Below are 504,905 nucleotides of genomic sequence, written 5' to 3' on the forward strand. Positions count from 1 at the left end.
GCAAAGCAATACGAGGGAGACAACCTTTACAACAAATGATGCTGGAGCAACTGAACATCCATAGCCCAAGAAAAAAAAAAAAAAAAGCAACAACAGCAACAATCTCAAAACTAAACTTTATACATTATACAAAAATAAACTCAATATGGATCATAGACTTAAAAGGATCATGGACTTGAATGTAAATCATAAAACATAAGCTTTTAGAATACAACAGGAGAAAATCTTCTAGGGCTAAAAATTCGAAGAATTCCTAGACTTGACCCCAAAATGTGATCCATAAAAGGAAAAATTGATAAAGTGGACCTTAACAAAATTAAAATTATTGCTATATGAAAACAAATGTGAAAAGGATGCAAGGGAAACTACAGACTGGGAGAAAATACTTGCAGACCACCTATCTAATGAAGGACTAGTATCTAGAATAAATAAAGAGTTCCTAAAAATTCAACAGTAAAGAAAAATAACCCAGTTAGAAAATCAGCAAAAGATATGAACAGACATTTCAATGAAGATGATGCACAGACGGCAAATAAGCCATCTTATTTGAAAAGATGTTCAATCTCATTGACCATCAGAGAAATGCAAATTAAGACCAAAATGAGATACAAGTTTCTCTGCTATCCAAAAGTAGAGCATTCCTATGAAATCTTTCCTAAGATGAAGTGGCATAAAACGAAGAAGTAATTACCATTAATTTACATGGGAAAATTTTTTGAGGTTCCCAGACCCAGAAAAAAAACTACCAATCATACCAAATAACACATAAAACTCAGGCAGGAGCTGTGGAGGATGGTCCTGGTGGGGCGGGGACCAGTGCGGCATGCCCAGGAGCCTTCAGGTAAGGGGGCTGCAGCCACCACAGTCTCACTGACACCTTCAGAGAAAAGGAGGAGGAGAAGAGAGTGGCAGCAGAAGGAGACAAGGAAGAGACAGTGGCAATGGGGAGGAGCTGCTGGGCTTTCTGACCAGGCTACCCACTCCCTGTCCTGCTGGCCTGGACTGCAGCATCCTGGACCTCGGCCTGGACCTGCACCCCCTTGTTCCCAGACTATTGTACCCCAGAGGTTACTCAGATGATCGTAGAGGACTGGTGCCCAACCAGCATATGTAGATAGTCACCTACTAAGCCCACAATCAGTGGGGCACATACCCTCCTAAACCAGCTGATTACAAACAAGAACATTGTTTTCACTTTCTGACTTTTTTCATAAAAGCAAAAATCCTCTTGGAGTTCCTTTTGGTTAGTAAAAACAAGTCAGTTTGTCATACTGTGGGGGCTTGGGTGTTGCAGTGATGCTGGAAGCTATGCCTCTGGTATTCAAATACCAGCAGGATTACCCATGGTGGACAGGTTTCAGCTGAGCTTCCAGACTAAGACAGACTAGGAAGAAGGACCCAGCAGACTACTTCTGAAAAGAATTAGCCAGTGAAAACCTTATGAATAGCAGCAGGATACTGTCTGATGTAGTGTCGGAAAATGGGCCCCTCAGGTTGGAAGGGAAGAGCTGCCTCCTCGAAGCAGAGTTGACCTTAATGACACAGATGGAGTCAAGCTTTCCTGACCTTCAATTGCTGATGTGGCATGGCTCAAAATGAGAAGAAACAGCTGCAAACATCCATTAATAATCAGAACGTGGAATGTACACAGTATGAGTCTAAGAAAATTGAAAATTGTTAAAAATGAAAGGGAAGGCATAAACATCAATATCCTAGGCATTACTGAGCTGAAATGGACTGGTATTGGCCATTTTGAATCAGAAAACCATATGGTCTACTATGCCGGGAATGACAACTTGAAGAAGAATGGCATTGCTGACTACACACATGGACCTCACCAGATGGAACACACAGGAATCAAACTAACTACATCTGTGGAAAGAGATTATGGAAAAGCTCAATATCTTCAGTCAGAACAAGGCCAGGGGTCGACTGCAGAACAGACTATCAATTGCTCATATGCAAGCTCAAGTTCAAACTGAAGACAATCAGAACAAGTCCACGAGAACCAAAGCATGACCTTGAGTATATCCCACCTGAATTTAGAGACCATCTCAAGAATAGATTTGATGCACTGATCGAAGACCAGACAAGCTGTGGAATATCAAGGACATCATAAATGAAGAAAGCAAGAGGTCATTAAAAAGAAAGAGAGAAAAGACCAAAACGAATGTCAGAAGAGACTCTGAAATTTGCTCTTGAACATAGAGTTGCTAAAGCAAAAGGAAGAAATGATGAAGTAAAAGAGCTGAACAGAAGATTTCAAAGGGCGGCTCGAGGAGGCAAAGTAAAGTATTATAAGGACGTGTGCAAAAACCTAGAGATAAAAAACCAAAAGCGAAGAACATGCTTGGCACTTCTCAAGCTGAAAGAACAGAAGAAAAATTCAAGCCTTGAGTTGCAATACTGAAGAATTATACAGGGAAAATATTAAACAATGAAGGAAGCATCAAAAGAAGATGAAAGGAATACGGAGTCATCATACCAAAAAAAATTGATCAACATTCAACCATTTCAGGAGGTAGCATATGATCAGGAACCCATGCTACTGAAGTAAGAAGTCCAAGCTGCACTAAAAAAAAAAAAAAAAAAAAGGCACTGGCAAAAAACAAGGCTCCAGTAATTGATGGAATACCAATTGAGATGTTTCAACAAACGGATGCAGGACTGAAAGTGTTCACTTGTCTATGCCAAGAAATTTGGAAGACAGTTACCTGGCCAACTGACTGGAAGAAACCCATACTTATGCCTATTCCCAAGAAAAGTGATCCAACCAAATGCAGAAATTATTGAACAATACGATTAATATCACACGCATGTGAAAGACCATTCAAAAGCAGTTACAGCAGCGTTATCAGCAGGGAACTGCCACAAATTCAAGCCAGATTCAGAAGAGGACATGGAGCCAGGTATGTCACTGCTGATGTCAGATGGATCCTGGCTGAAAGTACAGAATATCAGAAAGATGTTTGCTTGTGTTTTATCGACTATGCAGAGGCATTTGAGTGTGTGAGTCATAAAAAATTGTGGATATCATTGCGAAGAATAGGAATACCAGAACCCTTAATTGTGCTCATGAGGAACATATACATAAAGAGGCAGTCCTTCAAAAAAAAAAAAAATAGGATGCTGTGTAGCTTAAAGTCAGGAAAAGTGTGTGTCAGGGTTGTATACTTTCACCATACTTATTCAATCTGTAAGCTGAGAAAATAATCAGAGAAGCTAGACTATATGAAGAAGAATGGGCATCAGGACTGGAGGAAGACTCATTAACAACCTGCATTATGCAAATGACACAACCTTGAAAGTGAAGAGGACTTGTAGCACTTGCTGATGAAGATCATAGACCATAGCCCCCAGTATGGACTGCACCTCAATATAAAGAAAACAAAAATCCGCACACCTGGACCACCATGATAAATGGAGAAATGATTGAAGTTGTCAAGGATTTCATTTTACTTGGGTCCACAATCAACACCCATGGAAGCAGCAGTCAAGAAATCAAAAGATGCATTGCATTGGACAAATGTGCTGCAAAATACCTCTTTAAAGTATTAAAAAGCAAAGATGTCACCTTGAAGACTAAAGTGCGCCTGACCCAAGGCATGGTGTTTTCAATTGTCTCATATGCATGGGAAAGCTGGAGAACGAATAAGGATGACCAAAGAAGAACTAACACCTTCGAATTGTGGTGTTGGCAGAGAATACTAAATATACCATGGAATGTCAAAAAAATGAACAAACCTGTTTTGGTAGAAGTACAACCAGAATGCTCCTTAGAAGCAAGGATGGCGAGACTGCATCTCACATACTTTAGACATATTTTCAGGAGGACCAGACCCTGAAGAAGGACATCATGCTTGGTAAAGTACAGAGTCACCGAAAAAGAGGAAGACCCTCAATAATATGGATTGACACAGTTGCTGAAACAATGGGTTCAGGCATAACAATGATTGTGAGGATGGTGCAGGACCAGGCAGTGTTTCATTCTATTGTACATGGGGTTGGTGTGAGTTGGAACCAACTTGAAGGCACCTAACAACGTCAACGTAGGTCTTTCATAAAAGTGAACTGACGTAAGGAGAACTTTTGGATAGCGGGGAAACTTGTATCACACCCTATCTGAATGGCTAAAATAAAAAAAGAATGACACCAGCAAATGCTGGCAAGGTTGTTGATTAACTGGATCAGTCATATATTGCTAATGGGAATGTAAAATGATACACCCGCTCTGGGAAAAAATTCCCAGTTTCTTATAAAACTGAACACGCAATTACTATGCAATCCAGGAATCGCACACTTGGGCATTTATCCCAGAGAAATGAAAACTTATGTTCACACAAAAACAAGTACTGGGGGCGGGGAGGGGGACCCCCATTGCCATTGAGTAGATTTCGACTCATAACAACCCTGTGGGACAGAGCAGAACTCCCCCATAGGGCTTCCAAGCAGCAGCTGGTGGATTCCAACTGCTGACCTCTTGGTTTGCAACCTAAGCTCTTAACCACTGCGCCACCAGGACTACATCAGTGTTTTGATTCATAATAGCCAAAACCTGGAAACAGCCTAGATGTCCCTCAATAGGTGAAGGGCTAAATTTCATGAACAAATTTTTTTATGGTTGTAATTTTTGATGATGTAATGTTGTTTCACTGAGTGTTGACAGTCTTCTGTTATGTAATATGATTTTTTACTAATATTATGTGGTACGCATACACCAGTGAACTCTGAAACTAAGATAGATGGAATGAAGCAGGGGAAAAATTGTTTTTTCTTATCAATTTTTTCTATTATTATTGAGGAGTAGAATATTATTACATAAATGCCAAACCACTGTGAATCATGGCTCAGCAAAGTGGACACACAACCTGAACCATCACCACAGGATAACGCAAGTACCATACCTCCAAGCCAATATGAGAATACACAAGGGGAGACATTTTGTAATTCCAGCCTCCTGTAAACCTAAAGCCCCAAAAGGAAGTGCTGTCGTGGGAATATTACCACTGCAATAAATGACCTCTTACTGCAAAGACAAGTACTTACAGCTCAGAAATCAGATGGTCCGTCCTTCACAACTGCACGGAACCTCATGCAGTACATCAAGGAAGCTACGAGGTGTGCTTACACTGTATTTCTCCTAAAAATAATTTTTTCACGTGAATCTTATCTAAACCCGAAAACCGCATGCACCCAATAACACAAAGAAAGCCATAAAAATCCTTACAAAGCCTACCTCACTGTTCAGAGTTCCAAACAGCCAAAAAAATGTAATTGGTACTTATTTGTACCTATGCAAACGGAGTACATCAAGGATGTAAGTTTACAGCGTATTTCACCTGAAAATAACCTCTCCACTTGAATATTACCTAATGCTGAAAACCACACCCTCGCAACAACTGAAAAAAAGAGTAAATGTACTTACAAGCCTTATCTCGCTGTACAGAGGGAATAAGAAACAAGTCAATCAGTCACGCCTCCCAGGCTCCCGCATCCCCTGAAATAACCTCTCACACAACGTGGAACTGTCAGACTTCCTTCCGTTTGTGCAGTTTCAACTTCCCTCCATTCACGCCGTTTCAAAAATCCCCGGCCCGACGCCAGCACGTATTGAAAGTTTTACTATAGCATGTCTATAAACCCCAGAGGCGGGAAATATGAGTGGTACTTATATATATACCAGTATACATGAAATGGTGTTAAACTATGGTACCTCCGTGGACACCCTTGCGGTGTAGTGGTAAGTGCTATGGCTGCTAACCAAAAGCTCGGCAGCTCCTTGGAAACTCTCTGAGGCAGTTCTACTCTGTCCTATGGGGTTGCTATGAACTCGAAGGCAACGGATTTGGTTTACAGGTTGTATGGTACATCCATACAATGGAATAATACTCAGCAATAAAAGGAAACAAACTACTGCACAACACTAGGTGTGGGTTATATTAGAACTCTGAACTATCTTCATAATTTTTCAATAAATCTGGAAGTATTCTAAAAATTTTTTAAGTTTTTATTTTAAAAAAACTCCTCATTTTCAGCTTTAGTCACACAACCAGGAGTTTCATAGTCTCTTCAGTCCCTTTTTACATTAAATAATAATTATCACATTGCTATAATTATTAGCAGTATATCTTCTGACATCAATAGAAAATGTGTGTGAGGCACTGTGCTGAGCATTTCACAAAAAAGTATTCAACTGAATCCTCACAACAGCTCCCAAAAATCCTACACTGAAGCTCAGAGAATTTAGAGTAAATTGCTGTGATCACATTGCTGGTAAGTGGTTCAAAATTCCAGACAGGTCTGACTTCAGAAATCCACATTTGCAGCTACTCTGCTATATTTGCAAATTTCACAACTCTCAGGCGTTAAAACAAAACATTTTAAAAGTGAAAATAAATAAATAAACGCCAAGCCAGAAGAGCAGCCAGCCATTTAAGCAACCGACTTGGAGTTAACTAACACATTTTCCGCATCACCTCTTACCATTTCATTGATTGTTGCTCTCGTGTGTTGGCGAGTCGATTCTGACTCTTAGTGACCCTATAGTACAGAGAGAGGTGCCCCATAGCATTTTCTAGGCTGTAATCCTTACAGGAGCAGATCGCCAGGTCTTATCTCCCTTTGAGCTACTGCCGGGTTCGAATCGCCAACTTTTTGGTTAGCAGCCGAGCACTGAACCCTTGTGCCTCCAACGCTCCTTTGGACTGATTACTAGTCCCCAGTTGTGATCCCATTACAACCGGTGTGGGTTGCTGTGATGCAGCCTGTGCTTCTTATCAATCACTCATATTCAATTCACATTATGAAAGCTGGTAGAAAAAAAAAAAATGACACCTTTGGGACCCAAAAAATCCTAAAACCAAACCAAACCAGTTGCCATTGAGTCAAGTCCGATTCAAAGCGACCTTAAAGGTATTAAAAAAAAAAAAGGAAAAGAAAAAATTGTTATATTCCTGAGAAAATTAGGTTCCAAAGGCCCTGTACCAAAAACCAAACCCATTGCCTTAGAGTTGATTCCAACTCAGAGTGACCCTATGCTAAATGTCAATTCCCTTGAGGCAAAAAGGACTCTTTGAACAAAGAAAAGTTTAGCTCCTAAGAAACAGGTTAATCCTTCGTTTTGTTAAGAAAGACCTGCACCTTACCCGTCTGTTTAACTAAGAAGCCCCGAGGCCTGGGCTGTGACTGATGGAAAAGCAATCTCCTCGTTGGTGAAGCCTCTCCACTGCTCTCCTGACATTTAAAGAAGGGCGAGAGCTTATGTAAGGCTAATAGGAAGAGTTCCCTGTAAGTTAAAGTTGGAAACCTTGAAGGAAAAATATTTCAGGCTCTGTTCTCATCTGAAAATCAACCCCAGTACTTATTTTTAATATGGAAAATCATAAATAGCTAGAACAGATGCCCGATTCGGTTGGGGCAGGCCGTGTGAATGAGACAAGAAAGTGCATAAATAATCTTGAGTAGAAAATGTGAACAGTTTTCTAAGCCAGAGTTTAAACTTTATGATTGTTTTTTCCTCATCAGCCTTCACTAATTTCTGTTTCAAAAACTCTCACATGAATGAAGACATAATCTCTGTTGTCAGGGTTCAAATTTCAAGAGTTATAAACTCCACCTTTATTTATTATGTTGTTTAGTCTTCTCTATCCTACTAGTGAGAAATCATTTTCATTCTCCTGGAATTCAGCTTTCTAAGCCCTGAAGTTTTTAAGTCCTGGAGTTGGAGTGACCCACCCAGGTCATTTTGCCCTTAGGTGTCCTTTTGAACCTTGAACCTTGAAGAAACTGGTTTTCTAAAGTCACCATCAAGTAAGCAGCATTAAGCTTGGAGACTGTTTTGCCTTAGGCATTGTGGTCTTTTGAGGAATTCAGTTGATTTTGGGAAACAGAGACTCCAAAGGTCCAGACTACCCAGTACTGTCCAGTAGATTCCTACTCTTAGAGACCCTGTAGGACAGAGTAGAACTGCCCCACAGAGTTTCCAAGGAGTGCCTGGCAGATTCTAACTGCTGACCCTTTGGTTAGCAGCCGTAGCACTTAACTACGCCACCAGGGTTTCCAAGGTCAGACTGGGAGCTATATTTTAGGGTAAATCAATAATTATTTTAATTGTTTTTTTAAGACAATGTTGAATGAAATTTTTCCTAACCAGGAAAAACAATTACAATTATTTATCAGGTCTATTCCAGCTCCTTTTCCATGGCAATGCCACTAAGATTTGGTATAAGAGTATACTGAGGTTCTCTCATCTTCAGAACATTTCCGAGCCCTGGTGGCTCAGTGGTTAAGAACTCAGCTGCTAACCAAAGGTTGGCTGTCCAAATCCACCAGCCGCTCCTTGGAAACCCTGTGGGGCAGTTCTAGTCTGTCCTGTAGGGTCACTATGAGTCAGAATTGACTCAACGGCAACCGGTAGTCAAAATGTTACCCCAACGTGCAATTTGTATATTAAATAAACTTCAATCAATTTCTATTATTGGCTTAATATGATTTTTATTGTCACACTAGTGTTTTCTCCTCTGATTTTTCTTGCACTGAGCAAAGTTGTTCTATCTCCTCTTGCTGTTGTTGTTGTTAGGTTCCGTCGAGTCAGTTCCAACTCATAGCGACCCTATGCACAACAGAACGAAACACTGCCCGGTCCTGCGCCATCCTTAAAATCATTGTTATGCTTGAGCTCATTATTGCAGCCACTGTGTTAATCTGCCTCGTTGAGGGTCTTCCTCTTTTCCACTGACCCTGTACTCTGCCAAGCATGATGTCCTTCTCCAGGGACTGATCCCTCCTGACAATATGTCCAAAGTATGTAAGACGCAGTCTCGCCACCTTTGCCTCTAAGAAGCATTCTGGCCACACTTCTTCCAAGACAGATTTGTTCCTTCTTTTGGCAGCCCATAGTATATTCGATATTCTTTGCCAACACCACAATTCAAAGGCGTCAGCTCTTCTCCAATCTTCCTTATTCATTGTCCAGCTTTCATACACATATGATGTGATTGAAAACACCATGGCTTGGGTCAGGCACACCTTAGTCTTCAGGGTGACATCTTTGCTCTTCAACACTTTGAAGAGGTCCTTTGTAGCAGATTTGCCCAATGCAATGCGTCTTCTGATTTCTTGACTGCTGCTTCCATGGCTGTTGATTGTGGACATCTCCTCTTAGAGTGTCTCTATCTCTTTGTCCTGGCATCTTCGGTACTTTCTGCTTTTTGAAAGTGGTTGCTGTGTCACTGGATGAATAGATATTAATAACTGTTGAGTCTTCTTTGTGAATTTCAGTCTTCAGTATCACAAAATATCTTTGTTTATCTAATTTACTATTTTTTGGTATTCTATTTTGTCTATTTCAAGACCTGTACTTTCTTTTTTATTTTTAGTAAAAAAGATTGCCTGTCGTTTTATTTTTAACCTTTGAAAACATTTGATTTTCATCTGTCCCTTTTAACCAATGCAGAGCAGGATTTAGCTTTTGGGGAAATCTGAAAGGTTTTTTTTTTGGTTGTGGGGACAGTGGTAATAAGTGAGGTAAGCCCACCTGTATTTATTGATATAATCTATGTGCTTGGTCTCTACTCCATCATATTGTTTTATGATATATTTATTGAATATAAAAGTTGCTCACTATGTGATCCTTTTTCTTGTTCCATCCCATTTTTTAAGGTGCACAGCAAAGTATTTGAGAGCAACATGATACAATGTCTGGGATTGACTTTAAAATACTTTGATCATAAAAAATGCCAGTGGTGCAGGGAATAGATTACAAGTGTGGCAAATTGTTGATGGTTACAGAAGCTAATTACTGGGGTTCATTGTAGTTTCCACTTTTATGTATCTTTACAAATTTTTATTTCAAAAAGCGTTTTTAAACAGTTATGGGGGAAGAAAGAAAAGACTTTTATCTGTTCTACAAAGTTTGGGTGTTTTGCATTTACTTTCACAAAGAAGCCTAGTTATATCTTCGTGAACTTAGACCTGAAATAATTAAAACATAAGAGCTTCATTAAAAAAAAGTGTTAGTCTCTAAATCAAATAAAGACCCTCTCTACTGCCTCCAGCTCTGCAGTAAATTATACATATTGTAAATGAGCACAGCTTCTTTTCAACTTACAAGAAACAATTTTGTCTTTGTGAGAATTTTATAACTACATCCAACAGCCTATAAAAAGCCTGTCTGATGTGGTTCCCATGGTGACAGGACATAATATATATGTCCATTAAATTTGGAAACGTAATGAAGTGTAATAAAAATCTACTTCAGAAAAATACACTTCTCAGCATATTTTTATTAATTAAAATATTACATTGAGCATTTTTCATGTCTGCGTTCCTGACAGCAAATAAAAGCTTTGCCACAGATTAACTGTGACTCTTGAGTTCCATCCAATATTAATTGGTACAAAATGGGAAAGGCATTTTTGCAGAAAAAATATTTTGACTGGTGGCCCAGGGTGATTAATGGGTAAACAGTTATGTCTGCTGCTTCCTGAACTGTGCATATACCAATCCAAATGCCACCAGCAATACAGATTTTGACATTCATGTCCACAGGGGCAGAAGCAGACTAGAAAGCGGATGTCTTTAATCCTTGGGGAAGAAGAGAAGTTCCTCACTGCTGATGCTTTGCCCCAGCCTGGCTGAGAGTTTGTGAGAATTTTGCCTGCAGGGGAGGCATCATACTATGAAACACATTTGAGAAAAATCCATATAAATTCAACTCTTTTGAAACAACAACGACAAAAGCAAAGGCCATAAAAACCCTCTCAGTATACCACTGGCAGCACATAAGTTGCTAAAAAAACAAAAAAAAAAAAGTGGGGGTGGGAGTTGGGGGAACCCAAAGAGTAATGAGCTAATTCACTCTCATGGGCTACTTTGGAGAGCTAAAATTCTAAGCAGAACAAGAGGAGAAAAAGAGTCTTCTCAAGATGATTACCCAGTTGTCTTCCAATAAGGATGAGAAAATGCTTGGTGCCTTCCATTTGAGCTCTGCTGTGTGTGTCCTCCCAAATCATTAAATGAAAGACTTAAATACATTTGGAATCACACAGAAAACATAACTGGAAGAAGTGCTCATAGTTTCTACCCACCGCCAAGATCAAGAACTGCATGAATTACTTCTCATAAAATTAACCTGAGAGATGTTTGCCTTTTGAGATCTTATGTCATGCTTTAAAGCAATAACTTCAAGGAGCTTTGTTGTTCTGGTTGTTGTTCCATGAAGAACCTGATAGATTAAACCACACAGAGCAACCACTCTAATGAACTGGGCTTATTAAGTCATAAACTCTCCCCCAAAAACATTAAAAAAAGAAAGAAAGAATAGGATTCCCATCACTTAACCACATCTCAATACCCATGGAATGTTTTTAGAATTATGGAAAGGTTTTTTCCTGTTCTGCCACTGCCCCAACTTAAATTATTCCATATTCAAAAATGAAAAGAAATGCTTGAGCATGGTATTTATATTGGATCTATCATTGAGGGCAAATAATCAACATTATATTGCTATTTGATGGTACAAATTTGCCTAGCCAATCCACTAATATTTGGAAGTTCCTCAAAGCACAGTTTGTCTCTACTGGCTCAGAAGTCTTTGGGGAAGTAGGGAACTCTAGGAGTTGCACACATGTGAGGCCAAAATGAAAAGCAAAATGGCTTCCAAATCTTGGAGGCTTCTTGGGGCCATGGAGCACTGGTTGCAAGCAGCATCTCCTCACTGGGTGAGAAAGGGATACGTAAGCAATTTCCTTTCACCACCCTAACCCAAGTCGAGTGTTTCTTTACCAAAATAAATAAGAAAGCTCTTTGAGAGTTAGACCTTCAGTTAGGCTTCCTGATTTCCAATACATACACTCCAGCTTCTGTCTGGTCCATACTTTCTCTTGTGGTCTCCTCTAGCTCCTTCATTTCACATTGAAGCACTTATCAGACTATCTTATAATGGTCTTCCCCACACCCAGCGTTGGAAACTCTGGTGGTGTAATGGTTAAGAGTTATGGCTGCTAACCAAAAGGTTCACAGTTCAATTCTACCAGGTGCTCCTTGGAAACCATATGGGACAGTTCTACTCTGTCCTATAGGATCTCTGTGAGTCAGAATTGACTCAATGGCAACAGGTTTTCCATACCACCCAGTAGACTATGTGCCCCCTGGTGGCAGCAAATGAATCTTGCTCTTTTCAGCATTCCAGTCTTGTCAAATACACATAAATGTTGACTTACATGTGCAGTGCAGTGAATTACTTAATATGGCCCTTTTAGCCATGTATGGTCTTGCAACTGTCCCACAATGATTGGGTAGGACTATGCAGATAAGGTGCTCATGGCCTACCAGTGGGATTGGACAGACTACTAATACTGTAAATAATGTACATGGAGAACTTGTGGGGGTGGGAACATGCAAATAAGGTGTATAGAACCCTGATGAGGAAATTGGTTGGTTTTGCCATCCTGCTAGGCTTAAAATGAGCCAATCCCAGGGGCTGAAGGAGGAGACTGACTATCACCAAAAAGGAAGAGCCAGGAGTGGGTCCCTGAGCTGAGAACCTCCTACATCCAGGAGACAGAGAGAAAACTGTGACATCGGAGAAGATGTGAGACAGTGAGAAGTAGTGGCAAGTGTGGCAGAGAAATGGTGGCAGCAGAACCAGGAAACTGACAGGAAACACTGCAGTGGTCTCCCCAGCCCATGGAATGAGGTGGCTACAGTGGCTGTGCCAACCCACAGAGAAAGAGAGCTGAGCACCCTTGGGCTGAGGCTTACTAGAGGAGTAGGGTGCCTCTGGGCACTTAGTGGCACAGCTAAAGAGCTTGGTAACCCTTGACAGAATATGGAAGAGGGCAGGCCTGAGGGGCTGAGAGGAACATGTTCTCAAGGGGCTGAGAGAAGCTTGTTCTCAGGGGGCCGAGAGGAGCCAGTACTCAGGGGGCCGAGAAGAGCACTGCACAGCCAAAAGGAGGTGAGAGGTCTGTCCTGCACTGAAGAAGAAAGACTTTGCCTATGTGCTTCCTGATCCTAATCCAGAGTGAGAGCCTGTTGATTCCAATCCAGAGTTGTAACCTGTTACTTCCCTAATAAACCCCATAACTATGAGTATGGTCCGTGAGTTCTGTGTGGCCATGGCAACAAATTATCCAGCCCAGCAGAGAGGTAGCAAGTGCCATGGGAGGGACAACTGGTGTGGGAATTGGTAAAAAGGGAGGAGAGAGAAGGTATGTTTGACCTCCACCTTGCAGGAATCAGCCTTGGGCTGCTGATGATCTTGGTTCTCTCTCCTCCCCCTTATGAAGTTAGAGAAGGTCTGATAACACCACCGTGCCATTTTTACAAATGGGTGGAATAAGTCATGTTGGTCTGTATTTAAAATATTGTATGCATATGCACACTTCATCCTTTGCACTTCAAGATCACACTGCCTGGATGGTAAACACATAAGGATGCATTACGTTGCTATCTGTAACTTTTTGACTGAAATATTACTAAATTGTCAAACATGAATATGGAAAAAGAGAAAAGATATATACTGAGTCACTACTCTGCCTATTTATACTCAGTCATTTATTTACTCCCCTTATGTATGTCCATATGGAAAGAAGGGAGAGAAAATAAAAGGAAGCCATAAAGTCAGACTTATAGCCACTTCAAACGTAGGATAATCCACTATCATTGCCTGTTGTATTTAGAGCAAAGATGCTTTGCTCTAGAGACCAGGTGAACTTCCTTTAGTTTCTTATTACATTCTCAACAAGGTGGCTCTCGTAGGTGAAGAATACACGGTTCTTTTTTATTTCCCTTAAATTAAGCTTAAATTGTGTTCCATTTAGATCACATTGCACTGTTGTTAGGTTCCATCGAGTCACTGAATACCTGCCTTGCTCAGTGTACCCATACTAAATGGGAGCAGCTGAACTGAGTATGCTATTGGAAGAAAGTAAGAAGCCATTTTGAAAACCCCAAGCTCTTTGCTTCCGGGAAGCTCTAATACAACTTAGATCCCCACCACCACCAAATTACAACAACAGAACAGAACAAAAAACCCTTAAACAGGGACTCTTGGGGTTTTTCCTTAAAGGCAAATTTCATAAAAGGCCAATCCAGTGAAAATCAACAAAAATTGATGAAAAACAAAGATTACTTATTTACATAAGAATAAGAACATTGGACTTATAAGAATAAAATATGTCCTCATGTGAGGCAATATATAGACAGACAAATACACTAAAAATAAAAATTCAGGTTAACCCCAGTGAGAGTGGCAAGATGGGTACTCTCACACTTCGGCGGGGGCGGGGGTGGTATAAATTATTACGACCTTTCTCATAAATAGTTTGGGGTTATCTCTCAAGATCTTTTTAAAAGGTTTATGTTTTATAATCTGATAACTACCCTTCTACCTGTGCCTCTATTCTAATTATCAGAAAAGAACACAAAGATTTATAAAGAATACTGGTTGCAAGATTATAAATAAGAGGGAGAAATGGTAACAATGATAAGGAATTATTTAACTGAATTATAGTTAGCTAAGAAATGGAATATTAGTAAGCCATTAAGAATTAAGTTTTCATGGAAACATTCAAGATACATTCAAAATACTGTTCGTTGATGTATCCCCAGAGCCTGAAACAATACCTGGTACAATAAGCCCTCAATAAATATTTATCGAATGAAAAATAGCACATTCTTTTCAATATGATTCAAATTATGTTGTTAGTATAATTTACATATATGTAACATATATAATATGATATGTATTTCTACCTTTGCATAGAAAAAGACCTGGAAGCCAATACACAAAATTACTTACAATAGTTGTCTTTGGGTGGTAGGTTTGTGCATTGTTTTCATGTTCTTTGTTTCTCCTATTTTCTACATCTTTTATAGTAACTACTCATCATTTCTACAGTTAGAAAGAGTAATATTTTTCAGTGACAAAGGCACATGTCCATTAGAAACATATGCTACTATTAATTTTGGTGGCTTTATTTGTTGACATTTATTTCATTTTTCTATTGAATCTTTTGAGTGGTTACAGGATCAATTAGTTTAATGAGTATGTGTTGATGCCCTGTTAGGTGTCTGCCATAGTCTGTGTCATGGATTGAATTGTGTCCCCCCAAAATACGTGACAACTTGGTTAGGCCATGATTTCCAGTATTGTGTGGTTGTCCTCCATTTTCTGACTGACGTAATTTTCCTGTATATTGTAAATCCTAATCTCTGCCTATGGTTAACGAGACAAGATTGGATTATGTTGAAGAGGATTAGGGTAGGATGTAACACTCTTGCTCAGGTCATATCCCTGATCCAGTGTAAAGGGAGTTTCCCTGGGGTATGGCCTGCACCACCTCTTAGCTTACAAGAGATAAAAGAAAAGGGAAGCGAGCAGAGAGAGGGGACCTCATACCACCAAGGAAGCAGTGCCAGGAGCATAGTGTGTCCTTTAGACCTGGGGTTCTTGAGTGGAGAAGCTCCTAGTCCAGGGAAAGATTGATGAGAGAGGACCATCCTCCAGAGCTGACAGAGAGAGAAAGCCTTCCCCTGGAGCTAATACCCTGCATTTGGACTTCTGGCCTACTGGACTGTGAGAGAATATATTTCTCTTTGTTAAAACCACCCACTTGTGGTATTTCTGTTACAGTGGCACTACATGACTAAGACAGTCTGGGAAGACATGAATTATCAGTACCCTTCCTACTCTTACAGATATTACAGTTTCTTAGGGAAGATAAAGCTAAAGGAAAATTTTCAGTTTCCCAGTGGAGGTGGGAGCCAGTATTTTAATGGAAGTAACAGCATAGGTCACAATGAGAGCAAAGATAAGTGCCTTCCCCAACCTGGGGGAGACCAGAAGGAGCTGTCGAAGCCATAGGAAGAAAACAATCCATGCACAAGATTACAGAAGCCAAGAAAAGAGAATGAATACAAAAGGAATCCAAGTTGTCCCATGCTGACAAAAAATCACGAAGACAACACCCGAGATGTGAAGTGAACAGATAGCATGGGTAGTTTTGCTTCTTGGTGTGTATCCTAGTCACATCTTCATTCCTATCCAAGGAGAAATGAAAAATTACATGTCTACTATCATAACTATCATTCCTTCAATCTCTCATTGGTGAGTAAAAACCCCATTCTTTTGGTTCTACCTCCATAGCTCTGACAGTTCCATTCTCCACGCTTTCCACATCCCAAATCCTCCCACTCTTTCTTCCTGGCCAAAGAAAAACCCTCCAGGATGCTTCCAGCACCTATGAGGTTTTAAGATGGGGATTTCATAACTTAATCTGCAGACAGGGCCAAATCAAAAGAGACTTAAGAAGCTGGTCAAAAGATAACTTTCAACCAAGACCGGTAGCCCTTCCCTGTTTGTTATCAAGTCAGGTACTAAAGATGGATTGCCTTTAAGACTGGGTCCTTTGCATTAATAAACGTCAGGTCCAAAGAGAATAGCCCCAGAGCAGAGGTGTCTCTAGCAGGGCCTATATCAATATATACTTTATTCAACAGCCACACAGATAAAATAATTACCAATATAAAACCAGGTGACCGATGAAAGTTTAGTCCATTTTTGGTATCATGTATAAACAAGCAACTAAATTGGAATTTTTTTTTTTTAATAGAGTTCAGAAACAATTCAACAAAACACGTTACAACAAAACCAAAGTGTGGATCACAGGACGCTAGTTTCATGGGACCATAATAGCTTTTCTAGCCGATGAGTATCCTGGGCAAAAATTCTAGGAAACACTGGGTTAGACAAGTTTTTTTTTTGTTTTTTTTTTTAACCATCGTCTATAATACGTCAATGTGAATTGAATTTCTGCATGAGAATGATAAAATACTCAACATTTCCAAAGTTTATTTGACCACAGAATCTCTTCATAGACTATTTTCCAGGTGGAAGGTTTACTTTAGGTAGTGTAGGTTGAAAAATCATTGAACTTCAGAGTTAGACAAGACCTTACAGCAGCAGTTCTAACTGTGAGTGAGCATTGGAATCGTCTGAGGAACTTTCAAAAAATCCCAATGCCCAAACTATATTCCAGATCAATTAAGTCAGAACCTCTAGGACCAGGACCTAAGCATTAGTACTTTTTAAAGCTTTCAAGGGATTCCAGTGCCAGTCAAGTTGAGACTCATACCTGTGAGTCTCCCAGCCAGTGAGTGCAATAAGCCCTTCTTTAGCTTCCTCCTCCATGTGTTGTTGTGCTAGTTCTTCAATGGAGAACTCTATGCCCCCATGAGACAGTAATACATTCCTCTGCCGTGTTAAACACAATATGAAGTGCTTCGTGTCTAGGATTTCATTTATCTCAGTAATATCTTATGTTACTAAAACAGTAGAGCACATGTTACTTTCCTATCTTCCACCAATAAATGAGTGGGCAATATTTTTTCTCTCTTAGTTGTTTGAACATAGTGATGCAGATAAAATTGCGCATAGGAAAAAAAAGCAAGCTTCAAATTTTTTAATCAAGTTCTAGCAGCAAATATTGAAAAGAAGATGTCTAGACATAGAGTGCAGAATATTAACTGGGGCTTGTAATATTTAAGGGTAGAAAATTTTTATTAATATTTATACAGTATATCTAATATGTACAATTAGGAATCTATATAGCAGGGATGCTTTTTGCATTACGTAGATGTATCCAACCCATTGCCATTGAGTCAATTTTGACTCCTAGCAACCCTATAGGACAGAGTAGAAATGCCCTATAGGGTTTCAAGGCTGTGTTCTTTACGACTCAGACTGCCACATCTTTCTCCCACAGAACAGCTGGTGCGTTCGAAACACTGACATTTTGGTTAGCAGCCAAGTGCTTAACCACTGCACCACCAGGGCTCCATGTACACATAGACCCAGTGACTGTAATCAACCTCCAAGCCACAGACTGAGACGGTGTTGGAAGTGGGAACTGAAAATAGGTGCCTTTGCCAATCTTTGCCTTAACCCGTTACTGTGGAGTCAATTCCAATTCATTTGCCTTGGTAAGAGCTTAATGAATTTTACTTATAGTTCTCCCAAGTACTGCTTCGCTTCTTCTCAATTAATTGGAATCCATGTCTTGTTGTAAATCACTGCTTTTAGTTGCATAGTTCAAATAAAAATACCTGAACTCCAGGGACTACAGGCACACAACAAACAACCAGTCAAATTCTTGGGGCTTAGAAAATAAATACCTTTGATTTCCCTTCTAGGCTCCCAAAATTTAAACCCACTAAAAAACAGTTTCACAAAGGATACCCCAAAAAGCTGTGTCCCTGATTTGGGGTAAACCGATATATGTCAGTCTGTTGAAATGCATAATAATTTAATCTCTAGCTACCCCTGGATTTCATGTAAAATCTGCACTGAAGCAAACAAAAATATTTAGTGCTTTGTCCTTAAAATTAAAAAGGTTTATGACAAGGTACTTGCATTATTTATTTGAATTATAAAATAGAGACCAATTTCAACCTGACTTTCTAAAACCAGCTATCTGATCTTAGAGTCACTAATCTTTATTTCCTTCCTAATCCAATTTCCTTAATTATTTGCATTGCTAATAACTGTTTTGATTAAGGAATTAGGGATAGAAATGGTAATGCTGTATAATTAAGTATGTAGATTTGGAGCCTTTTGTCTTCAAATGCAGTATGTATATTCAAAGAGCCAGATCTTGGTACTAGATAATTTGTGAAATTATATATTGCATTAGTAATGTGCTGGGATAGTCAAGGAGCTACGAATTTCAAAATTACCCCATGTCCAATGGCTAGTGGTCCATAAATATACCAAATGAATCTAAGTAGACCTTAAAAAATTCAATTTATTGAATTAAGTATAAATTTTAATAACCTAGTATACTATCACTGGAAGATAAATATTGCAAATTACATCTCTCGATTTCTATATAGCAATTCATTGAATTTTATCTTTTGAAAAAATAGATATGATTACAGTATTTACAATATTTGTCATGATCAATTTGTATCTAATTTAAATGATACTCTTTCATAAACCTGATGGTTTCTGTAATCATGGAGCAAAGATATCTGCTGTTTCCAACTAAATTTGTAAGGTATTTTGAAACTTTGAAATGTAAAGAGGGGGTCACCATGACTCAGAATTGACTCTATGGCAAGCGTTTTTGAGGGAATGTGTAGCATTCATACTAAAGAAAAAGAAACACAGGGAAGGAAACTGAGAGGACAGGGAGAATTTACGGCTGTATTTAATTTTGTGGTGGGTGGTGTTGCCATGCAGAAGAGAGATTAGACTTTGGTGCTTCTGAGGGCTAGAGACCACATAGAGAAAGATTTCAGAACACATAAGAAAGTATTTCTAGCAGTCAAAATTGCCTCAAGATGAAAAATCCCCAAAAGGAAGTGAGCCTTTCATTAGTAAAGGCAATCAACCCCAGGCTTGATAACCCCAAGCAGGAATACTGAAGACGGGGTCCTGGCATCAGAAATGGAGTCAACTGAATTACTTTTAAAGTCAATTTCTATCCTGAGATCCTAGAATTTTCTAAGATTAATAACAATTGAAGATTATAAAATACCAGAAATTGGAATTGATCTAAAATAAAAATTTAGCTCATGGAGTAGCCACTGGGACATACACAATGGTTGCAATTAAAAACATATCCTTTATTAAAATTCTGTACCTGTATGGTCATATTTTTCAATATTTCACGTTAAACAGTATAGAACACTACAAACCTAGATGCTAATAATCGTTATCTCTAGGCTGTGACGTTGTAGATTATATATATTTTCTTCTTTTTGCTTATGTTAATATATTTATTTTAAAAAGGACAATACTCAATTCAGAAACAAAATATTAGTGAAATATTAGAAATAAGTATATTTGATTATATGTGTACATTCAAAGTAAAGTTAAAAATGGAGATACACAAACTGCTATTCAAATCTCCCCTTTGACTACAATTGTCTGTATATTGTAAAATTAAAAGAAAAATATTTAAGTATGTAATTATTAACTATTTAATTTATCCTTTAATTTCTCAGTGTGAAAACAGTTGCATTCCATCATGTGAGAGCTCATGAAAATTATTAAGATGTAGCATTCTGGACATAATATACTGAAAGTAAGGGCATTTTCCTAGTGTCTCTCACAATATAACTGTATTCTACAGCATTAATTAAATTTCATAATATTTTATTTCATATTAAATCATTGTTGATAAATATTTAGGATTATCATCTCGCAGCTATACCAATTATTGGGGCATAAGAAGTAAATAGAATTAGTCCTGGCAAAATTAAGCATTTTACCAAGTGATTCAGTATCATTGCTTGCGGAAACCAAAGAGGACTTAAAACACTTCCTGATGAAGATCAAAGATCACAGCCTTCAGTATGGATTACAGCTCAACATAAAGAAAATAAAAATCCTCATGACTGGACCAATATGCAACATTGTGATAAACGGAGAAAATACTGAAGTTGTCAAGAATTTCATTTTACTTGAATCCACAATCGACACCCATGGAAGCAGCAGTCAAGAAATCAAAGGACATATTGCATTGGGCAAATCTGCTGCAAAAGACCTCTTTAATATGTTAAAAAGTGAAGATGTCACCTTGAGGACTAAAGTGCACCTGACACAAGCCATGGTATTTTCAATCACCTCATATGCATGCGAAAGCTGGACCATGAATAAGGAAGACAAAAAAAGAATTGACACCTTCGAATTATGGTGTTGGCAAAGAATATTGAATATACCATGGACTGCCAGAAGAACAAACAAATCTGTCTTGAAAGAAGTACAGCCAGAATGATCCTTAGAAGCAGGGACAGTGAGACTGCATCTCACGTACTTTGGACCTATCAGGAGGGACCAGTCTCTGGAGAAAGACATCACGCTTAGTAAAGTAGACGGCCAGCGAAAAAGAGGAAGACCCTCAACGAGATGGATTGACACAGCAACTACAACAAAGGACTCAAACACAGCAACAATTGTGAGGATGGCGCAGGGCGAGGCAGGGTTTCATTCTGTTGTACATATGGTCACTTTGAGTCAGAACCAGCTCAACATCACCTAAGAACATAACAACATTACTGTAATAGTTCTAGAAGCTAGATGTCTGAAATCGGTACGCTAAAACAACCAAAACCATTGCTGTTGAGTCGATTCCGACTCATAGTGACCCTATAGGACAGAGTAGAACTGCCCCGAAGGATTTCCAAGGGATGCCTGGTGGATTTGAACTGCTGATCTTTTAGTTAGCAGCTGAACGCTTAACCACTGTGCCACCAGGTTTCCCCGAATAACCAGGCCAAAATTGAAGTGTTGGCAGGGCTGTGATCCCTCTAGAGGCTGTAGGACTTTGTTCTTTGCCTCTTCCAGCTTTTGGTGGCTGCCCACATTCCTTTGCCTGTGGCTGCATCACTCCAGTCTCTGCCTTTGTCTTCACATTGTCTTCTCCTCAGCTGTGTGTATTAAATCTCCTGCTGCCCCTCTCTTATTAAGATCACTGGTAATGGCATTTAGGGCCCACCTGGACAATCCAGGATTACCTTCTCATCTGGATATCCTTAATTTAATCATATTTGCAAAGGCCTTTTTTTCAAAATAAGGATTTCAAGGATTAAGACCTGATATCTTTGGGCCACTATTAAGTCCACTATACCATTATAATTGAAATCACAACAACCACATGGTATGAACTTAGAGGGGAAAATCTAATTCATCCTGCTGCTACCTGCTGAATATCATACAAAAAAACTCAAGACTAATCGGAAATATTTGTCAGGCACCTACCATCTATATATGTTATTTTAAAATCACAAACTGTCTTCAATTAAATGAAGTACATGACTGAAAGTTAAAGACATTACAGAAAGCCTTAGAAAGGCATCCAGGTTCTACAACTTTTAAGACTTAATATTTAAAACTTCTGGAAACCACTGTGTGGGATAAATTGGCTCTTAAATAAAAATTCTAGTTTCTATCAGCCCCATTCAGTGAGTGATTCAATTCATTGTTCTAGAAGATGTAATGTTCAGGTTAGGCTAAATAAACTAGTATGCCACTAGGAAAAACCTGGTTCTCCTACCTCTGGATACAAAGGTGAGCAAACAGCTAAAAGTAGCTGTCACTGGGAAAAGGACAGTGATGCCAAATGCATCTGTAACCACTTGCTTAGTTAGTTGCTTGCATTTGTATTCTTTCTCTCACCCATACTTGGGGCTATATGGTCCCCTCCTTCAGACACCACTCTATTCAGTTGTTACCAAATCCTGTTAGCTTTTCCTTCTATTCACAATATGATCCCCACCGGCCATCTCTACCACCACCACCTTGGTTCATGCCACATCATCTCGTGCCTGGACCCACACAGCCTCCTACCTGTGGCTTCCCTGTTTCCATTCTTGCCCCCATATCTAGTCTACAGAAATTAGGCAGAGAGATTCTGTCAAAAGATTGTTACTCCTTTGCTCAAACCCTCCCAGCTGTGTCCCAATCCACAGAGTATAAAATCTAAATTACGTATGAAAGCTTATGTAGAGCTAGAGAGTCTGTAGCCCAGCCTTCTTCTGTCTCTCTCCTTCACCTTCCAGTGACATCTCCTATCACTCCCTCTCTCTCTGTTCAGCCACAAGGGCATCCTTGTGGTTCCTTAAACACACTCCTACTTCAGGGACTTTGCCAGGACCACCTGAAACCATCTTCCTCTGGCGTTTTCATATCTTGCTCCATCACTTAAGGTCTCTGCTCAGATGTCACCTTCTCAGAGGGACCTCTCCTGTTCATTCTATATAAAATAGCATGTCTCACCCGTCTCACTCCTTAGCTCACTTTATTTTTCCTGGTCAAAACCAAAACACCATATCCGTTGCAGTCAAGTTGATTCTGAATCATGGCTACCCCACATATTACAGAGTAGAACTGTTCCATGGGGTTTTCTTGGCTATAATCTTTATGGAAGCAGCTGGCCAGGACTTTCTTCCATGGTGCTGTTATGTGGGTTCTAACCACCAACTTTTGTGTCAGTAGTCAAGTACATGCCATTCATGCCACCCAGAGATCTTATTTTTCCTGGTAGAATTTAATATATTTATTTGTTATTGCCTGTCTTCTTCGAGAGAATGTAAACACCTTGAGGTCAGGGACTTTGTATCCTCAGCACCTTGAACAGTGCCTGGTATATACAGACACTCACTATGTATTTGTTGATTGATTGAATGAATGAATAATATACTCTTTTGTTTCCATTTAGTCTTCAGATGGAAGCCTGTGTGTTTGTACAACCTGGTCCATCATTTAGAACACATCAGACCTTAATTCAGGCATTCACAATGTCCTAAGGATGTGAAGTCTGGCCTTAATCATCCTTTTCAAATAGGCACTGCCCCACGGGCATTTTATCACCCCTTAAAAAAAAAAATTTTTTTTGTTTTAATACCAAGGCTGCTGGAAAGTACAGATTGAGCGATTACAATGTTCTCCTAAGGAGCCATTTGCTGTTCATAAAACTCTAAAAAAATAGCATCTATGGAACAAAGAGGCTGATGCAGTGTAGAGATACATTATTGTGAGCAGCTTAAGATGACTTCCAGGAATAGGATGTACCATGTAATAGCATAACAACCTGTCCATTTCTCATTAAAAAGAGAATGCAACTGCCACCTCACACTTGGTTTTAAAGCCCTCTCATGAATTTGTTCCCATAGACTCTAACTGCTGGCTTGAGAAGAGATACAAGATTCCAAAATGGAATTTCTACTATCTGTGCAAATAATCAAAATATCCCATGCCTTTTAAATGCCGAATTAGAAAATGAGGCAGAGAAAAGAAGAAGGAAGAAACTACTGTAGGGAATATACCAAGTGAAAATTAGACAAATTTTTACTTAGAATCAATGAACTAAAAATTTAGAGAGCAAATATTTGTTATATGTTATTTACATAAAACATTTGGTTCAGAAGAGGCACTCAGTATTTGGTAGTTATATTTTTCATCTCTATGATACTGGTTAAGATCATAGACTTGGACGTCAGATGTACATGATTTAAACTTTGGATGTTACTAGCTGTGGGAATGGACCAGTCTCTTAGCTCCTCTGATCTTCCATTTCCTTATTTAGAAAGTAGAGATAATAATATTCTCCACAGAGTTGTTTGAAAGGATTAAACAAAATTAAAAAATGCATGTAGTACAGTGTCTAGCACAGAAATAATAACAAATACAATAATTGAAATAGCAGGAATTGCAGGGAAAGGATGAGAAGGAGGAGACCAGCAACCCAGTGCCGTCGAGTCCCTATAGGACAGAGTAGAACTGTCCCATAGAGTTTCCAAGGAGAAGGAGAAGGAGAAGGAGAAGGAGAAGGGATGTCTAAAGTACACGTGATTACTCAACCACTCATGCAGGTTTCCACTCAACTCAACTCTCTATTTGTATGTGATTTGAAGAGCTGCTAACAAAGTGAAAGGCTCTGGACTCTTGTTTCTCCTGCATTATTGTTGTTAGTTCCCACCAAGACCGCTCAGATTCATGGTGACCCCAAGAACAACAGAACAAAACATTGCCTGGTCCTGCACCACCTTTACGATCTTTGGTATGCTCAAGTCCATTGTTGCATCTACTGTGTATTCTGAGTGCCTTCTAACCTAGGGGGCTTATCCTCCAGCATTATATTGGACAATATTTCATTATGATCCATAGTGTTTCCATTGATTAATTTTCAGAAGTAGATCATCAGGCCTTTCTTCCTTGTCTGTCTTAATCTGGAAGTTCCACTGAGACCTGTTCACCATGGGTGACCCTGCTGGTATTTGAAATATTAATGGCATAGCTTTCAGCAGCATAGCAACACCCAAGCCACCACAGTATGACAAACTGACAGACTCTTCTGCCATTAGGGAGGGGGAGTTATTTCCCCCTTTTGGTCAACTGATTTACCACTGGATTATAAGCTAAACCAAACATCTCTGCCAGAGTTTAATAACACCACTCTTTCCTTAGGAACTTACACCCAACCTCTTTGAATTAAGTTGAATGCATCCTGTTGTCATTTCTTTAGCCCTGCAAGTTCCTCTTTCACTCTCCATCTCAAGTACTTCTGGCTGCTTCTCCCTCACATCCTGGGCTCCAGTCATGGAAGACTCTCACCACTGCTTAAAGGAAGAGACTGGGACAGCTCACATCTCATGAGATTTACACCTGCTGATCCCTCTCTTTGTTCTCACTCAGACCAACTCAGGCTTACTCTCCAAGTCCAAGCCTATGGATCACCTCTCTGTGAAGACCCTGCTGCCCTCCCTACCACCTTCAAGCAGCGGATTGATTCTGACTCCTTTATATCATCTCTGTGCCCTATTAGAATTACATTACGGCTTTTATGAACCTGTTTACAACTACTGGTTTATATATAATGCAGGACTGGGGTCAGACAGATCAGGTTTCTAATTTCAAATCCCCATTTGTTGTTGTTGTGTACCTTTGAATCAATTCCAACCCATAGCAACTCCGTGTGACAGAGTAGAACTGTCTCATAGGGTTTTCTTGGCTATAATCTTTACAGACACAGATTGCCAGATCTTTCTCCCACAGAGATGCTGGGTGAGTTCAAACTGCGAACCTTTCAGTTAAGCAGCCAAGCACTTAACCATTTTGCCACCAGGACTCCTTGAATCCCCATTTACAAACTAGGAAATTTTGGGGATGTTATTTAATGCCCTCAAGCTTCAGTTTCCTCGTAAATGGAAACAGCATCCACCTCAAATCACTATAATGAAAGTTCAATGAGATCATGTAAATAATGTATGTAGCCAATGCCTATCCATAGAAGAAGTGTTCTATTTGCAGAGTGACTGGCACATAGGACTCAGCCATTCATCCAAAAGTATTTTTAAACCATTTGTTATATGTGAGGCACCGTGTTGGTCACTGGCAATTCAACAGGAGGTATGAGACCCAGTCCAGGCGCTCAGTAAGCTCAGAGACTATTGTTTGGGTGAAAGGGTATTAGAGTGGACTGAGGATACCACGGAGCAGGGCATGGAGTGAATGGACAGCTAAGGGAACCTGCAGTCGTGATACAGTGTGGTGAGTGCTATGATGGGAAAGGGCAGTAAAGTGGAATTACATGTGAGTCACCCACCCAAGTCTTGGAGAGGCAGAAAGGCTCCCCGAGGCCATGGGATTCAAGCTGAGATCTGAACGGTAAGCAAGAATTAGCCACACAACGGTAGTGGTGGAGGTAGTCCAAGCGGTAAAGGTGGTGAAGTTGGCGGTGGGGTGGGGCTAGAGGAGGCAGGGCTTGGAGGACAATCTTGGAACTAAATATAATCTTTCTTTTAGAGACATAACAGAAGCCCTGGTGGAACAGTGGTTAAAGTTCTTGGCTGCTAACCAAAAGGTCAGCAGTTTGAACCCACCAGCCACTCCTTAGGAGGGAGAGGTGGCAGTCTGCTTCCATGAAGATTACAGCCTTGGAAACTCTATGGGGACAGTTCTACTCTGTCCTACACGGTCGGTGTGAGTTGGAATCGATTTGACGGCAGTGGGTTTGGTTTTGGTTAGAAACAAAATAGAACATATTGAGCTCAGAGAGCCAAAGGCATTTCAGTATGGCTGAAACCAATGAAGATAATCAATAAATATTGAATTAATTAGCTAAATAATTAATTGGTTAAGAGCAAGGGCTTTGGACTCTGCCTATGTTCAAATCTCAGCTCTTCTACTTACTAGTTGTAGGAACTCAGTTACTTCTAGTTTCTTTTCTTCTAAAACAGAGATAAAAATAGTCCCTTCCTTACAGATAGTTACAGATTTAGTTATTAGTATGGTAGCTTTTTTTTTATGGTAGCTGACACATAGCAATCATTCAATAAATATTAAATTGGGATGTATTCCTCCACAAGATTCCCCTGTGTCTCATGACCAGATTACAGGTTCTTTGGGGTCAAGGGTACGGTCCTAAACATTTCCGTTTCCTTTGTAGGACAGAGCAGTGCTGGTTTAAAGATGCTCAGTAAATATTTGCTGACAGTTATACTAATTCAGGTAACACAGCATAGTACTTAAGATCATGCACTTTGGAGCAGGAGCTGCCTGAGCACATATCTGCAACTCTACTATTTTCGAAGTTCATGATCTTCGCTAAGTTACTTAACCTCTTATTGCCTTAGTTTTCTTTTCTGTAAAATGGGGACTATCATAGCACTGATCTCAGTGGTTTCTTGTGAGCTTCCAATAGGCTAGCATTTAAAAGCTAAGTGCTCGACTACTAACCAAAATCTTGGTGGCTTGAACCCATCCAGAGGTGGGAATTCAGGCCTGGTGATCTGCTTTTGAAAGGTCACAGCCTTAAAAAGCCTATGGAGCAGCTCTACTCTGTACACATGGCATCGCTATCAGTCAGGATTGACTCAAGGACACCTAACAACAATTGTTATTATCGTGCTGTGTGTGTTTGTAGCATTATAAAGAGAAATCAGGTGGGAATGAAAGATGTCTAAAGCAGCAGCCAAACTAAAGGTTAATGGCAATTCCAAACCAACCCATTGCTGTTGAGTTGATTCCAACTCACAGTGACCCTACAGGACAGAGTAGAACTGCCCCATAGTTTTTCCAAGGCTGTAAATCTTTAAGCAAACAGACTGCTACATCTTTTTCCCATGGAGCAGCTGATGAGTTCAAGCCACCAAACCATCGGTTAGCAGCCATGTGCTTTAACCACTGTGCCACCAGGGCTCCTTAAAACGGCAATTCCAGAAAACAAACCCATTGCCACCAAATCAATTCTGACACATAGCGACCCTATAGGACAGAATAGAACTGCTCCATAGGTTTTCTAAGGAGTGGCCGATGGATTCAAACTGGTGATCTTTTGATTAGGAGCAGTAGCTCACCCCAGCTCTTAACCACCGCACCACCAGGACTCCATAATAGCAACTAGAGATGTGTAATTGCTATATATTTGTGTCAAATAATAAAAGTAATGAGGCTAACGTAACAGGCCATACTTAGCTTTCGTTCTGCTTCGTACCTGATTTTGTCCTATTAATCTTGAGTCACACAGTATCTTGGCTTTAGTAGAACCGAAGTGAGAGACTGGAGGGCTTCCCAGGAATAAGGAACCAATCAACAAAAGTCTGTATGGTAATATCCTGATACCAACAAATACCAAAAATTACAGCTTTAAAAAGTTAGCTACAGTATTAGTGATCGATCCAATCCTAAGAGACTCAATGTAATTTGAACCATCAAAGCCAATTCTAAAGGCGGATCAAATCCACTTATTCATCTGTGATTTAGAGCTTATGGATTTTATTCTTCTAAGGATTTTTAATCCAAATATCTCATTTGGGGCTCACAGGGGAAGATGCAATAATAAAGTGCACAGAACACTAGGAATCCAAATGGGGAAATTTCTAACTTCTTAATTAAAGTTGCAGGGATAATGCTTTCTGCCTGAATAAGATTCATGAAAGTATAACAACAACTACAGATTTATAGCTGGACAACGGATATATGTCATGCTCTGAGTTACAGCTGAGAATGGAGTTTGTTAAAGCTGAATTACGGCAAATGCCTTCAACTGAAAAAATGTATGCATAAAATATTAGCTATGATACACACTTGGAATACTCTGCAGTATAATAGACTTTCTTTTAAAGGTAATAAATTAAGATTGCTTTCTTTCAAATGAATTACAATTATCACTTTCGTTTTAAAAGTGGCCACACCTGTACTTTGGGCCTATCTCCTATACAAAGACTACTTCCTTAACCTTAATATTTTCCTACGTAACTTTCTCTAGGGTCCCAGGACTATGGGAACAGAGCTACTATAAAAATGGGAAAGAAATATACCTCAGCCATTACAAATGGTAGTTATTTTGTTCACTGCCAGGCTGCTTCTACATAGTCTTTGATTCAGTGGGAAGGTTTACAAGTGTTCAAAGCACGTTTCTTCCTTTCTTATTATTTTAAGAAAATCCAGGTAGGAATGGCCTAGGCAGTAAATACTCCTTGGATACCCACTATGAACGCATACTTCTGCCTCCAAGCCAGGAAATGAGAGCAGAAACATTTCTAAAGCATTTGAAGGTGCATTTTCATGAAGAAACTTGGGGATTTGAGTTCATAACTCACCCCTCCAGCACAGGGAATTTGCTGGGTGGAATAAGTGACACCAGGGTGCAAGGGGAACCTGTCATCTAGCTGGCAGGTGATCGAGTGAGTGCCTCCAGTTGTCAGATTTGCAATAATATTTAGCCTTTGCAAATTACTTTACTAACTCCCAAGATGATCGGGCTGCAGCGGTTTTTTCTCCCTGAAACTCGGTTTTGCGTCCCACTAATCTATTGACTTGAGTGATTGCTAAATTTATCTGAAATTCATCAACTTTCACTTCATCGCCTCCTGGCCAGGGCATGATTCCTTCAAGCTTCTTCTTAAAAAAATGTATACACACACACAATATTTATTGAAAGAAAGTGCTCTAGTTAATTAATCTTAAAACACTTTTTTTTTTAAATTGTGCTTTAGGTGAAGGCTTACAGAGAAAATTAGTTTCTCATTAAATAACTGATACACTATTGTTCTGTGACATTGGTTGCCAACCCCATAACGTGTCAGCACTCTCCTCTTGTTGATCTTGGATTACCCATTTCCATTCGTCCAGCTTTCCTGTCCCCTCCTGCCTTCTCATCCCTGTCCCTGGGCTGATGTGCTCTTTTAGTCTTGTATATTTAAAACATTTTCTTGCTTTAAAATTGCTACTCTTTGAAGGTATTCTAGATGAACATTCCATATGTTTATCCAGCAACTCAGAAAAATATATATATAATTGTTTGATTATCACTTTTCCATTCTCTTACATTTTTAATATATCTTTTTCCTAATTTTTTATGAACATAAGAGTAAAGTACATGTTTGTAACAAATTTTGTAACAATAGAAAAGATAAAAAAGAAAAGAAAATATTGTTCCTAGTTTCAGTTTCCAGAAGTAATCACTATTAATGTTTTGATATTTCTTTCTAGTATACTTTCTACGTGCCTTTCAACAACAGCATGAAAACCAGACTCAAACCCTTTACTGTCGAGTCGATTCTGACTTTTAGCAACCCTATAGGATGGAGTAGAACTGCCCCATAGAGTTTCCAAGGAGCACCTGGTGGATTTGAACTGCTGACCTTTTGGTTAGTAGCCATAGCTCTTAACCACTACGCCACCAGGGTTTCCTTAACAGCATTACAATTGTAATTTATACAGGCGGCTTTGTATGCTGCTTTTCAAACTTATTATATCTTTGGATTTCTCCATTCTCATGTTCTTTGATATCCTACTTTTTTAATGGTTGTATAATTCTCTCTAATATGGACACACTTTGATGAATTGAACCATTTCTATCTTGTTTGACATTTAAAATGTTTTTAATTTTTATACTTATACCCAAATCCCTGCTTTCTTCTCTGATTATTTCCTCAAAGTCTCTACAAGCTCAAATATTATGTCAAAAGTTATTTTAAAAACAGAAACCTACATAGCACATACTATATTCCAGAAGCTATTCTAAACATAGTAAGTATTGGCTTATTTTACCCTTCTAATGGGTATATACTATTGTTATTCTTATTTTACAGATGGAGAAAGTGAGGTAGCAAGGTTAAATAACTTTCCCAAAATCACACAGCAAATACGTGGCAGAGCTGGGACTTAAATTCCAGTAAATGCTCTTAACCATTAGCCCAAGCTGCCTCTTTGGAAATGTTTCAAGTCTTTTGATCAATATTGTCAAATTTTATAAAAATCACACAAATATGCCCTCTCCATGTGAGATTACATACCTCACCTTACATTCACCAACACAAAATATTACTGTTTTTAATCTCTGTCCCTAAACGGTAGATTTTAAATTTGCATTTCCTCTATTGAACCTCTTTATTCTGAATTACTTATGTTTTGCTCTTTGAGAAAAGAGTACTTTGAACATAGCGTTCAACCAATATCTGTTGATTGATTAATTGATGGATTGGAAAATGAGGAAAACTATTGCAAGTCAGATCAATAAGTATAGATTCAACCTACTTGAATATAGACCAGCAGGCTGGAAAAAAACAGTATGACCACCTCAGCTATTAAAAACAAGATGAATATCTAATAATGTATACAGATGAACTCATAGCATTCATGTTGCTCAGTGGGTTTCCTTTTTCAACTCAGACACAAGCAAATAGGTGCCCCCTTAAGATACCATTTCTGAGGGGTCAGATAGAAAGCAATTGGGAAATAATACAAGAGAATATCCAGTGATGAGCTAAATGAAACACAAATGACATAGTAGGTTTGAGAGGGGAGGAGGCTCCCAAAAGCTAGACTCTGAGCTGAAGGCCCACAAATGCCATGACATTTGCCTTACATAATTGTGTTGAATGGAGCCCTGATAGCACAATGGTTGAACACTCAGCTGCTAACGAAAAGATCAGCACTTTGAACCCACCCAGCAGTACTGCAGGAGAAAAGACCTGGTGATCTGCTTCCATAAAGATTACTGCCTAGGAAACCCTATGGGGCAGTTCTACTTTGTCTCATTGGGTCTCTATGACTCAAAAATCAACTCGAAGGTACCCAAACAACAATTGTATTGAATTGGTTGAGCACCTTCTTCTGAGCAATGGTGAAACCACTTTTGGGTGAAACCTAAATCAGGAAAAGTAGAAGCGCTTGCAAATAGCAATATTTTTAATTGTCCTTTATTTTTAAGCAAGAAATGAGATATCTGCAACTAGTCATTTTCTTCTTATTTCACTGTCATAGAAATGTTTTAGCTCTTGTTTTATATCAAAAAGTTAGAAACTACGTAAATAGCCTACACTGACAGTATCTGATCTTATGCTGTGCTTCCGAGCACATTACGAGTTTGAATAAGACACACTGATGCTCATTTATTTGGTCTTTCTGGAACTTCTTGTGTAAGTCAGTTAATTATAAAATGTGGTTTGTCTAGTCATGCTTTTTAATAAAGTGTTCTTTAAAATAAGAGATTATTTTTCATTGTAGAGGCTATAAGCAGCAGCTTTTCAAGTACAGAAGTACTTATAATTCAAGGTCAATGGAAAAACGGGCTCTTTTCTAGATGCTTTTTTCTTCTTGAAAGCAAATATTGCAGGAGTTTAAATGCTATAACCAAAAAAATAAATAAATAAAAATCCATTGCTGTCGAGTCAGTTCTGACCCATAGCGATCCTAAAGGACAGAGTAGGACCATAGAGTTTCCAAGGCTGTAATCTTTACAGAAGCAGACTGCCGACCTTTCAATTAGTAGCTGAGCTTTTAACCACTGTACCACCAGGGCTCCTTTATATACTATTTATTTACTCGTTGCCGCCGAGTCGATTCCAACTCATAGTGACCCCCTAAAAGACAGAGTAGAACTGCCCCAAAGGGTTTCCAAGGAGCCCCTGGTGGATTCAAACTGCTGACCTTTTAGTTAGCAGCCGTAGCACTTAACCACTATGCCACCAGGGTTTCCTTCTATCCCTTAATTATGATTTGCAGTTGTTAAGAAAAATGTAATTATAGAATGATTAACATTTTTTGTGAGACTAAGGTGCAAGCAAATGCATTTCTTCCATTAGACACCAAAAGCACAATACAAAGTATTTAAGAGTCCACAAAGAAAAAGAAGAAAAAAAATCACAAAATAAACGTATGAACTCTAAAATAAGAAAAAAGAAAGATTCTAAAACAGGAATTAAATGATCTTATTATACCTACAGAATGAAACATTTTGTTACCTATTATCGACAACAAAACTTAGATAATTGTATATAAGCTAACATACAACATGTCTTAGTATCTCAGTGACACTATAAGAGAAATACTACAAGTGGGTGGTTTTAAAGAGGAGAGATTTTCTTCTCACAGTTCTAGAGGCTTAAAGTCCAAATCAGGGTGCCAGGCATGTCCATTTCTTCGTTGCTGGTTGCTCCGGTGTTCCTTGGTTCCTGGAGACCCTCCTATGGTTTCTGTTTCCCCTAATTTGTACAAGCATATCTCTGTATCTTGTGGGTAGTGGGATCTCTGTATCTACCCTGTTCCTTTTTAACGCAGTAATTATTAAGTTTAGGACACATCCTACATTGATACGTCCTCAATAATGTAAAAAGGAAAGCTCTATTTCCAAATGGGATTACATTCACAAGTACAAGGTTAGATTCCAACACATATTTTGGAGGAAGGGAAGGCACCATTCAGTCCACAACACCAGACAAGAGCCAACCTTGTAGCCAAGGCTATGTAGTAAATGCCCCATGAAGCCAAAAGCTTCACTGCCCCCTGTCCAGGGAATTAGGCTCTGTAACAGAATTTCTTTTTTTCCTCTCAGACCGTTCCAATATAGAAATACCAGTCATCAGAAATATGTTGGCACAGTAGAAAGAGAAATATGAGACCAAGCAGCTAATGCGCAAATCCATTTGATAGATGCTTAAATCCATGGTTTCTTCCATGATCCCTATCTCTCAATCTCTCTTGAGAGTTAATGCTTGCAACTGAGATGCTTCTGTCCTTTAAATCTAACCTAAATCTTTCCCTCTTATTGAACTGTGTTTTTCCATCAGGTGTAAGGAAGCCTCTGTTCCCTGCAGAAGCTCAGTTGGTGGCAACATTACAGATCGCCAGGGTCAGTGAGGACACTGAAAAGGTGGTAGTAATTAGAGAGCATTTGATTCTTACATCCCAGGAGCAGGTTTTAAACTTCTACACATATAAAAGCAAGAGATTGAGATTATCTGAGGCCTATGTGGCAGGGGAGCTGTTTTTTGTTTTTGTTTTGAGGAAAACTTAGTCACTAATTAGCTGTGCCACTTTGAGCAATTAAGCCTCCAAATCTCGGTTTTCTCTATCTATAAAATGAGTCAAGCCAGATGCCCTTCAAAGTTCGTTTTGACTCTAAAACTCTCCACCCCGAGAGATTTTTCACAATACTGTCTTGTATGATATCATTGGCATTAAAAAGTCACAATGGCAGGCAGAGAGAGGGCAGGGAGCTCGGAGTTGTGAGGAGTGAAAAAGTCATAGGAATTTAAACAGCATCTGAGAGGAAAAGGGAGTCTTCTAAATATTTTACCTCCTCAGAAACTTTTATTTGGATCATATAAAGCTATTTCTTTGTGCTCCAGTTGAACTTCCCCTTCTTGGTTTTTAATAATAAAGAAATCAGCATATTAATTTTTAAAAACCAGAAATGATTGTGCAAAGACTCCGTAAACAGCTGAAATGTTAATCACACAAAGGCTCCCAAAGCAATTTTCACTCTGGGCTCTTCATGGCTATGCATTACAATAGGAAATTTCATTAGGGCACTGGTCCTAGGATGAGCTGCTGGGCAAATGATACCTAAGGCCGCCTGAATCCCTGTGTATACTCTCAGAGAAGACGCTGCCAGAATAGAATGTTCTAGAAAAGCTGTTGGCATAGATGGTAGTGGAGGGGTTGGGGGAGGAGAGGAGGTAATTAATCCATGTTGAGGAACGACTAGGTTCTCTGTATGTTTTCTCAGTTGATTTTAACAACAGCCCATGAAGGGATATGATTATCATGGTCATTTTACTGATGAGGAAAATGAGATTCAGAGAAGACAGGAAAATTTTCTGAAGTCACAGAATCACATAGTGTATTACTGTATTTTTTCATAAATAACATGCTCATGTCCATATATATAATGTGCAGCATAGCTCTCTTATAAATAGAGCAAGACAGGGTTGCACAGTTGGCAAAGAATGTGTAACACATGAATTACTTGTATAAAAATAGCATAGTTCTTTATTGCTACATTTTTGTTGCATGGTAAATCACTACACACTTAGTTACTTAAAACAAACACAAAAAAATGTGTTATCTCCCAGTTTCCATAGGCCAGAAGACCATATAGCTGGTCCTCTGTTCAGGGTCTCAGTGGGCTGAAATCACGGTGTTGGCCAGGGTTGTGATTCTCACTGATCCTCTTCGAAGCTCAACTGTTACAGGCAAAATTCAGTTCCTACGGTTGAAGGACTAAGGTCCCTATTTCTTGCTAGCTAGCAGGCAGGGCATGCTCCCAGCTTGTAGACGTCGCACACAGTTCCTTCCTCTGTGACTCCTGTAAGCAGTTCACAACATGGCAGTTTGGTTTCTTTCAGACCAACAAGAGTGCATTGTCTCTCTGAAGCTTCACCTTCTTCAACATCTCCTCTGATTAGGTCAAGCCCACTTAGAATAATCCCCGTTTTGATTAACCCAAAGGATTGTTGTTGTTGTTGTTGTTGTTGTTGTTGTTGTTGTTGTTAGGTGCCGTCGAGTCGGTTCCAACTCATAGCGACCCTATGGACAACAGAACGAAACACTGCCTGGTCTTGCGCCATCCTTACAATCATTGTTATGCTTGAGCTCATTGTTGCAGCCACTGTGTCTATCCACCTTGTTGAGGGTCTTCCTTTTTTCTGCTGACCCTGTACTCTGCCAAGCATGATGTCCTTCTCTAGGGACTGATCCTTCCTGACAACATGTCCAAAGTATGTAAGATGCAGTCTCTCCATCCTTGCTTCTAATGAGCATTCTGGTCACACTTCTTCTAAGACAGATTTGTTCATTCTTTTGGCAGTCCATGGTATATTCAGTATTCTTCGCCAACACCACAATTGAAAGGCATCAACTCTTCTTCAGTCTTCCTTATTCATTGTCCAGCTTTCACACGTATATGATGTGATTGAAAACACCATGGCTTGGGTCAGGCACACCTTAGTCTTCAGGGTGACATCTTTGCTCGTCAACACTTAGAAGAGGTCCTTTGCAGCAGATTTGCCCAATGCAATGAGTCTTTTGATTTCTTGACTGCTGCTTCCATGGCTGTTGATTGTGGATACAAGTAAAATGAAATCCTTGACAACTTCAATCTTTTCTCTGTTTATCATGATGTTGCTCATTGGTCCAGTTGTGAGGATTTTTGTTTTCTTTTTGCTGAGGTATAATCCATACTGAAGGCTGTGGTCTTTGATCTTCATTAGTAAGTGTTTCAAGTCCTCTTCACTTTCAGCAAGCAAGATTGTGTCATCTGCATAACGCAGGTTGTTAATGAGTCTTCCTCCAATCCTGATGCTCCGTTCTTCTTCATATAGTCCAGCTTCTTGGATTATTTGTTCAGCATACAGGTTAAATAGGCATGGTGAAAGAATACAACCCTGACGCACACCTTTCCTGACTTTAAACCAATCGGTATTCCCTTGTTCTGTCCAAACAACTGCCTCTTGATCCATGTAATGGTTCCTCATGAGCACAATTAAGTGTTCTGGAATTCCCATTCTTCGCAGTGTTATCCACAGTTTGTTATGATAACCCGAAAGATATTGATTAGTAATCTTATCAGAGAAGTGGTATCCAATCATGTTCACAGGCTCCACCCATACTCAAGGGAAGAGAATTCTACAGAGTGTGGGTCACTGGGGGTCATCTTAGAATTCTGCCTATCATACACAGCCAGTAAATGGCCAAGCTAAGGCATGAATTCAGGTCTGATTGCCTCCAAAGCTATTGCTTTTTTCAGCAAATGATGTTGTCTACCCACCTCAGCCAGCTTGTTTCAAAGCAGAAGCCTATGCAATTCCCAACCATGGCAATTGGATCAAGAATCATAAGAGACAGGTGAAGACCTAGCTAGCCTGAGATTACTCAGGGAAGGTAGGAATGGGGGCAAGTGACAGTGCCAAAGGTTTCCTGCCAAGAGTCATCTCTGAATGGGATCACTCTGAGTTTCTTCAAAACACATGTTTCCAGTTGTAAAGGCCTCAGACTATCAGAGGAAGCTGGTAACCCAGCATAAGTGGCTAAATATCCTCACATATCAGACCCTTCCAAGATTTCTGCCTTCCTCTGCTCATTCATCCTGCCACATTTACAGAATACCTGCTATGAGCAAAGAATACTAAGAGTCACTGAGGATATACAGATGAAAAGACAAGGCCCTGCCCTCAAATTTTTAGGCGTTAAGTTGTGGTAAATGAGTGAGTATGGATAAATATAAAATAAATGCTTTCGTGGAGGATTATATAAATTATAAGTTGGAGCAGATGGAGTTATATCCTTCTGGAAAGGTGTGGGAAGGTTCTATAGAGTTCAATCTGACTTTTAAAGGAGGAAGAGGTTTTGAAGTGGATTGGCTGGGAAGAATAAGAGTTTAGGAGTCCCTGGGTGGTGCAAACCATTAAGGCCCTTGGCTGCTAACTGGAAGGTTGGAGGTTTGAGTCCACCCAGTGGTACCTTGGAAAAAAGACTTGGCAACCTGCATCCCAAAACTCAGCCATCAAAAACCCTGTGGAGCACAGTTCTACTCTGATACATACGAGTCAAAATCAATTCAATGGGAACTGGTTTACTGGTTTGGGGGGATTTAGATGGGAAGACATAAAAGTCAGCGGAAACATCTTCCTTAAAACTCTTCAGTGATTCCCCAGTGGCTCTTAAGAAAAAAAATCAGAGTCCTGAATGTGGTTTATAATGTCCTACATGATCTGGCTTCTCCTTGCCTTTTTAGACAACAGCCCCCTTAATATCTGCCACCTGGACTCACCACTGGTCATTCTCATGTATGGTTCCTTTGCCTGGAATATTCTTTACCAGTCTATTGCCATCAAATTTAATTCTCTAACTTGCATACACATACTCATATTTCTCCTAACTGCTATTTATTCTTACGGTCTTAGATAACACATTACTTCCCCAGGGAAGACTTCATCAACTCAGAGCTCTGGTTTAAAACATTTCATCCTAAATGCTCCCAGAACATTCTATGCATTCCCCAGCATAATGTTTATCACATGATCTTGTACCTGCCTCCTTGACCCTAGTGGAAGACACAATGCAGCTGAGTTAAGAGATTGTGCCTATCTGTTTATTCTTCCATCTCGAGTGCTTACCAGTTACTTTTAAGTGCTAAATTAATATTTGTTGGATAAATAAAGGCACTGAGGTGATCCCTTCTACACATGGGCTGGAAGAAAATTGAGGACTCCGTATACCAGATAGAAACCAAATCCTCAAGTCTTCCAGAGCCTGGTGTCTGCACTGGGGTACCTAATATGGGCCTTTGCAGGGAGTATTTTTTCATATAAGGAGGCCTGGTGGCATAATGTTTAAGTGCTCAGCCGCTAACCGAAAGCTTGTGGTTGGAACCTACCAGACATTTTGTGGGAGAAATGACCTGGCAATCTGCTCCTGTAAAGATTACAGCCTAGGAAACCACATGGGGCAGTTCTACTCTGTTCTACGGGGTCGCTATGAATCAAAATCGACTTGATGGCACACAACAATAATATTCCTTTATATATGGGTATGATGGTGCTTAAATTAAGATCACAGAAAAGAGAAACACTTCTTAAAATAAGTGTTTGGAATCCTAATTTTCTGTTGGAATCACAGGCAAGAAATCAGAGCTGCTTTTCATAGTGGCCATGACCAGAGTGCAGGTCTATCAGTCAGGAGAGGCTAGGTTTTGCTGTGGTAACAAATGATCACCAAAATTGCCATGACTTACAAAGGTTTACTTCTTGCCCACAATACATGACTATTAACTTCCCTAAATCTTTGTCACTTTGAGATGAAGGCTGATAGAGCATTCTCTCTCTCTCTCTCTCTCAGGCCTGTCTGTGGTAATCAGAACACAGAGAAAAGAGACATGACAAATCTTAAATATTCAACTTGGAAGTGACACATGTCACTTCTATCCACGTTCCATTGACCAAAGTGAGTTCACATGGTTACTCTTGAGTTCAACAGGGCAGAGATGTATAATCCTCACACAGGGAAAAATTCTGCAAGGAAGGAAAGTGAAGCATTTGACAAACAGTAATATAATCCCCCACACCAGTGATCAACAGGTCTGCAGTCCTGTTTTTTGCACATGTGGACCTTCCATTTTTATTTGTCAGAATTTATGCTTTACAATACTGCCCCACAATTGGAAATAAGAATATAATGTAGGGTTCTCGAAGAAAGACAAAGAATCAGAATGTTCAAGTTACAAAGGCTCTTAAAGTTCACATAGTCACAACCCTATATTTGATGAATGAGAAAACGAGCCAAGAGAAGCTGATTGAGTTCTCCAAGGCAACCCAGCATAGTGAGAGAGCCAAGACCAACTCCCAACCCATTGATCTCAGGACTTAGGACAATTTTCCCATTGCCTCCTCAAGAAAGACTAATTTAATGTCTAGGAGTCAGACCCAAGGCGTGCATGGCATGGGTATAGACTGTTCAGGCTCATGTCCTCAAACCTGATTTATGGGCCAGCTGAGAACACCCCCTCCAGTGCAATGACTTACAATGGGGCTTTTTCAGGCCAATTCTCCTCGCTCTATTGAGAGAGGCTGTAATTATGCTCAATTCTCTGCTTGTTTTATAGCTTGGTACTGACATAGGGAGAACATCTACAATAAAAATGTCTAAGGGGCTTTGTTTCCTTTTGTATAAATTCATTGTCTGGAATCTAGCAGCCACATGTCTTGGTGATTTATCCGAATTAGTCCACTTAGGAAGTAGTGCCTTGCACATCAGAAATCTGCTCTCTTTGTTTTGGCCAAACATTGGTATTGTCATGTAGCTTAAACTGAGCTCCTCTATCTATTTTAAGGTTTCAAAAAAAAAAAAAACCTCTCTGGTCCTCAGTCAATTCTTATCTGAAAACCTCTCTATTCTAATTTCTATCATGTGTCTCAACTGTGTAATGAACACTAGTTCTTCACCATCATTTTTTTTTCCCACTGTTATTCCTTCTAAGTTGACTGCGTAGTCTGATGGCTGCCTTTGTTTATGAACTGGTTAAATCTTAGAGATGGCAGAAAATGTCCTGGAACTGAGAACTAGTCCTAATGAATGAAGTGTGGTTTATTTAGACCTCTGTCCTTGCTTTTTAATATAAGCTTTGTAATGTTTCATGGCTTTTTACATCTTTCAAAATTTCTATGTAAAGACCAGGGAATACATACTCCAATGCTCTCAAACCCTTAAGAAAAAGGTGCATGAATATGAAAGCAAAATATTAGCATTTTGTCTACCCTGAGTTTGAGTCCATTACTTTCCTATCTTTTGTTTTCAATTTCAATAGATTACGGTTTGCATTTTTTTTTTCTTCTAATATAGTCATAGTATAGATGTATAGGGTTTTTTTTATAGATGTATAGAGTTAGGGCTAAGGACTAGACAAATGGTAGACATGTGAAGGATTTGGACGATAGAGAAAGATTGTCCAGCCTGAAAATTGAAATAAATGTTTACTGCCTACAAGGAGGTTAGGATGTAGAAAAAAAAAAAAAAGTTCCTGATACTTTCAGGATTTGGGATCTAAAATGTTGTGGGTTCTTCCCCCAACCCCCACCTCCCGCCAGATTTTGTATGCCTTCTCTTCATTTGCTGACCTAGCAAAAGATGTATAAAACCAAAACAAACAAACAAATTTGGGGCCTTAAAGTCAGTTCTGACTTATAGTAACCCTATAATAACAGAATGGAACTACCCCATAGAGATTCCACAGCTCTAAATTGTAAATCCTTATAGGAACAGACTGCCACATCTTTCTCCTGACCAATGCACCTGGTGGGTTTGAACTGCCAGCCTTTCAATTAACAGCCAAACACTTAACAACTGTACCACCAGGGCACCTTCAAGGATGCATAGACGTAGTTTATGTGGTTTATGTTTGAACAGCTCCTGTTGTTGTCGGTTGCCGCCAAACGGATTCCGACTCATAGTGACCCTATAGAACAGAGTAGAACTGCCCCATAGGGTTTCCAAGGAGCAGCTGGTAGGTTTGAACCGCCAATCTTTTGGTTAGCAGCTTGAGCTCTTAACCACTGTGCCTCCAGCTCTTGAACAGCTCTGAGGACTAAGAAATTGATGAGTTCACCGTCTAATGATTTGTTGTTCTGCATTTTATTATTTTTATACCCATACACACACATATATAACATAGGTGGTACATTTTCCTAAAGGTTCTTCAACATAAATAAACTAAATGATGTCAAGTCAGACAAGGGGAATTCTTCAAAGAAACACAACTTGGCGTATAGAATTCAGACACAGGGTAGCACATTTGAACCACCAGTCTGACTCTATGTCTACAGTGCTAGACTATAATGCTATACTATGGGAAACCTGGAAAGTTTGGTTATTTTAATAGCAGTATTTCTAAAAGACTTCCTCAGTTAATGGAAGGATGGCCAGGCTAGGATGAGGGAGCCAGAACAGTGGCTAGTGTTCTAGGTGCTTCACCTGCCCCAGAAGTTAATTTTCGCAGCTGAGCTTGGTACAATTTCTGTTTTGACCATGATTATACTCCGACCCTCTCTCTTTGCTTAAAAACAGCTAAGATGATGTTAATTCTACTGCTAAACATCATATTGCTAAAACATTCATGATATCTTTTACATTTTAATTGGCTCCGAGCATATAAAAGTGATACATGTTCACTGTAGAAATATCAGAAAATGACAAAAGTGTAAAGAAAAATTTCTCATAATCCTATTGCTCAGAGATAAAATTTCTGACACATTTGGAATGTGTCCTAGCAATGAAGATGCAGTTGTTCAAACAGAACAAGGGGATACGGAGCAGTTTAAAATCAGGAAAGGTGTGCATCAGGGTTGTATCCTCTTACCATACTTAGTCAATCTGTATGCTGAGCAAATAATCTGAGAAGCTGGACTATATGAAGGAAAACGTGGCATCAGGGTTGGAGGAGACTCATTAATAACGTGCAATATGCAGATGACACCACCTTCTTTCCTGAAAGTGAAGAGGACTTGAGGCACTTATTGATGGAGATCAAAGACCACAGCCTTCAGTATGGATTACACCTCAACATAAAAAAAAAAAAAAAAACTCACGAGTGAATCAATAACATCATGATAACCAGAACCTGTTGCCATTGAGTCAATTCCAACTCATAGCAATCCTATAGGGCAGAGTAGAACTGCTCCATAAGGTTTCCAAGGAGCACCTGGAGGGGTCAAACTGCTGACCTTTTGGTTAGCAGCTGTAGCTCTTAACCACTATGCCACCAAGGTTTCCAACACCATGATAAAGGGAGTAAATATTGAAGTTGTCAAGGATTTCATTTTACTTGAATCCACAATCAACATCCAGGGAATAAGCAGTCAAGAAATCAAATGACACATTGCATTGGGCAAATCTGCTGTAGGAGACCTCTTTAAAGTATTAAAAAGCAAAGATATATCTTTGAGGACTAAGGTGTGCCTAACCCAAGCCATGGTATTTTCAATTGCCTCATATGCATGCAAAAGCTGGACAATGAGTAAGGAAGACTGCAGAAAAATTGATGTCTTTGAGTTATGAGGAAACCCTGGTGGCATATTGGCTAAGTGCTACGGCTACTAAGCAAAAGGTCAGCAGTTCGAATCCGCCATGCACTCCTTGGAAACTCTACGGGGCAGTTCTACTTTGCCCTATAGGGTCGCTATGAGTCTGAATCGACTCGACAGCAGTGGGTTGGGTTTGGTTTGGTTTGATTTTGAGCTATGGTGTTGGTGAGGAGTATTGAATATACCATGGACTGCCAGAGGAATGAACAAATCTGTCTTAGAATAAGTAGAGCCAGAATGCACCTTAGAAGCAAGAATGGTGAGACTTGACAGCAGTGGGTTTTTGTTTTTGGTTTCCATCTCTGGAGCCCTGGTGTCACAGTGGTTAAGTGTTCAGCCCTCTAACCAAAAGGTCAGCAGTTTGAATCCACCAGCCACTCCTTGGATATGCTGTGGGATAGTTCTACTCTGCCCTATAGTGTCACTATGAGTTGGAATCAACTCAACAGGAATGGGTAAGGTATCTACACACCTATACCCACACACAGACCACCCCCATATACACACATACACATCGCCTACTAACAAATTACTTAACCTTTCTACACCTTAGTTTTCTTATGTGTAAAATCCAAATAAAAATAATGCCTACCTTGGTGGTGTAGTGGTTAAGAGCTATGTCTAATAACCAAAAGGCTGGCAGTTCTAATCCACCAGGCATTCCTTGGAAAATCTATGGGGCAGTTCTGCTCTGTCCTATAGGGTCATTAGGAGTCAGAACTGACTCGATGGCACCTAACAACAACAACTATTACCATGGGGGCACTGGCAATTCAGTGGCAAAATTCTTTCCTTCCCTGTGGGAGACCTGTGTTTGATTCCCTACCATTTTACAATATCCTGGGCTGTGACTGGGCAAATGTCTCTTATTTTGAACCACAGCCACAGGGTATGCATAGAATTAACCCACTTTGTGCAACAATCCTGAGCAAAACACAAACAGATTGCCTTCCAGGGGAAGAATGCATATAAAAAATAAATAAGTTACAACACAACAGCACTGGAAAAAAAAAATTTCCCCCTTTCCATTCTCTCTTCATTAACATTATAACCTAGAAGTGGTGAGCAGGAAAGAGTTAAAATATAAAAACAGGAAAGGGCGCAAGTTCTGCTTCCAAAGATCTAGGTGCTCCTTTGAAGTCTGTCAGGATGAGCCTTTGATGTGCAAACCAGGATCAGATCCCTACGGGAGGCCGATGCACCTGTTCTGACCTGTAGATCAGTCAGAGCAACCACTGGTGTGAACAGACAGTACAGGCGTCAGCGGGTGTGGTCAAGGGGGCTGAGTTGCCAAGGTGGTCTCCATGACAACGGAGAGAAGTACTTTATTTGGGGACCAGATGACAAGTGTGGGGTCCCTTTGGGTAGAGTATGTCAATAACCATTGCTCAGCACAGCTGAGAAACAAGTTGAAGATAAGCTAGTACCAAAATCCGTGAATAATTGATTTCTGCATTTTCTAACTTTTTCCCACTTTAAGCCACAGAAACTTAAAATTCAGAGTGCGGGCTGGGTTCCTAGTACCGGCATCGCATGGGAGCTGGTTAGAAATGCAGACTTTCAGGCAGCCCTCCAGGCCAGTGGAATCAGAATCTGCCTTTCAACATAGTATCCCCACGTGATTATTACGCACATAGGATTTTTTTTTTTTTTTTTAGGAAAACACAGTCCTAGAATCGAAGTTGCAGAAAAGCAGGGTCTCTGTTGCTTTCTTTCACAGTGCTTCAAGTGGTGTCTGGTGTTACTTGTAGGAATGCACTAAGGCTTGCATGCTTAAGATGACCTTGAAAAGATGAGTTACTTGTGTTTCACTCTCTGAATTTCACAAATGCATGCATATACACACACTCTTAAATCAGAGAATATGTTTTGTATCCATGCCTCAGGTACACCAGCATGACCTAAAGGAGTTGCTGCAAGCCAAACCCCTTTCCTGGCCATTGCAAAAGCCTAAATCCAGGGAGGAGGTTAACGTAGGAGACCTGGAGAAGAGGGACAAGTAACTCCCAGGACTGAAAAGAGGATGAAGGTCTGTTGCACATCTCATAATCAAGAAATCACAACTTGCCTTGTGAACAAGTAGCCTGGAATTTAGAGGTTGGGAATGGCAACCCAGGAACCTGAACCTAAAAAGGGCCCAGGGAGGCTGGCACTAAGTGTGGGTACTGCAGACCTCAGAAAAGATTCTGGTTCTAACCCTATGAAGGTAGAGCTGCCACCTTCTTTCTAGGGAGCACCATTACCAGCTAATGACCACATCACAATGACCATGATGGTCTAATAACTTTTGAGGCACTACATGAGCCTCCCAGAATGAATGACCCTAACAAGAGACCACTTTTATGATTGAGATAGAATAGTCTTTTACCTGGTCACCATGAGTCGGAATCGACATGATAACTGGTTTTTGTTTTTTGTTGTTGATATAAAGACTCTGAAGCAGATTTAATGTCATCAAAAATAAACAAGTGTGACATGTTCTTTTTAACCTTTTATTAGGAAATATTTCAAATATGTATGCAAAGCAAAAGGAAAAAGTATAATTAATCTTCATGAACGTTAGCCAGCCTCAACCATTATCAATATATTGTCAAACTGTTCCAGCTGTACCCTCCACTCCATATCTCTTGTAGGTTATTTTATTTACCAGCTTTATTGAGGTATAATTTATCTACCATAAAAGTTACCCATTGTGAGAGTATAAGTCAATGACTTTAAGTAAACTTACAGAGGTGGGCAAACCTCACCCCAAATCAGTTGTAAAACACTTTTGTCACCCCGACAAGCTCCCCCGTATCCATTGCAGGCAGGTCCTACTCTCATCCCCCACACTAGGCAACCACTGAGTCGCTTTAGGTCTCTGTAGATTTGCCTCTTCTGGATATTTCCTATACAGAAAATTATATGGTATATAGTCTTTTCTCTCTGGCTTCTTTCACCTAGCATAACGTTTTGAGGTTCATTCGTATTGTAGCATATGTTGGTGCTTCAATCCTGTTTATTGCTGAAAAGCATTCCATGATATGAATATACCACATTTTATTTATCTATTCACCAGTTGAGAAACATTTGGATCATTTCCAGTTCCGGGCTTTTAAGTTTTAATACTGCTATGACATTTAGTCTTTGCGTGTGTGTTAAATACATACGTAACAAAACATTTGCCATTTCCACATTCTTCACATGTACAATTCAGTGGTATCACTTATATTTATCATGCTATTCAGTCATTACTATTAATCATTTCCAAATTTTCTCATCACCCTAACAGAAGCTCAGTGAGCTGTATACACAGGTTTTCATTTCTCTTAGGTAGATACCTAAGTATGGAATTAAAGGGTCATATAGTGGTTTTTTTTTTTTATATATATAGTGAGTTTAACTTTTTAAGAAATGGAAAACCTGTTTTCCAAAGTGCTTGCATGATTTTATACCCCTACTAGTTTAGCAAGACGTGAGAGTTTATTTCTCTACATCCTTCCCAATCCTTGCTATTGTTTCTTTTTTATTGTAGCCATTCTAACATGTTTATATTCCCTGGGGGGGTACAAATGCTTAACACACTTGGCTGCTAACTGGAAGGTTAGAGTCCACCCGGAGGTACCTCCGAAGAAATTCCTGGTGATTTTACTTTAGAAAAATCAGCCCCCGAAAACCCTGTGGAGCACAGTTTCACTCCGACACATACGGGATCACCATGAGTCACCTGGACAGCAACTGGTTTTTAATCCAGTGCTTGTAAAGGGGTATCTCATTGTGGTTTGTACTTATTAGCCCTTCAAGTATTTTCTTTGGTGAAAAGTGATTCGAGTCTCTTGCCCATTTATTAATGAGCTGTTTGCCTTCTTATTATTTAGATGTAACAGGTCTTTATATATTCTGGGCATAACTCTTGTATGAGATATATGATTTGCAAATATTTTCTCAGGCACTTATTCTTTTCTCAGTGAGGTCTTTTGAGTGTATCTGATCCTGGATACCTATTCTATGGCCTCATTTGGCTACATTTAGTTCATTTGGCTATGATGTATAACCAGGAAGCTAATTTTAACTGAAACTTGACAGCCCCTAAGAAGCGCAAGGATCTGCATTTGGAGAAACCACTTCTGTCCAGCTCAGCTCCTATACTCCCAGTGATTCAAGGTCAAGGCCTGGCTGATAGGAGAGTCCAGGGGCGAGAGGCAGCACAAGGCTTCTCATGAGTGCAGAACACTGGTTCAAAAGTGATAGAGATCGCCTTGGATCGGTTAGTCCATTTAGGGAGAATTGCCATCTTCCAATTCAGGGCAAGGAATGCCTTTGCATTTATTTAGATCTTCAGTTTCTCTTAGCAATGTTTTATAATTTCCAGTGTATAAGTCTTACACTTCTTCTGTTAAACATATTCCTAAGTATTTTATTCTTTCTGGTGCTATTATGAATGAGGCTGTTTTCTTAATTTCATTTTTGCATCGTTCATTGCTAGTCTATAAAATTACAATTGATTTTTGTGTATTGATCTTGTATCCTGTGACCTTGCTGAGCTCGTTTATTATGTGCAACAGCTTTTTCTTGTGAGTTCCTTGGGATTTTCTACACGCAAATGTGACAATTTTGCATTCGTGAGTCTGAGAATAAGATTCATGGCAACTTCATTTTAAGTTAAACAAATTAGAATGTACTCAAGATTATTCCTATCAGTGTTGTACATGCCCAAAGAGCAGAGTGGGAACCCCAAATTCTTGTAAAAAGACCAGACTTAATGGTCTGACTGAGACTAGAAGGACCCTGATGGTCATGGTCCCCAGACCTTCTGTTAGCCCAAGACAGGAATCATTCCCAAAGCCAACCCTTCAGATAGTGATTGGACTGGACAATGGGGTAGAAAATGATACTGGGGAAGAATGAGCTTCTTGGATTAAGTGGACATATGAGACTATGTTGGCATCTCCTGCCCAAAGCGGAGATGAGAGGGTAGAGGGGGTCAGAAGCTGGCCGAATGGACACAAAAAGAGAGAGTAGAGGGAAGGAGTGTGCTGTCTCATTAGAGGGAAAGCAATTAGGAGTATATAGCAAGGTGTTTAGAAATTTTTGTATGACAGTCCGACTTGATGTGTAAACTTTCACTTAAAGTACAATAAAAATAGGAAAAAAAAAAAAAAGAGCAGAGTGGGAGAGGTGTCGGAGGGGCATTGCTGGGGATCACTCACCACCTGCAGCCTGTTTCATCTCTTCTACAGCCATATGAGACAACTGCTTAGTTGAGTGTTTTATAAAATGTGCTTATAACTATAGGGGACTCCCGGGGTGGTACAAACGGTTAAGTTCTCCACTACTGACCAAAAGGTTGGAGGTTCAAACCCACCTAGAGGCTTCTCAGAAAGGCCCGGTGATCTACTCCCCCAAAATCAGCCACTGAAAACCCTGTGGAGCACAGTTCTGGTCCGACACACAGGGGGCCGCCAGGAGTCAGACTTCAGCGGCAACTGGTTTGTTTTTTTTATATCCATAGGAGTGTGTCAGAGGGGGAAATCATTGAAAATTGTAGCCTTTGGAATATCGGGTGGCCTGAGACATGCCCTTGCAAAACATTCTGAGGAAAGAGGAGAGATCCTCAGAACAGAAGCAGCATAGGAAGGAAACAAGAGGAACATGGACCAGAAGGCAGTGCATGTTGATGTGCCAGTGTGCAAAGTGCAAAGGAAAGCAAGGGGAGGCACCTCTCCACTTCGCAGAAGCTGCAAATAGCAGTGCAGAATTCAAGGAGTGCATGATACAAAGAGACACGATAAAGGCAGCCACAAAAAGAAGTAACAATAGCTAAGTTACTGCTTCAAAAGTTGCAAAATCTACCTATTGTAATATAATTGAATGCCAACTTATCACTGAGTTAGTGTGTGTAAAGTTCTTAGCACAGGGTTTGGTTAACAGTAAGTGTTAAAAATTGGTGGCTGTCTATAGCATTATTATTATAACTAAGATAGGAGGCATTCAGCGACTCCCTACAACCAGCATATATAACGCTAAGGGCAGTGGCCCTGCTCAACTCCATGGCGGTTTCAGAGACACTACCATGGGACTCAGGAAGTAGATAAAGCAGACCAGGATAGAGGCCAACTTCAGAGAAGATAAAGGAGAGGAAACTTTGTACTAACCGCGATGGCTGGATTAAGACCACAAAGTGCTTACGGAAAGATAAATAATGATATCTGAAATACATACCTCTGTGTGTGTGTGTGTGTGTGTTTACATTCAGAAAGTCTATTTCAAGCTTATCCATAATTATTTTTAATTACATCTTTTATTTCTGAACTACCAGATTAAGAAACAAGGTCTCTTCTCATTGCAGTTGAAAACCTGGCACAGGACACATCTGCCAAAAAGGAGGCAATTATGTTGCCAGGGACTGCTACCTGAAGGGGTCCGGACAGAGGCAGTTTCCTCTCCAGGCCCCTGCCCTGGTTGAGGCTGGAGTTATCTAACTCTGGATGGTCACAGTATCACTGATAAGTGTGTGGCGGAGGGGAGCATTTAATGTCCTTTAGTTCACTTGGCTACAATACATGATTCAAAAACCAAATTCAACTGCCCAGTAACCCAGTGCCCTCAAGTCTATTCCGACTCATAGCTTTTTAATTCTTACAAAACAGAGAACTCTGCATCTGGAGAAACAATCTCTTTCCACCTCTGCACCCCAAGTGGCCCAAAGCAAAGTCCTGTCTGATAGGATGGCCAAGGGGGAGCCCCAGAATCAGCCATGTAGCAAGAATGCTCAGGCAGCCAGTATCTCCAGGGGAAATGGGCAGTATTGAGGCTCCCTGAGGGTAATACAGCATGATCCGCCCTCTCAGCTTCTAACAGGACAATCCTACAGCCAGTAGAGAAAGAGGGAAAGCTGATGAAGGAAGCAGGGGGGAACACATTGATTTCATTTGTTTGTCCCCACCTAACAGGTATTGGGCAAACAGTACCTGCTGCCTTAGTAAACTCACCTCTTGATGGACTCAAACTTCCAACCTTTCAGTTAGCAGCTGAGCCTGTTAGCTGTTTGCATCACCCAGGGATTCCCTCTGTAAATTGAGGGTGTGATAATTCCTACTTTGCAAGATTATACTAAGATTAAAAAGAACATGCTCTGGAATGTGCTTTATGATGCCTAAAACACTTCATAAATGTGAACTAAAAAAAAAAAATTACAAGCTACCTCCATGTTGCTACTTCTAATCTTGGCCCAGATACTAATTTTGTAATTGCCATGAGTCTATAAATAGATCATTTAAGTTATACGAATAAAAACATTATTTTCATAGACTTCTATAAAGCTGCTTTCATTTGAATGAAAACAGCATGGTCCATAAACATTTTACTCCTTTTCTGGAAGGGCACTATACAAAACAAACAAAAATCATGGCTCTAATTGGTTTCCTTGTTTCGGTCTGACACACTCTTAGATCCAGTCTTCACACCACTGCCAACCTGCTCTGGCTCAAAGACAAACCTGAGGTTGACTCCTCTTTTTCCCTAACGACCCATATTCCAATTGGTCAAGGCTTATGGATTCCGCCTCCTTAGTGTCTCTCAAATTCATCCATTTCTCTCCATCCTACCTGACACATCTCCATTTTAAGTCTCTATCATTCTCACTCACTGGAAACTAACGAACTAGCCTCCTACATGGTCATTCATAAGAGACCCCTGTGTTGCTCTTTTAGCTCAAGTCTAGAATGATCTTCCGGAACTTGTCATCAGGATAAAATCTCCAAACGCTGGATCTGGCATCCCTGCCCTTCAGGTTCGGGTTCTTGCTTACCTCTCTTGCCTTTCCTTGCACCAGTTCTCTTGCACTTTCTGCTGCGGCCATTCCTAACTTTCCAAGGTTTCCCCTATACTGTGGTCTGGCATCTCCTGCCCTTCGCACATGCTGTTCCCTGTATCGGGAAGACTCTCCTGCCTCAACATTTCCCACACCACTCCTTTCACATGCCTAATTCCTCCTAGGTTCTCCTTGCTGCTACCACCTCCTCTGGGAATTCTTCTCAGGACCCCTAAGGTTGGGCTAGATGCCCTTGCAATGCGTCCTCGCAGCACTTACCTCTGTCAGATACAATTGTTTATCTGCCACTATGTCTCCTCAACTAGACTCTCAGCTCCCTACAAGTGAGAATGTATTCTAGTTCCTGTCATATCCCAGTAGCTGTTGTGCCTCACACAGATATCTTCCCATGTCCCAGCTATTGGGGATATTGACAGTTGAGGGTTCAAAGTCATGTATTTTACTTGGCATTATCTAAAGCTGCAAAGAACTGCATTGGCCCAGGTTATATTACTTCTCAGGGAGACTGGGCCACCAATGACTGGCAGATGTGGGCACACAAAGGCATGGCTTCCTTGCTTTTTTGGGACAACTCTAAAGGGTTATGTCAGCCCTGGAGTTCCTAGTGGGATTGGTTGAGGTCTCAGTTGCAATCTCATTTCCAAACAAGGTCAGCTTCACAGACTAGGGGTTAGGATTTCGACATTTCTTTTGGTGGAAGGGGGCGGCGGAGGTCGGGGTAGGGGGAGACAACTCAATACATGACAGAATGACTTGACTTCTTAGCTATGTCCCTTCCCCTTTACAAATACATTTTTGGACCCCAAGTAAGTTATATTGGCTTCACAATTTTTTATCATGTGGGACAATTCCCTTTTAACAGTTTACCCAGTCCTGGAGTAAAGAAAGCCGTGTGGATATATACATTCACACATATGTCTTGGTATTTTGAAGTGGTGGTTTGGGGGAGGCTGAGAGTTTGGCAAGGAGCCCTAGTGCACAATGGTTAAAGCACACAGCTGCTAACTGAAAGGTTGGTGGTTGGAGCCTCCCTCCCAGGGGCTCTGAGGGAGAAAGATGTGGCAGTCTGCTTCTATAAAGATTGACAGCCTTGGAAACACTATGGGGAAGTTCTACTCTGTCCTGTAAGGGTCTCTGTGAGTCAGAATTGATTTAATGGCAATGGGCTTTGTTTGGTGGAGGATTGGGCAGTGAAGGCGAGATAGAGCAACAGCCTATAGAGGAATGACTTCCTGGACTTTCACGTGGTAAAGTTCAGTTCAGCAAGCTCATCACCAAGCCAGAAGTGTCAGCGAAGAGGCAAGTGATGAGACGCATCTTCCAAGTGAACCCGAGAGAGTTTTATGACCTGAAACCTGTGCTTGCCCACAACAAGCACAAGACAACAAACCTGTTGAGCTACATTATCTCTCTCCTGAAGATTCACATTAAAAAAAAAATACACATTAGTATATCAAAGTCTTCAAGAAATTCTATTAGTAAAGAAAACTGGTTAACTTCTTTTAAGACTTTATTCTCTAAAAACCATCTTCCGATATCGACTAATATCTGTGGGACTCCATTTACAGGTCAACTGAAGGCTTTTCATCTTATTTAAAAAAATTTTTTTACGAGAGAGTGATATAACCAAAGAGGATATTCTGGAAGATTTATGTGGCCATTGGACACGAGATAATTTGGAGATGGCAGCCCTGTTAAGGGACTGCTACAACATTTCAATCCCAGCCCTTATCAGGAGTAGAATGAGGATAGTGGCTAAGGGACCGGAAAGAAGAGACAAAAGAGCAATTGTTGAGGACTAATTGACTGGACTTATTCACTGACTTCTGTATAGATAGGACACAGGGAGAAGGAGGACTCATATCATCATAAAACTTTAGAGCAGGAAATGACCTTCAAGATCATTTACTTTGGTGGTTATCCAACTTATTTAGCCACAGGACCTTCAAACAGCAAAGTTTCAAGGAGAAATCTACAATGTAGAATGGACAAAAAAGTAGAAGGGCTGTGGGAGTGTCTTATCAAATGGTAAAAAAAAAAAAAAAAAAAAAAAGAGTGTGGGGGAAGAATTCCTGTCCTTCACTTTATGAAACAATACGGTTGGGAGTTTTTAGGACAGTCTAGATCTGAGAGAGGAGCCTCAAGATGCAGACTTTTCGATTCAAATTTTATTCCTCCAACTCTCAAAATATTCCAACATAAATACATTTAAGAGACAGAAGTATTTCCCATGAATACTTTTAGACTAGGGGAAAATATAAAAAGATGATACAAAAATAATAATACCCTATATTTGAGTACTACTTTGGATCACGTAATTGTATTTTCAAACCTGAAGGCCTGACCTGGGTAGAACCGGTTTGGTTGAGCAGATTATATATACATATGTTAGGTGCCATCCAAACAGTTCCAACTCATAGTGACCCTATGTACAAAAGAGCGAAACACTGCCTAGTCCTGTGTCATCCTCACAATCATTGTTATACTTTAACCCATTGTTGCAGCCACTGTCAATCCATCTAATTGAGGGTCTTCCTCTTTTTTGCTGACCCTCCACTTTACCAAGCATGGTGTCCTTCTCCAGGCACTGGTCCCTCCTAATAATATGTCCAAAGCATGTGAAATGAAGTCTCACCATCCTTGCTTCTAAGGAGCATTCTGTCTGTACTTCTTCCAAGACAGATTTTTTAGTTCTCTTGGCAGTCCATGGTATATTCAGTATACTTAGCCAACACCATAATTCAAAAGCATTAATTCTTCTTTGGTCTTCCTTATTCATTGTCTAGCTTTTGTGTGCATATAATTGAAAACACCTTGGCTTGAGTCAGGCGCACCTTAGTCCTCAAAGTGACATCTTTGATTTTAAACACTTTGAAGAGGTCTTTTTTTTTTTTTTTAATTATATTGATTTTAAGTGTTTTGGAAAAAATTGACACCTAATATTATTGAGATTTCATTCATGAACATGGTATGTCTCTCTGTTTATTTAGGTCTTATTGTCTTTTTTTTTTTTTGGTGCTCTAAATCAAAGTCTATAATTCATCAGTTTCTCATACAAAAACTTATACACACATTGTTATGTGACCCTAGTTGCTCTCCCTAAAATGTGATAGCACACTCCTCTCCACCCTGTATTTCTGGTATCCATTCAACCAGCTCCCGTCACCCTCTGCCTTCTCATTTCACCTCCAGACAGGAGCTGTCAATGTAGTCTCATGCGTTTACTTAAGCTAAGAAGCACACTCCTCACCAGTATCATTTTATGTCTTATACTCTAGCCTAATCCTTGTCTGAAGAGTTGGCATTGGGAATGGTTTTAGTTTTGGTCTAACAGAGAATCTGGGGGCCATGACCTTAATGGTCCCTCTAGTCAGATGATTAAGTCTGGTCTTTTTACTAGAATTTGGGGTCTGAATCCCACTTTTCTCCTACTTCATCAGGGATTCTTGAAGAGGTCTTTTGCAGCAGATATGCCCAATGCACTACTTCGTTTGATTTCTTGACTGGTGCTTCCATGAGCGTTGATTGTGGATCCAAGTAAAATGAAATTCTTTACAACTTCAATATTTTCTCCATTTATCACAATGTTGCTTATTGGTACAGTTGTGAGGATTTTTGTTTTCTTTATGTTGAGGCATAATCCATCTGAAGGCTGTGGTCTTTGCTCTTCATTAGTAAGTGCTTCAAGTCCTCTTCACTTTCAGCAAGAAAGGCAGTGTCATCTGCATAACACAGGCTGTTTATGAGTCTTCTTCCAATCCTGATGCCACATACTTCTTCATATAGTCCAGCTTCTCAGATTTGCTCAGCATACAGATTGAATAAGTATGGTGAAAGGATACAATCCTGATGAACACCTTTTCTGACTTTCAACCATGCAGTATCCCCTTGTTCTGTTCAAACGACTGCCTCTTAATCTATGTACAGATTCCTCATGAGCACAGTTAAGTGTTCGAAAATTCCCATTCCTCACAGTGTTATCTATAATTTGTTATGATCCACACAGTCAAATGCCTTTGCATAGTCAATAAAACACAGGTATACATCTTCCTGGTATTCTCTGCTTTCAGCCAGGATCCATCTGACATCAGCAATGATATCCTGGCTCCACGTCCTCTTCTGAATCCTGCTTGAATTTCTGGCCACTCCCTGTCGATCTACGGCTGCAACTGCTTTTGAATGATCTACAGCAAAATTTACTGCTGTGTGATGTGAATGATATTGTTCAATAATTTCTACATTCTGTTGGATTACCTTTCTTTAGAATGGGTACAAATATGGATCTCTTCCAGTCAGTTGACCAGATAACTATCTTCCAAATTTCTTGGCAATAATTAGCGCTTCTAGCGCTGCATGGATTTATTGAAATATCTCAGTTGGTATTCCATCAGTTCAGGGAGGGTTGTTTTTCACCAATGACTTTCAGTGCAGCTTGGACTTCTTCCTTCAGTACCATTGGTTCTTGATCATATGCTACCTCCTGAAATGGTTGAACATTGACCAATTCTTTTTGATATAGTTACTCTGTGTATTCCTTCCACCTTCTTTTGATGTTTCCTGTGTCATTTAATATTTTCCCTGTAGAATCCTTCAATATTGCAACTCAAGGCTTAGATTTGTTTCTTCAGTTCTTTCAGCTTGAGAAATGCTGAGCATGTTCTTCCATTTTGGTTTTCTAACCCCAGGTCTTTGCATATTTCATTATAATACTTTGTCTTCTCGAGATGCCCTTTGAAATCTTCTGTTCAGCTCTTTTATTTCATCATTTCTTCCTTTTGCTTTTGCTACTCTACATTCAAGAGCAACATTCAGAGTCTCTTCTGACATCCATTTTGGTCTTTTCCTTCTTTTTAATGACCTCTTGCTTTCTGCATATATGATGTCCTTCCACAACTCATCTGGTCTTCAGTCAGTAGTGTTTAATGTGTCAAGTCTATTCTTAACATGGTCTCTGTCTTGCATTGAATTGTGTCCCACCAAAATATGTGTCAACATGGTTAGGCAATGATTCCCAATATTAGTGTGGTTGTCCTCCATTTTGTGATTATAATTTTCCTAGGAGTTAGATGATCATAAAGAGGATTAGGGTGGTATTTTAACATCTTTACTAAGGTCACATTCCTGATCCAATTTAAAAAGAGTTTCCCTGGGGTGTATCTTACAAAAGATAAAAGGAATGGGAAGCCAGCGGGTGGGGGGGTGGGGCTCATACTGCCAAGAAAGCATCACCAGGAGCAGGGTGTGTGCTCTGGTCCCGAGGTTCCTGAACAGAGAAGCTCCTAGACCAGGGGAAGATTTATGACAGGGACCTTTCTCCAGAGCCCACAGAAAGAGAAAGGCTTCCCCTGAAGCTGATGCCCTGAATTTGGACTTGTAGCCTACTAGAACATGAGAGACTAAATTTCTGTTTGTTGAAGCCATCCACTTGTGGTACTTCTGTTACAGCAGCACCAGATGATTAAGACAGTCTCTAAAGTCAGGTGGGATATACTTAAGATCATATTTTGGCTCACCTGGACTTGTTTTAATTTTCTTCAACTTCAACTTGAACTTGCATATGAGCAATCGATGACCTTTTCCACAGTTGGCCCCTGGCCTTGTTCTGACTGATGATACTGAGCTTTCCATCTGGTGAGGTCCATGTGTGTAGTTGCAGTTTATGTTGTTGATAAAAGGTATTTGCAATGAAGAAGTTGTTGGTCTTGCAAAATTCTATCACGCAATCGCCAGTGTCATTTCTATCACCAAGGCCATATTTTCCAAATACTGATCCTTCTTCTTTGTTTCCAACTTTTGCATTCCAATTGCCACTAATTTTCAATGTATCTTGATTGCATGTTTGATCAATTTCAGACTGCAGAAGTTGGTAAGTCTTCAATTTCTTCATCTTTGGCCTTAGTGGTTGTTGCATAAGTTTGAATAACAGTCGTATTAACTGGTTTTCTTTATAAGCTTATGGGTATTATCCTATCACTGACAGTGTAGTACTTCAGGATGTATCTTGAAATGTTCTTTTTGACAATGAATGTAACGCCCTTCCTCTTCAAGTTGTCATTCCCAGTATAGTAGACCAAATGATTGTACGATTCAAAATGGCCAATACCAGTCCATTTCACCTCACTAATGTCTAGGACACTGATGTTTATGTGTTCCATTCCATTTTTGATGAGTCCCAATTTTCCTAGATGCGCACTTCGTATATTCCATGTTCTGATTATTAATGTCCACAAAGGGTAACCCTACTGGTATTTGAAATACCAGTGGCAAAGCTTTCAGTATCACAGCAATATGCAAGCCACCACAGTACTACAAACTGACAAGGCATGTGGTGGGCATATATATATATACACACAAAAAAACCAAACCAAACCCAGTGCTGTTGAGTCGATTCCGACTCATAGTGAACCTATAGGACAGAGTAGAACTGCCCCATAGAGTTTCCAAGGAGTGCCTGACGGATTTGGACTGCTGACCCTTTGATTAGCAGCCATAGCACTTAACCACTATGCCAGGGTTTCCATATATAAAAAAAAAAAAAAATATATATATATATATATATATACATAGAGATGTATATATAAATTTGTATGCTGTTATTTAGGGCAGAAATTATTCCAGTCATTTCTAGTATTTCATTTCCCTTGGCCTGGCCCATTTCATTAAATGCTGTGGGCATTGAAATTTTTGACCCCTGACTAACAGTTTACAAAATATTTTCACATAGATGATTCCATGAGATTGTTTGACCCTTAAAACAATCTCGTGAATTAAGAGGTTATTATCTTCTAAAAAGATTAGGAAATGCATTAGAGAAAATCCAATAGTCTGGCTTTAAAACCAATAAATCCATTGCCTCCAAGTTGAGCGACCCTATAGGACAGAGTAGAACTGCCCCAGCAGTTTCCAAGGCTGTAGTCTTTATGGAAGCAGGCTGCCAGGTCTTTCTCTTGGATGGCTGGAGGGGTCAAACTTCCAAACTTTCAGTTTAGCAGCTGAGTGCTTAACCTCTGTGCCACATCAGAGGCTGTTGTCATGAAAATGGGAACTCAAAACAGTATAGGCAAAGTTTAGTATAGAAACAATGAGAATAATTTGGGTTAGAGAATATTCATAGTGGAAGCCATATGGAAAAAAACATGGAGTAAGCAGCAGTAAAATAAAAAGTATTAGCTTCTCTTAAGGGCAAAAGGGCTTACATGGGGGCTAATGTGGAGATCTAGATTCTGTATTAGAAGTTTCTTAATTAGATTATGACCTAGATATGGAAAGGCCTTGATTTGTGGAAAGATCCATAGTGTGGTGGTTAAAAGCATGCATCCTAGAGCTGACTCCTTAAGACCAATCCCTAGCTCTGTTACGCCCTCAATATATCAACATCTAATACATTGCTTAACTTCTCTATGCTTCAGTTTTCCCATCTGTTAAATGGGGTTAATAATACAAAGTACCCACTTCCCAGAATTATTATGAAGATTAAATGAGCAAGTCCGTCTAAAATGCTTAGCACAGAACCTGAGACAGACAAGCAATACATTCAGCTCGTTATTTAGTAAATGTCAGCCCATTATTTAAGAAGGTTTTTATGTGGTAAGCACCGTGCTAGAGACTAGGGATATAAAGCAGAACAAGATACCATTTAAGCCCTCAAATAATAATTGCTTTCATTTACTGAGCACCTATTTTATGCTAAGAATTTTACTTATGTTATCTTTTGTTCTGGTTTAAAATGTGTCCACAAATTTTTAGATGCTTCCTTCAAAAAGTGGAGCAGAATTCCCCACCTCTTGAATTTGGACTGGTCTTGTTGACTCACTTCTAGCAAATAGAATAGGTGAAAGTAAAGGTGTGCAATTTCCGACATTAGGTCACAAAAGGTATTATGGCTTCCTTCTTCTTCTCTCTTGTATCACTCGTTCTGGGGGAAGCCAGCTGCCGTTTTGTAAGGACACTATAGCAGCCCTCCGGGGAGGTCCACATGACAAAGAACTGAGGTTCCCTGCCAACAATCCAAACCCCTACTTGACAAATGTGTCAGTGAACCATCTTAGAAGTGGACCCTCCATCCCCAATCAAGCCCTTAGATGGCTGTAGCCCTGGCCAACATCTTGGTTGCAACTTCGTGAAAGATTGTGAGATGTAACCACCCAGCTAAGCTGCTCTTAGCTTCCCCGAACCACAGAAATTATGTCAGATGATAGGTGTTTATTATTTTAAGCTGCTAAGTTTTGAGGTTATTTGTTAGATATATTATTCATTTTATAGATGGGAAAACCAAGGACAGAGACATTAATTATTTTGTTTCAGTTCACTTAGCTGGTAAGTAGTCAGAGGCAGATTTCAAACTCAGATCTATATGTTTTCAGTGCCCAGGGTGTATCTACTTCATCTTTTCCATCAAAGGTAGAGTCAATACTACATAAAAAGCCCATTGTCATCGCACAAGTAAAGCAGCACACATGAGGAACCGGGGCCTAGGGGAGGCTTTTTGGTTGCTGTTATTTTTTTCCTGAGAACAGCCCAGGGAATGAGGGCAAAAGACCCCTAAGTGTACACAGCAGAGTTATAGCAGAGAGGCAGAGATCACCTTAATAAACACGCCACTGTATCACTTGGGAAAGCTGACAGATGCTATCCCACTTAAAACCTTGGGGCAAAAATTAGCTGATAATTTCCTTCACCCCCGTAAGATTCAGATGTCTAGCTTTTTAGATCTCTCAGTAAAGCCAGATCTCACAGCAATACTTTTCAAATACCACATTTGTTGCTAACAGTTACCACAGGCTGGAAAAGGCAAGCAGAAGGTAAACCCCCAGCTTAACACATCCCAAGGCACTTCTTGGGTGCGCTGCATTCTTTCTCATCCAGGTGTGATCTAAATCAGCTCCTCTGTCCCATTTTTCTTTCACTTCTTTGAGTCTGGCAGACATTAGGATTGAGCCCTAGATCATGCCTTCAGGGTTCTGAGGACAGTAATCTGTCATCTGTACCTAGGGTGCCTTTTTTCAGCACCGACTGCATGAATTCTCCCAGACTCTAACTTTCTAACAATTGATGAGACTTTCCTCTCTCCAACCAGCAATGCCCAACTCTATTCCTCCCCTTTGCAACACTTTATCCTTTTTTTTTTTTTTCTGCCCTAGGGAGAAGAAAGAATTTGACTTCCTTAAAAAAAAAAAAGGCTACTGAGGTTTTCTCCATATTACTCATACAATCTACAAGAAGAGAGGGCAAAGGAGAAACTCCTTTCGGCTTAAACCCAAGATCCATGAATCCAGTTCCATGTTTTAACTTTGGTCTGCCACTCTCTGCAGAAACACAATACATGAACAATTAGGAAGGCAACATAATATAGATGTTAAATATGTAGCCTTTAGAGCCAGAATGCCTGCATATAAATCCTAATATCACACACACACACACACACACACACACACACACACACACACACACACACACACACACACACACACACACACACACACACACACACACACACACACACACACACACACACACACACACACACACACACACACACACACACACACACACACACACACACACACACACACACACACACACACACACACACACACACACACACACACACACACACGCAGTCTACTGGGATAAATAGAGCTTTCTAAGATCTTATTTTTCACCCCTTCTTAAGAACAATGGTTAAATTGGTCTATCTTGCAAAGCCTAGTAACTGCTGAACCCTACACAGCTGTTCTCAAACTTCAGCATGAATTAAAATCACCTGAGGGTGTTGTTACCCAACCCCCCCCCCCACCCCAGATTGCTGGGTCCTATCCTCCAGAGATTCTGATTCGGAAGGTCTGGAGTGTGGCCCCCAAATTTTAATTCTAAATGGCTCCTGGCCAACTGACTGGAAGAGATGCATATTTGTGCCAAACCCAGCTGACGCTCAAGCTATGGGTCTAGGACTGAAACTTTGAGAACTGCTCTAGGCTATAGAATATGGTACAGGGTTTCTGTCATTGTGGACAATGAATAATTAGCCCAATTCTTCATCCTTTCCTGCATTCATACCCTTGCCATGGCTTCTTTGCAGGCTGAATATATTTCCTCCCACCTTTACTTTGGGATGGAAACCCTGGTAGCATAGTGGTTAAATGCTACAGCTGCTAACCAAAAGGTCAGCAGTTCGAATCCACCAGGTGCTCCTTGGAAACCCTATCGGGCAGTTCTACTCTGTCCTTTAGGGTTGCTATGAGTTGGAATCAACTGGATGGCAATGGGTTGGTTTTACATTGGTATTGGCTATGTGACTTGCTTTGGCAAATGCAACAAGTGGAAGTGCCCCAGTTCCGAGCCAGACCTTAAAAGGCTTACATGTGTCTTCTTACTCCTCTGCCTTTATTATTAGAATGGCCTCCCCTGGGTAGCTGTTGCCCCTTTAGCCTGAGGCAGAGTTGCCCCAACCTACCCACAAGCCTTCAGTGACGAACAGAGCTGCCCCAGCCTACTCAACTGAAAGCTTAGCCTCCCAGCCCAGCCCAGCCTAGATCAAAGGAAACAAACCAAAAAAAGTCCTTGGCCTGGGACCTGGCTTCTAGACACTGATCTGCCATGGTATGACCTGGAAAAATAACTTTTAACTTGTCTGCCTCAACTGTGGAATGAGAGGGTTCAGATTAACTTGTCTCTCAATCACTTCTAAATTGCTTCCAGGTATAAAATTACCTACTTCTGAGAGAATGGAACATTAAAACAAACAAATATGAACTGGTAGTTTCATTGGGAAAAACAAAGGCCTACTCATGATAATGAGTACATTCATACATATAGGTAGTCAGTTATTATTTATAAACATAGTAACATACTAAGTATTTATTATGTGTTAGCTGCTGTCTGGCTGCTGGAGCTTCAAAGTTGAGGAAAACTCCATCCCTTCCTTCTTGGGACCAGTGGAATGCTTACAGTAGTTAAATAAAAACAACAATAAATATATTTCTACATACTGATAAAAGGAGCCCTGGTGGCAAAAGGGTTAAGCACTCAGCTGCTAACCAAAAGGTTGGCGGTTCGAATCCATCCAGCCACTCCACCGGAGAAATACCTAGCAAATCTGCTTGCATAAAGATTGCAGCCAAGAAAATCCTATGGGGCAGTTCTACTCTGTCACATGGGGTCTCCATGAGTTGAAAATTGACTTGATGGCATCCAACAACAACAACATGCTGATATAAGTGTTGCTAAGGAAAGAAATGGAGATCTGGTAGCACAGTGGTTAAGAGCTTGACTGCCAACCAAAAGATCAGCACTTTGAATCCACCAGCTGCTCCTTGGAAACCCTATGGGGCAGTTGCACTCTGTTTTACAGGGAATTGACAGCACATGTTTCGCTTCTTTTTTGAAGGAAAGAAACAACTCTATAAGCAGGGGTGGATTATCCAACAGGCAAGGTAAGCACAGTGCTTACTTTACTTACCAGATCATCTGTAGTGAACAACTTCACATTTTTTCACCACATCAAAACTTGTTTCTAGGTATGGCTGGCATCTGTCTCTCTTCCAACCCCACACCACCTTTCTACAGAATCAAGGCGCTTTTTCAAAATTTACAATCTCTGACGGGGGTGGATGACCCAGTAAACACAGGTAAATGTGAGTTTCCCTGTGCTTACTTACTGATCTGTAGTGAACAATTTCACATGGGTTTCATCACATCTTTCCCCACATGGGTTAACTACAGAGGATCTGGTAAGGTATTCACTAATGGATAAACTGCCTACTGGATAATCCACACTTGTCTACAAGAATGTTGAAAACTAACCTAGAATGGGAGACCAAGGCAAACTTTGTTAAGGATTGCAGACTTTAGCCATAGAGCAATGGATTGCAATCAAGGACTTTAAAGTGGACTGAGATGATTAGATGTCAGTCATAACAATCTGTTTGCTGGGTAGAGAAGGGATTGGACAGGGGAAGAATTCTATGGTAGAATCGCCAGTAAGGTATTGTAGTGGTCTTGATGAGAGAAAACCATAGTTTAGGCTTGCAGCATGCTGAATGTGAACATCTTCCGGCTAAAATCACCTACTAAGCCCACAGCACTTTTTAAGCCTAGTCAGCTCACTCAAGAAAAGTTTCACTCCCAGTGAGTTATTTTGCACAGTTAAGGTCACAATCCCAGACACGGCCTTATTACCCAATAGGAGGACTAAGCACTGGCTTAGTCACCAGAAAAGTAGGTGTGCACTTCATACACAGAAACGAAATTGTTTTTTTGGGGAAAAAAATCGTACGACCAAGACAGAAAAACAAATGAAATCTAAGTAATCACCAGGGGAAGAATCCAACCTTTGTACGTCTTAGAGTTATTTTACAGAATAATTTTTGAAAAATTATTTGTGGAAGTGGAGGAGGAGTGAGAGGAGCTGAAGTGGGGGAGGGGTGGAGGTGGCTCCATATTCATTTCACAGATCGAGGCCTTTAAAAGTCATAACCCAGCCCTGAGCCAGGTATGTTTCCAAGTCCATTCTCTTATGCCACGAGCCATGACTGCATCTGTATTTCACGCTCAGGGGGAAAAAAAAGTTTGGAAGCTTCATTTTTATCAATATTTACCAGCTCTGAAGTTCCATTACACTTCATGTGATTCTCCTTATCGCACCCCCAACACCTGGAGATAGGGCACAGGTTCAAAAGTTGAAAGAGCACTGACTCAACCCATGGCCCCTGAGTGGATTCTGACTCAGAAAGACCCTATAGCACGGAGTAGGACTGCCCCACGGGGTTTCCATGGCTGTAAATATCTACCTAAGCAGACTGCCACATCTTTCTCCCAGAGCAGCTGGTGGGTTTAAACCGCCCACCTTTAGGTTAGGGGCTTATCACTTAACCACTGTGACACACTTAAGACATCGTTAATTATTAGGCCTGAGTCAGAATCCACTGGACCGCAGCGGTTTGGTTTGGTTTATTGCAGAGTGCCAGCCGCCTCCCAGGCCAGGAATGCTGAAAGCCTCACACCTCGGAAGCCACGCAAGGCTTCCATCATCTGATGTCCTGGGGTGGAATGTTGGTTCCTCAACTTTGCTCCTCATAAACCCCTTGGCGATATTACGTGTTCAGGCTTTTTACGCCGTCTCCCGCCCTATATTGCACATAGGGTTGCTCTGAGCGGAACTGACTGGACGGCGCCTAACAACAACCCACCTCTAAGTCTTTAGTCACGGAACACGCCCCACCCTGGAGAATCAGCAGACAGCTGTATCACCTGGCCGGATTCCCCACAAATTTCACAATCCCAGGGTTCACAGGAACAAGTTTCAACCGCACCCTGTGCAGCGGGGTCTTGCCCAGGCGGAAAACCACAGCCGTCGGTGGCTCTGTAACTACCCCCCCACCCCCCCACCTACTACCATTCTTGGCTAATGTAGGAAGGGCAGCTAAGGAGGACAGGTGGACCGAGGAGGAGGCTAAAGTCAGACAACCAACCCTGGAGAGCACATTGCAAGCCCCGCCGCCTCTTCCCTCCCCCACCGCGCTGCTGGGTGCCTGACCCCTTCTAATTGACAGGGAAGGTCTCAATCACGGGTCCCTACTCGGAGCGCGGAACGAAACCCACTGCACGGAATCCTGGGAAATGTAGTCCACGCCGCCGCCTGGGACTCCCTGCTCCTCTCTGGGGTCCCCCGGGAGGGGTAGCTCCGCCCCGGCCGGCCGGATCCCGAGCTGCGGTCTGAGAGTGGGGCGGGGCCGTGCCCCGCGGAGGCCTACGGGCACTCGTCCGAGAGTCAAGACTAGGGCCGGAACTACACTTCCCAGGGCGCCCTGCGCCGAGCTGGGAGCCGGCTGCCTCGCTTTGCGTGACCGCGGCAGGTTGGTCCTGGAGCAGATGAGCGCAGAATATTTAGGCGAGAGGAGGGGGGTAGCGTGGGGCAGGAGGAGTACTTCGGCCAAGAAAATTATGCATGCGTTAGGCAAGCTCTGAGAGAATGGCTGTGGAAGGTAAGGGACGTTGGGGCATTTTAAGCCCCCCCCCACCCGCGCACCCCAATGCACACATCCCTGATGAAGCTTGGGGATGGACGGGAGGATTGTGGAGGGGGTGGTGGAGAGTGGGCCCCTTCCTCCTACACCCCTTGGCACTCACCTGAGCCGCAGAAGGCCAGTAGGCGCTTTATTCAGTTGCTCTGGAGAGAGATGAGATGCGCAGCACTTTAGGGCAAGAGGCAAAAGTGTCCCTAATACGAAACAATGAGCTGGAAATGGGGGGAAAGTCGGGGAGACCGGGATTAGGGGCCAGCGCCGAGGTGCCTTCTTTCCCTGCCTCTTCCCGCGGGGCTGGCTGGAAGGCCATGGGGCTGGGGATGCTCGCGTCGCCCCACACACGTGGGAGAGGACCCTGGCCAGGTGCGTCATCGGTAATCTTGAACTGCGATTGGGTCTAGGGTCGCTCGTCGTGTCTATTCCACAGCGGCGGCAGCAAATATACCCGGAGGGGGAGGTGTCACCATACCTGTCTCTGTTTATACAACCCTCCTGGGGTTTGCAAAGTTTACAGGAACGAAATGGAATCAGGGAAAAAAAGGACAACTGACCTCTTTGACTTGGGTGGATCCCTTTTCTTTGAAGACCACCTCTCTCTTTCCTTGTATAATTTTTGCCTTTGATTTTGCAGTTTTGGCGTCCTTTGAACTTCCTGGTTGAAAGCAGGGACAGGCCGTTTGGGAAGGATTTCCAGAGTTTTTCATGTCAGCTTCTTTTACCTTGGACCACATGCTTTCTTATTGGGGTAGTTCTGGGAAAAATATGTGCACCAGAGAGTGCTTGAGATGTCAAATTTGAGGTCTAACTGCCTAAATGATAAGATGGAAAGATCAGGGGACTAAATGGAGAGCCTACGTTCATGTATATAATTATGGTTACTGAGGGTGGCTTAGGGCTGAGGGGACCTGGGGTAAGAAAAAGAGGGCATCGCCTTTCAGCTGCATCGGGCTCCTTGCCAAAGGGAAATGGGACTGTTCCTTGTAGGTCAGAGGGAATGAACCACACGGGCTTGCTGGCTTGTTCCACCCCTCCCCTCTCCGCCCCAGGAGAGAGAAACCGAACTAATCTGAGTCTTGCTTTCCTTTTAATTACTGTCTTAACAACCTGAAGTAGCAACAACCCTGCCTCTATGCGCCGTGCTCATAAACACAGACTTTGGGCTATCTCAAGTTCAGAGATCTCCAGCTGGCCACCTCCAGCTTTCCCAACCATATCGACGAAGATAAAGCTGTATCCAAAAAAAAAAAAAAAAGGCCGGGAAGAGGCACTAAAAAAAAAAAAAATCAGCCAAAGACTTTTCTAGGCTTTTTTTTCCTGTGCAAATGTACTAATATGGTGAGAATTTAGCTTTTTGCATTGTTGCAGTTGATGGTAAGTGAGACAAGAGCATTGAAATGCAAAAATAAATAAATAACCGAGATGACCTTGATCTTGAGCTTGAGACCAAGGGTAAGTTCACCTAACGACAATCCCTTCCAACCTGTGCTTCAGACGGCATCGGTTGCTTCTTGTCACCACTCTCCTGTGTCCCAAAGTGAGGCACATTCCCACTTGTTGCCACAAAGTACTTAGAAACAATTTCCCGCTCATTGTAAGAAGTATAGAATTAGTCATATTTCTTGCCTGATGGCTTAATGTACTAGCAAAACCAGACTTCACAAAAACAAGATCTTTGGAAGGAAGTACATGTGGACTTGAAGAGAGCTTGTTTTAGATTATTTTCTTGTGATTTACTTGTTTAAAGTGCCTGACTAGTAAACAGGAGATCCTGGGTTTGAATCACAATAAAGTCTCAAGGAAGTATTTTAAAATTATGCTGCAAATACATTTCATAGCTTTGGTCTTTGCAAAGGCAGTTTTCTTGGCCTGGGTCCGGCTCTTCCTGGCTACTCCCACTTGATCTTTCATGACTCGGGAAGCTTCACTTGCTCTGGGAACCTGCCCCTGCCCTCTTATTTCCTGTGCCTTCTGAGCACCTTCCTCCAGTCTATGGAGATCCTGCCTCTAGTGAGCTTCCCTAGACCCTATGCTTACATCTGCAACTAAAAAGCAACTACCTTATGCTTAATCTGTCTTTCACTAGACTATAAGCCGTTTGGGAATTGGGGCCATGTATTCTTTGACTTTATATTCCCAACCAACAGCCCAGTTGTTACCATTAGCTGCTGTCCTTTTGGCTCCTGACTCACAGCAACCCCATGTACAACCTAACAAAATGCTGCTTGGTCCTGTGCCATCAGTGTGATAGGTTGGTTGCACATCAGACTGCTGTGATCCATAGGGTTTTCACTGGCTGGTTTTTGAAAGCAGACTGCCAGGACTTTGTTCCTAGTCTGTCTTTAGCCTGGAGGCTCCACTGAAACTTGTTAAGCATCATATCGATATGCAAGCTTCCACTGACAGAGAGGTGGTGGCTGTACATGAGAGTAAAACTGTACTTCGTAAGGTTTTCAAGGCTGTGACCTTTTGGAAGCATATAGCCAGGCCTGTCTTCAAGACACCTCTGGATGGGTTTGAACTGCCAGCCTTTCAGCTAGTAGTCGAGTGCTTAACTGTTTGTGCCACCCAGGGACACCAATAGTGCAGTTTTTGCTGTGTGCTGTCAAATTCATTACGTGGTCCATAATGTTTTTGTTAGATGCCATAAAGTTGGTTCCGAGTCATAGCAACTAAATGTTTTTGGAATGAATGAGAAATAAATTCATGAAGACTTTGTAACTGGTTCCATAAGAGTACGTGTGCTTTCTTAGGACCCCATGCTGTATATACTAAGGGACTTTTGAGAGACATTTGAGGGTATGGAAGACTTCTCTTTTAAAGGAATTGCCTCTCTCCAGTATCTTGTCCTGATGCTCAAGGAAAGTTTTAGAGCAGTGGTTCTCATCTGACAGTGACACTGTCCTCCTAGGGCATGTTGGGATTATATAGGGACTGCTACTGGGAGCTGCTACTGGCATTGCGTGCCCATGGGCCAGAGATGATAAATGCCCAGCAATGCATGGCCATCCCATACAAGGAAGAAGTGCCCTGCCGAGGACCCAATAATGACCAGTTTCCCCAAGAAAGGAGGATCCTTACTGAAGAAGGATGCCTAGTAAAAGTTACTTGTACTCCTCTTATCTTTCTCCTTAAAAAAAAAAAAAAAAAGCTATACTACTTGACACACGTTTCATATTCTGGGTTTTCACTTATTTATGCCAGACAGTCTTTCTAATTAGTAACAAATTAGAAGGTTTTTTTCCCCTGGTGTGTACCCTTTTTCTTACCTAAACATGAGCTTGTAAAAAGTGTTAATAGCAAGTAGGGAGCTCATTCATTTTCTTGAACCTGCAACCTTGTAATTAAGATGAAAAAGAGGTGCCCTTTGTTTATTGTTTTATGGCTATGCTGGGTTATTTTTTCCTCTCTGAATTGAATTACAACATCCTATTTGTTTTCTACCCGATTGTGACCTAGGCCTTGCATTTATGGACAGCTGGGCAGCTTAGAGTTATGCTTTCCAGCTATAGAACAGAGTACCACTGATGGTCTGCATTGGGCTTGTGATTATACTGGCACCCATGAAGTTAAAAAACTTTTAAAATTACTCCAAATAGACCTGTAGAGAGGGGTAACATGCAGGGACCACACAGTGATCCATTCTTCATGGACAAAGTCGTGTAGACAGTTGTGCCTATAATTGCGATGTTTTTAATTAGCAATAGGTTGCAGTATTATACAGGGAGAGGAAAAAAGTAGGTTAGTAAGTATCTTAGGCTGGGTTCTCTAGAGAAACAAAACCAGTGAAGTGTATGTGTGTGTGTGTGTGTGTGTGTGTGTATATATATAGAGAGAGAGAGATTTATATCGAGAAAATGGCTCATGAAGTTGTAGAGGCTGGAAAGTCCCAAGTTTGTGGGTCAGGCTAGAGGCTTCTTCTGACTCATATAGCCACAGGGGCTGATGAACAAAAGATCGGTAGGTAAGATGCCAGGCCTTTGGCTCACAGGCTCTGGAGGCCAGTGAATCCTAAGATTTGCAAGTAAGGCGGCAGGCCTCTGGCTTACAAGCTGCAGAGGCTGATGAATCCCAAGATCAGAAGGTAAGGGGCTAGCTCAAGTCCCAAGAACTGGAGGCCAAATGCCGGATCCAGAGTGAGCAAAAGCCTGTGAGCCTTGCCAGAAAGTCCACATATATTGGATGCAGGCCACGCGCCCAAGGAAATTCCCTTTCAACTGATTGGCTGTTTATAGCAGATCTCATCATGGAGGTGATTACATTGTATCATATTTTGTTAAGGTGATTACGTCATTACATAGCTACCAAACTACATCATAACTGCCAAACCACTGAGAATCACAGCCCACCCAGGTTGACACACAGCCTTAACCATCAGTCATAGACTGTGTCGTATTCAACTCTGCGTTCGACTTGACAGCACCCAACAACAGCATTCCAAGAAAGGTGCCTGGTACTTCAGCAGCCCTCAGTCATTATTTAGTGAATGAAGTATAAATGCACTGTTCCCCAGAGCAAGAGAAGACTTCTCCAACTCTTTGCCTCCAATTCCTGTCTATCTTTATCCTCAGAGCTGTATAAGAAAAGTGGGGCAGGCAAACATTGCATGTAGTGTTTGTCTTCCAGATCTATTAGAATAGCTCCTCTTACGTGGCAGGAAAAAAAAAAAAAGGATTTCCAAGTGTTCAGCACCCAAACAAGGAAAAAGATTTCAAATGGAAGGCTATGTGTTCTAAATGACATTGATGTCAAGTCAATTCCGACTCATAGCAACCCTATAGGACAGAATAGAATTGCTCCATTAGGTTTCCAAGGCTGTAATCTTTATGGAATAAGACTGTCATATCTTTCTCCCCAGGAGTGGCTGGTGGGTTTGAACTGCTGACTGTTCAGTTCACTGCCGAGCACTTAACCACTGTGCCACAAGGGCTTCTACACTGGTGTTAGAGGATCTGAATTTTCTATCCTAAGTGAACTACTGGTTTATCAAATGACCTCTGATAAGTCACCCAATGTTTAGGTTCTGTAGTTTCTTCCTGAGTGAAACAGTGAAAAAACTGCCCATCACCAAAATATTGTAAGGATAAGTAATAATGACATGGGCTGTGGGAATATAGGGAGACAGAAGCCAGACAAGGAGCCGTGGTGGTGGCCAATGGTTAAAGTGCTTGGCTGTTAACCAAAAGGTTGGCGGTTCAAACCCACCAGCCACTCTGCAGGACAGAAGACCTGGCAATCTGCTCCTATGACCACTACAGCCTGGGAAACCCTATGGGGCAATTACTTTGTCCTCTAGGGTTGCTATAAGTCAGAATCAACTTGGTGGCATCTAACAACAACAGAGTCAAACGCTTGTAGCAAACAGAAGCACTTTTGGAAAACACCGGGCATTTGGTAAATGATGACTCTGTACCCTGCTGGAGTTCAAAACCGCTTCACAGACGGTCAAAGGATTCACTCACCGGAGACAGAAATGTCATCTTTATGATAAGGCTACACTGGGTTATTTTTCCTGGCTGGGTCAGATGGTAAAGTGGGCTTGCTAACATGGCACCCCAGCAATGAAGTTACCTGTCATAGGAGTGTTGGAAAGCAACTACAGGGTGCCAGCCTCTTCAACACTGTGAGCCCGGAGGAGCAGAGCAGAGTGTGAGCTTCTGCAGCAGGCAGGTGGGACCCAAAGTGATGAAAGGAAAGGACCTGAGCTGCCTATGCTTTGTTCCTTTAATAACATGCGTATTGCATAGTTGTCTTCTCTGCTTCTGAGGAGGACCTATGAGAGGGTGGAGAGAGAGACCAGAAGTGTCTTCTGATGGATGCCCTGTTCTCTGAAACACGAAGCAAGGGGAAGATGGCTCCCTCCTGTGCCAGCAAGATCTACATCTGTCTGACTCATTGAGAACGTAGTTTATGTGCACCTCTTTGACTTCATAGTATTCTCTGAGAGTAGGGATTGTGCCTGATGCTTGGCCCATGGTAGGCCCTTCATAAAGCTTGTCGAGTGAATGAATGAATGGAGGACAAAATGAATTACTAATGGGTAAGATAAGATTATGGGTGTTTTTGATTTGCACAATTGTCCCTGTACACACTTAAGGAAAACTCCCACTGTGCTCATCTAACCAAGGGAAGGTTGTTAGCAGGGGAACCGGAGAAGTTCTCTTACTAGGTACTTATCTCCACAGAGTCCTGGTGGTGTTGTTAAACTAATACTACCTGGTTCTCTTCCGTTTTACCGAACAACAAGAGTTCTTTTTACTCCTTTTCCTTTTCTGTTCTTTAACCCATGAGATCTGACATTCCTGCACCAGTGACTTCTGGCAGAAAAACTTTCTGTTGATCACTCAGCTTTAGGACATGAGAATGGTGCACAGAAGGCCCTCCTTGAAAATTCCTGATCAGTGACTCTGTGTGAAGGAGAAGTGGGGCCTCAGACCGTGGTTCTCAACTTGCCAGGACAGTGTGAGACAGGGCTTGGATCTAATCCTCCTTCTCCATTGTGTGGTCCAGCCCTTACTAATTCCACCTTAACCTACCCTTTCCTTCTCATCTGCCTTGCTGTTGTTCTCTTATCCCTGAAAAAACAATGGCTGGTGCCCATAAGGAAGAGCATACAGAACCTTTGCGGGTGTAACTGTGTTCTCTAAGGCTGAGTCACAGTAGATGCTGCGGTGACATGTTACAGGAGGGGCTGCCAGGGATCTACCCATATGGAAGCCTGAACTTGAACTCCAGGAAGTGAGTGTCAGATGTTATACATTTAATTAGGAGAAAGAGTGGAAATTACAAACTCATTCACTGGCCTTCCGGCAGGTTTTATATTTTCTGTTGATGAATAGTAGAGTACCTCCTGTGTGTAAGGAACTCTACTAGACTTGGTAGGAAGATTAAAAAAGTAGTGAGCTTAGCCCATTCTACCCCTTTTCCTATCCCACTCCCAGCCTCCACTTTGGCGAAATAGACAGAAACAGATTAGGCCGAATGATATAAGCGCTAAATCAAAGCTCCAGCCACATAATGTGGGAGGATTGGGAACAAATGGAGCATTTAGTTCTGAGCAGGATGGGATAGCTTAGTGAGGGGAAAAGCATTTGAGCTAGCTTTCGAGTTGGATTTTCATGGGTAGAGAGTGGGGGAAAGCACATGAAACAGAGTGGTGTGTGCGGAATGTGTGCTACCTAATGAATTTCATTCCCCAAATCCTGGTCTTGGGGTTCTTCAGCCTTTTATGGCAGGAAAGTCAATGGGGATGCTTCTTGGTCTTACTTGCACATTCCTTTTCCTAAGGGCTCCCTTATCTGCTGGGCCAAACCTTAGCACTCCCCACAGCCCAGTTGGATCTTACATATGGTCCTTTGGAAACCACCAGGGCAAGCAAGGAAAGCTGCTCTCCTGTAAATTGAGCTGATTCCTCCCTGATTTTCTGAAGTGGAACGTAGCAGCACCACCCTCTCTGAGCTGCCTCATGAGAGCAAACCTGGCTATATTTAGCCTGAGTTTTCTAAAGTGTGGGTGCAAGAAGCTGCTTGTACAGCTCACCTCCCCGACTGAGGAGCACAATGGGGTGGCAGCTGTCTGGTGACAGGGCTGGCCGCCTCACTGCCTTCTGCAACCTCTACCCAGTGGGCACTGGGGCTGGCATGAGCCAGCCTCTCCGTTGCGGTCGGCTGCTTTGCTCCTCCCTGCTCTTCGGCTGTCCTTGCTGTCGGAGAATGATGTGTCTGATGGCCATCTGCTCAGCACATCTTGAGTCTTCATGATTTGTTTGACAGATGTTTGTGGACTGGCCATGGGATGCGGCCTCAGAGCTACAGCAGACCTCGGGGCCTGAGGTACAGAAGGGGCTCAGGCCTATTTGTGTCCTCTTCCTTGTCTGCACAGCACCACTCTCACCGTGGGTGCTATAGCACTCACACCCTTGTCTTTCAATGGGCAAGCTCTGCAGCCAGCATGGGTATGAACCCAGCTCTGCTGAAGACCAGCTGTGTGGCCCTGGATAATTTACTGGACATCTCTGAGACTCTTGCTCAAAGCCTTCTTGAGAGGGTTTAGTTAGTACCAAAAAAGCCCTGAAGACAGTGTCTGGTAGGTGCTCAGTAAATGCTCGGTTAAAAAAAAAAAAAAACCGTTACTGTCAACTCAATCCAAATCATGGCAAGCCCATATGTGTCAGAGTGGGATTGTGCTCTGTAGGGTTTCCAGTGGCTGGTTTTTCAGAAGTAGATCATCAGACCCTTCTTCCAGGGCACCACTGAGTGAACTTGAACCTCCAACCTTTCAGTTAGCAGCCCAGTGCTTTAACGATTGGCGTCACTCAGGGACTCCAAATGCTCAGTAAATGCTCACTAAATGTTAGACAAGATGATGGTAATGATACTGTCTGTCTCTCCTTGTCTCCCTCCCACACTAAAGGAAGCCTCTTCTTAGCCATTTTTATGGCTCTGTGAGTGATCTTGGAAACCTTGGTGGCATAGTCGTTAAGTGCTATGGCTGCTAACCAAAAGGTCAGCAACTCAAATCTCCCAGGTGCTCCTTGGAAACTCTATGGGGGCAGTTCTACTGTGTCCTATAGGGTCACTATGAGTCAGAATTGACTTGATGGCAACAGGTCTAGTTTTTGGTTTGGTGAGTAATTTAGTGCTGTAGTGCCTCCTTTCCTGGTAAGTGCTCAGTGAAGGAATGTAGGTTCTCAGAGTTGGGATAAGACCATTAAAATGTAATTGATAAGACATAAGGCATCCTTGTTTTATCTGTTTATTATCTGGTTTATTCATTATCTGATTCCCTAAAGTTATGAGGCAACAGAGGGAAGTAAAAGTTATAATGTGAATACATTCATTCAAGATTCTTTACTTAAATAATTTTTCTCCACCAAATTTTTCTTAACACCAGCAATTTTGTAGGCTGGTCTCTGATTGTCTGATAATCACCTGACCATACAATATGTATATAGAGTAAATAGATTGCAAAGAGAAATTTCAGATCTTGCAAAAGAGGAAGAATTTTGTGGATACTACAAAAGAGATGTTGGAAACCGCTAGAATTGTACAGCTGCGCCCAAATAAGATCTGTCTGAGTTAGGCCAGATAGCCATTACAAAGAGAAAATCAACTGAGATGCTGACATGATAAGCACCAAAGAGAAATATTAGGACTATCTAAAGATTAAGAGAAGGCTTTGGTGAAAAGTGACACCCTAAAATATTTTGGAAAAAATGATTTTCTTTATAATCATTCTATGAAAAGTCAAGTGTGAAATTCAAGATGTTTGTACTGAGATAAATCTTACTGTAGAAGTTATATAATAAATAAAAAATGGATCCTTTTTTATTGTCAAGAATTAGTACACATTTACAATTATAACCTAAACTTGAATAAGTAGAAGATAAAATATCTTAGTTTCTCTTTTCAAGATAAATTATCAAACTGTTTCACTATTAATTTTTGAAATTAGAGTTTCCATTTCAAATGTATTTTCTCTCTCTTTTGGTTTGATATTAATATTTTAAAACTTTGGTTTATTTGGGTATAATTTACATATAGTAAAACTCACCATTTTTAGTTCTTTGGATCTGGGTAAACACATACAGCCATATACCCACCACAGTCAAGATACAGAACAATTCTATTACCCCCAGAAAGTTTCCCCTTACCCTTTGTAGTCAACCCTTTCGGCCACGTAGAGCCCCAGGCAACCACTGTCCAGAATTCTTCCCTATACTTCTGCCTTTTACGGACTGTCACACAAGTGGTATCATAGACTATGTAGCCGTTTGAGTCTGCTTTCTTTCACTTTGTGTAATGCATTTGAGATTCATCTATGTTGTTGCATGTATCAATAGTTCAGCCCCTTTATTTGCTGGTTATCTATTGTGTAGGGGACTGGGGTTTGATATCCAAGTTCAATTCCAGGCCAGTGCACCTCAGGTACAGCCACCACCTGTCTGTCACTGAAGGCTTGTGTGTTGCTGTGATGCTGAACATGTTTCAACAGGGCTTCTGGACCAAGACAGACTAGGAAGAAAGGCCTGGTGATCTAGTTCTGAAGAATCAGTCAGTGAAAACTCTATGGATCACAATGGTGCAATCCCATCGTGCATGGGATTGCCATAAGTCAGAGTCCAATCCATTGGTAGCTAACAATTCCATTGAATGGATGCACCAGAGTTTACCTGTTCCCCAGGTTAAGTATATCTGAATTGTGTCCAGTTATTGGTGATTATGGATACCAATAAACAGTCACATATAGGTTTTAGTGTGAACATACATTTCTTTCTCTTAGGTAAATAGCTAGGAGTAGGATTTTTGAGTTATAGAATAAGTGTATTTTAACTTTATAAGAAATCAGCAGTCTATTTTCCAGGGTGGCTATGCATCACACATATTCACTTTTATTTAGATTTTTTTCTTTATCTCAATTATCTGCTGATGAGGACTTCACAAAAATGAGAATTACATTAACGGGGACTATGCTCGCAGTTGCACAAAGGAGACAGCTTTCTAGATATGGGCTCCTTGAACTGCATCATACAAGAGCATGCAATGTAACCTGTTGCCATCGAGTCAGTGACAGAGTATAACTGCCCCATAGGGTTTCCAAGGCTATAACCTTCACGGAAGCAGACTGCACCACCTTTCTCCCGGAAGAGCTGCTGATGGGTCCGAACCACTGACCTTTTGGTTATCAGCCAAACACTTAACCACTGTGCAACCAGGGCTCCTTGGGAAAAACCTACCTTTCTCTAAAAGGAATTGGCCTTGCTTGCCAAGGTGAGTTACGGCTTATACCTTGTAAAGGTAAAGAAAAAGAGAGTCAATTCTTTTTCTCTTGTGGTTTAAATTTTGAGGATGGCAGGGGCCAGGCTCCTTTTTGTAGCCCTGTGTGATTCTGATTTAGAATTGGGTCTTTCATCAGATGTCTCTTTATACAGTGGGAGCAATTCACCCACAAAGACCACCTTTTACTCAGCCAAAAATTGGGTATAGGACCTGAGAGGAGAATTGTATGGTGCTTACAAATGCAAAAGATAGTCATGGAAGTGTAATTTGTAGACTAACGCATTGGGATTTTCAGGATTTCCCACTGGTGTATGAAAGTATGGGGTGGAGTAGGTGAATTTGTGATTGCTACAGATTTCCTGGAAACCCTGGTGACGTAGTGGTTAAGTGCTACAGCTGCTAACCAAAAGGTCGGCAGTTCAAATCTGCCAGGCAGTCCTTGGAAACTCTATGGGGCAGTTCTACTCGGTCCTATACGGTCGCTATGAGTCAGAATTGACTCGAGGGCGGTGGGTTTGGTTTTTTTTTGTTTTTTTTGGTTTACAGATTTCCTAGACACATGGTTGTGCTAATTCTATGCTACTTCCATTTGTAAAATGTGAACATTTCAGTTTAGAGTTGCCTTTTTTTTTTTGGAGAGGTGCCTGAACATTACATGGAGGTGAAAATATGTTATTAACCAAGCTTTAGTAAAGGTACATTGCACTTGGCTTTGTCTGGAGTTTCTTAATGTCTTGTTGATGAACAGTGGTTTACAGGTGGAGGAGAGGAAGCAATCAGTAGCCAAGAAATAAAGGGGAGCATCTTAACTCCTGCAGTTCCTGGGTGGTGCAAATGGTTAAGCACTGGGCTACTAATGGAAGGAAACCCTGGTGGCGTAGTCGTTAAGAGCTAGGGCTGCTAATTAAAAGGTCCCCAGTTTGAATCTACCAGGTGCTCCTTGGAAACTCAATAGGGCGCTTCTGCTCTGTTGTACAGGGTTGCTATGAGTTGGAATCAACTCGATAGCAATGGATTTGGTCTTTTTTTTTTTTTTTTACTAGTGGAAAGGTTGGGAGTTTGAACCCACCCAGATACTCCTAGGAACAAAGTTTTGACGATCCCCTTCTGAAAGGTCATAGCCATGAAAACTCTATGGAGTGCAGTTCTACTCTGCACACATGAGGTCACCATGAGTTGGAATTGACTCAATGGCAACTGGTTTGGTTTTGTCATATTCCTGGCCTCCAGACTCATGGCCACACCTAAGTCATCACTCTCCTTCCCACTCTCCCTCTCTCCTACTATGTCTCCTACTTTTCCCCCAACTCTTCTCAATTCCCCGCTCCCTCATACGTGTTACTGATGGTAGCACCAGATGTGTGTCAGTAATTTGTGATGACCCCACTCCTACTTCTGTTCTTCCTCTGCTCTCAGAGAAAATTCCGCTTTCCACACTGGGATCATTTAGTAAATATTTCTGCCAGGCTAGACTTTGGTGTTAACATTTGGTCTTAGAGTCATCTAGGAAGTTTATGTAGGTATAGCATGTACTGCCTGTAGCTTCAAAACAAAACAAAACATTGCTGTCAAGTTGATTCCAACTCATAGCAACCCTATAGGACAGGGTACAACTGCCCCATAAGTTTTCCTAGGAATGGCTGATGGATTCAAACTGCTGACCTTTTGATTAGCAGCCTGAGCTCTTAACCACTGCGTCACCAGGGCTCCATAGCTTAGAAGTAGATTATTTTTCCTTTTACATTCACAAATATTTATTGATCACCTCATATGTTCCGTGCTCTAGAAGAATTTGATTTATAGTTATATGATATGGTGGGTAATCTTAGAAAACCCATATACCCATTAACCCATTGCCATTGAGTCTTGTTCAGTTTACTGGAGACTGTTGAGATCTTGCTAGGTAGTGTTTCCTTACATGATAAGAAATATTTACTAAACAATCCCAGTGTAGAAGGCTAGGAGAGATTTGAGAGTGTTTATAGGCTTTGGAAATTGACCTAGTGGAAAGGAAGATTTTGAAGTTACAAAGGGTAGGAGTCATAACTGATAGGCCAAGCACCTTCAGGATTTTAAATGTATTAGCCTTTGGAGAAGGTACTGTTCTTTCTGGAAGGCATCTTTGGTGAGTGGACAGGTAAGGATGTAACTGTAAAATATATACACAAATATATATACAAAACTATTAAAAAAATATTCCTGTAGTATGTGATAGGCACTGTTCTAAATGCGTGTCACGTATTAACTGGTTAATCTTCATGTCCGTCCTGTGAGGTAGGTACTATGATCATCCCTATTTACAAATGACAGAAAGGACACTGAGAGTTAAGTAACTTGTCCATGGTCATTATTAAGTGGCAGAGCCGGAATTTGATAAAAGCAAAAGATGATGAAGTTCCTAGTTAGGACATTTTTGAGGATACAGGATTAAGGTATTAACATTTTCAGAATTTTTATTAGAAAGAAGACTACTAAAGAATAATCTATAAGAAGATGTGGGTCATTGACAGTTTATTGCAAAATTAGTGTATTTTGTGATAACTTTTTTAACTGCAGGTAGGGCAGGGATGGAATAGAAGGATATAAATGTTGGGACAGGATGTGTTTTTTGGAACGAGTCATTTTCTAGCATGGTTAGACCTTGGAGGGTGGTTGCCTGTAGAGCAGGAGTTGGGTGTGTCAGTCCACCAGGAGGAGCCATGGGCGTTCTGATTTTATAGGCTGAGTTTGGGGTTTGAAGGAAGCAACAGAAAGTAGAGGGTAGTGTCAGAAAGGAAAGGTGAAAAAGATGCTGAAAGTAAGCATGGCCAACTTCACAATTTGGCCAAGATAGTAACATAATTTCTATTTCCTTATGTTTTTTTCCTGCTCTTCAAGAAGGCCTTAATTTTTAGGTTTCCAGGGTGCTGAGGCCTTTGTCCCTGATTTGCATGGTAAGCTGAAATGATTTTCCCTGGCTAATGTTTGTCAGTTGCTTGTTAAGTGCTGCCTATGCAACCCTGTGAAGCTCCGTGCCTCCCTCTGACCTGCTTTGCCTGGCCAGGGTTTCCTAGTTGAAACTCAATAGCTGGTAGCTTTGGCACCTGCTTGTTTGCTGGGGCTCACTCCAAGGCCATCATCATTGACATCTTACCCTTCTGGCTTTGCGCAACACTTTCTGCTTTCCAAAGTACAGTTTCTGTTTTGAGCCACAGTTGATCTCTTGGTAGGTGGAGCAGGCGTTCTTGTTCCCATTTCATAAATAAGGATCTGAAGGCTCTTTTGTCCAAGGTCACATAACCAATTAGCGACAGCTTAGATTTAGAACGTGGTGTCTCGAGTCTTTTCATTATCACTTCTATCATTTCTGCCAGGATTGGAAGGGATGGCAAAGTGCCCATTTTGAAGGGATTTGCAAATGGGGTATTCTAAAAGGCATCCAGCACTTAAATTATGGGTGAAGGTGGTCAGAGTGGGGACTGAGGTTATGTGGTCCTCCAGAGGTTAACTAGTCCTTGGCTCATGTGGTAAGAAGTTCCTGTTTTCTCTCCCAGTATTAATTATTCTTTACAACCAGACCTCCTAAATAGCCATGTTTAGGTAATATTATTAAAATTAATATATTTCTGCATATGAAAATCTTCCATATTCACTGAAAGGAAAAAAATCATAGAAATATAAATAAGGAACTAATAATAACCATAGCTAACATTTATTAGCGCTTGCTGATTTTGGCAGCTAGGGTTGTTCTTTAGACAGGACGCTCTGGTATGACTGTACTGGTTGTTGACGCCAGCAGCTGTTCTGACGGGTTAGTATCTAGGCCATACTGGTTATTTATTTTGCATATTCTGCCTGTTCACAAGAATCCTATGAGATGGTTATTAATATTATCTTCATTTTCTATATGAATAAATTGAGGTTCAGAGAAATTAAATAATTTCCCCAAGGTCACCAGCTGGTAAGTGTTGGAGCTAGAATTCAGACCCAAGTTCAGATGATTTCAGAGTCCACTTAGTGACACTATTCAAGTCAGCCACACTCCAACCCCCTGTACATCAGGGAAGTTTAACATTTCTTTCTGGGCTTGATGTAACTAGCTGCTTTTGGAATATCATAAGCCAGTCTAGCAAATCTTAATAGTTACTAATAAAATAGTAATTCATTTTATTTATTCGTTTTTTTTCTTTTGCAAATGTGGATAACAACAATGAGCAACCTCATTCTTAGATGCAGCACTTAACGAGGCCAGTGATGGAACTCTTGACAGGGCAACACATAACTGACCGAGTTTCAGAAGGTATTAATGCGTTCTGTTACTTGTGATGGTCATTGGTGAGGCTGAAGGCGTATCTGTGTTAGACGGAAGGGGAAGTCTGTGTTATGAGAATAATATAGAAGTTAATTGTAGAAGTCACAGTGCTAACACTTCTAAAGTTATGCCCTTCAACCTTTATTACAGCTTGTATAACTTATTGATTAATCACATGTAGTTTGTTTATTTATTACTATAGCATTCTATCCTCTTAATTTTCCATGGGTTCTTATAACAAGGTTTTCTCCCCATATTTGTCTTGTGAAGTTTTGGTTTCTTAGTCTATGTGGTTATTCTTCTGATGTTTCATTGGTCTTTTCTTTTTCTTAGCATCTTGTGGAGGCTGCTCAACCATCTTTGAACTGAATGTCTTAAATTTTTGGATTAAATAAACACCCAACAAGGTTACAGTTCTTGTATTCGGCCATTACATATCTATAACCTCTTAGCGTTAAGATTTCTAAATTAAGATTTGATTTTTCAGGTGATGAAACAAACCCAAGCTTTTTATGTGCAAATATAGATGGACAGATAAATATTTGCTATAATTTATTAAATGGTTACTGTTTACCAGGAATTGTGGCTTATAAATATTTTCTCTATTGCTTATATATTTTCTCTAACAGAAATAACATTGTACTTATTCCCATTTTCCTTAAAAGGAAACTGAGGCTCTGGGTAGGTAACTTGCCTGAGGCAATTTAGTAAAAGAAGTTAGGATTGAAACTATATATGTATATATAGTTTAAATCATCATTATAATAGTGGCTAAAATTATTATTGAGCACTTACTATATGCCAGGGAGTATGATAAGCACTTTATAAACTGAAAACTTAGATTTTATTTTTAGTAAAGTTATATGTTAACGTAATTTAAAAAATAGTCATTGTCTTTTTAAAAATTGCTTTTGTTGTTTGCTTAGTGTTCTATAAACTTATCAATAATTCAAAAGTTTCCCTCAATTTTGTAAATCTCCTCCAAATACATTCAGACATTAGGTAGCCTATAAATTTCTTCTCATTGAAATTTCCCCCAAAGAATTCAGATTTTTTCCAAATAGGCCTGGCTGTTCTCCAGGCCTGCTTCACTGCTCTTGTGTTTGGATTTCCTTTTCCCATCATCTTTAGGATGTTTTTCTTGACAACTTTGCGTTAGAGTGACTCTTCCGGGATCCTGGGTCTTCCTCTTACTTTGTTTATACCTTAGTTTTGATGGAGTACATCCTCCTGTTACTTCCTAAGAAAAGGTAAATTGAAAGCATATCTTGAGAACTTGCATACAAGAAAAACTTCTTATCCTTGTACTTGATTGATAACTTGATTAGGTAAAGAATTTTAAAGTTGAAAACTATCATTCCTCACAGTCTTGAAGAGTCTAGCATCTTCTGGTTTTCAGTCTTGTTTCAAGAGAAATCTGCAACTTTTGTCATTTTTGATAATTGTTTTAAACCTACTTTTTTCTTCTTGAGATTGTTGAGTCTTCTGTTGCTGGTGTTCATAAATTTCATGAGGATGTGCATTCTGTGAATCTGATTTTATCCATTGTGATGGGTATTAAGTGTTCTTTCAAACTAGAAACTCATGTTATTCTTTTCTGGGAATTTTTTTTTTAATTAGTTATTTAATTTCCTTTTATCCATTTGTTGTGTTCTTTCTTTCTGTTACTCTTATTTTTGAGAGGATAGAATTCCCGAAGTAGTTCTTATTTTTTAAAATCTATGTTTCCTATTTTTAATCTCTTTCATTTCTATTTCCTGGTAGATTTCTATAGTTTTATCTTTCAAGTCTTCTATGGCATTTTTAGTTTCTACTTTTGTTTCTAATTTTTCAATAGTTTTTTCTTTTAAACTTTTTTTTTAGTATTCTGAATTTTTTATAGCATCCTATTATTTTATAGAGGTAATATCTTCCCACATTTCATTGAGGATGTTAATGAAATTGAAGTTCATTTCTTTCTCCAAGTTGGTTTTTCAATTTATTCATTCTGGTCACCTTCTTTCGTGTTAGATTTTTTCTTCAAATGTTTGGTGATATTAAGCTATCTGCTCATATTTGAGTGGCCTACTTTAAAAAAAATTTTTTTTTGAAATTTCTTTCTTCATGAGTGAGACTTGTTGATCATCGTCTTTATTGTGAGAGGAACTGGTAGATATTTTTAGGGCAAGGGAGGGGGTCTTTTAAGGTCAGAATGTTTACATTTCTATATTGAATTGGATTTATTACCCAGATAAAAGGTAGTATTCGAACTGCAAAGTCTGCTTCCAAGGCATACACTTTTTCCCACACATTCCATTCCAGACAAGATTCAATATCTATGTACATTTTATTGCTTTTTTTTCCTAAGAAAGTTGGTGATATGAATGCAGATTACCTAGGAACTCTCAGTTCTGAAGATGCTTCCTTTAACCAGAAATTTCACTCCACTAAAACTGTAGTTTTTGTTTTTCACTGATGTACTCTAGGACCAAGAAAAGTACCTGATGTATAGTAGGTGCTCAGCAAATAATTGTTGCATGAATTCAGACTGTGCTCACAGCATCGTGCTTTCTGAGCAATATGTAGTAAGCCGTAGGATAAAGCCCGGTTTCCTGACCTCCCACTCTAGTGTTGTAGGCCATATGCACACCTCTCAGATTTCACAAGGGCAGTCATGGAAACCAAATACACTCAGCTCTGAGAGGCTTCCTGTTTGTGGAACTTCTTGAGGCAGGAGTATATTTCTTTATATCAGAGGTCAGGAGGTATCATGGTGGTGGTACCTACCATCAGTTGGCCTCAAAATGAAAAGGACGGGCTGCAGTATGAAACTTCTCCTCTTAGGAACTGTGGACACACTTGTGAGTCGAGATTGCGGCATGTCACATCTTGATTTAAGTTTGTATTCTGCTGACCGCCTCCCAGAGACTTTCCCATCTGTGCCTTTCTGCTGACTGCATCTTTCTGAACTTGGAATGAAGAGGTGGATGTCCCCATGGGCTACCCACAGCTGCCTCTTTCCATCCTGACATTCTTTTGCTCTTCTCCTTCTTCCAATCAGCTCTTCATTATTGGAGAGTGAATGAGGGGACATTCTTTTGCTCTTCTCCTTCTTCCAATCAGCTCTTCATTATTAGAGAGTGAATGAGGGGCAGGTGAGAGGTTGTTAATGCTGAGCTGGTCTTTTTGGAATGAGTTGCAGTGGAATCAGCTATTGGCATGATCAGGTGCTCTATGATGTAGCCCTTCTCCTTCATTTTGACATCTGGTCTCTGATTTTTAGGGAGGAATCAGTGGATTTAGGTGTCCCAGAGAGAAGCAGAAAGAGATCAAAGCCACCTCTCTTTCCAGAATTCTCTTCTAATGGGAATAAGGCAACTGTGTCCAGAAAAAAAAAAAAACAAAACTTGAACTTATGATACTTAATCAGATTACCAACTATGTTGGGTTTATTTGTTAGTAGATGAGAAGAAAGGGAGACTTTACTAGAAAATAGGATAAGAATGAGGAGGATGTATTGGCTAGAAATATTTAACCAACAAAGACTTATTCATGAGATATGGAGAGGAAGGAAATTTATCCTGTTATACAGCAATATCAGCTATTTAGACCCCCAGGCACAGTTTGTTGTAAATCTAAAGTTTTTACCTAATTTATTACGATAATATTTCAGGGAAAGATACAATTAGAAATTAAAGAATTAAAAAAATACACAACACAGCAACATTTTCTTATATCTTAAATGAACCTTTTTAAAAAATTATGATTAAATGCTTATTATATATACCCTTTGGAAAATACAGGAAGTAGAAAGAAAAATGATTCATGGACCTGTGTTCAGAAAACCGCCACTGCTAGTATTTTCTTTTAGATTTTTTCTCTTTGTATGGATTTTGGTTTTGCATAGCAGTCATAAAACATTTTGCTCGGCTTTTGTTAGTATTCTTGGGTCTTCAATCGAAGTTGACTTTGGTTATGTTTTGATAATGCATGTCTGTGATTCTTTTCTTGTCATTAGGTTAAATAAGCATTGCCTTGTTCTTGAATAAATTCTCTATATGCTTTTGACATAAAACATTGTTCAGATTAAAAAGTAAAATAATCCTTAGAGCAAGGAAGTCTGATGTAAGTTTTACAACCACTTAAAAAATATCAGCTCCTTAAAACAAATCAGAAGCACAAATATGTCTTGGAGGAAATGTGTATAACAAAGATAAGACTTTAAGGTTCTTGAGATGGGAAACAGTATCTCAGTGGTCCTAAAAAATCAAAATAAACCTGTTGTTGTCAAGTCAATTCCAACTCATAATGAGCCTATGGGACAGAGTAGAACTGCTCCATAGGGTTTTCAAAGAGCAGGTGGTGAATTTGAACTGCCATCCTTTTGGTTAGCAGGCAAGCTCTTAACCACTGCACCACCAGGGCTCAATCACTGGTCCTGGGACACATATATGCCTAGTAACATTTATCAAATTTACAATTATTATTATTACATGTAACATGGTGGTCTCAAGGCAGAGAAAGGAAAAGTCTTTTCACGTAGAAGCCCAGAAAGGAGTAATGTAATGCAATAGTGCCTGAAAGCAGAGTTAGAAATTTTGGTCCTGCCTGTACTACTGACAAGTTGTCATCTCAGAGACATCTGCCCTCATTAGCCTCACCAATGAAATGAGGCTGTTGAAACTATATCATTTTAATGAGTTTCCTTCGTGCTCTGGACAAAGACTCATGAATCTATGACACTGGGAACAAATGCTGAGAATATAAAGATCCCAAAACCTAGTAGTTACCTTGAATTTTCATTTCCTTCATCCGTCACACCTAGTCAGTTACCAAATTTGACCAGTTGTACTATCTAAGCCAAAAGCCTGCAAATGATAAGCTGTAGGCAAGCCTGCTGCCTGTTTTTGTAAATAAAGTTTTATTGGAACACAGTTGTGCTCATTAATTTCCCTAATATCTGTGGCTGCTCTTATGTGGCAGAGTTGAGTAGTTGTGACAGACTGTGGTCTGCAAAGCCTAAACTATTTACTGCTGACGCTTTATAGAAAAAGTCTGTCTACCCCTGAGCTAAATGTATTGCAAACCCACCTCCTCCTCTCATCCACACCATCTTTGACCTGACTTAAGACATCCTTTCTCACCTGGAGAACCCAATTGGTTTTAAACTTAGTTTTTTGACTTCAGTTTTGAACCTCTCAAATATATTCTATATGGGGAGATTATTATTACTATTTTTATCTTGAAACTCCAATTTGCTCATTTAAAACCCTTTGGGGGTACCTCACTGCACTAGGATAAGGTCCAAGTTCCTTACCTAACATACAAGATTAGAAAAGCACCACATTTTACTGACATCTGAAGACCCTTCCATACATAAGAGACCAGGTTTTTGTTTGACATGTTGAAGGCTGTATCACTTACAAGTCCCAGGAAAGCTAACCCAACTCAACCAGGTCGAATTATGAAGAGGCTATATGTTGGCTCACCTACCAGAGAGCACCCGGTGTAGATCAGCCTTGGGAAAGAAGAGTTGATCCAGGTTTCCAGTTGTGTCATCCATACCCAGTTTCTGTCTCTTGACTTGTCTTCTGCTGGGTTGTCCTTGTTCACTGGCAGGCTTTCATCTTGAGAGGTTAAGATGCTATAGCAGTTCTGCCTCCCATCCTTCTGGATTAAAGTATAGCAGGAAAGAGAGCAAATTCTCAGTAATTCCCATACAAGTTCAGAAGTCTCTCTGATTGGACTGTGCAGGTCATGTGATCAGGGATAACATAATGTGCTGATTGGCTTAGGCCCAGTTCACATGCTTAATATCTGGAATTAGGAGTGAGATCCACCTGAACCACAAGGACTGAGAATGGAGAAGGTTTTATTCCTCAGCAAACGTTGGGTTATTTTAGTAGCAGGGTGAATGGAGATAGACTGGAACAAAACAACCAAAATGCGTTCTGCGTGTCCTGACCGGAGCCCACTGACAGAGTAGGAAGAAGCAGTTGCTGCCAGTACTTGTGAAGGCCAGAAATAAAGTATTCATTCTTGCTCAAGGTGGTTATTGTGACTGTCCTCTCACATGCACATGGTCATTACTTAGTTCTTCTGTGAGAGAGAACTTTAGACTCTTGGAATGATAGAGCTGAAAGGAAGTTCACCCATCATCAAAGCCATCTCCTTTATTTTATAAAGAAGAATCTGTGATGCCAAAAAGGGAAGGAGCCTTCCCGACACCAAAACCAGTGTACTCCAGAAATGGGAGCATCTCTGCCACAAGGTATACACATAATATCAGACTCTGTAGTATGCAGCACACATTTGGAATTCAAAATAGAATTAGATGGGTCCTTCTGCTTGTCATGTGTTAAAAGTTCAGTCTCACAGCCAATACCTTGTTTCTCTTGGTACTGGGTAGGATCTTGCCTGGGGCAATTAAAAATAAGAGAAAGTCACCTACACGCTTTCTTCTTTCCCTGGCTGACATTTTATCCCAAGGAAATCAAAGTTAAAGAATGCATGGTGCTTCCAAGCATGGAAAAGATCACAAGGCTTTGGAGGTGTGGTTGCCTTACTCAGTGATTCTTAATCTGGCAGCTCATTAAAGTCACTTGATGTTCTTGGAAAAAGACGCTTGGCTCTACCTGGGCCAATTAACTTGGAATCTGTAGTGGTTGGCCAAGCATGACTGTTTTTAAAAGTTCTCCAGGCAATTCTGGTGTGCTGCTAAGTAACTTGATAGGGAGTCAGGTCCTGCCTTCACTCACCGGTTCAGTGAGTGACCTTGAGTAAATAACCCCTTTGAGCTTCAGTTTTCTCATCTGAAAAATGGGAACAATTACATTCACCATGGAGGATTGTTGGGAGCAATAAATAAGGTGAAGTAAGATATACGGCCAACTAGGTGCTCAAATAAATGGTAGTTTCTCATCAGTATTTCTTAATTTTTTAGGGATGTGGACACTTTGATTCTCTGATGAAAGCTATGGTTGCTTTACCCAGAAAAATGCAGAGACACGCAGACACGTAAAACTTGCATACAATTACAGAGGTTCAAAGAGTCCCGCTAAACAGGAACACCTGGAGCAGCCTTGCAGAGGGAAACAAATGCCAGAGAGAAGGATAAAAAGAATGTATGTAAAGGGGGAGAGACATTCCATTATTCACTCGTTCACTCTTTTATTTGACAGTTATTCATTGAGTGCCACAGATGTGCCAGACACTGTGCAGGGTCATAACGATGAACAACACTGCGTGGCCCCTGCTCTCACAGCACTGATGAGTTTTCATGGGGGAGACAGACAGTAAACAAACAATAGGCAATTCAACATCAGAGAGTACCAAGTGCAGTGTACAGAATCAACACGGGAAAAGGGGTGCTATTTGTCTGGGAAGCTACTTTAGATTGTATGATCAGGCAAGTCCTCATTGAGGAAACGATGTTTATTTAAATGGAAGCTTGGATATTCAGGGGTCAGCCATGCAGGTAGAGGCATGGGGTTGATGGGCTGATGAAATGCCTCTGACTCTCTGGTTCATTTTAGTACCAGCTGGCAGAGCCACTTTTTCTCTCATCAGCTGCTTCCCAGATTCAGTCCTACAGCCTGCAGGGCAGGAATACAGGATTTGACCTGGGATAAGGCACGGCTGTGGTGGATTTCATCCCTAGCTTTGGCTGTTTCTTTTTCTCTTATCCTGTCCCTGATATGACTTAAGTCATGAATTCAAAGAGGCACACCCCATCAAAGCAAACATCTGTTACTCTCAGTTCTCACTGACATTCCCATGGTTTAGTCGCTATCACAGTTAGCCTACATTGGAGCAACCATTTGGGGAGTGGCATTGGTGGTGTTATCAATGCATCAACAATAGCTGCGTTGCAGTACCTGCTTCTGTAATGGTGTGCTAGAACAAGACTTGAGCATGTTAATAGCCTCATGGGAAGGAGCCATTGGGTTGATTGAAAATACAAGAAAGAGTGAAGCATAAGGAGTCGGCTAAGGTTTGGAAACATGAACTGCCTTCCTCATGGATGGGTATTGATATTATTCAGCAGGCTTTAGCTGCCTGAGGCCAGCACCCATGAGAACAAATGGTTGGATTGATCTGAGCTGTGTGTATTCGATGGTTTTTTCCCCTTCTCCCTAATCTTAAGGAGAGATCTAGACTGTAACAGTTGGTATTGAAAATGTTTTAATAGCTGTCATATTGGGAACAGACTGGAATCATCTTTAGAAATAATCTACAACAGGATACAATGAATTGCTAATCATTTGAAGTGGATTCTTTAGAGTTTTTTGGTTGTTTTTGTATACCAGCCAAGAAGATCTAGACCAATAAGGAAACTGGTAAAATATTTTAGAAGCATCTGATTTGAAAAGCAAAGTAGGAAAATAAATCCTTTCTCAAATATGCAATCACACTCTTTGCTTTTTGCTTGTGATTTCGTTTCCTTAGTTGTTTCTTGGTGAGACTCTACACGCTCAATGTAATCCAGTCCCAGATCATCCTCCTGCCTCATTTCTGTGATTCCTTTTCATGTACTGTAGGTTCCAAATGACTTGCTCTTCCTTGTTAAATGCTCTAACCTTTCCTAATCAGTACCTTTTCTAAAATTGTTGCTTCTGCTTAGACACCCTTTCCCTGATCTAAGGGTGTAATTTTGACCTCTTCTTCAAGGCCTCTTTGAAATAGCAGCTTCCTATGAGGTCTTCCCTGATTACTTTGGCTTGGAAGTAATTGTTTTCTTAATTTTTACAGCTTCTCATTACTTTCTCCACAGCTTTGATTCTCACCCTACCTTACCCGGTATCATCTGCAACATAATTTTCACCCAGCCTATCTTTGGTCAGTATCATAAAGGTTTTCAACCTTTCAGCTTTTATAGACAAGTAATTTTTTAAAATAAGGAGATACTCATTTTCTATAGCTTTTTTCTTTCACTGGTATTGAAACTCATATGCACAGATACACACACCCCATCTCTTCTTTAATTTTATAAATTATGGAGTTAACACAAAAAACGCAAGAGAGACAAAACAGAATAAAGAACAGGCCTTTACATGGAAAACATTTGATGAAGGGAAACCTTACAGGGCTGTCTGTCTTTCTCATTTCACTGAGGACCAGTGAAAGCTTCATCACGTATCTGTCTCCTTTCTGGATAGGCATTGGGGACCCACTATTTTAGTAGACTATGAGCTTTACCTGTGCTGATTTATCTCTGCATCTCAATTTATCTGTGTCTCCCTCAGAGATTATCTTAGGTCTCTAAAAGCTTGTAACAAGAAAATAACTGTGATTTGTGACACATAAGTCACCAGGTTGGGCAATAGGTTATTTAATGATCTGACAGTTGTCTAAAATAACTAATCAGGAAGTCATTTACTTTTATAGATAAAGTGTTTCTGGAAATGTGTATGAAAGTCAGAGCAATAGACAGGTTATAAAACCTGTTCACTCTCAAGGAGCAAAAAATTTTATAAAATCTCTAAATTTGGCATTATATTTAATTTTTAATCCGTAAGTAAGAAAATGTAGATGTGGTTATTTAGATCACTGAAAACAACAATTGAACAAATATAGAAACAATTTCCTAAAGTAATTTCTGACCTCCAATTCTTGTTTTCTTAGTGCTTTTGAAAACATAACAGTTATAGAACAGAAGAAATGGATTTTAACCTTCTTGAAGAAAGACAGTGATGATTTTTCAAAGTTATTCTATCCAGTAGAACTTCCGGTGACAGTGGAAATGCTCAGTAATCTGCAGTGTCCAGTGTGGTGTCCACTAGCCTCTTGTGGCTGTTGAGCATTTGAAACATGGCTAGTGTGACTGAGGACCTAAATTTTAATTAATTTAAATAGCCACTTGTGGCTATTGGCTCTCAGATTAGACTGTGTGGTTTTAAAGGATTGACCAAGGTGCACTGAGGAGTAGTGAGCTGACATTTGTGCTGCCAACTTTGAAGGCATCTTATCAGGTTTTTTAGAAAATTTGAAAAATTTTAAAAGGAACTTTTTTTTTTTTTTTTTGGACAAAGGAGTTGTTAACAAGTTGTTTACCTATAATGGCTCCGTTGGACTTTGAGCCACTTTTAATCTTTGGTTCACCACAAGCTTTTAAAATGCTAACTCTCTATCCATAAATTAGGACCTGTCCATTTCCTTCATCATTATTTCCTTTTTGACAGTAAGTCTTTAATCTTATGAACACACATCCATATATACATACATTTCTGAAGGTCAAGAGAAACAAGGGATAGGCACTTGTTGAACTTGAATGTTCCTTTGGTGTGAGCATTACCGTGAATCTAGAGGGTGAGCAGACAACACTGTGTGCTAAGATGATCTTACTCTGCCCCCTCGGGGAAGCAGAATGCTCACATTCATAAAGTCACACTGGAACCTCCCAGCCGCTTCCGTTCTTCTAGATTCTGACGTGTCTGCCTGAAATAAGTTTCTCTTCCTCTTAGTTGTCAGGATAACCCCTTCAAGAATTTTAAGTATCTTCTCCTTTGAGGAACCCCTGGTGGTGTAGTGGTAAAGAACTACGGCTGTTAACCATCATCATCAGTTCGAATTTACCAGGTGCTCCTTGGAAACTCTATGGGGTGGTTCTAGTCTTCCTTCAGGGTTGCTATGAGTTGGAATTGATTTGATGGCAACGTGTTTGGTTTTTGGTTTTCTTCTTCTTTGAAACCTTTATCTGACTTTATGTTCCCCTCTGCCTTCCCTAGCAACATTAATGAGTTGCCACTCTGTCCTATTTTAGTGAATGTGTGTGTGTATGTCTGTGCAGATGTGCATACAGAGTGAAAATATCTGATTTTAAATAAATCAATATCATTAAGTTGATGGTAACAAGAGCAAAAGAAGTAATATTTATAGTAATAACTGTAGCAGTGGTTACCATTTGTTGAACACTTAGTATGTGCCAGGCATTGAATAAGCACTTAAATACATTTTCATTTTCCAGTTTTATAGGTGATATAACTCTAACCTAAAGCTAAGTAACTTTCCCACGGCTGCATACCTACTCAGTGAAAAAGTCAGATTTGCTCAACCCCCAAAGCCCATGATTTTACCCGCTAAGCAACAACTAAGATGTAGAGAAAAATGATCTCACTCTCCCAAGTAGCATGCTGTGGTGCAAAGAACTTGATATTTAACGTGAAACAGTTCTGGTTTTCACTTCCCCTTTGCCAATTTCATGGTGGCCTTAAACAAGTTCCTTAGCATCTCTGAGTCTTTCCCTCCTTGTAGTACCTACCTTACAGGAATAAATGTGGTACAGAATGAAAGGTTGTCCATATATGTTATTTCTGTACTTCTTCCTCCCTCCCTGAAGTACCAGATTGTGATATGTAAGGACTTCCAAATGATTTGGGTCACCTTGTTTACGTTAGCTTGCTTTGCCAGAGAATACAGTCAGCTTGCCAGTAAAAAGCATGCTCTAAAGTACAGGTATTTACTTTTTATTTATAGCCTCATTCCCAGTTCCCACCAAGGTTGTTTATATATTTTAAAAGCTGTTCGTTTTTCCTTTTCCTCCTTGCTTTTCTACTGAATTTCACTCTAGTTGGTTTTGTTTTCTCTTAGCAGTGACACTTTTTAAGTCTATACTACATTTTTCCTTTAAAAGTGCATGGCTGCCACCTTATTTAAGTTGTTCAAGTTGCTGATGCCTAGTGTTCCTCCACTGTGATGGAAGAAAGAAGTGGACAACAGGGGATGGTTGATGTTGGTTGACACTTGGTAGGTGTCAGGTGTTTATGTGTGTCGTCTGTTTGTATCAACATAATAACAATGTGAGAGCAAATTATATTCAGTAAATGCCCATTCTCTAATACATATAGCAAGAAAGTGCTAGAACTTGGACTTGGATTTGTGTTAGCTGAATGGAAGAAGAGGAGTGTGAATGAATCATTTGTAAACGTTACAAAAATTAAAGTATAATTAGTGTCTGTATTTAATTCTGGCTTGTTTTTGTGTTTTTGAGATTATTTTACATACAACAAAAAAGCACGCATCTGTAAGTGTCTAATTGAGTTTTGATACTTGTATAATATCTACGGTGGATTAATTAGTTTTTTGTGTGGCCTTTCTAGCCATGGGCTTCTAACTCTCACCCAGGTGATTCTGTGATAGGTAAGTGTGACCTACCAAGGGGATTGCTTAGTTTTGCCTTAAAAGAGGCAATTCCAGTACAGAGAGGAGGATCCCACCACAACCAGGAGAGAACCGCCAGGAGTGGAGAGCGTGTTCTTTGGACCAGGGATCCCTGTGCTGAGAAGCTCCTGGAAATGGGAGACCTAGACAGAGCAAGCTGTAACCTTGAAGCCACTGAGAGGCCGTGGCAGGAGAGACTCGGTAGCAGAAGACGATGCAGCGGGCTTCCTGGCCCACGGAGAGAAAGCTGAGTGATTTTGGGCAGAGACTGAGGGCCAGTGAGAGGCATGCCTGTGAGCATGGCTGGGAAGAGGCTTTCCTGATGGAAGAACTGTATCCTGTTAATGGAGCCCTGGTGGCATAGTGGCTAAGAGCTTGGCTCTTAACCAAAAGGTCAGCAGTTCAAATCTACCAGCCTGCTCCTTGGAAACCCCATGGAGCAGTTCTACTCCATCCTATAGGGTCACTATGAGTCGGAACCGACTTGACGGCATTTGACAACAACTTCCCTAATAAACCCCTTAAGTTATTGAGCCCAGCGGAAAAGTAGAGAATGTTGTGGGAGGGATGGTTGGCGTCAGAGCTGGTAAAGACGGAGGAGAGAGGAGGCATGCTGAGCCTCATAGAAATCAACCTTGGGCTGCTGATCTTGGTTTTTCTCCCCCCTTGTAGAGTTGGAGCAAGTCAGACACCAACCCCAAGTCGTTCTTACAATATCGTGCAACCGGAAGCAAGATATAGAACATTTCCATTCCCTCAAAAGCTCCCTCTTCACTTTCCAATTAAATTTTTCCCCGCTGGAGACAAATGCTTTTTGATTGCTATTACCATAATTTTACTTCGTCCTTATTTCATGTAAGTAGAATCATACATATCCTTATGTGTCTGGATTCTGTGCCTTATAATAAGGTTCTGGAGTTTTTTTCTAAGTTGTAGCATGTGTCAGGATCCCTGGTGGTGCGGTAGTGAACAGCTCAGCCTCTAACCAAAAGTTTGGCAGCTCGAACCCACCGGCCACTCCTTGGAAACCTTATGAGGCATTTCTACTTTGTCCTATAAGGTTGCTATGAGTCAGAATCGACTTGATGGCAACAGGTTTTTTGGTTGCTTTAGCATGTATTCTTTGTTCCTTTTTTATTGCTGAGTAGTATTCCATTGTATGAATATATTGAATGTGGTTATCCATTCTTCTACTGATGTACATTTGTTATTTTCCAGTGTTTTACTATTATATATTATATTTTCTAAATAGCTCATATTATTTAAATATTCTTGTGTAAATGTTTATGTGGATAGATGTTCCCATTCTTCTTGGGTAAATACCTAGGAGTGTAATTTCTAGATGATAGAGTTGATGCATATTTAACTTGCAAAATAACTGCCAGTTTTTCTACAAAGTGGTTGTGTTATTTTATACTCCCACCGGAAATATATGAGAGTCATCACTAACATTTGGTATCATCTGTGTTTTTTATTTTAACCTTTCTAATGGGTTCTAATGGGTGTGAAATAATATTTCGTTGTGATTTTCATTTGTATTTCCCTGATGAGTAATCATATTGAACATCTTTCCCCATGTGCATATTAGTGTTGTGTCTTTCTTTGTGAAGTGTCTATTCTAGACTTTTGCCCATTTTAAAAAATGAGCATTTTTTTATTTGTAAGAATTCTTTATATTTTGTGTATTAGTCATTTGTCAGAAATATGGAACATAACATTTTTCTGTGGCTTGCATATTCAGTTTTGAGTGGCGTTTTCTAAATGTTGATGAAATGTTATGTGTTGATTCCCCCCCCAGCCCAATTTGGGTATTCAGTTGCTCAGCACTGTTTGTTAAAAAGAATTTTCTTTCCCTGTTGAAATGACCTGGCACTTTTGTCAAAAATCAGTGTCTGAACAGGGACCAGCGAGGACCCTGGCACCAAAAAAAGAAAAAAAAAAAAACCCCAAACCCGTTGCCGTCTAGTTAATTCCAACTCATAGTGACCCTACAGGACAGGGTAGAACTGCCCCATATGGTTTCCAAGGAGGGCCTGGTGGATTTGAGCTGCTGACCTTTTGGTTAGCAGCCATAGCTCTTAACCACTGCACCACCAGGGTTTCCAAGGACACTGGCAGCACGAGGTGCATCAAGTCGATCTTCAAGCGCTGTATCGGACAGTGTTGCTGTTGTGACCTATGGGGTTTTCATGGGCTAATTTTTGAAAGTAGATCACCAGACCTTTCTTTCTAGTCTGTCTTAGTCTGAAATCTCTCCACCACGAGTGAACCTGCTGGAATTTGAAATACTGATGGCATTGCTTCTAGCATCATGGCAACACTCAAGCCATCACAGTACATCAAACTAATAAACAGGTCGTGGTTCCTCGTAGTTGTTGCAGTTGTTACGTGCTGTTGAGTCGGTTTCAACCAATAGCAGCCCTATAGAACGGAGTAGAACTGCCTCCATAAGGTTTCGTTTCCTAGGCTGTAATCTTTTGTGGAACAATTTCCCAGATCTTTTCTCCTGTAGAGTTGCTGGTTGGTTTGAACCACTAATCATTTGGTTAGCAGCTGACCGCCTAACCGTACTGTCACCAGGGCTCCTTTTCTTATAGTCATTGTTAAAAATGTTTTAAAGGTATTAGTGCTGACCATGTACCGCTCTCTCAATCTGATACTTGAATCCCTTTCGAGCACTTCATAGAACCACTGAGCATATCTGCCCATGAGTTCTCTTCATGAAGGAGAAGAGTTAAAGTTTGTGTGTCATAGAGATCCTTCAAAGCTTTTTCCCTCTCTATTGATGTTGAAATAATGTAAGCTAAGCATCATTTTAATTTCTATTGTATTTAGATTGTCTAGTCCAGACAGTATGTGTTGGGGGTGGGGTGGATATTTGATGTACTGATTACACTTAAGTAGTTTTTGAGGAACGAGATTCTTCTATAACAAACTGTTTCACAAAGACGATACTATCTCTGTAGATCAAGCGAAGCAGAATGAGTACGTATCATGTGACCCAGAAGCTGTACCTGGTCCGAACACTTGGCTGAGATGGATAGTCCTCTGGGCCCAGTTCTGTCACCCACACGATAGTTGCCATTGGCTGCTATCAGGCAAACTTGTGAGGACAATAAAATATGTTTTATAGGTATAAACCTTCACTTTCAAGCCATTTCTTCCCTTCTCTTCTCATTGACAGGATGTTTCCCTCCTCTCCAACCTCTTCTTACATGGAAGGAATCCCTGGGTGGTGCAAACAGTTAACTGCTTGTCTCAGTTATCTAGTGCAGCTATAACAGAACTATCGCAAGTGAATGGCTTCAACAAACAGAAGTTTGTTCTCCCACAGTCTAGTGGGCTAGAAGTCTAAATTCAGGGCATCAGCTCTAGGGGAAGGCTTTCTCTCTGTCAGCTCTGGAGGTAGGTCCTTGTGATCCATCTTTCCCTGGACTAGGAGCTTCTAAATGTAGGGACCCTGGGTCCAAAGGATGCCCACTTGTGGTTCTTCTTGGTTGGTAGTAATGAGGTCCCTTGTCTCTCTGCTGGCTTTTCTCTTTTGTATCTCAAAGAGATTGATTTAAGATACAACCTAATCTTGTAGATTGAGTCCTACCTCATTAACATAACTGCTGCTAATCCCACCTTATTAATATCATAGAGGTAGGATTTACACCACATAGGAAAATCACATCAGATGACAAAATGGTGGACAGTCACACAATGATGGGAATCATGGCCTAGCCAAGTTGACACATACTTTTGAGGGATGCAATTCAATCCATGACACTGCTCAACTACTAACTGAAAGGTTGGCAGTTCAAACACACTCAGGTGCCTTGGAAGAAAGACCTGGCAATCTGCTTCTGAAAGGTCACAGCCTTGAAAAGCCCATGGAACACAATTCTTTACAACACATGGGGTTTCCATGAGTTGGAATTGTTTACATGGCAGCTTGTTTGGTTTTGGTTTTCTTGCACGGAATGGGGAGCCATCTATTACCCATTGCTTAGTCTTGCTTGAAATTGGCATGAAGTCTTTTATTGTGTCCATTTAGAAATTTATAGTTTACATCCATTCTTTTTGAGAGTGAAAAAGGACTCTAACCTAGAAATTTTAAGCTTCTGCATAAAAGTGGAGAAGTGCAGTGAGTTGGTTGGAAAGAGGTTTGGAAATTATATTCTGTCTCCTCATTGCCTGACCCAAATGATTAAATTAAACTTAATTTAGCTTATGTAAATTGGGGATAGGGAACAGAGAGTAAGTTAGAAGCCAGTCCCACTAAAACCTATGGATTCTTCTTCCTTGATGTTGCCAGGGTGGAAGGACTGGGATTTTCCGACCCCAGAATCTCCAAGGACTTGATTGCACCCTGCCCTAAAATAAAGGCCAGCCAACTTTCTCTGTGAAGGCCCAGATAGTATACGTATTTGCAGGCCATGCAGTCTCTGTTGTACTACGTAATTCTACTGTTGTAGCACAAAAGTATCCATAGATAGTATATAAATGAATGAGCATAACTGTGTTCCAATAAAACTTTATTTATAGACATTGAAGTTAAAATTTCATGTACCTCTCAATTATCATGAGATATTCTTCTTTTATTTTTTGCCAACCATTTAAAAATATAAAAACATTCATGGCTTATGTTCTATACAAAAATAGGCGGCAAGGTGGATTTGGTCTAAGGGCTATAGTTTGCAGACCCCTGCTGCAGCAGATGTCTACTGGGCAGGGTCCTCTGCCAAAGGAGACATGGTGCCTGCCCCTTTCCCCTCGCCTAACTCAAGCCTGCATTCCTGAGACATACATTTCTGGTACATTTGGTATATTTTCACATTGAAACATCATCTGACATCCTGGAACACATTCCCATGCAAAAGTTTTATGAATGTTCTAGGCCTGTTTCTGGGCACCAGGGACTCTCAGATGAGTAGAAGAACCTTTGCCGTCAGATCTTCACATTCTCATCTGGGCTGGTGTTACCTGTGATGATGATATATGTTCTTAACGTTTGCATTGTTCCTCATTTGTGTTATTATACTTATACAATTCTCTAAGTCATAATGGGAGTTGTGAAACCTGGACCAGAATATTTTGCCAGGATTTCAATTTTTTTTTTTTTTTGCCTCCTTAAAGAAGGGCTAAGTAATCATATGCTATTGATTAAAATGGAATTGTATATCAGTTTGGGATGGTTCATCTGAAAATCCCAGAACACCTGACTTACACTGGCTTAGAGAAATGGGGGTTATTAGTCTCACATACCATGCAGTCCAGAAGTGGGCAACTAAGGGCATAGTCAGAGCCAGTGTGCCTGTTAGCCGCTTGACTTTCTCTCATGTTTGCAGCCCTGTGGCCTCAAAATGACTGCAGCAGCTCTAGATACCACATCTACATTCAAGGCAGAAGAAGGAAGGGTGATACCAGGATCTGTCTTCTTTCATCAGTTCTAGAACTATCCCTTTACCCATCAAATGTCTGCTTATGTCTCCTAGGCAGGCATTCATCCACCCAAACCAAAAAAACCAAACCCATTGCCGTTGAGTTGATTCTGACTCATAGCTACCCTATAGGACAGAGTAGACCTGCCCGACAGAGTTTCCAAGGAGCGGCTGGTAGATTTGAACTACCAACGTTTTGGTTAGCAGCCGTAGCACTTAACCACTACACCACCAGGGTTTCCATTCATCCACCAAACCAAAAAACCAAACCCACTGCCGTCGAGTCGATTCTGACTCGTAGTGACCCTATATGACAGAGTAGAACTGCCCTGTAGAGTTTCCAAGGAGCGCCTGGCGGATTCAAACTGCCGACCTTTTGGTTAGCAGCCGTAGCACTTTACTACGCCACCAGGGTTTCCCCATTCATCCACAGCCACGTGTAATTCCAAATGAGGCTGGGGATTTGAGTATTTTGCTTTGCAGCCATATTGAGAGAGGTGGCAAGGAGGAGAGTATGGAGAATGTTGAGCCAATCAGAAGTGTCTGACACAAAGTGAGACCTTTTATGATGCCTAGATTACTTCTGGAGGGTAGTGCTCTGCTGAATTTGAGCCCAGGACATAATAAGGCACCTGGGTTTGTTTAACATATTTGGAACATTTCTGCTCCAATAAATGTGTATGTTATATATGAGGGAAATGTGGTACAAAGCGTATGTCTTACAGAACTTTATCTCTAACTAGAAACAAGACTTACACATGAAACTGTAAACACTCTGTCTCAGTTCTAATGACCAGTGGTGGAGATTGGACTATGTTTCTAAGGCCGTTCATTTATTTAGCAAGTGTTTATTGGGTGCCGAATATGACCAGTTGTTTAGGCTTTGTGGCTATACAGATGAATAAGACAATCTCCACTCTACAGAAGTCAGTCAAGTAAGTCAGCAGTTTCAAAAGACAGCTCTATGATTTTGTAACTTAAACATATTTTTGGTGAATTACACAATTAATTTGGAAGCAACATCTATTTGCACTTTTGAAAAATAAAGTATAAATACCCATAAGAAGAGAATTGGCAGTGGGTAGGAATTGAATCAGTATCTTTCCATCAGAGCTCTGCTCATACTATAAACAATGAATGATTGAGGTTAGTTACGTGGTAAGGCACAAAGTTTGTAAAAATCAGTAGGAAGTAGTCACTTGCTTCAAGGAGTTCTTAGTCATAGACTGGGCAGACATGTGAATAAATATTTGCAGTACGTGGTATGTACACAGAGAGAGAGAGAGAGGTGTAATAAGAAAAAAAGGTGAATTGTCAACATTGCTTTGGGGATTTATTGGGTGCAAAATCAGTTAAAGCTTCGTAGTGGAAAGAAGAGAAACTTATCTTTTTTTTGAAGGAGTTGTCCGTGCAAATAAGAGAAAGGAAAGAAGAGAAGCTTTAACTGTTTTGAAGGAATTGTCTATGCAAATAAGGGTGAATGTATTACATATAAAGACCAATTCTGCCAAAGCAGAGAACTGCAGAAGATTTTAGGGAGGTGTCAGTGGTTTCTTTCTGTTGGCTGTGGAGGTACCCTCAGTGCAGGGGTCAGATCATCGTGATGGGTCATAAGAGGTATTTGCACAGCATCTCTATTCATGAAAAAGCTCAGAAGAAAGGAACTCCATCCTTTGTTTCACTACAGGGAGAGTGTGGGGTGAGTGGGGACCAAAAGGGCAGGAAAGTTGGTGAGTTCTTGGCCAGTAAGATCTACTTGTTCTTCAAAATGAATGCAGTGATCCCAATGCATCCCTTGGCTCTTCCCATGTCACTGTGAGGAGACAGCATCAGCCCGGCACTTCTGGATAGTCTGTTTCTGTAGCCCGAGTCACATCAAAATGAGGTTCCTCAGAGGTCAGGCCCGGGAGGGCCCAGGTTCACTTCCAGCAATCAAGGCACTACTTCTGCCGGTCTAGCTAGGGAACTGCTTTGGACGACATGCCCTTGCCAAGAAAATTCTAAATCTGACTCTGCTGGCCCATAATTTTTATTTTTCTCTTTAAAGTAGACAAAAACCATGTTCTAGCTGAAAATCATGATAACAACAGCCAAAAACTATCAAATCTCTGAATAAAGAAAATATCTTTGGATAGACAAAGAGATTTCCACTTATGGAGGGAGTGGGACAAGGGGAAGGCTGAACAGAGTGAGAAGAAGTTTTTGCACATGCAAAAAAGATGGTGCTGGAGCAAAGGAGAATGAAGAACACCAAAGACACAAGGTAAATATGAGCCTAAGAGACAGAAAGGGCCACATAAACCAGAGACTGGAAGAACTACATGGTACCTGGCTATCACCGATGACTGCCCTGACAGGGAACACAACAGAGAATCCCTGATGGAGAAGGAGAACAGTGGGATGCAGATCTCAAATTCTCGTAAAAAGACCAGGCTTAATGGTCTGACTGAGACTGGAGGGACCCTGACGGTCATGGACCCTGGACCCTTTGATAGCCCGAGATTGGAACCATTCCCGAAAGCAACTCTACAGACAGGGATTGACCTGGACTTTGGGATAGACAGTGATGCTGGTGAGAAGTGAACTTTGTGGCTCAAGTGGACACATGAGGCTATGTGGTTGATGCCTGCCTGGTGGCAAGATGAGAAGGAGGAGGGGGACAGGAGCTGGTTGAACGGACATGGGGAACACAGGGTGGAGAGGAGGAATGTGCTGTCTCATTGTGAGAAGAGCAGGTAGGAGTACACAGCAAGGTCTGTATAACTTTTTGTATGAGAGACTGACTTGATTTGTAAACTTACACCTAAAGTACAATAAAAAAAAAAAAAAAAGATGGTGCCTTCAAAATGGCATCTCAAGCCAATGCTGAAATTTGTACATTTGCAGTGGAAAATAGACCCGTTAAATTTTTAAAGGAGCAATATCTCTGAAATCTGTTTTGGTTTTTAACTCTTCATTTTGAAGAATTCAGTATTAGTCACATTTAAAATTAAATAGAAGTAGAAGTGGCAGCACTTCAGATAAATAGCACCAGCAGCCTACAGTGTCAGTTCAGTAACTAGAAATCTGTAGGTACAGGAATGGGTAGCGAAAATCAGGGAAACATGAAGAGGGCCTCAAGGCTGACCCATGAGCTGCGGAGCCCGTTAAATTGAGTAGGTAGCTTTACTGAAAACAAGAAAGGCTTGTGACGAGGACAGTACGAGAAAGCAGAAGGGACAGCTTTTACATGAGGAGCAAAGAGATGGAAGTCGCGGCTTGTATGAGGCCATTCGAGAGTTGAGTGATTTGTGAATATTAAGGACCAGAAATTTCAGGGAAAAGAAAGCAAAGCCTGTCTGAAATGGCTTAAAAAGAGAAGCCCAGGTCCAAAAGCCTAAGTCAACTGTTTGGTTTGCAGTCAGGGAAGGAACAGCTATGGAGGATTAAAATATTTATATGAAGAAAAAGGCTACGTGTATAGAAAGTCCAAACAACTCTTTTCCACCCCGTGTTTACAGATATTTTACATTTTGAACACAAAGTAATTACTAGCAAAGAAAAGTTTCCTTGATTTAAAGCTGCTTTTGGTTCATTCAAATGCGTGTTGTATGCCAGGTTCTGGACTAGGTGGTACAGACTATGGTGATGGCAACTTCCTTCAAGGAGCTTAGAGGTGGTAGCTATCTACAGTGGTAGGTGAGATGAGACCAAAAAACAGTTGCCTTCAAGTTGATTCCTACTCATGACCACCCCATGTGCATAAATAGAACTGTGCTCTGAAGGGTTTTCGGTGGCTGATTTTTTGAAAGTAGATTTCCAGGCCTTTCTTCCCAGATGCCTCAGGGTAGATCAAACCTCCAACCTTTCTGTTAGTGGTCAAACACCATTAACCATTTGTACCATCCAGTGACTCTGTCAGGTAGATATCGTCAGTACAATGAGGGAGATGGGAAAGCTGATTGGTATTAATAATAATTAGCCTCATGCTGTCATAGGTTTTGACTGTCAAGTTCTCCATTACTGCCTGAAGTGAGGCATTGTAACTGATTCCCCATTATCTTTTCTATTCCTGTACTGTTGAGTAGTAGCATCATGGTTTGGGAAATTTGACCTTGACTGAAGGCCATTTGATTGAAGGGTAAGTCTATTTCCACTGCCAGGATCTTGATAATTGGTATGTGACGCTTGGCCAATGACAGAAGAGGAAAGTTTGGAGGAGGCCTGGGAGAAAGAGAACCATGGTCAGCAAAGCTCCCTGTACTGCTGGGTGAGAACTAGAAGCTTGTAGCTCTAGTTGCTACAAGACGACCCCCAGGTTTAGGATAAAACTGCTATAGATAAAAAAAAAATAGATAGCATAATAGAAAGATGAAAAGAATCAAAGTATCTGATGGATAACACTGTTGGGTTGCTAAGCCAGCTAGCTCTGAACCTATACCATTACTGGACTTCATGTTATGAAAGCTATTAATTTTCTTTATTATTTAGTCTGAGTTCTTTCGTAGGTTGAAATTGTATACAAACTAAATGATTCACGGTCTGTGATCTTGAGCAGATCCTGTATGACCTTTTGTGACCATCAACCTTTTGAGCCCCATTTTCCTTATCTGTGAAATGAATATAATTATATCTTAGTGTTTCTCATAAAGATTATTTGAGATCCAACACAAAGCCTGAAGGATGAGTCATGAACAAATACATACTGAGTGCCTACTATACACCCTAGGATAGGCTGGTCCTTGACTTTAGAAAGTTTAGAAACTAGGAAAAGAGAAATTCACAGATAATTTCCGTAGAAAATGATGGAAATAAAGTTTACATGCATCTAGACCTTTGTGCAGCCCACATTCAACATTTATGGAGTATTTACTATTCCAGGCAGCTAATTTAACATGGGGTGGGAATAGGGTAGAGGTAGGAAGGGGTTTAAAGAGAAGTATATCTGTTGCTGTTGTTGTTAGGTGCCATCGAGTCTATTCCGACTCATAGCGACCCTGTGCACAACAGAATGAAACACTGCCTGGTCCTGTGCCATCCTTACAGTCGTCGTCATGCTTGAGTCCATTGTTGTAGCCACTGTGTCAGTCCACCTCGTTGAGGGTCTTCCTCTTTTCGGCTGACCCTGTACTTTACCAAGCATGAAATCCTTCTCCAAGGATTGATCCCTCCTGACATGTCCAAAGTATGTAAGACAAAGCCTTGCCATCCTTGTTTCTAAGGAGCATTCTGGTTGTACTTCTTCCAAGACAGATTTGTTCATTCTTTTAGCAGTCCATGGTGTATTTGATATTCTTCACCAACACCAGAATTCAAAGGCATCAATTCTTTGGTCTTCCTTATCGTCCAGCTCTCACATGCACATGATGCAATTGAAAAAAACCATGGCTTGGGTCAGGCACACCTTAGTCTTCAAGGTGATATCTTTGCTTTTCAACACTTCGAAGAGGTGCTTTGCAGTACGTTTGCCCAATGCAGTGAGTCTTTTGATTTCTTGACTGCTGCTTCCATTGCTGTTGATTGTGGATCCGAGTAAAATGAAACCCTTGACAACTTCAATCTTTTCTCTGTTTATCATGATGTTGCTCATTGGTCCAGTTGTGACGATTTTTGTTTCTTTATGTTGAGGTGCAGTCCATACTGAAGGCTATGGTCTTTGATCTTCATTAGTAAGTGCTTCAAGTCCTCTTCACTTGCAGCAAGGAAGGTTGTGTCATCTCCATAACACAGGTTGTTAATGAGTCTTCCTCCAATCCTGATGCCCTGTTCTTCTTCATATGGTCCAGCTTTTTGGTTTATTTGCTCAGCATACAGATCGAATAGATATGGTGAAAGGTTACAGCCCTGATGAACACCTTTTTTGACCTTAAACCACACGGTATCCCCTTGTTCTGTTCAAATGACTGCCTTTTGGTCTATGTACAGGATCCTCATGAGCACAATTAAGTGTTTAGGAATTCCTTTCTTCGCAATGTTATCCGTAATTTGTTATGATTCACACAGTCGAATGCCTTTGCATAGTCAATGAAACACAGGTAAACATCCTTCTGGTATTCTCTGCTTTCAGCCAGGACCCATCTGACATCAGCAATGATATCCCTGGTTCCACGTCCTCTTCTGAAACTGGCCTGAATTTCTGGCAGTTCCCTGTGGATATACTGCTGCAGACGCTGTTGAGTGATCTTCAGCAAAATTTTGCTTGCGTGTGATATTAATGATATTGTTCTATAATTTCCACATTCGTTTGGATCATCTTTTTTGGGAATAGGCATAGATATGGATCTCTTCCAGTCACTTGGCCAGGTAGCCATCTTCCGTATTTCTTGGCATAGAATAGTGAGCACCTCCAGTGCTGCATCCATTTGTTGGAACATCTCAACTGATATTCCTTCAGTTCCTGGAGCCTTGTTTTTCACCTTTGCCTTCAGTACAGCTTGGACTTCTTCCTTCAGTACCACTGGTTCCTGATCATATGCCACCTCTTGAAATGGTTGAACACTGACTAATTCTTTTTGGTGTAATGACTCTGTGTATTCCTTCCATCTTTTTTTGATGCTTCCCGCGTCATCTAATATCTTCCCCATAGAATCCTTCACTATTGCAACTCAAGGCTTGAATTTTTTCCTCAGTTCTTTCTTCTTGAGAAACGCCGAGCATGCTCTTCCCTTTTGGTTTTCCATCTCCAGCTCTTTGCACGTAAGTGTATCCGAGGAAGTGGAATTTAAGCTGAAACCTGAAGGTTGAGTAGGAGTGAGTCAAAGAATGGGGAAGAACATTCCAGACAAAGGAACAGCATATATCAAGTCCATGCGATAAGAAAAAAACTTGGTGAATTCAAGAGAGAAAAAGAAGTAAGTAGCCGGAGTGTAGTGAACGAAGGATAACGTGCTGAGATGTGAATTTGGAAAAGTAGTAAGGAGGCAGATGATGCAGGACCTTACTGACCATGTTAAAGATTTTTTTTCTTTTTCTTTTTTGGTTGGGCTTTAGGTGAGTGTTTACAGAGCAAATTTCTCATTGAACAATTAATATATATGTTGTTTTGTGACAGTGGTTGCCAACCTCTTGATGCGTCAGCACTCTCTCGTTCTTGACCTTGGGTTCCCCATTTCCATTTGTCCAGCTTTCCAGTCCCCTCTTGTCTTCTCACCCTTGCTCCTGGGCTGGTATGCCCATTTAGTCTGGTATACAAGCTTCAGCTATGTGTATTATTGTTTGTTTTTTTGGCCTATCTAATCTTTGGCTGAAGAGTGAACCTCAGAAGTGACTTCAGTACTGAGTTAAAAGGGTGTCCGGGGGCCATACTCTTGGGGTTTCTCCAGTCTCTGTCAGACCTGTAAGTCTGGTCTTTTTCTGAGTTTGAATTTTGTTCTACAATTTTCTCCAGCTCTGCCTGGGACCCTTTATTGTGATCCCTGTCAGAGCTGTCAGTGGTGGTAGCTGGGCACCATCTAGGTGTGCTGTACTCATTGTTGTAGAGGCTGTGGTAGTTGTGGTCCATTAGTCCTTTGGACTTATCTTTCCCTTATGTCTTTGGTTTTCTTCATTCTCCTTTGCTCCAGATGGGCTGGGACCAGTAGAGTATTTTAGATGGATTCTCACAAGCTTTTAAGACCCCAGATGCTACTCACCACAGTAGGTTGTAGAACATTATAAACTATGTTATGCCAGTTGATCTAGATGTTCCCCGAGACCATGGTCCCCAAAGTGCAAAGCCCAGTAATTGGGTTCCTAAGGAGTTTGGATGTGTCTATGAAAAAAAATTTTTTTTTTTTTTATGAAGCTTCTATGACTTTGCCTTGGTCAAGTTGTGCTGGCTTCCCCAGTATTGTATACTATCTTATCCTTCACCAAAGTTAGCACTTATCTACTGTCTAGTTAGTGTTTTTCCTTCCCCACCCATACCCTCCCTCCTAACCATCAAAGATTGTTTCATCAGGCTTTTATAATAGTGGTCTCATACAGTATTTGTCCTTTTGTGATTAACTTATTTCACTCAGCATAATATCCTCTAGATTCATCCATGTTGTGAGATGTTTCACAGATTCATCATTGTTCTTTATAGTAGTATTCCATTGTGTGTATGTACCATAGTTTGTTTATCCATTCATCTGTTAATGGGCACTTAGGTTGTTTCCATCTTTTTGCTATTGTGAATAATGTAGCAATAAATATGGGTGTTTGTCTATCCGTGTGACAGCTCTTACTTCTCTAGGTTATATTCCTAGAAGTGGAATTGCTGGATTGTATGGTATTTCTATTTCTATCTTCTTAAGGAAGTGCCATATCATTTTTCAAAATGGTTGTACCATTTTGCATTCCCACCAGTAGTGCGTAAGAGTTATGATCTCCCCGCAGTCTAACATTTGTTATTTTCTGTTTTTTTGATTCGTGCCAGTAATGTTGGGGTGAGACGATGTCTTATTGTAGTTTCGATTTGCATTTCTCTAATGGCTAGTGATGTGATCATTTCCTCATGTGTCAGTTAGCTGCCCGAATGTCCACTTTTGGTCCAGTGTCTGTTCATATCCTTTGCCCATTTTTTAATTGGATTATTTGTTTTTGTTGTAGAGGTATTGGTTTTTCCTATAGATTTTAGAGATTAGACTGTTCTAGGATATGTCATAGCCAAAAATTTTTTCCCAATCTATAGGTTCTCTTTTTACTCTTTTGGTGAACTGTTTCGATGAGCATGAGTGTTTTATTTTTAGAAGATCCCAGCTATCTAACTTATTTTCTGGTGTTTGTGTATAGGTAGTTACGGTTTGTATCCTATTTATTCGTGTATTAGGGCCTCTAGTGTTGAATGTATTATTTCTTCCATGATCTTATAGTTTTAGGGTTTAAATTTAGGTCTTTGATCCATTTTGAATTAGTTTTTATTTATGGTGTGAGATATGGGTCCTGTTATATAAAAAAATTGACCTCTGTGCCCTGCTTTTGCTGTGTCCCAAAGATTTTGATATGTTGTGTTTTCATTTTCATTTGATTCTGAGTATTTTTTTTATTTCATCTTTGATTTCTTCTATTATCCAGTGGTTTTTAAGCAAGGTGTTAAGCAAGTTTCCATGTGTTTGATTTTTTTCCTTGCTCTTCCCATTATTACTTTGTATTTTTATGGCATTGTGATTAGAGAAGATGCTTTGAATTATCTCAGGTTTTAGATTTTGTTGAGGGTTGCTTTGTGGCCTAAGATAGAGTCTATTCTGGAGAACGTTCCATGTGCGTTGGAAGAGAATGTACGCTTTGCTCCTGTTGGTGGAGTGTTCTATATATGTCTATGAAGTCAAAGTTGGTTGATTCTGGCCTTTAGGTCTTCTGTATCTTTGTAGAATTTCTTTCTAGTTGTTCTGTCCATTAATGAGAGTGGTATGTTGAAGTCTCCTACTATTATTGTTGAACCGTCAATTTCTCTTTTTAGTGCTGTTAGAGTTTGTTTTATGTGTTTTGGAGCCCTGTCATTGGGTGCATAGATATTATGGTTATGTTCTCATGATGGATTGTCCCTTTAATCATGATATACTCTTCTTACTGTCTTTTATGGTGGATTTTTCTTAAAGCCTATTTTATCTGAGATTAGTGTTGCCACTTCTGCTCTTTTTTGGTTTTTGTTTGCTTGATAAAATTTTTTTCCATCCTTTGATTTTTAATATATTTATGTCTTTGTTTGTAAGGTGTGCCTCTTGTAGACAGCAAATTGATGGGTCCTTTTTTTTTTTTTAATCCATTCTGTCACTCTCTGTGTCTTTATGGGTGCATTTAAGCCATTGACATTTAATGTGATTATTGATAAATGTGAGTTTATTGCTGTCATTTTGTAGTGTTTTGTGTGTGTGTGATGCCAGTGTTTCCTTTGTTTCTCTTATTCTCTTGTACTGTGTTCCTTTTGTTTGTAGGTTTTCTTTTAATTTTTGTAGATTTTGTTTTTACTGAGACTTTATTTTTCATCTTTATTTTGATGAGTAGCTTTGTTAACTTTCTTTGTGGTTACCTTGAAATTTACCCCTATCTTCCTAAGTTTGAACTGGTTTTTTAATTACTTGATATCGCCTTGACTTCCTCTCCATTTGAAAATTCAATACCTACACTGTTTATTAACCTTTTATTGTTCTGACATTGTTGTCATTTACAGGTTGACCTCTCTGGTTCCCTGTTGTAAATCTTTTAGTTTTGTTTTATCCTTGAGAGTTCATTACCTAGGTGGTATATGGCTGATGCTGTCCCGTCTTCCATTCAGTACTTGATCAAGTTCTTTATTCCTTTATTTTATGCTTAGTGTTCCAGGATTGATGTTAGTATCTGTTTTAGTTAGTTTTTTGGGTCTTTACTGCAGAAGGATGGCATGGTGCTTCTTTCTACAGCACCATGTTGGCTCTGCCTCCCATGTAAAAGATTTTTGAGTTATCTGAAACAGGAAGCCATTGGAATATTTTAAACAGAGGAGTCAACTTTAAAAAAAGGGGGATTTAGGAGTCAATTTAGGAAGAGCAGAGGCCAATTGGGGTGGCAAATAGTCTGGTTTAGGTAGCTTGGATGAGGTCATGGCAGTGGAGCTAGAACAAAGGGGAGGGATTTGAGCGGTATTTGGGAGGTAAGCTTACTGGTCTCGGTGATAGACGGAAGAGATGTGGTGAATCATGGAGATGTGATGTAAAAGATGACTCCTTAGCTTCTGTGTGAGTAACTGAGGAAGTCTGGAGAAGGCAAATTTTTTGTGTGTGTGTGTGTGTGTGTGTGTATAGAGAGTGTTCAGTTTTGAACATGCCAAGTTTGACACATCTATGATGCACTTAAATTTTAATGTTGAGTAACGGTTTTACTTGTTGGCAGCTCATAAGAAAGGCCTGTGATGGTTGTCATTAGTTTCTGTCAATTCTGACTCCTGGCTACCCCTTGGATTGCAGAGTAGAGCTGCAATAGGCTATGACCTTTTGGAAGCAGATCATTATGCCTATCTTCTGGGTGGCTTTGAACCATTAATCTTTTGGTTAGTAGTTGAGTGCTTAATCATTTGCACCAACAAAGGTCTCCTAAGGGAGGTCCAGTTGGGAATTAAAATGTGAGCATTGCCACCGTGTAGATTGTATCAAAAGCCATGGGTTAAGGAAGGAGGGGTGAGTGGGATGAGGATACTTGGCTTCACTCTTTCTGGGAAGACTTCCCTCATCCCTCAGGTGGAAAATACTCTTTCAAAAGCTTGGCAAAGAAGAGAAGATGAGGGGACCATAGCCTAGATGGGGTGGGTGCCAAGTAAAGGATTTTAGAATTGCAGAAGCTGGCTAAAGGGGAAAGTGCTGAGGAAGGAAAAAACTGAAGATGTTGGATAGAAGGAACTTATTGATGAATTGGAGTCCTGAGAGAGATGGAAGGGGATTTAAGGTTCTGCTCTTAAATCCTCTGAGATCAAAGAAAGGGAGTAAGGATGGGGGTTTAAGTAAAGCTGAAGAGTTAGGGGCATAGGGAGCGAAGATAATTTACTACCAGAGCCCTCAACACACACACACATACACACACACAGTAATCCATGGGGGTGATCTATGTGGGATTTATAGTTTCCATAACATTTTCTGCTATTTCTTTTTCAATATCTGACACATATGAGGGTCTCAGTAAGTTATTTGTTGAATGAATAAATATTCTCAGAAAAAAAGGCTTTAGATTTAATTTGTGGGGGTATCCTTGTTAGAGAACGTGGAGGGAGTAAAGATGTAATGATTGGAAGCTACTGGGCTTGACTCCATCGAGCCCTCCACTCTGTCTTTCCTTAACCTTCCATGTAGCAGTGATAACTATGTTTTAAAATCACTGGTTCTTTTGTCTGCCTCTCTTACTAGGTTGTGAATTCTTTGAATGCAAATCTGTCTTATATAAATCCATGTTTTCAGGATCTAACTCAGGGATGGCACATAGTAAGTGCTCAACAGTATTTGTGGAATGAATGCAAGAACACCAGTGGCCTTGAGTGGATGCCTGAAGGATAGAGAAGATTCAGAAGGGGGAGGGAATGAGCAATGCACCAGATGGAGTTAGGGACATAAGCTAAACTATAAGGGTTGAAATAATTGTACATGTGGGAGACAGTAACGAAGTTGCCTGCTTTGGCATTCTCCTCTGTCAATGGGGATCAGTAACTTGCTCAAAGTCCAACAACTTGGAACTGATGGTTTCTGGAGTTGTAATTAAGATATTCTGACTTGGGTTTCCCACTGTACCATGCTCCATCCTCACCATATTATTTCCCACAGTGGTCACCCCCTCCCCGTCAACTTGCAGATACCTTGTTTGTCCTCACCTAGGCCTGATGAAATGATTTCTGTCTTGTACATCTTCCTTCTATGATTTGTTTCTGAGTTCCAGTTGTTCCTTTTTCCTAGCTCTCCACTGTGGTTTGAGTCCAGGGGGTATCGATCACCCTGCCCATGCTGAAAGTTTTAAACTGCAAATTGAAAGTGAAGGTGTTGAATCTCAATCCAGTAAAAACAAAAATATCCAGAAGGTGCCAGAACAAAAAGGAACCCCCAAACGACTGCAGGCTGAAGCAGAAACGGCTAAGGTAAGTAACAGCCCAATTACCTAAGGAGAGTGTAAAGCTGCAGCTGTAATGTTTTGTGGGACAGCCACGGGGAAGAACTGATAGTGCTTTCGCTAATTGCCTTGTGTCTTAGGTTCAGTGAGCACTGTGTTTTGGTTTTAAGTAGTAATAAATAAAAATATTGACCTCATTCCCTTTGGAGTAAAATTGTAACACATTTGTGACCATTCTCATTGCATAAGGCTCTGAGCTATTGGCTAAAGAGAACACTTTGGATTTAAAGCTAAAAGATTTGTCTGCCAGGCTCAGATTTATCACCTTAAACAACATACAGCTTTCTGAGCCTCAGATTCTTCATCTGTAGAATGGGTGTCATAAAAACTGCCTCTCCTGTCGGACTGAGCAGATTAAATGACGCCGTGTTCTGGAAGCATTTTGTAAAAGGCCTAGTGTGCATGAATATGTGGAACTTTTGCTGACAAATACTGCTAATTAATAATAACTGACGTTTTATGAAACATACACATGTATTCCAGGCACTGTTTGAAATATGGTTGATGTACTGGCTTATTGTGTTCCCCTAACAATCCTAAGAGAGAGACAGTAGTACACAGGACCCCAATTAATGAAAGGTGTAATTGTTCTGGTCTTCTTTATTTTAATATTATTTTTTAATAGTGTTTAGGTAGAAGTTTATGGCACAAATTAGTTTCTCGTTCAAAAATTTATACACAAATTGTTTTGTGATGTTGGTTGCAATCCCTATAATGTGTCAGCATTCTCCCCTTTCCTTTTACACCCTGGGTTCCCTGTGTCCATTTGTGCACATTTCCTGCCCCTTCCTGCCTGCTCGTCTTTGCTTTTGGACAGATGTTGCCCATTAGGCCTCGTATACTTGATTGAACTAAGAAGCATGTTCCTTGTGTGTTGTTTGTTTTATAGGCCTATCTGATCTTTGGCTGAAAGGTGAACTTCGGGAGTGGCTTTAGCTCTGAGTTTGTAGGGTGTTAGGGGGCCATAGTCTTGGGGTTCCTGTAGCCTCTGTCAGACCGGTAAGTCTGGTCTTTTTTTGTGAATTTGAATTTTGTTCTACATTTTTCTCCAGCTCTGCCCGGAACCCTCTCTTCTGATCCCTGTCAGAGCAGTCAGTGGTGGTGGCCAGGCACCATCTAGTTCTCTTTGGACTGATATTTCCTTCTGTCTTTGGTTTTCTTCATTCTCCTCTGCTCCAAATGTGATAAGACCAATAGATGTATGTTAGATGGGCACTCACAAGCTTTTAAGACCCCAGATGCTACTTACCGAAGTAGCATGTAAGAACTCTTTCTTTGTGAACTGTGTTATGCCAGTTGACCTAGATGTCCCCTGGTCTGCTTCTGTAAGATATTTAGTTCTGTTCATCTTTAGCCTAGATGTACACACCAGCCTAGATGTAAAAAAAAAATGTAGGTACCATAAAATTGACACAGCACACATTGGTAAAGACACAGAAATGTGGACCATGAAGTAGGTGATTCTTTAGTTGAGGTGGCCTCTTTTGAAGACTTGCCAAATCAAACTGGCACTATTTGGATTTTTGTCTGAAATCAGTGAAGGTGTTCACTTTGGGGGCACAGCGTTGAAGGTATTCGTACTGGTTTGCTCATTGGAAATGGAGGAGGGAATCAGTTTTCATTTGGCATTTGGGTTCTCTGTTCATTCCCTGCAAAAGAATTTTCTTTCCAATGTTTGTGGAGTGAAGACCTCAGAAAGCAAGTGTTGCAATCTCCCCCGAAAAACCTGAAGTACAAAGGTCACTTTGCTGTTGTATAACTCCCTCATCCCTGCATAATGTTTTACAAAATCAGATATGATTTTTTTGCTTCATCTACGGTTTTGAATAATTAGCAGTATTGCCTTTGTTCTTAGTGTGGATAATTAAAAACTGATGACATTGTATATGTGTGCACGTGTGTTTTGTAGGGTGTAGGGAATGATTAATTAGGAAGATATTACAGCTATTTTGCACTAGACATTTTAGCTGAGAGAAACTGTACCTCATAGGAAATTAGTTGATGATGGTTGAAATTTGGTTTGTGACCAGAGCTGGAGATAAGTGAGTCCTGTTACTGCATTTGGAAACTCTGGTGGCATAGTGGTTAAGTGCTATGGCTGCTAACCAAGAGGTTGGCAGTTCAAATCTGCCAGGTGCTCCTTGGAAACTCTATGGGGCGGTTCTGCGGTGTCCTATAGGGTCGCTATGAGTCGGAATGGACGCGACGGCAATGGGGTATTACTGCATTTAAACCTGCTCAATCTATGGTTCCGCACAGGTTATGAAAGAATGAGGAAGAAACCTCCTACGGTCTTCTCGAACTTAGAAGATAAATAGGGTTTGCCTGAGTAGAATCCTTTTAAAAGTGTGCTTAAAATATTAAAAATTAGAGTGGAGAAAAAGAAAAACAAACAAAAATGAATTATTGACATTTGTGTAATTTTTTGATTCAACTTTAATTAAACATTTTCAGATTACATCTTTTATTTGTAAAAGAGATTGATAATAGAATATATTTTGATTCTGGCCTAATATGATCTCATTACTTCTGAATTATTTGAATATGGGATATTGTAGTAAATCCTGATTTTTCATGCCGGTTAGCACTTGCCTTTGCCTCTGGGTTCATTTATATTTGCTTTGCTGAAAACATGCCTCACTGAGAATTTAGTAGTCTATAATAAACCTTCCCCCAGGAATAGGACACATACTAGAAACCAGATTCATTTGAGTTTATCCAAATCACCTACAATGAATCCTACCCCCCATCCGCCCCAAGCAAATGGAATAGAAAGGGGATTCTGGGTTTTTTCACACTTACATTGTATTTAGGGGTAAACAGACTAGAAGCTTTAATAAAGTTTAGTCATGTGTTCAGTAATTCATGGAAGACTGGTTGAAAACAGAGGCAGCTAAGGATGAAAAAAAATAGGGGGGATAGAATTTAAAGGAAGTACTTTTTTTTTTTTACCCTAGTAGGATACTGTAGTCCCTAGCATTGTCACATAATCTGAACGTTCTGTACCACAGACACTGAACTTGTTTTGAGCGTGTACAAACATTTAAAATTCCTGTTCTGTAGCATTTAGTGGGTCACTGGGGGTGTGAGTCATTCTCTTTTTCTTGGGTAAATAATTGAATCTCTGGTAACTTGAACTACTCTAAATTACCTGTTGTTTTGTGCTGTCGAGTTAATTCTGACTCATATTGACCCTATAGGACCAAGTAAAACTTCCCCATAGGGTTTTCTAGGCTGTAATCTTTATGGGAAGGAACCCTGGTTGTGCAAGTGGTTAAGCACTCAGCTACTAACCGCAAAATCAGCAGTTTGAACCCACCAGTTGCTCTGCCAGAGAAAGGTGTCACTCTGCTTCTCTAAAGATTACAGCATTGGAAACCCTGTGGGGCAGTTCCACTCTGTCCTGTAGGGTCTCTATGAGTTGGAATCGACTCGGTGGCAATGGGTAATTTTTATGGGAGCAGATCACCAGGTCTGTACCACCAGAGCTCCTTAAAGTTACCTGGATTTTATTTAAAGAAAACCTCTGGCTAGAAATATGTACATTTGAAGTCACCCAGTGGGTGTAAATTGTATGCCTTTTCTAGAGGACAGTCCGATAGTAGTTATCAAAAATTTAAGTGTGTATAGTTTTTGAGCCAATAATTCCATCTCTAATAATTTGTCTCAAGAAAATAATCATCTAAATGTGCAAAAATGGCTGCAGAAAAATGGCCATTATAGTACTGTTTATAATACAAAAAACATTGCAAACAGCCTAAATATCTACTCCTAGGACACTGGCTAAAGAAACAGTGTATATTCATGCAATGGGACAGAATTCTTCCATTATAAGGATGAGGGAGACCTGTATGTATTTATGTGGAAAATGTATGTGATTATGCTTTAAAATGGGGAGGGGAGGAGACAGGCAGGTTACTGTGTAGTGTGTATGTATTTCCCATTTATGTAAAAATGCCTTTCTCTATATAAAGGCATTACCAAGTCTAGAAGGGTTTACTCCACAGTTTGAGCAGCCGTTATGTCTGGAGTTGGAATTCTGGGGAAAATTTTTACTTTTGCCCACTTCTGTTGTGTTTGAATTTTTAAAATGATACACATTCTTTGCAGCATATTTATTTTACAGCTCCTTTCAGATTGCCCTGTTAACTTTAGTAAGTACCTCAGCCGTGATTTTTCCTGCCGATTGGGTCGGTATCTTGTCTTCTAGGGTGCTGAATTTCTTCACATGTCTTCTAACTCTTGGTGGTAAGCTTATTTGACAAGAGAGTGAGCTGTTTTTGGAAATTTTTGCCTATGTGGACCTTGGTTTGCAGAGGCCACTTGATGAGCCGCTTTTGTGTTTGTCCAAACCTGAACTCTTTGGGATGCAACTGCTCTGAACCAAGGCTTGCATTAATGATTCAGTTTGCTGTTCCATCTCTTCAGCTTCTGACTGATCATGCAAATGAAGCGCCCATATATGCTTTCCCACTTGCAGGCTTTGCACAGGGTACATGGCTCCAGCCCCTGTCATGCCTATGGGCTCTGCCACTTTGAGTCCTGGCACTGTTGGGCTTTGAAAGCAATCCCCTCAACATGTCACCTCTTCCAGATTCCCAACTGGCCTAGTGAGCTTTACTCCTCCTCACTGCAGTGGTTTTTGTTCCATTCTGACACGTAAGTTTTCTCTCCCTTGATTTATAACTTGGCCTTATATAAATTTGAAAATACATATTTTAAAACATACTTTCTAGTGTCTCTAAGTTTTTATAGCCTGAGAGTGGATCATAGCATGTGCTTAACCTACTATCTTGACCTTGAAACATAATTTTAAAACAAAATTTTATTTGAATTTGGGGGGGGAAAAAAGTCTTCCTCACTTCTCTAGCTTAGAAAGTGATTTTGGACCCTCGTACCAATTCCTTGAAAGACTCAGGACCCTAATTCCAGAAGGTGGTTGTACCACAAGTTGCCTTCAGTTGTTATAGACCAAAGGGAAACCAAGAAAGAATCAAGCTTACTTGAGTCTTATCATTGGGCAGTGTTCAGTTCCATTTGTGGGGGGGGGGGGTGGGGGGGGGGTGGGGGGGAATGAATCTAGTTAAAATAAAAAAAAATAGGGATCTGCAAAAGATATTTACCAAAATAAGTCCTAAGTGCCTGCAAGTACTTGGCGATCCAGAGAGAATGCCCATGCAGCACTATAGCTATGTTTACAAGTTCAAGACACAAAAACTACATTTATTTAGCTTTACAGATGGAGACAATGCAAGAGATACAGTGTTGTTGTTATTGTTAGGTGTAGTCCAGTTGGTTCTGACTCATAACAATCCTATGTACAACACTGCCCCATCCTGCACCATCCTCACAATCATTGCTATGTTTAGCCCATTGTTGCAGCCACTGTGTCAGTCCATCTCATTAAGGGTCTTCCTCATTCTTGCTGACCCTCTGCTTTACCAAGCATGATGTCCTTCTCCAGGGACTTTTCCCTCCTGATAACATGTCCAAAGTATGTGAAATGAAGTCTCACCATCCCTGCTTCTAAGGAACATTTTGGCTGTACTTCTTCCAGGACATATTTGTTTTTCCTTCTGGCAGTCCATGATATATTCAAAATTGTTCAACAACACCATAATTCAAAGGACTCAATTCTTTTTCAGTCTTCTTTATTCGTTGTCCAGCTTTTGCATGCATATGAGGCAATTAAAAATACCATGGCTTGGGTCAAGCACACCTTAGTCCTCAAAGTGGCATCTTTGCTTTTTAATACTTTAAAGAGATCTTTTGCAGTAGATTTGCCCAATGCAATACGTCGTTTGATTTCTTGACTGCTGCTTCCATGGGTGTTAATTGTGGATCCAGGTAAAATAAAATCCTTGACAACTTCAGTCTTTCTCCATTTATCTTGATGTTGCTTATTGGTCTGTGTCTTAGTCATCTAGTGCTGCTATAACAGAAATACTACAAGGGGATGGCATTAACAAAGACAAACTTATTTCTTCTCAGTAAAGTAGGCTTAAAAGTCCAAATTCAGGGTGTCAGCTCCAGGGGAAGGTTTTCTCTGTCAGCCTTCTCATCAATCTTGCCCCAGACTAGGAGCTTCTCCACGCAGGGACTCCGGGTCCAAAGGACACGCTCTGCTCCTGGTACTGCTTTCTTGGTGGTATGAGGTCCCCCACCCTCTGCTTGCTTCCCTTTCCTTTTATCGCTTATAAGATAAAAGGTGGTGCAGGCCACACCCCAGGGAAACTTCCTTTACATTGGATCAGGGATGTGACCTTAATAAGGGTGTTACAATCCCACCTTAATCCTCTTTAACATAAAATTACAGTCACAAAATGGAGGACAACCAACCACACAATACTGGGAATCATGGCCTAAGTTGACACATATTTTCGGGGGGCACAATTCCATCCATGACAGATTTTTATTTTTATGTTGAAGTGTACTGAAGGCTGTAGTCTTAGGTCTTTGTCAGTACTTCAAGTCTTCTTTACTTTCAGCAAGCAAGGTTCTGTCATCTGCATGAGATATAGAGGGTACCGTATATTCACCTCACTGGAAGGCACAGAGGTTATCCAGATGTACAGCTTCTTTTGCTTCCTCCCCCACACAGGGAAATGTTCAGCTGCCACAGGTGAGAACCAGGGTGAGGATGGGTCTCCTTGACACACAGAGGGCATAGCCTCTGTTTCCCACTCATCTTTTATATCATTGTAGTCATGTAGGGTCAAGGCCAATTCAAAGCTCCTCCTGATGTGGTGTAGTTGCAAGGAAACAGCTCTGTTGAGACTGAGGTCCTTCCCAGACAGGCTCAGGTCTGAGGCTAATTAACTCTGAGCAGTAGGGATGGGGCTGCCATGGAGAACACTGAAGCAGAGGTAGAACTTGACCTGTGCTGTAGAACATGGGTAAAATTCCAATATGTAACACTATGGAAGATGCCTTAAGCCAAGAGGTCTGCATCCTGAGCCAAGGTGAGACAGCAGAGATTCTCAGGTATGTTCACCCTCAGTCTTGTTAGAGTTGGGGTTTGTATTTTGGAAACTGAGGTTGAAACAGCAGGATGGGACCTAATCATATGGAATTTGAATGCTGGGGTGAGGGGCTTGAGTTTATTCTCTGCCTGCATTGTCTTATATGGTATCCACTAGTCACATAAAAAAAAAAAAAAAGTCACATATGGCTATTTAAATTAATGAACATGGATTAAAATGAAAAAATTGATTTCCTTGATCATACCAGCCACATTTCAAGTGCTCCCTAGCCACATGTGTCTAGGGACTGCTGTTTTGGACAGCTCGGATGTAGAACCTTTCCATCACCACACGAAGGTTCTACTTTATAACATTCCTCTATTCTCTGGGAAACCATTGAAGCTCTCTGTGTATAGGAGTGAAGATGAAAAAAATGGAATTGTGTTAACATTCTATCTGACCCTTGTCCTTGGGCTTGGGGGAAGTGTGCCTCAGTCATAAGAGAAATGCTAGAATACTCAGGTGTCCTGAGTCTGTTTTAAAAGTGATATCCCTGGATGTTCTGATGGTGAGATTTGAGTTTCCCTGGTAACTCGGGCTATGAAATAAGATCAGCCTATAAACAAGCAACATTCTGGCTATTCCCCACCTTGAACTTCTGGGATGTGTCCTAACAAGTAGCCTAAACATGGCATGGGAAATTAGAAACGCTTGACTTCTAGACTTGCTTTTCTAGGTATTCACAAGAAAACTTCCCCTTTCTGTGTTTTTATGCCTGTAAAATAAGGGTTTCAGAAATTTAATCCTTTTCCCTGCCTTGATGCTAATTTGCTGGATCCTATAAAGTGGTGAGTCAGAGTGCAAATCAAGAATTTGGTGGTTCTTTGAGTGTGTCTCACATATGTTTCCCTGCCCCAGATCTTTTATTTATGAAATTTTGTGTCCCCCAGTGGTTAAGAGCTTGGCTACCAACCAGTGGGTTGGCACTTGGAATCCGCCAGCTGCTCTTTAAAAACCCTATGGGGCAGTTCTACTCTGTCCTATGAAGCCACTATGAGTTGGAATCAACTGGATGGCAAAGTTTTGGGTTTTTTTTTTTTTTTTTTTTTTTGAGGCTGAAAAACCAATAATTTAAACAACTTGCCAAAACTTTGTTTCTGGCTAATAACTGCAAGATCTAAATCTAATGCCTGTATATCCAGGTTTTTTTTATTATTATTATTCCCCTCTCATTAAATGTACGAATTATCTATTCATTTGAAAAGAAAATATAGTCCAGTACACTGAGAATCTGGCTGACTAGGCCAAAGAAGAGGTTAAAATATTGCCATGTGTTCCTTGTTCCTCAGAGAGAACCACAGCAAATCTTGATTGCTGTGTTATATAAGGGAGAAGCAGTGCCAGTATCTAAAATAGTGAATAATTGCCTGCACTTGGCTTTGGGATGCATTTTGTGAATCCTTGGCAGCAGAGAGCCTTTTCTCATTAGGCTAGTATTAGATTTACTTTATATTTCTTTGGCACAGAATTAAAGGAGCTGGCCTGGGCATGGGGTGCTGGGGGCTGGAGGAGGAGAAATCCTGGTGCTTTGGGTAAGCCACAAGCAGATAAATGAAAGTTGACTGCAGGGAGGCTGGTAGATTTTTATAAAAGTGAACAGAATATATTAAGCTGGGATTAAACCATGAAATTAAACCGAAAGCTAAAATAATTTAAACTTGGGTTAAAAGATGAGAGGTGGATTGTACTTAACCTTGATCAAATTACATTGCTCAGCTGCCTCTGAGAAGATCTGTGGCAGTTTTGGGAATAGAATGATCTAATTCTTGGCAATCTGTATTTTTGGCTCTGGGACCAAGAGTGTCTCCAACCAAAGCTGCCAATATAGTCTAATGTCACCAAAGATACGAAAAGACCTAATGCATGTGAGACATAATGAGCACATACTTTATTAAGAATTGCCAGAGGGTAAGAACAAAAGAGACAAGCCAGAATGACTTCATGCTATGTGAGTTCCAAGGCTCTAGGGCATCAGGCACTTGCACAGATCTCAGAAGAAACTACAGTAAACCCAAATTGGAAAAGGTAATCATTTATTACTTACGTGTTAAGCTCTGGCAAATGTGACTGTATATATGTTGGGTATATTTGAGGCATCAAGTTGTGATATCTTCAACAAAGGGAACCTAGGGAGCATCTGACCAACTAATTTATTTTACACACACGGGAGATGAAGTTCAAATGAGATTAAGCGACTTCTCCAAGATCTGGAGGCCAGTAGTGGTACAAGTTTAGCCTAAAACAGAGTTCGTCTAACAATGACTATTGCTTTCTATTTTTTCATGCTGAAAATTTATTCAAAACAGTGAGGAGCCACTTGGTTAATGGTACTCTTCCATTATACTAAGGCTATATTGTTGATAGTTGCCATTGAGTCGGCTCTGACTCATGGCAACCTCATGTACAGCAGAACAAAATGTTGCCCTGTCTTGCACTATCTTTAAGATTGATTGTATGCTCCAGTCCATTGTTGTAACCACTGTGTATTTTGAATGCCTAAAAAAAAAAAAATTTTTTCCAACCTAGGGGACTCATCTTCTATCACTATATCAACTGCTATTCTGTTGTGATCCGAAGAGTTTTTATTGACTAATTTTTGGAAGTAGATCACCAGGCTTTTCTTCCTGGTCTGCCTTAGTCTGGAAGGTATGCTGAAACCTGTCCCCATAGGTGACACTGCTGGTATTTGAAATACTAGTGCCATAGCTTCCAGTATCATAGCAACATGCCATTTGAGGTTGCAAAATGGAAGGTAGCATTTAGGGTAGATTGGGTCCCTCACAGTGGGTGGATGAGAGCTCAAGTAGAGTTCATTGACAGTTATTCCACAGCACAAATGGGCCTCTGGAGAAAAGAGTGTTTGATTTTTGGAAGTAGCTTGTCTGATAGAACTCATAGCACCTAAGGTAAAAATCCAAACTGATTATCATGATCAATAAGAAACTAAGAGCTTTGAGCTCTTCTAGCCTCCCAAAGCTCATCTTTTGCTGGTCTCCCCTCTTGGTTTCTGTGTTCCAGATATACTTGCCTTTCAGTTTCTCAAATATACCAAGGGAATTACCTCTTGAGAGCATTAATACTTGCCATCTCTTCTGCCTGTGATGCTTTTCCCCTAGATCATTGCATGACTGGTTCCTTGTCATTTAGGTTCTAGCTCAAATGCCACTCCAGAGAGGCCTTCCCTGGCTACCCTAACTAAATTAGTCCCCCAGTCACACTCTCTGATACCACTCTGTCAGATGTCCTTCATAGAATTCCTTCCTGTCTGAAATTCTCTTGTTGGTTTTCTGTCTCCTTGAGAGCAATGATCTCGTCTGTTGTGTTCACTGCCATAACATCAATGCCTGTCACCATGTCTAACACATGCTAGAGAACGAGTTTTTGATAAATTAGTGCATAGATTAATGAATAAGTAAGTTAATGTGACACAGAAGCCCCTTGCCTCTTAGTCATCTGGTGCTGCCATAACAGAAATACCACCAGTGGGTGGCTTTAACAAAGAGAAATTTATTTTCTCACAGTCTAGTAGGTTACAAGTCCAAATTCAGGGCATTGGCTCCAGGGGAAGGCCTTCTCTCTCTGTGGGCTCTGGAGGAAGGTCCTTGTCCTCAATCTTCGGAGCTTCTCAGGCGAAGGGACCCTGTGTCCAAAGGATGTGCTCTGCCCTTGGTGCTGCTTTCTTGGTGGTATGAGGTCCCCACCTCTCTGCTTGCTTCCCTTCTATCTCTTGAGAGATAAAAGGTGGTGCGGGCCACATCTCGGGGAAACTCCCTTTACCTTGGATCAGAGAGGTGACCTAAATAAGGGTGGTGTTACAATCCCACCCTAATCCTCTCAACATAAACTTAAAATCACAAAATGGAGGGTAACCACACATGGCCTAACCAAATTGATGCACACATTTTTGGGGGGACATAATTCAATCCATGACACCTCTTTTAATAATTTATTTTTGTTGTAATTGAAGCTATACATAGCAGAACATGCACCAATTCCACAATTTCTACATGTATAATCCAGTGACATTGATTACATTCTTTAAGTTGTACAACCATTCTCACCCTCCTTTTCTTACTTGTTGCTCCCCCCGTTGACATAAACTCACTGCATCCTAAGCTTGTATCCAACCTTTTCAGTTGCTGTTGTCAATTTGAACCTATATACTGTAGATAGCTCTTTAAAAGAGCACAATGTTCAGGGCAGACATTCTTTACTAATTAAACTAAACTTTAAAGAAGGCTTCAGGGGATATTTTTGGTTTAAGGTTCAGAGATATTCTCAGGGCAGTAGTTTCAGGGGTTCATTCAGCCTCAGTGGCTTCAGAAAATCTGAATTCTGTGAGAATTTAAGATCCTGTTATACATTTTCCCCCTTTTGATCAGAATTCTTCTATGGAATCTTTTATCAAAACATTCAGTAATGGTAGCCAGGCACCATTCAGTTCTTCTGGTCTCATGAAGCTATTTGCCTCTTGCTCTTTCTCTCTTTGGCCTAATAGTTATTTTATTATCTTTAGCCTCTGCAGGTCAGCAGGCAAAGAAAGATAAATATGACCTGAGTTCTCTAATGGTTGACTATATCAGGGGAATGCTTTTCTGGATGGTGTGTGCAAGTGAGACATCTTCCATAGGGTGGGCTAGGGATCCTTCCATAGCTACCCTATTACCCTTCATCTTCAAAAAGGCTAGATTGTCCCTAAGACCAGGCAAATGTCTATTTGCAGTTCATAGCAGACATTCCAAACTTCACTTAAAGAATTTCAGCTTCTAGGTCAGGACTTGGTGATCTCTGCCACCTCCAAGGTGGGCCAAGACTTGTCCAGATGGCAGGGTATCTTCTCACACACTCCGACTCTATTCTGGGTCCTCAGTGTAAGCATCAGCTCAATCCTCTGATTTCATCTCATCCCCCTAAAGTCAAAATGTTTAGGAAGTGAATTGGTGAATGTTTTGTTTTGTATATTTTCACCATAATGAAAATTTAAAAAAATAGAATAAAGGTTATTACATCTTAAATAGGGAAAAAAAAGGAAATGGAGAGCAGTTCTTTCTCTTCAAATGATTGGGATCTGCTGACTAAATTAAAAATCAGATAATCAAATACTAAGCAATACCTGAATCATTATCTCCAAGGCTGTACATGTTAGAAAGAGTTTTCAAATATTGCTTTAACATGTGCCCTTAGATAAATGTATACCAAACACACATTTTGGCCAAATATCAAATGGTTGAGTGTTATATCACTATTTGGCTGAAGTTGAGTATCACTTTCATAGAATAAACATCTGGCATACAAGAATATATCTGAAATATTAGTAACAATATCTATTTGTTATAACCTAATTAAAATTATACCAAGCAGATATTTTAAAAATTGGGATGATAGTGCAGTGGTGATAATTTTGTCAGACTGTCAGTTCCTTTGGTTTTTATATTGCACATTTAGTACACTAAAAATATGCTGCCTTACAGCTGAGGTCAGTGGAAGAGCAAAGTACATTATGTCAAGCTCTGCCATTACAGGGTAGTGCTAATGGTGACATTCCCTCCAAGAGCAACTGACTAAAGTAAAAACTTCAACTCCTGAACTTGCCATCTTGGTTGATGGTCGTTGTCTCAGTTATCTAGTGCTGCTATAATAGAAATACCACAAGTGGATGGCTTTAACAAAGAGAAGTTTATTCTCTCACAGTCTAGTAGGCTAGAAGTCCCGATTCAGGACGCTACCTCTAGGGGAAGCCTTTCTCTCTCTGTTGGCTCTGGAGGAAGGTCCTTGTCATTAGTCTTCCTCTAGTCTACAAGATTCTCCGTGCAGGAACCCCAGATCCAAATGATGCACTCTGCTCCCGGCGCTGCTTTCTTGGTGGTATGAGTTACCTCTGTCTGTCTGCTGGCTTCTCTCTTTTATATCTCAAAAGAGATTGATTCAACGTACAATCTAATCTTGAGATTGAATCCTGCCTCTCATCCCGCCTCATTAACATCACAGAGGTAGTGTTTACAAGAATATACAAAAGTCACCCGTTAACCCATTGCCATGGAGTGAATTCCAACTCATAGCGACCCTACAGGACAGAGTAGAACTGCCCCATAGAGTTTCCCAGGAGCACCTGGTGGATTTGAACTGCCGACCTTTTGGTTTGTAGGTATAGCTCTTAACCAGTGGACAATCTCACCATACTGGAAATCGTGGCCTAGCCAAGTTGACACACGTCTTTGGGAGGCACAATTCAATCCATAACAGTCACAATGCAATTTCACGGAGGCAAGCAATCCTGTAACTACAGCTTTGGGCAGTACTTAAGAAGATGCTTTTTGAAAATTTTCTAAAGCAACCTGGACTTTGTTGCTATGCCTTGTGTTTTCTCTTTTTAAAATGGTGTTTCACAGTGTTCACCATAAAATGTGATTCTCAATTCAGAAGCTGGAATGACCTTGTTAATGTGCAAGTCAGATCACAAAATTCTTCTATTCAAGTCTCCAGTGTCTCCCCATTGCCCTCAAAAGCTGAAGGCCTTACAGTGCCCTACAAGGCCCTACATGGTCTGTCCCCTGGCAAGTCATGCATGTCAGCTGCTGCTATGTTTTTCTGTGCTCATCTGCTCCAGGATCAAACTAGGCATTTTTCCCACCTTGGAGCCTTTGTACTGGCTATTCCCTCTGCCTGGAATCCTCACAAGGCTCACTCCTTCATCCCCTTCAAATCTTTGCTCCACTGTAACCTTCTCAGTGAGGCTTGCATGGGATGTTCGTTTAAATAACGACCTCTCTCCCAATGCCCTTGATACTCTGACTCTCTCCTGGGTTTCCCCCCACCCCCCCACCCATTGCACTCATTACTTTCTAAAACAGTATATATCTTCCTGATTTGTTATGTTTATTTATTTATTTTATTGTGGTAGAATGTATATAACAAAATGTTTTCCATTTTAACCATTTTTAAGTGTATAATTTAAGTGTATAATTCAGTGACATTCCCAGTGTTGTGCAACCATAACCACTATCCATTTTCGAATATTTGCCATCACCCTAAATAGAAACTCAGTACTCTGGAAGGACTAATTCCCCATTTCCCCCTCCCACCTGCCCCAGGTAACCACTAATAAACTTAGTTTTATTTCTAAATAAAATTATTTTCATTTCTCCATGCATTTGCCTGTTCTAGGTGTTTCATGTAAGTAGGATTGTATATTATTATTTTTGGTCACCCTCCATTAGAGTGCAGACTCTCCAAGGGCAGGGATCTGTTTTGCCCAATGACATACTCCTGATACAGCTGTGCCTGGCACAGGGTAGGGGCTGAGCTACTTATGGTTTGAATGAATTCTTGTAATGATAAATGGTAGACATTTAGTCTTCATCTGGATGACAGACTTTTAATATACAAAGAAAATGTGGAGAATTCCATTTGGAATTACATCTAGAATGCCTACTTTGATTGGAAATGGAATTTTTATGTATCGACAGTAAATCCCTTGCTTGTGTTACTGATAGTGCTGCACTAATGAGATCTGTAAATAATCTGTGTGCTCAGGTGTCTTCAGTTACACACAAGTTCAAGGGCTCCAAAAATATAGTTGTAATGGCATTTGGCTATCTGGCCTACCAAAAACCAAGAATGAAGCCAAATCTTAATAGCCAACTTTTGGCCAATACAGCAACCAAAGCTGAACTTCAGAACCTCCTTATCTTTTATAGAATTAGGCAGTTTAGCTCCAGAATGTTCACCTGCCTAACTTGCACAATATGTAGCTCATCTGTTTTTAAGGGCAAATCTGATACCAGCCTTTTCTCATGCTATGCTAAATAGACAAAAGGTTAACCTTACACGTACCTGCATGGTAGTGACCTTTGAGAGGTGGCCAGTAACAGCCCAGAACTACAACAGACAGAGGAGAGGGAGGCATCAACCTTGAGTTTGTTTTTAAGCCAGAAAGGTTTTTTTTTTCCTTTTTTTGTTGTGCTTTAAGTGAAAGTACACAGTTCAAGTTAGTTTCTCATACAAACATTTATACACACATTGTTATGTGACCCTAGTTGCTCTCCCTATAATCTGCCAGCATATTCCTCCTTTCCACCCTGGATTTCCTATGTCCATTCAACCAGCTCCTGTCCCTTTCTGCCTTCTCATCTCGCCTCCAGGCAGGAGCTGCGCATTTAGTCTCATGTATCTATCTGAGCTAAGAAGCACACTCCTCACGAGTATCATTTTATGTCTTATAGTCCAGTCTAATCTTTGAAGAGTTGACTTCGGGAATAGTTTTAGTTTTGGGCTAACAGAGAGTCCAGGGGCCATGACCTCTGGGGTCCCTCTAGTCTCAGTCAGACCATTAAGTCTGGTGTTTTTACTAGAATTTGAGTTCTGCACCCACTTTTCTCCTCCTTCAGCGACTCTCTGTTGTGTTCTCTTTCAGGGCAGTCATTGGTGGTAGCCAGACACCATCTTGTTCTTCTGGTCTCAGGCTGATTGAGTCTCTGGTTTATATGGCCATTTATGTCTCTTGGGCTTTTTCCATGTGTCTTTGGTGTTCTTCATTCTCCTTTGCTCCAGGTGGTTTGGGGCGAATTGATGCATCTTAGATGGCCACTGGCTAGCTTTTGAGACCCCAGACACCACTCACCAAAGTGGGATGCATTACATTTTCTTAATAAACTCTGTTATGCCAATTGACCCAGATGTCTCTTGAAACCATGGTCCCCAGACCCCAGCCCCTGCTGTTCTGTCTCTCAAAGTGTTAGGTTGTATTCAGGAAACTTCTTCGCTTTTGGATTATTCCAGTTGTGCTGACTTCTCCGTATTGTGTGATGTCCTTCTCTTCACCTAAGATAATTCTTGTCTGCTCTCTTTTTTTTTTTCCCCTCTAGTTAGTGAATACCCCTCTCCTTCCCTCCAACCCTTTTAACCATCAAAGAATGTATTCCTCTGTGTTTAAACCTTTTCTTGAGTTCTTATAATGGTGGTCTCGTACAATATTTGTCCTTTAGTGACTAATTTCACTCAGCATTGTACCTTCCAGATTCATCCATGTCATGAGATGTTCTGAGGATTCATGGTTGTTCTTTATTGTTGCGTAGTATCCCATTGTGTGAATATATCATAATTGTTTATCCATTCATCCGTTGATGGGCACCTACGTTGTTTCTATCATTTCGCTATTGTGAACAGTGCTGCAGTGAACATGGGTGTGTGCATGTATCTATTTGTATGAGGGCTCTTATTTCTCTAGGATATATTCCAAGGAGTGAGATTGCTGGATTGTATGGTTCTTCTATTTCTAGCTTTTTGAGGAAGCATTAAATCAGTTTCCAAAGTGGTTGTACCATTTTACATTCCCACCAGCAGTGTATAAGTGTTCCAGTCTCTCCACCTCTCCTATATTTATTATTTTGTGTTTTTCGGATTAATGCTAGCCTTGTTGGAGTGAGATGGTATCTCATTGTAGTTTTGATTTACATTTCTCTAATGGCTAACTAATGGCTAATGATCATGAGCCTTTCTTCATATATCTGTTAGCCACCAAATGTCTTCTTTAATGAAGTGCCTGTTCATATCCTTTGCCCATTTTTTGATTGGGTTATTTGTCTTTTTGTTGTTGAGATTTTGTGGTATCTTGTAGATTTTAGAGATTAGACCCCGATAGCCAAAATTTTTTCCCCAGTCTCTAGGCTGTCTTTGTATTGTTTTGGTGAAGTCTCTGGATGAGCATAAGTGTTTGATTTTTAGGAGCTCCCAGTTATCTAGTTTCACTTAATGTGTTTGTGCATTGTTAGTTATGGCTTGTATTCTGTTTATGCTATATATTAAGGCTCCTAGCATTGTCCTTATTTTTTTTTCCAATGATCTTTATTGTTTTGGATTTTATATTTAGGTCTTTGATCCATTTTGAATTAGTTTTTGTGCATGGTGTGAGGTATGGATCTTGTTTCAATTTTTTGCAGATGGATATTCAGTTATGCCAACACCATTTGTTAAAAAGGCTGTCTTTTCCACATTTAACAGACTTTGGGCCTTTGTCAAAGTGGATGAATTCATGTCTGGATTCTCAATTCTGTTCCACTGGTCTATATATCTGTTGTTGTACCAGTACTAAGCTGTTTTGACTACTGTGGCATTATAATAGGTTCTAAAATCAGGTAGTGTGAGGCCTCCCACTTTGTTTTCTTCACTAATGCTTTACTTATCCAGGGCCTCTTCCCTTTCCATATGAAGTTGGTGATTTGTTTCTCCTCCCTTAAAAAATGCTTTTGGAATTTGGATCGGGATTGCATTGTATCTGTAGATTGCTTTGGGTAGAATAGACATTTTAACAATGTTGAGTCTTCCTATCCATGAGCCAAGGTATGTTTTTCCACTTATGTAGGTCTCTTTTGGTTTCTTGCAGTAGTATCTTATAGTTTTCTTTGTATAGGTCTTTTACATCTCTGGTTAGATTTATTCCTAGGTATTTTCTCTTTTTGGGGCTATTAGTAAATGGTATTGATTTGGTGATTTCCTCTTCGAAGTTCTCTTTGTTGGTATAGAGAAATCCAACTGATTTTTGTATGTTTATCTTGTATCCCGATACTTTGCTGAAATCTTTTATTAGTTTCAGTAGTTTTCTTGTGGATCCTTTGGGTTTTCTGTGTATAAGATCATATCGTGTACAAATAGAGATAGTTTTACTTTTCCTTACCAATTTGAATGCCCTTTATTTCTTTATCTACGACCTCCAGCACAATGTTGAATAAGAGTGGTGATAAAGGGCATCCTCGTCTGGTTCCTTTTCTCAGGTGGAATGCTTTCAGACTCTCTCCATTTAGGATGATGTTGGCTGTTGGCTTTGTATAAATGCCCTTTGTTATGTCAAGGAATTTTCCTTCTATTCTTATTTTGCTGAGAGTTTTTATGATGAATGGGTGTTGGACTTTGTCAAATGCCTTTTCTGCATCAATTGATAAGATCATGTGGTTCTTGTCTTTTGTTTTACTTATGCAATGGATTATATTGATTGTTTTTCTAATGTTAAACCATCCCTGCATACCTGGTTTGACTCGCACTTGGCTATGGTGAATTATTTTTTTCTTATGTTGTTGAATTCTACTGGCTAGAATTTTGTTGAGGATTTTTGCTTTTGTGTTCATGAGGGATATTGGTGTGTAATTTTCTTTTTTTGTGGTCTCTTTACCTGGTGTTGGTATCAGGGTTATGCTGGTCAAGCCTGAAAATTTTTATAGAGATGTGATTTCATAAACAGCACAGACCCTGAGGCCTGGGTCTCATCCCTGCTCTGCTGTTTACTGTTATCACCTGGGTTCAATTACTTGCTCTCTCTGTGCCTGGAGTTCTTCATCTGTCTATTAGAGGTAATAATAGTACCTACATCATTGGGTTGTTTTTAGGATCATTGGACTTTACACAGTGCTTGGAACTATGCCTGGCATGTAGTAATAAGCACAATTATAAGTGTTTGAGGAGCCCTGGTGGCTCAACGGTTAAATGCTTGGCTGCTAACAGGTTGACTATTTAAAACCAACCAGCAAGTTCTCGGGAGAAAGACCTGGCAATCTCTTTTTTAAAGATCACAGCCTAGAAAAGCCTATGGGGCAGTTCTACTTTTTCACATGGGGTCTCTGAGTCAAAATAGACTAGACAACACCTGACAACAACACTGTAAGTGTTCGTTACTGTGTTATCCTTAACATCATCCCCTCGTTCGCAAGAAACATTTTTACAAGACGAATTGGAGAATGATAAACATCTTTTTTAAGCAGAGGTCTCAAATTATTACCCTGCAGCCATGTTGGGTCTACCAGCAAGTTTTGTTTGGCCACACAAACTTTAATGATTAAATTGTTTGCCAATAATGGGAAAACCCAGAAATGTTTCATTTAAAAGCTCTAGATTTCCTGCTTCTCTTGAAAAGTTAGAAACTCTGGAAATACTAACCTTAAATTTGTACCAGTCTGTGTTGACTAGCAGCTGTCCCTAGTTTGATTTTGTCCCTACCTCCCTTCTTCACTCATTATGTTCCCTGCTCCTTTTCTATAGGTAGTTTGTGCCTTGTGGTATATAGGGCTCTGACATAGTATAAAAGGTACAGTTAACCCTTTTTTACTTAGTGAGAATAGCTCTTATATCCTCAAAAATACACATGTCATTTTATGTTCTGAAAGTGTATATTAGACTCCCTTCTCAGTACTGGAAACTGATGACAGTCTTGTAAGTAAGACAGAAATCACTCTACTTTCATGGAGTTGCCATACTGTTTGAGTACAAGATCTCAAGCAAGTACCAGAATGTAAATTCGAATATGTATTTGGAAGGAAACCAACTAAGGTTTGAGAAACTGAGAGAGAAAATAAAATGGGGCAGGGGTTGGAGGAGGAAGGCGGTTTTTCTGAGATGAAACCTAAAGTTTAAGAAGGAGCAGCCATGCCAAAAGATGGAAGCAAGAAGCAAGAGAGTTGATTAGAAGCTAGCAAGAGTAGAAACAAGGAGACTGAGAGTGACTGTTATAGTTTTTGGAGTTTAGAGATGATGGTGTCTTGAAAGAAAGTGGTACTGCCACTTCTTTGGTTCTTTGTTATCCTTGCCCAGCCCTCATTAGGCTGTGGTAGCCCTAAGGGCTAGACTGTTCAGTTGGAGGGTAATGGCACAGCATGAAAGCACTTGGGTAGAAATAGCTCATCCTGGTCTTTCTCATTTCAGCCTAATTGCTGACTCTCTTCTTCCCCTTCTCTCCCTACCAGATTTACCTACTGTTAACTGTTTTACACATTTACTGAATAGAGGCCAATGCACATGATGGGAAGAGGGAAAGGGAAGAGTAAGATTGTTGGGGAGGAGCAGGTAATACTGTGTTTAGGCTTTAAAACTTACTAATGGTCTGTAGGGATGTGGGGGTATATTTACTTTTGGCTAGTGTTGTCATGGTGATGTCACCTGTGTTCACCAGTATCCACTTCCCCTCTCCTCCTGGGCTCATGAAAGACTGCATTTCCCAATTTTTCAGAATGACTAGGTTGGGACAATGACATGTGAGTGACATGCCATACTAAAAGACTGGGCCAGCAAAAAACCCCGTGTAACCTTCCATCTCCTTCTTTCCCTTTGGGGAGCGTGGTGGCTATATGTTGAGATGGCAGAGCACCAAGTCAAAGGAACTTGGATCACTGAGTCACCACATGGAGAGCAGCTGCCTGGGAGGATCCCCTGACTTACAGCAGACTTAGTATAATCAAGAAATAAACTTACGTTCTGAGATTTTCAGGGTTGTTAGTTACTGAAGCATATACCTAATATAACCAGATTAATCCAGGTGACATCTGGAAACAATGCAATGATGCCCCTTCTAGACTTTAAGCTCCTAACAGGCAGACATCTTGCTGCATCTCAGGCCAAGTGCAACCCTGGACAAAGATGGATGTGCTTAACTGTTACTCTGAAGTCATTACTGGCATGATGTACCTCTTAGCAGATGGAGACTATCAGTTGCTCTTTTTACTCTGAACAACTGAACTAGAATTAAATTGCTATTTGAAGTTTTTAAAGCTTTTCTACTGGGTCCTGGCAGTTGTTACCAATGTCAGGACTTTCTGGGGGTGTGCATCTTTCCAGTGCCCTGTTTTGTCCTTGTATGTAATTGACAGCAATTAACTGCTGTTTCCATCTCGTTTTGGTGTTGTGCTTTCCTTTCATATGGCTCGTCCTTTCTTCTGTCATGTATCACTGAATGCTTAGGGTCTGCAACTTACCCAAATTGCTGGCCTTGGAAGGTCGAGGTGAATGTTCCTCCAGTGTCATTGTTGTGTGTGTGTGTGTGTGTTGGTTTAATCCGCTTAAGCAATTATTTTGTTTTAAAGATGCTAACCTATTTTTCTCTCCTGAATGCAAATCTGGGCTGCATCGCTTATTATTTACACGTCAACTTTCTGAGACACAAATGCTTCTCCTTGAATGACTGCTTCCTCTCTTGGGCTTAACTTGGCTAATATTTATCGGCAGCATCTGGGGTTTGGCCGCAGTAAAGTTATTTAGAGCAGTGCTTGTTAGTGCACTTCTGTGAGTCATGGAAGTTTTGGACCAACTCCGCCATTTTCTTGAGGATAATCCCCAAGTTGTGTTTGTGTTAGTCATTTTACAATTTTTAAGAGTTTCTCTACTGTCTTTCTGGAGAAGTTCTCCTTAGAGTTATTGCTAGGTTAGGGTAGATAGAGCAAGCAATTGATTTTAGCCTCATGCTCTGGGCATAGCTGGTGATGGCTGTTGGTAAGAGTGGACTGAGAAGGTGACATCTCCAACCAAAAAATCCACTGCTGTCAAGTTGTTTCTGACTTATAGTGACCTATTTTTTATAGGTCAGAGTAGAACTGCCCCATAGGGTTTCCAAGGCTGTAATCTTTACAGAAGCAGACTGCCACATCTGTTTCCTGCAGAGTGGCTGGTGGTTTCAAACTGCTGACTTTAGGGTTAGCAGCCAAGGTCTTTAACCACTGCACCACCAGGGCTCCTTCCTGCATCTCCAGCTGCTATTAAAAGTGATTCTCAGGCTCATGCATGTGTTTTCCCTCTTTAAAAATATATGTAATTTTGATGCATATATAATGATATATAAAATTTGTGTATGTGACTAATAATAAAATTAACACTGGCGAACCCACCACCCAACTTAAGAAATAGTCTGCTCATTCTTGAACTAGTCTCTGATGTCAACAGTGAGTTGGATTTGTCCATCATCATGCCCTTTTCCTCAGTACTCATTCTCAGGCATGTCTCTGTGATATTTGACATTGTTGACTAATTCCTGTTTTTTTTTTTTTTTTTGGAAATTTACGCCTACCTTGGTCTGTGAGGGGGACCTGGTGGTGCAGCGGTTAAGCATTTGGCTACTGATGAACAGGTCAGCAGTTTGAATTCACCAGCTGCTCCGTGGAAACCCTGTGAGGCAGTTCTCCTCTGCCCTGTAGGATTGCTGTGAGTTGGAATCGACTCCATGGCAACGAGTTTGGTTGGTCTGTGAGACACCACTGTAACCTGATTTTCTGTCCGTCTCTCTAACTTTTCTTCTCTTGATAGTGATCTTTTTTTGTTTTATTTTGTTTCTTTAATCCCCAAATTTCTCTTTGTTTTTTCCAGTTGTCATAGAGTCAGTTCAGATTCATGGTGACCCAATGTGTATCAGAGTAGAACTGTGCTCTGTAGAGTTTTCCATAGCTGGTTTTTCAGGAGTAGATCACCAGGCCCTTCTTTTAAGGTTCCTTTGGGTGGACTCAAACCTCTAACCTTTCGGTTAGCAGCCAAGTGTATTAACATTTTACACCACCCAGGGACTCCTCTCCTCACATGTAGTGACTTCTGAAACTGTCATTAGCCCTTTTTTGGTCTTTCTTAACATCTCCCTCTTTGTTAACCTCCATGCAGATGACAGCCAGGTCATTATCTCCTGGCCCAATTTCTCTCCTGAGTCCTGTTCATTTCAGCTTCCTGTTGGGCAGCTTTAATTGGATGTACTGCAATTTTCTCAAAGAGCAATGTCAAAGGGAACCTAGCAGAAGAAAGGCTACATCTCTTCTTTAGGAATTTATAAGCCTCTGACACAAAAATCAAGGTAGAAAATCCAAGTTATATTAGATAGCAGCCAAGATCACTTACCAGTTTTTGTTTTTTTGTATTTTGTAAGGAAGAGATTTCTTTTCAGAAATGCTACATGCCTAAATTATTTGACTAACATTAGATTTCTAAATCTTTTTCTTTTATAGTCAATTACTGGCTTTTGGCTTCTGTACTTGTGGACTGAGAAGGAATTTATTCTATATGTTATAGCTTTCTGAGCAAAATTTATTAATCCAACATCCCTATGAACCGTAAACTTTAATACACTAATTTCTGTTACTTCAAGTCAGGTTAAGAATTGCAATTTAGCACGTGGCTTCTTTTATTGAAGCAGACAGTTTTAAGACAGTGATTATAACCTTTTGTTCAAGTTTTGGACATATATAAATCGTTTTATTTCCTATTTTAAATTAACTGTACAGACAAACAATGTAGATATAACTGAAAATATAGACTTGCTTTTATAAAACTGTTCTTACCAGATGTATAAATAAAAGGATTTATCTACTATGCACTATTAAAAGTATAAATTTTCTTAATGTTCAGGTCCAAAATCTCATATTTGGCTAAGTGTGTTCTTATAATTTCATTTTTACTCTAGCTGCTTCTGGTTTTGTTTTTGTCCCTAGGGTGAATTCAGGTTTTATGGAATCTGGAACTAAATAATATTAGGAACCTCTTTAAGAAAAAATGATACAAAATTTTAAGTATAAAATAGACATGAAAGTACCATTTTAGAATTAGAAGAAATCCCCAAAATTAAAATCTGAAAGAACTGGCAAGAATCACAAACATCACAAAATCCAGAAAACAATTTTTAATTAAGTGGTCAACATACCTCTATAATTCTTTATCCCTTGTGTATTTTGACTGTTTACTCATTGATTACCTCTCCCTAAAGCCAAAGGAGAAAATAATGAAGTAAAAGAGCTGAACAGAAAATTTGAAATGGCAGCTCAAGAAGGCAAAGTCAAGTATTATAATGAAATGTGTGAAGACCTGGAGTTAGCAAACCAAAAACTGAAGAAAAAAAATTAAGCCTCAAGTTGTAATTTTGAAGGATTCTATAGGCAAAATATTGAATAACACAGGAAGCATCAAAAGAAGATGGAAGGGATACAGAGTCACTGTACCAAAAAGAATTGGTCGATGTTCAGCCATTTCAGGAAGTAGCATATGATCAAGAACTGATGGCACTGAAGGAAGAAGTCCGAGCTGTACTGAAGGCACTGGCAAAAAACAAGGCTCCAGGAATTGACCGAATACCAATTGAGATGTTTCAACAAACGGATGTAGCCCTGGAGGTGCTCACTGACAAATGCCAAGAAATTTGGAAGACAGCTACCTGGCCAGCCGACTGGAAGAGATCCATATGTGTGCCCATTCAAAAGAAAAGTGATCCAACAGAATATGGGGGTTATGAACAATAATATCAGCATCACAGGCAAGTAAAATTTTGCTGAAGATATTTCAAAAACAGCAGTACATCGATGGGAAGCTGCCAGAAGTTCAGGCCAGATTCAGAATAGGATGTGGAACGAGGGTTATCATTGCTGATGTCAGATGGGTCTTGGCTGAAAGCAGAGAAGAACACAGTATTGGGATTGGAGGAAGACTCATTAACAACCTGTGATATGCAGATGACACAGCCATGCTTGGTGAAAGAGAAGAGGACTTTAAGCACTTACTGATGAAGATCAAGACTACAGCCTTCAGTATGGATTACTCCTCAACATAAAGAAAACAAGAACCTGCACAATTGGAGCAATAAGTAACATCGGGATAAACAGAGAAACTATTGAAGTTGTCAAGAATTGTGTTTTACTTGAATCCATGATCAATGCCCATGAGAGCAGCAGTGAAGAAATCAAATGCTGTATTGCATTGGGCAAATCTGCTGCAAAAGACCTCTTTAAAGTGTTAAAAAGCAAAGATGCCGCTTTGAGGACTAAAGTGTGCCTGACCGAAACCAGTGTTTTCAATTGCCTCATTTGCATGCAAAAGCTGGGCAATGAATAAGGAAGACTGAAGAACAGTTGATGCCTTTGAATTATGTTGTTGGTGAAGAATATTGAATATGCCATGGACTTCCAGAAGAAGGAACAAATCTGTCTTAGAAGAAATACAGCCTGAATGCTCCTTAGAAATGAACATGCCCAGACTTTGTTGCATGTACTGTGGACATATTGTCAGGAGGGACCGGTCCCTGGAGAAGGACATCATGCGTCTAGTGATGGAGAGGGTCAACGAACAAGAGGAAGACCTCAATGAGATGGACTGACACAGTGGCTGCAACAATGGCTCAAACATAGCAACAATTGTAAGGATGACGCGGGACTGGGCTGTGTTTCTTTCTGTTGTACGTATGGTTTCTATGAGTTGGAACCGACTCAACTGCACCTAGCATCAACAACAACAACATGATTTATGGGTACATATATATGAAAAAAAAAAAGTTTTTTTTTATATGAAAAAAAAGGTTTTTTTTTCATATATATGTGTTAATAAAACATATTAGGATATGCTAGAATTTATGAACAATCTTAGGATGTTGTTTCTGGAAGTGGGGTAAAATTAAGAGAGCAAGGGAGGGTAATAGGTTTTATGAGGCTATTGTTACTTGGTTTGAAATGTTTTGCTTCTATTTTTAGAAGATTTGGTGTACAACTTTAAACATTTTAAAATTTGAGAAATCTGAGTGAAATCGTAAACACTCACACACACGCACATACGCGCATACATACCAGTTCTGTGAAAATGTTCTCTTTACCAGTAGAGCTCAGGACATGTGTTGAGAAAGTCTGCAATTTTTCTCATGCTGCAGCCTCAGACCTTAGTGCTCTTTCTCTTTTTCCTGCTTACGTAGTTGTGCTCATCCTTAAAGACAATTCAGATGCTCTCGTTTTCCATGAATACCTCTCTGATCTTTCCCAACCCTAATAAAACGTCACCTTCCTAAATGTTCCCTCAGCTATTTGTTCATTCCTCTATTCTAACACTTATATTAGCTGGGCCTATGTCTGTTTCTGTCCCTAGATTGTGAATTCCCTAGGTTATGAGTTCCTTGAGGGCAAAGCCTGTGTGTCTTTGCCATTCCTAGCTGTTAGCACCGTTATATTTATTAGTTTTTGAAAATAACACTAACAAATTATGTTGACAGCTATACTTCAAAGAATCTTGGAATCTAAACATGTTCTTTGGTGACAGCCAAAGGGACTTATGAATATATGCCATTCACCACTTGGCAAAGGTACATCGTTGGAATCTCTGCTTCTGGCTCGTGGATATTTACTGAGGAGTTATGGTCAGTTTTGCCACAAGACTCCTGACGGATGCCACAAAGCCTTCTGAACCTTTTGCTTCAGCTTGTCTTGTCTTTATCACCTCCTCTAGAAGATCATGGTGGAGGCGTGGGGTAGTGTTTTCAGCTCTAGGTTATAATGGGACAAATATTGGATTCTTGAGAATATAAAAAAATAATACTCTAAATGGAATTGTTTTCCATCCTTAGCATTTCCCTGTGAAGTGATTGGTCAATTTCTTTTCCCCCATTTTACAGATCAGAATACAGGTGAGATGCAGGAGTGAAGATTCCAAATCTAAATCCGATTCCTTTAGCTCAGTGCTTTGTCCATAGTCATTTTACCCTAATATTTTTTGGCTCTCCACTGTCCGAGTGTGAGGTTTTCTTCTTTTTTTTTTTTGTCTAAGCCTTTTTAGCAGAACATCACTAATGACTAAATGTTATAGATTGAATTGTATCCCCTCAAAACTTACGTTGAAGACCTAACCACAGTACCTGTAATATGATACTATTTGGAAATGGGTTTTTGTTATGTTATTGAGGTCATATTGGAGTAGGGGGGGTCCTAAACCTAACCCCTCCTGAGTAGTCTCTTCTAAAAACACCAGAAGAGGCACAAAGACACACAGACGCATCCATAAGCAGGAGAACAATGCCAGGAATTCCCGGTGGTCCCCGGAAGCTAGGATTCAGGCCCACAAAAGGAATTGACACGACCAAGACCCTCATTTGAACTTTTAACCTCAAGAATTGTGAGAAGATAAATTGTTTTTTAAAGTCATCTCCTTGTATTTTTCATCACAGCAGCAGTAAGTAACTAAGACACTGAGATACAGAAAATCATCAAATGCCAAGAACTAGTAATGGGCCCAAAAAGTCATTTTTAAAAAATTGCTTTAATAAGTGGTAAGCTGACACAGTGTCCAAGGGTACAGCCACACTCAGTACCCAGCTTTATGGTATGATGAGAAAGGGGCTTCACTGGCCATAGTTGGGTCGCCTAACAGTGTAACGAACACTTTCTTGTGGCTTGTTTCTCTTTTCAGGGAATATAATGATAAACACAAAACAGCCAGAAGCTGGTTTGAATTTCATTGGCGTTCCAGGTTATGTAATAGAAATCTGCAGATTTACGATGTACTGATTTGCAGAGTAGAAGGGACCACTTATTTAATTTTATGATATTAATTTTGTTGTGGTTTAGGTAGAAGTTTGCAGTGCAAAGTAGTTTCTCATTCAGAAATTTATACACAAATTGTTTTGTGACGTTGGTTTCAACCCCCGCATTGTGTCAGCACTCTCCTCTTTTCCCTTTCCATCCCAGGTTCACCTTGCCAATTTGTCCAGTTTTCCTGTCCCTTCTTGCCTTCTTTGCTTTTGAGCATGTGTTGCCCATTTGGTCTTGTATACGTGATTGAACTAAGGTACACGTTCCTTACTTGTATTACTGTTTGTTTTATAAGCTTGTCTAATCTTTGGCTGAAAGGTGAACATCAGAAGTGGCTTCAGCCTGATGATATTCATTCTCTTGTTTAATTCATTAAACACAAGGCTTTATGTGTAGCGTCCCTGTGATATTGTAGAGGACAAGCTCGTTGCGTATCAACAATACAGACCGTCAGAACGTTAGAAGAAATCCCAGTGGCTTCACTGTGGATGAAACAAAGGTGAAGAATACTGTTGTTTCTGGGAAATGAGTTTGGTGTCTTTTGTCTGGCACCCACTCAAAAGGAGAGAAAAATACTGCAAGCAAACTGTGAAACTTGGGTGGGAGTGTTTTAGTTGTTTTATTAGTGATTTAAATGAAACAAAGAGTGGAAATCAAGTGTAAAGATAAACAACATAGGGAAAGGAGTTCTTCAGCATGCCCTAAAAAAATTTGTATGGAAACTAATTTATAATTAATTGAGTTTGTGGAGTTACTCCGTGTGTGGCTTATTTTGCTTTATTCTCACACTTGCTGTGTTAACAAACAACAGATGAATGGTGGCTCTTTTGTCGTTGTTGAATTCTGTTTATTTTCCATTGGTTGTTTTCCAAACCCCTGATCGGTCATCTTTAGACATGCACACCCTCCCCCAAATGCAGGACCATAGAAAAATATGGTGTATTTTTTTTTTTTCATGATAAAAATGCTGTCACCCATTGCAATTTATTAGGGAACTAGGAAGGAGGAAGAATAAAATGTCCATTTTTCAACCAGAGCTTGTTTTATTTAAAGCATCTTTAAAATATTTGCAATAATATTTTAGACGTTTGAAAATTTTTATCTTTTTCTCATATTTGTCTCAGTTGTAATAGCAAAAACACTAACACGGGAGCACAGGGCTCTGATGTTTGTCCATTTTCTGCTATTCATTCTGCAATACTAATTTCATCAGTTGAGAAAGAAATCAAATCTCCCAGAGCTTCTTTTTCCTTATGTGTTTTGTGACTAGTTTGGACTTGGTGATCTCTAATGACCTTTTCAGCTTTGAATTTTTTACTAATCCAGGATTTCTTAAAATGGGTTACATGTACACTCTCTTACTAGAAGCCAGAGGATTGGAGGTAGTACTAAAAAAGTAAATAAAAGCAACAGTTGAGTCAGGCCCAACTCATGGCAACCCCATGTGTATACAGGTGAGCAATGCTTAATTTAATAATTTGATATTTTATTGTGTGTTTGAACAAAATATAATTAGCACACCATACCACAGTTTCGTGGATATTGTTGCTTAGGATAAGGCTAAAATGAACAAAAGAAATCATTTTAAAGAAAAATATTAAGAAAATACACATTTTAGACTGATATGGCCAACCGTTAGAAACGAATGATGCTTGGGATATATGCTGTATTAATCTATAACTCTAACTCAGATGCTCTCATGCTGTTTTTTTAAGAGACCCATGAAGACTTCTCTTAGCAGAAAGCAGCATAGAAAGCTGTCCATTTAACATTGTCTCACCATTTATCGAGGACTATTTACTATGTGTTTTTTATGTGCCAAATACCGTGTTGGGTGCAAGGATCGTTGGATGCATGGAATGTAGACTTGGCCCTTGGCGTGGTGGAAGCATCAGATTTATAATGGATTTATTATACCCCAGTGTCATGACACAAACCCTCGACAATGAGCTCAAACATATCAAAGATCGTGGATTTGGCACAGGACTGGGCACTGTTTCGTTCTATTATGCATAAGATCACCATGTGTCAGAGCTGACTCAACAGCAGCCAACAGCAACAATACTCATCCTATCTGCAGTGATAGGAGTAGGTACTAGTACCAGGTCTGGGATGGCACAGAGGAAAGAGAGATGAACTCTGTGTTAGAGACACCAGGAAAAGTGCTGCAGAAGTCATTCTTGATCTGGCAAATTGGGGATGGACATTTCAGATACAGGGAAGGAGGTGTCCAGAGTCACTTGGGCATTTTCTGTACCTGCCTACTTTGTCATAGGAAATGCCCGTAGAAGATGTTTTCTAGTACTCTTCCCAGCGCCAAGTGGAAAGCCTAAACTAATCTTTCAGCATAGATGGATTAGTTTCTGGAAGATTTACCATCTCTGCACGCATTTCTTGCCTGGCTTAGGACTTCCATTTCTTTACTCCTGAACTAGTCTCAAGCAAAGTTTGTGTATCTTTTTAACTTTTTTTTTTTTCATATGGCTTTTGTCATTTAAAAAAGGGGGAAAGAGAAGAAAAACTGTTTTCAATGATCCTGGGTGAGGGAAAACTTGGTATCCTTAATTAAATGCTTAAGTTCGGTTTTGTGTTTGCTGGGAGCCTACTGTAAAGCAAACCGATGTGGCCTTCTGTTCTGTTCCAGGAGCCAAGAACTTGCTGGGCTCGGTTCCCACTGAGACTGTGTATTGCTCTCCTTCTGTCCCACCCCATATTGCAGATCTGCCATGCTGACATCATCACCTTGCATAATAAAACGTTCCCAAATGGGTTACAAGTTGAGCTGCCTAAATGTAGGGATATGGAGGGAGAGAAGACTGTGCATAGGGGCTTGCCAGCTAGTTCAACATTGTAATTTCATTTGTCTGCTTTAAAAAATCCTTTCTAGAAACATCCCATTGTAATTAAAAGAGATTGCCCTTTTAAATTTGAAGTCTTTTATAGGGCTAATTTATTGCTCCATTGCCGTCTGTCCTTGCAAGTAGATCTCTTCCCTTGAATGCCTGCTGGATTCAAGTTTGCTTTCCCTGCCAGTGGGCTCCATCTGCATCCTTTGGTTGTTAGTGGGTATCCTATGGACAAAGTTGGTATGGACTGCCAGGAAGAATTCTTTTGACTCAGTGCTATCTCTAGTTGAAAACAGAAATATGTAATGTGTCCATGTCAGGAGGGTTTACAGAAACTTCTCCCCATTCTGTCTCATATTTTGATGGCTAAATGCCACTTTTCATTGCTCAGGTCTCAGCTTCAATGGTACTTGGTCCAGAGGACTTCCTTGGCCATCTGAGGCTTGGTTTAGTCCTCTTGTTACATTCTGTGATAGCAGCCTCTGCTTTCCTGTTCATCACACTTGGTAGGAATCACTTCACAGTTCCCTTACCACACTGCAAACTGTGAGAGAGCAGGGATGATAGCATTTGTTGAGAACTCACTTTATGCTATGCACCTCTCTAAATATTTTACATGTAATGCATGGAGAGGTGGACCAAGGTGATTGAGAGACCCAGTCCTGGAGCCCGTCTGCTCATGTAAAACTCCATCGGGTGTGTGAAGGCAGTAATTCGGGTGAGGTTGAACACAGTATGGTAAAGGACACTGGCTTTGGAGTTAGGAACGCTCATAGCTTGGTCCCTGACTAGCTGTGTAACTCAGGAAACTTTATGTCCTTTGCCAGGCATATAATCACAGATTAACCCTGACCATAGTGGGTGCTTGACCCGTGTCAATCATATTCCATCAGTTCTAAGATGCACATTTGATTTTAGTCTTTTAACATTGCTGAAATTGGGAGGCATCTTACAATTGCTTTCGTATTGTGATTTAATTTTTTTTTTTATGCTTCCTTTCTTCGCTGTTAGTTGCCATGGAGTTGCATCGAACTCACGGTCATCTTATCTGTGACAGAAGGAAACCAGTCCTGCGCCATCTTCACGATCGCTGGAATGTTTGAGTCCATTGTTGTAGCTGTTGTGTCAGTCTGTCTCACTGAGGGCTTCCCTCCTTTTTCACTGACTCTATACTCCACCAAGCATGATCTTCTCTAGCAATTAGTCTTTTCTGATGATGTGCCTAAAGGAAGCAAGCTAAAGTTTTCTATCCTCACTTCTAAGAAGCGTTCTGTTTCTATTTCTTCTAAGACGGATTTGTTTGTTCTTCTGACAGTCCACAGCATATTCAGCATTCTTTGCCAACACCACAGTTTGAACACATCAATTCTTCTGGCTTCCTTTTTCATTATCCGGCTTTCGCATACATGCGAGGCAATTGAAAAGACCATGGTATTCTTTTAGTGGTCCATAAAATAAAATAATGGTGCCTTTTGAGTGTCTGAAGATTCAGTGAAGTGTGATAGCTCTCTTCCTCCCCCTCTCTTTGGACTGAAAGTGCGGAATCTAAAGAAAGTGGTAAAAAAGAAACCGGGAACTGCAACAATTACCTATGCATCAGGATCCCCGGGGCTGCTTGCGTAAAAATATCTGCGTGTGTATTTATGTGTGTATATGTTTGTGTATACACATATGCACACACACACGTGTGTGTGTGAGTATGTATGTGTATATATTTTCAAATATAGTTTTGGGTCTCATCGCAGGTCTGCTGTATTATATTTATATGACTAAGGCCTGGGCATTTACATTTTATCGTTTGCCCTGGGAATTCTGTTGCAGCTAACATGAAACTCAATTTTAGAACCGGTGTCCTCATCATCTAGCGTTGGTTTTAATTTTATTTCTGGTCAATACTTTGGGTTTTTCTATTTATTTGCATTTTTTCTTTCTTCTCATTTTTATATGCACAAGCACCTAACAATACCTGACACGGTTCAGCTTTGGAAAAGGATTCTAATTGACCCTGATGGGTCGCCTGCCCATCTCTGGGCAGATTCCTGTTCTCCCAGGATCCTATGGCCTGAGGGAGGGGCATTTTCCATCAGAAAAGGATGTGAGCAGCCGAAAAGTGACATGTTTGCTACGATGTACCACTTTTTGGCCTCATTTATTTGATTTTTATCCAGCTTGAGATAAATATTTTCCAAGGCTAAGGCCTGGTGCATGTGCACATTTATTATATGGCTGCTCGCAATGGTGCACGCTTATAGAAGAGAAAGTTTCCTTTCTGCAGCGTCAGCAGTTGCAACAACAGCAGTGTATTGAGTCCCTATGATATGTTTAGGATTCTATAAAAGACAGTCTTACGACACAGCCTCCGAGATTCTTAACTTTTCATCTCACTCAACAAACAATAGGGATGATTTTCTCATAGCTAACGTAGCCTAGCTACACATCCATGGTTAGGCACAATTCCCTGCATGCTGGCTGTATCAGTTTCTCTTCGACCTAAAAAAGTATATGGGAATGCAAGTGAGACTGACATTAGAGATGAGCTTGAAAATGCTTGGGGGAAAAATCATAAAGTGCTAGCCAACATTAGCACTTTATTATAATTAAGAATTACTAATGATATACCTCATCACTGATCACAATACACTGGGGACCAATGTCACGGTAGTTGAGAATCACTACACTGGAAGAGCTTAGAGTCACCTTAGGGTTATAGGAGAGACATGAAATGAGTGCTGATACATACAAGGTAGCATATAGGTTGACTGCCTCATAAATGGAGCCGACATCTGGAAGAGTGTAAGATGTCTCAAAGATAGAGGATTTTTTTGTTTGTAGGCCTGTATTAGTTATGTCTCTGGCTACAAGGAATAGAAACTCCTTCCATTTAGCTTAAGCAATAAAGGAGAGTTTATTGTAAGGATAGAGTAGTATTTATCTCATATCCTCAAATATCTGGAATAACGTCTGGCCCATGTTGTTGGTTGCAGCCAAGTTGGCTCCAGTTCATGGAGACCTTATGTATAAAAGAATGAAATGTTACCTGGTCCTGTGCTATCTTCATGATCCTTGGTATGCTTGCTTGTTGGTATGTTATTAAGTGCACGGTAAATATTTATTGCATAAATGAGTGATCCTAGCCAGGAAGCCATGAGAAACCCAGATGGCATTCTGTCCCAGCACTTGTCTCTGCTTCTCTTTGTATAACATTATGCTTCCTCCCCTTTCTCCTCCCTACAAGCAGTTCCTCTGCTGCGTATAGCCACCTAGAGCTCCTGAGTTTACGTGGTCTAGTTTCAGCAGCGTGATGAAGCTCACATGACTTCCTCATTCCCCGTTCTAAATTCTGAGGGAGAGAATTGGATTGGCTCATCACGATTTAGTGGTCCACCCCTGGTAAATCACCATGATACAAACATGGTGGCCAGCAGCACCTTCCCTGGGACCCTGGGGAATATTCCCAGACATAAATTAATTGACTATAAACTGGAAAGACGCTCCCAGTGATGTCTATCAATAGCCCTATTAGATAGATGAGATAAACTACTAAAGGCAACCCTCCATGTAGCTTGCAGCATGTCAGAATTTGCCAGGGATTGGTGGTTGTAACTAGAGTCAGAGTAGTTCAGCCTCCTGGTCTTGGGTAGAATGTTGACCCTAGTCTTTTGCTGTGGTTATTATTTCTCAGATCCCGTGCCAGCCAAGAGAACACAGAATTTTCTTTTGAAAAAGTGTCAGTTCGAGGCATCCTCATTTTCATGGTAACAGCTAGTTGGTGCTGAATGAATAACAATGGAATTCTATTCCTGGACTTCGTGATTCCATCCATCTCTGAGCAAATGCAAAGCAGATTTTGGCAGCTGTATCTATATCTGATCAGCAATGCCAAGGTACCTCTTGCTAATGCAGTGCAGCAGATGTGAGTGACATCTTTAGGCTGTTTGTACTGAGTGTAATAATGTTTTGATGTGGAACGTATCATGCATTACTCTTGGGAGATGGCATGGTTTGGTAGAAAGAGTGAAATAGGTCTATATCTCAGTTAGGCCACTTGTTAGCTCTGACGTATCGAGCAAGTTCCTTAACCTTTTTGAGTTTTAGTTTTGTCATTTGCAAAATGGAGATAATGACATTTCGGAAGTAAAAAAAAAGGAAATAGAATTAGATGCCTTTGTTTATACCATACACAAATATAAATTCCAGATGGGTTAAAGAAGTAAAATTATAAAGCAAAGCTTTAAGAATTTTAGAAGGCAATATAGGAGAAAGACTTTCCTAAATATCACAGAAGCTTTTAAATATAAAAAGATCCCATCAACACAGTTAAATGTAGGTAACAGTGTGGGGGAGATATTTGTGATGTCTGTATCAGGCATTGAATTAATATCCATGACATGTTCAGGCTTCTATAAATCAGCAAAACAAACTACCAAATAGATAAATAAGCTAAAGGAAAAAAGAGGCAATTCAGAGAAGAAATTTTTACATGAAAATAAACTTACGGAAAGACTCAACCTCATTGTTAATCAAAGAAATTTATTTTTTGAAAGTGAGATTCCTTTGCAGAGGATTAGCAAAAATTGAAAAGCATTAAAATATCTGGCCCTGACAAGTGGACAAATGTAGAACAGTGAGCACATTCATACACTGGTAATGGGAGTATTCTTTCATAAAACTTCTGTTTAAGTTATTTTGGCATTAACTTCAAGATGTAAAAGATGTATACCCTTTGAACCAGCAAGTCTACTTCTAGGAATCCATCAAGAATTCTTCACTTGTGCACAATGATTTATATACAAGGTGATTTACCAGTATGTGTATAGTATTTAACTGACAGAAAGAAGACGCAGGCGATTCTTTTTGGTGAGTTTCCTGGAGGGAAGATCACTTTCAGAGAAGCAAGGAACAGATTTGTAGGAGAATGAAGACACCTTTCTACCACTAGAACTGCCCCATAGGGTTTCATAGGCTGTAATCTTGAGAACAGATTGCCAGGTCTTTTCTCCTGTGGAGCAGCTAGTGGGTTCGAACTGCAGACCTTTTGGTTAGCAGCCAAGCACTTAACCATTGTGCCCACCGAGTCTCCTTATAGTAAGACTACTGAAGGCAACTTACTGTGCTCCTTTTGTCTTTAAGATGTATTCCATTGAGACTATACAGTCAAAATATTATGTTCTAGAGTCACTTGAAATAATTCTTGTTTTAGTTTAAACATCAACTAGATATACAGTTAAGTACATTTGTTTTAGATTTTTTTATTTTTAAGAATTACTTTTGTCTTTTTGATTAAATTTTTATTGCACAAGACATTTACATAGTCTCAGTGTTAAAGCTATGAAATCAGATTTATTCAGAAGCATCTAGCTTTCATCCCTACCTCCTCTTCCATTTTTCTCCTTCCTCTATAGGTAATATTTTTGTTAATATTGGTTTCTGTTATATCTTTTTCAAATAAAAGCAAATGTGTACATTTATTTCCCCTTCTCACACAAAATGTAACATATACATTATATTCTTTTACATATTTTCTCTGTTGATAATATTTCTTGGACATCACTCCATAGATGCTCCTCATCCCTTTTCACAGATGCACACTTCTCTAGTCTAAAGATGTATCATTGCTCATTCAGTCGGTTCCCTATTGATGAACGTTTGGGTGGTTTTCTGTCATTTGCACAAAGTGATAGGAACAGTGTCATATGTAAGTGCCAGATATGATTTTATTATAGAAGTAACCAAAAATAATAAATGATATCAGTAAAATCTAAAGCTATTGAGCACAGTAAAAGTACTTTAAAGATTTTATCTTCTTCTGACAGGAGAGAGGCTGTGGGGAAAAAGAACAGTTGATTGATTACAACTTCATTGATTACAACCAAAAGTTCTGGTTGAGATGGTGTATTCAGGGAGTGGAAGGCGTATTTGGTATCTTATTTTCATTTAATAGAAAAATATTATGATTTTCTGGAAAGCAAAGAGATTGTCACTAGTGGAAGGGAAAAGAAAATTAGAACTTACTAATTAACTGGGGTGCAGGTTGGGGAGGTAGTGAATGATAACTTGATCAAACCAGGAAAAATAAGGATAAGGAAAAAAGGAACAATGAAGTAAAATAAATAGAGCAAAATGGAAGATACAAAGAATAAAACTAAGTATATCAATTACTTCATGAATTATGAATAGGCCAGATTTCTTTATTATTTGGTATAGATTCAGCTAACAAATGAAGTCTAGCAACAAGAAGCACTTTTAAATCAAAGAGATGATGAATGGCTTAATTTATGGGAATATACAGAGATACCAAGAAAAATAAAGGTTTTAATTTTAATATCAAACTTATGGGAATTTAAGGTTAAAAGCACTGAGCAGATAAATAAGGACATTACCTTTTTTTTTTTTTTTAAGTAGTTGGAGCACTGGATGTACTCCAGCCAAACCTTTTATTTTATTTTTTTATGTACTTATTTTTTATTATTGTATTTTAGATGAAGGTTTACAGAACAAACTAGCTTCTCATTAAACCGTTAGTACACATATTGTTTTATGACATTGGTACCAACCCCTCGGCATGTCAATACTCTCCCTTCTCGACCTTGAGTTCCCTGTTGTCACCTTTCCTGCCCCTCCTGCCTTCTAGTGCTGCCCCTGGGCTGGTGTGCCCCTTAGCCTCGTTTTAGTTTTATGGGCTTGTCTGATCTTTAGCTGAAGGGTGAACCTCAGGAGTTACTTCATTGCTGAACTAAATAGGTGTCTGGGGGCCATACTCTCAGGGTTTCTCCAGTCTCTGTCAGGCCAGAAAGTGTGGTCTTTTTTTGTGAGTTAGAATTTTGTTCTACATTTTCCTCCAGCTCTGTCTGGAACCCTCTATTGTGGATTCCCTTTCAGAGCAGTTGATGGTGGTAGCCAGGCACCATGTAGCTATACTGGACTCAGTCTGGTGGAGGTTGTGGTAGTTGTCGTCCATTAGTCCTTTGGGCTAATCTTTCTCTTGCGTTTTTAGTTTTCTTCATTCGCTCTTGCTCCTCACTGGGTGAGACCAGTGGAGTATCTTAGATGGCTGCTCACAAGCTTTTAGGACCCCAGATGCTACTCACCAAAGTAGAATGTAGAACATTTTCTTTATAAACTATGTTCTGCCAATTGAGCGAGATATTCCCTGAGGCCATGGACCCCACAGCCCTCAGCCCAGCAGTTTGGTCCTTCAGGAAGTTTGGATGTGTCTGTGGAGCCTCCATGACCTTGCCTTGTACAAGTTGTGCTAGCTTTCCCAGTATTGTGTACTGTCTTACCCTTCACCAAAGTTGCCACTTACCTATTGTCTATTTAGTGTTTTTCTGTCCCCACCCATCTTCTCCCTTGTAACCATCAAAGATTCTTTTTGTGTTAAACCTTTTCACAAATTTTTTTTACAGTAGTGGTCTCATACAATATTTGTGCTTTTGTGATTGACTTTTTTCACTCAGCATAATGCCCTCCAGGTTCATTTGTGTTGGGAGATGCTTTGCAATTTCATCATTGTTCTTTATTGTTGCATAGCACTCCACTGTATGTATGTACCATAGTTTGTTTATCCATTCATCTGTTGATGGGCACTTAGGTTGTTTACATCTTTTTGCTATTGTGAACAGTGTTGTAGTAAACACGGGTGTGCATATGTCTATTCATGTGATGGCTCCTATTTCTCTAGGATATATTCCCAGGAGTGGGCTTGCTGGATTATATGGTATTTCTATTTCTAGCTTTCTAAGGAAGTACTATATCGTTTTCCAAAATGGTTGTACCATTTTGCATTTCCACCAGCAGTGCTTAAGAGTTCCAGTCTCCCCGCAGCCTCTCCAATATTTGTTATTTTCTTTTTTTGATTTGTGCCAGTAGTGCCTGGATGAGATGGTGTATCATTGTGGTTTTCATTTGCATTTCTATAATGGCTAGTGATCACAAGCATTTCCTCATGTGTCTGTTAGCTGCTTGAAGGATATTACTTAATTTTAATGGGTGCAATATAAAAAAGATATATTAGTCATAAACGAATGCATTAAATAAGAATGAAAAATTTAAAGCAAAACTTATTAAAACATAAAGGGAACTTGATAGTAATAAAATTTTAGTGTAGGACCTTGCTATCTTTCAGAATCACTCAGAGGTAGTAGGCAAAACATGAGTGTTAATAATATAATAAACAAAATTGATTGTATTTAACTTTGAATTCCATCAAGAGAGAAAGTATGTATTTTTTGTATGTCTTTGAAATGTTTTCAAGAATTGATTATGTTCTTAGCCCCTAGTTTTCATAGGCCATGTTTTCTAACCATAATCTAATTAAAAAAAGAAAGAAATAATAAAGTAATGGCCCAAAAATCTTAATTATGTGTTAATAGAATTCTTTTAAATTATTCTTGGATCAAAATAGAAAGCAAAGGAGGTGGGGCCAAGATGGCAAACTAGCCAGTAGCTTTTGCCAATCCCTCTTACAACAAAGACCTGAAAAAGCAAGTGAATCAATTATATATATGACAAGCTAGAAACCCTGAGCATCAAAGGCAAAATTAAGGAATCGGTCTGAGCGACGGGGGAGGGAGAGATGGTGCAGAAGCAGTGACGAGTTGCTGAGCCTACGCAGCACCTCAGCTCCAATTTCTTGGTGCCATTCTTTGGTGTGACTGCATCGGGGCTGATGGTAGTTCCCTGAGACGTGGCAGCTTTGGCAAAAGAGGGCAAGCAGAGTGGCGTACCCCTGACCCTGTGGCATGTCTACAACAGGGCTGGCTGCGGTGTTGAGGAAGCGGCTGCTTCAGCGAAAGAAGGTAACTGGAGTGCTGGCACCCTGACCCTCTGGTGTGACAGCCATGGGACTGGCTGTGGAGTTTAGGACACTGCTGCTTCAGCAAAAAAGAGCAAGGACAGGACACAGCTCTAACCCTCTGGGGCAATCTCGGTGGGACCCAGCCAGCACACGCAGGCTACACACTCCTCCAGAATCTGAGATAAAACAGCACTCTTGACACAAGATAAATGATTTTGTCTAATATACCGTGTGGATCTAATATCTCCTTCTTTTGAAAGAACTCTCTCCTATCTATCTGACCCTTCCACTCTCTGCCCTAGCACGCTTCATTAACAGTTTATTTCCCTGGGCCTGATATAGAACCTGCTGTGCTCTCTGAGCTATTCTCCTGGCCTGGGAGAAGGAACAAATTAACAAATGGGGAAACATACTCTGCAGACTCCCCTAATCTGGAAGCTCAGAGCAAAAGGGGCTCCAGTCCAGGCATAAGCAATCCACAGACCTTGTCTCTCACCCCTACAGGGATCTAGGTGGTTATTATATTGCAAGGGCAAATCTGTTTGAGATCTGACTGTAACTGTTTCAGCAGTGCGGTGGAGAGGCAGGATTTGGAGGTTTGATACCGCTCTGCCTAGTAAACAGGGCCTTCACCTACCCACAGCAGGGGCCCGAGGACTGGAGGCTCCATCTACACCACCTAGCCACCCATGAAACGATAGTGGTGCCCACCAGTCCTTACAGGTATAAGCATTGGGTGCCTAAGGTACAGCTGCAGAACCTACCCACCAGAGCACTGTAAAGAACAGAGATGCTCCTTCCTCACTGACACATGGGGGAATGCTGTCAGCCCCTGCGTTCCTCGGAGTGTGACACCCTGTCGCTACCAGAAACCAGTGCATACACCCATCACCACTGCTTTTCTAAGATAGTAGGTGAGAGCTTACGCCACACACTAGGTGACCGACTATCAGGACACCTGAGCTGAATCTATACAAGAATAGTGAATGGACTCCTAGGCTTATATACATGGTAACAGTTCTAGCCATCTGGTAACCAAAGGCTCCAATAACCAAGTTACCTCATCTAGTAGCCTATTTGGCTGTATTGAAATGACACAAAGCAAGAAACTAGGACACAGTGAGTAAACATAAAATAAATTAATACAATAACTTATAAATGACTCAGAGACAAGAGTCAATATCAAATCACATAAAGAAGCAGACCATGATTGCTTCAACAAAGTCCCAAAACAGAGAATTAAGTACTCTCCCGGATGAAGATGTATTCCTGGAATTACCAGATGTAGAATACAAAAGATTAATATGTAGAACTCTTCAAGACATCAGGAACAACAGGCAACAAACAGAAAAAGCCAAGGAACACATAGATAAAGCAGCTGAAGAAGTTGAAAAGATTATTCAAGAACATAATGAAAAACTTAACAAACTGAAAGAATCCATAAAGAGACAGCATTCAGAAATTCAGAAAATTAACAATAAAATCACAGAATTAGAAACTCAATAGAAAATCAGAGGAGCATAATTGAGGAACTGGAATGCAGAATTTGTGAGATTGAAGATAAATCATTTGGTACCAATATATTTGGAAAAAATCAGATAAAAGAATTAAAAAAAAATGAAGAAACCCTAAGAATCATGTGGAACTCTATCAAGAATAACTTGTGAGTAATTGGAATAACAGAACAGGGAGGGATAACAGAAAATACAGAGAGAATTGTTGAAGATTTGTTGGCAGAAAACTTCTCTGATATTGTGAAAGATGAAAGGATATTTATCTAAGATGCTCACTAAGCCCCATACAAGGTAGATCCCAAAAGAAAGTCACCAAGACATATTATCATCAAACTTGCCAAAACCAAAGATAAAGAAAAAATTTAAGAGCAGCCAGGGATAAGCAAAAAGTGACCTACAAAGGAGAATCAATAAGAATAAGTTTGGACTACTTGGCAGAAACCGTGCAGGCAAGAAGGCAATGGGATGACAGATATAAAGCATTGAAGGAGAAAAATTGCCAGCCAAGAATCATATATCCAGCAAAACTGTCTCTCAAATTTGAAGGCGAAATTAAGACATTTACAAATAAATAGAAGCTTAGGGAATGTGCAAAAACCAAACCAAAACTACAAGAAATACTAAAGGGAATTCTCTGGCTAGAAAATCAATAATATCAGATATCAACAGAACACAAGAACAGAGCAACAAACCCAGAGCAACCAGATATCAACTCAGATAGGGAAATCATAAAAATAAATCAAGATTAAAAAAAAAAAAGGCTCAAAACGGAATCAGTGATGTCATTATGTAAAAGATGACAGTAATCAATAAAGAGGGACTAAATAAAGTAGGCATAGATCTTCCATATGGAGAGGAAATCAAGGTGACATAGGGAGATACAAGTTAAGTTTAAACTTAGAAAAATAGGGGTAAATATCAAGGTAACCACAAAGAAGACTAACAATCCTACACTTCAAAATAAAAAACAAGATAAACATAAAGACTCAGCAAAAACAAATTCAACCACAATGAAAAAGAGGAACACACAATTCACAAAGAAAAACTTCTCAGCACAAAAAAAGTGGAAAAATGAAACTGTCAACAACACACAAAAAAAGGCATCAAAATGACAGCACCAAACTCATACCTATCTATAATCATGCTGAATGTAAATGGACTAGATGCACCAATAAAGAGACAGAGAGTTGCAGAATGGATTAAAAAAACACTATCCAGCTATATGCTGCCTGCAAGAGATGCACCTTAGACTTAAAAACACAAACAAACAAAAATTCAAAGGATGGAAAAAATATATCAAGCAAACAACAATCAAAAAAGAGCAGGAGTGGCAGTATTAATTTCCAACAAAATAGACTTTAAAGTTAAATCCACCACAAAGGACAAGGAAGGACACTCTATAATGATTAAAGGGACAATATACCAGGAGGCTATAACCACAAAAAATATTTATGCACCCAATGACAGGGCTTCAAGATACATACAACAAACTCTAACAGCATTGAAAAGTGAGATAGAAGCTCCACAATAATAGTAGAAGACTTCAACACACCACTTTAGGTTAAGGACAGAAAGAACATCTAGATAGAAGCTCAATAAAGACACGGAAGAGCTAAATGCTGCAGTTAACCAACTTGACCTCGTAGACATATACAGAACACTCCACCCAACAGCATCCAAGTATCCTTTCTTTTCCAGTGCACATGGAACAGTCTCTAGAATAGACCACATATTAGGTCATAAAGCAAGCCTTAACAGAATCCAAATCAAAATATTATAAAACATCTCTGACCATAAGGCCATAAAAGTAGAAGTCAATAACAGGAAAAGCAGGGAAAAGAAATCAAACACTTGGAAACTGAACAATACCCTGCTCAAAAACGACTGGGTTATAGAAGACATCAAGGATGGAATAAAGAAATTCATAGAATACAATGATAATGAAAACACTTCCTATCAGAACCTTTGGGAAACAGTGACAGCAGTGCTCAGAGGTCATTTATATCGATAAATGCACACATACGAAAAGAAAAGAGGGCCAAAATCAAAGAATTATCCCTGCAAATAGAAAGAGAGCAACAAAAGAAACCCTCAGGCACCAGAAGAAAGCAAATAATAAAAATTAGAGCAGAATTAAATGAAATAGAAAACATAAAAACAATTGAAAGAGTTAACAAGACCAAAAGCTGGTTCTTTGAAAAGGTTAACAAAATCCATAAACCACTGGCAGACTGACAAAAGAAGAAAGAGATGAAACAAATAAACCGAATAAAAAATGAGATGGGTGATAAAAGACCCAACTGAAATTAAAAGAATCATAACAGAGTACTATGAAAAGTTGTACTCTTAACAAATTTGAAAACCTAGAGGAAATAGACAAATTTCTAGAAACACACTACCTACCTAAACTAACACAGACAGAACAACTAAAAAACCTATAACAAAAGAAGAGATTGAAAAAGTAATAAAAAAAAAAAAAAATCTTCCAACGAAGAACAGCCCTGGCCCTGACGGCTTCACTGGAGAATTCTACCAAACTTTCAGAGAAGAGTTAACATCACTACTTCTAAAGGTATATCAGAGCATAGAAAAGGATGGAACACTCCCAAACTCATTCTATGAAGCTAGCATAACCCTGATACCAAAACCAGGTAAAGAAACCACAAGAAAACAAAATTATATACCTATATCCCTCATGAATGTAGATGCAAAAATCCTCAACAAAATTCTAGCCAATAGAATTCAACAACATATCAAAAAAATAATTCACCATGACCAAGTGGGATTCATACCAGGTATGCAGGGATGGTTCAACATTAGAAAAACAATTAATGTAATCCAGCACATAAATAAAACAAAAGACAAGAATCACATGATTTTATCAATTGATGCAGAAAAGGCATTTGACAAAGTTCAACACTCATTCATGATAAAAACTCTCAGCAAAATAGGAATAGAAGGAAAATTTCCCAACATAATAAAGAGCATTTATACAAAGCCAACAGCCAACATCACCCTAAATGGAGAGAGCCTGAAAACATTCCCATTGAGATCAGGAACCAGACAAGGATGCCCTTTATCACCGCTCTTATTCAACATTGTGCTGGAGGTCCTAACCAGAGCTATAAGGCTAGATAAAGAAATAAAGGGCATCAAAATTGACAAAGAGGTAAAAGTATCTCTGTTTGCAGATGACAGGATCTTATACACAGAAAAACCTTAAGAAAACTACTGAAACTAATATAAGAGTTCAGCAGATTATCAGGATACAAGATAAACATACATAAATCAGTTGGATTCCTCTATATCAACAAAGAGAGCGACAAAAGAGGAAGTCACCAAATCAATACCATTTACAATAGCCCCAAGAAAATAAAGTACTTAGGAATAAATCTAACCAGAGATGTATTAGACCTATACAAAGAAAACTACAAGACAGTACTGCAAGAAACCAAAAGAGACTTTCATAAGTGGAAGGAAGACTCAGTATTGTAAAAATGTCTGTTCTGCCCAAAGCGATCTTATAGATGCAATGCAATTCCAATCCAAATACCACTGACATTTTTTAATGAGATGGAAAAACAAATCGCCAACTTCATACGGAAGGGAAAGACACCCTAGATAAGTAAAGCATTACTAAAAAAGAAGAACAAAGTGGGAGGCCTCACACTACCTGACTTTAGAACATATTATACCGCAATGGTAGTCAAAACATCCTGCTACTGGTACAACATCAGATATATAGACCAATGGAACAGAATTGAGAACGCAGACATAAATCCATCCACATATGAGCAACTGATATTTGACAAAGGCCCAAACTCTATTAAATGGGGAAAAGACAGTCTCTTGAACAAATGGTGCTGGCATAACTGGATATCCATGTGCAAAAAAATGAAACAAGAGCCATACCTCACACCATGCACAAAAACCAACTCAAAATGGATCAAAGACCTAAATTAAAATCTAAAACGATAAAGTTCATGGAAGAAAAAATAGGAACAATGCTAGGAGCCCTAATACATGGCATAAACAGTATACAAACATTACTAGAACTGCAAAAACAGTAAAAGAGAAATTAGATAACTGGGATCTCCTGAAAGTCAAATAGCTATGCTCATCCAAAGATTTCACCAAAAGAGTAAAAAGATTACCTACAGATTGGGAAAAAGTTTTTAGCTATGACATCTCCGATCATCGGCTAATCTCTAAAATCTACATGTTATTGCAAAAACTCAACAACAAAAAGACAAATAACCCAATTTAAAAATGGGCAAAGGATATGAACAGGCACTTCACGAAAGAAGACATTCAGGTAACTAACAGATGAGGAAATGCTCACGTTCGTTAGTTATTAGAGAAATGCAAATCAAAATTACAATGAGATTCCATCTCACTGCGGCAAGGCTGGCATTAATCCAAAAAACACAAAATAATAAATGTTGGAGAGGCTGTGGGGAGACTAGAACACTCATACACTGCTGGTAGGAATGTAGTATTGTACAACCACTTTGGAAATACATTTGGTGCTTCCTCAAAAAGTTAGGAATAGAACTACTATACGATCCAGCAACGCCACTCCTTGAAATATATCCTAGAGAAGTAAGTGCCATCACACAGATATATGTACAGCCATGTTCATTGCAGCACTGTTTACAATAGCGAAAAGATGGAAGCAACCAAGGTGCCCATCAATGGATAAATGGGTGAATAAATTATGGTATATTCACACAATGGAATACTGTGCATCGATAAAGAACAGTGAGGAATCTGTGAAACATTTCATAACATGGAGGAACCTGGAAGGCATTATGCTGAGTGAAATTAGTCCGTTGCAAAAGGACAAATATTGTATAAGACCACTATTGTAAGAACTCAAGAAATAGTCTAAACAGAGAAGAAAATATTCTTTGATGGTTTTGAGAGGGGGGAGGGAGAGGAGGATTCACTAATTAGATAGTAGACAAGAACTAATTTAGGTGAAGGGATGGGCAACACAGTACAGGAGAGGTCAGCACAACTGGACTATACCATAAACAAAGAAGTTTCCTGAATAAACCAAACACTTCGGAGGCCAGAGTAGCAGGGGCGGGGTTTGGGAGACCATGGTTTCAGGGGACATCTAGGTCAATGGGCATAATAAAAGCTATTAAGAAAACATTCTGCATCCCATTTTGGAGAATGGCGTCTGGGGTCTTAAATGCTAGCAAGTGGCCATCTAAGATGCAACAATTGGTCTCAACCCACCTGGAGCAAAGGAGAATGAAGAACACCAAAGACACAAGGTAAGTATGAGCCCAAGAGTCAGAATGGGCCACATAAATCAAGGACTACATTATCCTGAGACCAGAATTAGGTGGTGCCCAGCTACAACCGATGACTTCCATGACAGGGAGCACAACAGAGAATCCCTGAAGGTGGAGGAGAACAGTGGGATGCAGACCCCAAATTCTCATAAAAAGAGCAGACTTAATGGTCTGACTGAGAACAGAGGGATCCTGGAGGTCATGGTCCCCAGACCTTCTGTTAGTCCAAGACAGTAACCATTCTTGAAGCCAACTCTTCACACAGGGATTGGACTAGACTACAAGGCAGAAAATGATACTGGTGAGGAGTGGGCTTCTTGGATCAAGTAGACACATGCGACTATCTGGGCAGCTTCTGTCTGGAGGGGGGATGTGAAGGCTGAGGGGGACAGAAGCTGGCTGAATGGACACGGAAACACAGGGTGGACAGAAGGAATGTGCTGTCTCATTACGGGGAGAGCAGCTAGTAGTGTATAGCAAGGTGTATATAAGGTTTTGTATGACAGACTGACTTGATTTGTAAACATTCACTTAAAGCACAATTAAAACAAAAAAAAAAAAAAAAAAGGAAACCAAAACTTGAATTACAAACTATCTAAAGTGCAATTAAATGGAGAACATTCCATAGCAAAACCTATGGGACATAGCAAAAGCTGAACTCAGGAAAATGTATTGCTTTAAATATCAATATTAAAAAGTAATACAGAACTAAAAATACATCTTAAGAATTTTGAAAAGAACATAAAGCTAAAATGCATGTAGAAAAAGGGAATTATTCAAGGAGTGAAATTATTGAAGTAGAAAATGACTTGTAGAAAAGTTAAATGAATCCAAAATCCAGTTCTTTGAAAAGACCAATGAAATTGATAGCCTTTTCTTGACTGTAATTGAGAAAAAGATTAGGAATAAGAAAGGAGCTAAAACCATAAATAGAGAACAAATTAAAAGAATTATAAGAAAATACAAGGTAAAACTCTGAGACCTAATAAACTTAACAGCCCAAAGGAGAATTTTAGGATTCAAATTATAAGTGATTTCTGGGGCTGGCCAAGAGGGTTTGAGCTCATCAAGCCTATTTTTCACTGATTACAACCAAAAGTTCTGGACAGAATACCAAAAGCAGCTGCCAACAGCAGATAGATTGGGAGGGTCAAAATTGCCAAATTATCACTATAGTTGATGATATAGTGGTGAGGGTCTGGATTTTCTCCCTCTGTTATGGATAGAATTGTGTTCCCACAAAATGTGTGTCAACTTGGCTAGGCCATGATTCCCAGTATTGTGTGGTTGTCCACCATTTTGTGAACTGATATGATTATCCTACGTGTTGTCAATCCTAAACATGTTAATGAGGCAGGATTAGAGGCAGTTATATTAATGAGACAGGCCTCCATCTACAGGAGTAGGTTGTATCTTGAGTCAATTTGTTTTGAGATACAGGAAAGAGAAGTGAGCAGAGAGGAGAAGGACCTCATGTCACCAAGAAAGAAACACTGGAAGTAGAGCATGTCCTTTGAACCTGGGGACCCTGTGCTGAGAGCCTCCTAGACCAGGGGCAAGATTGATGACAAGGACCTTCCCCAGAACCGGCAGAGATAGAAAGCATTCCTAGGAGCTGGCTCCCTGACTTCAGACTTCTAGCCTCCTAGACTGTGAGAGAAGGAATCCCTGTTTGTTAAAGCCATCCACTTGTGGTATTTCTGTTGTAGCAGCACTAGATAACTAAGACACCCTCTTTCATCTCTGGCTTTGACCTAAGGCAGCCCAGGTCACTGAACTGTACAGCAGGTGTTGAGAGCCATGACTTAGAGAAAAACCTCCTATTGCTGGCCAGAAGAGCAATAAAGCAGAACTCTGTGAGCTGGAGAATATGGGGGGGTGGGGGTGGGCAGTCTGTTTTCTCCTTCATTTTTATTTTTTCCCTCCCCCAGCCTTATCCCAAGGGTGGCCACTATTGTGGAGATGTGCAGTGGCCACAGGGGAAGAGGCATCTAAACCTTGAGAGAAAACTGTATATATGTAGCTTTGTATGGACTGTATCAAGGCTCCCTTACCTTCTGGTTTCTTTGACCTGGACAGACAATTCTAGCTCCTGAATTCTTGTGTCCTCTCTTGCAGCTATAGCTACTCTCTCTCTGTGTATGTATATGTAGTTAGCTGCTGTTGTCTGCCATCTATACATGGCAGTGCCATACACAGTGGCATGAAAATGAAACACTGCCCAGTCCTGTGCCATCCCCATGATTGGTTGTGGATTGGCCCACTGTGATCCACAGGGTTTTCACTGACTAATTTTTGGATTAGATTATCAAGACTTTCTTCTTAGTGTGTTTTAGGCTGGAAGCTCTGCTGAAACCTGTACAACATCATAGCAATTCACAAACCTCCAGTGACAGATGGGCTGTGGCTGCGCATGAAGTGCGTTGGCAAGGAATCAAACCTGGGTCTCTGACGTGGAAGGCTAGAATTCCACCCTTTAACCACCATTGCCTGTATGCACACATATATACATATACACAAAGAGATTGTGGGGACTGAGAAATCCGAAATTGTAGGGCAGTCTCTCAGGCTCGAAACTCAGGCAAGAGTTGATGTTGCAGCCTTGAGTCTGAAATCTCTGGGGCAGGCCAGAAAATCCAGCAAGGATTTCTTTCTTTCTTTTAAAAATATTTCATTGTTTTTTAGGTGAAAGTTTACACATCAAATTAGCTTCCCATTCAATAGTTCAGACACAAGTTGTTCCGTGACGTTGGCTACTACCCCACAATATGTCGGCACTCGCCCCATTTCCACCCCGGGTTCCCTGTTTCCATTCCTTTAGTTTTCGTGCCCCTCCCTACCTTCTCATCTTTGCTTTTGGGCAGATGCTGCCCCCTTGGTCTCCTATAGTTGATCGTTCCTAAGGAGCACTTTCCTCATGGATGTTATTGTCTGCCTATTGAGCCTGTCTGTTATTTGACCAACAAGGATTTTATGTTACAGTCTTGAGGTAGAGTTCCTTTCTCTTTGACAAAGCCCAGTTTTTGTTCTTCAGGTTTTTAGCTGATTGGATGAGGATAATTTCCTTTACTGATAGTCAATTGATTATAAATGTTAGTCACATCTACAAAATAACCGAAACCACAGACGAATATTATACTTACAGATTTCAGATAATCTAGCCTTGTGTCAATGAATGATATGCTGTGACTAAGTAGGCTTTATTCCAGGAATGCAAAGATGTTCAGTTTCAGGAAATCTTTGCAAATGTCTTTCGCCAAATTACAAAATCAGATCATATTAAAATGCTTCAAAAATGCATTTCCTGAACTTTGGCAGGTATTCCTAATTAAAACAAATAAAACCCTTAGAGGTTTATAAATAGGAACAGGTAGGAATTCCATAAATACAGCAAGGACTGTTTACCAAAAAATAGTGGCTAATATTGCTTTCAATGACATAACACTAACTAAAATCATGTCAGGTAAAACCAGTAACTAAGGTGGCTAATATCACCGTTTTTGATTAGCATTATATTGGAGACTTTAATAAGAAAAGGAAATGTAATAGTTGGTAGAAATAGTAGGTAAAAGACACAATTATCTTTGTCGATTATAAAATTGTATGCCTAGGGAACCCAAGATAGGCTGTTAAAACAAAGTACTAGAATTAACAGAGGCTTGTGCCAAGATAAATATATTTTAAAAAATCAATAGCTTTTCTCTGTATTAGCAAAAGTTATCGAGGAAAGGAAAATAAAACATTTTGCATTTACAGTTGAAGTTTGCACTTTACTTGAATGCTATAGGGAGCTATTGCGGGGCCCTGAACCTGGGAGAAACATGACTGGGTCTGTATTTTGAAAAGAATGCTTTGGCAGCTCTGAAGAAAATAGGCTGGAGCATTGATACTGGAAGTAGGGAGGCCAATTATGAGGCTTCTACAATGATCTGGGGAGAGATGACATGGCCTGAAGCCATGGCAGTGGCAGTGAGAAGGAAGAGAAGAGAAAGGATTTGAGATGCCAAGTAGAGAGAATAAACAAATGTAAGAGGATGAGCAGGTTCTGTGTATGGGACATGGGGGAATAAGTTCAGTTTGGACATGTCATGTTTGTGAACATGTAAGTATTCAGCAGGCAGTTGTTTATATGAATTTGGAGTTGAGAGAAAAGTATGCACTTGAGGAAGACATTTGGATGTGCAGTACAACAGGCTTCCCTTTATATATGGCCCTTTTGGCCGTGGGTTTATATTTCTGCCAAGATGGTTTGCTGTGCCATAGTCTTGTGAAAGGATTGGACAGTTTGCTATGCAAATATGCTGTGTAAAACTTTTGGGGATTGGTTGATTACTATGCAGACGGTGTGACTGTGGCCTACCTAGGGGATTGGTCAATTTTACCATCCTGCTAGGCTTAAAAGAGCCAATCCCACAAAGGTTAGGGGGGTACCTCACTACCATCAAAAAGAAGAACCTGAAATGGAGTGCATCCTTTGTATCTGGGGTCCTTGTGCTGAGAAACCCCTAGACTCAGGAGACAGAGAGAGTTGTAACACTGGAAATAGTGTGAGATGGTACAAGATGGCATGAGATGGCACAAGATGGTACAAGTGGCAAGAACTAGGAGACCAGCACAAGATGGCTGTAGTGGTCTTCCTGGCTTATGGAGCCAGGTGGCTGCAGTGGGCTCACTGGTCCAAGGAGTGAGAGAGCTGAGCATCTTTGGGCAGGAGACTTGCTGGTGGAGTGGGGTGCCTCCAGGCTTTTGGGAGCCAAAAGAATTGTAACACTTGCCTGAGAAGGGGGGCTGGCGGCAGAGGCCAGGCCCAAGCAGAGCCCAGCAGCACTGGGCCTGAGAGAGGGGCCTGCCTGTGGGCAGAGTTGAGAACGAGCTGAGAACTGTCTTGGTTGGAAGCCATCCTGATTGACCAACTGTATTCTGTTTCCTGAGCTATTCCTATTAGTTCCAGGTTGATCCTGATCCCAAATTGTAACCATTACTTCTCTAATTAACCCCATAACTCTGTGGACATTGCAAGGAATTGCCAAACCCATCAGAGAAGTAGAGAGTGCTATGGGGAGAATGGCTGGTATCAGATTTGGTAAAAAGATTGGAGAATGGAGGTTGTCTGACCCCCAACTCAATTACATAGGAATCAGCTTTGGACTGATGATGGTTCTTCTCTTCCTGCCTCCTGAAGTTAGATGAGGTCTGATGCTACTACTAGGTTACAGGATGTCATCAGTGGGTTTATTTGATAAGCTCAGTGCAATTAGTGAATATCATGGCTTGAATTGTGCCCCTCAGAAGTATGTGTCAACTTGATTAGGCCATGATTCCCAGTATTGTGTGGTTGTCCTCCACTTTGTGATTGTAATTTTATATAAAAGAAAATTAGGGTAGGATTGTAATACCCTTACTAAGATCACATCCCTGATCCAATAATGTAAAGGGAGTTTCCCTGAGTGTGGTCTGCACAACCTTTTATCTTACAAGAGATAAAAAGAAAGGGAAGGAAGCAGAGAGTGGGGACCTCATACCACCAAGAAAGCAGCACTGGGAGCAGGGTGCATCCTTTGGACACGGGGTCCCTGCACCTGAGGAGCTCCTCAACCAGGGGAAGATTGATGACAAGGACCTTGCTCCTGAGGCAGTAGAGAAAGCCATCCCCTAGAACTGATGCCCTAGATTTGGACTGCTAGCCCACTAGACTGTGAGAAAATAAATCTCTTTTTGTTAAAGCCATCCACTTGCAGTATTTCTGTTATAGCAGCACAAGATGACTAAGACAGTGGAGTAATGTTTCTTTCCATGGGAAACTGATTCTCAAATGCCTGATGTGTGGGATGTTTTTATCCTTCTAAATCAGTATTAAGAAAAAAAAAAAAAACCATTGCCGTTGAGTCAGTTCCAACTCATAGAGACCCTTAGGACAGAGTAGAACTTCACCATCAAGTTTCCATGGAGTGGATGGTGGATTTGAACTTACAACCTTTTAGTTAGCAGCCAAGCTCTTAACCACTGCACCACCAGGTCTCCCCAAATCAGTATGCCCCTTCCTTTCTCCACTTTGCTCCGTGCCTCATCAGGCTGTCCTGATGCATGGACAGTATGAAGACTCCTTTACCTTCTGGCTTCTTTGACCTTGACTGAATTCCAGCTCCTGCCAGGCTATCTTCTCTTGCAGGTACAGCCACTCTCAGGGTTCTGACAACCATACCTCACCTTGTCCCCTCTGGTCTAGGGGAGAAGTCCAAGCTGCTGGTATAAATTTGGGAGGGATTAGTGTATAAACTTTCTAGGGGTGGTAACACCTCTCTGCTGGGGCTCCACTCCACCTTACCCCAGCCTGCACCTTTGCAAGTATTTCCTTCATCAAATTCCTTATAATTACCTCATTTAAGTGTGCTGCTTTCTGCTTGATACACCTGGCCAGTGAATTGGGCCCAGTACCATGAGGGTGCCTGTTAATAACACAGATCTCTGGGTTCTAACTCAGAGTTATGAAAACAGAATTTCTAGGGGTCAAACAAACAAACAAAAAAAACATTATCTCAGGTGAGTCTGATCTGTAGCCAGGTTTGAAAACCTTCCCTAGAATTCTTGGTGATCATTCCAAGACACCCTTATATCATGAGCCAGATAGTTTAAAGAGTTCAGTCCCAGGCTCTGCCATTTAGTGCTGTGTGACCTTTGGCAAAATGACTTCACCTGTCTAAGCTTCAGATTCCCCAAATGAAAAGTGAGTTACTAGTTTCTATCTCATATTGTTGTTCAGAGGCTTAAATGAGGTAATCTGTGTAAAACATCAGGATGCTAATAAGCTTCAAGCAAGTGGTACTTACTATTTATTGACAGCATCCGTTTACTCTTCACACACTAAATTTTGCCAGCTTTAGGACAAGTAGGACTTAGTCTGTGTATTGTTTTGTAAAGGACACAGAAAAACCCATTGCCATCAAATCAATTCCAATTCATAGAAGAGTAAAATAATTACAACAAAATACGATTTAAAAAAGCCAAACCCATTGCCGTCAAGCCGATTCCAACTCATTGCGAACCTACAGGACAGAGTAGAACTGTCCCACAGGGTTTCCAAGGAGCACCTGCTGGATTTGAACTGCCAACCTTTTGATTAGCAGCCGTAGCTCTTATCCACTATGCCACCAGGGTTTCCCAAAATACAATTAGATGCTTCTGTGTTTATAAACTTCTAATTTGTGAGCTTTCATTGATGTCAACAAAGCTGTGGGCCAGAGCAGACATGTATCAGCTCTGTTCTCCACCTATGGGGCAGGGTTAGCAGTTGCTTATGTAATGTTGCTTTGCATATACGAGCAAATGGATTGACGAACCTAATTTCATAGACAGAGATTTTTATTATGAACTGCTTTGGGAGTACAGAAGAGGTTGGAGGAACTAGGGCAGGTTTCACAGACATTTGTGAAATGTCTCAGATATTTCAAGCTTGTCCAAATACTGGACAAGGAGACAGGGGAATTGTTTTAGGGAGCAGCGCATGGAGATTGTGCAGTGGGCAAGTTGGAATCACTGGGAATGGTCACAAGTCTGATGTTACTAGAACACAATGTCAGGTGAGCCTGATAAGCTTTGGGGCCATTCTTTCATTCAGCTAATATTTACTGAGCTGTTGCTGTGGACCAGGCACTCTTCTGGGTACTGGCGACACAAGTACAAAATAGGTAAGTGTCTCTCCTGACAAGCTTACATTCAAATAGGACTTTTAGTCGGGCATCAAACAAGTAAGTGTATTATATGCAAAGTGGTGAGAGGTGCCGTGGAAAAGTATTATAAAAGAAGGTAAGGGAAAAGGGTGTGGGGGGGTAGGATGCATAGTTGGAGGGGTGGTGGTAATATAAGGTGGTCAAGAAAGCCTTCTCTAGCAAGTTAACATTTGAACAGAAAGGTACAGAAAATGCAAGTGGATATCTGAGGAATTGCATCCCAACAGAGGGAACACATTTCAAAGGCCTGGAGGCAGAGCATGTTTGATGTGCTGGAGAAAACTGCAAGGAGTCCCTCCTGGCTCCAGCACAGTAGAAAATGGGAAGACTGGTGGAAGATAAGATCAGAGAACAGGGTTGGGGGTCGTGTCGTAAAGCCGTGGAAGTGATTGTGAGCATTTTTGCACTTGCTCTGAGTGAGATGGGAAAACATGATTGGGTTTTGATGTAATCTGATATATCTTTTACAAAGGATCGCTGTGGCTGGTTTGTTGAAAGTAGACTGTAGGGAGCAAATGGAAGCAGGGATACCACTTAGGAAGCTATCATAATAATCCAGGGTGGAGATACTGGTAGACCAGCATGGGAGCATTGACAATGGTTAAGAGTGGTCAGATACTTGATATATTTTGACAGTAAGGCCAATATGTCTTGATGATGGATTGCATGTATAGTGTGAGAGATAAGGAACATTTAAGATTGACTCAAAGGAGCTCTGGTGGCACAACGGTTAAGTGCTTGGCTGCTAACCGAGAGGTTGACAGTTTGAACCCACCGGTGGCTCTGTGGGAGAAAATACCAGGCAATCTGCTCCCGTAAAGATTACAGCCTAGGAAACCCCATGGGGCCATTCTACTCTGTCCTATAGCATCGCTGTGTGTTAATCAACTCGATGGCACACAATAACAATAAGATGGATTCATGGTTTTTGGCCTGAATAATTGGAAGGACACAGCCACGGCATTGGAGAACTGCAGGAGAAAAAGAGTTGTGTGAGAATGGAAATCAGGAGTTCCCTTTTAGATATTGTTAGGTGGAGATGTCAAACAGGCAGCTAAGTTGATGCGTCTGAAGTTCAGGGGATAAGCCCAGACTGCTGGTATAAATTTGGGAGGAATCAGTGTATAAATGGGATTTAAAGCCTCGAGACTGGGTGAGGTCCCCTAGGAAGACAGAAGAGACAGAGAAGAGATGCAGGGACTGAATACTGGAGCATCTAATATTCTTAGAAATCAGGGAGATGAGAAGGAAACATCAAGGAGTCAGAGAAGGAGCAAACAATGAGATGGGGGAGGGACAGGACGTCAGTCATGTCCTGGATGTGTTTCCAGAGAAGGAATTGTAGAATCAAATATTCCTGAGGTGTCAAGTATGATGAAGACTGAGAACTGACCATAGAATTTAGTAAGGAGGAGTTACTGGTGACCTTGAAGAGCTGTTTCAGTGGAGTGGTGGTGTAAAAAGCCTGGCTGGAGTGGATTCAATAGGGAATTGATGGGAAGATTTGGAGAAGAGCAAGGACCACACTTCTGAGGCTTTTTATCCTAAAATGAAGATGATAAATGGAGTGAGAGTAGTTGTAGATGCGGGGTGAAGGGTGTAGCTTCTACAAATGGAAGATATAAAAAGTTGTTGGTATGCTGATGAAATGATCCAGTAGAGAGTTGGAAGTTGAGGATGTAGGAAAAGAGTGGACAAGTGCTGGAGTGATGTTGTTATGTAGATAAGGGTGTGGGATCTGGTATATAAATGGACGGTTCGACTTTATTATTTATTTATTTTTATTGTGCTTTAAGTGAAAGTTTACAGCTCAAGTTAGATTCTTATACAAAAATTTATATACACATTGCTATGTGACCCTCATTGTTCTCTCTGTAATGTGACAACATGCTCCTCCTTTCCAGGCCGGATTTCCCGTGTCCATTCAACCAGCTCCAGTCCCTTTCTGCCTGCTCATCTGGACTCTGAACAGGAGCTGCCCATTTAGTCTCATGTATCTGCTTGAGACAGTTTGACTTTAAATAGAAACACCTGCCATTACAAGAGAGCAAACAGAATAAATAGGATCAGAGACAGGTGGGTGGTAGAGAGGGAGGTGGGAAGACGGAGGAGCTCTCTTCTGATTGCTCTTCTTTTCTCAGAAATAGAATAAAGGTTTCCATTGAGCAGTGAGAATGGAGAAGTGCATGTGGAAGGGGAGTGGAGTGGGTGAGTGAATGAATTAGGGACAAGTTGAGAGGTTGAACTACTGGCCTGTATTTTTGAGGGAGACCAGTCAGCAAAGTCATGTATTATTCTCTAGCCTCATTCAGCCAGGCAGCTGTAGGTATTGAGTAGACAGACTCAAACTTACCTAAGATTAGGGTTTTGCCAGGCAAGTACGTGGACCAAAAAAGAGCGAGGCAAAGTATGCTACATAAGAAGTTGTACTGTATGCTTTAAGCCCTGGGAGTCCACAGTGATTACATATATGCTTTATGTATAAAGCGTATGTTTTATGAAGATAAATCTGAAAGCAGTGAGAAGAGGGGGAAGCTGTACAGTGTTACACTCGATGGTGATTCTGATTCTTAATTGCTTCACCTTCAGCTACTTTGACATCAGTGCCTCCTTTCAACTTGAACTCTTTGAAGTCTGGCCCTATCAGTAGACTTGTATCTTTTGTGCACAGGCAAATAATAACTTCCGTTTCCACAGGCGATTGAGGGAGCACCCCCGTCTCCCCCCTTCCCCATGGTCATCAATAAACCATGTGCTGAGCCAGTAGCTCTGAAAGGTTTGTGGCTCCCAGAGCTAATTTTAAAACTTTTGTATATCACTGCCCACGCATGTTGTGCCACCCTTTTGGTTCAACTGGACCAACTATTTTCAGGTATAAAATAGATTTTATGAGTTAGGTATATATCTAAAGAGTACACTGTGTAAAGCCAGATAAAACTGCATTTTCAGCTCAAGCAATATCAAATATCAGAGTGACCTCCAAGGACCAAAACAGCCGGGAACACTGTGTATTTTATTAAGTAGAGAGAGCTAAACAAAATCCATTGTGTGTATGTATAAAATGTGTTTACTCCAGAATAATCTGTCTTAGCGTTTCATCTTGGGATGTCCTTCTTGTGACTTCTTGCTTCCTGTGGCTACTGGCTTATGCTCTGAGAAGCAATACAATGGCTTGGGATATTTTTTGTCCTTTGTTTTTTAATTTGTGTAAATAAAGAAAAAACTTTAAAACTATTTATTCTGTTAAGCTGTGTTGATTTTTCTCAGATTTCATTTCATGTCTGATGATACCTTTTGTGATGTTCCTTAATGTAGTAAAATCAGGAAAATCACGTTGACATGGTTTACTGTCAAACTGGATGTTAAGTGCATTAAAGGAGCCCTGATGATGGTGCAGTGGTTAAAGCACTCTGGCGTTAATCAAAAGGTCGGTGATTTGAACCCACCAGCCGTCCTGTGAGAGAAAATTGTGGGAGCCTTGCTTCCGAAAAGATTATAGCCTTGGAAATCCTATGCCTATGGGACAGTTCTACTCTGTCTTTTAGGGTTGCTGTGAGTCATAGTTGACTTGATGGCAGTGAATTTGTTTTTTTAAGTACTTTAATCTGGATTTGTCACAAATAGATGAAAAATTCAGAGCAGCTTTGTGGAAAACAGTGTATCTCTTCTCTTAAAATGATTCTTCCCTAAGTTTCCCTTTGAGGGAAGCTTTACTAAAGCTCCTGTTTACTGATGGAATGTGATTATTTAATACTGAACTTTTTATCTGTCTTTCTAGGTGGGCATTCATTTTTAATTTTCTCTGGTGCAGTTGCTCTAAATCTAATACCGATGTGCTCAAGCCTCTAAATGATTCTCTCTTTCCATTAAGCCACAAGGAGTGGCTTCTAAAAGTTAAACGGAAATAAAGAAAACCGGTTGGTGTCGAGTTGATTCCAACTCATGGTGACCCCATTTCTGTCAGAGTAGAACTGTGCTCCATAGGGTTTTCAGTGGATGCGTTCTGTAGAGGTAGATCAGGAAGGCTTTCTTCTTAGGACCTCTGAATGGATTTGAACCTCCAGCCTTTTGATTAGCAGCTGAATGCATTAACTGTTTGCACCCAGGGACTCCAGACTAAAATAGAGTTGGATGAATATGCCTTGAGTTTCTCTGGCTCTTCAGATCTATCGCTTGCTCTCACTTCTTTTCACCTGCCCCCCTTGTGTGTGTGTATTTGTGTGTGATGTGGCAATCAGACAATAATTGTTTAGCCCCAGAGAGCTTCCAATTTTATGAGTAAGGGGAAAATCATATCTTGATTTTCTACATAGGCTAGAGAGGTTATTAACTAGTACTTCCTTGGGACAGTGCATTTTTGTTGACATATGTGTGCAGTAAGTACGATTTTCTATTACATAGTCCCAAGTGAGTTAGAAAAACCAGGCAAAAATATTCTAACATGCAAAGTAAAAGGAGAAAACTTCTCTTTTACATTTGTCTGTAGCTCCCATCAAATACCCAGTACCGTTGAGTCAATCCCAATTTGTAGTGACCCTATAGGACAGAGTAGAACTGCCTCACAGGGTTTCCAAGTCTGTAAATCTTTATGGAAGCAGGCTGCCACATCTTTTTCCCATATTTCAAACCGCTGGCCTTTTGGGTTTGCAGCCAAGCACTTTATCCACTGTGCTACCAGGTCTCCTTGAGTCTGGCTGAATACCAACAAAATGGGGTAGCTACAGGGATCTGACATTTAATTACCCAGGAAGAAAGAAGCTTAATAAATTCTTGGCCTTATCACTTAGCACTATTATTACCATTAAGGAAAATAAGGATCTGAATAGACATCAGCACAGCCCAAACAGCCTTGGATAAAGTCTGAATGGGTGTATTAAGCATAGAGAGCACTGAAGGTTACGCATCAGTCACTTCAGCTATATGTGTGCCTATCTGGTAGGATAACACTATCAGCAATGACGTTCTCAAATATGCAGGCGGCTGGAGGATAAATATGCAAGTCGTGTGGATGGCAAAAGTGAGAATGAAGGAATAAACGACAGTGAACACTTATCTCAATGAGAGAAATGATTTCGCATGTGCCTGCCTTCAGGCCAGCTCTGACAGGTCTCTAATACAAAGTCTTTCATATAACATACATAGCCTACCTCTGAGAACGCAGAGACCTGTGCTCGGCCGCCTCTGCTTGGCAGAGGGATGAAGGAAATAGACATGGCAGCCGGTATTAAACTAGCTTAGCTCAAAGGGAGGATCCGGGAGATGTGACAGACAGCAAGTGCTAGGTAGAGATAACAGCTGCATGATGGATGTTTAGAAATGTGTGAAAAGTTGGACAATGCAAGAAATAGCAAGGAATTTTTAGATCAGCTTGCACAATGATGCTAGCTTCCAGTAAAAGGAAGGCATCAGGTAGCCATTCTCACAGAGATGGATTAGATGACATGAAGACAAGGAAATTTATTCATATACATTTAACATATATTTGAATTACACATATACGCCACGTCCAGCCAATCTTTAGTGCCTGAGCAAATACAGATTGAGGAGACTGATGGTGGCTCCCTGCTACATAATAGGTTTTACCCTTGTCCTAATTATTTTTTATGGATCACTACCCAGAATGGATATAAAAAAGAATAGCTTTAACCTTTCTCTCAGGCTGATTGGAGTTTTACTATCTTTTTGCTCTTCTCCCTTCTAAATCAATGAAAAAAAGTTTGTACAAGAAACAGTAAATGGAGCCACCCTGACCTTTTGATATTTGGATAAAACAAAAATGTAAGTGGTTGTCTTTAGACACCTTATTGATGAGTCTCCCGGCAGAGAAACAGAAGCCACCTGGTTTTCTGATTAGCTTTTCTGGGTATCTAGGCTTTTATCTCTTAACAGTTTACTATTGAGAGCCTGTATCTTCACAAATGGGTTATGTTTTTAGAAATGAGTTACTCATGTATGTTGGCTGGACTAAATGCTTTAGTGTCTGGATTCTATGGAGCATTCATATTTTTAAATTGGCTTTCTTCCCCTTCATCCTCATGCTGATAGTGTGTAGAAACACTGACTCGTATCATGTGAGGGTGAATTTTCTTTCCCTGACACTAGTAATGGCTATGTTCTGAAGCATCTCATACCAGTGCTATGTGACATCTCTCCATACCTATCTGTGCAGACACTTCAGGGGTAAGAATTTTCAGGTAGGCTTATAAATGATTTAACTTAACCACATTTTCTGGAAACTGAGGAATTTGAAAATGGAAGATATTTTTAAAAAAATAATTTTTTTCCTTCGTTGATAATAGGTGGTACAGTGAAACCTGTGAGAGCTGGAACTCACTGGGACTGCCTTGTTTTTCTTGTCTCGCAAGTTTTCCGTCTTTGACTTTACCACTTTTCTGTCCCTCCTTTTAGTGGGAAGTGTTTGATTTTTTCTTCTCTGACAGGTTCTGGTTTTCACAGGTTTTGTCGTAGTCTATTCCAGCATAAGGTTGCCCTGTGAACCAATTAAATCATTAGATTCTAGCAATGTATTTATCTGAGAGAGTAAATCAAGCAAGTTATAATAGGAATGAACTCACCCTCCCCTTCCTCAGCCCCCTTCTCAGCTCTTCAACACCCTCCCTAGAGTAATATCCAATGTGGGTCCACAAAAAGCTCTTTCCTATTGCTGACAATTACCTGAAATTATCAGTAATCATACAAGAGGCAATTATAACTCATGGAAGCACCAACATAATTATTGCATCTTTTTCAATACTCTGAACTTAAATGTACTCTGGTAGCTTGAGCATGAATGCTGTTTCTGTGGTTTTGTTAGTAAAATTATCTAAAATGTACAGACTAGGTGTCGAATCACTTCTTTTAGTCTCCAGTCCTAATTTTTAAAATATAGAGCTTCAGGCTACCTGTGGACCTCTTTTTCTTGTCGTTCATCGCAACATGGTCCTGAGGACCATACCATAAAGCTGACCACTCCTAGGCAGATCTGTGTTATAATGAGAGGTGCATAGCTGACAAGACAGCAGCAACTAGCAACTCAAAGATACAACCATCAAATACTGTATGTCACTTGAAATCAGAGGTAATACCACCACACCTCTGTAGTCATCTCAGGGGGTAAAACTGTGCTCCATGTCCTCGAGAATGGATATAAATATGTTGTACTACATTGACAGGGAAAATAGCCCCAGAGGACAATAAATCTCTATGAAGGGGAGAGAATAGAAGAACATCAGCCAGATCTGCATTTAAATTCTAGTGTAATTTAGGATTGCTCTTGAGCTTTGCCCATTTAGGTTCTTGTTTATTTTACAATTAGCATAATTAAAAAGCCAAGTGTTTGGCAAAATGTCTGGCATATATCCCCCAAAATCAGTTGCTGCTGTGTCTATTGTGACTCCTGGTGACCCCATGTGGGTCTGAGTAGAATTTTGTTCCATATGGTCCCGAATGGCTGGTCTTTTGGAATAGATAACCAGAACTTCCTTCATTCTTTCTTCCAAGGTGTCTCTGTGCCCGAGTGGACTCAAACTGCCAGACTTTAAGTCAGCAGCTGAGTGCGTTAACTGTTTGCACCACCCTCGTGTATAGTAGTTGCTCAGTAAATGGTAGGCGATATTATATGTGGAGTGTTAGGAGGACTTGTTTAGAGCTGCATGGGGTGGGAGACTTAGCTTAAGGATCTGTAGATATCACAGGTCTCCTAAGGCCCGAGCACTAGGACCCCAGGGAAGGATACCCATTGAGGGTCTAATCAAGGAGCAATCAGACTAGTGCTGCTTTGCATTTGGGTTTCTTTCATACCCAAGTAACTAGCTTTCTTGAATCACACTAGACCTTGGAGCCCCAGAAATGCTGGCTTTTTTCTCCCTCTGGTGATAATTGTCTGCATTCCGTGTCTTCTGCCTCTTAAATCTAGTTCTCTTATGTGCAGCTGCCAGCTTAATCCCTGGTTTCCACATCTTCCTTGTTTAAGAGCTCATGGTTTTCTTTCCACAAACATTTATTGACCATATGCTATGTAGCAGGCCTTTGCTTGGCACTAGATTTGTTGTTAGGTGCTGTTGAATCAGTCCTCAATGCGTGTTGACCCCAGACACAATGGAATAAAATGCTGCCTGGTCCTGCACCATCAGTCAGTTGCAGATCAGACCTTTGTAATCCATGCGGTTTTCACTGGCTGGTTTTTGGAAATAGAACCCCAGCCCTTTCTTGCTAGTCTGTCTTAGTCTGGAAGCTCAGCTGAAATCTTTCTGCATCATCGCAGTATGCAAGCCTCCACCGGGAAAAGATGATGGCTCTGCATGAGGTGTCTTGGGCGGAAACTGAACCTGGGTCTCCTGCATGGAAGGCTAAAATTCTACCACTGAACCACCCCTGCTCTCTTAACACTGAGGATGCTGAGATAAACCAAACACAGGCTGTGCATGTCAGTAATATGCATCCCAGCTCAGTAGCCTGATCAAGACATGGCAAACTTCCTGGTGCCTTTCTTTAGGAGGTCAGAATGATGGTGGTGGAATAGGGAGTGAAAACCACATGATGTGTGTGTTGCTGATTCTGCTCTTTTATCTGACAGATCGCATGCTCCTGATGGGCAGAGCCAGTGGACTCCATGCTCCCTGGTGATTTTGTCAATAACTCCTTACTCTGTGAGCATTTGAATGATGTGTCATCTGGGATTCCTACAGGTTTCCCTTTGGATATAATATACGTCCCTTCCCTTGTTGTTGTTGTTGTGTGCTGTCAAGTCAATTTTGACTCATAGAGACCCTATAGGACATAGTAGAACTGCCCCGTAGGGTTTTCTAGTCTGTAATCTTTACGGGAGCAGATTGCCACATCTTTCTCCTGTGGAGCAGCTGGTGGGTTCAAACTGCTGTTTGCAGCTGAACACTTAACCACTGCACCAATAGGCTCCTTTCCCTTCCTTTAGTTGTTTTAAATATTTCTCAATCACTTCCATGTGCCAAAAGCAATTGTAAACTATTGTAGTGTTACAACCTGTAATCTGCTCTATAGCCCTGTGGAGATGGGACTGTTACCATCCTTATTTTTTAGAAGAGGAAATTAAGGTATAGAGCAGTTAAGTAATTTTCCCTGTCATACAAATGGATAAGTGGTAGAGCTGTGACTGGCCCCTTGAACCTGACTCTAGACCACTGGCATCTGTCTGTGCACCTGGAGTGGTCTTGATTATACTTGTTTGTACTCACTTCAAATAATCTTGCCCTTTTTTCCCCAGCTTATCTGGTTCTCCTGGCGGCTAATATATCTAGTACCCTCTTTGGGCTAAAACCCATTCAGAAATTAAAATGGTATCTCCCCACTGATTACTTGTGTGGAGGACTGTTGGCTCATATAAGGAAAATAAGAGTTGGCCTAAAAAGAAACTTCTAGATTTTCTTGGAACAGTCTGGAAATATGGAACTTGTAAAAATATGGCCTCTGCACAAATCCTGTGAAAATACCGATAGATCTGTCTGAAACAAACACACCAAAAAAGCAGAGGAAAAATGAGTCAACAGGAAAGGATAATTGGAACCAGAACATTTACAGTCTAAGAAAGGAGAAATAGAAACATCTGGACCTTTTTAAGAACCAAGGTGCCCTGCTGTAACAAGGACAGCATTCAACATCCCCAGAGCTCCTGTGGTTTGCTGTATTAAGCATCTGTACACATTTAATTTGAGCAACACATTATAATCAATATAAAACTTCTTTCCAAAGTAGCTATGCAGAATTGAGATGGCATTGCAACAGCCAAAACCAGTATAAATTAAACAACTAGAAAGCAATTGTAAAGCAGTGTTTAAACCCAGTACATAATACTAAGGTACAAACTGTGTAAGTAATATCCATAGGTTAGAGGGCAAAAACCAGTAAGTATGTGATTGAGATAAGAAAAGGTTGGAGAAGTCACTGGCAAAATAAAAGGTCGAGGAGGAGGTGGCTGTGGAGACGTGAGTAGCTCTGTATTTGAGCATTGTCCCAGGGCCCTAGAGAGCATCTTAGCAAATTTGCAGGGCTCAGTGTGAAAGGGGAGTTGGGAAACAGTTCTTGCAGGTGCCTCTGTGGCCCGTTCTTTATGAGAGTAGGATTTTGGAACTGGTCTTCCTTCCTGAGAGTGCCCTGAGGAGGATCCTTATGAAAATATCTTCAGGGGTCAGCAGATCACTGCTGGGCAGGGTGGGGACTGTCATGTCCTTGAGTCAAGTTTTGAATACAGGCATTCAAAGCACCATGCTCCTTAAATAAAACCCTCTGTGGGCAGGATTGAAGATTGGCCCATTGAGAAGGGATCAAAGTTTCATACACAAGAACTGGGGAGATGGGAAAGGCTGGGATGGGAAGAGGGACTTGCCAATGAGGAAGGTGTCAAGGAAAGGGACCTAAGGTGATCAGTGCTCCATCAATAGACCTTTCCACATATCTTTACTGAACACAGCCTGAGTGTGGCAGACTCTTACGCTTTCAAACGATGCTCCTGTAATATATTGCTCTTCTGTGAGGTGGTGTAAGTGAGCTAGCATTAAATACAGGCAGTTTTTTCTCAGTGAACAAACAGACTAATCACCGTATTTTCTAAATTTTAAGGTTTTGTCTCATTAAATTGGTCTTAATGTTTGTTATCAGCTACCACTTGTACATATGACAGTCTGGTTTAAGGTAGACAGCTAAGTCAATATTTCACATACAAAGAGGGCATGATTCACAGATGGTTTATACCTTGAGCAGTTTGTGAGCTACCTTAAATACATTGGAGACAAAAGGACAGTGAATAAACTTTGACAGTTTGTTAGCTTTCCCCATCCTGTAGCAGGTAGACAGCATTACATGGTCAATCCCTGGCTCACAGATGTTGCTCAGCAATTATTCTTGGATGAATAGCAGTGAGGAAATGAATGACTCACGGGATTCCCTCCTACCTTCTCCAAAGACTGCCATAAAGTTGATATGAAAGTGAGACTATTAATGCCTTTCTCCATGTCATAGATTGAATTATATCCTCCCAAAAATGTGCGTATTAACTTGGTTAGGCCATGATTCCAGTATTTTGTGGTTGTCTTCCATTTTGTGATTGCAGTTTTATGTTAAAGAAGATTAGGATGGGATTGTAACACCACCTTTACCCAAGTCACCTCCCTGATCCAAAGTAAAGGGAGTTTCCCTGGGGTGTGGCCTGCACCAGGTTTTATCTCTCAAGAGATGAAAGGGAAGCAAGCAGAGAGTTGGGGACCTCATACCACCAAGAAAGTAGCACCAGGAGCAGAGTGCGTCCTTTGGACACGTGGTCCCTGTGCCTCAGAAACTCTTTGACCAGGGGAAGATTGAGGACAAGGACCTTCCTCCAGAGCTAACAGAGAGAGAAAGCCTTCCCCTGGAGCCAACACCCTGAATTTGGACTTGTAACCTACTAGACTGTGAGAAAATAAGTTTCTCTTTGTTAAAGCCATCCACTGGTGGTATTTCTGTTATGGCAGCACTAGATGACTAAGACACTCCCATAACTGCTCTAGGGATGAATTGAGAGAATGCCTAAGAAAGCACTTTGTAAACATATGGCACTATACAAATGTTTAAAATTCCTACTGTGGCCCCACAGCTCATTTTAGGGCACCGCTTGGTCAACTCATCAGTAAGCAGTATGAGAGCCTTGGAAGTAGCTTTAAATGCTGTGCCACCAGAGAAGCTCCTTGGTCTCAGACACATCACACAGCAGATGTTATGAATTTGAAACTTGGTCAACAGGTGTGCTTACTTAGCCTGCCTAAAGCTTGAAAAGTTTATTTAAATTAGTTGCCAATATTTAATAGTGCAAGAGTTCACCTAAAATATGAATTTTAGCTTTTTCTTGGAAAATAAAAATTTGTAGAAACTCTGGACCTGAATACTCACATAGAAATAATGGGGTAGTGACGGTCCCCTGTAGAAGGGGCATTTGTTTTCAGTTAGCCATGTTTCCCATCACTGCTATTTCCTCCCCAAACTGAAGGCCAGTGTCATGTGCTGTTGGTATTATTTTCTCCTCCATTTGGCTCTGTCTGCTCATTTTCGTTACCCGTCTAGCCCCTGTAGGTGACTGAGTTTCTGACCTTTGCCAAGGTCACCACTACATGTCATCCAGCCCCTTCTACCCCATAAATGTCCATATCTGGATTATTTGCTTTAGAGACATATTTTTTTCTTTTCTCTCTGGATCACCCAGATGCCACCTGCCCTTCTTGTAGCAAACCCTACTGAGTTTGTCCTGGTCTTTACTCTCACACATGTATGTGTTTTTTGTGGTTTCTTTTGAAGGGAGCTGTTTTGGGAAGCATCCATTTTAACTGAGTAGTTGTATTTGTGCAGCTTAACATGTATGGAATGAGGCATGCTGGCTATTTACAATCCCACAACCTTTCCTGCATCCCCTGACTTTTAATATTTCTCGGTAGAGGTGTTTGAGTACCTTTTCCTTTAAGGGTTTCAACTCTATTCATATTTACTGGGTTATTTTAATATTTAATTTCTAAAATGTATTTTAAATCTCCCTCTCCTTAGGTTAGCTGCATTTGTTTAATTTTGGCAGATTGTCTAATTTTTATGGACTCTGGTTTTGCAAGAGAAAGAGCAAATGTCTAGTGAATGTCTAAAATGCATCAGCTATTTATTTATTGTTTATTATGTCCAGACAACGTAGACTGTAGGGAAATAAAGATGGTCCCTGCCATCAAGGTGTTCACACAGTCTAGTGAGGAAAATATACATATACGACATAACTATAAGAAAAAAATGGTACGAGTGCTCAGTAGTATTAAAAAATATCTGACCTTCGTACAGCTCCTTTGTATAATGCACAGAATACTTTCATATACATTACTTGAAATAAAGAAGAGCTTTGCAGAGGACATAGTGGTTATGACTGAGTAGGAGACGTTGGAAAAGCTTCATGGAAGAGATGACATCTGAGCTTGGCTTTGAAGGATGGTCTGTAACCTGAACAATGGAGAAGGGATTAGAAGGGATGCATTCCAAGCCAAGAGAATGACAGGAGCCAAGAGAATGACAAGGAGACACAAAAGGGCAAGGTATGAGAACTAGTTGGTGCCCGGCCACAACCGATGACTGCCCTGACAGGGAGCACAACAGAGAACCCCTGAGGGAGCAGGAGATCAGTGGGATGCAGACCCCAAATTCTCACAAAAAGACCATACTTAATGGTCTGACTGAGACTAGAGGAATCCCGGCGGTCATGGTCCCCAAACCTTCTGTTGGCCCAGGACAAGAACCATTCCCGAAGACAACTCATCAGACATGAAAGGGACTGGACAGTGGGTAGGAGAGAGATGCTGATGAAGAGTGAGCTATTTGTATCAGGTGAACACTTGAGACTGTGTTGGAATCTCCTGTCTGGAGGGGGGATGGGAGGATAGAGAAAGTTGGAAGCTGGCAAAATTGTCATGAAAGGAGAGACTGGAAGGGCTGACTCATTAGGGGGAGAGCAAGTGGGAGTACGGAGTAAGGTGTATATAAACTTATATGTGACAGTTTGACTTGATTTGTAAACGTTCACTTGAAGCTCAATAAAAGTTATTAAAAAAAAGGGGGCAAGATATGTTTGCAGTATGGCTAGTAGATCAATGTAGATGGATCTGAAGGGCAGGGGACAGTGTTCTGGGGGATTCCATTAGAAAAATCACTGGTACTAGATCATAGAGAGCTCGGAATGCCTTGCAAAGGAATTGAGCACTGAACTGGAAAACTCAGTACTTCTCATAACAGTCTGGTGATTTTATCTTCCTTTGTCGTGGTCTCATAAAAATATTATTTATTGAGTGTCTGGCATGGCCCTGTTTGAATGCAAACTGACGTGTTTGAATTAGCCAGGATTTGTTCAATTGCAAGTGACAGAAATGTAACTCAAACTAGTTCATGTAATCAGTCCATAAAGCAATGGGGTAGGTATTTATTGGTTCACAAAAGTGAAAAATCCTAGGCATGGCTGGACCCAGGTCTCACACAGTGGTGTGAAGCCCATCTCTAGGATCTGTTTTGCCTTTTTTTGCTTTACTCTCAGGCAACATCTCGTGCAAGTAGCCACCCCGAGATCAAATCTAGCAGATAAATGTCTCCTTCCTGGAAGTTCCTGCCAAACGCTTGGAAATTAAGGAACTTCTGTGATTGGACTTACTGTCCAATTGAAATATGGACCTAGGCGTGTTAAAACAGTGCCCCAAAGGAAAAAATGAATTGTTTCCAGATGAAGGGGAATGGATACAGAGTTGGAAGGCAAAAAAAATGTCTCTACAGAGCTCCATTCTTCACTCTTAGAAAGATTTACCTACTGATCCATTTATTCATTAACTTACTTATTTAAGATTGGAGTCTCAGTTTCCATAGATAAACAGAAAGGACAAGTTTGGTTTGTCTGTCTGTCCTAAAAGTAATAGCAAGTGTTTGCAGAAGCCTGAGGTTTTGTTCAGTACAGATCTAGATATGTCCCTGTTGTGTACTTTTACAAAATAAATGGATGCCTTTAAAATCATCACAATGGGAAATGATTTGACAACAACCTAATTGTGTCTGTTTAATTTCCCACAAAATGATTTATACAGCATTGTAAAGCCCAGTGTAAAACTTCATTCCGTTATGGACTTTATGTTGTATAGTGTTGAAAAAAATTTTTTTTTAAATCTTTACTTTAGAGCTTGCTTTAGAAGCTTGAATGTAGGGCTTTAAGAAAGAGAGCACCTCTTCAGCCGTAACTATAGAGTTGCTGCGGCCCCGCCATGATAATTGACACAGCAGAGGTCCAGTAAACATTGGTCTGAAGTTTGCGTTATTAAATCTGCGCAGATTTTTCAATCCACAAAACGTCTATTCAAGCACCTTTTTTTTTTTTTTTTTAACGAGAGATTTCTAAATTTGTCAATTGACCTACTAGGCACTGCATATTGTGTTGCTTAAAATAACTCCGTAAACTGTGATAAAAGTGAAATTGTCAAATCACCTACAGTTTTTAATGGTTTTCTGTTTCATATGAACATTTCAATTTCAATTGCTGTCAGTTTCTCTAAATAAGAATCGATCTTTTTTCCCTTCCTATTCCAGTCATTCTGAGTGCTTTCCAGGGAAGTAACCAAATTAAATCTTTGAGTTTTTGTATTTATGTATTCTTTTCGAATTTGGTGAATCTGTTGCACTAAGACATTCCTTTTGTTAACAGTTCAGTTTTCTTCCACCATTCTAGATGAGTTGTCAGTGATAAGTGAAGTAATATTTGCATTCCGGTAGGTTCTTTGTAAAGAAAAATATGATATCCCAGACTGTCACAGTCACTTTATTTTTTAAAAGACAGCAGTGTTGTTCATACCTTTTAACTTGAATTTCCTGAGAAATTTCAAGCTGTAATGGTTTTAAAATCAATAGTAAAGTAGCCACATTCACCCTTTCTTTGCTTGAAGGAAATGCATTCCAATTATCTACTGACTGTTGTTAGTTATTAACATTTTTAACTATTGGCAGATGCTCTTGATAGGAACTCTGCATAAAGAATCGTTAGATGAATAAATAGTGCCTCCCTTCTCCCAGTCAGTTTGTTTGTTTGTGTTGGTCTGAGCAGGTAATGCCTGGTAGAGCTAGGCTGTAATATCGAAACATGGCCAGTAGGTGCCACTCTTCAACATATGATGTCCCTCAGTCACTGACCATATCTATATAGAATATACATTGCATGATGGCAGGAGTCCTCTTTCACATGATTTATGATTTGAATGGCTCCTCCTATCAATTAGTTGATATTCAACCATTTCGAGAGGTGGCATATGATCAGGATCCGATGGTATTGAAGGAAGTCCAAGCTGCTCTGAAGGCATTGGTGAAAAACAAGGCTCCAGGAATTGATGGAATATCAATTGAGATGTTTCAACAAACAGATGCAGCGCTGGAGGTGCTCACTCGTCTATGCCAAGAAATACAGAAGACAGCTTCCATATTTATGCCTATTCCCAAGAAAGGTGATCCAGCCGAATGTGGAAATTATAGAACAATATCATTAATATCACATGCAAGCAAAATTCTGCTGAAGATCATTCAAAAACGGCTGCAGCAGCATATCGACAGGGAACTACCAGAAATTCAGGCCAGTTTCAGAAGAAGACGTGGAACCAGGGATATCATTGCTGATGTCAGATGGATCCTGGCTGAAAGCAGAGAATACCAGAAGGATGTTTACCTGTGTTTTATTGACTATGCAAAGGCATTCGACTGTGTGGATCATAACAAACTATGGATAACACTGCAAAGAATGGGAGTTCCAGAACACGTAATTGTGCTCATGAGGATCCTTTACATAGATCAAGAGGCAGTTGTTCGGACAGAACAAGGGAATACAGATTGGCTTAAAGTCAGGACAGGTGTGCGTCAGGGTTGTATTTTTTTCACCATACCTATTTAATCTGTATGCTGAACAAATAATATGAGAAGCTGGACTATATGAAGAAGAATGGGGCATCAGGATTGGAGGAAGACTCATTAACAACCTGCCTTATGCAGATGACACAACCTTGCTTGCTGAAAGTGAAGAGGACTTGAAGCACTTACTAACAAAGATCAAAGACCACGGCCTTCAGTATGGATTACACCTCAACATAAAGAAAACAAAAATCCTCACAACTGGACCAATGAGCAACATCATGATAAATGGAGAAAAGATTGAAGTTGTCAAGGATTTCATTTTACTTGGATCCACAATCAACAGCCATGGAAGCAGCAGTCAAGAAATCAAAAGACGCATTGCATTGGGCAAATCTGCTGGAAAGGACCTCTTCAAAGTGTTGAAGAGCAAAGATGTCACCCTAAAGACTAAGGGGTGCCTGACCCAAGCCATAGTATTTTCAATCGCATCATATGCATGTGAAAGCTGGACAATGAATAAAGAAGACCGAAGAAGAGTTGATGCCTTTGAATTGGGGTGTTGGTGAAGAATACTGAATATACCATGGACTGCCAAAAGAACGAACAAATCTGTCTTGGAAGAAGTGCAGCCAGAATGCTCCTTAGAGGCAAGGATGGACATGTTGTCAGGAGGGATCAGTCCCTAGAGAAGGACATCATGCTTGGCAGAGTACAGGGTCAGCGGAAAAGAGGAAGACCCTCAACAGGGTGGATTGACACAGTGACTGCAACAGTAAGCTCAAGCATAACAACGATTGTAAGGATGGCTCAGGACCGGGCAGTGTTTTGTTCTGTTTGTGCATAGGCACGCTATGAGTAGGAACTGACTAAATGGCACCTAACAACAACAACAACATAGTTAAGTTCAAGACTGAGTTACATGAATGAAATGATCACCCTACTTTATAAGCAGTAATGGAATATTTATACTGTAAGTGCAGTCTCCAAGGAATCTCCACAAAAATTGTGTAGTTCCCTATTTTGATTTGAGAAGTGGTTGTGGTGCTAAACATTCAGTGCAGTACTGCCTTGTTTCTTGGAGTGTGACCTGCATTAGAACAGCACGATGAGCTTATCAGTGAAGGTTTCTGGGCCCCAACCTAGACCTACTCGGTTAGAATTGTTTTTGGAGGGTGGGGAGGGGAAAGGGTGGCTACCATACTTCCTTAGGAGATTCTACTGTAAAATGAAAATTGAGAACCACTGTCATACAAATTTACTGATGATTATAAAGCAGAAGTAGCACACATTTAGGGAAGTGGCTTTCCCACTACAATGAGGGGAGTGTGAAAAGGAAAGGGGGAAAATATATATGTATGCATATTTGTATGTATGTATGCATGTATGTATGTATGTAACATACAGTGAAACCTGTGAGAGTTGAAACTCGATGGGACTGCCTTGTTTTTCCAGGTCTCAGAAGTTTTCCACCTTTGACAGTGTGCAGTCTTACCCCTTTTCTATTGCTCTTTTTAGTGGGGCTTTCCTTCCCTGACAGGTTTCCACCCTATACAGGTCCTGGCTTTCACAGGTTTTACTGTATATAATTTGTAACTACTCTAACCGATGCAATTAACTTTCACCTTCAATATTATCATCTTTAAATATCAATGGCAATATTATTCACCTTTATTGAAATAGTTTATTCCATGTTAGGAATATGTGGTGTTATGCTTCAGGGTACAGTAATGCATTACACAGTTTTGAGTTTGGGGAAGTTGTGTCAGGGTTTTACCAATTCATGTACTTCTTCTACATGTCAGAAATAGAACCATTTCAGAAATAGAACACGTGTCCTGACCTCAAAGAGTCAAAGTCAGTTTCATGAAGCTAGAATAAAATTTCTGTTCTTTGGATAAGTGGTTTCGGAAGTCCTCAGGCTATTTTGAGGAAGTTCAGGTGTCAGCCAATCACATCTGGCCTCTGGGTTTAATCAGGATAGACAGGAGACTGTTTTGGCTGTGAGTGTGTTCTGAAGGTTAAATATTATTAAATTTTGGCTAATTGGCCAACTTTACAGTTTCAATGCATTTAATTGGCACTTACAGAATACAGACAAAGACTTGTTTTGCTAATTTATAAAACTTTGCATCTTCACAGACGATCAGAAACATCCAAGAAAGTAATGCTTTCTTTTATCAGACAATTATTGAACCTTAAGGGAAGAAGGCTGATATTCTTGGTATATTTTTTATCATCCTCTTGCCTCCCAAGTGGCAGCTCACTGTCAATATTTAGACCAGAGTGTTATTAAGAATATGAAATGTTATTACAGGGCAGATTTCATAAGAAATTTGATCCATCACTTCGGTGTGATACCAGACTTTCAATCATGTTGTAACATCAAAGTCCCATTTTTAATGTTGCCTGGCCCTGGAATTATGTTCAAAGCAAAAAAATAAAATGAATGTGGAGCAAACACATTCATCCTTTTATTCATATCTCCACCTCTGGCACTCTCTGCCTACATTTTTGACTGCTCAAAGGAATTTGGTTGAAAATAAAAGATGGTATGTATTGATTGAGCACTTCCTATGTGCCCACCATCAAGAGTATCCATTGCCAAATTTTCTATCACCATAAATACATACTTCAAAACCAAAAAGAGCCAAACCCATTGCCATCGAGTTGATTCCAACTCAGCAGCCCTGTAGGACAGACTAGAACTGCCCTCTGGGGTTTTCAAGGAGCAGCTGATGGATTTGAACTGCCAGATGTGCTCTTAATCACCACACCACCAGGGCTCCAATAGACACTCAGTGCTTCCTAAGTAATGACCCCTTCTTTCTCCCTCCCTCCCACTCACCCCTGTTAACCACTAGTAAACTTTGGTCTCTATGCATTAATTCTTAAGAAAAGGAATAAGATCATACAGTCTGTGATTTTGTTCAACTGTGAAGGCTTCCCCTTCCCTTTAAGAGAAAATAAGATCTGGCCTTAGTGAGTCCTTCTCTCATAAATTAGAGAGGAGTTTAAGGTTATTTTCCACTTGTTTCTGTGTCTAGGTCTATATGTCATATAATATCTCATATGTAATTTGCTCTTATTGTTGGTGTGATAGTTCAGAATCGCCATCCCAATTAACTCTGGGACCTTGGGCAAATTACTTACCTCTCTAAGCCTCAGTTTCTTTATTTACAAAATAGGAATAATACAGAGAGAATGAAATGATGATCATACAATGCTTGTAATCAGGCTTGGTATACAATAAACCCTAAATACATGCTCTGTGGTCTTGTGCTGTCTGTTTCATATCCTTTCAACAGTTTATAATCTAGTAGTTAAGACGGGCCATCTATTCATGTAATTACAACTTAGTACAAGGTGGAGGTAGAGAAAGGAGAGGTCACCTCTCACCTAGAAGACTTAGTGGAGGTGTCATTTGACCTGAGCCTTGAATAAAATGGGTAACATTCCAACAGGGTAGCGAACAGGTAGTGAAAGCTTTCAGGGGAGAGAATATCACAAGCAGAGCTAGAAAGATGAGAAAGTGCAAGGCATCAATGAAGCATTTAGTGTGACGGGTTGTAGAATTTGTGAAATGCAGCAGTGTAAGCAAAGACTGGGGGGAAAAAACAGGCTGGTTGTAGCTAGACTGATTATATAGGCCCTCCTGAAATGACTTGTGTTCGAAAGTTTGACTTCTAAGCCATGAAAAATAGTTCCTTATTTTGATCATTTGGAGGGGTACATGGCCTGCTCATTTATAACCACCGTACCCACTAGCAACTGAAAGGCCTTCCTGTTGTATAGCATCAGGGTGGCAGACAACATGTGCCGGTAATGCAATGACTGAAGCCTTGCAGGTCAACTTTGACTTTTCCTTTATTATCTGGCTGGTCACACTTGCCATCACACCCACATAGTCATCTAGTAGTAGAAGCCATGTTTTTAGGCTTGCTGAGTTAAATTTTTTAAATTGGCCGTGACTGATTTTTTTTTTTTTCTAAGTAATGCTGGCCTAGAAATATCAGAGGAATATGACTCTTGTGCCTGCTAGCCAACATTGGTGACAACATCAAATCTACGTGACTCTTCATGCAACAAGCCCTTTCCAAGTGCTTTTTTGTCCATTTATGGTTTGAGAAACTCAGACTAAGGGGTTGGATAGTCTTTTCTGGTTCCTATAAACATTGCTGACACAGCTGCAGGGTGTTGGTCTCTCCCAGTTTTCCTTTTCTCTGTGGAAAATTGGGTTGTAACACTAATACGTGCAGGATCTGGATGGTCATACAAGACAGAGACTGTCAGGATGGAATGGGCCCCGCCAAGATGGTCTGTAGGCTTACCTGAATCAGGGGTCAGAGGTTATTTTACTCACTAGAGACTAAAGCCAAGTAAGAGTTCAAAACTCTTAAGTACTCAGAGTCATACATTGAATACCATTATTCGGTTTTATGAATAACTGAGACATTTAAAAAGTGTCGATAACAAAGTGAAGCCTATTGATTCATAGGTAAATATAATCAGGAGTAGATATGTAGTAGGAATTCAGAGAATATTGCAGAAAGACAAAATGCCAACCTTCAAAGCTGGAGCCTGGTCTTTTGATGTTGGTGGTGCCTCTTCTGATCCATCTTCCTGGTGTATAGGGAAGAATGTTCCTCATTCAATGGACCTTAGACCAAAGGGTGACCAGGAGTATGGGTACTGAGCACTGTTAGCAATTGGGGCAATAAGAGTACTATTTTACTGAAAGGTTCTTTTTAGGGATGACAATAAGATTGGAGTGGTTATGGAAGATATTATGGCCAGGGCACCAAGGAATAGCCAAATCTTCTTCAGTGGCCCGAGGAAGATATTATATACAGCAGACTGACTGGAAAATGGTAGGTAAAGAAATGCATCATTTTTGATTGTGACTTTACCCAAGCCCTGATGTGAGTGCTCTAGTAACTGAGTGAGTTCACAAAGAACATTTCATTTATCTAAGCTGGTGGACATGCTAGAATCATATCTGCCTATGAGTAACAGAAAACTCAAACAGTGGCTTAAATACATGTTTTTTTTTCTAATGTGATATAAAGCCCAGAATATGCCATGCTTGTCTGACTCAAGGTGCATAAGATCTCCAGTGTCACAGTCTTGCCTTCCTTAGTATGAGGCTCTCTCATTTTCATGACTTCTGCTCTAGCTATCTGGATCCCAAGTAGAAATAGAGACAAGACCCAAGGGCCAAAAGTGTATGCCAGAAGAGTCTGCCCCCTTCAAACTGTTTTACATGAAGCCAACCTAATAACTCCCACTTATTTCTTATGGACTAGAACTTGATCATATGGGTAGTTGCAAAAGAGCCTGGGAAATGTAGTTTGTACATGATGCCCTGAAAAATAAATTCAAATTCTGTTCATAAGAAAGAAGGAGATATGGAATGGACATTGGGGAAGCCAGTAGCAGCAATTAGCAAAGGCAGCTAAGGCTGAATATCTTCAGAACAAAGCGGACCCTGAGATTTGATCAGCCTCTGTTACTGGCCACCAAAACACCAGCCTCAAGTTCTATCACAGTGCTATACTGTAGCAATTAGTGCTAGGGAGGAGAGGGGATGGAACCAGGAATAGTCATTCAGAAGTAAGAAGCTTGTATATATCCACTGCTTAGCACTGAGTTTGCCAGATCAGGAGAGTCACCCTAACTTTTCTGGAAGTAGCAACTCAAGAGCACATCTCACCAACTGTATATATTCAGAAAGAATAGAATGTGAAGTGGCATGTAAGTGGACCTTGTAGAGTTGTTAAAAGGCTAGGCATTAATATGTATTCAGTAAAGAGAATCTGCCCATTACTACTGTGTTGCTGTTATCTAGATTCCTTTATAATGCCTGGTCTAGGAGAGGCAGGTCACAGGAGTGTGCGGTTTTGCTGGGGTTAATAGTGGACAATGCGTAAGTAGTGTGAGATGTTGATCTTTCCTTCCCACTCAACTGTGGCTTTAGGATGTGGGTGAAAGCATAGTGAATAAAAGATGCATAATATGTTTACATGGAAAAAAAGGAAAAGAAGAGATTAGGGGATGGCTGACTGAAGTGGTTGCAGGGGGTGGGATAAGCCAAGGAAACTATGCTACACAGGATATTTCTAGGGAGTAATCTAAGAAACTATTTCAGGATTTGGGCTTTGGGCCTCTTCAGCCCTCTCCCCCCACCCTGAAGAAAAGACAAGTTGATTAAGGAGGCTTGTGATTTGACTTCAAGCCAGAATTGCCAACTTGTAAAATGAGTGGTATTGCTTCTCTTAAAAAAATATAAAATCATTGCAGGCAACCATTTTGTGAAAGGATTAATTTTTTTTATAATTCTTCTTGTGGTGTTTAATCACATTTCATCTAGGGAAGAAAAAGAGGTGGTTAAAAGTGAAACAATGATGACAAGTTGGTTAAAGTTGGTTGAGGTGAAAAAATGAGAGGTAGAGGAAGAGGCCAAGAGAGGAGGGGAGGAAGATGGTGACAATGTTGTGAATTTCGCTCCCACCTCTAGGTGGAGCTGTTTCAGACTGAATGTTTAGTCTCAAAATAGTCTTTCTCCTCAATTTCCTCAGAAATTATGAAAAACAGCATAATCGCAAAGAACTGACCAACTGTCCATAGACTTGTTATGCCTTGAGGGCAAATTTTGGTCTAATTAGAAGTTGTCAAGAGGGTCAGACCCTCAGAGGGCTTGGTGGAATGAGTCTTAGAAGTGCTGTTGGCTAGTAGGAAAGGAGCTGTGAGCAGTTATCCTTTTCATAAATGTTTGTTAAATGAATGGATGACTGTAATACCTTTCCATTAAATAACCTGTGCCATTGAAGACTCGCTCCCAGCCATGGAAATAATCACTTAAGTTTTTTAATTTTCCTTCATAATGCACGACTGGTAGGAAAGCTTATTTTCTAGTATTAAACCAAACTGCAGTGCAATGATACATTGCCTTTTACTTGCAAGAAATCCCCACAGACAGCATTAATGGATTTATTTTAAATTGTTGTTTGTAAAATGAAAGCAAACTCCAAATAATTATATAAAATTGTTTTTTAATGTTTGCATAATTTTTTCATCATTAAAAGCCACCAAGCTCTTTAATATTAAGGCAGAACCATCTATTGAGCATAAAAAATTGTTACCTTGATGCTTTTAATATCTCTGCCTCACAAACACACACACAAACACACACGTTTCTCTGCTCTGTGTGGTTATTTGTAGTGCTTGTCACATTAGTGGCTTTTTCTGACGAATGTATTGTTTGGGTGTGAACTTCAATAAAAAAGTTGTAAAGTTCTTAACCAGAAGACTTCAGTCTTCCTGGAGACCAGGCCTGTGTACTAGGCCTGCCAGAGAATTGAAAAAGCTGCCACTCTGATTTTGTCGTTTGACAGACCCTTAAGTGATAGTACCCTGAACCATTGCTCCCACTTGCAAAATTGTCCTCCCCGTAGGCTGTAACTCAATACTATTTGAAAAGCCTATATTACCCACTCCTTAGGACCAAATGCGATTTTGTAGATGTTTTCCTTCATATTGCAGAGGGGCTTCAGTTCAGCAGATATTTGCTTTGAATTGAATTTTGCATATATATATATATATATTTTTTTTTTTTTAGGCACCAAAGACTCTAATGAAAATGCACACTTAAATGTATTCCAGATTTGGATACACTGGAGGTCATTAGTGCTTTAGCTTGCCCTGACTTTTGCACAGATAATAGAAAGAAGTTTTCCTGACTTTGCTGTTTGCCATATAACCTAAGATTGTGTGGTAAGCTGCTAAATAGTTCTAAATAATTATTTTATGTGTCTCTGTGAATCAAAACATTCTTTTGGAAACAAAATACAAAAATAAATTGAATGTTAATATATATACGCATTTGTCTTACATAACGCATGATTTCAAATTCTGTGTTCATCAAAACAGCATCACTGGTCTCAAGAATTGATCGACTTATAATAAAGAGATGTTATAAATTTGAACTTAAATTTATATATTAAAACTAATGAAATAACACTTTTGTCTGTTATAACAGAGTCTCTGGAAGATACAGTTTTAAAATAGACTTCTAATAAGAAAACTTATTAAATGTGGTCTATATACAAACAGCTCGGAGCTTGTTAGATAGAGAAACTTAAGCTTGGGCCTCACCCTAGACGTACTGAATAAGAATCTGCATTTTAACAAGATCTTCCAGGTGATTCGTAAGAATGTTAAAGTTTGAGAAGCACTGTCCTGGACTAAACAGTATAAGTCTCTGCTAGGCTAATGCATTTGTAGACTGCAGGAGTAACCCATTATCACCCAAGAATTCATATTGAATAGGTGCTTTCTAAATGCCACTCAGAGGGCCAGTGTCCAAGCTGCGTAAATACCCAGACCACAGCCACAAAATGGTGATTTAATAGGTCACATGGGGCCAAGAAATCTGTATGTGTCTTAGAAAGCTTCCTGGGTAGCTGCTAAGGACAGCTAGTTATGTAGGAGTGGGGTACAAAATGGACAAGTGTTGAAGTTTGAATGAAGAGAAACTGGATAACAAAGACTGACGGTAAGAAAAGGAGTACCTGCTAGATTGGCTCTGAAGTACCAAATTCTAATCAGTCAGAGGCTATCTTGAGAAGGACAAGAGAAAATAGAAGTTGCAGGAAAAATGGCTAAAGAGGCACTCCATTCATCCAGCATCTATTGGGTGTCTGTTTTCTGTAGAACGCCATTCTGGGCATTGATGGACAATGAGCTGAGTAATAAAACTCTCTACCCTCCAACACTGTCTAATATGGGATGGGGGAGATTAGAATATCAAGGAGGCAGTGGTGGTTTAGTGGTAAAATTTTCACCTTCCATGCAGGAGACTCAGGTTTGATTTTTGGCCAAGGCACCTCAAGTGCAAACCTCACCCACCCATCTGTCAGTGGAGGCGTACGTGTTGCTATGATGCTGAACAGGTTATGGCAGAGCTTCCAGGCTAAGATGGACTAGAAAGGCCTGGTGATCTACTTCAGAAAAATCAAAAATGAAAACCTTATGGTTCACAATATTCTGATCCTGTTATGGATAGGGTTGCCATGAGTCAGGACTGACTCGATGACAGCTAACAACAGCAACAATTCAAGCAAGGACTAAATATGAAAACGAGGTAAAATAAGTGTGTTCTGAACATAGAGAAAGGAACAATTGATTTTACCTAAGAGAATCAGGAATGGCTTCACAGAGAGGAACCCACACCCGTGAGTATTCTAAGAGAGCTTCCCTAAGAGAGAACTGGACAGTGCCTTCGTTCTTTGCTTTCTGTTCTTCCTTGCTACCAGGAACTCAGATGTGGCCTTGGACTTCGAGGATACTGGCCATACCCTAGGAATAGAGAAAACTTAAGTCTGAGGATTTAATGGAATTGAGCTACCACAGCAGCCCTGAGTTGCAAAAGTCCAGACGGTTATATATGTATGTATGGGGGTGGGCGAGGTGTGGGGGGTAGGGAAAGAGAGGAGAGATATTTGGATTTTTTGTTGTTGTTGTTGTTATTACTCATAGCTGAACCTAATCCTGACTAATATAGCCAGATTTTGAATTTTTAAAAGGTTATTTTAGCTTCATTGTGATCCCAGAACAGAAAGTTTCATTCTCTTTCTTATGGTATTTTGCCCTCTCTCTGGTTTCCTTGTCGCTTAGCAATAAAGATGATAAAAACGAAGCAATCTTTCATCAATAAGAGTAACGTTTTGTGGCATTTAGTTTCAGTTTCTGCTAGTGGTTGGTTTAAGGTATAGGACTATGATAGACATGATCCACAATCATAAACTAATTGCCAAGAATATGGGAAGCAAATTACAATAAATGGGTTCCCCCCACCAGTTCATAGTGAGCAAAGTAATTAGCATCTTAAATAGGAAAGTTATATGATTCTCATATCTGAGTAGCTGCAAAACGTTAACATATGATGATTGTTTCATCAACAATATCAGATGCCTTATTTTAAAATCATGCAGGTAGTAAGGACCTAACACATTGTACCCAATAAAGACTTTTTTTTTATTTTGAAGGAAGAAAAATAGGCATGGACTATGCAGAAGGGGCAGTATGTAAAGGGTCCATTCCTCCCCTATATTAATCTAAATTCTCAAGGATATTTCTGGAGATCAAAGTGACATCCTTTCCCTTTCATTTCCCGCCCCAGTACCCACCAGGACCTCAATATCCTAATAATAACCAACAATTTATGTAGATGTTTTGAACAATTAGGTCATCTTACTTCCTGTCAATATACGAAACAAAAGGAAAAGCCAGCCTAAGAAACCCCATGAAACTGAAGCCATTACAACAGCTGTAACTAGAACAGAAGGACATTAGGAGCTAAAAATGTTTTAAATTAGTTTTTAATGTGAAAATTAAAGGCATTATAAATCCATCACATGAACAGGATTGTAATTTCCAGTCAATATGCAGAAAAAAACATCCTGATAGAAAGGGTTTTAAAGCACCGGAACAGATTATGGAAGGAGATTTGTCAAGGTGGTTTCTCTAAAGATCTTTAAAGACAAGAATCTCATCTGTCTTAGCTGGTTTAGAATAAACTTGGTAGGAGGCAAGGAGATGAAAATTGCTGGCATTTGAAGGTCTCGTCTACTGGAGTATCTTAAAAGTTCTAAACAAAAAATATCTTCATGACCTTGGGGTAGAAGTGCTGTTGGGGTAGGTGAACATTTCTGAACCAGGACACAAAAAAATACCACAAAAGGAAAAAAAAAAAATAAACTGGGCATCACTAAAATTTAGAACTTCCAGATCACCAAAAGAAATAGTCAGTAGAATGAAAAGGCAAGCCATAGACTGGGTAAAGAGATTTGTAATGCATAAGTCTAGCAAAGGACCTATATCCAGAGTACATAAAGAAGTTCCATAAATTAATGAAGGAGCCCTAGAGGCCCAACAGTTAAGTACTTGGCTGCTTACGAAAAGGTTGGCATTTCAGACCCATCCAGTGGATCCATAGGAGAAGGACCTAGCAATCTGCTTCTGTAAAGGTTATAGCCTCGAAAACCCTATAGGGCATTTCTACACTGTCACATGGGCTTGCCATGAGTCAAAACATAAATCAATGAAAAAAGACAGACAAAAGGTCAAAGTTTTGAACAGGCACTTCATCAAATGGCCAAAATACATACAAAAAATGTTCAATATCATTGCTGATTAGAGAAATGCAAATTACAACCAAAATGAAATACTATAACATCTTTACCAAAATGTCTACAATTAAAATGACCATCGATAGCAGAGGTTGGCTAGGACACGAAGCAACTGGAACTCTCCTTCACTATTGCTAAAAGTATAAATTGGTGTAATCTTTTTAGGAAACAGATAGGTCTTTGAAAGAAAAATAAAGCTAAAAAAGTACCCTGTGACTCTGCAATTCCATTCCTAAGTATTTACCCAGAAAAATGAGAACATGTTCAGTCAAAGTCTTGCAGAAGAATGCCATAACAGCTTTACTTATAATAGCCACAAACTGGAAACAGCCCAGGTGTCTGTCAACAGGAAAAAGGAGGCAAAAACATAAACCAACTATGGTATTTTTTCTACAGGGTATTAAAGAAGCACCAACTAGTGATATGTGTGACAACATGGATAAATGTTACAGACTTTATGTTGAGCAAAAAAAGCCAGGCACAAAAGAATGCGTACTCTGTCGTATTTATGTGAACTTGAGGAAAAGGTAAAATGAATAGATGGGGAGGTTCCAGAATAGTGGCTACTTTGGGGCTAGAGGTGGGGAGGAGGCTGTTGTGTAACAGGCTGGGGTTGCACAAGGGACATGAGAGGAAGTCTTCTGGGATGCTGGGAATTTCCTATGTCTTGAATCTAGTTTGTGCTTACATTACATATTCATATGTAAAAGGCTATTGCGTTATACACTTAAGATTAGTGTATTTTGCTATTTGTTATGTCTCAATAAAAAAGTAAAATACATGAAATTCTATATGCTGACTGTGGTTCTCTTCAGAAGGTTATCCGGTATTTCTATTACGAAAAGCCCCTTTCTTCAAACACTTGAGATAATGCACCCTCATATTTAAAAAAATAACAAAATGAATGAATGAAACATGTATGCAACATATATGTTTTTAACTGTGTCCCAAGGAATAAAATATTTTTAGAGTAAGGGTCTCCATTTTTGGTAGTGGTTGTAAATTCACTCTTCTGATAGTCTTTTTGATATTTTTTTGTCTCTGTGCTGACTTGATGCCTCTGATGATAGATCCACCCTCTCTATCCTCAATTACTTTGCCTCTATTCTTGTAGTAAGCATGCTTCCATTTTATTCCCCAGCTGCGTAGTTGAACTTCACAGGGAATATCTTGGTGTTAGCAAGTAACAATGGACTATATTAAGTATAGCTCATAAGGTGAAAGTCATCAAATTGCAGGAATAGAAAACCACGATGCTTTCCGTAAGTCTTTCTCTCAAGATGTGAAGCCATGATTTGGGCCATGCTGTGTATCGCTTTTGCTTGTGTATCATGCGGATTCGAACTGCCAACCCTTTGGTTCACAGTCGTAGCACTTAACCACTACGCCACCAGGGTTTCCTTTTTTTTTTTTTGGTTTTTGGTATATATCATGCTATATAGTGGACAGGAAGGATTTGGAGTCAAATTCCAGTTCTATCACTTACTAGCCCTGAACAAGTTACTTTTCATCTCTGAGTTTAATTTTTCTCTTCTCTGAAAATGGGCCAGTAATTCCTATCCCATGGGGAACTAGAATAAAAATAATATTTGTGAAAGGGCTTAGCACAACATGAGATACCTATTAGGTTAAAACCCAGTGCTGTAGTGCCGATTCCAACTAATAGCAACTCTGTAGGACAGAGTAGATCTGCCCCAGGGGGTTTCCAAGACTGTAATCTTTACAGAAGCAGACTGCCACATCTTTCTGTCATGGAGTGGCTGGTGGTTCCAACTGCTGACCTTTTGGTTAGCAGCCAAGTGCCTAATCACTGCACCACCAGGAACCCAAAAAACTTTCTTTTTTTTCCCTTATCACTGAAGCCACATGAAACATCCTGATGTAGGTTTCTTCATTTTGCTAAATGAAAAAATTGTTGGCTACTCTTAGCCTGAGTAGCAAAGCTCTCACTGTTTTGAACCCTAGGGAAATGCGAAACAAGCAAAGGTATCCTTGATAGAAGGTGAGGCGTGGCCTGGATTGCTTTTCAGCCACTTCCGATCTCCCTCCTTTGCTCATTCATTAAACTTCCCCTAAACTTCTTTCTGCAAAGCTTGTAGTCTTGAATTGGGTGCATTTTCCAGAGGATGTTGTTGTTAATTGCTGTCTGGAGTAGTTTCCAACTTATGGTGACCCATGTGTGCACAGCAGAACTGCTCCATAGGGTTTTCAAGACTGTGGTCTTTTGGGAGCAGATCGCCACACCTGTCTTCCAAGGGACCTGTGGATGGGTTTGAACTGCCAACCTTTTGGTTAGTAGTCAAGTCCTTAACCTTTTGTGTGCCACCCAGGGACTCCATCCCAGAAAATATTAGCACTCAAGTCCCATATTATATGCTCCAGCACAATTGTATAATAAAGTAGTTGGAAAACAACAAAAACCTGAAGCCACTAACAGTCCAAGGTGGTGGAATGAGTTGGCTAGATGGGAAAGCCCACCATGTATCAATTGCTCTACTAGGTCCTTTTTATGTACTTGTACTGGATATTCTACCATCCACTCTAAATCTACTCTGCACCCATCTTTGCTGTACTCCAGACCCCAGGACACTGTTCTCTTTGGGCCACATCACCCAAGGTCCCTTGCCCTTTGACTTCTGTTTGGAATGCTCTGGCAGAAGACTAGAGAACAGCAGAGAGCCACGCGGGATTTATTTCCCTGCTGTCTCTTTCTGTTGGGCTGCAGTTTGATAGTGGCTGTGTTCTGCTACCTGAGCCCATGGCTCCTGTTGGGCAGCACCTCCCCTATGGTTATAGCTCCCAGTATCAGCTTGCTTCTCAGGCCTAGTTGTGGTATTTGCCTCCCACTATTGCTGGCACAGGAGTGCTTCACTCTCCTTGTTACTTCCTTGGTTGCCTCCTGTACTTCGTAAATTCTACCAACGCTATCCATTTTCTTTTGCTGCCATAACAAATTACCACAAACTTAGTGGCTTAAAACAATACACACAGAAGAGTCTGACATGTATGTCACTGGGGTAAAATCAAGGTGTCAGTAAGGCTACATTCATTTTTGGAGGCTCTAGTGGAGAATCCCTTTGCTTGACTTTTATAGTTCCAGAAGTCACCCACATTACACGGTTCATGATCCCCTTCCATCTTCAAAGCCAGCAACAGTGGATCAAGTCCACATATCACATCTCTCTGACCCTCTCTTCTGCCACTCTCTTCCACTTTTAAAATTGGACCCATATACATCATCCAGGATAAACTCCCCTTCTTAATCACATCTGCAATATCCTTTTTGCCGTGAAATGTAACATATTCTTAGGTTCAGGGGATTAGAATGTGGACATCTTTGGGGGCCATTATTCTGCATTCATGAAATTCTCTTCAGTTACCCCTTTGACAATGCCATCTGCTTCTTGCTGGCCCTGACTGATACAACATTGTTGGATTCCATCCCATAGTGACCCTGTGTTATAGGTATTGTTTCACAGATGAGGAAATTGAGGACAGAAACTAGTCAACTGACTTTGGATCTACTGTAACTATTAAATAATTTTAATGATATTTTTTTTTTTTTTTTTTTTTAATGAGAGAAGCCAAAATTATTTATGCCTGCCAGGAGCTGGAAATATCCATAAAATCTCATAAGCATTGGCTAGCCCAAGGCAAAGTTATTTAGTTTGCCAAATATGTATATACCAATTATAGATACATATAAGCCTATCTACTTCTATAATTCAAAGTTCATAACCCAGAATACATTTTAGAAAAAGTGTTAGGAGGAAAGAGAAAAAGTTTATATCAAAAGCTTTCAATTAAGAAAAGCTGTAGAATAAGGTAGATTAACCTTTGTTTTGGCTCCTTTGTCCTCTCTGCCTTCTCTCTGACCCCATCAGTGTACTTAGATTTTTCTTCTACCCCAACACCACCTTTTCCATTTGCCAAAGAAAAAAATGTATTTAATAAGTGATTGCAGCTTTGGTATGAATTTGTTTATGGATTGCCTCTCCCAGCAGTTATAAATGCTGTGAAAGAGTAGAGTGTAGGGGCGTTCTTTACAAACCAGGCAATCTAAATGTAAGTAGATACCCTGGGCCCATGGGCCTTTCAGTCCTATCAGATAAAGAGCTACAAGTTACCCCATCCAACTTTTTCCTGCTGAGCCTATGTGCTAGTTAACCAATATAACATGGAAATCATGCTGATAAAAGAACACATAGAGGAGGAAGAGTCCAAATGAGAAGCCAGGGTTTCAGTCTACAAAACTGTGCTGGTGCCATTGTGGACAAAGAGGGAGTAGCTTCCAGGCAGGGAGGCCTGGGTCACTGACAAGCATCAGTGGGCAGATCCCTTGGCATGAAAGCCATATAGAGCCAGGGATTATTGTATGGAACCCTTGACTTCCATATTCCCAGTGCCCAGAGCAAATATTCCATAAATGTTTGTTAAATGAAAGAATCAAAGAAAGATGGAAGAGAGAGAAGTGACATTTCGGAGTTTGTAACCACTACTCCAAAGACAAAGGCTGAGTGTTTTCGTCTGGCCCTCTTTGCTACTCTGAGAGTGGGGCACTCAGGCGTTGACAGAGTGTATTGGCAGCCAGAGAGAGTCAAGGCTCTCTGGCTGTATCTGTAATACATATATAATTTACTTGTAATAGGCTAACATATGTGTCTTAGTTTCCTAGAGCTGCCATAACAAAATACTATGAATTAGGTAGCTTAAAAACAACAGTAATTGATTGTTTTACAATGGAAGCTTAGGCGTCTGAAGTCAAGATGCCAGCAGATTAACTACTTCTGAGGGCTCTGAGAGAGAACCTGATCCGTAACTCACTACTAGCTTCTAGCGATTGCCAGCAATCCTTGGTTTTCCTTGCTTTGTAGATGCGTCTTCACATGGCCACAGTCCGTTTGTATGTATGTATCTTCTCTGTTATAAGGACTGCAGTTACATAGGATTAAAAGCAAAACCATAGTCATTGAGTTGATTCTGATTCACAGCAACACTACATGAGAGAGTAGAACTGCTCCATGGGTTTACGGGGAGCGCCTGGTGGATTCTAGCTGCCGACCTGTTGGTTAGCATGCTGAGCTCTTAACCACTGCTCCACCAGGCCTCTTATATAGGATTAAAAAAAAAAAAAACCCATAGCCATCGAGTTGATTCCGACCCATGGTGACCCTACAGGACAGAGTAGAACTGCTCCATAGGGTTTCCAAGGAGCGGCTTGGGGCATTCATACTGCCAGCCTTTTGGTTAACAGCTGTATCACTTAATCATTGCACCACCAGGGCTCCTATATAGGATTAGACACCAGTTACATAGAGTCCTCTCCTCTTTTATAAGGACACCAGTTACATAGGATTAGACCCTACCCTACTCCAGAATAACTTCATGTTAACCTAACTGACTACATATTCAAAGACTCTATTTCCGAACAAAGTCACATTCATAGGTACCAGGGGGTTAGAACTTCAGCATATGTTTCTGGGAGAAACAACTCAATCCAAAACAATATCTAAGCCATTCCTCAAGTATCCACATGGCCACTGACTTTATTAAGGTCTTTGCTCACATGTTGCTTTCTCAGATAGGGCCTCCTCACCCCACTCCCATGTTCTTCTCTTACCCTGCTCTATTTTTCTTCATAGGTCTTATCACTGTATGATGTTATTTTACGTGACAATTTTGTATTGTCTCTTCATCCCCATTAGAATCTCTCTGCTTAGTATACCGTTGTATCCCCAATACTGAGAACAATTCTTGGCACAGAGTAGGCACTCAGTATTTATTTGCTGAATTAATAAATCTGACTTTGAATCTATCTAGGTGACTTTCTATAGGCCAGTCTCTCTTAGGCTCAGTTTTCTCATTTATGAAATGATGAGAATTACAGTACAGAATTATTTTAAAAATTAAATAGGAAACAGTATTCAGAAGCTCCTGGTACAGCACCTGGCCCTTAGTGTTGTTGTTGTTGTTATTGTTCGATGCTGTTGAGTCAGTTCAGACTCGTAGTGACCCTATGAACAACAGAATGAAACACTGCCAAGTCCTACACTATCCTCATATTCTTTGCTATGTTTGAGCTCATTGTTGCAGCCTCTGTGTCAGCCCATTTCATCGAAGGTCTTCCTTTTGTTCGCTGACCCTCTGCTTTACCAAGCATGATGTCCTTCTCCAGAGACTGGTCTCTCCTGATAACACATCCAAAGTACATAAGACAAAGTCTTGCCATCTGTGCTTCCAAGGAGCATTCTGGCTGTACTTCTTCCAAGAAGACTTGTTCGTTCTTCTGGCAGGTTGTGGTATATTCAATATTCTTTGTCAATATCATAATTCAAATGCATCAGCTCTTCTTTGGTCTTCCTTATTCATTATCCAGCTTCCACATGTATATGAGGTGATTGAAAATACTATGGCTTCAGTCAGGAGCACCTTAGTTCTTAAAGTGACATCTTTGCCTTTTAACAATTTGAAGAGATCTTTTGCAGCAGATTTGCCCAATGCAATATGTCATTTGATTTCTTGACTACTGCTTCCATGGCATTGACTGTAGATCCAACTAAAGTGAAATCCGTGACAACTTCAATCTTTTCTCCTTTTATCATGATGTTGCTTATTGGTCCAGTCGTGAGGATTTTTGTTTTCTTTATGTTGAGGTATAATCCATACTGAAGGCTGTAATCTTTGATCTTCATTAGTAAGTGCTTCAAGTCCTCTTGACTTTCAGCAAGCATGCTTGTGTCATCTGCATATAGCAAGTTGTTAATGAGCCTTCCTCCTATCCTGAGTGAAGGGAAGAATGATGAAGTAAAAGAGCTGAACAGAAAATTTCAAAAGGTGGCTTGAGAAGACAAAGACAAGTATTATAATGAAAGGTGCAAAGACTTGGAGTTAGAAATCCAAAAGGGAAGAACATGCTCAGCATTTCCCAAGCTGAAAGAACTGAAGAAAAGATTCAAGCTTCGATTTGCAATGTTGAAGGGTTCTATGGGCAAAATATTAAACAATGGAGGAAACGTCAAAAGAAGATGGAAGGAATACACAGAGTCAATTTACCCAAAAGAATTGGCCAAGGCTCAACCATTTCAGGAGGTAGCATATGATCAAGAACCAATGGTATTGAAGGAAGAAGTCCAAAATGCACTGAAGGCATTGGCAAAAGACAAGGCTCCAGGAATTGAGGGAATACCAATTGAAATGTTTCAGCAAACGGATGCAACGCTGGAAGCACTCACTTGTCTGTGCCAAGAAATTTGGAAGAGAGCCACCTGGCCAACTGACTGGAAAAAAATCCATATTTGTGCCCATTCCAAAGAAAGGTGATCCAACAGAGTGCAGAAATTATCACACAATATCATTCATAGCACATACAAGTAAAATTTTGCTGAAGATTACTCAAAAACAGTTGCAGCAATACATGGACAGGGAACTGCCAGAAATTCAAGCTGGATTCAGAAATAGAATGAGGGGTGTCTTCGCTGATATCAAATGGATCCTGGCTGAAAGCAGCAAATACCAAAAAGATACTTACCTGTGTTTTATTGACTATGCAAAGGCATTCAACTATGGATCATAAAAAATTATGGAAAACATTGCAAAGAGTGGGACTTTCAGAACATGTAATTGCATTCATGTAGAACCTGTACAGGGACCAAAAGTCAGTCATTCATACAGAACAAGGGGATACTACATGGTTTAAAATCAGGAAAGGTGCATGGCAGGGTTTTATCCTTTTACAATACTTAGTCTGTATGCTGAGCAATAGTCCAAGAAGCTGAGCTATATGAAGAAAAATGGGACATCAGGATTGGAGGCTGTTATTAGGCCCTTGAAAATATGAGTCCCTTTAACATTGTCTGTTTTCCTTGTACGTATGCTTCAGGAATAGAAGTTATTTTTCTCTGTTTTATATAGCTATTACTAGGTATTTAAGAAACTTGATAATATTAATGATCTGAATATGAATGGTAATAATCCAATTTCATCTTTGAGACAAAAAAATTGTTGACCACTGACCATTAAACCAGATGTTTATAATGAAATTCACTAGATGGCAATCTTGGTCTCCATATGGCAGGAGTTGAGTGATTGACAGAAGATGTTATTAGTTAAAGCAAATTGTAAATGACCACATTAGATGACACAATCAGGGCAATAAATGTAGACGGTGATTTAAGACTAGGTCCTTATAATGTCAGTCTTTTTCAATTTACAAACCAAGTGGTATGTTTCTCCATAAAAAGTACATGTTAATGCAAAATAGTGTCTCCTTAAAATGTCAGGTGCAGTGAATTACTAAGATGTTGCCGATGGTTTGTGTTTTAACCTTAAACACTCCCCGTTATTGTCTTGATTGTTACAAATAGCAGATATGCTTTCTGACATGATTATTACTTCATTAAATAATTTTGTTTAATACCCTTATACCACTTTCATGTCTCTCTAATAATTTATTCATGAGGCTCATCATATTCTGCATAAAGCTAGTATGATTCTATTTGCACCCGAAATTTTTGAGATTGAGATGGATGGCAAAGATCAGATATTTAAAAATACTTTGCTGCACTGCCCTCTAATTTTCAGTTTTACTGAATGCAAAACGTATTTCCTTCTATTTTTTTAAGTTTTTTTTTTTTTTTCTAAATATCATTCCCGTTTTCCAAAGTCCTTGTTTAGTGAATCAAATATAACTCTGGGATTAGTTTTATGCTTTTCTCCCTTCTGCCCTTCTTCCTTTCTTTACTGTGTTCAGGAGATAACTTGTTCACCTACAGAGTAAGAGGCACTGTGCTAGGCTCTAGGGATATAGCAGTGAATACAAATGACAAAAATATCTGCCCTTACAGAGCTTACTTTTTAGGAGCAAATATGTAAGAAGATGATGAATATTCTTGGGGGAAAAAAAGAGGTGAATGGCGATTGCTGGTGGTGGGGTCACAGTCAAGGAAACCTCGCTGAAAAGGGGACATTTGAGCAAATGCTTGAAGAAGGTTGATCTAGGAAGATATTGGAAAAGAGTACTGCAGATGAGGAGAGCAGCCAGTGCAAAGGCCCTAAGGCGCAGAGTGCCTGGTGTGTTTGAGGAAGGGCAGGAGGCCACTGTGGCTGGAGTGGAGTGAGCTAAAGGAGATCCATAGGCGGGGTAGTCAGAGAGAGAATCTTGGAGGAACAGATTGGAAAAGGTCTCAGATAATCCTGGAGGGACAGATTGGAAAAGGACTTGAAGACCACTCTAAGGGCTTGGTTTTTACTTTCAGGGAAATGAGGAGCCCGTACAGGGTTTTAAGCAGAGGGATTACAGGTGTATCGATTGTTAACTTCTCATCAAGTAGCAGAGGGAAAATAATCTATCAAATCCATTTGTCTTGAAATGGGAATAGGAATTTGCTGACACAGGCTTTGAGTATCTGTGACATGTTTTTATTGTTCGAGTAGCTTAATTGTCACGTAACAAAGCCTCAGCTCTTCTTTAATGTGGTCCTGGAGCTCCCCCTCACTGCTGCAGAGAGGCATCAGGGTCATGACAAGTAGACCAGTTCATTGGAGACCAGCAACAAAAGAAACTGCCCCAAACAGCCGATCATTAGGAAAAGACTCAGAATAACTGAAGTGGAGAGGCAGCCCAGAGCAGTGGTTCACAGTAGGGATTCTTGGACCAGACAGCCTGGGTTTGAATCCCAGCTCTGCCATTTGTAATCTGTGTGATATTGGGCGAGTTAACTTATCCATGTCTCAGTTGCCACAACCATGAAACGGGAATAATTAGGGTACCTACCTCCTAGAGTTGTAGTAAGAATGAGTTACTATTTGTAAAGCACTTTATTTCATTTTAAATAAAAAATACATATATCCCTTCCCTTTCCTTGGGCTTGTACACCAAGTTCATTACTTTGTAGCTCAAGAAAATGAGCTTGCTCTCCAGTTGGCTCTTCTCTGGTTCCCTGTGTTTCCCTCTCTGTTTGTGGGTGGTTGATGGCTCTGCAGTTAATTCTGACTGTTCAAGGCTCCCTCCAGTCCTGATTGAAAAGGGAACAGCAGCTTTCCTTATACTTAAATAATTGGATACTGACTAGAATAAGAATAAAGGCATATTTAAAAACTAGAGTTACAGAGGTAGGCAGATAATATTATTGAACATAAATTAATTCTTCATAGTTCTTGGGTAGGAATCTGTTTTTGAGGGTTTGGCATCTATGTGAAACTGTGCTTAGAATAGTGTCTGGTTCTTTTTGATTCTGGAATCAGATAGATAGGTAGTCTGACCAACTTCTAAGCACCTATTCTATCCCAGGTGCTTTGTAAAAAAATATATATATATGTGTGTATATTTCAATTACTCCTTACTTGGTGAGGTAGACATTGTCATCACTAACTCACAATTTGGGGAAATTGAAGCTAAGAGGCCATATGACTACAAATGGTAGAGCCAAGGTTCAAAACTTTCTATGTCTGATACCAAGACCCCATTCTTTCCACGGTATTCTACAGCTTCCCTTGTTGGTCACTGCTTGGTTGTTATTAATGAAAGGACTTGACCCATCCCATCCCTATAGGTGACATTGGTGCTTCCCTGTCATAGTTTTAGATTCCCACAGGCAATACTGTGTGTCTTAGTGTCCTAGGTCTGCCATAACAAAATACTACAATGTGGGTGGATTGAAATAACAAAGTTTTTGAGGCTGGGAGTCCAAATTCAGGTGATGACCATGATTTTGCTGTTGTGGAGCTGGGAATAAAAAATGTAGCTCTACTGTCAAGAAGCTGGGAGCCCTGGTGGCACAGTGATTAAGTGTTCGGCTGCTAACTTAAGGGTTGGCAGTTCGAATCCACCAGCTGCTTCTTGGAAACCCTGTGGGGCAGTTCTACTATGTCATGTAGAGTCGCTATGAGTCAGAATCGACTCAATGGCAATGGGTTTAATGGGTATCAAGAAGTTAGTAATCTTGTCTAGAGATACAACCAAGTTAGTCAGCAAATTCACATGGAATAAGTGAATAGGCATGTGCAGTGCTGTAAGAGTGTAGAGGAGACTTAGTGTGGGGGTGCTGGGAAGAGTTGTAGATGGTGTGGTATACCAGCTGTGTCTCAAGTAAGAAGCAGATGTTAGCTAGGAAGAAAGGAGCCCTAGTGGTGCAGTGGTTAAGCGTTTGGCTAATAACCAGAAGGTTGACAGTTTGAACCCACCAGCTGCTCCACATGAGAAAAATGTGGCAGTCTGCTTCTGTAAAGATTACAGCTTTGGAAACCATATGGGACAGTTCTATTCTGTCCTATAGGGTCACTATGAGTAGAAATCGTTACCTAGTTTAGTGTCATGGATTGAATTGTGTCCCCCAAAAATATGTGTCGACTTGGTCAGGCCATGATTCCCAGTATTGTGTGGTTGTCTTCCATTTTCTGATTGTGATTTTACGTTAAAGAGGATTAGGGTGGGATTGTAACACCAGCTTACCCAGGTCACATTCCTGATCCAATGTAAAGGGAGTATCCCTGGGGTGTGGCCTGCACTACCTTTTATCTCTCAAAGGATAAAAAGGAAAGGGAAGCAAGCAGAGAGGGGGGACCTCATAGCACCAAGAAAACAGTGCCAGGAGCAGAGCGCATCCTTTAGACCCAGAGTTTTTGCACAGAGAAGCTCCTAGTCTGGGAAAAGATAGATGAGAAGGCTAACAGAGACAGATAGCCTTCCCCTGGAGCTGATGCCTTGAATTTGGACTTTCAACCTTTATTGTGAAGAAATAAATTGCCCTTTGTTAAAGCCATCCACCTGTGGTATTTCTGTTATAGCAGCACTAGATAACTAAGACAGTTAGCTAGCAAGAGAAAGGGGAACAATGCCTTCCAGGTAGAGGAAAAGACATGTGTGAAGACTAGTGTGTGAAAGTGTATGGTAAGTTTGAGAATCATAGTTCATTTTGGATGGTTAGTTAGCAGGTAAGGTGCAAGCGCAGAAGGATGAGGGATTAACTGTAGGGGGATGCAAGGACCAGATCACATAGAGTCTCGTGTGCATTGATGGGAAACTTGGTTTTTATCTGGAAAATCAGAAGCAGGGCAATGAATCGCAGAGGCAGGGAGGAGGTGAATTGAAAACAGCAGTGAATCTTAAACCATTGGAGTTTCTTCATCTATAAAATCAGGGGCTGTGGAGCTGCATGATGGCAAAGTCCCAGAGGTGCTTGTTAAGTACACAGTTAAGTGGACAGGACCGCTCCTTTGGGATTTTCTTTCAATAAGGCAGGGAAATAATGGCATACTTGACTAGTCTATAGGAAAGAAATTTTAAAGAAGGGACTATTTAGAAGTGTGTGTAGGGTTTAGAAAACCAACAGGGCATGGTGAGGGACCCGGGGGTAGCTATAGAAGGAAGCCTAAAAGGGCAGGAGGAGGCAGCAGTGTGGCAGGCCTAGTTCAGAGCTGAAGCCATGGAGGAGGGGCCGCCTGTTAGAGGACAAATGCTGGAAGGGCACACAGCCACTGCCAGACCTGATTTAAAGCAGGCAGGGAGCAAGATACCCTGACCTCTCACTTTTCCCCCACCCTCGCATCTCCTGCTCTTGCTTCCTGTTGGCCCACCCCCACTGGAAGTAAGAGAATGTGTGTAGGGGTCAGCCTCCTGGGGCCCAGGGCAAGACTAAGAACTGTGTGGGCACCACTCCACTTCTCGCAGGACAGATCATTTTGAGACTATTTTAAGCCTTGCTTTCTCTCTCTCTTTTTTTTGTCTGTCAAAATCTACAATACAGATAATAGTTGTAAGATTGGAATTTGTGGACTTTTTCAAATTACTTTCCTTTCTGAGTAAGAAAGTTAGGTAAGGCTTCTTTAAGATTTTTTCGACTAAAATTTGCTAAGAATTTACACACACGCACGCACTTTCTTCTATTAGGGCATTCTAATGGAAAACCACAGAATAAGTGTAATAATTCTTCCTCCTCTTCCCATTTATTGGAACTCTTTGTGACAGGCTCTTGGGACTTATCACCAATGCAAAAGGTACCTTGTATTATTATTCACATTTTACACATAAGGAAATTGAGGCTCCATAATGTGCAGTGATTTTTTTCAATGACTCTACAGCTAATATGGAGTGAAACTAGGATTCAGACTCAGTTTTGGTTTTTGTCTACACCCTCTATTCTTTACGCAATAGAGATCCTTTAGGTAGATCTACTACCCTCTTTGTGGAAGAGACTGGGTACTTGGATTTTCGCAACCATCGCCACCACTGCCATCATTGCCATCATCACTGCTACCACCAACACCACCATCACCACCGCCGTCATCACCACTACCTCCACCATCTCCACTACTACTACCACCACTACTGCCATTATTACCACCACCATCACCACCAACAACAAAAACAACAATACACAGATATAGAGGACCAGAGGGAAATTTTATGGGCACTAAACCCAAACATCTTAAGGAAGAGTTACATTTGCTTAACTCCAATTTTAGTTTTTAATAGCATTCTTCAATTTTTGGCTTTGTAAAGGGATTTTTTTAATCAGGTTTCTTTGACCCAGTCTTCTTGGCAAATGTTTTCAGTGGTGACATAGTGGTTATAATTGGGTGCCGTGAAGCATTTCAGTGGTATTATTGGCTTAGCCATTCCTTTAATACCATTTTGATACAACTAAAACGTCTGCAACAGAGAACAAGATGACATTGCTTCACGCTCGAGATTGCCCTTCCTATCTCACCAAAAATGGTGGCTGTAAAAAGTCCTTACAATGGCAGACTAGGTAATTGAATAATTTGTATACCAAATTAAGGTCCAAATGATGCTTTTAATAGCATAATTACTTATAATAAGGGAAAGGTCAGCATTCACTAGTAATTATCTATTATCTATAATTTTTAAAACATGAAAAAAATGCTGTGGCCAGCACATCCAAAGGGGAAAAGGCGCTGGAAAACATCACTGGGTTGAGAGAACCGTGCTTTATTATTAAATTAGTAATTTTATTTGAGAGAACACAATGTATAATTGATCAGCTAATTTGCCTGAAGCCTTTCATTTAAAGACTGTATTTCATAGATTCGCAAATGCATTTTTTTTTTTCACATTTTCCCATTTCTAAAATCAGGAATCATTGTATGGCATTAGTTTATTTAGCATCTTTCTTCGTGGTATGTAAAACAAATGTGTGTTTTATAATCTATGGCATCTTAGATGAGATGAAATAAAGGATTTAGTTATTGTCCCCCCACAGTCCCTAACACGATATCCCTAAATGTATTGTTTGGAGGAAGTTAATGCTGAATGAATGCAGAAGACTAGATTCCTATAATCTAATACAGTCATTCATTTCTCTAATTTATATTATGTGCCTTATCTATGTGAAACACTGTTAGCGCTTTATGGGAATAATAATCGCAATGATAAATAGTCTCTTCCACTGCGTTTGGATAGTGCTTTATAGTTTATAAGGTGCTATTACATACATCATCTTATTTGTTCTCAGAGTTACCTTGGGAAATAGGCATTATTCCAACTTCCTGGCTAAAAGAATCATCGACAAGCTTTCTGAAGGGTGAGTGACCTAGCTAAGGTGCCCTAGGTTCAGTGCTGATAGAACTGGAGCCAGAACCCAGGTATCCCGACTCCCAAGCCCACCCTCCCCACTGTGAAAAAAAAGGGGAAAGCCTAAGGGAAAGCCAGGGGCTTCAGAAGCAGCTAGGCCTGAGTCCAACTCCTACTTTGCAACCTAATACCTGGCAAACCCAGGCCAAGTGATCTGTCTTTTCATGTGTTGTTTCTTTTAATTAAATAATACATGAACATAAACCCACTGCATTAAAAAAAAAAAGACATGGAGTGAAAAGCAAAGTACATGTGAACGGTCCCCATCTCACTACCAGTCCTCCATAGGTGACCTTACGAACATGTTCTTGGGTTTACTCTGTGTGTGTGTGTAAATAGCATTTTAATGTAAGTGGAGTCATACTATATATAGTGTTTTGTGATTTGCTTTTCTGATTTGCAGTCTTGGAAATTTATTCATTCATTCAACAAATATTTACTTTTTTCGACCCTGAGAATTTCTCATGTCAGTATATGCAGTTTTAGCTCCTTTTTTTAAGCACCGAAGAGTATTCCACTGTATGTATGTATCATAATTTATTAAAAGATCCCCCTATCACTCATTGGACATTTGACGTTTCCATTTTAATTGCAGTTGTAATTAATGCTGTAATAAAAATCCTCGTACCGCCTCTCTGTGCAGACGTGCATACCTGTAGGCTAGATCCCTAGATGGGGGTTGCTGAACTAAGTTCTAGTTACAGTTTCTGACTATGGACACAGGAAGCTGAACCAGTAGTGTGTCAGGTTGGGCCAGCTGAGTCTCTGTGAGCTTCAGTTTTTTTCATTTGTAAAATGGAGGAAATAATACTTCAACAGGTCCTATTGAAAATCCTGCAGAGTGAGAGCTAGAGCAAAGTAATAATGATTTTATTATTATAAATCAAAACCCTGCAGCGTTTGTCCTATTTCATGGATAGGACAGATCCACAAAAAAGTTCAAATCAAGGTAGTCATTTTTAAGGAGCATTTACTGTCAGTGTGGACAGAACCGGAGCCAGAACCCACGCTGAAGAGCACGGGTCATTGGTTTTTTTTTTCCTTCCTATGTGGAAACCCTGACGGCATAGTGGTTAAGAGCCACGGCTGCTAACCAAAGGGTCAGCAGTTCGAATCCACCAGGTGCTTCTTGGAAACTCTATGGGGCAGTCCTACTCTTCCCCATAGGGTCGCTATGAGTCAGAATCAACTCAACAGCAGGGGGTTTGGCGGGGGTTTTTTTTGCAGTATATATATATATATATATATATATATATATATATATAGTGCTTTAAGTGAAAGTTTAAATTCCAGTAAGTTTCTCATACAGAAACTTACACACACTTTGTTATGTGACCCTAGTTGCTCTCCCTACAATGTGACAGCACACTCCTTCTCTCCACCCTGTATTTCCCCTGTCTGTTCAACCAGCTCCTGTCCCCTTCTGCCTTCACATCTCACCCTAGGCAGGAGCAGCCCGCATAGTCTCATGTGTCTGCTTGAGCTAAGAAACACACCCCTCACCAGTATCATTTTATGTCTTATAGTGCAGTCTAATCTTTGTCTGAAGAGTTGACTTCAGGAATGGTTTTAGTTTTGGGCTAACAGAGAGTCTGGGGGCCATGACCTCTGGGGTCCCTCCAATCTCAGTCAGACCATTAAGTCTGGTCTTTTTACTAGAATTCGGGATCTATATCCCACATTTCTTCTGCTCCATCAGGGATTCTCTGTTGTGTTCCCTGTCAGGGCAGTCATTGGTGGTAGCTAGGCACCATCTAGTTCTTCCAGTCTCAGGCTGATGGAGTCTTTGGTTTATGTGGCCCTTTCTTTCTCTTGGGCTCATATTTTCCTTATATCCTCGGTGTTTTTCATTCTCCTTTGCTCCAGGTGGGTTGAAACCAATTGATGCATCTTAGATGGCCGCTTGCTAGCTTTTAAGACCCCAGTCGCCACTCGCACAGATGATTTTAAGAGGTTAGAAGAGGACAAGATGACTTGTGCTCCTGTTTAGAGGAAGGACAGAGGGAGACTTGACCTGCCCAGTGGGTGGGTACAAATGTGCTAGAAGCAACCTTCGAGGCAGCAGGAATAACATGGACTAAGGCCAAGCGAGAAGATGACTGTGGTTATTAACTACTGAAATCCAGTAATATCCTATATGGTATGATGAAGTTGTAACCTCTCACTGTTGTGGATTTTTTTTTTTTTTTTTCCTTTGCATGTCATTAATCATCCAGCAAGATAAGCCACTTTACCTTGTCTCCTCAGTTCGGCTGTTGCTTTTTGTATCTCACTTCTTAACACAGTGACAAGAATTATGTTGTTGTTAGCTACCACTGAGTTGGCCCCTGGCTCATGGCAACTGTCATGGATTGAATTGTGTCACCCAAAAATATCTATCAACTTGGGTAGGTCACGATTCCCTTGTATGATTGTCTACCATTTTATCATCTATGTGATTTCCATGTGTGTTGTAAATTCTATCACTATGATGAAATGAGATGGATTAGTGGATTATATTGATGAGACATACAAGATTAGATAGTGTCTTAAGCCAATCTCTTTGAGATATAAAAAGAGAAGCAAGCAGAAAGACAAAGGGACCTCATACCAAGAAAGCAGCGTCCGGAGCAGAGTGCATTCTTTGGACCTGAGGTTCCTGTGCTGAGATGATCCCAGACCAGAGGAAGATTGATGAGAAGGACGTTCCTCCAGAGCCAACACAGACAGAAAGCCTTCCCCTGGAGCTGACACTCTGAATTTGGACTTGCAGCCTACTGGACAGTGAAAGAATAAATTTGTTAAAGCCAAATTTGTGGTATTTCTATTATAGCAGCATTAGATGACTAAGAAAAGGACCCTGTGCACAACAGAACAAAACACCATCCCCACGATTGGTTGCAGATTGGACTCTTGAGATCCATAGGGTTTTCACTGGTTGATTTTCAGAAGTAGATTGCTAGACTTTTCTTCCTAGTCCCTTTTAATCTGGACTCTTCACTGAAACCTGTTCAGCATCATGGCAACATGCAAACCTCCAGTGACAGACGGTTGGTGGCTTTATCTGGGAATCGAACCTGGGTCTCCCACATGGAAGGTGAGAATTATACCACCAATGCCCCCCAACAAGAATTATGCCAAAAGTCCTGCATATTCCTCTCTAAGACCATTATATTCATGAAAAGGTCAGTGATAGAGTTGGAACTGAACTAAAAAATGTAGTCTGTTGACGCAGTGAAGTCACATTTGAGTTCAGCTCGCCTGAACTGCTCTGAGCCCAGCCTTCTACTAGGCGCTACTGAGGAGAGGAGAGAAAAGAGTAGAGAGGATGCAAAGGCTATAAGACCAGCTCCTAATCCAATAACAATCTTTCATGTTAGAAGTGGAATTTGTGTTTCATATCACCAGAGCTCTATGAAGTACAAGTGCTTCGCTGGGTTCTCATTTGCAGGGGGTTGTTTTCTGAAGGCATTTCTGAGCCAATGGAAATGATCCCAGGATACTTGACAGACATTTTGGTGTTTTGAGTGAGGATGCAACTGCCAATAAAAAATAAATTAAAAAAATAAAAAGTTGCTGTCAAGTTGACCCTGACTCTTGGCAATCCCATGTGTATCAGAGTAGAACTGTGCTTCATAGTGTTTTCGTTGGCTGATTTTTTCAGAAGTAGATCACCAGGCCATTCCTCCAAGGCACCTCTGGGTAGACTTGAACCTCTAACCTTTACATTAGCAGCTGAGCACTTAACAGTTTGCATCACCCAGGGACTCCATTCCTGCCCATAAAAGAGAGTTTGTGTGTGTGTGTGTGTGAGCACATGAAGGGTGCTTGGGTTACAGACATTTCGAGAAAACGCATCCCGCATTGCTGGGTCATGTTACTGCTTGGTGACACCCCAGAAATCATGATGATATACTTTTTGGTCTGCTTGCTGTAGCTGTTTGTCCACCATCCACAACCATTTCATATTGCTAGAAGTCAGGCTAGGGGTGTGTGTCTGTGTGTCTGTATGTCTGTGTTTACTGCCTACTGTGGTACTGTGCTGTATGTTATTGTTCACTGAATCCAGATTTGCACCATTGGCTACACTGTTGACAGACTATCTTCGTCCTTGTCAGAAAGTAAGATTTGGTTTATAGGAATCGAATTACTGAAGGAGAAAGGAGCGGTGACTTATACCAGTCCTAGCTCTCCTGCTGGATGGATAATGTGATCTGCAGCATGATGTCATCCTTATGTACTAGTAGGGCTCAGAAAGCCATAAATCCCATGATCTCCTTTTGGGCTCTTGAACTGGAAGAGTTTCTTGGTGATTTGAATGCCTAGTCTAAGTAGGAACCCTGAGTCATACATAGAATGACCTTGTCATAAATACATTGAAAACCTTCTACTCTGTTTTTGTCCCATGTCCTAACTGATGGGGCAGGAATCAAACAGATCCTCACCAGCTAGCTTATTTGACTTGTACCAAGCTTGAAACTGGTTAGGAGCTGCTGAGCCCAAGACTGTTCTAGATAGGATGTCCATCTAAGGTGAAATTAGTACAGTCTTGATATTATCTACTTTTTACTGAAACTGCATTGCAGCAAAGATTATGGCCACATGTTCTTCTGCAGGAAGCTAACTGAACCTTGATCAGAGATCCTAACTCTTAAGTAGAGTTACCACAGCTTTTGAAATAGAAAATAATAAACATTGATATACATTTTCCATGTGGTAGACAATCTACATGGATTATACCACTTAATCGTTCCACAACTCTATGAAGTAAGTACGGTTATCCTCACTCTACAGACAGGAAAATAGAGGCATACTAAGATATAGTGATTTGCTCCAAGTCATGTAGCTGTTAAGTGATTTGAGCCCAGGCAGTCTCACTTCAGAAGCTCCAGGCTATAATTGGTTATAAAGGTTCAAAACATACCAAGCCAAATCAGTTTGCTGTCAAGTCCATTCCAACTTGTGGCTATGGCATGTGTTTCAGAGCAGATCGCGCTCCATGGAGTTTTCATGTCTGTGTCTTTTCAAAGACACATCACCAGGCCTTTCTTCCAAGGTGCCTCTTGATAGGTTCAGACTGCCATCCTTTTGGTTAGTGGCCCAGCGCTTAACTGCTTGCACCACCCAGATACTCCTATAAAGATTCAAAGTGGCTCAGAAATAGCAATGTGGACAAATAAGTATTGGGAAGGAGCAGAAGCATTTGAAGGTCAGCCCACTGCAAGGTAATATGAATAACTGCTCCTGAGAAGACAGCTCAAGGAAACCCAATGCTGTCATCTTCTGCTCCCAACCGCTTGGTATTCTCTTTTGTGATTCCTGCTAGCAATCATTGATTACTGAAAATGGTTAGTGAAGAAATCCAATTAAGTGAGCCAAGAATTACATGTCAAGTGTTGCCATCTTTATTTGCTTATGTGTAGTGGAATCAGAGACCTTCTGTGATCAGCAAAGCAAGTGTGAAGTAGTTGATTAATTCCCTTTAAATTTTGTCAGAATTCGTGGGCAGGGAATCTAATTTTCAGTTTAATTTCTTTTCCTAACACACACACACACACACACACACACACACACACACACACACCCCATTTCTCTTTTTCACTCTCTCCCTATTACTGCTAGCCAGAACATCATTTGTAGCTTCACTTTACTTGAGTGCTGGGTTAATAATGTTAATTTGAATCTTTCTCCCTGCTTATCTTTATTTTAAGTAATTTTAAAGGATGGTCACTTACAGGCCCACTTTAATAGACTTCAGCCATTTTATAGGATACGAGAAAAAGGAAAATAATTTTATTAAATTGTCCTTTTAAATACTTATACATCCTACACTGGGATTTTTTTTTTTACTCATATCATTTTTGTGTATGATTTATTGTGTATCTACCATGGTCTGGGCATGTGGGAATATGGGGATCAATAAAACCTGTACCCACAGCTTTGGTTTTCTCATATATAAAATGAAGATAATAATTAGATTTATTTAATTGAGTTCTAGTTAAATGACACAATCTTTTTAAACATCTTAGCGTAGTGTACATGCTAAGTGCTCAACAAATGTTAGCAATGGCTGCATGGCTTCCAGATTGTCTGTCAGCTGGAACCACTGACTGTTGGCTTTTCTCACATTGCCAGTGCCTGAACTATGACTGTCTTCAAGCCTGTACTGAGATTTTTATCTGCAAAACGACTGTGTTAATGCTGCTGTTAGTTCCCATCAAGTCAGCTCTGACTCGTGACAACTCCATGTATAACAGAATGAATGATGCCTGGTCCTGCACCGTCTTCATGATCACCACTATGCTAGGTGTTAGAGCTGTGCAAGGGGAAGTTTGGTGGTTTCTCACTGTTAGTGTTGAAAAGTTAAGTTGTGAGGTTGAGAAAATCTTTAATTCTTATCTACTTGTTTCCCTTTAGTTACTACTAGGTGATCAATGATACCTGTTTTATAAAATGGATCCATGTTAGAAAATTAGGGGTGTGCACAGGGTGACTAACTTGTCCCAGATTTTGCATGGAAAGTCTCAAGTCTCAGGAACCCTGTCAGAGATGGTTTCCTCAGGACTGTCTTGGTTACGAAACTGAAAGCGCCTGGTTCCAGAACTTCCCCCAGTCCCAGGCAAACCAGGAGTGTTGGCTACTCTAGGTGGGAAAGATTAAGATAGTAAAGAATGTTCATCTCACATCTTGTCTGCATATAATTATTTTGCCATAAAAAAAATAGAAATTAATTTCTCTCTTTGAAATGCAATAACTGCCTTTAAACTTCTGTCAGAGAGGTAAGGCTGACTGTTACACAGCTTCTCCCAAGGGCAGCATGATGGAATCCAATCTTGTCCTCTACTTTGTATGTGTCTGAAGCCATGTGTATCCACTCCTGCATAGTTAAACAGGTCCTAGAGATTCTGTAGGACTGTTCAAAATAACAAGAAGACAGTTCCACAAAAAAGTACAAAGTTGCATTGATTGAAAATGAGAACTGTAACTGGCAAGCAGACAGATGCTTTAGGTCAGCTGATCACCTTCTTTTAGCCCCTGTAAGAGAGTCAACCTAAAAAATCAAATAACCGTAAGAAGGTTGCTAGGTCATTATGGTACCAGAGCAAAAGGAAGTTCAGTAATCTTATTAAAAAACCATCAAGCTTTGTGAGTTTGACACACCCACCTGAAGGTATATACTAGTGCAGTGGTTCTCAGCCTCAGCTGTGAAGCACAATCGCTGCTCCCTGGGTCTGCCCCCAGAGATTCTGATTTAATTTGATTGGAATGGATCTCAGGCGTTGTTCTTAAAAAAAAAAAAAAAAAAAACTCCAGGTTATCCTAATTGTGACAGGGTTGCAGCTAAGGATATAGGGAACCCTCTCCACTGATTAGGACCAGACACACTGAAAAACATGCGCTGTGCTCGCTTTTTTTTTTTTTTTTTTTTTGTGCTCACCTTAGGGGGGCGGGAGAGGGGCGGTTTCCAAACTATTTCTTAAAATGGGATAAATTTTTGAGTGGCTAATATCCTTTGCTTATTATTGATTCTTATTAGCTCTGATTTTAGCTGATAACATTTTCAAATCTTTTCCCCAAAGCTTAGTGGGACAGCCAACGCAGGAGCCTTTTAGCAGACACTATATTAGCTCAAAATGAAGAAACCCAGTAATACCAAATAGAATTGCATTTGTGTATCCTTAACTCCAGTTTCAGAAGACTTTGTACTTTCTTGATCTGAGTTTGGAATCTTTGGGAGAGTCTTTTTATTCTTAGCTAAATAATCAGCATTCCTTTGGTTAGACTTCCAATTAATACCACTTTCCCAAGTATAAACAGCTCTTTTTATTTAATCTGACTGTTTTCCTGCTTCCAACTATGGTCAAAATCTAATACCCTTGTTTTGGATCCATCTTTGCTCTGAAGTGTTCTCTGTGGTGGTTCTGGTCCAACTCTCATCTGGGAGTGGAAGTACAAAGTCAAGCTGTCCCTGATAGTTCTCATTTACAGGCTTCCTCAAGGTGAATGGCTCAGTCATATTATATTAGCCTACAACACAACCAATTTAGGTTCTGCAAAGTTAAATCCATCCCTGATCATAAATATAAAGCATGTATATTTACTTGCAATGAACATTTGAGGGACCCTCTCCCAGCCTTCCTTTTTTGCAAGGCCATAGGTTGAAGGGCGGTATATAATTGAAGGATCAGCTGAATTCCTAATCCTTTTAGCAACACTGATGCTCTTAAGGGCTTCTCCTGTAAGCTGCCTCAGGAATATTATTTTCATTTTTTCAATGTGGAAACACAGACATAGTCTCAGAGAGAGATTAATCGGCCTCTCCAAGGACATTCATTGCTAGTCAGGGGTTGATCCAGTAATTTAATTAAGGCCTTATAATTCCAGCAGTGTTGCCAAAACCACACTTTTCCCTCCTCCTCCTGCCAAACCCAGTAACTGATATGATGATCTGCCTGGTCGCTGGCCCTGGAAGCTCTCTGATCCCCACAGCTGAAGCCATTTGACCACACTTAAGGGTTCCACCCCAGGCCAAGGGTGTGGAGTGTTGCTTCTTAATCGGGGGAATTTATTAAGGAAGCCTAATCAGGAATCAGGTCTTGCTTCTAGGGCTTCTTTTGGCTTTATCTTTGTTATAGGGACATAGCCCCATGTAACCTGGTACTTAGTAATGAATAGGGTTGCTTTCCTGTTCCTCTTTGTCTGATTCTCTACTTTGCCATCCAGTTCCTGTAAGACCATGGTTGCCCTGCCTTGGAGCCTGGCCTACCTCGTCAGAGTCTGCGTTCTCCCTTACAGCCTTTGCCAAACAGTGGGAGCCCTGTTTTCTCCTGCCCACTCAACACCTGCTTCCCACGTAATGCTGCTTTCATATGTGTCATTGCCGGGCTCCTTGTGACTCCAGATAAAATCCATGTCTTTATTCTAGACCTCCTGGTCTGGTCAAGCTGCGGGGTCTCACCATGTGCTCAGCAACTGTGCTGCCCCTGCCTGCCTGGACTTCTCCACTGCCTACAGCCAGGTCTGCCTTGCCCCTGTGAGGTTGTCAAGGTTCCCAGTCCTAGCCTTATTGCACTACCTGTGCAGCTCTAGTTTCTTGGTCTGGAAAGGAGCCATCCATTTCTTCTACCAGTTGAAGATTCTACTTTGACTTGGCACTTTCCTCCACTTTTATTTCTTACAGGACTTTACCTTTTATCCTGGGACTTGGGGGTAGCCAGCAATTGCCTTATGCCTTTTCAAGTACTGCTTGGCATCTCTGCCTTTGATTTTTTAAATAGCTGTCATCCTTATTGTCCTTATTTTCAGACATGGTGTCAGGTTTGGTTTATCTCCTTTTTTTCTCACCACTTGCTTTTTGTAAAGGGTTCTGTTTCACTCCATCAATCTGGTTAGCAAATATATAGGCAGATAGGTGGATGAATGGTTAAATGGAGGGACAAAAAATAAATAAATAAATATTCTGCTGATTTCTTTTTTTTATGAGCTATGGTTGTCAGAGGTAGAGTATCTGGTCATTGCGTAACTGAGTGAAACTTTGTGTTTTATCACCATCCCCTCCACAATCCTTTAAATATGGTTAACACCCAACACATACCTATTGTAAATAATAGAGAAAAAAACTATCGTTCTCTTGTCAAATACACGCTTGGTGTCAGAATAAAGGAGAGGCTTGTACAAGTTTACCAGCATAACCATATCTTTCACTTTGCGTAGGAAGAAAAACAAGAATGGCTCTTAAAAGTCTCTGAAAATAAGTAATGTCTCTAAAGGAATCACATTATCAGATGTGCACATAGTCCTCAATTGCTGCATTTGAAATATTAGGAATGAGAGAGATTTTAAATAAAGCAACCTTAGGAAGGGACAGGCATGAGATGAAAGTTAGATTCATTTAATACCGCGTACTCAAGACTAACAAAATCCAGACATTTCACAGTGTATTAAACTCTCGTTGAGGTTTTAGGCGTTTCCATCTTTTCACGGTTGCAAATACTATAGCAATGAACACTTGTATGTGCTCTCTTATACATACGCACCGAGATCTCTTCAGGACAGAGACCTTGAAGTGTTGTTGCACATTTAAAATTTTTATAAAAATATTAATCATCACTTCGGGGCCCAGGTGGTACAGTGGTTAAGAACTTGGCTGCTAACCAAAAGCTTGGCAGTTCGAATCTACCAGCTGCTCCTTGGAAACCCTATGGGGCAGTTCTACTCTGTCCTATAGGGTTGCTATGAGTCGGAATTGAGTTTTTTTACAGCAGGTTATTGCCTGGTCTACAATCATTTGTATATTTTTTTATGTTTGTATATTTTAAAACATATCTGTAAGTTTATATGTAATGTTTCCAGCCCTCAAAGACAATAATAATGAAAAATGAAGCATTCTACTTACGTCAGAAGTGACTTACAATGGAGTCGTTGGAATCGAACCTGTAGTATGTTGGGGACTACCTGTATTGCTATTTTACATATGTACATATTTAAAATACACAGAAAAGAAAAGATATATAAGGCTGTAATTGAAAGCAATGATAGTGGCTACCTCTGCCGAGAAGAATAGAATTGGCAGAATGGTATGAGAAGGGTGTTGGGTCTCTTTATACATCTGTACTGGTTGAAATTTTACAGTGACTATGTATTCATGAAGTCAGATGTATAATTTTTTTAAATTAATTAAAATATCCATTGCATGATATCTTCTGTCTCTGTAGCTGAACCTTTGCTAAGTTACTACTGGTATAGCCAGTTATAGCCAGTTGTATAAAAGCAAATGTTCATATAATCAGCACCTACTATGTGGCAGACTCTGTGTTGGAGCTATGAAGGGTGGAAATGATGGCTAGAGCTGTTGGTACTCATGAAATGTTCCTGCTCCTGTGTGGGAGCAGATATCTAGACAGATAATTAAGCCTCACTGGGAAAGAGGCTGTAGTTGGAAAATGTTACCAAGAACTGTGACAGGAGCAAGGCAGGGGGCAATTAGGGAAATCCTCTTAAATGAGGTAGTATTTGATTAGGGACTTGAAAGGTATGTAGGAATTCTCCAGGTAAAGAAGATGGGGGAGGTATTCTAGCAAGATGAAACATTATGTAAGAGGGCAAAGAGCCAGGAAAGGGACAGCGGCTTATGTGGCTACAGAAATAGTTCTGGGGACCGATGGGTGATGCAGCTGGGAAGCTATGTTGGGTACTGATCAGGTTTACCAGGTGGGACCGTAGAAATAGATCTCTTTTTCCTTCATCCTTGCATCACCAGTGGCTTGAGAGAATGCACAAATGTGTGCACGCTAATGTCCCTACTACATGTGAGAACCAAACCATATCACCGTCCCTGGCTCCATTATCCCTGGTTAAAAACCCTTGTCCCCTCCTCCTATGTATTCCTCCATCCAGTAGTGTCTCTTTCTCAGAATCTTCCAACTCTGTCAACCTTCTGGTTGCTTCTTTTCATCGCGCTGATAGCCTCATGTCCCTCTGTCCTAAAGATACCATTTGTTGGCTCCACCTCCTTCTCTGACTCCTCATCTGCATTTCACATTTATTCATCCAGATGCCATGCTGGAATCCATTGTCCCGTAGTCCTGCCATGCCCAGATATGTGACCTTGAGTAAGTTACTCAACCTCCCTGTGCTTCAGTTTCCACATCACGAAAATGGGACCACATTATCTCTTGGCATTATTGTGAAGATTAAGTGAGAATAATTGTAAAGCCTTTGGAACAGTATCAGGTATATACTATAGAAGTGTATATTCTTATTATCATTAGTATGATTTTCAATCCATTGCACACTGACTTCTCCACTGTCATTCCCCTGAAATCACGCTGGGAAGGCAGGGTTATCTGCCCCCCAGTTGCCATGTCCACTGGACATTTGCAGCCTTCCTGTCACTGCATTGCTGGACTACACTTTCTACCTGCTCACTCTTCAGCTCCCTGCTCCCTCAGCTTCTCTGGCAGTGTAATCTCCCAACTCTCTTCTTGGACCCCTTCTTCTCTGTCAGGTAGAGTCACCTTTCCCCTGGCCAACCTCTTGAACGTTGTTTTTTCTTTGGGTCTGTCCTAATCCCATTCCTTTCCTCACCTGTATCTAAAGCCCGGTGCGATCTTATTTCCTCTTCTGCTGAGAACTGTCTATTACGAGTCGCTGCAGACCAGGTCCAAGACAGAGTCCATGAAACTCTCAGCACTGCCCAGCAATTCTAATGTCCCCCAAGCCAGTGCAGAGGCTGATTCCATGAACACAGCCAGGCTTTTTAAACAGTGACTCTTCCAAAGGAACCCAGCAGTTAGACTAGCAAAGACTGGGCATACCTTTGCTTCCCAGACCCCCCACCTCTCTCTCAGTTCTAGGAATTGGGAACTCCTCAGTGATGGAATTTTGAAGGCAACTAACCCTCTAACCCCCTTTGTTGCAAAAATAGTCAGTGGGTTAATGCAATGAAACTGAGCTCTCCCTCTGCTGACCTTTAGATCCCTGCCTTTGTTCTCCCCAAAGCTGTCCTCAAGGACAGGGAAGGAGTCTCTGGCACAGTAGGAAATATATATACACCTGTTTCTGCCAAGTCAATTCTGACTCAAAGTAACCCTATGGGACAGAGTAGAACTGCCCCGTAGGGTTTCGGAGGAGCGGCTGGTAGGTTCGAACTGCCAATCTTTTGGCTAGCAGCTAAGCTCTTAAACACTGTTGCATCGGGATGCTCTCTCTCTCTTCATTCAAATGTGTGTGTGTGTGTGTGTGTATGTGTGTATATGTATATATATGTATGTATGTGTGTATGACAACCTCTTCTGAATGACTTGAAACGAGTGCCTTACACTGTGGATGTTCTGTATCTTCAAGAAGGGCAAAATTTTGAATATTAATAGCTGCCAAAAGAATGTGAGAATTCCCTAGTCAGTTCTTCAATCCTCTGACACTTTACTTTTGAAAAAATTTTGTTCTTCACTTTTGTCCATTAAATCCCCTAGCTATATAACCATGTGATACGCAATCCCTGGACCTCTGTTAAGTGTGTCTAGATAGTGGCCTTAGAATATATACTGCCTGTCAGTAAGGACGTAATGAGGAGGCTCTGGGTAGTATAAACAGTTAAGCACTTGACTGTAGGTGAAAGGTTGGTAGTTTGAACCCACCCAAAACACCTCAAAAGACAGGCCTGGCGATCTGCTTCCATAAGGTCAAATCCTTGAAAACCCTATAGAACAGTTCTACTCTTCACACACGAGGTAGCCACGAGTCGGAATTGACTTGAGAGAAACTAACAACAACAACAAGGCATAAAGATAATGGTTGCTGACCCAGTAGCCAGTTTTCTTAGGCTGGGTTCTCTAGAGAAGCAAAGTTGGTGAACTATGTATATAGCGAGAGAGAGTGAGAGAGAGAGATTTACCTCAAGAAGATGGCTCACGTGGTTGTTATTGTTGTTAGGTGCCATCGAGTTGGCTCTGACTCATAGCAACCCTATGCAAAACAGAACGAAACACTGCCTGGTCCTGCGCCATCCTTACAATCATTGTTATGCTTGAGCTCATTGTTGCAGCCACTGTGTCGATCTACCTTGTTGAGGGTCTTCCTCTTTTCTTCTGACCCTGTACTCTGCCAAGCATGATGTCCTTCTCTAGGGACTGATCCCTCCTGACAACATGTCCAAAGTATGTAAGGCACAGTCTCGCCATCCTTGCCTCTAAGGAGCATTCTGGCTGCACTTCTTCTAAGACTTTGTTCGTTCTTTTGGCAGTCCATGGTATATTCAATATTCTTCGCCAACACCACAACTCAAAGGCGTCAACTGTTCTTCGATCTTCCGTATTCTTTGTCCAGCTTTCACATGCATATGATGTGATTGAAAATACCATGGTTTGGGTCAGGCGCACCTTAGTCTTCAGGGTGACATCTTTGCTCTTCAACACCTTGAAGAGGTCCTTTGTAGCAGATTTGCCCAATGCAGTGTGTCTTTTGATTTCTTGACTGCTGTTTCCATGGCTGTTGATTGTGGATCCAAGTAAAATGAAATCCTTGACAACTTCAGTCTTTTCTCCGTTTATCGTAATGTTGCTCATTGGTCCAGTTGTGAGGATTTTTGTTTTCTTTATGTTGAGGTGTAATCCATACTGAAGGCTGTGGTCTTTGACATGGTTGTAGAGGCTAGCAAGTCCCAAGTCCATGGGTCAGACATCAGGCTGGAGGCTTCTGACTCATGTAGCTGCAGGGGCTGACAAACCCAAGATAGGCAAGTTGGATGGCAGGCTGCTGGCTCACAGGCTACAGAGGCCAACGGATCCAAGATTGACAGGTAAGACAGCAGGCTGCTGGCTCAGTTCCCAAGAACTGAAGGTAAGATGATGACGAGGCAGATGCAGAATCCAGAGCAAGCAACTGAGCTTTGCCAGAATGTTTATACACACGCACACACACACACAGTATGCAGGCCATGCCTCCAAGGAAACTCTCCTTACAACTGATTGGCTGATCACATCATGGAGGGTGACTACATCATTACATTACATAGCTGCCAAACTACATCATTACGTAACTGCCAAACCACTGAAAATCATAGCCTAGCCAAGCTGACACACGACCTTAACTGTCACACTTTATTATGTCTAAGACATATTAATAATTTCTGTTTATAAAAAGACACCAGTGTAATGCATGACAAATACAATGACATAGTAGATCTGAAAGGTAGGTGTTACTGACCTTCTTTCATTCCATGTTCTAGAGTCGCTCTGAAAGAGGCCTTTTCCTTGTGTTTCAACTGCCTCTCAGCTAACTCCTGTTCACTGTGTCTACAGCTTCCTCCCGTTTTTTTCTTCTTCATTATTTATCTTCTTTGAGGACACCCCCACCTTCCCGGCCAACCCTGCTAATGTCCTGGGAGTCATTCCAACTCCGTTCTACCCCTCTCCTCTTGCAACACCTAGATGCCAATACCTGGTGTATTTACCTGCTAATGTGTCTTGAAATCACTACTGTCCTTCCGATTCCTGAAATCACTGCCCTCCTCACCTCCCTATCTGATAATTACGAGCCTCATCTGTGGTCTTTGAACTTCCAGTCTTGTCCTCCTCAATCTTCTTCCAAGCAGATACCAGATGGAACCATTTGAATACAAATCTGATCAATTTTCAGCCTATTTAAAATCCCTCAGGGCTTCCCACTGCTCCCTCCTTGCACACCAGCCCTGCTCTTCACTGCCTCTCCAGTTTCTCCCATTTATCCTCAGGGATCAACAGACTGCACTCCCCTGGGTACCATGTGTTGCCTCTGGGTTTCTCTGTCTTCTTTGACCACGCTTTTCCATGGACTGGACTGACCCCTTACCTTTTGTCTGATCCTTCTCATTCGTTAATAACTCCACTGGAAAGCCTCTATACCTTTCTCCATCCTCTTAACTTTCCTGAGTACACTCCTGTGGGTGTCCAAATCACCTGCTGCATGTCTCTATCCCTGCACTTCTACCATATACACCTACTCCTCATTTATCGACTTTCTCATTATCCAACATTTTGCATTTATGACAGTAGTAAAAAATCTACTGTCCAACTATTTTGCACATTAACAACAAACATATGACAGTAACGAATGCCGCGGTACATGGTGAGAGTAATGCTGGCTGTGATGGTTAAGGTTATCTGTCAACTTGGCTGGTCCATGTTCTCAGTGGCTTGACAGTTATGTAATGATGTAATTTGGCAGTTATGTAATGATGTAGTAATCTCCATTTTATAATCTGATGTGGTCATCCTCCATTTTCACATAATGCTGATTTTTGCATAATGACCTAGTCTTTGGAACCTAATCATGTCGATAAGTGAGGAATGGGTGTACTACGGTCACCTGATTAGGTCTTTCTCCCACCGCCGCTCTCTTGTGAGACCCTTGGCATCAAGCCATGATGCTGTGAGTGAAGAGTACAGTGCCTGGCATATAATAAGTAATAAATGTTGAACAAATCAATAAATCGAATCAAATAAATGACTCTTCCCTCCATTTCATGGTGGGCTTGGTGTTGTTGGTTTGTGTTTTAATATCTGGTCCATCAAACAATACAGTGTGGTATGTGGTTATTAAAAAACAAAAACAAAAATCTTTATTGCTGTCTAATCAATTCCAACTCATGACAACCCATGTGTGCAGAGTAGAACTGCTCCATAGGATTTTCAATGGCTAAGTAGATTGCCAGGCCTTTCATTCACGGTGCCACTGAGTGGACTTGAACTGCCAACCTTTCTGTTAGTAGCTGAGTACAAACCATTTACGCCACTCAGGGACCTTGATGTGTAGTTACAGGACAATGTAAATTACAGTAAATTCAGGGAAGAAGAAGAGTAATGGGGATGGAGCATTTGTGAGGAGCAATATATTAGAATTCAGAGAAGATTGGAGGGTATGTTTTTATTACTGGAAAACACATTTCTACTGAAAAGTAGGAGCTTGTCAATAAAATCAATGTTGCATCACAATTTTTAATTTTCGTTTTCTTGTCCTGAGGTTTATATATGTTAATTGTATTCAGAATATTTCCAACTTGGACCAGAGTTTTTATTTCAGTGACTACTTGTGGTAGCAAACAAATCTGACCACCCCATTTAAAACAGACACTTCCTCACAACTGCCCCTCCCTTTTGTCCTGGTCGTATGCTTTCTTCTCACCCACCTTTATTGTCTTCCTGGCACTTGAAACTATCGACAACACCTATGGAAGCAACCGTCAAGAAATCAAACAACATGTTGCATTGGGAAAACCTTCTGCAAAAGACCTCTTTAAAGTGTTAAAAGACAAACATGTCACTTTAGAGGACTAAGGTGCGCCCAACCCATGTCATGGTGTTTTCATTTGCCTCATATGCATGCGAAAGTTAGACAATGAATAAGGAAGACCAAAGAATTGATGCATTTGAATTATGATGTTGGTAAAGAATATTGAATACACCATCAGCTGCCAGAAGAACGAACAAGTCTGCCTTGGAAGAAGTACAGCAAGAATGGTCCTTAGAAGCAAGGATGGCAAGACTTCCTCTCACATACTTTGGACATGTTATCAGAACAGACCAGTCCCTGGAGAAGGACATCATGCTTGGTAGAGGGTGAGTGAAAAAGTGCCGGCAACAATGGGCTCAAACACATTAACGATTGCAGGGGTGGCTTGGGACCGGCAACGTTTTGTTTTGTTGTACATCGGGTTGCTATGAGTTGGAACCAACTCTACGGCACCTAACAACAATTTCTGTGTCTCATACTAGAACATAAACATATCTTGTCTGTCTTTCTGAGCAGTGCATCCAAAGGATCCTTGCCAGGAATGAGTAATTGATTAAATATTTCATGAATAAGTAAATCGAACTCTTCCTAATATCTGCCTTCCCCTGATACTTAAATTTCATTGTATTTTTCTTCTTTTAAACTTCAGGGGGTTAACAGGGGCCACTTAGTCTGCAGATCTGAAATCTTTGTATGTACCTGGCAGAAGTAGTCATCCATGGTTAGTAATTATTGTTTGCTTGTTGGAGTGGTTTTTAAATCATTTGTATTATAATATGCAGAGGCATTTTTTCTGTGTTCAGTGCTGCCCTCTGTCCATCGTCTGGAAGGACAGTATTCTTGTTTAAGTAGAGAATAAATAAAAATGTAGAAGTACTGCCAAATATGTTAACCCTGGAAATCAGAAAGCTTTGCAAATAGCAACTAAAAGGGTGATGTGATAGTTTCTAAATTATTGCTTGACACTTTATCCTATGCAACAAGTTCTAAAACAAATATTCTAAAAACCGAAGTCATGTATTGAACACCTTTGTAATATCAAAATTTGTGTGTATGTGTGCTTGTGTGTACATATATATATACACATGCACACACATATATATAGTTGGATACTAAACTATTTGCTTAGATCAGTTGGGCAAAGAGCATGAAATTAAGTGTGTCAGGCACATTAAACTTCAGATTTTAGACTTTTTATACGGCTACTTTTCAGTGAGTAACGGTAACTTGAAAACTAGTTTGATTCTAAAAAATTATGGAATAAAATGTATTTGATGAGTAGAAATAGTAGGATTCAAAGGGCAAGCATTGCCCTGCTTGCAGTGTGAAAGATTTTTGCTGCTTCATAATCAATAATCCCAAATGGCTCAGAGGGGCTCCAGTGATGTATAAAACGTACAGAAAAATAATATAATGGAGGAACAGAGAGTCAGTGGAAAATTAGTTTGGAATCCTTTTCTGAGCTTTTCTTTAAGGGATCAGATAAATGTGCTGTGCTTGATTCTCTCTGGTCTGTATGTCGAATGTGTAACCCAGGTATTTTTATTATATAAGGTAACATGCATTCAAATCAAAAAGGTCAAGAAATGCAGACGATACCTCTGAACCTCTAGCCTCTTTTTGCACTGGCTTAGAATGTGAAATGCCTAGAGGATCAGAATTAGGCCCCAGAATGGAAATAGAAAATAAAGTTCCTTCAAAGGCAGAGAATTGAGGGTGTTAAATTTAACATCCTGGCTGTATGCAAGGTGGAAATGGAATAAAAAATGAAAAGGGAAGCTTATTAAAAGGGAATAAACAGGAAGTAGAAAGAATGAAAACATGAAAGAGAATTTTAGATGATGTTTTGTGGAGAAATATGGTTTTAGTTAAATGGAGAACTGCACTTGTGGTATGTCTTTTAGTGTCATTATTCACTCACGTGGACTCTCGGTGATGTGTGTTGAGTGGGAGTGTTATTGTTTTTTGGCATTTGTGAAGCACTTCCATAGGATCCCAGATTTTATTTCCACAAACAGTGTTCCTGAGCCAAGTTAACCTTACAAAGTGGGAGTCCAGATTTCTGTTTATAGATTGCAATGATCCTTCTTCAAGAAAGTCAGCCAGCCTCGAAGACCCAAGGGACAAGGCATAGTGGAAGAAAGGGCGGAGCAAATGCTTCCTCCTGGCCAAGGTGCTAGTGTGCTAACTGGAGGCTGGGATTAGTGTTTGAATATTCGTGGCCAATCAGAGGAAGCTGAAATTCTGTGCCAGCTTCATGTCTGAGTCTAAGAAATGACCAGGACAGGGTGCCATGTTTCTTATCTTTTCCTATCTTATAGAAAAATGTTACAAAATGACAGCTATCATATTCTGTGCATTTTTGCCTTCCTGTGTATTTGGATAAATTATGTCACTGGGAAATAACACATCTGGTTTATTAAGTACCTATAAACAAATGCTTCTGAAACCAAGTTTAACCCCAGTGTCCACCTCAACCACCCTTCCTCAGTAACAATAAGAATGGTGGTAGCAATAATGGAAGTAGCAGAAGCAGTGATAATAAAATTATAATAATGATAGAAACTTTCATTTATTAATCCTTTTCAATGTACCAGAGACTAAATGAAGTGCTTTATGATTATTTTCTAATCAAGTCCTCATAACAAACCTATGAAATAAGTTTTCTATTGTACACATTCCCTGAATGATAAAACAACATCTTAGTGAAATTAAACCACCTGCTTAAGATGACGTAACTAGTAAATGAAAAAACCAAGATACAGACCCAGGTCCATGGAATTCCATTTCAGCGGAGTCAAGCCAAGTACCTGCTCATGATGTCATGCTGCCTCTGTTCTTTAGATTCCTTGGTCTGATGAGTTCACACTAGTGAATAGAAAGTATACAATGAAGGAAAAGTCCTCTTCAGTATCATTCAGTGCTGGGTCCCCCGTACTAACACAATGCTGGGCAGTGAACAGGTCTCCAATGAATATTTTGAATGAATGAGTGAAGCAGACAGCAGGCATCAGTAAGTGTCTCTGAGGGCAGAACTATCACTATTTTCAAGTTCAGATGCACAGGGTCTCTTCCTGGGCTTTGCAGGTTGCTTCTTTGCCTCCCTTTGTCTTAACTCTGAAACTCTGCAGAGTAAGATATACACAAAGAGAACTTTAATTTATCTTTAGAGGATTTCAAAACAATAATGCATCCATTTTAAAAAAAGAAGGTCTGGATGCTTTCAAATGGACTATATCAGAGAACAAGACAGTCCTTGGTAATTGAAATTTGACTTTTAAAATAGAGATTGAAATTCAGTGGAAAGTTTGGTAGATGAATTTGAGAAAATTCTCCTATTATGTAGAACAGGGGTTGGCAAACTCTTTCTGTAAAGGGCTAGACAGTGAATATTTTTGGCTTTCCAGACCGTATAATCTCAGTCGCAACTACTCAGCTCTGCCCTTAGAACATGAAAGCAGCCATAAACAGTATATAAATGAATGGGCGTGGCTATGTTCCAATAAAACTTTATTTATGGGCACAGGAATTTGAGTTTCACAGATTGTTCATATGTCATAAAATAGTCTTTCTTTTTCAACCATTTGAAATTGTAAAAACCATTATTAGCTCTCAGGTTGCACAACAGCAGGCAATGGGCTGAATTTGGCCCGGAAGCCTTAGTTTGCCGACCTGATGTAGAAGAAAGAGACAAATAATATGTGAAAAAATATTTCTTAGTGTAAATATGCAATCCAAGAGGTCCAGTATTTAATAATAGAAATTCTAGAGAAGAGAGTGAGTAAACAGAGTGGAGAATATACTTTAAAAATAATAATTCAAGAAATTCTCCAAGGCTCAGCCTTTAATTTAAATTCAGAAGGGCTATTGGAGTGCCTGTCAGAAAGAGTGAAAGAAGACCCACATAGCTCATTCTCATGAAATTTTAGAATATCAAAAAGAAAAGAAAAAAAAAAAGATCCTGATGCCTCCTAGAGAGAAAAACAGAATTCACCCAAAAGGGAATGAGAATCAAGCTACCTTGAACTTCTCTCAGCACTACTTGAAGGTAGAAAGCTGTTGGAGCAATGCCTTCAAAGCTGTGAGGTTTTTTTTTCCCCCCCAACTTTGAACTCTACATCTAGTTAGATTATCAATCAAATGTGAAGGTAGAATAGTTTTTCTGATATGTAGAGACTGAAAATACTTACTTCTCATGAGTCCTTTCTTTGAAAGTTGCTTGTGAATGTGTTCTAGCAAAAAGAAGATGGAAACTAAGAAACAGGAGGACAGAAGTCCAGGAAGGAGCTTAGCCATCCAATCCAGGACAGCAGTGGAGGCAAATTCTAAATGATCCCTGTATAGCAGGCCTGGGTGTAGACAGTCCAGACTGGGAGGAAGGGGAGACACCAGGAGGTAAATCTTTGGGAAAGACAGGAATCTGATAAATTAGGGAATATGCTTAAAATCCTTAAAAAAGTTGCTGCTAGTAGTATGGGGTAGGGTGGGGGTGGGGGAGTACATAGTCCAGAGACTCAAAACAGCAAAAGTATGTTTGTTCCAAATATGAAGCGAACTAAAATGTAGCATAGCATGAATTTAAGCCACTGCTGACCTATAAGAAAAGGAAATCTATTTCATCTTCTTGTTGGGAAATTTATTTGAAATTCTCAGTGGAGATGACCTTGGACTTCTGGGAATGTGACGGAAAGAAAAATAATCCAAGCCAGACTAATTTATCTAGCATTTCTACGGTATGTATGTGTTGTTGTTAGGTGCTGTGCCTGATCCTGCACCATCCTCACAATTTTTGCTATGTTTGAACCCGTTGTTGCAGCCATTATGTCAGTCCATCTTATTGAGGGTCTTCCTCTTTTTCACTGACCCTCTATCTTACCAAACATGATGACCTTCTCCAGGGACTGGTCCCGCCTGATAATATGTCCAAAGTACGTGTGACAACTCACCACCCTCACTTCCAAGGAGCATTCTGGCTGTACTTCCAAGACAGACTTGTTCATTCTTCTAGAAGAATGAACTGGTTTGTTCAGTATTCTTTGCCAACACCATAATTGGAAATGCATCCAATTCTTTTTTGGTCTTCCTTACTCATTGCTCAGCTTTCCATACATATGAGGTGATTGAAAATACCCTGGCTTGGGTCAGGCACACCTTAGCCTTCAAAGTGACATTTTTGCTTTTTAACACTTCAAAGAGGTCTTTTGCAGCAGATTTGCCCAATGCAATATGTCATTGGATTTCTTGACTGCTGCTTCCATGGGTGTTGAATGTCAATCCAAGTAAAATGAAATCCTTGACAACTTCAATCTTTTCTCTGTTTATCATGATGTTATTTATTGGTCCAGTTATGAGGATTTTTGTTTTCTTTATGTTGAGGTGTAATCCATACCAAAGGCTGTGGTCTTTGATCTCCATCAGTAAGTTCTTGAAGTCCTCTTGGCTTTCAGCAAACAAGGCTGTGTCATCTGCATACTGAAGGTTGTTAATGAGTCTTCCTCCAATCCTGATGCCCCCATTCTTCTTCATATCATCCAGCTTCTCGGATTATTTGGTCAGTATACGGATTGAACAAGCACAGTGAAAAGATACAACCCTGACGCACACCTTTCCTGACTTTAAACCGTGCAGTATCCCCTTGTTCTGTACATAATAATAATAAAGTAAGTGCTGCTTATTGATATTCTTAACTTTTAATTAATCAACAATCCTAGCGTAGCAGATTAGATAGATGTTGTAGGATAGAAAATTTATGCTGTTAGCCTTGATGGTATAAAACCGTAAATGCCAGAAGGTGGGATTTTGAAGGAGGGGAACCAATATGGAAAAAATACAAGTGCAGACAAAAAAAAGGAGGCCTTATTTGGAAATTCATATAAATGTAAATATCCTCAAGGTTACAAATCTGACTAGTAGAAGACCTAAAGTTTATACCAAGACAAACATTTGGGAGAGAGAAGGGGTGTAGAAAGCTAGCATATGTGTGCTAATTTCTTGTCATTCTCACTGGGGTCTCCTGTCTCTAAATTTGACAAATTGAAGAGACTGAAAAGAGAAACCATTAAGAGGTTGCCCCTAGAAATTGCAGCTGGAGTTGGAGAGGGAGGTATTTGAGTTAGGACATTGTATGTGTTCTACTTTGGAGAAAAAAAAATAGTTGCCAGTGAAAAGAGGTGGGTTAAGGTACTGATGTTTTCTAAGAGCCCTTCCTATAACTTATTTTTTAAAGCCATGTGCATGCTTTCTTCGATAGCAACAAGAAGATTAAAGATAAGATGATTATAGAAGCATAAAAATGACCAATTGATAAACCAGGTTTATTCAGAGAAGAATGTAGCCATAAAGACATGGACAAGGATTCTGGAAAAGCAGCTTATAAAACAAAAAATAATTGTGTTAGAGAGGTAAATCCTAGGTAAAATTTCCTTTAATTTTATAAAAATTTGTGTTTAAAAAATAAATGTGAGTATGTAGAACAATGTGATTTTTTTTTGTTATTTTATCTTATAATTTGTGTCACTTCCATTTTATTCTGTTCCGTATTATATATACATAGTGAGATTTTCAAAGCTCTATCAATCTTAGCTTTTCAAACCATTTTGTCTGAATTGACCAGTCTGTTTGAACTAAAATTGGCCCCCTTTGAATTAGTCATTTGACTGAATTGAAAAAATGGGTACATTGTGTTTGCCTTCAAGTAAACATGGAGCTGGGAGGTAACTATACCTTTCGTAGACTTAACTTTTAGCCCAAGAGCGCTGGTGTCAGAAGCTTTGCACAGAATGACCCTAGAGTCCCTGCCCTGCCCGTCTGAATACAATTGCAGTAATACTTACTTAGTGCTTTTGGTTTCACTTCAGTGTCAACAACATGTAGGCTTCACCTTTTCTAGGACTCATCCGCACTCTGTTTTCTGTAAAATCATCTAAATTAAGCACTCATCCTTGTGTTTATTTTATCTGATCTGCACAATTTTACAGCTTTGTAAGATGATCACAGGAGGTGTTTTCATTTGCATTTTACTGATGATGAAATTAAAAAACAGGGAAATCGACACTGTCCTATTGAACAGTACAGAAAATCTGCATCCTTCTACAATAAGGAGAGTGGAAAGAGCCCTAGATTAGGAATCAGATGACTGGTGCCAACTCTAGCTCTGCCCTGGGCATTACCAGATCAGGACAAAAGCAGGATTGCCTTTGGTTAGGCGTATCTCGGTTGATCTCAGATACATAGGCAGTCTAGCACTGGGAACCTTAGCAAGGTGGCTCATACCTCTAATCTTCTTTTTTTTTTTTTTTAATTCATATGCCCATCAAGTCAGGGTGATACAAAGGAAGCATAGAGTTTGGAATTGGAATTGTTGCAGACTGAGACTAAATGTGGTTCTGATATTTGCTAGGTGTGACCTTGGACCAGCTCCTTAACCTCTCTAAGCCTATTTCTCTGTAAACTGGAAGTAATAACTACTTTGTAGGTTGTTGGGAAGATCAGAGATGATTTATCTAAAATACTTAAACCAGTTTGTCCCATATGCTGTGTTAAAAAAATTGTTTCTGACATTATCTCTGCAATGACATTAGTACACTCTTCTGCTGCACACTCATGTCTGATTTGGGAAAGTGGTCTTACAACCCTATGGGCACAGGCACAGACTTTGGAGTTCCAGTGACTTTAGTCAAAATCCCAGCTCTTCCTCTTACTAAGTGTTTCATCGTGGGCTTGAACTGTACTGTATAAGAGTTTTCAAGGCTGTGATCTTTTGGAAGCAGATCGCCTTATTCTTTCTGAGCTTCAAATTCCTCATCACAAAATGGAGACAGTAATAGTGACAACCTTGTTGTTTTGAGGATTAAATGAAGGTGACATGAAGGAAGTATGGAGTGAAAAAGCTTCCAGTCATATTGTGAAGGATCGGTGCAAGGAAAGTACTTACCCAGGTGTGTAACACATAGGAAAAGCTCAAGGAATGGTAGTAATACTGAGCATCAATTGCCACAATAATGCTGCCCAGCGGCTACAACCACCACCCTTCTGTCAGCTTGTCATACTGTGATAGTTTGCATGTTGCTGTGATACTGGAAGCTATGCCACTACCATTTCAAATACCAGCAGGGTCATTCATGGATGTTAGGCTTCAGCAGAGCGTCCAGAACAAGAAAGACTATAAAGAAAGGCCTGGCAATCTACTTCTAAAAACTAGCCAACAAAAATCCTAGGATCACAACAGAACATCGTTCAATATAGTGCTGGAAAATGAACCCCCTAGGTTTGAAGGCACTACTCAATAGCTGCAACAACGGACTCAAGCATACAAAGATCATGAAAATGGCACAGGACCAGGCAGTGTTTCTTTATACATAAGGTTGCCTTGAGTCAAAGCTGATGCAATGGCAGCTAACAACTACCACGACTACAAAACTTCAGTGGCATACAATATACATTTACTTTTGCTCTCAGATCTATAGGTGTGATGAGCAGTTCTGCCAATATGACCTGGGTTGGCAATCCTGACTCATGTGACTGCAGGCACCTGTGGGTTGGCTGGGCTCTTTCACATGTCTGGAATCTTGGCTAGAAACAACTGGGCTGAATTAGCTCTGCTCCATAGATTTCTTTCTGCAATGGGCTAGACTAGGTATGTTCTCATAGCAATTCCTGAGAAACAAGAAAGGGTGTTTCATCTCCGAAGGCCTCTTTAGGACTCAGCTCAGACCTGGGTCATCATCACCTCTGCCCTGGATCATCATCACCTCTACCGGGTTCTTTTGGTCAAAGCGAGCTGCAAGAACAGCCCAGGATCAAGGGGTGGGGAATAGACACCTCCTGTTGACAGAAGGTCTTCCAGTCATATTGCAAAGGATCATTCTTTTACTAAGGGCATTTTGCTATCAGTCTTGCACATCGTTGTTCCAAAGGAATTTTTGTAGAACTATGAGATGATGATAATGATCAATGGCCATTTTTATGGTTCATATTTGTTTTCATTTTTGTTATGCTTTCATTCTTCCAACATTTGCACAGGGTTTTGCCCATCATGATACAAGCTGAGTGTGTGTCTTTGTGCCTTGCACGCACAGCCTCGCCCACAGGGTGTGCACCTCTGTGCAGATGAGTGATGGGCTGTCCTGCTGTACTAAGACAGCACAGACACAAAGTACAGCATGATCCTTTTCCTCTGTATTTCTCTTGACAGGCTGTACAATATGGGCTGATAGGAAGAGTAGACCTTGATAACCAGAGCTCTCCGGGATGCCAGAGACATCGTGTTTCCTGTTGACTGGCTGTGCAAATCTGTTTTTTTTTTTTTTCCCTCTATTGTTAGAATTGTTAGTTTTTATTGTTAGAAACCCTGAAGTTCAGCCAAATGCATTTAAGAGGCAACAGATCTTACCGGCATTGCATGCAAGCATCTGCTTCACAGCTTGTGAGCAGTAAAGTCTACACATCTGGAAGGTGCACCTTTGTAAATAGCTTAGTAAGGGAACTCGGGAGGCTGGTCTGTATCTTTGGCTTGGGATTAGGACACTTGGTTCATGAATGTCCCGGGAGATCAGGAAGGGCTGACTCTGATTTTCAGAGGGAGACTGAGAGCATGACATATCACTGAAAGACCAAAGGTGATGTTTGTGTGGTTGCAGCAAAACCTGGCCTTAGTAAGAAGGAGCATCCTTTTGCTTCTTCTGATTTGGTTACTTTATCTTTCCAGCTTTCTTTCCTTTCCCTTCCCTATTCTATATTTTCCCTCTACCCAGTAATATTTTCTCACTGGGATCTTTTAATCCTTCTCTTTTCTTATCAGCTTTTTTTTCAGTCTTAGCTCACTTTCCCTAATATCATGCCTAGAACTCAGACCCAGTCTCTTGGACTTCAAAGACTCTGCCTGTGTCCACCGTGCTTCACTACTGCTTCCCCAAGCCTGCAGAAGAGCATATGAATGCCAGTCAAAAGATACTAAAAACTCACTGCCGTTGTGTCATTTCCGACTCATGGCAACCCTGTGTGTATAGAGTAGAACTGCATTCCAGAGAGTTTTCAAGGCTGCAGCCTTTCAGAAGCAGTTCACCTAACCTTTCTTCCAAGGTACCTGCGGGTGGCTAGAACTACCAACCTTTCAGTTAGTTGTCAGGCACTTAACCATTTGTGCCACCCAGGGACTCCATCAGAAGATAGTAAGATGTAATTTTCTGAACACATTATATATGGCAGACACTATTTAAGTGCTTTAGATAAACCATTTCTAGTCCTTCCACAGCCTACAAGGTAGGTATTATGACCAGTGCACTGAGAAACATGTCGAAAAAGGTTTCTTGAGCTGCTCAAGGTCACAGTGCTAGTGAACAGCAGAACTGGCCTTCGGTCTGTGTCTGCATGATTCCAAATGCCAAGGCTGTTTCATTATATCAATCTCTGTCTCAAGTGAGAAAGAAAGAAAAAAAAAAAACTGAGTCTCAGAGATTTGAGCTATCTTGCTAAGAATTATAGTGTGAGGCTGCCTCTGTATTTGTGGCTCAATTTAAGAGAAATCTAATAGGAGGAAAGGCTGTTTTAGTTCCAGCCTCAGAATGTCAAGAGCACAGCTGGGACTTCAACCAGTTTTCTGCACTCAAAGGACCTAGAAGCTGTGATATACGATGACGGACCAGACAGTTCTTTCATCTGTTCAACAGATAGTTATTGAGTGTCTGCTATGTGCCTGGCCCTATTCTAAAGTTTGTGATTCTCCCTGAAATAAAATTAAGATTCCTGCCTTTGTGGAAGTTGCAAACCAGTAGGAAGAGACAGATAATAAACAATAGACAAAATAAATAAGAGAATTATATAGTGTGTTAGATGATCCTTGCTATGGAGAAAGAAACAATAGAACAAGGAAGGGAGTATTGGAAGCATCAGTGGGAGGAGTGTTGTATTTTGAAATAGGGAGGTCAGTATAGGACTTATCGAGGTGTCATTTGAGGAAGGGCTTGAAGGAAGTGAGGGAATTAGCCTTGTAGGTATCTGGGAGAAGAGTATTCCAGGCAAGATAAAAACTGGACATAGCTGGTATTTATGAGCAACAACAAGGAGGTGACTGCGACTGGAGCACAATGTATTAAACCCTTACACGGTCGAATTATTTCTTCCTTCTAATTTTTTGTTGATATTATGTATTTTCTGTAATGGAGGGTATGCTGAATCACTGAGAGTGTCTAAATTTTTGGTAGGTAGTATAGTTTTTGTTTTATGCCTCATTCCACAAATCGTACCCTCAGAGTCCAGAGGTGCATATGTGTACCTGTTGGAAACAAATTCTACTCCCAGAGTCCAAAAGTACATATGTGTACCAAAAAAACATGTTCAAAATTCATGTTTATCGTACCAAAAATTCAGTGATTCAGGACCACCTCATACAATGCTCTGTAAAACAGTAATTTGTGGCACTTGCCCTTTTTTTCCATTTCAAACTATTAGATAGAGCAATCCCTGCCTGCAGCATGTGCTGTCAGTGGGACAGCAGCTTCCCGGTGAACCCCAGAGGTACAAAAAGTAAGTGGTAGCTATGTATCCCGCCAGTCCTGAAAGGGTTAAGGAAAGATTAATGCAAGGTGAGGTCAGAGATATTGGATAGTCAGGTTGCTTGGGGCCTTGTAGGTCATTTTAAAGACTTAAAATAAGGGCAAGAGAAGCAGCAAGTGACCTGCTAGGAAACTGATGCAGGCATGTAGGTGCGGCACGATGGTGGTCTGATCAGGATTGTTGCAATGGTAGTGATGCAAATAGATTGGAATCTGGATATATTTTAAAGTAGAACCATCTGGTTTTGTAAATGGATTAGAAGTAGAATAAGGGAAAAAAAGAAGAATCTGATGAATCTCAGGTTCGGGGACTCAGCAAAGGGAAGTACAGAGTTGCTTATCAGGTGAGGTGGAGAAGGTTGCCGATGGAGCATAGGGGACTGGGGCAGAGAATGGAAGTCAGTTTTGGACGTGTAGAATTTGAGATGTCTATTAGAAAGAACCCTGGTGGCACAGTGGTTAAGCACTCAGCTGCTATCTGAAATGTTGAAAGTTTGAACCCACTAGCCTCTCTGCAGGAGAAAAGACCTGGTGATCTGCTTCTGTAAAGATGACAGCCTAGAAAACCCTATTGAGCAGTTCTGCTCTGTCATATAGGGTCACTATGGGTAGGAACCCACTCGACGGCAAACAGCAACAACATTAGATGTGCAAGTGGGATGGTCAAGTCATCAGCTGCAGATACAATTGTGGAGTTCAGGAGAGAAGACTGGGCTGGATTTGGGATTCATCATCAGATACCATGCTATAAGTTATCATGAGATTGGTTGGAGAGCACCAATGTCATGCATGAAATGGAAATCAGTACAGTGGTTGGTGGGTAGATATTTCCTGATTGCTCCAAAGGCAGGACTCAAAAATCAGTGAGAAAGATGACGGAAATCAGACTTTGTCTTCAGTATGAAAGACTTTAAATTATTAGAGCCTTTTGGCAATTGCAGTGGCCTGTTTCACAGGATAATTTTTCTGATGCTGGGAATTTTCAGGTAGAGTTTTAAAAACAAATGAGAGTTTTCCTGATGTTTTGTGTATCTCAAAAAATAAACACATAAATAAATAGGACAGAAAAGAAAAAAACTAATTATTTTCATTTAAGGAACTGACATTAGGTTTTTATCTATCCAAGTAAACTCTCACATATACACAGACACAGACACACACATTAAAATCTTTATCATAGGCCAGGTTTACTAACCACTACTTTAAGTGCCTTAAAGTGGATTTTTGCATTAGGTTTAAAGTTGAACCAAGTGACTACTTAGATTTCCTTCAGAGTTGCAGATTCTGTGAGTCTGTGGTTCTGAGCATTTAAGGGGAAAAAAGGCCATCACTAAAATTCTATATGGGTGAATTAAGAAAAATGATATTAAGCCAAATTTATCTTAATTTTTTTCCTTAAATTGTACCACTATAATGATGTCTGAGAACAGCAGTTCTCAAACTTTTAGGTCTCGGGGCCCCTTTACACTCTTAAAAGTGACTGAACTTTGTTGATATGGCTCTTATCTATAGATATTTACCACATTAATTCATTTGAAAAATACCCAAGGTTATAAATTCTGCTGAGTACAATACGAGCCAGTGCTGTGTCTTGGTGACAATAAAGGGTTAGCTTTCAGTAATATATTTCATTTCTGCAGTCAACAAATTTAGGACACTGCACTTTGAGGAAAATACTAACCAACTACAATGCCAAGTGGAGGAAACTGGAAAATAAAATTCTAAAATCCATGCCATATAAAGAGCAGCTGAAGAAACCAGTGACGCCAACTGTATAGTTAGAAAAGTTACCAAGTTGCTTACCCATTACTGCTACTTAGGGACTGCTACAGTGCTCAGAAGAGAAGAGCATCACAGGTTAGGAAGTATGAAAAGATCCAGGTAACGTTAAAGCAGTTGTTACTAAAGATGGAAGAATGTGAAATAATACTATGTTTAGTAAAATCTTTCATTCACTCAAGGGGAAATGTGTTCATCTTTACGTGGAAACTTCCTGGCAGTGAGATGCCTTCTCTTGGGGAGGCATGGTTTAAGAGCTTTGTACTTCTTAATATAGTTTGGTCTCAACCCAAGAATGACCACTAATAAATGGATCTTAAAGGCTACTCTTGGAAATAGCATACGATAAAAGATTATTGTTAAACATTAAAAATAGTTTGGTTATTTCAAGACTCCTTTCATAAAAGAATGGAAATGAAGTGACAGAAGTGGACATTATTAGTATAGTTCTTAAAAATTAATTCAAATGCCAAGTAGTTGGTGAACTAACTTGATATTTAGAGGCCCTTTTTGGGGGGTGAATGAGCATTAAAGGCTGCTAAGGTAGACATTAATGGTTTATTGTGTGTGTTTTTCTCCCCCTTCTTCTCCTCCTCCTCTTTTTCCTTCCTCCTCCTCTTCCTCTCCAACCTTGAATAAGATGACACAGTGGAAACCAGTAAAAGAGAGGACTGGGAACTAAAGAAAGGACATTGCAGAATGGTAAGGGAAGAAAGAGGCAATTCTTGGAGCTTGCAAACACTTGATTATAATGAGATGTTGAAAATATGTTACTATTAAGCTCATTTATCCTACCAGTTGATGTAAACAATCTAAACATTCTCTACTTTTTCACAATCAGCCAAATGGACCTCATATAATCTTACCTAGTTAAGATTTATAAAGCCATTGAAAACTTAAAATTGCAGTATACTGTTATTAACCAAAACAACTCAGTAAATTCAAAGTTATACTTGCAAAACAGATAAGTTAAGGGATAATTGAATTGCAAAATACAATAACTTCAAAAACATTTTCCAATATACTCTTTCCATATCAAACTTCCTTAAAGCATTACTTGGCAAAAAGGCTTTAATTTACCTTTGAGAACTTAAAACTTAATGCTTAAGAGTTCTTTCCAATTAAACTTGAATCAGAAATTACTATAAAACATAGATGAAATTCTTGTGTAGGGTAAATTAAAATAGGAATTTATTAAAAAAAAAAAAAATGGTAATTTGCAAACAACCTTTGCCCCCGGAAATTTTCTTTCGGGTAAAGGGAGATCTGCCCGTAAAACAGGAAACTAAAGGGATCTAAAATCCACTTTTGGTTTGTCAGTCAAAAGGCCAGGGCCAGTTCAAAAGGAAATGCTTGGAATTCTGCTTGGTGTCACACAACTGCCTCAGGCCTCTTTCAGGACAGAAAAACAAACCAAAATGGTCTGCCAGGTTGTAAATCCAGACAGTGATGTGGTAGACGTGAACATAGAGAAAGAAAACTGAGGCAAATGGATTTTTAACGTTTGCCTTTGGGCAGGATGTTTTTTTCTTATCAATTTACTGTTCATAGTAAATGTGAAATGCTTTATCTCTTTGCTTTATGAACTGTTATTATTTTGGTTTTGGCTCCTACTGTGAAAAAAAGAACCACGTTATATCAGAGAAAATTATCATCTAGAGGTGGATGTAGAAAGACTTGTGAATGTCGGTGGCAGAGGAAAGGAGGACAGACAGGTGCAGGGTAAGACTGTGGAGCAATGAAGAATTAGCAGCTCTGTACCTCTGGCCCTACCTTCTTAGCGGACAGTGTGTTAAATAGGTGGATGCAGGTTTAACACATGCTTCTTGTTGTTTGAAGTTGCACATTAAACTCCTGAAAGGAATCAGGTTATGGCCTTCATAACCCAAGCAGAAATTTAGGGAGCAGAGAGCATGATGCAAGAAGTAACTGAGGTGGTCTTTCTCAGCGTGCAAAAAGAGTGAAGTTTAGGCACAACAAAGAAGTCCGCTGTGAGAATCCAGAAAGTAGCAGACTGGGGAAACTGAACTCATTATGCCGCCTAGTAAGTTAAGGGGTAACAAACAAATAACAATTGAGTAATAAAGTTCACTTATGTAGGTGAAGAAGCAGCTGATAAGTGGGGCCAATACTTTTAGCACTATCTGATTAAGAAGAGGTAAACAATGCTTATTAACATAAGGAACCTTTTTCTCTCCCTTCTCCCCCCCTCCCATTTTATTTGTTACATGGAGGCAGGGATGGATTAGGCAATAAGCAGGGTACACACGGGCTTACTTGCGCTGATTTACTAATCTGTAGTGCACAGTTTCACCTGTTTTTCATCATATGAACTAAACCTGAGTGTACCTTGCTTATGTAGGTGTGTGCATGCCTTGCTTACTAGTTAACCCACTCCTGCACAGAGGCATGAACCTGTTTACATGGTTTACATGGAGGAATATCCCTGTAGAGTCATACAGTCTTAAAAATCTGTGCCTAAAGCTTTGAGATGCCAAGTTACTTCTCAGTAAGAGTATATCCTGGAGGAAAAACGAAGCAGCTCTTTGAGCTTTAGCCTTAGAACCCCTGAATTTATGATAAAAGGGAAACTTATAATAAAAGGATACACAGTGGGCTAGTAAGGATGTGTTCAGAGTTGGCTTGGCACGTGTGGGTGAATCTCAACTGAAGCCCAGTTGAATGGGCTGTCTTGGTGCTGAGGGTTCTCTTTCCTAGGAAATTAGCAAGTTAAAGGAATGACCTTCCAGGAAGGAGGAAGTTTAGTATACTGATGTATAATCAACTTTATCCCCTTGCCTCCTTTTTTCTTTTCCTAATTTACAGCCTCCTGCAACTGGTTTATATGAGTTTTCAAAAGATGTGATTACAAATACACCTATTCCTCACTTATCCGCTGTCTAATTATCCGACACTTCTCATTTACGACAACAGTAAAAACTATCTACTATCCGACTATTTTATGCATTAATGAGGCAGTGATGGGCATGGCAGCAACAGCTGTGGAGCATCCCCTCCCTCGAGGAGGGTCTCCAGGTGGCCTACGGGAAGCTGGGCCCCATTGCCCCACGCCTTGTGCTCCCTGCTGCCAGCAGGGGTGCCATATCCAGCTGCTGTGGGACCGGCCCCCTCCATGGCCTTGGCCTCTGGCGGACGCACAGGCAGCACCAAGCTAGCGGGTGCCTCTTCTGGGTTCTCCTACTCAGCCTAATGCCCCGCAGCTCAAAATTGCTGTGGGGTGGGAAGGCAGGAAAGAAAGCAGCATTGGAGAGAGTATTTGGAAGAAATGCCTGCGAGTTTAATGATAGCCCAAAGTAAACCAAACTGGGCCTGATGCTTCTACCTCGGTGGGGCCTGATATATGGCCAGGCTCCCAGCAGCCTCACAGGAAGCCCCATCCTAGGTGACTTGTCAGTCCCAGAGGGCAGAGCAGGCTACTGGGTCGTGAATGCAGGGGTGGGAGTGAAGCCCTGGAGGCAGCTCCTGAGGGAAACTCTGACCCAGCACAGGAGGAAAGTGAAGTGGTTAAGCCACCGACCCTCCAGTCACACAGCCCGGCTTCATCTAGCCTTGTCTTCTCCAATCCTCTTTATCCACAGAGGAGTAATCCATAACTGGACTCATCACAGAGATGAGCACATCGGTAAATCTTAGCTGTTATTATTTCTATGGTAATATTTTCTAAATAAAAAAATTTGAAAAATGGATGGTCTTAAAATGGAAAAAAAAACTCAATTTTTGCAAAATGCTGATTTTTGCATTTAACGACCTGGTGTTTGGAGCATAACCATGCTGATAAGCGAGAAGTGGGTGTAACCCAATCATAAAATGGGCAAAGGACTTCAATAGACATTTCACCAAAGAGGATATTCAAATGGCTACCAACACATGAAAAGATGCTCACCATCATTAGCCATCAGCGGTGCAAATCAAAACCACAATGAGATACCATTTCAGTCCCACCAGAATGGCTAAGATTAAAAAAAAAAAAAAAACCCAGATGGTGGCGAGGATCTGGGAAATTGGAACCCTTACTCATTGCTGGTGGGAATGAAAAATAGCACAGCTGTTGTGGAAAACAGTGTGGTGGTTCCTCATAAAACTAAAAAATCGAACTGCCATATGACCCAGCAATCCCACTTCTAGGTATATATACCCAAAAGACTTCAAAGCAGAGGCTTGTACACCAATGGTCTTTGCAGCAGTATTCACACTAGTCAAAGAGTGGAAACAACCTAACTGCCCATCAACAGATAAACAGATAAACAAAATGGAATACTACCTAGACAGTAGGAGAAATTAAATCTTGATATGTGCTACAGTGTGGATGGAGCTAGAAGACATTGTGCTGAATGAAATAAGTCAACCACAAAAGGACAAATATTGCATAACCTCACTTATATAAAAAGACAAGAAAAGCCGAATGTATAGAGAACAAAGTTTATTAGTGGTTACCAGGGCAGGAAGGAGGGGGAAAGGGTGGGCTAATGGTGCAAGTTGCTTAAGGGTGGGGTTGCACAGCCAGTTATTAAAATTGCTGTCAATAAGTAGTATACTTGCAAAAAGTTGAATTGGCAAAAGTCGTGTGATAGATATGTTTACAACAATGACAAAAAAAAAAAAAAAAAAGCTGCTGAAGCTGTTTATGTACAACCAAACACCTCATGGAATTTCATTTCTTGGTTTGGAGGTTTAGGGTCGTGGTTTCATAGAACATCCAAGTTAATTGGCCTAATAGCATGTTTAGTGCCTCTATTATACCTCCCAGTTAGATGTGTAATGCCTGGGGTCTTAAAAGCTTGCAAGTGCTCATCCAAGGCACAACAATTGGTCTTTATTCACCTGCAACAGCAGAGGAAGAAGGAGAGTAGTCAGCAGGTGACAGAGGATATGGAATGTGTGGCTAATGGCCTCCGTGAACACTTGCCTCCTTTGCCATGAAACCGAAAAAACTGGATGATGCCCAGCTACCATTACTGAACATTTTGATCAAAGATTCCATAGAAGAATCCTGATGAAAAGGAGGGAATGTAAAACAGAATTTCAAATCCTATGGCCTCCAGACTTCCTGGAGCCATGAAAGTTAAATGAACCCCTGCAACTATTGCCCTGAGATAATCTTTAAACCTTACACCAAAAATATCCCCTGAAGTCTTCTTAAAACCAAACAACAGTTTAGCTTAACTAGTAAAAAATATCTGCCTTGAGTGTTGTGCTCTTTTAAGAGCTATCTACATGGGATCAAATTGATAATGGCACAGTAACCTTGGGGATAGTGAATGTATGTTAATGGGGGAGGAACAACTTAGAAAAAGAAGATGATAATGGTTACACAACCCGAAGAATATAGTCAATGTCACTAAATGGTACATGTAGAAACTGTTGAATTGGTGTATGTTTTGATGTGTATATTCTCAAAACAACAACAAAATAAATTATACTAAAAAATAGATGTGATTAGCTTTACTTGCAAGAAATTTGCAAGGATTTCAGGGTAATGATGTGTCAGCCATAAACTCATTCAGCTAGTCTAAAGGACAATTTGTAGAGCAGGAAAGAGCTAGCTATAGAGGTGCTGACTTGTGGAACATAGTGGGAAGTGCATTTCCAGCTAAAAGATCCAAACTTTAGGTTTCTAATCATGTACAGGAAGAGAGGCAATGATGGGCAAAAAACCAAAATAAAGCATTTACCCTTTTACATCCTCCATGCCCAAGGCCCTCCTCTCTTGTCAAAACTAGGAAAGCAATCAGTATGGTTTCACACAGGGGTTAGAGGAAAAAGGCTGACAGGCTGTGACTCAGGGATGAGGGACCACAGGAAGGGACAAACGTGTTTGATTAGGGGCCACCTAAGCGCAACACGCGGTGGAGGTAGAGCCGTGGGAGCCGGACTCAGTTGTACGCTGCTGATTATTTAGCAAAGCAGGTCTGGGAACACATACTCAGTGCAATTGCTTTCATTAATTCATTCACTTATTCATTGTAGGTACATAGAGCATCTATTATAAGTAAGTAAGGCTCTCTGAGGAGCACAAAATTGTAAAATAATGCTAGTTCCTGTCCCCACCAAACATATAACTTAGTGTTCCAGTTACTAGAGTTGCAAAACAAATTGCCTCAAAACTTAGTGGCATAAAACAAATATTTATTATGCTCAGAGATTCTGTGGGTCAGGGCACAGCAAGGATTTGTTTCTGCAACACAGAATGTGGGGACTTAGCTGGAAGCCTGAAAAGCTGGAGGCTGGAATCATCTGAAGCTTGTTTACTCATATGTTTGATGTTTGGTGGTGGCTGTCAGCCAAAACTTTAGCTGGAGGGTTGGCCAAAGCTCATGCACATGGCCTCTTCATGTGGCTTGGGCTTCCTCACAGCATGGTGGATGGGTTCCAAAGGTGAGTGCCAAAAAGAATATGAGCTAAGCAAAATCTGTCATTTTTATGACCTAACCTCAGACCATGTAGCATCAAATTCCACTGTATTCCATCGGTCAGGGTAGTCACATACCCTGCTGAAGGTCAAGGGAAAGAAACATAAACCCCTAACTATCAGTGAAAAGAATGTCAGTCGCATTGACTAAAAAGCATATACGTGTATGTTTTTTTTTTATATATATATATAGGGCAGAGTAGAACTGCCTCATAGCATTTCGAAGGCTGTAATCTTAATGGAAACAGATTGCCACATCCTTCTCCTGTGGAGTGGGTGGTGGGTTCAAACTGCTAACCTTTCAGTTAACAGCTCGAGTGCTTAACCACTTCACACCAGGGCTCCTTTTAAGTATGTATATATGTACTATATATAATCATCTTGGAAACCCTGGTGGCATAGTGGTTAAGTGTTACGGCTGCTAACCAAAGGGTCAGCAGTTAGAATCCACCAGGTGCTCCTTGGAAACTCTATGGGGCAGTTCTACTCCGTCCTATAGGGTTGCTATGAGTCGGAATCGACTCGATGGCACTGGGTTTGGTTTTTGGTTTGGTATAATCATCTTTGGTAAATGCAATTAGCTGCATTTATTAAGGGTGTAAGAAAAATATATCGCAATACAAAGAAAACAATGTAAGTATCATTTGTGATTATCTTGTGATGGTCCAAATGATCATCCAATTGAAAATATATAAATAAAAGTAACCCCTGAAGACCATTTTTTTCCAAGCTTGAATCACTCTGCATATATGTATCATTTTGACTGCTTTTATAGTCTTACCATCTACGCCATTGTGCACTTATTTTCCCCCCTTAAAATTGACCAACTTGTTTTTTTTGTTTTTTTACTTGAATTTGTTTTAAAAGCACACTAAATATTACTACAGAAAATAAAACTTAAAAAAAAATACACACTTCTCACCAAACTGAGACTCTCTCCTGCCTTAATCTGAAAGATTGAAAGAGAAGTGAAAGAGAATGATGTCTAGTGAGGAGTTCAGTGATGTTTAAGCCAGGTTTGTGTACCGCCCAAGATCCTTTAAAGTATTATCAACATTATACTCCTACATTTTTGGCAAGCATTGACCCAGAATGACAAAAATTACTGATAGCTTGTTTTTCATCTAGCCTAAACCAAGTTCTTGGGATCCATGAGGGAGACCAGCAAGCGTCTGGCACAGAGTTGATGCTTATTAATTAATCACTGTATAACCTGACATTTGTCAAAGTCTGGGTCCTTCACAAACCCCATGGTTTTTCTCCCCTAAACGCCTCCCTGAGAGCCCCAATGAACAGTAAAAAAAAAAAAAAAAAAACTCTGTGTAGTTGGTGTGTACGTAAAGCCTAACCAGATGCTGTGAAGTCGGCTCCCATTCATGGTGACCCCGTGTTTGTCAGAGTAGAACCGTGGTCCATAGGGTTTTCAATAGCTGGTTTTTCAGAAGTGGATCACCAGGCCTTTCTTTTGAGGTGCCTGTGGGTGGACTCAAACCTCCAACCTTTCGGTTAGCATCTGAGCATGGTAACCATTTTCACCACCCAGGGACTCCAACACAAAGCCCAACCTTGCCACTGTCTTATTACCTTTCCCCACATACTGGCCGAATTGACTTTTTGCTGCCCCACTGTGTTGTGACTAATGCCCCTAGACCTTACAAAGGACGCATCTAAATCATGAGGCCCCAAAGCAGCTTGCACTTCTTAGTATGCAGGTATCGAAACATTCATTCCTAAAAGAGTTATTAACATCTGCTGGGGCCAATGCTGTGCTAGACCCTAGAGATGTCAGAGGACACAAGAGATCATGGATACCTTCTTGAAGTACAGAGAAAAGCCATTGTGGGGCAGCGGTTTCACCCCTGAAAATTAATTAGTTAGTAACCCCATTGTCTTGTTAGAGTATTCATCAGACACTCCTACTTCCTAGGGTTTTTTTTTTTTTCTTTTCTTAAGTAGGGATGATAACTCAAAAATAGGTGTATTTTCGCGGCCTTCACCACCTGTACTTTTTTTCATTCTAGTTTGCAGTAGCATTGAAAAAGTCTGCAGCGGTGTGGAGGAGGACCAGGGTAGATAATTATCTTCAGAGATTCCAGTCTGTGGCCTTTAGCGTGCTCGAGGCCTTTCAGCAGTAGTGCCTTTCCAGGCATGGGGCTGGCATTAACAGACTTCCTTTTCCTTCTTTATTTATAGTCTGCTACAGTGAAGCTGTCAAAACCCGTGGCTCTGTGGACCCAGCAGGATGTCTGCAAGTGGTTGAAGAAACATTGTCCGAATCAGTATCAAATCTACAGTGAGTCATTCAAACAGCATGACATAACTGGTAAAGTATGCAGTATCCAAAATATCTCCCTTCTCCCTCCTCGCCCCGTCCCAGCGGCCTTTCCTACGCCCTTATAATGAAACGCATCTTCCTGCTGAGATTTTCTGGCATGGGTTTGCTTTAAGGGGTGATAAATTCCAGATCTGTGGGAGCCATGCTACTTAACAAGCATAAGTGATTATCGTAGGAAACCGTGGGTTTTGTGTGTCTACAAGTGAGTCAGAATTGACTCAACAGCGGAGGATTAGGTTTTTTTGGTTTAATGTAAAAGTGCATGGGAATCAGGATAAGGATTTGGGGAATCCTAGAAAAAATAAGAGTGTTCCAATCCTAGAGAAAAGGAAGGGAGGAAACCTTTCAAATTAGCTTGGTTACAGGATCAGTACGGTGATCTTAGTTGGAAGGGAATTTTAGAAAAAACTTTTAGAAAAGAGTTTCATAAGTAGGAAAATTCAGATTGAATAGCTTATATGCCTCTACTTCTAAAGTGAAATATAATGCTAACGGGCCCCGAGATGAGTATCTTCAGGACACAAATTAAGACTTCATTTAGGTCAAGAGTATTTGAGTCAGGGCTTCCAACAGATTAGTTCAGGTTCGAACCGCTGCTGAGAATATGCGTTTCTAATGAGTTCTCAGGAAGTTGTGCATAAGAATCTACAAAATGTTGATTCTGATTCAGTATATCTGGGGGCTCCCTGCTGAGAATTTGCCTTTTCACTCCAGATATACTGAATCCAAATCTACATCTTATAGATTCTTATGTATAACTTCCTGGAAACTTGGTTGAAATGCAAATTCCCAGCAGGGCTCAAATCAGAATGAACCAGAATAAACTGGTCTGAAGCCCTGATTTGAGTATTATATTGTGAAAGTCTGGAAGCACCTAGGAGCATAAAATATGACAGTATAATGAACTCTACAGGCCCTTCAGAACATGTCTCTCAATTAGGGGTGGGGTGGTGAAGATAAAGGGAATATGCCCACTAGGGGAGCCCATCAGAATAAGGGGGTCTTTTCTAGACCTCTCTTGCCCTCGTGCCCTGAGATTCTGCTCTGAGTGGTATTCCTCCCCTCTCCCTCCTGCTCCACAATTACTGCGATGAAAGACAGAACTGAAGAACCCTTGCTGAGCACCAGAACTATGTAGCTTCAGGGGAAAATAAAAAGGAAGAGAAGCCCTGATTGTAGTACAGGTCCTCTCTACCAAAACCAAACCCACTGCCATTGAGTCGGTTCCTACTCACTCGTTGTTCCACTCATTGCTATTACTTTGGAAAGGGACGCATTAAGCGACAACTATTTCTTTTTGCTGCTTAGTTCCTACTCTGTAGCTGTGAGAGCTGGGCCAAATCCCTTCACTCTAGAGATCAGGACTCTGAGTGGCGGTTTTCAAAGTGTGTTGCACAGAGCCTTGGGATGCACTAGAGGCTGCCAGAGGGGCAAGGGGCTGCTTTGGGCAGAGGTGCGTGCTTCACCCATTGCAGCACCCTTTCTGTTTTACATATTAGAATTGTACAGAAAATTTGATTTAAGCAAAGGGCTCTAGCACTCAATAATGTTTAAAAAATGCTGAGCTAGGTTATCATCGATTCCAGCTGACAAAGTTTATGACATCTAAATATACGTGGAATACACCCAATGTTGTTCACACTTAGTTAACAAAAAAGGGAGTGAAATCTTCCTAACTTACGTATAAAAAATGGTCCTTTATGCATTTCCCCCACTTCCCAACTTGAGGTAATGACCCTTTTGGATGGAATTCCTAAAATCCTGAAGGCAGCGTAGGAGCTTAGTTTAGATTCCAAGTGTCTAGATTCCATTTCTTTGTCGCTCCCTTAATAATGTACAAGAAGCCCACATAGGGTCGGCTATTCCACCCCAAAAGTAACCCATCAGTTAGTAACTGTTTGCCTGATTACTGTAGCCTTCATCAGATAATGGCTGGTTAATGTTTCTTAATGTCTGCCCGACAGTAATGATAAATCCTTTTCCATGGTCTCATTTGAAGAATCATTACCTTTTATTAGGGGTGAGAATCATGAGGTACCTTTGAGGGAAGGGTAAGCATTTGTAAGGGTTTGAAGAGGATGAGCATTCTACCCCTTAGAAATAAAGATGGCGGGCTCCAGTGCTTCTGGAATAAATGGAACCACTTCCCAAGGTGTTCTACTAAGTGACAGGAGGAAATGGGAATGAAGTATGTACTTCACACAGCTCTCGTCTTGCTTTTGGTGGCACACTTGGTATCAATGAAACACTTCTGGCGTTGGGAAATCGCCACCGTCTTGCAATCTTGGGCAAGGTGCTTAACCTGGAATAGTTACTTAACCTCACTTCTTCATCTCCAAAATAGAGATAATAATAGTACCTATCTCAGGCATGAAAACCCTGGTGGTGTAGTGGTTAAGTGCTATGGCTGCTAACCAAAGGGTCGGCAGTTCAAATCCACCAGGCACTCCTTGGAAACTCTAATGAGCAGTTCTACTCTGTCCTGTAGGGTCAGTATGAGTTGGAATCGACTTGACAGCACTGGGTTTGGTTTTTGGTTTGGTATCTCAGGAGCTGTTGTGAGGATTAAATAAAATCATATATGTAAGCTGCTAAATTCAGTCATTTATTGACACCAGCATTGTGCTATTACTCATGTCAAGACTCATCTGGAGAGTCTAAAACCATACTACTACTTCATTCTAAAAAAAAAAAAAAAATTGCCGTCGAGTCAATTCTGACTCATAGTGATCTTATAGGGCAGAGTAGAACTGCCCCTTAGGGTTTCCAAGGAGCACCTGGTGGATTTGAATTGCCCACCATTTGGTTAGCAGCCGAACTCTTAACCGCTACGCCACCAGGGTTTCCACTTCATTCTAAGGGAAGCCTATTTGCTGGCAAGAAGAAAAGGAGGAAATTATTCGGGGATTTAGGAAACCGAGAGAAAGATTTCAGATTAACATTTAGTCCACAACTTTTTTGACATTCACCTATTTGAGGCCTCAAACCACCAGCTTCCTCCCCTGTTCTCTGACCTCTGCCTCTGTAAGGATAAATGTAAAATACCCAAAGGTTCATGCATGCCAAATGGCCAGGAAACAGCTTCCAGGTAACCAGCCTACAGTTACCAGCTTTACAGTGCTGGAGGCTATGGGTGGCCTATTGCCCTTGGAAACTGTGATAAACAGGGCAAAAACCAGAAACCCTTTGCCATTGAGTCTATTCCGACTCATAGCGATCCCATAGGACTGAGTAGAACTGCTGACCTTTTGGTTAGCAGCCATAGCTCTTAACCATTACGCCACCAGGGTTTCCAACAGGGCAAAGGTGTTTGTAAAACTCGAAGACAGGTAATTACAGAGCAAACCTCAGCAGGTTCTGCAGACCATAGAGTGACTTCGGGAGAGGACAGGCCAGTGGTTATGCATGTCAAGGTGAAGCCCAAAGGTGCAAATTCGCTGTGTGGTGTTGTGAAGGTTACTCGGTGCACTTCAACTTCTGCACCTGCAAAAAGGTGGTAAAACAGTAGTAGTACCCACCTCGTAGTGTTGTTGTGAAGGTAATTCATGGACAGACTAAGCGGTGAATGTTAGTTGCTGCTGTTTCCCTAAGTGCCATTCTGATTTCTGTGAAAACAAAACAACACAGATAAACAGTGTTGAATTCATCTGTCTTTACTATCCTGAACATTGGGAAAGGAGCACTTAAAGAAAAAAAGAGAAAAAAGCCTGGGCTTGTAAATATCCTGTGCTAACCTGCAAAGCTGTGTGAAAGCTGCTTGTTTATCCTTAGCTTCTCCTGAGTGCTGCTGTTCATTTCTTTTTTTTTTTTAAAGCAAAGATCTCCAGTATTATGCTCAGCGAGGAAGCATGTTATATCAATACAGCATATAACTGTCCCTTGTCTTAGAGACAGATGGTACAGTGACGGTGAGTAAAAAGGACATAGAGAATATGGGAACAAAATAAAAACACAGGCTTCTGAATCATAGGCCTGGGTCAAATCCTCCCTTCTCTTCCTCCAACCCCAACTTGGATATGTCGTGGCTGCAGAATGTCTCATGAGTTAAAATCTCAACCTTAGTTTCTAGTCAGTAAAATGAAAATATTTATCTTAAAAGGGTTATTGGGAACATGAAATGGATGATGTATATGAAGACCCTAGCTCAATGCCTGATGCATAGTAAACAAACACTTATTCACTTGGCAAGTATTTATGGAGCATCTACCATGTACCAGGTTTTGGAAATACAACAGTAAATAAGATAGTGATCTATGTAGGAAAAAGTCTTGCTTCCGCAGAAAACTGCATTGTCTATCGCATAATCTTCTGGGTTATCCAGTTCTAGAGGAGCCATTTTCTAACTCTAAGTTGTACATAACTGATAGCAATACAAAATAATTCTTGTCAATGGACCTTGTCATGAGGACAGTAGTGGTTCGGTGGTAGAATTCTAGCCTTCCATGGGGGAGCCGAGTTTGATTCTCGGCCAGTGCACCTCTTGTGCGGCCACCACCCATCTGTCAGTGGAGGCTTGCATGTTGCTAGGATGCTGGTTTCAGTGGAGCTTCCAGATTAAGACCAACTGTGAAGAAAGACCTAGCTTCTAAAAATCAGGCAGTGAAAACTCTACGGGTCCCAACAGGCTAATCCGTAACTGATCCTGGGGATGGTGCAGCATCAGGCAGTATTTCCTTTGGTTGTGCGTGGGATCACCATTAGTCTGGTGACTCAAAGGCAGCTATCAACAACAATAGACATGTCAGTTCTGTCCCACAGAGGTTCAGTTGACTTCCCTCTACCATTGTGGGAAAGGCAAGTTTTGCCTCCAATTACATATTCATTTCAGTCTTTCTCATCTACAAATGTGTTTGCTGTGTGGATTCTCTTTCAGCAGGTTTAACATCTTACCAGTTGCCTTATTAATGAGTTAAATAAAATCTTAAACGTGTCCATTTTTGTATCCATATGATTGTCATGACTTTAAAAAAATTATCGTTTAACATTGGTAGTTTAAATTTGTTTTTAATTTATATTTTTGCAAACCGTTCCACTGTATTAATGTTTCTGCTGCTTTTGTTTGAAGGACATTAAATTCTAAACAAACTTCCCCAGTGTCTCCAAAATTTAAGACAGCTTTAGATGTGTTTTAACTCATCTGCCATTCAAAGCCTTTTGCAAATTTCCTATTAGGGTTTCTGACACTTTCATTGTGTCCAGAAGGCACCTGCTATTTTATGGCAAATGTGTCTAATCAGAAGAGAAGCTCCTGATGTTAACTCCCTGCAGAAGCTCCTTTAAAAAGGAATAAGGTGGTTGGAATGCCTGAGAGACATTAGAGTTTATAGATTGAAATCATCAGATTAGGCTTGAGGGGCAGAAATGGGTCTGTTTTCTAGTGCTTGCAAGACTCCTTGCCTGGCTGAGACCTGGAGTGGAATGCTGATGAGGGGGCGCTCACGGGCAACTTTCAGATTCTCTTTTATGCACAGTTAAGAATCTTTTCAGGTCTGAAGCCGTTTCAGCCCCTGGCTGTGCCTGGTATTCTTCTTGTGGTGGTTGCTAAAATCACCTCACCTCGTTTGGCTTCAAATCCTCCATCTGTAAAGGGCCCTTTCCCCTGCCAACTTTAAAGACTTATTTTCACGGGTGAAGTGCTCAGAGCTCCCCAGAATCTAAAACATTTTTTAAAAAGCTGTTTTGAATGTGTAAAGGGTTTCTGTGGCGCCTACTAAGTGTAATGGCAGCGGGAATCCTTTAGAAGACTGCATGACTGCCTAGTTATCCTGTGAGTATCCCCTGCATGCAGTCAGGATCGTTTGTAAGATTTCTAAATGGTCTCCTACAAGATAAATGAATATTCCTGGCTCTTTTTGCACTTTAGCCATTGCCTGTTTGTACATCCCCCTCCTTCAAAAAAAAAAATTCTGCTGAGCTATGCTGAGCTATATAAAAAAAAAAAAAGCACCCTGAAATTTGGCCGTTCTGCTTCTGCTATTAAATGAAAGGAAAACCATGTTGTCTTTTTCAGACCTTTGGGATGTCACCGTGTGCACTCACTAACATTGGTCCCTTTGCCGCTGGTTTTTCAGAGCAGTTCTAACCCTTTATCCTTCTGCTGTTCTTTATTGTGGTTCGAGTTCCCTGTAGAGCCCAATGGGGTGTGTAGTTAACAAGTATCAAAAGAAGTGGAATAATTCCTTTATGCTGTGTACCTATGGGAATACTGTTTAGTAGAAACCAGGATAGCCAAATACAGTGTAGAAACATTTAACTTCCGCTGTGTCTCATCTTCACATTTTCTTGTCTTCATTGCTTTTCCCTCTGGGTCTTATGTTCTACTTTTCTGTACCGTTGTGTTTTGTGACATTTCTCTTTTGCCTGAACTATTCTATAAATTTACTAAACCTCGAGTGTCGTTTTATATCTACGTAGTAAAGTTCCTGCCATGATTAGGGAATGAGTTTCCCCATAAGTTAAATTTCCAGTAGCATGTATTCTTCATTTTTAACCCCTTTTGATGGAAATCTTACTAATAATTATCTTTATACTCCTCAGCATCCTTAAAACAAGGGTGCTGAACTTGGTCTTCAGACAAATAGGTTTGTCCAGAATATTTCCTTCTAAATTAGGCATCTTGGTCACTGGCATGGCTGGGCACTGCCCCTTTTTGCCACATGGCAGAAGGCAGACTCCATCAGGTTCCCAGGTCGCAAGTGAGGGCAGAGAGTAAGAATGAGCTGAGCAAGCCCGGTTCGGCTTCTAAATGCACCAAATAGGATCACTCACTTGTTCTACTGAGGATGCAGGAGGGAAGGGTGCGGAGAGAGGCCAGGAGCCCTAGTCAGGGACGTCCCTCCAGGAGAGAATAGGAGGAGTGAAGAATGAGTGTACCACTAACAGTTCAACCTACCACCTCCCTTTATACACTTTTCCATTCCAGCCTCCCTGCTAGATGGCCAGCCAGTCTTTGCTTAAATACCTCTAAGGCAGAGCATTTCACAATTTTTTAAAGCACCCTCTTTTTCCAATTCAAGATTTTGTTTTTTGTTATGGTGATAGAGATGGTGCTAGTGTTTGGTTTTCCTGTCTCCCTCCTACTTGAAGCTCCAGTCCTGCTGGGCTCCTTTGCAATGCTTCAAAATGCCTTACTCTCTCTTCCAACACACCCCATTCACCTGGATAATCTCTATGTTCCTTCAGACTTTAGACACCACCTCCTACAGAAAGCCTTCCTTAATTCTCCTCATCCAGGCTAGGTAAGCAATCCTGTGCCTCCCAGGATAAGCCCTATATTAAGACTTGTCACACTAAATATGTGAAACCTCTGAGAGCCGGAACTCAGTGGAACTACCTTGTTTTTTAGCGGTCTTGCAGGTTTTCTGCCTTTGACAGGGTGTAGTCATACCACTTTTCTATTGCTCTCCATTAGTGGAAAATACCTTAGTTTTCCTTCTCGGACAGGTTACCGTCTTACACAGGTTCTGGCTTCTGCAGGTTTTACTGTAGTTGGGAAGTTTAATTTTTAGGAAGTTCATGCTGAGGTTTGACTGAAACCCACTCTTAGGTCATGTTTTAGTTCCCTGGTTAGAAACCCTGGTTGATAAGGTACTTAATGACTGTCCCCGTTACAGATTCTCACTGCCAAGCCCCAGTGGACCCATGGTGCCATGCCCAAATCCTTTTCTTTATCCTAATGGACTTTTGATTGGATATCCCAGTGTGCTTCTGCCCGAATTCCTTCTTCACTAGCAAATGTACCTTCTTTCTGCAGCACTGAGAAGATACAGGTTATCTGATGGGATTTCTTGAAAATTCTTTATCCTCTGTATCATCTATATGCTCTTCCTCTTGTTTCAGAAAATATACCTCTATTCCCTTCTATAAACAACTTTTTTTCCCTCTGCCTTTTATTTATTTATTGTGCTTTAAGTGAAAGTTTACAAGTCAGTCTTTCTTACAAAAACTTATACACACCTTGCTATGTACTCCTAGCTGCTTTCCCTCTAATGAGACAACACACACCTCCTCTCCACCCTGTATTCCCTGTGTCCATTTAACCAGCTCCTGTCCCCCTCTGCCTTCTCATCTCACCTCCAGACAGGAGCTGCCCGCATAGTCTCATGTGGCTACTTACTTGAGCCTGCTTCTGCTGTTATCTAGACCTTTTCTGTGTCCTCTGGGTAGCTGGTCTTCAGTTAGACTCATCTTCAGTCTAGCTACACTGGTTTAGTCGTTTGTCTCTCTAAATACTTCCATTCTAGCCCCTTGACTAATCCATTTCTGGTCATTTCATTTATTTGCTAAATTATGGTAAATTCAACTTAATGTCAGCAAGACCTACCACACAAGCTTGGTGGGAGGATCAGAGGATGGAAACCTGGAAAATACTTAGACCTCTGCCTGGCACGTTGTAAGGGCTCAGTGAACGTTAGCAATCAACCATCACTATTGGCCTACAGCTCATGAGTTGGTAAGCATTTAGTGAGCACCACTATGCACCAAGTACTGTACTAATTGCAATGAGACAACATAGCAGAGCCTTATAAGTTTCGGAAATGTCAGACTGGAAGGGACTGTCTCCCATCTCTTGTGGTACACTTGAGTAAACAGAGGCCCACAACTGAAATGATTTATGCAAGGTCACACAGCTACTTAGATTACCAGAAAATTAAAAGGTAGGTCATTACTGTGAGAGCAGGAGACCCATTCTTATGAAAAGTCCAGCATGTTGCCTCACTTAAACGGAGGTAATCGGAGTCGGAGCCTGACTTGAGCAAGATGTCCTTAATGGTGAGTGTGTTTTTCTGTTCCTAAATCCAGGAGGAGAATGAAGGGTTATAATGATGGACTCAAACTCATACTTCCTCACTTTTGACCAGATCGAGTTTTTCCTTCTTCTCTTCCCTTCTGTATCATAACCGTCTAGTCCTCTCTGAGAATAGCATGTAATACTAAATCGAGTATGACCGAAGGTCTAAATCCTCTACTTACTTTGGACAACTAAGCTTTCTATCCTATCAGAGAAATTAAGTCTATTAAGCAAGATCTGTTTTGGTAAGTCTGTGTTTCTCTTTAGCTCCTGTTGTCATTTGATTCCTTTTTTACTGATGACTTTGTTAATTGCTCTGTCGATTTTGCTTTGTTTTGCTTTGTGTGTTTTTGGAAAGTACAGAAGTCAGATTGTAAAATTGGAGACCCCCTCTCCTTGGTTTTACTCCCATTCCCTGTTTGAAAATTAATACACCACATGCTTTCTTCCTGTGGCTCAAAGGTAAAATTCTCACCTTCCATGCAGGAGACCTGGGTTTGATTCCCAGCCAATGCATCTCATGTGCAGCCACCACCTGTCTGTCAGTGGAGGCTTGTGTGTGGCTATGATGTTGAACAGATTTCAGCGGAGCTTCCAGACCAAGAGGGACTAGGAAGAAAGGCCTGGATATCTACTTCTGAAAAACCAGCCAGAGAAAACCCTATAAATCACAACAGTCTGATCTGTAAGCAATCACGGGAATGACACAAAATCAAGTAGTGTTTCATTCGGTTGTGCATGGGGTCACCATGAGTTGGGTACTGACTCAACAGCAGCTGACAGTAGCAAACAACAACTTTCTTGTTGAGTCCGATTTTCTATCCTTAAGGAGCCCCAGGTTTCACTGGCAGAGCCTATAGACCTACACTTTTTTGGAGAGTTGGAAATTATGCCCTTATAGAGACCATCACCTAAGTGGACCAATGGCCCTTTTCCTTGGATGGCATCATTTGTGGGGATGAGCCTGATGCTTTAAGTTGTTGTTGGAGGAAATTGAAGCCCACACACGTGAATTCTATTTAAAGTCTATAGCACTGTTTTGATGAAATACGACTCTCCTCAAAAGGTCTTGGCTAGCATCATTCTCAGCAATTGTGTTCTGACCCATGCTCCCCACTGAGTTTTTAATTAGATATGTTTTTTTCATTCCCATATTGACTTTAGGGTTATGTTACTGTTAAGAGTTTAGATACTCTTGATGAGCTTGATATTTTTGATAGTTCTGAAAGATGACAAAAGCATGAAAATTGAAGATCTGATATGATTGCCTCAGCCCTTGCCTCTTCACACTATTGTGTTACCTGCCTGGACCCTCGGGGCATTTGGGTTTCTGAACCAAGACAAGCTCCAAGTACTATTTGAAAAAAATCCAATCAATGTGCTGACAGGAGATATCACAAATGTATGAGTTGTTGGCCCAAGTGAATCTTGAAACTATTGGATAATGCTTGTATTTATCTCTACTTTGTTCCCTTTCTCAAACCTTATTGGTGGTTTCATACTTACAGTCTTTCTACAAAGCCTCCTTCCTGTCCCCCTTCGTTATTCTGAGACTAGAGACCAATGGTGGTGAATTTCCTTAACATCCTTCCTCCAATATTATCTGTATTTTTACCCCTCCTTAACTTCTTCCTTTATGGTTCTGTATTAGTTTCCTAGGGCTTTCATACCAAAGTACCAAAAAATGGATGACTTTAAACAACAGAAATGTATTGCGTCACAGTTCTAGAGGCTAGAAGTCTGGGTTCAGGGTGTCAGCAAGACCATGTTCTCTCAGAAGACTCTGGAGAGGGGGGGCAATCCTTTCTCGTCTGTCCTAGCTTCTGGTAGCCCCAGGCATTCCTTGGCTTGCAGCTGCAGCGCAACTCCAGTCTCTGTCTGCACACATGCTCTTCTTCCCTCTGTCTCTGTGTCTCTTCTCATCTTTTATAGGGACATCAGTCGTATAGGATTAGGATCCACCCTACTCTAGTATGACCTAACTTTATCTTAGGTGACTTTGAAGACCCTACTCCAAGCAGGGTCACAGGTACCGGAAGATGCTTTTTGGGAGACACAGTTCAAACCACAACATCTCCCAAGGATAATTACCTAACCTGAGCTATAGGTCCCTTCCTTGCTCCCCTACTTCAGAATTTTGTTTTGGATCTTCAGACTTCCTACCTCCGCTTTTGCTTTTCAGTTTCAAATCATGTTGTATCCTGTGTACGTCCCCTCCTCTCCATTACTGCCATCCTTGAGGTTTAGGTTTTCATAGCCTCTTACATGAAGAGCCACCTCTTCTTCCTAGGACCCTGCCTCATTATTCACTAGGAAAGCATTTTTTCTTTTTTCTTTTAAAACAAGATTTGACCAGGTCACTTCCTGCTAATAAAGAATGCCTACTGAATTAAGTCCTCAATTCCCAAGTTGGGCGTATGAGGCCCTTCAGAAGTATGCTTCAGCTTCATTTTTGCCATTTCTACTTATACATCCTAGAGTCCAGGCGGTGCAAACAGTCAATGTGCTTGGTTGCTAACCGAAAGATTGGAGGTTCAAGTCTACCCAGAGTTACCTCAAAAGAAAGGCCTCTACTTCTGAAAAACCAGCCGTAGAGAACACTGTGGAGCACAGTTCTACTCTGACACGCATCAGCTTGCCATGAGTGGGAGTCAACTCGACAGCATCTGGCACCCTGTATATCCAATCCTGAAACTACAGCGGACCAGTCCCGTTCTTGCCCCAATATCCACACAGGGAACTTATAGTCATTTTCAAGGCCCAACTCAAATCATCACCTACTCCCTCCTCTCCCTTGACCTCACCAAGAAGAATTAATTTTCCATTCTGTTTTCTTTACATTTCATGCAGTGAATGAATGACAGCTCTTATTTTAACATTTTTACACTTAACACGCTATATTAAAGTTATTTGATTACATGTATATCCCCCTGCCACCAACTCAGAAACTCCTCTAGGGTAGAAATAGTGTCTGATTTATCTTCCTATTTCTAGCTGTGTTAACCCAGTGCCAGGCATAAAACAGGCATTTAATAAATGGTGATTGGATTAAACTGAGTTTGTTCTTCCTTTGATAGTGTTAGTACTGAACTTGAAGCTTTTCTTCATTTCTGTTGATAAGAATACTTTGATTAGACCATCAGTTTCCTGATTTGCCTCCTTTTCATGATGCTCATCCTATACTTTCCTATCTGCAGTTTCTTATAATTACGTTCCATTGATGGTCAAGTCTCTTTTCCTGTCTCATTCGTGGAGAAGCTGCATTTTACTTTTTTAAAGGACTCCAATTTTGGATTTGTACTAAGCCCCAAAATGCCATCTTTAATTGTACTTGAATAACATACTGTCTATATTTTTTGGTATCCTGAGTCCCATATTCCCTTCAGGCAGGTCTTCTCAGGGATATTTGGCAATACTTTGTCAGGAACTCTGCCCAGAGCCAAGAGGATGATTGTCCCAGTGTTGTGGAAGCTTGCTAGGCCCGTTGAAATTCAAGGAACAGGCACTATTTTGTAGGGTGGAAATGAATATCCTTTATCTGAAAGGCTTCTGTTTCGTGCAGCAGGGCAGGAGCTGAGAATTTGTCATACCGCAGGTACATTAAGTGCTAATCTCTCTGCATCTCACCAGTAACAAAATGCAGCACAAATCTGGCATTATTGTTTCAGACCTCCAAACATCCAGATTTGGGTAGAACAGCACTAGATTTTAATCTCCAGCCCTTCATGGCCATGGTAACATAGCTAACCCCAAATGACCTCCATCTCATTAGTTCTATCTCAGAGATTAGAATTTAAGCATGAGAAATAAGAGTAGTGAGCAGCTGAAAAATGGTAACGATGAGTCATATAAAATTGTTAATATTGATCAATTTTTGGCCTATAAAAATGACAGTTTCCAAGGAACAGCTGGTGGATTTGAACTGCGGACCTTCTGGTTAGAAGCTGAGCTCTTAACCACTATACCACCAGGCCTCCTCATGAGGTTTAACATAGTGGAAGAATGTAGCTTGTTTAAGGGGAAACCAAACCCAAACCCACTGCCGTTGACTTGGTTCTGACTTACAGCGACCCTGTAGGGTTTCTAAGGCTGTAAATCTCTGCTGAAGCAGACTGCCACATCTTTCCCCCGTTGAGCCACTGGTGGTTTCAAACTGCCAGCCTTTCAGTTAGCAGTTGATTGCATTAGCCACTGTGCCACTAGGGAAGTAGATAGTAAGTAGAAGAAAGGGGAGAGAAAAAAAAAAAGTTTGCTCTCTGGTCGATTCCAGCTCATGGCGACCCCGTGTGTTTCAGAGTAGAACAGTGCTTGACAGGGCTTTCAGTGGCTGTGATCTTTTAGAAGGAGATTACTGTGCCTTTCTTCTGAGGAGCCTCTGGGTGAATTTGAACCAACAACTTCTCCATTAGTAGCTGAGCACTTAACTGTTTTTAAAAGAAATTTAAAAACCACTTTTAAAAAAAGTATTACTTTTTTTTCCTTTTTGTGTGTTCAGTGTAGAAAAATTAGAGAAAAATTCTATGTATAGTTCCATATGCTTCCCCATTCAGATCCACCCCCCTTCCCTGACTTAGCCCATGTCTTAGATTTTTAGGTTGTTTCTTGAATTCCTCTAACTCATATACATATACGTGCAATGTATGTCCAAGTCCATGGTCTCCATGTCAATAACCCTCAATCGTGAGAGCCACCATTTTCTTTCTCTAGCATTTGTATCTCTGATATTGATCAAATTTCTTCACCTTTGCCCCCATCGTCACCAGCCACAATAGTGAAACAAGTCCTGCAGGTAAATGGTCATCAGAAAACTCATACATCTCCAAGTCCCTATCCATTGTCCTCTGCAGACAGCACCTTTAGGGGCAGTGTAATGTCTTTGAGTGTTTCCTTTCTGTCTGCCTACATCTTCCCCAAGTCTCCTCCGAAAGAGAAGCCTGCACAGCTTTTCTTAAATTCATTAAAGTTTCAGTGTCTTTCCCCAGTGATTGGTATGTAGCAGGTAACATAAGACAGGAGGGCATTAGAATCCCTTCCAGAGGAGAACACACTGCGAGCAGTTTCAAAGGGTCACATGTTGCCACAATGTCCTTCTTTATAAATCTTTCAGAGGGTGGTGATGTGTATCTAGATGGGGGAAGTCCGGGACTGCTGTAGTCATTCCGGAAGGACCTTAACCCTAAATCTGCCATTTGGTAATAAATTCACAATGATAAGCAGTTGAGCACATAAAAGAAGGGGGGCAAAATATATACATACCTCTGCAAAATATGCTACCACAAAGTTCAAGTCAAAGGCTAGGTTCTCTCCCAACAAATGTAGACAGCTACAGCTTATAAGGGATGAAACGATAGCTGGGGCAGAAGGAAAATGCTATTGGAGGATATAAAATTGTATCTCTAATCAGTTTCCTGAAAGTAGTTAACTATTCTGAGGATGTCCCTAGAATCTTATAGGGTTTGTTACTGGTAAGAAATTTTCCACTGATGTTTGTATCACACTTGAAATTTATCAAGAGATATTTCACACACGTCATCTATCCTCAGAACCCTGTTGATCTAATATTAGTGTGAATCTCTTTTCAGATGAGAAATCTAAAGCTCAGAGAAGAAAATTGACCCAGACCACATAGCCAGTAGGTGGCAGTACTCAGTTCCTCTGACACTAAGCTACAGTTTTTGCTCCATTCCAAGGAGAGTTCTGCCTTCCTTATACCCATCATGTTGCTCTCATTAATTGAGGACTTAGCACAGTCATATCTGGCTATTAGAGAACATGCTATGCTGTTAACACACAAACTGTACGGAAAGATTTTGACACCAAGGAGAAAATCACCGTAGGAGATTCAGAGGTCTAAAATAATGTATACATTCCAGGTTCAAGATTAATTAATACTGAAGCTATTATTCACCAAGAGAAGTTGTTACCTTTAATTAGAAATGGAAGGGAAAGGAAAATTATACCAAAACCCTTTGTGGAGATAATTAGCAAAATGTCAGGGACTGCTGGACTAGAAACAATGGAAAACCATGTGTTTTACTGATGTTTGTCTTTGATCATTTATTGGATGCCTGAGTGGCAAGAGACTGTTTTCTGGTTGGAAAACTATCCTTGTCATTTCTTCTGCTTTTTATGTAAGAAACTGTCTGGCCTTCTTTTTGGAAGATTTTGCAGTCTGCGTGCCTCTCTCTTTATCACCTCTGGCTGCACACATTGGAGTAGTCGGGTTTTCTTAGTACATTTAAAAAGAAAAGCTAGGAAATAAATTGAATCTACAAACAGGTCTTCTCTGCTTCTTGTAAGCAGCATCAGCAGAAAGTATCGTTACATTCACCACTAAGAGTGAAACCAGGCCAGGTTCAGAAAGTATGAGATAGTTCAGTGCCTATCCTTGAAACATAGTAGTTTAGAAAAGTAAATGTTCCAAACACATACACTCTCAGTTATCCCAGACCTCAGAATTCACAAAAACTACCCTAGTGCATAGAAACAGCCCTTAGTAGGTACTCAGGAAATGTGGGTTGAATCAGTGGTGGGGCTGGGGGGCAGAGGGGAGTAGAAGACCAGCTCTGTACCAGCCAGGTAAACTTGGGCAGGGCTTTTATCCACTATGGAGCTCAAATTCTCCGTCTACAAAACAATGAAGTTGGAATAGAAAATCACTGAAGTGTGTTTTAATAGTAAGATTCTAAATTGGGCATTTTGAAGTTGAATATTTAAAAAAAATCTTTGTTAATAATAGGTTGTTATGCAAGATGGCACAGTGAATTTCGCTGCTCACTAATTTATCTAACTTAGTTTTGGTACCCGTTTATATCTTACAGTGTTTGAAAATAATAGCATTTATTCCTTTTGCACATACTCGATAGTTTGGCCTTTTTAATTTCTAGGGGATCTTTCTTTTTTGTTCTAGCAATTTGCTTACTTCCTGAATATTTTATCATTCTCTCTATTGAAGTTTATTTACTGATTAGCTAAATAATTTGTGATTTATTATAAATTGCTAATTTACAAATCATTCATTACCTGCTAATTGTTCAATTATTTCACTCAATAAACATTTGCTGAGCAATTACTAGATGGCCAGCACTATTAGAGCAGAGAGACAAAGAAATCTGAGGAGATCTTGGCCTTTTTTCAAAGAAGGAGCTTACTGTTTATCACTCGGGGAAACTGGAATTTTTTTTTAGTGCAAACATGTATGGTCACAGCATTTTGTCATTAACCCAGTTCTGCTTAGCTCCATTTAAAAAATCAAAAAAGGATGATATGTCGAAACTTTTATCTGCTACAATTTTTTCTAGGATTGATCAAATGAAAAAAAGCCGATTGATTTTCTTGGAACACTAAAAAATAAAAATGCAAAAAGTTAATTGAACCAAAAAAATTATATTTATGCATTATATAATCACAATGTTGTTGTTGTTGTTGACTCATAGCAACCCTATACACAACAGAACAAAACACTGCCCAGTCCTGGGTCATCCCCAGGGTTGTCGTTATGCTTGAGCCCACTGTTGCCTCCACTGTGTCAACCCATCTCATTGAGGGTCTTCCCTTTCTTCACTGACCCTCCACTTTACCAAGCATGATGTCCTTCTCCAGGGACTGATGCCCTCCTGACAACATGTCCAAAGTATGTGAGATGCAGTCTCACCATCCTTGCTTCTAAGGAGCACTCTGCTGTACTTCTTCCAAGACAGATTTGTTTGTTCTTTTGGCAGTCTATGGTATATTCAGTATTCTTCGCCAGCACAATTCAAAGGCATCAGTTCTTCTTCGGTCTTCCTCATTTATCATATGAGGCAATCAAAAACACCATGGCTTGGGTCAGGTGCACCCTAGTCTAAAGGTGACGTCTTTGCTTTTCAACACTTTAAAGAGGTTTCTTGTAGCAGATTTGCGCAATGTTGCGCATCGTTTGATTTCTTGACTGCTGCTTCCATGGGTGTCGATTGTGGATCCAAGTAAAACGAAATCCTTGACAAGTTCTGGCTTTTCTCCTTTTATCATGATGTTGCTTATTGGTCCAGTTGTGAGGATTTTTATTTTCTTTATGTTGAGATGTAATCCATACTAGGGACTGTGATTTTTGATCTTGATCAGTATGTGGTTCAAGTTCTCTTCACTAAGCAAGGTTGTGTCATCTGCATGACACAGGTTGTTAATGAGTCTTCCTCCAATCCTAATGCCCATTCTTCTTCATAATAGTCCGGCTTCTCAGGTTATTTGCTTAGCATACAGATCGAATAGGTATGATGAAAGGATACAACCCTGACACTCACCTTTCCTGACTTTAAACCATGCAGTATCCCCTTGTTCTGTTCAAATAGCTGCCTCTAAATTTATGTGCAAGTTTCTCATGAGCACAGTTTTCTGGAATTCCCATTCTTTGCAATGTTATTCACAATTTTGTTATGATCAACACAGTCGAATGCCTTTGCATAGTCAATAAAACACAGGTAAACATCTTTCTGGTATTCTCTGCTTTCAGCCAGGATCCATCTGACATCAGCAATGGTTTCATGTCCTCTTCTGAATCAGGCTTGAATTTCTGGCAGTTTCCTGTTGATATACTGCTGCAGCCGCTTTTGAATGATCACCAGCAAAATTTCACTTGCTTGTGGTGTCAATGATATTGTTCAATAATTTCACAAACAATATGCATATATTAATCTTAAGGTATATATAAATATTAAGCATTTGAGGGGTGAGAGGAGAGAGATGGACTGAAGTGGAAGGGAGGTAGGAACAAGCTTGGGAGGGTTAAATGAAGTTTAAAAATTATCCTGTAATTCCATTGTACAGATTATCAAGGGTAGTACCAGTCAGGCTAATCAAACCCAAATGAATGAAACCATACACCACTAGGTGGTTTGATTTTCACATAGGACAATTTGTTCAGTCTGGAATTTTGGCAGCTGCAACATTTAGTTCAACAAGCTAAATGTTGTTTTAGATGAAACCAAGTATTTGTTGTTTGATCTGCCCAATTTTAAAGATTCCTTGATTCCAACTGACTCCCAAAGGCATGTTAGAGATATATTTGAGTAAAAGTTTGGTGTTGTTGATTATCCTCGGCCAGAATTTGAGTAAAATATCCTGAAAAAAATAAGTGTTAATGTCTTTTTGCCTGACTTCTTCCCCTGTTCTGCTTAACTTCTTATTATATTATAAAGTATTATTAAAATAATAATGTTGGTTAATATAGTTAATACCAATGTAACTGTGAAGCCCATCCCTTCCTCCAACATTTTCTGTGTGTTTTCCCCTACACCTAGCATTTAACGGCGTCATCCTGTGATTTAGATTGATAGCAGCACACATTGTAAAACTACCTTCTTGATTCCATTTCAGTAGGAACTATTAAACTCTTATTGGAACTAAGCTTCCCTAATCTGATAGAAGGAAAACCTTCTTCTTTTATAGCACCAAACATTGATGTCTGTTCTTCATTGTGCTGAGGGAAATGTTTCTAAAAACTTTAAAGGAAAAGGGGGTAAGCTCTACACTGGATAAATGAGAACATTGAGACAACTTTAATGGATGACCCAGTTGAGTCATCTCAGGCCTCTGGCACCATTAATTTGATAAAGCCTCCTCTTTAGTTTTCTCACTTAATGGGCAGATCCTGACGTGTGAGTTGTCGCTTCTGCGTGTGGAATGTGCCCTGGAGGTTTGCTTATTTGCCTTATGTGGGAAGATTGGATAGCTCATTCTGAAAACATACTTGGGAAATGAGCCTTTTTATCCTAGAGGAGAATGGTTACTGAAGACCATAGACTAGAAGGAAATCTAATTCTTTCCAAACCTCAATAGGGCGAGCCCTATGGGATGCTCATCTTCAACAAAAAGTAAGATCCCCGAATTCTCATTTCACAAAAAAAAAAAAAAAAAGTTTTTCCCTAATTAATCGTAACGTTTTATCAAGAAGTATCTTTATGACTGATACACAGATTTCATTTTCCTCATGTCATTCTCAGAATATAGAGCAACTAATTACTGGTAGCAGTCTACACACATACAAATAATTGTTATACCTTAGAACAATGGTATCTTTAGTTTTTTATGGTGGTTTTTCCTCGAGTTGGTTGAAGGTGATGAGTTCTTTGTGACAGGGTAAACATGGAGGTATGTTCATGGTATATATCTTGTTTCATGTTAGAGGTTCCAGTTAAACAGTGAAAGATCTTGGATGGAGGCAAAAAAAAATTTTTTTTTTTTTTATAGTCTTTGGCAGGAATGTTTGTGAAGGATTTTTGCCCTTTGTCCCTGAAGGAATATTTAGCTTTTCTTCTGAAGGACAAGAGCGGGCCATGTATTTTTTCAGTTGAGTTTTACAGTTCTTTCGAGCTCCTCAAGGGGGAGCTGTCACACAAGCTAATCATAGTATCTGCTACTCTGAGGTGTGACGAGCTTTCAGTGGGTACGTCCACATCGACCCATTTAGTCCTGGAAGGGGTCTCCCTTTTAAATACAGGTTTGATTATTTTAATAGGTGTAAGGGGTACCTAGTTACAATCTTTTTAAAAAATTCTATTAGGTCATACTTGGGATATAAATTAATCAGCCCTAGGTGTCCCACTATATGGAAGAGGAGTGGTCTGTCTGGTTAGTGTCCTCTTTAGGTCAAACAGGCAAGGGCAGCTGGGCCTTAGACATGTACTTTTAATTACAGCATTCTGTATACATAGGTTTATTCAAACCTACTGTTTCACACTGCCACATAAGCAATGCCAGGATTTTTCTCATCCTTTATTATTTTTTTTTTTATTAGGCCTTAGGAGATATTTCCCACCCCACTCTCAAACCCTGCCCCTTTAACACAAATCTGTTTCAGTGTTGGAATACATATTTATCCTTATTTTTAATTTCTGGATGTAAGGACTGGCTAAGTCCTACTCAGAGACTCTTTTTACAAAAATAAAAGATGAATTAATAAGCGTTGCTTACCTTTCTGTGTGGATGAAATTGAAGTAAATTTGGTATGAAGAAGACCTCTTTTTTCCTCAACAAAAAAATTATAGGAAAAGTTTTTTCCTATAATTCCTTTTTTACGTTTTGATTCAGATATTGTACGTTGTCACTAAAATCTGTATTTTGGCAAGTGGTTATTTGCTGTAATTCAGGCTTCCCGTTATCCTCAGAGGTAATCTCCCTGGGGGGAAGTTGAGACAGAGAGAAGATGCATAGTAACAGTTCCCTTTATGATTCTTGGAAATATAATGCCCTTTCATGAGAAATACAGCCTTTTAAAGGAAAATGATTCTTCTGTCTCAATTCTCAATACAGTAGGAGGATATCTGTGGAATAGAAGTGTTTGCAAACTCTTTAGTAAGCATACTTTAACCAAACACCTGGTAAATGTTACACAGTTTATTTATGACTTGTAAAACCTCCAAGTTAGAAAATAACGGCTGTGCCATTATGATCAGTCATTTGGCAGATAGTCTGATAGCAATTGTTTAATACCTTTTTACCCATAAAGACTCTGATTCAATGAAAACATTTGTGATTTCAGCAGATTTCCCTTCTACCCTGTCTTAGGCTGGGTTCTCTAGAGGTGCAAAATTGGTGAAGCATTTAGAGTGAGAGAGACAGATGTATTTCAAGGAAATGGCTCATAAAGTTGTGGAGGCTGACAAGTCCTGAATCTGTGGGTCAGGCCAGGCTGGAGACTTCTCCTGACTCACATGGTTGCAGGGGCTGACAAACCCAAAATTAGCAGGTCAGACAGTAGGCTGCTGGCTCACAGGGCTGTGAGAACTGGTGAATCCTGAAATCTGCAGATCAGGCTGCAGGCTGGTAGCTCACATCCCAAGAGCTAGACCTCAGAGAATGACGAGTCAGATACAAGATCGAGAGAGAGAGGTCTGCCAGGATATCCATATATATTGGATGCAGTTTGCACTCCCAAGGAAACTCCTCTTTCAACTGATTGGCTGCTCATATCAGATCATAAAATGGAGGATGATTACACAATATCTGCTAAACCACTAAGAATCATGGCCTAGCCAAGTTGACACATGGCCTTAACCATCACAGCCCACCCTTTGTCAACTTGGCTCCTGTACACATCTCCTTAAACCATACATAATTGCTAAATAAAGATAATTATGAAGTCATACTTGCGCCTAGCATGATACAACTAACACGCGTACAACTGAAAATGCACTAGCCCTCTTTTAAGTCTTATATTTTATAAAAGTAATAGAATAAGGGAGGGAAGAAAACAAAGATATACGTGTGTTGTGTATGTGTGTGTATACACACACATACATATATGCATACGCACAAATGCTTATAATAAAACGAGGAAGGAATACTCATAAAAGTTACAATCCTTATTTCTGCATCTGGTCATATGGTCATAACTGGTATTTAGAACTACCTTCTTCTGCCACCCATTCCATATTCCCTTTGCCCTCAGCAAGCACCTCAGCTTGTTGTGGTTCTTTGCCTGGTGGGTTGACCCAAACCTTCATTCCTGAAGGGCCTGGGACACTAGTAGTCATGTCAGAATTGGATTGCTGTAATTTTCCATTGACTTTAATCACAGGGCATAGTAGTACTAAAAGATGTCCTAAGGGATCTCCTGTATTCCAGACTTACTCTTCTTTACCTCCATTATGTAATATCAATCTGACTTTCCCTTGGTAATCAGGGTCAGTTACACCAGCCAATATGGTAACTCCCTTCTTTGGCTGCTGAGTCAGAGGCATGAGGAGCCCAAAGTGGCCAGATGGCATTCTTAACTTCCACTTCAGTGGAATCAGTGTTGTGTCTCCTGGTGAGAGCATTCCTCCCTTTGGAGCTAAGACTCCTAGACCCACAGACTAGAGGAGTTGCAGAGACAGTAAGCAAAAATTGTACGAGTGGGTCATTAGGGGTAAGTTGCCACCCTTTGATCCCTGGACTCATGAATCCTGGGGGAGAAACAGCCCCATATATTGAACACTGGTTTAGAAAATATTACCCCAATCTTTCAAAGTATTGCCATCTAGCAGGCACTGTAATTGTGTCTTTAGAAGACCATTCCATCGTTCTGTCAAGTCAGCTGCTTCATGATGATGGGAAACATGGTAAGACCAGTGAATTCCATGAGCATGGGCCCATTGCCACATTTTGTTTGCTCTGAAGTGAGTTCCTTGATCCGAGGTAATGCTGTGTGGGATACCATGACAGTGGATAAGGCATTCTATAAGTCTACAGGTGGTAGTTTTGGCAGAAGCAGAGCATGCAGGAAAGTCAAATCCATATCCAGAGTAAGTGTCTATTCCAATAAGAACAAAACACTACCTTTTCCATGACAGGAACAGTCCAATGTAATCAACCTGCCACCAGGTTGCTGGCTGATCACCTCGAAGGGTGGTACTATATCAGAAACTCAGTGTTGGTCTCTGCTGCTGGCAGATTGGGCCCTCAGCAGTGGCTGTAGCCAAGTTGGCCTTGGTGAGTGGAAGTCCATGTTGCTGAGCACATGCGTAACCTCCATCCCTGCTACAATGGCTACTTTGTTCATGAGCCCAATGGGCAATAATAGGAGTTGCTGGGGAAGGAGGATGATTGGTTTCCATGGAACGCATCATCCTATCCACTTGATTGTTAAAATCCTCTTCTACTGAGGTCAGTTTTGTGCATATTCACATGAGACACAAATACTTTTACTTCTTTGGCCCATTCAGAGAGGTCTGTCTGCATACCTCTTCCCCATACCTCCTTGTCTCTAATTTTCCAGTCATCTTCCTTCCAAGTCCCTGAGCATTCAGCCAAACAATTGGCCACAGCCCATGAATCAGGATACATTTGTACATCTGGCCATCTCTCCTTCCAAGCAAAAAGAACAACCAGGTGCACCGCTCGAAGTTCTGCCCACTGTGAGAATTTCCTTTACCACTGTCTTCAGGGAGGTCCCAGAAAGGGGCTGCAGTGTTGCTGCTGTCCACTTTGGAGTAGTGCCTGCATATCATTCAGAACCACCTGTAAACCAGGCATGAGTTTTCTCTTCCTCCGTCAGCTGATCTTAAGGAGCTCCCCATGCAACCATAGGTGCAGACTGGGAGAATGAGGGTAATGTGACCAGAGTGGGAAGCATGGGCTTTTGGGCCAGTGCCTGTTGTAACTTATTGTGTCTTTAGATCCTTCTCAATCCCAGCCTTGTATATAACACTTCAATTTAATGATAGAGTGCTAACTGTGCATGTCTGACTTTATGATTCTGGGTCAGATAACACCAGTTCATGATGGGGAGCTCAGGCCACGTGATAACTTGGTGTCCCATGGTTATGCATTCAGTCTCTGCTAAGGCCCAGTGACCAACCAAACTCTGTTTCTCAAAAGGAGAGTAGTTATCTACAGAGTATGACAGGGCAGAGCCTTGCTCCAAAATCCTAAGGGTCTGCATCGCAGTTTACCAATGGGGCCTGCCAAAGACACCAAACAGCATCTCTATCTGCCAGTGACACTTCAGGAACCATTGAATCAGTGGGATCATATGGCCTAAGTGGCAGAGCAGCTTGCATGGCAGCCTGAACCTGTTGTATAACCTTCTTTTGTTCTGGACCCACTTAACACTAGCAGCTTTTCAAGTCACTTGATAAATAGGCTGGAGTAGCACACCCAAATGAGGGGATATATTGTTTCCAAACTCCAAAGAGGCCCACCAGACATTGTGCCTCCTTTTTAGTTGTAAGAGGGGCAAGATGTAACCTTCACTTTTGAAGGCATATGTCAACATGCCTCACACCACTGGACTACTAGAAATTTCACTGAGGTGGAAGGCTTCTGAATTTTTGTTAGATTAATTTTTTATGCTGTAACATGCAAATGTCTTACCAATAAGTCCAGAGTCATTGACACTTCTTCCTTACTAGGTCCAATAGGCATAATATCATCAATGAATGGACCAGTGTGACGTCTTGTGGAAGGGAAAGGGGACCAAGGTCCCTGTGGACTAAATTATCACATAGTGCTGGAGAGTTGATATACCTCTGAGGTAGGACAAGAAAGGTGTATTGCTGGCCTTTCCAGCTGAAGGCAAACATCTTCTGGTGACCCTTCGAAATGGAAATCGAGAAAAAGGCACTGGCCAGATCAATAGCTGCATGCCAAGTACCAGAAGATGTACACCCATTGCTCACTTACCGACATGGTTACATTCCAAAGACTACATTGTTATGCAAAAATCGGTGTTGTGTGAAAATTGAGGATGGCCACATCACTTCGCAAAATGGAAGATGACTACATCATTACGTAACTGTCAAACCACTGAGAATCATTGCCAAGCCAAGTTGATACATAACCATTACAGCCAACATTACTCTCACCTCCCCCCTCAGCATTTGTTACTGCCAGATGTACATCGTTAATACGCAGAATATTCAAATAGTAGATTTTTTACTATTGTCATAAATGCGAAATGTTGGAATAAGAGATAGCCAATAAGTAAGAAGCAGGTGTTTTCATTTGTTCAAGCAATGAAACCATATCTGCAAGAGTAGCGGTAGTTGGAGTCACCACCTGCTTACGTTTACAGTAATCCACTGTCATTCTCCAAGATCCATCTGTTTTTTGTTTTTTTTTGCATAGGTCAAATAAAACCCAAAAAACGAAACCCAGTGCCGTCGAGTCAATTCCGACTCATAGTGACCCTATAGGACAGAGTAGAACTGCCCCATAAAGTTTCCAAGGAGCGCCTGGTGGATTTGAACTGCCAACCCTTTGGTTAGCAGCCATAGCACTTCACCACTGTGCCACCAGGGTCAAATAAGCGAGTTGAATGGGGATGTGGTAGGCATCACCACCCCTGTATCCTTCAAGTCCCTGCTGGTGGCACTAATCTCTACAGTCTCTCCAGGAGTGTGGTATTGCTTTTGCTTTACTATTTTCTTTGGTAGGGACAGTTCTAATGGCTTCCAGTTGGCTTTTCCTACCATAATAGTCCTTATGTCAGGGATCCAATGTGGGAGCTCTGCCAGTTGCTGACTATGTCTGTTCCAGTTATGTGTTCTGGAACTGGGGAAATCATTACAGGATGGGTTCAGGGACCCAGTGTGAGACAGACCTGAGCTAAGACTCCATCAATAACCTGACCTCCATGCATCCCTACTCTGACTGGTGGGCCACAGTGATATTTTAGGTCTCCTGAAATTAGTGTCAGTTCAGATCCAGTGTCCAGTAATCCCTGAAAAGTCTAATTGTTTCCTTCTCCCCAGTGAACAGTCACTCTCGTAAAAGGCCATAGATCCCCTTGGGGAAGGCTGGGAGAAATATTAACAGTATACATTTTTGGCAGTGTGGTGAGGTACTTCTTCAAGAGGACCTACCCTCCCCTTCATTCATGGGGTTGTGGGTCTATCAACTGGCTCAGGTCTGGGAATTGATTGAAGGACCATGACTCTGTTCTGGCACAACAAGTTAGACTGTTTTTTCTCTGCCTCTTTCTTCACCGCTTCTCGCTGATTTACGCCTTTTCTAGTGTTACAACTGGATAACTAAGACAAACCCCCTGAGCCAGCACCAAATTGTTCAATTATCTTCCATAAAGAGTTATATTATTCTTTCAAATCTGAAGTATTAGGAAATGACTGTAAGCCATGTTATAAAGTATGGTGCTGTTGTCTCTACTTGTCTGAGACCTTTTGAAAAGCTATAGCTCACTCTTTGCATTCTTCCTATTTTTAGTGAACACCTATTATGTGCACAAAAGTGGGCTAAGTCTTGTTGGGGCCAGGACAAGGGGTAAGAAGCAGATGACACAAGGTACCTGTCTTCAGAGATCTTTCAATATAGGTAGGGAGAATAAAAAACACACAAAAGTAAGCTAAGTAGCTCCTGAAAGCCACATACAGTTAATTCTCAAGAGGGTAGTACAGAAAGTGGATTCTACAGAAATTGAGAGGTGAGGCCATTCTGAGTTGGAGTGATCTAGGTTGATTCCAGGGTTGCAGAATTTAATCTAGGTGTTTGAGTCCACCGAGAAGCTCCTCAGAAGAAAGTCCTAGCAATCTACTTCTGAAAAAAAAAAAACAGTCATTGAAAACCCTGTGGAGCACAGTTCTACTCTGACACCCATGGAGTCACTGTGAATCAGAATCAATTCAGCGGCAACTGGTTGGGTTTGTTTCATTTAGAATATGTACAATTAGAAGAAGAAGAAATAACATAAAGGGCATTCTGGAAGGAAAAGACATCACAAAAAAAATAGATGTTGGAATATGCCAGATGTATCAGGGACGGTGTACAAAACTATATGATTAGAAACAAAGTATTTTTATTAGGAAATTCCTTGAAATAAAAATATTCCTTGTAGTTATTATCTTTTGCTACTAAAATGGTACATAAGAAACTACCACCCCTCCATAATGAGTGGCTTAAAACACTAATCATTTATTTAGCTCACGAGTTTATGGCTGACAATTTAGGCTGGATTTGGTGAGTAGTCCTCCTGGCCTTGGCTGGCGTCATTCACTTGGCCTGTGAGGCAACTGGCTATTCAGTGATCTAGGATACTCTCAGCTGGGATGGTTGGAAGAGCCAAGGTCTTTTGCTGCCATGTCTGTCAGTATCCAGCAATCTGGCCCAGGTATATTCTTGTCATAGCAATAATGGAGGAGCAAGAGAAGGAAAAACAAATTACCATCTTGCAAGTGCTGCTCAAGCCTCTGCTTATGTCGTATTTGCTAACATTCCATTGGCCAAAGCAGGCCACGTGGCTGAGCCCACAATGCCCACTCCCCATAAAGTATAAGCTCCGTATATGTAGTGAATTGTTCCAGTTACCTATGACTACATAAAAAAATACCAAAACTTAGAACAACCATTTTATCATATGGCACAGATTCTGTGAGTTAAGAATTCAGGAAGGGCTTGGATGAGTGATTCTGGTTCTCATGGTATCCATAGTATTCAGCTGATATGTAGACTGGTCTGGATGATCAAAGAGAGTCTCACTCACGTTTCCGTTGTCTTGGCTTGAAGGCTGGACTCAACTGACACTGTCAACAAGAGTGCTTGCATGTCACCCCTCCAGCATGGTGGGGTGTTCAGGTAGTCATCATTCCTACATGATGGTACCTTCCCCCGGAAGATGCATCCCAAAAGAACAAATGGGCATGCATGGTCTTTTCTGACCTAGCCTAGAAATTCATGTGGTAACTTCTCCTGTACTCTATTGGTAGGAATCTACGCAAGTTCCCCTAGATTCTAGGGCAGGGAACTTCTCCTACAGCAAGGTCCTGCCTTGCTATGGCAGGAGTATCCGGAAATTTGCAGACATGTTTTGAAACCATCGTGGTCCTTCCTCTAGCAACAAATGATTTACATTTCTATGATAAGTGAGTTATACCGAGCCACTCACAAGACTGCCCACTCAAAACCAATTAATTCCATTACATTGTCAGGCTCTGGTGCCACGTCCAGGACCTTGTCCTCTAAATGAGGTGTAAGTGCAAATGAGACTCCTATCTTGGGTGCCGTTCCTTGGGTCTGGTCCTTCTTGATCTGAAGATTAGTGAAGTAAAGAGACAAGTTACCTTCCTCTCAGCATAAAATCATGGGGAGAGGGCCAGGCTAACCACAATAGACAGGAGCCCATATCATTTCTGAAAATTAGCCAGACCCATGTTACCAGTTCCATGATTAGGGTCAATTACTGCTCCCTGGGGATAATTCTCCATGTTTCTTGGCTTTACCCTTTAGGCAAGAGCCAGCAAACTTTTTTCTGCAGAGGGCCAGATTGTAAATATTTAAGCTTTCTTCACCACATACAGACCTTATTGCATGATACTCTTTTTTTTCCCTTAACAACTCTCTAAAAGTATAAAAACACTCTTAGCCCACTGGTCATGTAACAATCAGACCACAGGCCAAACTGATCCACAGACTGTATTTTGCCGACCCCTGCTCTAGGCTTGCGGTTCTACTTCTGAGTAACTTTTCCTTTTCCACAGAAATAACCTGGGCTTGCTGCTGAGTAGTTGTTTCAGCTTATTTCCAGGCCATAGAATTTTGGGGAAGCAAAGCTACCTTTTTATTTTATTCCATGCCAGAGCCTTTTTAGTACAAGCTGGAGGTGCGTATGCCAATACAATTCTCTTTAACATTTTTGTGAATTTTCTAGAAATCTTATTGGATTCACTCTATTAGACAAAAGCCACATTCATAAAAATCTTTGAGATATCCCCTTCTCTATTTTGGGTCCCCTGTGAGGCTGCTGGAAACCCTGGTGGTGTAGTGGTTAAGTGCTATGGCTGCTAACCAAGAGGTTGGCAGTTTGAATCCACCAGGCGCTCCTTGGAAACTCTATGGGGCAGTTCTACTCTGTCCTATAGGGTTGCTACGAGTCGGAATCGACTCAACAGCAGTGGGTTTTTTGATTTTTATGGGGCTACTATGAAAGGTCCCTGGGTGGTGTAAATGATTTGTGCTCAGTTTCTAACCTAAAGGTTGGTGGTTCAAACCCACCCAGCCGTACTGCAGAAGCAGGGTCTGGCAAGTTGCTTTCATAAAGATTACAGCTAAGAAAACCCTATGGAGCAGTTCTTGGTAACACATGATGTCACCATGAGTGAGAATTGACTTGATAGCTGTAGTTTTGTTTTTGTTTTCTTGTTGTTGTTTATGAGACTGTTTTGGGTTAATGCCCTTAAGATTCTTAGAAGTCCTATTGTTTTACAGAGAGGGTCTGTAAGGCATACTCCTAAAGGATCCTTAAAATGCTTTTTCCCTTCCTGTAATGATCTATGAGGCACCATCGCAAACCTTCTGAGTCATGCCCTGGTATTGTCACACCCTAATTCATTTTTACCATGAGACCACATCTTTGTGAAAGGGCCCTGGATTTCATCTCTGCCCTTATGCTCTTTCTTACTTTGATAATGTTTCAGTGAATGACAGTAGAGTTGAGAAGTAATTTTATGTTTTAACTAAGCAAGTCCTGACTGCTTTATATATATATATTTTTTAATTCTGGTTGAAACCTGCGAATTTTCTTTCTTTTTTTTTTTTTTTATCTCAACTTCCCTTATTTGTAACTTAGGAAACACAGTTAAAAGAGACCAATGGGAACTTTGAATATTCTGCTGAAAATTTCCTTAGTCCGTTTCTTTGATTTATTAGTACATTTTATGGTTTTTAAAATACTGCAGGCAACTTTTTCTAAAATTTCTGCTTTTTTTTTTTTTTATATAAACCAGTGTCTCCTTTCCTTCAGCTTCCAAAATCATTTTCCTCACTTTTTGATAAAATTTTTTCTTATCTGCTTCACTGAAAGCCTCTTGAAGGTCCTTCCGTCTTCTGCCCACTTTCTTGTCATTAGCCAATGCCGCCTGTTTAGTTTTTGGTTATGTTAACACTTCACTTCTGGCAATTATCTGCTGCTGTGTAACTGTGTAAAACTTCGTGGCCTGAAAAAACAAACAAACAAAAGAAGCATTTGATCATATCTTACAGATTTTTATGGGTGAGGAATTTGGGCAAGGCTCTGTTGTGCAATTCTTCTGCACTTTGTGATGTCTATTGAGGTCATTCACTGGTTTTCACCTGGCAGATAAGTTGGTCGAGAAGTTCCAAGATAGCATCACTTACGTGTATGGCTTAGAAGCCTTGGCTCAGCTGGGACCATTCACCTGCATGGCTGTCTCAGAGTGGGTGAGCTTCTTACATGACAGATGGTTTTCTCCGTAGCAAACATCCCAAAGAACCAGGAAAATGCTGATGGCTTTTTGTCAAATAATTCAGATCCACGTTTTAAAGTCACCACATTGACTTTTACTGCAGGTAATATTACAGATGAGAAATTTTTCATACCCCTTGCAGAAAGATTTGAACTTAACTTTGGATTGTCAGTGTTCCTCTGTTTATTCATAGTATAGCTCTCTCTCTCAAGCTTTATTTCCCAAGGCCTCTCTCTCATGCATTTCCACTTTTTTTTTTTTTTTATGACACACCTCAATGAGTGAAACACTTTAGGTGTATCCACAATACATGTGAATGTCCTTATATATACACTTTATAAATAATTTCATAATTATGTTTACTATAACACATACTTCTAAGTAGAAAATAAAAAGGGATCTAATAAAGACAAAGTACACTTAAGATGACATTCATAGTTAACAATAGTGAATATAAATAGTTTTTCTTGTTCATTTTGAATTTGTAGGACCCTTTTCTTGTCATAATAGTAGATCATCATTGCTTTTACCTCATAGTGCAACTGATTAAATGTTTTTAATAGGAACAAAAAGTCAGGTTCACCATTTTATTTGTTTTCAAAAACTGTTTTATGTTTCTTACCTATTTTATGTGAGTCAGCTTGGTTAAAACTGAATATTATAAACTACAAATTCCCTTAACCAAACACAGGTAATAAGGGTATGTCCCATTATGATGAGTAGGATCTCTTCAATATGGGTGACTCCTCAACCCTGTGGAATCCTCACTTTTCTCTTGGGAATACTTTATATACACCGTGATATTTATTCACTAATGAATTCTTATGTTTTAGATAAAAATAAATGTACAAAGATAGTTTTGTTTTTGTTTTTGTTTTGTTTTTGCTATGTCCTAATGGATCATCTGGCTCACTACGTAGTGTGTGAACACTCCATAATGAAAACAATTGACATAGAGGATTTTTAATAAATATGTGTTGAGTTAATAAAAAAGTGAATGCCGACATAAAGTAAGCACTCAATATTTGTTGAATGAAGAATGAAATCTCTGTATCTACAACAGAAAGAAAATTACAGAAATCTTAGTCATTCTTAACAACTCATGTCCTCAATAATCTTGTCAAAATATTATAGAAGAGTGGAACTTATTTTCTAGGAGATGCATTCCTACTGGAGGTTGATTTGAAAAATTAACTTTCTGTAAAACTAATAATTTTTCCTTCCCTCCACACCCTTCCCATTTGTAACTTCATCTTGATATCTTGGGTTTTACATTTTGTAACAGCTCATAAATCATTTAATTTCATTCAACAATTAGCTAAGTTCATTTAGCAATATTAATATCTTTTTTGTTATTTTTAATGAGAGAACTAAGGCATACTAAGCTGAAATTTCTTGCTTAAGGCCACATAGAAAATCAGTAACCAAGATGGGATTAAATTTGAAAATTCTGGCGTAGAGGCTTTACCTGTATTCCTTTGAGCCATTATGGACTTTTGATCTTTGCTTGAAATAAAAGAGTCCTTGATGATTAAGTGAGCAGACTTTCTTTTAAATCATCAAATAGTGGATCTTCTAAAACTAAAAGCAATTTTTATAATAAATTCAATAATAATTATATTTTATGGAATAGAATTGCTATAAGACAGCCTATTAGCTACAAGAATCAGATAACATACTACCTTGATTCTTCCAGAATCCTTTTTAGGGGAAGGTGAAAACTTGACTACTCTGTTTACTTCCGTCCCAAAGCAGGGTCTGGTGGTTGGTGCTAGAGCAGAAAATTAAGGGAGCTCTCATCTGTGAATCTTCAGGTTTCTCTGCAAAGCAAAACTCTTCTCTGGAATAATTACAGTGGGCAGTAGTTGAATAGAAAAGTTGATGATACTGGAGAATTTGAAATAGCAGGGGCGTAGAGTTGATTCCCAGAAAAAAACTGTCAGGCAGGTCTGAGCATCCAGGTGAGGTTGGAGAGACCATGACTTAACTTGTACTGGCAGTGGTCCACACACTTATGTAACTTCTCTCTACTGATGTGTAGACTGAGAAGGTAGGTGATTGGTGTGATACTTTAGTGAAGTTTAGCTGGTCTTTTGTAGCTTAAGGACACTGAATTTGAGGATACTGTCAAGGAAGTCTTGTATGTAATTGAGTGTAGAGTTGGAGTGAGAAAGTGAGCTTACGTGGGAATTTACAGATTTGAGAAAAGGAGAATTTGTGTGATGAGGCTGAAAGGGAAGATAGCTGGAGTGACAGAACAGCTAGGCACCTTAAGAGCTCAACTAATACACTGTGATGACAAAGCCCAGAATGTGCTTATGAGGATGGGTAGTTGAAATATGATAATAGATAGATTATTTTGTATGACAGAGACTGGAATTTGAGGCAAAAATGAGTCTGTGATCCAGGGACCATAATTCCTCTGGGGATATAGATGACTGATGGAGAAGGTGGGTAATGAGAGGAGGGGTAGCAATGCATTTGGAGGATAGCATGAACCTCAAAGGAAAAGGGTCTCTTTTATGAGACTAGAGTAATACTTATATGGAAACAGCAATGGGAAGCTGTCAGCAACAGTCACTTGGATCCACCCGACTCTCTGACCTCCCCCTCCTTCCAGTGACATTTGTCAAGAAGGAGAGATGTCCAGTTTAAAACCAAAAAATAAAAATAAAGTTTGACACCTTTGTCCATATATCATCCTAGCAAATGAATGCAAAATATGTGTAGTAATTATTTTCACCTAATTTCCTTGTAAGAAATATTGGGAACAGGCATTTTAAGGAAGATCTTGTATATTTCTTCTCTTTAAGACTGTTAAATCTGGTTCAATCCAGTTTACGTGACCTGGTTAAACCAACATTCCCCAGCCTCCTGAACTCATTGAACCTTGTTCTATTGCTCCATGGAAAATACTTTTTATGACTGACTGTAGAGAGAAAACCAAAGAGAAGTCAACAAGATTTTTCTTGGTATCCATTTGCACATATGATTTCCATTGACTGCTAATATTTATTATTGGAAAATATTATCTCCATCTAGCACTTTCTTTATAGTCTGGAAACATGATGACTGAGAAGGGACATAAAATCTGTAAAGTCATTAGTGGCAAGGACTAAAGGGTTTTCAAACTGGTTTTCCAGATTTTCAAATTCTAAGACAAAATTATTTACCCATCCTTTTTTTGTTGTTCGTCTTTCGTTTCCTCCCTTCCTCCTTTCATCCTTTCTCTTTTTTTTATGTATAACTTACATACAACAAAGTACACAAATCTTAAGCGTACAACTCAATAATTTTTTACATGTGCGCATACATGTGTGTGAACCTTACTCAGATCAAAACACAGAATGTTTCTAACATCCCAACAGGCTTCCTTGTGCTTCCTTCCAGTTGATATCTTCAGAGCTAATCCTCTGATCTCTACCATCATAAATTAGGAGTCCTCGGATAGTGCAAATAGTTAAAGCACTCGGCTGCTAACTGAAAGGTTGGTAGTTTGAATTCACCCGGAGGCGCCTTGAAAAAAAGGTCTAACATTCTGCTTTTGAAAAACCAGCCATTGAAAACCCTGTGGAGCATGCTTTTACTGTGACACACATGTGGTCGCCATGAGTTGTGATCGACTCAAGGGCAACTGGTTGGTTTACCACTATAGGTTAGTTTTTTTTCATTTTTAAAGTACTTATCTGGCATTTTTCCTATAACATTTTTCATGTAAAATATATCCATGTTGTTGAGTATAACTGTAGTTTGTGGTTTTTCATATTGAATAATATTCCATTATTGAACATACCCTAATTTATCCATTCGGTTCCTGGGTCATTTCCGGCTTGGGGCTGTTATGAATGAAGCTGCTATGAACATTCTTGTGGAATGCCTTTTGGTGGAAATAAGCACACATTTCCTTACCCAGGAATGGAATTGCTGGATCTTATGTATGTTTAGCTTAATAGATACTCCAAAGTTTTTAAAAGTGATTATTCCAGTTTACACTTACACTAGCAATATATGATAGTTCAGGCTACTCCATATCCTTGGCAACATTGGTATTCTGAGAACTTTTAATTATAGCTCTTGGTGGAGTTGTAAGACTAGTCCACTCTTGAACTAAAATAAGACAATTTTAAAATGAATGAAGGAAGGTAAAGGTTCAGGAAGAAGACCATTAATCTTACTGACCTTTTAGAAACTTCACAAGTAGAAAACAGTAACATATTTTTGAGCTGACATTTCTCTAAGTGTGACCCCCAGATCTCATGCCTCAGCCTCATTCAGGGTGCTTGGTAAGCATACACATCTGAGGCTGCACCCCATATCCACCAAGGGAGAATTCCAGTCCCTGAAGTCTGAGTGCATACCAAACTCCCTTGGTAACTTTTATGGATGTTAAACTTTTAACACCACTGTATAGATTTCCACCACTCATCTATCAGATTGTCATACTGTGGTGGCTTGCGTGTTGCTGTGGTGCTGGAATCTATGCCACCAGTAATACAAATACTAGCAGGGTTGACAGCAGAACATTGTCTAATATAGTGCTGGAAGATGAGCCTATCAGGTTGGGAGGCACTCAAAATAAAACTGGGAAAAAGTTGCCTCCTCAAAGTAGAGTTGATCTTGATGACGCAGATGGAGTAAAGCTTTCGGAACCTACACCTGCTGATGTGTACCATGATTTAAAATGAGAAAAAAACAGCTGCAAAAATCCATTAATAATCAGAGTGTGGAACGTACAAAGTATGAATCTCGGAAAATTGGAAGTTGTCAAAAATGAAATGGAATGTTTGGAGATCAATATTAGCTGAAATTGACTGGTTTTGGCCATTTTGAATTGAACAATTATATGATCTGCTATGCTGGGAATGACAAATTGAAGAGACATAGCATGGCATTCATCGTCAAAAACAACATTTAAGATCTGTCCTGAAGTACAACACTGTCGGTGGTAGGATAATATCCATGTACCTACAAGGAAGACTAGTTAATACAAATATTATTCAAATTTATGTGCCAACTGCTAATGCCAAAGATGAATAAATTGAAGATTTTTACCAAGTTTTGCAGTGTGAGATTGATCAAACATGTACGTTAAGATGCAGTGATAATTACTGGTGATTGGAATGTGAAAGTTGGAAATAAAGAAAAAGGATCAGTAGTTGGAAAATATGGCCTTGGTGATAGAAACAACGTCGGAGATCACATGATAGAATTTTGCAAGACCAGTGACCTATTCATTGAAAATACCGTTTTTCAAATACATAAACAGCAACTACACACATGGACCTCACCAAATGAAATACACAGGAATCAAATCAACTACACCTGTGGAAAGAGACAATGTGGAGAAGCTCAATATCAGCAGTCAGGACAAGGCCAGGGGCTGGCTATGGAACAGACCATTGATAGCTCATATGCAAGTTCAAGCTGAAGCTGAAGAGAATTAAAACAGGTCTACTAGAGCCAATGTACTACCCTGCATATATTCCACCTGAATTTTTATACCATCTCAAATATAGATCTGATGCATTAAACACTAATGAGCAAATACCAGACAAGTTGTGCGATGACATCAAACACATCATACACGAGAACCAAAAGGGAAGAACACACTCAGAAAGAACTGAAGAAAAATTTCAAGCCTCGAGTTGCAATTTTGAAAGATTCTGTGATGAAAATATTGAATGATGAAGGAAGCAATAAAAGAGGATAGAAGGAATACACAGAGTCACTGTATCAAAAAGAATTGGTTGACGTTCAACCATTTCGGGAGGTAGTATATAATCAAGAACCAATGGTATTGAAGGAAGGAGCCTAAGCTGCACTAAAGGCATTGGTGAAAAACAAGCTTCCAGGAATTGACGGAATACCAGTTGAGATGTTTCAGCAAATGGATACCATGCTTGAAGTGCTCACTCGTCTTTGCCAAGATATTTAAAAGAACAGCTACCTGGCCACCAACTGGAAGAGATCCATATACATGCCCATTCCAAAGAAAGGTGATCTAACAGAATGTGGAAATTATTGAACAATATCATTAATAGCATGTGCAAGTAAAATTTTGCTGAAGATAACTCAAAAATGGTTGCAACAGTACATTGATAGGTAACTGCCAGAAATTCAAGCTGGACTTATAAGAGGACGTGCAACAAGGGACATCCTTGCTGAAAGAGAATACCAGAAAGATGTTTACCTGTGTTTTATTGACTATGCAAAGACATTCAATTATGTGGATCATATGGACTCAAATATAACAGCGATTTTGAGGTTGGCAATCCTCAAAATCCTCAATTTTGAGCAATGTTTTCTTTCTGTTGTACGTAGAGTCACTATGAGTCAGAACTGACTCAGTGACACCTGACAACAACAACAGCATGTAAATTTTTGGAATGGCAGAAACCTCAAATGGCAACTAAGAAACATTGGATTAAATTCATGATAATTGTATTTTCAGACTAACAATTGAGGCACTCTGAAATGGACTGCTTGAAGAAATCTCAGCCACCTTGGATATCAAATAGTCTATCATGCGGGTAATTGGAATCCCGGAAGGAGAAGAAAGAGGGACCAAGACCAAAGAAATATTTGAAGAAATCATGGCTGAGAATTGTCTAAAATTAGTGCAGATACCAAAGCACAGATTGAAGAAGCTCACAGAACAAAAACCAGGATAAATTATGAACAACAACAAATCATACAAAGGGATATCATATTGAAACTACTGAAAACCAAAGACAATGTATTTCTCATCTTTATTCCCAAAGCATGGTAACATTTTTTTTCTTCTTCTTTTTGACAAGAATCCCGTGGCCTTCTAAATTTAAGTTAAAGATCCTTTTTTGTAAGAGACTGACACTGCTGTTTTTCTGTCTCCCTGGAACCTACCCTCCATCTGATTTATTTCTCATGGTGCACTTTATTATATTATGTCTTGACAGACCTGTCAAATCCCAGCCTTTGAAATTGACTCTTTAAGGCCATTTTCTCTAAATATTCACAAATGATTTTAAAAAACTAGCTTTTTTTTTTTTTAATTTAATAATAGTAACTTTAACTAAGCCCTTTCTATGTGGCAGATACTGTTTATGTAGAGATCATCTTGTTTAATCTTCACCCTGATGAGAATCTTGTTAAATAAATACTATTATTATCCTTTTTTTTTTTCTAACAAATGTTGAAACTGAGGCTAAAGGGGTTTAAAATATTGTTCAAATTTACTGAGCTAATAAGTGGAATAGCCACAGTTTAAACTCATAAAATCTGACTCTTCACCATTCTATAACCTGTTGCCATGGAGTCAGTTTTGACTTGTGATGACCCATGTATGCAGAGTACAACTGCATTCTGAGGGGTTTTCAAGACTGTGACCTTTCAGAAGCAGATAGGCAGGCTTTTTTTTTTTTTGAGGAGCCTTTGGGCGAGTTCATACCACCAACCTTTCAGTTAGTAGTCTAGCGCTTCGTCATTTGTGCCAGCCAGGAACACTAACCATTCTACATACTGCCTCCCCAATTAAAAAAAAAAAAAAAATCACAACACACGTACATACACACTTAAAGAGTATATATAACATTTATAAAAATATAGCAGACTTTATTCCCCATTTTCTCTGAGAATTATAGCCCAAGTCACTCAACAGTTTACAGCACATTTTATCTTTTTACCTTTGTTTTCCTTAGTCCAGTTTAACAGCGATCTGCTTGAAATTATCAGATACTCTCAATTCTTAGAGTTGTACTAAAGGAACTGGCAAGCTGGCATGACGATGCAGCATTCCATACACAGGCAGATGCTAGCCTCAGTGTTTATGTGGAAAGATGTGATAAATGACGAGAGAAGCTTTGTACCCAATTCACAGTACAGGGTGTGTGGGTGACCTTTTGACAAGGATTTTGATAAATTTTAGAGATTGCTCACCAGCAAGTTCTTCTTACCCCATTTCACTATGTATTCTGGCAAGTTTCTCTGTCTTAAGCTACGTGTAGCAACTAGTTACTAATGTCAGATTTTCTTTAAAAAGAGAAGTCTAATAAGACCTGCCTTACAAAAAGCTTTGTGTTATCAGAGGTCATATGGTGAAATCTGAAGATGCTTAACGTCCTGGGATCCTTCTGCTCTGATTATCCTGGCAAACGCTAGCATCTGCTCCTTCATGATTCAACTTCATCTGACCAGAACCCCATACCTCCTCCATCTCTTCTGCCACACACGTTCTCAAAAGAATGTTTACTTCTGTCCATTGCTCTTTACTAGAGGGAAAACAGGACAGGAGATTTCTAAGGATTAAGTTACATTCCTTAGATGAAAGGCTGGGGTTTTACACACACAATAACATCCTTCATCCTTTGACCCTTCTGACTTTTCTGTAACAATTCCCTTATAAACCCCAATCCTTGAATACTTTGTCAATGTCATTATCACATATAACTTGCATCTATATCTAGAAAGCTTTCAAATAAAGTCCTATCTCCTTGATGTTCACATATTATTTCTCCATTTGCCTCTCCACTCCATCTTACATATTTCTCTCTGATATTTTGATCTATGAGGACTTGCCTTTGATTAAGGACTCCGCTCCTTAAATGTTCTTTTTCCGTTACTCCGCTTTATCAAAAGATTGGAGGCACCTCGGGTGACCCAACAGCCCTGGCATATTAAATCTGGGTGTCAAATGCATGTACTTGCTTTGATAGATGACCTAATAAGCCTTTTCCATCTCTAATTTCAATGATTTTGTAATTCCGAATTATTACTTTTTGTAGCCATAAGATGTTCTTCTCGTCTAACTTCCCTGTGTTTCCCAAGATCTCATAATTAAATGCAGTAGATTTAGAATCTAATTCTGGAAACATGCTTTTTTCATATAGAAAGACAAGGAAATGGAGCTTCATAAATCAGAATATTGAGCTTAAAATATAGTTTATAAGGAGCAAATAAAGGAAATGTAAATCATGCTCAAGAAAGGCTCACTTTCATCTTAAAAGTTGGATTAAAAAATCATGTGGATACGTTTGTAAGTGATGAAAAGACTTCCCGAAAATACAATCTCAAGGTTAAATGTAGAAGCGCATTTAGTAACTATTCAAGCAGTCCCAATATCCTCCTAAGCTTTGTGTACATGTGTGTGTATAATCACAGCAATGAATCTCATGATTTAGCTCATTTAAAAAGTGAATTGTAATAGGTCTGTCTCACATGTCCTCATAAGGTTTGAATGTTTTGATTAGTCACAGCAAGCCCAGAGTTGTAATAATCCAGTTCAGAAAATACACAGGACCTGAGGCAAAAAGAAACCAGAAAGACTATTACTTTACTATCAGAGGAAATCTTGAAAGAAATGTTATAAATTCAAATTTTCATCTGTGGCCAGTTTTTTTTTTGTTGTTTTTTTTTGTTTTTTTTTTTAGCATTCTATGATTAAGGGAGAGCTCTAGAAATATTCACCTCAAACACTTAATGTCTTTTTTGCTAGACATGAGGCGCCAAAATAGCCCAAATGGTCCAGAATGGGGTGACGTAGCACTGGAAAACGCAATACAAACCAATAGAAATTTGATGTTCAAATAGAGACTTATAATTTAGACCTAATAATTCCATCAAGTCATTTATAAGGATGGTATCATCTGATTTTTCAGTTTAGGCACATATTGAGGCTATTCTTCACCAGATTGTGAACTTGTAACATTTGACACCTTTACACAGAAGAATTCATTTAATGAACATAGTTTTCATTGAACTCAAGCCGTTATATGGCTGCAATACATTTATCAGTTACAGGGTGTTTTCAAATTTGGTTCTGTTTTTAGTGGCGGCTCAGTATTCATTGGAATCAGCCCTTCCCTTGACAGCGGCCGTGTCCTGGCTTGTAATGGTATATATTCTCACAGTCACGACATGGTGGAGTGTGTGTTGATTTACAGGTTTTTATAGCTGAAGGCATGTATTCTGTTATGCTCCATTACTCTGCATACAAAGGGAAACATTGCGATTTTAAAACCAAGCTCACTTCTTCAGTTGTTGAGAAGATGTAGCTCCTGCAGAGGGCAAAGGACAACGCTGCATTTCCCTGTGGCTTTGTTGTCTGGAGCTTCGACATATTTATGTATTCAGGTGCCTCCTGTTTTAAGGAAACCCACTATTTGAAAACATAAATTTACAAGATTAGGGCTCAGTGAGTCTAACTTTATGTCACCCTCTTGTTAAAATTTGCAGATTTTTTTTGTGAGGAATTTGCTCAAAATCATGTTCAGTATGGGGTAGTGATTAAAAGCACAAGCTTTGAAGTCTGATGGACCGAAATTGGACTCAATGCATGAACTCTTCTACCTGAGAAGTCTTTGTCAGGACCCCTAACTCCCCCTGAGCTTTAGTTTTTCTCATCTGAAAAATGAGAGAATTCAGTGTGCCTACATTTTTTTACCTCATGAGGTAGTCATGAGAATCCGATGAGATAATGCATGTCAAGCACTTAACAGAGCCTGGCATATAACAAGCCCTCAATAAGATAGATTATATAGAGATATTTATGTGTGTGTGAAAATAATGTATGAGTATATATATATACATGTGTATTTATGATTTGCATGGCACTCAAGTACATAGTGTACTCTGATTACATAGTGCTCATAGTATTTATATAAAATGAGGCACACTTACAAAATCAATAGGTGATATACATATAGAATTTTTATCAGCAGATTTATCTTACTAATTATGTATTACAGAGGCCACTATTAAAATTCATTTCCATTCCCTGCACACACACCTGCTGGATAGAGAGGTAGGTGACCTAGAAGCGTGCTGAATGGTACAGTGAAGCCACCTGCACTGTTTTAAAATCACCACAGGCAACATGTAATGTTTGTGTCAGAGAAATCAGTTGGTTACCCCCTTTGCCCAGTGATACCCTGCTAGAGTTTGGGTTCCCTAGGCAGCCAACTGAGAGAAGATCTGTGTGTTGGAAATTTATAAAGAGTTATCCTTGAGTTCAACACCTGAAGGAAAAATGAAAGAAGTAGGATTGGAGAGAGAGAGAAGTTGGACTGTAATTCAGTCATAAGATCTTGGTCAACCCCCACCCTCTCTGGAGCTGGGATTGCCCTTTAGAGTTAGTTGACCTAAGTGGGGGTAAGGGAGTACGGAGGGCTGAACCTGTACACCTGGGTAGCACAGTTAAGTGCTTGACTACTAGCCTAAAGGTTGGTAATTTGAACCCATGCAGAGGCATCTCAGAAGACAGGTCTGGTGATTTGTCACAGCCTTGAAAACTCTATGAAGCAGTTCTACTCTGCACACATGGGGTCACTGTGAGATGGATTCAACTCTAGGTAACTAACAACAACAACAACCCCTTCCCCACCCATCAGTTATTGGATGCAGGTTATCTTCAAGAAGGAGGCATGACCTTGGGCAAGATGGCTCTTTTCAGCCCGGGGCAATTTCCAAAATGGCTGACAGCTCAGAGATGTTAGCAGGCAACACTGGCAGCAGCTTGGGTAATAAGTCCTTTAGTCCTTGACAGAGATATGTGTGGCACAGCATGAAGTCCACTACCAACAATTAGAGCCAATTATTGCTGGAAAATGTTATTTTATTTGGCCTAAGTTATGATGGTCCAAACAGTTAAACGCTGACTACTAGCTGAAAAGTTCATGGCTCAAACCCACCCAGAGGTGATATAGAAGACAGGCCTAGCAATCTGCTTTCAAAAGATCACAGCCTTGAAAACTCCGTGGAAGAGTTCTCTGTATACATGGGGTTGCCGTCAGTCGGAACTGACTCAGCAGCAGCAGCAACAACGATCTGGTCTCTACTTTTGTCTTTCTCCCTTCCTTTTTCTTCTCTCTCCCACTCCTCCATCAACCATTTTTTGATGATCCATAATCATGATCCACTGTGCACAAGGCAATATAATGGAGGCTAGAAATGAAAAGGCTCTTTTTAAGGGCTCGCTTTGTATGGCGTAGTGGTTAAGAGCTGTGGCAGCTACTGAAGTGGCCAGCAGTTCAAATACACCAGGCAATCCTTGGAAAACCCTATGGTGCAGATCTCCTTTGCTCTATAGGGTTGCTATGAGTCAGAATTGACTCAACGACAATGAGTTTGGGTTTTTTTTTTTTGTATGTGTGAAAAGACCAGACAGTGGAAGGGGTGGGGAAAGTGAACTTTGGAGTTGGAAAAATAATAACTCAAATTTCTACTCAAAATTTATAGTCATTTAAATTCTCAAGCTCTATTTTCCTCATTTTTAATATGGGGATAATAATTGAAATTGTCCAGAGGACTATCCAAAGAATAAAAATATGTAATAAATTGCTCACGGTTATGCTAGCCCATTGTAATTGCCCCATAAATTGTTGTTAAAGAGGATGTTTTTAATTTTTATCATAATAGTGATAATATCAAAGGTTTGTGGATCTATTTCCTTGTAACTCCTGTACCTTTGTGTGGTGTAGCAAACAAAAGATAACTGACTAGGAGAAAAGCACAATTATTGAGTGACCCAGATGTGTTAGACTCTTCGCTGTTCAACACAATCTGTAGGCTAAACATTTCTGTGTCTCAAAGACCTTAAATTGGAAGATAGGTTCTAGTGACTAAACCTTGCCAGGTTTCTCAGCATTCAGCTGGAATGGCTGTTTGCTCCTTCTTGAACTACACTCTTTCTGACACCTAGTTTTTCCAGATTTCTTTCCATGTCGCCAGTCACTCCTTAGCAATGTCCTTGTTGGCCCATCTCACTGATCTAACCACTCAACACCAGAGTTCTTGCAAGGGTAGTCCTGGGACCTCATCTTTGTTCATGCTCACCATCTTCTTGCCCATGGGTTTGTATATCAACTCTGTGATGATAATTTCCAAGTTAAAGCTCCAGACCCGATTTATCCTTGCAGCTCCAGCCTATACACCTGTGTGGCCACTTTATATTCCTATTTAGTATCTTATAGGTAGTTCAGATGGTAGTTCAGGTGTGTTACATATCCGAGCCAGAAGCTTTAACCTTTTCCCTCAAACTTGCTTGCTCAGTCTTCTGCACTTAAGCAATTGCCCTTTCTTTTGTTTTAGTGCCTCAGCTAGAAACACAGGGATCATCCTTTACAGCCCCTCTTGCCTCAAATACACTAATCTGTCGTCTAATCGAAGGAGCCCTGGTGTTGCGGTGGTTAAGTGCTCGGCTGCTAACTGAAAGGTCAGTGGTTCGAACTCACCAGCTGCTCTGAGGGAGAAAGATGTGGCAGTCTGCTTCCATAAAGATTTACAGCCTTGGAAACCCTATGGGACAGTTCTACTCTGTCCTATAGGGTCACTATAATTTGAAATCGACTCAGTGAGAGTGGGTTTGGTTTGATTATCATCTAATCAAGTTCTTCTGATTCTACATGCAAAATATCTCCTCTGCCTACTTTCTCCTCACCACTGCCACCTCTCTAGTAGAAGCCACCATCATCTCTGCGCTCAACAAAAAGCTCCAGTTGCTGACTGATTTCTCTGCTTCTGATCTTCACCTAGACCCTCAAATGAGACTATTTTTTAAAGGTAGTCAATGTGAGAGTTTTAAAATATAAATTGCATGATGTCACTCCTCTGCAAAACTCTATACTGATTGCCCGTTACTCTCAGAATAAATAACAAGATCCTTGACCTTGCCTCTGAGACCTTGTATGATCTTGCCATTGACCTTGCCTCCAAGATCTTAAGTGATCTCATTTTACAGATGAGGAAACTACAGCTCAGTGACATTAATTAAGTTTCTTAAGCTCACCATGCTAGTGTGTGCTGACACCAAAATTCAAACTCAGGTTTTCTACTCCAAGTTCAAGTCTTTTTCCAAAATAGTAAATGATCAAATGTAAATTATCACATTATTACTAGAGACATGAATGAGCTAATATGGAACCAAAATGTTTTATAGCCAAATCTAAGCCAAAAGAGAAAATTATACCAAGGAGCCTCATTTTTTTTTTCCAGGTTTCTTACTCAGTGTTCATTATTATTGTTTAGGATTGATTATAGAAGAAGTCTATTATTCATTATAGTGTGTGCTTATTTGTACCCACAGTGAACAAAGTGTTACCTAGAACAATGACTTAAAACTTTTTGTGGTTGGAGAACCCTTTGTATGGTGTTTTGGTTCCAGAATGGTGAGTCTAGTGCATTGCTGGGTAAAGACCCGTAGTTGCTGGAGAAAACTCGAGTAGGCATTGCTTGTTTTCTTTCCAAGTAATTCTTGAAATGTCTCATTTCAACTTGGAGGCCTTTAGGGAGCTCAGTTTGAGAATTTAAAATACCTGAGATACACGTCCTGTCAAAATGCAATTACAGAAAAAGAAGCATAGCTAAGCACCCTAACTGTCAAGCAGAGGGTTGAGAATAGTTATAGCCACTGAAGGGCTGTGCTATGTAGGTTTTGGTGTTGCTATTTGTAGATATAAATTGGCATTGGTGTGCCATACATTTCATGTGTGGAGAGAAGAGGGACACAGAGCTGACCGTAGACCTGCCTCTGGCTGGCCCTCAACCTTAGGACTGATTGTCATCATTACCCATTGCTAACTTTTACTGAAGACTTATTATGTGCCAGACACTGTGCTAAGTGCTTTCCATATATCATCTCATTTCATCTTCATAAATATTCCTATGACAGAATGTGTTAATTTTCTGGACTGCTGTAATAAAATACCACAAACTGGGTGGCTTCTAATAGAAATTTATTGTCCCACAGCTCTGGAGACCAAAAGTCCAAGATCAGGGTGTCGATCACATTGATTCCTTCTGAGGCTTTGAGAGAGAATCTGGTCCATTCCTCCCTCCTAGCTTCTGATAGCTCCAGGCATTCCTTGGCTTAAACCTGCAGAGTCACATGGCTTTCTTCTTCTGTCTCCCTCTCTCTGTGTATCTTCTTCCCTTTTATAAGTATACCAGTCAACAGGATTAGGACCCACCCTGCTCCAGTATGAGTTCGTATTAACCGATAACATCTTCAAAGACCGTATATTCAAACAGGGTTGCATTCACAGATACGGGGGTTAAAACTTCACATATCTATTGGGGAAGATACAATTCAATCCACAACACAGAGGTTCCCATTGATAAGATGAGAAAATTGAGACTTCAATCAGATTATATAAGTTGCTTAAGGTAGCATGTCATGTAAGTGGTGGAGACGAAACTCACACCCAAGTATCTGATACGCGGGAGTATGTCATTAACCACCAGAAGGCCACGTGTCCTGCTATCACAGCTATCCAGTGCTCCCTTTTCCTTGTGCTGCCACTCTTCAAGAGTGATCTAACTCATCAGCGTGAGCTCACTCCCTTTTTCTCCCATTCCTTTTCTCCCGCCTGCCTCCTGCTACAGTATCATAGTCTCTAGGATGGATTAAGAGAGTAAAGCCATCCTCCATCCCTGTCTCAAGTCCCACATTTATTAGCACCATCGCTAGCCTGGACTGCTAGTCAGCTGTTGGAGGCCTGAAAGTCTTCTGCAAAGTCAAGATATTGGCACCATGGCCATGCCAAAACCAGTCAGTTCAAATGTACGTGAAAACATGAGTCCCTTACCCTTAGGCTCTGACACATTCTTATAACTTTTTCTCTTGAAAAATTCATTTTGATACTGTCCAAATGTTATTTTAGTGGTTTATTAAGCCAGATTTTAGATGTTGGCAATATATAAAGGAAAAGATACACTCCCTGCTTTCAAGAGAGTGTAATCTAAGTAAGGGAATAGACACCATTGCTATAGCATTTACCACCTTCTATTTAATGTGCAGGTTCCAGGGGAAATCAAGGTCCACTTGCTGAAAAGTGGGGCCTGAGCAAACCCTGGAAACCCATCAAACAAGGAGGAAGGAAGGGCATGTGTGGAGACCTGCATAAAAGAGACCCAGGAAAACCTGTTCATGTTGCTTATCTTATACAACCTAACTTATAGTGATGCAACATGCTGACATCAGATTATAGACTTGCAGTTTGATCAGTGTACTTTTGCTCCTTTTTTGGAGTTCAGAAGGGAGCATTACATAGCTGTGCATGTTCCTTGTCTCCTCAGCATTGAAGCAATGTGTCATTGTTTAAGATTTTAGATCTCTCAAATCTTTTTCACTTATCAGACAAGGAGGAAACTCTGGTGGCGTAGTGGTTAAGTGCTATGGCTGCTAACCAAAAGGTCGACAGTTCAAATCCACCAGGCACTCCTTGAAAACTCTACGGGGAAGTTTCTACTCTGTCCTATAGGGTCACTATGAGTCGGAATCGACTCCACGGCAGTGGGTTTGGTTTTTTTTTTTTTTTTGGTTTATCAAACAAGGAATCTTTAGTCAACTCTCATTACTCTCTTATTCATGAGGCTGCTTATATTAAATGCCACTTCGAAGTGCTATACTTATGGGTTTGGAGACATTTGAAGATCAAATTCATGAGAGTTTTTAATTATAGAACCAATTTGGGATGTGTGTTCTGATACTGTGTGCTTTGTTGCTTTAAAGACCTGAGCATCAGTTTCCTCATCTGTAAAATAGTAAATTATTCTTTTGTGGATTAAGTGGCATCGTGGATGGGATAGGGCTGGTCACATAGTAGGTGCTTTTACAAGAAGGAAGTTTGTGTTGGTTTGTCGCCTCACCCACCTGAGTCCTATAAACACCCATTGCCATGGATTAGTCTGTCTCTTGGATTAGTTAGCATTTTGAGAATTAGTCAATTGAAAGCAAACTCCTAGACAAGTGGTTCTCAGCCAGGGGTTTACCCCTAGGGCACATTTGACAATGTCTGGAGACATTTTGGAGCCCTGGTAGCACAGTGGTTAAGAGCTACAACGACTAACCAAAAGATCAGAGAATCTACCAGTTGCTCCTTAGAAACCCAGTGGGGCAGGTCTATTCTATCCTATAGGGTTACTATGAATTGGAATTGACTTCGAGGGCAACAGATTTGGGTTTTTTGGGTTTGGAGACATTTTTGGTTTCATACGGGGTGGTGGAGGGGATACTGCTACCAGCATCTAGTAGGTAAACGCCATCTGATGATACACAGCACAGTCCCTGAAAGCAATAATTATCCAGTCCAAAACACCGTTAGTGCTGAGATTGAGAAATTCTGTTTCTAGAGAGACAAAGTTAAGCCAAAAGGTTAAACTCTACTTGCATATCATTCTGATGACTTTTAAAATTTGGCCTGTAATCAATAGAATTTCTTTTTCCTTTTGCCCCTCCATCCTGAGAAAGGTTTTCCCATTTCACCATCAGGACACCATCATCTCAGCCACCTCCATCAGAGTTTTGAAGTGAGCTATACAATTCCCCAGTGGGTCTTGGATGAACCCCTTGACGCTTCTTTAGGTCTGTTTCCTTTCCTGTATGGTGTACTCTCTATTTTGCTGACTTGGGTGAGTAGTTAATCAGGACAGCAGGAGGAGACGGATGCCATAGCATCCAAATTTTGCAAATGAAGAAGCTGATTGGTAGAAAAACAACAATGACATCACTGATCATGTAGCTAATAACTAGTCGATCCAACCCTGGACTTTCAACTCCAAACCCAAGACCTCTTTCTTTTTGCGAGAGCTTTCCTAATACTCATCCTCTTCCATGGTCATTGTCACAGAGTTTATCACGTAATTGTTTCTTAGCGGTTTAATGCTTGCTGGTCTTACATCTGCAGGTAATATTTAAGCCCCATAAAGGCAGCAGCACTGTTTTCATCTCATCTACTGAATCCATCTGAAGCTGAGACAGCTTTCACTCATTAATTTTTTCTAACAAATAGATCCCTAATACTAATAAAGTTAAACATTTAACAGTTCAAGAAAAAAGACAAATCCTTAGGTATCAGGAAGGGAAAGAAGAAGTAGCTTTTAAAACTGTTTTAACTTTTCTCTACCTTGGGTATGAGTCACTGGTTCAAATTAATTCACATGTAGCAATCACCCTCCCCTGTGCCTGTTCTCATGGCACATGGACAGTCTACGTACTTGGCTGTCACGGCCATGAGTAGAATATCGAGGAGGAAGAAGTTTGTCAGTAGGCCTCTCACATACTTCCTAGTAATTAATTTTAAGAGATGCCTGATGCACAGTGGGTTGCTAGCCTGGTGACACTCGATTAACAGAGAATCCCAAAACAATGCATATAGACGCTGACAAATAAAAGCAAATGTACCAAGAGGCTTGCTCTACCTATCAAAAACAGAAAAGACCTTGAAGGTGGTTTATGATATCATAAATCTTCAGCTGTAGTCTCCGTTATGTTGGTACTAGACTTCTTTGCTTGAAAAATCTGCTCTGTGGTACAAGGGAAGTAATTATGGAATCTTTCCAGGGACTCAAACAAAATCCCCAAACAACACGTCCTAGGGTTTTTTTTTTTTTTTAATTAATTTTTGGAGGGGATTTGGTAACTGTATGTACTACTGGCAACCTAAAAGTATTTAACCTTTAATTTACTATTTGGGAGCTGTATACTCCTTCTCGGAGGCCTGAAAAAGAGGGCAAAGCCACATTTTCTTTCTGAAAAGCACTATAATATAATTTCTATCCAAATTTATATTTCAGGTGGGAATTTATGCTATTCCAATTTCCTCCTATTAACATCATCAGCACCTGAATATATTCAGCCAAAAGAAGTATATTGCCTAAAACAGTCTTTTACTTGACTGGTAAAAAAAAAAAAAAAAATCAATGTACAGTTCCCATCAGTATGGTAAATTACATACAGTAACTGCAGTGCAAATTTCCATTAACCCTTCTCTTCCGCCACACAGGGAAGGGACCTTCAATTAACTTCTAATCATTCTAAATGTAACCAAGCAAGTGACCAGGCTTGGCAATGTGCTCTGCTCTCAGGTGGAAGTGAGAGGAGACATATTGGTCTTGGAAGGTTTTGCCTGCATTCTTGCCAGGAAATGAGGCAATAGACTGGCTGACCTTGGAGTCCTTGCTGGCTCTGGTATTGGGTGATTTGCAGTCACCTTTAGGAAATCAGACATTGAGCTGGGGGTTACTTAAGAAGGTGGATTTGCAATGCATCTCTAGGTTATAAAAAACGGAGGGCTAGTTCAGACTAGTCCTTAACTTCACTTGTCTCCGTTGGCTGTTAATTTAGAATAGGCTGTCAAGAATGGAATGGCAGAACTTGGAATTCATCCCTAAAGTCAGTTGAAACCCCGAAGGCAAGGCTGCCGGCTTTCCAGTGAAAGTAGGAGGGACATGGGGGAGGGAGAGTGAAAAGTCAGATGTCCAAAGTGGCAACTTCTGAGCCAAATATGATCTGTACGCATGATTTAGTTGGCTCTCATCATTTGGAAAAATTTGGCCAAATTTAAATTGGGACTCTTCCTCCATAAAAATATCTGGATTTTCAGCTGTTCTTAACCAAAAAATAGAAGAAATAGCAACACTGGACCTGTGTTCTACCATAGCAAAAATGGGATGGAATTGCCCATTTTAGAAACACAGCAAACCGTCCAGTCCACCATGGGCCACCTAATCCCATCTGTCCCTTACAGTGGCCTTCTTAACACAGTATGTTACCCTCCTGACAACCAGAGCATCAGAATTTGTGACATCAATGTGATCGGGTAAGGAGGTTCCCCAGATGCATCAGGTATTCAGAAGTGTACAGATGGATTTAAGGTGGATTCCAAATAATTTATAAAGTATAATAATTAAAATACCAGAATTTGCCAGTGATGAGCTTTTTGAAAGCAAATTACTGAAAATGGGTAGCATTCTCACTCATTGACACCATGGTGGCCTTTCTTGAGATGGTGATCATGGGACAGAAGCATAGCTGCTCAGCTGAGAATTACATGTATGCTTGGGTCTGTAAGTCAGGATTCTCTTGAGTACAAGTGGAAGACATGAGCAGAGCTAGCTTAGCCCCCTCCACCCTCCCCCCCCCCAGAATATTATTGACTTATATAACTAAGAAACCAGGGGTATCTGGCTTCAGGCAAGGCTGTATTCAGGAAGTCAAATAATGTTATCGAATCTTTCTCTCTCTCCTTCCTTTCCCCCCTCTTGTTTTCTGCTTCTCAGCTCCGTTTTCTCTATTGGCTTCATGCTCTAACAAATTCTGTCTGTATGGTAGCAAAGACAGCCACTGACAGCAACTCTAGGTTTTTATTTTGTCCCTTGGGACATGATCTAAGAAAGAAAGAGAACCTCCCTCTTGCCAACCATAACAATTCTAGTAAACAATTTTTATTTGCCCCTGCCTAGGTCACGTATCCACCATTTGTTTAATAAATATTTATCTAATGGCTACATTGAGTCAGGTTCTATCTAAGTGCTTGGAAAATATCAGAGAATCCCTACCCATGGAGCTTACATTATGTGGGTGAGGGAAGAGTCAAACAATAGAATATAAACATAATAAATAAGAAAATTAGAGAGTGCTTTAGAAGGTAAAAAGTCCTATGGAGAATACATGTATATATATATTTTTTTCTTTAATTTTCAAAAGCCCTATCTGGTAACGAAGTTGTTGTTAGTTGCTGTCGAGTTGCCCCAACTCATGGCTACCAAAGATATAACAGAACGAAAAGTTGCCTGCTCCTGTGCCATCCTCATGGTCTTTGGTATGTTTGAGTCCATTGCTTTGGCTATAGTGTCAGTCCATCTCATTGAGGATTCCCCTTGTTTTCTCTGACCCTCTGCTTTACCAACAATGATGTCCTTTTCTAGAGACTGGTCTATCCTGATGAGGTATCCAAAGTAAGTGAGCGAAGTGTTGCCATCCTTGCTTCTAAGGCGCACTCTGGTTGTATTTCTTCCAAGACTGATTTGTTCATTCTTCTGGCAGTCCATGGTATATTCAGCATTCTTCACCAACACCACAGTTCAAATGCATCAGTCCTTCTTTTGTCTTCCCTTTTCTTATCCAGCTTTTGCATGTGTATGAGGTGGTTGAAAAGACCATGGCATGGGTCAGGTACACCTTAGTCATCACCCGTCAGTTGGTTTGTCATACTCTGGTGGCTTGCTTGTTGCTGTGATCCTGGAAGATATGCCACCAGTGTTTCAGATACTAATAGCATCATCCATGGTGAACAGGTTTTAGCAGAACTTCCAAACTTAGACTAGGACGAAAGGTCTGGTGATCTACTTCTAATAATAATGCAATGGAAACCTTGTGGATCACGACAGAACATTGTCCAACTTGCATGTTTTGGACACTTCACCAGGAGAGATCAGTCACTGGAGGAGGACAACCTTTTAGGTGAAATGGATTGGCACAGTGGTCACAATGATGGACTCGAACATGCCGGCAATTATGAAGGTGACACAGGACTGGGCAGCATTTCATTCTGCTTTACGTAAGGTCATCATGAGTCAGAGTCAACTCAACAGCAGCTATTATCATCATTGTCATGTGACATAGACTCAAAGACTTAGCATTTTTGCTTGTAGTTGATTCTATTTTTCATCAGTCAAAATGGGAAAAGATGTACAGGTGTGAAGACTGGGGATCAGAGGGCAGGAAGAGGACAGGGTGATACTATGGCCTTTAACAGCTATTGTTCTCCTTAGTTTTTGCAGTAAGCCATCTCAAAATAGAAGTACGCTTATTTCAGGGCAAGCACAGAGTGGGGGAGAATTTGGGAATTTGATAGAAATCATGGTAGGAAGGAAAGCAGGCAGACCTCCAGGGGAAAGAAATAAGGTGGAAGGAAGCCAGGTGAGGCTGACCAGACCCAGGGGGTATGCACATTGCAGGCACTCACACTCCAGGGCTCCTTGTTTCTGAGCTCTTTGGATGGTGCTTTATGCTTTGGCTTCTCTCACCCTTGCCATGCTGGAACCCCTGTTCTAGACCAGTAATGGGGATTAAGGCATAGCTCCCACCAGCTAGATATGGCACCTTGCATCTGTTGCCAGGGGTGCAGAGGGGAGTTGGACCCTTATATATTAAAACTGAAACTTTAAATACACTTTTCACAAAACTCCACTGTAACCTGGGTTAAATGTTGGTGGAGTTTCTGTATAACCACAGTGAGAGCACCCAGTTCTTCATGGAGCTGGGCTGTCGATAACATGGACTCCTGTGGGCCAGCTGGGAACCCAGCCCCCTGCGAAGAGCATTGTTTCCATGGTAACATGCAATCTCTGACCCAAATATCCTGGTTAAAATTTTGCTGTTTTATCTATCTCAATGTGTGAAGCAGTCAGGGGTTGCCAGTATTAGATAAAAAACTGGGGTTTTCTTTGACACGGCCTTCATCCAGATTATCCATTCCTATTTTTTAGACACGTGAAACTGTGTGGGCAGCTCATGTCTGGAGGGGAGATGAGAAGGCAGAGGGGGACAGAAGCTGGCTGAATGGACACGAAAACAGAGGGTGGAGAGGAGTGTGCTGTCTCATTAGGGGGAGAGCAACTAGGAGTATACAGCAAGGTGTATATAAATTTTTGTATGAGAGACTGACATGATTTGTAAACTTTCACTTAAAGCACAATAAAAATTAAAAAAAGAATAACGGAGAACCCTCTGGTGTTTAGGTGAAACTTCTGTTATGGAGGGATTAGCCAAAACCAAGATGGAAATCCTTCTCCAGCCATTGCTCATTTGCTTTTCCTTTTTCTTCATGAAACCCCTCAGGGCGAGCCCTGCTGAGACTTACTGACAAAAAGCTGGAGCGGATGGGGATTGCCCAGGAGAACCTCCGGCAGCACATCTTACAACAGGTGCTCCAGCTGAAGGTGCGAGAAGAAGTCAGAAACCTACAGTTACTCACACAAGGTATCCTGCTGCTTCCTAGTGAGTGAATGGAAGGGGGATGGGAGGAAAGAAACCCTCACTGTCATGACAAAGCAGGGCTAGGGTGAATGTGGTCATGTTTCTTCACAGTATTTCCTTTGTGTAAAAAAGAAAAAAAAATGACAACATGCATACGGTTTTAAAGACCACCCTCCCATAACTTCTCATACCTAACTAGAGAGAAGGATACACAAATAACTAATGGCATAATATATAAGATTTTTTCCAGAGAATTAGCGGGGTTATCTTCAGTGTGACCATACACATCTATACGGGTTTCGAACTGCACAACCCCAAAGAGTGCTCTTCACATAGATCAGGATATAATTGCGCCCCCTAGAGTTTTATCTTGTGCAGACTGCACAGCTGTACAGTTTGACCCTAGCCGTCTTTGACCATCAATTCTGAATGGGTCTTGGGATTTGAATGATTCCATGGTTCATATGGCTGGAGCCCTGGTGGCACAGTGGTTAAGAGCTTGGCTGCTAACCAAAAGGTCGGCAGTTTGAATCAATCAGCCGCTCCTTGGAAATCCTATGGAGCAGTTCTACTATGTCTCCTCCATATGACTAAATGTATAAGTGGGGTTTTCTTATGTTTCGTTTTATGTTGCTTTTCACTGGTTAGTGGCAAAAAAATTTTCATAGGGATAGTAGGAACCCTATTTAGCCTCTTGAAAATGAAATAATCTTTTCAAATAGACTATAGGAAATTTAAGATTAGGATGTCAAGACCATCTACTTCTTGAGAAAGATTATTAATAACTTTAATATGATGGGAACACTGGGATACTTATAACCATGGAAGTGTCAGAATAAAGCTGGAAATTAAAGAAAACCTGAAGTTACACTATATATAACTTGTATGTTTATGTAAAATTTAGTCGATACCAACCACCTTTAGCAATAACCCTTTATTTTATTTTAATGCTTATTGTGCATCGTTTGAAGTTAAGGGATGATAAAATATGTGTTTTTTTGAGAGCCTTAGGTATTTTTTCAATCTGGCGAATATTGTGATTGCATGCATACTGATACTGCAGAAATCTGGGTCAGCCAAGCTTCATGTTATTGCATTTAGATTAACCAAGTAATAGTCCATTTGCCTAGAGGAAGTCATATACTGCCTGAAAGCTGACTGTTCTAGAAGGATAAATATAGACTCTGAGTGGTATGAAAATAGTTGTGTTTATTTGATAGGCATTATTTGCATTTTGGCTCCAGAGACTTTCAATGGTGAATTTATAGGTACTGTTTTACTGAGTGATTTAAATTTGAACTTGACAGACTGCTATACTTTTAAGTTTCTTTTAAGAAGTAAACAGATTCAAAGACTTATGAGAAGAAAGTCCATCTCAGGGCTATTTATAATACTGAAAAAATATAAACAATGTAGAGGTCCAGCAATATATAAAAACCAAATAATTCTGCTTCAGTTCATGGGCTACAGTGAAATACAGCCATGAAAATGACATTTGTAAGTCATGTGTGACAACATGGGGAAGCACTCAAGAGGTTAAATGAAGAGGGAGAAAACATGTATAAAATTTTACTTATAATATTAGCCCAATTTTGTAATAAATATGTATTTTTAATATGTAGATAGAAAAAAAGGCTGCAGGTGAATATGCCAATATGGTAATAATGGTTCTCTCTGGGTGGTGGGATTATAGGTGTGTTTGTTTTTCTTTGTATTTTTCTATTGTTTCTGAATTTTCTACTGTAAGTCTGTGTTGTGGTTGTACACACACACATTTATCTAAGCCTCTGTCACAACCAGAGTTCCGCCCAGGGTCTATTTCGTGTCTGAGCTTTCTTCAGAGCTTCTGTTTTCTTCATGTGTTGATCTGTAGAATGAGACCGCAAGTCGCTGTGTGCGCCTTCGACTCTCTGCTGCTGTCAGCCTACAGTGTGTTTGCTTTGCAGAATCATTTTCTACAGCTTTCATTGCCCTAGATGCATAATATATCAGACTTTTCCTGAGATAGTACTCAAGTCTATTAAGCTAAATATATGTTTGTGTTCTGGGAAAGTAATGTGAAGTTCAGCCTTTTCTCTTCAGTTGTTGTCACTGTCTTTAGCTTTGTAAAGCTGTGCGTTTTGAAATTCTTTTATTCCATTCCCTTTGGAAAAGATCACTGTTCTCTTGCTCGTGGATATTTTGTCTGTACTCATATTACCTTTTTTATTGCTTGCCCTTTACATGTTAATGCACCAACTCATTTCGTGGCAGGCATCTTTTAGAAAATCCATAGCGTTATTGAAGTAATGGCTTCTTTAAAAAACAAGATGAAATAAAAATCGACAAGTTGTTTATGTGTCTGATAATAGAAATTCTAAGGACAGCTGGTGTAGCTTTAAAATATTTGGGGTCTAGTTTTCTATGATAGGAATCAGAGTTCCATTTTCCCTGAGCGACCATGTACATTGTGTGAAAATTCACCACAGGAGGGATATGTGATTCAGTATTGAATATTTGATTCTTCTCTGCAAATCTTAATCAGCAGAAATAATATGCTGAGTAAGTACAAACAAAGCTTTCAGAATGTCACTTCGTTTTTGGAAATCCTTGGGCCTCCTTGAAGAGTGTGAATTACATATTCCACCTATAAAGATATAATAACTTTCCACGGCCCACATTGAGGCTGTGACCCTAATGGAATGTAATTACCTTTTTTGTTGTTGGTGGTGGGGTTTTTAACATTTACCAAATAACATATCTTATTGAGGGGTATCTCCTTCAAAGTAGTCAATTTTTCAGGAAAGGGATGTATTTCAAGGATGATTAAATTTCTTATGAGTTTCCTGTTTTACCTTCAGAGGCAGTTCCAAAGCCTGAGCTTTAATTGTCTGAATAGCAAAAGACTGGGAAGAACCTCAGTGCCCATCTTTGGGAGACCAGCGAGACAATCTTTGGTAAATCCAGGTGCTGAACTACTCTGCACCCGTTCAAAGAAAAAGACTGAAGAATACTACTATAGAAGGATCTCAGGAATGCTATATTAAGTGAAAAAAAGCAAGGTGCAGGATGATGTATATAGTATGCTACACTTTGCATATGAAAGAGGGAGAAATAATACATATCCATGTGTGTTTTATTTACATAAGGAAATGCTGAAGGATACACAAGAAGTTAATTCAGGCTGATCCTGTGGGACAGGGAAGAAGGCAGATGGTGACAGGACATATGCCATTTATGTCACATAGTATCCAAAATGCAAAATGTTTATTATCTGTAAGAATTCATTATTTAAAAGAATAATTTTTTTTAAAAGAAGCAGAAGGAGAAAGAGTGACTTTTACCATCAGACTGACCTAAATTTAAATCCTGACCCCAATACTTATTGCTGTGTTACTTCAAAGAAGTTACTTAACCTCTCTGTGCTCAAATTTCTTAATCTCTGAGATGGAGGTCAATAATTCTACCCACCTCATAGGGAGGTTGTAGGGATAATGTGAGGATTAAATGAGCTAAGATATATAAATCACTTAGTGTAGTGTGGCAGTAAGTGCACAATATAATTAGCTATTGGTAATAGAAGCCACACAATTAAATCAATCTCATTAACTTATAACCAAGCCTTATTTTTTATAGCATGTTTACTGAGATGTAATTCACATAACCTGCAGTTCACCCATTTCAGGTATATAATTCAATGATGTTTAATATATTCACAGACTTGTGCAACCATCACCACAGTCAGTTTTAGAACATTTTCATCACCCCCAAATGCAACTCTAACCATTAGCAGTCACTCCCCATTTCTTCCTAACACTCCCCCCTTCAGCCTCTGCCAACCACCTCATATGGTTGTACCAACCTCTCTATGTCTATTTGCCTTTTCTGGACAATTACTATATAATACGTGGTCTTTGATTGACTCCTTTCACTCAGGATACTGTTTTTAAGGCTCACTCATGTTGTAGCATGTGTCAGTGTTTCGTTTTATTGCCAAATAATATTCCATTGTCTGGATATACCACATTTTATTTATCCATTCATCAGTTGATGGATATTTGGATTGTATTTACTCTTTGATTATTGTTGATAATACTGCTATGAACATCCACGTACCAATTTTCACACAGTTGTACTTTTTTATTCCTCTTAGGTAGTGTACGTGGGAATGGATGTGTTGGGTCACATGGTAACTCTGTGTTTAATCATTTGAGGAACTGCCAGACTGTTTTCCAAAGCAGCTACACCCTTTTGCATTCCCACCAGCAATGTGTGAGTGTTCCACTTTCTCCATATTCGGGCCAGCACTTTCTATAGTTCCTATTTCTTTTTTTATTATAGCCATCCTAGTATATGTGAAGTGGTATCTCATTGTGGCTTTGATTTGCGTTTCCATGATGGCTGATACTGCTGAACATCTTTTCATATGCCTTTTGGCTATTTGTTTATTGTCTTTAGAAAAAGTGTCTGTTCATATCCTTTGCCCACTTTTTCATTGAGTTATTTGCCGAGACTTTTTTTTTTAATTAATTCTTATTGTGCTTTAAGTGAAAGTTTTCAAATCGAGTCAGTCTCTCATACAGAAATTTTTACACACCTTCCTATACACTCCTAATTGCTCTCCCCCTAATGAGACAGCACACTCCTTCCCTCCATTCTCTCTCCTTGTGTCCATTCAGGCAGCTTCTGGCCCCCTCTGCTCTCTCATCTCCCCTCCAGACAGAAGATGCCAACACAGTCTCATGTGTCTACTTGATCCCAGAAGCCACCAAGACTTATTTTTGACCCACATTGTAATCATCATGCTTGACTACCCACCTTATTCACAAGAATTGTACTTACATAGTTGATTGTCATTCCCAAAGAAGAACCCCATCCTCTAAAGATGAAGTCTTACCCCAGGGAAAACATTTAGAAAACCTACCAGAAACTTAGGAATCAATTCCCACATGAAATTTATGAATCCACTCTAAAGATTTTCTTGTCAAGGAAACAACAACCTTTTGGATATACAAATTACACACGCATATTACACACTTACACCCCAAATCCATCACATCATTTTGTAATCAAACGTTCAAATTAGATGCTTATCTGAAAGCTCATTCTGCAGTGTTTCTGAAGGAAATAACAGGTATTTGAACCTTCTTTCCTAACTTTCACGTGCTGTTTAAAAACGGTTTTTAGCCTTTGATTCCACACCAGTCATTTTCACACATTGGCCTGGAGCCCCATGACAGTAATACAAACAAGACGGTCACATATGGAATGGGAGAGCTCTCACTAGCTACTGGAGGTTATCTGAACACAGGGAAAATGAAGCCTTTGTCCTCCTTTTTCTTGCTCTCCTCCTCCTGTGATGCTGACCAAAAGACAAAGTATTAAGACGAGTTTAAAAACTTTATGGTAGATGTACAGTAAATGTATCAGTTTATATAGGTGCTATTAATCAGAAACCCTGGTGGCATAGTGGTTAAGTGCTACAACTACTAACCAAAAGGTTGGCACTCCAAATGCACCAGGCACTTCCTGAAAACCCTACGGGGGAGTTCTCCTCTGTCCTGTAGGGTCGCTATGAGTCGGAATCGACTCAACAGCAGTGGGTTGGGTTTGGTTTGGTTATCAATGCATCATAACAAAATTCTTGAAAGTAGTTCATCATCTAAAGCTAGAAATGTCCTTTGACCGAACTCCTGGACTTTGGTTTCCTGCCCTGATTTACAATGGCCCTGTAACTACCTGACATTTGCAAGTGCTGTAATCACTGTTTGGCCCTGCTTTAATGCCATTCCCTTTGGTGGCTTTGAAGGGTTGCCTCCCATCTTTTGGTTGGTCTTCTGGGTTTTGTCCATGGAGTGACCAGCATGTTGATCTGATGACCTTGCTTACTTGCATGTTCCTACTGGAAGCTCAACAGAATCAGGGTACCCCCAGGTGTCTGAGCTGGAAACATTATTGTTATATTCTCCTCTTGCTTCATCTCAATTCACTAGAAACAAGGGGAAATGGTACCTTATGTAACACACCACAATGGTACAAACTATTTTAAGATCCTTCAAGTTAATCTGTGAACATAGGATTTATGAGAGATATCCTTAGCTTTTAATAATGGGTAATACTGCTAGGAAGAAAAACATCCCAGGGATACTGAGAGCTGATTGTTCCTCATATAGCTAATGAGTATTAAACGTTTGCTGTGAGTCAAAATCGACTTGAGAGCAGTGGGGATTTTTATACACAAAGCACTGTGCTAACCATCATATCACCTCCTGACATTTACCCTACCATGGTCAATACTGTTTTAAGCCCCATCCTACTTATGGGGAAACTGAGGCAGAAAGACTTTAAGTAATATACCCAAAGTCAGAAAGTTGGGAAAAAGCATAGTATAGGTCTGTCTGACTGCACAGCAAGCTTTTAATCATTACACTTCCCTGCCTCTGAGCTATCAAATGAGAGTAACAATCCCCATCTCATGGTAGTGTGGTGATCATTGAATGAGATTATATGTGGAATCCACATAGCATAGTTCATGGCATATTCTATGAGAGGGGCTGGCACACTTTTCCTGTAAAGGGCCACATACCCATTTACCCACTGCTGTTGAGTTAATTCCAACTCATGGTGACCCTGTAGGAGAGAGTAGAACTGCCCCACAGAGTTTCCAAGGCTGCCACATCTTTCTCCTGTGGAGAGGTTCAAACCACTGATGTTTTGGTTAGCTGCTAAGCACTTAACCACTGTGCACCGGAGCTCCTCAATGGCCAGATAGTAAGTATTTTGCTCTTTATGGGCCATATGGTCTCTGTTGAACTACCCCACAGTGCAGACGCAGCCATAGGAAATACTTGAATGGGCATAGCTGTCTTTAATAAAACTTTATTTATATATGTATTAAAAAAACAGCTAGTTTGCAGACCCCTGCTTTTCAGTTAAGAAATGTAAGCTTTTGACATCATCATCATCAATATTATAGTTTTTATACTTAGCATTTTCCCTTCAGAGCTGTAAATGCTGCCCTCAACCCCAAGCACATTATAGTATGGAATCACTCCTGGGGTGTCCCTTTCACTGGCCTCCTTAGCTACGAGTACACAGATAGTGTAAACATACGTAAGCAACTATGAGGGTTGGGTAGATTCAGGCAGTAGAAAGCAACATCCTAACTGCAAAACAAGGCAGATGAAAGTAGTAAATGCCACCATCTTCAACTGCCTGTGTAATTAGTGCCTACAGAATGAAAAAGAAGAGCATACATATTGTTTACCGGGGCCAGCTATAGCTCGTTAAACAGTAGTGTTTCCCGAAGGACGTTTTCCACAGTGTCCAAACATATATGTCAAATTTTAGCTAAGAATTGCCTGTCCAGATGGACTTTCCTGAAGCTCCATTTTTTTTTTTTTTTTTGTGGTCGGAGAGGGAACAACACAAAGTAGAAATACTACTTTCTAATTTAAGAATACTTTTCAGAACCATGTGTATAGACTGGGTATTTTAGTCACCTTTGCAATGATACTTCAACAACTGAAGGAGGCCACCTGAACTGAAATAGGCCATCTGGCCTGCCTTGCTTAAAGGAGGAAATCTTTGTAGAACACATCAATAGATTCTTTGGGAAAATTTTCAGATCATCCACTCCAGTCTCGTTTTACACATTTGACCATCAAGGCCCAAAGAGGATTAGAGGATTATCCACAGTCACACATCTAGTTAGTGGCATAACTGAAACTAGATTCTAGTCCCTTAATCCCTAGGCCAGTATTCATTTTTCCCATAATTTTTATTAAGGTATAATTTACAAACAGTAAAGTTCACCATTTTTAGTTTACAGTTCTGCAAGTTTTAACAAACTTATACAGTTGTGTAACCACCATCACAATCAAGATATAAAAGTTCCAATGACTCCAAAAAATACTCTCCCCCTGGTGCCCCTTATGTGTCAACACCTCCCATCACCCCCAGCCTATGGCATCCTCTGATTTGTGTTCCTATAGATTTGCCTTTTACAGGATGTCATATAAATGGAATCTTACAGTCTGACTTAGTTCAGTTATCATAGTGCCCTGATATTCACAATGTCTTGTGTGTATCACTAGTTTTTTCCTTTGCATTGCTTAGTATTCCATTGGATGGATATATCATGTTTTTTTTTTTATCCGTTCCCCAGTTGAAGACTATCTGGATCATTTCCAGTTTTTGATGGTTACTAATAAAACTATTATAAACTTTGATGCATAGGTTTTTTGTATTAACATAAGCTTTCGTTTCATTTGGCTAAGTGTCCAGATGTGGGGTTGCTTGGTTTAATGGTAGGCTAACAGGAGCCCTGGCAGTGCAGTGGTTAAGTGCTCAGTTCCTAACCAGAACGTCAGAGATTCAAACCCACCAACCACCCCTCAGGAGGAAGATGTGGCAGTCTGCTACAGTTAAGATTACAGCCTTGGAAACCCTATGGAGTAGTTCTCCTCTGCCCTACCGGGCCACTATGAGTCGAAATCAACTCGATGGAAATGGGTTTGGGTTTTGGTGTGGTAGGTGTATGATTAACTTCTTGAGAAAGGCCAGGTCAGTATTCTTAAGAAAATAGAAGTAGAGTAACGGGATTGGAGAATTGGCTCTAATACATACAATAATATTGGAAGATTTTCTGAAAATAACTGCATATTTGTAGAAGTCCTGCCTGGAGCTTCCTGGAGCCGTCACCATCTTAAGAGGTCCCTGCGTACTTGGATGTTCCTAGGAAACTCTGTCAAAGTCAGTTCAGGTTATATTTGCCATTCACTCATTCATTTGATAAAAAATTTCTTAGCATCTATGTACCATACAGTAGGATATGGCTTTCCCCAATTGTGGTTGAGATATCCTTCCTTTTTCTCTTCTGAGGAAGAAAATCCAATAATATTCCTGCTCCCAGGAAGGAAAATATGAGCCAATCAGATTTCCTTTTGTGTATATATTTATAAAATGTCTGGTGGCCTTACCTTCTGGTATCTGTTAAATTATACCACTGAATTTCTTGCTGCTCTCTGCCATTTATTTAGAGTTGGCATTGGTGTTGCAAATCTGATGTTCATATCTAATTTCTCTTCATATTCATTTCTTCTGCATCATTAGATAAAATTGAGCTTTTCTTCCTTGGAGTTCACCTGTTCTATGTACATGATAATGACTTTCTTTCACTTCTTCTCTTTTCTTTCTAATTGTCCCTTCTCAGGTTGGTAGCAAGCTGCCTTCTTCTGCCACTTCACAAACGTTGATGCCACTGGGGATGGGCTGTCTTAGCTCTTCTCAGTTTGCCTGTGCGTGTTCACCAGAGAATCTTATCCACTCCCATTGTTTGAATCATCCCTGACTTCAAAGTGACCCTCAGATTTACATCTTACATCCTCTTTGAAGCTTCAGATCCTTATTGCTATCTGCCTAAAAGATGTAAACCCTTTAATATACACTGACATTTCAAATTTAAAATATCCAGAATTAACCCCATTACCTTTCTCACCGTCTCCCCGGTCTGTTCTTTCTCCTTTATTTCTTCACAAGATGTGGTCTTGAAGAATAAAAGTTTTAACAGGCAGACAAGGGCTGTAAGTCATACAGACAGATGGAAGAGTCCACGTGAGGTATGGTCTGTCTCACCTGTTGCTCATGGGCAATGTCAGTTCTGATTTTGTTTTGCACTCCTACCTCCTAGCATAGTGCCAAGCAGAGAGTCGACTCTTGGTATGTTTTTGTTGATTTAAATGTAATGGTTGCTTTTTTCTCTCATTTACTAACTGTTTCATTTTCAACTTAATCTTTTCAAAGTCACTGAATGCAATATTAAATTCTTATGGATTTATAACATGAGAATAGAGTACTAACAAAGCCATTTTGGATCATCTGTCTCCTTGAGCAACATTGCATTGCTGAAAATCTCTCTCATTCTCTTGCAATCTTTTTCAGTTGGCTTGACCAGTAAAGACATTCGCAAGGGCTCTAAAATATATACGTTGTTGACAAAGGCTCTTAAATATATATACCCCCCACCTGCTTTGAGTTGCTTTGCCTACTATTTTCAATTCTTAATTGCTCAGCAGCTCATGGTGAATGAGGATATTGGATCAGTAATCTTATAGGATTTTGTTCATATTATTCTTCTGTGATTGGGGTCTTTCATTATCACTTCTCCTTCCTTCAGTGCTAATTGATTATGATCTGCCAAGCAGATGTCTCTTCCCAGTTCCAAGACAGCATTTCCTCAAATTGCTACTTCCTTGAGCTTTCCCCCAACACATATCAAAATCTTAACACCCTGTTATGCAAATTTTGTGGCCAGGAACATTTCTAATTTTATCAAGCCTTTGAGCCTTCAGAGAAATTCTTCTGCTATAAGCTTTATATTTAAAGGTCTAGGCACAGATTTCTTTGGGGTATTTTTAAACTCACACCTCACTTTATCAGTAAGAGTTAGCATTTTGGCATGCACACACTAGCTAGTATCCACTCCTATTTTGGTTTCATTCTGGCAAGGTAATTCAAGAAGGTATTCTGTTTGAAGTTAGGCTTGACTCTTGTGTCTTCTCTGTTGTGTTCTTCATATTAGAAAAAACATCTACTTGTTCTCAGTGTCCCTGAAGGTCCCTCTAACCAGCACATGGGAGAAGCATCTATACACTATTTTTCTAATTTGGACTTATTCCATCAGGGCTCATTCTTGTCATTGCTTCTGCTCAACCTAGTGTTTTATGACAGTCTTTGAATGGTGACAATTAACTTCTAAGAAACCCCAAGGACTCTAAATGCTTTATGTCTGCCTCCGTAGAACTTAAGAATCTCAAAATTCTTTACCACTAATCCCTTTGCATTTAAATTTCTTAGGTGAAACAATATATTTAATGTCTCTTGTTTGGACAATTCAAGAGGGTCGTAGAGTCGCACTCTTATTTCACCTTGACCTAGTAGTTTGACTATGGGTTTGAAGGATCTGAAATGTCTGATGTTGCATTGAGGAAAGATAACATATGGATTTTCCATAACTGATGTTAGTTTCTTTCTTCAGGGTAAATCTAGATTCTGCAGTCTGGGTTCTGTGGTGTTTAGATCTCCTACTGACTTTTTAGTAAGGCAGTTCTAGTAGGACAATACCATGTGAATGGCCTGAGAGAAAATCAAAATCATTTTCAGGGATGCATTGAGCTCCACTGGCATTTCTAAGAAGAAACAGAGAAATATTTTATTTATATATTTCAAGATTTCTGTCCCTAGTATTGCATATTATCTACTTTGTCTATGGCCTTTTTCTTTGGGGCCACCAATTCTCAGTGCTTGGCATAGAGCTCTACACAGTGTAGATGTTCAAGGCCTCCTCACATCAAGGTTTCCACATGCCAATTTCAGAAGGCACCACATGCACAGACTATACTGGAATGAACTCTGAAGTCACACAACTGTTGACCAACCTTGAACCCCAGCCTAGAATTAAGTCTTCTTTGCTTCTCTGAAATAATCCCTCCATCCTTAGGATCCTCTTTTCATTTTGTTTATTCTTTTATAATAGCACTTACACAGTCATCCATTCAGGAATTCTTTCAAAAAACATTTATTGAGAATTTACCATGTGTTAGGTGCAACATGCTATGTGTTAGGAATGTAGGGATAAATATGATATCCTTGCCCTTGAAGTCTAGTGAAGTATACATATAAGTAAAACATTTTAGCACAAAGGGATGAGCAATGGCAGACATAAGTATGGAACACATTAAACATATAGAAAGAGCATCTGATCCAGAAGGAATGTGGTAGGAAAGGATCCAAAAGGAAGTGACATCTAAACTGAACTAGGTATTATAGTAGTCAAAAACCACTTGTTGTTGAGTTTATTCTGACTCATGGCAACTTCATGTAAATCAGAGTAGAACTGTGCTCCATAGGATTTTCAGTGTCTGATTTTTCTGAAGTAGATTGCCAAACCTTTCTTCTGAGATGCCTCTGGGTAGATTCGAACCACCAAATTTTTGGTTAGCAACTGAGCGTGTTAACCTGTACTACCCAGGTACCCCATTGTAATGAGCAGGGAGTGTTTATTTTCTCTTTAGTTATCAAAGGAATATAAAATTGCCAAGGAGATAAGAGCTTTGGAGAGAGGTATACCATGCTATACAAGTGTATATTGTGTATTTACTGAGTGCCTGCTAGGTGTCAGGCCTTTACTGGGTGTTGTTAAAATTCTATAATGATTCTCTTATTCATGGATTTTGTATTTTAGTGAGGAAGACACTTGTCAAACAAGGAATCATAGTAACGTGATGAGTGATATGAAAGAAGAAGTTAAATATGCTTAGTGAGTCAGCAGGGAGATTCCCTCGACCTTGGGGAGTCAGGAAACCCTCCTTCAGGAAGCTGAGATCTAAAAGAGGAAGAGGAGTTAGCCAGGGCAGGTGGGGCTTGGGGACAATAGAAAGAAAAATATTCTAGTTGGAGGGAACAGTCTGTTCTGAGGCCAAGGTTGAAGAGGAAGTATGCTGTGTTGCCAGAACATGAAGAAGGCTAGTGTAGTTGAGGGCCGAGAGTGAGAGAGAAAGAGGGAAGATGGCAGGAAGTGAGGCTGAAAAGGTAAGCATGGAACCAGGTGGTAAAACGGTTGCTTTGTTTGCTCTCCTTAAGGAATTTAGAATTTGTCTGGAGGACAGTGAGGAGTCACTAAAGGGTTTTGAACCAGGCTACCCTGATCAGATTTGTATAATAAAAGACGAGGAAGATGCACTGAGGAAGAACAAGACACCAGTCCAGAAGTTCAGTCAGGAGGTTGTTAATCAGTGCAGGAGATGACAGCAACCCAAATGAGGATGATGGCAGTGGGCAAGGAGAGAAGTCAGCAGACTCAAGAGACTAGGGAAGCTGTGGTGATGGACTGAGGTACAGTAAATAAGAGAGTTGAAAAGTGCCATCCTGCCCTCCATTCACCACATTCCCCTCCCCCAAATCCATGACCTCCCTGATGCAGAATTTTCTGGACCTGTTTCTTCAAAATGTAGATTCCTCAACCTTTTCCCTGATCTACTGAATCAGACCGTCAGGCCCAGGTATCAGTATTTTCCACAGCTTCACGCCCAAGTGACTCTTACGTATATTAAAATTTTGCTCAGTACTGTAATGAATCAGAGCACACAGTACACCAGTGTCTTAGGCTGAGTTCTCTAGAGAAGTAAAACCAATAAAGCAGATAAATATATATAGAGACAGAGATTAAATCAAGGAAATGGCTCACGTGGTTGTAGAACCTGGAAAGTTCCAAGTCCTTGAGTCCGGCTGGAACCTTCTCCTGACTCATGTAGCTACAGGGGCTGGTGAACCCAAGGTCGGCAGGTCAGATAGCAGGCCTCTGACTCACAGGCTGCGAAGACTGATGAATCCCAAGATTGGCAGACAAGATGGTAGGTAAGCTGCTAGCTCAAGTCCCAAGAGCCAGAGATCAGACAAGGAAGGGCCAGCAGCAGGATCCAGATCGAGCAAAAGCCCACAAGCCGTGCCAGAGAGTCCGCCTATATTGGATGCAGGCCATGGCACAAGGAAACTGTCATTCAGCTGATTAGCTACTCAAAGCAGATTCCGTGATGGAGGGGGTCACATTATATCAGATCGTATCATGGTGGTGATTACATCGTTATTCAACTGCCAAGCTACATCATAACTGCCAGACCACTGAGAATCATGGCCCAACCAAGCTGACACACCCTAACCATCGCAACCAGACAGTGTGCTCGACACTTTAATAACATCAAAGTAAAACTCCCTATAGCCTTAATGAGAATGCTTGTCATAACCAGGTGAATTTAGAGGAAGGCTTCACCCCATGGGGTGTATGAGGGTGTCCAATCTTAAAGCCCAGACTGGAATGGCACCCCTCTAACACTCTCACCTAACCTCGGAGGTGATGTACTGAGGTCTCAGAAGGTGGCCTATGCTCAAGTTCTCAGGAGACAAGGCTGTTGAAATCCAACCTCTCCTGTTTCCCAGGCAAAAAACAAGTTCTCTTGGGCAGCCAGGAGAACTCGGGGCAATAAACAAGATACTTTACACTGAGACTCCACCATTTCCTGTACTGTGGCAGGTATCAGGAAAAAGCTGTCATTGTAGTAGCTTCTGGAAATATGGAAGAGAGGAAGAAGAGAAAGAAAAATAGTTGCTTCAACTCTACAAAGAACCCAAAAGAACAACCTAAGTCTCATAAAGATAGGCAGCTGTTTTTAAAATGGCTAATATCCAGCATTAGTGTCCACCTGTCCTCTACCGGTTGCCGTCAAGTTGATTCTGACTCATAGTGACCCTATAGGACAGAGTAGAACTGCCTCATAGGGTTTCCAAGGAACTCTTGGTGGATTCACACTGATGACTTTTTGGTTAGCAGCCAAGTTCTTCACCACTGTGCCACCAGGGCTCCACCTGTCCTCTGGCTTTAGAAATAGTTTGTATTTCTGTACAGAGGTGCAGGTTACCAAAAAAAAAATCTTCCCCAATTTTTCACAAAAAGAAAGCCTGGACTTAATTAACATTTATGGTACACCTACTTACTTGCACATTTAGCATTTTAAATTCTATATTTAGTACCTACAATAATTTTACCAGGTAGACAGCACAAGCTCTACTCTAAAGATGAAGAAACTGAGGTTCAGAGAGCTACAGTGCCTAGCCCAGGGTCATACAGCTAAACAGTATGTAAGATGACATTCAAAACCCATGCTCTTTCCTCTCCACCTTCCTGCCTGCTGTGAGTATCTCTGCTTTCAAAATATTTTTTGAAAATACTCTTCTTGTAATGCACTTTTAAAAATTCATGTTCAGAACTATTCAAATAAAAGATTCTTCATAATAGCTTGTTCATCTCACATCATTATCCTCCTTCATTCTCCATTCTCCTTTATTTTGGGCAGATAGAAATGGGAGGTATGTGGCTTTACCGAGCTACCTGTAGATCTGAGGGACTGGGGTACAAAGAAATAAAATTTGTTTATCTCCCAGTTTGACATCCTAATGAAGCCAAGGTACCAGCCTAGCATTTCCTGATGCCCCAGAATATCCTGAGTAACCTCAATCACGTTAGATCAATGACGTGAAATTTTGCTAGTTGCCATTTTAATTGATTTAATTGAAATTGATTCAGCATAAACGAGTACACAGAAAATTATTAACAGGCCTGGAGGGTTTGCAGTCTGCCATGTTTGAAGGGAGGTGGCTTTGATTAATACACCTGAAGACTCACTCTTCTAAGTTATGTCAGAGAAACAAAACGGATGCTTAGTGCTAAAAACTGGTAAATACTGATAAGACTAGTATATGGAGATTTTGAAAATATACAAGAAGCGTTTGAGTATACTTTTCAGATCATTCCATTGCTATCACTTTCTTGGTTGTTATGATTCATGTTTACTGTAAACTGACTTGATATTACTAGTTGTTGTTGTAGGTGCTGTTGAGTTGATATTCAACTCATAGCTACCCTATGTGACAGAGTAGAACTGTCCAGTAGGGTTTTCTTGGTTGTAATTTTTATAGAAGCAGATTGCCAGGTCTTTTTCCCAAGGAGCTGCTGCGTTTGTTCGAACTGCCAACCTTCCGGTTAGCAGCCGAGCAGTTAACCGTGGCGCCACCAGCTCTCCTTAATTACAAAAGGGTAAATGTGAGTATTCAGCCTTACTTCGTAGTATCAAGAAATTTGATTTCTCTTTAGCCGTTTGTGTCCCCAAAATTCAGATCACACCATGGGAAAGAGGAAGAGATGACATAATGACAGAATAAATTTCATTAAGGTAAAATAGTTTTATATTAAAAAAGATTAATTGATCCTCCCCTCAGACTGGGATATTTGTTTTGTTACACAAAGATTTTTACTATAATAATTTTGGCAGGACTTGACATGTATTATAGCATAAATAAATGACCTCTAATTTTCCCTGTTTCTAAACATTTAAATATGCATATCCTTTGTGCTTCTTCTCTTCCTTTCCCTCTCCTTCTCTCCCTGACTTCCCCTTCCCACCCCCACAAAGTGCTCTTTCACAAAAGATTCCACTCAGCCTGGGGAAGAACTATTAGAAATTTATTAATTAAGGACCAGTTTCTGCTTCTTTGTCAGGGATAATCATTTGTTTTAGAGCTGATTTTCTGCCTTAATTAAATGAAAATGTCACTCAGTCAAATGAATTCATTTATATTTATTTATCCAGCTCTCCAGGCTTGAATTTCTTAGTAGGAACTTGGGTTCATCACATTTGTTCACAGAATGAACTGAAAAATGTCTTTTAAATCAGTTTTAAAGACTCACAAGTGATTACTCCTCCCAGTCAAAGTACTGTCTAAACCAAGGCCTGTTAACAAATGTGTCCATGGTGGTTTCTGTGTGTAGACGTCATCTAGGCGCACATAGGCGTGCATATATGATTGTATCTGTGCACCTGGGCATGCCAGAGCAGGAAAGTGAAGAATAGTTATCATTGCAGTCCCTTGGGACTTAAAGAAAATGTCGAAGGTAATATGTTAACCATTTGTGTGTTTTTGTTTGCCTTTCAAAATACTAATAGATAGTTGATATTTAAATTCTACCTAATCATTCCCTTCAACTTTTTTAAAGGGTTACTTAATGAATGTGGTCTATGTGGGAGTCCCTAGGTGGTGCAAATGGTTAACATGCTTGCCTGCTGACCGAAAGGTTGGAGGTTTGAGTCCACCCAGAGGAGCCTAGGAAGAAAGGCCTGGCAATCTACTTCTGAAAATTCAGCCATTGAAAACCATTTGGTGTACTCTCTGACACACATGATGTCATTATGAGTTGGAGTCAACTTGATGGCAGCTGGTTTGTGGTCTATGTATCTAACATTATAATAGGTGCTTTAAGGGATTAAAATGGAATACTTATTCATTCAACAGCTTTTTATTGAATGTATGCTAAAAAAGGTGCTGGGAATCAGTGGTAAACAATGTAGTCTGGGTCCATGCTCTTATGAAGTGTATAGTGCCTAGCACATAGTAGGTATCTGGCAAATTGAATGAGTAAATAAATGAATGAATAAATCTTACAAGAGAGACAGTAATCGTCAGGCTATTAATTGCATTAAGTCCTCAGTGGAGAATTTAGGGAGTTAGGAGTTTACATAGTGCAGGCTAACAAAGTCAGAAGTTGGAGAATAAAAGTCAGGGAGAGTGTTCTCACAGAAGGAATATAGATGCTAAGATATTTTACTACAGCAAAGAGAAAGGCGGCAGGGGGTTGGAGGGTGATGAGACTAGGGAGTTATGCCAAGACTAGGCCTCCCGGACTTTTTAGGCCATATTAAACATGTGGATCTCCACCTCCAGAACCATGGATCCTCACTGAAGGGTTTTTAGCAGAGCAGTGACATGATCATGTTTCTTTCTGAAACAATAATGCTGGCTGCTCAGTGGAGAATATACGATATAATCGGGGGGAGTGCTTTCGTTTCCTATTGCTGCTAGAAAAAATTACCACAGGTTTAGTGGCTTAAAGCAAATTCTCTACGGTTCTGAAGGTCAGGGTTCAAACTGGGGCTCACTGGGCTAAAATCAAGATTTGAGCAGGGCCCTGTTTTTTGTTTCTGGAGGCTTCGTGGGATAATCCATTTCATTGCCCTCTTTAGACTCTAGAAGCTAACCACATTCTTTGGCCTCCTCCCTCATCTTCAAAGTCAGCACCGTCAAGCAAGTTCTTATCATGCTTCCGTCTGCCTGGATCTCCCTTTTCTTCCTCCCTCTTCCACTTACAAGGACCCTTGTGATTGCATTGGGCCCATCCAGAGAATCCAGGATAATCTTCCCATCTCCCCATTTAAGATGAATAACAACATTAATTCCAACTGTAACCTTGGTTCCCCTTAGTTCCCCTTTGTCTAACATATTAGTAGGTTCCAGGGATTAGGACATGGAACCTTCACCTACCACAGAAGACGTCAATAATGGCTATCTGTCCTCGGGGAGCTTATGGTAATATAGGACTATTTTCTCTATCTGTGTGATGACTATAAAAATGGATTTGAGTTGTATTGATTTGATTTTAATTTAATGGATGTAAAATCTCAAAACTTAGAAAGTTAAACATAGAGTTACCACATGACCCATGAATTCCACTCCTAGGTTTATACCCAAGAGTAATGAAAACTTACTTCCACACGAAAACTTTTAAATGAGTGTTAATAGCAACAGTATTCATAATAGTCAAAAATTGGAAATAACTTAAGTATCCATCCATCGCTGATAAACAAAACTTGCTATACAGTGGAATGTACTTGAGCCATAAAAAGGAATGAGGTACTAATACATGCTACAACATGGAGGAACCTTGAAAACATGCTAAATGAAAGAAGCCAGACTCAAAAGGCTACATATCGTATGATCCCACTTATGTGAAATGTCCAGAGTAAGTAAATCCAAGAGAGACAGAAGTTGAATAGTAGTTGCCAGGGTATGAGGGGAGGGGAGAGTTGAGAGATAAGAAATTTATTTTTGGGCGATAGAAATGTTCTGGAATTAGATAGCAGTGATGGTTGTACAACATTGTGAATATGCTAAAAACCACTGAACTGTGCATTTTAAAATGTTAAAATGATAAATTTTATTTCGATAAAAAATTGAAACCGAGCTTTTATGAGTGTTGAGAATGATCTCTAGGAGCTGAGAGCAGTCCCCAGCCAACAGCCAGCAAGAAAATGAATTCCACAACCCTACAACCACGAAAAACTGCATTCTGCCAACAACTTGAGTGAGCTTGTAAGCAGACCCTTCCCAGTTGAACCTCCAGATGAGAACCTCACTTGGCCAATACCTTGACTACAACTTGATGAGACCCTGCAGCAGAGAACTCAGTTAACCTGTGCCCATACTTCTCACCTACAGAAACTGAGATAATGAAATTTTTTTAATTTGCCAAGTTTGTGGTAACTCGGTACACAGCATAGAAAAAAATACACACACCCCTTGCTTGAAATTGACAAATAGCTGCAGAGGATTCCCTGTAGCCTTTTTGAGTGTGCAAACCATCTTCCCTTTCTATGAGGATAACACACTGGTTCTTAAGCTTTCTATTCTGCTTTTCCAGAATAAATACAGAACTCAAATATGATGTTGAATTCTTTTTAATTTCTTAAAAAAACAAGTGCGTTAAAGCAATTCCCTGTCTTATTGAATGGTTAGAGGTGGGCACTGATGCCCATCTGGCATAGATAGACTTTGATTTAGACTTCCTGGTGATCTTAACAACCACATACACGAACTCCTTAATCACCAAATCTATGTGGCAAATCCCGGTGGGTAAAAAGTGCAGCTTTATTGTGCTACACAAGTGGGTCCCTCAGACACATGTTGCCATTTTTACTCTTGTAGTCCAAGCATGCTTTGACTCCACCTGGGTTTTTGTTGTTGTTGTTGTTGTTTACTTTAGATATTCTAGAGATAAAATTGGGTCCAGTGGGCTTGAAAGTTAAGTTTTCAACTGCTTAAGGAGTTACTCCATAGAGTAGGCAAAAAGTTAATCATTAAATAAATCATGCTTATGTTTTCTTCTCTGCATCATAATAGGAACTGAAATTATAATGGCTTAGCAATTTCTATTGTTGAGAGACCGAGTAGCACTGGGAGTCAATTGGTCCTTTGGGTTAACCCAGCACCGAGGTCAGGAACTGCCAGTACTTGAGTTTCCTCATCCTTAAAATAGCTCCTGGTTAGATACAAAGTGCTGTGACAGTAAAGATAATCGAAATAATTATTACTTAGACTCCAGGGAGCACATCCTATTAAATCCCCTTACTTAGAAAGTAAAGGTTGAGAAAGTTGACTTCTTTGTCACTTGATGCAGATGTTGAGAGCGATGACTCTGGCTAGAATCCCACTGCCCAAGTACAGAGGAAAAGATGATTGGGTGTCTCCTGAGCAGGGCAGGAGAATGGCTTCAACCTAGGAGACCCATTCCTGACCCTGCAAGCCAGCTCATAGAGATTTCAACTGACTAAATATTAAGCAATGGCTGTAACAATGGGCTCAAGCATAAGAATGATTGTGAGGATGGCACAGGACTGGTCAGTGTTTCCTTCTGTTATACATGGGGTCGCTATGAGTTGGAACCAACTCGAGAGTACCTAACAGCAACAACGATAACAGCATTATATGCTAGACACTGTACTAGGCCCAAGACAGCCCCTTCAAGGTTCCTTTAGCCCAATGAGTATTCAAAATATTTAGACCCTTAGCTCTTCAACCTTTCAGAATTGATCTATAGACCCATGGGGCTGAGGTGAATAGCAGTCATAACAATGATCACGATCCCTTGCATCTTTGTTGTGTATCAGCACCGTCCTAAGCACTCTATTTCCGTTGTCATTCTTTCCTTACAGCAATCCTATGAGATGGAAGCTGTCATCATTCCTATTCAGCAGATCAAGAAACTGAGGCACAGAGAATTTAAGTGACTTGAACCATGTCACAAAGTCTAAAAAGTGATGAAGGAAGGATTTGAACACAGGCTGTCTCCAAAGCCCAAGCTCTTAGCACACCCGAGTTTGTTTCTGTTATCTCTGGTTATACCTTGAATATAATATTTCATCATTGCTCTGTGTCAGGTTCCATGCCAGAAACTGGAGTTACAATTGGGAACAGTAGAAATAACCTCTGCCCTAGCTGATTTGGGAACTGGGTGGGGAGACAGATGTTAACAAAGAAGCACAGACATAAATAGCAGGCTTATCTCATTTAATAGCACATCCTGCAGCGCTGATTTATTGTAACTACTTCTTTCTTAAATATTTTCTTTAAAAAATTGTTTTATATCTATAACCATCCAATAAACCAAAACCAAACCCACTGCCACCGAGTCGATTCTGACTCACAGTGACCCCACGGGGTTTCCAAGGCTGTCCAGAAGCAGACCACCACATCTTTCTCCCACAGAGCACTGGTGGGTTCCAATCACTGACCTTTTGGTTAGAAGCTGAGTGCTTTTAACCACGGTGGCACCAGGGCTCCTCCAACACAGCATGTGTTAGCACACATTTTATACATTCTTCAAACACTGCCGTATACATGTCATGTACAGACAAGTACTGTACACTTGCAGCCTGTGGGCATCAGTATACTATGTTGGAACGTGCTCAGCCAGTCTGAGCCAGTCACCAATCAGCCTGAGTTCCATGTGCTCCCCAGCCTGTATTTATGTGACTTTGGCCTCTCTTTATGCCATTATTTTGTCATCTGATAACTAGTTTTGACTCATTATGGCAGAAAGAACAAAAAAAGTCACGCAAGGGATAGTGCTAGATCTGCAGCAAAGAAACAAACAAAAAAAAGTGTGTAATTACAAATGTTAAAATTCAAGTTTTACGGAGACTCAAATTTGCTTTCAAGGTAATGGTCAAAGACTTGGAGGATAAAGATAAATAGATAATGAAGAATTATCTGGACCTTAATGAGAGTTAACAGGAATGTCACTACTGCCTGAAATTGGCCAAGGATTTTATGAACCGTTGTTAGAAAAATCTGTCGTGAAAGGCATGTGAGACTTCATGGGATTTGGAAAAGCTGTCACTGTTGTCCAATGCCAGGGAGATATCTCTGTAGGAGCTATACGGCCCTGACCTTCTGCAGCATTGTTCTGTTGTATACCTTTCTGGTGTCCTACCCAGAGGAAATGAGATACATATATATGTGCTGTTAAATTGGGTTAAGAGCAATAAAGAAAAAATATCAAATGTAAAGAGAGGCTCTAATTTAGACTGGAGTATAACAGTGACATTTAAGTGATACCAAGAAGGAGAAAAGAGGGTTGTCCAGGTGAAGAGTTGGAGAAAAGCAAGCAGGCAGGTAGAAAAGCATGCGCTAAGCTCTGAGGTGCAAGAGTTTAGCATTTTCTAGGAACTTAACAAAGGCCGGTGTGGTTGGACCACAGAGATAGAGGTAGAGAGTAATGTGGCTAGAGACATGGACAAAGGTCAGATCATGCAGGGCCTCTAAGCCACACTAAGGATTTTGAACAAGATCTCAAAGGCAATGAGAAGCTGTTAAAGGATATTAAGCAGAGGATGATAAGCTCTCATAATGAGATCTCACTAACTTTTTAAGAGATCATGCTGGCTACTATGTGCAGAATGAGTTGGACGAGGACAGGAAGGGAAGCCAGATAGGTTCTGCAGAAATCCAGGTGAAAACAAGTGTTGGTTAGAACTAGGGGATGGTCACTAAGCTGAACAGTGATCTGTTTGCTGGTAGGAGCAACCAGTCTCGATGATGGATTGAATGTGAGAAGAGGGAGGTGAATCAAGAGTGAGACGCAGGGCCCAGCACCACATAAGTGGAGGTACCTTGTGCTGGGATGGGGAGTGTGAGGCAGAGGGTGGACCAGGCAATGAAGAGGTCAGTTTATAATGTGAAGTTTGAGACCCCTTTGAAATATTTAAGAAAGCAGTTAGATATATGAATGTGAAGCTCCAAGGAGAGATGTGAACTGAAGATGCAAATTTAGGAATCATCAGAATATATATGTCAGGTATGCCAGGGGGGTGATGCTTTCACTTGACACTAAGCATCCCTGGCCTTTACTCACATTAGGTCTCGTTTTATGTCAAGTAAGAGAGCTGAAGGTGCAGGCTGCAAGAGCCCTGCGCTTCCTTTCATATTCACAGAGCTGCCCAGTAGCATTTGTGGATATTATGAGTCTCTTCTGATGAAGCTTTATTAAAATGAGTCTCAGAAAAGGCCTGAGGGGGACAGGAGGTTGCGCTGAGGAGGAGCTATTACAAAATGGCATCAAGGCTGCACAGTGCCATGTCCTGCCTTATACTAGCACCACATTCCTGGTGCTGTGCTACATCGGGATGTACTGTGACAGTCTTCTAATCAACACAGGGATGTGTTATGACAGAGTGACTCAGAGCACGGTCTTTGGAGTCAGAGAATTAAGTTGTTATCCAACTCTGACCCTTACTGCCTACACAACTTTAGGCAAATACTTACCTTCTCTGAAAGTAAGTTTCCTGCCCTACAAAATGGGAACAAAATATCTAGCTCACCGAGTTGCAAGGAGAATTAAAGGAGATATTTTTGCCAAGGGCTTATTAGCACAAATGTCAATAAATGGTGATAGTGAGTGAATCTACCTCTAGGAACACGTTTGTTCCCAGAGATTATAAAAGGATGAAATATGTATTTTATCAGGCTATTACAATAAATCAAATGCTGCATTTTTGTTAATACCCTGCAATCATCTCAAGCCAGCAAGATGAGAGAAGGCATTGTATGGGATAAATGGCTTTATCACATCCATTAAATTGCTTCTGACACAGGCTACTTTCTTTGTCAACCAGAATTACAGTCAGATATGTACCAATATCTAAAGACAGTTTTTTATTGTCTGTGAACAAGTCGAAAGGATGGTATAGAAACTTTCTATATATAGTTGTGCTTTTGGGTCCTTTGATGATTTCATTTGATCAGGATGTGTAGCTGGTTGAAAAATGATGCCTAATAATGTTTTAGATAGGTTCTTTTGGAATACACAAGGAGGACCATTTTATGGGAAGCAGAGGTCTTGTCACTATTATTGTGAGACAAGAAGAAGCCCTGCCATGACAGCCTCCAAATTGTCCAGTTATTCCTTGGCTTCAATTGCAGTTCCTTATTTTTGAATATTCTTCTGAGACATGGTCATGGCCAGTACCCAGCTATTTTTTTAAGTATCTCCTGTGTGCCCAGCACAGTTTAGACACAGAACAAAGAGGACAGAGAAAGATTCTTTGATTCTGCACTCTAATTGAGAAGGCAAAACTTGCAAATATGAAATAAAAGGAAAAGAATATAAGAGTATTTATGACTCAGTATTCATTTGACACATACACAATTAAGTATTCTAGAATGGTGCTGTCCAAAAGAACTTTCTGACATGATGGACCTGCATTGCCCAATACAGTCCATATGTGGCTATTGAACAGTTGAAATGTAGGTAATCTGAATCTAAGGAACTGAAATTTAATTTAACTTTAATTAATGTATACTTTAAACAGTTGCATGTGGTAAGTGGCTACCATATTGGACAGCACACCTCCAGAAACTCTGAGGAGAGATGGTTATTGGCTCCAAGAATCAGAGGAGGCTTTTTCAAGGAAGTACAGCTTCAATTTGAGTTCAGAAGAGAAAAGTGAAAGACAACTCCATCTAGGATAACAGCATGAGCAAAGGCTGGGAGGAAAGGAAAAGTGTATAGTGTGAGAATATTGCACAGGAAGGAGAATTAAGGGACGTTAGATGAGAGAGACTTTCTGAAAATGTCAGGGAAGAAATTCTAGAATCTAGACTATTATTCTTGTAGTTCATGAGTCTGGTATGAGTATTTTACCTGCATTATGCCTCCCACCATTTGGAATAGGGGTTGCATAGCATTGATTTTTTTTAATGCTTTTTATAAATAGATTATTTTCATGCAGTTATACCCATTTAGTGTATAAGGTTGTTCATTGTATCTTTCAACACCAGTCAGATGGGACTGTATAGAGAACTCATTGAAGCCCTTATTCAACAGAGGTTAAAGGAACTCATGAGGTCCCTAAGTATTGCAAAAGGTTCACTTTCGACTACTCACCTAAAGATTGGTGCTTCAAACCCACCCAGCCATATGGTGAAAGAACAGCCTAGCAATCTGCTTCTGTTGAGAATACAGCCAAAAAAAAAAAAACCCTGTGAAGCAGTTCCACTCTGTAACACATAGGGTCGCCATAAGTTGGAATTGCTTCTGTGACAACAGGTTTGGGTTTTGGAAAGGAACCCACAAGTATTGTTGTGTCACCCAAGGACCAGCAACACTGAAGCCTGAAGGGAGAATGGGAGAGTCTGCATTAAGAGAGTCTGGGGAGAACTGGAACCTTGCAGGAGGATCACCAGACAGGAGGAACCGTCAGAGAGGGATGCAGCCACTGCTTCAACACTAAGTTCAAGCAGGGAGGGAATGAGGGAAGAGTAGTCTAATCTTGCCTCCTGCCTCTGCTTCCTCTTCCTCCCACTCCCTGCTGGTGACTTTCCTGGCTAAACAAAACCAGAAGCTAGAGGGAAGCAATGATAGGTAATGCAGTCTATAGGGATCAGAGAAAGCAAGAATGGATTAAGGGGAAGGGGCAAGAAAAGGAAATGGGACTAAACGGTGCACTTGTTTTTTTATATTAAAAAAATAGTAAAATTGAAGCCACTTAAATGTCCAATTGTTGGTTAAATTATGACAAAGCATACAATGCGATGTAATGCAGCATTGAAATTATATCTACTGGTGAGAAAATCCTTACTTGATATTAAGTGAAAAGAATAGGAAAACAGCGTGTGCAGTAAGATCTAAGTGTTAAAACATGTATATGCAATAAAATACTTGTTGTTAGGTGCTGATGAGTCAGTTTCAATGCGTAGTGACCCTGTGTATAATAGAAAGAAACTGCCCAGTCCTGCACCATCCTCACAGTCACTGCACTGTTTGAGACCATTGTTGCAGCCACTGTGTCATCCATCTCATTGAGGGTCTTCCTCTTTTTGTCTGACCCACTACCTTGCAAAGCATGATGTCCTTCTTCCAGTTGGTTGACCAGGCAGCTGTCCTCCAAATTTCTTGGCATAGATGAGTGAGCACTTCCAGTGCTGCATCATTTGTTGAAACATCTCAAATTATATTCTTTGAATTCCTGGAGCCTTTTTTTTTTTTTTTGCCAATGCCTTCAGTGCAGCTTGGACTTCTTCCTTCAATACCATCAGTTCTTGATCAAATGCTGAAATGGTTGAACGTTGACCGATCCTTTTTGGTACAGTGACTCTGTGTATTCCTTCCATCTTTATTTGTTGCTTCCTGTGTCATTCAATATTTCCCCCATTGAATCCTTCCATATTGCAACTCAAGGCTTGCATTTTTTCTTCAGTTCCTTCAGCTTGAGAAATGCCAAGCATGTTCTTCCATTTTGGTTTTCTAGCCATAGGTCTTTGCACATTTCCTTATAATACTTTGTCTTCTTGAGCGGCCCTTTGAAATCTTCTGTTCAGCCCTTTTACTTCATCATTTCTTCCAGTCACTTTAGCTACTCTATGTTCAAGAGCAAGTTTCAGAATCTCTTTCTGACATCATTTTGGCCTTTTCTTTTTTTCCTGTCTTTTTAATGGCCTTTTGCTTTCTTCATGTATGACTTCATCCCATGACTCATCAGTTCTTCAGTCATTAGTGTTCAGTGCATGAAATCTATTCTTTAGATTGTCTCTAAATTCAGTAGGATATGCTCAAGGTTGTCTTTTGGCTGTTGTGGATTTGTTCAAATTTTCTTCATCTTCATCTTGAACTTGCATATGAACAGTTGATGGTCTGTTCTGTGGCTGGCCCCTGGCCTTGTTCTGACTGATGATATTGAGCTTCTCCATCTTCTCTTTCCACAAATGTAGTAGATTTGATTCCTCTGTATTCCATCTGGTGAGTTCCACGTGTATAGTTGCCATTTATGTTTTTGAAAAAGGAATTTGTAGTGAAGAAGTCTTGGTCTTGCAAAATTCTGTTATGTGATCTCGGCATGGTTTCTATCACCAAGGCTATATTTTCCAACTACTGATGTTTCTTCTTTGTTTCCAACTTTCACACTCCGATCACCAGTAATTATCAATGTATCTTGATTACATATTATCAATTTCAGACTTCAGAAGCTGGTAAATTCTTCAGTGTCTTCATCTTTGGCCTTAGTGGTTGCTGCATAAATTTGAATAATAGTGGTGTTAACTGGTCTTCCTTGTAGGCGTGTGGATATTATTCTATAACTGACAGCATTGTATTTCAGGATAGATCATGAAATGTTCTTTTTGATGATGAATGCAGTGCCATTCCTCTTCAATTTGTCATTGCCTGTATAGTCGACCATATAATTGACCAATTCAGAATGGCCAGTATCAGTTCATTTCAACTATCTAATGCTCAGGATATCGACCTTTATGCATTCCATTTCATTTTTGACAACTTCCAATTTTCCTAGAATCATACATCATACATTCCACATCTGACTATTAATGGATGTTTGCAGCTGTTTGTTCTCACTTTGAATAATGCCAGTCAGCAAAAAAAGGTCCCAAAAGCTTGACTCCATACATGTCATTAAGGTCAACTCTTTGAGGAGGCAGCTATTCCCCAGTCATATTTTAAGTACCTTCCAACCTGAAGGGTTCATCTTTGGCACTGTATCAGACAATGTTCTGCTGCTATTCATAAGATTTTCACTGGCCAATTTTTTCAGAAGTAGACTGCCAGGTCCTTCTTCCTAGTCTGTCTTAGTCTGGAAGCTCCACTGAAACCTGTCCATCATAGGTGACCCTGCTGGCATTTGAAATGCTGGTGGCCTAACTTGCAGCATCTTAACAACACAGCATGAAAAACTGACAGACAAGTGGTGGGACAATAAAATATAAATGTATATTATTCACATACACAGGAATAAAACTTAAAGGAAATGACACCAAAGTTTTAACAGTGGTCTATTTGGATGGTGATTTAGAGTGATGATATGGAATAAATTGTCCCCCCCCCCCCGCCCCCAGAATAATGTGTTCAAATTCTAACTCCTGTTCCTGTGGATGTAATCTAATCTGATGTAACACTATCAATCAGTCAATCTATTGAGGCCATACCAGTGTAGGGTAGATCCTACACCTGATCATTCTGAGTTACAGAGAGCAGCATATAGACATAGAGACTGGCACGCACAAACGGGAAGACAGACAGCATGTAAGGATCCAAGGTCAAGGATCCAATGATTGCCTGGGACTATCTATAAGGAACGAATGCGCAGGGCCGAGACCCTGAATTCAGACTTTTAGCCTCCTGAAGTGTGAGAAGATAAATTTCTGTTCTTTAAAACCACCCCCTTGTGGTCTTTCTGTTACAGTAGCACTAAACTAAGACAGACGATTTACATTTTCTTCTTTGCACTCTCCTGGGTTTTCCAAATTTTCTAAAACAACATAATTTCCATATTTTTCTGATCTACAATGATGCTTCTTTTGTTTTGCCATGTCTGCAGGGCTGTATTGCATGGAGGAGTATGTATAACAAAGTTCCTCTTTATCGGCTGTTCACTGGTTCTAGAATTAGTTTACATCTCATTGTTGACCCATTTCTGCAATGACAACAGACACTTGAGCTGCATTTCTTAGTGCATTAAAAATGAGATGAGTCAATAAAACGTTCTTCTTTTAAAATATTCCTCTGAGAAACACTTAGGTTCTGGAGAATGGCCTGATTTCCTATTGATCTTTTTATTGCCTCAATTACTGCCTCAAACATGGTTGGTTGGTTAATCCAGATCCCCACCAACTACTTCTCCCCACCATCTATTACATTTGGTCTCCATTAAATATGAATCTTCGGTGGCACTTCCATTATTAAATGACAGTCGCATAATGCTTTATTGGCATCTGTAAGAATGGAACATATTTCTTAGGAACTATAGAGATGTGGTAGCCATTTTTTTTCCCAAACCACCTACCGAAGCATACCTAGTTTTTTATGCTCTTATAATCTCCATATTAAGAACAGCAATCCATCTGTACCATTGTTTTGTATGTTGTTTCTCCCCCAACTGTCTTACTGATCTACAATCAACTGACCGTGATGGACTCTTGTAAACGAAATTATCCCCAGTGATTTGATGACTTCTCCTATTAGCTATCATTTCTATAAATCCATTCCCTTTCCCTGGCTTGCTTTTTAACCTCCAGCTGCTACCCAATTATTAGTCTGTGGATGGCTGCTTCAGCAGCATTACTTTAATACTTTCTTGTAATAGATATTAATAATAATAAGCAGTTTGTAGATGTGCACTGTGTTAAATGCGTGTAGGAATTATTGTTGATAACCTTCATTGTAATCATAGATTTGCCACTGGGTAAGTTAGGATTCTTGTGGTTTCAAGGAACAAGAATCAACTGAAGGTGGCTTATACAAAACAGTGGGGCTTGGTGGGATAAATCCTAATAAACGTACAGAAGTTGTCTTTGGCAGGGCTTCAGGGCAAAGAGGCAGCAGGACCTCAGGAAAAATTAGAACTGTGAACTGGAAAACTAGTAAGAATACAGACAATAGTCTGCTCACCTTTTCTCTTTTCTCTGCTTTTCTCTCTGTTTACTTCATTCTTCAGACATAGTATCTCTGCACCTGAATTCATACAATGTCACAAGATGATTTCCCACCCTTCCGTGTGTTTACCCGCTCTGGTTAGAACCTTCAGAAGTCTCTCATGTGCTCTCTCAATTTTTCAGTTTTCTGCTCCCAGCATTTTCTGTCCCTCTCCATTCCAATTCCAAATTCTGTGAAAAGGAACCCTGACCCAGCTTTGATCCACCCAACAATAGCCAGAGGCAGGGGCAGGATTTATCTTCCTCACTGCCCTGAGTCATTGTCAGGCAGTCAGACACCTTAAAAAGTTGTGACCATAGTTGTTATTTAGTTGATGCTTTCAATTTTTTTTCTTTTTTTCATTGTACTTAATAAATCACAGAGATTTACATTTTCCAAATTAAAAAACATCAATTTTTTTTGCATTAATTAGAGAAGAAACATGTAGCTCATTGAATCGAAGCCATAGAAAAAGTGAGTTTTCAAGACCTCTGTCCTACATGGCAAGAAAGAGTAGCTTTTGTGTTCTTGACTTAAGAGTCTGTCACAGAGATCTGTCAGAGATAACGGGATATGGCTAAAGGAGCAGAAGGAAAGTATCAGAACTCAAAATGCTACCAAGAAAAGTAAAACAAGGAAGTACTAGCCCGAAGAGGCAAGCAGGTTGTCCTACAGTGAAGAAGGCTGTTTTGGTACCACATATATTAAGAATCTACTATGCTGTGCTCTAGACACCAATCTACACATCTTTCATGAAGCTTGCATCCTGGAAAGAAGCAAATCTGTTTTGAGGCTGCCAAAATACAGTTACCCTTTCTGTGTGGTTTTTATTGTATTGGATTCCCAAATATAGAATCCATATATGGATCCATTCCTCTAGCAGGCATTTGTCAAACACCCACTAAGCACCAGGCAAATCCTAGGCACTATGTTTATCAAACTCACCTTTAAATGATAATTATTAATATTAATTAAGATGTGTTCAAAGCACATTCTTTAACTCATTTAATTCTCACAACAAATACCATTAAGCAGGTTCTTCTGTAATTCCCATTTTACAGAGAAGAAACTGAGGCTCTGAGAGCCTGAAATAATATGGCCTCAAGGTCACACGGTTAGGGTTTATAGAGGCTGGAGCTCAACCCCAGATCTGTCTGACCACAAAATCCTTAGTTTTGTGTTTTTAGTATTTGAGTTATGTTGTTATGGGTTTTTTAATCTGTTCTATTGATTCTCTGAAGGAATAGGTGAAGAACACCCAACTCCATCACAGAAAGCTCCCCAGATAACACTGACAAAGACCAGTGAATTGTTAAAGCAAGATATGGCAAATACTGTGACTGAGGCAGCCAGACAAGAGGCATCTGCCATTACTTAGCTGTGGACCCTTGGTCAAGTTTCGTTCTTCTCTGGGCCTCTTTGGCTTATACCTGTAAAGTGAAAGGAGTAAGAGGATCTACTTTGTATGGGATTGTATGGATTAAAAAGTTAATACATGTAAAGGGCCTAGAGCAGTTCCTGCAACAAAGTAAGGCTCCGTCAATGGTAATTATTATTATGTATTCAAACCTCTGTGTACTATGAGAATTGATTCTGCCTCAGGGAGTTGGGCAGAGTTCAGAGAGGAAACTGGCTTTGAAACATCAGATGTTGCTAGGTAAGAAGAGAAATGTTGGGGATTTGAAGCAGAAGGATCTGTGAATAAAGACCCTTTGTTTATTCAGCACACATTTACTGAGTATATACCAAGCACTAAGCTCAGTTAGTCAGGGATAGAAGGTCACAGCACTATGAAAGTATATGGAATGTTCTAGATCCTGACTTCAAAAAAGAGAAGAATCCTAGGAAAATGTCTGCAAGAAAATATCTGTGAGAACATTATGGGCATGACAAATCTAGGATTGTGTCAAGGAGTTATCAACTGATTTCTTCACCAAGCCACTTCACAGTTCTTATTCAAGCAACTGTTCTATCACATCCTGGTGCACTGAGGGTTGTTGTTTTACCCCTTACTCTTTACACCCACCTGTATCTACACACCACAAAATATCTCACGGTCCTTCATTTTCCACGATGACACTGATGACTCTTCATATATCTCGATGAAGGTTTATTCAGTTATATAGAACATTCTTCAACTGGAGATAGCTTGAAAGGGGATGAAGAAGTATTAAGACATATTAAAAATTGGCTTTTTCTTGGTGGTAGTTTGTCATTTTTCAATCTGGCATCTTTCCCTGCTTTTCTACCATGTAGACCTGTATGAGTCTGGGTTCAGAGGGGATTTTCTTGTGAGGTGCCTTCCTTCAAGCATATGGATAAAATTCCCAGGTTTAATTGAAGGCTGTTTAGAGTCTTGCTCTATTTATAGTCAAAAGCAGATCATTTCAGTTCTTGGCCTCGGTCCTAGACTCCCAGGAAATTAACAGTGCCTCATAGCCTGTGAAGCCCTCTCTTTACTCCCTAGCGTTGGCCCCCGGCTTTGGCTGGCCTTGGGTGTCAGCTTCCTTAGACCTGTAGCCAGCTCTACCCGGGGCCATTCTGGTACCCTCAGGCACCTTTGCTTGACCACTGTATTCCACAGTCCTGAAACTGGACAAGCTAAAAAGAACTTTATTTATTTGTTTATTTATTTGTTTATTTATTTCATTTAACAAGCACATCTCTAGCACATATTATGTACTAAGCACTGCTTTCATTTTATAGCTGAAGAAACTGAGGCACACCAATATTAAATACTTTGCTGGTAACTAGTAAAGCCAGGAACAAATTCAGGCAGTGTGATTCAAATGCCATGATCATCAGCCTCTATTGCACTGCCTTGCCATGCTTAGAAGTTATGTAACTAACCTATTATTTTTTTAAATTAGTTGCTGTATAAAAAACTCTTAACACACAGTAAGAGCTATACAAGTATTAGCTGTCATTACCACCACAACCAGTTGCCTTCAAATTGACCCCAACTCATGGCACCCTCATGTGTGTTAGATTACAACTGTGCTCCATAGGGTTTACTTTCAGAAGTAGATCACTAGGCATTTCTTTCGAGGTATCTCTAGGCAGACTATAACTTCGAACGTTTTAGTTAGCAGCAAAACGCGTTAACCATTTGCAACACCCAGGAACAGCTGTTATTATTAGTGTCTTTAATGAATGTTAATGAATGTTGTTGGAAACTGAGGCCAGAGGAGTGATGAAAGTTCATACTTTTAATCCAGCATTTCTCAAATTATATTCTGTAGATGACTAGTTTGAAAAAGGATGTCATCAGTATTCTATTAAATTAAAAAAAAAAAAAAAGAAACATGGCCAAATAGATTTGAGAAATGCTGGTTTGCGGGGGGGGGGGGGGGCGGGGGGAAGGAGGAAAGCACAGTTAAATTTTTTATGCTGTGGTCTTTTCAGAGCCTTTAGTATGCTAATAGGCATTGTTAGTTTCCAAAAGGTGGCCATGGTATACAGGGTTTGCTGAACTGACTTGTCCCTCAAATCCAATGCCTTTGGACATCTCATGGGTCATTGGGGTTCTACAGCGTACAACGTGGACAGCGATGAGCTGTTAAGTCCCACAAATTGAGGCACAGCTGGCCCTGGATTACCTCTCTGGGCTTTTTCTTGAAAAACTTTAGGGGTCCTAAGACACACGTGGAGGTCATTAACAAGTAAGGATTTTCTTTCGGCAAGGACAAATAAATATGTACTGACAGAGCAAAACAATTTCATCATCCTATTGGAAACCCTGGTGGCACAGTGGTTAAGAGCTATGGCTGCTAATGAAAAGGTTGGCAGTTCAAATCCACCAGACACTCCTTGAAAACCCTATGGGGGAAGTTCTTCTCTGTCCTGTAGGGTTGCTATGAGTCGAAATCAACTTGACGGCAGTGGTTATGGGTTATTGGAATAAATAGGATGGGAAGGATAAGGATGGAACCAATAGCCTCAAGATATAACTGGCTTTTAAATTCTCCCGTTTTTAGACGTAGCTTTCTAGCCTATTAAAAACTTCACATATATCTATATATGTATGTATTTATTAAAAACTATGTAAATACTTTATGAAAATAGATTAAACTATATAAAATCGCATAGGCATATATGAAACTTAAATCTAATCAGGCAACCACTACAAAAGGGACTTTGTGGTTTTTGTACCTCATGCCTGAGCCTGCATCTTATCCCTAAGTAAATATGATTTCCTTGAGTCTTATAGAATAAACAGATACACCAAGGGTCTCCTGAGAGCAGAGAGCCTGCTGTGATACATGCAGACCCAAATGGAGAGGCTGATTAGCCCCAGCCGGTGTTTCTCCAAACACCTTTCCTGGTGCTTCTCCTCCTCTGCATTCTTTATGGCTGACTTATCCTCCTTTTATGTTTTTCACAGCTTCCAAAAGCTATATTTGCATATCCTCTGCCATGGATGAGGAACTGTGCTTCCTGTGAACCAGTCTGCTCCAATTCACTCCCTACATAGTATGTCTAGACCAGCCTACCCTGTTTTCTTTGACCTTTTTCTCACTACCCTTGTTGACCTGTTTCCAGATAACAGACATGCTTAAACCAAAAACTACCAGTTATTAGTTGGATCAGCTGGCTCCTCAGCAAGGTGATTAGTTCAACAGATAATTCTATAAACACCTTGGGGTGTTTCTTGTCTCAATACCCCATGCTTATGCTGTGTGCCTCCATTTATGCGTTTCTTCTATCCTCTTTGTTCTTTTCGGCCTCTCCAAATCTCAGCTCGGTTTTTGCTCTGTCCCTCTCTGTTGTACTTCTCTGGGCCTCCCTGGACCATTTGAATTCCCACCAATATTTCTGTCTGTAGCATACAGTTTAGCCCTTATTATTTTACTTGCTTATACATCCAGCACACAGCGATCGAGCTACTAAGAGCCATTCATTGCACTAGAAAACGGAAGTATAAATGAAATAAAGCCCCTGCCTCCAAGAAACTTACTATCTAGTTGAACTGCTACTCACTGCTTTACACTATTCTCTATTTCACACGGTAGTGCTGATTCTTCTGTTCATCTTTAAACCCCCTGAGAACATTGCACTCATCTTGCCTTTTTTTTTTTTTTTTTGCGTTTACACCATGATGTATAATCAATAGTAAATAGTGGGTAATAACAACCTCAGGAACAGATCTGGTTCATATCCCATTTCCATCATTTACTGGCCATACCCGTTAACCCGTTGTTAGCCTCTATTTCCTCCTGTATAAACTGAGATTAGGAACATCCACCTCTTATGATGTTGTAAGAGTTGACTTAGATATTTATCAAGTGCCTAGGACTGTGCCAACACATAGTAATCACATAAGTAAATGGTAGCTGTAATTCTTAGTAAGTAAGCCTGTGACGTAAGAGTTTGTACCATTTTTTTTCATGGAGCTTTGGCCTCAGGGTATCACTAGGAGATCTTTCCTGGTAGGCAAGAACCTGGTATTGTACTGTCAACCCTCCTGTACTAGGGCCAACCTGAGCAGGATTGTTGCACTTGTTAGGAGCCATTCAGTTGCTTTCAACTGATAGTGACCACATGTGACAGAGTAGAACTGCCTCATGGGGTTTTCTAGGCTGTAGTTTTTTGGGAGTCTTTATGTGAAGAGATCCCCAGAATTTTCTTCTGTGGAGCCACTGATGAGTTCAAACTGCCAGTCTTTCTGTTAGCAGCACTTAACTGTTGTGCTACCAGGGTTCCTTCTGAGCAAGATGGGAGGAGTTAAAAGAGAAAGCAGTTGTGAGTCGGAAAGTCAGCAGCGCATGTGAAGACCTGCTGGGCTTCCTCTGTCGAGGACATGGATTTCCATATCCATTTTTGGTGTGAAGGTTGCTGTCCCCAGCTCATTTGTTTCCTGGCAATCACTATGGGCAGAATGGAGGCCAGAAGGAAGGAAAGAATTTCCAGTGACCACATACTGTGTGCCAGGTGCCATATATACATTCTCCATCTTCACAACAACCCTGCCACTGTGTGTTCTTATCCCCGTTTTACAGATGGGAAAGCTGATGTTTAAAGAAGTAATGTGACCAGAGTTGCACAGTTAACCCACTGCATATCTAAAAGCCCTTGTCTTTTACATCAAATGCCTTTCAGTAAATCAAACCTGTAGAAGTCCTGGGCTACTCTGGTCTGATCTGTTTGCACTTTCCCTCCCAAACACACCCACTCCTACCCAAGGAGCCCATGGTAGAAAATGCAACTTCACAGGAAGCTTACAACCCCAACTTCCAAATACTCCTTCTGAGGACCAAGCCTAGGGTGAGGCAAGTGAGGTGCCTGGGTGCAAGATGTAAGCTGGCACTCATTCCCAAGTCTGTGTAAGTGCCAACTCAGCACTTGCACTAAGCTGAGAGTAAGTGCCTTCTTAAATTTTGCTCCCTGGGGTAAAATTTTGCTCACCCTTGACCTGACCCTGCCCCTCCTGCTGACTGCCCTGGGTTATGGCAGTGGGGATTCACTAGAAACAACTAGTCAAAGACAGCCACATCCATCTCTATGATAAACAGGACAGACCTGGAGTTGGCTAGAAGACTGTTTGACACCCCCGCCTCTGATCCCATCTTTCTCAGATTGTACACTGCCATGTCTAGAAAGCTCCTGCCCCAGAAACTATTCTCTCCTTCTAAAACTGCTTTGGTGATTTTTTTTTTTTCACCTAGTTTTCCATAAAATTGTAACGTAAGCAAGAACAGACCACAGAGTCCTCCACCAGAGCTAGAAAATTGGTTTCAACTCATTTGCCAACTGCAAACTGGTGGAAGCGCCCGTGTAGAGGAGGATTGTGAGGCCAGACCAGGGTTTAATGTAAAGAGTGGAGTATGGGTTGAGCGGGGTCTACTTTGGGCATGGGATGTGGGGTATTGCACATGCTATTTTTGAACCCAGGACAACTGAGGTCACAAGAGGGGAAATGACTTTCCAGAGCTCACATAGCTAGCTAATGCAAAATCAAAGCTAGAATCCCAATTTCCTACTCCTAGAACGTTTTCCACAATGGGTCAGGGTAATGGAGTTCACCATATGCCTTCTTCTCTTGGCTCCATTTCTACCACTGCCACCACCAGCTCATAAAAGGAGACATCATCCACTCTACAGCTGTGTCCAGTTTTCCTTTCCCTCTCAAATGCCTACCCATTTAATTGAGTATCAGCAGTGTGGTTCATGGACCACTTACATCAGAATCTTCTAAAGTATTCATTAAAAATGCAGATTCTGGGGCATCCTCTAGTTTTCTGAGTAAGAAGGTGGTTTTTTGGGCACTAAAGTTTAAATACTACTAGTCTGGAGTTTGGACTATTCATGTATCAGTGACTTATTATTTAATTTCAGGGCTCCCCTTTATTTTTCTTTCCTTTGGGGCATTTAGTCAGTACCTCCATCATCATCTTGTATTTCTAGTTCTCTGTCATTTTCAACAAGAAATGAAAACCACTCTACTTTTCATCAAACTGTGATTTAGCGAGGATAGAAATGGGAGAAGGGAATTCTCAGAATAGGGGCCATTCAGCTTTCTCTTGTGGGTCGTGGTAGAGTTATATAAAAAGATCCCTCATTTACCTACTGATGTGTTTTCAATAAAAGTCTGCTGTCAGAGATGGTGAAAAGCTCTTAAGATCTTCATTTTCAGTTGTAGGCAACATCTTTCCAAATACCCGTCAGTATTTTCCTAAAACCCAGTTATAAGAAATCGATTTGTGCTTGGAGCAGAGAATACATACTGGTGGAAACAGGCAATATCTGTGGATATGCGTGTCGCGTGCATAGTTTGAGAAAATTTAAAGTTTTTTTAAATTTTAAATATTTAGAAACCAGGACATTTCACATTTTTAAATATAAATTTCCAGGTTCTATTAAAAAAAAAAAATCAAAAGATATTAGTACTGGGCCATAGTGCCACAATGCAACAACCTGGTATATAGTGGTGTATTTCTTAAACAGACAGTGATGGATTCAACATGTTTTCAAATTGTTTGACACTCCTCCTATTGAAAGATGAAATCTACCTACCCTCCTCCTGAACCTGGGAAGGCTTGGTTACAGCTCTGACAGTCAAATATGGCAGAAGGGATGCTATGCCAGTTTCTGGGCCCAGGCTTTAAGAAACTGGCAGCATCTACTTCCTGTCTCAAAACATTTGTTCAGGGAAACAAGCTACCATATAAGAAGTGCACCTACCCAGAGACCACCATACTGTGAGAAGCCCAGGCCACATGAAGAGTCCCTAGCAGATGAGACAATGTGGAGAAATACAGAGAGGTCAAGGAGCACTAAGACACAAGACACATGAATGAAGAGGCCATATTGGAACTGGATCTCCATCCCCGGTCACCCTAGTTGATCAGAAATAAACCGCCCAGCTGAGCCCTTAACAAGTCTTGACTCACAAAAGAATAAGCCATGTGTTTGGAGTAGATAATAGAGACAAGAACATGTGTCTCCAGTTTATTGTATTCTGACCCCCATCCTCCCTTCTGTCTTAAATTATTTTACTTCTGGCTCCTGTAAGAATTGGAGTTCATAACCCTTATTTAAACTATGGTCTGAAGACCCTTGGATTATATAAACTTTTGGAAATGAAAATATTAAAAATAAAGTAACATACTTTTTTGGGGACAAAATTAAGTTATGAGGGTTACAGACAAAAATGAAAATTTTTATGTGAAGTACTTTTGTCCCCCGTGGACCACCTTGCTCAAGGTAAGGAGAGCACAAGGTCAAGGACTGGTCAGCTCTTTCTGAGAGGTGGTTTCCTTATCTGTAAAAGCAGGTCCCATTCGTCTTTGACACTCAATGAGTCTATGAGTAAGAGGGCATCCTGGGGTGATGTAAATAGTTAATACATTTAGCTGCCAACCGAAAGATTGGAGGTTTAAGTCTACCCAGAGGCACCTTGAAGAGAGGCTTGAAGATCTACTTCTGAAAAATCAGCCGTGTTCCACACGGTTCTACTCTGACACACCTGGGGTCTACATGAGTCAGAATCAACTCGTCTGCAACTGGCTATGAGCAATATAGCTCAGCTTTTTATGTTGTTTGAGTGTATATTTCTGTATCTTTTACCATATTGTTGTTGTTATTAAGTGCCATCAAGTCGATTCCAACTCATAGCAACCCCATGTGACAGCGTAGAACTGCCCCATAGGGTTTTCTAGACTGTAATCTTTATGGAAGCAGATCTCCAGGCCTTTCTCCCACACAGCCTCTTTGTGGGTTCCAGTTACCAGCCTTTCTGGTTAGCAGCTGAGTGCTTAATCACTGAGCCACTGGGGCTCCTATAATGTGTTAGAAAGTCTATTTATTCCTTGGCAATCCAGCCTGTGGGGCAGAAGAAATGTCTAATTCTTTACTGAGGCCCATGCCTCCCTCCTATACCTCCAGCTCTCAGTAAATATTTGTTGAATGAATGAACAAACGAATGTGCGTTAGTCACCAAGGATACAAAGACAAATGAGACATGGTCCCTGCCCTTGAGGAGCTCACAGTCTATTGAACACATACAGCAAATTAAATACTGGTTATGCCTCCTGGGCAGCACACTCTTATTCTGAAACATCATTTCATCTGTGTCTAGCCGCTGTTCACACCCATACCCGACCTAAAGGACAAGGCACATGAACACATGCCAGGGAGGAGCCCAGAATGGGGGAGGGGGACTGCCAATTATCTCCCCTCCCCAGGAAAAGGCTGCCCGCCCCCGCCTTCAGCTGGAAAGGGGAAAGAGGAACGGCCCTATCAGAGCTATAGGAGCCGAGGCACAATCACTACTCAGAATTGCCCTCAGGGACCCATCAGAAAAGCAAGAACAAAATAACTGACGCATCATTCCATCAGGCCCCACTGGCACAGACTGCAGAAATGGCAGTGAGGCCGCTCCATGAAGCCTGGTCCCCAAAGCAGCAGCTAGAGCTGAAAGATTCAGGGCAGACCCCGGCCCCCTGTTTGGCTTTGTTTTAGAGAGAGATGAGGAAGGTGCTGATTTAATCATTCTGCCCTGTGTGGCTTCTTGGAGGAATTATTTTTTATTTCCTCCCGAAGTGTGTTTGGCAAAGTGTCAGCCTGCACACCAACCCCACCACCCCCCATCAGCTTGCTTTCTTTACAATTGAAGACTTTCGTGAAGTGGAACAGAGGGGAAGCAGACTTGTGGTTAATCTCAGAGATAAGTGGCATCTCCTTTATTGTCCCAGCGAGACTGAATATCAGCGTCAGTGCATTGATACAGTCAGCATTGTACAGAGTGGTGATTAAAATGCACTTGGGTTTTTTTTTTTTTTTTTTTCCGTGTTTCATGGTGAATAACAAGACTATAGGGTGGTCAGGAAATTATTAGGGAGCCACGCCTCCCTCCATTGCCTTGTCAATTTCCAAGCAGCAGGACCCTGCTCTGGCCCAGCCAGGCCAAGCCCCACAGGTGGAAGTGACTTCTGTTTGCAAAGTAGAATCTAGTTAAATTCTTAATGAGTAGTTAATTTGCTGTTTTTGTTCAATAGACTCTGAGCGCCTCCAAGTAGAAATCCCATAAGAAAAGGTAAAAGCAATAACAGCAACAAAACCCCTCTCTTCCTAAGAGTCTGAGGGTTTGTCAGCATCTTAACATTTTGAGGAGAAAATATCACCTTTATCAGGGGACAATTTCTCCTTTAAAAAAATTTTTAGTCATCGCAGCATCATAATTGAGAGTGACCATAAATGTACTATCATGGTAAGTAGGTAAAAAAAAATAAAAATAAAGATGTTTTTTAATTAAACAGCAGCTGCAGTAACTCTCGAGAGGGGTGCCTGGCACCCTGCTTACCACAGGGCACTGATGGTCTGCTTCATCTGATCCTGGTTGGAAAGGATTGACTTCCCAAAGAGAAAGAACTTCCTATCTTTGTGAAAACATAACTTCTCTTGCTAATTTTTGTTTCTGCCCTTTGCAGTTTCACAACCTTTCTTTGCTCTGTAGATGAGATGTGCATTGCCCTTGGCTGTTATGAGTGCCTCATGTGTGATCTGCTACCCTTGGTGGTTTCAGTACATATGAATCCATAGTGTCATAGCCCAAGATTTCTGTCTTTAGATAGGCTTTGAATTATTAAGTGAATAAAAGTTGTGCTGCCTAACCTGCAGGAGGTGACTAGAAGGTAAAATAAGATTAATAGCATGTCAAGTTAACCAGCTTGGTCTCCCTACTTCTAAGGGGTCTGAGATCTGTCAATACCTTGGAATCCGGAACACGTACAGCGACCTGGTATACAAAAGCAAGGTGGCCTATAGTGCAGCTTGCCGGTCCCAAGCCAGCAATTCCTAGGGACCCACATGGTTGCATAGTCTTGCACCATAATCTCGACAGCAGAAAATTTCAAATGGAGACTCCATGGATAAAACTCCTGAAGCTAAGACTCTTCCTCAATCCATGAATACTATTGTATTATCATAAAATCATGGACCCAAAAGGAACTTTGAAGGATCGCATTGTCCATGCCCCTGGCTTCAGGTAAAACCATGTATAACCTATGCATAAAAGACACTGATGTGCCTGTTTTTAAGCCTTTGAGAAAATTAAATTCTCCAGCTTTCTTTAGTAGCCTATCCTGATGTTTAATTACCTTCCTCAGAAGAAAAATCCTAGTATGGTTTTGGAGTCAGGCAGAGCTAAATTCATATACCTCTGCTGTAACTCTCTGGCAATTGTCAGCTTACGAATCTTACAAATCTTAATTCATTTGTAGCATGAAAATAAATAACAGCCTAACTGCCAAGAAAACCCTAGAGTGCAGTTCTACTCTGTCATCTATCACATGGGGTCACTATGAGTTGGAATCCATGTGAAAACACCCAACGAAAACAGCAAGAACATTTACATCAGGAGGTAATTTTAAGGAGCAAAGATGTATCTAGGACAGAAACCCCACTGCCGTAGAGTCAATTCCGACTCATAGCAACCCTATAGGACAAGATAGAAATGCCTCATAGGGTTTCCAAGGCTGTAATCTTCACAGAAGCAGACTGTCACATCTTTCTTTTTCGGAGCAGCTGGTGGGTTCAAACCATCAACCTTTCGTTTAGCAGCCGAATGCTACCAGAGCTCCTCTGGCACAGAGAAGGCCCTCGATAGCGTGTTACTTTCCTATTCCTCTTCTGTCTAACCTGATTCCCTTATATTGCATCCCTAGTGTTCTCTGTCCTTAGCGCCGAGGGAGAAAGCCCAATGTCTAATCATTCCCTAAGGTAGTAGATAACATGACATAATTAGAAGATTTGGTACAAACCTTACAAAAAAAAAAGCTGACTTGCCACCTTCAGAATAACAAAATAAAGTGAGACAATGTTTAGTATGTCCTACTAGGTTGTGGGAGACTTAAAAGTTCCTGAAAACCCTTAGGACAAGGTAGTTTTGTGGGCAGACCCCCAACTAGTGCAGGAGGGCAATTTCTCTGAAAACCAATTTCAGACACCTTGTGGTATTAGGAGAGTGGGGAGACATGGTCATAGTGGAGAACCCAGAGTTAAGCATACAAGTGGAAGGGAAGGGAAAGCCTGGACACAAATGAGCAGGACAACAATTGGGGCCCTGGCTGAGTCCTGTCATGAACGCTGCACAGTAGGTAAAGGGCCTCTGCAGCAATGAATGCATTCTCTTTTCAGATTCGGGAAGTTCCTCTTCCTTTAGTGGTGGCTGTGCCTTCACCAAAGCTAGGGAGTTTCTGGCCCCACAGCTGCATTGTGGAGCAAAGACCTTCAACATTACACGGGAGAAAATATTTTACCAAGAGGCCCAGATGTGAATACTGATCTCTATGGACAGGATAACATTCATTGAGATTCTCATGCCACATTTTTGGAAGTGGTATGGCACAAGCTGAAAAATTTTAGAATAATGTTGAAATACATGAAGAGTGATGAAGAGCAACATTTGCAATTTCAAAGCAAAAGCCAATCGAGAGGAGGCTTGAATTATGGGAAATGCAATTCAGATTAAATTGGAGAAGAACTACCTGACTGTAACAGTAATCAGTTTTTAAAAACTGTGGCATCTTCTTCACTACATATTTTAGATACAAAGGCAGGCATCTCTCTATTATAAAAAGAGCCTAGTCATTCCTGAATATCAAAGAGCTAAGCTTTATCTTTCCATCATTTATTCATTCGCCAAAGAGATACTGTGTGCACAAGCTATGCCAGGTGCAGTGCTGAGGTCTAGGGTGATAGGGATGACTGACATAGGCCAGGTCCTCAAAGAGCTCACTGACTCATGCCCACTGCTCAATAACTAGTTGTTGAGTAAATGGAGAAATGTAAACAGATAAATCATAATACAATGAGATAAGTCCAAATAGCTGCTGCCACAGCACTGTGTTTATATTTGTAACTATGGACAAGGTAATTAGGGAACGCTTTGTAGAAAAGTAGCATTTGGGCAATGTCTTGAAAGATGATTATTGGTTGGTAAGATGGGTATGGAAGGAATCACACACACACACTCTCTCTCTCTCTCTGTCTCTCTCTCCATCCAGAAGCGTGGTGACCAGGTGTCTCAGGCTGGGTTCTCTAAAGAACCAAAACCAGTGAAGCATCTATATATGTATATATGTGTGTGTGTGTGTATATATACACACACACACACACTGAGAGAGAGAGATTTATGTCAAGGATATGGCTCATGTGGTTGTAGAAGCTGGAAAGTCTCAAGTCCATGGGTCAGGCTGGAGGCTTCTCCTAACTCACGTAGCTGCAGGGAATGGCAAACCCAAGATCCAGACCACGGAGGCTGACAAATCCCAAGATTGGCAGGTAAGCTGCTAGCTTAAGTCTCAAGAACTGGAGCTCAGATGAACAGGATTCAGAGCAAGCAAAAGCCCACAAACCTTGCCAGAAAGTCCACTTATATATTCAATGCAGGCCATACCCCTGCAAGGAAACTCCCTTTCAGCTGATTGGCTATTCACAGCAGATCCCATCATAGAGGTGATCACATTACATCAGATTTCATCATGGAAGTGATTACCTCATCATACGACTGCCAAACTACGTCATAACTGCCAAACCACTGAGAATCATGGCCCAGCCGAGTTGACACACAACCTTAACAGTCACATCAGGCTACTTGGGCATTGAGTACAGTGGAGTGTCAACTACATAGTGGAGGTTGAGAGGCCAGTGACCAGAGAGAAGGATGGATGAGAATGAAATACAGAAGCACATAAACTCTAGTTTGTTGGAGTGTCCCTTGAGCTCCCAGTCTAATGCTGTATTTATTCTAAGTACTGCTCTATTTAACACTCCTGACCTGCCTTGAAAATAGGACACTTCTTCTCGGCCTTCACTGTTTAATTTGTAAAACAGAATCTCACCTGTTCATATTCTAAAAGACAGGTGAGGATAAGGTAATTTTTAAATCTGGGAATATTCAACATCAACACCGGGTATTTATCAACAGCCCTTCACTTTCAGAAATGATACAACAAGGAATTACAATACAGGAAACTGAGGAGATTTGGTGTTAGATTTTATACAGAAAGAAGTGGGATTTAGCGCAGGAGGTAGAGAAGAAAACCAAAGCCAAACCCATTGCCGTAGAGTCAATTTTGACTCTTAGCGACCCTATAGGATGGAGTAGAACTGCCCCATATGATTTCCAAGGGGCATCTGATGGATTTGAACTGCTGAACTTTGGTTAGCAGCCAAACTCTAACCACTATGCCAACCAGACCAAACCCATTCCTGTCAGGTTGATTCTGACTCATAGCGACCCTGTAGGACAGAGTAGAACTGCCCCATATGGTTAGGAGGTCGTGAGCTATAATGAGAAGAAAGTCTAAAATAAACTCTACCTTCATAGATGAGGAAACCCTGGTGGCACAGTGGTTAAGAGCTACAGTGGCTAACCAAAAGGTCAGTGGTTTGAATCCACCAGATGCTCCTTGGAAACTCTGTGGGGCAGTTCTACTCTGTCCTCTAGGCTTGCTATGAGTCGGAATCAACTCGATTGTGTTGGGTTTGGGCTTTTTTTGGTTTTCATAGGTAAGATTAGACTCAAGAGCACAGCAAACTTGTCACTGAGCTCTTGCCAACTTATTTTGGAGCATAAAAATCACTGTGCACAGAAGGAGGGTGGCTCTGTGGGTCCTGGAAGGCTAAAGAACGAGCTTCTGGCAAATGCCATCTCTTGAAACCTAGGGTCTCTTCCACCAAGAAAAGAGATGTGAGTGAGAGAAGGAAAAGCTGGATCCTGAAAGGAACCAGTTCAGAGAAACCATCATGCAATAAGTATCTGTTGAATATGTCCTATTTTTTCGGCTCTGTGCCTGTACTGGAAGGTAAATACCACACATTCCCTGGCAGCAAGAATCCCCTCTTTTCCTCTCTGAGGCAGATCCTAAGCAGTTAGAGTACAACATGAGATAAATAAGGGGGTAGGCAGAGGGTGATATGGACACTACAAGGGGTCCCTAACTTCCCCTGAGGGAGGGAAAGTTCAGAGTTCAGGGAACAGGGGACTCCAGAACTGAGAGTAAATAAGGCCAAGCATTCCAGACATGGCAGCAAGATTCTGCAAATGACTTGTTCAGTATGGCTGGAGTTTGAGGTTCTCGATGAGGTTAGTTATGAGGACGGAGACTGAAGTATAGATTAAAGTGTACCGTGTTAAAAAGCCAATCACAAAACACCACATAGTATACAATTCTATTATATAAAATGTCCAGAATAGGCAAATATAGAGAGACAGGTAGTAGATCGTGGTTGCCTAGGGCTGGGGGTGGAGAATTGGGGGTGTTGTAGTCAGGGTTCTCTAGAGAAATAGAACCAGTAAGATACATCTGGGGGCATTGGTGGATCAGTGGTAGAAGTCTCACCTTCCATGTGGGAGATTCAGGTTCCATTCCCAGCCAGTGCACCTGTACTGAGCCACCACCCTTTTGTCGTTGGAGGCTTGGGTACTGCTGTGATGCTGAACAGATTTCAGCAGAGCTTCCAGACTAAGAGGGACTCTGAAGAAGGTACTGGTGATTTACTGCCACAAATCAGCCAGTGAAAACCCCGCTGCGCTCAGTGGTCCGATCCGCAGCCAGTTACGGAGTTTCATTCCATTGTGCTCGGAGTTGCCATGAGTTGGGCCGACTTAACAGCAGCTAATAAGATCTGTATCCGTCCATCCATCTATCTATCTGAGAGAGGTTTATTTTGAGGATTTGGCTAGTGAGATTGTGGGGGGCTGGCAAGCCCCAAATCAGTAGGTCAGATGACAGGCTGGAAATTCCAGCAGTCTCGTGTTCCAAAGTTGGTAAGTGAGGTGGTAGGGGAGAGAGGACTTCTGACAGGATGTCTGTTTATAGTCTGGAGACAGAACCCTCCATCAGAAACCTCTGGATTTGCTCCTAAGGCAGCTGATTGAATGAAGCCCACCCACATTATGGAGAGTGATCTGCTTTACTTAAGGCCAACTGATTTAAATGCTAATCACGTGTTAAGTACAGTGAAACCTGTCAGAGGAGGAAAACTCAAGTATTTTCCATAAAAGTAACAGTAGAAAAGTGGTAAAACTGCATCCTGTCAAAGGTGGAAAACTTGTGAGACCCAGAAGTACAATGCAGTCCCATCAAGTTCCAGCTCTCACAGGTTTCACTGTACTTCGTAGCAACATGTAGACTACTGTCTGACCAAACTCCTGGGCACCAAAGACTAGCCAGGCTGACACACAATTATAACATAGCAGGTTATAGCTAAGGAGTATGGGATTTATGAAGTGATAAAAATGTTCGGTAATTCATTGTGGTGATGGTGGCACAGCTCTGTGGATATACTAAAAACCATTGGATTCTATACTTTAAATGAGTGAATTGTGGAAAAAAAAAGATTTTTTTTTAAATGAGTGAATTGTACATCATGCAAATTATATCTCAATAAACCAAACCCATTGCCGTTGAGTCTATTTGAACTCATAGTGACCCTATAGGATAGAGTAGAACTGCCCCATAGGGTTTCCAAGGAGCGGCTGGTGGATTTGAACTGCCAACTTTTGGTTAGCAGCCAAGCTCTTAACCACTGAGCCACCAGGGCTCCTATATCTCAATAAAGCTATTACCAAAAAAAAAAGGGTTTACCGTGCTTTGCTTCTGTTGTTAGGTACGGTGGAGTCAATTCCAATATAGTGACCCCATGTGACAGAGTAGAACTGCCCCATAGGGTTTTCTTGGCTATAATCTTTACAGGAGCAGATTGCCAGATCTTTTTCCTACCGAGCTACTAGATGGATTCAAACCTCTAACCTTTCATAAGCAGCCGAGCACCTAACCGTTTGCAACACCTTGCTAAGGGACTAGAATTCTACCAGTTATCCCTCATAGCCTTACAGGACCGACCCTGCCAAAGAGGACCCAGTCACATTTGGCTGTGAAACCAAGGCCCCACCCCCACTGCACACAGACACAAGCCACCAGCCATTAGCCCCTTCCCATCACTGCAGTGGTTATGTTGAGACGGCTCTGAACAGGTTGGTCCTGGTTCGAACCCCTGCTGAGAATTTGCATTTCCACCCCAGATGTACTGAATCAGAATCTACAGTTTAGCAAAATGCCCAGATTATTTTTACATATAAAAAATTTTGAAAACCACTGCTCTGCTAGTGGTTCTCAGAATTGGTCCCTAACCAGCAGCACTCACATGGCCTGGTAACTACTAGAAATGCAAGTTCGAACAAACCAGTCTGAAACCCTGTGCTGAGAAAACCAGGGAAGAGCACAACTGTAAAGAGTAATTAGCGCTGTGACTAAATTAATGAACACCACCTGTGCATCCTGTTTTGGGAAATGAGTCAAATTAGTGAAACAAGTTGAATAATCACAGCAAATGCCAATCTCAGCCGTTGCAGCTATGCTGGTCATTTCTAGTTTTAACAAGCAGCTTTGTGACCAGCGTTCATTCAGAGGACTGGAGAGGAATGTTAGGTTTATGTCTTATTGTCTATCACACACGCAATAATATAATCATTGTCAGAAAATAAAAAATGTAATTATGCAAATATAAACAAATTTAAAGTTACTCTAAACCCACCAAGCAGAAACTCTATTGTTAACATTTTGATATATACTTTCAGACATTTGTAACTATGTCTATTTACAAAAAGTGGTTATTTTCTCATTTCCTTCTATTATCTTAGTTCACACCTGACTTTTTAAAAATCCTTTTGGTTTTCTCTCCCCCTCCACCCATTTTTATTTTTGTTTGCTTGTTTCATTTTGTTTTAGTTTTTTTGCTGTATGATCTGAGTTTGTCTTTGATTCCTCACCACCACCCAGCCCCACTCCAGGAATTTGGAAGGTGTCTGAATCATCTAGTGCTGCTCTAACAGAAATACCTCAAGCGGGTGGCTTTAACTCACAGAAATTTATTTTCTCACAGTTTAGGAGGCTAGAAGTCCAAATTCAGGGCACCGGCTCTAGGGAAAGGCGTTCTGTCTTTGTTGGCTCTGGGCGAAGATCCTAGTCTTTTTTCAGCATCTCTTCGCTGGCTCGTTGGTGATCTTCCTGTGTCCCCGCATCTGTCTTCCCTCATCCCCTCTTGCTTGCCGCTTGCTTGATCTGCTCTTTTATATCTCAGAAGAGGCTGACTGAAGACACACTCCACACTCATTACTGCCTCATTAACATGACAAAGACAATCCATTCTCAAATGGGATTATAACCTCTATAGGGGTTAGCATTTACAACACATATATACATTTTTTTTTTGGTGGGGGGAGGGCACAAAATTCAGTCCATAACAGAAGGTGTGATACCTCTTTTAAGTTCTTATGATGGCTGCTATCGAAATTTTTAATGGCGATACATGTTTGTTCTAAACCTATGTTTCTCAAATTATTGATATCAAGAATAGAACAATATCCGTTGACTCATTGCATGTAAAAATGAGAAATGACCAGGCTTTCCTCCCTTCGGCTCCCTACCAGCATACACACCACTCTTCCCTCCCAGTTTTTGTTTTTCTGCTTGAAGATTTTTGTCCAAGTCTGTGATAGTTATTGTTTCTCATACAGTTGAACCTCTTGTTTCAAAAATGACATCGTTTATATTCTGCTTAAAAACTGCTATTTAAAGATGTTTGTATTCCTCAGTTTCCATATTCTTGGTTAATCTTATTACTGTGTAGAACATCAGCAAGTGAATTTTTTGGAAGAGAAATAAGTAGTCAACTACCAGAGCCCTTTCCTAGCCAAAATGTCTTCTCATTTGCCTTCACTTATTATTGACAGCTTGGGCAGATAAAGAAATTGGTAATCATAGCATAACCTTTTCTCCTGAAAACCGCAGAGACAAATTCCACTGGTACCTGGCTTTTTTGTTCTTTCTTTTATAAGGATCTATTTTTTTTTCCTGAATTTTTAGAAGATTCTTTTTTTTTTAGGCGTAATACTCAGTTGTTTCACATAAAATGGATCTGAATGTTTATCCGTTTGCACTTAGGTTACCTCGTCCACAGTGAAACCTTTCAAACTAGAGATATTGTTTTCATTTCAGTGAATTTTTCTTCTGTAAACATTTTTGAAATTGTTTCTCCTGCATTGGTTCTGATTCCTTGCTCATTTACTCCCTTTATGCATAAGCTACGTATTCTGTATCCGTGCTCCAAGCCCATCTTTTCCTCTTTAATCATTTTCACTCGCCTTTTATTCCTGCTTCTGAGCTCTAGGTGATTCTCTCAAGTTTGTGTTCACCTTAATAATTTCTAAGCCAGATTGATCTTCAGAGTCACCTTGGGAAATTTTTATAGATACAGATATCTTTGCCTCGCCTGAGGCCCATGGACTCAGAGTCTCCTGATTTAGCCCTAGGAATGTATTCTAAGTGTCCCCCTTTGTATTTCTACTAATCATCTAGGTGTGGGACCCACTGCCCTATTTCGCTGATTTAATTATTTTTAATGCTGGTGATTCTTCTCCTTACTTCTTTTCATGCAGTTTTAAACTCTGTGTCTTAGGCATCTAGTGGTGCTGTAACAGAAACACAAGTGGATGGCTTTAACAAAGAGAAATTTATTCTCTCACAGTCTAGTAGGTTACAAGTCCAAATTCAGAGTGTCAGCTCCAGGGGAAGGCTTTCTCTATCGGCTCTGGAGGAAGATTCCTTGTCATCAATCTTCCCCTGGTCAAGGAGCTTCTCAGGCACAGGGACCCTGGGTCCAAAGGACGTGCCCTGCTCCCGGTGCTGCTTTCTTGGTGGTATGAGGTCTCCATGTCTCTCTCTCTTCTTTCTTTTATATCTCGAGAGATTGCCTCAGGACACAGCCCAATCTTGTAGACTGAGTCCTGTGTCACTAACACAACTGTCGCCCATCCTCCCTCATTAAAATCATAGAGGTAGGATTTACAATATATAGGAAAATCACATAATACCAGGAAACATGGCACAGCCCAATTGAGACACATATTGTGGGGAGGACATGATTCAATCCATGACACTCTGTAGTGGAATTATTTGGTTGCTTATAATCTTTTCATAAGATCCATTTTTACCTCAGCCTGTTTTTTCCTCTCATTCAGCAAGTTTGTTTTGAGTAGTTATCTTGGGAAGCCAAAGCAGTTATTCTCTTAAACTTTCTTCTTTTCCATGGCAGATCTTTTCCAAAGTACACTGTTCTTTTATCTTTTGTGTGCTATGTTTATTTCCTTCTTTTATGTTGAATTGTTTTTACTCCATGTTGGGGCCCTATCTGGTTTGTTTTTTTTAAATTGCGCTTTAGGTAAAAGTTTACAGAGGAAATTAATTTCTCATTGAACAGTTAATACACAAATTGTTTTGTGACATTGGTTGCCAACCCTGAGGTGTGTCAACACTCACCCCTTCACCACCCTGGGTTCCATGTTTTCATTTGCCCAATTTTTCTGTCCCTTCCTGCGTTGTTGTCTTTGCTTTTGGGCTGGTGAGCCCATTAGTCTCGCATACATGATTGAACTACGAAACATGTTCCTCACGTGTGTTATTGTTGGCCTTATAGACCAGCTGCTCCTTGAAACCCTATGGGGCAGTTCCACTCTGTCCTGTAGGTCGCTATGAGTCAGAATTGATTCGACAGCCATGGGTTTGGGTTTGGTTTATAGACCTGTCTAATCTTTGGCTGAAGGGTGAACCTCAGGAGTGACTTCAGTACTGAGTTAAAGGGGTGTCCAGGGGCCATACTCTCAGGGTTTCTCCAGTTTCTCTCAGATTGGCAAGCCTGGTCTTTTTTTTTTTTTTTTTTTTCCTTTGGTAAATTTGAATTTTGTTCTACATTTTTCTCCCACTCTCTCTGGGACTCTCTATTGTGATCCCTGCCAGAGCAGTCAATGATAACAACTGGAGTTGTTCTGGGCTGATTCTGATGACTAATCTTTCCGTGTGTCTTTAGTTTTCTTCATTGTCCTTTGCTCCAGCTGGGACGGGACCAGTAGATGTAGCTTAGATAGTGGCTCGCAGGCTTTTAAGACCCTAGTCACTACTCACCACAGTCAGATGTAGAACATTTCCTTTACAGACTATGCTATGCCAGTTGAGCTAGATGTCCCCTGAGACCATGGTCCCCAGTAGCTCGGTCCCTCTGGGGGCCTATTTGATAATTCACTCTTCAGTGGTGCCAGCGCTCCCCTATGCCCACATCACATACAGATGGATTCACCTTAGGTGACCTTTCTGCCAATTCCTAGGCACTCTTGAGGGCTGCATGATAGGGATTTACATAATAAGTTTTGTCATTCAGCAGCCCTAGATCCATAGAAAGGAACAAAGTTCATAAGCAGACAGACCTAGCAGTAGTAGAACTTTATCTTAGCATTTTTCTACTTACCTGAATATTGATGCATCAAGACCCATCTCTCCACATATTTTGTACACTCTTGTATGTACCCAGTGTGGTTATATATGTTATCTTACATGAAATTTCTATCTACGTAAGTTGAATTGAACTTAAATGGGTTGGGGTAGTATCCTGTCCAGTTTCAAAATGTTTGTCCCTATTACTATGGGATTCACCACATTATGACACTGTGACAATTGAGTTAGAGAAAATTTCCCAACCCCATAGAGGTTCTGTGTGGCTGAGCTATGTGCATTTTCTTCCCCACATGGAATATTCCTCATTATTCCATAGGAGTGAGTCCTTCTATCCCCCGTGGACCACACTTGCCTCAAAATCTCAACTGTCAATATTAAGAACGTCTCCCTAAGGGGAGATGAGAGGGTGGGAGGGGGTTAGAAGCTGGTAAAAAGGACACGAAAAGAGAGGGTGGAGGGAGAGAGCAGGCTGTCTCATTAGGGGGAGAGTAATTGGGAGTGTGTAGCAAGGTGTATATGGGTTTTTGTGTGAGAGACTGACTTGATTTGTAAACTTTCACTTAAAGCACAATAAAAATTATAAAAAAAAAAAAAAAAAAAGAACCTCTCCCTAGATGTCAGACTGACACAAAAGGAAAATAATGGCCAATAACCCAGACATCCATCTGCAGTTAAGGTTAAGTACATTGTAGTGTATTCGTACAGTGCAATATAAACCCATGTATAGCTGCATACATCACTATGAATGAATGTTAAGAACAAAGATGAGCAAAAGAGTCAAATTATGGAAGACATTCGCTGTGATCCATTCATGTAAGTTTCACAAACAGGCATAGCTAAGCAATACATTTTATAGTCTAGAGATACCAAAATAGGTGGTAAAAGTATTTAAATACTAAAAATGCAAGTGGATATTGAATGAGGAATAGCACTGCAGGATAAGATTAGCTCAGTTGGAGGAATGGGATGGGATGGCAAGAGGCATTGCAAGCCTTGAAAAGTACTGCTGATATTCTACTTTTTAAGGTCAGGAGCCCTGGGGCTGCTAACCAGAAGGTCAGCAGTTCAAATCCATCAGCTGCTCCTTGGAAACCCTGTGGGGCAGTTCTAGTCTGTCCTATAGGATTGCTATGAGTTAGAATCGACTTGACGGCAATGGGTTTGGTAAGGTCAGTAGCTGCTACAGAGGCGTATGTTTTATTGCTATTTTTAATGCTATGCTAATTTAAGTGATAGCTTTTAATAATTTTACATTTAAGGTTTTAATTTAATAATAACTTTAATAATATTATTTAATCACAGTAATAATCCCTTCGTATGTGTGACACTTCACAATTTTAAAAGAGTCAAAAATAAGGCATGTGAGAGAAAAAAAGTCATTGAGAGTGGACACGCACTTTCCTTGCTAACCCTCCACTGTGGCCTTAGAGGGCTGTTTGTTCATGGTAAGGGAGAGGGCTGCATGGGGGACCATGTTCCTTCCCCCACCCACCCATGGTGCCAGCCTTCCCCATGCCTAATTAAGCGATGTTATTTGACTTTCTCAGAATGACTTCCACCTGATTTTTACCACACACCTGTGCTCTGCTCTCAGGATAGGGGGTTGTATGTCTTCCTTAAATCTGAGGCTTTCTCTACAACATCTGGTACAAATTTCTAGATGCTTGTAAAATGAGTTTGTTAGGTGACCTTGTTTAACACTGAAATGTTTTTCCCTGTTCCTGCTTCTCTCTGGATTTCTGTCAGTTGAAAGGATGGGGGTTGGAAGCTTGCCTTCATGTGAAACTTTCCCAGTAAACACGGAAGAGATGGCTAGAGTTATACACAAGGCAGTATTGCTAGTACTACAACTGCAAATAGTGACAAGCAGCATTGTATGTGTACATTATCCTCAGAGGTGGGGTTACTATCTTCAGCCTACAGATGAGGGTAGTAGGCTCAGTGATTGGAAGTGACTTGTCTCTCTTGCTGTCAAGGGCAGAACCTGAATTCACACGGTCCAAAGTCTGCCCACTGCCCACTATAGCACACTGCCTGATGACTTAAGCCTGTCATCAACTCAGGAAGACAGGTACTTTCAGTCATTTGACAAACAGTTATGTAGCACCTGCCATATGCTGGGCCAGGTGTTGAGGACAAGCAAAACAAAAATATCTTTTCTCTAATATCATGACACATAATACTCACTGCAACATGGGCATTAAACCCGTTGCCGTCAAGTCGATTCTGATTCATAGCGACCTTAGAGGACAGAGTAGAACTGCCCCCATAGAGTTTCCAAGGAGCGCCTAGTGGATTTGAACTGCCAGCCCTTTTGGTTAGCAGCCTAGCTCTTAACCACTACACCACCAGGGTTTCCTGGGCATTAAAGAATTGTACATATAATTGGTAAATGACAGTTGTGGAGAAGGCACTGTATATCATATGTAATGCAGGGGCCAAGTTTACAGAGTCAGGAAAAGATTTCTTAAGGAAGTTACCAATAATCTAAACCCCAATTGATAAACAAGTTAATCAAGCAAAGAAACAGGGAAAACAGTACCAAAGGGTACAGCCTGTAGGGAGAGCCCAGAGACTAGAAACCAAACCAGTTGCCATCAGGTTGATTCTGACACATGGCAACCCCATGTGCATCAGAGTGGAACTGTGTTCCGGGGGGTTTTCAGTGACTGATTTTTCAGAAGTAGTTTGCTGACCCCTTCTTCTGAGGTGCGTTGGGGTGGACTGGAACTGCTACCCTTTCACTTAGCAGCTGAGCACATTAACAGTTTGGACATGCAGGGAGACTCAGAGATGGAAAGAACTTGGTAAATTGAAGAAATTTACAGAGGGGCATTGTGAGGACAGCAGGCAGTGGCCAAAGTTGGCCAAACCTTACAGGACCTTCTAAGCCATTATCTGGACTTTGACTCCTAGAGAGTCCTCCTAGTGCTTAAAAGAAGGCTAAATGCTACCTTGTAAACACTTAATGTAAGCAATGCATTTGACTTTCCATCAGCTCCAGAACAAGACAAAACCCATACCTACACCCAAACTTGGTGCACAGTTGGGTTTATGCTAAAAGCAAGGGCAGGTCTCTGCAGAGTTAAAATGCACAGAGAAGCCATGGTCACATCCATGGCTCTATCTACTAAAGAGAGTGGACCAAGTTATTCCTGAACCAGATGTAGTAAGGAATCAATATATACTAATTACATGTTACATTATTAAAAGGAGTCCTAATGGTACAGCAGTTAAGCACTCAGCTGCAAACTCAAAGGTCCACAGTTCGAACCTACCAGCCACTCCGCAGAAGGATGTGGCAGTCCGCTTCCATAAAGATTATAGCCTCAGGTCTTAAATGCTGACAAGCGGCCATCTAAGATGCATCAATTGGTCTCAACCCACCTGGATCAAAGGAGAATGAAGAACACCAAGGTCACATGATAACTATGAGCCCAAGAGACAGAAAGGGCCACATGAACAAGAGACTTACATCATCCTGAAACCAGAAGAACTAGATGGTGCCTGGCCACAACCAATGACTGCCCTGACAGGGAGCATAACAGAGAACCCCTGAGGGAGCAGGAGAACAGTGGGATGCAGACCCCAAATTCTCATAAAAAGACCAGACTTAATGGTTTGACTGAGACTAGAGGAATCCCGGCGGTCATGGTCCCCAAACCTTCTGTTGGCCCAGGACAAGAACCATTCCTGAAGACAACTCATCAGACATGGAAGGGACTGGACAATGGGTTGGAGAGAGATGCTGACGAAGAGTGAGCTACTTGTATCCGGTGGACACTTGAGACTGTGTTGGCATCTCCTGTCTGGAGGGGAGATAGGAGGGTAGAGAGGGTTAGAAACTGGCAAAATTGTCACGAAAGGAGAGACTGGAAGGAGGGAGCGGGCTGACTCATTAGGGGGAGAGTAAGTGGGAGTATGAAGTAAGGTGTATATAAGCTTATATGTGACAGACTGACTTGATTTGTAAACTTGCACCTAAAGCATGATAAAAATTATTAAAAAAAAAAAAAGATTACAGCCTCAGAAACCCTATGGAGCAATTATACTGTTTTATAAGGTCACTATGAGTCAGAATTGATTCCATGGCAATGAATTTGGTTTTGAGTTTTTGTTACGTTATTATAGATTCACTTATAAATATATAGTGTATATAATAATGCTCTTTAAACAAATAAAAATGTGTCCCACTCAGTCTGCATATTGAAGATTGAAAATAATTCTGACAGACTTTAAAAGATGTCCTTGGCACTTGCAACCTTTTAGGTTGGAGATTTATCCTCTGACTAGGAGCTGTCAGAATCTTGGTGCAGGCCTGACTGATCTTGCCACTGCCCATCCTCACCCAGTCAGACTTGCTGTCCTCCTGCCAATAAAACTTTGGGGCCACAGACTCTGGTGACTGTCTAAGGTCTTAAGAGGGCCACAGAAATATACCACGTGTTGAAATGGAGGGACCTTTATTTTAAATGAACATTTTATGATTATAGATTCTCATTCAGTGACTATAAAAGGCCCATTCAGTAGAGGTTTTTAAAAAATACCAGAGAATTAATTTCTTCAATTAATTAATTTCTTCAATAACTTCACTTGATTTCCTGCCATCTCTTCTCTCTTCCTCTGACATTTATACATTGTTCCTCTCTATGTTGGGAGACTAATGGTTACTCCCCACAATAATGCTACCCGGAGTAACTAGTGGTTCGGTACACACATGTGTAATGAGTACTTACGGCACAGAGCTGCAATGGCATGTGCTGTGGACATGGATGACAAAGTTGAATGAATCAGGCTTTCTGCCCTCGGGAGGCCCCCCAGAAGAGGAGATCAGAGGCACAAATGCCTGCGATGCAGGTGCTACTGAGATGGCTACCACACTCTGGATTTCTAGAAGCAGGAGAGAAACCAGGAGCATTTTTAGTTACTTGGATCTCTGGCACTAGGGATTATTTTTTCAGGAGGTTGTTTTAAAAAAAAAAAAAAAAAATACTGAAAGCCCATACTCCTGGAAAAAAAAAAAAATCAATTACATCAGAATTCTGGGCAGTCCATTTATGTATTCCCTGAGTAATTCCCTTCACTGAGTCAATCTCTTTAAACAACTGTCTCTGAACTGGCAACGTATCTGTGGGGATCACTTGCATGCTTGCTTTCAGGCCACTGTGCTCTTACTTCATGGAAGGGGCCAAGATCACTATTTCCTACTTGTTTTTAATGTTTGATTTGCTGTGCTGTAAATGTGATGCAAAGATGGCGATGTTAAGCTAATTATACCTCAGCTTTTTATTTTCTGCTGCTTAAAGGCCTCATGTAGAGGACTACCCTCCTCCCCAGAAAAATGGAATGAACGTTGAACTACAATAACCATTTTTGCATTGGATGAAGCACTGTTATCTATAAAGTGGTCCTTTATGGAGAGTGATTTGTTAAGACATTTTGCACCCCATTGCTATAAAGTATCTCACTAGCCAAAGAGACCTGTGTAGTCACCGTTCTAGTACAGGGTCCTGTGCAATTACATCATATATACTCAGTATAAACCCCTCAAATCCATGAAGTAGCAGCACCTCACCAATACCTGCTCCTACATGGTCTGAAACGCTTCTTTTTCTCTGCTCTTGGTACGTGCTATCCTCCTAGAAATCTGGCAATACTAGTTACACACTCAATCCTCAAAGCAGAAGTAGGGTGTGACCTGGAATATACTTTGGGTATAAAAATAGATTATCTTCCCCAAACCACCCCCCAGCGCTCCTACCACAATATAAATGTCTTCTTGTCTTTCATTCCTACTCTGACGTTTTCAAAGACAGAGTGTGGGTCTTATTCAATATTGTCTACCTTTTGCATGACATATAGTGGAACCCTGAGGGTTTGGCCCCTTCTAGGAGATGACATTTTACCACTTATGCCTCAGTTGTGGTAATTTTATGCCAATCCAGGGCTTGGGATGATGGCACCCAAGTTCTTTACTAGGAAATTCAGTGGTCACTTGTGTTTTAGATCCATGCAATGGATTGGCAGGCAATAGGGAGTTAATCCGTCTCCTAGATTTTATATATACCTATACATCTCCAATTTGACACAGTGGAGACACAGACACAGATACTGAAAAATTGAAGCACCAGGTGTGATTAAGTGAGATTACACGTTTTGTTTTCTCTTTAATTTCACAGCATTCTTCAGCCGCTGAAGCCATGTGCTTCCCCCATGGAGTCAGCTGACACCTTGCATTTTTAGTATGCCCGGCAGAAAGGTGGCAAAATGTTTCCAAGTCAGCCACCCTGCTGGGCTGTTGTGAGTCATATCTGGTTTTGCCTCCAAAATATTCAGTATTGCTAAACTCAGCTTATTAATCCATTTATCTCTTTGGAGAATAAGATGTTTAATACTTTTACATCATTGATGTTGAGTTTCGTCTAAAAATAGTTTCAAAAATTGAGAGGACTAAAAGCAAGGATAAAGAAACAATTGGAAGAAATCTTCACAGCCTTTCCTCTCACCCTCTCCCCCTCACCCCTTGTTTCTTTGAAACTCTCTACATCTCTCCCCATCCACCCCGATTCTCTGCTTCTAGAATTGTTGTTGTTAGGTGCCGTCGAGTCCGTTCTGACGCATAGCAACCCTATGTATAACAGAAGGAAACACTGCCTGGCCCTGCACCATCGTCACAATCACTGTTATGCTTGAGCCCATTGTTGCAGCCTCCATGTTAATCCGTCTCATTAAGGATCTTCCTCCTCTTGTCTGACTCTCTACCAAGCATGATGTCCTTCTCCAAGGACTGGTCCCTTCTAATAACATGTCCAAAGTCTGTGAGACTAACTCTCGCCATCCTGGCTTCTAATGAGCATTCTGACTGTACTTCTTCCAAGACAGATTTGTTCGTTCTTTTGGCGGTCCATGGTATATTCAGTATTCTTCACCAACACCACAATTCAAAGGCATCAATTCTTCTTTGGTATTCGTTATTCATTATCCAGCTTTCACATGCATATGAGATGATTGAAAACACCATGGCTTGTGTCAGGTGCACCTTAGTCCCTAAAGTGACATCTTTGCTTTTTAACACTTTAAAGGGGTCTTTTGCAGAAGACTTGCTCAATGCAGTAGTCATTTGATTTCTTGAGTGCTGCTTCCATTGGCATTCATGGTGGATCCAAGTATAATGAAATTCTTCTACAACTTTAATGTTTTCTCCTTTTATCATAATGTTACTTATTGGTCCGGTTGTGAAGATTTTTGTTTTCTTTATGTTGAAGTGTAATCCGTACTGAAGGCTGTGGTCTTTGATCTTCATCAGTGTTTCAGGTCCTATTAACATGTCATCTTAGGCTGGGTTCTCTAGAGAAGCAAAACCAGTGAACCATAAAAATACATACAGATAGAGATTTATATCAAGGACATGGCTCACGTGGTTGTAGAAGCTGGAACATCCCAAGTCTGTGGGTCAGGATAGAGGCTTCTCCTGATTCATGTAGCCGCAGGGGCTGGCAAATCCAAAATTGGCAGATCAGAGAGCCTAGCTGTTGGACACAAGCTGTGAAGGTCACCAAATCCCAAAATCAGCAGGCAGGACTGCAGGTAAGCTGCTAACTTAAGTCCCAGGAACAAGAGGTCAGATCAGATGAACAACATAGCCAGCTGCAGATCCACTGCAAGCAAAAAGCCCACGAGCCTTGCCAGAATGTCCACTTAAACAATCGATACAGGCCACATACCCAAAGAAATTCCCTTTCAGCTGATTGGCTATTCACAGCAAGTCCCATCATGGAAGTGATCCTAATATATCAGATCTCATCGTGAAAGTGATCACAACATCATATGACTGCCAAACCACTGAGAATCATGGCCAAGCCAAGCGGACATACAACCTTAACCATCACAGTGGTCTTCCTTATAAGCATGTGGATATTATCCCATCACTGACAGTGTTGAGCTTCAGGATAGATCTTGAATATTCTTTTGACAATGAATGCAACTCCATTCCCCTTCAATTTGTCATTCCCAGCATAGTAGACCATATGATTGTCTGATTCAAAATGGTCAATACTAGTCGATTTCAGCTCACTAATGCCTAGGATATCAATGTTTATGTGTTCTATTTCATTTTTAATGACTTCCAATTTTCCTAGATTCACATTTGGTACATTTCACATTCTGATTATTAATGGATGTTTGCAGCTGTTTCTTCTCATTTTGAGTCATGCCACATCAGCAAATAAAGGTCCCGAAAGCTTGACTCCATCCACGCCATTAAGGTCGACTTTACTTTAAGGAAGCAGCTTGTCCCCCCAGTCGTATTTTGAGTGCCTTCTGACCTGAGGGGCTCATCTTCCGGCACTGTATCAGACAATGTTATGCTATTCATAAGGTTTTCACTGGCCAATTTTTTCAGAAGTAGACTACCAGGGACCTCATGTCACCAAGAATGAAGAACCAGGAGGGCAGCCTGCCCTTTAGACCTGGTATCCCTGAGCTGAGAAGCTCCTAGACCAGGGGAAGATTGATGACAGGGACCTTCCCCCAGAATGGAAAGAGAGAGAAAAACTTCCCCTGGAGCTGATGTGCTTAATTTGCACTTGTAGCCTCCAGGTGTCTGTCAGTTTGTACTGTCATGGCTTGCATGTTGCTGTGATACTGAAAGGTTTGTCACTGAAATTTCAAATACCAGCAGGGTCACCCTTGGTGGACAGGTTTCATTGGGGCTTCCAGAGTAAGACAGACTAGGAAAAATGACCTAGAAGTCAACTTCTGAAGAAATGGGCTTCTAGGATTTGGAGTTGTAAATGACATTAATACGATTCCTCTGCAAGAATATCCTGGAAAGTTACACGTGTAGCCTTCTTGGTATCATTAAAAATGACGTTTAGGTAAGTCAGCAGTTCTCAGGGTGGGGTTTAACATGCCTGATCGTTGCTGTTTAGCAGCAGACAGCTCAGGACCAGCAGGAATAACACAATGTCCTTATATTCAGAAATGAGGAGTGGCCACAAGGCATAACCAGAGTGGCAATGAGCCCCATCACAGTGTCTTCTTGTCTCCCATTCCTACTCAAATATTTTCAAGGGTAGAGATTGTATCTTATTCAGTTGTCCACGTCCTGCCTACGTATAATGGGTACTCAATAATTATTTGTTGAATTAACCATTGAATTTATTTATGTCCTTGAATAAGGTCCAGTTGCACTCACTTGCACTCCAAGTATTCTTTGTAAAACCCAGAAGATAGCTCTTTAAATAGCAAGTGGAGAAATTGTGACATTTGTAATTTTGATCACTCTAGTTGTAGTGAGAATTAACACGCCTGAGTACTTTCTTATGAAAATCACCTCCCCTCTCTAGTTTGCTCTTTAATAAGAATGGAACCCCTTGGCAAAATTAAATTGGAACTGTTAGGAATATTAGGTGGCTCTTTGTTGGAATCAATTCTGGAGAATTACCAAGCCTCGGCCTTCCATGCTGAGTACAAATTAATATTTATTCTAAAAAATACTTAGAATGAGAAACAGACTTACAACTTTGAAAAACAGACATGCATGTAGATACAAGTTAGAAGACAATGGGTAAAAATGAAAAACCTGTATTGGGGTGGTAGAATTAAGGTATGTTTTCCTTTTTTCAAAATGTTCTTTAATATTTTGTAACTTATTTTTGATGAGAAAAGTATTAAAAAGAAGAATCTTCTTGAGAGAAACATATCCAGGAGTTTTTTTTTTCCAGGTACCAATTTATTAAAGGTTTTCTCTGGGTAAACAGATGTCTTGCTGATGTTGTTGTGTTGTATAGAGCATTATTATCAGCAAAATGTTCATTCATTCATTCCACCAATAAATATTAAATACCTACTGTGTGTAAGGTACTGTACTAGACACTTGTTTTCTCTCTCTATTAGTAATAATAACTTTTTTTAATAGCACTTGCTACCTCCCAAAGCTATTTCCCGCACTTTAGATCTACTATCTTAAAATTTCTATAAGGTAGATACAGTATGTATTAGAGAAACATGAACCACCATAACAAATCCATTCCAAAAATTGAGTGGCTTAGTTCTCTCTTAACAGTCCTAACAAGGGGTTATAGGTCAGTGAGTGGCTCTGTTCCACACAGTCAGTTAGGAATCAGGTTGACAGTAGTTCTGCCATCTTAAATACGCCGTGTTTGATCCCGCTGTGCTCCTTGACATTCCAGAGTGGAAATAAAGGGCCAGAGATATCCCCTTGAGCAAATGAGCCAACATCATTTGTGTTTACATTTTGTTGGCAAGAGCTTAATCACATAACCACAAAAGGCTCAAGGAAAGTTTGGAATAGTAGTCTAGTCTTGTATCTAAGAATAATGGGAAGCATGAATTTTGGCGGAGAACTAATAGTCTTAGCCACAGCGGATATTTTTTAATTGGCATTTGTAAGCCTAAAAAAAGCTACAATTTGGAGGGACTGACTTGCTTAAGATCACCTAGTTAAACATGAACAGTCAGAACTAGAGGTGTGGCCCCTGAATTATCTTATTTATCAAAGCAAATAAGTGCTCAAAAGTTTGCACTCTATAAACAAGCTGAATCAAATTTATTTAAAAGAAAAACCTGTAGCGAGAGGTTCTTAACCTGAGATTCATGGACCCCCCCGCCAACTTCACCCAAGGGACCCATGGATAAAGTTCAAGGGGTTGATGAATTAACATAGGGGAAATAAAAAAACACACAACTCAATCCGTAACAACATGTGATAAAATTTCATGGAACTACACATACACATACACACACAAACTGCTTAATAACTAGTGGATTATATCAATGTCAGTTCCTAGTTTTGATGCTTTACTATAGTTATTACAAGATTTACTATTCGAGAATACTGGGCAAAGGTTGCTTGGGACCTCCTTGTACTTTTTTTCCAGCAACTTCCTGTGACTCTATAATTATTTCAAAATAAAAAGGAAAAAAAAAAGGAAAACTGTGTATTTTATATCTACTTTTTTGACAGTCGCATTATCCTATTTAGAGACTTGTATTTAGCCTCCATTTTATTCTATGAAACTATTAAAATAGTTCAGTAAATACGGAAGAGAAATATATAGAAAATGTCAGGTCTACATCTGTTCCTGCCACTTAAATTTTTTTTTTAATACAGTATTGCAGTTTGCTTTATTTTTTTTAATTAATGTTTATTTTGCTTTAAGTGAAAGTTTACAAATCAGGTCAGTCTCTCATACAAAAATTTACATGCACCTTGCCATACACTCCTAATTGATCTCCCTCCAATGAGACAGCACAGTTCTTCACTCCACTCTCTCCTTGTGTCCATTTGGGTAGCTTCTGGCCCCCTCTGCCCTCTCATCCTCCTTCCAGAGAGGAGATGCCAGCATAGTCTCATGTGTCCACTTGATCCAAGAAGCTCGTTCTTTACCAGTATCATTTTCCATCCCCTGTTCCTGTCCAATCCCTGTCTGAAGAGTTGGCTTTGGGAATGGTTCCTGTCCTGGGCTAACAGAAGGTCTGGGGATCATGGCCTCCAGGGCCTGCCACTTAATTTTAAATTAATGAAGATAGTAAAAGCTGAAATAGGGACATTTGAAGATGTTTGAAATTACACTTTCTTTTACATTTTAGCAAGATTAAAGACAAAAACCACTTTCTCAAGAATGTGTCATCTTTAATCTCTTCCAAGTAAAAATTCAGATCCTTTCTCAAATGGAATCCTCTCTTTCTCTCTGTCTGTTACAATATATTTTATAATAAAAAAGCAGTAAGCCACATTTTCAAATTATTATTTGAAAATAATAATTATTTAGAATGAAAACCCTTGTGAGTTTTAAGTATTTGTTCTTCCCATCAAATCATATAAACCTGGGGTGAATACCTCGGACTTAGAAAAAAATGTAATAACCTAGGTCATGAGAGATATTCCTTTCAAAGGAGTGTAAGCTGACCCTCTTGCTTTATCCCAACCCTCATTCACCAACACCTTCTTGGAGAAACCATATTGCTCTTTTTAAGTTACTCACTATACATCCTTTCTGCTGTCCCAGATGATCCCAATATAACATGTTTTAAACAGAAAAAGAGTATTCTTCATTAATTGCCATGTACTTCTTGGTAAACACTAGAATTCCAGTGAAGTCACTGCAGGAACATACTGCAGGGAAAAGAGGAGAGAAAATTGGCAGGTCCCACATTTCCATCTTGAAGGAACTCCATAACTACCACCTCAGTTGTTCTATTGAACTTAGGCAAGTGGAGAAATATATGTGAAGGAAATCCAGAATATCTTCTCTCAACTTGTAAATTAGCAAATTACTGTTAGGTTATCTAATTTTCCTCCCTGCTGCTCTCACACCTGCCTATCATCAGTGTTTTTCAACCAATATGTCAATATAGCAGCATAAATTGATTTACATTCTGCATGGGTTTCTAGTTTTGGATGAATGGATATTTATGATAGAAAATATCTCCCTTAAATCCCACAGAGGTCACCTGACAGGGAGGGGTTCTCTTATAGGGAGGACATCATGTAGATTAGTAAGAAACAAGGTAGAAAAGGTGAGGTGGAACCACAGTATTGGCAGATTTGATGGTCAGAAGGTATTTATACTTGATGCAGGAGCAAATAAAGAGTCAAGATTTTTTAGCAGATATATAGCATGATGAAAGTAGAAGTCATTGCTGATTAATCTACAGAGAGCACTGCAGGGTAGGTAAGGAAAAGGGGAGACATCTAAATGGCTATTAAAATAATCCAGATAAGAGATCGCAAAAGTTTGTAAAGGAGTAGTGATTTGTGGAATAAAGAAGAAATGATACAATACAGGAACATTTCAAAGGCAAAGAAGATCAAGGAAGCCACCTAGTTTCAAGTCAAAATATAAAGAGAATCATAGGATTGTAGCAAGGACAGAACACTGAAGGGAAGATAGATAATTGTATTTTAGAGAAGTTGAATTTGAAGTAAGATATAAAAGCAAGAATGATTGGAATACTGTTGGGCATGCAATTGTAGACATCAAAGAGAATTAACTACAGAATAGCCTTTGGGGTCAAAAGCATGGTGGTGATTGTTGAAGCCGAGTGAAAGAGTAGCCATCCCAGGGAAAGATAAAGAGCTGAGCCAAACAGTTCCGCAGATTGAGGACCACAGTACAGAGACGGAAGGCAAAAGATAAGCCAACAAAGACAGCCAAAAAGAGGGATTTCTCTTGGGAGAATCAGGGCTGAGGTCCCTACATATGTTCCAAGTGCACATGAGCTTCAGAGTTCATGTCTTGTTTTGGTCACTTAGACCTGCCTCCAAGTGAATCTGAAACTCTGGGATGAGTCTAGCATAATTAAATCTCAGAGAAATGGTCTAAAATAGGGGTGACTTAATTCCCTTGGGCCACCATAACAAAATACGACAAAGTGGGTGGCTTTAAAGAACAGAAATTCCTCCATGAACAACTACCTCCTTTGCTATGAGAACAGAAGAACTGGATGATGCCTGGCTACCATTACGGAACATTTTGATCAAAGATTCTATAGATGAATCCTGATCAAGAGGGGAAAAATGCAGAACAGAGTTTCAAATTCTCATGGACTCCAGACTTCCTGGAGCCATGAAGGCAGATGAGCCCTCTGAAACTATCACTCTGAGATCATCTCAAAACCTTAAACCAAAAATATCCCCTGAAGTCTTCTTAAAAACCAAACAATAATTTAGCTTTACTAGTAAAACATGTCTGCCTTAAGCATTATGCTCTTTTAAGAACTATCTATATTGGATCAAACCGACAATAGCAACTCGAAAGATTAGATAGGAATCTTAGGAGGCAGTGAGTTTATGTTCATGGGGAGGAACAATTTGGAAGAGGAGGGTGAGAATGGTTGCACAAAGAATGTAAATTGGTATCGCTGAATTGTACATGTAGAAATTCATGAATGGGTGTATGTTCTGCTGTGTATATTCTCAACAAGAACAAAATAAATAAAATTTTAAAAAAGCATAAATTCATTTTCTCACAGTTCTGGAGGCTAGGAGTCCAGATTCAGGGCATTGGTAGGGTGTGTCTCTATCTTTGTCTCTCTCTGTCTCTCTCCACTAGGGGAAGATCCTTCCATGTCTTCTTTCAACTCCTTTAGCCTTGGGCATTTCTTGGCATTCCTTCGCTTGTAGAAGGATCCTCACATGCCATTTTCCCCTATGTGTGTGACTCTATTTCCTTGTCTATCCTCTTTTATAAGACGCCACTCAAAAAATATTAGGACCCACCCTGCTTTGGTATGGCTTCATTAACTTAACAGGCAACCCCTGCAAAGAAAAACCATATTTCCCCAAACAAGTTCAGATTCACCTGTACAGGTGTTAGGCTTCAACATATCTTTTATGGGAAGACACAATTCAACCTACAACAAGGAGTCAGTAAACTTTCTATAAAGGGCCAGACTAGTTTGTGCTTTGTGGATCAGACAGTTTCTATTGCCACTGCTCAACCCTGCCCTTGTAGCATGAAAGCAGCCATATAGCATGCATAAATAATTACTTTTGAATGTATTCAAATAAAACTTTTATTTACAACAACTGGCAGTGGCCAGGTTTGGCTCATAGACCATAGTTTGCTGACCACTGTTCTAGAATATTTACAACCTCAACCAGATTGAGTTTTTTCCTCTTGCATCCAAGCCACTCCTTTTATTTAACTCTGTGAGACCTGGGGAAACAGCACCTACACAGACAATTTCTCCACATTAATTACATTATCTATGTTTGCAATATCACACCTTGATGTGTTTTTTCTTATAATAAGCAACTATTTGGCAAATATCTGAAAGATGTATTGAGGTAGTGGAAAAAATCAGCCAAGGCACAGTTAATACAGATACAATGATGGATAATATATTCTTCCCTAACCAGTACACCATGCTACTTTAATTTACAGAGCATACAATTGTATAGCATTAAAGTTCTGGTACATCAGTCTTGTGGCAAAACCTGAAATGAGAACAGACAAATGTGTTCAATCTGCTTATGTGACAATTACTGTAATAGGAATGGGGAATAGTGCAAATTCGTAAGAATTCTCATTATTTCAAGAATGTCACCTTGGGTCCTCCAGTTCAGTAACCCAGGAATTCTCTGTGTCGATCACAGATCAATCTGTGGCACAATGGTTATACATTCGGCTGTTAACAGAATGGTAGGTGGTTCGAACCCACCCAGTGGCTCCATAGGAGAAGACCTGGTGATGTGCTTCCATAAAGATTTCAGCCTAGAAAACCCTATGGGGCAGTTCTACTTTGTCACATGGGGTTGCCGTGAGTCAAAATCGACTCAACAGTGCCTAACAACAGGAGCTGGGAGACCCTGAAAGGCCTCAAACTCCTGTGGTTTGCTCTAATGACAGTTCCTGAAAGGAGAGCTTCAGAGACATTTTTTCCCATAAACATTCTACTGATCGCTCTGTGACTAAGATTACAAAGATAAGAGTGGGGACGTCTTAGTTATCCAGTGGTGCTATAACAGAAATACCACCAATAGGTGGCTTTAACAAACAAATTTATTTTCTCACAGTTAAGAAGGCTAGAAGTCTGATTTCAGGGCACTGGCTCTAGGGGAAGGCTTTTCTCTCTTTTGGCTCTGGAGGAAGACCCTTGTGTCTTTTGAGCTTCTGCTCCTGGGTGGATCTTCATGTGGCTTGGCATCTCTCTTTTCCCGTCTCTGCTTCTCTTGCTTGCCTTTTTAATCTTTTTTAGATCTTAAAAGAGATTGACTTAAGACACACCCTACACTGATCCTGTGTTATTAACATAACAAAAACAACCCATTCCCGAATGAGATTATAACCACAGGCATAGAGGTTAGGATTCACAACACAAATTTTTGAGGGACAAAATTAAATCCATAACAGGGAGTTAATATCCCAAAGAAAGCTCTAGACCACTTACTGTAACGTCTTACACACAGCAGAAAGCAGACTGTTTTCAAGAAGATAACCTCTACTTACCCTCAGGAATTAACTTTGCAGCTCTATGATGATGTTTCCAAAGAATCATAAATAAGACAATCAGTCATTTTTTCCATCAACTTTTTCATCTGAAATCCCTTTATCTTAGAAGGAGGCAGTGGTTTAATAGAAAGAGCAAGGACTTTGGAGATTGGCAGACCTGTTTTGAACTTGATAATAGCTAACAACAACAACAAAAAACATTGCCATCAAGTCGATTCTGACTCATAATGACCCTATAGGACAAACTAGAACTTCCCATAGGGTTTGCAAGGCTGTAACCTGTGTGGAAGCTGACTTGCCACGTCTTTCTCCCGCGAAGCAGCTGGTAGATTCAAACTGCTGACCTTTAGCTTAGCAGCCGAGCACTTAACCACTGTATCACCAGGGCCACTTTGATAATAGCTTCCAAGAACTTATTAGATACTTTGAGCAATTTGCTATACCTCTCTGAGCCTCAGCTTTCTATTTTTAAAATGAGACTAGTCATCCCTACTTCATATGGTTGTTGTGAGAACTGATGAGTTGATATTTACAGAACATTCATCACATTGTCTCACTAGTAAAATGCTTATTCACGTCAATAATTGATGAATTCCCTACTATGTAACAGACTATATTCTGAGCATAGAAAATACAAGGATAGAAAGATACAGACGCTGCCCTCAACTTCCTATCTCAGAGACAGGAAATAGAAACTTCTCTAGCTATTTTAAATAGAAAATATTTAATACAGGGAATTAAACATTTACAGAATTGTCAGAGGGGCTAGAGAAAGGCCAGGCTCTTTGCTAGAATCCCAGAAATGACTCCCAAAAAAGACATCTGGCCATGTGAGGCGAGCTGCTCTCTCTGCCTCAGTGAGGAAGATGGGGAATTGGGAGAATTCAGGGTACTCACTGAGGTCAAGAGCATACCACCTTAGCTGTGATCCAAGGATCAGGAAACCACCACCAGTGCAACTTCCTCTGGACACCCGTCCAGTGCTGACTGGACCCAGGAGCTCTGCCACAGAAAAGCCAGTGTCTCCACAGCTCTGAATGCACAGCCTCCATCTCACTTCTATCCAGATCTCACGAAGGGTGTCTAATTTGCTGAACCTGCTCTCTAGCTACAAGAGAATCTAGAAAATAGACATTCGTTTCGCTTTACAGCTCTACAGTATAAGAAGGCACGTTAGGAGCAGAGTAGAATAGATATTGAACACCATGTACTCATTACTGTAGAGAGACAAGCCAACAATATCAGGACTAAGGCATAAGTAGATTAAAAGGAGACCATACAAAGGAAGAAGCCCTAAAGGGGCAACACAAATGAGGAAATGGTTTGTTTTCGTTTTTCTAATCAGAAATAGCTGGGTTTGAAGAATTACTAGGAACTGATAAAGCATATAGTTTTTTTTAAAAAAGCATTCTGAGCAGAAGAGACAGCATAGGCAAAATATTAGTGCCTCTTCCTGGCCTCTTTCCTGGAAGTGACAGCAAACATCTTGGGTGTGAATTTGATGTTTCTTTAAGGAAAGTAGGAGAAACTTCGTAGATATTTTTTCCCCTTCAATAATGGCTATATAAGGGAGTAATTGCATTCAGTCCAGAAAAAATAATTGGGAAATAAGAGAAGTCTTGATTCTGTTGAAGTCTCTTTGTATCACCTAGAATTTGAGCTTATTCTAACAATCATCCTTTGACTTACACTGATAATTCCCAGAGGCATGGCCATAATCAGAATGGATTTTAGGAACATTTATCTGGTGATGTGATAAGCAGGAGGCAGAGTAAAATGGGGAGATGTTGGAGGCATATTAAGAGGTCATTGAAACCATATATGCAGTAGGAAGGGTCTGAGCTGAGTTGAGATGGAACAAGCAGAAAAATACCTTGTGAGCAACATATTCTCTTTTGAAATGAAGTGCATTTATTCAAATGCAAGTCTGAAAAAGAAAGTGGCATAGATTTGCAACATCTTTATTTTTAAGAATCTTATTCATACACATTTAGCTGGGGAAATTATGTGAGATGGCACTGACACCTGGTAAAAGAAGTGGATATTGATCATGTATCTTGAAACAACCATTTACTATCTCTGGTGAATTCAATTACTTAATCTCTCTGAACCAGGGTTTTCTCCTCTGTAAAATGGGGATGAAAAAGTGCCTAATGCATAGGGTAATTGTGGAAATTAAACAAGAATATCCATGTAAAGCACTCAACACAATACCTTGCATGTAAGTGCTCAGCCAATGTCATTGCCATTATCATCATGGCCATCATCATCATCATCATCATCATGGTAAGGTAGTATAGAATGGCAGAAAGAGAAAGACTTTGGAGCTAGGCAGATTATATAAGCCTGATTCCTGACAGGAAACAGATGGAACATACAAATTGGGTAATTTGGAGGAGAATTTAATAAACTACTGTATTTACAAAGTCACAGCAGGCTGTAGGAAAAGAAAAGAGATAGCATATTATGCTATCCTAGTTAGAGAGAAGGAATGGTACCAGTATTCAGCCCTAGGTCTGAAGGACAAAGGTAGGGAACAGTTACAGGTACTGGGAAGGAGACAGTTATATGACAAGAACCACCAACAAGAACTGTGACCTTTGGTCAAGAGATGCAGCCTTAGTAACAGTGAGAGAGGCTGAGGGAATAAATACCCTGACGTACCCTCCTCCCTCCAGTCTTGTCTCAGTGCTTCCCATTGGAAGAATGCAACCCAACCAAAAGCCAGAGATTAGAAAGGAGCACAGAGCATAGCAGAGAAGGGTGCAGAGTGAAACTAGAGGGATAAACAGAATATATCCATCACACACACCACCAGCTTTGAAGCCGCTTCATAACTGTAGGCAAGTTGCTTAATTTCTCTGAGCCTCGGGTTGCTCACTGTAAAACAAGGATAATAATAATAGTCCTGCAAGTTATCATAAGAATAAACTAAGATAAAGTCTGGAAAATGCCTAGCAGGGCATCTGGCACATGGTCTCCAGCCTCATCTCCAGCGGATGACAGCTCTCTCCACCTATGGCTGCTCTACAGCCTTTATGAGTTCCCCAGGTGCAGTGACTCTCAGTGTGTGGTCCATACACCACGTGTGTCAGAGCCACCTGGGACCCTTTCTAACAGGCACGTCTGTGGCCCCCACCCTAGACCAACTAAATCATGAGTGGAAAGGTTGGGAATCTTCATTTCAGACAAGTTCCCCAAGTGATTTTCATGCACAATAAAGTTTAGGAACTAACCATCCTAGAGGTCTCTATTTCTAATTGACGCACACTTGGGTAACATATAGGTGAGATTTATCTGTGCTTGGCAGCCATTAGGTGCTGTTACAGCCCATCAGCCCTGTGAAGTGGGACTATCAGACCAGGACACTAACTGTCTGCCTTGTGGTGTTAGACCACACTGATTCTCCATTTTACTGACTTATTAATACCTGAGGAACAATGTTCCCAGGCTTTTAATTAAAAATTTTCTAACATCTGGACCCCAGTCATTTTCTAGGTTGGATATGGGCTTGTCGAGTGGCCGAATTTTACCCCTCTATCAGAAAAAAAAAAAAAAAATTTCATAGGCAAAGCAGAAGCTTCTAAAGGGTTTTAAAAAAAGCTTTTTGAAAGTTTTGCAGATTAGAATTGGTCAATCCCAAGGAAGGACAGATTATCCAATAGGCAAGCTGAGCATGGTGCTTACTTTGCCTACCAGATTATCCACAGTGAACAATTTCACATTTTTTCACCACATCAAAAATTCTGCTTCTAGGTATGGCTGGCATCTTTCTCTCTCCCAACTCCTCAGCACCTTCCTACAGAATCAAAGCCTCTTTTCAAATCTACAATCCCTGACAGGAGTGGATGACCCAGTAAGCAACATAAGCATGGGCTTACTTGTATTCACTTACTTCTGTGGTGAACAATTTCACGTTTTTCACTACATCTTTGAAACCCATGTGAAATTGTTCACTACAGTTTCTTAAGTAAGCAAAATAAGCCTGTGCTTACCTTACTTACTGGATAATCCACCCCTGATTCCAAGTATAGACAGGAGGAGGCCAAAATTTAGGCTAAGACCAAAGACTCAAGGACCTTGTTTTAATTTAGTAAGGTATAAGAAAATTCGTCACCAGTCTGGGACAGTCATTGAGCTCATGATTTTAGTCCTGAATTGGTTAATATTCAATTTGGCTGCAGTAAACGGAGATGACAATGGTTTAGACAAAAGGGAATTTCATTTACCTCTCATGGAAAATTGCAGGGGTAAGCAGAGCAGGGCTGGTGCGGTAGATTTGCTCCACAAAACTCTCAAGGATTCATACTCCTTCCAGCTTTTGGTTCTGCCCTTTCTAGAATGTGGCCCATGTCCTCAAGTTTCAGAATGAAACTCCAGTTGTCACCTCCATGTTCCAAACCACAGGAGGAAGAGGAGTAGAAGGTGCAGAGAGCATGGAACAACTAAATTTTAAAAAAGGTTTTTAATCTGCCATACAACCCACGTGATTACATAACATTAACTGAAACTTGTTCACATGGTCATGCCAAACTGCAAGGGAGACTGAGAAATGTAATCACAGCGAAATATTCTGTTAAATATGTTATATTGAGGACAACTAGTGGTCACTGCCACAGGTTCTGTAGCCTAAGAAACTTTGGGTCTACTTTTTCCAATACGACTGTCAGGTTCCAGTTGGAAATACAGAAACCTCTCCAGGTATTTTTAAAAGAGGGAACTTAATGAAGGGAATTGCCTGCACACATGATAGAAAAGCTGAATATCCAAACTGAAAATGAAGCCACTCAGGGATTAGCATTTGGGAAACTTCTACCTCCCCTGGGTCTGGAGGGATGAAGAAGAAGGCAGAGCTTAGAAGCCAAGACTGCCTGGCAGAACTTGGAACCCCAGTGGGCTCTTCTGGTAGAAGCTGGAGCCAGGAGGAGATTCAACCACTGTCAAAGATGCCACCAGAAACAAAGTGATAGAAGAAGAAATATGCTGGCCTTTCCCTTCTTTTGCCTTGAAGCCTCCTTCCAGTGCCTCACATTAGCTAAAATTTCCTGAAAGCCAGAAGGAAAAGAAATCTGGGAAGTGTCATTCCATGCAAGCAGAGCAGGCAAAGAAAGGTAGAGAATCACAAAGCCAACAGGCAAGTGACTGGAACAACACTCAAACCCCAGTTGTGGAACTGGATACATTACTAATAACTAAGACCTTGACAGACAGTGTTTCAGGATAAAACTGAAGTATTTGCAAAGCAAAAGAAGGTCCTTCTGCTGCCCAAATGTGTCTGCTGCTCGCAAAACACTTTATGGAGAAGGTGAATGTTGGAAAGGAGGCAGCCGGAGCTGAGGAGTGGACAAAATAGTGATATCAAAAGACTGCAACCACAAAGACTTAAAAACCAAACAAAAACTCTCTTTCCAAAATTTGTTGGGAAGTTTCAATAACGCCTCCTGGGGAAGAAATATTACCTTTCCCTTTCCCAAACTGAATTTGGCCATGAAGTGTATGAATAAGAATGAAAAGACAAAGAAAACATCAGAGGTATACAAGTAGAATTAGGTGTCATCTCTATATAGACAGTGTTAGGATTGAATTGTGTCCCCCTGAAACATGAGTTTGGGAGGAAGATGTGGCAGTTTGCTTCTGTAAAGATTTCAGCCCTGGAAATCCTATGGGGGCAGTTCTACCCTGTCCTATAGGGTCATTATGAGCCGGAATCAACTCAATGGCAGTGGGGTACAATGTGAGTTGGAATTCTAACCCCTATACCTGTGAATGTAATCCCATTTGGGGATAAGGTTTTCTTTTCTACATTAATGAGGCCTCATAAAAAAAATAAAAATAATTTTTTTTTTTTTATTAGCATAGGGTGTGTCCTAAACCTAATCACTTTTGAGATATAAAAGCAAATAAGATACAGGAGAGAACACAAATGAGGGAAGATAGATGCCACATGATCTTCAAGGAACCAGGGCTACAGAAGCTAAGACAAATCACTTCCCCCAGAGCCAACACAGAGAGAGCCTTTCCCTATAGCTGGTGCCCTGAATTCAAATTTCTAGCCACCTAAACTGTGAGAGGAGCCCTGGAGGTGCAGTGGTTAAGAGCCGGCTGCTAACCAAAAGGTCAGCAGTTCAAATCCACCAGCCACTCCCTGGAAACGCTATGGGGCAGTTCTCCTCTGTCCTATAGGGTTGCTATGAGTCAGAATCAACTTGAGGACAATGGATTTTTTTTTTTAACTGTGAGAAAATAAATTTCTGTTCTTTAAAGCCACCGGCTCATGATATTTCTATTACAGCAGCACTAGCAAACTAACACATGGAGCATCTGAAGGCTTGGAAATGGGTAGCCTCACAAGGGAATAGGAGAAGATGGGAAAACCCAGAAGGTCTACATGGGATCCTTTGAAGTATGGAGATAACTAGGAAAAGGTACAGTTCTTGGATATTATGTTAACAGGGAGTGGCAAGCGTCAAAATATACTCAGCAACCGAGATGATCAGCTCTTAAAGATGCTCGTTGACTGGAGAAACCCTGAGCGTATGGCCTCTGGACACCCTTTTAACTCAGTACTGAAGTCACTCCTGAGGTTCACCCTTCAGCCGAAGATTAGACAGGCCCATAAAACAAAATGAGTCTAAATGGGCACACTAACCCAGGAGACAGGAAAGCTGGTAATGGGGAACCCAAGGTCGAGAATAGGAGAGTGTTGACACGTCATGGGGTTGTCAACCAATGTCACAAAACAATATGTATGTTCATTATTTAATGAGAAACTAACTTGCTCTGTAAACCTTCATCTAAAGCACAATTTTAAAAAAAGGGGGGTTGCTCGTTGACTTCAGCAACCAAGAAGGTCGCTGGCTGCTTAGTAAAGGCGATTTCTGTGAAGGGGAGGGGAATCTAAACTGGAATGGGATGTGAGCAGTCTTTCCTGCATTTCTCCATTTGCTGGCTCAACAGAAGCAGTAAGCAAACCCTATTCCCAGAACTATGCTGACAACATTGATGATGGCGGCACACAAATTAGGAGGTAAACAAAAAGCCATGTTAATTTCAAGCTCCATTAGAAACACAGGCAGGAAAAAAAAAAATCAACATCTGCCAAATCAAAAAGGTCAAAATTGGAAGGCAAAGAAATTTTATTTTTGTGATCCTAATTTTTTTTTAAGAAGGTGCTACCAACAGTAAAGACGTAGAAGGATTCAGTTTCCTCTTTTAATTTTTTTAAATATAGAATTCTAAAACCCTCTTGTTAATGTCTGTTCTAATCAGATATGTGGGCTGATGGTATATAGACTGCTTGTTCTGTCTCCTGGCAAAGAAAACCATACAATAAGTGTTGGCGGGTATGACCACAGGATTCCATCCCAGAGCTGTTTTCTGTTTTGTCTCTCGCATATATGAAGTTTTGTTTTTTTTTTAAAGGGCCTCCAATAATGTTTATGACCTTGGCCTAGTACATAAGTATCATTCTTTTGAAGACTCTACAACATAAGTTTTCTCTGACATGAAACTGGCAGAACATGGTCTTGTCTAAAAGATCTCGGGACCCTTTGATCCCTTTGTAAAATGTGGGGCATATCCCAGATCAAGTCAAGGAAGTGCACACGTGGCCTTCTCTTGCTTGCCTGTGTTGAAGGGGATGATACTCAAATGAAAACAGATTACCCCTCATAAGTTCTTTTTTCTGTCATGGCAGTGAGCATTTCAGGCCTTTGATGATGGATGTGTCTTCATTTGTAAATTTAAAGCCATATGTATTAACTTAGTTTCCTTCCAGGCATTTTGCATTAGTGAACATCACATATGGCTTTATAATACTTCAAAACCAGATGCTAGCTGCTCTTTAATTCAATATATGCAGGAAGAAAAAATATCTGGGAATTTCACCATAACTGTTTGGCTAGGTAATCGGTCAGAGATCCCATGCTACCTGGGGCAAGGGATTGGCATTGCTTATTTCTCCAGCTTTTTTGTGGTTTTAATGAACGTATATCTTTATGGAGCCCTGGTGGCACAGTGATTAAGTGCTCAGCTGCTGACAGAAAGATCAGCAGTTCAAACTCACGAGACCTCCACAGGACAAAAGACGTGGTGATCTGCTCCCACAAAGATTATAGCCTGGAAGCCCTATGGGGCAGTTCTACCCTGTCCCATCGGGTCTCTATGAGTTGGAATCTACTTGATGGCACACAACAACATGTCTTTTCTCCAGAGGTTTTAAATTTGGAGAATCAATCACTAAATACAATCAAATCCCCCCTCCCCAAAAAACTAACTAAGCATTTTTAAATATATATATTTCAAGACCAGTGATTTCTCTTTTCAGCATGGAAATGTAGTCATTGCTAAATTACATTTCTGAGCTGAACTCCAGGTATTAGTTACAGTGGAAAGGAAGAAATTGTAGGAGACTCTTTTCTCAGAACCAGGACATGGAATGTGGCCTGAATTTAATTAAGTGTTGCTCATGGCACCATGCAGGTTGGCACTTAATTATACTCAGGTTAACTCTTATATACCATCTCTTATTGTTCTCCACACGTTTCATGTACAGTATATACTAGCTTGTTTTCTCCAGCTTTCTTGTAAACTTTGGGCCTGATTATAAGATTAGGGCCAGTGTCACTCAGTAGATACTCAATAACTATGTTATAAATGAGTTAATATGCAAAGAATAAGATTCAAGATGCTATCATTCACTTTACAAGATGTGGCTCAAGAAACTCAAGAAGAGTGAACTGAGGCAGTTCCCCGTTCTGCCCTGGGAGGCATCCAAGTTCTCCCTCTCTGGCTTCCACAAATAATATACAGGTTTAATTTTTACCCTTTGGTCCTTTGCCATTTTCATTCACCCCAGCAAAATGGAATGAAAAATGAACCCTCAAATGTGTAGTCCTGGAAAATGTCGTGAAGAGTTTTACCATATTCCAGTATTTGTAAATTTGTGTACTTATTTTATTCTTGGCCTTAGCCTGAGCTTTTTCAACTTTCTCATTTTCCACTGTCGTTTTCTAAGTGTGTGATATCTTTGCCTTCTTTGGGGTACCTTATTAAGATACCTGTTCTAAAATGACCTAAAATGCAGGCCAAGAACTCTATGGTAGAAAATTTTCTAAAAACAACGTAAGGAACGTCTTGGAAGTATGGAAATAAGGAAGAGGAGAATGTTTGCTTTTTATTCCATATCCAAGTATGGGTCGTTTTTGTCCTACTATTGTTTAAAAACCGATTTAAAATAAAATACCTATATTCATCAGGACATGTGCCATTTTAACAGAACTTAAGGGTAATTAATGAAATATTAATGCAGTTTGTTTATGTGCATGTTTGCTCTCAGCACAGTGAACAAGCTCATTGTTCTAAGACACACCACTTAATGAGTCCAGCAATCCAGCTTTTGAAGCATCCAATACATATCCACAATTAAATACTGACAGTAATTCAGTGTTGGGGTCCATGTATGTGAGTATGATGGCTGAGCTGCTATCCTACATGAAGTATCTGTAGCTTTTACCTTTGAATGATTCCCCTTTCAGAGCTATAGTAATATAGAAGATGTTTCAATCAATAGGTCCCAAGTACCGCTTCTATCATGACAGCTTTTTGCATTTTTATTTCACACATTTACTCTTGGCAGTGTTCACGGTTGTAACATATTTTGCATGTTCTGGATTCTCCACGTTGATTGTTGTTGTTGGTAGGTGACATAGAGTTGATTCCGACTCATAGTGACCCCATGTGACAGAGTAGAACTGCTCCATAGGGTTTTCTAGGCTGTAGTCTTTACAGAAGCAGTAACGGGTCTTCCTCCCACAGAGCCGCTGGGTGGGTTTGAACACCCAACGTTTAGATTAGCCACCAAGCTCTTCATCATTGCACCACCAGGACTCCTCTTCACATTGATTATGGCTTGCTAGTTATTCACATCGAATTGACCCACCGCATTTCACTCTTTGGATTGCCAAAGTTTTTCTTTCTCTTTGAAGTTTTTATGTCTTTTACGTCCCATGGCTTTATTCCCATGACACAGTCTACTTGATCCAGCTTCTAATTTATTATTAGCATTTCTTATTTGGCTTGTTTGTTGTAAGTGTCTGCAAGTGCCTCAACCATTTTTACACATCTTTAAACCTTTTATTAAGTAAATAAATGCTTACAAGTGCATACAATTATTTGACTCCATAAATGAATGCTCAAAAATGCACGCAGTTCTCATAAACATCTTTATGCATTGTATTAAGTTCACAATAGGTAAGATGTGTTTAAGTTTTCACATTGTAGAGCTTGTAAGTTTCATTCCCAGTAAGTATATAAATGCTGAGAAACATATACAATTTTATGAACATGCAGTCCCTCTCTGTAATCTGTCAGTGTGGACGTTTAGAATTTAACAAAAAAAAAGGTGTGATAGAGATTGGCTAGATAATCATCTGTCTCTGTGGTTCTGGAACTTTAATGTGCATTAGAATCACCTGGAGGGCTTGTGGAAACACTGATTGCTGAGCCCCAGCCCCGGAGTTTCTGAATCACTGAGTCTGCAGTGGGACTATGAATTTTCATATCTAAGAAGATTCCACTTGTATTAGCTCCCTGGGGTTGCCATAACAAATTACCACAAACTGGTGGCTTAAAACAACAGGTATTAATTCTCTGACCATCCTGGAGGTAGAAGTCCAAAATCAAGGTGTGGCAGGGCCATGTTGCCTCTGAAGGTCCTAGGGGAGAATGTGTTCCATGCCTTTCTCTTAGCTTCTGGTGTCGCTGGCAATCCTTGGCACTTCACTCCAATCTCTGCCCCATTTTCAGGTGGCATTCTTCCTGTGTGTCTGTCCCTGTGTCTCTTCTTTTCTTCCTATAAGAACACCAGTCACATTAGATTAGGTCTCAAAGCACATGACTGGACAGGTTTGTTTTGCTTCCATCTGTTCTTCCCCTTCCTGGTTCTGCCAATGAGATCATCCCAGAATTTCTGACCCTGTCTTGATTAGGACAGAATTTCTCCTTAGGTCTCTCAACATCTTCAGAATAAGGTCGGTCAGTGGGCCTGGAGTAACCTGTATATTTCATTACATTGTATGGGGCAGAGAGCAGAGAGCATGCCAGGTGAGCATGCCAGATGATCTCTTTCCTTAACCTTATTGCTGATACTGTTCGTTATTTATGGTTCAGCAGTAGAATTCTCACCTTCTATGCTGGGGATCCAGGTTTGATTGACTGCCAGTATACCTCGTGCAGCCACCACCCATCTGTCTGTCAGTGGAGTCTTTTGTGTCGTTATGATGCTGAACATGTTTCAGCGGATCTTCCAGACTAAGACAGACTGGGAAGAAAGACCTGGCAATCTACTTCCAAATACCAGCCAATGAAAACCCTGTGGACCGCAACAGACCAATCTACAACCATTAATGGGAATGGCACAGGACTAGGCTGTTGTGCCTGGGGTCCTTTTAAGTCAGGGACTGACTCGATGGTAGCTAATAACAGTAACATTGGTGGTACTACTTTTTCTAAATTCTCATAGAATCCTTCAATGTTGCAACTCGAGGCTTGAATTTTTCTTCAGTTCTTTCAGCTTGAGAAATGCCAAGCACATTCTTCCCTTTTAGTTTCCTAACTCCAGGTCTTTGCACACTTCATTATAATACTTTACTTTGTCTTCTTGAGCTGCCCTTTGAAATCTTCTGTTCAGCTCTCTTACTTCCTTTCTTCCATTCAATTTAGTTACTCTACATTCTACAGCAACTTTCAGAGTCTCTTCTAACATTCATTTTGGTCTCTCTTTTCCTGCCTTTTTAATGACCTTTTGTTTTCTTCATGTATGATGTCCTTGATGTCATCCCACAACTTGTCTGGTCCTTAGCCATTAGTGTTCAGTGTATCAAATCTATTCTTGAGATGGTCTCTAAATTCAGGTGGAATATACTCAAGGTCATACTCTGGCTCTTGTAGACTTGTTTTAATTTTCTTCAGCTTCAACTTGAACTTGTATATGAGTAATTGATGGTCTGTTCTGCTGTTGTCCCCTGGCCTTGTTCTGAATAATGATACTGAACTTTTCCATCATGTCTTTCTGCAGATGTAGTCAACTTGATTTCTGTGTATTCCATCTGTCAAGGTCCACATGTATAGTCACCATTTATGTTGTTGAAAAAAGTATTTACAATGAATAGGTCATTGGTCTTGCAAAATTCTATTATGCAATTTCCAGCATCGTTTCTATCACCAAGGCCATATCTTCCAATACTGATCCTTCTTTGTTTCCAACTTTCGCATTCCAGTCGCCAGTAATTATCAGTGCCTTTTGATTGCATTTTTGATCAATTTCAGACTGCAGAAGTTGGTAAAAATCTTCAGTTTCTTCATCTTTGGCCTTAGTGGTTGGTGCATAGATTTGAATAATAGTCATCTTAACTGGTCTTCCATGTAGGCATATGGATATTATCCTATCACTGACAGAATAGATCTTGAAATGTTCTTTTTGACAGTGAATGTGATGCTGTTCCCCTTTGTCATTCCCAGCATAGTAGACTACGTGATTGTCTGACTCAGAATGGCCAATACCAGTCCATTTCAGCTCGCTAATGCCTAGGATATCTGTCTTCAAGCATTCCATTCCATTTTTGACAACTTCCAATTTTACTTGATTCATACTTTGTACATTCCACGTTCTGATTATTAATGTGCATTTACAGCTGTTTCTTCTCATTTTGAGTCATGCCACATCAGCATATGAAGGTCCTGAAAGCTTTACTCCATCCGTGTTGTTAAGTTTGACTCTACTTTGAGGAGGCGGTTCTTTCCCAGTCGTATTTTGAGTGCCTTCCAACCGAGGGGCTCATCTTTCAGCACTATATGAGACAGTGTTCTGCTGCTATTCATAAAGTTTTCACTGGCCTGTATTTTTTAGAAGTAGACCACCAGGTCCTTCTTCCTAGTCTGTCTTAGTCTGGAAGCTCCACTGAAACTTTCCACCATGGGTGACCCTGCTCGTATTTGAAATACCTATGGCATAGCTTCCAGCATCACAGCAAAACACAAGCCACCACAGTATGAGAGCTAACAGACAAGTAGTGATCGTATTTAATATACCTATATTAATTAATTAATTAATAGTTGCCCATTAGTCTGCATGTCAACATGTCATGCAGACTTACACACACAGCCTTATGCATAGTAAAAAAAAAAAAAATGCATAGTAGGCACTTAGAAATTGGGCGAAGATTGTAGACTGAGCATGTTTTAGACTAGAATATCATTCAGTCTAAGGATTTTTGTCTGTTTTGTTCAGTGTTGTATCCAAGTCACCTAGAATAATGCCTGGCACAAAAGTAGGCAGTCAATAAATATTTGTTGAACACCTGAATAAAAAATAATAAATGAATGAATGGAGAAGCCAACATTTAACAACTGAGCATCCAGACATGAGTTTCATTTACCTTATTTTGTAGAATTAACATGATGTGGCAAATGCTTTTGTATAACACTAATGATGAATACATGATGAAGGTAGAATGGCATGGTAAAAAGACAGCTAAGCTTCACTTCCAACCTTGATTCTGTCAGGGATTTCATCATTCCCTCCACCAGTGTTTAGTGAGTACCTACTATGTGCTGTGCACTCTGCTGAATGCCCGAGATACATGACGAGTGGAATAGGCAGGTAGTGCCCTCAGGAAATTTATTATCTAGTAGGAAAGAGAAAGCCATCAAATATTCCTACAAATAAATTGTGGAGTTACAAGTTGTAACACGTGTTAGCATTTAACAGAGTGCTTTAGGTGATCCAAGTGCTCAAGGAAGACTTTCTTTCCTGAGGAGGAGATATTTGAGCTGTTATCTGAAGGTGGTGTTGTATGTCGTTGAGTCGATTCCAACTCATAGTGACCCTATAGCCTAGAGTACAACTGCCCTATAGGGTTTTCTAGGCTGTAATCTTTACTGGAGCAGATTCGCCAGGTCTTTTCTCCCACAGAGCCACCGTTGGGCTTGAACCACTGACGTTTTGGTAAGCAGTCCAGTGCTTAACCATTGCGCCACCAGGGCCCCTTCATCTGAAGGTAAACGGAACATTTTGAACACAAATTCAAAGACAAAATAAAAGCACTGTTCATTGAAGAAACCAAGAACTACGTGGGGGAGCACAGAGAGGGAGGGGGAGTGATGAAGCTGGAGAGAAGGTCCTTGTAACTCTTCACTAGTTGAGGAGAGAGAGATACTATAGACCCACTCCACTGACTTTCCAGGCTCCTCATCAGCAACATTCAGCAGACCTGGTGGGTTTATTGGATAACCATAGATGTATAAGCTCCTAAGTTAACCCCTCTGGCTCATAAGAAATGCTGTGTTGTGGTCAGTTGTGGACATTTCCTTTTATTATTCCTTTCTTTTTATCACCTAATTTTGAGTTCATTAAGAGCAAGAACTCTGTCTTATATTTCAATGGATCTCCTTACTGTCCATCTGTAGAAACAGCTTGGAGGATGCGTCTGACCTCCTGCAACCCCACAAGGGGGAAGGAGAGCTAAGATCAACAAACAGCACAAAGCTAACTCCCATGATGTGGAGGCTAGACAAGGCTCCTCTACCAATTCTGACACCAACTGTCCCTCCCATAGCAGTCTCTACTGGGTATGATAATTTATAGCAGTGGTCACACAGAACTCAGAGACCATACTCAAAATTATGGGATTTATTAGGAAGTAGCTTTTACAATTCAGGCCCCAAAACACTCAGGGTATATATAGTTCTTGCATCAGGATAGCCTCTCCCCAGGTGTGCTCAAAGGCACACCTCTCCCTGTCCCTCAGCCTCTGCCCCAAAGCACTCAGCCTTCCTACTCCGTGGGCCAGGAAGCCCACCACACCATCTCTTCTTCCTTGGTGGTTGTGGACTCCTCCTCTCTGCTCTGGAATTGGCTCTCTTTTAAGGCAAAACTGACCAATCCCGTTGGTAGGCCACAATTATCCTATCACATGGTCACCTCGGTAGGAGTTACACATGGCTAGAGAGGCCACACACAAAAGTAATTTATCCACCAAACCAACCTAGTGTTATCTGCTTAGTAAGTGCTCAATAAATGGCTGCTGAGGTTATCATTATAATTACTCAGCAGTCTTCTAAGTGCTAGAATTTTTACATATGTTTTCTTACCTAGTGAATTAAAGGTTTTTATTTAATTAAAATTGCTGTGGATTTCTAATACTAAATTGAGTTTCCAGCATCTGATACTTTCAAATATGGAGCCAGATGTGTTTAATAAGCATTGATATTTAGGGTTTCATTATGCAGTTTGGTGCTGGTTTTATTTTCAAATAATAAGTGGAATATTGGCTAGTTCAGGGCTTCAAAGCGTCACTAAGATTTAGAACGATGAAAAATGTAATCTGTACATATTGGGTTGCAGCATGTATTTGCATCATGGCATTTTTCTGATAGCTATTAGAAAAGTATGTAAGTACAGGGATTCAGTGAGTACATAAAAATATTCTTTGACCAATCATTTACTGGTCAAACAGCAAAGCAATAATTTAGAGCTCTAACCTTGTAATTCAGCTGATTAGAGGAATCCAATTCTCTTTTCATTTCATGTTGTGTTGTGCCTAATTGATGGTGAATGCTAAGTGAATCAATATGCCAAAAATTGACCTAGACGAGTTCCATTCCTTTTGTGTCTGGGTGACTTGGATGCCCTGTTTTCTCAGTTTTCAGTCTTCAGTGACTGCCAACACTGCGAACTACATGTGGGTTTTCCCTCTCAAGGTGGCCCCTGACTCATGGTGAGCCCATGCACAATGGAAGAAAATGCTGTCCATTCTGTACCATCCACATGAACAGTTGTGGATCAGACGGTTGTGCTCTGTAGGGCTTTCACTGGCTGATTTTTCTAAAGTAGATTACCAGGCCTTTCTCCCTAGTCCATCTTAGGCTAGGAGTTCCACTGAAACCTGTTCAGCATCATAGCAACATGCAAGCTAATGACGGATGGGTGGTAGCTGCGTGTGAGGTGCATTGGCTGTCAAACAAACCTGGATCTCCTACGTAAAAGGAGAGAATTCTACCCCTGAACTACCACTGCCCTCATAGATGAGTTTTAACAATTGTAAAAATTTCCTTTCATCAAATTCACATGCTCAGATCCAGCCAGATTCCCAGAGAGCAGATAGCAGAAGACATAAGGTACAATTGTCACCTTTTGCAGTATGGCCCTATATGAGTCTTTTTTATTTTCTGATTATTGACAATAGATCCAAAATAATGTTTACACTCTGCATATGACCCACAAGGGAGTTTTTGCTTTTTTCATCCTTCTGCTTTTATTAAGAAGTCAAGTTACTGTTAATACCCCCTCTCAAATCCCTCTTACAAATAGGGTTTTGTATGTTGGCCTATTCATAAATTATTAATGTCACACTGGAAAAAACCTTTTACACCCGGCCCTCCTGACATGTAACTACTAGTAATTTCAGTCAAGCTTTAGGGCGCATGAAGCATGCCCAGCTCTGGAGCTCTTCCTCCACTGGCGACACAATTAATTTTATGTTCCATTTGCCGATGATGGCGTATGCCTAAGTTGATAACGTTTGTTAAACCAGTGTCAGCCCTTTCAGCCTGCTCAGCTCGGGGGAGAGTTAGGATGTATAGCTGGCCTTCAGAGCTTTGGGGTAGAAATGAAAGATTTGTAGTCATCGAACAAGAAAATGGCATTTCTGGTTGCCATTCTGGAAGGAAGGGCTTTTCTCTCCAACGTTGCACAGAAGACTCTATGCTCGTGGCCCCAAGTGTCGGCTCACGCACCATTGCTAAGCAAGCATTTTCCCCACCTAAGCTGATTTTTTTTTTTTTTTTTTAAGCTGATAGGCATACATGTCTGACATAAAGCAGGCTACCCTCAGATTGGGAAAGAAACAGGATACCCCAAATTTGGGGACTGTTCTGTACAACTGAGTAGGTTGAATTTTATTTTGACATGGGTTTCTGATCGACTTTGGGGTATGCTTTCAGCACCTAAGATGTCAAGTCTGAGAGTGGTCAAACAGAGCTGGCTTGTGCTTGAAGACCTGGAGAGGCACACTTCTTCTCTCCCACTGGCATCCCATGCCCCTTCACCTCTCACTGCTGCACCTCATCCATCTTTGAGAACGTAGGTCTGCTGATAGGGAGGTTGTAGAGGGAATTGGGATTGCCTGGAAGAATGGGGTTTAACCTTGGGGATAGAGATTATCATAGTTGGGACCTATGATAGAAGTGCACATTGGGGGTATAACCCACAGTACATTTTGTATCTTCAGCTGGCTTCTAGAAGCACACATCTAGAAGCACACTTTTCACCAAAATGTTAAAAAAAAAAAAAAAAAGGGAGGTGGCAAACTAACTGTGGTAATCATAAAGAGGATATACATTCCTAAAATCTGCTGAGGGAAACCAGGTATTTCAAACTCAAATATAAATTGACTTGTATAGTCTCTTGGAGACCTGGTGGCTCAGTGGTTAGGAGATCAGCGGCTAACTGATTTGGCAGTTTGAATCCACCAGCTGCTCCCTGGAAACCCTGTGGGGCAGTTCTAATTGTCCTATAGGGTTGCTGTGACTTGGAATTGACTCAATGGCAATGGGTTTAGGTTAGTCTGTCTTAAATATTATACATTGTCTTTTCATTCCTAAATACTGAGGAAGTGCCTAGTCGGTGCCACTATGAGGTGAGTAGAATAGAGCAAACCATCAAAGTAATAATCCTTTAAGTTATCATGAATTATCAAGGTTGACTGTATATAAATCCATGTATTTATATACTTCAAACTCACTATTTTACCTCGTCTAAATATCTTTTTTTTTTTTTTAATATCTTACTGCTCAAAATTTCAGCTTCTCATCTGTCAAAGGAGGAGAATGGATCTAGATAATCTCTGAGGTAACTGAAAAACATTCAGTTGTGCTCTCAACTGTGTGGTCTTGGAGCAGTTGCTTCACATTTCTGAGCCTCAAGTAATACATAAGTAAAATGAACTAATGCCCGATTTGCAGGATTCCTTTGTTTTTTGTTTTAATGGACTGAAGATTAACATCTAACCTGGCTGAATAGTAGAAGAGAGGTAGCTATTTTGGTTGGTTATTTCTGTGATTCTGTGAATACCACTTTTCTGTGAATCCAAAATGTGTGTTATTGCATTTACCAAGGTCCCCTGATCTAGCATCGTCTACTTTTACAGTAGGCAATAGAATTTTGTTTCTAAAGTGGCACCCTACAGTGTTTTTCTTCTTTTCTGGACCCATATGCAGGAGCGCAGATGGGAAGAGATATGTATATTTACGTTTTATGCAGTAAAGGCAGGGCATGCTCAGGATCCAATGCTGTATGCCTAAGAAGTTGTCAGCAAATAATCAGCTGCTCTGTGTTGACCTGATACCACCTTTTGAAGCCCCTCTATTGCAATTTCAAGCAAGAAAAACATGTGACAGCTTACTTAGATCTTTTGTTTCTTTAGCTTTTCCTTTGATGTTAGAAAAAATGGCAAATATTTTCTGAGAACTAAATTGTAATAGATTATAATAAGACAGCTTCAGGAAGTCAGTAAATATTTCCTTTCAGAGCTGAAGACATACAGAAATGAGGTCTCTGAAACATCAGCCAGATACTGGAAACTCGCCTGATTTGGTTTGTTAAAGATACCAGAGAATAATTAGACCATAAGGGGAATTCTGTTTTTTCATTCCCCAGGGACTGTGATTAGTTAAGTGACTTTCCATGTCATTCTTTTTTCCACTTCCTGTTTTTCCCCACTTTGAGAAAATTGTTTGCTAAAAAATAGGAACAAATGGAATGGGAGTATCCAAGTGCCCTGGGCTGTACTGCTAACCCAAGGAACACTGCTGGTTTTCCATTTTTATCTACCAAGTTTGGGCAGTTCTGCAGGTGTAGATGAATACTCTTTCACATTGCTCTTCATCTATACAACCAAAGCGATAGACCTTTGGGGCCTATTCTGTGATTTATTAATCCAAAAAAGAAAGGAAGGAAAGGAAAGATATGTGTATATAGATAAAATGAAGTTACTTTGTTAGTGTCCCTTGAGGTCCTGGATAAGGAAACTCTTTCACAAACAGGAAAGACTTTCAAGGTTTTCATTGTACTAGGAACTTTGCGTGATTAAATTGAAATATAAATGTAAGCCAGCATTCCAGTTAAGCTGCTTATTAAAATAATTAGTCCAGTGAAGCGAAGAGTGAGTAAGCCAAGGAAATTGTGAGGTTTGGTTAAAAAGCTCTCTCTGCAGGTATATTCAGAATTAAATGTGAAGGGAGTCATGAAGTCATGGGCTTAGTAAATAGAAACAACTCTATACTGAAACTCAAAAGACACTGAAAAAGGACAAAAGTATATTTTTTCCCCCACATTTCTGGAATTTTAGCAATAGAAATCTTGAGCTGGAAGGGATTTTTGTGAAACCATTCCTAAAATGGCCCTGTTCCTGTTAGTAACTTATTTTTCCCTATGAGTTTCACTTTCTGAAAGATTCTCTTTACAATTTGCATTTATTAAGAAGTAATTAAGCTGATTTTCCACTAAGTAAAAACATAATCCTCCAATTAGAAGATTGGATTAACATAAAATAGCTAGTCTTACTTCATTCAGTTAATATAATTTAAGCAAAAAGCAAATATATGTGACATTTTGATTAACCTGGCTAATCTTATTAAGGGTAAATGTATGATCTCTGTTAGGCTTTTTCTATGTAGCAAAAACAGTGCAAGGGAGGCCCACTGTTACTTTTGAAGGTGGGTGTTTGGCAATTACTATTACTATCTATTCCAACCCCTATACAGTTTAGTAAAGGTTCAAGTCAAGAATGCAGGTCTCTCAATTTTAGTCTAGCACTCTTTGCTAAACCACACTGTCACTTCTAAACTTGTCAGGCTAAGAAGTTTCAAGAGACATTAAACCCAAGATTTTGGAAGTAGGACTGCATTTGACTGTAGAAATAGCACTGTGGCAACCAATTTTCTTCTCTGGATTTCCCATTAAATTTTCTTAATACCAAATTGGTCATTTTTTATTATTGGTCTTAAGTGCCATGCTATTATATAAGGGCCATAATTTCTACTTAGCTGATCCTCCGTAAGAACCTACAGGTCATTGAGTCTTCCTTATTTGAGCCCTTCAGTCCCCCCAGTCTCCTCTGACAGATCATATAAACTGGTAAGACCTGAAAGAGCTCAGAAAGAACCTCTGTTAAACGAATAATTTTGTAAGGCTGCTTCTTTATGATGAGAGCTACATTTAGAATCCAACTCGATACTCTCTGTATCTCAAAGCAAGCTAGCAAGTAACTTAGATGGGCCATTCAGAGATTTAATAAATAACCCCAAATCAAACAAATCCATTGCTGTCGAGTTGATTCCAACCTGTGATAATCTGAAAATTATTTGAGCCCACACTAAGTTTAGAACTGGGTATTTTGAGAACTTCAGAGAGAGTCAAGTTGGCATCAGAGAATTGATAACGCATAAACAGTACAGTGTGAACAAGAATGAGAATCAGCAACAGCACTTTAGGAATAGTGTCAGCAACCCCTGATTCCTGTTAGCACTACTGTAACCTAAGAAGCCAGCATGAGTGAGTGGCTGGTTCGTCACATCTGGCCACATCATGTATTTAGACCACCTGAGCATGTAGTGAACATGGACAGTTGCTCTTATTTATTGAAGTCCTCATATCATTAGAATTGTATTTGGAACACAAGATGTTTGACTGCCTGCTATTTTGAGCTGAAGCTGCTTCAGGAGGACATTAGCATGATCCAGCGGGTGTCTCTTTTTCAACCTATCAATTAGGAAAAGAGCAGAGGCAGATGTGATATATTAGATGTCCTAAGATGGATCATCCTGAAAAATCTCATATTGGCAAGAGTAATTCAAGTTGCCAGGAATCCAAAGTTTGCCCTGTGACATCCCCAGAAGCCTGACGAGGTTTGACTGGTTTACTTTGCTAAATGAAGCTGCTGAGATGACTGTCGTGAGGTGATTAATAAAGTGCATAAATCTTAACTGTGGGAAAAAAGAAGATGAATTGATACATACACATATTGGAAATGTAATGAAACGAAATTGAAACTACCAGGATTTGCTAATATATTGCAGGCAAAACAATACCATGTTTAATGTTCCTCCCTGGTCTTGTTTTATTGGTCTCATTTTGAAAATGACCAAGAAGACACGTTTGGGTTTCTTTTCCATTTTTCTAGCATGGGAGACCTGAACTGGCAACAGAGCAGGAAAGCAGTAATCACATAGTGTATACATGCTGCTGGTATTTATTATTTATTTCCCCCATGTTAATAGAGCTAAAAAAAAAAAAAAAAATTATTGGTTCAGTTTCCCTAGAAGCTGTAGTTGAATGCTGTTAGTAATCATATAAGAAATTTTGGTAGTTTTCAAAGTAATTAGAACCCTGGAGCAAATAAATGCTAAATGGGCTCTCATCTTTGAAGTTATTTTTTCTAACTAAATACCTCTGTTCTGCTATAATTATAGACTTGTCATTATAAAATTAAAAATCATTTTAAGTGAATGGATGCTTTTTCAAAAAAGCATTTGTTTCTTGCTAATTATTGTGAACTAATTGTAGTTTATGATGTTCTTCAAGGAACCTGAAATCATCGCTTCAGTGCTCTAGTCCCTAATGGTTGTAAGCTTCAATTCCAGAAAGGGGGGGAAATGATGGAAGGAAAAGAGGGCCCAAAGCAATCAAAATCAGAATTTTCATGACTTTGAAAAAAAATCAGACTTTCTAAAGATCACCACAGACAGCTGTCCAGGGTGACAGCATGGCAAGTTGGTACCTGTGAGGAACATGGGATTTACGTAAAACACTCCAGAAAAGCAGAAGTTTTCCAGGCTATTTTCGTCTCGTTAAGGGCTAAGGTCAGGGCAAGCGTGGGTAGGAAGTGTGACTGTACAGACCACACATTTATTAGGGACCTTCCCATAAGCCACCAGCACTTGAGAGCCTACCCACTTACAGTATGACCCAGAACCCACAGAGATCCACAATTGCCCATATCTCCCTAGGATAACAGAGAAAACAAACAAAAGGTAAAAACAACAGAAAACCATAATATCAAACAACAAAAATCTAGGGATTTTTGTTGTTTGATATTATGTGCCTCATAGATGTCCTTTTTCTTCCACTCCTCTCTTTCTTCCACTCATCTCTTTACTCTTTATTACAAATGGATATTGTGAATTATACAGGTTAGTAAAAATTAGGGCACCAAGTATTTCTGTCAGAAGGTAGAGATGATGAATATCTAGTTCGGGGTTTCCCTTTAACTCCCAGCACTATCCTAACTGTTTTCCTCAATAAACGGTTGCCTTTTACGGTCCTTGGTTCTGACTTCTCATTTTTCATTTTGCTGTTGACTTCAAAGAACGTCCTTCCTTGGTCAGTTTCTTGGTTCCAGATACGAAGTCTACTTATGGTTCCTTACAATCAAGGTACAAAGTGGTCTATAGATCTTAATCCCTAAACAGCTCAACTTTACAGCTGAGAACAATTTTGTAGAGTCATAGAGATAGTAAATGCTAGCACTAGGGAGTGAGTGTGGGCGTCTCAGGTATACAATACCAGGCTGCCTTCTGAGATACATTCAACATGGTAGGTACAGAATTGTGGTTTTGGATGCATTACTCACCAGAGAAATCAAATTTTGATTCTAAATGCAGACCCTGTGCTAGGTTACTAGACTGGGATCCTTACCCTGACTTCTTCAAACCTCCTTTAACATTCTCATCAGAGTCTGTTCAATTGTTCTGGTGTATCGGGGTTGAGTGAGATTCAAATCTAACTAACCTTCCTGCTTTCTTCCTTCTTTGGTGAATTCCCATTCGTACCCACAGTTTCCTGGACTCAACACTCTCCCTTCCAAGTTAATATGATTATGGAGGACCCTGCCAGCTTATGACACACTGCCTCAGGGATAACGGAAGAAAATGTTTTCATCTCAATAGGCTAAGGGAGTGGTAGTGTTAGCCTTGATTATTTTCTTAAAGATGCTGGAAAGAAAAAGAAGGTTGGATGGGTTTCAGAAGAAGGAGGGAAGAAGGATTGATGAGAAACAGGAAACAAACCGTGCTCGGAGATGAACAGGCCCCAACAAAGTCAAGAAAATTGCCATCCCTAACTGCAGCTTGAACAGAAGAGCCCAGCACACCTCTGTAACCTATGTCTACTCCCAACCATCAGACTCAGGCACCACAGGTATACAGCCAGCCATGCCATGTCTTTCCCCAGGTACCAACAAGGATTCTCACAGAGCCAGACTTGTGTAATCACAATAGCTACCACCATGTGCCAGATACTGGAGTAGGTTTAGGTCATACACTGTCCCATTTAATCTTCGCAAAAACTCTGAGATTTGTAAATTATTATCCCCAATTTATAGACAAGAAAACCGAGGCTCAGAGAGCTTAAACAAATTACCTACTGTCACCCAGAAAGTGGCAGAGCTGGTATCTACACTGATCCCTCTTGTCTCCAAGACCTGTGTCCATTTCCACTGTGCCACATCACCTGTGGCAGGGCGGTTTTTCAAGCATGCCATTCCAGAGTACTGAGTCTTTTTTGGAAGGACAGGGTGAGATGAGAAATTCTGGTAATGCCCAGTAACTTGACCAAAGAGCAAAGACTATTTTAATGGCCACATTCATCTTGTTTAAAAAAAAAACAAAACTTTAATGCTCCTATCTGGATTGTTTAGCTTTTTTCTGCTTACCCAGATCTTTAAAAAAAAATCCCACCCCCTCCCCAAAGCTTATATGGTACTATAATATGGGAATTATCAGGTCTCCCAGAGAGAGCTGATTGAAGACTTACGCATGCTCCCTGGGCAATGCAGGCAGAATGGATTTACAAACCACTAAAAGTTGGAAGATCCAGCCTGGGAGCCCTCCCCCCTGCATGCAACTAATGTGCCAGGCTCTTTCTTGTGACCTTTTCTGAACAAACATGGGTAAGAACAGATAAATTGAATAAGAAATCAGGAGGAGCCTGCCTGGATATAACAGGATATTGTACCCCATAACACAGACTTCTTCACCCACAGGGCAATTACAGGAAACTTCAACCAGGTCATTTGTCTGCCTCGGAAAGATTATATCATGCAGTTTTCAATAACATGAATTTTTATCTACATCTTCTCCGAGACTCTCCCATAGCCCATTTTCTAGAAAACAGTGTTGCTGAGTGTACATATGTCACCTCTGACAATTGCAAGAGAGTTGAATGAATTTTACACCATTTACAGTCTGTCTTGATGTTCCATCTTTGTCTAGGCAGAACAAGTAAGGGGGCTATTTCAGATTCCCCGTGGATGGAGATTGGAAGGGACAGGGACATATCAGGCAATCAGAATCACTCAACTTGCCAATCTAATTGTACAGGTGTTTAAAATAGGATATGCTGATTCTTGTCCACTTCACTGTGAAAATTTATAGAATCATGTTGCTCGAAGGGAAGTTATGAAGTCACCCCAGCCAGTTCTGCCTGGAGCCAGGTATACACCCAAACTGTAAAAGCCAAAGAGGATTGGCTAATTGTTTCATCTATCTTAGAGAAGTATAAGAGACCCAGAACTTTCTTCGTCTTATTATTAAGGAGAGGTGCAAAAATTGACCGTTAAAGTTGCTCTTAATGAATCCAGAGGAGCACACATGGAAAGACTTTATTTAATGAGCTTGGTGGAAGGGAGATTTGGCAGTTTTTTAGAGTCACCTTTCTTTTACCCATTTTATTGACATGAAAACTATGAGTCAGAGCCATCTTTGTTCTTTGAAAATGAGCTCATGCACCTTCCGGGATATGGCACATTTTACTTTAGGGTGCCAGCAGACACCTATAAACTGGAAACCATTGCGTCTCCACATTTAGAATTTATGAATGGAAATATACCATAATATGAGAAGTTTCTGGATGAAACTTGCAGATAATGAGTATAGAACCCTGCTATCCTGCCTGGTGGTACAGTGGTTAATAGCATGGCTGCTAACCAGAAGGTCCGCAGTTCAAATCCACCAGCCGCTCCTTGGAAACCTTATAGGGCAGTTCTACCCTGTCCCATAGGGTCATTAGGAGTCAGAATCGACTTGACGGCAATGGGTTTGTTTTTTTGGTTTTATCCCATCCCAAGGTGAACCCTGTTTACTCCATATTCATTTCCTCAGGCACCTCTGCCCACGTATTTGCTCTTTGGTGTCTTTGTTCACTCTGTTTCCCTCCATCTCTCCAAGTTCTAGCCATACTATAAGACCCAATGGAAATCCTTCCTCTCTTCTGAAGTCTCATTATTGGAGGTACCTCTCTTCCTTAGAGTTCAGTGCTTGCTTGTCCTTACTCTTGCCTTTAACTTTGTCTCACAAATTAGTCCAGGTGTAGACAGTGGGCTTCATCTCACAAGTAATTCTGATCAGTTCTGCCTGATTAGAGGAAGATTATAAGGCCATTTGCAGAGTCTATAGGATTAGCAGTGTTTCTTATGGGTATGGCAGGGAGGAATGGAACATTTGGCCTACGTATCTGTCCTCCCAAAGCTATCCCTTAAGTACCTAGAGAATAGGAATCTTGTGCTTTGTATTTTTTAATAACTTTTACATGCCTAGTGTGGTTCTGACCTCATAGTAGGGGCTCAAACCATATCTGTTGATTAATGTCTCAAAAGGCACCATCTGGAATAAGATCAAAATGAGTCTAGAAAGAAATATCTTATTTTTGCCAAGAGACAGCATTTCTTTAATAAGTAAAGTGCCAGAGACAGAACCCTACATATTTTTCTTCACAAATCTTGGCCAAATAGCGAGATAATGTGAAATTCCACACACAGCCACACTTAAAACTAGGTTTTGTTTGTGATATGTCTAGGCCCATTGGAATTTTTATTATGTGTGTATTTAATCCATGAGAGCAGCTGTCCAGCTGTTTCTACCTGATGCCTAATTTGGGCTAAAATGATATGTTTAATGGCAAAAGAGAAAAGCTTTAAAAATATATATCTGGCTGATGTAAAAACAAAATGAAAATATTGCAGAGAACCACAGCTAATGAAAAAAGTCTGCACGATAAAAATAGTTATATTTGCTTCAAAAACCTGTGCTTCTTTCCTGTCTTTCCACTCTGAACTATTGGGTGGTATCAGCATCTAAATCCTGATCCCTGTCCAGTTTCAGCAAACTCCAGTAACATTTGAGGTTCATTCTCATTTCCTAAAGAATAAAAACTCCCCTATAGTTATAGTACTTACTACTGAGGTTAATTGGAATTTCAACTTCAACAATTTCTTGAATCTTAGAGCAAAATATTGTGTGTTTAAAGGCAAGAGAAGTAAATTGCAAGAGACTGAAACATAGGGTTTACACGTAGGTTCCCCCTTCTATGGATCAGAAGTTCTTTGGGCAATAGAAGGACTAGCAGGTGCTGGGGCCCAGATTCTTCTATTACACTTCTGCATCTAGCGGACAACACTGCATTTGCCTGTGTAGGACAGATCACAGGAACAGAGAACCTTTACCTGCCTTGGGTCACATTTCCTTAACAAAATGGAAGGACAGTGGGCTTGGAATTAGAAAACATGCATTTAGTTTCTTTCCACATGTTTGACTGTAAGCATTTGACTTAAAAAAAAAAAAAAATTGACTTAGCTACTTCAAATCTTGATTTCCTTTCTGAAAAAAAGGAAATAATTTTTTATTTCACTCCACAGAGTCATGATGGTCAGTTAAGAAAATAGAAGTGAAGGGACTTGATGGACTATAAACCAATAAAAACCAATTGCCATTGAGTCAACTCCAACTTGTGGTGACCCCATATGTCAGAGTAGAACTGTGCTCCATAGGGTTTTTAGTGGCTGATTTTTCAGAAGTAGATTGCTAGGCCTTTCTTCCAAGGTACCTCTGAATGGATATGAACTTTCAACCTTTTGGTTAGCAGCCAAGTGCATTAACCCTTTGCACCACCCAGAGACCCCTGATGAACTGTAGCAGAGTCAAATTAAGCTTTTACCATCAAGTGTCACTCAGCTCAAGTTTTTACCCCCCCTCCAAGAAACTTGCCTTAGAACAGAGATCATTAATGTCTTTCTTCAGTGGTTATCAACTTCATTTCTGCCAAAAGCACCTGAAAGGTACAACAACTTCTATCTGTAAAAGTGGCTTCTTGTAGCCAGCTGGCGGAAAAGGAGATATAGTGTGAGAAACCCACCCTGGTGAGAACTACAGCCTTCATATAGAAAAATGAATGATGAGGAAATTTTAATATAGGTAAAAGAGATACCAGTTTTGAAATTAGGAAAGGGCTTTTAAGCATCCCTGGAATCTAATTCAGAAGGCGTCAGTATTTAAGGTGACCCTGCCTTGAGGCCACTCGGCTCTCTACCACCTTGTCTCAGGGCTTTATTCAGAACACATTCTCATCCATGGCAGGTTACCAGGCTACTTCTAGACATCATTTACAGCAAAAACTGGCATGTAGATGACACACCCACCCCTCTCTCTGTCAGTCTGGTCTAGAGGTTGCCATTGTGTGCCAATGTCAGCAGATCTATTCCTAAAAATGCATAATGCCTATTGAAAGACATCCATTCATTTCCCAAATCTTGCTTGTGAACCTAACATGGAGTAGGCATTGTGCTAGGAGATGACAATACAATGAGGAACAAGAGAGAAACCATTCCTGCCTCACAGCATCTGTAGTCCTGGGCCCTTACACCCACTGTGCACCCAAAAGCCTGAAAAAGGAAGTGGACCTCCTCTCCACTAGATGCAGTGATGATACAATTTAAAGAGCACCAGAATCTGTATCCTCAAGTTCTTTCTCTCTCACTCACTCACCATGTGCTCTTTCTCCTTTGCTTTCTAATTTGTGAAATAAGAGCCTGAAATGATTCTCTAAGGGCCCTTTCAATTCTAAAATAACATAATTCCTTGACCTTAGGAAGATCTGTGCCTCTGTTTCCATATTTGTCAAAGGGTGATGATAGTATTTGCCCTGCCAGCACCACTAGTGCTTTCTGAAGTTGAACTTCCATAATATGTGAAAGAGTTTTAACAATATAAAGTGTCTGTAAACATACGGTGCTGGTAAGATTGCGGCTAGGATATCATCATTAACACAGGACAAATGAGGGCAGCCTTGTCATTTCTGCCTAAGGACCTAGAATGTATACTTCTGCCGCTTAGGCTGAAAGCATGGAGATACCTGCCCCTGTGCAGGTGGCTGATACAGCCTGCAATTATTAAAAACTCATATTTCTGGAGACCTTCCCCAGCAAAGTGCTTGGGGCACAGTACCTATATAGTAATACGATTGAGATAAGTCTCAGTTGCCTAATGAGAAAAATAACCTCCTGTTACCATTTATGTGTGTTCCTGGAAGCTAGGCTAAAACCGATTTCTCATTTCGGAATGCTTGAACTTTTTCCTTTGGCTGTTGCTTGGAGCTTTTGCTGCTTTTGGAAACCGACCTATATATATATTTTTTTTCTCTTAAAGTGTAGTAGTCTAGAGTCATAGCCCCCTCCAGGTTATTAAATACTATCAGCAGCATCTAGGCCACCTTAAACATATTTCTATTGAGGGCTGTAATACAGAATCACCGTGAGGGTATCAATGATGGTAATTCTGTCCTTGATTCTATCTCAGACTCAAGTTTGTCCCTGCCTTTGTAGCATGGAGTGGGCAATGCAGCTGATTGGAGATAAGTTTAATGCACTTTAAGTGACTATGTGCCTCTCTGAGTTGCTTGGCTACAAAATGGCACTAAGAGAATGTTTTTTGCATTTGCCATGATACCATAACAACTGGACTGAAAATATATTTTAGCTAAGAATGTAGACACTGTGCTATCATTTACACAGGAGGTTGCTTTTAGAAATCCTTGTTCAGCTAAAGAAAATATTATGGCTACTAATTTTATTGTTTATCTGGGCAGTGGCAGCAGAATAAAGCCAACAAGCATTTATTGCTTCCATCCCCAAAATGCCTTAGTTCACGTACCAGTAGAAAGAAAGTACAAAGGTCAAGTCTGAATCTCTGTTGTATCCTTTAGAAGGGAATCATTTGCAGACAAGATACTTCCCAGCCTAAGTCATGTGTCCATGTGTTTGTATATGTTGTCTCTACCCAAGGACTCAACTGTCCCTTCGGTTAAGTGAAGCCGGCGAGGCCATGTTGCTCATCTCCTATCAGATGTCCCCCAAAAGAAACATGGAAATCTCAAGCACATGGGGAACAAGCATGGGCTGTATGGAAATTTGCAACAGTGCAGTATATATGCATGTCGAGATTACAGCTCTAAAATAGACTTCTTTCTTATTCCTTCTTAGGCATATAAAGCACTTAACAACGCACCCCATGATGTCAAAATGAGGAAATGGTGGGCAGATTAACTACATTCAGTTCTGCATTTGACAGCTCTAGTCTTGGCTACATTTTGAAGGAAAATTCAAATGGGAGGACCAGAAATGGGTGATTAAGTTTAAACAGATATAGTGTTTGCATCACTTCTCATGTAATCATTTATTAATGTTAATCATAAACATTATTAAGAACAATGTAGTATTTGATCATTGCCTAATATTGAAAAGCACCAGGGCATACCCCAGCTTGACCTAGATTTCCATTCCAGTTAAAAGCATGGGAAGGTGTTAGAGTATTTTTCTTTTCATGTGTATTCAGTTAGTAATAAAGGACTCATCGTCTGATCAGGAGAATGTCTTAAAATAATAAAAATAACACCAGCTGATTATAATTTCGGCAAAGCAGTTATGCTTTCCATTCCAACAAGAAGAAAAATTATTGGGGTGAACATTTTTTAGCTTTTTGACCACTTGGAATTCATCTTCATTTTGCATTGAAGCTGCCCCAGACCCAGATGTTCGGTTGGTTTTTGTTCAATTTCAACTCTTTGGGGAAAATTACACAGAATGACACAGAATTGCGTAATTTTTTCCTGAATACCCAAATTATGTAAACACGCCCGTTTCATTTTAATAACACAGCAAGGGACACCCACTGGGAAAGCATGCTAATATTTTGTCTCTAAGTTTTATAGTTGTATTCTGGGGCAAGCTTTGCAAAAAGGAGGATATGGAGCCTTTTATAACCCAAGGTATGACAACATGTTATGAGCCACTCTACAAATACACATGGCTGCATATAATGAAAAAACTTTGGGCACTGCCCATCATTTCACTGTATACTGCCATGCTGGTCTGTTTGATCATGCACAAAGCTTCAGGATAGAAAAGTTGGCCAACTTGGTTTTATATTTGTCATCACTGACCTTTAAACTATAGTGATCCAAACTCTTAATCCCTTCTCATATGACTTGAGAGTGGGCTGACTCTGGATATGTTACTTCCAACCTGGTTTTGAGCAGACGTGGTTTCCTACAGCTGCCTTGACAAAATACCACAAACTGGGTGGCTTATAAGAACAGGAATTTATTCTTTCACAGTTATGGAGGCTGCAAGTCCAAATCAAAATATTGGCCATGTTGATTCTGTCTGAGAGGGAAATTGTTCCATGCCTGTCTCCTAGCTTCTGGTGGCTCCCAGAAATTCTTGACAGTCTTTGGCTTGCAGCTGTCTCTGCCTCCATTGTCACATGGCCGTCCTTTCTCTGTTTCTCTGTCTCTGTGTATCTTCTCCTGTTCTTCAAGGATACCAGTTATATTGGGTTAGGACCTAACCTACTCCAGTATGACCTCATGTTAACTGATAACATCATCAAAGACCCTATTTCCAACTCAGGTGACATTTACATGTGTAGGGGTTAGGACTTGAAACATATCTTTTTGGAGGATACAAATTAAATTCCTAACAGTTATGTTCCGCTAATGAGTATTTAACAGGAGCAGACAGCCAGTGACCAATGAAAACTGCCCTTTGTGCCATCTTTATGGTATGTTCTCTGGGCTGCCCAGATGTTGCCACTATCTTGGATTCACTTTAGACATTCACGTTCAGCTGAGGAAAAGGGCACATATGGAAGGCAGGGAGAGAGAGGCTTTTCTTCAGTCCTTTGCCTGTGATAATTTCCACAGTGATAAATAAAGGTTAGCTTATCTATTTTTTTTTTTTTTTTTTTATCTATAGCACTCTTGGGTCATCCATGAGACTTGGCAAAGTGGCCTTCAATAACATTTTAGACTTCGCCCACAGGGCTTCACGGGCTTTTGCATAAACAGATACATGTGTTTCATGAGATTTACTATATGAACCAGCATCAGTAGTTTTTATGGAAGGCTTAATTACTCTCGTAGGTTTGAAGAGTGTTAAATAAGAGATATTTGGTCAAAACTAAAAATGACAGTTAAAAATAAAAATTGCTTGACACAGGGACTGAAACAAAGGTTCGCTTTAGAAGAGTCTGTTAATGTTATCACTGTTTATGTTTTCCCACAATCTGGACTCTTTCTGGAGTCGATAAATACCATGTTTGCTAACAGAATGAGTGCTAGCAATTAGCAGAGTACTAACCACTGCTGGATAAATAGCTGCATTGTTTGCTATGGAAATGCCAGTGAAAGACTAACCAGGATCGTTCTTACTAACTCTGAAAAAGAATCCCTCAGAGTTCCCTATCTGGGAAAGGCAGCATGTTTCAGGAGAAAGGGCATGGCCTTTGGAATTAGATGGCCAAGAGTTCGAATCCCAACTTAGTAATTTATTAACTTAGAAATGTGGCCTCAGGTTCCTCATTTATGAAATGGGGGTAATAATAATAATCTGTTGTGTTGATCTCTTTTCTTTCCTTGATCCCTAAAGAATATCATCTGGGAGTGAAATTCTGCTACTTTTTTCCTCAGTTGACATACAAATCAATGATATTACCATTCCCCCTTGTCCCCAAACACCAAACCAAAACCCAGTGCCGTCGAGTCAATTCCGACTCATAGCACCCCTATAGGACAGAGTAGAACTGCCCCAAAGAGTTTCCAAGGAGCACCTGGTGGATTTGAACTGCCGACCCTTTGGTTCGCAGCCGTAGCACTTAACCACTACGCCACCAGGGTTTCCCCCCTTTTCCCAGGCCTGCATAAACCTGTCAAAATTACACGAGGAAATGATTGCATAAAAACCAAAGCATGGTCTTCCATCTCTAGTGAAATGAATGACCAGATGTTTAAAGAAAACCCTTCCAGTTTGCATTTAAATATGCTAGATCATGGTAGATAGATAGGTATAGAGATATAAAGGACAATAGCCAAAGTCAAGAAACATCCAGAAAGCTCTGTTTCACAGAGGTAAGCAAACACTGAAGTTGGCCTTTTACCCAATCCTTGGTGGTCTAGAGCCTAGGTTTTAGAGCTATATACAGCGTGGGAGAGAGGTGGGATGGACAGGAGTCAAGACAGTGTTCTGAACAGGATGGGAGGTTGAATCAGAAATGTCAAAAGCCAGGACCCCAAAGGTTGACCTTCTCAGGAGGTGAACTAGGAAAAAACTCACACCACGGAAGACTTGCTTTCCATGATTCTAGGCGGTAGAAGGTGTGTTTAGAATTGCTATGCTTACAGAAGAAAAAATAGAAAAATAATTCTTCAGAAATCCTCAAGTCAGGAAAGGAAAGGGGTAATAGAATACAGAAAAATACCACAAAATGAAATAGTAGAAATGAATCCAAATACTTCAGTGATCAGAATCAGTGTGACTGTATTACCCTCTCCTATTAAAAGATGAAGATTGCTAAACTGGATTAAAGCACAATCTCCCTCTCCCTTTCTTTCTCTCTGTTAGGTAAGATTTTACCTAATGTATATGTTGTTGTTGTTGTTGTTAGGTGCCGTCCAAGCGGTTCCGACTTATAGTGACTGTATGTACAACAGAACAAAACACTGTTTGGTCCTACGCCATCCTCACAATCATTGCTATGTTTGAGCCCATTTTTGTAACCGCTGTGTCAGTCCATCTCATTGAGGGTCTTCCTCTTTTTCCTGAACCTCTACTTTACCAAGCATGATGTTCTTCTCCAGGGATTGGTCCCTCCTGGTAACATGTCCAAAGTATGAAAGATGAAGTCTCACCATCCTTGCTTCTAAGGAGCATTCTGGCATTCCAATCCAGATTTGTTTATTCTTCTGGCAGTCCATGGTATATTCAATAGTCTTTGCCAACACCATAATTGAAAGGAACCTGTTCTTTGGTCTTCCTTATTCATTGTCCAGCCTTCACATGCATATAAGGCTATTGAAAATACCATAGCTTGGGTTAGGTGCATCTTAGTCCTCAAAGTGACACATCTTTGCTTTTTAACACCTTAAAAAGGTCTTTTGCAGCAGATTTGCCCAATGCAATAAGTCGTTTGATTTTTTGACTGCTGCTTCCATGGGTGTTGTCAGTAGTTTCAATGGTGACAAATACAATGAAGACAATAAAGGCGGGTGAGAAGAAAACATATGACCAGGACTAAAGAGAGGGGCATTTGTGAGGCGGTGTCTATTTTAGATGCTAATTTAAAAATAAAAAATCTGAATGGTCCTATAGCCTTGAAAGAAGTGAAATTGGTAATTTTTTTTCACTAGAAAACACTAGACTAGAAGGTTTTACATGTAAGTTCTGCCAAATATTCAATTCCAAAACACACGAACTCTTTAGACAATAATAAAAGAGCGAATATGCCCAAAGGTTTTTTTTACAAGGTCAATATTAACCTTAGATCCAAAATTTGACACAGGCAGTTCATGGAAAGAAAATTACACACGATTCAAGTATCTAGAACACTGACAAACAGAACATTAGTAAATCAAATTAAGCAATGTATAAAAAATTACATGTCATAATCATAAATTTGCATTTGTCCCTGGAAGCAAGGTTAGTTTATTATTAGAAAATTATTTAATATAATTCATCCTATCAGTGGATTAAAGGAGAAAGCCATATGTCATCTCAATAAATACAGAAAAGGAATCATTCAATAAAATTCTACAGCCATTTGTGGTAAGAATTCTTAGCAAACTAGGGATAGAAAGGAACTTCCTTAACCTGATAAAATATATCCTTAGAAAACTTATGGCAAGCATTATACTCAATGATGAAATATTTAAAACATCCCCTTTAAAATCAGGAACAAAACAGGATGCTCGTAATCACCACTTTCATTCAACATGATTTTGTAGGTTGTAGCCCAGAGGAACGTGAGCTAGAGAATAACTTGTCTTCCAGGGGACATGTACGAGAATGTTCGTAGCAGCTTTGATTGTAATAGCAGAAAAGTGGAAATTACCCTTTGACTTAGAATAGATCAATCAATTGTGGTACCTTCACGTAATAGCCTCCTATACAGCAGTGCAAATAAGTGGACCATATCTCTGTGTGTCAACATGGATGAATAGTGTTCAACAACAATAACAAAAAAGCTAATCACAGAAGAATACATATGGTTATCATTCCATTTATGAGAAGTTTATATAAAGTTGTGAAATAGGCAAAAATTAACGTGTAATTTGAAAATCCATACATGTGTAAACTGTAATGAAAAGTAAGGAAACGATTAACACAAAATTCAGAATCTTGGTTACCTCTGTGGGGAACACCAGGATGGGGTCAGGAAAGGGCTCAGGCACAGTGAGCATCTACAGAAGTAGATAGTAGTAGATACACAGGTGTTTGTTATTATTAGTTAGACTCTATTTTTCATTGTATGATATTTCACAATGTATAAAACAAAACAAAAAAAAAAGCATTTTAAAAGTGGATGGAATACACATTCTTCCTTTAATACATGGCTCTATTTCCCCGCCAAAGGCATCAGTAGAAAATTGCCAATGTCACGTGCAAGAAATCTCACAGAGTAATCATTTAACTGTCTATGGCCAAAGTCTCCTACTTTATTTCCCTTCACATTCTCCTAAATCCACACTTTGACTTACTTCTTATAACCATAGGTCCACGTCAGTGCAACACTGCTAGCTGCAGCTCTCCATCATTTGCAAATGCCTTAACTTCCCTGACCTACTTCCTCACCTGTAAAGCATAAAATGTAATACCTGCCCCATATCATGAAGGTAAAGATTAAACAAAATGTTATGTCTTCCAGGAATTGTGTAATCACCAAATAAATGTTAGCCGTTACTGACTTGTTATGAAATGGAATAGCTTATGTAGAGTGCCCAGCACAATGTCTAACGCAAAGTGGACATTTTATGCTGGGCATATAGGCCTTGCTTATTTCCCTTTTATCGTGACCTCGGGCAACAGTTGTCCCTATTTCTAGGACTATACCCTCAAAGATTGGTTCCCTGAGGCTAGTTCTCTTGTTTTCCATCTGTGTATCTGCATTGCCTATCAGGATGCCTGGCATATCACTGAGGGGTCTTGAATGTTTTCTAGATTTGATTTAACTGCCCACCCTCTTTAAGGTGATATATTGACAGCCCACTTCACTGATCATCACCTGGTATGTCAGAGCTCACAGGGCCATCCGGGAGGGCTCCCATGTCCTGGTTTCCTTAACTCTGAGCTGTCCCCTCCTTATCTCTCAAGCTGATTAGCTGACCAGTTACTTTGTTCAATCACTCATTACTAGTCCTTCACCTTAAATAGAATTCAGTGAGAAAATTTATATAAAAGCTGCTGCTGCACAGATGACATATAAGAGTTCCACTCCCTATCAACACACTGTGTCCTTTCATTCAAGCAGTTTCCAAAATTCCAGCAATGATTCATGGTTTCCAGGCTAATAAGAAGGGATGTCGTAACTTCCTCTGGTTTAAATTTGAAATTCCTGTGATCCTCCCCTACCCCAAAATTACATTCAAATGATGCAATTACTCCTTGGCCTGTTTGCAGTATATTTTATTTACCCCTTCTGTATACTTGTTTGGAAACCGTGGTGGCCAAGTGGTTAAGTGGTTAACTGCTAACCAAGAGGTCAGCAGTTCTAATCCACCAGGCATTCCTTGGTAACTCTATGGGGCAGTTCTACTCTGTCCTATAGGGTCGCTATGAGTCGAGATTGACTCGAAGGCCACAGGTTTGGTTGTGTTTTTTTTTTTTTTTTGGTATACTTGTTTGTTCTCTGTTCATTTGCTGTGTGGTGTCCCCTCTTATGCTTTTCTCTGTATACCTATATGCTTGAGGATAAGCTTCTCTGTTGTTATCATTTAGATTATAAGACCAAGTGCATGATCTAGGAAATGGTCAAGGGGCTTTAATGGTCAAGCCCCCCAAAAATACTAAAATTCAACACCAGTGTATTCTGTGGTCCCAGCTCCCCCCAAAAAAACCCACATAAAAAGAATGCTTTTATTCAATCTGCTGTGTGTACCCTGCAAAAATTGTAATCCAAATAAACATTTAGAAGAGAAGAATGAAAACTCAGACAAGACCATCTTTCCCTCTGGGAATTCACAATCTAAAGATGACAAACATATAGAGGGTAATAGGAGAAAAGAAAGTGGGTAGTAATGATATTGCTGGCAGTACTGTTCATTCAGGAAGGGGATATACATAGAAACAGGAGTCAGCTAGTTCTTGGGTACTTATTAAAGAAAAACATACAAACATATAGAAAGACAGGTTGGTCACTTTATGTTATAACACCCTCTTTCTGATTTTAGGTAGTTACATAGCTACCCTACCACAGCTGGACTCTGGGGTATTTGGGCTCATGCTACTTGCAATGTCTATAAACTCAAAGGAGGGTGGTGTTGACAGGGACGATGACAGAACATCTAGTCTTTGCATACATACACACACACACAAATACATTTAGGGAGCAGACAGTTAATAGGAATTTGTGAAAAGGACTGGCCATGATTCCATAATAGCAAGTAGTGATTACTGGAGAAAACTATAGAGTTATACACTCAACCACTACCACCAGGAAAGACAATCACATTCAAAAATTTTTTTATTGTGCCAACCATACTAAACATGTCTGCTCACGCAATTGGCCCTTGGGCAACAAGTTTGTGAGCCTTATCAACTCCCGTTACACAAGGGAGAGGTGCCTATAGTGGTGCCTATTGACCCAGGAGCATTCCAACAGGGGGCAGAATGGAGTCAAAGATCCAGATGTGTTGGTGCTGATGGCTTCCTCTGGAACTCTGAAGGAAAGGATGTGTAGCTGTTTTTAGGCAACCAGTTCTTGCTAGCTGGAATAAAACAAACTACATAAGAGGAATATAGACTCTCTGTAAACATCACCAAAGTATTGGGATCAATAGAAGAGACCAAAAACTTGATGGAATAAAACGTCTTGCTTCCACTTCATTGCATCCTTGTCCATATTGATTGGCTATAATAGAGCATGGCAGAGGTATTGATTGACGGAGGCAATTCTCAGGTATTTGGGACTTGAAATTAGTCGTGGAGTATCAAGAAGGCAATGCTCTATAGAAGCCTAAAATTAGGAAGGTTACATGAAAAAGAAGGTGGGGCAGGCATAAGGTGTTCAGTATTTACAACAATCTGGCAAATGACTTACTTGAGGCAGAGTGAGCTTCATTTACTTCACCTGTAAATTACAGTTAAGCAGACACTGGTTGTTATAAACAGTTGTTGATGAAATGACTTATTAAAGTATTTGCCCAGATTTTCAGTAATACCAATTTCTAAAACACTCGCAAAATGGTGAAAATAGATTTAATACACCCTTCTACATTTGTTCCCTCCTAAAACCTCAATAAACCACAGCAAAAAACAATTTTCAAGGCATAAAAACATCAAGTCATACAAAACAAAGATGACAGTACAAAAATTTTGGAAGCTGGAAAACAGATGGATTCATGGTAAATAAATCAGCAGACCCAAAGTTATGATACTTGGGCAACAATAGGGAAATCCCCGAACCAACCCAGTTTCAACAGTAGAATCACCAAAAGGCTCAAGATTTGGTGGTAGCTAGTACCTCTGGTGTCAGATAGATCCTGGCTGAAAGCAGAGAATACCAGAAGGATGTTTACCTGTGTTTTATTGACTAGGCAAAGGCATTCGACTGTGTGGATCGTAACAAATTATGGATAACATTGAGAAGAATGGCAATTCCAGAACACCTGATTGTGCTCATGAGGAATCTGTACAGAGATCAAGAGGCAGTTGTTTGGACAGAACAAGGGAATAGCGATTGGTTTAAAGTCAGGAAAGGTGTACGTCAGGGTTGTATCCTTTCACCATATACCTATTCAATCTGTATGCTGAGCAAATAATCCGAGAAGGTGGACTATACAAAGAAGAATGGGGCATCAGGATTGGAGGAAGACTCATTAACAACCTATGATATGCAGATGATACAACCTTGCTTGCTGGAAGTGAAAAAGACTTGAAGCACTTACTAATGAAGATCAAAGACCACAGCCTTCAGTATGGATTGCACCTCAACATGAAGAAAATAAAAATCCTCACAACTGGACCAATGAGGAACATCATGATAAACGGAGAAAAGAGATTGCAGTTGTCAAGGATTTCATTTTACTTGGGTCCACAATCAACACCTGTGGAAGCAGCAGTCAAGAAATCAAATGACACATTGCATTGGGTAAATCTGCTGAAAAGGACCTCTTTAAAGTGTTGAAAAGCAAAGATGTCACGTTGAAGACTGAGGTGCGCCTGATCCAAGCCATGGTATTTTCAGCCTCATCTTATGCATGTGAAAGCTGGACAATGTATAAGGAAGACCAAGGAAGAATTGATGCCTTTGAATTGTGGTGTTGGTGAAGAATATTGAATATACCATGGAGTGCCAAAAGAATGAACAAATCTTTCTTGGAAGAAGTACAACCAGAATGCTTCTTAGAAGCAAGGATGGCGAGACTGCGTCTTACATACTTTGGACATGTTGTCAGGAGGGATCAGTCCCTGGAGAAGGACATCATGCTTGGCAAAGTACAGGGTCAGCGGAAAAGAGGAAGACCCTCAACGAGGTGGATTGGCACAGTGGCTGCAACAATGGGCTCAAGCATAGCAACGATTGTAAGGACAGCGCAGGACCGGGCAGTGTTTCGTTTTGTTGTGCATAGGGTCACTATGAGTCGGAACCGACTCGATGGTGCCTAGCAATAACAACAGTACCTCTGGAAGTGGGACTGAAAGGTGGGATAACCGCTAAAAGAAAGATTATTGGAAGGTTTAAGAAACAATCAGATCCCCAAGTCTCCTCTCCCACTCCGTATATTCAGGAGGCTGCCAAGTCCCTACCCTGGGCAATGACTGAAGTTATTCCTGAACAGTGTAAAATATAGGGTCTCCAGATATGGAGCGCATCAGGCATGGTTGAGAGCAAGGCTCCAGGATAGAGACTTCTTCAAGAAAATGAACTTAATGGAATACCGGAAGCGCGGAGCTTCTTGAGAGGCTATTTAGACAATTGGTGAAGAATTTGGGGCTGAGTTAGTGATAAGTATTTAGAAAACCAAACATTTTTTTTTTTTTTAAGAGATCTCCAGGGAAAACAATAGTCATGCAAGAAAACATCTGTGGAGGTAGTTTACTCACTGGTCCAGTTTTGGACAGCATTTAAAGAGTATAAGAGTATGTTGTTGTTAGGTGCCATCGAGTCAGTTCCAACTCATAGCGACCCATGTACCACAGAACGAAACACTGCCCAGTCCTGCGCCATCCTTACAATCTTTGTTATGCTTGAGCCCATTGTTGCAGCCACTGTGTCAATCCATCTCGTTGAGGGTCTTCCTCTTTTTCACTGACCCTGTACATAGTAGTATAAACATTGACTATTCAGTTAATGAAAATTACTATATTGGAGTACAAGGGGGATTGGAAAAAGTACATGTGTAATGGAGGTGGAGAGAGGAATGATACTGCTTCTGTAGTGGGAAATCAATAGAAAAAGCTTGAAATTAAAGAAAATACAGCAATGTAAGTATATTATTTGGAGATGTGGAAGCATGTACAAAAATAATCAGTTAATGCATCCCGCTTTGAAATGTGGCGTCTGGGGTCTTAAATGCTAACAAGCGGCCATCTAAGATGCATCAATTGGTCTCAACCCACCTGGAGCAAAGGAGAATGAAGAACACCAAGGTCACATGACAACTAAGAGCCCAAGAGACAGAAAGGGCCACATGAACCAGAGACCTACATCATCCTGAGACCAGAAGAACTAGTTGGTGCCCGGCCACAAGCGAAGACTGCCCTGACAGGGAGCACAACAGAGAACTCCTGAGGGAGCAGGAGATCAGTGGGATGCAGACCCCAAATTCTCATAAAAAGACCATACTTAATGGTCTGACTGAGACTAGAGGAATCCCAGCAGCCATGCTCCCCAGACCTTCTGTCGGCACAGGACAGGAACCATCCCCAAAGACAACTCATCAGACATGAAAGGGACTGGTCAGCGGGTGGGAGAGAGATGCTGATGAAGAGTGAGCTAATTGTATCAGGTGGACACTTGAGAGTGTGTTGGCAACTCTTGTCTGGAGGGGGGACGGGAGGATAGAGAGAGAGGGAAGCTGGCAAAATTGTCACGAAAGGAGAGACTGAAAGGGCTGACTCAATAGGGGAAGAGCAAGCGGGAGTAGGGAGTGAGATGTATGTAAACTTATATGTGACAGACTGATTGGATTTGTTAACGTTCACTTGAAGCTTAATAAAAGTTAATAATAAAAAAAAAAGAGAGATTTAAAAAAATATCAGTTAAAAGGGATGAGTGGTAGTAAGGGAGAGAGAGGGATATTTAGGATTTTTTTTATAGCAAACCTTGTGGAGCTATTTGACTCTTTAAACTGTAGATCTGTATATCTTTGACATTAAATTTTGTATATATACTGTTAGGTCCCATCTAATCGGTTGTGACTGAGCAACCTTATGTACAACAGAATGAAACATTCCCTGGTCCTGAGCTATCCTCACAATCTTATTGTCATTGTTGTTGTTAGGTTCCGTCTAATTGGTTCCTTCTCATAGCAACCCCACGTACAACAGAACAAAATATTATGTGGTCCTGTGCCATCCTGATGATCCTTGCTGTTTGAGCCCATTGCAACCACTGAGTCAATCTGTCTCCTTGAGGGTCTTCCTCTTTTTTGCTCACCCTCTACCTTACCAAGCATAATGTCCTTCTCCAGGGATTGGTCTCTCCTGATAACATGTCCAAAGTCCGTGAGCCAAAGTCTTGCCATCCTCGCTTCAAAGAAGCACTCCGGATGTAGTTCGCATAAGACAGACTTGTTCATGCTTCTGGCAGTCCAGGGAATATTCAATATTCTTTGCCAATGCCATAATGCAAAGGCATCAATTCTTCTTCGGTCTTCCTTATTCATTGTCCAACTTTCTCATGCATATCAGGCAATTGAAAATATTATAGCTTGGGTCAGGTGCACCTTAAGTGATATCTTTGCTTTTTAACTGTTTAAAGAGGTCTTTTGCAGCAGATTTGCCCAGTGCAATGCATCCGTTGATTTCTTGACTGCTGCTTTTGTGGATGTTGATTATGGACCCAAATAAGTGAAATCCTGGGCAACTTCAACATTTTCTCCATTTATCATGATGTTGATTATTGGTCCAGCTGTGAGGATTTTGTTTTCTTTATGCTTAGGTGTAATCCATACCGAAGGCTGTGGTCTTTGATCTTCGTTCAGGAAGTGCTTGAAGTCCTCTTCACTTTCATCAAGCAAGGTTGTGTTATTTGCGTATCACAGTTGTTAGAGTCTTCCTCCAATCTTCTTCATATGGTCCAGCTTCTCAGATTACTTGCTCAGCAGAATCCCGTGTTCTGTTCAAATGACTGCCTCTGGGTCTATGTATAGGTTCCTCATGAGCACAATTAAGTGTTCTGGAATTTCTGTTCTTTGCAATGTTATCCATAATTTGTTATGATCCACACAGTTAAATGCTTTTGCATAGTCAATAAAACACAAGTAAACATCTTTCTGGTATTCTCTGTTTTCAACCAAGATCCATCTGACATCAACAATGATATCCCTCATTCCATGTCTTTTTCAGAATCCAGCTTCAATTTCTGGCAGTTCCCTGTGGATGTACTGCTGCAATCCTTTTGAATGATCTTTAGCAAAAATTTACTTGTGTGTCATATTAATGATAAAAAAAAACTAATAATATTGTTCAGTAATTTCTGCATTCGGTTGGATCACCTTTCTTTGGATTGCGCACAGATATGGATCTCTTCCAGTCAGATGGCCAGGAAGCTATCTTCTAAATTTCGTGACATAGATGAGTTGAAACATCTCAGTTGGTATTCCATCAATTCCTGGAGCCTTGTGTTTTGCCAGTGCCTTCCATGCAGCTTGGACTTGATCATATGCAGTTCTTGGTCATATGCTACCTCCTGAAATGGTTGAATGTTGACTAGTTCTTTTTGGTACAGTGACTCTGTGTATTCCTTCTACCTTCTTTTGATGATTCCTGCATCGTTCAATATTTTGCCAATACCAGAAAAGCCAAACCCATTGCCATGGAGTCGATTCCAACTCATAGCAACCCTATAGGACAGAGTAGGTTTGCCCCATAGGGTTTCCAGGGAGCACCTGGTGGACTTGAACTACCGACCTTTTGGTTAGCAGCTGTAGCTCTTAACCACTATGGCACCAGGGTTTCCATTTTCTATTTTGCCCATAGAATCCTTCAGAATTTGAACTCAAGGTTTGAAATTTTTCTTCAGTTCTTTCAGCTTGAGAAATGCCGAGCGCCGTCTTCCCTTTTGGTGTTCTAAATGCAGGCCTTTGCACATTTCATTATAATACTCTACTTTGAAATCTTCTGTTCAGCTCTTCTATTTCGTCATATCTTCTGTTCAGTTTAGCTATCCAACATTCAAGAGCAAGTTTCGGAGTCTTTTCTGACATCCATTTTGGCCTTTTCTTTCTTTCTCACCTTTTTGTTGACCTTTTGCTTTCTTCATGTATGATGTCCTTGATGTCAGCCCACAACTCGTCTGGTCTTTGGTCATTAGTGTTCAATGCATCAAATCTATTCCTGAGATGGTCTCCAAATCCAGGTGGGATATACTCGAGGTTGTATTTTGGCTCTTACAGACTTATTTAAATTTTTTCCAGCTTCAACTTGAACTTATATATGAGCAATTGACGGTCTGTTTGCAGTTGGCCCCTGGCCTTGTTCTGACTGATGATATTGAGCTTCTCCATTGTTTCTTTCCACAGATGTAGTTAATTTGATTCCTGTGTTTTCCATCAGGTGAGTTCCATGTGTGTAGTCACCGTTTATGTTGTTGGGAAGAGGTATTTGCAATGAGTAACTCATTGGTCTTGCAAAATTCTATCATGTGATCTCTGACATTGTTTCTATCACCGAGGCCATATTTTCCAACTACCCATCCTTCTTTGTTTCCAACTTTCAAGTTCCAATCACCATTAATTTTCAGTGCATCTTGATTGCATGTTTTAACAATTTCAGATGGCAGAAGTTGGTAAATACTTCAATTTGTTCATCTTTGGCATTAGTGTTTGGTGGATAAGTTTGAATAATAGTCATATTAACTTGTCTTCCTTGTAGGCGTATGGATATTATCCTGTCATTGACAATGTTGTAGTTCAGGATAGATCTTGAAATATTCTTTTCGATGATGAATGCAACACCATTCCTCTTCAATTTGTCATTCTTGGCATAGTAGACCATATGATTGTCTGAGTTACAATGGCCAATACCAGTCCATTTCAGCTCACTAATGCCTAGGATATCTATTTTCAGGCGTTCCATTTCATTTTTGACAACTTCCAATTTTCCTAGATTCATATTTCATAGATTCAGTGTTCCAATTATTAATGGATGTTTGCAGCTGTTTCTTCTCAAGCCATGCCACATCAGCACATGAAAGTCCTGAAAGCTTGACTCCATCCATGTTGTTAAGGTCAACTCTGCTTTGAGGAGGCAGCTCTTCCCCAGTCATATTAACCTGAGGGGCTCATTTGACCCACCCAGTGTCTCCACAGGAGAAAGACCTGGCAACCTGTTTCCATAAAGGTTACTCTATGCCAAGAAAACTTTATGGAGAAATTCTGCTCTGCCACATGGGATCACTATGAGTTGAAATAGACCCAATGGCACTTAATAACAAACAACAAGATATGTATGATTATTCTCCAAAAACCCATTGCTGTTGAGTCAATTCTGACTCAAAGCGACCTATAGGACAGAGTAGAACTGCCTCATAGGGTTTCCAAGGAGCAGCTGGTAGATTCAAACTGCTGACCTTTTGGTTACCAGCCAAGCTTTTAACCACTGCACCATCAGGGCTCCATATGTATGACTATATACATATGTAAATCAATGGGAAATTCTTGCAAATTCTATAATGTAATAAACATTTTCAAACCGCCTAGTAAAAGTAAGATGAAAGTATGTTATGGCAGACCATATTAGTGAGCGTGTTTGTCTAGGCAAGGAGGAAGAGAGGATTTCTCTTCTGCTCATCTCAACATCGTTCTAGCAAACCCACTCAGTCCACATGCTATTGAAGTGGTGCCCTTGTGTACAGCTGATGAAATGGTGTGTCCTAGCTTAGGGAAATAGAAACCAGATGGCCTCAGCCTTCTCAGAGCATTTCATTTTTAACTGCTTTTATTTGTCCTCCACTTTTGGCTGGTTTTCTTAAGAATGTTTTTTATCTTGCAGATAGTAAATTTTATTTTCTGAGAATCAGGGCATGGTAGGACTTGAAAAAGTTCCTGAAGTTTATAGAGTCCACTTACCACCTTCGCCTGAAACAAACTCTATAATGAATAGGGTATGTTAATGCCTTTCACTTGTAAAAATTAAGGGTGGGGTGGGGGTGAGGGGGAAGTGTCATCTGCTCTAGTGTTTGACATTGTATGAAGTCTTACAGAGTTAGGGTTAGTGTTAGGGTAAGTCTTGGATGTAAGATTTTATGGTTCATAACATTTTTTGAGTCATGAGCCTCTGAATCTCATTAAAGATGTGGACCTTTCTCCAAAAAACTTTGCATGTACAAGTTTTACACAACATTTAGGAGAATCACAGAGCCCCTGTTGCCCATCATGAACCTATATATGAGTTTGATGCATATCACTTAGTATGTCATTGTTGTTGTGTGCCATCAAGTCAACTAGACTCTAAATAAATCTTGAGTTAAATGATTGAATGGATCTGAAGACAGGAATTCTAGTTTCAGCTGACCTATTGAGACAAAATAAAGACACACAATCAGTGCACTATTTTGTCTTATGTCTTTGCTATTTCTCTTGGAATATAGAGAATTTGCTCTCGATCTCTTTTCCTCCTTGCTCTTTGGACTCTCTACTCTCTTATCCACCACTGTCCACCCTGAGCAATACTTGAGGAATGTCCTTCCTACTACCCAGACTCCTGAATTTCTAGCCCCAACTTGTAATGAGTGCCTTCAACGGTACGTCTTACCATTCTAAAATAAATAAATAACACTTCATTATGCCCAATTTGTTCTACATATTCAAGGCTACCATATGGCTTCAATGGATGTCTAGTGAAAATGGATTTAGTATCTCCTAATTTTTTAAAACCTACATAAAGATGTTAAGTACCCATAATTAGGGATGAATCCTCTTTGAGATATCACCTTACCGATTATCCACCTGGAGCTGTCTGGCCAAGTCCTGATGAATTAGCCTGTTGTGGATGTTTTGAAGATGTACAAGTCCTAAGGAGAGTTGGGAGTATTTACCCAGCTTAGTAGTGATGATAGTGCTGGGATAACTGGCTTCTGTATGTTCTCATTAAGAAAATGCCTCACTGCAATCCATTTCCACTCCCATTGGTTAATAATCACCAATGGAAGTCACAGAAGCACAACCCCAGCCCTGCCCTTTGCAGGATAATAAAACCTTCAGTAGTCCTGTGAGGGGCAGCTGTATAGTGAAGGTCAGAGGAAAGCACTTGCTGAATTAACCTTACTCTAGGTGGTGCCTTCTTTCTACAAAGGATGGTGATATCTTAATTTATGTCCTCAACTTGTTATGCTGCCAGATCCACAGCATTTTATCATTATTCCCTTCTCCATGAATTCACCAATGTCCAATGTTATATCTTAGCGATTCTGATTCTCACTGTTGCACATTTACTTCATTTTCTAACTTCCTATGGTCATCTGGTGGCGTAGTGGTTAAGTACTACGGCTGCTAACCAAAGGGTTGGCAGTTCGAATCCGCCAGGCACTCTTTGGAAACTCTATGGGGCAATTCTACTCTGTCCTATAGGGTTGCTATGAGTCGGAATTGACTCGACGGCACTGGGTTTGGTTTTGGTTTTTTATGGCCATCTACCTTTGGCCATTTCACCCTTATGCCTATGGCAACAATATGATTTTCACTCTAGTGGTTTTTTTAGCCAGCTTTAGAAAATAACCAGGTATGAGTATCCTGAAGACTTTGTGACAGGTCACCAGAGCTTGCAGAATGTTTTCTATTAAGAACAACTTTGTTTTCCTTTTTTGGCTTTTAAAAAAAAAACCTACTCCAATACGTTATTAATTATGTCATTATATTGAAATACGAAGACAAGCTCTAGGATGGAAATTTTTTTTAAAGGGTGGCCAGAAGGCCAGGATTTGAGAATAGGCTTTGGTGGAACTTGGAAGGGAGAGGAGAAAGAAGGTTTATTGGTGTTTATATTACATAGACATCTCGTAGGGTGGTAAAGGTGCTGGTAGAACAAGAGCTGTGGGCTGGGTACCCAGGAACCATTTGTCTTATGGAGTAGAGAGTTAACTGGAAGAATTTTGTTAACTTTTGCAAGTGTTCTTAAGAAACAGTATAAGAAAGTTGGGCATGAGGCTAAAAATAAAAATGAAACTTCTGTTTAAAAAAACCAGAATGTAGCATTATTTCAGTTGCAATGGAATCTGGCTTTCACCAAAGCACAAAGTAAAGGAAGTCTCAAATTACATGATTAAAACCATCCTTTTTGTGGCTCAGGAGAGGAGTGGTCATTGTATTTGCACTTCGTGGGAGCCTTTCAAGGACTGTTTATGCATTAACTGTAAGCGCCTTGACTAAGAGCACCATTCCCATCTCTACTGCCTGATGGGCAGGGCCGACTGCTCCCGCTCTGCTGGGGCTGCCTCCATTTGAGGAGGAGCAATTATCCTGCATCTCCTACATACTTACGTAAAATATTCTAAAGTTGTGTTTTCACATGTGCTCCTCTTTATATTTTCTGGGTTTTTTCTCCTGTAGTTTCTCTACGTGCCTTCACCAACAATCAATCAATCATTCTCTCTCTCGTTAACCATTGGATAGTATCTTAGTTATCTAGTGCTGCTATAGCAGGAATACCTCAAGTGGATGGCTTTAACAAGGAGACATTCTCTCACAGCCTAGGAGGCTAGAAGTCCGAACTCAGGGTTCCAGCCCCGGGGAAGTCTTTCTGTATGCTCTGGGGAAAGGTCCTTGTCATCAATCTTCCCCAGAAGAGGAGGTTCTCAGCGCAGGGACCCTGGATTCAAAGGATGCGCTTTTCTCCTGGCTCTTGTTTCTTGGTAGTATGAGGTCCCCGTATCTCTCTGTTCACTTCTCTTTTTTATATCTCAAAAGAGATTGACTTAAAACACAACCCAATCTGCTGCTAATCCCACCTCATTAACATCCTAGAGGTAGGATTTACAGCACATAGGAAAATTGCATCAGATGCAAAATGGTAGACAATCACACAATACTGGGAATCATGGCCTAGCCAGGTTGATACACATTTTGGGGGGACACAATTCAATCCATAACAGATGGCATTTAGACCAATACTGTGACTAAAAAGACAGCCAGTAAACATGTGGATTGACTCACTGATAGATTTTTTTTTTTTCTGGAATATATGTCTCTGTGCCTCTGAACAGAATTTTGTCATTTAACTTAAGTACACATTTCCCAATAGCCAATACTTAAAACAAAGCCAGGTCACTGAAAGCACCTGATTTTCTTGTCCTATTTTTGTTCTTTAAAATGTTAAAAAGGAAAAATGTCAGTTTAAGGACTAAGGTGTGCCTAACCCAAGCCATGGTGTTTTTAATCACCTTATATGCTTGTGAAAGCTGGACAACGAATAAGGAAGACCGAAGAATTGATGCCTTTGAATTATGGTGTTTGTGAAGAAGATTGAATGTACCATGGACTGCCAGAAGAACGAACAAGTCTGTCTTGGAAGTACAGCCAGACTGCTCCTTAGAAGGGAGGATGGTGAAACTTTGTCTCACATACATTGGACACATTATCAGGAGATAGGCGTCATGCTTGGTAAAGTAGACAGTCAATGAAAAAGAAGAAGACCTTCAACGAGATAGCTTGACAGAGTGGTTACAGCAATGGGCTCAAACAAAACAATGATTGTGAGGATGGAGCAGAACTGGGCAGTATTTTGTTCTGTTGTACATAGAGTCACTGAGTCAGAACGGACTCGAGACCACCTAATGACAACATTTTTGTTCTATCATGACATTTGACAGTGAAAATCTCATCTTCCCATACTCTCTGTCATGGCTTTTATGTGTCCATACGTAAGAATTAACATGAACCGTTACTGAATACTTGCCTTTTGCGGGGTTCTGTGCTTGACACTTGACAATTTTTCTTCCAAACATTAGCAGTAGGGAGTAGGAACACTAAGAAAAAGCATTTCATCAGGACTGCTTTAAAATAACTCAAGAACAATAAGTGGGGAGGGGGTGGTAGAAGCTGATGGGTGTTGGGTAATATGGGTTCATAGTACCATTCTCCCTACTTTTGTACATGTTTGAAAAGTTTAAAAAATTATAAAAATGAAACCAATTAAATAAAAGTTGTCAGAAGTAATAGGAGGAATAATATCTCTTCATCATCTAATCTTTGATTAAGATTATTCAGGTACCTTCTCCCGGTATAGAAAATACTCATAATGCCTGAGCTTTATTCTAGAAGTCCTTTGAAACCATTAGTACCTACCCATGGCCTTAAAGTTTTCAGATTTCCTTTAGCTTTTCTCCTGAGTATTCCACAGAAGCCTATTTTGTACCCCAGGAAGATGTAAGGGAAAGTCATTTCAAATGCAATGAAATAATCTTTTTGTTCTGTTCATGCCGCTAATGTGTGTTTCCAGTGACTTCTCTGTGGTATAAATTGCTCCTTTTCCATGTCGTGTGTGCCACCACCTCCTTTTCTTGTTGTTAACTGAAGAATTGTTCATCTCGATTTAGACTTCAGCTCTGCATCTGTTTTATGCTGTTCCATCTGTTCTGCATTGTTCTTTCTTTGTAATGTATTAGGCACAGGGTAACATTTAAAGAGACAGTCAAGTTCCTGTGGGCCTCCAGCTTTCTGTTTATTAGTGAGAGCATTTCTTAGATGATTAACAGAAACGTATGTGGTATTTTGTTACCTCTTAGAAATCACTTTACCTTTGAAAATTTGTGAAATAGCTTTTCTTTTATTCTTTTCCTTTTGCCATTTCCCTTTTCCTTCCTTTTTGGATGTCATCCCAAACACATTCTCAGAACTCTTATGACTTGGTCTCCTTGGGAAGACTGCAAAAGTCTTCCACACAAATAGAACTGTATATTGGATTGAATATTCAAACGTATCTATGTATCCGTGTGTCTCTCTTAGATACTAGGGGTGAGTGGCTGTAGATTACAGAAGGGCATTTCCCAATGGTGGCTTCTGAGTCAGCATATCTGGATTACAATTCCACCTTTCCAACTAGCTCCCCCAGGCTCAGATCTGCAAAATGGTGGGACTAATATGTACCTTGCAGTATTGTCCTCAAGGTAACCTTTGAAAAGTGTCCTGTGTAGGGCCCATCACCTATTACAAAGCTTTATAAATGGTCAGGAGCTATAATTAACTCTACCAGTCGCTGGCAGCATGGGAGAGTGGTAACCACATACGATAATAAAATGGCTACCAAAAAAAGGATAATGTATTTTCTTGGTTGCCAAATTAAGTTGAAAATAATTTACACGTTAACAAAAGGCATTTGCTAACTTAGAAAACACAGCTAACAACAAGGCTCCAAAAGAAGGTCTTTGAGGCTGACTCTTATTCATTGTGTCCTATTCACTTTGGGGAGAAACCTTGGCTGAAATGTGAGAATCTTGTTGAGTTTATTTTTTAACTTGTCTTGTCTATCCAACTGTCGTTCCATATATCTTCAGAGGTAAAAGTTTCCTAACCAGGGTTTGTTTAGGACAGAAGTTCTATGCTTTGATTTTGTTTTGTGTTTGAGGTTAGTAATGAAGAATTCAGGATAAGAATTGTTGGATGCTCTGGGGAAAGTACAGACGTCACCTTATTTCTGTTTCCTGTAAAGTTGAAGATGACAAAGAACAGCAGTGCTAATACGTGGTCCTGTGTCTAGTTGAGTACAAGAAAATAATTCACTACTTCTGAGGAAATTAGAGTCTTTGATGAAAACAGCATTTTTGACAAAAAATTCTAACACTGACAGTAAAAATGTATTGTAACATTTGTATTCATTCATTTATACTGTGCCAAACATTTATTGAACATCTTCTTTGGGCCAGACACTGGGATACAAAAATGAGTAAGACTGTAGGAGAGAGAGATGGCTCGATCCAGTTATATAATTAAGAGGAGGTATTTTTTTTATGGGCTGGGTTTAGATGGAATCACTGGGGATGGTGCAGTATCCCAGGGATCATAACAGTGGGGTACCTTTACACCCCTCAGCCTAAAAGAACGAGGGGAAGGAATGGGTACTGAAACCAGGAGATAGACAGATAGACAAGTCTACAGCGGTCACCTCTGGGAGATACTGCCTGAGGCCCTGTGCAGGGTAGTACAGCCAGCCCAGGAGGGCTGGCAGGGAAGTAGCCACAGGGGATAAACTCCAATGTCACTCTTCTCCTGTCTTTTGAATCTCCTGCTGGTGCTACCCATTGGCAAATCCCAACTGGAAAGAAGAGGGAAAGGGAGCCCACAGATCTTAGCCTCCTAACACAGAGCAGGGTGGAGGAGGTGGAGACAGAAGCTAGAAGGGGCAAAGGGAAGCATCCAGCACAACTGTCAACTCCCTCAAGATGCTCTGTCTAATGTCAGAAGACTGGCACACGAGCAGATACATGTTAATACCCCTGTTTAGTCATTAAGGCTATACTGATACTTATAAAATAATATATGAGCCTTTAGGTGGTGAAACGTCTAACTCTGATATTAAAAAAGACAAAAAAAATTTCCATATTTCCATTGAGTCAATTCCCAGCCGCAGCAACCCTATAAAAAAAAAAAAAAAAAATTTTTTTTTTTTTTTTAACTGCCGCATAGAGTTTCCAAGGCTATAGTCTTTACGGAAGCAGACTGCCACATCTTTATCTTGTGGGTCAGCTAGTGAGTTTGAACTGCCGACCTTTGGTTAGCAACCAAGCACTTAACCATCTCACCATCAGGGCTCCTTAACTCTGATATTAGGAAACACTTATTCCAGATCTCAAAGGTTGAGTAAGAGTTTGCCAGGTGATGGCTGAAGAGGAACAATGAAATAAGAGGCAGAGGAAAAGGCAAGTATGTAAATCACACAAATACATGAAGCTCGTTTGGGTATTGTCAGCATGACTGGAGCATAAGGTATATGGAGCACAGGGACTGGATTTGGGATATTATGAGGCTTTGTTTTCATCATTGGAGAATATTACCCAGAATCACTGCAACATATTTACCAGCCAACCACAAGATACTTCTGATCTGCAAGCTTCATGAAAGACCATGTCTGTTTTGTTCACTGTTATGTACTCAGCATGTAGAACAGTCCTTGGCACATGCTAGGTGCTCAACTGCTAATTAGAGAATGAACGAACAAGTGAACAAAAGAAATGCTGTATCTGACCCTAAGCCCCATGTCTTTGTTTTGAGTTATTGAAATTAAATTTGATATATTAGCAACGGGCGCTATTTTGAGTCTTCCTTTTTGTTCTAGAAATAAATAGATCTAAAGAACAGCGGTTTTGTGGAACAAGCACAGGATGAGGAGTGAGGACATCTATTCATCACTGGAAACATCAGTTAGCCTTCTGTTTCTCAGCTTTCCTGTCTCTCGAGTGGAAATTGTACCCTCTCCCTCAGCTATCTTTGTAAGATTCTGGTGAAGATCAAATGAGATCAAAATGCCTTGACAGGTGTAAAGTATTTGACAGATAAGATGCCCTGATACCTACCTCCTTCTCTTGCATCAGTAGGGGCTGAGATAGACCACATACATAAGATCTTCAAATCAGTCAACTGTGTTCCGTTAAACCAGGGTTTCTCAACCTCAGCGCTATGAACACGTGGAGCCATATACTTCTTTGTTGTGGGGAGTTCTCCTAGTCCTTGTAGGATGTTTTGCAGCAACCCTGGTCTCTACAGACTGGATGCCATTGGCACCCCATACCCCACATTTGTGACAACCGAAACTGTCCCCAGACACTGCCAGATGGAAGACAAAATTGCCCCCACTTGAAAACTACTGCATTAAACATTCTTTTTCAATCTTAGCCGTTCTAGCTGGAATCTTTCTAAAATATGTTGGTCACATCCCTGTCCTGTTAAACACAGGCTTCTGGACTATAATGCTAGAAAACTGGCTGTGACAATCATAACATCTTCAAGACATGTTAGAATTACTTGCCTGCATCCCTGGTCTGCTGTATTTTTGAAGACCTTGAGTCTGCTTTCCATGTTTTTCTTTTCCCTCTCCCTCTCTCCCTTTGAGGCTGACAGCTGTCATTTTCCTGTAAGCATTGATGTGTACTAATTTGCTATTTCTAATCTGCTGAGGATTTAAAAAGCAGTTGGCCAGCTTTCACAGAACACATCTAAAATGAAATCAACAGTCTCTGAATCTGGGCTGGGCGTGCAAGAGTCTGGCCAATGCACTTGGTTTATTTGAGCTCTGCAGGGCTCTTCTAAGTCCTCAGTTCTCCAGTCTTCTCCTCTGAGGGACATCTGCCAGCTAAGTGACCTCCAGATAAGTGAAGGGTTACCACGATTATTATTATGACTTCATGATACCACCCACACCAACTTTCCCACGCCTTTGACTTAAGAAAAACTCAGTGAGGGATAGAAAGTCTAATAATAGTTCAAATAGTCCTGCCATTTGTATATGAACATTTCAGAGAGCAATTGGTCTTACATTGTCCCACCACCCTTCTCACTCCTTTTTCCATTAAGAAATTATAACTAGCTGCTGTTGAGTCAATTCCAACTTATGGCAACCCCATGGGTGTCAGACTAGAACTGTACTCCACAGGGTTTTTAATAGCTGATTTTTCAGAAGTAGATCACTGGCCCTTTCTTCCAAGGTGCCTCTGGGTGGATTCAAACCACTAACCTTTCAGTTAGCAGTGGAGCTTATACGAGATGGATGATATATCATTTGTAATCTATAAGGCAGCACAGAGCCTGTTAGGCCAATAAGATGTTCTTTGATATTTTGAATAAAATAATTCCAGTATATTGATAGCTCACATAGTAGGCACTCAAAAATATTCGTTGAAGGAAATGAATGAATCACAAGAGTACCACCTTCCCAATTGCTGGAGTTTAAAACAAAAGAAAAAACAAAAAACCTCATGTAAGGTGTAGCAAGCCAAAGATAAGAACTTACAAACTCCAGATAAGGGAAGTTGTGTGTAATGAAAGTATGGGCTAATCTTTCATGTCACAGATAAAGAAAGAACTGTAATAGTCTCTGGGGGAGAGGAGGATGAAATGACTAAACTTCAACCCATTTCCTCTTCTGTCGCAATTCACTTTTAAGCTCACAGATTGGGACTGTCCTGGTACATTTCCAGCTCATAGGACAAATTTGCTTCCTTTTGCCTCCTGCATTGCAAATATTTGTGTTTTTCATTGGACATGAAGAAGGTTAAGACTGTCAGTGTCTGCCTGACACCAGTGGAAAGAACCTCAAGTATTACTAGCAGCTTGCTTGTCCATCTTGTTAGGCTATTTCTGTCTGCTGTAGCAAGGAATAATCCCTCACGCCAGAATAAAGCAGCCTATAATGGAACACTGACCTGAATGGTGAGCAAGGTGAGAGGGAAACATTTCATTTAAAATGGTTCTGTATATAAGAAAAGATGGGATCCATGTCCAACATGACTGTGAACACCGGGAGAACAGCGTTGGATTTGCTGCATTTTTTCCAAGGTCATAACTCGTCTTATGTCTCTGCTGGGGACAGACTTCCAGATGATGATTCTGAGCCAAAGAGGCCCTTAAGAGGGAAGGCCAAGACTGACCAGCTTCCACCTGGGCATACGAAACCCGAGGTCATCCTAGAAGTAAGAGCACTCTCCAGGCTAGGTCCAGAATCCATTTGAACCCCTGAGTGTCTCCTGAACTGAATAAACCAAAAAATCAGTTGCTGTTGAGTCTATTCTGACTCATAGTGACCCTATAGGACAGAGTAGAACTGCCCCATAGGGTTTTCAAGGAGCGGCTGGTGGATTTGAACTGCCAGCCTTTTGGTTAGCAGCCAAACTCTTAGCCACTGTTTCACCACCAGGGCTGCAAATTGTACTTGTGGATTTCAGCAAGGAGTTCTATTGAAGAGATCAATTAGTCTGACCTGACCAGAGTCAAGAAAATAGCTAGTCCTGGAAAAATAAAGAAATTCTTAGAACACGGTAACCATCTATTTGTATTTTCCATAGGGCAACATTAGTCAGGAAAGATCTCTGTGCATCTCTTGAGTTCTGCAGTCTCAGCATTTCAGATAGGTCACTGGTTAATTGGGCTGGGTTAATGGTTCTTTTTATTATGGTGACTTTTGACCATCTTTCTGGCAGAAGATGCCTGATTAAATCATGGACTGCAGAGGGAGAAAGATATCACTCCTTTGGCGCTTAGTCTCCCCAGAAGAGAGCAAGAATTACGTGGAGTGACTTTGGAACATAGTGTGTGCTTAGGCTTCTTTTGATTGCATGCTTAGCAAAGAGCAACAACCAATGGTTCTGAATTGAATACCTTTTTCTCATGGGATGCTAACACAGGATCCAGGCAGTTTGTTGAGGCCAGTGTTCCTGGAGCAGAAGCAAGCAGGAGGCTAGTCTGAGATGAGGTTGGCTCAGGACAGACTTTGTGGCCCTTAGTACGTTAATAGAAAATGAGGGATGATTGTAGCTTAGACAAAGGTGGGAACACTACTACTGACACATTCTGGGATGAAGTCTTGCAGTCCGTTTGAATCCAAGGGTTCCGAAAATACTCATTGAACAGAGTTCCATGGCTAAAAAGAGTACCTTCTATGCAGGTGCGTTGAGTTAAGGAGGTCCCGCTGCCCTTTTTGTAATTATTTATTGAGTTTTTGTTAGATACTACTCATTTTCATATACAGGATTTCAGGGAAGTATTAGAACCCTTTTGAGATATGAATTATTATCTTTATTTTGAAGATGGGAAAATGGAGGCCTTCATCCTCACCTTAGTCTTACTCGTTTTAGACTGAAGGTTGGCCTCTTGACAGGGTTTATTTGGGAATGACAGGACTAAAATTGGAAAATGGGTTTTCTGATTTTTTTTTTTCCCATTTTATCCCAGATAAAGTTCTTATGCTTCATATGTTAGAATAATTTTTGAGGTCTAGCCTTGGATATGTAATGCCAGAAAGAAATGTGTTCTTACAGAAAGCCTGAAAATAAATTGTTAAAATATGATACATTTGTAATTTATAGGCTAACCGCGTATATTTACACTAGTTATAAAGAATAAGGTATGTGTACGGACCGTTCCAACCAGGGACTTAATAGAAAAAAATGTAGAACAAAACTTAAGTTCCTAAAAGAAAGGCCAGACTTACTGAACCGGTACAGACTAGATGAACCCCCGAGACTATTGCCCTGAGATACTCTTTAGACTTGGAATTCAGACCAATCCCAGAGGTCACCTTTCAGCCAAATGACAAATTGGCCCATAAAATAAATAATATCACGCATGATTGTTATGCTTCTCAAAATAATCATCCAGATGAAACCAAATGGTAAACATTTACCCTAGACCAAAGATAAGAAGGCAAGGGGGGGACACGGAAGCTAGATTAATGGAAATAGAGCAACCAAAATGGAAATAATGAGAATGCTGATATATTGTGAAGGATGTAAGCAATCTCACTGAACAGTATGTATAGAAATTGTTAAATGAGAACCGAATTTCCTGTGTAAACTTTCACCAAAAACACAGTAAAATATTTTAGAAAAAGAATAATGTGTGTATATAATAAGTGAGGATGATGAGACTTCCTCTCCCTTACTTTGAACACATTACCAGGAAGGACCAATCCCTGGAGAAAGACATCATGCTTGGTAAAGTAGAGGGTCAGCAAAAAAGAAGACCCTCAATGATATGAATCAACACAGTGGCTGCAACAATGGGCTCAAGCATAGAACGATTGTGAGGCTGGTACAGGACCCAGCAATATTTCATTCTGTTTTACATAGGGTCACTATGAGTCGGACAGACTCAATGGTACCTAACAACAACAGCAATATGTAATAAGCAAATATCTATGTGCACATTTGTGTATATATAGTTATTTACTTATATGTCCTATACTCACTACACCAGAAAAATTCTGAAATAATAAATTATTCAAATGTTAACAGTAGTTATCTCCTAAAGATAGTTTTTAGGGTGACTTCCTTGTTGCTGTTGTTAGTTACTGTTGAGTCAGCTTCAACTCTTGGGGTCAGTGTATAATACAGCAAAATATTGTGCGGTCCTGTGCCGTCTTCATGACTGATGGGATGCTTGAGTCCACTGGTGTGGCCACTGTGTGTTTTGAATGCCTTTCAACCCAAGGGGGTTCATCTGCAGTATATTAGGCAATATTTTGTTGCAATCCATAGTGTTTTCATTGGCTAATTTTTAGAAGTAGATCTCTAGGCTTTTATTCCTATTTGTCTTAGTCTGAAGCTTTACTGAAACCTGTCTATCATGGCTAACCCCGCTGGAATTTGAAATACCGGTGGCATAGCTTCCAGCATCTCAGCAACATGCAAGCCACCAAAGTACAACAAACTGACAGATGGGTAGTGGAAGGTCATCTAAATTTTTTTTTCTGCAATGAGCACGAACGCACATTATCAGGGGCAGATTACCCAACAGCAAGGTACACACAAGCTTATTTGTGTAGTGAACAATTTTACCTGAGAAAAACATGTGAAACTGTTCACTGCAGATTAGAAAGTAAGCCTGTGCTACCTTGCTGAATGGGTAATTCGCCCCTGTCAGGGATGGTAAGTCTGAAAAGGATTTGATTCTGTAGGAAGGAGTTGGGAGAGAGACAGATACCAGCCATACCTACAAGCAGAATCTTTGATGTGATGAAAAAATGTGGAATTAGTGCCCTGAGGGCGTAGTGGTCAAGAGCTTGGCTGCTAACCAAAAGGTCGGCAGTTCAAATCCACCAGCCACTCCTTGGAAACCCTGTGGGGCAGGTCTACTCTGTGCTGTAGGGAAGTTAAGAGTTAGAACCGACTTGACAGCACCTAACAACAGCAAGCCTGTACTTACCTTGCTTATTGAGTAGTCCGCCTCTGCATATTATATATTTTTTAAAAAACAAGAAATAATGGATCAGGCACACACATGGTCTTTTTTGATTCAGGTGTATTTGGTTTGTTCTCCCCCCTTCTGTAGTCCCTACCCCCCATCTGTACTGGTTGTCATCACAGTGATTCAGTTTAAGGTATTGATTTGAAGGTGATTCTGTGAGATTATTAATTCAAAGTCTTTGCAGGTGTCAGGATTCCAAAGGTATAGGCTCAACAGAATTGAGCCACATCATGGTAATTAGGATGGGAAGAACATTTGGGGAAGGCATGTGGGAAGAAATAAGGAAAACCAGTGGGAAGGAATAGAAATCCCTGATCAGTAGGGCAGATCAGCAGGAGGTGAGCAAGTCCAGGGGGAAAGCTAACAACACAAATGTATATCACAGCCTCTGAAATAAGTGAGGGAAAGGATAAAAGGATGAATCTCAGGTCATGAGAGAAGCCATGGAAAGGTGGGGGGGAAACAGGCCAAGAAGACCCAGCCCAGACAAGTCCCAAGCTGTGCAGTGGAAAGTGTGGACCAGCATGACTGTGCAGTGGGCACTGGCGTTGCGATCATGTGGGAAGCAGAGGGACTCCTGTGACTCATCTGTCATGAGAAGAAAGAGGGCAGCAGAGCAATTGTATGGGAGGAAGGAGCAAGGCCCCAGGACAGAGGGAATAAAAACAATTTAGATAGGTGTTATTAATGATTGTCTCTGAAGAGCCTTGTGTACAAGATGGATGATGACATAGGGCGGATTACTTAAGACCGCTTCCAACATAGCTCACTGTCCCTTTCCATGTGGTGCGAATCATAATCTCTGGAACTTTCTGGTTTCCAACAAAGAGGCCACACCACAGACAAAGGCTGTTAGGAAGATTGAGCGTTACATCACCTCCATGTGTGCCGTTGTTCCTCACCATTCTGTCAACCCCAGCCTGAGAGACCCCGGGGTAGAATTACTCACTGCAACCTAATACTTGACATGTAGTGGGTCGACGCTAGAATGATTTTTCAAAGCTTAAGTTATATTCTAAATTGAGTGGTTTCTGGGCCCCCTCCTCACCACCCTCCTCTATATCTTTCATCTTTTTTGCACAACAAATGTGGCCAGTTTTCACATAGACGAAATCTGTTTTCAGTACAGGAGACGACAGTTTAAGCATTGTTATTGTGGTGGTGGTTGTCGTTGTCATTTAAACCTTACCTATTTCTAAAAAGTGTTTGAGACAATTTTCTTGGATACAATAGGACCTTTCAACAAGATTGAAACATAAGAACTTTTTAACAGAAGGGAAAGTTATAAACTGCAATCTGAGTGGATTTTGATTTCATATAAATCACCTTTCTGTTACCTCTGAGCATTACATACATTAGTGAGATTATCTTCCTTTCCTGCAGCCTGGCCTTGGTTGGAGGATAGGTTAATTGGTTAATTCATTTGCTCATTCAAATAACTAAACATATGCTAAATGCTAGAGATTGTGTAAGGCACAAAAAGTGCATTACAGCTACATGTCCTCAACTCACTAGTAACCATATAAATCACCTTTCTGTTACCTGTGAGCATTACATACATTAATGAGATTATCTTCCTTTCCTGCAGCCTGGCCTTGGTTGGAGGATAGGTTAATTGGTTAATTCATTTGCTCATTCAAATAACTAAACATATGCTAAATGCTAGAGATTGTGTAAGACACAAAAAATGCATTACAGCTACATGTCCTCAACTCACTAGTAACCACAAAAAAAAAAAAGTACATAAATTTCCAGAATGCCTGCCATCGCCAGCATTAATGGTGATGGCCTACTGTGCAAAGGGCAACTCTCTAGGCCATGAGATACAAGAAGTAGGTTGTGTACCCTCATAAATACAAAAAGTATATTCTCATAAATATAAAGATTATTCATTTCATAAATATAAAGAAATTTAGGATATTTCATTTAAAAATAATAGTAATACACAGCACAGAACATTATAGCTTAAGATAGTTTACTGTAGATAATCAGTTACACAGAAATGGTATAAGATACCTATTTCCATTATTCCCATTTGGGCATTGAGAGATCTGAGTTCTGTAACATGACTTACCCAAGACTGCACATGCATGAAAAGGGAGAGCTAATAGCACACTGTCTTTCCGCAGGGTTTCCCATTTAAACACCAGTACTTTTACCCAACTCTACTTAGTTTTGGAAAACACAAAAGATTGCATATGTTTGGATGTGTATTATCTATAGTTGGTTAACAAAGAATGGTTCTCCTTGCAGTTTCCCGTCACCCAGCAAAACAGCCACAGTGGCCGAATGCCCTCTTACTTCCCTAGTGTGTTGCCAAGTCTCCCTGCCAATGCTGTCCATGATTTGCTTATATCAGTTTCTCTCTACACCAGGTCCCTCTTTACTACTCGGCCCAACCAGCACACTCTGCTCACCCCAGCGCCACACTCCGCATGAATTCCCGCAGGCCTGCACTGCTGTGGGGACTGGCGGAGCAGCCAGGGTCTCACAGAGGATAAAGGGTTGGACTTGCCTTATCCACCTGAAGGCTCAGCTCAGACTCCAGCTGCATGGCAGGCAAGATGGGGGCTGCTGGGACCACCAGTGTGGCCCAGTGCTGAGTACAGTAACAGGCCCATAAAGGCAGCCAATAAATATTTGGTAAATGAAAGAACCAGAGAGTGGGATGAAAGGAAGAGAGAAAGTAGGAAAAGGAAGGAGATAGAGAGAAAAGAGAGGGAGAGGAGAAGGAAAAGGGAAAGAAGGGAGCAGTAATGAGAAAAAGAAAGAGTGAAAGAAAAGAGGGCAGGTACAAGAAAGAGAAGTGAGACCAAGAAAAGCAAGAGGAAGAGGAGGACAGGAACAAGAAAAAGAAACAAGCGAATAAAGGCAGCAGGAAGGCAGGAGAGGTGCTGAAGGGGAGGAAGGAATGGCTACTAATCAAGATAAAAGGAGACTGCACAGTCCTTGGGTGGTACAAACACTTGATGTGCTTGACTGCCAACCAAAAGGTTGGAGGTTCAGGTCCACCCAGAGGTGCTTTGGAATAAAGTCCTAGCAATCTAATTCCAAAAACTTAAAAAAAAAAAATATATTGAAAACCCCATTGAGCCCAGTTCTGCTCTGACACACGTGGAGTCACCGTGAGTCAGAATTAACTCGACAGCAACTGGCAGAGAGGGTAAGGGGTGGATAGGCCAGGCACAAGAAAAAAAGACAAGTTTCTCCTGCCACCTCTTCCAGTTACAAGCTGTGAGAATTTGGACCAGTCACCCAGTTGGGGGTCAGGCCAGATGATCTGATGGAGCTGTTCTCTACCCGAGCATCCCTGTCTCTGTCTTGGCCCCTCAAGGCTCAATGGCAGCTGCCTGGTGGCCTGCACTCTGACCCAGACCTCCTTCCCCTTCGTGTTCCCCAGTCATTTCTTGACACACAAGTGTCCTAAATGAACACAGGGAAGAAAACCCACCTACAGTTTTATCAGAACTAAGTTGCAGAACATGGAAAGAATTCGAGAAGGATAAATTTTTTTTCATTTAGCTTCTTCTCAAAGCCAAGATGCATACAGACGCAGACCTTAGGTACTGGCCTCTGTGCCACAGGCTGAGCCTGGCTACGACGCTCAGAGAGGAGAATGTGAAATGAAATATAGATATTTATAATTGAAGTATCTTTCCCCCGGGTATCTCTCTTTTTTTTTTTTAATGAAAATTCAGTCAACTGAATATTTAGTTCCCCAAGGAAGACGCCTCAGCTGTCGATTACACTGTGCGCATGGGGAGGACGCCAGCTGAAAATGGCGCCAGTTCTTGGCTAATGATCACCTTGCTCAGGATCAGTGCAAGACAAGGTCTTTGAGGCTGGCCCCTTTCAGCTGCAAATTAGGTGTTAGGTTCAGAATATAGCTAAAAGCATTTGGTGTCAGCCTGTGAACCAAATGGATGCTGGATCCAATTTTATACATGTATAGGTATATCAAATAAATTTAATTTCCCCGCTGAAGGTGCTCGCTTTTAATTCTGGGGCCAGCAGTGCAGAACACTTTTGAAGATTAAACTTCCATTCCGAGGAAGAAGTAGCTGGGGATAGAACTTCTAAAGCACAGGTAAGCAAAGTGCAAGAGGTTTTCGGTGCTTATAGCAAAGGTGGTGGTATACAGAAGATCCAGGGATCACTAGTCAGACAAGAAACCTTGAAGTGCAATATTACCTTCAGCACTTCATATCAAACCAGATAATCATCTACTTACAACCAAAGCAGGGCTGGTTTTGATGCAGCAGTTGCAGCCATGGGGACCCTCCTGTCATTTAAGACCCTTAGCACTCCCCTGAATGGTGTAAGGCTATAAACGTCTTATAAAACGTTGGATGTTCGGGTCCACCCAGAGGTGCCTTGGAAGAAAGACCTGGTGGTCTACGTCAGAAAAATCAGCCATTGAAAAATCTATGGAGCACATTTCTACTCTTATACACATGGGGTCACCATGAGTCAAAGTCAACTCAATGGCAACTGGTCAGCTGGTATTTAGTGTTCCCATCTATTATGTGTGCACTGAAGCTCAGCTGATGGGAGTGATGGTAAAGGCTGCCCAGTGTTCTCCATCACTTCTACAAAATGCACCCAAGTAAGGTAGAATTTTAAGGCCAAACTCAAGGGTTTTAAGAGTAATTAAGGTCACTTCCTCCATGAAGCCTTTCCTGATCCCTGACGGCTTCAGAGGAAAACCAGTTTATTAAGTGAATTTTGATCTCAATGTTTTACCTGCCCAGTATTTTATACTAGAGGTCTTGTGCTCCATTTGGGGTATTCACCAAATGGAACAAGTTTATGTTGATCCTATTTATTGAGTGTCCACTTCATGCTTTATATAAAAGACTTCATTTCATCCAGTAGGAACCCTGGTGATGCAGCAGTTAAGCTCTCAACTACTGACTAAAAGGTTGGCAGTTAGAACCCACCTAGTGGCTCCACAGGAGAAAGACCTGCTTCCATAAAGATTACAGCCAAGAAAACGCTATGGGACAGTTCTACTCTGTCACATGTGGTCACACTGAGTCAGAACTGACTCGACGGCACCTAACAACAAATATTAAGGAAGTGAAGTTCAGCTAGTTTAAATAACTTGCCTAAGGTGGTAAACTGGCATTTGAAGAGCCAGGGTGCTCTAACTCTGTTATTACCACCTCCCATAGACCTCCTACACATACCAAGGATCTGATCACTAAGTGACGGTCAGGCACTCCCTGGCATGCTCTGTCTTCTTACACAGCCTGCTCTCCTTGTGGGATCAGGGAAATTCCTACTTAACCAGGCTGCTGGGCCTCCTGTCCCAAAGGCCAGAAACACCTTAAGACACAGGCAGATGTGCTCAGCTCATCCTCTAGCCTCTAGTCAAACCCGCTGTATCCTAACCTAGAATGTGGGAGTGCCTTCCATCACACACGGGCCACCACCTGCCCACAGCCACCCAATTAGTGATGAAGCTCTGATGCCCACCTTAGGGACTTCTACCCATGACTCTATCCGATGTTCTTGCTGTGGTTGGAAAATAACCCTATTTAAAGTTAACACTGCCTCTACGATCAGTCTAAGGGTCTGTAGTTTAGCTGCTGCTTAGAGCCAGAGCAGAGGCTTCCGGGACCTGTTGTCTTACAGACAGTACACAGAAATCCTAGAATTATTGCCTGTCTTATGTAATGAGAAGCTACCTGTCTTCAGAACTACTTTTCTTGCTTTCTAAAATATAAAATCTTTTAGAAAATATTATTGTATACAGTATCTAAAATGTTTTATGGGACAGAAACTGCAGCTGAAGAAAATTATACATGTGTCTATGTATGTGTGTGTTCCTTTTTATTTAAAAAAAAAAATATTCAGTTCAAGTAATATTGTTATGACAGTTCCATTCAGCTGATGGTCCTTGAACGTGAACAGATTCTCGGGCATAAAGAGGTGCTCGTAGCTGTGTTTATCTTAAACTGGATTTGTTTTAGCGAGTTGCGTTTTTTAAGAAGGTATGTTAACAAGTTAAAAGAGTGTTTTTAATAAGAAAGCTTTTGAAATCTTTGTCAGTTAACAGTGATCACATTTAAATTGGCTTCCATTTGTTTCACTTATGTTTTTTAAAGAGAATATATGTCTTCTAATGAAAAAACTAAAGCCCTTGGGGGGCATTTAACTCCTGTTAAGGGTGATGGAAAATTTGGAAATGGATAGTGGTGATGGTCACACAACATGGCGCATGTAATTCATATCACTGAATCGTACATAGAAAAATGTTGAAATGGCAAATGTTTGGAGAGAGAGAGAGATGGGGTGTGTGTGTGTGTGTATCTATATCACAATAATAAGTAAATAAAGCTACCTACTTGCTAATCACTTTATCAGATAGCAGCCAAAACAGTGAGCTAAGACCAGTGAACAAATACAGTCATGTTTGCCGTCAGATCCCGTCCATGCCCGTGCCCATGGAAGACATCAAAAATCACTCTCAAAGAGTCCAGTGCAACTAGGTGGTGCCCGGCTACCACTGCTGACTGCTTTGACAGGGATCACAATAGAGGGGCCTATAGAAAAAAATTCTAACTCACAAAAAAAGACCAGACTTGCTGGCCTGATGGGGACTGAAAAACCCCGAAAGTATGGCCCCTGGACACCCATTTACCTCAGTAATGAAGTCACTCCCAAGGTTCACCCTTCAGCCAGGGATTGGACAGCCCCGTAAAACAAAATGAGACTAATGGGCACAACAGCCCAGGGGCAGGGACCTGAAGTGGGGGGAAGAAGAGGGTGGGACAGGAAATCTGATGATGGAGAGTCCAGGATCAAGGTGGGGGACAGTGTTGACATGCTGTGAGGTTGTTAACCAATGTCATAAAAACAATATGTGAACCATTTGGTGAGAAATTGGTTTGCTCTGTAAACCTTCATCTAAAGTACAATAGAAAAGAAAGAAAAAATCACTCTCAGAGTTCTTAACATTCTTCTCAACATCACCCTCCATGCAGCCACTATCAATCCATCAATGTTGGCCAACAATTTGCCCCCTGGGGCCAAGTCCTTTTCATTCTCCACAGTCAGACCCAATCTTCATAAAGAGTAGCCAAGTGTAAGAATGGAATTCCATGTAGAATATGGAATAATGAATATACAAATATTCACTGTGGAAAATCACACCATGTGGTCCCTATCTTATGAGCAGGAAGTGGAATAATAGCTTTTGGTGTAGGAAAATGATTAATTATTTCAGTTAGGCAGAATTTGGAGTAAGTAAAGCACAGTTTTTACTGTATATGAATTTCCTATCTTCCACTGGTAAAATGTCCCTATCCTTCTTTCTCTAGAGACACCATCTCGTTCTGCCTCTTACTGTCCCTTCATGGTGTCACAATAATTGCCACAGCTCTTAAATTTCCTCATTGATACCCAGGTGGGAAGAAGAGTATTTCTCCTCCCCTCATCATCAGACAAAAGCTCTGAGATTTCTCTGATTGGATCATCAAAAGATGAGTGCCCATCCCTGACCCAATCACTGATTCAAAAGGATGGAATTGTGATGTTTGACTTAGGCTCCATGGCTGGAAAATCCAGGTCCTTTTGGGAAGAGGGAAGGAATTCTTTGGAGACCACCAACAATATCCACTATACTGTCCAATTAGATCAAGCCTCTAATGGCTATGAGTCGTGTGCCATATTCATCTTTGTGTCCCCAGAATGTGGCACAGTGCTTGATACATGCATAGTAGATAATCAATACATACTTGCTTAGCTGAAGGGATAAGAGCCTGCCTGAAGCTGAAAAATACATCCATAGCCACCCCACTTCACTCTAGCTCAGCTGATTCCATCCCCATGCTGGCTGCCTCCTGTAGCCATGTCTAACACTTTGACCATATGAATTCTTCTGTCTAAAGAACGTTCACATTTCTCTTATACTAGGTTACTTTTTCAGACTCAAAATTCACCTTAAGACCCACCCACTCCAATCTCAGGTTAGAGGGTCTCTAAGATTTCTTTTGCAATTTGGAGATTTCTGAGATACGGTGCAGAAAAATATCACCAGAGATAATGGAAACATCAAAAGAGAATGTTTTACCATTCAATCCTTTTTTATTAAATATTCCCCAAAGGCAGATGCTATATATTTTTTGATTGTTCCTTCAAAAGAAAGCATGTAACAGAATAGAAATAGACTTTGCAAACATGTCTGGGTCAAATCCTGGTACCATCACTTTTTAACTTGCTAAAATGTTGGGCAAGTGATTTAATCTCTTTGAGCCCAGTCCCCTCCTATAAAATGGGGATAATAATACCCACCTTCCAGGAGTAGAATAAGGGTTAAATTAAGAGGAATGATGTAACATGACTGGGGCAGTACACAGTCCATCAATGCCAGTCCCTACTCTCTCTGTAGAGTCCAGAGTGCATTATGGGTATGCCTAACATTTCTAGTGCCATCATTCCAATCATCACCTTATCTAGGCTATGGAAGAAACTCTTCTGAAAGGTGTTCTGGCCTCACAGTATCTAATCACAGGAACTTGAGACTGCTGAGCAACCTTTGATGACTTGTCCAGTTCCACCCCCTTCTCTCCTCCCCAAAAAAGGCAGCTATCTGCCCTGGTTTTGTTTGCCTGGTTAAATAAAAAATAAACCACATGCCAGAGCTGTGGTCTCTGGGGACACTGTGGATTGCTGTAGGTTCTAAATAGACTTATGTTCTCAGAGTTCCTTTAGCTCTGGGCTCTTGCTTCCACACAGGCTGTTGCCCATGTTTATGTAAAACTCAGCCTCATATCCTGTTCCAAACTTAAACCTTACTGAAAATCTGTGGCAGGGAAGAGAAGTTGTTCGTAGACCTCAACTTCAAAGTCATCATTGAACATCCCTGTTTATAAATCCCTACACAGGGCCGTTACCTGGTGGTCTCACTCCACATTATTCCTTCAGACTCCTTTTGATTCCTCTCTGTGTATTCACTTCTCTCTCCTTTCTGTTATGACTACACTTCCTTTCTGGGAGTAAGTGCTCGACTACTAACTAAAAGGCTGGCAGTTCAAACCCATCCAGTGGCACCTGGTAAAAAAGGCCTGTCAATCTGCTTCTGAAATATCACAGCCTTGAAACCCCTATGAAGCACAGTTTACTCTGACACACATGAGGTCACCATGACTTGGAATCAACTTCATAGCAACTGGTTTGGTTTTGTGTTTTCTTCCTGGGAACAAAACAAAATTCTCTATCTCATTCCAAGTATATAAGTGTCAACTTTTCTAAATTTAACTATTAGTCTCATTCTACCCTATAAAGTGCATAAAAAATTTTTTTCGCAATCAAAGGTGGTTCCCTGCCTGAGACAAATTCTCATGTCAGCTGTTAATGAGAACATATTAATTTCATATGTATGTGTGAGTGAGTTTGTCCCGCAAAAATGTAGTCCTTTTCACCCCATGGAAAGGGCTACAAATGTTCCAAAAAACAGTGATTAAAAAACAAAAGTCAGTGGCAATATTTGATGCTTTAATGGGGCAAGGGCAGAACTTTAAGTGTTCCTTGTCAATTGATTTCTAGCAGGGGATAGACCTGTTAGCTCTCAGAGACAAGGTTTTTAAATCTACACTCTCTGGAGTTTCTTGGGGGAGCCAATGAAAGCACAGCAGTACCCCAATGTGCCATTTTCTCTCTCTTGATGTAAAATTCTTCCTTTTAGTAAATACAATGGCCAGCTCTTTAAAGTTTTACTCATCTTCATTTTCCTGAGAAAAGCAATCAGATATAAAAACTCCATGTTGTCTTTCAGGGACACAAGCCTTCAAACCTCAACACCTTGGATGTGTGTACAGATCATCAAGACTGAAAAGCCTGACATGTATCTTTAGGATTTTTAAGTAAAGTTGTTTTCCTATGTACAAAAAGAATGTCTGTTTATTGTAGAATGTCTAGAAAATACAAATAAGTGAAAGAATAAAAGCCATACCCCATGCCAGCACCCAGAAATAACCACCTTAATATTTTATTGCAAGTGCTTTTGATCTTCCAAGCATATATGTATACCTGGGTGTGTAGTTTTTACAAAAATGAAAACATACTGTGTATGCAGGAATTCTTTTTGGACCTCAGGTGCATCTTCTTGTTGTTAGGTGTGCTCGAGTTCGTTCTGACTAGTAGCAACCCTGGGTACAACAGAACAGAACACTACTCGGTCCTGTGCCCTCCTCACAACCTTTGATATACTTCAGCCCATTGTTGTAGCTACTGTGTCAGTCCATCTCATTGAGGGTCTTCCTCTTTTTTGCTGACCCTCCACTTTACCAAACATGATGTCCTTCTCCAGGGAGTGGTCCCTCCTGATAACATGTCCAAAGTATGTGAGACAAAGTCTTGCCATCCTTGCTTCTAAGGAGCATTCTGGCTACACTTCTTCCAAGACAGATTTATTTGTTCTTCTGCCAGTCCATAGCATATTCAATATTCTTTGCCAAAACCATAATTCAAAGGTGTCAATTCTTCTTCGGTCTTCCTTATTCATTTTCCAGCTTTCACATGCACATGATGTGATTGAAAACACCACGGCTTGGGTCAGGCACACCTTAGTCCTCAATGTAACATCTTTGCTTTTCAACACTTTAAAGAGGTCTTTTGCAGCAGATTTGCCCAATGCCATGCGTAGTTTGATTTCTTGACTGCTGCTTCCATGGGTATTGATTGTGGATCCAAGGAAATGAAACCCTTGACAACTTCAGTCTTTTCTCCATTTGTCATGATGTTGCTTATTGGTCCAGTTGTGAAGATTTTTCTTTATGTTGAGGTGCAATCCATACTAAAGGCTATAGTCTTTGATTTTCATCAGCAAGTGCTTCAAGTCCTCTTCACTTTCAGCAAGCAAGGTTGTGTCATCTGCGTGTCACAGGTTGTTGATGAGTCTTCCTCCAATCCTGATGCTGCATTTTTCTTCATATAGTCCAGCATCTCAGATTATTTGCTCAGCATACATATCGAATAAGTATGGTGAAAGGATACAACCCTGATGCACACCTTACTTGACTTTAAAGCACACAGTATCCCCTTGTTCCATTTGAACAACTGCCTCTTGATCTATGTACAAGTTCCTCATGAACACAATTAAGTGTTCTGGGATTCCAGTTGTTTGCAGTGTTATGACCCACATGCTCGAATGCCTGTGCATAGTCAATAAAACACAGGTAGACATCTTTCTGGTAGTCTCTGCATTCAGCCAAGATCCATCCAACATTAGCAATGATATTCTTCATCCCACATCCTCTTCTGAATCCAGCTTGAACTTTTGGCAGTTCCCTGTTGATGTACTGCTGCAACCACTTTTGAATGACCTTCAGCAAAATTTTACTTATGTGTGGTATTAATGATACTGTGTGATAATTTCTGCATTTTGTGGATCTCCTTTCTTTGAAATGGGCACAAATATGGATCTCTTCCAATCAGATGGCCGGGGAAGCTGTCTTCCAAATTTCTTGGCACAGATGAGTGAGCACCTCCAGCACTGCATCAGCTTGTTGAAACATCTCAACTGGTCTGGGAACCTTGGTTTTCACTATTCCCTTCAGTGCAGCTTGGACTTCTTCCTTCAGTACCATCAGTTCTTGATCGTATGCTACCTCCTGAAATATTTGAACATTGACCAATTCTTTTTGGTACAGTGACTGTGTATATTCTTTCCATCTTCTTTTGATGCTTCCTGTGTCATTCAGTATTTTCCCCCAAAGAATCCTTTAACATTGCAACTTGAGGCTTCAACTTTTTCTTCAGTTCTTTCAGCTTGAGAAATTCTGAGTCTGTTCTTCCCTTTTGATTTTCTAACTCCAGGTCTTTGCGCATTTTACTATGATACTTCGTCTTCTCGAGTTGCTCTTTGATATCCTCTGTTTAACTCTTTTACTTCATCATGTCTTCTGTTTACTTTAGTTACTCTGTGTTCAAGAGCAAGTTTCAGAGTCTCAGGTGCATGGGGTGAGTTAGCCATACTTCTTGGTTCCTTGTACACAGTTTTTTCAGTTCTTTCAAGGGACTCTTATTGGCTTTCCACCTCCCTTCCTTTGTTTTTGTTTTGTTTCCAAATTTTACTTACATTCTACTCCTCAGCTTAGGCACAAACTCCAACATGTTTGACTTATAAAAAAACAGTTGCTATTGAGTCGACTCTGACTCATGGTGACCCCATATGTGTCAGAGTAGAACTGTGCTCCATGGGGTTTTCAGTGGCTGATTTTCAAAAGTAGATCACCAGGCCTTTCTTCCGAGGTACATCTGGGTGGATTTGGACCTCCAATCTTTCAGTTAGCACCTGAGTTCATTAACCTTTTGCTCCACCCAAGGACTCATTAATACGTAGTATTGTTTTGACTGTGGATGTGTTTGTAATCCGTACAAATAGAATTGTTTCATAGACCTCATAGTTTCCTTGTTTTTCACTCAGCGTCTATCTATGCTGCTATGTGTATATCCAGTCCTTGGCTCTAATTGATGTGTGACATTCCATCCCATTTTATTTAGCTATTCCTCTACTCTCACATACCTGGGTTACCTCATACCAATACCTGGAAAGAGTTTATCTCCTCCCTAGACCAGGGACTGGGATTCCTAGGCCAGAGGGCACCTGTGAAGGAGCCCTGGTGGTGCAGTGGTTAAGCACTCAGCTGCTAAGCAAAAGGTCAGTGGTTCAAACTCACCAGCCACTCTGCCAGAGGAAGATGTGGCAATCTGCCTCCATAAAGATTACAGCCTTGGGAACCATATTTGGAAGCTCTACCCTGCCCTACATGGTTGATATGAATCAGAATTCACTCAACGGCAATGGGTATCAACGGGTTGGGTACCTGTGTGCCTGATTTCACTAAGTGCTGCCAGATTCCAGCCCAGATGAGTGAACAAGTGCGTACTCAGGGTACGTGGCATTATTTGACATTCTAATTTTGGCCAATCTGATGGATGTAAAGTGCTATCTGGCTGTTTTAATTTGCATTTTCTAATACTGAGAGAGTTTTAGCATAGTTTAATACACTTCTTAGCCAATAGGTCTCCCCATTCTAAGATTAGCATTTTCATACTCTTAGATTATTGGCAGGGGGTAGGGAGAGAATCCTGCCTTTTTCCTGTTTATTTGTCTGACTTCCTTGAAGATTCTAGGTAATAACCCCTTTAAGGTTTTCTACACTGCCTATATGTTGACAGTCTGTCATTTCTGTGTTAACTTTCTTTCTGTGGTGTCCTTTGCCAAACAAAAATTCTTAAGTTTGTGTCCATACACTTTTTATAAAACTAATAGTACATATTTTTTAATGTCATTGTGTTTTTGGTTTTTTTTTTTTGGAAGGGGAGTTAGTTAAGCCTAGCTTATTTACTGTAAGTTCTTACATTACAAATGAAATTTTTTATATAAATTAGAGGTATTTAAATTATTATTTCAGACTACTTTTGTTAACATCATCTCTTCTGATCTTTATAAAAGTCCAGAAAAAGAAGTGGAAAAGTAGGTATTATTCTTTCCATTTAACAGATGAGAAAACTAGTTTGACTCAGAGAGTCATAGTGACCTGCCCAATTTGAGTCAGGATCAAAAGCCGAATCTCTTATCCCCTAGTCCAGTGATATCCTCATCATGCTTATCAAGAGTCAAGATTATTTCCAGCAAGGCACAATCATTTTAAACTTCTGCTTGAGAAAGTCGGTCACCACCTATGAGATAATCACATCAGAACATACGTTTTAATAAGTCTGGATTGACTTTCATCCTTTTGGTCTAAGAAGTGAGCCAAATGGTCTTCTTTAAAAAAGCAGAAGGAGCCAGTGTGGGGAAGGGCCACTCATCTCTGACCACTGTTGTGGGAGGTATGTTTCCTTAATGAGTCCTGTTCCTGAGTGTGGTGACTGCAGATAAATTACAGTTTTCAAGGTGAACCATCATATCAACCCACTCTCGGATTACAGGTATGGGATGAACCATTGGGCAAAGAAGAACAGAAACTTGGGCATGAAGAATGGAAGTAAGAAAAAATTTCTAGTCACCTTTTTACATCAGAAAATGTCCTCCTGGAAAATGAGTATGTAGTTAATCGTGACCTCAGTGCAGACCATAAAAAGACAGGTTTGAGAGAAATATTGGACTCTGGCCCTTAAAATCCATGAATGTTATCCTATGATGGGACTAATGAGCTGGGGGTCAGGTGATTGTTTATAGGAGAAGGTGAAGCGGAGCTCTTGGCCCCCACTGGCAGAGGAAAAGGTGATTGAATGATGGGGTGATGGTGGACTCATTCTTCAGTGTAATCTTAATTACATTACAAAATGCTGTCCATCAGCATTTCATGGACAAGGAGAAAAAAGCTCGGTCGGCTGCTGGTCGGTTAGGGCTTTTTCATCTTGGCATGTCCTTCAGCACCAGAGGCAATTGCAGGCAAAACCTGTGTTCTCTGACTGAGCATGTCTCCCTCATAAAATGATTCCTTTTGCATAATCCAGTTGAGCAAGGCTGGTAGTTGGTACTTAAAGAAGAATCAGTATTTCAAGTATTTGCCAAATGAGCTTGAAAGATTGTAATAACAATAGTAATTATAGCTTCCATTTGCTGATGCTTACTCTGTGCCAAGCACTGTGCTTAATAAGCATCATTTCATTTACTCTGTGGGGGTGGGGGGAACGCTAGGGTATTAGTACTATTATTATTATTTCCATTTTGTAGATGAGAAAATTTAGGCTTAGATAGGTGGAATGAGTTACCTAAGGTTACAAAGCTAATAACTGGCAAAACTGGGTTGAAAATGCAGAACAGCCTAGCTCCAAAGTTGAACTCCTGTGTTCTCAAAATCCGTATCAGTTATCTATTGCTACATAACAAGTCACCCCGAAGTTTAACTGCTTGAAACAACAAACATTATTATCTCTCGCAAGTCCTGAAGGCAAAAAGACCAGGGCTCTTTTCTGCGGAGAAGTAGAAGAAACCTGGTTCCCCCGTGAGGCAGTTCGTAGTCAGCTATCTGGCTGGGATTTCCTGCTCCCCTTTCTGTTGGGGAGAAGAATAAGATGTTCTCAGTTACAGAGACGGCAACTACTAGAAAGCGAGCACCCAAACGCTTTGGCGTTCTAGCCACAGGTGTTGGCATTCAAACCCAAGGTGAGAGTAAGTAACAAATGTGCCTGGACAGATCATGAAGCAAGGGTTTAACCTCAGAGAGTGCAATATGGTAGAGGATCTCTGGTGTAAGACAAACCAGAGATTCTGCCCCTATTTACTGTGAGGAAACTAGTGTTGCTCACTGGGGTTCTGTAATTTGCAGAACAATATACTTTGTCTAGAAAGCACTGGGAAGAGTACCTGGAACATAGTAGGTATTTAGTAAATAGAAATGTAGTGGTAGTTGTCGTTATTATTATCATTTCAACCTCACATGGCTGTTTTAAGGGTTAAGATAACATATGTAATTATGTTTAGTATAAAAAAACCCACTGAGGCACATATGTAATTATGTTTAGTATGTGACTTACTGCTTATTAGATCGTAACTTCCATGAGACTAGGAACCATGTGTATTTGCCTTGTTTACTACCATATTCCCAGTACCTAACACAGAGAAGATGCTCAGCAAATATTACATGCCTGACTGTACCTAATGCAAACAGTAGTTACTCCATGGTTGGTAGACAGCAGCAGCAGCATCGCCACCACCACCACCATCAGTATCCCCAACCCCAACAATACCCTGGTGTGATATTTCACCTTTATTCTCTATGACCGTGAGACCTAATTCCACTTCCATTTCAGGCACCTTTCTTTCACAGAGGATTCTATTTCTTCTTGCCTCTGTAACAAAAGATCTGCTTCACCATATTGGTATAATGTTGTGACTCAAGAAGAGAAATGCTTTAAAAAAAAAAAAATGCCTTGACACAGTTACCGATATGCTATTATGCTTTTTTTTTTTTTTTTAATGTTTATATCTAATTCTTATGTTTGTATGGTTGTACTTAATAACTTACTTGGTAATAACCTCAAAAGTCCCAATCAAGGTCTTACAAGAGTGAAAGACCTGAGCAAATGGCTTTCTATCCCTCCATTTCCTCCCTTCCACCCTGGTGGCACAGTGGTTAAAGCACTTGGCTGCTAACCTAAAGATCTGCAGTTCAAACCCACCAGCCACTCCACAGGAGAAAGATGTGACAGTCTGGTTCTGTAAAGATTTATAACCTTGGAGACCCTATGGGGCAGTTCTACTATGTCCTGTTTCTATGAGACAGAATCAACTCAATGGCAGTGAGTTTTGTGGGTTTTTACCCTATCATTGCTTCCATAATGAAAGGCCCTGGGTGGCATCATGATGTAACCTCAGGTAGCTTCCTTGGCAGACCCATAGAAGGGGACTTCCGAGATACTACAGCTGGTGAGACGAACAGGAGCAAGGCTTACATCATGTCATGGGTTTGACAAGACATAGGTATTAGGACCACAACCCATGAAAACGTTCAGAAACCCTCTTCCAAATGCTTCCTCCAAATTCCCCCCATGAACTTGAATCTTAAAATAGTGATAGTAGCCGTAGCAATAGTAGTAATAGCAGCTAATCCATAGAGGGCTTATCGTATGTGTGATAAACACACTAAATATAACTTATTCTTTCCTCCCCACAATTCTGTAAGGTAGGTTCAGTCATAATCAGCATCTTTTTCCATATGAAGTAACAGGGGCACCTAGAGATTAAGGGATTTGCTCAAGGTCACAAAGGTTCTACATTGCAGAGGCAGGATGTCATCACTGATGATGGCTACCATTTATTGAGCACATATAATGGAATTGTTGCAAGGATTAAATGGAATAATTCATGTAAACATTTAACCCAGTGTCTCACACCAACCCTATGCATTATTATCATTCTCTGCAGTTTACGTATGGGAAAACCAAGGCTTAGGGAAATCAAGGAATGGATGCAAATACACAGCTAGAAAGAGGCAGAGCCACGTAGTCTGTCTCGTGGCTAAGCACAAATACGGATCCACTCTGCCCTCTGGCCTCCCCAGGAACTGATTAGAAACCAAGAAGGTGAATTTCTGGCAGCCTTGCAGCATCACCTTACCTGGTCTCCCTAGGGCTTCTGTGCTGCGAGTTCCTGGCTTTTTTCTTCCAAACGAAACATAGGAGAGAGTTCCAATCTCCTAAAACATGCCTTTTCCTCTTAAGGCTAAGTTCGATAATCAAATATATTGTTCTAGTCAGTCTCTGTATCAAATTTCTTATTGAAGATGGATGTTGTCCATGGCTCCTTTTGTAGACTTTTCAAAAATCTTGTATAGCAATGCAAAAGCATTGCAGCCAGCCCAGGCAAGGTTTTTCCAGTAATTGTATGTGTAATAATCTACTATTTTATATTTATTTCATCAGTTTCAACAGTCACAAGAACACCCATAATCTTAGATCCAGTAATCAGCTGTTTCAGAATTGTCCCATCCTAAATTTAGGCCTCATACTTTGTAATTTAGCTTGAGAGCTTCACTGTTGAGTGCCACTCTTTCATGGATAAGGGCAAGTGCTACTATTTGGGTTGTATTTAATTCTTATTATTTAGCGAGTTGAACTGGATACCACAGGGTTTAATAACGCCAGGTATAATTGCTTTAATGCTATGAAGACACGTGACTGCCGACTTTCCCAGTCTTTGCTAGAACTCGCTCGCAAATGAGACATTGCTGCTCGGTGGGGCTTTTCTGCTTCAATATTTTAATAAAACAAATATCATCGCAGTGTAGAAATTTTGGAGGGCTCAGTTAAGGGGATAAGGCTACACATGACTACTAACATTCATTGATTGAGAACTTGCTAAGTGCCTATCACTCTGCCATTAGCTTATTTAATCTCACAACAGCGTTAGAACTTAGGTGCTATTACTGTCCCATTTTACAGAGTCCTAAAAGGATGGGCATATAGTAGGTCACATAGTCCATGGCAGAGCTAGGATTTGATCCCATGAGCATCTAGATCCTCCACAGTCCAGATTTTCAATTACTGGTCCCAGCACAGACCTCTTTAAGTTCTTTTTGCAGAGCACTAAGGAGGGAATGAGAGTCCTTGGGTAGCATTCAACTATTAGCTGAAAGGTTGGCAGTTTAAACCTATCCAGAGACATCTCAGAAGACTGACCTGGCAATCTGCTTCCAAAAGGTCATAGCCTTGAGAATCCTATGGAGCAGTTCTACTCTGCACACATAGGTCTCCATGAGTCGGAATCAACTCAACGGCAACTAACAGCAACAACAAGAAGGAGAGAATGAGAGTCAGAGGTAGAAAACATAACAGTTAACAAACACTTTATAAGGAACTGGAAAAAGTCCCAAATAAGTTGCGAATTCTGGTTGTTTATTTGCCTGTTTGCCAGGCAAACTCTCATGACCCTGATTACCAGTCAGGATTGTCATTGTTCCTGTGTCTCCCCACCTACTCTTCAACTCTGACCCCAACAACTGAGAGCAAAATGTATTTTACTCTGAAATATAAATTACCTTATGAAGCTGTATCGATTCCCACTGCTACAATCTCTTTCACTTTGGGGTAAGACTCACATTTGATTGTATGATGAAAGATGTTTGCTACTTCCTTTGCCAAAACGTTTAAATCCTGCTGACATCAGTAGACATGTTGAAAAATAGGTTTAGAGTAATCAAGTTTATTGAAAGGAGATAAAATATGTACGTTATTTGTTAATAGACTGAGAGAGACATCTTACTGGCCTTAAAATTTGAAGTTCTACATCTGAGACAACTGAGCAGATTTCAAGATAAATGATGGTAGAATTGATAACTTATTTGGATAATACCTTCTGATTGCCAAGAAATGGGATTAAATTCTAAAGGGTAAGCATAATTCTCTAAATGTAACTTGAAACTCATCAAACAATGAACTTTTTGAGTATACTTATTTATATAACAAAAAGTAGTTAAAAATCAATTCTGCTTCTGAAAGTACTTGTTGTTGTTGTTAGGTGCATAGCGACCTTACATACAGCAGAATAAAACACTGCCCAGTCTTGCGTCATCCTTACAATCACTGTTATGCTTGAGTCTGTTGTTGTAGTCACTGTGTTAATCTATCTTGTTGATGGTCTTTCTCTTTTTCGCTGACCCTCTACCAAGCATGATATCCTTCTCCAGGGATTGGTCCCTCTTTATAACATATCCAAAGTATGTGAGACAAAGTCTCGCCATTCTTGCTAGTCTTCTGGCTGTACTTTTTCCAGGACAGATTTGTTCGTTCAAAAGTATTTAAAAATCAGGAAAAAAAAAAACTGTATTTACTGGGAAATTATCTACTTTATTGATTTCTTTATAGCCATAATTATATTTTGTTTTTGTTTATTTGTCCTCTTAGCTTCCGCCACCAAAAAAAATTAATCACAGTACACAGTCTATAGTATTTCATTTGTTGGTTCGTTCACTAAGTACTTCTTGAGTGCTGCTTCAGGCAGTGTGCAGCAGTAATGCAGCAGCAAGACCCAGTCCCAGCCTTCATGGGTACACGCAACTTGGAGAGACAAGTAATAAACACAAAATCCAATCTATATGTGTAGTTTCAGATGATATGAAGAACATAACATCAAGTTAGGGGATGGACAATGCCTTCTTCGGGGCCAAGGGTAGTCACAGGAGGACTCTTAATGAGGTAGAATCGAAACAGAGACTAATGGGTGAGAAAGAGTGTTCTAATTCCTTTCATATACCAAGTTTTTGTTGTTAGTTGTCATCGAGTTCCTTTGATTCATGGTGACCCTGTGTACAACAAAACAAAACATGGCCCAGTCCTGCCCCTTCTTCATAATAGTTAGTATACTCAAGTCCATTGTTGTGCCCACAGTATTTTGAGTGCCTTCTAACTTAATGGGCTCATCTTCCAACACCATGTTGTTGTTGTTGTTGTTAGGTGCTGTCAAGTCGGGTCTAACTCATAGCAATCCTATATACAACAGAAATAAACATTGCCCGGTCCTGCACCACCCTCACAATCGTTGCAATGTTTGAGCCCATTGTTGTAGCCACTGTGTCAGTCCATCTCATTGAGGGTCTTCCAATTTTTTGCAGACCCTCTACTTTATCAAGCGTTATGTCCTTCTCCAGGAATTGGCCCCTCCTGACAACATGTCCGAAATGTGAGACAAAGGCTGGTCATCCATGCTCCTAAGGAATATTCTGGCTGTACTTCTTCTAAGACAGATTTGTTCGTTCTTCTGGCAGTCCACGGGATATTCAGTATTCTTCACCAACACCATAATTCAAAGGCGTCAATTCTTCTTCAGTCTTCCATTTTGATTGTCCAGCTTTCCCATGCATATGAGGCAATTGAAAACACCGTGGCTTGGGTCAGTCACACCTTAGTCCTTAAAGTGACATCTTTGCTTTTTAGCACTTTAAAAGAGGTCTTTTGCAGCAGCATTGCCCAATGCAATGCGTAGTTTCATTTCTTTACTGCTGCCTTCATTGGCATTGATTGTGGATCCAAGTAAAATGAAATCCTTGACAACTTCAATATTTTCATTTATCATGACATTGCTTATTGATCCAGTTTTGAAGATTTTTATTTTCTTTGTCTTGAGGTGTAATCCATACTGTAGTCTTTGATCTTCGTCAGTAAGTACTTTAAGTCCTCTTCACTCTCAGCAAGTAAGGTTGTGTTATTTGTATATTGCAGGTTGTTAATGAGTCTTCCTCCAATCCCGATCCCACATTCTTCTTTGTATAGTCCAGTTTCTTAGATTATTTGCTCAGCATAGAGATTGAATAAGTATGGTAAAAGGATACAACCCTGACACACACCTTTTATGACTTTAAACCATGGAGTATCCCCTTGTTCTGTTCGAGCCACTGCCTCTTGATCTATTATGTACAGGTTCCACATAAGTACAACTAAGTGTTATGGAATTCCCATTCTTTGCAATGTTATCTATAATTTGTTATGGTCCACACTATATCAAACAATATTCTGTTATGATCTGTAAGGTTCTCGTTGACTAATTTGAAGTAGATCACCAAGCCGTTGTTCCTAGCGTCTTAGTCTGGAAGCTGAACTGAAACTTGTCTACCATGCATGACTCTGCTATTATTTGAAATATTGCTGCCATAGCTTCCAGCATCATAGCACCACACAAACTACCATATAAAACAAACTGACAGGCAGGTAATAGATAGAACAAGTATCTCCCCAAAACTAGCAGAGAACTACCAATTTTAGCTAAAGGAAAATAATTGTCTTCTACTTCCTTTTTTTTTTTTCCTAGTTCTGTTTTTTTTTTTTTTTTTTCCTAGTTCTGTTTTCTTTGGAAAACATTTATCTGTACAACATGAAATGGTCTGAGTCTGTCTTTCCTTAACCTTATTCCCAAAGTGAAGGCAAAGCATTTCTCTTGTTTTGAAGGTGAGCCAAATTTGAGCAACTCTGCTGAGAGAACCAGTTCTACTAATAATTCACTTGTAACCTCTGGTTTGGAAGGCTTCTGTTTGAGTGGGGCAGCTTCATCCTTTGGAGTCTTCAGATACCCCTCTCCCTATAGGAGACACCTTAACATTTAACAAACCCACATTGTCCCTGGTTTGCCTGATTTGCCAGGCCTGACAAAGTGTTATATGGACCTTTTCTATTCATGGGGCTGGGAGTGAGGAGTTAATATGCTAACCTGGAAAGAATTCTTTGTATTGCTTTTCTAGGGTTCACAACCTCTTTTCTCAACTTTTAGGGGGAGGAGAAAGAGATAAGGAGGTGCTATTTGATATGATTCTCCTAAAATCCAGGTACTGTGGTTCCGTGGTAATGTACTCCCCTTCCATGCAGGCGATCCAAGTTTGATTCCCAGCCAGTGCACCTCAAGCACTGCCATCACCTGTCTGTCACTGGAGGCTTGAGTGTTGTTATGATGCTAAACAGGTTTCAGCAGAGCTTCCAGACTAAGATGGACTAGAAAGAATGGCCTGGCAATCTGCTTCCAAAAACCAGCCAGTGAAAACCTGATGGATCACAGTGGTCTGATTCCGTTGTGCCATGAGTTGGGGGCTGACTCAGTGGCAGCTAACAACAACATGGAATTCCTGGGTGGTGCATAAAGTTAACATGCTCAGTTGCTAACAAAAAGGTTGGAGTTTCTAGTCTACCCAGAGGTACCTCAGATGAAGAGCTTGTTGATCTACTTCCAAAAAATCACTGATTACAAACCCTGTGGAACACAGCTCTGCTCTGACACACATGGGTCACCACGAGTCAGAATCGACTCAGCTGGTATACCACTTCATCTTGACACACTTTACCTTATCTAATCTTTACAATTTACCAGAGAGTTCAGGAATATTCACATTTTACAGATGAGACAAAACTGAGTCCCAGAGTATTTAAATCATTTCTTCAAAGTCACACAGTTTATAAGCGGTGAGTTCAGAGAACTGTCAGCATCCCTTATCCCAGAGAAAAGTAATATATGGAATTCTGCCAATGTTCATGTTATCCAAAAACCTTCTACATGATTTTCATGGTCAGTGCTTCGCATGTAGGACGTCAAAGCTACAAATTAAGGTTTCAACCAAAGAAAGCTACAAAAAAAAAAAAAAAAAAACCAAACCCGTTGCTGTCAAATTGATGCCAACTCATAGCAACCCTATAGGACAGAGTAGAACTGCCCCATATGGTTTCCAAGAAGCACCTGGTGGATTTGAACTGCCGAACTTTTGGTTAGCAGCCATAGCTCTTAACCACTATGCCACCAGGGTTTCCAAAGAAAGCTACGGTCTCTAAAATAATAATTTCCAATAGCAGAAGATATTTCAGGCAGTAAACTGCCTGCCTTAACAGTGGGTGCCAAAACCCTATGGGCGATTTACGGAGAAGCTGAAATCAGGAACAAGACAAATACATTTAGACTTTACCAAATTCCTCTCAGTTTGGAAAGAAAAAAAATATTATTCTCTGGGAAAAAAAAAGATTCATTTCTCTCTGCTATTACATGGGTCCAGCTAAGCAATAATGCACTGCAAAGCCAAATGCTCTGATCAGTTTCTCTGAGCTGTTATTAAAGTTTGCAAAATATCGCTCAGATTCTTCCTGGCAGGGTTTCAATATTGTCTGTTTAAACTGGAATTGGGCTGCTACTCTTCATTTCTTTTAGACCTGCCAGAGCTCGTGATCCCACAGCACAAATCTCCCGGCACCATGGCCTTCATCCAATGTAGGCTGGTGACACCCTGAGAGCCCACACCCTATATTGGCTCTCTAATATGACTCAGTTCAAGAATGATGGAATCAGCTTTCTTTCTCCCTTTCCTCTTTGTTTCCCCTCCCCACCCCAACACACACACACACACACACATGCACTTTGGGCTTTAGCACTCAGCAGGAATGAGAAAGGAACTATGTTTTGGAAGGTGCCCCTCTGATGAAGTCAAGGCCTCTCAACCTGACACTCTAAGAGGGACATGAGAACTCTGTTTTCCTCTCCTGCTCTGGCAGATGATATTAGCCCTCCAGAAGCATCCCTTCCCCCCAACCTTTGCCCTCTACTCTTACTCCAGCCCTACTCAACTTGTTCCATTTCCTCAAATACCCTATGTTCTTTGTGCTGCAGGCTTTGAGCATGCTGATCTTATTGGAATACCTTCTCTCCCCTTCAGATGAACTATGAACTATAGCTTATTTTCTGGGTTTCATCTTGAACAGTACTTCCCTGATCTTCCAATATGGTTTACATGCCACTGCTATGTGCTACTATCGGAAGCCTGAGCTTATCACAACCTTGATTGTAACTAAATTATCTCCCCCACTCAGCTGTAAGCTCCGAGACACAGGACAAGGTATGTTTTGCTCAACGCATATATTAGGATGGGCTAGCTGCTGCAACAGATTGGCCCAATGTATAAAGCTCAAATACAATAGACTTGTATCTCTTGATTACATAACAGTACTAGGCAAGTGAACAGATAGGTAGGAGAGCCTTTATCCATTCAGTCACTCAGTGACCCAGGCCAGCAGAGGCTGTGACATCAATATGTGGCTTTCAAAGTCCTGCTAGATGTGGTCTCCATTCAATCCAGTCAAAAGGAAACAGTGTAAAAGATGGCCTCTTGGGAGGCTTTCTAGCCCAGGTCAGGGAAGTGTGTACATCTACTTTGTTCACTTTATGTTAGTGAGAATTCCTTCACGTGGCCATGCCTAAGTGCAAGAGATGCTGAGACATGTAGTCCCTGGGTGAGCAAGCACTTCCTGTTTAAAACTACTATATGGAAAGTCCAAAACCAAACCTGTTGCCATCAGGTTGATCCTGACACATGAAGACCCTATAGGACATAGTAGAACTGCCCATAGGGTTTCCAAGGCTATAATCTTTATGGAAGCAGAGTGTCAGTCTTTCTCCTGTGGAGCAGCTGGTGGGTTTGAACTGCCTGCTTTTTTCATTTAGCGCCAAGCACTTTAACCACTGCACCACCAGGACTCCTTAAACTACATGGAAGGGGAGCACAAATTTTAGTGGGTAGCTAGCCATCTTTGTTATATCCTTGTATCCCGGTGCCTAACAAATAGTAAAAAATATAACCAGTCAATAAATAAGTATTAAATTAATTAATTAATTAATGAGTGGAAAATTTTAGGGCAAAAGATAGCCCCTTAACATATTCCCAGCTGTGGTATAGAACCACCTTTTCACAGCTAATTCAAATTTAAAAAAAACAAAACTGAAAACCACCAATAGAGAGGCAGGTAAAAATTTCAATTGCCTTAACAATCTTCTTTGTTCATAAGTGGAATGCCAGTGCTTGGCACAGTACCAGCATATAGTTTATGGTCAAATGTACAAATGATTGGAAACCATAGACTATTGAGATCAGAAGCGACCTAAACATCACCAAGTTTCATCATGCTGGCCAAGTGATCTTCCAGCTCCCCGTAACAGGAAGCACACTCACTCCCAAAGCAGCACCTTCCAGCTTGGGTCACCTGACTGTTAGATTCTCCTTCTTTCCATTGAGCTGAAGCGTGGCTCCCTGTACTGTCCCCGTATTGGTAGTAGATCTCTCCTTTCTGGTCATACACATCACATGTCCTCCAGAGGTGTTCACATCTGGCCATACGTCAGAACCACCAGAGGAGATTTTTTAAAACTACATGTTACCAAGTAGCCTCCCTAGAAATTCTGATTCAGTATATCCTCTGGGTTGATCAGGAACGAATAGTTTAAATAGCAATCACCCTAATGGGTAGCAAGTCTAGAAAGCACTTGTCTGAGATTTCTGTCTGGGTTAGAACCCCACTTCCATTGTGTACTAGCTGTATTACCTAGGGCAAGTCACTTAGCCTCTCTATAGTTTTCATCTCTAATACTGTGACAATAACAGTATCTACGTTATAAGGTTCTTGTGAGGACTGAATGAGTATTCCAGATAAAGCGCTTAGCATAGTACTTGGCTGAGCAGGCATAGTAAACGCTCATTAAATGTTAGCTGCCATTATCATCATTACCTTCTTCTTCTTCCTCCTCCTCTGCCTCTGTAGCACCTCTTCAGATATGTCATCACCAACCATCACAAAAGATTTCTTTTCCAGGCCAATGATCCTCAAAGTCTTCTTTTGTCAATCCGTTTCCCACATGACAGGTTCACAGTCCTTCTTTTACAGACAGGTTATCTATCAGGAGGCGGCACAGTATTTCTGCACCCCAGAACTCGTAGGGATTGAAGGATCTGATGCAATAAATGTAGATAATTGAGCTTCAGCTCTGAACTTCAGATGGCAGTTATTACTGGTCATAGTAGGGTAGCTGTGCATATTCTTTTATTCCAGAGGAGTCTTCCCATAGGGGAACTCTTATGTGCAAGCTTCTGTAATGAAGGGGAAAACCAGGGTGAGGATAGGGAAGTTGTGTTTTTCTGAATGCTTTCATCCTGAAACACTTAGTTGAGAGTCTGAGCCCAACCCAAGTTAACTCATTAAGTTCCCAGAGTTTGTTGTAGACTTTCAGCCTTTAGTCACCATAGTCAACACCACAGGAGCAAAAATAATGACAACAGTGCCTGGGGAAGTGAGAAGAACAGGTATAAAGGTCCAGTGTGAAGTTAGAAAGGAGGAGAGAAAATTAAATGTAAAAGGCAAAATGAGCAAAATGATGTGGACTTGGGGGAAGCAATAAAGAAGTCAGGGGGAAAATCTGGACATTGTATGAAAAACCAAACCCATAGCCGTCAAGTCGGTAACAATAGATTCATTTTTCCAAAGTCTTATTTCTTAGTCATGGGTCACTTTTCTTTCCCTCAGGGTTGAGGCTTGCCCTTATATGGTGAGGGACAATTGGAAAGTGTGGAGGATAAATTCATTTATAACCATAATACCTTGCATTTAATAAAATATTCTTCTTACAGCTCCATAATGTGTACAATCACATCCCGATGAGTGAGACATAAACTTTATATCAATATTCTTGTCTAATAACTGAGGAAAGTGAGACTCAGAAAGACAAGTGACTTACTCAGTGTTACACTCCTATATTGTTCCAGGCCCAGGAGGTAAGCCCAAGTCTTGTAACTCTTTGTCCAGTGCACTCCATTCCTAATCTTGCCAGTGGTTTATGGAATGTTCTACCCATTCACATTCTTGCTGTTCTTTGGATTTTTTCCCGGTGGAAAGAAAACTAACAATACCACACACATATTCAAAGCTACCATGTTCCTCTGAGCAGCTCTTATTCTCAGCTCACATGTCATCCCCTCTATGAAGTTTTTCTTGACTCCTCCAAGCTCTGATTTAGTACCTTCTCCCTCTGTGTACTCATAGAACTTTGCTCCTACCTCAGTTATAACATGGATCTTACTGAGTTCTAATTATGTTTTACAACCACCCCCCCCCCACACCATGATGACTTTCTTGAGGGATGTGTACATACTCATTTTTGTATCCCTAGCATCTTACACAGTGTATAGCATATAGTGGAGCCTCCATACCTATTTGTTGAATGGATGGATGGATAGATGGGTGGATGGAAGGACTTTCAAGGTTGAGATTTAAAGAGATATGTAAGAAGCCAGTTGTCAAAGAAGGGCTTTCTTGACTTACTGATAAAAATTAGATCCTTCTAATGCTTTTGGCTTAGATTTTATCCATATTCTTTACTATCCATATTAATCATCCCTATTCTTTTAGAATTAACATTATTGAAATATTTATTTGGCATCAATCTTCAATATGCCCAAGAGAGAAATAACTTGTCCCAAGCAGTACAGTGTAGAAGGAAGAGTGTAGTCTCCAGATAGCCAGGATGTGAGTCTTAGTTATGTAAGTTATTGAGTGTATAAATTCTTGCTACTAAGCCACCTTATGCCTCAATTTCCCGATCTATTAAATGGGGACGATAACAGTACCTCCGGTACAAATGGTTTGTGAAGATAACGTGAGATGCTAAAAATAAAATGCTTAGAAGCGCCAGCACTTTGGACATGCCAGACGCAGAGTAAGTGCTTAATATGTGTGAGCTCTTCTATCGTCCTACTGCATACATCTGAATCCCCGTGACCCAGAAGGCTTGGCCAAATCAGCTCAGTATCAGGAGACCCAGCTTCTGAAAGGCCTGAGGAGATGATGGGAGCGCTTCTGGGGACTAAGCAGACTGTAATTCTCTGATTCCTTACATGAGCTGTGCCCCTTTTCTGAGCCTCCGTCTCATCATCTGTCCTGGCAGACCTGCTATGACATTTTAATGAGCTCACAGTCAAGCTCTGAGTGTCCCTGCTGCACTTGGCCTGTTCTGCCTTAGGAATTAGATTGTAAGCTCCTTGAAGATGGGGTCTTTTAATCCTCATCCTTGCATGCCCGGGCCCACCTTGCTGCTCAGGAGTCCCTTCATAAAGTTTTGCTGAGCTGAAATGAAATAAACTTGCCTAAAACACTTAACATGCTCTTTGGCGGACTCAGTTGAACTCCTGAACAGTAAGCTCCAGGAAAATTCTGGCCCATTAACCCTATTCCCCTGCAGGCAGTTAGTGAATTTAATGACCCTGCTGCCCCCAGCATGAAACAAAGCCCACTCCCTCCCAGATTACTCCTGTTCTGCTCTGGGAACTGGGCCTCTGAAAGCCCTGACAGCACTACTTTCCCTGCAGCTCCTGGGAAGCTCAGCTGGATTCTGTAAACTTAATGGGGTGACTTTCTCTTAGGTTGTGGACAATGCAGACTTAGAGAAGGAAGGCTTCCCGTGGCGTTGTGAGCCCTTAGTTTTTATGCCAGTGTCTACCTAGCACAACATCTGTCACGTAAGCAACACTCAGCATATGCTGAATGAATGAATGAACAAATGAATGAGTAAGGTACAGTTTTTTGGTAGTATCACTATCAAGATGTGTAGCATTTAGCTAAAAGAGGAAGAAGACTAGGAAAAGCTACTCTTAATATTTATAATTAAAAAAAAAAAGAACCCCGGGGGTGCAACAGTTAAGCACTTGGCTGCTAACCAAAAGGTTGACAATTTGAACCCACCCAGTGGCTCTGTAGGAGAAAGACCTGGTGATCTGCTTCTATAAAGATTACAGCCTAGAAAACCCTATGAGGCAGTTCTACTCTGTCACATGGGGTCACTGTGAATTGGAATCAACTCAGTGGCACCCAACAACAACAAAAGCCAAAAGCCCAAACCCACTGCCGCCGAGTTGATTCTGACTCAGAGCAACCATATAGGACAGGGTAGAGCTGCCCAACAGGGTTTCCAAGGAGTGGCTGGGGGATTTGAACTGCCGACCTTTTGGTTAACAGCCGAACTCTTAACCACTGTGCCACCAGGGCTCCCAACAACAATTACAAAAAAAGAAATCTGCCACGAATGATTTTACGGCATAAGCATAGGGCAGCGAGAGGTTGCGACAAACTCTTCTGGCCATTTCAATGAAGATCCTCTCCAACCCTCTGCCCTTTCATGAAATCGCAGTCGAGAAATAGCTGTAATCAGTGAGCAATGATAATGTCATTGAATAAAGATTGATGGAAACAGATATCAGCCTAAAATGTTTTTAGTGCAAGAAATACTGTTTGCTCAACAATAAGCTACTTCAGAGGACTTAAGCATTTCCCACAGAAGTCAGCAGTTCTGAAAGCCATGCACCGAGATTCACACCTCTGCCAGCAGCGCTCTGCTCCTGGCCTGAACATAAAAAGTCAAATCTCTTACCGTCAATAACCAGAGGAGGCAATTTGGCCTTTTCTGATGAATGTTCAGGTGTGTCATTCCCTGAAGAGCCAGCCTCTGGAGACTTGTTAGGCCATATAAAATTAAAAGGCTTTGTTTAAAAAAACCAAATCCCTTTTATTTGGGGGATTTTCTTTTTTTTTTTTTTTTGGATCTCGAAACTAGAAATATAGCCTGCAGATTTCTTTCCTGTGAGAATCTTAGAGGTAGGTACCCTGTTTCAGCAAGTATCACTGTTGTTCCCATAATCGGCTGCATCTTTCAGCAAAACATGTGGCCAAAACTAAACCTTGACTTTCTTTGTGATTTTAAAATATTCCCTTTGTTACTATAATACCTGTTACCCAAGAATTATGATTTCGTAAAGTATTGGGGGTTAGAAAATAATAACGTTAATCATACTAGCATTTACTGAGTGCTAAGTGTGTTTTCTTCCCTTGTGTCATTATCTCACCACATGGCTATTACTTCTATGTTATGGGTGAGGGGAATCACTGGCCAGAGTCAGAACCCAGACTGCAACGCGCTCCCTGCCTGCCCTCCTGCTCCAAGTGCTCATACTCGCTCTGTTTTTTCTTTTAACACAGCACCTTTCAATGTCTAAAATAACAAAATAATTTATTTGTTGTATGTATTGTTTGTTGTCTGTCTCCTCTCAGTAGAATCAGAGTTCCATGAGAGCAAGAAATCTTTTTTTCTGTCTGGTTCATTGATGTATCCCAAGCTCAAGCGCTAGTCTGCCACCTGGTAAGCTTCGACTATACGTTGCTATTGTTGCTGTTACCTGCCTACCTGCTATTTCTGTTTGTGTTTCCCTGGTGGGAAAACTGAGGTCAAGAGCCACCTGATGATCACTAAGGATGACACGGTGAGCAAGATGGCCAGAAAAACCAGATCTCCTTACCACCAGCCCAGTTCTTTGCCTAAATCCCAGCACAATCTTGCCACACTTTTGTTATGCTATAAAATGGATAACTGTTCATGAGTTAATTCCTGGGCACACTATTGCTTTTACATCACATCAAAGAACTTGAGACAGGCAAAAGAGACAGCCCTATTGATTGTTCTCAGAAACTCAAATCTTCCATCCCACAAGGAATCTATGTTTAAGGCTCATGTTGAGAACCATGGCCAGTCCCCAACCGAAGACTGCCTCCTTATCAAGGCAGTGTTGTTATAGTGTTTGGTTTTAAGAGTCTTGAAATCAGTCAGCAGAACTGAAGGTCATTTTCCAATCCTATCCACCAAACTTTTATAGAACCTTAAAATTGTCCTTAAGTCAAAATGCTGAGATATTTTCAGGTCCTGGATACTTAGTAGGTCAGATTAACACATCTGTGGTATCTTCTAGGGAAAACCTGGGTGCTACAAGAAGTAGCATGGAGGTGACTCAGCTCTACTCAGAATCAGGCATTAAATCCATGGGTTTTTTTTAAGATAAAGTACTGAATATTGGCTAAAGATGAGAGTGACAACATTCAAAGTAATGTTGTGTCAAAAGAAAGGGATTTGTGTTTAGCTTTCTGGAAAAAGAAAGGACTCCCAAACCTGTCAAGAGAATACGTTTATTTGAGCATAAATTATTTTATCATCACCAGCAACAGAACACACCTCCTAATCCTTGTGTTACTTTCTCTTCAAACAGGGATATGTCACTCTTGGTAGGAGACATAAATAGAATTATTTTTCTACTTCTGTTTATGAACCTAGATGAATCTGCTGTCACACCTATTTGCGAAGAGTAGGGGACTTAGCCATGGTTTTACGAAGTTAGCTGACCAACTAGTTGATTTAAAAAATAACTGGCCCTGGTAAACCTCTCTACACTTTAAAAAGCACTTTCTCATACATATTTGACTTTATATTATTATTAAATCATCCTGATTTACTTATGGCAGGGATTCTTATTATCTCCATTTGGTAAATTAGTAACCAGAGTTAAGAGGAATTATGGCTGTAAGTCACACAGCTAGTAAATGACAAAGCCCAAATCCAAGGTCTTCTGGCCTCCAGGCTCTTTTCACTGCAACATGCTGCCTCCTACTCATTTAGTGCTGCTATAACAACCCTGGTGGCATAGTGGTTAAGTGCTACAGCTGCTAACCAAAGGGTTTGGCTGTTCAAATCAGCCAGGCGCTCCTTGGAAACTCTATGGGGCAGTTCTACTCTGGCCTATAGGGTCGCTATGAGTCGGAATCGACTTGACATTGGGTTTTTTTATAACAGAAATACCACAAGTGGATGGCTTTAACAAAGAGAAGTTTATCTCCTCACAGTAAGGTAGGCTAAAAGTCCAAATTCAGGGGGTCAGCTCCAGGAGGAGGGTTTCTCTTTCTCACTCGGCCTTCTCATCAATCTTCCCCCAAGCTAGGAGCTTCTCCGCGCAGGGATTCTGGGTCCAAAGGACACACTCTGCTCCTGGCACTGCTTTCTTGGTGGTATGAGGTCCCCACTCTCTGCTGGCTTCCCTTTCCTTTTACCTCTTGTAAGATAAAAGGTGGTGCAGGCCATAATCCAGGGAAACTCTCTTTACATTGGATCAGGGATGTGACCTTAGTAAGGGTGTTACAATCCCACCCTAATCCTCTTTAACATAAAATTACAATCACAAAATGAAGGACAACCACACAATACTGGGAATCATGGCCTAAACAAGTTGACACGTATTTTTAGGGGACACAATGCAATCCATGACAGGCATCCTGCTAGCCTCTCAAATCCTGTCCAAAACTTGCAAAACTCACTCCTCTTCGTATTTTCTCTCCTTATTTAATAACTAAGCATCTCCCAACCACCCAGCTTAGAAGCCTTGGTGTCTCCTTGAACATTTGCCCTTTCTCACTCCACACTTCTTAGCGTTGACCAAGGGTCTTCATTTTTGAAATGTCAGTCAGAGATCTCCCCTCTTACTCTTGTCACAGGCACTGCCCTAATTGAGACCTCCATCATGTCTTGCCTGGACTACGCTAACACTCGATAGTTTGATTCGCCATCGAACTTCTTCTGTGTGCCAGGCACTGTGCTTGGAGCTAGGGAGACTGTTCAGAGCAAAAGCAAAGCATGGCCCCTGTTCTCATGATGCTCCTGCCCTAAGTGGTGATCAACTAACCACTCCAGCAAATGTAAAAGTGCAACTGTGACAATTGCTATAAAGGCAAATACGTGAGTGCACTACCTTCTGTACTAGCCAGAATGATATCTCTAAATCAAAAATACGATCACAGCGCACCCTCTGCTTGAAAATGTTCCTAACTGTCCACTGCCTGCATGATCAAACCCAAACACATCAGCCTGGTATACATGTCTCTTCATGATCAGGCCCTGAATGCTAGATTAAGTTGCAAGCCATGGCTGCCTCATTGCCCCCACCCCACCTCTCATTCAATTAGCTCATCATATGACTAAGCCATATCTGATATTTTTTTACTTCTTTCCATTCTGGAAACAGCTCTGCTTCTTCATTGTTCACCATCTTTGCTTAAGCAACACTTCCAGTAATGCTGTTCCTCTAGCTATGCTTGGAGAGATCTTACTCACACTTCAAGACTCAGCTCAAATATCCCCTCCTGCTACCTGGGTGTAATTAATTATTCCTTACGTTTTGTAACGTGTTCTCCATACCACTAATACAGCACTTTCTCCATTGTAATATATAGTTATTTTCTCTTCCCACCCCACCAGATTGTGAACTACTTGCTGGTGGGGATTGTGTTTTCATGAGTACAGGTTTGAATTTATGTATTTTTTATTGCACAGAGCCAGGTCATAATGCATAATTGTTGTTGTTGTGTGCCATGGATAGAGGAGATAAAAATGTCTTGATCATTTGTTATATTTTCCACCATGAGCCACTCCTTTCTCAGCAGCACTCCTTTTCCACCATTTAACTTCATGAAGTTTTCCCTCCTGTTTTTTACTTGTATGTAAATAATTCTGGAAGTCTTCGGAGTTTCACATTCTACCAGATGTCCTCTCTGCTGTATGCACATTTCATCTCCCTCCCCTCAAACCTCCTTCTCCCCTTGACATTTTAACCTCTGAGGCAGGAGCCCTGGTAGCACAGTGGTTAAAGCACTCAGCTGCTTACCAAAAAGTCCATGATTTGAATCCACTAGCAGGTCTATGAGAGGAAGATACCGCAGTCTGCTTCCATAAAGATTTATAGCCCTGGAAATCCTGTGGGGCAGTTGTACAAGGTCATTATGAGTTGGAATCGACTCCACAGCAGTAGGTTTGGTTTTGGTTTTGGAGGCAGCTGGCACAGGACAGGTTTTGCATATTTGCATAACCACTGGTTAAATGATCACCAGATGGCTATATCAAAATATGGCTGAGTTATTCTGTGGGAAAGGAGACCTGGCAGCACAATGGTTAAGTGCTCAGCTAATAACCAAAAGGTTCATGGTTTGAACCCGTCCATTGGCTCCATGGAAGAAAGACCTGGCAATCTGCTTTTGTAAAGATTACAGCCAAAAAAAAAATAAAAACTTATGGGGCAGTTCTACCCTGTCACATGGAGTCACTCTGACTTGGAATCAACTCAACAACAACCAAACAACAATATTCAGTGGGAAGGCTTTGATCTGGTTTTTTGTTTGTTTTTATTCTTGTAGTTTTGAAAGGGAGGTAAAGTAATAAGAATGAATGAAGCAACTGTCAACTATTTCTGCTACCTTTCTTTCCAGCCTAAACCTGAGTCTAGATCTTGTTTCTCTCCTAAAGTAGCTTGAATCAAGATTATTCCCAGTTAGTTCCCAGGGTTTGAAACAGGAAATTGAGAAATGCCTGAGAATAGTTGAGGATAGTTCTTTGAGAAACTGATTTTATAACAAAATAAGAATAGCAGCAGAAATTGTGGTAATTAACTAAAAACAGACTCTCAAGAAGGGAATAAACTATTACTAAAAATGTATACTTCTGAAGGACCTACAGATTCCTACAATCTGTCAACTGCAAGGAAATATTTTTTAGAGACTATCATTTTATTTTCCACAACCTAATATACACAGAAACAAAGTCATGAAATATAAAATTGTGCCAGATTATTTATGTAGATCAAAATAATGGACAGCTATCTTTGTAAAATATAAAATTTTAAAAATTAGCAACTTAGAAGAATTACCGTACAAAACAAGTTATTACACACCGTTTCCATTACTGAAGGGCAGATTAACAATGGGATAGTGCATAGCCAAGGGCTCACTCACACTGGTGTGTGTGCCAAGAGATACTGATTCTTTCAGGCTTAAAGACAACTCCCAGTCAGTCCTCCGTCCATGATCAGCCTCAACCATTTACCCCAGAATTCCGGATAGGCGTTATCATTTTCAATGTGTACCATAGCTGTAAAAAGATTAAGAAGCACTTGAATGTTGATAATAAGGATGTCATTCCGGTGCACAGTGGAAAGTCGGGGATAAGTTCTGTTTTGTTTACCTCCAAAATTTAGTGGCTTAACACAATAACACTTTTATCATATCTCATAATTTTGAGGGTCAGGAATTTGGGCAGGGCTCAGCTAGGTGACTCTTCAGCTTCACATGGCATTGACTGGGACTCCTATGTAGTATTTAGCTGATGGCTCATCTGGTCTAGAGTGTCCAAGACAGCTTTAGTCACATGCCTGGTCCCTTGGCAGGGATGAATGGAAGATTCAGCAAGGCTTCTCTCCCTCTTTATGAATTATCAAGACTTCTCTATATGTGGTCTTGCCATCATGATAGTTAGACTTTTCAACAGATGAAGTAGAAGCTGCCAGTCCTTTTACAGGCCAGGCCTAGAATTGGCATAACATTGTTTCTATCATTCTCCAGTGGTCAAAACAGTCAGAAGTCAACCTAGATACAAAGTGGGGCGGGGGCCGGGGGGAAGTAGACTCTACCTGTCAGTGGGAGGAGTATCAAAGTATTTGCAACTGTCTTTAACCCGTAACAGATTGCTAACAAAAAGGTCGGCAGTTCAAATTCACCAGCTGCTCCTTGGAACCCCTTTGGGGCAGTTCTACTCTGTCCTATAGGGTCGCTATAAGTCAGAATCGACTCAATGGCAGTGAGTTTGGTTTTGGTTTGTTTGATTTAGGGAAGGAGCCCTGGTGGCACAATGGTTAAGTGCTTGTCTGCTAACCAAAAGGTTAGTGATTCAAACCCACCAGCCACTCCGCAGGGTAAAGATGTGGCAGCCTGCTTCCACAAAGATTATAGCCTTGGGAACCCTATGGGGCAGTTCTGTTCTGTCATGTGGGAATGCTATGAGTCAGAATTAACTTGACAGCACTCAGCAACAACAACAATTTGATTTAGGATTTATATTTTAGATTTACAACCAAGAAGGAATCAATCATTTGTTCATTCAGTTATTTAATAAGTATTTGCCAGCTCTTGCTTGCTGTGTCCATAGCAATGTGCTAGCTACCGAGAGAGATGGAGGAGAATAACAGAGCACAGTCTCTGCCTTCCAGGAATTTTCCATCTAGATGTGAACACAAGACAAACACGTAGCAAGCACTTAGAGTATATAATAATATAATTAAAGTGGTAAAATGCACCTCACAGCCTGATGTGGCCAATAGAAATGCCTACAGGGCTCAGGCAAATGACAGAAATGAGCTGGCCTGAGGACAGTAGGAAGTGTGATGTGGAGAATGGAGAACTGGGGAGTTCATGAGAGTTCATGCCGTATCTCAGGGGGCAACTGCTGCTCAGCTCCAGCTGGTTATTGTCATGTGAGAAAGTGGGGGCAATGACACCACTACTGGCAACTTAGAGCAGGTATTGGCAAACTATGATACCTGTAGTTCAAAATCCAGCCTACCACCTGTTTTTGTAAGTAAAGTTTTATTGGAACACAGCCACACTCATTTGTTTATGTATTGTCTACGGCTGTCTTCATGTTACAAAAGCAGAGTCTTAATCTCCTCATTTTTAAATCTTGGAAAGTAATTCAAATTGAACCTACCAGCCACCAGTTTTCTACCCCTAAAATGGACAAAAAGTGCTTTAAGGATTCATGGGAAGACAAGACAAATGTAGACTAAAGCAGCGATATTTAAACTGTGGTCTGCGGACCAGTGCCAGGCTGTGAACTGTTTTTTACTGATCCGCAGTGGGATAAGTAAGTAACTTGAGAATACACATTTAGGCTCCCTTATAGCAATTTAAGATCCAAGCCTGTAATCAGTGAACTTGTCTGTTGGGTATAAACCAACTCGGCTGTTGCAGAACTTGGATTGTGAGCTGTCATTGGCATGAGCTGCATGACATAGGACCACTTGTAACCAAGCTCTGAGCTAGACCCCACAGAAGAGGCCCATGAAGAAGTTGGCCTCAGCTAATGGGTAAGGTTGGAATAAACTGGAGGGGACAAAGCACTTTTCTAGGTATTATAGCAAGAGCATGCACAAAATTCAGAGTCAGGATCACCCTGAGAGAATTCAGGGAAGAGTGCATTTATGAAGAATGTAGTGGAAGGTGTGGATAGTCGGGTAGAGATTACGGAGAGCCTCAAGTGAGGCTTTGTACACTGAATTTATCTTGTAAGGAATGTGGAGTCACAGGAGAGTTTTGAATAAAGATGGGCATCACTGACCACATAGAACACCACCCCAAACCCCCAACTTTTTCTCCTTTCTTTCAAGACTTAGTTCAAATTCTACCCTATCTAGGACCAGTCTGTGCAACACTGATCACTACTCTTTGTGAAATCCAATTAACCTTTTTTCTACATCAACAAATACCTTATACTGTTAATTATCGTTCTGTATGTATACCGCCTTTTAAACACTTTGAGGGCAAAAACTCCCCTACCCTGCTCTGGACCTCATTCAGAATCTTGCTCAATCTCTTCTGCATAGAAGATGTTCATGTGGTGTGTGCTAATGAACAAGACAGGTAGTGTTTTAGGGAGACTAACCTGGTAAGAGAATTTTGAGTATATTAAAGCAGAAGAGACAAATGTTAGAGACCAACTGGAAGACTATTCCAAGAGCCTAAGGGATGAATGTTGAGACCAGGAACTGGAAAGGGAAAACTGATGTACAGTTAATTCCGACTCATAACAACCCTATAGGACAAAGTGGAACTGCCCCATAGGCTTTCTAAGCAGTGGCTGGTGGATTCGAACTGCCCAAGTTTTGGTTAGCAGCCAAGCTCTTAACTGTGCCACCAGGGCTCCATATATATTGTCATGAATTGAATTATGTCCCCCCAAAAATGTGTGTATCAATTTGGCTGGGCCATGATTCCCAGTATTGTTGGGAATATTCTCTTGGAATATTCTCCTATTCACTTGGAAATAGGAGCTTTGTCATCAGCAGGCAAGTCACAGGAAAGAATTACAATTTCATGAATGCTATAGCTTTAAAGCAAAGATAAACAAAAGTTATTTTGTATTGAATTCAACACTAAGTTAACTTAAATTACCTTCCTTCCCCCTCCAGATTTTCAAATTAAATTGAACACCAAGTTTCTAACATCCATACCCATAGTAGATAGCATCCTGCGCATATGCCTATTAAAATGCTTCCTGCTTCAGTGATATTTGGAGTTTCTCTGAGACAAAGAAGATCTGTCACCTTAAGCCTCCTTATTTGAACACTGTACTACAAGATATGAAATGCTTGACAGCGTTCTTCTTCAGACACAGATGACACTACCAAGGGCACATTGCTATTACTGCCTGCTTTAACATGCTGCCAAAATCAGAACCTTGGCACACAGGCCGCTAGATGTTGAAATAAAAGATCTTGACATCTAGGCATACAAGGTAAACAAGTGTGAATTATACTTAGTTTCTGTCTAAAGTGACATTTTAGCCAGCTAGACTTCTGTCTGGGTGTAGAGCAATTCTGTGAGAAGGACATGACTGATTCCATTCCTTGTGTTTTCTTCTGTCAGCAAGGTAATCCATGTCTTCTTGGGATTCCATTTTAAATAATCCATGGCTGAGATGAACGAATCCCCAAAGACTCTCAGTCATTTCCACTAGGATATTATTCCTTGGGGCCAACACCAGGTAGCTAAAAACCTGGAGATATCACAAGTACATTTGCATATAATTCAAGAACCCTACTCTCAATTTCAAAGTAAGGTTCAAGATAATTTTTTCTCATGTCATACTGAAACTTTTTCCCTCTCGAGTGTTCCCCCCCATCTCTATTTCTTTCCTGTACTCACCAGAACTGGCCTACACTACACTCACCGTATAATCAGATGAGAGCTAAGAAGTGAGACAGTAGGAGCCCACAGGCCCTGTTTGTCCCTAATAATTCTAATGTGTAGAATAATTATGCAAGGGCCTTAGTCCAGAAGTCAACAGATCTAGATTCACTTCCAGGTTCTGCTCCTTGGCATTCTAGAATGAGTCATGCTGAAAGCAACTGTGAAAATTAACAAAGAAGTGAATTTTGATTATCTACTGCTGCATAACAAACCACCCTATAGTTCAGAGGCTTAAAACAACAACAGGTATTACTTGCTCATGATCTCGTAACCTGGGCAGGCATCTCTTATCTCTTTCCCACATGGTATCAGCTGGAGTTGGAGAATGCACATCCAAGATGGCTCACTGAAATGGCTGGCAAGTTAGTACAGGCTGTGGCTGAGAGCTTAGTTGGGTATCAGTAGGGAGCCTCACTTCTCCTTCATGTAGACTTCTCCATGTGGCTCCTTGGCTCACTCAAAGCATGGCAGCTGGGTTCTAAGAAGGAGAAAGCCAGAAGTTTCTACACCTCCCAAAGATGAGGCTCAGAACTGGCGCTAGGCCATTTATGCGATATTCTATTGGTCAAAGCAGTCACAGGTCTGGCTTGGATTCAAAAGAGTAGCAAAAAGGGCCCCACCTCTCCATTGGATATAGGGAGGGGGGCTGTGACAAAGAATTTGCAGCCATCTCTCACACAGTATATGGGAAAAGACTTAGATTTTTCTGGAAGTCATTCGTACTTTTGTAGTTTCTGAAGTGTAAGTCTTACCCAACAAGAGGCAGATTTAAATCTGATCTATTTGCCCAAAGATGATATCTAGTCTCCTTGCACTATTCTGAGATTCATCACACTCTTAATCTAGCGATTAAAAGGGAAAGAATTTGAGATTTGTTGGGCATCTACTGAGTCCAGACCCATGATACATTTTCATTTACTATATTTCTTCATATCCGAGATACACTTTTTTTCTTCCATTTTTTGACATTTCTGAATTGTACACACAGCATTATAACCTAGGAAGTCTTATAATTCACTTTAGGCCATATGGCAGTCTTGTATGCATGGCTTTGACCATGATCATTCATATTTTCATCACTTCACACTGAAGTTACATATATTATTAGTATGTCCCTGTTGAGTTTAATTGCTATTAAAAATATCTTCAAAAATATTAGACAGTAATTTGGCATCGTAATGAAAAGTTTTTTTTCACCTCAGCTGAAAGTCATGGAAACAGAGCAGCGATGGATTAGTGAAGCAAATTTTTGACATTGTAAGAATGTCCACAATTTCATATTTTGTAAAGCAGCAACCATGAGTTTTGTAGGAAGATATCACAAATAGATTGAACTGTTATGTTTTATATATGGAAAAGTGTTGCTTATCGCTCAGGAAGCTTGTACCTGAAGGCAGAGAAATTGCCAGATTCTTCTGAACAGTTGAAAGAAATCTCAACGCAACAAAAAGGCTAATATTGGGCTTTGGGCAGGACTTTCAAAAAAGCATTGTATTATAATAGTCTAATTGGCAGTATTTTTTTGTTTTCCTTCTTAGTGATACTTTTTTTTTTTTAATTGCATCTTGGATTGAATGAAATATAATAATTCTCACAAAAATCCTGCAAAACCCATACAAATTCGCTCCTTTTACAGATGAAGAAACTGTGACTCAGAGAGGTTAAATAACATGGCCGGTCTCACAACTAGCAAGTGGAAGAACCTGCTATTTTCATTATCCTACACTGATTTCTTATAATTGTAGGACAGCACAGGCTGGTGCTTTGGAAAGATATGAATGTTGTACAGTGACAGCCCCTCCACCTCCTCACCTTTAACAAAATTCAAAAATATGGAGAAAATGCTGCTTCAGTCTCCCAAGCCAACCGTAACCCCCTGGAGAGAGGGCTTCATGGGCCCTGGGTCAACAACAACAAAAACACAGCAAACAGTTGCCATCAAGTCAATCCCAACTGGTGGCTACCCTATGTGTGTCAGTGTAGACCTGTGCTTCATAGGGTTTCAATGGCTGATTTTTCTGAAGTAGAGCACCAGGCGTTTCTTCCAAGGTGCCTCCGGGTAGACTCAAACCTCCAAGCTTTCTGTTAGCAGCTGACCACATTAACCGTTTACACCATCCAGGGACTCTGTTGAAAGGAGTAGCTAATAAAAAAAAAAAAAAGAGCTGATATGTGCAGAATGTTTTCTAAGAGGCCACATAAATGCTAAATAATCAGAGTAACTGCTCTAAAACAGGAATAATTTCACATAAGAAATTGTTTCCAGCCCTTGAGCTCAGGAGTAGGTTTTGGGAAGACTTGCCTGAACTGTTATTTGAAGGCACAGCATTAACCATAACTTGTCACCTTGAGGAAGAGAGCTGTGGTTTAGGCCACTGCTGCTCACTGCCCTTAAGGAAACTCCAGGGGGTGTCTTCTCTCCCTCCCTCCTTCATCTTTGTCAGCGCCATTTTGGGCCACTGTGGGCAGCAGCAAGAGCCTGCCTCCCTCTTCTTCGTTTCCACTGACAAGATAGGAGAGGAGGCTTGTAGCCTGCCACTACCATAGCGAGGGAGACCCCACCGCTTCTGTTACAGTCCTTCACATACTTGCTCTGTTTAGGAATCTGTGCTGAGTCCTCATGGGCCATACAAAGATCCATAAAATACAATCCCTTCACTAGTGAAGTTTCCATAACTAAGACAGGATATAAGGTTTGGACACGCTAGCCGTCGCCATAAAGAGCACTGAGCACCCCACCCCCTCTACTTCCTGAAATCTTGCCCCTGCCTATTTGATACATACCGCACACACACCCACTGCCGTCGAGTCGATTCTGATACCACATAGCATATTGTATGCTAGTGATTTTTCTCTGTGAATGTCTCTCACTAGACTAGGAGCTTCCTGAGGGCAAGGGCTGTGTGTGATTCATCTTTATATCCCCAGTGTTCAGCATACCGCCCAGTACAGCAATCAAGAAATTATGTTCATTTCATTCATTCATTCAACAGAATTATATGGATGTTAGGAACAAGGGGAGAAGTGGGAATATGAGAACATTTTTTTGAGAAGCAACGAATGAGCTGCCCCTGGTAAGAAGGGTAGAGTTGGGGCAGGAGGGTGAGGAAGGAAGTGAAAATAGGGCAGTGAGGGACCAATTCCATCAATTATAGCATCTCGAATGCAGGATGGATACAGCTAGAATGATAGGCTGAGGTGTGATAAATAAAACGAGAAACCAAACCAGTTGCCATCAAGTCATTCTGACTCATGGCAATGCCATGTATGTCAGAGTAGAACTGTGCTCCATAGGATTTTCAATGATTGATGTTTTTGGAAGTAGATTGCCAGGCCTGTCTTCCAGGGTGCCTCTGGGTGGACTCAAACTGCCAACCATTCAACTACAGCTGAACGTGTTAACATTTGCCCCACCTACGGACTCCATGATAATCAGGGGCCTTGAATATTAGGCCAACCATTCTTTTTTTCATTAAATAGTATCATCCTCTTCTCAGAATATGCAAGAGGTTCCATTGCTCTGGAGGAAAGGGAGAAACAAGGGTATAGGTGGCTTCTCATTAGAAAATTCTAAATGATATAAAAATAAGGCTGCCGTAGCAACCACAGGCTCTGAGTCTTGTCTGAGAAGGGGGTGATGCATAGCGACTAAGAGCCAGAGTACCAAGGTGTCATCCTGGCTCCATCCATTACTAGCAATGTGACCCAACCAACCTCCTTGTGCCTCAGCTTCCTCAGTTTCAAAGTCGGCATGATAATCACATCTCCCTCCAAGCTGTTACGAGGCTTACCTAAATGATGCACGTAAACACCATGAGAACAGTACTTCGTGGCACATAAGGGCCTCACAAATGTTAGCTGTTATTATCTCTTCTCTTCTGTGTACCTTGGTTTCTTCATTCAAATACCTGTCCCAGCCCATTTTTCCTGGACCTTGACAGGATAAAATGCAATTAAATGTGTGAAAGCAATTTGGAAGTTACCTGCTACGTCATGGCAAGGTGGTGGTAAGGCTGTTAATTACTGCATCCTTAGCTGAAAGGCAATCCCAGGAGCTTGGACAGGAAGGTAGAGAGCTCGAGGATGTCGTTATGAGTTGGAATCAACTCAACAGCAGTGGGTTTAGGGATATGTAGTTGAGTGGCTTCTCAGAACACAGTAAGTCAAGGGGCCTGAGCATTTGACTGGTACAGAATGATAGCCTTGCAAGTAGTATAATTTCAAACATCATAGTCTCAGACATCTGGGCTCTATTACCTGAAATCCCAGTAAACCTTCAGCTTCATAATTCTGTGTCCCAAAGGTCATTGCTGCTGAGTCGATACTGACTCAGAGCAACTCTGTAGGACAGTAGAACTGCTCTGTAGAGTTTCCAATGCTGTAAATCTTTACAGAAGCAGACTGCCACATGTCTCTCCTGAGAAGCGGCCGGTGGGTTCGAACCACCAATCTTCCAGTTAGCAGCTGAGCGCTTTAACCACTGTACCACCAAACCCAAAATCTGTTGCTGTCAAGCCAATTCCAACTCATATTGACCCTATAGGACAGAGTAGAACTCCCCTATAGGGTTTCTAAGGCTATAATCTTTATAGAAGCAGACTGCTGCCTCTTTCTCTCAAGGAACGTCTGGTGGGTTTGAACTGCTGACTTTTGGTTAGCAGCTCAGTGCTTAACCACTGCACCACTAACCTGTAAACCAAGCGTGTTGCCGTTGAGTTGATTCTGACTCATGGCGACACTATATGACAGAGTAGAAAGAACTGCACCATAGGGTTTCCAAGGAGCAACTGGTGGATTCAAACTGCCGACCTTTTGGTTAGCAATCTAAGTTCTTAACTACTGCTCCACCAGGGCTCCTTAAGTCTGTGTAGAACCTGCAAGGTCCCACTGATGGCCACCAGCCAGTTCAAGCAATTAATCACAAGGGTCCGTAACTAGGTTTGTAATTCATGCCAAGTGGATTCTTTAAGGGGAAACTGTACACAAAAGGCATAGCCCAATCCATGCAGTTTCATAGCAACGTGCTTTGTAGCTCTGCCGACACAGAGAAATGATCTGTTATCATTAAGACATCCAAGCCTCATGACTTCTTCCTCAATGGAAATTAGTATCCCCAAACCTCATTAACTGTAATGTAGACTGTAACCTGCTGAGAGCTGACAGGTCCAGTTTAGATGAAACTAAGCCCTACCCTTTCCCCACCCTCAGCATTTTCTCACTGGGGGAGCTCAACTTGAAAGGATTCCGTTTTTTCCTTGATCGTTTCTGGGAAGTCTGAACTATGTGTTTTCTCCAGTGTTCCAGGCCAAAGGACCAAAACCCACAGCAAAGAAATAACCTTCTTCAGAGCCTATTTTCAGGATCCTAGACATACCCAAGGTGGACGGGCCCATTCCAGAGAAACTCTTTTTTGTAGGATTTCTTGCTTGATTTTGCTAACTCCAAGAGGTTTATGTAAACGAGATAGTCTTCTGCACTTCAGAATGTTTGCAGAGGCTTTCCTCATTACCACTTTGTGTATAGAGTGATTCTGGGAACATGATGGGGAACAGTGGGGAGGCCTTGAGCAGAGGAGGATGGGTGAGAAGAAGAAATTTACACTATGGGTGAGACAGTTTGGGGCTTCACTTGCTGCTTTTTGGTTTCTTCTTTCTAAAAACTTTTTTTTTTTTTTTTCACGAAATCTCTCAGAGCCATGGTTTTCTACATAGAATGGTGCTGTCCAGTATAGACACATGCTAAGCCCACATGGCCATTTCAATTTCAATTAAAATTAATTTCCTCCATTTCACTAGCCATATTTCAAGTTCTCAATCACCACCTGTGGCAGGAGACTGCTATAATGGACAGAGCGGATATAGAACATTTCTGTCATTGCAGAAAGTTCTGTTGGACAGTGCAGAGAACGGAATCTTAGGGTTAAAAAACCTTTGACTAATTGGCTGTACAAACGCATCCCTGCTGAGAGCATCTGGCCTGGTGATATGTTCTCCCCAAAATGCATACACTCATTTTGTTGTCAGCAAGCTTCTAGTTTGAAATGGCCATAAAGCTGGGCAAGGTTTTGCCATTTTTCTGGGAAAGCAGCCCCGAGACAGAAGGTGATATGCGTATGAATTATCACAGAGAATTTATCAAATTTATGCACACACTAAAGTCACTAAGTCACTTCTCATTAGAAAGCGCTACCCATGGCCCCCAAGCAAATTCCGCCCGTCTTTGCAGAAACAACTGCCTTCATTCACGTCACTTTCTCCATTTATTCATTCTCTAATTCACTCCTCCAACAAACATTTCAAGAGCACCTTTGAACTCCAGGCATTCTACAACATACTTCAAAAGAAGCTCAAGGCCCAGAGCTGTGGTGGTTAAAGAGTGTTCCTCCAAGCAGCAAGCTTGTTAGAAATGTAGATTCATGGGCCCACCCCAGACCTATTGAATCAGAGTCTTTCTAGTTGGAGCCTAGAAATCTGTATTTTACCAAGCTCTCCATGGGATTTCTAAGCACAGTAAAGTTTGAGAAGCGTTGGTCTAGGGACAAATAATCAAGTAATTCTAATACAGTGTGATAAGAGCAATGATACAGATCTGAAACTCCTCAAGCCCTGTAGTCCCCAGGGCAGTGCAGGGCATTTTAATAAGTGCTCAATGGAATGTCTGTTGATTGATCGATAGATGAATCAGCCTGTAGAAAGTAAACAATACTGGAATGATGGCCCTTGCCTAAGTCCCAGGACTGTGAATGGGTTAGAGAGCTTTCTCAGGTCTCAAAGTCACTCCTGTCTGCTCTACTCTAAAACCCAATGTGTGGATCATGGCACTATATGATATTTAGGATTCTATTATATGAAGGGAACAAGCCTATAAACCAGAATTCCACATAGTCTGTACCACTTTCTTCTGTCTGAGGGGCAAACAACTACTATTTAGGTACTGGGAGAAAGTGTAGGCCCTTCTATGGACTTCATGAGAATCACCGAAACAGCTCGTTAGACACAGAATTTTCCAGACCTCCCCCTCGACATTCTGAATCAGCGGAAATGGAGACAGACTGGTCAAAATAAAATTTTTAAGAAGCTTCCTGAGATGAGTCCAATGCAGTCAACTTTAAGAACTTCTGCCCTAAATGCCAGAGCTCTTAAACCTAGAGCTGAAATGTAGCTCCCCCAAAATCAGTCATTTTCTGAGAGGTTTTTTAGCCTCAAAGTGCAGACTAGCAGCTTTAATTATAGTAGAACAGTAAGTGAGCAAATACAGTCTTTTTTTTTTTTTTTAATGAGAAAAGAGAGGCGCAGCTTTCACATAAGGGTACTCTGTGTGGGTGTATGTGTGCACGTGTAGGGGAGGGGTGTAGCCTCACTCATCACCTGAACTCTCTAGAACCCCCAAGAGAGAAGTGGCAACCTAAGTCAACGTGAACTGCAAAACCAGGCTCTGTAGAAACAACAGTTTCAGGAACCAGTCCCATTCTAGGGGGAGGTTTAATTAACACAATAAAATCAAAGTGTGAGAGATTGGAGGAGGGGAGCTGAGACCTTCCTACCTTCCTAGCCGATCTTGTTATAAACAATTGCCTGAAAAGCGTCCTATGGGGCCTCTGCAGAGGTTCTGCTAAGGTATGGCAGGCAGGACACGTGCCCTGGGTGCTGTTTGAGGAGGGGCGCCAATGAGCAATTTCTAAGGGCCATCAAAGTTTCCATCACCAGCTGTGAGAGATGAGTCAGCAATTTAAAACTAATTGCCGTAGGCGCTATTTTCTTATTTCCTGCTTAACACTTCTGGAATCAACAAGCCTCTGACATGTCATAACCAAATCAAAGGCCAAGGGTCTCTTCTGTCTAAAAGGTTGCAGCGTGTCTTAGGTCATCTACCTCTCCAAGTGTGGCTTCCTCTATCACTGGAGTGAGAGTTAAAGTACTACCTCACTAACCCACTGCCATCGAGTCTAGGTTGCTTCAAAACAGGCCTTCAAACTGGTTCTTTCCAGTTTGAACCCCTGCTGAAAATTTGCATTTCTAACAATTCCCAGGCAATGCTAATCTGCTGGTTAAGGACCAATTCTGAGAACTACTGCCATCAATACGATTCTGCTTCATAGGCTATATGACAGAGTAGAACTGCCCTGTCAGCTGTAATTTTTTCAGAAGCCAACTGTCTCCTTTTTCTCCCAACTAGTAGAGCAGTGATTCTCAAATTTTAATACATAAGAATCACCTGGGGATCTTGTTAAACTGTAGATTCTGATTCAGTATATCTGGGGTGAAAATCTAACTTCTCAACAGGGGTTCAAACAGAATGAATCGGTTCAAAGCCCGGTACAAAATGAACACAGGTTCTTAGGAGAACGTGAGGCATGTGTAAGTGCTTGTGTGAGGATGGTGCTTACTGTTATGATCATTATTAGCTATAGTGAGTCCCTGCTTGGTGTAAACTGCTAATGCACTCAGCTGCTAACCAAAAAGTCGAAGATTCAGGTTCACCCAGAGGTGCCTTAGAAGAAAGAACTGGCAATCTACTTCTGAAAAAATGAGCCATTGGAAACCCTATGAAGCACACTTCTACTCTGACACACCTGGGGTCACCATGAGTCAGAGTCGACTCGACGGCAACGTTGTGATCCCCATTTACTAGGGGTTATGAGAAGTAAGTTCCAGGCTAGTTTGTATCCACCTTCTGTTTTACTGCCCTTAACTCACATCCTTGGCCGTCTGATACCATCTTGTTTGGGGTTCTGATGTCCATCTTCATGTACTTAGTGGGTGGAGTTGGTTCCTTAATCATACTCTCAGGAAGCAAACAGCCCCTCCGCAATCTCCCAGGAGCAGGTAATGGCAGTAATGGGACCAGTGCCACTGAGAGCAGACACGACTACTCCCACCAAAGGGTTGGCAGCAGAGTTTAGCTTTATTGCCACGTAAATCTTCCTTGGTCCTTCTTTTATCTCCTAACTTCTTCCATACATTCTAATTAATTAATTGAACATAACTTGCCTAAATCATCCAATCTCGTTTCTTGTATTATATGCCTATGAGGGCTCTAAGAGTTAGAAATGATTTAGTGTTAGAGGTTTTGATTACATAGAATGTAAAATAAAATGAAATGAACAAATGATTAATTGAGGAAGGGAGTGCGGTTTGAAATTAGCCTTATTTCCTGTACACACAAGAGACACACTTATATTGGCTTTTCTCTTGACTATTTTGGGAGTGATATATTTGGCTCAGGAACAGGAATAGAAGATAAACAGGGAACCTGCATGCTCTACAGCAGGGTCTCTCAGCCTCGGCCCTATTGACATTTGGGGCTGGATGATTCTCTGTTATAAGGGACTGTCCCACGCGTTCTAGGATGTTTTGCACTATCCCTGTCCTCTACCCAGTAAATGCCTTTGCTACTGCCCCCCACTCCAGTTGTGATAACCAAAAATTTCTCCAGACATTGCCAGATGATCCCTAGGGGAGAAAATTGTACCCGGTTGAGAACTACTACTGTAAACATTGTTGTTTTGACTCATAGGGACCCCATGTGACACAGTAGAACTGCCCCATAACACTTTCTAGGCTGTAATCTTTCCTGGAGCAGATTGTCAGGTCTTTCTCCTGCAGAGCTGCTGGGTGAGCTGGAACCGCCAACCTTTCCATTAATAGCCAAGTGTTTAACCATCGTGCCACCAGGGCTCCTTGCTGTACACATAGGAAAGATAAACTGTTTAGACTGTTTAGATAGAAATATAATTATTTGTGGGTCAAACCTCTTATTTATGGCACTTTCTGTATAGAATTCACATTTGCTGAGCACACCTTTACACAAACACAGCTACTGGACCTGTCTCCTGCGTTCCTGTGGAGTTAAGGAATTTGTTTTCCTAATTCACGTTTCTTACTCAGTCAGGAATGCATTGTGGTGAGAACAGAGCTGGGTTCTAGTCTCAGCTGTGTGGATGCTTGTAGTATGGCTGTGATAAGTTAATGAAACTGGCCCCCATTTCTCCAGGTGCTTTAGGAAACTAATGTAACCTAGACAGCAAAGATCACAGCAAGGATTAAATGAATGACTGCGGAAAAACCTTAGCGGGCATGATGTAGGTACTCGGTAAATGTTAGCTGCCCTTATCATTGGCTGTTAATCTGGGGCGACCATGTGTCTCTTTTGGAATGTGCGTCTCATACCCAATATCATTTTTTGCACATGGAAGTGCAGACAGGCCTTCCCCAAAGCCCTCAGACTCAGTCACAAGAAAGACACCTTTGGACAGAAGATATGGCCCTTGTTTCTAAATGGAAGACACTAAACAGCCTTTCTGAGTAACGAAGTCCTATTTCCACTTGTCAGCCTCTGAGAGGTAGGGCTGCCTAAACACATTATCTTTTCCTCTCCCCAAAAGCCTTTCAGCCATTTGCTGCTGGAGTGGGGAAAGGCAGAGCTGGACATACTCAGTCCCAGATCTGTTCTCGAACCCTCTGCCAAGCTGGCCACTGCCTCTGGGGCCAGCCACTTCCTGCCTTTGAGGTGTCTTGGTGTGAACTCTCTTTATCAAGGAACTGTCTGTTAATGTCTGGGCTAATCTGAGGGAGGGTGCAAGCCCAGAGTGTGGACTGTGGCTTTGGCAGGCTGGCAGGCGGGAAGAGGGTTATCTGTCTCCCAAAGGGTGCAAAGGCTTAATCTCCCAGCATTTTGTTTCTTTTCCTGGCCCCCAGCTATGGCATAAGGACATTGTTCTGTTTGTATTTCTGGCTTCTCAAAGGAATTTTGGGAGTATGTGGTAGTTATAATAATAATAGTAGCCATCATTTATCAGTTTTTTACTAGTTACTAAGCACCATGCAAAGTGCTTTTTGTATGAGCCCATTTTATCCTCACAGCAATGCAGGAGGTGGGATTATGATCACCATTTTAAAGGTAAAGATTAAGACCTGAAGAAACAGTTTTTCCAGTCTCTTATAGCTGGTAAACGTTGTGCCTGGGGTGTTAACCCAGACCCACCTGAATCTAGGGCCCATGCTCTTAACCACTGGGCGTTAATACTTCCCTTGTTATACCAGACTCTGCAACTATTGGACTAAAGAACTGATTGGTTCCAAGAATGCCCATACTAGCAATATTGCCCTTAATTCTAGCCACATACCTGACACATATAACCTGAGTAAATGGGGGGCCTTTTGCTCCCACATACAGCCTGTTATGGATTGAATTGTGTCCCCCCAAAATGTATATCAACTTGGCTAGACCATGAGTCTCAATATTGTGAGATTGTCCACCGTTTTGTCATCTGATGTGATTTTCCTAGGTGTTGTAAATCCTACCTCTGTGATATTAATGATGCAAGATTAGAGGCAGTTACGTTAATAAGGCAGGATTCAATCTCCAAGATTAGGTGGTGTCTTAAGTCAATCTCTTTTGAGATATAAAAGAGAGAAGCAAGCAGGGAAACAGCAGGGCCTCATACCACCAGGAAACAAGAACCAGGAGAACAGCATGTCCTTTTACCTGGGGTCCCTGCTCCTGAGAAGCTCCTAGACCAGGGGAAGATAAATGAGAAAGACCTTCGACTAGAGCCAACAGAGAGAAAAAGACTTCCCCTGGAGCTGGTGCCCTGAATTTGAACTTTAGACCACTAGACTGTAAGAGAATAAATCTCCGTTTGTTAAAGCCATCCGCTTGTGGTATTTCTGTTACAGCAGCACTAGATGACTAAGACGTAGCCCAACTCAACATGGCGACCAATTCAAAATAACCACAATGCTAACTGCAAAAGCAGCAAAGAACAATTAAGACTTTACTGACTTCCAAGAAAAGATAGCAAAGAGAATATTACACCACAGGATACCCTTCTCTTTGGCTATCATCTTCCTGAGATGCCACTCGTTATGGCAGTCACCACCTCAAACCTCCTGTGTCACTTCCTCAACCCTTCATTTATCCCTCTGTGGCCCCTACTGCTGCGTGAATTCATGTCTCGTGGGAGTCTGTCTGTCTGCTCTAATATTAGTTTAGCCTCCAATAGTCTTCCCTGTCCAGCAGGTCCTTCTTTGTGCTGATGGGTTTTATGGGTAAACACAGAATCCTACTTAGAAGATAGGGAGGTGGGAAAGGCTTTGAATAATTGTACTTTATATGTTTGTCTCTGCCACACCTGTATGCCACCAGAGTGAGACACACCAACATCTGAATACAGCTTTGATCCTTGTTACAGTGATCCTGGTCTTGGGCAAACAACACTTCTGGGCTTCAATTTCCCTGTGCATAAAATGGATATAAGGCTGTCTGTCCTAAGGAGAATATTGGGTCACCATAGCTGAAGAACTTTATAAAGTATAAAGGGCTCAGTTTATGTCTGTAGTTAAAACTGTTGTTATATGCATTCTTTACTAATGAAGCTAAGCTATTGTTTAGTTTCAAGAAGACTTCAGGGGATATTTTTGATTTAAAGTTTAAAGATTATCTCAGTGCAATAGTTTTAGGGGTTAAGAACTATCTATATAGGATCAAATTGACGATAGCAACTCGAAAGATTAGATAGGAACCTTAGGGGGCAGTGAGTTTACATTCATGGGGAAGGAACAATTTGGAAAAAGAAGGTGAGAATGGTTGCACAACTCAAAGAACGTAATCAATGTCACTGAATTATACATGTAGAAATTAATGAATTTATGTATGTTCTGCTGTGTATATTCTCAACAACAGCAAAAAGAGATAAAATAAACTTGAAAAAATGTTAACATATGCTAAAATTAGGCGTATCTACTTTCCATCGGCTCTTAGATGCTCGTAGGAAAAACATGGTTTTTGGAGAAACAGCAACTGTGACTAAACCTAGTTACTCCAGATTTGGCATCCAAAGCTCTGTTTACTACAATAGATTGATTAATTTATTAGAGCTCACTGTTTATTATTATTATTCCCTTTTTAAATTTTATTTTATAGGTTATTCCTAAAAACACTTTTCCAAGGTCACACATTTTCCGGAGATGATTTTAGCAAAATCTCAAGGATGCTGTACTGTGTCAGATTTCTAAGATCTATGTGGTTACCCAGGCTGGGCTGCTCCCTTGCAGGTTGACATAGATAGGTGGTTTTTACCCACATCAGTTTCTAGCCCCTCTTCAATAATACTATTAATACACTGTAAAGTATTTATTTTGAGGTAATATTTGTGAATAAAAATAATCATGGTGTCTCAGTGGTGCAGACAGCATGGTGCAAACAGTTCACTTGACTACTAACCGAAAGGTTGGCGGTTCAAACCCACCCAGAGGTGCCTCAGAAAAAAGGTCTGGTGATCTACTTCTGAAAAGCCACAGCCTTGAAAACCCTATAAAGTGCCGTCCTATTCTGACACACACGGGGTTGTCATGAGTCAGGATTGAGGCGATGGCAACTGGTTTGGTTTTTTACGGATGCTTTAGTCAGTGCTTCTGGGTTATATCGTACCCCTGGGAGCCTAATTTTTTGTTGCTACTTTGCAAAATATTATCATAACAATAATAAAAATTCTAACACCTTCAGCATTTCACTTGCAGTTCTTGTCCATGCGTATGTGTAAGTTTTATATTGTAGTATATCACAACTGTTTTGTGTGTGGCTACATAATCATCATAATTATTACTTTAATAGCCATATAATCATCTATCTTGTTAATGTGCCATAATTTACTTAACCTAAATTTTCAGCAGTAGGAGGCTGGTTGTTTCCCAATTTCCCATCATTATAAATAACTTCTAGGTTACACATTTGTGCATATTGCTTCTTTTATTTTTTTCAGACTGTTTCCCTAGAATATCCTCCTAGGAATGTGATCATTGCATCAATGAATATGAATTTTTTAATAGTTCTTAAGTAAATTGACATTATTTTTCCAGTTAACAATGCCGTCAGCAATACATTAGTATTCTACTTTCATCCCAACCTTATTGGTAGTATGTATTGTTTTTTATTTAATATGCTTAAAGAGGACCTTATTTTTGTTTTTGCATTTCCTCAAAAACAGCAAGTTTTAATTAAACATTTACTTATAAAACATGTGCATTCTCTCACATTTTGAAAAGCCAGTTTGAAAACGCACGTAGATTGGTGTTTTTTGTTTTTTACATCAGGAATTCTTGCTGTCCTTTTCTCCCACTGCCCAAATAGTTTTGCTCATTAAATAAAACTAATATTGATATTTTCCTGAACAAAATATTCAATGGCACTCATAGTAATTATTGAGGCTGTATGTATAAGGAACTGTAAGGAGTACTCAAAGAAAATTGTAGGGAAAATAGAAAATTAAAATTAGAAAAATAAGGGAAATATTAGCTGTACCAGCACGCCCAACATCAAACACAGGGTTGCAATTCAAGTAGTTCAATTTCTGGTCAAGTTTGAATGACTTTATGAAGTTCCTAACCTGCTTGGCCCATCTAACTTTTCAACTAGCAAACTCAAAGGCTGCAGCCATACTGTCTCCAATATTTTATTCTAGGTTTTAATCCCAGGAAAGTTTACTGATGGAAGAAGCCCCCTGCAAAAAAAATACCTTATGTCATTCCCAGTCTGATCTCATTCCAGATCAAGTAAAGGTGTGACCCCCGTGACACAGGAAGTGGTTTCTCAAACAGCAGACCTGTCAGAGCTGGATGCCAATTTCAGAGCTGAAGTTCAACCCTCTCTTCCAAGCAACTTCGCCTGTCTCTGAGATGGTGTCTTCCATGCCCCGCTCTGTTACTTCAAGCCTTCAGCAATCTCTTCCAGGCTTGAGTGACATTATCCCGACTGGACTTTCTCTTTGACCTAGGGTGTTAGGGTTCGTTTGAATAGGATAATTGCTACATATTAGTATCTGGAAACATAAAGGAAATAATTTACCCTGTTTTCCTCTTTTTTCTCCTTACAGCCTCAACCGAGGGTTCTCCATAAACATGGTGAGCCTTCCAAGCTACTGTCCTGCCAGTTGATATGAAAATGTCCTCTTCCTCACTGAAAGACTAACTTATGGCACTGCCTGAAGACATTCTTGGAACATTGACAAATTAACCGGATTAAATGAAAAGACACCCATTCAGTCGAGATGATGGGTTTTGGAAAATCTTAGTTGGCTGAGGGTTTTAAAATGAGGTGCATAATACACAGTGCCAGCTTGTTCCGAGTGGTCATTGGCAGACCATTAGCTGGAAAATTGCTTCCGGTTTTCATCACTGTGCATAACTCAAGTCCCCTCTGGGGAGCTGTCTGTGCCCTTCACTAGGAGTGCTGTTTTAGCATGGCAACTACTGGATTATTTTATTATGTGTACAGATGGCATGATGTTTTAGAGAAAATTACAGCAATTCTGCAGTCTCAGTGGAAGTGTTCACAATATTACGCCCTGATAGGAATGTAAACATGTCTCGATTGTGTGAGTTATGACGTCTAGAAATAATCTGTCCAACTCTTAAGCACTTTATATGAGAACACTCCATCGATGAATTAGCACGTTCTGTACATGTGTGAAAACAAGTTTTTTCTTTTCCTTTTTTAAATCTTGTCCTACTTCTGGCTCCGACTGTCCAAAACAAACTCCACGACTAGCACATCCGCAGTCGTTTGTGGTAGATTGGTGTAGATGTGGCCACAAGACTGTTAGTACTGGTAGACTTAACCTCTTGACACTTTACTGAAGAACTGGATTTCATTGTAGCACCAAAGGGAAGTAGAAGTGGCTCTGGTGATTGTAATACCTTAGCCCTTGGTCTCTTGTACCTAGACATACCTGTACCACATGCTGATGCAAATACAAAACACACGAGGCTTCTATTCAGCCAACATACATATTCTCTCGTTTTAAAACAGAGTTCTTGCAGAGAAAAAGAGGGATGGCCTTCTTTTGGCTGCTAACCAAATGGTTGGAGGTTCAAGTCCACCTACAAGTACCTCAGAAGAAAGGTCTGGCAATCTACTTCCCAAAAAACTCAGCCATCGGAAACCCTGTGGAGCACAGTTCTACTCTGACACAACGTGGGGTTGCAGGGAGCGGAATCAGCTTGATAGCACCTGGTTTCCTTTAGTCAATGAGCCTGGGGGGGTTGATGGTAAGGGTAGCAAAATGCAGTGTTCCTGTGGGGTCTGACTTTAACACTTAGGAAAGAATTTTAGGTCAGGTTTAAATCACAACCTTCTGAAGAGAAATCACAGCAAGTGACCCTGCAGTGGGTTCCTTCCTCGGTATAGACCCTACCAGACTCCTTTTATCTTTTCTAGGGTTAGACCCACAACTAGTTACTTTTTTAATATGTCTTACAACAAAGCACAGTCTCGGGAAAGCTGTCAACCCAGTTCTCTCTTGTCTTTGAGCTTTAGAGAAATGTCCATGTTCACTGACCCTGTATAATGCTGTAGCACTTTTTTCCTGAAGACATAAAGTTGGCTGAGGGTCAGCAACGTATGCTCTGTGTGCCCACTGTCCCCGCCCACGACTGCCAGATAGCAGAGGCTTTTCTTTAAAATATATATATTACAACTTCTGGGACCCTTTCCGCACAAGCAAGCATGGTATTTTAGGGTGTCTCCAGACACGCAGTCATTGTCTGCCCTTCTCACAGCTTGCCTCCCCTCAGGGTCTCAGGAAATACACAGCCCATTGGAAACCTGAGATTTGGAAACCTGACAGGAAAGGGGAGAGAGATCCAAATGTGATTCTGGTGAGTCACCAGCAGGATGACTCATGACTCACCACAAGCCTGTCAGGCTGTAGCACCAGAGATGGGGGCTTCCAAGTGGGAACTCAGAGAAGCTTCCATTACCACTAAGATTTGGCCCTTTAGCTGGTCAGCACTGGGGACCATCAGGCTCGAGGCAGAGGACTGTGCAGGTGGCACTTAGGAAGGCAGATCCTAATTGTCTACAAATCCAGAATTAGGAGGCAAAACTCTGGCTGACAATGGGCGTAACATCCCAGCCTCCATTGCCCCTCTCATGAGGTTCAATTCAAACAGCAGAATTCATTCATTTCTCCATTCGTTCATTTCATTATTCAGCAAGTATTTTTGGAGTCTACTCTGTACCAAGCGTTGTGTGGGGCAACAGCATTGTATAAGACAGATGCTCCCTGCCTTATGAAACTGTATCTCCTCCTTCCAAATGCTGTCACCAACCCACCTTTTCTGCAATGAAAACGGAAATCAGACAGCATTCACCTCCAGCTCAAGTAACCTGGGAAAACGCACATGGCAGCAGGCATGTCCACTGCTGAAGGAGATGGGAGGCAGAAGAGGAAGTAGTGAACAGCATCAGGCCACATATTTGTACCCTTCATGTACAGCCAGCCCTTCCAGGGACCAGATTTAGCTGGTTAGAGCTTCCCAAAGCAAACTTGACTTGCTTTCCTTGATTACCACCCTAGCCACCTGTATTCCCATCCTTTGTATAGGCACACCTGTTTGTTACTATGCTGGATTCTATAAAGCTTCAATTCTGTAACTAGTCTTAGTAACACAGAATTGAGCCTACCCAATGAATCCTAAAGAACTACTGAACTACTGCCAGGTGCTGAGCTAGTATAGCTGGGAAATAATTGGTGTAGCCAAGGACGTTCTGAGACTACTGCTAACACCCTTGGAAAACTGGACAGGCCTAATGGTGCAGACGTGCATTAACTGATGGTGGCTCATCGTTTCTTAGTTTGACTTTTGCAAAGTGGTCCCTGAACAATGAGAAAAGCAGCATTTCTGAGCATTTTTGAATCAAAGGAGTGCTGGAAAATAATCAAAAGATGAGGGGTACAGATGGAGATGGAAGAAGACAATGAAAGAGCCCAGTTGAAGGAAGAGAGCTTCTCTAAAAATGCCTTAATGCCTGGCATATACCACCTATTTGCACATGAACTACTATTTTCCAGACTGTAGACCTCTGATTGAAATCGTGATGGGAAATTGTTTTGGAAACATGGCAGCATAAAATCTGAGCGGTCGCAAGGTCAACCAGCAAAATGGAGAAATGACTTCATTCCCAGCCTGTGGATTTTTTGGTTACATGGTGATCCTCCATGTTACTCATGGGTACTTCCTGCCATGCTGTACCTTCTTCTCAAGGTGTATGTGGGAAATTTTACGGCCCAGAAATTGAGAGATGCTTGTGGTGAGTCTTGTTCAGTAGGAGCGGGAGGAGGGGAGATAAGGGGTAAATATTTTGATATCTGAGGACTGTAAACTGTCGATGCTTAACTTTTCCTTTTACTTAAACCTGTGCTACACCTTCTTATTAAAAGGCCGACACCCACGCTTGTGCAGGAAAGGCACTCCTGGGAATGAGCAGAAATGAATAATTATCAGGCTTTGTAGCGTACCAAGGGGATTAGCTTGTTCCAGCTCCGGAATGGAATTTAAACGCGCAGAGCATTGGTGGTTCTGCTAGAGAAGAAAAAGCAAATCACTTCAATAGTGTCGTAGAGGGATAGAGACCCTATCAACTTTTTTTGTGGGTAATGGCGTGTCTGCGAATCTCTGCTTAGGCTCTGTGAGGTGTGTGCTGCAGCCTGCCTTCTACCTCCAGAATGCAGGTCGGAGGAATCCAGCTGGCTCTCCAGAGCCTCTTCTGAGCTGCCCAAACAGAGGCTCTAACAGTCCTTAGTTGTGAGGGAATTCTGCCATTTTTAACATTCAAGAAGAGGGAAGAGGAGTATCAACCTGATGGGAGAATATAAACGAAGGATAAAAACTTCTAATGGATTTTCCCTCTTGTTACTTGCAAATGCTTTCTTTGTCTGCAAATGTCACATAATTGATTTTGGATAGGAACAATAAAAGTCTTACGGAAGAAAGGTTTTCAAGACCCCTCAGCACTATTTAGTTTTACCGAAACCTGTACTTCCTAGTGCATTAGCAGCTTCGCTCTGCGAGATGTTTGCCTCTCCATTCTTCAGGGTAATTTTGTTACTTGACAACTAGACTGAAAGCTGCCATCAACTCTTTTTAAAAATCTAATCTTTGAAAATGACATAAACTCCTTTATTTCTTAAAGACTGTTTTTATTCACCTCTCCCACTCTCACAGCTCCTCCACCCCACTTCTTTGCTTTGTTTTGTGTGACTTCTTTTTTTCTTTTAATCTCTCTCTTTTAACATACTGCTGTGGGTAGATGCCTGCCCACTCAGACAGAAAAGCATACTTCTAGTTGTCACCTAAGAAGCCCTGGTAGCGCAGTGGTTAGGTGCTCAGCTGCTAACAGAAAGGTCGAAGGTTTAGAACCCACCAGCTACTCCACAGGAGGAAGATGTGGCGGTCTGCTTCCGTAAAGATCACAGCCTTGGAAACCCTATGGGGCAGTTGTGCTCTGTGGTATAGGGTCGCTGTGAGTTGGTATCAACTCAACGGCAGTTGGTTTGGTTTGGTTTGGATTAGTTGTCATCTTTTTTTTTTCCTTCAGTGCAACTTAATTCCTTCTTAAGTTTGGTCCTGGTGAAAGCTTGCTGTCACAAAAGCAGTGGGATATGGATTCTCGTCTCCAGGAGCTGACTGGTCAGCGCCGTTACTGAAAACAAGGTCTGTGCAGTAGGGAGAGAGGACAGACCAGGAGATGCTTCTACTCGGGGCACAGCTGGGGACCCCGTTTCAGAGAAAGGCAGGTCCTGCCCCTTAGTCTCCTTAGATCTGCATCTGATCCTGTGGCCAGAGAACTGTCTATGAGTTGTGCTTTACAAATGCACGTGGTTGCTGACCACTGCACAGCTTCAAGGTGGAAAAGTGCCGCATTTTCATTATTTTGCTCTGGTAACTTACTCAAGTGGGAAGACAGGGAACATTCTTGTAAAAGCTAAACACCAATGGGAAGTTGAAGAGTACACAGAGAGGCTCTGCCACACTTTAATGAAAAAAAAAACACAATAGATGCTGTCCTGGAGATTCTAGTTAGGCAGGAGGGACAGATCAATACTGGTCGCCTCTGGCCATCACCTTGGCCCTGCAGGGAGAATTCTAAGCTAAAGGACAAACCCTGTTTCTAAAATCTGTGTTTCTTGGGGCAAAATTCACCAGGGGACATGTAAGGGGAAGTGCTCTTGGGCCTGGGACTGGTTTTAAACCTCCTGCCCAACAGCAAAATGACTTCTACAGAGCAGCAGAAATGGACGTACAAGGCTTTGTAAAACTGGAGTAGCATTTGCCATTCAGGGCTGTCTTAAAATCTCAGAGGGTCCCAAACACTCTTACTTCTGATCCCCACGCCCCCAATTGTAGCAAACATGAAAAGGCACCAACAACATACACTTAATGCAATTTAAAAGTAAAAAAAAAAAACTTTTTTTTTATGTGACTTGAGTTTAATTGCAGCTGACTGGTTGACATAGTAGGAATCTCTTGGTGGTGCACACAGTTAAATGCTTGGCTGCTAACCAAAACGTTGGCAGTTAGAACCCACCCAGAGACATCTCAGAATAAAGGCCTGATGATCTAGTTCTGAAAACCAGCCACCGAAAAGCCTATGAGCACGTTTCTACTCTGACACACATAGGGCCCCCCGTAAGTCGGAGTGAACGCCAAGAGAAACTGGTTTGCTGGCTGAGCTGACGTAATACAACACTCGTTGTAGATACTTAAGCATTATTTCTGATTACACAATATTCTTTTCGTATTTTGGAGCCAGTGATTTGAGGGATTTGCTTCCTTAGTTGTTTGTTTTGTTGTTGTTTTCCAAATTTCAAATGTTTCCAGAAGCCTTAGAAGGGCTCTGCAACCCAGGCCTTGGTTACCTAGTGGGCAGAATGGAGAAAACAGCCCTACTGACATGAACGACAAGGGGGTTGTTAAATTAACCAACTTCGGATACTAATACCCAAAACAATTAAAACACGGAAGACTCTGCTAGCTGCCTTCCATGTTGTTTATAACCTTTTAAAATTTCAGTCATTTGGCTCAAAGAAAAGTGAGCTGCTGTCACGTGGTTTTACCACATTATCACACACACAGCCCCCAAATGTAGAATTCCAGGCTGGGTTGATGGAAGAGAGCAAGCAGGTGTATTTTGTGTGAATATATTTAATCATCCTTTCTCCCCTCAAAATCTATAGAAATGTATTCAAATGCTTTACTCTAAAAAAACGTCTAAAACAGAAAACTCTTGTTAGATCAGTATTCCTCTTGGGGTGGGGAAACTGATTTTGTGGCATAACCTTGAAAAAAAATTGTGCTTGCCATTAAATGCCTCAAGCAATTGCTTGTTGCTCTCCAGCCTGGAGATTTGCTGATACTGCACTAGAAGGCAGTGGGGTGGCCTTCTATCTCCTCAGAGGCTAGCCTGGCTTCTGAAATAGCACAGATACCATGAAGGTACCTTTTTAAGCTCTAGGTAGTCTCCCTATTCAAGCATAATGCCAAAAATATGACTTGAAGGTTGTACTCTGCTGCAGTCCTTGCTTCTATGACCCCTAAATCAATTCTAATTCTCTGTATTTGCAGTTGTCTTTGTTTGTTTGTTGTAACTACAATTAACTGCATTTAGTCTGTTTGACTTGGGAGCTGTCTGCTGACTGCAGCAGCTTTTGACAATTCCTGTGTCTCGTCCCCACACAGCTCATTCGAGGATACATTTCTCTACATACCAGCTGCTGAGATTTTGAAATGGGTGGCCAGGTTCTTTTTCACATCAAACAGGTTCCTGTTTACAGGTGAAAACCTCGAAGAGAATGGAAGTGCATTCACATTTGAATGCTGGGATCTTTGCCTTTTTCATTCTTACTCAACTCCCACCTCAAATCAGCAGAAGGGGAAGCTTCAGCCTCCTCAGATGTGTTGGCCGCCACTGGGGAGCCCCAGCAGGAGGGCTTCCACTTGCTTGAACTCACATTTAGGCCATTTGAAGGCTCTCTGGGGCTCTGAATGGTTTCTCTGCTGTTACCTTTCCTCCACCAATGGAAAAATGCTGCCCTTACAAGGCCATGTTTGAGGAGGCAGTTGTTTGGCCAGTGAAAGAAGCTCACTCACATTGCAGACAGCTGAATAATGCCAGGCTCTTGACTTTGCACTGTGTGTCTCAGTCATGATTGGGACAGAAGTAGCTAGTCTGCTGAGAAGCCAAGCCAGCACCAATGTTTTAAAACTAATTCCACCACAACTCTTACAGCCCTAAGTCATACTACTGTAGTTCCAGTGAACCCAACTATTTAATATCATTAGACCCTAAATTAAATAGCTTTATACAAAATTTTAGAAAAGATCGATATTGTAACAAAGTTACATATTAGCAGTAAAAAGCAACTGAGAAAAGAAAATATTGATCTGTTGTGGTTTGTATACTCAGGTTATTCTTAGACCTTTGTGGAGATTGGCTCTGCTCTGATAGAGAGGAAGCAAATGTTTTGGATTCAAGAGTACTGGATGAATAGAAATCACCCAGTCTCTCTGGGCCTCTACTCATCTGTTTGGGATGCTACTTGCCCCTCATTAGCAGACAGGGTCGTTTGGAGGCTCAAATGAGCTAAGGGGAGAAGCTGTCCCAGACCACCAGTCCATGTGTGTAAATTATCTATGGTGAGCTGGGTTATGACTTTTATTCAGTGAGCTCTTTGCCTTACTTTATGCCTTCTCCTCAAAGCTGTTATTACTGAGCCTCCATTTTTGAATTTAGAACAGAAAAAAGAATGATGAGAAAGAATGATTCAATGTTTTATACACACACATGCTTCTTTCAATATATCCAACCTAAGAGCCTGTGGCCAAGGCACCCGTTGTTTATCTCCACTTCTCCACCTTCCGGAGGTTTAGAGTGCTGTGACCAAGCCCACAGAGTCAGGTGAAATTGCCCATCCCTGGCCAATCCCTGGGACCAGTGAAAGTGGGAAGTTGACAGATTGAGGGTCATAGGAAGCAGAGAGCCACATCCAACTTCCTTAATGAACTACTGTATATTAGCATTTGTGCTGAAACAGAAAGAGGAAGAAAAATGACACCTAATGAGTTGAATATAAATCTAAGGCTCTCCGTAGGCTCTCCGTAGGGTGGGAGGGGGAAAAAAATCTCATGAAAATGACTGGTCCACTGTTCCGCAAAACACCAACGTTGATTCATACAAGCACAAGTCATAACAAAAAAGCCCTAAGTAGATGGCAGACATTTTTATCACTTCCTTAAGAGAGTAGCTTCAACATCAATGTGAATTCTGTTGGTCCTCCTAGAGGGGTTAATTGTTTTCCTTATTCATTGTCCACGACTTCAGTTTTTTCCTCTATGCACCCTAGACTAAAAAAAAGGACATAATCAAGTGATGTGATAGACAAGAGTGCCTTTTTTGTTGGCTGTTCATTTTAGTTCCCTTTTTTCACTAAAGATAAGAATTATTGTACTTCAGAATTTTGAACCACCAATTTCCATATCTTAAGCAGCTATCAACTTGCCAATTCCCTTTGGGTCTCCTTTTTATTTTCTTACAATGTTTCCTTCTGTGTTGGATTGTCCTCCAAGAGCGAAGGGGGCGTGATTCTTTTTAAATTAATAAAAATGAGACTGTACAGACTTTTGCCCCCTTGTGTCTATGAGCATGATCTCTACCAGGCTTAGAAATCTGCTTGATCATTTTGTATATTTGACTATTTTGTATTCAGCATTACTTGATTCCTTATGTGCATGGCAAGGTATTAAAATGTGGGATTTCTATTACCGAGTAAAAGTGTTTTGATTCTGATTTTCAACATATATCCTTGGGGAAAAAAAAAAAAAACTATATTAAACTTTTCATTTCTGTTTTCTTCAGCTCATCAGCTTTGCAGAAGAAAAAGAGAAGCTAACAGCATTTCACTTTCCCTGTGTTAGCTAATGATGCAATTCATGGTGGAAAAATTGTCCTCAATTATGCTGTGTCTCCTGGAGAAATAATATATGTGAAACGAATTGGTGGCCTCCCTCCAGCTCTGAGCCCGCAGAATTCCCCCAACACCAAATCCCACCAGCGTGATTGCTATTATCGTTGAATGCTGTAGTGTTGAGCACAGCTGGGCAACAGACACAATTCTCTTGTTCCCAAACATGGTAACGCCCTAGAAAGAGGTGGGACAACAGATCTTGGTCTGCCAATTTTCTTTCACCCAAGAGAGTCTTAAGTGCTTATAATGACATGATTGATGGCCTTTTCCAGCACCCTCCATCTCTCTCAGGTAGCGACCTATAAGCCGTCTATGTTATCGATAGAGATAAAAAAAAAAAATGACCTTCAAATAACACCTGCCCAAGAGATCTGGGGTTCGCAACTAGTGCTGCCAGACTGATTTGCCATTACCAGATCTCCAGCTCAACAAACACCTGGATACCTTCCACATGTTTAGAAAATGCCAAAAAAAAAAAAACTTTTCCCCCCCAAAAAAAAAAACCTACTGAATATGATGCACCAAATGTAAACAACAGACTTTTTTTTTTTTTTTTTACCTGTTGTAAGCTACCATTTTCATCCTTCCTTTTCTCAAGGAGGCGCTATGACTTTACTGAATATGATGAATTGCCGCAACTTGTACAAGAGAGATACTTCTTTCCCAGAAAGCAAAAGGCATTTATGAATTGCATGAAAAAGAACGAAGACATCCATTGCCTTTTTTATTATGTTTTTACTGTGGACTTAGTTTTTGTCCAGAAATGGTTTCCAAAAGCAAAACGTGATAACTTTTTAAGTTAGCTTACTGGCTCGATGTATAAATCTTCAGAATCTCTCCACAGACCTTCTAACTCTAAAAGCACAACTTTCTGCCACTCTCTCTTCATGCAGGTTAAGAACACAGAAAATGGGATAGGCTTTTTCTGTTAACCTCTTTAGATGTTAATGAGATAGCCCCAAAGTCTAACATTCTCAGTCTTGACTTTTCTTGGATCATTGCTGACAATTCCTTCTCTTCTTATCTCCCATAACTTTCTTCCTTTTCCTTTGCCATTTCTTCCCCTTTAGCTTATCTCTCCCTTTCTTTTTTATCTTGATACATTTCACTCTTACCTTCTTGTCTGTCTCTTATCTCCTTCTCATTACCCTTTCCCTCCTACCTCAAGCTCTCCATTTTTCCCTTCTCCTGCTTACTTTTTCCTCTCACATTTGTATCTCTTAACAAATAAGAGTTGCTCAACAAACATTATGTGAACTGAATTAAACTTGGTGTCAAGTTCTTTCCATCTTATTATCATCCATCCTTCTGAGTCCAGCAACCCTACTAACACTTCATTAAGCAGATTAATTCATAGAAAGGAAGACTAAAGCCAGATGTGTTTTCTAAGGTAGGTGAAAGCTTTACATACCAGGTTCTCCCCAAGCCAGAAGTAGGCAAATTCCCCTAGATATAACTTTCCAATACAAAAAAAAATTCTCCTGCCATTTCAGTGTAAATGGGGTGGCAATTTTTGGACCAAGGACAGTGAGGTCTATGACAAGTTCAGTTGAGGCCACCAAAATAATTGGTTGACCTATTATTCAGAATCTTATAAAATCGCTACATGAGACCTAGTAAATATACACTGCACTGCTGGCTGTCACATCCTAGAGGAAGTCTCAAATCCATTCGTGGTGATTTATTTTGCCAAGATCCGTCCCTGGTTGAGGAGGTTTCTTAGAGTGATTATGAAATCATTGGGACTGTTAATATTGTGTTTTTATACAAATAATTTGCACCTTCTACGTTTGTTTGTCAACCATGCCCTTCTCCCACGAAGTATTTTCATAAGCACTGTTATGCCAATACTTGCGAAACTAACTCGTTTCAGGAGGGGGAGGTTCGCAAACAAATGTAGAAGGTGTGCATTATTTGCGTAAAAATGCGGTACTGTCTTTTTCTCATATGTCGATTTTTATGGCATGGCAGCACAGTGGTTAAGAGGTATGGCCACTAACCAAAAGGTTGGCAGTTCGAATCCACCAGCTGCTCCTTGGAAACCCTTTGAGGCAGTTCTGCTCTGTCCTATTGGGTCACTTTGAGTTGGAATGGACTTGACAGCAATGGGTTTGGTTTGGTTTAGATATATGTATATTGTAAAACAGCTTTCCATTGTTTTTCATGATTTCCTACATATACTGAAAAATCAATTTAAAAAAGCTTTAATAAAGGATACCAGATTATTCTCTTTTTGTATATAGCACTGAGGAGAGGTAAAATCCAGTATTTTAAAGCATCCCTTCTACGTTTATTTGCCAACTGCTCCCTCTTCCATGAGGTATTTTTGTAAGCATGCTATTTTTTTTACAGCAACATAAAAAAAATTGGCACGGGGCACTTACAAAAATACCTCGTGAGGAAGGGAGCAGTTGGCAAACAAACATAGGAGCATGTTATTTTTGTAAAAAATACGGTAATGACAATTGTATGCAGCTGTCTCACAAGTGCGGTCATCCCCTTTCTCATAAGAAATGGAGAACTTCCTAGAGTTCAATTTTTTCTCAGATCTCTTTCCTTTTGATAGTGTAACCCGGATAGTATTAGATCCCCCATAGCCCAGCCTCAGCAGAGAAGTCCAACGGGGGGAAAAAAAGGTAATTGAGAGCAACTCCAAATTTTACTTTGTCCTTCATGTAACTTCTAAAGCAGATTTGCATGGAGGGGGCTTAAATAACTGAAATATTTCTTATGCCACCCTAATTATCCTCCACCCAAACAACAACGGCTTTCTTTGCTTACCCTAGCTCTTCCCTCCACTCCCATTCTCAACTCCCAACCAAGAACTTCCCCACCGCCAACAGTTTCTGATTTTTGTCTCCCCCTACTCCTCTTTCCTTCCATTTCCATTCTTTTCTTATAATCTCAGCCCTTTTCTATATAATTTTCCCAATTTCACTTCTCTAAAATAAATAAATAAATAAAATTTTTTCTTTATCTCTGCTTTTGTATACCTATTGTCCTAATTCTGCATCATAAAAGCATAAAAACCAAGGTGATAAACATCAAATTTTCTTTAGTAAGCAAAGGAGGGAAAAGTCTATAACACAGCATTTTTTCTTAATAGTTTTCTTTATCAATTTCTTTCATGATTTTTCTGAATGATTCTTGCCCCAGAATTGTAGTATCAATGATCAAAAAAGGAAAAATGATGGAAGGTCTCTTGGTTAATGTGTTTGCCCTTGGTGTCTCAAATTCCACCTCCAGAAAGTAAATCTTAAGGGATTCAAAGTCTTTCCTCATTTATTCAGTTATTTAACAAACATAAGGGTATCGTGATGTCTGTGCAATATGCCAGGAACTGTGCATGGCACTGGGCTAGATGTTGGTGACTCAGAGATAAACAATATTTTTCCTGACCTTTTTTAAGATCTTACACCCTAAGATAGAGAAATTCAAAGCTCAACAAATAATGTCTTCTTCAAGAAATACCTTATTAAAATGAAAGTATCTCCAGAGGTTAATCTCCAGATTCTAGGATTAAGGAGAGATGCAAGAATGTTCCATAGTCAAGTAAATTCTGAAAACAAGGTGTACTTTATCTCTCTCCTAGTCATGACGAACATTAGCATATTAAAGGCTCTGAGAAGCCCTGCAGGAAATAATCAAATACATTTGTTCAGTACATTTTCAAAATTTATTCAAGTATCAAATATTTTCCTCCAGAGAATACCAACAAACAGCGCATAAAACACACACTTTTGGAAATGCTGTTCTAAGCCAATCGTTAGCTTAATGGCAATAGTGAGCTCAGCCAGGCGATTGTAAAGGCCCCCAGGAAATAAGTGGTGCAAAATATGAGCCCTAGAGAGGGAGATAGAGGCTTTGAGGCCAACATGAACTTGCCAATTTAATTAATAAAATTAATTTGCTGATCATTACTACATGTTCAACCCCCTGAGCCTCTCACATAGTCTTGTCATCAGGTGTGGACTGGAAAGAGGAAAGCATTTGGGTAGCTTTGGACAAGGCTCAGATTCCTCTGGATTTTAATTTTCTCTTCTGGAATATTAGGCATTTGGAATAGCTGAACTCCAATATCCCTTTGCAGCACAAATTTTTGAATCCAACTCTAACATTGTATAAAGTTATCTCTAATTTTCCCTTTAAAGAGAAGTAAGTACATGGTAGAAAACCTGGAAGCTTATAGAACACTACCTTACTTTCCTTCTTAGAACTGAAGAAGACTTTTTTTTTTTTTTTTAACCTTACAAGTGTTATGGGAGAAGCTTTTTAAAGAAAAAAACAACCTACACCATAATTTGAGTAATCACAGAAGGACATAGGCCCATAGTTGGTAAATTCACCAACACAAATAAGTGTTGATTTTTGTTGGTTAATCCAAAATCTTTAAAAATTTTTCTTGGACACAAATAGAACCGGGGGAAAAAAAAATCCTTCAAAGAATTTGACAAAAAGAATAAGTGGTATTAACCTTGACACTTTTGGTATTCGTCCACTGATAATATCCTATCCAATAATTACATTAGGTAAGTTAGAGAAAACTTGAACTCAGTACTACATTTTATAGAATGGGTCAAAAAGATTCCAAGCTTAACTCGTAGGAGATATTTTTGAAAATGTTCCTGTGTGGGAGAGTGTGTGTGTGTGTACAGCGATGGAAGAGGAGTTGTAGGGACAGAAGAAAAGACTGAGAGAGTTTCAAACAAAGGCCTGAGCTCCCCTTTGGTCAGGTTGACTTCCCTTTCTGATCTTGGACAAGATAGATGACTCCCTTCCTTTGTTGTCCCTGCATATTTGTTTATATTGCACTCCAAAAATCACTGAATGATGTTGCTACATGAAAATCAGATTTTTTTAATTTTTTAATATATTTTATTTCAAAAAGCAAAAATTGCTATTGTGAGAATCAGTCCTGACCAGTATGTGAAAATGGTTCTGAAATACAATTGAAATCACTCTAAACAATATCTATGTCAAGAATTCAGGTCAAGCATTCTTTACCTTACGTCATTTAATCCTAACAATAGTCTGTTAGATATTATTACTCCAATTTCACAGATAATGACTTGAGGTTTAAAGGGATTAATTTTTAAGACAGATCACACAATAATCCAGCTATTTCTGACTGGGAAATGCAAAATCTCAACTATTAGAATATACACACGTTTATTATGCACCTACTATATGCACTATAAGAGACAATACCTTGCGTAAGTGGTTCTTAATCTCTTCAGGGTCATAAAGTGTGTTTGAAACTCTGCTGAAAGCTACGGATGTAGCCTTTGAAAAATATATCCAATATGCAAATATTTGCACACATTCAGTGGGTTCAAAGACCTTCTGAATTCCAGCCATGGACAGACTCCATTTTAAAAATTCCCACTTTAAGGACCTGCATGGAATATAATCGATGAAGAAAACAGGATAGCAGAAGAAATGGAGCCAGCAATGATTTGGTCCTCAATACTCAGCAAAGTTCCTCTCACAGAAAGAGGAGAGATGGTCATGACTCATTCCCCAAGTAATAACTGGGTGAGTCCAGAGGGAAGTGCCATGCTAGGTCCGGGGACTACGACAGGAATTTGCACAGAAAAGGTCCAGTCCTCCTGGAGCATGCTGTCCAGAGGGGGAGACAGGCAAGTAAACAGGCATTCGATGTTTATGTCTTGTTCTTCTGTACCTTTGAGCTCTTCAATGGTTCTAAAGGTGCCCAAAAGACCAGTTAGCCTGGTATTAGATGCATTTTATAAGATATTGCACAGTTTCTGTCCAAATGTGTGAAGTTGTAAATATAATGAGCACTTCTGTTAACAATTTTTTTTTCTTTCATTGCCTTTGGTAAGAAAAAAAAAAAAAAAAGAAGCAAATAAACCTGTCTTTTCAAATGCCGATTCCAACATCTGTCCTGCAAAATTGGTATTTATGTATTCTCCTAAAATTAGGACTTTTGATTTCCTTTGGATAACGAGAATATCAGCTATGCCTTTTTTTTTTTTTTTTTTGGTGCTGTTTCTGTTAAAATTTTAATACCTTGTTTTGTTCAATGTGTTGTTCAATTCAGTTGAGGTTGGGTGTAAGATGGCTATTAGTAAGAAACTACCTCATCTGGTACAATTTCAAGCTTGTCAATTTTTTTTTTTTTTAATGTTTATATGAATGCTTTTAATTATTCATAACCCATTTATTTCCACAAAGTAGTTGAGGCAAGTCACAAGAAAATATACAATAAAATGGAAATATATAAATAAAATTAGGAACAGGGAAATTGTAAAACAGAAGATCAAGACAAAGATGTAGGTTATAGCCTATATACTTTGGCCATTATTATTAAAGAGGAGACATAAATTTTAGGCAATCAAAGTGATCTGATACAGGATCTACGACATCCATAAAAATAAATATTGGATGTATTGTGGAGAAAAATACAAAAGTCACATGACAGAAGTCACACTGTGCTTAGGACTATACCTCCAGCCCCTGGTGTATGAATTCAGTCTTCTCTGATGATGGGGGTGTGATGTTTAAGGTTATGTGTCAACTTGGCCAGGCCATGATTCTCAGTGGTTTGGCAGTTATATAAATATATAGTTTGGTAGTTATATAATGATGTAATTTGGCAGCTATGTAATGATATAGTTATCTTTCATTTTATGATATAATGTAATCACCTCTATGATGTGATCTGATGTGATCAGCCTATCAGTTGTAAGGGGATTTTCCTCAAGGGTGTGACCTGCATCCAATATATATATGGACGTTCTGGCAAAGCTTGTTTACTTGCTCTGAATCCTGCATCCAGCTCGTCGTCACCTGCCCTCTGGTTCTTGGTACCCGAGCCAGCTGCCTGCTGTATTGCCTATTGAGCTTGGAATTCACTCACTTCCACAGCCCATGAGCCAGCAGCCTGCCATCTGACCTGCTGATCTTTGGTTCATGAGCCCCTGCAGCTACATAAGTCAGGAGAAGCCTCCAGCCTAAAGTTTGACTCACGGACTTGGGACTTGCCAGCCTCTACAATAACGTGAGCCATTTTCTTGAAATAAATCTCTCTCTCCCTCCCTTCCTTTTCCCCCTCCCCCCCTTTCTCTTTCTATATATACACATTTCACTGGTTTCTCTTCTCTAGAGAACCCAGCCTAAGGCAGGGGGTGAAAAGTTGGAGAAGTATCACCTTGGGGGAAGGAAAGATTTTCCTCCTCCGTAACGCTGAGAGAAATTTATTTAATGTGTCTTTATAGTGGGACCTTGGATGTAGTAGTGGACAGTGGTCCTCTGGCATACAATAAAGATTTTCAAATAGCTGCTTCTTATGATGTCCCTTAAAGGCAGCAAAGGACACGGCAACTGTGTGCAACCCAGTAGAAAATAATGTGGTCTCAGTTTATGAGTTCAATCAAATCTTAAGGTTGCCTAAAGGATTGAGAACAAGGAATAAGAAGATGTTGTGCTCTAACTAGGGTCCCCTAGCAACTAACCTCAGTCATAGTAGCAATCCTGTTTTCAACATTTGTAACATGGCTGGTAATAATGCATTGTTTTATTGAATCTTGACAATAACTCTCCAAGGGAGATGCCTTGATCAGGACTCTTTCCGTTGCAAGTGACAAAAAGCCAAATCGAACTACCTTAAACAAAGAGAGAGAAAGAGATTGATTTGATTAAGTAATAGAAAAGTCCAGGGTTACAGGAAGCATGGGGTTCTGTCTCTCAGTTTCCATAGGTGCTGCTTTCGTCTATGTTGACTTGAGTAGGAAATAAGTCATTTCACAACTCCAGGCCTACACAGGGAAAGAACCATTCTCACAACAGCCAAGTCAATCTTGAAAATGTATTCTAATTAGCTATTTTAACGCAGTCAGTGTGTCCAAGAGGATGTGGGCCTCTATTTTTTTTTTTTTTTCATAGCTGAAGTGATGCTGTGTACCCCACAAATACTTTCCAAAGCAATGAAGAGCCAGAGTGCTTCCTTCTATTCCTCTGTTCCAATTGGCCGAGGCCACGTTGTAGAACACACATTCAAGATGGGGGCGGCTCCAAGGAGACAGATGTCCCACCTACATTAGACTGTACATGAGCAAGAAATATAACTTCATTGTCTAAGCCACTAAAATTTCAGGCTTTGCCTGTTGTGGGGGTTAATGTTAATTACCCTGACTAATTCAATGAGATGTGTAAAAAAGCCTAATGTTTGAAAAATCTTGCAATAGGCTTTTTATGCTTTTTAGAAGGTACTTTGTTCCCAGAGAGCTAAAACTTAGTGTATAACTCCTAACTGCCTCTCACTTTTTCAGGAGGTTTTTTTTTTATTATTATAGATTTCCAGCATTGCATGTATGTTCTTTCATTTTTCTCTTTTCATCCCTTCTCAACTGAGCACAGAGTTGCTTGGCTTAAAATAAGATTCACCCCTTTTGACGTTATTAATAATTTTATTTAGGTCTTACCTGCCTTAAATGTATGGAGCCTACACTGCTTAGCTCTAGTCTCAGAACTTGTATTGCTTTATTTTCCGTTTATTTTTATAAAACTGTTGCTGTGTGCCATCAAGTCAGTTCTGACTTATAAGACAGTAAAACTGCCCCATAGGACTTCCTAGACTGTAATCTTTGCAGGAACAGATCACCAGGTCTTTTTTCCCCACAGAGCAGCTGGTGGGTTCCAACCACTGACCTTTCGGTTAGCAGCCAAGTGCTTAAGCATTGTGTCACCAGGACCCCTTGTTTTTATAGAATAGTAAGATAAAAATTGTAGAAAATATTTGTAGAATTGCCCAACCATGCCAGGATGGTCAAAACTAAATGATGGCTGAAAGCAGGACTGCCATGTGATGGATTCAAGCCTGCAGATGTATGAAAGTTTGAATTCAGTGCAGAAACAGTGATTTTGAGGTTTCAAGAGAAGTACGTCAGTGTGGTTACACCAGATGGAAGCACATAAACCTGCATGAGTATCTGCCACCTCTGCTTCTGAAAAGGACTTCCTGGTCCCTCTCTTGGCCATTTCTTCATTTCCCACCTGGCAAGGAGAAGGATCTTTCTAAAGCATTCATCAGATTATGCCCTTCTCAATTGGTAATCCCATCTATCATAAAAATCATAGCTTCCCCTTTATACTTAGTATAAAACTCAGCACCCTACCAGCACCCATAGGCCCTGTATCATCTGCCCGCCACTGCCTTTCCAACCTCACCCTCACGGTCTCCCTCTTGCTCACGCTAGTTCTGCCATTTCTCAAACACCCCAGTTTGTCAAACCTTGGGCCTCGCTGTCCTCCGTACCCAGAGGACCATGCTCAGGATTGGCACCTGTTTCTTTTTCAACATTCTGTTCTTTTGTCAAATGGCCCATCTGTAGAGAAGCCTGTTTTCAATCACCCAAATAACCACACAAACAGCAGCAGCAATAACAACAACGAATAGCTGTGAAAGACCGTATTGGGACAATTGAGGGAAATTTATTCATTTTTATATAATATTATTGTATACTGTTAACTTTTTTGAGAGTCCCAATGCTTTATGGTTATATGGGTGGATATTCTTAGGAAGTATTTGGGGGGTATTTAAAGATAAAGCATCAGGATGTCCATAACTTATTATAAATGATTTGACAACAACAACAACCGCCCATACGTGTATAGACATACACATACAGGCATGCACACAGAGATGGGGGAGAGAAAGCAAAAGTAGGATAGTGTTAATAATTGGTGAATTTAAGCAAAGAGAAAATGATGTTCTTTGCAAGCTATTATTTCAACTTCTCCAGAGATTTAAAATTGTTCAAAGTAAAAAGAGGAAAATTAAAAAAATTTTTTAATTTCCTACCCCTTGCCCTCTATCTTTTAATCTTGCTTCATTTTCTGCATAGCATCTAAAATTTTCTGAAAGGATTTATATATTTATCTTATTGGTTATTGGCTGTTCCTCTAACACGGCCTTGTCAGTCTGTTGCAGTTGTCGTTGTCGTTGTTACTTACCATGTCCGGTTGATTCTGACTCATGGCAACCCCACGTGTTAGAGAGCAGAACTGTTCCACTGGGCTTTCTTGTCTGTAATCTTGACAGAAGCAGATCACCAGGCCTTTCTTCCATGGAGCGACTGGGTGGGTTCAAACCATCAATCTTTAGATTAGCAGCCAGTCACAGACCAGTTGCACAACCCAGGCTCCTTCTTTATCAGTCTAGTGCACCACTGTATCCCAAGCACCTAGATCAGAGTAGGACTTAATTGGTAGTTGTTAAGGGACTAAATGAATGACCCACCCAGATATCCTTGACCTCCTTAGGGATGAATCAGGGGAAGTTTCCTTGAGCACCTCCCACTTCCCAACAACCAAAGGATAAAATATGGGCCCCAAAGCAGCCCCCCAAATCATCTTCTCTGACCTGAGAATCTGCACTCTGCCTTGTGGAGCTACAAAAAGCAGGAGCTTTCAGTCTCAGGAAAAATTTGATGACTTCACATACAACAAAGATAAGTGTGAGACCCTCATTTTACAGAGGTACTCTGGCAAGCACGGCCCCTTTGAACACTCAGATAAATCGTATAAGACAGGTAAAATTATTAGCCTACTTACAGAGGAGGGAAGCGAAGCAGAGAAAGGTTTCATATGACTTGCCCAAAACCCACCACGTTTAACTGGCAGAGCCAAGATCCTGACCCCATTTTTATGACTCAGAATAGTCTGACCTTTTCACTATACTCCAAATCATCTAAAAATATTACAATTACTAACAGGCAGCATTTTTAATTGCCCAGTGAGTTACAGATTAGCACCTGTATGTGTGTGTGTGTGTGTGTGTAAAACGGTCAAAAGCACATCCCAATATAGTCCATCACATCAAAGAAGCACACGCTTGTCTGAAAGGCAGAGCCTTGTAATGTCCAATGACTACACCTTATTTTGTCAATGAGATGGAGGTTTTCTGGGCTGGTTTTGATCTAAGTGTCTGGGTCTGTAAGTCAAGTGTTTCTGCTCCTTAATCCATCAGCTTACCCTTCTGCACTTCCACCTCCTTAAAGACTGTCAACCCATTACAGTGGATGGCCTTAGAGCCCTAACATCACAGCCTGACAACACCTAACACCTTGTAAGCTAAACAGACGCTGTCTCAATCAATACTTGCACGGAAGACAAAAACTGAAAAGGAATTTTGAGCATTTCAAGGAATCGAGTTGTTCACTCAAGAGTTTATACTCTTAACCTCAGATTCAGTACTCTACCGCTTGCCCGACAGGAAAACAGAGCTAGTTGAGAAGCATCGTTAACTATCTCATGCAAGGAACAGAAAGCCCAATTCCTAAAAATTCAATCGTACCTTCTAGTTAGAGAAGTATGCCTCCTGGTCAAGGTTCAACTCGGGTAATTATATTCCCATTCAAATTTCCAGTTGTCTCCAATTTGCTCAAACAGGCTTGCAGACTCTGTGCTATAAAAAATAAGTGAAATCAGTGCAATGATGAAACGTATTTTTAAAAACCTATGCCTATTCCCAAGAAAGGTGATCCTACCAAACGTGGAAATTGTCAAACAATGTCATTAATATCACACACAAGCAAAATTTTGCTGAAAATCATTCAAAAGCAGCTGCATTAATATATCAACAGGAAGCTGCCAGAAATTCAGGCCAGATTCAGAAGAGGACGTGGAACCAGGGATATCATTGCTGATGTCAGATGGATCCTGGCTCAAAGCAGAGAATGCCAGAAAGATGTTTACCTGTGTTTTATTAACTATGCAAAGGCATTTGACTGTGTGAATCATAACAAATTATGGATAACATTGCGAAGAAAGGGAATTCCAGAACACTTAATTGTGCTCATGAGGAACCTGTACATAGATCAAGAGGCAGTTTTTGAACAGAACAAGGGGATACTGTGGGGTTTAAAGTCAGGAAAGGTGTGCGTCAGGGTTGCACCCTCTCATCATACCTATTCAATCTGTAGGCTGAGCAAACAATCCAAGAAGCTGGACTATACGAAGAGGAATGGGACATCAGGATTGGAGGAAGACTCATCAACAACCTGCATTATGCAGATGACACAACCTTGCTTGCTGAAAGTGAAGAGGGCTTGAAAACACTGATGAAGATCAAAGACTGCAGCCTTCAGTATGGATTATGCCTCAACATAAAGAAAACAAAAATCATCACAACTGGACCAATAAGCAGTATCATGATAAATAGAGAAAAGATTGAAATTGTCAAGGATTTCATTTTACTTGGATCCACAATCAACACCCATGGGAGCAGCAGTTAAGAAATCAAAAGACACATTGCATTGGGCAAATCTGCTGCAAAAGGCCTCCTTAAAGTGTTGAAAAGCAAAGATATTACCTTGAAAACTAAGGTGCCCCTGACCCAAGCCATGGTATTTTCAATAGCATATGCATGTGAAAGCTGGACAATGAATAAGGAAGTCAGAAGAAGAACTGATGCCTTTGAATTGTGGTGTTGGCGAAGAATGTTGAATATACCATGGACCACCAAAAGAACAAAAAAATCTGTCTTGAAAGGAGTGCAGCCAGAATGCTCCTTAGAGGCAAGGATGGCGAAATGATGTCTTATACTTTGGACATGTTGTCAGGAAAGATCAGCCCCTGGAGAAGGACATCACGCTTGGTAAAGTACAGGATCAATGGAAAAAAGGAAGACTCAGCGAGATGGATTGACACAGTGGCTGCAACAGTGGCTCAAGCATTATAACGATTGTGGGCATGATGCAGGACCAGACAGCATTTCATTCTGTTGTACATAGGGTTGCTATGAGTCAGAACTGACTCAATGGCACCTAACAACAACAACAACATGTTAAACACAAAAAGATAAACCATTTAAAATAAAAAGAAGGACTTGAATAGACATTTCTCTAAAGAAGATATATAAATGGCCAATAAGTAAATAAAAAGATGTTCAACACTATTGGTCATTAGGGAAATACAAATCAAAAACACAATGAGATAACACTTCACATTCACTGGGCATGGCTATTATAAAAAAAGAAAGAAAATAAATGTTGGCAAGGGTGTGGAGAAATTGGAACCCACATCTACTGCTGGTGGGATTGTAAAATGGTGCAACCACTATGGAAAACTGCTTGGTGGTACCTCAAAAATTTAAACATCAAATAACCATGTGACCCAGCAATTCCACTCCTAGGTATATATCCAAAAGAATCGAAAGCAGGGACTCAAACAGATACATGTATACCAATGTTCATTGCAACACTGTTCACCGTAGCCAAAAGGTAGAAGCAACTCAACAGATGAATAGATAAACAAAATGTGGTATATGCATAAAAAGGAATATTATTCAGCCAGAAAGAGAAATGAAGTTCTGATACATGCTATGACATGGATGATCCTTGAAAACATACTGAGTGAGATAAGTTAAATACAAAAGGACACTACTGTACTATTCCCCTTACATGAACTACCTAGAATGAGTAAATGCATGGAGACAAAAGTGGATTAGTAGATTTGTGGCTATCAGGGGTTGAAGGGTGGGAGGAGGGGAGCTATTTCTTAATGGGTACAGAATTTCTGGAGTGATGAAAATAGATGTGAAATTACTCATTACAGTGAGTGAAACTGATATCCCTGAATTCTACACTTAGAAATGGTTAATATGGCAAATATATTTTACCACAATAATTTTTTTTAAACTATACTTAAAAAAAACTGACTATGAAATCTACATTTAAGGCCTCCTTTTTCTTTCCTTTTTATTCAGATGTAATTACTACTATATACTGTACTCGTTACTATCGAGTTGATTCTGACTCATAGTGACCCTATAGGACAGAGTAGAACTGCGCCACAGAGTTTCCAAGGAGCTCCTGGTGGATTGGAACTGCTGACCTTTTGGTAGCAACCTTAGCTCTTAATCACTATCCCACCAAGGTTTCTGAGATGTAATTAATAAACCATAAAATTCACTTAGTTAAAAACACAATTCCATGTTTTTTAATGTGTTCACAGGGTTGTGCAACCATCACCACAATGTAATTTTAGACTATTTTCTTCTCTCCATAAAGAAACTCCAAGTCCCTTTGCAGTCAGTTTCCATCCCTTCCCACCCTCCCTCTCCACAGCCCCTGGCAACCACTAATCTACTTTCTGTGGCTATAGATGTGTGCATTTTAGACATTTCACATGAATGAAATCATAAAATACATGGTCTTTTCTGACAGGCTTTTTTCACTTACGATGTTTTCAAGGTTCATCCATGTTGTAGCATGTATCCGTTGTTTATTCCTTTTTATTGTCAAATAATATTCCATTGTATGGCTATACCATATTTTATCATTCATTATTTGTACTGTTTACACATTTTGCCTATATGATAATGCTGTTATAAACATCCACGTACAAGTTTTGTGTAGATGTATGTCTTGGTTTCTATCCGTTAGATATCTACCAGTGGAATTGTTGGATCACGTAATAACTCTCTAACTTTTTGAGGAGCTGCTAAACTGTTTTCCAAAGCGATCGCACCATTTTACTTTCCCATCAGCCCCGTATCAGAGTTGTAGTTTCTCCACATCCTCGCCAACATTTCCTAATTGTGCATCTTTTTCATAATAGCCATCTTAGAGTGCCTGAAGCGATACTTCATTGTGGTTGTGATTTGTATTTCCATAATGACAAATGATGTTGATCATCTCTTCATATGCTTCTTGGTCATTGGTATGTCTTCTTTGGAGAAGAACCTATTTAGATTCTTTGCCCATTTTTTAATTAGTTTATTTATCTTTTTTTTTTTTTTTTACTGAGTTGTAAGAGTTTTTTTATATACATCAGATATAAGTCCCTTAAAGGTCGGCAGTTAGAATCCACCAGGCGCTCCTTGGAAACCCCATTGGGGGGTTCTACTCTGTCCTATAGGGTCACTATGAGTTGGAGTCCACTCAGTGGCGACGGGTTTGGTTTTAGTTTATTAGGTACATAATCTGCAAATGAGTTAGCTCATTCTGAGTTGTCTTTTCATTTTTTGATGGTATTGTTTGTAGTATAAAAGTTTTTAATTTCGATGTATTTTTTTTTTTTTTTTTTTGGTCACTTATGCGTTTGGTGTCCTAACCAAGAAACCACTGTCTAACCCAAGGTCATGAAGATTTACTACAATGTTTTCTTCTAAGAGCTTTATACTTTTAGCTCTTATATTTAAATCTATGGTCCATTTTGAGTTAATTTTTGTACATGGTGTGATATAGGGGTCCAACTTTATTCATTTGCATGTGGATATCCAGTTGTGCCAGAACTATTTCTTGAAAAGACTGTCCTTTACCCATTGAATTATCTTGGTATCCTTTTCTAAATCACTTGATCTTAAATGTAAGGGTTGGGTTTTTGTCTTACATTAATATGCTTTATGTATTCCTCTAGAAGTTACAATTAATTAAATTTATCTGTTTTATTGTTGGGAAAAGTCTGTTGCGTTCCTAGAAAAGAGAATTTGCACAGTGTACACAAACCCCCTGCCTATAGCAACCCTATAGGACAGAGTAGAACTGCCCCATATGGTTTCCAGCGTTATAAATCTTTACAGAAGCAGACTGCCACATCTTTCTCCCACAGAGTGCCTGGTGGATTTGAACCAACAACCTAAGGGTTAGCAGATGAGCATTTTAACTACTGCACCACCACCACCAGGGCTCCTAAAGTATACATACATAGTCCAAAGAATATGAGACCTTAAAGATGACTTTAAGCCCCCTCCACATTTTGTGAGGAATAATAGTTTTTAAATTAAAATATTCAACTAATGTATCTGTAGCAATGATAATAATAACAGCAAGCATGAATCAGGCCACGGACTGTGCTAAGTGCTTATGTATGGCATATAACCTTATAAGAATTCTGCTAATTCAGGGTATAATTATTTCCACAGATAAGGACACTGAGGCTTCGAGAGATTAAGTAACCTGCCTCACATAGCTAGTAAGTTAGTTACTTCTGCATTTCCTAACCTAAAATGAACTAATCACCCTCTATAGAATGGGTATAACTTGTAAATATTGTCTTACAGCAGATATAGAAGTCTAATGCTCTAAACATCTCAAGGTCTAAATGTTCCTTCAGGGGCTGAGAGCATAGCTGAAAGCAGCCCACCACAAAAATGAAATTTCCTTGGAGTCTCCATGTTTTATCTTTAAATTCATGAAAATGTTACCATCTCCATAATATCTCTGTGTTTATTTTTAAAATACTTATTTTATATGAAACTTTTAACCATCAAGGAAAAAATTTTTCCTGTTTTTGAGGTAAATGACTCCAAAGGAAGTATCCCCAGGTTGCTTTGCTGCCCCTTGGAGGTAGCACATTAGAAGCAGGGTTTCATGGATAAAATTGTGTCCCCCCAAAATATGTGTCAACTTCGAGTTAGGCCATGATTCCCAGTATTATGTGGTTGTCCTCCGTTTTGTAATCGATGTATACTTCCTATGTGTTGTAAATCGTAATCTCCGCCTGTTGTTAGTGAGGCAAGATTAGATAAGTTAATGAGGGGTAGGGTGGGATGTTAACACCCATGCTCCAGTGTAAAGGGAGTTTCCCTGGGGTGTGGACTACATCACCTTGTATCTTACAAGAGATAAGGGAAAGGGAAGCAAGCAGAGGGTTGGGGACCTCATACCAGCAAGAAAGCAGAACCAGGAACAGTGTGTCCTTTGGACCCTGGGTTCCTGCTCAGAGAAGCATTTAGACCAAGAGCAGATTGATAACAAGGACCTCCCTCCAGAGCTGAAAGAAAGCCTTCCCCTGGAGTTGGTGCCCTGAATTCAGACTTCTAGACTACTAGACTATGAGAGAATAAACTTCTCTTTGTTAAAGCCATCCACTTGTGGTATTTCAGTTATAGCAGCACTAGATGACTAAGACACAGGGGGACCCTTTGTTATCCCCCTCTTTCTTTTTTGATTACAGTGAAAATATTTCAGAAACTGTATGTAATTCTCTCCTAAAATCCTCTTTTTGGGGTTTGACTTAAGACACAGGGGGACCCTTTGTTATTCCCCTCTTTCTTTTTTGATTACAATGAAAATATTTCAGAAACTGTATGTAATTCTCTCCTAAAATCCTCTTTTTGGGGTTTTTAGATGACTAAGACACAGGGGGGACCCTTTGTTATCCTCCTCTTTCTTTTTTGATTACAGTGAAAATATTTCAGAAACTGTATGTAATTCTCTCCTAAAATCCTCCAGAACTATCCTTAAACCAAAAACCAAACCCGTTGCTATAGAATTGATTCCGACTCATAGCGACCCTATAAGACAGAGTAGAACTGCCCCATAGAATTGCCCCATAGAGTCTCCAAGGAGCACCTGGTCGATTCCAACTGCTCACCTTTTGGTTAACAGCTGTAGTTCTTAACCACCATGCCACCAGGGTTTCCTAGGTCTCCCTGAAAGAACCCTTAGGGTCACAGGATTTTTACAAAATCACAGGATTTTGGTGTAGCTGACTGATGGATTACGCATGGCCCTGAAGCATGACTATAAAACAATTTCCTTTAAGCAAATCTTATTTTCATAATGACTTACATTATAAAAGTGAAGATGTATTCCCACAGGGACAAAGAAATGTAGCCCCAACCAGCAATTTTGAAACAATTGCATCTGCAGAAAGCTTTTCAAAATATTTAAAAAGAAAGCATATCATTTTTGATAAAACGATAACGAACCCAAACTAAGTCACAAGGAAAATGAATAGTGTACTAAAACTTAAAATACCGCACCAGGAACTGCATTTCTCTGGGGAATAGATGCCATGAAAAGAAATTTGCCTATCGCCTTTGCTAGGCTTTATAATCAGCCTGTGACTGGTTTTAACAGAAAAACAAAAACAGCCTTAGAATGCTAAACGTTTCTAAATGTGTTAATTAAGGGTAATCTCTTAGTTAATCCATGGTTAGGGCCATTGATGTTTCATTTGCTTAATATTCTTTGTGCTTTCTTTATGGTGAAAATGGGTTTATCCTTGAGTATGCCTTTATAACTCTAATTTTTCTTGCCTCTGGGACTTGATTTTCACGACTAGCATCCAACTGCAGTTCTCTGACATTAACCAACTCATTGCTGTGGAGTCAGTTTCAACTCATGGGGATCCCACATGTGTCAGAGTAGAGCTGAGCTCCATAGGATTTTCAATGGCTGGTTTTTTAGAAATAGATCACCACGACTTTTTTGTGAGGCACCTCCTGGTGGATTTGAACCTCCAATCTTTCGGTTAGAGCTGAGCATGTTAACTACTTGCACCACTCAGAGTCTCCCTCTCTGACATGTAGTTGTGTGTTGTCAAGCTGATTTTAACACATAGCAACTGTACAGAACAGAGTAGAACTGCCCCTTAGGGTTTCCTACGCTGTAATCTTTATGGGAGCAGATCGCCAGGTCTTTTCTCCTGCAGAACCACTGGTGGGTTCAAAGCATTGACCTTTAGGTTAGCAGCCAATCGCTTAGTCATTGAGCTACTGGGGCTCCTTTTCTTCTCTGTCATAGCAATAGAAAAAGGAAAAGAAAGATTTACCAGTCAGCTGACTTTGAAATTTAATAATTTCTGGAAGGTTTTTCTAAATATATTAAGTGTGACAGTATAGCAAAAAAGATAGCTTGTCAAAGCATGCTCTACCTTATATATGGTGCACCTGGCAAACAAGTGAGGCAAGAAAGCCAGAAATCTATTTGCAAGAGGACTGAAAAGCATCCTGGGAAGAACACATACTAGGGAAAGAAGGTCATCGTGTAATGAGTAAGATCCAGTACGAAAGCCTTGGTCATAGTAGGTCTCAGCAGGAAATAGGTGACACTCTTAAATTCAGTAGTTGGAGAATTTTTAATAAAGCGGCTATTTACAAAGCTGTGTCCAGAATTTAGGGAAACCAGTGAGGGCTGGTAAAGTGCTGCAGTGCTAGTAACACAGGGGAAACTGTGTACTTGCTGGAAAGTGGAAAAATAGGGCAACAGGGAGGAAGACAGGGAAATACCCTGACTTCATTCTTCTCTTCCTCTCTGTCTCCTGCTGGTTTTTCCCATTGGCCAAACCCAACAAAATGTCAGAGTGTTATGGATTGAATTATGTCCCCCAAAATATGTGTTGAAATCTTAACCCCTATACTTGTGAATGTAATATAATGTAATCACTTTTCATAATGCAATGTTATGTGATACAGTAAATCAACTGAGGTCATACCAGAGTAGGGTGGATTCAAAACGTAATCACTCAGAGTTACATAAATAGCAGTGTAAATGCACGTGTCTGTCAGTTTGTCATACTGTGGGGGCTTGTGTCTTGATGTGATGCTGGAAGCTATGCCACTGGTATTCAGATACCAGTAGGGTCACCCATGGAGGACAGGTTTCAGCTGAGCTTCCAGACTAAGACAGACTAGGAAGAAGGACCTGGCAGTCTACTTCTGAAAAGCATTAGCCAGTGAAAACCTTATGAATAGCAGCTGAACATTGTCTGATATAGTGCTGGAAGATGAGCCCCCCAGGTTGGAAGGTACTCAAAAGATGACTGGGGAAGAGCTGCCTCCTCAAAGTAGAGTCGACCTTAGTGACGTGGATGGAGTAAAGCTTTCGGAACCTTCATTTGCTGATGTGGCACGACTCAAAATGAGAAGAAACAGCTGCAAACATCCATTAATAATTGGAACCTGGAATGTACAAAGTATGAATCTAGGAAAATTGGAAATCATCAAAAATGAAATGGAATGCATAAACATCGATACCCTAGGCGTTAGTGAGCTGAAATGGACTGGTATTGGCCATTTTGAATCAGATAATCATATAGTCTACTAAGCTGGGTTGACAACTCGAAGAGGAATGATGTTGCATTCATGGTCAAAAGGAACGTTTCAAGATCTATCCTGAAGTACAACGCTGTCAGTGATAGGATAATATCCATAAGCCTACAAGGAAGACCAGTTAATACGACTATTATTCAAATTTACTCACCAACCACTAGGGCCAAAGATGAAGAAATAGAAGATTTTTATCAGCTGCTGCAGTCTGAAATTGATCGAACATGCAATCAAGATGCATTGATAATTACTGGCAATTGGAATGCAAAAGTTGGAAACAAAGAAGAAGGACCAGTAGTTGGAAAATACAGTCTTGGTGATAGAAACAATGCTGGAGATTGAATGATAGAATTTTGCAAGACCAATGACTTCTTCATTGCAAATACCTTCTTTCACCAACATAAACAGTGACTATACACATGGACCTCGCCAGGTGGAACACACAGAAATCAAATTGACTACATCTGTGGAAAGAGACAATGGAAAAACTCAGTATCATCAGTCAGAACAAGGCCAGGGGCCGACTGTGGAACAAACCATCAATTGCTCATATGCAAGTTCAAGCTGAAACTGAAGAAAATCAGAGCAAGTCCACGAGAGCCAAAATATGACCTTGAGTATATCCCACCTGAATTTAGAGACCATCTCAAGAATAGATTTGACGCGTTGAACACTCGTGATTGAAGACCAGACAAGTTGTGGAATGACATCAAGGACGTCATCCATGAAGAAAGCAAGAGGTTACTGAAAAGACAGGAAAGAAAGAAAAGACCAAGATGGATGTCAGAGGAAACTTTGAAACTCGCTCTTGAGCGTCGAGCAGCTAAAGCAAAAGGAAAAAATGATGAAGTAAAAGAACTGAACAGAAGATTTCAAAGGGCCTCTCGAGAAGACAAAGTATTATAATGACATGTGCAAAGAGCTGGAGATGGAAAACCAAAGGGAAGAACACGCTTGACGTTTCTCAAGCTGAAAGAACTGACGAAAAAATTCAAGCCTCGAGTTGCAATAGTGAAGGATTCCATGGGGAAAATATTAAGCAACACAGGAAGCATCAAAAGAAGATGGAAGGAATATACGGAGTCATTATACCAAAAAGAATTAGTCGATACTCAACCATATCAAGAGGTGGCATATGATCAGGAACCGATGGTCCTAAAGGAAGAAGTCCAAGCTGCTCTGAAGGCACTGGCAAAAAACAAGGCTCCAGGAATTGATGGAATATCAACTGAGATGTTTCAACAAACAGATGCAGGGCTAGAGGTGCTCACTTGTCTATGCCAAGAAATATGGAAGACAGCTTCCTGGCCAACTGACTGGAAGAGATCCATATTTATGCCTATTCCCAAGAGAGGTGATCCAACCGAATGTGGAAATTATGGAACAATATCATTAATATCACACGCAAGCAAAATTCTGCTGAAGATCATTCAAAAGGGGCCGCAGCAGTATATCGACAGGGAACTGCCATAAATTCAGGCCAGTTTCAGAAGAGGACGTGGAACCAGGGATATCATTGCTGATGTCAGATGGGTCCTGGCTGAAAGCAGAGAATACCAGAAGGATGTTTACCTGTGTTTTATTGACTATGCAAAGGCATTCGACTGTGTGGATCATAACAAACTATGGATAACATTGCAAAGAATTGGAATTCCAGAACACTTAATTGTGCTCAAGAGGAACCTTTACATAGATCAAGAGGCAGTTGTTCGGACAGAACAAGGGGTTACTGATTGGTTTAAAGTCAGGAAAGCTGTGTGTCAGGGTTGTATTTTTTCACCATACCTATTTAATCTGTATGCTGAACAAATAATACGAGAAGCTGGACAATATGTAGAAGAACGGGGCATCAGAACTGGAGGAAGACTCACTAACAACCTGCCTTATGCAGATGACACAACCTTGCTTGCTGAAAGTGAAGAGGACTTCAAGCACTTACTAATGAAGATGGAAGACCACAGCCTTCAGTATGGATTACACCTCAACATAAAGAAAACAAAAATCCTCACAACTGGACCAATGAGCAACATCATGATAAATGGAGAAAAGACTGAAGTTGTCAAGGATTTCATTTTACTTGGATCCACAATCAACAGCCATGGAAGCAGCAGTCAAGAAATCAAAAGACACATTGCATTGGGCAAATCTGCTTCAAAGGACCTCTTCAAAGTGTTGAAGAGCAAAGATGTCACTCTGAAGATTAAGGTGTGCCTGACCCAAGCCATGGTATTTTCAATCCCATCATATGCATGTGAAAGCTGGACAATGAATAAGGAAGACCGAAGAAGAGTTGACGCCTTTGAATTGTGGTGTAGGCGAAGAATATTGGACTGCCAAAAGAATGAACAAATCTGTCTTGGAAGAAGTGCAGCCAGAATGCTCCTTAGAGGCAAGGATGGGGAGACTGCGTCTTACATACTTTGGACATGTTGTCAGGAGGGATCAGTCCCTGGAGAAGGACATCATGCTTGGCAGAGTACAGCATCAGCGGAAAAGAGGAAGATCCTCAACGAGGTGGATTGACACAGTGGCTGCAACAATGAGCTCAAGCATAACGATTGTAAGGATGGCGCAGGACCTGGCAGTGTTTCGTTCTGTTGTGCATAGGGTCGCTATGAGTCGGAAC

General features: G+C 40.5%; 1 protein-coding gene across 5 annotated transcripts; it reads left to right on the forward strand.

Moving 5' to 3' along the window:
• Positions 1-64,041: 64,041 nt before the first annotated feature.
• On the forward strand, positions 64,042-482,332 carry SAMD12 (sterile alpha motif domain containing 12). 5 transcript variants are annotated; one of them, XM_049854546.1, is made up of 5 exons: positions 64,042-64,164; positions 109,190-109,368; positions 243,550-243,679; positions 295,749-295,907; positions 473,545-482,332. In XM_049854546.1, exons 1-5 carry the CDS (start codon positions 64,152-64,154, stop codon positions 473,565-473,567), a joined length of 504 nt encoding a protein of 167 aa, XP_049710503.1. In that variant the 5' UTR covers positions 64,042-64,151; the 3' UTR covers positions 473,568-482,332. The 5 variants fall into 5 exon arrangements, with proteins under 5 accessions (XP_049710503.1, XP_049710505.1, XP_049710502.1 ...); XM_049854548.1 differs by having other exon boundaries at positions 295,749-295,889; XM_049854545.1 differs by lacking the exon at positions 473,545-482,332 and adding an exon at positions 298,727-321,907.
• Positions 482,333-504,905: the final 22,573 nt, after the last annotated feature.

The sequence above is a fragment of the Elephas maximus genome, chromosome 15 (genome assembly GCF_024166365.1).
Source record: "Elephas maximus indicus isolate mEleMax1 chromosome 15, mEleMax1 primary haplotype, whole genome shotgun sequence".
Taxonomy (NCBI): domain Eukaryota; kingdom Metazoa; phylum Chordata; class Mammalia; order Proboscidea; family Elephantidae; genus Elephas; species Elephas maximus.

What these genes read in the sequence shown, in the direction of transcription:
- SAMD12 (XM_049854545.1), top strand. An exon ending in CTGAAGCAGAAACGGCTAAG is followed by an intron (nt 109,369 to 243,549) that starts GTAAGTAACAGC and finishes CTTTATTTATAG; the next exon opens with TCTGCTACAGTGAAGCTGTC. An exon ending in AGGTATCCTGCTGCTTCCTA is followed by an intron (nt 295,908 to 298,726) that starts GTGAGTGAATGG and finishes TTTTACCTTCAG; the next exon opens with AGGCAGTTCCAAAGCCTGAG.